This window comes from Ambystoma mexicanum, chromosome 12 (genome assembly GCF_040938575.1).
Source record: "Ambystoma mexicanum isolate Mex_15411 chromosome 12, UKY_AmexF1_1, whole genome shotgun sequence".
Lineage (NCBI taxonomy): Eukaryota > Metazoa > Chordata > Amphibia > Caudata > Ambystomatidae > Ambystoma > Ambystoma mexicanum.
The window spans coordinates 164,008,212-164,435,428 of NC_090936.1; the positions used below are offsets into that span (position 1 = coordinate 164,008,212).

The 427,217-nt window shown below is 45.1% G+C and overlaps 1 protein-coding gene and 1 non-coding gene across 2 annotated transcripts; one reads left to right on the forward strand and one right to left on the reverse strand.

Moving 5' to 3' along the window:
• The first annotated feature begins 117,637 nt into the window (after positions 1-117,637).
• KCNMB4 (potassium calcium-activated channel subfamily M regulatory beta subunit 4) lies at positions 117,638-350,112 on the forward strand. Its single transcript, XM_069628244.1, has 3 exons — positions 117,638-118,307; positions 322,628-322,755; positions 349,512-350,112. The coding sequence occupies exons 1-3, from the start codon at positions 117,972-117,974 to the stop codon at positions 349,678-349,680; spliced, it is 633 nt and encodes a 210-aa protein (XP_069484345.1). The 5' UTR covers positions 117,638-117,971; the 3' UTR covers positions 349,681-350,112.
• A 23,373-nt stretch (positions 350,113-373,485) lies between these two features.
• On the reverse strand, positions 373,486-373,592 carry LOC138514800 (U6 spliceosomal RNA). Its single transcript, XR_011281949.1, has one exon. It is a non-coding gene; the product is annotated as a U6 spliceosomal RNA (small nuclear RNA).
• Positions 373,593-427,217: the final 53,625 nt, after the last annotated feature.

Sequence of the window (427,217 nt, forward strand, 5' to 3'; positions counted from 1 at the left end):
ACCTATCTAATCCGCCTACAAAGCAGTTTCGAACAGAGGAATGCTAGAGGCAGCATTGAAACACCATTGGCTCATCTTTAAGTAACACAGCCAAAGCTTAACTGCACCAGAAATCCTGAAGGGTTAAAAAAATAAATAAACAATTGCAATACAGTTAAAGAATTTAAAAAAATCACAAAACCATTTTTTGATAGTAACAGAGACAGTTATATTGTTTTACAGGAAGTTTAACAAAGCAAATTTTTTACTCTACGGAACAAACCTGCAAAAATCAGACCAACCCAAAAGACCTTCTATAGTATTGTAGAAGTGAAAGTAGCCGTTACAATTAGGGAGGTAAAGTTCGTAATGTAGGGCAGAAGTGTCTGTTCACAACACAGATGTCTTACTTGTTACCTGACCCGAATATATCTGGAAAGTTCTACCAGATGGTGACCCAGATAGCCGTTTTCCTTATTACATGTGCTGGTAAATTTCCATGGGTCCATACAGAAGTCCACAGTTTGAGCTAGTTGATATCACGTGACCCCATAGGAGTCCCTCGCAAAAAGACATACTCAGCAGCTTTCATGTTCCGATGACGTAATACAGATATGTCTGGAGAAACATGATCTATGCCAACAAATCACACACATAATTAAGTTCATACATAATAGCTGGAGGGGCAAGGTTATGAAGACCATATAAATTCAAAAGCTGCACTTTACAATATTAGTTAAAAAAATCAAGTAACAAGGGCTAATGCTTCTTTATAAAGCAAATCTGCTCCCACATTCTCGTCTTTTGCACTTCCAGTGCAACACTCTTTCTTCTCACTATTTCACACCCTGTTACATAAAACGTTTTCATGGAAACAGGGTCTACATGGACAAACCTTTATTAATCCCTCACTACAAACAAAAATGATCAATGCTTATTGGACCATCGATTTCCTTTTATGCACCAAAGGTCACCGTTTTCATGTATGTAGCTCAATCTCTTCTACTAGCAAAATAAAATCACTCTCCTTCAGCAGTTACTTACATTGCCGCTCCAGCCAATATCTACAACAGAAAGTATTTGGCCCTGATGAAGTAACAGAAAGAAGTGTTGATCCTGTAATTTCAATCATGACAGGTTTATCCTTGATGCTTTCACTTAGAACACATACAACATTAGAAAGAGGGCACAGAAAGGCACACTGGTGGGCAAACTGGAAAGCCTTTTTTCCGCCTTGAAAACTGTTTCAAGAATGTATCATTTTTTTTTAATTAAAAATTGTGCATTTTAGTTTACAAAAAATAAACTTTTTGCACTTTACATACAAATTCATTTTTTCAATCCAATTTACAAAACAAGTTTCAATCATATTACAAAGCAAACAATTACATAATTTACAACAGATCACATAAAATTCATTACCCAAAGGAAGAGAAAAAAAGTCTTTCAATGCAGATAAAACTACTTGACACATTAATCATTGTTATTAGCATCTACAACCAATAAGCACTGTAGTTGGCTTTGAATTAACAAAATAAATCCGTAAAGTTTGATCATAAAAGAGTTATTAGGGTTGACCATACCCTTTTGCCTTAAGGATTCCCTAGCCAAGGAAGTAAGGCCAACGCTAATTGCACCCAAACGAGCAATTCTCAAATCTTCAAACAAGGGACAGTATATTACGAGGTGATTTAGAATTTCGTGCTGTTGCCCATGTAAACAAAATCTACAGGAAACAGAGGGAGACTTAGCCCAATGATGAGTACGTTTCAGAGTATGGAACTGGTTCATTCTAAACCTCATGTACAGGTCTTGGATCTTATCACAAGGAAAACACAGAATGTATCTTAGCCTGGGCATACGTTTGTGGGCATGGCTAGCAAATTCTGTATAAAGTCGATGGGTACCAATATCGTCCAATGTTAAGCACCAGTCATACTCATGCAATTTCCTTTTAGAACAAGCAGGACGTTGCCAAAGATCATCCCTAGATATGCCAATTTTTAGTATAATCGCTTCCATTCTTTCTTGAAATTTGATGAACTAGAATTAGATTTATTGATCATTGGAGCAAATTCCTGGTATATGGAATTCAGTGGAGGGTTTAACATTTTTGAATAAGAGTTGTCTTCATTGAAAACGAGCAGCTAAACTAGATGAACCCAATTCAGTCCGAATGCAAGAATTAGGAATGGAGTTAGCAAGGCCCAGTAGCTGTTTCCACATCATACCTTGTAGGCAGTTCAAATAGATTGAAATATCACAAAGACATAAGTCCAGGCCGTACAGTAGCACTGCTTCCACCTTATACAAGTAGAACTGCAATAATGTAGCAAGGGAAAACTCACAAAATTTCCTGCGAATAATCTTCAATTGAGAAGTTAATGGCCAAGCTTTAGCTTGGATCAAAGTTTGCCAGTTAACAATAGACAAGTGATCAGAAACGTCATAACGCAGATATTTTAGAGAAGATACGCGTTCAATTGTAACTCCATTGAGGTTCCATATATAATGGACAGGTTTCCCTTTCCCTGTAAAGACCAGAATTTTAAACTTGATGGCATTTGTACTAAGATTATTTGTAGCAGCATAAGTGGCAAATGCATGAAGCTTGTTTGGAAGGCCAAATGGCGTTTTGTCAAAAAGCAGAATATTGTCCGCATAAGCAAGCCAATTAACCTTCAGGTGACCTATCTTAATAGGAAAACTAACAATGTGTAATCAAATGTGTTCTATATCAGTAAGATATAAATTAAAAAGGGTAGCAGCAAGGTTACAGCCTTGTTTTACTCTTGTATAGGTAGACATTTCAGGAGTAAGCGCACCTTGCTGGTTTATTCTCACACGATAACAGGTATTGGAGTGTAAAAGAGCAATGGTTTGAACAATAAATTTGGGAAACCCTAAAGACGCCATTTTGGTCCAGAGAATGTTCCGGATGATGCAGTCAAAGGCAGAACAAAGATCCAAAAAGGTCATCTAGATTGGGCCAAATGAAGTGTTCTTAGCCTTTGCCAATACATGTGCCAAAACAGTGGCATTAAGGGCAGTGCCCATATATTTTCTAAAACCAGTTTGGTAGATGGACACTACATGATTTTCCCGAATAAATTGTTTAACCATGTTGAGTATGAGAATGGTGAACACTTTATAGGCAGAATCCATACGCGGAACTGCAGGAATACCTTTTTTAAAAATAGGATAATCAAGGACGTTAGCCAAGATCTAGGGATACAGCCTGAAAGAAAGATATTTTCACATTTTAGTTGAAGTATGCTGGCCCAAAATGACGGGTCAGATTTGAGGACACGGGCACAGATCCTATCTGGTCCTGGTGCCCTGGTGTATTTCAGATGGTTTATTGCAGAGACTATCTCGTCAATAGACCAAGTAGTATAAAACAGGGATTGCAGCTTAGTTGTTTTAAATCCATAAAACCGAAATTTGAAAGGAAGCAAATAGGTAGATGAAATAAATTGACACCAATTCTCCGACGAGATTGAGGAAGACATACAATTAGCCACAGGTGAGAGAGTCTCGTTAAACATTCGCCAGATGTTTCTGGTGTCATGCTTACATAAACGCATAATCATTGCTTGATTCAAAGCTAGATGTTTCTTGTGACAAACTATCTTAGTGGAATTCCTATAACGCATCATTTTTTCTGAAGAATGAATTCCGGAACTGGAAAAGCTCGCATTTTTAAGAGTCTTAAATCTTGATTTTTAGCCCGCTTGAGTATGGAAATTTGTTCAGAATAAGGATGAGTGTGCTGTGTGAATGTTAGCTTTATGGGAGGTAATGGAGGCCAGTTCCTCACAGATAATAAAGTTATTATATGCTTCAATCCAAATTATATCAGTTTTGGAGCATCTTTCGTTAGGTTTATAACGTACATAAGTACGTAAAGCTTTATTCAGACAGGCACACAAACCTCTATTCCAGCTAATGGAATGACCCGGGTGGCGTATTTCCAACAGGGTAAGTTCAGAAGTTACTTCGCAATAGCTTATAGAAGTTAGACAAAGAGGGGCAATAGAGAACGCAATGATCACTAAGCCCTACATCAGTGATTTCACATTTTAGGCCAGAGTTCAGGATATTAGAGGTGACAAAAAAGAAGTCAATAGTCAAAAAGGCGTTAATTCTGTGCCAAGTATACCCAATGGCATCCATTTTGTAATGCACCAACCCCATATCCCAAGAGGCGAAATATTTAAGCCATCTCTGACGTCTAGGATCATGGCGTTGAGCGTTACGAAGTTGGTAGTTATTTAGACAGCATACATTAAAATCACCACCTACTAGCAAAGTGCAATTAGGAGAAGATATACAAATAGTTTCAAAAATATCATCAAGGATATCCATAATTACAACCAAATTATTAGATTGGTAACTGGCATAAATACAGACCACCAACAAAGTATCAGAGGAGAGGTTGGAGAAAGACATTTCCATCGCTAGGACAGAGGGAGAACAATGTATAAGAGTGGGAGAGAAGTTCAAGATGTTATTTACCAAAATAGCCAAACCCCCACTCGGCCGACCTCCACCGGAGGACGCAGGAGTACAGTACAGCATGTATCCATCAACAAGTAGTGCCCTAGTCAGCATAGTTTCCTGCAGTAGGATAATCGATGGAACATCAAAAATAGTGAGTGATAATAGTGCTGCATCGAAATTCTTGTACCCACATACATTCCAACTATGTATGCTTAGAGCGTTTAAGCTACGATTCTGGTTTTGGAGGTTGCCCTTCCAATAAGGATTTCACTAGAGTACCAATACAAGACCAGTCTTAAATGTTAGCAGCTATAGACGACAACTGTGCAATCAACTCAGGGGGCCTGGCTTCCACAGATGTAATTCCAGGCACCTTTAATTGGATGCTTGGAGGTAAAGGTACCCGCTACTCCAGAAATGCATAAGCTTGATCTATATATTCTCATAAAGTCATCTGAATGCCCAAGATCTCAAGTTCAGCTCTATAGTCCCAAATTTGTCTCAAAACAATTAAAGAGTTAGATTGGGCAATCATCCTTAAATTGTTTTCAGTAAAAAGCTTAACCCACTCAATGTCATCAGTATGCAAACTTCGCAACATCGGAATCCGATTGAAAGTTTTAAATATGAACGCGCGATTAAGACATACCTTTCCATTTAGCTCAGAGTTACTAATCCAGCCAAAAATAGGAGAGGTGTGTTCTCCCAACATCAACATTTCATGAATCTGGCCTGCCTGAGTATCTAATACAGCCTTAGAAGAATCACTTGGAGATGACTCCGGACATGCAGGCCTAGACTGATCTTTAGCATCTTCCATTACATCCCCTTTGTTGGACAAAATAGACTATTGCAAGTTTTGAGCACAAATTTTCGTAGGAAGAGGTTTATTCCCTGGTACATCAGGTTTGGCAGCAGTCTCAGCAGATCCTGCTTTGCCAAAAGTTAATGGCTAGAACGAGGATAGTTGTGACTGCTTACAAGACCTGGATTCGCCAGAATCAGCCACCAATTTTATAGAGCCCATAGTGAGATCCTGAGGAGGTTTGAGTTTTGCAGATGGAGAGAGAACCCTCTTCCCCATTACTACAGCTTTTTTAGTTACCAATAGTTTAGGTTTATTTTTAGACAGAGTCCCCTTAGACAAGTGCTCAGTCGAGTCTTCAGTATGTATATCTGGTACTTGAAGTGCAGATTTGCTTTCAGCATTTAATTCAGCTAGGTCAAGGCTAGGGTCCTCTACCGGTATATTACTTGATTGTTCGATAATGTATGCAGGAGGCAGTAATTCAATCACAGTATCCAGTATATTTTTGGTTTTTTTGTAAGGTTTGTTTAACAATAGCTTTCTTTTTGGCCAATTTGTTCATTGCTCTAGTATGCAAATGCTGTTGTTTACATGAAAGAATGTGTAATTGTTTCTTTACATCATAAACTTCTGAAAATGGAGTAAGAGTTCTAAAATATTCTTAACCTGTTTGTAGGTAATATCAAATAATCTAGAGACATTCTGTATTCTAAACTTACATCTCCATAGTCCAGAAGACATTATGTACAGTGGTGCATGTCCTCAGAAGAAATTGTATATCTAGATAAGGTGTTGCACTAACTCCTATGCAGATGCTGTTGGCCTTGAATAACTTTGTACCTTTAATGGATATACATGTGGCTCATCCCTCCCAACTGATCCTGCCTCCTACCAACATCACTTGATTTGTCTACAATTTGCTGAGACACTGCAGCTGGGGAGGTTGAAGGGGCCATGGCAACAAGGGGTTTCTAAACCTATCCACACGTCCCAAGTTATCTCCTGGAGCACTGGCCAGGAAAGGAGATGTCTGCCCATGAATCTGTACTTGTGGGATATCACATTGTGCCACAATGCTCCCACAAGCATGCAGCCCATCGGCCCGATGATATTTGATTGGCCGTGCCCAGACTCCATTGATGGGCCTTCTGGCTTGAAACAGAAAGAGCACCTGTGGACACTTCCAACTACTGTATTTCCACATCTTTCTCCAGGGCCATAGCTCAGCAGCTACACCACTCGAGCAACAAAGTGGTTTACCAATGTCACAAGTTCAGAGGGGGATTAGTCTGCCAGCCAATGTAAATCCTTATGAGCTTTTGTTGGAGCTTAAGTTGTAGTCCTGAAACCGATATGTCAGATACCGCTTCCTCTGCCGTATGTTCTGGGTTCATTATACCTGAGTATTGTATCAATCCTATTTTCAATCTTTCCAGATAATCCACTTGTGAATCGTCTTTATTTCTCATAGGGCACGCAATCAGTTCTCCTAGGACATTCTTTAGAAGTTTTAGCCAACAATCTATTTCTAGCTTGTAGAGCCATACCCATACCCGTGTCATGGCCATGGCCATGCTGGGTGAGTTGCATCCTGATTTCTGCCTGCATTATCACTCTCAAAACATTATACCCGCTCAAGTGGGGTTGTATCCTTGCATTACAGTCTCCACCTGCTCAATGAAGCACTGAGGTTCCTCCCTGATGTTTGGGAATTCGTTAATCAGATTACTGAATTTCCCGGGAACTATGGGACATACTCAGTCAATACACTGTCTTTCCTGTCCGTGCTAGTGGCATTTCCTGGTATTCTTAGCAGTGCTTTAATGACAGTGGGGAATCTTTCATAGTTGGTGACCTCCTTCAAAAGAGAGGCTGCAAATGAGGATGGAGCAGGTATGTGTGAAAACATGGGGGGCACCATCTCCTCAAGTGTCTGTGTTCTAAGGAACTCATGGTGGCAACAGTAAAGTCAGACACAAGTTCAAGGGTGGTTATTGAACAATGAATGTAGGGTGGAAAAACGCCTAATCTAAAACTGAAACTAAGATAGGAGCAAGCGTCGACCATCAAATGAAAATTAAGGCAGTGCTTGTGGCGTTGTCAAAATAAAAAGGCCTGTACTAAAAACACCTATTGCCAATTCCTTATAACTAATTACAGAAAGAGTGTGGGATATGGTTTCAATAAAAAAGAAGTATTTACAAATAAGTCAGGATGTGATTGCCAGGGGTCTCCCTTGCCCACGTTTTCAGCACTGGAGAAGGTGGGACCTTGGAGCACAGCACACACTCAAGCTTTCTCAGTATGAGCCACAGTTCCGTTCGTTATCAGGTTTTTCGATGGTTAAGTCTTTTAAGAAAAGTCTCTTGCCTTCGAGGTCTGATGTGTCCAACAAAAAACACAAAGTTCAGTTCCACGTGTACTTTGGATGATGACTTCACCGGTGGGTCCCCCTCTTCCAGGCGCTAACCCTTCACAAAATCGTATTCGACAAATCAATTTAAACAGTTCCTTTTCCAATGGTCTTTGGGTGACAACTTTCCACCCCGGATTGCCCTCTTTCGGGCTCAGACGCCATTTAGACATTCGCCTCCCTCTACTGGGCTCTGTGGCTTTTCTTTTTTTCGCAAATCTTAATGTAACAGTTCTTCGGGCTTCGCCCCTTTTTGTCTACTCCCCTCTGCCAGGTTCACTCTCGCCAACCTTTGTAACACAGTTCACTTGCTAATTTCAACAAGCGGGATTCATTCCCTTTCACTTAACAATCATCTGTCCCCCTTTACGCCTTCTTCCCAAGGGCTTCTGGTTACGGTAGTTCCTATCATTGTGTAATCACCCAGCATTTCCTGCCTGAGCACCCACATTGTGCCAGACTCCTCTGTTTCTGGTTTTCCCCCTCTCTCGTGAACTGTATCTTTACGCTTCTCAAAAGTTCAAATAAGCTGTTAGCTATTTATCGTTCAACACAGTTTGGTTTCTTATCGGCTCTTCCCTCGATTCACTGGCTGTGATCAACTGCTTACCTTTCTTCTCCTTCGAGTCAAGGTTGGTATCACAGAGGCCTGCGTCTCTCCCCCCGGCTTGGTTATCAGCGGAGGAGGGTCTCATGTACCGTATACATCTGCTGCAACACATGCTGGCTATTGTTCGCAGACTTATAATTCTCTCTGCAAACTTTTCATGGGCCTTGGTCGGAAATGGCAAGGTCGCTTCTCTCCTTGTAACCCTCTCGGTCTGCGCTGTCTTTCTCCTCCTCTTATAATGCTGTGTTGAGTTAGCTCTCACGTTGTGGGATCTGCCTTGCTCCTTTTTTTCTCTGGTGCTCCACCTTTGATCCCTGTGGGGAAGGGAAAGGGCCGTCGGGTGTGTGTGATTCCGGTTAATTGCCTGACCCTTGTATTGGGACATGTCCGGTAAACGGCTTTGGTGTTAGTCCGTTGTCTTTCGTGTTGTGCGAAAGTGTTCACGTGGGAAAGGGGGGGGCAGTGTTTTGGAATATCCTATGTGGTAGGATGGGGAAAAGACTTTGAAAGAAGGGGGAATACCGCTTCTCACCGGTCAGTGTCCCACTCCCCAAGGACCCCCCATCCAGGTGATCCTCTCTCACTGGTCCACCCCCAGGAACTGGATCCAATAACGATGGCCTTGTCCTGGCCACCTGGATGACAGATCCTCTGGGACCAGCTAGGGAGACACTTTCAGGTTTCTTTCAGTGTCAGGGAACAGGGCATATTTAATTGGGGCAGTCAGTCACTGAACTGATGCAGGCTGTTGGGCAATTGGCCCTTGTGACCTTTGCTGTCCCTCTCTTTGAGGTTGTGTGGTCGTCTAGTAACAGTTGAGGCTGGGGCAGTCACATTGTCCAAGCGTTCATTCTGTTGGGGGATACAGTCTACACACTACTAATTAACTTAATGATATCCTCGATCTACTAATTCTGCTGATCTTTTAGCTACTGAAGGTATAGCAGGGTGAGTGTCGTCCCGTTTCTTCAACCTGACTGACACTTGCCCTCACATTTTTAATTTGATCACATAATTCAAATCTTTTAATCCACTGATTTTGGAGGGGTTCTGCCTTGCTAAAGCCTCCTCATACCAATGTGTATAAGGGCCCCTTTGGCTTGGACACATGTTATTCTTTCTTGATTGTAATGCAAGCTTTAAGTTTGGTTAACCAGTTGATATAAAAAGTACCCTCCAAAGAAAACTGATTATGCTGAGATTGCACCATTCTTTTAAATACCTGTAGATTCTGCTACCATATTTGGTATACTTATAATGTGCTGGAGGCCCCTACGTGGTATGGAGACTGTTCCATACCCATGATTTATTAACATTTCTGTGTTTTTTGCCCTACCCGATCCAAATATCATGAATGCCTGACATGTCACACGCGCTACTAACCACACTCTCACTCAAAGAAAGGAACTGATTTGGAGACCAGTGGTCCTGAGAAGAATAACAGAGCACTCATACTCCACAAATGTCCCCTAACTTGATTTAAATGCACTTTACTAGACCACTAGTTAACCTGAGGACACATTTTATTTTCACCAGACCCGAAAATATAACTTTCTACAACACGTTAATAACCAGATGCCGCCCTTTATTGATTACTTCAGTTTACTAGTTACTTGTTTGCCCAACACCTCATTGTGTGCTTCTGCGCCTCTTCCTTCTACTCTGGCAACAATCCATACGCTGTGTAGCGATGAAGGAGCACCAGGCAGTTCAGTCTCCTCCTGGCCACCATGCCGGGGGTGTTTAAATAGGACTCTTTACCTCTCGGTCCAGTTGCCCGAGGGGTTCAGGGGAAAGCGGTCTGCAAGCTGGCAGTACTCCCTTGGAGTATGACAAGCCTGAGTCATGGAGCCAAACTGTCAGAGAAACACAGCTCACAAAATCATTGTTGGATAGTAGCAAAGCGAGAGACTGCTTTGTCTTGCGAGACAATCAACAGAGATACACTTTTACTCTCTCGGGACAATCCCCCCGACTCACCAGACCTCCACTTTTATAGGTCAGGCCCTTGTCACCTAACCAAAACTGTTTAGGATTCTTATAGAAATAAAATTAACCATTACATTTAGAGAGAAGTCCTTCCACTAGTTTGCAGTTTGTAAAGTGGAGCAGATGAGTCTGTTGTCGATGCAGATGTCTCTTACTCATTTATCTTCTGAGTTAGCAAGTTGTACAATCACACTGCGCCAGTCACTGCATAGGTGCAGAAATATTTAATCTTTCAAAAGTCAGCCTGACACGTTTCGAGCAAACGAGGGCCTTCTTCTGAGGCTGATTTCACAAGTATATCATTCATAATTCACACAGTTTGATTCATAGATGATAACAATATGTACAAAACCCAAACGTTATATACGGGGATGCCATGTGCAAGCGTGATAATAGATTCCATCAAAACACAATAATGCAGATGCGACAACAACATAAGCAATACATATCAGATACAGAGTATTTTGGAGGTTGGTGTACAGTTGCACATAACATTTGTATGCATTACTAAATCCAATTAAATAAAGTACAATGACACAGAAAAAACATTTAGGAGAAAATAGAGAAAAATATAAGAGCACAATTAGTATTGCAAAATTTGTGAGCAAATACATTTCTATCTAATCATATAGCTTTAAAGGCAGTGTGTCACACAAACCGTGTCCCACCGGTACTAAAAAAATGATGAAATTACCTCAAAGTATTCTTGTTGACCACCAAACCTTGAAATACAGTTAATATAGAGAAGATAAAAAAATGGTACTGTGAGTAGGTCTATATGGGTCTGTCAGCAATTTAAATACTCTTCAATATATCACCTGTTGTATTCAATAACAAAATGTATATGTGCCTATCGGCAATTTAAATAATCTTCTTCGAAACATCACCTGTTACCTTAAATAACAGAATGGGCCAAGCCACTTACCATTGAATTGTGAAAGCTAAATTGCCAGAGAGTCAATTCCAAATCCCTACAGAGAAATCGGGAGTATGCACAAAGGTAAAGCACCTGGTACTCCAGAAAAGTTCCGGTTCCTTCAAAATATCTTATTGAGCATTAATACCGAAACTGTCTAAATGTTTTAATTTATTTTTAAATTTTTAATTTTTTCTTCCAAATTGCATACCTTAATAATATTGCGTTCTTGCGTCTCAACAGATTATATGCTGTACATCCATTCTGCGAGTCCTAGGTTATTCTAAAGTTATCACAACCGCATTCGTCAATATTGCAAAGAGAGTGGCGATGCAAGAAATGCAGCTGATCAAGCTTAGGGAAAAGAAAAGAAACCAACCCCCAGGGTAAATACGTCATTACTTTCACTACTGATGCGCTCTGTCATTCTTGCAGGTCACTTATTCAAAGGACCCCAGGGATCGTAACAAAAATGCATAGCTTGAAACTTACCCAGCCTTTCTGCATGAAAAGGGCGTTGCAAGGGGGACTGCGTGATGCTGTATAACTTTTGGGTTTTGTACAAATTGTTATGATATATGAATCAAACTATGTGAGTTATGAATTATACATGGTATACTTGTGAAATCAGCCTCAGAAGAAGAGCCTTGTTTGCTCGAAACACGTCTCAGGCTGACCTTTGAAAGATTAAATATTACTGCAACTATGCAGTAAACTCTACAGTGCCTGGCGCAGTGTGATTGTACAGCTTGCTAACTCGTTTACTTACTTGTGGAGTATTGGGCAAAATACCCAGGCCTTGCAATCACCCGCTGCCATCTTGAGACTATACATTGTGCACACAAGCGCTTGGGTTCCTTTGTCTTTTTGCCACTGGATTTGTTTTGGACTTATTTATCTTCTGACCTGGATCCTTCTCGAAAGCTCCCACTGGATGGCAACCAGGGCCGCCATCTTCCTCATGACACGAGCTAATACATTCCCATGCATGGATACGGAAGTCCAGTCACAGCCAGTTCATATCACATGACTCCCCCACCAGAGTAGTCCCTTGCATAAAGACCTTCTCAGCAGCGTTCATGTTCCTATTACGTAATATAAATAGGTACAGAGAAACAAAATATATGTCAGTAAATCACTCATTACAATGGAGTTCAAACATGTCGCCTGAAAGGGAAAGGATATGAAGAGAATATAAGAACAAAAGCTGTACATCACATAATTAGTGCAAATAATTATGTTACAATCGGTGAAAGCGTCATTAGAAAACGAATCGGCTGCCACAGTACAAACCAAGGTATTTTTTCAAAACGGCTGAAATTGATTGACTAGTAACAAGGAATAGAGTAAAATGTGGGAAATTGGTTTAACAAACATTCTGCAGCGCATAAAATTGGAATGAAGTGGGGAACCCCAAAATGTGTGACTTGGATAGTTTTCTATTTAAGCCAATGAGAAGCTAGAGGGTGGGCCGATTCTTGGATGGCACACATGTTGGGAGCAAATAACAGGACGGGATACAGAGACGTACTGAGCTATCTGGGTACAGGGTAAAGGTCTTGGAAGGTTTAAGACTTTAGGAAGGATTGCTTGGGGCGCGCACCTGCTTCATGGTGTGGGCATTACTTGGAGCACCTACTATGGCCCCAGTATACCTAGAGGGTGTCTTTCTGACCCATTTATTCTTCTTAGGGCGCAGGATTGTAGGCACTTGGGGGGGAGGGGTTTGGCGGTTGTGCTGCATCCAGTCTCCACACTGGTTGTTGAAGGTGGCCTCTCCGGTCCTGGAAGCCATCCAGCACACTGGTTTTTTGGGCCCTGAAAACAGATATTTAGGGCCCGAAAAGCAGAAGGCAGCTCCGTTAGCCGGGATACAGGGCCCTCCAAGATCTTCTGACAGCAACGACCCTCCAGATGTTTGAAAGATGAGCCCTCTGGCTAGACGTTAGGGAAGCCTGCCTTGGTGGGTTTCCTATCCAGCGTTATAAGGTATGTCTGTGTTCTGTGCCTCAATGACCTTCCACCGTTTTAAGCAATGTTCTTGATCCTTGGAGGTTAGAGTAAGTCACTCTGAAGTCTTACCCTTACCTTCATCTTGCAGAATAATGAAGACCCCTCTTGTGTCATTTGGGTCCCAAGAGCCACTCGTGCAAGCATGCTAAAGGCATGGCGGGGCTATGAGTTTCTTAGAGCACTGCCCTTCTTGGCCAGGCTATGCTCTACACCTCACAATCCTCATTCCACGCCCAGAGCTGCAATAAACTGATACATGCTGATGGGCGCGTAACTTAAGCTTCTTGGTGAACTTTAACTCCCCGGGACCTACATGGTTGAAATCCCTGCTGCTGGTCTCCCTTTGGTGCAAGTGATGGGCCAAGATGCATCAGAACAGCAGCTGCTGTCCAGATATTGTGGCCTCACTTGCCTCATGTGAGAGAAAGTCCATAGAGTATTTTGAATGCAAAAATTAAAAAAAACGAATACATATAATATATATATAAAACACTTGTGTCCTGGCGCGTTATAAATAATCATATCGTATATGAAAACATACATATAATTACAATACTGTTCATCGTCAAGTTATACGGAACCGATCTTGTTTTTTCTAATTCTCATAACACTAGTCAAAAAAATGACCATGTGCTCAACAAACACATGAACCCTGAGCTTGCATCATTAAAAAACAAGCAACACGACATGGATTACAGTTCTAAACTCCTAAAGGCGGTAGTAAGAAAACCTTTTTTTTTTTATAAAGAGTTTTTTATTGCGATTGTAGTTTCAAATAAACTTTTTACACAACTCAGTTAAATCTCAAAATCTATGTCCATCTTTTCTTTATTGTCCTTTGTTCCCAAATAACATCTCTCTCCTAAGCTTTTTTTTTCCTCATTCATGCCGCCCTCTGCCATTTATTTCCTTGGGCAGTGATATCTGAGCCTTCGGATCTTTGTTCTTTCATTAATTCGTCTAGCAAGTTCATTCCTGCAGCTGTGAAAAGCGGATGTATTCCCTGAACAAAATGGTTGCACCAATCCTCTTGGTCATAAGTTTTAAAAGCCGTCTGATAGGTTTGCAAGCAGCTTTTCCGTTCTGCCAGAACTGCAATGCATTCTGAAAGAGCATGTCTTGTTGTCTCCAATATATCTGGTTTCTTGCAGAATCCACATGTTCCATTGTCCGCACCTCGTGTTCCGGTATTATACTTGAAGGCATTTGTTGGATATACTCCCAGTCTGATTTGCTCTGTCTTTCTCGAAGATGTTTTGTGGGATATTTCGACAGATCTAATGGGATTGTTCCTCTTTTCCTCTGTTCCAGGGCGGCATCTTTTTGCGTGTTATAGGACAACCTTTGTTCTCTTGTGTTTATCCGGTCTTGAATTTTTACTTTTCTTTTTACTTCATCCGGGGTCACGATTAGTTCTTCCTTTTGAGGACCCAATATTGGATAGTTCTTGCATCCACTTGTCTTTCCAACTATTAATCAGGACAGCACTTTTTCCATGTTCACTCTTTTACTAGTAGTGTATAGCCTATCATTGGCAGTATTCGTTTTCTTAGAAGGGCTCGGGAAACCTTTACGTGCAATTATTCTAATCGCAAAAGAATGGCATATGCACATTAGCTTCACTTGATAGGTTAGGACAGAAACAAAACGTAGATGCATTCTTTTTTCAAGCTTTAACGTGTTCTCTCAATTTCCTGCCAGATTGTCCAGCATTAGGGACAAATAATTAGTGACACCGTTGGAGGGAAAACTCTGAAAAGGCAAATCAGCTTGCACCGAAGCCCCTTATAATCGGTTGGGTGGGTAAACATAATATCTGATTGTCTCTTAATCACCCGTTGAAGCTGATTTGTATTTGACGTATTTATCAATTCCAGGTGATGCCACAGATGACTACATCCTAAATCCCCCAAACTGCTCTTAACGAAGTTCAACCATGGGATGTTCAAAGCCTTCTCCAATGTTAGAACCTCATTAAAAATAGCCTTATTAAGAATAGTTTCATCATTGCCCCATATTGAGGGCCCGAGTCCTGCAGGCGCAGACGGGAGTTCATGAGACAGAGGAGTCACATTGGTCTCATAATGTAAGACTTCCTCCGCTCTTGCAGGAGAAACCGCAACATTATCCAAATACAATCTGGGTATATATTTCGGTTTCCTTTGCTAAATGAATACCTGAGATTTTAATTGGTGTACCACCATCATTTTATTATTCATAAAGGCTAGATAAGTGTTCAATAATTTTTGTATGGCATATTAAGTTCTTCCAGGCAATACCATCTCAGCGGCATAAGCCGCACATGGTATAAAGCGATGTTCGGCTTTAGATAAGTCTACCATAGCCTTTAAAAGGACAGCATCCAAAGCACTTAAATACAAGATAAATAAGAGGTGAGATCGCTCATCCTGGGCCTAGTCCTTGTTCAATAGAAACCGTACTAGTGCATTCACCTTGCTGGACCATGGATCGCACAAACTTCAGTACGAGAATAAAGTTGGCTTAAGATGCTTAATCGTTCCTGATCACCATCTAGTAAAAGTAAATGACGCCGTACAATTGTTCTATCCACTCTATCGAACGCCATGGAAAGGTCTTGAGTTCTAGATAGAGATTCCCTTTCTTAACTAAGAAATCCTTGTTAAAAAGTAAGAGCAGATTTAAACATTGTTCAACCATTCCTAATCTGGGGGCAAACCCCAGCTGGGTCTCAGGTAGAATTCTAGCAGTACACACCCAGTCATATAGCTTTCTACAGAGGTGTTGCTGGCGGGTATGAGGGGGCTATAGCCCCAGGTCGTTTGGTTGTAGTCCCGGATGAAAGCTCAGGGACTACAACCAAAAGGCTATAGCTAGCCCCGAGTCCTGACAGTTGTGACATTACTATAGCCCCGAATGTTTTCCAGACCTAGTAACACCCCTGGCTTTCTATATACTATTTTCCCCTAAGATGTTCAAGGAAACACCTGTTACAGTAATCGGTCGATAACAACTAGGTGAGCAACACCTATATTTAATGATGATGGGAAAAATTGCACTCAAATGCCAGGTAGGAAGTACATCTCTAGTTTTTAAGATGGCTTTCAAAGCATGCAGAGGAGCCCATGCCTCAATATTGGGTATGTACAGATCTCCCGGGACACCATCGGGCCCAGGAGCTTTCTGTGATTTTAGTTGTTTAATACTTTCAATCCCCTTCTGCAGAGAAGGTTTGTTGGGGATTTTTTCAAGTCTTATAAGAGGGCATCCAGATGCCGGGCTGTTACTATTATCAACATCATCGCTGTAAACGGAGCCATAATAATGAATCCGGGCATCAGGTTATAAATATTCTCCTTCATAGCATCATCTGCAGGATTTGGTTTGCAGTCATTTGCCACTGATAGCAGAAACTCGTAGAGTCCTTTGCCTTTCGGAAGTACAATAATTCCCTCCATCTGACGCCTACTTCGGATCGCTGGGTAACTCCCATAGCTGTTTAGTATTTGGCGCAAGCCTCAACCAAAGTCACATTATTTTCATGTTTGTTCCTATGGGCCAAAAACAAATCTTTCTTCACCACGCGATACTCCTTCATAAACTAATTAGTATCCTTCCTAATGCCCTTTACCTGAGATATTAGAACCTTCTCCACTTAATTCCATTTAAACCAATTAAATAATTCAGTTAAACTTTCATCATTACCACAGGACAAACAGTCTGTGATTAATTTAGAATCTTCTTGTTTTTTTTTTTAGATAAATAAGGTTAATTTGACGTTGGCCACTGTAGTCAATGTCACGTATTTGAACCAGCCCCGAACGTAACTGCAGGTTTGGCTTTTTCACTTAATGAATTCTTAAGTCAGTAGCAAATCTTAGGGAAAGTGATCACTTTCAATTCACTCAAGGAACTTCAAATCAACAACCCTCCACCAATCACAAAACCTAGTTGAAAAGTAGTCCATTTGAGCTGCTAGCGTTCTAATAAATGTACATTTGGCTGGACTATCTGAAATAGATCTACTATTGATAGCACAAAACTTAAATTCAGATAATAATTTGAGAAGGCGTTTTCTTTGGCAATTACTATAACTTGAATAAATAGCCAGGTAAACCCCAGGCCTCTAATTAATTTGAATCTAAAACATTAAACAAGTTTTCATCCCCAAGTCTAGCGTTCACATCACCCCAAACAATATTATAAAAATCATTTAGCGGAACAAGATAATGTAGGGAAATTGTTAGAGAGCTAATAACTAGAATATGGATATTCGTGTTGAATGTTGGATACAAACTAAGTGTGGAGGCCAAGAAGTCCTTGATAAAGGATGCTAGTCCCCCTTTTCAGTGACCTCTAGAAGAGGGTTGTACTGGGGTGAAGAAGGAACCAATATACAGATAAAAAGGGCTTTTCAAGAGACACCTTCCTTGGAGAGAAATTATTTCATGGTTAGAGATAAAGAACCATGAGTGAGGCCTATTGATTTATCAGCAATACCTGCAATGGTTCAAGAAAGGATTGTTCTTTTTGAGCAAATGTCATTTACTTCGAACGATCCCAATGAACTAATAGCTTCTTCATCAAGGTTTATAGGATCACCGGAATCCACATTGGGCATTAAAGGCTGAACGAAGTGAGCAATTTTATTAAAATGCCCACCTGGATTTGTAACTACTTCAACGTGTTCTTTGAGTCCAACACCCTCATCCATTGGCAAGCAGTGCCTTATCTACTTCCTTTACCTTGAAGCCTAAATTCACATTCAATGTATAATTGCCAGATCTACCATCACCCATACATACATCTATGTGACTAGCAGCTGCATCACGATGGAAGACAATAACATCTGATTACCTAATGATAGCTTTGTTTTAGGGCTATGCACTAGGGTCACAAACTTAAATCTAAGGCTATCTCTTAATAACACACCTGAATTGGCTCCAGGGAGTGTTAGAAATTCAATGGCTAGTAAATCTTCTACTAAGGAGGACAGTCTTAACACAATCTATGACATCGCACTAGAAACTGATATGATGTTGCTACGAATGACAGCCAAACAACCTTTAACATGTCTTAACCAATGTATTACTTCATTAGTTAACGAGGTTTTATCTGCATAAACTCTGGGTCTTAACTTCTGTACACCACTTGTGAAGATCACATTTTTACTCATTTCCAATACATGCCTACCATCAAATACAGGATTACCCTACCTGGGGAGAAAAGCAGCTCAACCCCACATATGTGATGCGGACGGCTATTAATCGAGTTTCTCAATGAAGGTCTGCAACCCAAAAATAGGACCATACTTTCAGCTGACGTCAAAAAGGATGCAATTGCCATCATTGAACACATTCTAGGGACCTTGTGCATATGCATCTCCCCCACACTCCTCCTGCCTTGGCCGTCATTGGTCCATCTCCTTGACTGTCCCCTCTCCATCAATTTTCCTGCTCCCTCGCCTGATCTAGTCTTCCTTAGGCTTTTGTCCCTTTCTCGTCCTTTCGATTTATCATTATCCATACTTCTGTCTCTTTCCTCAATTTATCGCTTTACTCCTGCCTCAAGTATTCCCTCTGTCTCTCGTTTGTTCTACCTCTCACTTTCTCTGCTTCATTTCTCGCTCTCAACACCCTCTCTTTCAGTCGCTGTATCCTCTCCCTTTCCCTCGCTCTCTTTTCACTCCTCCGTCCCCCTCGCCCTTTTTCTGATGAATCCCAGCTCCACTTCACAGCTCGCAAAAAGTCCCCAGTGTTGGCATGGTGAGCTGTTGTAATCCCCTCTCCTGCAAGTCAGAGCAGGCAGCTGGCCGGGGCAGGAGGTGGTACATGCAGCAGCATAGCCTGCGGCTTCCTTAGACCGTCCACAACGGGGATAGCAAAATCAAGGGGGAAACATGGCCAACCAAAGGTCAAAATTTGAGTGGAAAATCAAGAGTAAAAAAAGCTTGCAACATATTGAGTATGTCAAAGTTATGGGTCGGTGATTAAAGCCTGCAAAAATAAAGGGTTTGATTGAGGATTGGTGGAGGATCTGAGGGACAAGGAGTGATAGATGTGTGTGGGGAGCAGGGGATGAACTGGGAACCAAAAAGAGGCCCTGGAAATAGTTTCTAAAGTGACTCCATATTACAACTTTGCAGACGATACAGTGATCCTGGCCAAATCATCTTCCATCACTTATAGGACTGTGTTGTCTTCTGTGAAAAGGTTTGCCTTCTCACATGCCCAGGCCATTGTCCAGCCCATTAACTGATCTTTCTTTTTATCTAAGCGACAGAAGAGAGCGGGCCGGATATCGCAGGCCTCGGGGTAGCATAATTTTAAGGTCTGCTAATTTGACACAAACAAGTTCACTTTTTTAGTCAAATCTAAGTTTTTTTCTGCACGTTTATAAAGAATAATTTCAGAAGCCTGTGTTTTGGACGAATATATAGCTTTAAAAGACAAAAGAGAAAGCCAGATGAAATCTTTTAAATCACACTGGAGTTCTTCTTAAAAGTCCAGCTCAGACCCTGAGGGAATTCAAATATCGTTAAGCAGTGATGGACGTAGCTTGGTTTCCTCTTAAGGATCCTGCAAGCCGGCTCACTAGTGGAAGTGTCCTACTGAAAATCTGAGGGTTGGGGGATGTAGCCGCTCTAAGCACGCTCTCGATTGCTCGGCGTAAGAATCTTCTTGAGCAAAGTTCCACTGACTTAGAGTTCCGTTCAATACAGGATAGAATCGCTATAATGCCGTCTCTAAAATTCTACTCACGCTCTTGCAAACGACCATAGATGCGAACCTCCATAGATGCAATGAAATCCCGCAGAGTGCCGTGGGATCGTACTAATGGTCAGATTAATAGCCTGATGCACCGACCGGTTTCCTATGGGATTGTGCCATTATAAAACGCTTCCATGAATCGGGCCATAAATGTCCGCCCACTGAGAGCAAGGTTGCGCTGGTTAGATTTAGGGAGGCTCTGCCCACGTGGTCTAGGCAGGGAAGATGATTTCCTGCATTTTATAAAGACTTGTAGAGTTTTTTATTGGTTTAGGAGACAATGGTTTAGGCCGCATTTTATTAAAACAATATTAGGACATGTGCGCATGCTATGTCATATTGTATGTCAAGGTCTTTTACAAGATATTTGTTTGTGAGCTGCACTTCGAGGTAAATGAGTGTTGATGACAGCACATAGAAAATACAGACGGATACACTTTTATGCTTGGTGAAGTAGGCACTTAGTGGATAATGTATTGCAGTTCAAATGTTTATGAACAATTGTTTTGTTTTTAATAGTGTTTGTAATTTATGTTAATGGATAATAATCAGAATAAAAATGTTATTTACTTACTTTAAATCACATCAATTGGTATGCTTGTATGTATATACTTCCTTTGATGGAGACAGTGCAGCCCGAATAATTTCCATTTTGCATAATGCGCTTCATTGCATTTTGTTTTTAAAAATGTTCATGATTGGTTATGTGGTTTTTGTACTTTCCATGTTAGTTCTATACAATGGGATTATTTTAGTTCATGGTAAGAACTGGATAAGAAATTGGTAAAATGCAGAAATTGCATAGTGAGTGTAAATCCCAGCTTCACCTCTTAACCAATGTGTGATCTAGGGTATCCCATTTAATCTTGTATTGCCATACCTGTCGAAATTGTCGCAGTTCATAGTGATTTTGTTCTCGGGTTATGATCTTCAAAAAAGCCCCACTCATGGTTACACAGGCCATTGTGTTGCTGCTTATATAACAATAGTGAGAATTGATATATTGCACACCACAGCAACTTGTTTCTCTAGTGGAAACACTACTTGAAAATATTGTCCCGCTTTGAATCTCAGGCCGTCTGGATACGGACACCTTCCTGGTAGCTTCTAATCTGCAACCACTATCTATGGTGTGGTATGAGTAGCTTTCTCCTTGCTTCCAATTGGTCACCTGTATCCATGTTTGAGCACGTTTGCATTCTGTGAGAAAGCTAATGCGAGTCCTCTGTCTGTTCTCTGTAATCTGTAGCTTTTTCATGCAGTCCTGCGTTACTTCTATAGGCTGTATACATTCCTTGTGGATGCTATCAATAAAAAGCGCCCTGTACTCTTGTCGTGGACAGCTAATCTCAGCCTTGAAATGCTATCATTTTTATAATTTTTTATAAGAACATTCTGATTTGTAACAGAATTCTGATTACAGCAAGAATGACAAGGGTAAGGGGACTGAAAGGGAGTATCCATTCTTAGTTCGATCACCGAGAGGCAGTATATAAAATGATGGCTTATGATTGAGATGAGGGGAACGCACCCAGATATTCTGGCTCCCTTCATTCCTTTTGTTTGGTGGAGGAGGGCCCCAATGGTGGATAGGCCCCAAAAGTGCTTAAGATGGCCCAGGCTCAGATGCAGAGGCCTACCAGGAAACCTCCAGGGTTTCCTATAGGCCAGTCAACCACAGGTGGGGAAGGTGTTAATGCAGCACCAGTTGACCTTTTTTGTGGAAATCAATGTCCGGTCAAAGGCCGGTAGCCTACACAATACATGTTGAACTCCATAGGGGGTCAGTATTTTGGCATCCGGTGCAACGCATTTAATTGCCGGTTCTATATTTGGACTGTATTTTGCAGTCTATATTTAAGATGCTCTTCAATTTGCTCCACGGAAATATGACATGGAATCGATAAAAAATGTATCCACAACAACCGGTTTGGTGCAAAATATTGCAGAGCTGCAGTTCTACTGGTTCTATGTCGGGAGCGGAGACTTCCTATTACGCGTTATTTCCGTTATTTACTGGCCAGCAGCAAAGAAAAATACAAATTTAAAAACGTTTCCATGTGTAGCATTTACAATCCGATAGGATACATTGTTAATGGAATCTCCTTAAAGAGCTAAGGTCCTGACCCCCAGGACAGATAACCCTGAACATAAAAGTTCCTACTAACAGTCCTTCCTTCTCTTCTTTGCTGCTCGTCACACTAGATATGCACTTGCATTTTAATTTCTGATTCCTAATTACTTCCTTCGCATTTGTCTTTCTGAGCTTTACATAGTGATATCTAAGTTAATTTTGCTTACTTGTTGCCAGGGCCATCTTAAGCAATTTTGGGGCCCTGGACATCGACATCTTTGGGGCCCCCCTCCACCAAACCAACTGAATTAAGTGATCAAGAATATCTGACCCTGTCCCAAGTAAGCATGTTTACTCCCTTTAAGTCCCCTTACCCCCTTCATTCATGTTCTAATCAGAATGATAAACAAGTACCATTTGAAGGCCAACATTATGCTAGAACAGAAGTAACCTCCTCGTAGACTTATAGATACAGGAGACTTTTATCAATAGAATCCAGGAAGGCGTGCAGCCTGTAGTATTAATGTAGGGTTGTATGTAAAAGGTACATGTAACCCAGAATAGACAGAGAACTCACATTTGCTGCCTCACAGAACCGAAACGTGCTCAAGCATGGATGGAGAAGACCAATTGGGAGGAAGGAGAAAGCTACACTTATCATAGCATGGATAGTGGATGAATGAATGATATTTTATTTATATCGCGCTCGTAGACAAGTGTTTAGGTGATGCAGATTAGAAGCTACCAGGAAGGTGTCTGTATCCAGACAGACTGAGATTATAAGTGGGACATGGTTTTCAAATAGCGTTGCCATTAGAGATCAAAAGGATAATTGCTTGGGGTGTGCAATTTATTAATGCTCACTATTATAGTGGATGGAACACTATAGCCAGTGACACCATACGTGAGGCTGTTTTGAAGATCATACCCTGAGAAGGAAATCACTCTGAAGGGCTGACAATTTTGAAAGGTTTAGGGACTAGCAATTTCGAGAGGCTGGGCAATACAAAATTAAATTAGATGCCCAGCATAACACTGGGTGAATCTGGGATTTGTGCCAACTCTGTAATTTCTGCATTTGAACACTTTCATTACCAGTTCTTACCATGAGCTAACATTATCTCATTTTTATAAAACTCACTTTAAAGTACACCAATCACATTACCAAACATGACAATTTTTAAAAACAAAATAGTATAGAAGGGTGTTACACAGAATGATTCTAGCTTCATTCTCTCCATCATCAAGGGAAGTATATAAGTACCAGCATACCAATCAGTGTGATTTAACAAATGTAATCTGGGTTTGTCTTTTGTATTTTAAAGCTTTGCATACTTCCAAAACACTGGCCTGTAAAATTGTCATTTATAAACGTGCAGAAAAAACTTTGACTTTTACAAACATGCAAAGTGTTTTTTGTGTCAAATGAGCAGACTTTAAAATATGCTTGCCCGAGTCCTGCACCATGTGGTACACTCCCTTCTGTCTACCACCCCTTCCACTCAAATGGTCTCCATAAGAGGAAACATCAAGTAATGGGCTAAATGATGCCACCAGCATGCAAGAAGGCAAACTTCACAGAAGACAGTACAGTAATGTATGAGATATTGGATAATTTGAACAGGATCACTGTATTGTCTGCTGGCAAATCAGAATACAAGCATAAATGCTTTGGTTCCAAATTTGGATACTTATTCATCTCTTGGACTAACAGTTTATGCTCCTCGTTGGAGGTGTTGGCCTAGGTTTTACCCCATCTGAACAAACCAATTTCTAGTCCTTCACCATAAGGATGACATGTTAATTTTTATTGCAACCCCTATCTGGTACAGGTACATTGCTGATAATAGCACCTGTTGTGCTGCGAAGCAAAGTACATATGCAGGCAGGTTTATAAACTTCAGACAAAGGAAAGGCTCAGCCAGCCTTACAGGAATGTGCTATTCTAATCTTGCTTAGCAACACATATCTCTGCAATGTGTGCTTAACACACTGAGCTAACTTCTGAACCATTGTGGCACTCAATTTACCAATATGCATTTCAAATTTAATCATTGCACATAATTCCCACAGGAAGGAAAGAATGCTACAGAAGTTGTGCCGCAAGTAACACACAAACTATACATACCACATTGAACACAAAAAGCATTAGACGAGAACTGATCGAGGCAGAATGTACTTGCCAAAACAGACAGGCAATAGGTTTAGATCCTCAGAACCATTCCATAAAATATCATGATATATGCTTTTTAAGTCTTGTGAACAAAGAAGCCTTACTTCTTTAGATCAGGCAGCCTTGTGGGGCCCCCTCCAAGGTGGAGGCCCTGGGCAAGTGCCCCTTTTGCCCTCCCATAAAGACGTCTCTGCTTGTTGCTCTGAGGGCAGTGGCATCGGCAGGAATGAAATTTCTATCTCAACCTTGGCTTTCTCCCCATCTTCGTGTGATGCAACGTGTTCTCCGGCGTTTAGAAAGGTGCTGGTTAAAGCTGAAGACAGCAGGGAACTAGTTCTTATGCATCTTACCATGCCCTCTATGATCATTGGCTTCACTCTGCTAAACAATCTTACTTCTCTGATCACTTGATCGGCTGATCAAATCCTTTCCTGCTCGGACTTTGGAGCACATTTTAAATGTGCTCGTAATTTGTCTGTGGGGAGACGTCATGTTAGCACTACAACGTAAACGGCTCCTCGCTGCCACGTTTTGGTCATTTGCATGGCGTAGTATGGCGCCTTTTACCCTACACTTTTGCACTCTGCTGTCTAAATGAAGTAAATGCTGGCTGTCATGTATTCATGGCAGGCAGTGTTTACAATGTATCCATAAGGGTTCTGCCTGTTTTTTGCTGGTGCACAAAGCAGGAGGATCCCATAGGGATCCTTAGCATTTACGCAGGCTTGAAAATGCATGCTCGAGCATTTGTAAGGTGGAGAGGATGGGAGGAGGTGGAAGCGCAAGTTGCGTGTCGCAACTTCTCTCCGCAAAGCAAAGGGAAGAAAATGGGTTGTGATGGGAATCCGCAGCGTAAAAGCCTTACGTGATTTTTACACTGCTGATTCCCGTTAGGTGGAATCAAAAGTTAGAAACTTTGTTGCGTGACAGTTCAAATCACAAATCCCTGTAGGTCTCCTTTGTTTGAGCACAGTATTGCAATAAGAGCTCTTAGGTTGATTACCAAGGCACCCAGTACTTGGGGAAGGAGTATTGCCTCTTAAGAGGTGGGAGTGGTGTGTGGTAATAAATGTTAGGAGGGAATAACGCTGCAGGCTGTGTTTAAAAATAAATAAATAAATAAATAGATAACCTCAATTTGTATTGCAATTGATTTCACTGTGGATACAGTTTTAAAACTGAAACGAAATTTGTTTAGGTTCATAAACATTTGCAGGCTGCAATTGCAATCTATCATTCAAGATGAGGAAAATGTAAGTTATGATCATATTTAATTTGTTCCACATGTTTCTACAATTTATAATTGTCAGGTTAGTTTCTAATGTCATTGTGTACTTTTCAAGGCTTTGCTATAAAAATAATGATTATTCACGCATTTGAACCCTAAACCCTAATAAATACTTATATGACCTAAAATGGGGACGATATCTGGTTTTACATTACAGGCTGGGCCCAAATTCCGGTTCCACAATTTAACCACTTAAGTGTGTGATCCTGGGCAAATGTTTTATCTGACTTTGTCGAATGTGCCAAACCTGGGAGTTCCTAGAAGTGATACGTTTTTCATATTTTTCTATTTAAAAAAAATCTGCTCTCACGTTTGCTGGACTACTACATGTGCAATTATAGCACCCCCTCATATATATTGCACCCCACACAGTTATTTGGCTCTTGGTGTACACGAGGAAACTTCTAGTAATGTCACTACCAGTGATGCCCTAGAGTGTCAAAGACTGATGGCAATCCTTGTAATGTTATTCTCTCTGATGTCACGTCAGATGTTGTCAAAACATTTGCAAATTATATAGTCTGCATGTTTTTTTCTGCACAGGCCTTCAGAAAAGCATCCAACAGGGGGGGGGGGCAACACGGTAAGGGAACACTGGCTCCCGTTGTTTTCATTGCGGCTATTTTACACGTTCTCCTTGAGAACATGTAGTTTTCACATTTTTTTTTATGGAGGGGTTCCCCAAAACACATCTAACACACCCCCATCATCTCTCCCTGCCACCCACCATCCCGTAATGCCTACCGCAAATAAACACACATGTAGTTAAAACGGTGCAAACTACACTTTTAAAATGACAAAGTATAAAAAGCACAAGATGAACACACGGTAAGCGTGCGAAATCATTTTGCAAAGCTGCCCACCGTAGCTCACAAGGATGGAAGTCTGGCTATGAAGTTCGTTCAGGTCCAAAGAGTGTGTCTTCCGGATGTTAAGCGGGGTTCAAGTCCTGCAAAATAACGTGGGGGGGACTAATTAACAAACCAATTGATTGTGACATCGCCAGAAATTAGCATATCACGGTGCTCTCTGAAAATAGTCGGGCTACTTCCGCGGGCTACTCCAAAAAGTGGGGGACTCCATTGACTCCAATGATCCCTGATGTTAAGCCCAGTTTAAGGCTCGTACTCTGCTCGAGTGTTTTACTGCAAATACGTGTGGGTTTCCTATTATTTTGACCCATTTAAAGAAAGAACGGCTCAGGGAGCTGCTCACACCACTCAGATAAAATTGTGTTTTCTCGTCTCCCAAAAGGGAAAGGAGGAGCTCATTTTCACTTGCACAATACTCCTTGCTCCACCTGCTCGGAGGAGCATTCCCTTCCCTCTCTCCCCCTTTTTAGTTTTGGCTATTAGGTGGCGCTGAAAGCGCTACCTTTAGGCCAAAACGAATGTCATTAAAATAAGAGCTTTAACATAAGAGCTCGAAATAGTGGCTTTGAATGAAGGTCTCTAATGCTTTTCAATGCAGATGACCTATGAGGATTGATTTGTATTGTTTGGCTGTGTCCCACCCATTTAACGGCCATCTAGAAGTCAAACATATATGATTTTCCTCACATTGCCACCCATCTTCCCTCAAACCACACTTCTTTTTTCACTAAATACCTGGATGTGTATTGTGTGCTGAATCATTCAGCCATTTTTGCTTCCATAATGTCTGATGCCATGTGTTAATGTTAGAAAAAAGTAATTTCACTTGATTGCTGCTTTTTAAAAATATGTACTGCAGCTTTGTAAATTGTATACATATTTTAATGTATTGTGTATTAAAAATAACCAAGTTACTGTTATAGTTATGTTTTGATCTAAAATGTCTCTGAAAATAGCCAGGTAGTGATTTGTGGGGGTATGTTAGTGATGTCACTGTGATTTCATTGGGTCTGCAGTATGTGCTTTTTTTCGGCAAGCTAGCCATTTTCTTTCACCGAATCGTGGTGTACTGAGGACAGGGTGCAAGAGCCTGAAGACCACCCGTGCCATGCCCTTCTTGCGTGGCTCATGAGACTGGGGGCATCTGTGAGAGCACAGGAGGGTCTGGGGCATTGTTTTTTTATATTCCACCTGCAGCTTGCAATTTTCCTTTCCCCGACAAAGAAATCATGGACTAGCAACCAACACGAACCTGGAGAGGCAACCGCACACAGGAGCTGGAGGGCCAAAGCCTGGTCCTACTCTGGGTGGAAGGCCCTGGCGGATCCCCTCCCTGGCCTGTGGGAATGCTTCCCTTTCTGCTGGACTCCGTGTTGGGATCTTGTAGGTTCCCGTGCCCATGTAGGTGGTAGGCTGGTCTGGAAACACACGGAGCATTACTTTATGGTGCATCTATACCCCACCATCCCTTCCACTCTCTCCACCCCACCCTACCTCCACTCATTATAGCATACCTCCCATCCAGCCTATATCCTCTCTAACCCCACCCACCCAAACTTCACTCTGTCAACCATCCTACTCCCACTCTCTTTGCTCCCACCTACCCGACTCTCTCTGCAATCCAACCACCCTCCCCACACCCGCACTCTACCCTCTCATGCCTCTTCTAAGACTATCACTTTATTTCTTAACCTCTCACTCTCAACCTTTCTCGACCATATTTCCTCTTGATCATCATCATCATCATCATCATCATCATCGATGAAACCCTCTCTCAATCGTTTCCTCCCTTACTCTATTCTCCTTCCTTCTCATTCTCTTGCACACTGCACCCCTTATCGCACCCTCTATTGAAACTTTTCACTTTACTCATTGCACTCTGGTGCCTAATAAGTGCAAAATGTAAACAACAGCATTAAACGCCAACTCACCCTACCTCCAATGCTTGTTCTTCTCAGAAGTGGATTGTTCCCCTCCCAGACATCACATTCCACTCTTCCTGACATCCGAAGGCTGCATCTTTTTCAAAATGGTTCTGTTCACTTCCTACCAGTGCGTCCCATCTCTGGGGTGTATTAATGGAAGAAAGAGGGGAACATTACCAGTCGAATTTGGTGGATATGGTCAGTGGTGTAACACAAAATGTGGGCCCCCCCTGACAGCCCTGCTGAGGAGCACTCCCCACCGCACACTGGTCCCCCACTGGGCATGGGCAGCATGGGGCCCCCGCATAGCGCGGGCTGCAGGGGGCCCGTTACGCCAGTGGACATGGTTCACACGGAGTTGGTCAAAAGATTGGGAGAAATGTGAGTCTTGATTTGATACTTTTTTGCATAATGCATAATACCCGTTCCCATGTCTTTAATTACATCTCAACCTGTTAGTCATCATTTCACATACATGTGTATACCCACCATTAGGACTGGGACAGAAATCTTTCTGGGTACCAGTAAGGAAGGACCAAGAATCGTAAATGGCAATGAATTACTTTTTTGGGCCAAACTTTTGAGTATTACCCAAGGGATCGTTTTAGCAAAATAAATGGTAAAATTAAAACTTAGAAAATGACTAAGGTTGCAAATCAGCACATTTGATTGGTCACAGTTGTCCAAAATACCAGCTGCACAGTGCAGTAGCTCATCAATCTGTTTCAGTTTAGCGAAACAGAAATCTGGAACAACATGTTGGGCTGGCCCATCGAGCATTGCCATACAGCCTAGTCCGGGCCTGTAAATAATAAATACATATCTAAAATCATTCAGTATCACTGAGGATCAGTTCGAACTGACACAACCCCACACCCTTCCCACAAGATTCCACTCACTAAAATGTCTGCTTCTAGAGTGGATAAGTGGCACTGTTACAGGAACAAAGCATAGTTTGCCCAAGAGCAAACATTATGACTTTGAGGAGCTATGGCTTGACATAGTAGATTGGGGTGGGGACTACAATGTTCCTAGTTTCCGAAAGAATCCTATTACATATCCTGACAGCGGTGGGGTGGGGAGACAAGAATTCAAGTTTCAAGCTATTAGTCACCACCTCAATTCTATACATGCACACAGCACACCATGTCTTACTCGCCAAGAGTCAAATATCACTAGCCAATGGCTAGTGCAAATTGTGCACCCTGCTCTTATGTTACACAGGGGTTTGGATGCTGGGTGTCTGCTTGCAGTGAGATGCAGCTCTTTCCCCATGTGGAAAAATACGTTACAAAAATACACAACTCAACTTCATTACCCAAATGAACGTTGTGTGGTGAACAGTTATTTCCTAACACGTATGTATGGCATTGTGGCGTTGCCCCGTGAGGGGATACGCACGCGGCGGCGTGACGTTGCACGTCGCCGCGTGCGCCTTAAATAAACGGGGCGTTCCCGGCCGCGGCAGAGCGACCGGGGAGCCCGAAGCGTGCAGACGTGTCTGAGTCGAGTCTGTGTGTGGATGGGCTCGCGAGCACGCAGTGGGGGCACCCAGAGACCCCCAACAGTGGCGACGAGTGTCGGATGCCCGGGCCGGGCGGTGAGAGCGATCCCGGACAATTTTTCTCATTACGAGTGAAACATCCGCGGATGTTTCACATCACGCCGAGGCCGCGGACCACACGCGGCTGGCGGCCATCTTGCCCACGAGGTGGAGGATCTTCCAACAGCTCCGGTTTGGAGCAGGAAGGCCATCCAAGCCTAATTTTTGGACTTACTGACTGCGGGCAGTACAACCCGCAGGCCCATGCCAGAATTTTGACATTTTGGCAAATTTTCAGGCGATGACGTCGTGTTGTAGCTGGAAGATGGACTGAGGTGGCTGGGCCTTCTCAGCCCATTCCTGTAAAAGCTCAATTTTTGGAAACATTCATCCACGGATCCTCTTCAGGACCCTCTTCAACCCCTTCATCATCATTACGTGGGGGATGACGCTCCAGTTTCTGCGGCCCACGTGGACACGAGGCGCCTCGAGGTACTACCCTTCAACCCTTTCATCATCACGTGGGTGGTGGCAGTGTGGGGAAAGGTGCAAGTTGCGGCCCTTAGGAGTGGATCAAGGGTGCCTGTGCGCTTGCGCCTATGAGTGATCCTGGTGCCCTGGAGGGTGCGACTGCCACGGCCTCGGAAGATTCGCAGGATGAAGGCCTAGTAGACCTATTCCAGCAGAACCCCCCACAGCAAATCCCGCGTCCAACGACGTCTGGACTGCCTGCGCAACCGGTGGGTGCCGCTCCCCCTCCGATCCAACCACCACCCCTGGCCATGGCCCAAGCCAGGGCGCAAGCGGCCCTACAGCCGATTCCCGAGTTTGATGCTACGGGCCCCCCCCTCCAGCCTGGGGCCCCGATGGAGGAGATGGATTGGACGGCTGGACATGTACTTTCGGGCCGCCCAGGTCACGGACAATGACAGCAAGGTGGCCACGATGCTGTACTCCGCAGGAGCGACCGTGCAGGAGATCTTTGAATCATTAACTCCAACGGACAACTCCTATGATCAAGCCAAAGCCGCCCTCCTCGCGCACTTCGTCCCCCTTGCCAACGTGGACTTTGAAAGGTTCGTCATGCTGTCGGCCAAACAGAAGGAAGAGGAGACGCTTGACACCTTCTATGGCCGCCTGCGCCGCCTGTCACAAGGGTGTGCGTGGGGGGATGCGGAGGACATGATAAGGACCATGTTGATCCAGGCATGCTCATCAGGCAAGCTGAGGCGACAAGTCCTAAGAGAGCCCGGACTCACTCTGCCCAGGATCCTGGAGCTCGGGAGATGCCATGAGGTGGCGGAGGCTCGAGCCAATAAAATGGAGGCCGGATCCCGCGCTGCGAGACCGGAGGAGGTGTGCGCCGTCTGGCGGGGCGGCAGAGGAGTGCGTAAACCCGGCATACCTCCCAGAGACAGAGTGGGGAAGCCGGTAGAGTCGTGCCAGAAGTGCGGATATGACCTCCCCCACTCATCGGAGTGCATGGCAAAAGGAAAGATTTGCGGACGCTGTGGTGTGCCTGACCACTTCTCGAGGGTGTGCAGGGCGACTCTGCCTGTACTTATTCCGAGAGGACAACCCCGTCTGTGGGCCCCGCGGCAATACCGCCCGCCGAATGTAGCTCAGGTGGAACAAGTGGAACCAGAGGAGGCGCTGGCGGAAGAAGTGGAGGAGGAGGATGAGGAGAACATCTTCTTCGTCTCCAGCATGGAGGTCCTCAAGGGAAGGAGCAGAAGACAGCCGAGATGTATCGTGGAGGTAAACTGCTCGCCGGTCCCAGTGCTAGTCGACACGGGAGCCTCTGTCAATGTCATGGCGAGAGGACATTACGCTGCGCTCAACCCAACCCCGAGGCTGGCGACGCCAAGAGCCCGCATCTTCGCATTTGGTGGGCGGGAGCCCCTGCCACTCGACGGGGCGTTCGTCGCCAAGGTGGAACACGAAGGGTCGAAGATCAGGGCCCGCTTCTATGTGACCCCGGTGAGCAGCAACACCCTGCTCAGCTGTGCGGCAGCGGAGGCCCTTGGCATAGTCAGCTTCGCCTATTCAGTGTACTTGGAGGACATCAACGACCTGCTGGACAAGTATGCTGACATCTTCAAAGGGATCGGGAGGATGAACGGCGACCCCGTGAGGCTCCACATTGACGAGTCGGTACAGCCCATAGCCCTGAAGCACAGGCGAATTCCTTTTCATCTAAGGGACCAGGTGGACAGGGAACTTGATAACCTGGTGAACCTGGACGTAATTGAAAAGGTGGAGGGCCCCACACCATGGGTATCCCCCATTGTCGTAGCGAGGAAACCCAAACAACCGGACTCCGTCCGAATCTGTGTGGACATGCGATTGCCCAACAAGGCCATCAGGAGAGAACGACACCTGACCCCGACGATCGATGACATCATTGCTGAAGTGCAAGGGGCCCGGTTCTTCTCGAAGTTGGACTTACGAGCTGGGTATCACCAAGTTGTCCTCCACCCAGAGTCCCGTTATATAACGACTTTCACCACCCACAGGGGACTCTATAGATACAAGCGTCTGAGCTTCGGAGTGTCGTCTGCAGCCGAGGTATTTCAGAACTTAATCCGAGGCGCCCTCGCGGACCTGGAGGGCGTCCTGAACATTAGCGACGACATTCTGGTCTTTGCGAGGACCGAACCAGACCACTTGAAACGCCTAGCCAAGACCCTCGAGAGGCTGCAGTCGCTGGGGCTCACCCTCCACAAGGACAAGTGTGAGTTCCTCCGCCCGACCATTGAGTTTTTTGGCTTCATCTTCAAGGAGGGCGGGGTATCTCCTGACCCCAAGAAGGTCCAAGACATCAAGACGGCACGCCCCCCTGAGTCCGCATCAGAGGTGCGGAGCTTCCTGGGAATGGTGACGTACTGTGGGCGCTTCATCAAGAATCTCGCCTCGAGGTCGGAACCTCTGAGGGCCCTAACGAAAAAGGATACCATCTGGCAGTGGGGCCCGTTAGAACAGTCGGCATTCGAGGACATCAAGGGTGCCCTGACAGCAGATGACACCGTGGCTTTCTTTGACCCCGCCCTGGAGTCGGAGATTGTTGTGGACGCCAGCCCGTTTGGCCTCGGGGCGGTCCTCACCCAGGTGGGCAGAGATGGGGGAATAAGGCCCGTGGCATATGCGAGCAAAGCCCTCTCCGAGACCGAGCAGAGGTACTCACAGATTGAACGGGAGGCCCTGGCGGTTCTGTGGGGCTGCCGGCATTTTCGGCTCTATGTACTGGGGAGACCCGTGACAGTGGTAACAGACCACAAACCACTGATTCCGATCATGGCCGGATCCTCCTCCAAACCACCAGCCAGGATCGAGCGATGGATGCTGGCCCTCCTGGAATATGGCGTCACCTTAATCTACAGGCCGGGGGCCAATAATGCGGCTGACTACCTGTCCAGGCATCCGGTGGGCAGGGGCGGACCCGCACAAGAGTCGTGTGCAGAGGAAGCCGATGATCATGTCAGCATGGTGGTCGAGAGCGCCACCCCCAATGCAATGCCGCTACCCGAGCTGGAGAGCGCGGCAGCCAATGATGAATGCTTCCGCATCCTGAGGAGCTCGATGCAGTCGGGGTCCTGGAAGGCCGTGCTGGAGTTGGTGGCAGGGCGCACTCAAGAAGCCAAGGTGACCCTCGAGCAACTTTGGAAGGTGAAGGATGAACTGTCCTTCACGGAGTCGGGCCTGCTGCTGAGGGGTGATCGCCTGGTGGTGCCGGGCTCCAAGGTCCACGAAGTTATCAACCTGGCACACCAGGGACACCAAGGGGCCGCCAAAACGAAGGCGAGGCTGAGGCTGAAGGTGTGGTTCCCCGAGCTGGAGAGAAAAGTGGACGACTTTGTAGCGGCCTGCGTATGGTGCCAGGCGGCTTCCCCAGTACAGCGGGAGCCCGAAATTGAAGTAATGCCACGGGGGACCCGCCCGTGGGAGGTCGTACATGCGGACTTCGGATCCACGGCCGTGGGTACTCACTTCCTAGCCATCGTCGATGAGTACTCGCGATACCCGGAGGTGGAATTCGTCGAGTCGGTGGCGTTTGAGCACGTGGTGGGCGCTGTGGAGAAAATCTTTGCCACCCATGGGTTCCCCGTGACCCTGTGCTCGGACAATGGATCCCCATTCCAAAGCGCGAGGTTCTCGGAGTTCCTCGAGAGCTGTGGAGTGGCCCACCGGAAGGTGTCCCCGTTGTGGCCCCGCGCGAACGGGGATGCAGAGAGGCTGATGAGGACATTAAACAAGACGTTCCGGATAGCCCAGGGGCAAGACCAGCCTCTCCAGCGGGCGCTATACCAGTTCCTAAGAGTGTACCGCACCACCCCACACGCCTCGACCGGGGTGGCCCCGGCTGAGGCTCTATTCCGTAGGTGCCCCCGAGGTCTCCTCCCGGAGGTGCAGGAAAAGGTACCCGGCGTAATAGACGACCAACGGGTGGAAGCGGAGCGACAGGCAAGGACACATCAGGAAAACCTACGGCGGGGTCTTCGTCCGCAGCGGCTGGAACCGGGCGACGAAGTGCTGATTAGGAATCGGCATCCCCATGGGAAACTCTCGCTTCCATATGAACCCGAGCCGCTGGACGTAGTGGCAGTGAAGGGATCGATGGTAACGGCCTCGGACGGGAAGTCGGCCGTCACCCGAAATGTGAGTTTCTTCAAGAAACTGGGGGACTCTCGGACTGATCTCCCGCCTGACCCGGATGAGACTGTCCTCCCGGATGAAGATACCCCCCGGGGGGAATTCTTGGGGTCACCAGAACGAGACACTGGAGCGGCGGGGAGTCCGGCGGCTGAGGTAGGTGGGAGGTACCCCCAGAGGGCTGGGCGAGGGAGACCTGCCTACCTCGGAGACTACGTGCTGGGGCCGATTGACTGTGTTCCGGAGTGAAGGGGATCTGGGAGGCTGATAATAAAAGGGGGCATGGGTTTTGTAAGTTCACAAATGACATTGTGTGCAGTGATATGGTTGACGTGTCTGTTTGTTATTGTTCCTCCCGGAAAAAGGAGGAGTGTGGCGTTGCCCCGTGAGGGGATACGCACGCGGCGGCGTGACGTTGCACGTCGCCGCGTGCGCCTTAAATAAACGGGGCGTTCCCGGCCGCGGCAGAGCGACCGGGGAGCCCGAAGCGTGCAGACGTGTCTGAGTCGAGTCTGTGTGTGGATGGGCTCGCGAGCACGCAGTGGGGGCACCCAGAGACCCCCAACAGGCATGTACTGTTGCTGCTGCATGCGTCTGCAGCAGGATTTAGAAATCAGTCTTCGCAGCGCGCCCTGGATGGGAGCGCAACAGCTGTCACTGCCTGGCTTAATTTTCTGAGGGCCGTGTTATTTCATTTCCTGTTTGCATCAGACTCCAAGTCCAGGCGCACACACAGGCTGCTGTGCAAATAGAGCCACGTGCGACAGCACCATTCCCCGAACAGCCCCCCCCTCCTCCGCTGATTAGAGCGAGGGCAGGAGAGGGGCTGGGTTTCAAAGCCTGGACACATCCAGGCACCTGGCTCGGGGGAAAGGGTAGACGCTTGTGGCTGTCGATTTCAGACACCAACCAAGTCCTGCACCATCCACTTCAAAAGCTAGCTGGCTGGACAGACATTCGGGGCTACACTGGTCGCTTGCAATGGAACTGGGGTGGGTTCTGCGTGTTTTCACCGTGCACTTGTCCACTGCATATGTGTTTACCAACATTTTTTTTTCTGATTTGCGTAATGCAAAAAGCAGGGGCAGGCCCCCCATACCCACCTCCCCTCGTCCCAGCCCATATTGTCTTACCCAACGCCCCCCCCCTGCCCCCCAATCCTCTCCTGCATTTTCCGGTAAGCCAAATGTACAAAAAATCTGCAGTATAAAAATACCAGAACAAAAGATAAACGGTAAAAAGACTGGGTACCACTAGAGTTTTGGGCTGAAGTGTTAGAGAACAACAGGCGAATGGCTCTTGACTGCACTTTCCTTGTGATTGAAACATGCAATATAGACAATTGTTTGTTGTACCATCTGAAGTGCAGTGGTTGAAATGGGCGTGAGCAGCGCTGCTTCTCGATTTCTTTAATTAAGTTTTACTGTTCCTATACTTTTATTTTAAATAGAAACCGTTCCGGAATGGTTTTGTTTTAAAATAAAAGTGTAGGAAGAAGTTGAAACTTGCACTTACAATGCACTGCACTGAACGTTCCCTTAAACAGCAGACGCGTTTGTATAGGTTTGTAGGGCGTTTGGGAGGGGCCGTGGTGATGGGGTTTGTGGGGAGTGAGGACGGTCCAGCAGGCAGTGCTTGAAGTGGGGCTGCGGCCCGGCCCTGACAGTCTTCAAAAAGTGGGGCTGAGCTGGGGACCCCCGGTCCCACCATAACGTTGGCGGGACACATTATCACGCCATGGCCGCAGCCGCGATGGGAGATGCGCCAGCCATTAGGCCCACAGCGTCATGTGAATGGCTAGCACTTCTGTCAGTCACTGTACCTTCTTCTGGTGACCCCGAGGGATCACCAGAGGAAGTTACTGTCCCTTTGTTTCCCTAGGTCGCTGAGACGTCTTTAACCCTCAGTGAAAATGGCAACTGCGTAACATATTTCAAGGTTTATTAAAGATGGCTTGAGAAGTACACAATTCAAGCCATCTTTTATAAGGCTTTGCCGATGGACAAAGATGCTTCAGGCTTTGTCCGTCGGCAAAGCTTTATAAAAGATGGATTGAATTGTGTACTTTTCCAGCCATCTTTTATAAACATAGAAATGTTTAAAAAAAGATTGCTTGAAAAGTATGCAAACCATAAGTTATGCGCACACACATATATAAATGTTATATATTTGTGTGCGTACCTTACTATGGTTTGTGTACTTTTCAAGCCATCTTTTATAAACCTATAAATGTTATGTTTTTCTATGCTTATAAAATGTTTTGCATACTACACAAACCATATTAGGGTACGCTTCGCTTACAAATATATACATGCTTATATATATTTGTTTGCGTACCTTACTACAGTTTGTGTACTTTTTTAGGCCACGCCCGTCCCACGCCCCCAAATGAGGGCCCGCCTCGATTTCTTACCCCACTTATAGCCCTGCCAGCAGGGAACATAGTTCCACTACTTTTTTTTTTGTACACTTCGCCCATTGCTGATGCGTTGTTGGTGAGGAAAGGAGGATGACACCAGGGCCAATGGTGGCAATGCAGGAACTACCCAAGGAATATCTATTTAAGCATATTACGAGTCTACTGAAGTGTATATGCAGTGATCTGATAGTAAGCGCAGGCGCCCTGTAGGACACAATACCGAGTCTCTCTGGTTTCTGCAACCTTTGCCTTTCCAGATGTTTCTGACTACACCCTCTATGGGCAGTAGCCGAATAGTGAATAGTAAACCTGACTAAACTGCCCCGCCGTAACAGACACCTCTTTGGGAGAATATTTGCTCCTACCGTGAGATTGTTACAGGTTTTTTGGTGTGATGACCACAGTTTTTAGACCTATGCCTGAGGATATCTTCACTTACGTTTCACTGACCTTGCAAGGAGGTCATTGGCCTTTTGGAAAATACCCACCGCAGAGGTGACAAAACTGAGCTGTCTAAGATGGTGTTGGTCAGAAAAGCCATTAGAGAACTGGTGTGCAGATGTCCAATCCCTCCTCACAGATAAGCGCCCTCCAACTGCCCAAGATGGAATCGCCATCAGGGAGCTAGAACAGTTGGAACAGTAATCTCTGATTGGCATGGTAACTTGATGCCAAAGAGGGAATCCCAGCAAGAACACTACAGACTCCCATGGCTCCTCTACATCAACAAAGCTGGGACAAACCTTCCTGCCCAAACTCTATTCACCTGAATTTCTGGGGATCCATTTGGAAATCGTACAACCAGAATATGGCTATAGTAGGGCAGGTACTACACCATTCCAGGGGGCAAAAAGTCCACTTCACCATGGACATGTTAATGAGGGTTCAGAACATTGAATACATGGCCATCAGCACAATGGGTGGCATGACCTTTTATTCCTCTAACAGCAAAGAGAGATCTTGGGGCAATTCAAGGGGGTATCATGTGATTGTGTTTTAGCACCAGGCAATCTTGTGCAGGCAAAGGTTTCAGGGCAGAAGCTGTATGGGGGTTGGCATTTGGGCGAAGGAGTAAGAAGTGGAGGCACAGTGACTAATGTATTTAGGCTTTGTTGCAGCAGACAGTTCATTGAATGTCCCTGCAGCCCTATATCTTGTTAAGTCAATCCATACCTCCTGCTTTGCATATGTCCTTAATCTCATGGTCACACGCTCTATCAGCAGTTGAGCGCCAGTGAAAGAAACGCTTGATGTAGGCCAGAAGATCAGCTACCATTTCAGCCGGTCTTAACATTCCTAAAAACACTACTCCAACAGCAGGTCCACCACAGGATGACACCGTACCTCCTGAAGACCTCAGTAGCCCCCCACCCGCATTGGAACTCTACTTTGGAACTGCTGGACAGGCTATGTGAGCACGTCGGGTCCATCACAGAATACTGCAAACCTCACAGCAAAGCTCAAGAGGGGGCCTTTACAATACTATGTCAGTGGTAGCTGCTGTCCAATCTCTTCCCTGTGCTACAAGTGTTCAGGAGTAAACTAAGTGGGTTTGCGTCACTATGCATCCTTGTGTGGAGTTTTCTTATGGTGCATCTGCTTGAGCTCAACCAGACAAACAAAGCAAGGGTGCCTTGGCAGGTGATACTGATGTGGCACAGCTGATGAGGATGCTGCTTTTAAAGTTAATTGGCAAACTAAAGGTAGTTGGAATTAAAGGTCACTTTGAATACCGACTGGCTTCACTTTGAACCCACATTTCAAAGTAAACGTGGTCGATTTTCATCCGTATATCTTGGGGAGTAGGATTTGCAAAAACCCATCACGAGGAGGAGAAACTGTGCAAATGTTCGAAGAGGCTTTGCTGCGGTGCTACCATCATCGGATGGAGAAAGAATGCAGGCAGGAAAAACACTAATCATCCCACATTGTATCTGGGCACGTCAATCTCATACAAGATGGCATCAATGCACAGTTCCTTTACCTGTTGAAGGTTTTGGGAGCAATGCAAGGAAAGAGAACCTGTGGAACACTCACCTCACTGGCTCAGGCATCTTGAATACAGACGGGTCATCAACAGGAACAGACACTAGGCCATCGGACACAGAGATGCTTGATGCCTAAATATTGGACACTACACCCCCGTAGACACGGATGATGACACATTACCGTATTGGTCCAGTAGGTGGCGCGTCAGTCCAATTCTACTAGCGTGAGATGCTGCAGAATTGCTAAGCTGCCCCCATGCCTATGTGCAGCCCATGCACGTTTTAAGTGCAAGTAGGACTATTGTCCGCAACTGAAGGAGAAGCTGCCCAGTTCTGCATGTTGAACGTGTGACATTTATAAAAAATCAACAATCCCTTAATTCAGTATCACCACGGAAAAAACATCCTTGAAACACTTGTGTATAGGTGCGTTATAAATGCCATATCATATCATCTACCAATAGCCAACACACCGGCCTGGATGCTATCAATTATTTCTTACAGAATGCATATCAGTCACTGAAAAGGGCAGTGGGGTTGTTTTGGGGTCCATGTGATTGGTAAATGTATAGCTCTAGTAGTGACTGAGAGGCGCTGACCAGTTGCTGTCTTACACACGCCGTCGGTTATAGTGCGAGCAATGTTTTTGAATCCTTGTTTTGCCTCACATAATTTCAAAACAGTCCTCATCTTTCCAAAGGGAACAGCCATCAACTACGATTCCTAGGATCTTTCATGTAAAACAGCCACACGCTGAGGCTCTCGGCTTCTTCCGCAGGGTGGAGCTACCCTCTAATGTTCTCAGGCTCCTTCAAAAGGATGAAGCCACCCACTAAGGTTTTTGATTTCTTCAAGAGTTTACAGCCACCAACTAAGGTTCTTGGGCTCTTTAACAGTGCACAGCCATCCAAGAAGGTCCTTGGGCTCTTTCACAGGATGCAATCAGCCATTAGATCTTGAGGTCTACCACAGATGGTGGCTACCTACCTGGTTTTCTGCCCCTTTCGCACTTTGTACTCCCCTACTCCCATTGTGTGATTCCTGAAGTTCTCACCTCTCCAGCACACCATTGTCACTCTTGTGGGTATGGGCTCTCCCTGTGAGGCCACACCCTCCCCTATGACTAACTCAGGTCTTACCCGTGCACAAGGCTGCATAGGGGGACAGGGTGGTGGAGTTCCATATGCCACCCACAGCCCTCTTCAGATTTTCTAACACCACTATACATTTCAGCCAATGGACTACCTTCAATAAAGTCAGTAGGTGTCTCAATGCTTCATCATGTGGTCCCAGGGTCCTACATGATGGCGTCATGACCCTGGCCCTGTCCCTGGGATATGCTAGGATGCTCTCCCTCCTCGCCACTGCTGTGCGCCAGGCATACCTTCTTCCGTCACCAGCACATGTGGTTCCTCATGGACATCATTCCTATGGCGTGGCCATTGCCCTTTCCCTTCTGCCCCACTTCACCTCTTCCCACAGCCCTCCACAATTCACAAGATCTCAGAGTAATCCCCCTGATGATCTTCCCTGGTGGCAGGCAAAATAGTCCCACACGCAGTATGACCATGTTCGCTGTGGGAGGGGTGGTTGAGGTTGCTGCTTCCTTGGGATCCTCCTCGGCTTGGCTTGCCACTCCACCAAGACAGGACCAGGAAGAGCTTCTTTCTCCAAGCTCTTCCTCTTCCACCACAGGTATATCCACAACCTGCTGCGGCACCACCACAGGCTGGCCCTACCCCTAAGCCACTTCCTAATGAGTCACCCCCTCATCCTCAACAGCACCTGCGCCCTGTTGCGTGGAGACTGCTTCCTCTTCTCTGACCCGGACCCAAACTGGAACCCTTCCAAAATCCTCCTCCTGGATGCTTGCTGTGGCCTCCCCCTCCTCAGACATGATGTAGGTGCCCTCCTGATCCTTTACTGCCTCATTGCTTCAGTATGTGCGGTCACATGACGTCCTCCCTCTTCTGCCTCTATTAGGGTTCCCTGCATGAGGCTCTGCTTTTGTGGGGGAACAAACAGTAAGACAAAGAGGCACAAAAACGTGCTGCAAAAGCACAAACCGGACAAAATACCGAACACTAGACCGATATTACTCCTCTGAACTCTTGCTGCTTCAAAACTCCAAAATAACACCCGTCACCCTCGCCCACCCACTAAATGTGAGACTTTCCCTGGTTACTCCTTCTCGCACTGCCTAGAAAAACCAACAAAGGAATGGGAAGTGAGCTGGGCATTACACTGAGTGTTGACCTTCATTTAAGTGATTCTAGGGCTCTGATTGGCTGGACAAACTTGAATAAACCAGTCACTTTTTCTGTACTTTGAGACTCCTGATTGGTTGTCAAATGATGGCGTGAGACCTGGAAGCCTACCACAAGTTTAGACTGAGTTAATCACACCAAAAACCTGTAACAATCTCACGGTAGCAAAAAATATTCTCCCAAAGTTGTGTCTGTTCCCCCGGGGCAGTTTAGTCAGGCTTACGATTCACTATTCGGCTAGGACCCATAAAAGTTGTAGTCGGAAACATCTGGAAAGGCAAAGGTTGCAGAAACCAGAGAGACTCGGTATTGCGTCCTACAGGGCGCCTGCGCTTTCTATCAGATCACTGCATATACACTTCAGTAGGCTCGTAATATGCTTAAATAGATATTCCTTGGTTAGTTCCTGCATTGCCACCATTGGCCCGGTGTCGTCCTCCTTTCCTCACCAACAACACATCAGCAATGGGCTAAGTGTAGGAAAAGAAGTAGTGGAACTATGTTCCCTGCTGGCAGGGCTATAAGTGGGGTAAGAAATCGAGGCGGGCCCTCATTTGGGGCCGTGGCTTGTGGGATGGGCATGGCCTAAAAAAGTACACAAACTGTAGTAAGGTATGCAAACAAATATATATAAGCATGTATATATGTGTATGCGTACCTTACTATGGTTTGTGTAGTATGCAAAACATTTTATAGGCATAGAAAAACATACCATATTTCTAGGCTTATAAAAGATGGCTTGAAAAGTACACAAACTGTAGTAAGGTTCGCAAACAAATATATATAAGCATGTATATATGTGTATGCATACCTTACTATGGTTTGTGTAGTATGCAAAACATTTTATAGGCATAGAAAAACATAACATATTTCTAGGCTTATAAAAGATGGCTTGAAAAGTACACAAACCATAGAAAGGTACGCACACACAAATATATAACATTTATATATTTGTGTGCATACCTTATGGTTTGCATACTTTTCAAGCAATCATTTTGAATCATTTCTATGTTCATAAAAGGTGGCTGGAAAAGTACACAATTCAATCCATCTTTTATAAATCTTTGCCGACGGACAAAGCCTGAGGCATCTTTGTCCGTCGGCAAAGCTTTATAAAAGATGGCTTGAATTGTGCACTTCTCAAGCCATCTTTAATAAACCTTGAAATGTGTTACGCAGTCCCCAGGTTCGCCAAGGGTTAAAGATGTCTCAGCGACCTAGGGAAACAAAGGGACAGTAGCTTCCTCTGGTGACCCCTCGCATGAGGGGTCACCAGAGGAAACTACAGTGACTGACATAAGTGCTAGCTAGCTGCGGCGGGATAATGTGTCCCGCCAACGTTATGATGGAACCGTGGGTCCCCGGCTCAGCCCCACTTTTTGAAGACTGCCAGGGCTGAGCTCCGGGTTGCCCCTGCCCACTTAAAGCACTGCCTGCTGGCCTGTCCCCACTCCCCACAAACCACATTGCCACACCCCCTCCCACACGCCCTACAAACATATACAAATGTGTCTGCTGTTTAAGGGAACGTTCAGTGCATTGCACTGAAAGTGCAAGTTTCAACTTCCTCTGACAGTTTTATTTTAAAACAAAACCATTCAGGAACTGATTCTATTTAAAATAAAAGTAAAACTTAATTAAATAAATCGAGAAGCAGCGCTGCTCACGCCCACTGCACTTCAGGCACTACAACAAACAATTGTCTATATTGCATGTCTCAATCACAAGGAAAGTGCAGTCAAGAGCCAGTCGCCTGGTTTTCTCTAACACTTCAGCCCAAAACCCTAGTGGTACCCAGTCTTTTTACCGTTTATTTTTTGTTGTGGTATTTTTATACTGCTGATTTTTTGTACATTTGTTTTACCGCAAAATGCCGGGGGGAGGGCTGGGACGAGGGGAGGTGGGTATGGGGGGCCTGCCCCTGCTTTTTGCATTACACAAATCATTAAAAAAATGTTGGTAAACAAATATGCAGTGCACAAGTGCACGGTGAAAACACGCAGAACCCACCCCAGTTCCATTGCAAGCGACCAGTGTAGCCCAGAATGTCTGTCCAGCCAGCTAGCTTCTCAGACGGCCGGTGCAGGACTTGGTTGGTGTCTGAAATCGACAGCCACAAGTGTCTACCCTTTCCCCCGAGCCAGGTGCCTGGATGTCCAGGCTTTGAAACCCAGCCCCTCTCCTGCCCTCGCTGTAATCAGCGGAGGAGGGGGGGCTGTCGGGGGAATGGTGCTGTCGCACGTGGCTCTATTTGCACAGCAGCCTGTGTGTGCGCCTGGACTTGGAGTCTGATGCAAACAGGAAATTAAATAACACGGCCATCAGAAAATTAAGCCAGGCAGTGACAGCTGTTGCGCTCCCATCCAGGGCGCGCTGCGAAGACTGATTTCTAAATCCTGCTGCAGACGCATGCAGCAGCACCAGTACATGCCATGCATGCGTGTTAGGAAATCACTGTTCACCACACAACGTTCATTTGGGTAATGCAGTTGAGTTGTGTATTTTTTTAACGTATTTTTCCACATGGGGGAAGAGCTGCATCTCACTGCAAGCAGACACCCAGCTTCCAAACCCCTGTGTAACATAAGAGCAGGGTGCACAATTTGCACTAGCCATTGGCTAGTGATATTTGACTCTTGGCGAGTAAGAAATGGTGTGCTGTGTGCATGTATAGAATTGAGGTGGTGACCAACAGCTTGAAACTTGAATTCTTGTCTCCCCACCGCTGTAAGGATATGTAATAGGATTCTTTCAGAAACTAGGAACATTGTAGTCCCCACCCCAATCTACTATGTCAAGCCATAGCTCCTCAAAGTCATAATGTTTGCTCTTGGGCAAACTATGCTTTGTTCCTGTAACAGTGCTACTTATCCACTCTAGAAGCAGACATTTTAGTGAGTGGAATCTTGTGGGAAGGGTGTGGGGTTGTCAGTTCGAACTGATCCTCAGTGATACGGAATGATTTTATATATGTATTTATTTATTTACAGGCTCGGACTGGGCTATATGTTATGTTACTTGGCATTTATATAGCGCCTTATGTATCATTGGTATGATCTCAAAGCGCTCGTAGGTTGAACGCCCTCGAGAACCGGAGTTCAGTCAGTAGAGAGAGAGAGAGAGAGAGTGTTATGGTGCGTGGGTGCCCCGGATATGTGTGCAGCTGGTGCGGTTGTTGCATGTTAGCTGCGTCTTAGTGGTAGGTGCGGTGCTGAGGAAATCAGTTGGATGTGTTCAGTTTGGAGGGTGGACACCTAGACTGAGTTCTGGCTGCATTAGGCCTGAAGGGACGCTTTAGCTAGCCGGGATGTGCTCAGCTAGCTGTGTTTTATTAGGATGATGTCGAGTTTGTGGGGTCATGTTAATTATGAGAACAGCTAGACCGACTGTGTCATAGTACAGCTGTGTTCTAGTTGAATGATGGTGTATAGAGGAGAGCAAGCGTAGTAGTTTGATATGGTGATCATCAGTAAAGCGCCTGTGATCAAGCACGACAGCAGGACAGGGGGGCTTACATTTAGGCACACTTTCTGGATTCATCAATACCACAGTGATGCTATTAGGCACACTTTCTAGATTCAACTTTAGCACAGTGACGCTATTAGGCACATTTTTAGATTCAACTTTAGTACAGTGACGCTATTAGACTTTGTATATTCAACTATACCCCAGTTATGCTATTAGGCACACTTTCTAGATTCAACTTTAGCACAGTGAGGCTATTAGACAGACTTTCTAGATTCAACTATACCCCAGTTATGCTATTAGGCACACTTTCTAGATTCAACTTTAGCACAGTGAGGCTATTAGACAGACTTTCTAGATTCAACTATACCACAGTTACGCTATTAGGCACACTTTCTAGATTCAACTTTAGCACAGTGACGCTATTAGGGACACTTTCTAGATTCAACTTTACCACAGTGACTATACTACAGAGACGCTATTAGGCACATTTTCTAAATTCAACTATATCACAATTACGTTATTAGGCACACTTTCTAGATTCAACTTTAGCACAGTGACGCTGCCAATGCTCGATGGGCCAGCCCAACATGTTCCAGATTTTTGTTTCGCTAAACTGAACCAGATTGATGAGCTACTGCACTGTGCAGATGGTATTTTGGACAACTGCAACCAATCAAATGTGCTGATTAACATTATTTAGTAATTTTTTTTATTTTTAATTTGACCAACTAATTTGTGTACATTCTTTTACTAAAACGATCCCTTGGGTAATACTCAAATGTTTGGCCCAAAAAAGTAATTCATTGCCATTTACTATTGTTGGCCCTGCCTCACTGGTACCCAGAACTATTTCTGTCCCATTCCTAATGGTGGGTATACACATGTATGTGAAATTATGATTAACAGGTTTAGATGTAATTAAAGACATGGGAACGGGTATTATGCATTATGCAAAAAAGTATGAAATCAAGGCTCACATTTCTCTCAATCTTTTGACCAACTCTGTGTGAACCATGTCCAATCGCGTATCGGGGCCCCCTGCAGCGACCGCTGTGCGGAGGGCCCATGCTGCCCATGCACAGCCGGGGACCAGTGTGCGGTGCGGAGGGCCACTTTTCTTTTTACCAAGAAAAGTGCAGGTTTTTGAAAAGTTAAGTGGTGTGTTTGATGTTGGTGATATTTGTGGCTTCTGAATATGGACTCCTTGTGGGGGAAAATGTTTCATGGTGTGTGGCATGATTTGGCACTTGCTTTTGTGAGAGTGTTTTATCGATGAATTTTAAAAACCATGTCTAGTCATGGCCACAGTTTTTAGACCTATGCCTCAGGATGTCTTCACTTACGTTTCATTGACCTTGCAAGGAGGTCATTGGCCTTTTGGCAAATATCCACCGCAGAGGAGACAAAACTGAGCTGTCTAAGCTGGTGTTGGTCAGAAAAGCCATTAGAGAACTGGTGTGCAGTTACACCTGGTGGATCCCTGTATCAGGTCTAATATTTAGGAGACATGTCCCATGTTTTTGTCAGCCAGAATGTCACTGAAAATTGCTAGTATGTGTTCCATACAATTTATGTCTTTGTTGGTGGCGCTCATTCCGAGGAAGTTAAAACAACTTGCCAGTACTCTTTGGCTTGGGTAAAATGATGATGAGGGAAACCCATTCATTTATTTTAATTGCTTTTTTTTTATAACGCACTTAATACCCGAGTTCGGTTTCAAACCTCTGTTGCTCTGCATGGTCTTGCTTTCAAGACCAGCACGTTGCCCCTGTGCTATCCGTGTGTGTGTGTGTGTGTGTGTGTCAGTGTGTGTGTGTGTGTGTGTGTCAGTGTGTGTGTGTGTGTCAGTGTGTGTGTGTGTCAGTGTGTGTGTGTGTGTCAGTGTGTGTGTGTGTCAGTGTGTGTGTGTGTGTCAGTGTCAGATCTTTGACCTGTGGAACAAGCTGATCAACTTGGATATTCCTTGGGGCTTGCTGCGTATGATCATTGCTCTTCACTTAGGTACCATGGTTAGGGTTTGCATGAAACAACAAGGGATGAGGACTAGGTGGATTGAGAATCACTCAAGCCTTAAGCTGGGTTGTGGTCTTGCTGCAACCCTATTTAACCTTTATCTTGCAGACTTGGGTGAGTCTGTCGATAACCTACTCTCTATTCCCCCTCAACTAGGTAACATCAGTATCCAATGGTTATCTTATGCCGATGATCATGCATTGCTTGATTTGACCCCTAGTGGGTTGCAGGCGTTGTTGGATAATCTAAATGCTTATGCTCATCTTAACTCCCTAAAGATTAACTCTGCTAAATCTAAGATCATGGCATTTTGCACCAATGTTAAAACTCTGAAGACATTCTTGGGGCGTAGGTGGCTGCTCAACCAGGATAGCATTGAGGAGGATAAGACCTACAAATTCTTGGGGATTACTCTGGAGTCCAAACTTGATGGCAGGCTGCACTTGGAACAGGTGCAGCTTAAAACCTCATCAGTCACTGGTGCCATTAAATCTTTCTCTTATCGCTGTGGTGGATATTCACTTGGAGAGATCACTAGATTATATTTTAGTAAGCCGTTAGCCCATACTTCAGCCCTGTATAGCTCATTAAGAAGGTGTCTATCCTTACCAAGAGAATCAACTATCTAATGGCAAAGCGCCTGTCAGCAATCTATTCAATTTTCATTGGTGACTTAACAAATTGGATGTATTCTGATTATTACTCCTGGCTCAAAATACCCTGATGGAGTTTGCAGTGCCTGAATTTGACATTAAGTACATCGCTGTCAAGGTTTATCTGTGATATGTAACTACTTATTGGAAATTGGCCAATGCTCAACCAGGGTCTTTCCAGGGGCTTCTTTGGGATAACCTGACATCACGAAAAATATTTATTAAATCAAGTGTTATTAGAGCTCTTCAGCATATCGCTGAGCTATGGGTTGCTGAAGCTCCTTAGGATTTGCTAACACTACCATACTCTGAGTATCGTTTTAGGGTACGTGAACATTTGTTCACTTATTGCAGGGAACAAACTTTAATCACTTTGTCCACTAATTCTACATCTGATATTTAAATTGCTTATTATCTGGGGTGGGAAGCGATTCCCAGGTACATAAATAATTACCATGGTAACTAATCCATTTGGGAATATCTGAAGCACCTAGGCAGGAGAGATTCTGCAGATTATGTGGTGATAATAACATTGGAACTGAACCCTTAGGGGCCCTTTAAATCAGTAACACGTCATACTCGGGATGGGATGCAGAATAACTCCTACATCAAATAATAAGACTGACTCAGGAAGTTGGCAAAAAGTCTCTCCCGACTGTTTTATTTTCAATTATCTAAAACAGGGAGTTAAAATGGACATCAACAGACGTCGCACAGTATTATACGAGACGTCATACTACGTGGCAAACTAAGAAAACCTCTGGGGGGTTGTGATTGGCTTAAGGGGAACATCAAAGTATACTTTCTTTAAGGGATCGGGTTATGATTGGATCTCTACAGTCAGGTGGACACTTTATGCCCACCCCTAGTACAAGTCATCTTCATCAGTTACTCTGATAGACGATACACCATTGGCTATCAAACTATAAGGCACTCTGTTAGATAGCCCTCTACTATTGGTTGGCATGTGTGTACCCTTCTGGAACATTTGGCTCACTAGCAGCACATAAACTGGTACCCCAGGTGCCAGTGGGTGGATTTGACTGTGTCTTCCCCACCCAATTAGCCCAACATCTCTCAACGCTCATGCCGTCTGCCATTCAGATTGTCTTTGAACTTGTCCTTACAAAGTATCATTGGTGCTGAGAATAAATGGGAATATTGGCATACTCTTATCGTAGTTCAGGTCTGTACGCCCAACTCCTATTTCCATCCTGGACTCCCATGACAGGAGACCGTATTTCTTCCTGTTTTGCAGCATTTAATTGTCTTGAATTAATAAACTTGGCACTCATGGTGCTCTTTCTTGCACCTTAACAAGGGCTGATTCAGCTTCTCACATTCGCTGTTCTTCAAGGATAGAAAACCGGTTTTTGGCCGCTCCATCATTTGACACCAGGCCAGACAGCTATTTCAGGGCTTTCCTCGATCTTCAGCTGCTTTCTTACTGCGACACAGCTTTCCGATCCTTCTTTCTTTACGGCTCTAAGCTTACTAAATATGTGACACCAATGTCCACATTCTATATAACGGCGGCACCGTCTGCAGTCTATTCATTACGCAAAGCCACCCTTTATGATTACTTAATCTACTTGTGTTGCTGCATCTGTACAGTTATAAAACAGTTTGAATGTTTCTGCAGTGCTCGTCACACGTGCAATCGTCATTCTGCACATGAAAGTTTACTCGATTATTTACTTTGTCATCAGATTCTATAAGGTCTATGCATCTTCTTCTTTGACCATTCTTCTCAGTGCATCACACTCATTTATTGTGACATCACCAGCCTCATATTCCTTCAGGGGTCTCCTCCAAGAGATTGTCATCTCTGGGGGGTACATCATATAGGGTCTTCTCAATGGATACCTTTTCTCGAAGACTCCCTGTGGAATTGGCACAATCACTGGTGTGGTGCTTGTCGTTTCCAACATATAGGAAGAATGGGGATGGGACTTGCTGCAGAGGCATTCAGCTGCTCCTCGACACTCCCCCCTCTGGTTTATTCATCAACCACTCTATCAGTCTTCACATCTTGGTATCCTCTCTTGAAGAAGTGCTTCTTTGGAGTCCAGATATTTACTACTCTCTTCGGGGATCATGCTGATTTCACATGCTCATCAACACTCCAGGTCATATAGCTGAACTATCCATTCCTATTACAGTAAACCCATCTTCCCACATACCTCTTGTGATTTCTTGGATGCAGGAACTTCGTTCCCTCAGGTGTTGCAATGCTGGCCTCTACATATTTTCTGATCTCTTTATCTGTCAATTCCTTAGGTCCAAACCCTGACTGAACATCGATCATTATCTTCATTCCTACTGCTTTCTTTGCTGTCTTCTTGCACTATGCGATAATGATCCTGATCACACAGAATCCAAACATTATCATCACCAAAATGGCTCCCAGGAACTTGAAGATATTCACCATGCATTGTGGATCCCATGAGAAGATAGACGCACACCAGCCATCATCCACAATGTCTTCTGTCTCATCTTCCATTTTGTTATGTAGATTCGTCAGCAACGGTATGTCCTATGTCAAGGTCCCATTTTGATCATAAGAAGGTGTGAACGTGCAACATGATTTTCTGATTTTGGCGCAAACTCATCCATCCATTGCTGTGATCATATCAAGGACATGTCTGTTCTGGAGGGTCATCGATCCTATGGGCCTCAGTACTTCCCTGATAGCATTGAATCCCATTATGGTGGTGTTGATTGACTGCAGGAGCTCCCAGCCTCCCAGCGAGTTATCTGTAACCACTTTACATTCGCCATCATCTGGATCCCAGGCATAAAGATACTTGTGAATATCGCTGAAGTCTGGCTGAACAACCTGTGCTCATTTGGAATAGCATCAAAGGCTTCTATCGATTTAGCAGAGACCTAATTCTCCCTCCTTATTCGATTGAGAAATTCAAGTGATCTTCTCCTCCTCAAATGGGCATAAGCTATTGGAAACTCTCCAATGTTCAGGTCACTCTTCGGAATCACTAATGCTGGAACATGAATAAGCACTATAGAAGACATCCCTCCCCAGTTTTTGGGCAGCTCCATGTAGGCTCTGGACCCACAAATCCAATAGTGGTCCATCACGACTGTTGTTCCTGCTCCCATTTTAGTAACATCAACTGTAGTCTTGCAGCCTCCGTTATTTCCCACGTGATTCTTTCCTTCTCTTCTAAAGCATAACATCACATTTGTTAATGGGATCAGAAATATTGGACCTGATTCATCTTCCACCCATGTTAACAGTTTGGCATACTTGGCCCACGACTTTGAACATTCCTTATCCACTTCCTGTACTTCTCGTATATATTCATTCTTTAGTAAGTGAGCTGTGCAGGACATCAGCCCTTCTTCCCATCCCTTCTTTGTCTTCACTCATCCATAGACTAGCAGCTGAGATCGTTCCCAGCATCCAGGCATCCAAGGCAGCTCTGTTTTATCAGGACAGTTCAGTTTCTCCATTTCTTTAATGACTACCTCTTCTCGTGCTGCCACTGGATACGTCAGCATTTTGCTCTTCCAAGCAGGTTCCTTTTCCATCTGTCTAGTCTTGATATAATCATCCTGAAATGGAAATGACAATTTCGCTCCCCATCGCAAAGCGGCTAAACTTCCTTGAAACTGTCCTCTGGCTGTACATGCTGCAAGATGAACGAGACATCTGGCATCGTGTTCTGAAATTTCTCTAGAGATAAAAGCTTGTCCAGTTTTCATGGCATCTGGTATGTGTGCGCAGACACAGGAGCTCTCACACCTTTTTCAAGTGCTGATACCCCATGTTATTACCCAAGTGTGCTGTACTATCTAGATATGTGTTTATCCCATTTTTGTCTTCCTCTGCACTTCTCCTGTGTCTCCTTAGTAAAATGTTTGCAGCCCATGGAAAGAACTCTAAAGCAGTTCTATGCCAGGAAGAATCAAAGGGACTTTTGCCTTTTTTGGATCAAAAGTATTAAAAAGGTGAATCATGAGAAACAGACACAAAGCATAACTGTGCATATGTATATCGCGAACCAACAAAATAATCCCGACCGCTTATGCCACTCTGGAACTTCTTGAGCTTGCTCATTCTCTGAAATCACGTTAACTTCACTATTTCTCATCTTTGCTGCCATTTAAGGAAGGAAAAACCCTTTACTCAGGTAACTGTAATAAATAAGGTTTTTTTGTAGTAGTTCCTCTACTATTGCTTTGAGCAGCATTCTGATTACAGGGCCATTCTTAGGATCCTGTAAAAAAGTGTGGATGTCCATATCTCTTCTAACAAGGGCCGCATAAGCTATAAGAATAAACACAAAAATAGTGAGCACAATACGATGCACATCACTTTCTGGGAGAACCATAAAGTCAGCCAAACAAATAATCAGTAAGAAACGAACCAGGGTACTGTTCACGTTTCCAATTCTTAACCAAATGTTGTCGTTTAGGCATAATCATGATATATCAGCCTTTCTCTAAAGTTCATTTTCAAAGATCCCTGTGGCTCAAGCAAAAGAGCTGTACGCCTGCTATAATATCTATAAGGAGTGTCCAAGGGTAGCCACAGTCCAAATGTAAATCTGCATTTATCAGACAGTTTGTAGCCTTATCGTCCTCCTTCTTTGTTATCGATCAAGTCTGCACACGCTGAAATTCTTATTCTTGTCTTGCTTCTGGATCAATAGCTGGGGGTGCTGTGGTCTCGCAGGTGTATAGCTTGACGTTGTTCAAGTGAACCCACACTTGTGTGCCTTGAACCTTTACTGCTGAGAGAGTAATATTTTCTACAACAAACAGGCCATCAAACCTTGGCTCGTGTCACTTCCTAGTGAAGTTTTTAATCAGCACAGTATCGCCAGCAAAGAGTCTTGGTACTGATAAAAGTTCAGAGGGTCCGGTTGCTGAATGGTTTTCATATGTGTTCTTAGACCGAGCCCCCTGCGCTTCAGTTAATCTTAAATGAGAGAGATACTAGCAGTCATACATGTCAAATAATCACGTAACTGATTTCCTAACATTTTTGCTGTACTCTGGGCATCACGTCTACTCCTCAATGGAGCAGTTAAAGGCATTCTGATTCGTCTTCCTATCACTAGTTTGTGGGGTGTGAGGTGATGGTCCAAACCAAGCTGATTCCTTAGGGCATATAAAGCTAAGGACAGGCAATATAGCCATCCCTTTTTCAGTGTCAGCTTGAGCTTGGCAATCCTTTCTTTAAGGAGGCTGGTGAGTCTCTCAAAAAGCTCATTAGCTGGCGGGTGATGAGCAGAAGAAAACGTATGCTTAATACTCAGCAATAATTCTATCTGTTCAAACACTCCATTGACAAAATGTGGGCCATTGTCGGATCTCAGCACTTTACACACTCCCCATCTTGAAAAGACCTCACGTACTAAAAACTTCACTGCGCAAATGGCGTTGGGGTATGTACATGGACCTGCTTCAATCCACCTATAGAAGGGACACACCACCACTATCAGATACTTGTATCAACTACACACTTGCAGCATATCAACAAAATCAATATGTAAATGCTGAAAAGGACCATTCGGTCAAGGAATTTCTCCTCTAATCATTCGCAGTGTAAGCCCAGTAGTCAACCTTTGACATACAATGCAGTTTACTACATAGAATGCAAAGTGTTCTAACAAATTTGGAACAAACCATTCTTCGGCAATTGTTGCAGCAAGACTTTTGCTAGTTATATGCGCTGGGTAGTGCAGCTGTTCAAGCACTACCCTTAACAAGGCTACTGGCATCACCAGCTTTCCAGTACTGTCCTGTTGCCATGCTTCAGTGGGGGATAAAGAACACCCTCTTTGCTTCCACTATTCCTGCTCTTCCTGTGGTGCACTTCCTTGAATCTCTATTAATTGTGTTCTCAGTAAATGATTAAATCCTTCTTTCACTACCATAATCGTGACTACTTTCTCTTTGCTGTAACTCCGCCTTTTCCAACGTGCTAGCCCTGCATGTACGGTTGATGTCACATAGGCAGAGTCACTTCCTGCCAGTCATGATTTTTTTTCGAGCGCGAAAATAAGCGCTACCAATTCTGCCGCTTGTGTCGAAAAGTGAGACGGTAGTCTTGCACTTGCTACAACTTCAAACTCTCCATTTGCTCTGTGCATCACTACAGCTGCGCCAGAATGCTTTTCTCCACTCCTTTGTCTTTATTGATGGTTCATCAAATATTGATCAATGTCCCCTCCTGACAACGCATTTTCCTTTACTCTTGGTATATCATCATAAAACTACACATAATTTGCACAGTCATGAACATGCTCCCCCTCTGCCACCGGCTCAGCTACAAGCTTAATTGCTGGGTTTGAAATTATCACTTCATAAGCAGAAGCTCTCTGGGATGTCAATGTACCTTTGGGTTTCTCTAATATGGCAAACAAAGCATGTTCCACAAAAAGCATCATAGAGCAGCCCATTACAATGCTTATAGACTTCTCAATTGTGAACACAGCAGCTGCCAATGACTGTTCGCAAGGAAAGTGTCCTTTCATTACTGGGTCTAGAATCCCACTATAACACTCTAGAGGCTTATACACCAATGTGGTCCTTTCTGTAAGCACTGCAATCATAATGGTCCCATTTGTGTGCAAAAATAGAAAAAAACTCCTCAGCATAGTTGGCAAAACTTCTTCAAAACCTACTTCAACTCTTCGAAACCTACTTCCATTTCCTCAGTCCATTCTATTTTTTCCTTGTTTGCCTGTGCTTTCTTTAAAGCCTGCAAGAGGGGTCTTGTGTATGAACTCTAGTGAGACACCCAGGCTCTTACATAATGACGTAGTCCCCAAAACTGTTGCATCTGCTTTCACCGTGTGCGGTTTTGTAGTTTTCATAATCGCCTTAGCTTTTTCAGGAGTCATTCTCGTTCCCTCATGTGAAATTAACTGGCCTATGTATAACACCTCATTTTGACAGTACTGTAGCTTCTCTTTGTCTACCTTGTATCCCTTGTATGCTAGGATAGTCACCAACTCAATCGAGTCCTGCCTACACTCATCTTCTCTGGTGCTACAAATTAAAATGTCATTTACGTACTGTATCACAGCACTCTTCAAATCAATATTGCATAGGTACATCTGCAGGACCCTGTTAAACATCAATGGGGATTCACAGTACCATTGGGGCCGCTTAGTGTGTTTCAGACGAGTATGGCGGAATGTAAATAAAGTCAAGTTTTGTGAGTCCTTGTGCAATGGGAATGAGAAAAACACATTTTTTCAAACCGATCACCGTGAAATATCGAGGTTCTACTGGGATACTGCATAGTATCGTCGCCGGGTTAGGAACTAAAGGAAACACTGCATCTACAATCTGGTTAATCGGTCTCATGTCCTGTATGAATCTCCACAACCCTCCCTTTGATTTTTTCACAGGGTACACCGCGGTGTTGCAAGATGATTCTGACGGTACCAGAATACCTTGTTCCATCAGTGCTGAAATAGTTTTAAAAATACCCTCATCTGTCTCGAGACATTGGGTACTGTCTTTCTCGAGGTAAAATTGCTCCTGGTTTCAGCTTTATTTTAACTTCCCCCTATCCTCTTCGATAGGCCTATGTCGTAAGGGCCTGTAGTCCATAAGGCGCTTGACACGCTGCCACATTATCGCCATTCGCTGTGGGATCTCCCTTTTCTCTATTCTAATGCAATATGTGATGCTTATAAAGAACACTACTTCATCATCTGTTGGGTTGTCTCTAAACATGCCATCATAAGTGACATCAGTCAACCTACACCCTTCTTCAATAGCTATCACTGTTCTCCATGGTCTACCCTCGTCATCCGTTCCTTTGAGCATTGCCATTTCCCCTTCTACTATGGCTGCATCTAATTCTATTGTGATGGACTGTCCCCACTCTTCGTCCATGGGTATCTGTGGTCTAAACAAAAATTCATCAGGTATTCTCATAGTTCTTGGTCAATTTGGGTGTAGAGGAGCACTCCTTAATTCTATGAACCTTAATGTAAACTCAAATGCTTACTTGTTAGAACTAAATACAAACTTAGGTGCTAAACAGAGTTTGATTCTGGGCTACAGAATCGGAATAAACAGTGGTTTGAAAGATCACTTCAGCAAAAATGATCATACTCTGTGCACACTTTTAGGCATAAACATGCAAAACACATTATCTTAGTGCAATTTTTGCTTTCACATTTTATTCTTAACCAAAAACAATGACCCTTGAAGGTCTGGGTAGTATCTCTATTCAGTTTTGTTAGTGATTCAAAAAATACCCATTTTACAACAAAATGTTACATGCAGTCTCGTGTTTAAAACAATTTTCAATAAACCAAACAATATATCAGTGTTTTCACAGCTTTTTCAATCCGAAAGTGTTTTTAATGTCTCTTTAAAACTTTCTCTTGTTGATCTTTACAGTTTAAAGTCCATAGTTCTCAAATGAAATCAAGGGACTATTGATCAAATAGTCTCTTATCTTTTCGTTGATGCACAACGCGTTTCGGGCTCTCTCTTAGCCCTTCATCAGGTGCGAAGGATAGTTCTTCCCACTAAGCCAGGTAGTCATGTCAACAGAATGCTCACCCCATAAAGAAAATCCTCTGGCTCTATTGTAATGCCTTGCAGAGCCATTTGCCGTGTGAATGCTAGTATGAATTCGCCCACATTCATGTAATGTATTTCAGGAGTGGAACACACTATCCCTTTGTCAGTAAAAGAAATCGTCATGCTGAGCTTTGTCATCAAATCTCTTCCCAAAATGTTAACGGGCGTCTGTCGAGAATACAACAATGAAACAGACATGTCACACTATCCTATAGAGACTGGTAATTGATCAGTGAAAGGAACTCGACTCGTAGCTCCAAAGAACCCTTGAGCATTGATGGCATTTCCCGACATTGGATATATTCCCTCTCATATACATGAACGAATAGCCCCAGTGTCTACTAAAAATGCAAATGATTTGCCTCTTATAGTCACATCGACCCTTGGATCCTCTTGGGGGTCTCATGTCACTGATAGTACTGAACACATCAAGTCGCCTTGTAAGCTTTCCTATTGAGGATACATGCATACCCCTGGACCCGTGAAAGGATTTCCTCCCACCAGTGACACCCACTATTCTAGGTGTCAATAACTGTTCCATGTTTGCATTCTGCTGTATTTGCACAGGGGCGTGCTGCGATTGCCCTTGCAGTGGATTCATGTGTGCTTGATGTGGTTACTGTGCCTGTTGCATTTGCGGTGTCTGTATCTGATACATTGTCTGATCTTGGGCAAACCCTTCCCTAGCGTGTGAGCTGTATGCTGGAGGATAAGCTGTGTCCCCCCCTATTGAGAATTGACCATTCTGTACATACCCTTGTCTCCCGCATACACACGCAATGTGCCCTGTCATCCCACAAGTCCAACATACAGGAGGAGCCCTTCTAACTGGTCTCCCTTAGTTGCACCCGACTTGCACATTCTGATTCTCATTCTGTGCATTTGGAACCCATCTTGGTTATTTTGGAATCCACCCCTTCCTCTATATCCCCTGCCTCTACCTCGTGGTACAAACCCACCCCCTCCTTGGTCCACCAGGCGTGGATTATTCACCTGCGATGTACCCACCTCTTGCTGTACTCCTAGTCCTTCTCCGCTTGTCAATACCGCCCCTTCTATGGCATGTTTTGACAACTTCTTAACTAGTTTAGCTTCCTCAAGTTTCCTAGCCTCTTCCCTCTTCTTCTTATTTTTCTCCTGCAACAGCCGACAGTGATGAACTATTGTCAACTGTATTTCTGCCCATGACTTTGCTTCCATTCTCACTTGCTTTTTCGTTTTCCTCTGTACCTGGTCGGGCACCATTGACATAAAATGTGGTAAAATAATGCCACTGTTTTTTCCCACAGTTCCCTCATTTCAAGAGTCCAGCGCTCTCGAATGTCCTGAATGTAAGCAAGAGGATCTTCATCTTCTTACATGTTACGTGTCATGATTGCAACCATGTCTGACATGTTAGGATACTGTACCCTGAGAGTCCTCCAGACATCTGCTCTACAATTATTAACAGCGCTCTATCGTGCTCTGTGTTCTGTGCTGTTACACTCGAAAAGAGACTGCTCTCTTCCTTATGTAATCGGCTCTTTCCCCTAGAATGGCTCCTAAGAGACCCCTGTCATTGTTTCCAGTTCATGAATCTATGTTCCTGCACCCGATGTCAAACTCAGTAGCTTCCATCTTAGATTATCTTTATCCATCTGCAGCCATGGAATATATTGTGGTCTTGCTCCCCCTTTTTCCAATAAGGGAAACCGCGTAAACCCTAACCCGCAATCGGCTCCCATCGTCTGCCTAGCCATAGTAGGGACCATGGTTCCTGAACGGCTCCTCCCTGTCAACGATCTTAACCTGCTCACATATGGAGGTGATTCTCCCTTCCCACTATACGTTCATCCTTTGGGATGCTCTGGGTATGCTATGGGATCTGGTGTTCTATCCTTTGGTTGCTCTAGACAGACCTTCCTACTTCCTTGTCCGCCAGCAGGCTTCCCTCAGGGGCACATGCACCTCCTCCCTCCTCCCCAAGGAAGGATTCTCTTTCTTCATCTGACATATCTAGTCACCAACTAGTGTGACTCTCGTTCCCTTCACCAATATGTAAGGCTAGTCTGCTTAAGGATAAGGCTCTATGCCCAAGGCTGAATGGATTTTCTTCTTTGCTTTGAGATTGGAAGACTAGGGTTTGATCTCTCTTTCCTCGGCTTCCTGATTTACTACCTTCCCTTAATTCTTGATAGGCTTCATCAATCCTGTCTCTGATGCTTCCTACATCAATGTTCTCTTCTAAGGCTACTCTAGATGGCCCTAAAGTTGCTCCCTGTAATGGGAGGAACTCTCTATACTGCCCCATTGTATTGCTGGACTTGGTTCCATCAGCTCCTTTTGAATGAGGTTAATATCGCGCTTCCACTATCTTCTCTTTCATTCTAGTTCATCTAGTTCTCTTCTCTTTCTTGCCTCCCATCTAACTCTCTCCTATTCCGGTCTCATCTCTTCTCACCTTACTCCCCTGTCCTCCTTTCTTCCTCTTCTCTTCATATCTGTATTCTTTTGTCCTTTAATCTCTGTGCTTCCTCCTCTTCTCTTTTCCTGTCTTGCCTATCCCGTTCTTCTATTGCTCTCTGCCCGTTATCATGCTTCCTTTGCTCTTCTGCCCTTTGTTCTTTTCTTTTGTTGCTCCTCCTGATACATCTGTTCTCGCCGCTGTTGCTCTTTCTTTTATGCTCATCTTCCTTTAATATCTTTTCTCATTCCCTCTTTTCTCTCCTGTTCGTCCTGATCTTCTCTTTGCCTTACTTCCTTGATGCTTTTCCCAACTAGCTTGAGCAATATCTGTCCTCCCATCCATTCATTCTGTACCAGTGTTACCTCGTCAGCTTTATCCTTCTCTCCTTTCCATCTCTTAATCTCTTGTTCTATCTCTGTCAATATATTCGATTGCTCACTTTTCTTCCCTTTGTCCTGCAAGATCTTAAAGTTCTCCTACTCTCCTCTGGACTGTCGTCACTGCTATAACCGGGCGGTTCGTATATCGGATTACTATTCCCCGTCCCCGCTTTCAGTTCCTTTAAAGGATACAATCCCATTTCTTCTGTACTTTTGCCATTTACTTCCGAGGTAAGGGGAGCTGAGGGCTCAACACCTTCCTCCTTGAACTGATTAAGCATCCACTCCTCAGGTGGCAGATCTTCCCTCTCTTCCTGATACATCTTCCAGAGCACTTTTTTGGCTTTAACAAAAGCAGCAACGGCTTTGTGGAAATATTGTAAGGATAATCATCTCACCATAATTATGAATAAAAACCGTGTTATACTCTTCAATGGGAATAGAATATTAAGACCCAGACGACTTAACATGATGGATGACACTATTCAATATGTGGATCAATATAGATACCTTGGAGTTGAGTTGAACTCTCAGACGGGCTATGCAGAATTGATCAGTCTTTGTAATATAAAGGCAATGCAATTAACGTCGCTTATATCGCAATTCATGAGGTTTATGGGCGGATTTACTCTTGAGGGGGCTCGACGATTTTGTCAGCAATATCTGGCTCTGGCAGTTTTATACAATCTTGAATGTTTAACTATTTTGAACTTGTCATGGCTACAAAGAATTGAGGGCCGATTCTGGAAAAAAATAGTGTCCTCAATTATGTGTACCAATGGCAATATTACGATTGGATTTGGGCCTGTTTTGAAGAGACACGCCCTATTGTACATTAAAGCCATGTCTAATCCCCAATGTCAATTAAATACACTACCTGGGGGAGGAGATGAAAACCAAATGGGCCGCGGACCATGAGGGCACAGTGATGAAGTTGTTTGAAAATATAGATTGGTTTCTGGACTGGAAAGAACACTATTATGTGCTAAAAGTGGCATTTGAAAAGAAATTACACCAATGGGATTGGTTTTGTTACTTCTCCCATTTGGCTACTTTCAGATCATATCAGCATGTGGCCGATACAAAACTACATGAAAGCACAACCATACCTAACGCTTTGCCCCTCTAAGAACATTCAAAGATGTATTCTTCTCTTTCGTGTAAACTGTTTACCTGTCTTGACCACACTGGGATGAGCATTAAAGGTTTCCCAAAAGGAGAGAAACTGACGTATATGTAAGAATCCAAATAAATTGCATTCGGCCAACCATGTTTTAACTAGATGTAGTGAATTATGTTCCATATATATACGTTACTTGGGCGAGCATGTGCATGATTTGGACTCTATGATATTAAAGATATTGCATTCTGCAGACATTGTTTATTTAAAGAGTAATAGCTTGCTCATGGCCTTGCATTTGGCTGGATGCTCTAAAAAAGATAGAGCAGCTAACCTGATGTCTAGCTGTAACTTAAAGATGAGATCTGTACAGGCAGAAAAGCAACTTCAAATGCACTTTAGAAGAGAAATCTTGATAGATCATGATTTTAATGAATGTTGTATTGAGACGATTTATATGGAATTAAATGTCTTCCTTTTAAAATAGTATTTGATTGATATGAAATATATATAAATATGTATAATATTTTAACTTTACAATCTATTTGTATGTGTAAATCGTATTTAACTGAACCACATTAATAATAAATAAATGAATACAAATAAAGTATATGTATTTTTCATTACTCATTTCCAAAAATATAAAATGTTTGCTAGGCACACTGATTATGGTGAAAATATGTGTGACCCAATCATGTCTATGCTCCAATGCATTGGACAAAACCGTTCTTTATCCTAGTAACATGCCTTACCATGACACACACACCCACAGCTGATAAATCATGTTTGTTATATACAAAAGAAGGCAAAGTATTCCAGTGCAATTAACACACTGCAGCTTTATGTGGTACACAAACATAACATTGACACTTTCAACATGCTTCATTCCAAAGGTATTAAAGAGAAATTCTTCTGGTTGGATGTATTTATGACTCGTACAGAAAGGCGTTTTGGGTGTGTTGTGAGCACTTGTTAGTATTTGTGTGTGTTAAATGTCCTCCTGTTAAAAAATAATAGTTGGATGTATTCACTCTTTTATGCTTTATTTATAAAACACAAATTGTGTTACTGTTTCATTCTCTTATGTGTGTTAGTACACTGCTTAGATTTGAGCACAGAGTTTTGTTAAGTGACTCTCTATGCCTCATCTCTGATCGCATCCCTGACAATGTGATCTCATTCCGGTCATTGTTATTTGTATGTTAAGATATTTTTTCCAGCTGCTTAGTCTGCGTGAATATCTTTATCCTAGTGATCAAAAAAAGTTTTTTTTTAAAACATGGGTCGGCTTTCAACTTGTATTGGCCAGCCACAGTGATACAATTCTGGTATTTATCCATTTACTAGCAGTTGTACCCGTGTTTCACACAGTAATTCTTCTTCAGTCATAGTGTGAAGTTTTTTGAATGAACGAATATAGATGATAATGTTGCATGGTTGTTTGCGCTACCCAAATGACAACATTCACAGGTGACCATGCATTGTTCCTTATGGTGAGTTTGATTTGTCCCGCAAGGCCTTTCTGACTACTGCTGTGTTTGGGAATTGTATTTCATGGAGATTTATGGGGAGTTTAATTTGTACCGGCCGGCTCCTTTTGACTACTGCTGTAATTGGTATACTATTACCCCTAAACCAATGCTTTTCTGTAGACCATATTGCTATCCTTTCCTGGAGCAATGAGAAAAGCATGTATCGCGTAAATCGATTCCAGCTGCTTTGAATCACGGTCCTTGAGCTTTGTTAATGGTCATTGCCAAACAGGGTTTAACTGGGAACTGCAGGTGCTTGAACTGAAAAGGGTAATCACTTGGAATAAGTGGAATGCGGAAAAAGAAATATTAGACACAGGTACATTCATATTTTATACTTTTAACATTGTCTACAACATGGAACCTACCCACATGCCAAATTCCAGGTTTGTAGCATGTTGGGAAGTATGCTGAACATTTCAAACACTGACACATACCCAAGCATTGCAGACCACTTAAAAAAAAAGCTTTAAAAAAAAAACAAATTAGAAAAATGTATATTTTATACTTTTGTATACATGGGTTGGAAACTTCCAGACTATTTTATTTTTCAAGCACCCAAATTGTAAACATTAAAAGAGAAGTGGTGGGGGTCTTCCCACTAAGCGACATGGCTGCTTTTCCCGCAGCACTGCTCCCGATCCACTGTGTTCTCCCTCCCACCCACCTATTTGCCCAGTCTGGAAATCATCATCCTAGGTCCCCTCTCAGGCTCTTCTGCCCAGTGGCTTCCTCCAGTAACACGACTTCTCCTGCTGCTTCTCTGGCTTGTACAGTTTCTCCCTGAGTGCTGTCTTTGGCTCCTGCCTCCTACCTTGCCTTCACACCGAATCTAAGTGATTTTACCGAATCCAAAGATTCGATTTACCAAAGGTTCAACTTTTTTTTTTATTTCCCACAAATATATATGTGGGGGGAGAAACCCCACCACCCCCCCCACCTTACCCCTATACATTTTTTATATACTTTACCCCCCCACATATATGCAGGAAATTGGGGGTCGAACTTTTGGGAGTTGAACATTTGGTGTTAGGTAAAATTGTCCTAAACCTTCACACCTGCTCTGTCCTCAACCGTCCAACTCCTACACCTAAACTCTCATTTGTCTGGCCTTATTTAGGTTTCTTGCTGTTACAGATTGGTCTGCCACTGTCCTATAATATGTGTAGTTCTATTGGTTGGAACAGCTGATTGCATCCCTTTCCCCTCCCACTGTGGGTCCACAACCCTCCAAGATTTCAAAAGGCACTGCAACAGTCTTAGTGTCAGGCTAAAGTACCACCTACTTACCGTTTCCCTGCGGTGCGGTCCTGATTCAGCGCCCCAAGGCCTGTACACTTTCTCTGCATTTCACTTTCGCGTTTTGCGTCTCCCGCCGACGCTACCATATAACATGGGTGTAACTCCATCTGCTGAATCTGTGGCACATCACTTAAATCAGGACAAACTTCCCAGGGTGGTGGGGCACTCTGCAGCTTGCACCATGTACTGTCTCCAGGTAGCACATTAGTCTAGCCAGGTTGCCCTGATAGACTGGTTTTCCTAGGCTGCATCGTCCCCCCTGGCCTTAAACGAAGTTAGAGGTCTCACTTCATCTTATAGGCTTCACACAAGATCTGCCAACTTAAAATATTAAATAAACTACAATACAGCCACAACTAGTCTGTAATATAACTAGTGCTTGGCTGCCTTGCTATAATACCAAACCTATTAACAATTCTACATAATTACATAAAAAAGAAAACAGAGCTCAAATGTATCTTTAAGTGATGACGATAGCTCACTCTTAAAAGATCAAATGTTCAACTCCTTCCTCAAATTCTATATGCATCACTGTAAAAATACAAAAATAAATCATCTATTGAAAGTTAGAAAACAGCGTAATTGGACTCAAAATCACCGAAACGAGTAACACCAATTTAAATGTACCCTTACATAAGTTGAACATTGAAAAAGCTGACTTCTGACCAGTGGAGACATGCTCTCCCCCTGTTGCCTTGCTACATTGCAGGAGGAGCCTTGCGAGAGTACTACTTCCCATCCAGAGCTTGCGTGAGCCAAGTGTGAGGAAAGTGCAGTTGAAGTAGTTGCAGCGGAGAAGCCGGGATTGTAGTAGAATTGTGTGTACTAACTGTTATTGTATTAGCATAATTGCGTGTTTTACTCGAGAGCCTATACGTTTTGGGACTCTGTATTCTGGTTATGACTCGATATAATATATGCAACCATTGAGCCAGGTGTGAGGAAAGTGCAGTTGAAGGAGTTGCAGCAGAGAACAGGGAGTGCAGTAGACGTGTGTGTACTAACTATTATTTTATTACCATCATTACGTGGTGTGCTTGAGAGCCTATACGTTTTGAGACTCTGTATTCTTTTTATGACTAGATATAATCTATGCATCCATTGAGCCAAGTGTGAGGAAAGTGCAGTTGAAGGAGTTGCAGCAGAGAAGCGGGGATTGTAGTAGAACTAGTATTACCATCATTACGTGGTGTGCTCGAGAGCCTGTACGTTTTGAGACTCTGTATTCTGGTTATGACTAGATATAATCTATGCAACCATTGAGCCAAGTGTGAGGAAAGTGCAGTTGAAGTAGTTGCAGCAGAGAAGCCGGGATTGTAGTAGAATTGTGTGTACTAACTGTTATTGTATTATCATAATTGCGTAGTGTACTCGAGAGCCTATACGTTTTGAGACTCTGTATTCTGGTTATGACTCGATATAATATATAACCATTGAGCCAGGTGTGAGGAAAGTGCAGTTGAAGGAGTTGCAGCAGAGAACAGGGAGTGCAGTAGGCGTGTGTGTACTAACTATTATTTTATTACCATCATTACGTGGTGTGCTTGAGAGCCTATACGTTTTGAGACTATGTATTCTTTTTATGACTAGATATAATCTATGCATCCATTGAGCCAAGTGTGAGGAAAGTGCAGTTGAAGGAGTTGCAGCAGAGAAGCGGGGATTGTAGTAGAACTGGTATTACCATCATTACGTGGTGTGCTCGAGAGCCTGTACGTTTTGAGACTCTGTATTCTGGTTATGACTAGATATAATCTATGCAACCATTGAGCCAAGTGTGAGGAAAGTGCAGTTGAAGTAGTTGCAGCGGAGAAGCCGGGATTGTAGTAGAGTTGTGTGTACTAACTGTTATTGTATTATCATAATTGCGTAGTGTACTCGAGAGCCTATACGTTTTGAGACTCTGTATTCTGGTTATGACTCGATATAATATATACAACCATTGAGCCAGGTGTGAGGAAAGTGCAGTTGAAGGAGTTGCAGCAGAGAACAGGGAGTGCAGTAGACGTGTGTGTACTAACTATTATTTTATTACCATCATTACGTGGTGTGCTTGAGAGCCTATACGTTTTGAGACTCTGTATTCTTTTTATGACTAGATATAATCTATGCATCCATTGAGCCAAGTGTGGGGAAAGTGCAGTTGAAGGAGTTGCAGCAGAGAAGCGGGGATTGTAGTAGAATTGTGTATACTAACTGGTATTACCATCATTACTTGGTGTGCTCGAGAGCCTGTACGTTTTGAGACTCTGTATTCTGGTTATGACTAGATATAATCTACGCAACCATTGAGCCAAGTGTAAGGAAAGTGCAGTTGAAGTTGCAGCAGAGAAGCAGGGAGTGTAGTAGAATATTGTGTACTTTCTGTTATTTCATTACCATCATTATGTGGTGTGCTTGAGAGCCTATACGTTTTGAGACTCCATATTCTGGATATAATATATGCAACCATGTGAGGACGCATACCGGCAAAGAGACTGTCATCCATGATCGAATTGCTAGCCAGTGACTTTCTCACAAAAGACCCTCCCTCTCACTTGCTTTTCCATCATTGCAACCACATGTCTCAAGTTGTGCTCAAGCCAAAATCACAGATCTTTTTAGTAATCAATATGAAGTGGCAGAAAATCTGGAATCACCCTGTGAAGTGGAGGACATGAATTCTGATCACCATAATGCTTCACAGACCACGAGGTTTGAATGTATTTACTTTGGCTCCTTAACTCAAGTAGAAAATCTCACTAGAACACCCAGAAACCAAATCGGGTCACTGGCTTATAAGATGGGAAATTACACTGTTTCGCAATTTTCTGCTCCTTTGAGGGATTCAGTAAAAGGAATGGAGTTTGAAACACTGCAAGCAGATAAGGACCAATCTGCTTAGCAATGGCCTGTATTTCTTCAATTAATGTTAGCAGGTCTGCACAAGACTCCTATTTATTGTTGAGTCCTTTTCTTGCCCATTTCTTCCAGATCAACACTGAACTGTCCAGCCCAAAAACCCAAGCCCCTCTGCTATAAGACCTAAGACCGCTGCATCTTATCTTGAGAGGTTTAGTTAAAATTTTCAAGCACCTGAGATGGAAGGTGGAGCAGCAGGGAGTTACTCTCCCATTAGTAAATTATATTTTGTAATCAATTACTTAGGGAATTTGGTATTGTGCCAGTGGAGGAATCACGGTTAACTGTGAAATTTATTGGTACAAACAGAGATAGACTAATCACCGCAAGAAGGCAGTGAATGGCTGAGGCTGATTATGGAATTAGTTGATGTTTTACAGCCTACAAACATGTTATCTTCATCCCTTTTTTTGGTGGACGATTTAAGTAATGAGTGTGCAAAACTTGTTAAGAAATCTGGAAATTTGAAGCATTGGAAAAAGCATAACCAAAAAAAAAGAGCCAGAACATGACTAAAAAAAAGATCACACTGTCATAATACAAATAGTAAAAATCAAAATGGTCCATTAAATAGCCTACAAAAATTAGATAATCTGTCCCTTATTGAGAATTATCAGGGCCTCTATGATTAAAAGAAAATATTGACCTGAACAATTTCAGAATTAAAAGAAAATAGCTAAAAAGAACTCTGTGCTCCAGGATGAGGATCCAAGCCGTATATAGGAATTTCAAACACACGTCAAGCCTCATACAGCTAGAAATGATCTTGATTCAATAGGTGAACTCCTTCACTAATACAGTTTACATGAGGACGCCCTTGCTACCGCGCCGTTTACAAACAGATTTTTTTAGATGTGACTAATAAGGATGACTCTGCCATTGTACCTATCAAAGATCTTCTTAATAAGTCTGAACCCCCTCATTTCAAAGGATCTGGGAGACCTTTGGACCTTTGGTAATTGCCCTGGGCCCTGGCTGTGGATCGCACTGCTAGGGCTATTCATTACAGTTCATTATGGAAGACATCTTTGGAGGCAACCGCACTCGGATTATGAATGTATTCCAGTCTATACCAATAATACGATTGATCACATGAAGGGATATTGCATTGGTGGAATTCCTGTAAAAAGACAATTTCGGAATTGTGATGCTACACTTCTCTTCAATACTAATTTCTCGCATGGATTTGGAAAATCTGGTCAGCCTTCACACAAGGGGTTTGACTTAACACTGTATAAAGCTCAATTTTCTGTTGTTAATTTCAACTAGAAGTGACTAAATCTACTTTTCCCAGGCTCAGTGACTTAAAATTTCATATTCCATGAAAGATAATTGTAAAGGAATGGTTGTAATTTATGTAGCCAATATACCCAAGCAGCACAGCACTGAGGATGACTGGAGATGGTTGCCTGAAGTCCTACTTGAAATATGAATAGTTTATCCATTATTTTCTGGAACGCTAAGGGCCACACACAGATATTGGGCAATGGAAAGCTTACAAAATGTCCAGCCCAAGCATGAGATATTTGGAATCCAAGAAAGTTGGCTGTCATTCCAGGGTTGATTTGATGGCTTTATTACTTATCATAGACCTGCCGTTAAGGGTAGAATGGGGCGCACCAAAGGCAGACTCTTGCTTGGTGTCAGCAATATAATTAGATCTTGTGACTTTATGAAACATATTCTGGGGAAAAATATTATAGCAATCCCCAACAACCTAACACTTAATTGGAAGATGGTTGGGAATTATTTATTAGTCTCTATGACCCTAACAATATCCAGGAAAAAAGGAATCTAAACAAAGATTTGTTAGCGTCGGCAATAGGAGCCACAAACACGTGTCGGTGATTTTAATGCAAGATGCACTGGTAAAAAACTTAATGAGAATTGGCTTGATGATTTATTTGACCTTGTGCCCGAATCAACAATGCTTCAAATCATGGGCAATAGATTAGGATCTTTTTGGATGGAATTTTCACTATTTGGGGAATGTCCATGTCTAATGGAAGAGTCGAAGGGTGACATACCTGGAAAATATACTCTTTGACTCTTTGCACCAATCGACGACTGATTATTTTTTGTAAATATATATTCATTTGAATTATTTTCATCCTTGCAGGTCATAGAAAAATGACCTAAACTATCACACCTTCTTATCTTTAAGCATGAATGGCTGTAGTGACAATGCCGAAATAAGAAACTTGGGCACTTTGAAGACTAATACGCATGTTATGGCAATTTTGTGGACTTTTAGGAGCGTAAATGCTTTTACTAATTATAGACCTTATATTGAAAAATGTAAATTGTCTGGGAATAAAAGGAGGAGGTAAATATATTTAGGAATATGCCAATCAGTTAACTGATTGGACTAAAAACATTGTGGCTATATATCCACACACTATATGTTGTTAAATCCAGGTAATTTGATTCATTTAATTAATGCAAAAAAAGAGCTCTGTAATGATATGAAGATCATTCAATCCCTGAAATTATCAGAAGAGGCGAATGAGCTAAAAAAAAAACCTATCAACAACAACATTTCAAAAACTGGTTAAAATGGTATATTCAACGGCAAATTACACAACATTAGATCACAGCTAAAAAAAGTGATCTTGACTAAACACTCTAATGCATTTCGGAGATGGATAAACAAAAGGAATAAATGTGGCAAATATAGATTACATATGTTTATAAATGAGGAAACCTGGTTTCCATATATCGCAATGTCTTTTCAGGAGATGTTGTGCAAAAACGAAGTGTACCATTATGTTATCTTTAGATGTGAGTTCAGACGCCATCTTTTCCAAATGGAGTAGGTTTTGACCACAATAAATTCAATGAAAAAATCTAGACGACCTAGCCAGGATGGCCTTGTCAAAAGTCATTCTCCAAATTGCTTTATCAAGAGTAGTGCCAGATTTATGGAGAGATGCATTAATGGTTCTGACATTTAAGACAGGTTTAAGATTGGACCTTACTGCTCATTGACGTATTGCTAATTTAGATTCACTTATTAAAACATTTACAAGTTTAGTCCTAAAGAGGACAGAGAAATGGGCACAACATTCTAGAGTTTTAAGTGATGTACAAATAGGAATTTGCAAAGGATGTTCTGCAATGCACAGTATCTTGTTACTCTATGCTCCATCTACAAATGCTCTTCTAAAGAATAGCCCTGCATTGTATGTTGCCCACATTCACTTTTTGTGGGCATTTAACATTGTCTATGGGAAATATCTTATAATACAATTATGTACATGTTAGTTTGGCCCCTATTTGGTATAACTCTGTGGAGAGCCACACCTGTGTTAGGGTGGGGTTAGATGAATTGGGCAGTATTACTAGAAAAATAACAGCAGCAAGGTTGCATCTTAGCACCCTTTCTTTTTCATATATACATTAAGTATAAATACTATGTATATAATGCCCAGTTGGCTGCACGCTCGCCTGCACTTTACAAATGCAAAAATAAAGAAAATTAAATAGTGCAGACTTCAAAGTGCACCTGCAAAATGCTTGCTCTTTTCCTCTTAAATTAGGTGGCCAACACTTCTCGTGGTCAGCTTACACTGATGACTTGGCATTATTTGATCATACACCTAATGGCCTCCAAAGATTTTTAAATCAGTTAAATAACTATGCAAAGTCAACCATTTTGTAATAAATGCAGATACATCCAAAATTATGTTTCTTTTTTTTACAAAAAAGATGAGCATAACATCAAGTTCAAATGGCAGATAGTTGAACATCAGCTTGAGATTGTAAAGGGATTTAAGTATCTTGGTTTGGAGGTACAAAGTACTGCTTCAGACAGAACATTACTTGGCTTTAGAGCAAGAAAAGCAACAATGCGAGGTGGACGCCTCAGAGGTCTGGATCAGAGAAAGGGAGGATTTTCTTTGGTGCCTTTGAATACTCAATACAAACAGAAATGAGTACGCCCAATTTTCTTTTGTGGTTGGAGATCACTTTATGCCAAAACATCTTGTGCCTTTGAAGTTGTGTTCCTGTTTTTTTGGACTTTTTTAAGGTTGCGCAAATCATGGGTCCAGTGGCCCATAAACTATTGCTGCCTAAAACGTGGCCAAGGATACATCCTGTGTTCCATGTATCACAATTAAAGCAAAACATACCTGACCGTTTTTATAGATGTGATCAAAATCTGCCTCCACCAGTCGATACCACCACAGGACCAGAATACGAAGTTGTCGCCATGTGTGACTCCAGATATTTCCGAGCAAATGTACAATATCTACTCGACTGGAAAGGCTATTGTCCCTAAGACCGCACATGGGAACTAGCTTCTGCGGTCGATGCTCCCATTCTCCTCTAAAAATTCCACAGAACCGTCCGTGACAACCAGGACCTTTGCCCCCACGGAGGGGACATACTGTTAGGAATCTAGATAACAATTGTCCTGTCTGGAGAAAGAGGCATCCTTGTGGTGTATATGTCCCTTCAAAATGGCGCTATGTTCAAACGAGAAAGCAAGTCAGAATAAGCTTATTCCAAAATGGCGACTGGAAGAATGAGGATGTCCACACGGGACTCGCCGGTGTCATTAACAACATTAAAAGCTTCACGGAGGTAAGCTCCTTGCGTCCCTTCATTTTTGCCAAGCATCAACGCTGTTCTCATTTCATTCTCTCTGTGACACTGTGCGTTGCTCGGCTTTGCCCTTTCTGCCCGTTACCTTAATTCTACTTTATTCTGCTATTTCCTCAACTTGCTTTGCTGCCATCTGCTGTCGCTCCCTGTATGCTGCAGTATTGAGGCACAAAATTCAGTTTTCTTTCTTTTTTTTGCAACCTGGTACGATATTTCAACTTCCTCAGAGCTTGCTTTGCGTCCTACCAGTACTACGCCGAACTGCCTTCTGCTCATCTGAGGTTCTTTGCTGGACTGTCGTCATTCGATCGCAAACACTTTTTTGACAACATCATCCGGCAATTGGATCTACACTAACATACTCAAGAGAAGGGATTTTGTTTCACCCCAGAGGGTTTTCCCTTGGGCTGAGCCCATTGAGAGTGCACAACCATGTATCCAACAGGACAGCGGATGCTCTTTGGGGCTTTGTCTCATTTTCTACATCACCTCAAGTAATAGGGACCGGAGATCAACAGATTTACGCCTGCTACCACAAACAGGGCAGTCCTTGCTAATCATATCAGTAGTAATATGATATTTTTTGGGAACCTCCTCGACACAAACAAAAACACCCAGGACTCTGCATTCACAGTCGGCCGGGTGCAGAATAAGCCTTAGCTGCAGCCTCTTGAGATTTTCTTAGCGAGTTGCTACATTGGTATTGATTCAGCAGTGAGCTGTTTAGCATGATTGTGGCATTATACAAAGTGCTAAAGGCCTGTGTACTCTGCATCGGGATCATGTTCCGTGAAACACTTTGTCATGAAACAAGACCTAGGAATCCCATTTGGGCTCCCTGCCCTCCAACTTTCTGGGTTCCTAGCCTCTTGCTTCTCCAGCCCCTGCCCGATGCCCCCTGCTTCTTCTCTTTGTAATATTTGCGTCCTTGCTCAGCCCTTGGGGCATGCTACAGAAGATATCCTTACTACGTGGTGGGGAGAAGGGTGTCATTTCACAGGGTGTACCCCATGATTCATTCCCTTCTGTTGCAGAAACGTGGTTCGAAAAAATAGTGAAATAATGACTTTGTCCTATGTGCTTATCTAAGGAATTTCTTCAGATTTCTTTACACTCTCCCAAGGCAGGAAGCAAAGTTGCCACATTTCCCCTTCTTATTCATTTGAACTTTTGAACCACTGTTACTAACAATTCAATGATTAGTAATGTAATCAATCATTACTGGCAACATCAGAACTACATTAGGCACCTTTACATTACATTATTCTTATTGGATCAGATCAGAACAATGTAATCAATAAATGACTCAATGTCCTCAGAGTATTGTAATATTCAGACTACACCGTAATCAAGAATTTATCCGAGGTCATGCCACTAAGCATATTCTGTCTCAAAACAGAAATTAATAATTTGTCCCTACATTAGCAGATGGGGCCTGTTTTAATCACTTATTAATAGAGGTTTTTTTGGAAGCTGTGAGGCATGCATGGTATGAAGAGAGAGGACACAGACAACAGAACTCAAGTTTAAACAATCTTTATTAAAATGTCAGGATGGTATAAGGCCTAACTTGACCTATAACTAATGTGTGAATTTCTATATCCTAAAGAAAACTAAGGAAAGTCTGAGTTAATGGGTCCAAATCAAAGTTCTGTCTGTGTCCCAAAAACTATGCTTGCCCTCACATCTATAAATAAACAAAGTGTGGGATTTCTCTTAACCAAAATAGTGGTCAAAATGAAAGTCTTAGCTGCTCTCAGCTTAAGTACTTCTTGGGCATTATTCTTCAGGTTTAATATAGTTTCAATAGCTGTTAGTCTAACCAATATTCTGCTAAATCGTGGGTTCCCCTTCCCCAATTTCAATTTTGCACAGTTCATAAAAAGGGGTCTTGAGGTTCCCTTGCCCAAGACAGCATTTCTCAGTTCTTTAAGTCCTCAGTATCTCCTTCACCAAGACTGCACTGTACTACTCAATTGACTTGCCACACATTATCGGGCTTCTCACCATCTAGGGGCCCCTGGTCTCGGCGCAGTTGTTGGACCACACAGTCCACCCATCACATGTCACGCAGCCAGGAGCCCTGTGCTTCTCCTTGACTTGATTTCCAATGTAAGTGAACTTCACGGAGGGAAACGCCCAGGTCTAGGTGCAGATGTCAGACCACATGGTTCAAGCATCACAGGTCGCACAACCATTAAGTTCCTTCCCTTTGGTCTCGGATGTTACCCTTTTGTACATCAGTCTTTTGCAAGTCTTCTCCACATTGGCTTGTTAACCTCTTTGCTTTAGTTCTGTGTGCAATACTGCTTTCACCCAATCTGACACTCCTTGTCAGTTTATTTGCCAATGTTTGATTAGTATTTAATATGCCGGAATTTAATATGTCTTGGTTTTACTTCAAACAATACTTTCTCTCCTGCTTGGTATTTAACATCGCATATTTTCATTCACACTGTACTTCTCATTCAGTTCTGTATTTAAGTCTGTATAATTGTCTTCAAACAGTATTGTTCGTTCAGTTCGGTATTCAAGATAAAGCAATTGAAATCAAGTAGAGTTTTTCATTCAGTTTGAAATTCAAGAACGAGTCATTGCTTTCAAACAGTGTCTTTAGTTAAGTTCGATCTTTTCATTCAGTTTGGTATTCAAGATTGAGTAATTGCGTTCAATTCTGTGAACCGCTATTTGCCTGCGGTTCCCATGCGATGGATCTAGTGCTTCCGAGTCCTCTGACCCTCACCGGCTCTTCCTGCTTCACCACAACAGTCCCTGTTGCTCCCTTTCACCTCCTGGCTAGCCAGGACATGGGCCGCTTTCACTTCTCCTCCTCGCTGGGCAGTTCTCTGCACACACCAGCGACCGGAGCAGCTGCGGTATGCAGCCGTTCTGCTATTCTTTTATTTGCCAGCCCACTGTCCTCTTTCACTGCAATAGGTTCCCGGTCCTGCACACACCATGCATTTTGCTTGCTTCTGGTCTTGTGGGTCCTCTGGGATAGTGGCAAGTATCCCGACATCCAAAACTCCTGCCACCAAGGTCTGCTCTCAGGCATCTCTCTCTTCCTGCACCAGAGCAGCTCTCTCTCCCTGCTCTCAGGCAGCTCTCTCCTGCGCCACGGCAGCTTTCTCTCATTTTATTGATTTGGGCTCCACCTTTTATACACCTGAGCCTTGTTAATAGGTCCGTGGTCTCTGTTGTCAATTGGTATTGTCTGACCATAATAAGCCATGTATTGGGACATGCCTGACCTTCAGTAGTGGATGGCTGCATACTCCTCTTGTTTGCCCCAGTACTATAGTGCTGTTTTACACAGGAAGTGTCCATTACTCCTAGTGCCCTTGTCAAGGATGTCACTCTGTCAAGAGTGGCACAGGGCACCCAGGTAAGGTTTGGGTGGCTGTGCTGATGTAAGGTGACCGATAAGCACACACACAGCAGGAAGCTCAACAAGAACGAAGAGTAGGCAACTGTAGCAGAAAATACAAAGGTACAAACAAACTGGATTCCCTCTTGGGGTGCATGCAGAAATGGGAAAGAGTGTTACACAGACCTTAGGAAACTCCAGCCTTCTGCACAGATTGCTATTACAGGGGCCCACGCTGTATGCTCATGGCTGCGAACAACAGCAGTGGGTGTCTGTAACACTGAAACGCGACAAGGGAAGGGGCGGAGGTTGCCTGCCGGAAACCAACAGTCGAGCACTGTACAAAGGGATTTACATAAGACACAAGAGAAGACAAGAACAGAAATATCCAGGGAAAAGGAAGTCAATGAGCAAACTAGCAGAAGGAAATGGAGGAAAAGCAGTATAACTGAAATGGGTAACCTAAGGGAAGGACAGAGGACTCAAGGAAGAGGAGGACGGGGATCAAGAACAGGGGGGTTGCAAACAAGGAAGAGAGCAAGGGAGCAGCAGCCAGGAAACGGGGGGGCTGCAACAGGGAAGTAGGGCTGCAGCAACGGATGGCACAAGGTGCAGGTAAACTGTTGTGGACTGCAGAGCACTGTAGTAGGCTGCAAGGCAGGGAGTCCAGAGGAGCAGGGCAGCAAGGAGCGAGCCCAAAGGAGCAGGACTGCAAGGCAGGGAGCCCAGAGGACAAGGGCTGTAGGCAAGGAGTCCAGAGGACAAGGGCTGAAGGCAGCGGAGTGAAGCAGGCTGCAAGGCAGGGAGCCCAGAGGACAAGGGCTATAGGCAGCAGAGTGAAGCAGGCTGCAAGGCAGGGAGCCCAGAGGAGCAGGGCAGCAAGAAGCTAACCTGGAGGAGCAGGGCTGCGAGGCAGGGAGCCCAGAGGACAAGGGCTGTTGGCAGCGGAGTGAAGCAGACTGCAAGGCAGGGAGCCCAGAGGACAAGGGCTGTAGGCAGCGGAGGGAAGCAGGCTGCAAGGCAGGGAGCCCAGAGGACAAGGGCTGTAGCCAGCGGAGTGAAGCAGGCTGCAAGGCAGGGAGCTCAAAAGAGCAGGGCAGCAAGGAGTGAGCCCAGAGGAGCAGGGCCACTGACTGTAGAGGGCTGCAGAGGACTGTAGTAGGCTGCAAGGCAGGAAGCCCAGAGGACAAGGGCTGTAGGTAGAAGGCAGCGGAGCATGATCGGCTGCAAGGCAGGGAGCCCGGAAAGGGCACTGGATCAAAAGCAGGAACAGCATACAAAATCGTGGCTCAAGGCAAAAAGGGGCTGGGATGACTCTTGATGCAAGTGACTGAGCTCCTGTAGGCAGCTGCTTAAATACCGCCCTGCCCTGTACTGAGGCAGGCTAATTGGCAGCACCTGGAGCAGCACACCTGAAGACAATCTGCCTCCTCCCTCCCCTGTCCTGAGATGGTGGCAGCAGCACTGATCGCTAGGGCTTCTGGGGATTGTGGTTCCAATACTGACGAATGGGAATGGCCAGGAATTGATAGCTGTAGCAAGGTGCATTATGGTACATGTAGTTAGTTGAATTAAATAGGAAAGTACCAATATTGCACAAATGGGAATTAAGGACCAAAGTGTGAATAGGGGTTGTTCAAAGAGTATTATGAAGATGAATAAATAACAATTAGTCCATGATGGTTTCCAATGAGTGTGCCCGTGGCGCACGCATGACAGCCCTTTTCTTTGTCTCAGTACCAGATAGGGGTGAATGAGGAGTAATGGGTTGGGATTGCATATAACCCACAAAGGCTGAAGTGGGGTCAGATACTGTTATTGTTAGGAAAGGGGGGATACCATGTCTCGACCTCAGGCACTCTCTCCTCAATCCCCAAGGACCCTCCACCCAGGTCATCCTTCTCTCTTTTCCACCCTCGGGGTCGGTATCCAAAGGTGATGGCCCTTCCCTGGCCACCTGACCAGAAGATCCCTGGGAGTAGATGTGCGAATACCATAAGGTTTCTCACAAAAACTTCCCCAGTGTGGGTTGGGCTGAGGTGCTTCACAAGGAAACCGAGAGGGGAAGGTTACCTTATCTTGCTTTCGTTCCTCTCAAGGCTCTCCTGTGGAGTCACCAGGTTGACGGTTCAAGAAACCCTGCATTCATTAACGGTTACTTTCTTTGAATGGGACCATCGATTTTGTTTCCAACTTAGGGGATTTTATCTTCCAAGGGACATGAGACCCTACTACAAGATTTTTGGAATTTATTTGTGCTATTTGCGAATCCTATTGATCAAAATGAGGGATATCACTCCCTAAAATTAACTGAGTTGGTAAATTGGGGATTACAACTACAGTCAAATGTATTTTCTTTCCCAGAATAAAAATAGGGATTTGAGTCAATGGATAATTTTGAGAATGGCCATGTACACAAAGTACTTTTTCTCTCCTCCTTCCACCCTTGTGGAAGCACCTCTGTCCTTATGGGACTTTCCTTACTTCCGGTGTCTAATTGTGCCAAAATAATGTTTCCCTCTAAGATAACAGGATTTGTATATGTAGTTTTGACCTTTTATATTCAAAGAGGAATTGAGCGTCCTTTGCGGTCGACCGGGTTGACTAGATGGCATTTATTTGGGGAGTTCAACTATATTTTGGGACAATTTCTCCACATCCTTTGTATGAATAACATTTCTGATTTGGCCCAAGGAATGTATTTATTACTGTGTGATATCTCCCTTTTCCTGTTGGTGGTTCTAGGGATTCAGCTTTTTCAATTCCTGTTCCTAAAGAAGGGGTTATCTGGGGAAGAAAGATGTCTAATAATCTAGTTGAGGTTGACATTGCCTTTCTTGTTGAAAAATGAGACCATTCTGGGTTTCCCTGACAATGATTTGTCCGAGCTGGAGGTTCTTCCTCTTTTACTCTCACTTTTGAATTTGCCACATCTTCTAAGGTACTAGCTGAATTAGATTCTGCAATCTTCTCAACAGATTATTGTGAGCCTGCTTCGGTAGGGTTAAGACTGCACTTGGATACCCAAATGCAAATAGTGTTACCGTTACTTGGTCCGGCGCTATTGGTGCCGGATCGGGAGTAGCGTTAAGGCGATAAATCCCCATTCCCCATCGGGTCCATCGGACCCAATGGGTTTGGGGTGCCGCTATTAGCGCCAGCTCAATTAGCACCAACAATGGGTGGAAAGGGGACATCTTCACCTCCAGCAAAAAGCTTGAGGTAGAGGTCCCACTTTCCGCCCAACTCATGATTGGGCCAACCCTTAAATGCGGTGTTAATAGCATTATCACCGCATTTAAGGGCTACCGCCCAATTCATGATGAGGCCCTTGGATTTCTATTTATTTCCTTTACTGAGATGGTTTTCTGATAACTTTCTTTTGATAGGAGAAAGATTCACATACAATTTCATACCTCAGAACTCCTATCAGTTGACCCCTCATGATCTCAAAGTGGTAATACGAAAAATTCAAAAGAACACGTTTTAATTATTCCCCCCATGAGAGATTAGGCTGTTATTTTAATCCTTTGCCTTTTGGTAGTAATATATAGATGACTAAACCATACGGAAAATTAATTTGTAGGCCCAAAGAGATAATTATTTTGTCTTTCTCTGGTATTCGACAGTCATAAGACAAACAAAAGATGATAATCATTTCTTTCCACAGATTCTCTAATGGAAAGTATGGCCTGTGTGTTAAAAACTCAAAAAATGAAACCCACCTGACTGACCTTCTGTTTGGAAGAATTATTCTTTTCTCCATCATTCAGGTTTTGTGAGATTATGCCATAAGAATTATTATTTTGACTTGTATCCCTCTCTTCCTCATTAAAGTATACTGGTAGGACAGAGGTATAAACTGTGTGACAAGTCTTACAGGTCTGCATTAGTTAAATATTGGTCTCCATCCCAAACCAAAAAATCCTTTCGCCTAAATATTTTTTAGGTTTCCTGTGGTTTGCATGATCTTTTGTTAGATGGGACTGCACTTTTTCAAAGACCATACTTTTATGACTTTCTGGAATCACCAATTGTAACTTTATCTAGTCTTCTGGGATGTTTTTTTACCTTATAAAGAAATCCTCTTTTCAAAATGAAAAATGGTTCTCTTCTTTCATATCCTTCCTTTTCTGATATAAAAAATTCAGCAATTATTAAGTAGTGCTTTTCATTTAGTTCGGTGTTCAAGAGTGAGTAATTATATTCAATTCTGTGAACCGCTACTTGCCTGTAGTTCCCTGGGGGTGATCCTGTGCAACTGAGACTTCTGGCCCTCACTGGCTCTTCCGACTCCACCACAGCGGTCCCTGTTGCCCCCTCTCACCTCCAGTCAGAATGTAGACCGCTTTCACTTCTCCTCTTCTTTGCGCACTTCTCTGCACACGCCGGCAACCGGAGCAGCTGCAATGCACAGCCATTATGCTTTTCTTTGGCTTGGCGGCTCCTGCTGTCCTCTTTAATTGCAATAGGTTCCCGGTACGGCACACGCCTTGGGATTTTTCACAAAGCTGAAATAAATAAAGACCAATAGAATAATTCTTAACTGCTCACATTCAAGCTATACTACATGACACAGTCCCCTAAAAATGTGCCAAGAACAAAATGGGGCTAACCGTATGGTGGTCAGGGAGCGATTGGTCTAAATTGGTTACTATATTAGTGTTTGTAGCAATTGTACGTAAAAATAATGGATATCTGCTGTCGCAGGTACAAAAAGGTTCTTCCCCTGCCTCGTCAGTATAACAGATTATGGAATCTGTACCCCGTTGATTGCGCTTATCGTATTTTAGCTCTGATTGTCTATTAATACAAACGTAATTTTTCTTTTTAGATAAAGACAGTCATTCTTTTATTGAATAAAGATGTTTTCCCCTGCCAATTCGTAGCCACAGCCAACACGTGTTTCGACCACTGGTCCTTGTCAAGGCTTTCAAACGGCACAAATTATATGCATGCTATTAGATACACCAAAGTGATATTAATAAATGTAACCTACCATGATTGCATCATTAGGTTTGCAGAATGATAGGGCGCACATAAATAGGAGCAGAAAAGATAATATTGATTATGCAACAACATGTTTTGTTGAATTCCATATCTTCTCATTTCTGTACTATCCAAACTTCAATTGCTTAAAGATAATTATACTGACAGCTTGCTCATGCTATGCATTCCTTATAATGTAGGCCTCCCTCACCATACACCTTGTGTAAATCCCTTATAACCATTCAGCATTGCTGAGAAAAATTGTACATCCGCAGTATTCCATATTAAGATAATCTGAGCTGTGCATCTGCACTCACCATTGTCACAAAATGTAGAACTCATCCAGTCATGAAGCTATCATTGCCATCTGATTCCTATAGTAAATGTACATAGTTTCATAATACACCTTTACGTGCCACCTATAGAGATTTCTCCTATTGTATTACTAGTGCTTCATTCTGATACTAAATACTTTATGCTTAAAACGTGATTCACCAAAACAGATCTCCATTCTTTTTTCTAGGGATGTTCTGTTGACTAATTACATTTTTCTTTTTCTTATCTGAAGCATTATAGTATAGTACAAATATATTAGTAGTTAGATGGTTTAGCCATCCCAAAGATCGAACTATGATGTTAATGTGAACTCACCCCTATGTTTTCTTCAATGTGCGATTTGTCCTCCTAGCCAATTTCAATTGATAAGTTGCCTCTGATCCAATTCCGTGTATCCTGTCCTTTCTAAAATACAGAGGATCCGTTTTCAGCCCCATAAAGTAAATTTCCTTTGCAGTGCTGATTATATAATGTATTTCGAATGCACACTATCTTGTCTCAGAAAAATGCTAATACTTACATATAGGGATAGATACCTCCACTTTCTCATTCAAAAACGCGGTGCCCTGTTCGGAATCACCCGCCAATCTGGTGGCCATCCGCATGCGGGAGCATCTGCCATTTATTATGTTTATTTTTCCCGCAGCATGATGATGCCACGCACGCAATACGTGCAATGTCATCATGTGCCGCCTCGTGCGTTTGTTTCCTTAGTAACACAATGTGTTTATTGATATTTGACGGCTTGGAGGCATTGACCATTTAACTATAAATACAGTTCACAGTTACTAAATTCGAGATATAGGAGTCATCATGAACTATAACTGGTGACTGTGTGAACATGTCATTGAAATTGAAATAAAATTAATAATGATGTTTTAGATTGTGTTAAATATCCTTTCATTTCTAAAATAATACATACTCTGTAGGCACCTTGTTCGGCTTGTATCAAAATCCTGTCTGGTATACGCGTGTTTGTACCCAAATTAATTTGTGTCCGGTGTTTCCTGTGCTCATGGTGGTGTTCAGTTAATTCTTTTGAGTGTTCTGATGTATTGTGTGGGGTCTATTGAGAGCCCATGCTGTATGGTTCATGCTCGAGCACCCTGTATCTCCCTATTAATTTCTTTTGGATTCCTATTAGAGTCCAAATGCACAGCTCTGCTTGTACAATAAAATGAATGAACACGGTTGGTCTCTAGTAACATGATATATATCTTGAAATATACGGCCCATTTATCAATGGGTTTTGCTCTAGAGGAACACATTCATTTCATGTTCCTCATTAAGGTCAACAGTGGTACATCTCAATCTGCATATCATTATAGATTCCATTTGTCACAACAGGAGTTTGTGATCACATCCGCGACTACCACATTTCACTTTTTGCAGGCCTATGAATCTAATATCCATTTTGTCACTTTCTTGGTGTAATTCTTGCCAATGGCTAGCTAGTGGTAGCCTCTTGCCTTGATTGCCCAAGCTAGATAAATGTTCTCTTATACATATGTGTAGTTCATGTATGGTGCTACCAAGGTGTACACTTCCACAGATGCAAATGATTGCGTACACAACATATCTGCTTCGGCATTTCATGAAGTCATGTATTTTGGATGTCAAATCATCATGACATTTAACAGTATAATTTTCTGAGTGAACAAATCTGCACATACTGCAGGTGCCACACTTAAGGAATCCCTGTTTCTGTGGTTGCAACCAATCATATCCTGTCCTGCTGTCTAATTGAGATGTTAAGAACGAAGGAATCACTATTTTTTTAATGGTAGGAGCTCTTGTGTGTATGAACTTTGGTTTGGTACTAATATAGTTGTTTAAGGTCAGGATCCATTTTCAATATATGTCAATGTTTATACATAAATGTATATAGATAATCAGTTACTGGTGTAATTAGTGATAAAATTGACATTTTGATTTCGGGTGTCAGCATCTTTTCTTATTGGATTCAACATTGTCTTCCTGTCAATTACTTTAATTCTATTTTCTGCCTATTTGACTTATTTCTTTTAATATCCTCTTTCACGGAATCTCTTATTTAAGAGGTCACGTTCTTGTTTGTAAGTAAAATCCTCACTACAATTTCTTCGAGCTCTGTAAAATTCCCCAACAGGTATATTTTTAGCAGTACTTTTCCTGTGGCTGCTAGTCGCATGTAATGTCAAGGTCACTTCCGTGGGTTTCCTGTAGAGCTCCAATAAGGACCAAGATCGACTTAAGGATAATTCAGAAACCCGAGTCAGCAGTCTAGCTTCACTAGAAGCAAAAGAAGAACTTGCATTCTTCCCATTCAACTTAATGAATGAATGTAAGGAAACAGTTCTCAAAAACGTTTTCTTAACTCAAGAAAGAAGTTTCATTAGCAGAATATTGCTAAGGAAGTTACAAAAGGATCAGAAGATTCCCACATTTAATCTGATTGGACTTGATGAGATAGATTCAAAACATATGGTTACCAGCCGGTGCATGCTGGAGATCCAAATTGGAAATATAAAAGTAAACCATAATTGTTGGGGTCGTGAGCGATGCCAAGCATGATTTTTATATTGCCACTAGCATACGTCATTGATTTGCCATTAATTTGGATAAATAACTGTCTGTTGCAGAATAGGGGAAAACCCTGATGGATTTCAACAATCTGGAAAAGGCATTTTGGTTGGTCCAATTGCTGCCTTATGCTATGAAAGTTAAAATCGGAGAAGAAATTACTAATGCAGGAAATGCACAATAATACACTTTACCAGTACACATTTGAAAAGGACATATCCTGTTTAATCAAGAGCATCTGAAATGCAAGAACAAAGCTGAAGCAGCCTTTATTTTTGCTTTGCCAAGCAAGTTGGAAACAGAAAGACTGGAATCTGCTGAGAAAAAACTGGAAACACTTTGCATGTTTACCTTTCTGGCCTCACACAGCCTGAAAGCACATGAAGGGCATACATAATGTTTATTAGGTCCAGTCTGGGCTGGCTCCTGATATTTTATGAACACATCCTTTGCCAGATGTATTTAATTGGTCTTAAACTTTCAGCTTCAAAGGGGTCTGGTCATAATCTGTCAAAGTCCAAGCCTATCCTAAAAACTGCAGCTTCAGAAGGTCAAGGCAAAAGGTAACTGAAATCCAGATACACAGAACATACACTTTGCTCTGAATCAAACTTAAAGGGGAAATTTATAGAATTTCGGCAGGCAGACAAATACCTGCTTGGGAATATATGGATGACACACAAGAGGGAGCATCTAGGTGATGTATCGCCACTGCTATCTGTGGAGAACAGCTGAAATTGCACAATAGAAAATCTAATGCATTTATGTGAGAAAACCTCACATTAAAACCTGTAATCACTAATATTGGTTAGTGCATCGCATTAAACCTTTGTTTGACTCCAAATTTGAATATCCTGTAGATAGAAGTAATACCTATCAGGTTTTATAAAAATACACATAGTGATATTAAATGCCAATAATGCATAAAATCAATGAAATTATGTCATCATTCAACGTCTCTAACTGTGCGTACTGACTTGCAGAATCTGAAAATATACATGTTAGCATTCTGCCACATGTTAGTAAATAGTTATGTCCAAAAACAATATGAGCATCTTTTCAACATAAGCAGTTTATACCCTCCCACCTTTGCAGATCATGTTGCTGGAAAACCACACTTCTGTCCCAGGGCATAGGTGGAGCTAACAGCAGCAAGAAAGTTATGGTGGGTTTAAAGGGTTTGAAAAAACCTTTCACCTGAAATGTGAAAGTAGGAAAGTCCATTTGAGCTAAGTCACACATTCCACGTCGTCACCTAATAACCATCGCTGGAAGTTTACCGCCAGTTCTGAGCCACAACAGCAAGGCATTGTGGGTATGCAATTTCCTGGAGAAAAAGGTTTGAGCTAATTTTTATAACCACAATGCCTTGCTGATTTGGCTCTGAACTGGAGGTGAATTTCCAGCAATGGCTACTAGGTGGCGTTGTGGAATGTGTGACTTGACTCAAATGGACTTTCCTACTTTTTAAAATATATATATACTATATCATGTGTATTTATATAGGTATTTATATATGTAATTTATAATTATATAAAATTACTATACATGCAATAGCAAATGTGTCAATTCTTTATGTGATATAGAGTATTTAGCACTTTGGATATTGGTATTGATTGATTAGCACTTTAAAAATGTTGTAAAAAATGTTGTAAAATGTTGGAATTTAGCCCACTCAGGCAGGACATTGAAATATGGGTTTTTCCAGCACAATGCACTTTACAGGTTGTAGCGCACTGGGCCATGATTTATACAACGTTAGAAGAGCGCTGACTGTTGCGATCCTTTGGCTTCTTTCGAATTTTTCCTATCTCGCACGTACCACAGAGGATTACACCTGCAGTGGTGACTATATAAAAAATGAAGAGCCATCTGGCTCACAAGCTGAAATAATGTTTTAAAATGTGTCTTGAATAACATTCTGCCAATGGACAAGGTTATGTATATAATAGTGCTGGCTTATTTGAAGTTCGATACTGATCAGGCACAAGCACAACATTAGTTAGTGCTTTTTAGATACATTACAAAATGGCCAACAGGTTAATTTATCTATTGGGCCAGTTAATAATCAGTCATGTGACCACAAACAGCATGTGACTTTGCAGAATGAAGAAATAAAAGACAGCCCCAAACAATGATTGGTAATTTCGTCTGAGGAAGTCCCTGAGTGAGGGATGGAATGCGTGCCGCACTTTGACATGGAAGGGCTGTAACAAATTGTTCAGTAAGACAATGTTGGTTCTTTTAAATAACATGTTTATATGTGGATTTTATAAGATTAAAGTTATGTTTTGCACCTTGCAAGACCAAGTGCTCTCGCAATTTTGTATTCATCCATGTGTTTCTGTATATAACTTTCTAGTAGTACTCTGAGGTGAGCACGTGTGTCTAAACATTTATTTTAGCCTTTCTTGTGGTCACTCGAGGGCACCCTCTAATAGCAGGCAAGATCACTGCATTAGCAAGAGTTGCTGGAGGATATATATATATATATATATATATATATATATATATATATGTATATTTGATATACTGGATTAGGGGAATAATAAATAATGAAGGGGAGGGAGATGAAGATTGAGGAACCAACTGGCTTGGGGTTCTGACACCATCAGAGAGGAGTGACCCAGGCAGAGAGGAGAACAGCCCATAGAAGGAAGACCAGTCTGCAGATGGAAGAGTGATTTCTGAATATGGCATCTCAACTGAAGGTTTGCTGATGGAATTATGTCTGGCTGACTGGGTTCCTTGCTGGTTCTCCCAAAATCAGAAATTATACTTTTAAAGGTGAATTGATATAACTATCTACCAATTCCAAACTGGCCAAATTGATCAGGGTAAAATCTGGGACGATTAAAGGACCGGGAATGCAGGGGATGTACATTTAAAAACAGGCACACAGGTGCTAATATTCCAATGTTCTGTGTGCCTCATCTATATTGAATATAAGGTGAGATATTATTCTTCGAAAACGAATCCATTTTGTATTTAAAACGAAATTCAAAACTGAATACATTTTTGGTGTGTCTGTAATGAATAATTAATATTCTCGCAAGGGATTTCCCACTGAGCGGTGTCAGACCTTCTTACTAAATGGGAATACAATATCTGTCATCAAACAAAAGCAAGGCGAATATCTAATAGTAACACACATATTTACCCCTACTCATACCATTCCATCTACCTCTAAACAAATACAAGGAGATAACACCTAATTTCCCACTATGACCATATTAGCCCTAAATTCGACATAGTGGGACATTAGGTGGAATTAATTTCCCACTATGACCATATTAGCCCTAAATTCGACATAGTGGGACATTAGGTGGAATTAACCATCACTGTGTTAGATCGAGTCATTGTGACTGGACTATGTATTTGTACTTGTCTATGTAGATTGATGTAATGAATTACTATGTTGTGTGTATAGGCTTTTATTGATTTTTTGATATGATTCAGGTGGTGGTTAGACTTGCGCTCTGATGTATTAATAAAATTGACATGTGTTTTATATTAAGGACATTGTTAGATCTAGTGCCATCTCCTTGCATTTGTTTAGAGGTAGATGGCAAGGGTCTGTTGGTATGTGTAGGGTACATATGTGTGTAATGAATAATTGCCATTGTAGAGTTAAATATTATTTGGTTTACAAGTAGTGTTTTAAACCGGCATATAGTCCTTTGCGCCAGAATAATGTTGCAACATACCATTTCCTATAGAGATGTCATGCATCAAATGCAGACAGGGAAAAGCTATGGTTATAGACATGTTTCTGCAACAAAATGCATGCTGAAAGAATACATTCTAGTCATTAAGAACTGTGTAAAAAACACTCATCTGCATTCCCTTGTCTTTCAATACATTGGCAGAGTCAGGTGTAATGTGGAAGGGAAGAGCGTCTTCAACTAAGTATCTGTTACTGGATAATAGTACATTGCCAGCCCAGAAAAATAAAGGTATTGAAAGCAATAAAATGCAGGCTCCTTCAAATGTGTGCATGTATCTAGATTGAAAGGAATCCATTCATGCCTGTAAAGAGCTGCACCCACACATTCAGAGAATTTAGTATAGAACAGAACATATAGATACCTGAGACCATTACCTGTGAATTCAAACTTACAGTAGCCAAAACAAAGAAAGCACCTGTTGCATGCAATGAAACAGAGTTAGGGCAATAAAATGAGGGGGCCAGTGCACTGATCAGAGAAGAATAAGATGGACCTTGCTGCATATGTGGGGGTTCATGTGAGACGGTGCCCCTCTGTCTCAAGTAAGGTTTCCACAATTCTACATTACAGAGCCCTTATCGCATGCGCTTGGTAAGTCATTGTTTAGGACATGAATGTATAGATTTATGACAGTAAACCAAATCTTGGTGGTTCAATGCAAACCATTTTTATTCTGTAGCCGACGCATGTTTTGACACTCCTTGGTCCATATCAAGGCTAAGGTGAGCATGAATAAGAACAATAATTAGAGAAATGTGGCACCCCGAATTATGCGTCCCAAGTGGAAAATATCATGAGAATGTCATCAATGTGATTCAAAGTAATATTCAATGGGACCACCAGTTATACCATCAAACAGTTTATCAACTGCCGCTGTAAGTTTGTTGTGTATGCTATCATTTGTGTGTGTGACCTGTGTACATAGGAAGTACCATCAGAGAATTGCACGTGAGAATTAGAGAACATCTGAATATGTTAAGCTTACAAGATGCAAGATACCCACTGGCATGCCACTGCAGGAAATACATCAGTTGGACAATAAAAAAAGACATTCGTGTTGCAGGACTGGAAATGGTCTCCTGTGACATTAGAGGTGGCGACTGGGAACTGCTCTTGAGAAAAGAAGAAGCAAGGCTCATCTTTAAATATTGATATGTGACCCCTGGTTTAACTACTGAACACAAATGTAATGTCTTCTTGTAACGCAGGATCTCTTACAACTATTTGCATCACATGCATCGGTTTAAACATTATGCTATAATTGTAATGCTTTTCAGGGCCTGCCATTCCATTTTCAATTCAATGGGCACCTCCATTGGTGACCCTATGTTTTAATTTGAGGGACATTGTGGGTTGTTATATTGTGCTCATTGTAAGGGTGACCTCTGACATGAAAAATCCCACTTAATCAAGATGGGAGATCCCCTTGAGAATTTATCATTTTAAATAGGTCCTTGTTCCGCAACAATTGATCTGGGACCATAAGAGGTACTTTAATGCATAATCACCAGACTTTTTTACACCGGCTGGGCACCATGAATCATTGCCTGGCACCACTATCCGGAGGCCATCCATCTTTGGACTAGTCCAATTACATATAGGACTATTGCTACCAAGAGTAGGTTGCCTTACATCACGCAAGGGATTAGAACGCCCTGTACATTCAGTGGATTTCATATCCACTGGAGCCTCTCCCTTATTCACCCTCTAATTATATACACTTCACAGCTATTAGGGTTGAGACAGCGTGAAAGCTTTACCTCGCTTCATTGAGGGTTAGCCAAACCGTGCTTTATTATTATTGACACATTCATGCACACATCATAACGTTACGCTCTGCGCTACATAATAAAAGTACAAAATGGCGAATGCAACTCTAACTACAGTGCATGCCTCAGGACTCGTCTGGCAGGCCTGACTTGGCCACCACAGACATGCCAAACTGCCCTTCTATGATGTTTTCTTCAATGAGTTTCTTTCCAGTAGCTTACTTAAGTATTTATAGACAGCAGCCTTGTATTTATTCATTTATGGTTTAGAAACAATATATAATCTGCATGGTTACAACTTGGATTACCAGGCATGACCGGTAAAATGTATATAGTGGCCTCTGCTTTCAACTCTGCTCCAGCATGCGCCATCAAAACTTTGCAGGTGTGAGGAATCTGAGGGCGTCCTCACTTCTTTCCTCAATATATCCTCCTCCCAGGTGGCCACGAAAAGGCTGTTGCAATCGGATCCTGACCCTGGGGGTGGATATGCGAGGGAGGATCACCTGGGTGGAGGAGACTTGGGGGAGTGGGGATGAGTCACCCTTAGGTGAGACATGGTATCGCCTATTTCCCTTTCACCATGAGTCCACGTGACACAGGAAATGTGCAACGTGGGAGAGCAAGCATTGGCAAGAGCCATGAAAGTACGTGAAAATGCAACAAGCCAATGGTGGTAAAACAAGCAATGGTAAAGCATTATAAGGATGTGGAAGGAGAATAAGCCAAACAGCACTGTAGAGATGGGACCGTGGCAACGTGCATATGAAGAAGGAGCAAGTAAGGTGTGTTGGTTGCGTGACCTGTAATGGGTGAACCGTTTTGTCAGACTGCTGCGCCTAGACCGAGTACACCCCTTTATGAAAAAGCCTCTTAAAGCACCACAAAGATGCTTGTGATCGGTTCTAAAAGGAAACCTTGTGTGATTTGAAAGTAAGGAGTTGAATTCTATGACATTGGTGAAAGATAACTAAGACATAAGAGCTGGAAAGGATGCCAAGGAATTGTGTTGTGTTAGAACTGTTGAAAGACTTGAAAGATTGGGGAAGGGAACCCCTTTTTGTACTGTGAACTATTTGAACCTTGAGGAAGGGAAACCTTTTGACCAAGAGCTGAATGTAGCTCTGAACCTTTATTTGAACACTTACCATTTTGAAGCTGATATCCCCACACATTGCATACAAATAAATGTGAGGGCAAGTATAGGTTTTGGACACACACAGACATTTGCTTTGGAGTTTCTGACAGAGACTATCCTTAGTTCTATTTAGGTAGGGAACTTCCACCTCAGCTTAGGGCAAGTTAGGCCTTTTTCCAACCTTCTATATTTTAAATAAAAGTTGGTAGCCCAAACGTTCAGTTTGTTGTCTGTGTCTCCTTCATGATGACTTCACAAAGGACAGAAACTAGTAGAAACTGGTTTTGAAGAATTGTTGATGATGTCTAGTCTCCATTGGTTAAATTCAGAATCTTTTTGAATCTAACGCACAAATTATTGCATGCAGGTCCCGGACACTTGCCGCCACAACTTAACACAACCTTCCCCTGATAACGTATCATTCCAATTGGCGAGCTTGTGCAAACCATAAGATAAACATGGGCCATTGCTACATATCTATATCAGACTATACACTCAAGCCCTGCTAAATTGGCCCTTTCTCTTCTTACCCGCAGATCTAGGGTCACTTAGTCCATCAATGGAGGATATTGTACCACAGGAGATCACCTTGCAATTAGTTGACTGCCTATCCAATTGAAGTACTACACACCACAGGCCTCATTCCAAACTAACCGGGACGTCTACTATTTCAATCACTCTGTAGGTATTCCCATCTATAGAAGGGATGCAACATTGTCTAAGTCCTTTCTATTCAGTAACTCAACACTATTATCTCAACCAGACATTCGACCATCAGGTTTGCAGACTCTATCTAGTGGTCAACTTGCTCGTCGAGTAACTTATCTCCACAATTTGATATTGGTAAGCAAAGTCCTCCATGCATCCTTGCAATGTGTCCAGAGGGACCGTGTATTTGTGTCAACTTAACTAATTATCTGTCTCTTCTGTGTTTCTCTCCCTCATGCTCTCATCTTGAAATCCAACCTTGGACTCATGAACCATTGATTGTATTTTATTTTGCTCATTCTCATCACACAACATTATCAATGCTGTAATTGTTGCACAGTGCTCACTTTAATGCATGCACACCATTCCAGTCTTCTATTGATTGACTTCTTCACCTGGCCAGTAGGTCAATTTTTCACTTGGGACACATCATTCTGATGCTACATTTCTCTCACATATATTTTTCTTATTCATGCTCACCTTAGCCTTGATAAGGACCCAGGACGATCGAAACAAGTGTCGGCAACAGAATAAAAATGGTTTGCTTTGAACCACCAAGATTTTGTTTGCTGTCATAAATCTAGACATTTGTGTCCTAATCAATGACTTACCCAGCGCATGTACCAAGGGCTCTGTAATGTCGAATTGTGGAAACCTGTTGCATGTACATGGCTTAACACATAGTGCCATGCTAGCTGGCCATTGTCTATATGTCAAGTTGCCTTTACATAGCAAAGATATTCCACGGTCTCACACCTGCAAAGAGGTGTTGGTGCTTAGATATATTTTGAATGTTAATTGATCTCATTGTTCTCAGGTACCATTCTTGTCTTGTTACCGGGGAAATGATTATTCTGAAAAGTATTTTGAAATCTTTCAAATGGGTGAATGCAAGTATTTTCCTTATCTTGACAGATCATAGGTTAAGTTATGTGATCTAAGGAAGCCAATGTAAAGTAGCATTGTTAGAATGCCTCCCGTCTTTTGGATGACCATTATATTTGGAGGAAAACTGCATGGTTGAAAGTGGGTGCCTTTGTGGATTTAGAATAGTGAGAGTAATATAGGCAGGTAACATTGCATGTGTAATGATACTTGTCTTGGATACATACATATTTTGATCCTCTCCAGGGTAAAGCTGGAGATTCACTTGGTTTAAGCTGCCCTGGTCTTTTTAAATACATTTCTGTTTTTGACTACCTCATTGTTTGATCCTTGCCCAGAATTGGGGCGGTGGGATTGTATAGATGGGTGCATGACATTGGCATGTCACATGTGCGTCAGCCAGTAATAAAACATACAAATATTCTACAGACGGTATTGCACAACATTGAGAGCAAGGATCTGCCACCTCTTGTCGAATTGATCACATGTTTTAACAGATGCCTGGGTATTGGAGACACTGAGGGGCTTTCGGATCAAGTTTATTTGCAACCCAGTGTTATTACAGAATATAAACTCTTTCATTTGTCCAAAGAAAATACTCTCATTATTGAAAAGTATATTCAGGCCCTTCTGCTGAAAGAGGCAGTGGACTGGGCATCATTACATCCGGCAGATTTATTCTTGGTCAAGAAAAAAGATACAAGTTATCACCCTGTCATCAACATGAGAGACCCAAACATGTTTGTGGTCTATGCCCACTTCAAGGCACTATCAATAGCCTTAATAGGTACGGTTTGGAGTCCAGGGGATTGGTTAGTAGGCCTCAACCTCAAGAATGTCTCTAGCCTTAATATGCAGTATTTTGAGGCCAGGGGACTGGCTAGTATTCCTCAACCTTAAAGATGCCTCTAGCCTCATTATACAGCATTGTAAGGATAGGGGACTGGCTAGTGTGCCTCAACATCAATGATGCCCCTCTGACAGTACCTACCCCACACCCCCCCCCCCCAAGGCAATGTTTGCAGTGTACTTGATATTTCTCTACATATCAATTTTCCTGCCTACCTTTTGGTCTTCCCTCAGCCCCTTGGCATTTTACCAAGCTGTTAATGTCTCAGGGCAAGGAGTATTTACCTGAGGATTTATCTGGATGAAATTCTCATTATTGCCAGGAATGCAGAAGAGTGCAGGGTTTTCTGAGTGCACAGTAAACCTACTGCAAGCATTAGAACATGTAATACCTTTAATAAATTAGGAGAAATCAGATTATTTCCCTTCCAAGTACATGGACTGTCTAGGTAATAGGCTCAAAGAATTGTTCTTTCAGACTCTCATCAGACAAAGTATGTACTATCAGAACGATGCTGAAAAGAGCACTGGGATCCCCGATAATATCTCTGAGGGTTCAGGCGAGAAGATTGGTCTTCTATCCTCCTCCATACAGGTGATATTGTTAGGCCCTCTACTTTACAAGTAACTGAAGATCAAATGTATAAGGAAGGGCATGTCTTATGCCAGCTGGATTATCTGGACGGGGCAGCAAATGAGGGGCTCCAACAGTGGATAATGCACGTCGAAACTTGGAACAGGCCAAGCCATTCTTGCTATTTCTCCTGATCTACCATTGGAACCAGATGCCAGCAGGTTAGGATGTGATCCCTGATGTGGTGTATCCTGGACTAGAGGACCCTGATCATCAGAGGAGGCATACGAGCACATTGCCTGTTTAGCGATGTGAGCAGATTCTTTTGCTGCCCGAGCTGTCGCCAAGCACCTAGATAGTGCATTGAAAAGCAAATAGTAGCAGATTAAACCAACATATGGCAAGCTTAATTGATGGTGCAGCATAGGTGAGATGCTCATATATTGAGGCTGCCCAATATCAAATCATATAGTTGAAAATGATTCAATAATACAGATTGCTTGAAAGGTAAACCGTCTTGATGAACTATTTGAGGTAAATGGAGAAACACGTGCCGAGGGAAGTGAAATATTGGGGGACATGCAATATTGTTTTGAATTTTGGTCAAGTAAAAAATGGCCCTATCGTCAATCAGTACCAATTGGTGAGATGTGAAGTAACATTTCACCATCTAATTTTGTAGTAAAGAATAAATCAAAAACATTGGCATAAAATTGCAGAGACTAAGAGGTCTTTTTTCATGTGACAAACCTATAATTTACAAACTTGGGGCGCAAGACGTGAGGATACTCAAAGAATTTTCAACCTAGATAGTGCATTGTCCGACTTTGCAACGGCAGCGTATCTACAGGGCAAAAACACAGTCATCTGGTCCAAGGCTCCATCAAGCTGTAGAAGGAATTAGCAACTGATGCAGTTTTTAAGCATTGGGGTCCAGGTCTTTGCTATGCCTTCCTTCCATTTTCAATGTTTTCAATATGCCTATCACAAAACCAAGGACACCAAATAAGTGTGGTTCTCGTAAACATGTTGGGCCTTATGAAGTCTGGCATCCCCTGACCCTGGAATCGTCAATAGCCTGTTCTATTCTTATCCCCAGCAATCATGGAATTTTGCGGCATCCCAAAAGGTGAGATGGACCCCTGTCGAGGTCAGGGAATGTGTAGCTGATGTCATGTACTTACTGGGAAAAGCTAGCATGGCTCAGGAGTTTCATCTTCAGAGATTCATGAGAACCAGGTCCTCCCAGACCCTACAAGTCTCCATGGTCTTTCGGGGATTGCTGGTGTGCTCAGAAAGGTTCGATCCCATGTCAGCAGAGGTAAGGCAGGCACTACATTTCTTGGAAGGTATTGCTGGTAGGTTTTCCTACCACACAGTGAATAGCGGTAGATCTCTTGTTTCCTCTGCCATGTCCGCATAGAAATTGTGCCAGGCGAGGAACACCAATTAGTCCGAGAATTGTTGAGGGGGATTTGTACTACACACCCTCCTAAACCCAACAACTAATTTCTCTGGGAAGTAAATCTGGACCTTTATATTTTTCTGAATGGGCTTGACAACCCTGCTCTTTCTTTGGAAGCTGTGTCAGCCAAATCTGTTCAATCAACGCAAGAATAACCTGGATCACGCTTTCCCTATACACAAAAAGTGATCGGCACAGACAACTTACCGCAGTTTAAGATTTTGAACATCGGCCTCATAGACAAAAGTAACACGTTATTGGGTTTATGGGAAAAAAAACTGTGAGGAAATCCTGACACAATTAAAGACCACCAAGTAAATGTTCCAGGAAAACCCGAATGCAGTCAAGAAAAAACGGTGGCAGTCTGACTGGACTGAAACCACCTAGCAGAGAGGACGCCACTGACGTATGCAGATGGCTGTTCCAGAATCAAAGGCTTATAACAAACTGCCTAAATGTCTTGGAAAGTTCCCCTGTAGATGCCCACGAGACGTATTCTTGAAGTTTACATTAAACCTTTTCGAGATGAAAGAAATAAACGATCTAAAAAAAGCAAGCCCACAGCTAGACAATAGTTGTCGATTTTGCAACAACACTGAAGAAACCTTGAAACACTTATACTGTCCAGAATTGCAACCAGCAAGAACACAACATTTCGGATCAGAGATTGAAAGAAGAACCTCTTGCGCGGGGCGGCGGTGGGGGGAAAGGGTGAGGAATGGTGGTGTGCAATGTCAGAGGGATCTAACAAGTTGACATTTGCACTGACATTACACTTGGAGCAGATGATCAAGAGACTACAGTGTTGAGGAACTAAAATTGGAAAAAAGGACAAATGATTAGAGATGTAGATTTCTTTCTTTTTGATTTTTATCCTATTTCCATGCTTTTCTTTTTTTTTACTTTTTGCTTTAGCCAAATGAAAGGGAAAGAAAGGAAATGTATTTGATGTGTCCTTCTCTTGTTTCTCATTATTTTAAAAAGTTTGTAATAAACTGTAATTATAAAAAAAAACTTTTTTAAAATCTGTTTTTATCTGTACAGTTTAATTTTCGATCTCTCGATTTAACAGGATGTATGTTTTCTAATTCTGACATTTCCTTTGAACATACTAGAACAGGCTCAAAAGTGTTTGGCTACCCAACCTTTCTGGACTGGTCTAAAGTTTGTGTATTCAGATGCCTACAATGCTATGAGGATATTATGCAGCATGAAAAGGAAATAATAGGATTATCCGTGTTATGCCATAAAATACCTATTGCTCATAGTTATGTTGAGGACGAGTCACGATTGTATTAACTGGCACATAGGCAAGTATTATCCCTCCTCGCAGCTCCCCGGCATTTTGTTTGATATTTTTCTGCCCCGGACAAAGTCCACAAGACAGCTTTTTTCTGATGCCATGAATGACGGCACAGTGAATTCCCCGTGTCCAGCAAGATTGTGATGGCCAGAATCTTATGCGAATAGAATTTGATGACAACAGAAACAAAACGAGGACATAGTAGGGAATTGAACTGGGCCTCATTATGAGTTGGCCGGTACACATTTAAAGTGCAGTTAATAACGTTTACCAGCACTTTTACGGGACTTGCCAACTACAACTTTGCCAGTAGGGATGGAGGATTTACCTCCAGCTAAGTGTGCTCTAGCACCTTGGAGCGTCTTTTGTGCATGACGGCATTACAATAATCAATCTTAGACCAAATAATCAGACACACTAAAAGAGTATGGCAAAGTACTACTTTATTCTCAGTTTAATAAAGCTGGGTCAACTGGCAGACATCGGACTGATGTTTGCACACTAAAAAAAAAAAGTTTGTTTACATGGAGGTCTTATACCTCAATATGCCTCAATCATCTATGATGTCATTGTAATTGGTTATTTATAATGCGCTTAATACCCAGAGATTTTCTAAGTGCGGACCCGGGGCTCGAACCTGTCGGGGCCGACTCTGCATCGTCTTGTTTCCAAGGCGAGCGCATTGTCCCTGAGCTAGCCTTCTACGTTGCAAAATACAAAACCCATCAAGGGAAGGGATTGGTGAAGGGAACATATCTACTTATAGAATATATAAGGATCAGTGCTTCATTGGTTACCTCTTGTCTGTAGGGCACGCCTTGAACTACCTCTAAACACATATAGTACTGATTATAGTGGACAAAACATCAGTGAATTTGCTCATACAACTTTGTATGTTAGGTTGTCCCCCAACCACACTGATTGGTTGGCATTCTATCCCAACCTTGGACTTTTAGCTCCTTAGCAGCACGTATGTGAAACGAAACCTAGGTGTTTGAATCCCGTCAGACTATTCTGCATTTTCCCAATTAGTTCATCATCTGTCATTGGTAGGCCTGTTGCTGCCCACTGTTCTGGAATATTCAAGGGAATGTCAGCACACCACTATCTTAGCTTAATTCTCTAATAAATAGCCTTTGTTTTCGACTTCTGAGTCACGTGTGAAAAGACCACAAATTTGTCCATTTCAGCCTTATATTTACTGCTATTTGATTTAATTATGCAGGGTGCTGTTGCTCCTCTCTGCCTCTAGAGACTTGCTCACTCCATCTCATATGAACTTTAAACACTTTTAATTGACCAGCAGTTTGGCTCTCACAGTTGTTTTCATCTTCTTCCATCTATAAAGAATGTTCTGCATTCAGAGCTTATCCATGTACTCCCTTAGCACTTATCACCCAAAATAGCATCTTTGCTCTGGGCCATCCTTGACTTATCATCGGGTCTGCTCACGTGGCTGTTGTTCCATGTCTCCTGATTCTTACAGCCTTGGACTGTCTCTCAGGTAGCTTGGTTAAATTCAACGTGAGCTGTCGTCCATTTTCGTAATTTGGCCATCCTTGCCACGTTATATATTCCTCTGTAGCAAACTTCTATACGTTGTCTTTCTACCTTGCGTTCCTGCGTATTTACAGTTATTGGTTAGTAAGTTACTTCATTTTCTTTATATTCATGATTACTTTAGGTGTAGGTTCCTGTTACTCTCAGTGCTTCCATTACATTGTTACTTAACATTTTCATATCGTTTCAACATAGGTTCATATATTTTCTTCATGACATTACTTGGTCCTTGGTAGATTTTACTTTAACATCCATCCATGATGTTCACAGATGCATTCTGACATCTTGGCAGGCGACATCCTTCCATGTAGCTTTCTTCCATGTGATATCCTTCTACACTTTCAGTGTGAGGGTACATTAAATATGGCTGTCTGAGTGCATAACGTCTCTCATACACTCGATGCGGTATACAAATGATACAGGGGGTCCCCATCTATGGCTTTTCTTCGACTTTTGCAACATGACGGTGGTGACGGGGCAGGAACTGGCAAGAAAATGTTTGCCTGCTCCTCTACATTTGAGCTGGAGGTAAATGTGACCCTTACTGGCACAAACTGCCATTTTTACCGGCCCGTTAATACCATTTCTGATAGTACTGGCAAAATCCCCCCATGAGTCCTCTGGGACGCCATGGTATGGGGATTTACTGTTTAAATAGGCACTGGCAATCTGTCCGTAATAGGGTCAGACAAGTGCCAGTAACGGTATTAGCATTTGCCAGTATCCCACTGGAATTACCGGTAAAAAAGAGGTATAACACCCAAAGCTGACTTGCAAAGGTAGCCTGATAAACAGACTGTTCATGCCTGTTGGACCTAAGAGCCACCTGCTTCCCTCTATTAGCAGGAAATGGTAACTTCACCCCAGGCTGAGAGGGGTCGACAGTGCTGAATTATTCACATTAACTCCCAGATGAGCCAAGGATCAGCTCAAGAGGACTCCTGTCTCCTACACCACTATAACCATACTCGTGAAGTTCCTAGTAGGCCTCAAGAGCTTGCAGAAAACCCGGCCCAGGGCTATAATCCCAGTGGAGCCAAAGTTCAAAGCCCACTCTACATTAAATGTGGGTGTGGTTCCTCCCAGGTCTGCAGCACCAGTCCGTTTGTGTTGTTCATGGCATAGGGTGCAAGTAGAAGGACATTTGCTCTTTCGTATCCTTGTGCGTGGCTCCAACACACCATGGTTCACAATGACACCCTGGTTTCGTGGAAGCCTTAAACGCCTGACTGTCCCTGAGCCAAAGACATACATAATCATTTCACACAAAAGGGTGCCAGACTGTCAAAGCAGGACAGACAACTAGCCCACCTCTCCCTACGTATCCTGTGCGCAGTATATCCACACAGTCGCCTTCCACACAGTCTAATGAATGGCACTCCGGGTATATTTTCTCTCTAACAACGGGAATGTATTACTACTACACTTTGGTAGCCTTCTCTGAATGAAGGCATCACCATGCCTCAATGTTCATCTAAAAATCAGTCTAACACGCCATTGCACAGAAAGAAACTCTTAATGATGACCTTTTTGCCATCTAGGTGCCAAGCTTTTTCGTTTTTACTGTATTCATTTGACCACTCCATCCCCTTACCTTTTATTAGTGACAACATTCACCTTCCTGCACATGCTATCCTTGACTAGGCCACTCTTGGCTCAGGCATGGCCGTCACAAAATTAACATCCTGGAGCTTGACCTGGGGTACAAAGTATCGCAATGTCAAACACATATGCGACCAAACAGAGGATCGCCTGGGAACACTGTTGAGCCCCTTGAGCATTCAACATTACACTGTGCAAACTTAAAATTCTCCAAAGAAGCCTGGCAAATACAACCCAGTTGGCCCAACATTTTAGGACATTTCTGCCTCCGCCATTATGTGGATCCATGGGCTCCCTAACAGGATTGACACACAGCTGTGGGATCAGAAAACATCCCCCCCGCTGCATCCCTCCCTCCTTGTGCTTGTGGCATCTATTTCCCTCTTTTGCATCCTCTTACCTTGCCCTTTGTCTTTCCATAGGTCCACTTCCCCTTCCTTTAGTCCGAGAGGAGCACAAGGTTAGATCCAAACTAATCTAATTGAGTTTAAGATTAGTCATATCACAGCAGTTGTACATTGAAAAAAACAATTCATTTTATTTTAATGCATCTTATGCCAAACATAAAAAAGGCTCACAAGAGACCTATACACATACAAACTAAGTTTGTGCTATCCACTTACAATCTAGCTGGTGTACTAACACCAGAACTTTCATAATGGATAGAAACAAATACAAATACTTCAAACATAAAAAAACGGGAAAATCAGTATAAAATACTGTTGACACAAACACGTGTTTTTATAATCAATTTGGGGATCAATGACCTTAATCCTAACAGCATTTATGCATACACCAAGGTTTTTTAGGAGCAGTTGATAGTTTGTTCTTTTCATATGCTTCTTCGACAACCACTCTATTTTATTCTACCATGTCGATATATGGAGTAGGGTTACCTATTAAACACCAGGTTCCCTATATTTAGTTCTCAAATTGAAAGATAGGAAAAAGAGATAAAAGATTCCCATTAACAAGTCGACATATGTTTCGGCCCTTTTAACTCATACGGTACACTCTCTCGGTGCTGTTGGTTTTGATGTTGATGGCCGTCTTCAGGACAGAATATCTAGTGTTTTCACGTAAGTAGTTCATACTTTCCCGTTAGCTTATTTTGTAATCTAGAAGTAGAAAGAATAACATTTGTTTTTACAAAGAGCTCATAGACAGAGCTGCACTTAAAAACTGTGGTAATAGACAGTATTTACACTACCACTTCATGGACCAACCTGTGAGCGACTCAAGTTTCTTCAGGACATCGGCAAAACAAAACAGCAGGTGGGGCAACGCATTTGCAAGCACAAATCGTGCATCAAAAATCAAATGGACAATTGGTTGATCTTCCTTGAATGGCATTGTTTTGCCTGTGGAACAGAGAAATACAACTACAACTTCATAATACAGTGGGTATACTACACGCCTGTTTAGCTTTATGCAATGGGCTTGGATCAGCTCCCCCGCCCGATTACTTGAGAAAATGTGGTCATGTGGGCACCCTGGAGCATATATTGTGGTCATGCCCTGTAATACAGAAGTTCTGGAAGTGGGTCACTAAAGCCCAAACGAGGTTGGGATGGTGGTCTGCTCGACTCAACCCTGCTCTTTTTCTATTTGGCAGGGGCGTAGACGAATATGGCGGATATAAAGCCCCAATGTGGTGGGCGCATATTTTATGGTTTGCTGCCAGGAAGCTGGTGGTCATGCCATGGAAGCTGGAGCCCCCTCCCACAAAATATGGGGACTGGAAGGACATGGCCTCCATGCTTTGCTCCTATGAGAAGGCTGCATAGCGTTCAAGCATAGATGGTAGCCTGAGATTGCCAAGAGATTCTTGACCTTAGCAGAGTCCTTAACCGAGTGCTCAGGTGCAGTCCTGTAGGATGGGGCTCATTCCTGTGTGTGCAGGAGCCAGGAGATCCAGAAACATCCTGGTACAGAACGGTCTGTTAACGACTGACAGCAGGAGGAACTCTTCCCTGGATTGGGTGTGTGACAAATCAACTTCTGGGGCACCAGTTGCCCAGGGATGAATATCGGATTCTAAACCAGCAGTCAGTCCCACACCTCTAGTACACCAGAAGGGATCCAAACAGATTGGAAACGCAAGCAAATTATAAACCTCCTTGTCCAATTTTGGTAACGTGGATGGAACGGCAGGCTTATCTCTGCAAGGTCGTGGATCGTTGGTTAGTTGCAACACAACGAAAATACAATTGTCACCCAATGATAAAGGGACTGTCCAGTCAAGTTTGTATGCAAATATCTACTTTAATATTATCACAACAGACAGTTCTATCACACTACAAAATACAACTCGCCCTGTAAAGGAATACGGGCAGTTTCATGAAGGAAAAGGGATGCACTCTGGATACTGACAGGAGGGTAGTTGGTAAAGTAATTAATCACAATAGTTCAAGGATACGTGGTTTCAGCACAAAGGGAACAATGGGAACAATGGGTCGTTAAATGTCACTAGGGGCCTTCGGAGAAGGACCAGGGAGACAGAACCACAATGTACCTTGTGCTTGTAGAAGTTCTTGGTGCTCAATAGGGTTGAGTCAGTTTTAGGGCGCTTTGCAGCTCCTGCGACAGAGTTCAAGACAGGAGACAGCAGCAGGATCAGGTGGCAGGCTGTTCGGTGAGCGGGGCTGGATGGATGGCTGCCGGCTCGCCTACACAGCAGCTCAGGGTCAGGAATCACTGTCTCAGTGCTGGTTGGCGGGTCTGAAGCACTGGTCGAAGTGTCTCGGGTGACGTTAGCGACTGCAGTGTGACAACAGTCAGCGATGCAGTCGGTTGCAGCTCGACTGGCTCGAAAATGTCCTTTAAAGCGGACACAGGTTCATGCTTGTCAATGCACTCGTCCTAGCTTCTTCACTGGGCTTGTGTCATCCTTTAAGGCGGCTGGCCCAAAGATGAGGAGAGTGTTGCAGGCACTGACCTTGTCCTGGGTTTGGTTCAGAGATTTTCTGGCACTTCTCACCCACGAAGCTTGCTTGGAGAGCCTAGAAGGGCGCACTGAATGCTGACTGGGTACCGATTCTGGACCTGTTGGAGGGTCCTCTGGATTCAGTATCCCCCTCTGTTCCTTGGGGGATGTTTAGTGGAGGGATCTTGCTTCCCTATTTGGAAATCATGGCCTTCCTTCACTGGCAGAAGCTGTAAGGCAGAGACTCTACCTTCAGCCAGGGTCCAAATGAGTTCTTCTTGTTAATACTTGCAAAGTCTTCAGATGATCTGCCCAAAAGAGGGGCTTGACCCTCTTTTAAAGTGAAATGGGCCCCAGTGATTGATGTAGACTAATTCTACCTTTATGAACCAATCCTGGGTCACCACCAACAATCTCCTGTAGGCGTGAGGTCATAACCAGAGTGCTTTGCAATAGAAAAGGTAAAAGGGTGAACACGTGTAATACTAAGGCCCAACCATCTTCCTGTCTTTTGTGAATCTAAGAGTCTCTCTGGTTAATTGAGCTCTCTGTGGTTCCTGATTAAAGCAGCAGGTCTCCCTTGAATCTGCGGCGGGACCAGACTTGTGGTCTCTGCCAAACCACATACTTGTACCTTCTGAGTGGGGTCCCCCTGCAGGGATGACTACTGTAAATACATAGTCCCATATATGACAGGTCAATACCCTTGATACTAAGAGGCGGGAGTTAGCTTCAGGTTGACACAGTGCACATCAAAGGTTGTTGGGGTTTTGCTGTCCTTTGTTAGTCCTGCGAATAGGCCTCCCGTGGGCCTGCTTGAATTAACTGTGATTAGTATGCAAGGCTGTCACCCGCAGTTAACCAAGGAAAGGGCGGATCCATGGAGCCTTTGTTAGTTAATTAGGATTGCCATGGCAGGAGGAAGGTTTTGCCTTCACCCTTTGGAGATTCCTTGATGTACTCTTGGATGTCATATTCCAACTAAATATGACTGGGGGGACGGCACCTGTAGGCTGTGTGCACCCACAGTATATGTGTCTATGTGTATGTCGTACAGTGAGCATATGAAAATGTGTGCGGATTAGCCCCACACATTTTCCAGAGGTTGATGTACCATCATTCAATTTCATTTACAATTTCAAAAAAGCCAGGCGAGCGCTCAACCACCGTGCGGATGGTCGAATTCCTCACAGCGTGAATGGAATCATGTAGTGTAGTACTTATTTGGGATCACCAGGTGTTTTATGAAGTAACATGCTGATGAATTTATAATCCCGCCTCTGTTCTGCTTCTGTCAGTGATCGAAGTGAGGGGAAACGGTCAAGAGCGGTGTTGCAACACTTTTATTTGTATCTGTGAACCCAGTGGTTCCTTAAATCAGTAACACGTCATGCATGGATGGGATGCAGAATAACTCTTACACCAAATAAGACCGACTCAGGAAGTTGGCAAAAAGTCTCATCCAACTGTTTTATTATCAATGATCTAAAACAGGTAGTTTAAACGGATATCGATGGATGTTCACTCGTGTTCTTACAAAGCATTTCATACAAAACAACACTTTTATAGTAAAAACTCATCATACCTGACGTCATGCTTCGTGGCAAATAAGAGAACCCTACGGGGCGTTGTGATGCGCTCAAAGGGAACATTTAAGTATACTTTCTATATGGGGTCATGTTGTGATAGGGTCTCTACTGTCAGGTGGACAACTTATGCCCACCCCTAGTGCAAGTCATCTTCATCAGGTATTAGATACACAGTACATCATTGGCTCTCAAAATATACCTCCCTTTGTTATATAGTCCTCTATAATTGGTCGGCATGCTGGTACCCTTCTGGAACATTCAGCTCACTAGGAGAATGTAGCTGCTACGGCAGGTGTCAGTTGGTGGACTTTGACCATGTCTCCCCACCCAATTAGCCCAACGTCTTTCATCGCTCATGCCTTCTGCCATTCAGATTGTCTTTGAACTTGGCCTTGAAAAGTATCCTTGCTCCTGGCAGTAAAAGGGAGTGTGAGCACATGCTATCTCAGGTCCAGAGCTTCTGCCCACCTTCTATTTCCATCCTTGGCTCACATGACAGGAGACCGTATTTTGGCTGGTTCGCTGCATTTCATTGTCCTTAATTAAAAAACTTGGCACTCATAAAAGTTCTTTCTTTGTACCTTAACACAAGATGATTCAACGTCTCACGGTTACTGTTTTTCAGAGATAGATAACCAGTTCTTGCCTGCCCCATCCTTTGACAGCAGGCCAGACAGCTCTTTCAGGCCTTTCCATGCTCTCAGCTTCATGTTGCTGCGACACAGCTTTCTGACCCTTCCTTCTTTGTGGGTACGAGCTTACTAAATATGTGACACCGATGTCCAGCTTCTATATAATGGTGGCACTGCCTGCAGTCTATTCACTACATATAGCTAGCCTCTAAGATCACTTAGTCTACTTCCGTTGCTGCATCTGTACAGTTATAAAACAGCTTGCATTTTCTGCAGTGCTCTTCACACGTGCAAACTTTATTCTGCATATGAAAGTTTACTTGATTCTTTATTTTGTCATCAGATTTCATATGGTCCATCTATTCTTTTCAGTACATCACTCTTACTTCTTGTGACGTCACCAACTTCTCTTTCTCTCATCTTCATATTCCTTCTGGGATCTCCTCCAAGAGATTGTCATCTCTACTGGGATACATCATATGGGGTCTTCTCAATGGATACCTTTTCTCAAAGGCTCTCCGTGGAATAGGCATGATCACTGGTGTTGTGCATGTCACAATTTCTAGCTTCCAGCATATACGAAGGATGGGGCAGGACTTCCTGAAGAGGCATTCAGCTGCTCCTCTAGACTCCCCCCCTCTGGTTGATTCATCGACTACTCCTTTATCAGATTTCACATCTTGATATCCTCTCTTGAAGAAGTGCTTCTTTGGAGTCCGGATCTTCATCACTCCTTTTAGAGACCCTGCTGATTTTACATGTTCATCAACACTCCAGGTCATGAAGCTGCACTGTCCATTCGGGCTACAATAGACCCATCATCCTACATACTAATTATGATCTCTTGGATGCAAGAACTTCATTACCTCACGTGCCATGATGCTGCCCACTATGTATTCGCTGGTCTCTTCATCTGTCAATTTGTTTGGGTCTAAACCCTGATTCGACATTGATCATAATCTTCATGCCTACTGCCTTCTTTGCTGTCTTCTTACACTGTGTATTTATTATCCTGATCACACAGAATCCAAACATCACCATCACCAGTATTGCTAGAAGAAGCTTAAAGATTTTCACCATCCCTTGTGGAACACATGAGAAGATAGACGTGAACCAACTGTTATCTGCAATATCTTCTATATCGTCTTCCATATGATCGTGCAATTATGTCAGCAACGTTATGGCCTCTGTCAAAGTCCCATTCATCATGAGAAGGTATGAACGTGCAACATGATGGCCTGATTTTGGTGCCAACTGCTCCATCCATTGCTGTAATCATATCATGTGACTTTATCTGCCTGTGCTTTCTTCAAAGCCTATAAAAGGGGTTTTGTGTATGGACTGTAATCAAACACCCATGAACTTACATAATTACATAATCCCAAAAACTGTTGGATTTGCTTTACTGTATGCAGTTTTCATAATCGCCTCAGCCCTTTTGGGTGTCTCCTTCTTTCCCTCATGTGAAATAAACTGTCCTATGTATAACACCTCTTCTTGACAGTACTGCAATTTTTCCTTGTCTACCTTGTATCCCTTGTCAGCTAGAATAGTCATCAACTGAATCGGGTCCTGCCTGCACTCATTTTCTGTGGTGCTACAAATTAAAATGTCATCTACGTACTGTATCATGGCACTCTTCAGTTCAATATTTCCTAAGTCCATCTGGAGGACTCTGTTAAAGATTGATGGAGACTCGCAGTACCCTTGGGGCAAACAAGTGTGTTTCAGATGAGTCTTGTAGAACGTAAATTAAGTCAAGTCTTGTGAGTCCTAGTGCAATGGCATGAGAAAAATGCGTTTTTCAAATCAATCACTGTGAAATATTGTGCTTCTACTGGGATACTGCATAGTATCATCACCAGGTTAGAAACTAAAGGAAACTCTGCCTCTAGAATCTGGTTAATTGGTCTCATGTCCTGTATTAATCTCCACGACCCTCCCTTTGATTTTTTCACACCTCCCTTTGATTTTTTTCCATCAGTGCTAAAATAGTCTTAAACATACCCTCATCAACCTCTCGAGACACGGGGAACTGTTTTGCTCATGATCAAATCGCTCCTGGTTTCAGCTTTATCTTGACTTCCTCTATCCCCTTTAACAGTCCTACATCATAAGGGCAAGTGGTCCATAAAACGCTTGGTACCTTCTCCAAGTCTTCATCAAAAAATGCTGGACGCTGCTGTATTATTGCCATTCACTGTGGGATCTCCCTTTTCTCTATTTTTATCCAGTATTTGTAATGCTCAAAAGGACCCAACTTCGTCGTCTGTCGGATTGTCTCTAAATATGTCATCATCAGTAATGTCAGTCAACCTGTACCCTTCCCCAATAGCGATCACTGTTCTGCATGGTCTACCCTCGTCATCTGTTCCTTCGAGCATTGCCATTTCCCCTCATACTATGGCTGCATCTAATTATATAGGGGTGGTCTGTCCCCCTTCTTCGTCCATGGGTATCTGTGGTCTAAACAAAAATTCCTCAGGTATTCTCATAGTCTTTGCCACTAACTCAGGTAGCCATGTCCGTAGAATGCTCACCCCATAAAGGAAAAGCTCTGGCTCTACTGGAAGGCCTCACAGAGCCATTTGCCTTTGAATGGCAATATAAATGCACCCACATTCATGTAGTATATTCCAGGAGTGGAACACACTATTCCTTCATCAGTAAAAGAAATTGTCATGTTGAGTTTTGTCATCAAATCACTTCCCACAATGTTAACTGGTGTCTATCGAGAACACAACAATGGAACAGACATATCACACTCTGCTATAGAGACTGATAATTCATTAGTAAACGTAACTAGACTCTTAGCTCCAGAGAACCCTTGAGCATTCATGGTAAATCCCGACATTGGATATTTTCCCTCTCCTATACATGAACGAGTAGCCCCAGTATCTACTAAAAAAGAAAAAGATTTGCCTCCTTTTGTCACATCGACCCTTGGTTCCTCTTGCGGGTCTTGTGTCACAGATAGTACTGAACACATCAAGTCACCCCATGAGTTGTCCTATTGTGGATACATGCATACCCCTGTACCAGTGAAAGGATATCCTCCCACCACAGTGAGACCCCCTATTATGGGTGTTAATAGTTGAGCTGTGTTTGCATAGGGGCGTGCAGAGACTGCCCTTGCGGTGGATTCATTTGTACTTGCTGTGGTTGCTGTGCTGTCACACTAGAATAACCTGCTCTCCTGCGTATATCATCAGCCCTTTCCCCAAGATTAGCTGCCAAGAGACCCTTGGCCAGTGTGTTTCCTCCTGTCATTTATTCTAGTTCATAAATCCATTTTCCTGCACCCAATGTCAAACTCTGGAGCTTGCATCATAAATCATCCTTGTCCATCTGTGGCCATGGAATATACTGTGGTCTAGCTCCCCCTTTTTCCAATAAGGGAAACTACGTGAACCCTAACCCACAATCGGCTCCCATCATCTGCCTATCCAAGATGGGGACAATAGTCCCTGACATTCTCCTCCCTGGCAATGATCTTAACTTACTCACATAAGACGGTGATTCTCCCTTCTCACTATACCATCGTCCTCTGGTACACACTGGGTATGCTATGGGATCTGGCGTCCTATCCTTATGTTGTTCTAGATCAGTCCATCTTACTTCCTTGTCCATCTGCAGGCTTCCCTTGGGGGCACATGCACCTCCTCCCTGTTCCCCATGGAAGGATTCCCTCTCTTCGTCTGACATGTCTAGTCCCCAACTGGTATGACCTTTGTCCCATTCACCCCTATCTAAGGTTAGTCTGCTTAAGAATAAAGCCCTATGCTCAAGACTGAATGAATTTTCCTCTTCGCTTCATGATTGGAAGACTAGGGATTGATCTTCCTTCCCTCGGCTTCCTGATTTGCTACCTTCCTTTAACTCTTGATAGGCATTATTGAGCCTATCTCCGATACTTCCTATACCAAAGTTCTCTTCTAGGGCCTCTCTAGATGGTCCTGACCTCGCTCCCTTTACCGGAAGTAACTCTTCAACTCTGTTCCATTGTATTGTAGGACTTATCTCCATTAGCTCCTTTTTAAAATGAGGTTAATATCAAGCTGCAGCTGTCTCCTCTTACAGTCTAATTCTCTTCGCTTTCTCACCTTCCCATTTACCTCTTTCCTCTTCTTGTCTTATATCTTCTCTCATTACTCCTGCTCTTCTTTCTTCCTCTTCGCCTCTGTATTCTTCTGTCCCTTCATTTCTGTGCATCCTCCTCTTCTCTCTTCCTTTCTCATCTATCCCGTTCTTCTGTTGCTCTCTGCCTGTTGTCATGCTTTCTTTGATCCTCTGCCCTTTGCATTTTTCTTTTGTTGCTCCTCCTGATACATCTGTTCTTGCCGTTGTCTGCTCTTTCTTTTATGCTAGTCTTCTGTTAATCTTTTTTCTTGTTCTGTCTTTTCTGTCCTGTTTGTCCTGATCTTCTTTTTGGCTTACTTCCTCAATGCTTTTCCCATCTAGCTTGAGTAGTATCTGTCCTCCCATCCATTTGTTCTGTATGAGCTTTACCTCGTCAGCTTTATACTTTTCTCCTTTCCATCTCTTGTTCTCTCATTCTAGCTCTGTCAATACATTCGATTGTTCTCTTACTCTCCTCTGGACTATCGTCACTGCTATAAGCAGGTGATTCATATATTGCATTACTATACCCCGTTGCCACTTTCAGTTCCTTTGAAGGATACACTCCTATTTGTTTTGTACTATCATCTTTTACTTCAAGCAAAGTAAGGGGAGCTGAGGGCTCAACACCGTCCTCCTTATACTGGTTAAGCATCCACTCCTCGCGTGGTGGATCTTCCCTCTCTTACTGGTACAATTTCCAAAGCTCTAAAATAGCTAACCTCTTCTCTATCTTCTTTCCTGTGTACGCAGCGTGCAAGTATGTGGTCAAGTGCTGCAAGACCACTTTTGACAGCAATCCCCCTTGTGGCCATGGCATGAACATCTTATCTTCGTGCCTTTCACCCATTCCGCACTATACTGTTTGAGCTTGGGCATGTGCTTTGGTAATGTCTTACATAAATGCATGAGCGGAGTGATATGTTCCATTGTGACAAGTCTCAATTGACTGTCAATACTTACCAGAGCTTTATAAAATACCTTTGCTGTTTTCCAAATCTTAAAAACAATAAATATGAGCGTGCTTATACAATCGCTGCTCAAAACCTCGATTTCTCCAATTTTCTCTGTCTACCTTTGGATTGGTACCAACCAATTCCCTAGATAGATAATATAACTTCTTGACTTTGTCTCAGCTCTTACACATCTGTTTGTGTTGCTCCTGGACACCTTAACTCAACACTAATATATAAACAGACAAACTAGTCGAATCTTCACATAATAACCATGGTGATCACCCATATTCTCTTGCCCTTACTTAATACTCTGACCACAGAGTTTAGGATGTCTCCTTATGTGGACCTGTCCTGCACATGGCCTAGTTTACTCCGACTGGAGTGAGAGACAACCTCTTCTAAACCCCTTGGGTTAGGACTTTTTTGGGCACTATATCTTTCTCTTTACACAATATTTACCATTACTTTCGTTACTCCCATTACTTTTGTTACTTTCATTACGTTTGTAATTATCACAATCCCACCCCCTTAGTTTGACATTGCCTTCAGTCTACTCACCATTCGATCATTTTGCTCGAGGCCTTCAATATCGTCTCCTCCTCCAATCGACCACTTTCGCCTTCTGCCCGCAAAGCGCCTGTGGAACCCAGCTAGGGATTTTGTCAAAGTGGGACCCTGCCCGCGTCTCGGTTTTCTTGCAAGTTTTCTATTCGGCCGCTCTCCACAGGAAACCCGCAATCTTCTGGCTAGATGGCGTAGGATGTCCGATCGCCCGAAACACTGCAGTTCTAACCGGTCGATGGGTCTTTATCAACCATTTGACAATGCTACCATGTGAACCCAGGGCGTCCCTAAATCAGTAACACGTCATGCATGGATGAGATGCAGAATAACTCTTACACCAAATAAGACTGTCTCAGGACGCTGGCAACAATTCTCATCTGACTGTTTTATTACCAATTATATAAAACGGGGAGTTACAATGGACGTTGAATGACGTTTGCTCGTGTTCTCTCTAAGCAATTCATAAAAAACAACACTTTTATAGTAAAAACGTGTCGTCCATGATGTCATTCTATGTGGCAAATAAGAGAAACCTATGGGGTGTTGTGATACGCTCAAAGGAACATCTAAGTATATTTTCTGTATAGGGATGGGTTGTGATTGCATTTCTACTCTCAGGTTGACAACTTATGCCCACCCTTAGTGCAAGTCATCTTCATCAGTTATTAGATGCATGGTCTATCATAGGCTCTCAAAATATACAGCCCTTCGTTATATGGTCCTCTATAATTGGTTGGCACAATTGTACCCTTCTGGAACATTCGGCTCACTAGCAGTACGTAAGCTGGTACCTCAGGTGTCAGTGGGTGTACTTTGACCATGTGTCCCCACCCAATTAGCCCAAGATCTCTCATCGCTCATGCCTTCTGCCATTCAGATTGTCTTTGAACTTGGCCTTGCAAAGTATCCTTGCTCCTGGCTGTAAAAGGGAGTGTGAGCACACGCTATCTCAGGTCCAGATCAGAATGCCCACCTTCTATTTCCATCCTTGGGGCACATGACAGGAGACGTATTTCGGCCTGTTTTGCAGCATTTAATTGTCTTAAATTAACAAACTTGCCACTCATAGTGTTCTTTCTTTGTACCTAAACACAAGATGATTCAGCGTCCCATGGTTACTGTTCTTCAAGGATAAATAACCAGTTCTTGGCCGCTCCATCCTCTGACAGCAGGCCAGACAGATCTTCCATGCCTTTCCATGCTCTCAGCTTCATGTTGCTGCAACACAGCTTTCTGATCCTTCCTTCTTTGTGGGTCTGAGCTTACTAAATATGTGATACGGATGTCCAGCTTCTATATCATGGCGGCACTGCCTGCAGTCTCTTCACTACATATAGCTAGCCTCTAAGATCACTTAGTCTACTTCCGTTGCTGCATCTGTACAGTTATAAACAGCTTGCATTTTCTGCAGTGCTCTTCACATGTGCAGTCTTTATTCCGCATATGAAAGTTTACTTGATTCTTTATTTTGTCATCAGATTCCATATGGTCCATACATCCTTTTCTTCAGCCATTCTTTTCAGAATGTCACGCTTACTACTTGTGACGTCACCAACTTCTCTTTCTCTCATCTTCATATTCCTTCGGGGGGTCTCCTCCAAGAGATTGTAATCTCTGCAGGGATACATCATATAGGGTCTTCTCAATGGACACCTTTCCTGGAAGGCTCTCCGTGGAATAGGCACGATCAATGGTGCTGTGCATGTCGCAATGTCTGGCTTCCAGCATATAGGAAGGATGGGGGCGGGACTTCCTGCAGAGGCATTCAGCTGCTTCTCTACATCTGTTTCCCATGCCTCTACTTTTATGCCCATATTCACCATGCTATACAGAGGACTTGTCCATTCATGCCCCGCTGCCAGTGTAAAGTTGCAATAGGAGCCTTAGTTAATAGTCACTTAGGCTATTGCAATGCCCCGGCTGCAGCACCGTGCTACATGATACACTAGGCTTCTGCCTGCACCCTCCCCTGACCAGACCACAGTTTCACTCTTTTTTTCAGCACTCTTCTAACACTAGATTCTGCATTCCCTTTTCTTTCCTCTTCTTTTCTCTGTTTAGGACGCACTTGTCCTCGCATCGCCTGTAAATGCTGAGGTGCTCGCAGTCTACGGCAGTGTCCAGTTCCTTTCAGTCTGCTTTCCATTGCTGTTGTGGGGGAAGTGACTCACACAGCCTTCATAACCTCATTCGAGGCGCGGAGCTGCTCGCTGAGGTGCTTGCAGTCTACGGCAGGCTCCAGTTCCTTTCAGTCTGCTTTCCATTGCTGTGGTGGGGGGAGTGACTCACAAAGCCTTCATAACCTCATTCGAGCCGCGGAGCGGTCGCGGAGCTGCTCGCTGAGGTGCTCGCAGTCTACGGCAGTCTCCAGTTCCTTTCAGTCTGCTTTCCTTTGCTGTGGTGGGGGGAGTGACTCACACAGCCTTCATAACCTCATTCGAGCCGCAGAGCTGCTCGCTGAGGTGCTTGCAGTCTACGGCAGGCTCCAGTTCCTTTCAGTCTGCTTTCCATTGCTGTGATGGGGGGAGTGACTCACACAGCCTTCATAACCTCAATCGAGCCGCGGAGCGGCCGCGGAGGTGCTCGCAGTCTACGGCAGTCTCCAGTTCCTTTCAGTCTGCTTTCCATTGCTGTGGTGGGGAGTGACTCACACAGCCTTCATAACCTCATTCGAGCTGAAGAGCGGCCGCAGAGCTGCTCGCTGAGGTGCTTGCAGTCTACAGCAGTCCACGACCCCTCCACGGTCCACCCGGTCCTGAGATGCTGGCCAGTGAAACAGGCAGTGAGGGGCACTGGCTTCGGAGTCAGCGGACCAGGAGCGAGGACAACGGTCTGGAGCAGCAGAGTCCTCTGAAGCGATGAGCCACGCTAGAAAAGTGCCCCCCAAGAAGGCAAATACAGCTCAACTAAACTTCAAATTACTTGAAGCCTCGGTGCCGTCAGACTCCAGTAAACATCAATCAGACAAGACGGAAGTCTTTACTGGCTTGCAAGAATTTTCCTCAGTTCTAATATCATCGGAACTGAATAGCCCTAGGGAGGTGCGTGATCAGTCCACAATGGCAGTGACGGTGGTGGAAGCAACCAAACATGCCCCTTTGGTGGAAAATAAGATCTTACTTAATCTCCCCCTCCCTACAGAAAACAGCACATCGGGCTCTACCAGCCCCCAAGACTTGCCCGCGGAGGAGCCAGCAACTTACCCCGTCGATTTTGCTGACGCCGAGGAGGAAGCTTCTGAGGGCGTAAACGAAGACCGGGCGCCCTGCCTCTTCCCTTTGGACCCGTGAGACTCGCCCACCCGAATTCTTCCTCTCGATCTGAACGCCGCTGGCGTCCTGGAGCCCGTCGCGGAGGTGACGAGTATCCCGGCCGAAAAGCCGCGAACAGTGGAGAGATAATCGGAAAACATGGGGCGGAGCCGCGACTTAGCATCGATGACCGTGCCGACCACGCAGCCCTTGCTGAACGCGGAGGAACTCTCAAACTTAGAGGCCCAGCCCATTCCAATGTCAGGTCTGGGCGATCGTCAGAATCTTTCCATATTTGAACATCACAGACCGGGTCCCATTCCTCCGGAAAACCAGGAGCCCCAGCCAACGAAGGACCCACCCGCTTTGGGGGTCCACCAACTAGGTGCTACCACCCTAAAAGTGTCAATTCTGCCCATGCCTTCGGTTATTTCCACCTCTTCAGCTAAATCAGCTGATCTTTGAAATAAAGAATAAATCAAAGTGGAAATCCATCAAATACACAAAAATGAGGACCTCTCCAGTACCCCAAAAAATAGCGCTATCGGCAAGAGTACTGAGGACTGCTCGTACTCTACAATTGAGTACTCTGATGATGATTTGGATGTATCGGGGGACGCTACTAAACCCCCAACCATCCCCCAAAGACTCAACTTTTCGGAGCCACACTCTACGCCGACTGAAACAGTCCTCACAAGCCGCTGCAACCCTATGGCGGCCAATAACACTAAGCATCAGTTACAACATAATACAACGTCTTTCTCCAAGTCTACTAAGCAGCAATCATGCAAAAAACCATTGATGAAAGACAAAACACCATTGCGTTTCTTCAAGGTACATAAAACACCAGCGATGGGATGCATAGTCAACTTCTTTGCGATGAAAACAAAACACCCCCTGGAGGATGACAAAGCTGAAATATTGGACGCCGAACTTTTGGAAGGTACCCATCAAGACCTGATTCAGGAAAGTGAAAAAGATTATTTGCCCAAACTTGCGTTTTTGAAAAGATAGCAACTAAAAGCGGAGAGGCCAGGCTTTGGAACCACCTTGAACGCATCGGAACCTAAACCGACAACAAAGGTAACTACATTTTTCACTGACCAAGTCCAAACCAATTGTGTTCCTGTGGCAAATAAGCATGTTGAAGACTGTGTGCCAAGAGTTTTCATAACCCCAAAGAAGAGCCAACGTCTGACTGAACTCCCGGACCAAGATCAAACAAACTTGCACGGCCAGGAACTGAGGAAAGGAGATGCTCTTCCTGGTTGTCCCATCTACAGGAACTCCGCAAGTGAGCGGCCCAATAATTTATGTCGATCGCCAATAGGGAGAAGCGAGCCTGATTCTATGCTCAACTCCAGAGCCACTCCAGGCTCACCCATCACACCATCAAAAAGAAAAACAGACCTTCTTGCCATTATGTCATCTTTGACTATAGCACTAGCTCCCTTCACTAAGCTGTATGAAGCGCTTAATGACACAGCAAAAGACCAAGTAACTCTCTTGGCCTTCATCCAAACTCGACTTTCCTTCATTGAAGGTTATATTACAGCAAAGGAAATTAACAAACCTCCTACGGGAGAATCCTTTTCGCAATCTGGAAACTCAGCGGTCTCTACAAAGTGCTCGAAGTCAATTCAAACGGAAGAGAAACCCATCAAAACTTTCCAATTTACTGGAAACTCGGCAAAAGAAGACATGACCGCCCTTACCAGCCAAACAAAAAGTGAGCCCCCAGGCCAGACCGCAGCGAAAATTGCTGATGTTCCTCCTCTGAGCTCGATTTCACTGAAATCAAAAGAAAAAACGAAACACTTGAACAGTAAGACTATGTTGTCGCCCTCAACCATCTAGAAGAAACTTAACCTGAAAACCGCGACAAAACCCCAATTGAAAAATGGATGTGCAACATGGTCTTCTGACCAATCCATCCAAAAAGACTGTGTTAAACTGAGCTGGCCATCTAAGACGACGACGAGCAGGTCTTCAGCCAGACTTAAAATCAATGAAGATAGTCTGGCATCCTCACTAAAACAATCCTGCCTACCTTTTGAGCCTAAATCCAACGATCCTACTCTTCTTCCTCAACCAAAGACTTCACAAACTCTCAACAAGGGAAAGCAGGATACGAACGACACTACCTTGTCAATTACGGAAAGTGAGTTGATGGAGGCGGCCTTAAATGAGACAGAAACTTGGGAGGCCTGGGACGAGGCCGACCGGTATCCACCACAAAAAAGGAAAAGAAATGCAAACAGTCAATCTCCTGCCCCAAGTGCCGTGGATCGGGATCATAAACAAAAACAAGAAAAAAAGACGCTCTCAGCAGAGCAAAAAAGTCCAATCTTCCTAAAACTGGAGGAGAAGAAACAAAACCTCCTGGAAAAAAATAAAGGCACAAGAATGTTCCAATATCCACCGGCCAAGAAAACGGATAAGTTCCCTGTGCGGTCTACGTCCAGGCCACGTCCATCTAATAGGAAGCCATCAATGAGAGGAGACCCTCAAAAACTGAAATATGAACGACCGACAGAAAACTCAATTCATTGGCGCACCAGAGTTCATAGAAGTCATCACAGGGAAGAGCGTTCTACCACAAGAGATCGGACCACGAAAAGGCAATTTAAATTAGACCCTTCGGCCAGACCCTCGGTTACACCAAGAAAACAACGGAATTCAAACTCCAGAGGGCCCAGAAACACGACCCCACCAAGAAAAAAAGGCAATGAACGCCGAGACAAAAGAGAACTTCTAAGACGTTCTGCTAGGTCTACCAAGACCCACACCTTTACCCTGAAAAGCATCTGAAAAGAAGACGCATCTTTCATTCTCAACAGAAAAAACATTTTAAAAATTCGGCACTTGGTCCCAGCACTCAAATCTCTATCAAAAGAAGAGCTTACGATCGTGGAGTTTCAAGACAAAAAGCGAGTTGACAGTGTTTATCTACATATACAGTCAGAAACAACAAAGTCACTCTTAACTAAGGCAAAAAACAAATTAAGAGTCTCAGGATACGACCTCATAGACTATGAGATTAACGAAGGTCACGAATACAAAGAGCGTTCAACAGACCATTTGGATAGAAGCTCATGAGTCAGAAAGATGAACGACCAACGTACCTATAGGACCCCATCACCCCATCACCTTCAAATGGGCGTAATGTAAGGTTCGCCCAGCGGAACCAAAACTAAGCTCTTTGGAATTGGAAAGAGTCCCACAGGGACCCCAAAAAAACTGCAACATTACTATCGAACAAGACATTTCAACCAAAGGAAAAGACAAGTTAAGCGGCGAACAGAACCAAATTAGTCTCAAATAAGACACAGATCGCAGGGCCTGGCTGCCTAAAGCCCTGTCAACAAAACAAAGATACTAGCAATCAAACAAAGGACAGACCAACAAGGATTCCCCTAGTCAGCCTTCAAACACGGAATCTATTACCGGCCTAACCTTGGGTTCCTGGAATACCCGAGGTTTTACTCACCTACTACACTCCTCAGATGTAAACCTCGGCTCATATGATATCTGGTGTCTCCAAGAAACATGGATTCAAAACAAACCAACGATAGAGGGCTACGTAACCATCTTTTCTCCAGGGATATCGAACTTGATCCAACCTGCATTGAATCTAAAATAAAAAAACTCAAATCATCGCGAGCTCCCGGCCCCGACGGTCTGTCAAATATGGACTTAAAATCTAACCCGGCAAGCTGGTCCATCCTGATAGCGGAAATCTTTGAATCTTGCATGGCAACCAGATCTATTCCGATGTCCTGGAAGACAGCAAATGTAGTGCCAATTTACAAATGAGGAGACAGAGGCGACCCGAACAACTACCGCCCTTTTGCACTCCTTGATTGCATCGGAAAACTCTTTGGGTTTTTCCTACTCGATAGCTTCAAGGCCTGGGTGTCTTCTTCAGAAGGGTGGGACAACTTCCAAACTGGCTTTAGGAAAATTCTAAGCACCATGGCAAACATATTTACTATCAACATTCTCAGAGCCAGAGTTCAGGAAGGGGCTCCCCCTCTGTGCCTGGCTTTTATCGACTTGTCAAAAGCGTTCGATAAAGTAAATGGAGAGAAGTTATGGAGAAAACTCATCAACTGGAATTGTCCCCCCGTCTTGCGGGATCCAATACAAGAACTCTACTCTGAAACATCTATGAGAGTTTGACTCAATGGCACAGGTCTACTCTCCTCATCAATTTGCACAAGCTGCAGAGTAAAGCAAGGATGTCCCTTGGCACCGGCACTTTACAACGCCTACACCGGCGATTACCAACATGCTGAAAGAAATGTTAAAGCTTTCCCTCCCGCTCTGGGCTCTGAAAAGATCAGCAGGCTGCTTTATGCAGACAATATCATTCTTATTGACCAAACGTAGATAGGGCTCCAGAGAAAACTGGACAATTTGAATGAATATTTGAAAACTAACGATCTGGAAAGCATTGCCTCGAAAACTAAAGTGATGCGTCTAATTAAAGCAGCCAAATGAAAAACATCAGAGGCATGGTTCCTCAATGACGTCCGCCTCGAGGAAGTGGAATCCTTCAGATACTTGGGCACCATCTTCAGCAACAAGACGAATGAGCAACCAATGCAAGACTTTTTGATCCATAAAAACAAAACCTTAACTAACCAATTGATCATTATGGACAAAAAATGTGGTCGCTTCTCAGTTAAGGCTGCAACTAACTTCTACAGGATGAAAGTGGTTCCAGCGCTTACCTACGGAGTGGCAGCCATCCCAAGTATTCCAGACGCAATCTGGCCCAAACTGGAAGGCTCTCTTTGGAAAAAAGTTCTCTGACTGCCTACCTGTACACCAATAACTCTTATAAGAAGAGAACTCGGCCTCATCTCACTTGAAGGCACGGTATACCTTAACAGCTTGATGTTCTACAGGGACGTGAGATTATCTAACGAGAAAATCTATACACTAATCCAAGAAGAAATCGAGAAAGGCACAAACAAAATGCTCAGAACCTGGACTCATAAAAATCAAACTCTCCTAAAAGCAATAGGAAGTTCAGAGGACGATATCTAACAAAGACAGCAAAAAAAACGGAACGAAACCGATTGGTGCGACACACCGCTGAAAGCAATAAACTACAAATCCGCGGCCCATCTTCCGCCATTTGCCCAAAAAATAAACGAACCTATTAGCTACTTATTGAAGTTTCCAAACAAGACCTTTCGCTCGACGTTCCTGAGAGCAAGACTGGACATTTTAAAAACAAATAAGGTTTTGAGAAGCCGATGCAAATCTGAGACCGACTCCTGTCGTTTTTGTTTGAACCAAGACTGAAAGGAAAGTCTAAAACATTTGATTCTCCATTGTCCTGGTACCAGTGTCAACAGGGAAGTCCACCTAGGTCATCTCTATTCTAAATTTTCAAGACTGGATGAGGACTACTGGTGGTCTTTCTTGATGAATGGGCTAAGTCGAAGACCAGTCATTGCTTTGGTAAACTTTTTGCACAGTCTGAACTTGGACACCATCCGTTAATGAATGAAAAAAAACCCAAAGGACTTAGCCCTTTCGCTAATCAACTTGTCAAACAACTTGAAGAACCAAAATGGAAAAAAAAATGGAAAACACACTAAAAACATTAGATGAAACAGGATTTTTCTTTGTAAAAACTGTTAATTCAGTCAACACAATAAAAAAAAAAGTTTTTTTTAAATGCTTACGTTGTGGACATGTTTCCTAAATAGATAAACCCTTTTAAGATAACCTATCCTAACATAACCTCTTCTACATCCAAAACGGGCTCTTATAAAGAGTACAGTATGCATTGACCCAAGAGAAACAAAGTCATGCTTTAAGGCTAATTACTTGGCGCGGCGGGGGGGGGGGGGTGGTGGTGTGGGGGGGTGAGAGGGGCAGCTGCCTCCAGCACAGTCTCTAAACCTGCCGTGAGTGTGGTTGGTTGAGGCCACGCAAAGCGCGGAGCCGGAGCCCCGGTTGTTTGATGTAATTACAAGTAACTGGAGAAAGCGGAGGCATGGAAACAGAAAGTTGGGGGCCAGCAGATATAAAAGTTCCGATCATTGGGCGGCGAGGCCAGGTGATGGGGGGGGGGCGGGGGGAGTGATAGTGACGGTGGCTCGCACTCCCATAAACTGTGACAGGACCGGGCCCAATTAGGATCGGTAGGTGGTCGTTCGGTCGCCAATAATGGTCGCTTTGTACCTTAAACACCCGGGTTTTCCCCGTTAGGGTTCGGGCCGCGATTACATGAGCAAAAGTCACCGATCTTTGCCTGGAGAAAAGCTGCCGTGAAATGAATCCCCGATCAGACGGCGACTCGGAGCTGGGAACCGGGGGGAGGGGCGCTGCGGAGCCTAGCTGCTCTGAGCGCCCGGTGCATGTGCTTTGCAGACTGGGGGGGGCTGACTGCTTGAAACACGCAAGCATCCAAGTGGTGGGGGGGGGGGGCGCTGTAGAAAGAGGGCGCGTTTTATTTTTCTGTTCACTGGATACAACATAGAGGACATTTCAAAAGGAGGAAAGTTTGAGGAGGCAACGCCATGCCAATGTGTTCTTCTCAGAACGAGCCTGTGAGGCAAGGGGGTGAGATGTGCTCAGAGCGCCAGAGACCCCCAGCAGCAGCAGTGGCCCTGCTGATGCTGAGCCCCCGGCCAGCCCCTGTGTAAGGAGCTTACGAGCCTCGGGCAGATGTTGAGGTAGGGCGCTGCGCCAGCGCTGCTTACGGGAGGGCGGGACCCCCCTCCCGCTGGAGTCGCTCTGGGTACTGCGCGGGGAGGGCTGGTGGGCAGCCTTGCTGTCACCGAGGCTGCTATAAAAGTAAGAGGGTGCCTCTTCCCTGGTAGCAGAGCTGGACCGCCTTAAAGGGTCCCGGCGCTCCCCCGAGGTGGGCGACGGGTGTGATCTTGGGCACCGCCATGGCCAGGCTGCGGATAGCCTACGAGTACTCGGAGGCGGAGGACAAGAGCATCCGCCTGGGGCTTTTCCTGATCATCTGCGGGGTGGTGTCGCTCTTCATCCTGGGCTTCTGCTGGCTGAGCCCGGCGCTGCAGGACCTGCGGGGCACGGCGGCCAACTGCACGGTGCTGTCTGTGGAGGAGCTGGGGGAGGCCTTCGAGTGCACCTTCACCTGCGGGGCGGGCTGCCGCGGCACGGCCCTCTACCCCTGCCTGCAGATCTACGTGAATAACTCGGCGTCCCGTTCCCGGGCCCTGCTGCACCTGGACGAGCAGCAGCTCCTCAGCAACCCCAAGGTAAGGGGAGTGGGGGTGGGGAGGTGGCCCGATCCCGATGGCTGTGACCAATGCATCAGGCAAGCGACAGCCATCTGGCTAAACTGGTATCCCTTCTCCTCATCTCAGCCAGCAGCAGCCCGTGTCACAAGCAGTGTGATTTGCAGCACTTCCTGCTGCTTGCACCACAAACGTTTGGGGTCGGCATCACCATGGGCCCCCTGCACCAGTTTCTGGAATTTCCAGTGACTCCCAACCCTCCCCGTCCCCCCGCCATACAAAGGTGTCCCTTTCCAATCCGGCCCGTGCCACTTGAATGCTCTGTGCTGGGTCGTCAGCAGTGTAAGAGACAAGGCCCACTTGGAAGGATGTATGTATCTATTACCGCCATCAGGGCCATGTGATTCGCGGCTCTTCACTAGTCTCAGCACCTTGTGCCACACCTCGTGTGATCTGCGTCCCCGCTTGTATGAGATCGCGGCGCCCTGAGCCCCACACTTTAGCACCTTACCCGTCCGTGGGTCTTCATTAATCTCAGCACCTTGTGCTAAACCTTGTGTGATCTGCATCCTTGCTTTTATGAGATCGCGGCGCCCTGATCCCCACACTTTAGCACCCTACCCCCCACACTTTAGCACCCTACCCCCACACTTTAGCACCCTACCCCTCGCCACATGGATCCCAAGAGGACGAGACCCGGAGCCTCTGCATGGCAAGTATGTGAGGGTCGCAGTGTCCGGAGAAACACTCCCTGCCTGGTCTGCAGCGCCTTGGACCCCACATGAGTGCCTCCAGCCCTTAGCGCCTGAAGACCACCCCAACCCTAGGCGGCACAAGCCAAACCCACCCAGCACCTACTGCACCACATTTGCGTTGGCTGTTGCCCCGCTCACCAGAGCTGCTTGTGTTTCGTGGCTCGGTCTCCCCCCAAATCCACCGGGCAATAAACGGTGCATTTGCCCGTTCACACCCGTCCGCCCCCCACGAGAAACAGCCATTAAAGTCGGCGTTACTGGGAAGCGGGCGGTGGGAGCGCTCACTCCAGCCCTCTGGGCTTTAATAAGCATGATGTGACCTGCAGGCAGCCCTTCGCTCTCGTGACTCATGCACAAGGGATGCGATGCAAACTTGCATTGTCGGAGCCACGTTTATTCAGAAACAAATCCTTAATATCATTTATCAAACATCATTTTACAAAAAGCACTTTTCGAAAAAAAAAGTCCCGTTCGTCTCCGCTTTTTTGTTACTTCTCTTGCTGCTATTGGCGTGGTGTGTGTGTGTTACAGTGCACGCGTCTGCAGACACCGTGTGTCCGCCCCCGTCTCTCACGGATGCACAGGCTGGAGCGAGGGGCGCTCTCCAAGGTGCTGATCCGGGCCTGGATGAGGCCAGACCCAAGCACCGCTGCTGCCCTGGAGAGCGGCCGCTCTGAGGGGCGCCCTGACCGGGCACACACAGCCCGCAGCCCCCCGCAGCACCACGGTCCGCCCCTTTCCTTCTCTGCACTCCTGCAGGGCACCAGCGCCAGTCGACAAGGCGTGCGTTAGACATCTTTGTGTCTTGAGTGTATGGGAATCGCCGAAGCTATATAGTGATGTGTACGGGCACGGCGTAGGATTTCCTGAGGGTGACCAGAGATGTGTGGGGGCACCCTAATTTGCATATGTAATAATATCCGAGAAAATGACGTCACACCGTGATTCTTTAATACTCGAGGTCATCACGAGAGTTGCATTAAAATAAGTTGCTACGGGTAACTTCTAGACGCTTCTAATTTTGGCAGATACAGCATATGATTAGGAGCACACACTTTGGTAAAGGGTGGAAGCCGGGATTTAACAGCTGTCTCCAACCCAGGCGCTTGAACCCATCTTCCCATATGCTCTTAGTAGAGCTGTTGTTTGTGACGGGGCTTTTTGCCACTTTGGCTCGAATACAGCATCTGACTGTGGAATGCAGGGCAAGCAATATGCCTGGGCTTTGCTAAATGAAATGACCTGTTTATGCAGCAGTTTCAGGATTGCTTTTATGTGTATGGTGTATATTTTTGGTCATATAGTTCAAACTAGAAATATGCCTTTAATTCACAAGCTATGGAGGGGGCTATTTTACATGTCCCAGGGAATGAATATTCAAGGAGTGCTTTAATTAGTTTGACCTTCGCAGAGGAATGCTGGGAGATGGCAGGGCATCACAGGGTGGTGGGGGAACGAACACATTGTATACCATGGTTTCCTCATGTTCCATTGCAAAGTTTTTATTTACTTCGTGGTAGGGTTCGACTGAGGATGGAATAGATTTATGTGGAGTGAGTGTGGGTTGGGAGGAAAGAATGGGAGAGGAGTGGGAGGTTGTAGAATGGGGGGTCCTCCAATAAATAACAATGATGTAAACTACCACAACGTACCTAACTACGCCTAACCACAACGTACCTAACCACTTGGTAATTTAAGTCCATGAAATCACATAAACCCGAAGAAATGCCTTTGTGGAGGGGAGAAGCCCCCCCCATGTGTTGCTCTTGAGGTTATAGTGCATTTGTTATGTTATAGTGCAATTATATAGCGCTTTATGTACCATTGGTAGGATCTCAAAGTGCTGTTGGTTGAACGCCCTTGGGGACCATGGTCCGTATCAGTTGAAGGAGTAGTGTGGCATATAGTGCCTGGGTGCACTTGGAATGTGAGCCGCCAGAGTGGTTTTCGCAGGTTGGCTGCCTTTTAACGCTACTAGTGGTGCGGTGGATGTGAGAGATCAGTGCAATGCGCGCAGCAAGGAGGGTGGTCGCTTAGTCTGCCTTCCCGCTGCCGTGAGGTATGTGTAGGAGATTATGGGCCTGATTCATAGAGCGTTTTCCAATGGGATTGCACCATTATAAAACGCTTCTATGAATCAGGCCCTGTGTGTGCTGCTAGGCCGACTTTTTTCATGGGGTGTAGCTGCACTCTACCAGGTTATTGAGGTGCTTTATGAGTGATATAGGTATGTGTGCAGCTAGGCGGAATTGATTGAGGGGTGTAGCTGTATTCTAATGTTTGTTGATGTAAAGGAGGAGCGTGAGCATAGTGGTGTGAAAGAGTGTCTGTGGTTATCGGCACGTGGCTCCTGGTCGGTGAGGGTAGGCTGATTTATTTTGGACAGGCAGTCTCTTTCGGCGCTCTCAGTGGTTGGATTTGTAGGGCCCATTTTCAGGGTCCCTATGGGGATTTTAAATCGGGTTGTTGGATGCTTCTTGCGATATTCTGCAGCATTGTTTTGTTTTAGGTTGGTGTTGAATTTCACGGGACAATGGTCATAAGGGGAGGGGTATATGGCCATCAGCATTCTTTTTCGGGGCGCTCTGCGGTTGAACTTGGGGTGGAGGGGGAGGTGGCATTCTCAGGGTCCTTGTAGGGATTATGGGTTGGGTTGTTGGCTGCTTATTGGGATATTCTGCGGTGATGTTATGTTCTCACAGGACAATGGCCATAAAGGGATGGGTATATGTCCCATGGGGGGTCCTTTTCATGGATTTGGGAAAAGCCATGTTTCTACCGCTTTGCGGAAGGCCACGTAGTCTTGTTTGTGCTGAATATGAGGGGGTAGCAAATTCCATAGAGTTGGTGCAAGGGTAGAGTAGGCTGACCCTCCAAGTCTGACAAAGTTGGAGGATGGGATCATAAGGTGGAGGGGCGTGCTTGACCTTAGGCTGCGTGTTGGGCGGTAGCGCATAGTCTTCTCTTGGAGGTATGATGGGCCACCCTTGTGCACTGCTCGGTGGGTGATACACAGGATTTTAAAGTTGGTCCTTTGTCCAATAGGTAGACAGTAGAGGGTGTGGAGAGCAGGCGAGATGCGGTCCCTTCGTCCCAGTGCAAGTAGTAGTTTAGCGACTGCGTTTTGGACTCTTTGGAGCCTGTTAATTTGGTATGCTGGAACACCCAGGTACATGGAGTTTACATAGTCCAGTCTGGACAGGACGATTGTCATAATAGCAATCAATCTGTTGGGGAAGGAGAGATAAGGGAAGAAGTGTTGTAGAAGCCTGAGGTGGCAGTGACAGGTTTTGGATACATTGTTGATCTGGTGGGGCAGGGTTAGGTCTGAGTCCAATATGCAGCCAAGGTTTTTGACTGTGGTGGAAGTGGCAGGCAGTGGGGTTGTGGGTGCCGAGGGAAGGAGGCCATGGGAGTGGTTGCGGGAGTAGAGCTGTGTTCCCACATACCATGATCTCTGTTTTCCCTCGGTTGAGGAGGAGGGAGGTGGTTTGTAGACATCCATAGGTCTATATATAGGTCTATATCGTTGAAGCTAGCTGCTAGGTCAGGGCAGTGATCAGGGCTCGTCTTGTGGATTCTGAGGATGATTTGGGGGTCGTTAGCATAAATGTAGCAGGTGAGGTTGTGTGAGCGGATGATGTTGAAAAGGAGCGAAGGGATGCAAGCGCCTTGGGGTACTCCTGTGTTCACTGGTCGAGCTGATGAGGTAAAGGAGGGGAGGATAGTGGTTTGTTTCCTATTGTTAAGGAATTAGGCAGTGAAGTTGCGTGACAAGTCTCGGATTCCGAGTGAGTGGACCTGGACGAATAGGATCGAGTGGTTGGTGGTGTCAAAGGCAGCTGAGAGAGCAAGGAGAAACACAGTGGCGCATCCTTCAGAGTCCACCATGACCTTGAGGTTGTCCCACATCACTGTCAGTGGGGTTTTAGTTCCATGGCGAGGAAGCCAGACTGTGCAAGGTCTAGTAGGTTGTCGGATTCAGCAAAGAGGTTGAGTTGAGAGTAGGCAGCGCTGTCAATGAGTTTCGCAAGGTATCTGGTGTTGGATATGGGCTTGTAATTCAATGATAGGAGGGGTCCAGACCGGACTTTTTCAGAAGGGGTTTGACATGCGCTATCCTGAAGGGGTCTGGGAAGGAGCCAGAGGTGAAAGTGTGATTGAGTATGGATCTGGCCTGTTCTCCTGCACAGGTGGAGGAGAAGATTTCTTTGAGGAGGGGGATGGGCAGGGGGATCCAGGGGTCTGCTGCTGGACAGTCATTTATTGAATTCCTCGCTCAATCGTTTTGAAAGAGTTGAAGGTCGGTGCTGTGGGGGTGTGGTCTCGAGTGCCAGCAGAAGGTCATGCGTGATGATGGATAGTTTTGCATTAAGAGCGGCCTTCCTGTCTAGTGCTGTTCTGTAGAAGTGATGGAAGAGCGAGTTGCACAGCTCTTACGTGGGGATGGTGGGGGCAGTGGTGCAACTGGGGTTCACAAAATCTGAGATGATCCTACGGAGCTCTTTACTGCTGTTGCGGCAGTTAAGTATTCCTTTATTATAGTTGTTTTTTTTGCCTTTTTGGACCTCACATTTGTAGTTACGGTGATGGTGAGCAAACAGGGATTTGCTAGGGGGAGTTTTTGATGTTCGCCATCTGCGCTCAAGGGAGCGGTTACAGGATTTGACAGTCTTCAGGCGGGGGGGTGAACCATTTAGGAATTGGACATTTGCGGGTGCGAGCGGGCGTGAGGGTCTGAGGAGTGCGTTGTTGAGTCAGGAGTGAAAAGATTCGACAGGTAGAGGGCTATCTGAGGTTGGGAGTGAGTGTTGAAAGGCTTCCGCTAAATCAGGTAGTACTTTGACCCTGTTCCAGCATTTGTGGTCATGAGGGGAGACCGGCGGGACTTTGGGTGGTGGGGTAGGAGTGCAGATATAAAACGGTAGAGCTGAGTGATCTGTCCACGGAGACAAAGTCAGAGGAGCTGAAGATTACATCAATGGTGTGGCCTCTGGTGTTGTTTGGGCCTATGGTATGCCTGGATAGGTTGAGTGCCTCTAAGTGTGTCAACCAAAGGTTGGGTCATGGGGTTGTTGGGAATATCCAGCCAGATTTTGAAGTCTCCCAGTAGAGTGATTGAAAGATGGTTGATCTGAATGCTAGCTAGTGAGTCGCAGAGATTGTTGGAACAAAGTTTGTCATATCCTGGTGGTCTGTAGATGAGAAGGAACGTGTGAGAGATAGTGGGCAACAGGGAGATTCTGACCAGTAGTTATTCACAGTTAGCTTTGCATGGCTGGGTTCCAGTGAGGGAGATGAGTATGTAGGGCTTGTGAAGGATGGCTATTCTGCCACCTCTGGTGGCTCAGTTGTGGGTGATGAGGGTGTAGTCAGGAGGGAAGGCTTTGTGTGCAACAGGTTTAAAGTCATCCTTTAACCATATTTCATTGATGAAGATGAGATTGGGGTTATCAGAGGTCAGTAGGTCAAAGATGCTATATTGGTTTCTGGCCACGGAGTGGGCATTGAATAAGAAGCATTTGACTTGGTCGGTGGAGGAGGTTCCAATAATGCAGGTGGGTGGATGGGCCTGGTGGGACTGCGTGGCTGGTGGGGAGGGGTAGGGAGCAGTCGAAAGCTGGGTGGTAGGAGAGAGTGGAACAGTCTGAGTAGGCAGGGAAGATGTTTGATGGTGGGGAGGGACAGTGAGGTTTGGTTGGAGTGAGAAGAGAGCATGTAGTGGTGGGTTTGCATGCAATGCAAGTAGGTGGAAGGATGTAGGGGTGGTGGGCGGTGGGTGGGGTGGGGTTGGTGTGGTATGTGGGTGGCGGTAGGCTGGTGGATGGGCTGCAGGACTGGAGGTAAGTGTAGGTGTAGAGGTTGTATGAGAGAGGTTGTGTGTGAAGAGGGACAATCTGGGAGTTGTTGGCGGCGAGTTCCTGGTAGGATATGGGTGGTTGGGAGGATGGACTGATGTGGGCTGGGAGAAGTAAATGGAGTCGCGGATAGGTGCCGGTAATTTTTCATGTATTTAGAGCATTTTGGTGCTGGGGGTGTGTGAGAGTGTGTAGGGGGGTGGAAGGGGAAAGGGGAGGAGGCAATAGTTCTGGAGAGAGCAAGACGTGCCATGTTGAGGGAAGAGAAAGGGGTTGAGGGGAAATGTCTTGCGATGGTGGGTGAGTGGCTTGTTAAGGATTTCAATCAGGCACACACCCAGGTCTCGCCTAGCATGTAGTGCGCAATGAAATACTTATTTATTTGTGTCTATAAGTTCAACATTTTGAATGATATACCACTCATATCACACCTGTCTCAAAATACCCCCCAGGTCACACTGAACCAGGAATCGGGTTAGTTTGTAAAGGTAAATATTTATTTAATATTCAAATCACACATACATTTTAATATATATATATTAAACGCTATATATATATATATATATATATATATATATATATATCAGCAATCACCAAGCAGTGACAATACAATTCAAAATAAGTAAAGCAATTGAATTCACTTATATTAATGCAGTATATAAAACACAGGAAAAAGAACCGTTTTGGTTGGTGAACAGACAGCGTTTAGGTTAATATTTCCCCCTGCAAAGTTGTTAAGGTACAATTGGGCAATCCTACACAGGTGTAAGTTAACAGCAGGTATTCAGGAATGTCAGGAATGAAAGACAATGTCTAGGGTTTAAATACAATCTGCTCTCCCCAAACAAGAGAGAAAACCGTTTCTGGAAATTGACACCTTCAAAATGACAGGTGAAAATGGCTTTGTGACATAAGGCAAAAGGGTGCAAAAATGCTTAAATGGATACAAATTCTTAGGAAAGCAACACTAAACAGGTCCTAGCACACATGAGCTACAATATAAACAACAGTACACACTTTAGATCAGGATGGGATTTGAGAAACACTTTGAATAGGAAAAAGACACGTGTAAACTTTTGCTAAAATGTCAATTCGCGGCAAAATGTCACTATGCGATTTATGATAAAAAAAACTGGTCAAATACACTGTTCCATGATGCGGTTTTTGGTTGCGGATGTAGCTAAGGGTCTTGGGTATCGATGAGAGTTGAAATTTCGTTTCTATCTATAAAATTGAAGAGGTTATGGAGGTTTTAGTGAGAGACGTTTTTGCAAAACAGGCGCGGAAATGAAAACAGAATTTTGGTTTTAAAAATGACAGATTGGTTTCATTAAACTATATTAATGACTATGAAAAAGAGAATGCCACACATGAATTTCCATGGTTACGTGGCCAGCGTAACCCTTCACGTGGTGGATACTGATACTTTCTGGGATTTACTTTAGTTACTCAAAATCACTAATGACTTATGGTTTTGTAACACTAATGAGAAAAAATCAGCGCAAGAATGGTTCTGACAAAATTAAGTTTCTTAAATAAAAGATGGGATGTTTTGAGATTGGGATAAGACAATGCAAATATACTATGGGTCACTGTTCTTCCTATTAATACTTACAGTCCCTTGTAATTAAAATTGGACCGTCAAAGTTCTGGTCATCAGATCGGGTCAGGTCTACCGGCAGCAGGGCACTTATGGAGGGATTGGATCAGCAGTGCGGTTCTGGTCAAATTTGGACTGCACCTCAGAATGGATTTGGATGGGCCCTTCTGGTCACTGGACACGGTAGATAGCAGGATGCAGGTTTCAGCGGGCAAGCCTTAATGGTAGCAAGCCAAGATGAATCAGAATTAAATCCCATTAAGTTTTGGGATGGTTGAATTTGGGCCTTGCTAAAAGGAGTTCAGCAATGCCAAGGCCTGGATTCTGCAAAGAAATCTGGAGTCGGCTGCAAGAAGAGTTCTGGACAAGATGAAGAAGTCAGGAAGAAGACGCTGCACGGAAATCTGGATGTGTTCTGGAAGCAGTGTGGGTTATGTATGGTGACGTTCCTATATTTATCCTCCCAAGTCACATCACAAAGTTTATGGTGTGGGCAGAATTTTAAAACACACCCCCACGGCTGTGAGTGGCCACAGGCACTTGCCTTGTTTTGATTGGCAGTCAGAACAGAGCTGTCATCTTTATGATGGAATTTAGGAACTCCCACATTGATTTCTGACCAAAACTTAACTTTTGCACAAATGTACATTTGTAAAATTATGTTCCCTAATAAAATCAGACATATACACTTCATATTTGATGTGCTATATTCACATTCAATCCCCCCTCTGTGAGAGCTGTCTTTCTCATTCTATAGCATTTTCTCAATTTTAATTATAGCAATTTGGATTAATACTTTCTAATTCAGTACATCTCTGGGCGATTATCACTGGATCATGTATATACAATTTTAGGCTTGCAACATTAATAGTTCTGCTACAATGAGGGTTTTCCTGTAACTTTGATTCCTTAAGTGGTACAGGGTTCCTCAATGTCTTCAAAGCAAAAGCCTAAAATTAGGTTAACATCTACCCATTTTTTAGATTTATCCTCCTTCAGGTTGCACAGTTAAAGAGTTTCAAACTTAACCACAAATAAAGATTTGAACACCAAAAAGTTCCTTTGAGCAGAGTTTTTTTCTCTCCTTTAAAGAAATAACAGCTGTCAGATCCCTTTGATCAGGGTAGGGTGAGGGTGTAGAGGGAAGCATCATGCCCCTCCCCAGCAGAGGTCACTGTTCAGCCTGTCCTTCGTTCTTGGCTCAGCCAAAAGACGAATGTCTAAAGAAGTCTATTGTGCTCCATATGCGAGAACCTCCAGCAGCCATTAGCCTTCCTGTAGCAAGGGAGTGTCAAACTGAAGTTTCAAACTTTCCCAGCTGGTCACTATCCAATCAGAATTAAGCAGTTACTTAATTCCAATACTGAGTTGCTTTAAAATTTACAATAAAGTCTTTTCTTTAACACATATAAAAATAAGCACAGTTTATGAGCGATTTGAACATTTAAAAGAATTAAGCCCTTCACAAACATGCTTTAAATAGGTGAATTTTGCAATTTCTTCAGGAAACAGAAATACTTTAAACTGGGTTTGACATCTAATTTTCTTATGCAGCTGTCAGGCAGTGAGGCCTGGATTCCTCTGACTGCACTGGATGATCGGTGGTTCCAGCACACCTTTCATTGCCATAGTTCACCTGGAAAATGACTGAAATCAGCACCAAAACAGCACTTTGAAGGTTGCAATTGATTGGGAAAACTATATTTTAAAGGCATTTTGGGATTTTAGCCCACTTCTGTGGCCTTGCTTCATGTGACAGGTAACAGCACCCCCTGGCATTCTCCTGCAGGGAGTTATGTTTTGACATCAACTTTGCATGTGTGTGGCAGGGGTGTGCAGCCTTTTTGTGATTTATGAACCAGGCGCAGTTTTGCAGATTTGGTGCGCACAGGGGTTAGCGCCTCAATTTTTGGCTGTTTTCTTTCCCCCATTGGCAAAGCGGTGTAGTGTGGCGCATTGGCTGAAATATCCCACAGGATGCTGGGGGTTTGTGTGTGTGCGGGGGAGATGGGCATAGCCGGAGGAGAATGAAGATGGTTTGGCTTCCCTGGTGCTGACTGGAGTATTTTAGCATTCTGTCGAGAGCAAAGATGGTCTAGCTGTGGGTAGATTGAGGGCTGGGCGGTGTGAGCGGTTAGGGCATCCTGAGGGCATGCCTGCTAGTGGTGGGAGGTGTGGAAATGGTGAGGCAGGTTGGAGTCAGAGGGTGGCTGTGTTGGTGGGATAGTGGGGTTAGTGGAGGGACATGGACTTCTCCCTGTAAGAGTGATTGGTGTTGCTTGAGTGGCGAGAGGTGGGGGGTCTGCAGGGTTCTGGCTGAGGTATGGTGGGATGTGGGTGTTGGTGGTGATCTACAGGGTGGTATTCTGGGCGGAGGAGCTGATGAAACAGTGGCGGCAATGGCGTTGTGTAAGGAGCGCCAGCATGCTCCTCTGGCTTGGGAGTTGGATGTAGGGCAGAGTGGGGCTCTTGCCGATATGGGCCGGCATGAAGGCAGCGGATCTGCAAGGGCTGAGGAGTTGAGCATGGGGTTTATGAGGGAGGGGCATGTGTTGTGGCAGTCTGGGGGTTGTGGATGGAGCACCAGAGTGCACCTTTGGCTTGGGAGTTCGAGGTGGCGCAGTGAGTGGTGGGGTTAAGTTGATGGACGTTTTCTGTAAGTGGCGCTGTTTTTGTCATGTTGGAATTATTGGTCGTGGTCATGATGCTGAGCGTTGTGGATGGGGTCTTGGTTGGTTGCTGGAGGAAGGGAGCGGTGTAGTCAGGGGAATTTTGGTGGAGCAAGGGTGACTGTGCGGTAGAGAGTTCAACATGGCCTCGACTTTAGATACTTAAACTGGGGGACAGTAGTGAATGGAAAAGTACCTAGATTTGTGATACCTAAAGTTGGGGTACAACAGCAAGCTCAATAAGCCCTGAGGGTTGTGACACCTGGATGGTAGGAAAACATCTAAGATGGGGCAGAGTAGTAAAAACAACAGCACCTAGATTTGCGATACCTGGACGGATAGGAAATATACCTAAAAAGGGGGCACAGTAGTAAGTGTAAAGGTCAGTAAAAATAGTTGTGCAGTGAAAGGTGCTGCTGGCGTGGCCCCCATTTGGAAGGGGGCCCTGGGTCACTGCCCAGACTGCCCATGCATAGGGCTGGCCCTAGTGGCTGGTCTCTAATTCTTTGCTATGTGCTGGCATTCCAGGGTTGCGTCCTGGAAAGTGACGGGGGCACGTTGTCCCACGCCAGCCCCACTCGTACCCACTGACCCGGGCACAGGATCAGGGGGTCTGTTTGTGTACATTTTTTTCAAGCAGCTGAGGAGATATCATGGCACCAAAACTAGCCCCAAAGATTATTAAGAGCAAGAGAAAATAATTTCAATTACAAATGGCTCCGACTGTACTATAAGGACAGTACAACATACTAATTCATACGTAGTCGACGCCATACTTGCCAATATGACCCGTTCCAATCTATAGGTGCTTATCCAGACCTGTTTTTTTTCTCTTCGCATTCTGTGACTTGTAGTTCCACTTAACCCATTATAAAACTCAAACTACAAGTCCCACAATGCAAAGAAAAAAACAGGTCTGTTTAAGCACCTGCAGATTGGAACAGGTCATGTTGGCTAGTATGGCGTCGACTACGTATATTAAAACGAAACCCACAAGGACATTAAATATATATTTTTTAGAAATAGCGTCATATGATTGTATCCGAAATGCACAAGACCAAAATAAGAAACCGCTTCTGATTTCAGTAGTTATCTGCTGTGCTTTTTGAAGAATTTGTGTTTTCCTTATGCTGGCTGCTGTAGGAGCATGTGTGCACGCAAAATATGCCACTGTAGTGATAAGGTGCAGTGTAGTGCGCCATGACAACGGTATGATAACACGTACACTGTCACACCTGTCCAGCATGTGGATAATGCAGTGTCACTGTAGCGCCTTAGGGATGTGACTGGGGAGCCCTGTGTACCCACACATCCTAAAGCTAGCGGTGCACCGTAGCAGCACCAGGGCTGTGGCAGGGTTTCCTGACGTGCAGGTCCAAAAATGTGGTGAGGCTCCCCTTACTATTTTTTGCACTAGTCGAGCATTCCAGGACGTGTCAGTTGATACTTTGCCTGAGCGCACAACTCCTATTTTATTTATTTATTTATTTATTTATTTATTTATTTTTTACATTTGTAAAGCGCACTGCAGCCCTAAGGCATAGAGGCGCTGATAAGTGGTACATAAGAAGCCTTGATTAAGGGTTACAAAAAAGCCACCCCAGAGGAGTTCTTAGAATATACATACAGAGTTACAGATACATAGGTCCAGGGTAGCGAAACAAAGAACAGGCACATTATTTGAAGAGACTAGTCTTGATGGCCTTGCGAAAGGCAGTGTGAGAGTCGAGTCGTCTGATGTGCGGTGGAAGGGAGTTCCAGAGGGTGGATGCCATGGTGGGAAAGCTTGTGCCACCCGCACGCACTCTGCGGGTTTTTGGCACAGTTAGTAAATTGGAATAGGCCTCTCTAGATGGCCTGGAAGCACAAGGTTTAGAAAATCTCTGGACGAGATATGTAGGGGCCTGATCGTGAAAACATTTGTGCGTGAGGGCAAGGGTTTTGAACAGGATTCTTTCCTTGACTGGGAGCCAATGGACCTGACGCCTGAGGTCAGAGATGTGGTCCCTCCGTGATAGTCCAGTGGCGGCCCTTAGGGCATTATTTTGGACTAGTTGGAGTTTAGCTAGGTTTTTTGCTGACGTCCCTATTAGAAGGCCGTTGCAATAGTCCACTCTTGAGCCAATGATTGCCCTGGCGATAGTCAGGCAATTCTGTTGGGAGAGGTACGGTCTGATTGCGTTGAGCAGTTTGGAGTAGTAGGCTGAGGAGTATGCAATGGCATTGACCTGCCTGTTCATGTTCAGGTTCGGGTCCAGGTAGACACCCAAGGTCTTGACTGTTTGGGAGACGGGGATAGGAATATTATCTATGGTGAAGGAGTTGTATTGCTTGTCCATCTTGCCCAGGGTGGACGGGGAGCCAATCAGCAGAAGCTCGGTTTTCTCGCTGTTGAGGCATAGCCAGTTTTCTGCCATCCAGGATTGGATCGTGGTGTAAGTGGAGTTGAGCGTGTTCAGGTCAGACAGGTAGTCCCCGGAGAGGGGGATAAGCACCTGAGTGTCATCAGCATAGTTCGTGTATGAGATGCCCAGGGCGTCAAGGATCTTGAACAGCGGCCTCGTGAAGAGGTTGTAGAGGGTGGGGGCGATGCATGATCCCTGTGGGACGCCCCATTGGATGATGCTAGGGTCAGCGCAGGAAGAGTCAGAGAAGACCTTCATTGCTCTGTCCTGCAGGAAGGAGGTTATCCAGTTGCAGGCAGTCGGGGAGAAGTTGGCTGTGGTGGCAAGATGGTGGCATAGGGTCTTGTGATCCACCAGATCGAATGCAGCTGATAGGTCCAAAAGGAGGAGTAGAGCAGGTTTGCCTGCATCTCTGAGGTCGTCCATCTGGTTTTTGAGGTCAAGAAGTGCCGTTTCGGTGCCATGTCTTGGCCTGAAGCCTGACTGTCGAAGACCAAGAAGATGGTTATCTTCGAGGAATTTTTGAACTTGCAGGTAAGCTGCTTTGTCCAAGATTTTTAGTAAAAATGGGACAGTGGTAATGGGTCTATAATTACCTGGGACCGAAGGGTCTAAGGAGGGTTTTTTGATAAGCGGACGAACCCATGCTTCCTTGAGCTCAGCTGGAACATGGCCAGACTTGAATGAAGCATTAATGAAGGCATTTATGTCAGTTTCACTGGTTGCCAGCGTTCTGCCCGGTCAATTTCAAAGCCCTTTGCGTAGCACCCTGAACCTACTAAAATGCAGCCCCCATTCTTCTCTAATAAATTAATTAAATGTTGTGTTAATTATATAGTTATTTATATAGCGCTTGCGCCAAAGCGCTTTACTAGAACAGACTCTCCGCTTCTCCTAAAAATCCCCACGTTTTTTAAACATGGAGGCCAGGGTGTGCCTTAGAATCAGGAAGCGCAGCCTGGGGCATCCTCCTGCTGTACATCGGCTCTTTGTGCTCTCAAAACTGAAGTCTACACAGGGGCTTTCAGCAATGTCTTTTAAATCTATTGTTTTTCATTTCTTTTTCCCTTATTGCCGGACTCCAATGGTTTGGCGCCAGGAGACCTTTGCGTGGCAGAGCACTCTATAAAACACAAACTAAAATAAATAAATAAAATGCATAAATAAAAGAACCCTAGGCCATTTTAAAGGCAATATTTAAGGCACAGGCTACTGAGGGAAAAAAAGCTAATCAATAAACTTAATCCAAAACCATTAACAAGTTTCTAGGTGGAATTCAAATCGACTGCTTTTGTCTCCATGTGAGTACACAAGATGACCAAAAGCCAACATGCCACCAAACGGATCTAGTAAAAAGACTTTTGTAATTGGTGGGCGGGAATTTTCACGAAGGTAAAATAAGGACCAGCCTCTCCATTTGCAGTTGACTTGAGAGCCATGCGTACGTCAGCATCTGGTGGCGGGCTCGTCACCGCCACCCTCACTGCCTATAAGCAGAGGCCTCCAGACTGCCAAGCCTCCTTTGATGCACAAGTGGCCATTTCCGAGGCCGCCTCCTTCAACTTGTGCATTCCTAGTATTCTCACCTCCTAATGCTTACCTCAGAGGAGGCTTGTATCTAATGTGGACCCAACCTAGGTGAATCCCCTACTGCTCAACTGCGTCTGCCTGCACATGCCGTTTAGCTTCCACTGTGAATTTCGAATCTAGATGAACCCATTTTTGTTGCATTTGTAATTACTCCCTGCACACTGCACTTCTAGTCCTCATTTTTAACTCTGAAATTTAGGCGAACCCCTATTGCTCAACTGCGTCTGTTTGCACTTGCCATTTTTTAGCCTTTGAATCTAGGTGAACCCGCTTGCTACATATGCACCCACTGCTTGCACATTGCATTTATAGCTTTACTGTGACCTGTGAATTTAGTTGAACACCCCGTACTGCTCAACTATCTGTTGCACAAGCCATCTCCAGCCTCCACGATGTATCCTGAATCTAGGTGAACCCTCCTCCTGCATCTGCACCTACCCACCTGCTCATTGCATTTTAGTATCATTGTGAACTTGAACCTAGCTACCCTTTGGTCATAGCTTGGCTGCTCTCCCAACTAGCACTACCACTCCAGCCTCCAACACTACGCACCTTTGTTGCCAGACCATGATCGCCTGGCTCGCCCTTATCATGTTCCCTTTCTGCATCACGTTGGACAACGTACCCTGCAGCGGTAACAGCTACATAACCTACCAGGACGGCCTGGCCAAACTCGGATGCCCAAGACACCACCCCATCCCCTGCCCCACACCCTTCCTACCATCCGCGTCCCCCTTCCCACCCACTCATCACCAGCCTCATAGTTCCCCAATTAACCTGGGCCTCCCAGCCAACACAACACACAGCCACCCTAGACCGAACGCTAAACCTTACCACACCATATTTAACACCAAACATCTTGCCCTATCCAAGCTTCCTGGCCCGACCCCCTCCTCCTTCACTCCTAACCTCACAGCCTGCAATGACAGACTAGGCACCAGGCTCCCCACTACAACTACTAGGCCCAACGCCAAACCTAACACCAAAACCAACACGAAGCACAATGCGCTTAATAAGCCAAAACCACCCCCACTAAAAGGAGCCCTACTCAATGTCAGATCCTTGGCTGGCCACCCCACAGAAATCACAGACATCATTCTTACCAATGACCTTGACAGAAACCTGGCTTCATAAGGCGTCCAGACCACACTTATCGCTAGCCATCCCAGACAAATACTCTATCCTCAGAGCTGATAGATCTAACACTAGAGGAGGAGGCGTAGCTTCAGATCAGCCTCTTCAGTGTCACGCACATCTTGCGAGATACTCACTGCTAAATTGCAAACCTCCCCCACAAGCACGATCACCCTCCACCTCATATACAGACCCCCAGGCACTCCTGGGGTCTTTGAAGAAGACCTCATATCTCTCATTGCTGAAAATTCCAAACCCTCAGCACAAATTATGATCCTCTGGGACTTCAACCTCAGCTACCAGGACCCGAACGATGCTCATGCTGCATCCCTAGCCAATGTCCTAACAGAACATGACTTCACACAACTTAATGTACTCCCCACCCCCCAAAAGGGCAGAATCCTTGACTGGGTAGCAACTTACAATTGCAATACAACTTGTAAGGATCCCCAACCTCTGGCATGGACAGATCATCACCTGATCCCTCTTGAGGTCAACATTAATCATGTACTACCCAATAAATATCCCTTGGCACCAGCCTGTCCCACCAGAAACAAACGTAACAGTACCGCCGAAGCCCTACTACCTCTGGTCCTACCCACCCTCAACGCTCTCCCAGCCAACACTGACTTAAACCTATTGATTGACACCTTCAATGACTCCATGGCTAAGGCGATGGACACCATTGCCCCCCTGAAACTACGTAAAGATAAACCAAAAGCTCATCTGAACTCGGGGTACACCCCTGAACTCAAATTACTCAGAAAAAAGAAAGCTAAGGCACAACTCAAATGGAAGACCAACCCTTCTGTGGAAAACAAATCTAATCTCACGAACGTATCCTCTTTATACAAAAGTGAGATAATTTGCACCAAAAAAGATGTATACAACACCAGGATTGTTCAGGCAGGGTCCTCCACTAAAGAATTATTTAAAATTCTAAAAGAACTAGAAAACCCTATTTCACCTCCAGACACCTGTTTGAAAGACAAATCCTGGTGAACCATTATCCAAAACTCCCTCAACAACAAAATTACAAGACTTCAAACTAAAATAGAGGACAAACGCCAACAACTCTCCAATAACATGGTCACCAACCCTAGTCTACCTACACCCAACACAAGATCGGGCTTCACTTTTAAGAAAGTTATCACCGCTGAAGTTCAAAAATCATCACCTCCTTAAAACCATCGAACTGCAAAGGGGACAGCTGTCCCGCCCAGATCATAAAAGACGCAGCTAGAGAGCTTTCCCCTCTTCATCACAAAACTTATTGACGTATCCTTCATCAATAACTCAGTTCCCAGTAACCTAAAACAATCATGGGTTCTCCCACTCCTGAAAAAACAATCCCTAGATCCAGCCATCCCCACCAACTACAAACCCATCATCACAGTCCCATTCCTACTAAAAATCCTGGACAGAGTCACCTACATCCAAATTCAGGAATACTTGGAAGCCAACCAACTGCTAGGAATACGTCAATCTGGCTTCAGACCCCAACACGGAACAGAAACTGCCCTTGTTGATCTCAAAAGCCAGATTGATGAAATTAAAGACAAAGGCAATGCCGCGATTCTACTCCTCCTAGACCTCTCAGCGGCCTTTGATTTGGTCAGCCACAAAATCCTCTTAGTCACCTAGCCACCGCAGCTCACTTTTCCTCCTCTGCCATCACCTGGATACAATCTTTCCTGGCAAACAGAACCATGCAGGTCTTCTCAACAACTGCTGCAGCAGAAACCTTCCCCATCTCATGGGGGGTCCCACAGGGCTCCTGTGTATTCTCCACTTTGTACAACATATTTACAAAGCCTCTATTTGACCAACTGGAAGTCACCTACACGAATTATGCAGATGACACCCAGATACTCCTCACCATCACAGGCAATTACCAAGCAGACGTCACCCGGATCAACGAAATATTCTCCATCATTCCGGTATGGATGGCCTCTAATGGCCTCTGCCTGAATGATGAGAAGACTGAGCTCGTCATCGTCGGCTCCCCCAGCAACCTGACTAAACTTATTCCCAGTTACAATAACATCACGATCGATGGTCACACCATCCCTATTGCCAAAAGCGTGAAAACCCTCGGCTTCTACCTGGATGCCAACACTAACTTCTCCAAACAAACCAATATGATCGCCTCAGCCTATACCGGCAAGCTTATCAGGGCCAGCAGACCTTTCTCATCACCCAATAGCTACCTCACTCTCGCCAGAGCCCTCATACATTCCAAACTGGACTACTGCAACAGCCTGTACCTAGGTGCTAACCAATCCGTAATCAACAAACTACAGGTACTACAAAATAACGCTCTGCGCACAGCCCTCACCATTCCCAGGCGAGAGCATATCTCCACTGCTAGGAAATCCTGCAAATTGCTCTCCATACACCAGAAAATTGACTTCAAAACCATCTGCCTCACGTACAAGTCCCTTAATCACCTAGCACCACCATATCTAGCTAATAAATTCACCATGAAACCTGCCACCAGAACCACCAGATCCTCCAACACTTTATGCTTGACAGTGCCCAGATTCCACTTAAAAAGAGCCGGAGGGACCAGCTTTACAGTACTCGCCTCCCAACTCTGGAACACCCTACCGCTCAACATCAAAACTATCGAGTCCTTCCAGATCTTTAGGAAGCAGGTTATCAGCTGGCTCCTGAACAAAGAATAGCACCACTGACTCCTGACCCCACATCCCTGCTCGGTAAACTGCTGCATGTATTGTAAATAACTGTATATTGAAATTGTATATTGCCAACTGTATATTGTTTAAACATATAACTGTAAATTGTACTCCTTATATAATTTATGTATGTAACATAAGTATGGATGTATGTATTAAGTATGTAACACAAAGATAATTCACATTTATGTAACCGTCTTCTTAAGCGCCCTTCTACCTCTGGGTTTGGAGTGCTATACAAATAAAATAAACAAACAAACAAACTTCCTCTTCACTATTTCGAACCAGTTTCTACTGGATCCAGTTGCAGACACTGGATCCAGTTGCAGACAGACATAAAAACATTTGTACATCTACTGGACAGCTTGGACAAAGGTTTTAGTAGAGATTTTTGCCCATCTGTGTATGACATGATCCTCCCTCCGGCTGGCTGTAAATGTGCAGACAGTGCCATGAAAACGCCACTCTTTCCCTCTTATTACTACTTCTTTTCTTTTCCCCTCACTCCTCTTCAGCCATAATCCCTGCCCCCTCTTTCCCTCACCCCCATTGTCCTCCCTGGCCTCCCTCCTCATTGACCTGCTTTGTAATGCCTATACAAAAGCCAAAACTAGTGGCTTTGCCAAAGCTTGTTTAGTTTTTATAAAGCGCTTCTTGAAGTGGCCACTGTTCAATGCACTCTCAATTTCAACACTTAAGTTGACTGAGGGACAGCGAGAGAAAAGGGGTTTTGCACAGGATCACACGATGTTTGTAATACTGGGAATCCAGCTCTCCAGTTTCCAATACACCTGCGCCTACGATAGTTTTACACACATTATTTATGTTTTTAAAATGTATTGTGTTTTTTGCTTATACAAACCTTTACGCGATTAAAACCATTTAAGACATATTTTGAAAAAATGTATTATTAAATTAATGTAGTGATACATATTCATCAAGTTAAAATGCAGAAAAAACAAATAATCTGATTTAAAAGAGTAAAAACAACTTTATAGAACCAAATTCTGTCTATAAATAGTTCACCGATTAGTATTCCGTACTGATACCATCGTCAAATTCCCTTCTGTACCCTTCGTTAGGAGCGATATCTTCCCAAATGCCTTCTTCCATTCTCGATGTGTTGCACCGGTCATAATTATCGATTCTGCACTGTTGATAGCACTGTTTATAGCACCACTGATAGCACAACTGATAGCACTGTTGTTAGAACCACTAATAACAACACTGATAGCTCTGTTGAAAGCACTGTTGATAGCAGAACAGAATTGGTTGTTTCCAATGTTGTCAAAGTCCGCAATACAATTGGACTAGCTTTACATATAGTCAGTTTTTCATACCATTACATTGCGTTAGAATGTGTCGAGCGTCTCCACATTCAATTTACATAGGTGTCATAAATCTGAGACGTCTGAGCTTGCAATCTTACCAAACTCCCATCCAAAATGTATGGTGCATTGGGTTGAAAGGTATTACCCAAATTTTTCGTTTACAATTGTTCGAATGAACAATTGACCGAATTTAAAGGGTCACAATTGACCTATATATATATATAGGGGTTTTGGGGGGTTTGGCATTGGGTGGGGGGTTGAGGGGGGTTTCCCCCCACATATATGTTACAATTGACCTTCACAATTCGGTCAATTGTGAAAAGGTCAATTGTAATTCAAACAGTTGTAAAACGAACAATTCGTATACAACCGGTTGAAATGATTGGCTTAACTTAACTGGCAATATGACTCAACATAACACCGGAGACCAAACCCCAGAGGCGTTGCTGGGGGTGGATGCTGAGGGGGGCATAGCCCCAGGTCTTTTGATTGTAGCCCCGGATAGAAGCTCCTGACAGTCCCAACATAAGCGTAGCCTCTGATCTTTTCCAGACCTAGCAACATCCCTGCCAAACCCCAAGTGAATATCCCCGCCCACCAAACGTCACAGCCAATCATCTGTTATACTTTTCTGGGTCGTACGTGAACCTAACAATATCTAAGAGGTTTTTCGAAACAAGTTAGGTAAAAGAAGCATGGCTCCTTTTTGGAGTAGAAATTAGAACGGCAGTTACCAAGCTTCTTCTGCGGGCTACGCAGTAAAATGGTTGAATTCAAATATTAGAAATGCATCTGTGTTTATCTGCAAAATGGAATGTCAAATGCAAGGAAGGGAACCCACTGTGAATTAAGATTAGTGAAGGCGACAAACTAAAAAAAAATATCCTCCCGAAATGCAATAGCGATGATGAGCTGCTACGCCCGAAGAGACCGTGCATGAAAAACTTGGTCGTAGTTCATGAGCACGAAGATAGTTGTTTCCACTTGCAGCTGCACTGCATGGAATTGTGCCACAAGTTGGATGTTCACGGGTGGAGAATGGCCCGGCACGAGGGCGTGGTCAATGAAGGAGACCAACAAATGAATGGGAGGCAGCGGAGAGAAATTGCTGGCAGCTTCGGAAGTCCTGTCAATTTCGTCAACCATGGCGAACTCTAAGGACCCGATTCGGGGAATTTTTTGCACGGTTCAAAGTGACTTTGCGCTGCTGACAAGTGACTTTGCACTGCCGACACAAACCCCGATTCATGGAACTGTGCAAAGTGTATTTATGCAGTGCAAAGTTTGTGCAAGTCAGTGCATAGTAATTTCTGCAGTACCTAATGACTTTGCACTGAAAAAATACTCTTTGCACAGTTCCATGAATTAGGGTTTGTGTCGGCAGTGCAAAGTCAGGTTTGGGCAGTGCAAAGTCACTTTGAACCGTGCAAGAAAGTCCATGAATCGGGCCCTAAGGCTGAGCCTGCTGCCCGGCTGGCACAGAAAAGAAATGAATATGCTCATTTCACACTGCCTATAGTCATGAGGGCAAAGCGAGACCCTCCTTGTACCATGAGGACCAGGGCACCCCTTCCATTCCTCGTGACGGCCCTCAGCAGCTCTCCTCATTCTGCGGGCCCAAACACTCTTTGGAGGGCCAGCTGCAGGTTGCACAGAGTTGCTGCGGTGTGGCATACGTGTGTGCTGCATAGGGCACGCCCATGTGTGTGAAATGAAAAGCAATGAATCAAACATGCTTTATTTCCCAAAAAAAGGAAATACAACAATTATTACACAACAACAATAATATATACATCGCATGATAAAGGTCATCAAAATATAAAACATGTTTACTTAAAAATATAATGCGTATGTTGTTACACGTGCAATTGACTCCTGTAGTTACCTGGGTTCGGGTAAAGCTTCAAAAGAGATGAGCCGATGCACAGAGCAGTCCTTATAGTTGAACTAGTAGCAAGTCATCCCAGTGATAGAAGTGTACCAAACAAGTAGTGGCACTATGACCCTGGCGGGGGACAGAGTAGGAAGCAAGTGAGCATCGTGCAAAACATTTTTCAGGCGGTTGCAGTAATGCTGGTCGACAGCCAATTGAGTTGAAACTGATTTCAGTTTAGCTGTAACCGATATCCATGCTAAAATGGAGGTGTGTTTTAACAGAATGGTGAAAATGGTTGTAAAAATGAGTGGAGCTGTTAACAGTCAAAAATAAAAGTAGTGGAACACCGTTCCCGCTCAGTGCGACCACTGCGTCATCCAATAGGGTTCACTCCCCTCCTGCGGCGCTGCACCGTGGTTTCGCTTTCTGTTACATGTTTACGCCTCTTCAGCCGTGCTCTGTGTGCAAATGTTGATACAACATAAATCACAAGTATACTATTAGTGGATCTATATAATGCAAGTGAACCAGTCAGGTGACAAATAAAACACTTATTTAAGATAGGTTTTATATAAAGTACTTGTAGATCATTATAAAATGGACACAATAACAACCCATGTCATCTCTTCCCATGTGGCCGGATGGGCACATTTCGGAGTTAGTGGAATGCTAGGCATGTTGAAGCACTGGTAATGGCAACATGCCAAACCTAAATCTTACATATAATTATGATTGATCTTTTGTAACGCACTTAATACCGGGGACCAGTTTGTAAGCGTGAGCCCAGGATTCGAACCTGTGCTGCTTGCCTCCAAGACAAACGCGTTGTCCGTTAGATACCCACCCGGCCTATACGCTACTTAAACAAAAGATTGTTAAAGGTTCCATTGATCAACTAAATGAGTCCATGGATCACGAATTGCATCAATCTTCTCTTCAAAAAGTTATTGTACGCCCGATGTAGTGTTTTCTGGTATAATGATAACGAATAAATGGTAACAAAAACGTTTTAACGAATAGAAGATATGGAAAAAACACTGGATGTTTTATTAAAAATGAATGTTCTATTAAAAATATGTATGGGTGTGGGGTAAGGGATTAAAACGGGTGGGGAGGGGGTTGGGTTATAATCATAGAGAAATGGAGGGTTCGGGGGACCCCCCAAATGTTTTTTTTCCTCGTTTCGTTAAAACATTTTTCGTTAAATTCACATGGATCCGAGTTTTCTTAGTGGCACTGTTGCTTCTTTGTCGGTCAATCCAGAGGTTCCCACAGCCGAGGGAAAACAGCACTAATTTAACATGTTTACAGCATAGCAGACTAGGCCCATCACTCTGTGATAGTAGGTCGGCTAACGCCTCCCTATATTTGCCCACGCGTGGGGATGCCTGATGACGTACCCCATAAGGCATAGGGCTGAAGGCAACCCCATCTGTTATGTTATTCCAATTGGTTTCAACACATAAAAATGACATCAGGAGTACTTTGGCAGATTGCTTTCTGCGGCCTATTCCCCATCACTGCCATTCTAATACACTTCACATGCACCTGTATTTCTACACAAAGGATTTCGGCTGCCCTAGCCTGCATGTTATACATTTGCTGGACTGGGGAAAGTGCTCCGTTACCATGTCTAGAGGAGAATCGCAAAACACCATTCCTATCCCTCTTCACAGTGAATAGAGATTCCTTGAGCTGCGCTAGCCGACTGCTCTTGTACATGAGCTGGGGACCACGCTAGTCGAAACTTGCAACCCGGTCGACGCTATGACCATCAACCTTTATATATAATCTTCGGTTCGGTTTCTTGTATGACTGGCAAAAAATTGTTGACTTGGTTTTGTGAAAATGTATTGTCAACCCATTTTGACTGCATCCCTCATAAAAGGTAGCCACTTGCTTTCTTAAGCCAGACTAGTTAATTAAATCAGTATAGCGCGTCGCAATCTAGTGTAGGCGCACCCGACTCTATCCTCTCGAGTGTTGCAATTCTACGGGTTATACATATGCAGAAGAGTGATGGGGCAATGACACCGCCTTGCCTCACCCATCTACGAATTCTGATGGGGGCACATACATTCAGTGACCGATTCCAACGTATCCTAGATGTGTTTGAATTGCATAGGTTCAAAATGGCATTGAGCAATTGCACCGGGACGCCCTGGTCTAAAAATGCTTTCCACAATTTGGGCCTAGGGACCCCGTCAAATGCGGTTTTCAGATCAATGAAAATGGTGTCAAAATTCATCTTTCTAAGGGAAGCATATAAGCCTAAAAGCCTAAAAGATTGACCAGCCATGCTGCGGAAAGCTAAAACCCTGTCTGGATGTGGCTGAAAATCCTTTCTCCTCATGTCCAATCGTCTGGATGAAACAGTAGGAACTTAGCATAAATCTTCCAAACCGCATAAGGAGAGATTGGTCTGTAATTTACTCCGTTCTTTCGGCCTCCTTTCTTGTTTAAAGGGGACAACAATGGCCATTGTCCATGAACCAGGTTTCCTGTTTCCAAAACTGCATTGAAAACAAGCTAAAAAAAATTGGAAGCCAAAGATCTGGTTCACTCTTGAAGATGTCCACTCGTGTCATATCTGGGCCTTGGGCTTTCCCCCCATTTTTGTATGAAATCATAGCACAGTGTACTAAGAAGACCACGTTCCTAGAGTTTTTCTTTGACATTTATTGGTCCATTCGTAGTCCAACAAGTAACAACATTTGATTATTGCTACGTCCCCCAGTCCCGAGGCTCATCCCTTCATCTTGATTCCAATCATTGTAGCCCTGAATTGCATTTGGCTCGTTGAAGCACTGTGGGAAATGGAGTCTTATACAATTTAATTCCCGGTGACACTCCCTTTTCAATAACCGTTGCAGAACTACCATGCGTTTTTACTCAGTTTATGACTAACCTGGAAAGCCGCCGTAATTCAAGCTCATATGGGCAAAGAAACAGGCGAGCAACATTATAACCTACCCCCCCCCCACAAACCTCCACATGTTGGTGGGCGTTTTTTCAATTCACCTCGTTTATGCGACTGAGAAAAATATTACAGCTCGAAACCGGAATGAACAGATTGACCTTTAAATCAAAGGAGGCTGATATTTTGAGTTGTTGGCATACTGGCTGGCCTGTGAATTAATAAGAGATTATCGGTTTAAGAGATTTTATCATTTCGCCTATATCGATTAAACACTGAGAAATGGGGTTCAACCCTTTGTTTTCCAGTATCTATCGTCTGTCTATCGATTTTACAGGAGACATCATTTATATCTGTGCATTATGGCCCCTTAATGCCATTGAGGGGTTTGACTGAGATGATAAAAACCACGAGGCTCAAGGACTAGTGGGTTGTAAATATCACCTGAAACACATAGATTGCATTATTGGATCATAATAAATGTTACCCTTTATGATCTTTTTATAGTACATGGTAATGGTTGAGTTACTCAATTCAGCAGAACGCTACACTCAAGCAGTAGTATTCTAGCAATTAATGTAAATACATCTTATATAGCAAGTAACTCCATTGACTACCTTCAAAAGCTCAATCCTTGGAGCACCTGATTAACACCCTAGCAGCCCTCAAAGGTACCTCTTATTCTGATGACACCCTGACAGCCTCCATCCTCAAGACACTCCCCACTGAAGTACTCCATCAATTCCTGGATATAGTCAATGCATCCCTCACCCAAGGAACATTTCCCACTATCCTCAAAACTGGACAAATACTCCTGCTCCTGGGAAAACAACATTGGGCCCTGATGTCCTCTGCTACTATTGCCCCACCACCCTCCTTTCTTTCCTTGGAAAGATCCTCAAAAAAGCTTTATCCACTCAACATCAAGCACTCATTGAACCAACAACCCCATACAGTCCTACCACTCTGACATCAGACCCAGATGCCGCACATAAGCGTACCCCATCCAAATAGTAGATGATGCTATTTGCATCCTCGGTGATGGGCATCTCTGCCTTCGGGCACTCATCTCCCTGCAGCCTTCTGAAAGGTGGATCATCAAGCCCTCATTGGCATACAATTGCATAGGAATTGGTGAGACCATCCTGCAGGGGGGTCACCTCATACCTAGAAGATCGGCATCAGTTCATCTGGATGGATAACTCCAGATCGTCCCCAGTACCTATCGCCCGTGGAGTCCCACAAGGCTCCATCCTCTCACCCTTGATCTTCAACCTCAAAGGGGAGCCGCTGGGATCCCTCCCTGCCAGCCACAACATCCACCTTCACCAATACACAGATGATACTCAACTTGACTTCAAAATATCTTCCATCAAAGACATTTACCAGATCACGGTCTGCCTCACACTGATACAGACCTGGATGTCCAGTACGTATCTCAAATTGAACCCCACCAAAACAGATGTCCAGCTCTTCTCCAATACTACCAAACACACACAGTTTCAGACCTGCCTGTCCACCATTAAGATATAGGGCTTTACCTCACAGAAGACGCCATCTGCCAAGTCCTTGGCACTCAAAATGTACAGCCATCTTTCCTTCAAAGCACACATAGCAAAGAAAACCCAGAAAGATTGGTGCCAACTATTGCTCCTGGGGAAAATCAAGCCCTCCCTGCCAGACAATACCTTGTGATCCACAATACAGGCCCTTGCCCTATCTTAATCACATGGATGGTGGAAATACCCTGCTCACTTGCCTGCCCACCTGAACGCTGGCACCAATGAGAAGCATCCACCACACTGCAGCCTGCCTTTGGGACTCTGAAACTCTGACCACATAAAGCCAACTCTCGAAACTACACCTGTTACCCCTAGAAGCAGGCATTATCGTCAGGACCAGCTGCATTATTTCAGAATGTGTCATCTAGCATGCTTCCTCCATGACTGGTGGCCAATGCGCAATAAGAAGCCAGGAGCTGGCCAGATCAGAGCTGCAAAAAAGCAGCAACCAGGCTTTCTCAGTCCACGCCACCAGGTACTGGAACCTCATAACCCTTCAACATTAGACTCACAGCCACCCTCATGCAATTCAGAAAGGAACTCAAGACCATCCTCTTCAAGAAGCACCTTCTTCACGCCCCGTAACACCCCTGATACCCTTGGGAGTCCACCTCACCGCTAATTACTACACATGTGGCTTAACTGTATTGTATTAGGGTCTTGTCATCATTCCCTCCCTCCCCCTAACGTGCACGTCTATTAACCTCTGATGTCCACACTCAAAAATAATGTCAAATAAATAGTTACAATTATTGTCCTTCACACATGTTCTTGACAGAAGCTTGGCATTGCCTTTTAAAAGTAGACTTTGTTCCTTGGTTTGCTGTAACAACAGACACCTATTTGTATGGAGCTCTTATGACATAATGTAGTTTTATAATTCAAAGTGATTGTTGTGCCCAGAGAACAATACATCTAATTGAGCAGAATAGCACTGCAGGTTGACCATTGGTTGGAGTGCATAATTTATGGCAAATATTTTTAAAAAAGTTATTGGATATGATATCTTTGAGGATTATGAGTTCCAAAATGACTGTTGTGTGCACAATGACATAAAAAGAATTAAGGTTACAATCGTTGTCGACAATAACAATCTTGTCAAAATGAATATCTCTAATACTCACACATAGCCGTCATTTAACAAAAGTCAGGAAAGTCTTACATGCTATGAAATGACAACGTTAAGGTGCCAGTGCAACCGTAACGCCCCCTCGAGGGTGTGTTGATCCTGATGTCATATCCGATATACTGTGTAACATCTCAAATTACGAGATTAGTGGAAGCATCGCTTAAATGTGGCTGAGAGAAGAATTATAGGGATTTGACATTTTGGATTTCCAGTGGGGAGTTCAACGAAACCTTAGCCATTCGGCTCTCGCTGCAATATGATGGCACTTGTAATGCGCTCACGCAAGAAAAGAGTGCTTGAGAGTGCAATAGATGAGAGCCAATGAATATCTGCCGATTGGGGAAGAGTGCGAGGTGGATAGATAGAGGAGATGTCAGCAAGCAATTGTGAACAGGTTTGGGGGCCTTCAGAACTTCATAATATTTCCTCCGACCCAAAGATGGGTTGGTGTTGCCTTCCAACACCTTGGGGCTAGGACACGAAACGTGCAACATGCAAATCTAAGGTGTGGACTTTAAGAGGCCCTGTGTAAAAGGCATAATCATTTCTAGTTTGGTTGGATTGCGCGATGCAGTGTTACCTTTGAGCACTCGGGGGGTCGGGGGGGGGGGTGATGCATAATGTTTTGAACTTCTTCATACGTTACACCGCATGAGCCATTGGAGGCAAGTGGTTCAATGCGGAGGTGATGTGATCAAATGGTTTAAAATTTGAAGGACGTTGTCAGCACGGTCGCGCCAGCGGAAAGATCATTGCCCAGAGGTGTTTATCTTGAACAGAATTGTACTCATAAACATGCGTGCTCTGTTTATTGAGTGCAGGGAGAAGTTGAGAAAAGGGCAAGGAAATTGCCGCCACATACTTCATGCAAACAGAGCGCTCTACTGTCCTCGCCCTCGTTCATGTTTCTCCCTCCCCTGCATCATCAGGTCTTATAGCCACATCCTCTCACCCACTGTTAAGGGTCTGGTCCTCCGCTCTGTAAATCAACGTTAAAAAGATGGAAAGCATTGTTCTTCCAAAAATGCACTACTTTCCCTGGAATTTCCATAAATAAATAATTTATCAAGGTTTGCCTCTTTGATGATTGGCTTTCGATGGGGAGGAATTCCTATGTTGGGGATTCCCCCGAAGGTTAAGTGACCTGGCAGCTTGAATGAGAGTTGGATCCGGGTCCGAGTTCTGTTTGTTGCTAGCTTTGATAAGGACAACGAAGGAGCACCTCTGTTATAAAGCGCTCTGATATTCACTGAAAAACATCAGTTGAATAGACTTTATGGGAGCAATGCAAAACCTAGAAAAGACTGCCACGCTACCGTAAGTTGACCACCGCTGTGTGCAGCTCATGATATCATCCCAAGTGGCATCACCAATGACATCGCTGAAGACCTCACTGTGACATCACCAAACTTTGCATGTCCAGGGAAAGAGGATGTAGGCATTGTGCTCAAGGCATGCAGCGCATACAACCTCAGTCCTTGGGTCATGCCCGGGTGCAGGGACTGCTGGGTAAGCCTAGAGAGCCCTGCAGGAAGGGGCTTGATGGGAAGGGGCTTGACCACCGGGCATGGCTACTGTATGGAGGATCACTCTGGCCAGGGAACGGCTGCAAACCATTGTTTAGTTGTATTCACTAGTTTCTGAATTAAGACTTTGGCCAATTGCCTCATGGTAAAGCGCTTTGGTGGGCTCACTGCCATTCACTGCCTTGGATTACCGTCCCACTTAGTTAGAGATACATAATCTGTTTTTATGGGGGGCTTGTGTTTTGCACATGCAAACTGGTCATTGACTTGGCACATTATTCTAGTACATTATTTCTGTGTCCTGATGAAGACTTTGAACGAGTTGTGTGTCTCCTCTAGCTGAAACACAGGCGCAGACCCTCTTATGCATGCCAAGGACTGGCCACAAACATATCCAAATTTGCAGAGCGGATGAAATGATAAAGGCTATTTTTAGAATGGTCCCCGTTTTTTCAACAAAGTAAATGACTCTGTGGAAATTTACTAATTTGGTTTGTTGCAAACACTTCGAATTACTTTGAATTTGATACATGTACTTGAGTGTTAAGGGGTAAAACGGGGGCTTGGGATAGGGTGGTAGTGAAGTGGAAAGGGGGCATGGAGAGAACCTCCCCAAATACAATAAATACAAATTGAAAAACAAATTCAAAGTGATTACAACGAAGTAAATTATCACAAAGTAATTGACTTTGTTGTAATAACATACAACCTTTAGAATGAATTAATTAGCCGTTCTTGGTGACAGTGGTGCACCAATTCATTTCTGTGGGCCTGACTATCAGTATTATTGCGATATCATGTACACACGGATTCGATTGTTAATTAATGAATGCTATCTGCCAGAAAGTGTATAAATAAATGATTATTAATCCCAGACTGAGTAATGTAAGGAACTAGGGGAGCCAACACTTGAATTTTCCATTGGGTGCCAGTGGGCGGATTTTAGGAAGATTCCATTGAAAGTGTAAGAACACTTAGGCCGATTGCTTTTTCCGGGGGGTTGCCCGGGCCCCAAACACATGCTCACTCAGCACCCCTGTAAGGGACATTGTAGGTTTCTACGCTGCCACTAGAATACATTGTTGACTTAGTTGCTGATTGTGTTGGTCATCGCTCCTGTGATGTTGACCACCCATTGGGCTCACTTTTATATTCAGCACTGCATGTAAACAAACCATGGATGAAAGTGTCCCAAAGGTCCTACAAGTTCCCAGTAGCCTAGGGAAGTTATTATCAAGATACATGCACTGTCTGATAACTCGGTGTTAACAGCAGCGATGTTTACTACGGGACGTCTTCAAAGCGCAGGAGAAGGGGTTTTGGGGCCCAGGGCACAGACATCTTTGGGGCCCCCTCGAACCAAAAAAATGAAGGGACCCAACAATCTCTGGTCACTATCCCTGGCCTCTCGCCCCTCCTCTAACCTTGCTTGACATGTCATGATTGCAACTAAGCTTAAAATGTAGCCCTCGCAGCGATTACAATAAGCATGAAAACTCCCATGATCCCCTTCATCCATGCTGGATGAGAATAATTAAGTGTAATTTCAAGGGCAACAATAGCTGCATGGTGTGGGTACTTGTGTTTTAGCATAACCGCAGAGCACATTTGAACAATTCCGGACTGAATTAAGGTAAAAAGGCTTTAGTATAGATGTAGGGCACAGATCAGGAATAATTTGAAAAAGGTATACATAGCCGAGCATAGACAGAGAACTCAGATGAGCATCCTCCCAGACTGTACACAGGCTGAAGCATGGATACAGGCCAACTGGAAGCCACGAGGAATGTTCACATAGCCCAGCATAGACACAGAACTCAGATGAACATCCTCCCAGACTGTACACAGGCTGAAGCATGGATACAGGCCAACCGGAAGCAACGAGGAAGGTACATGTAGCCCAGCATAGACACAGAACTCAGATGAGCCTCCTACCAGACTGTACACATGCTGAAGTGTGGATACCGGCCGAGGGGAAGCAACGAGGAAGGTACACATAGCCCAGCTCCCAGACTGTACACAGGCTGAAGCATGGATTCCGGCCAAATGGAAGCAATGAGGAAGGTACATGTAGCCCAGCATAGACACAACTCGGATGAGCATCCTCCCAGACTGTACACAGGCTGAAGCATAGATACCGGCCAAATGGAAGCAACGAGGAAGGTACACATAGCCCAGCTCCCAGACTGTACACAGGCTCAAGCATGGATACAGGCAGACTGGAAGCAAGAAGGAAGATGCACATAGCCCAGCATAGACACAGAACTCAGATGAGCATCCTCCTGGACTGTACACAGGCTGAAGCATGGATACCGGCTGAATGGAAGCAACGAGGAAGGTACATGTAGTCCAGCACAGACACAGAACTCAGATGAGCATCCTTCCAGACCGCACATGTGCTGAAGCATGCATACAGGCCGACTGGAAGCAAAGGGGAAGGTACACGTAGCCCAGCATAGACACAGAACTCAGATCAGCATCCTCCCAGACTGTACACAGGCTGAAGCATGGATTCCGGCCGAATGGAAGCAACAAGGAAGGTATAGTAGCCCAGTATAGACACACAACTCAGATGAGCATCCTCCCAGACTGTACACAGGCTGAAGCATGGATTCCGGCCGAATGGAAGCAACGAGGAAGGTTTATGTAGCCCAGCATAGACACAGAACTCTGATGAGCATACTCCCAGACTGTACAAAGGCTGAAGCATGGATTCCGGCCGAATGGAAGCAATGAGGAAGGTACACATAGCCCAACATAGACACAGAACTCAGATGAGCATCCTCCCAGACTGTACACAGGCTGAAGCACGGATACCGGCCGAATGGAAGCAACGACAAAGGTACACATAGCCCAGCTCCCAGACTGTACACAGGCTGAAGCATGGATACAGGCGGACTGGAAGCAACAAGGAAGGTACACATAGCCCAGCATAGACACAGAACTCAGATGAGCATCCTCCCAGACTGTACACAGGCTGAAGCATGGATACCGGCTGAATGGACACAACTAGGAAGGTACATGTAGCCCAGCATAGACACAGAACTCAGATGAGCATCCTTCCAGACCATACACGTGCTGAAGCATGGATACCGGCCGACTGGAAGCAAAGTGGAAGGTACACGTAGCCCAGCATAGACACAGAACTCAGATCAGCATCCTCCTAGACTGTACACAGGCTGAAGTATGGATTCCGGCTGAATGGAAGCAACGAGGAAGGGAAGCATAGACACAGAACTTAGATGCGCATCCTCCCAGACTGTACACAGGCTGAAGCAAGGATTCCGGCCGAATGGAAGCAACGAGGAAGGTACATGTAGCCCAGCATAGACACAGAACTCAGATGAGCATCCTCCCAGACTTTACACAGGCTGAAGCATGGATTCCGGCCGAATGGAAGCCACGAGGAAGGTACATGTAGCCCAGCATAGACACAGAACTCAGATGAGCATCCTCCCAGACTGTGCACGTGCTGAAGTGTGGATACCGGCCGACTGGAAGCAACAAAGAAGGTACACATAGCCAGGCTCCCAGACTGTACACAGGTTGAGGCATGGATTCCGGCCAAATGGAAGCAACAAGGAAGGTACACGTAGCCCAGCATAGACACAGAACTCAGATGAGGATCCTCCCAGACTCTACACAGGCTGAAGCATGGATTCCCGCCGAATGGAAGCAACGAGGAAGGTATATGTAGCCAGCATAGAGACAGAACTCAGATGAGCATCCTCCCAGACTGTACACAGACTGAAGCATGGATCCTGGCCGAATAGAAGCATCGAGGAAGGTAAATGTAGCCCAGCATAGACACAGAACTCAGATGCGCATCCTCCCAGACTGTACACAGGCTGAAGCATGGATTCCGGCCGAATGGAAGCAATGAGGAAGGCAAATGTAGCCCAGCATAGGCAAATAACTCAGATGAGCATCCTCCCAGACTGTGCACAGGCTGAAGCATGGATGCAGGCGGACTGGAAGCAACAAGGAAGGTACACATAGCCCAGCATAGACACAGAACTCAGATGAGCATCCTCCCAGACTGTACATAGGCTGAAGCATGGATACCAGCTGAATGGATGCAACTAGGAAGGTACATGTAGCCCAGCATAGACACAGAACTCAGATGAGCATCCTTCCAGACCATACACATGCTGAAGCATGGATACCGGCCGACTGGAAGCAAAGTGGAAGGTACACGTAGCCCTGCATAGACACAGAACTCAGATGAGCATCCTCCTAGACTGTGCACAGGCTGAATCATGGATGCAGGCGGACTGGAAGCAACAAGGAAGGTACACATAGCCCAGCATAGACACAGAACTCAGATGAGCATCCTCCCAGACTGTACATAGGCTGAAGCATGGATACCGGCTGAATGGATGCAACTAGGAAGGTACATGTAGCCCAGCATAGACACAGAACTCAGATGAGCATCCTTCCAGACCATACACATGCTGAAGCATGGATACCGGCCGACTGGAAGCAACTAGGAAGGTACACGTAGCCCTGCATAGACACAGAACTCAGATGAACATCCTCTTAGACTGTACACAGGCTGAAGCATGGATTCCAGCTGAATGGAAGCAACAAGGAAGGTACATGTAGCCCAGCATAGAGACAGAACTCAGATGATCATCCTCCCAGACTGTACACAGACTGAAGCATGGATTCCGGCTGAATGGAAGCAATGAGGAAAGTATATGTAGCCCAGCATAGACACAGAACTCAGATGAGCATCCCCCCAGACTGTACACAGGCTGAAGCATGGATTCCGGCCGAATGGAGCAACAAGGAAGGTGTATGTAGCCCAGCATAGACACAGAACTCTGATGAACATCCTCCCAGCCTGTACACAGGCTGAAGAATGGATTTTGGCTGAATGGATGCAACTAGGAAGGTACATGTAGCCTAGCATAAACACAGAATTCAGATGAGCATCCTCCCAGACTGTACACAGGCTGATGCATGGATACAGGTGGACTGGAAGCAAAGAGGAAGGTACACGTAGCCCAGCATAGACGCACAACTCAGATGAGCATCCTTCCAGACCATACACATGCTGAAGCATGGATACCGGCCGACTGGAAGCAAAGTGGAAGGTACACTTAGCCCTGCATAGACACAGAACTCAGATGAGCATCCTCCTAGACTGTACACAGGCTGAAGCATGGATTCCAGCTGAATGGAAGCAACAAGGAAGGTACATGTAGCCCAGCATAGAGACAGAACTCAGATGATCATCCTCCCAGACTGTACACAGACTGAAGCATGGATTCCGGCCAAATGGCAGCAACGAGGAAGGTACACATAGCCCAGCTCCCAGACTGTACACAGGCTGAAGCATGGATACAGGCAGACTGGAAGCAAAGAGGAAGGTACACGTTGCCCAGCATAGACACAGAACTTAGATGAGCATCCTCCCAGACTGTACACAGGCTGAAGCATGGATTCTGGCTGAATGGAAGCAACGAGGAAGGTACATGTAGGCCAGCATAGACGCAGAACTCAGATGAGCATCCTCCCAGCCTGTACACAGGCTGAAGCATGGATTCCGGCCGACTGGAAGCAACGAGGAAGGTACACATAGCCCAGCATAGACACAGAACTCAGATGAGCATCCTGCCAAACTGTACACAGGCTGAAGCATGGATACCGGCTGAATGGACGCAACGAGGAAGGCACACGTAGGGCAGCTCCCAGACTATACACGTGCTGAAGCATGGATACCGGCCGACTGTAAGCAAAGAGGAAGGTACACGTAGTCCAGCATAGACACAGAACTCAGATGAGCATCCTTCCAGACCGCACATGTGCTGAAGCATGGATACAGGCGGACTGGAAGCAACGGGGAAGGCACACATAGCCCAGCATAGACACAGAACTCAGATGAGCATCCTCCCAGACTGTACATAGGCTGAAGCATGGATACCGGCTGAATGGATGCAACTAGGAAGGTACATGTAGCCCAGCATAGACACAGAACTCAGATGAGCATCCTTCCAGACCATACACATGCTGAAGCATGGATACCGGCCGACTGGAAGCAACTAGGAAGGTACACGTAGCCCTGCATAGACACAGAACTCAGATGAACATCCTCTTAGACTGTACACAGGCTGAAGCATGGATTCCAGCTGAATGGAAGCAACAAGGAAGGTACATGTAGCCCAGCATAGAGACAGAACTCAGATGATCATCCTCCCAGACTGTACACAGACTGAAGCATGGATTCCGGCTGAATGGAAGCAATGAGGAAAGTATATGTAGCCCAGCATAGACACAGAACTCAGAGGAGCATCCCCCCAGACTGTACACAGGCTGAAGCATGGATTCCGGCCGAATGGAGCAACAAGGAAGGTGTATGTAGCCCAGCATAGACACAGAACTCTGATGAACATCCTCCCAGCCTGTACGCAGGCTGAAGAATGGATTTTGGCTGAATGGATGCAACTAGGAAGGTACATGTAGCCCAGCATAAACACAGAATTCAGATGAGCATCCTCCCAGACTGTACACAGGCTGATGCATGGATACAGGTGGACTGGAAGCAAAGAGGAAGGTACACGTAGCCCAGCATAGACGCACAACTCAGATGAGCATCCTTCCAGACCATACACATGCTGAAGCATGGATACCGGCCGACTGGAAGCAAAGTGGAAGGTACACTTAGCCCTGCATAGACACAGAACTCAGATGAGCATCCTCCTAGACTGTACACAGGCTGAAGCATGGATTCCAGCTGAATGGAAGCAACAAGGAAGGTACATGTAGCCCAGCATAGAGACAGAACTCAGATGATCATCCTCCCAGACTGTACACAGACTGAAGCATGGATTCCGGCCAAATGGCAGCAACGAGGAAGGTACACATAGCCCAGCTCACAGACTGTACACAGGCTGAAGCATGGATACAGGCAGACTGGAAGCAAAGAGGAAGGTACACGTTGCCCAGCATAGACACAGAACTTAGATGAGCATCCTCCCAGACTGTACACAGGCTGAAGCATGGATTCTGGCTGAATGGAAGCAACGAGGAAGGTACATGTAGGCCAGCATAGACGCAGAACTCAGATGAGCATCCTCCCAGCCTGTACACAGGCTGAAGCATGGATTCCGGCCGACTGGAAGCAACGAGGAAGGTACACATAGCCCAGCATAGACACAGAACTCAGATGAGCATCCTGCCAAACTGTACACAGGCTGAAGCATGGATACCGGCTGAATGGACGCAACGAGTAAGGCACACGTAGGGCAGCTCCCAGTCTATACACGTGCTGAAGCATGGATACCGGCCGACTGTAAGCAAAGAGGAAGGTACACGTAGTCCAGCATAGACACAGAACTCAGATGAGCATCCTTCCAGACCGCACATGTGCTGAAGCATGGATACAGGCGGACTGGAAGCAACGGGGAAGGCACACATAGCCCAGCATAGACACAGAACTGACATGAGCATCCTCCCAGACCGTACATGTGCTGAAGCATGGATACAGGCCGACTGGAAGCAACGAGGAAGGTTCACATAGCCCAGCATAGACACAGAACTCAGATGATCATCCTCCCAGACCGTACATTTGCTGAAGCATGGACACCGGCCGAATGGAAGCAATGAGGAAGGTACGTAGCATAGACGGAGGATAAAGATTAGAAGTTACAGTAAGGCTGCATGTATCTGAGCATATGGTTACATTAGTAGGAGGCCATGTTCAAGTGGTGTTGCCATGAGTGTACCAAGAAACACCAGACCAGGTTTGCAATATACCAATGAGCACTATAAATGAATATGAAGAAACACTGCAGCAAGTTACACATCGAGTAAGGATTTGTTCAAGCAAGAACTAAATCCCATTTAGGGTCTGACAATTTTGAAATATTTAGGGAATGACACCTTTGACAGTTTAGGCACTGTGTGATTAAAGGAGCTGACCACAATAAAATACTTCAAGTGTTCAAGGTGCAATTTGAGCCTGGTGTGCCATTCTGCACTTGATCACATTGTTGCCTGAGTTTCATACGCTAAAATGAATAATCTGTTTTGTAACCTCACTTGGAAAGCACACAATATCACATGATAAACCAATATGACAATATAAAAAAAATCTGTATATGGTAATGTTATAAAAAAGCAGAATAATTGAAGATTTATTTCCTCCTTCATAAAGGGAGATCTGCATGTAGCAAAATACTATTTTGCGTGAGTCAAAAACATTTAATCTTGCTTTTGCTATTGTATTTTTAAAATGTTTAAATAACTCATCTAAGGAAACTGTGTGGAGAGTTCACCTGCTTAGTTTTTGACACATGCCTGCAGATAACTATCATTAATGATGTAAAGACCATTTGAAATTGTAGAAATCTAATTTGTTTTTTGTGTCAAAGAAGCAGACCTGAAAATATGCGTGCCAGAGGCCGGTAAGTGCTCAATGCTAATTTTTGTGTATGAAATGCCCAGCTGTGAAACAAAGAAGTGCTCTGCAACAGAATACAGTAAGAGGGTAGAACAATATGGAAACTCTTACATTCTAATAATAGACTGTTGAGGATGATCTGGAAGGACATGGAGAGAGGGGATACAGTGAGTTACAGACAGAGGATACCGGTTAGGGAGGCAAAGGTATTTAAGGATGATCTGGAAGGACATGGAGAGAGGGGATACAGTGAGTTACAGACAGAGGATACCGGTTAGGGAGGCAAAGGTATTTAAGGATGATCTGGAAGGACATGGAGAGAGGGGATACAGTGAGTTACAGACAGAGGATACCGGTTAGGGAGGCAAAGGTATATGCCAGTTATTTGACTTTCAGCTGCCTTGGGCCCTTAACCCTCTAATCACCTCCATGAAAAGAAAGAGCATGCAATTGGCTAAACATGCCATCATAATATGAGAAGACAACATAGTACAAGAGAGTGAGATACGACGACCTCTCCAGAAACACAGTATTGTCTGGTGGCAAAGCCTAGACACTTTGGCTTAACTGTCTTGAATTGATCTTCCTAATCACCTTGCCTAACTAACACATTGGGCCTCATCACGAGTTTGGTGGGATGGGAAAAATGGCAGTAACAGAGTAACCGCTACCGTATCGCTAGTTTCCTGCATCACCAAATGATGATGTTGGAGCTGAAGTGGAGGAATCATCTGCGAAAAGCTGTAAGGTGAATCTTCCTCTTTACTTCCAAACATTTGCTGAATTCTGCTCACCTTAATCTACCTAATCCCCAGGGGGTCCCAGGGATTCCAAAAATAGGGACTCACTCTGCTATTAGCCCATGCGTAATCCCCTGGCCGATCTGTGGAACCGGATAACACCATCTCTGTATACGGCCTGCTTCAAGGGCCTAGCCTGGTGCAGTCGTGGAGAGCATGAAGTAGATGGAACCTAAAAGCCCTCCCTCCGTGCCACACACTGCGAAGTGGCAATTAGTTTCGGTTACACGCCCTCCCCTGCAGGCGCAGCAGCTTTGGCGGATATTCACATGCATGACTGGGCAGAGCTTTGTCTACGAGGCAGAGGGTTTTGCACTTGACTCTTCTTGAAAGGCAGTCAGCAGAGCAACACCCCTTGCAGCGCGACGTGCTTCCTCCATTTTCGTCTGAGGATGCGGTGGCTGCATAGTTCTGCACTCTTGGAGTTTGGCTTGATATCATGTTGATTCTTTATTCAAAGAATGCTGACAAATCATCTGCTTGTTTTTGGGGTACGGATGACTGAATTGTTGGTACCTTTGGGTTTGGTTGCGTCATTGCATATCCTGAACACCTCAGTTGTTTGGTTTGACGCTAGCGTGATGCAAACACAAGAGGTGATGGCTGGAAGGTTTAGAATTAATCGTAACCTCTGACATTGCTCTGGGCAACCCTCCAGACCATCGTGCTTCACCTGCTAAACCATTACAGAAGGGGAAAAACCATATGCAAATCAGGCTTGGACCCACCCCAAAAAAGGGGCAGTCCAGCCCAAACTACTTTATTTAAATATTTATTTGTACACTTATAAAGCGCCAAAAGCCCGCAGGCAACAGGGCGCACGACATACTACATACAAGGACAGAGAACAACAAGGCCACAATTAATAAAAATAAAAAATAAACTAACCAATCCATAATCATATTAACAATATGCTCAAAAGCAGCCGCAGGAGGAAAAAAAAAAGAGATGTACATGCAAGAGCTGGAAGAACTTAATTCAATACAATTCTTATTTTTGTGGGTAGAAAAATATCCTGAACATTTCTGAGTCTATTTATAAATGCAGGCAGACTGCTAGACCCACATCCAATAAGAATGCAGTCTGTATTCTCTTCCGTGCACCAGTTACAAATAAATCTGCATTCTGCGAAGGACTTTCAAATCCTGAGATCTAATACACATTTGGCCTCCTTTGGGATTGAGCCACGCAAGGATTTCATTTTAAGTAATTCCCTTGATTCCACACGGTCTGTGCTTGACCAGATTTGTTAATATGTAATTTCTTGAGTCTAGGGCAAAATCCCTCACTTGGGGATGCACAATTCTTGCCATTGAGGATTTTCTTTGGCAGGTGTCTTTTAGGCAACGGGAAGCTGATGTAATTGCAGGCTTAGTCCACGTTAACGTGGAAGGCAGGATACCCTCAGAAGGAGCTATGCTCCCTGAACCGGACATTGGAGGGATGGATTTTGCTGGCAAGGACGGATCAGTGAATGGAGGCTCACTGTGGGCTGTTTTTCAGCCCATATGACAGGCTGACAGACGGGTCACATCCTTCTGCACGAGACCACAAGCTTCCCCACACATGCTTTGGCCTTGCTGGGCCTAATCAGTGAGGAGTAGCTTGGGTCTCTAGGCCGAGCACGCACGGGACCCATGTCTGGGCATACCCGTCCCACTCGGGGTGACTATAGCAAAACACAAGAGGTGATGTCTGTAAGGTTTAGAATTATTCTTAACCTCTGGCATTGCTCTGGACAACCCTCCAGACCATTGTTCTTTGGCCTGCCAAGCCATTATAGAAGGGGGAAAAAACCATATGCAAATCAGGCTTGGTCCCACCCCAAAGCGGCAGTACAGCCCGAACTAATAGGTCACATTCCTTCTGCATGAGACCACAAGCATCCCACACATATTTCGGTCTTGTTGGGCCTCATCAGTGAGGAGTAACTTGGGTCTCTAGTCCCAGTTGGCACGGGACCCAGGTACCTTGGTAGTCCCTGATGCAACTTTGGTGGTGTGATTTCTTCTTTATGGCATGTTTGCCGCATCTACAAACTATTTTGAGAATAGTCGGATGATCGTTGAACCATTTGCTACTGCTTTTGATTCAATTCTTTTTTTTAATGATATCTGGAGTTAACAGGTTCATGGCATTGTTAATTTCCTCAAAAACGCTGCGTAGGATGGACTCACGATGTTCAGGGGATATCTCTGCATATAATGGCAAATGAACATTGTTGGTGTTGTCATCTGGGGGTGATTATTTTAGTGTCTAAATGGCAACTTCATGAGGGCTAGGATGATGTCAAGATGGGGGACATATTTGAGTTTCTGTAGTCCACCAGTTAGCAAGAAATGGCGTAACCAGAATTGTTTCAAATAGGAGATTTCTTTTTTTTAATTATGGTGCCGAAGCAGAAGAGGACATCAGGTGTGCAACCAACTTTGTAGGTAAAACCGAGTCTTGTTGTTTCAATCTCAAAGTGGACATCCTGTTTCAGAAGGCGTGGTCTAGTTTCTTTGTCGTGTTATCGTTCAAAGGTTGGCGTCAACCATTATGGGGATTATTGGAATGGAGTTGGAGTTCCACCAATAAATCAAGCCTTTCTTCAATGAATTTGAGGTTATAACCTTCTAGGTGACAGGCTGCAACTATAGCCCAATTACCATGGATGATTTGCTGCGGACGGTGAACACTGTGGTATTGTAGAGTGTTTGAATTGGCAGCGCAAGGCAGTGACTAATCGATTGTTTGAGCCCAAAAATTATTTATTGGGCAGGAGTTCTTAGTATATGACCTATCAGCTAGATGGAGAAGAACCTTGACAGCTAATTATATTGTTTTTATGCTTGGTTTGGTCCGCCTGTTTTTGCAAATTTTTATGAATTCTCAAATTGTATAATCTTTGTATTTTCTAACAAATTCAGAACTTTTGTAATTTGTGTTTGTTTTTCCTGGCTGAATATAATTAAACACCTAACCAAATGAATAATAACATTTGTGATTGGTGAACAAAGCTAAAAGGTTAACAAATCTTTACGTCAGCATTTATAGATTATCGGGTCTTGTCAGATAGCCATCAAATAGAAAAGACACTGGGGGTCATTACGAGTTGGAGGTACCCCCTTACCACATTCCGGGTCCGGGTTCCCGAAATAGGGACTTACCGGGTCATTCCAACCTTGGAGGGCCCGGTAAGTCCCCATTCCGGGAACCATTCCCCATTCCCATTGAGCCCCCAGAGGGCTCAATGGGAATGGGGATGGAGCTAATAACGGTACCGCAACTTGTGGAAGGGACCCGCTAAGGGACCTCGGAATAGGGTGGTAAGGGATTACCGGCACCGGTGTCCTTACCGGTGCCGGTAATCCCTTACCTCCAAACTCGTAATGGCCCTCACTGAATACTACCCTGATTTCTATTAAAATAACAGTGATTCATCTTCAGGTGCAAATAACATTCTTGTTGGGACAACTTTTTGTGTTAGAATTGTGTACATTTCCGCAGTCCCAATTAGAGTAGGGGATGGTCCTCAATTACTAAATAATCGATTGTTGGGCATCAACCAGGACTAACTCTCCACCAAGACTATCCAAACAAATCTTACAATTGAATTTGTAGCCTCGATCGTCTGCGATCCCCAATTTAGATCATTGGTAAACAGAAGGAAGTCTGTGGTGTGAACTGCTGATTTCCGGCTGGTAGCTCTCTGCTGCCAGAGCTTCTGGGAAGATGGAAAGAACATTGCTTTTAATGTCTTTTTTGAATTGTTGGAGATCCCGTTTTCACGTTATACTATCTTGCGACAGTCGGGCCCAAGTGTTAAGTTAATGTTAAAGGATATTTGTACTGTGCACTATCACCCCCGTAGTGTTGGACTGCCTGATAGAGACATAGGTGATGTGCTGTTAACTGGTGGGTTTATTTGAGGGTCTTGTGGAGGAACTTGCATGACTCAGGTAATGCAGCAGTCATCGTTTTTGGGGTTTGGTGCCTTTGGCTGAGAAAATACTTTGTTTTAAATGAATGGAATTAATGGAGTTCCTAAATCTTGTGGACGGTTGGTACTCATGCAGGTATTAATCTGCTTTGTCCCAATTACAAGATCCCTCCACTTTTTCATTTTTCTTTAATGTATTCTCAGCCGGACTCCATCCAGAATACTGTTCTAAGTACCAATCTTTATGTTCCAGATGTTCCCTGTACAGTAAATGTTTTATTCCAAGAGTCTGCATTCTGTTTTGTACTACAGCTCCCATCGGGCAGACATAGCATAGTCAATGTTAAGCGATCATGGGAGTTGTAGTCCAAAATATTTGGAGAGCCAAAGGGTGCAGACCCCTGTTTTATACAAACCCTGCCTTGGAGATGTAACAAAAATCCTCATTGGTGCAAGGTTCTAAAAACAGTGCTGTGTACAATAACAAATAAGGGCATTTAAGCAGAGATGGAGCCCTTTAACAGGTCCCGGTCTGATCAATCACAGCATGTGTTTCTTTAGGAAGCCTTCCCCTTCCTGCTAAGGTTTACATTCTTGCTATTCTCTCTGTCCAGGTTCATAGATGTCCCCTGGGCGGCACGCGCGCATGTTGAGTTGCGATGACTAATACGGAGAGAAATCACTACATCCGTCCAGTATACGTTTGAGGACGCCAGTCAATTCACTAATGCCCGGCTAATTAATTAAAATCCAGGGTGCACAGGAAGCAGGCTCTCAGTGACCAATCAATCTTCTTAAATACATCTCTCCAGATGCTTGTAATCCCGGAGTTTTTTTAAATTTATTTTTTATTGTATTGCATGTTAACCTGCTAAACACTCTAACTCAATTACTTTGGCCCAGAGGCGGCCTCAGGGTTAGGCCCCTGGACATTGTTTTTGCTCAAAAGCAAGCATTGGCAAAGCCAACTTTTTTGTCTTTCCACAGGCAGGCATGTTCCCCATTCAGATGTTATTTTATACGGTTCTACGTTGTTTCATGGAATTGAATTGCTTCGTGGTTATTCACTTGGATGAAATGACCGTGCAGCTTTTGTTTAATTTCGTTTATAAATGGGGTTCCGCCTCATGCTCCCTGCCCATCTCCCACCCACCAACCCTCCCTTCTGCCCGCTTAGCCCCAGACATATCTATATATATATATTACTATGGCACAAAGTAATTCCATCGAAGTAAATTACCAGGAAGTCTTTGATTTCGATAGAAAAACGTTGTACATTTTATACTTTGCAATATTCCACAAATGATCCCAATAAACGATGTACATGTTAGTTGTGGTCCTTAAATTTTCTTTATAAAGCGAAGTAATAATAAGCAGTCACTACAAGTCTTCATTTTCCAATCAAAAGTAAAAAAAAATGAGACGAGTTTAACACCAATGCTGTGTGCTGGGGTTCTGTATAACTTAGAAGTCAAGTTGCTGAAGGCCCACCTGGTTAAGACTTTTTTTAATCCGACTGAAAGCAGCTTAACATGGCAGAAATGGGTGTTTAGAAATCACTCAATGTGACAATAATTTAGACCAGGGCCAGCTGGACGTCTGCCATTCACTCATTATCACGAGGACGACTGTTTATGCATGCGGAAACTCCTGTTTGAAACCACCTACGTTTTTACAAGATGTTAGACAGGGCTGAAGTCCAGGGTACACGCAGGTGGACGGAGTTCACCCACTTTTTTCAGAGGGTGGACTCAGTCCCCCCCAGGGAAAATCCGACACATTGAAAGTCTTCCTTGAATTGAAGCCGTTTGTAGGCCGGACACTTCACTGCACTATATAACCTGATGAAAAATAACAAACAACTAAAGCTGAAGTGTCTCATTTCGGTACTGTAAGACCCAGGGAAAACATTTGTGTTGGTTCTTGAATTTTAAAACGTGCACACATTTTAACGTTTTCAAAAACACTATCAGAAGAAAATATCCTCTCTTGGTTTTGTGTGTGTGTTGATTTTATGAAAGGCAAATGCCATTCGTCCTGTGCAATGTGGGTGGTTATGCAAAGGCAATTTAATGAAATATGCATATTTCACCTTGATGTGCTAATCTCTGGTGGCGTCACATCCCATTGCGTTTGTTGATGAGCTCCCCCCACTTTATTTTTAGGGCTTGCCCCCTTAGGTTAGATAAAACAAAGAATCTGCTACTCGTCCTGGCGCTAGTGTGTATGTCTTCCTCTTCTAACGACAGAACAAAATGGCCACACAATCGCTTATATTTTCCACATCATTCTTTTTTTACCCGTTTTAGTTGGCTATCGCCACCTCTATGAGCCAAAGGAGAAAGATGTGAATTTGAGGAAAATTAGAAATTTGAACAAATGTGTGAAAAATAATCATTCTATCCGAAAGTCGATTGGCTGGATTCATGGTGCCTTCTGACCAACACACACAATTAAAATTGATCACACTTAATTCCTTGTCCATAAGAGGTTGGATATTAGGGCGCTTTGAAACACACTTTCCTGATATATAAGCACCTTACAAATGCCCAACAAATAAATCTACTAAAATCAGCTTTGAAATCCCTGCACACAGACTCCATTAAGCATAGGATTCAATTCAAGGAACTCTGCATCGTCCACAAATTCCTTCAAAATGGCGCACGCAGGTAACCATAAAAACAAAGGCTTCACTACCAACCACCCAGGGCCACATTTGATAAGATGCACTTGGGCCTGATGTTCTTCATGACGGAGGTTATGGGGGTGCAAATATCTTTTTACGCCTGGTACTCATTTTCCTCCTTCTGATTTTAATGTGGCCTATGAAGTCCTGGTTACGTAGCGCTTTGAAGACAGTTGTCCTCTGTGGGTCGAAACATCTGTTTTTCAAAATTGTATACAATCTTGGGCCACAGCGGTGGTGTGGCCTTCACAATGGAGTGCGGTTGTTTCACTCTATCTGGGAGTGCCATTCAAGTTATTTAGTATAAGCAATACTCTCAAGTGGTGATTTAAGGTGGGACCTGCAATGATGATTGCCTTTGAGGCAATATCTCAACTAATAATAAGTTATTATCTCTTTGTGTCTTCTTTGTTATTTATCCTTCTACCCAACATTGGTTAACTCATTTTCATTGGAATTCTGTTTGCAAATATCAAATGTATCTTGTCAAATATCAGCTTTGAGAAAGACAGAGAAGGCCGAAACACCTGTCAGCTGACCAGCGTTATAGATAATGTTATCATTTCACATTCAAGACAAGTAATGACATTACTTGTGTTTATACTTTGTTACAAAAAATATTTGTTCATATGTGCGTAAAAGTATTCACTAACATAATCAAAAGGGTGAGCACAATTATTCTGGTTGACCAATGTGTACCGTGTTTATTATGATCTAGGCTCAGGGCAAGGCTGTTGTCAACTGGAACTGCAGCTCTCCACTATTAGTGATTAGTGTTATAAGTGGTGGCACCCGAGCGTGCAAGAAACCGGATTTGCACGTACACTCTCTTGATAAAATATACAGTAAAATAGTGATAAACACAGAAAATGCTACTTGGGCTTGCAGCGCATTGGCTTCATTTGTCAGAAGAGGCCAGAGTTCCCTTTGGCCAGACTGTGGTCTAATAGTAAATTGGTCTACCATAAAAGAGCGGGTAGAGATGTACTAACCTGCCCGGGAGGCTCAAGCTTGCCATGTGTTATGACTTGATGGTCGTGAAGATTATGGGGCCTCTGTCGACAAGTTCTGCTCAGAAAGATACAAATAACTTTCTGAGCAATCCTTGAGGCCACAGGTTTTTTGAGTGCCGAAGAACGTCAGGAACCAGGAACAGAGGTGACCCCTCGACCACTGTAAAGCAAGCAATGGGTCAATACAATGGCAAACAATATACTGAATAACAAGGTAAGAAGTATCAAGGGGCTTACCAAGGGTCTGGGGACATGAAGAACAAGATGAAAAATGAAGGTGTTCCGTGGGGCTGCAGAGTGTTGCAAGCAGCAGTGGATAGGCGTAGATGGTTGTAGAAATAGGCACTGCAAGACCTGTATGGAAAGGGTACTCCAGCAGGTAACAGAAGAGGAAATCCGAAAACAGTCCGTTAAGAGTTCCAAAGTCAAAAAGCTAGCCAAGTTCGTCGTAACCAGGGGGTAATCCAAAGGAGTCCAAAAATACAGTTCCAAGGTCCTGAAACAGCGGAGCAAAACAGTATCCAAGGGCTTGACAGGGGAATCCAAGAAGAACAGTCCGTAGTCCAGGTTCAAGATAAGGAGACAGGAAGACGCCGAACAGTGCCTGGTTCGGTCAGCTGTGAAGCACTGAATGAGCGTTCCCTCTCCGGTTATAAAGGGGCCTAGGAGTGTCACATGACCCATCACGTGACTGATGATGTAGCACGTTTCCTTGTCAGATGACCCAAGTTTTCAAAACGCTGCTGGGTCTTCCTGAGGACGGGACGAAAAAGCCGGCATCTCCGTCGACTGTCTCCAAGACGCCAGGGCAACTGCCAACGTTGCAATGGATGAATATGACCATAGCGCGTTAGATGTCCTTGTGTGCGCCGCTGCCGTGCTGCTTGAGGGAGTGAGGGCATGGAAGGCAGATCAGGACCTGAGATGGAGGGCTTAGTGACTGCACCGGTGTTCGTGTGCGTAAGGTGACCAGTAGCTGGTGTAACACCATGGTTGCCAAGAAGCGAGCTGACTGCTGTGGGGCCGGAGGGTTACTGGCTGCAACCCGATTCAATTCCAGGGAATTTTAAAGTACTATTTAAGAAGGCGTATAGGGACAGATGGGAGAGAGGTTGTAGAGCAAAACTTGTGAGCTCAGTCAGTTTAGCTCCTTACGTATCTAGGAAAGCAGCCCCCGGCTTTGAATGCTACTTAGACAGTATCCCAGCCAAACAAATGAGGGCTCTTTACGTGAAGATGCGTATCAGTATCCTGCCTTTAGCCGGTGTAAAGCACAACTGGCACGCGTGTTATCCGGCTGCTTGCCCATTTTGCCCTAGTGAATTTGAAAGCACTGTGCACTTTGTCCGGTTTTGCCCGGCGTATATTTACGCTAGGAGGACATACTTGATACCACTCTTCAAGCAATTCAATGTCAACAAGGTCATAATGGCGTGGCGCCTTTGTCTGGCAGGAGATTGTGATGTGCTGCACGGCATGGGGAAATTTCTGCTGCGGGCGGGGCGGAAGCGACTTAAGCATGTAACTGCAGCGGTGAAGAGCTATGAGCACTGCGTGCTTATTGGGCTACTTCATAGTTTAGTTTGTCTTAGCCATTTTATACTTGGTGTATTCTTGTATTTTATCAATGATGATAATTTTACCTGGGAATTTTATTTGTATGTGACTTTTATGATCTATTTTGGTTGAAATAAAGTTAATACTACCGACCGAACGGCCCCCAACTAATTAAATAGGAGCACTTCTTAAAGCACTCACATTTCAGCAAACATCTCCAGTTTTGAGGTTTAATGAGGTTAGCAAATATCAGGCTAAATAGCAACACTTTGTATACGCATCCACTACTTTACTATTTGTCTGACAACATCTCTCTCTCGGGAGGATAGCCCAGGGGCAACGTGCTCGCTTTGGAAGGAAGACGATGTGGAGCAACACTGGTTCGATCCCCGGGTCCACGCTTAGAAACCTCTGGGTATTAAGCACGTTATAAATAACCAATCATATCATATCATTATCCCTGATGGAATATTATAACTAAACAACCCCTACGCATTCTGTGCATTCGGGCCCTCAAAACAGCATACAAAGAAAAATACAATGCACATTAAATTAATAAATGGTTTATTTGAACACTATGATTTCCAAATACATTAACGGCGATGATAACACCTACTTCGGTGTTCCTAATAAGAATAATAACGTAACTGCAGGACTTGTCCTATCTGAATCCTGCCTCCCTCCCAGAGTAACAACATAATGGGCCTCATTTTGAGTGGGGCGGTAAGGGATACCGGGCACCGGGAAGGAGACCGGTGCCGGTAATCCCTTACCGCCCTACTACGAGGTCCCTTAGCGTGTCCCTTCCTTAATGCCTGGTCTGACCAGGTGTTAAGGACGGGACCCGCTAAGGGACCTGGGCACAAATAACGGGCTTGGCATACGCAGGCCCGTTATTTGCGCCCTCCCCATTCCCATTGAGCCCTGTTGGGCTCAATGGGAATGGGGAATGGTTTGGTGAATGGGGACTTACCGGTCCCACCAAGGTTCGACTAGACCGGTAAGTCCCCATTGCACCAAACCGGACACGGTACCATTATTGGTGGCAGCCATGGCACAAATAGCGCCATGACTACCACCAACATCGAAATGAGGCCCAATGAGTCCAATGTATTGCACTTGGATACTGAGGACTAAAGCAAAATTAGACATTTGGTTTTAAGGGGACAGCATTTCTTCCCAACTTGTTCAACCTCTGAAAATCATTTGGAACCGTAAGCTACGAGACAGATACACTCCCAGCACTTTTGTCCTCGGTGGTGAAAGTGACAGAAAATTGTTTGGGGGCCCATCCGTACCAATATGACACCAGGAAAGAGTTGGCAGGATCCTCCCGGTCCGATTACAGACCGGCGTCTTGGATACGAACCTCTCCAGGCCATATCTTCTATGAAGTATCTTGGGATTGGTGGACCATTGCTAGCAGTGCATCCTGATCTCCAATTAGCCTTTAATACCGTGTAACATCAGGACCCACTACATATTCACAGTCTTTACACTGATTTCTCCTGAACAGTTATAAGAGGGGAAGCAAGTCTTCTGAAGATGTGGTCTTATTTTGTCTGTTCTCCACCTGCCATATCCAGCTCTGGATTCCTTTCTATGTACCAGGGCTACATTTTCCCAATAGTTAATTTGTTTCTGCAGGTGCCTGATAGGGCAATAGATGAGACACTCCTCCAGAATTCTGGTGGTACAAGGTGAACCTCGATGGCTCTTATTTTAAAGATAGAAAGTCTCCAACCTCTCAATGACCTCTCTAGTACCTTGACACAACCCTGTATGCTCCACCGGGCTCTCCGTTCGCCCTCACCGACATCCCCGATGTCTGCATCCATCACCTGCAGGTTATCAGCTCCAGCATCAGACAAGAGTGATGGCCAATGCTGTATCTGATCTCACAATGATGCCAGTGAAGTGGTTCTGTTCGTCCGAGGTGGCTGCAACCCTCTGTTGCGGTGCGGCCCGACGTTCAGTGGTATGTTCAGTGGGTCCTTTCCTCTGCTCTCTTCTTGCGGCTTGCAGCCCGCGGTTCGCTGCATTGTGTGCTGTGTCTGTGATGGTCCTGGCTGCTTGCCGGGGCTACAGCGTGGTGCATGGCATCCCGTGTTCCACCAGGGTCCGATGGTGGTCTGAGGGAGCCTAAGTTGGTGGCACGGTGCAGTGTACTGGCCGGACGGGGGGAGCACTTGCACCAGCATTGGTCCTGTTACGTAAGCACCCTTGATCCTTGAGGGTTTGCGTTTAGGCCTGGCCTCCTACCCCGGTGAGTTAGTGTTGTAGCAATGCTGCAGGGTGGCGTGCTCAAATAAATGCTGTTTGAACCTTTTGCTATAGCACACAGCGTTTTTCTAACTTGAGGATTCCGGTCTGTATTATGCCCGCAAGAAGGAACTGTGTCGTGAAAAGTCCTATCCCTAGAAAATGTGATGTTAAAGATTCCACCCCGGGATAAGTATAATGCCCGAGTTGAATCCAGCCGAAGTTAGCACAGCGGTTATGTCACCTGTTCCTAATAGGGACCGCGTGTCTGAGGTCCCGGCTCTTAGCACTCGCAGGAGACAGAGGCTGCAAGGTGGATGTATAAATATATCCCCTGATATGGATAAGATTAATGATCTGGATACTCCTCGCAAATGTATAATTAAGGAACTAGACTGCCAGACTTTGAATTTTGATCTTACACGATCTGCCACCCCTGAACCTAAACAAGGAAGTGATAATATTGCTACAAGCCTCCTCCCTGTACTTTTAGGAGGGAAATAGAAACATACAGAGATACAATATTGTCATCTTCTGCCTAACAATGGGCACTGGGCATAATAACTTTTTTTGCAGATAATATTGCCCCTGCCCAGAGGTCTCACATAAAGGCGAGTATATTTAAAGAGCTTCACTTATGTAACAGTCTGTCCGACATTTGCTCCATGGTGGACTTGTTAGATGACTATGTGACTGGTCTGTGTCCTCTCAGAGTGAACAACGCGCCTCAGATGGACAAACAATCTGTCCCAGTCGCATTTCATCAGCCAGTAAACATTGACAATGTTTGCCAAGTTGATATACAAGTGGAAAGGGTGGATCAATCCTCACAAACCATACTGATGGGGGGGAGGGGTGACCATCGGGCACCTCCTGGGGTGATACCTTCTACTAATGAATATGATAAATTACCTGCTGATGATACTAGTGGGCAATCTTCTACACTCCCTGTACCTGACCATAAATCTCATTTAAAATCTGCTAATCGACCATTAGAGGTGAGTGATAAACTTAATCAAGTGACTTCTCAGATATTGCACATAGGTGTTACACTTTGGGCTTCCTTGCAGAATACGACTCCTTTACAAGCTCCTCTGTGGAGCAGATACAGGTTGCCATGGCGCCTGTACAAACTACGACGGAGTCCGTGTCAGCTGACATGTCCTGTACGTGGAAGACATATGGCAAGACACGCCTCCATACAGCTTTAAAACCACCGTCTTTCAAGGGGCTCGTTGCTGCTAATTAGCGTTACAAGCTACAGCAGTTACATCCGTTTACTCCTTCGTGTTTTCTCTGCACAAATTCCTAATTTGCTTACCTGGTTTTGACCCTTGCCTGGCTTCTGGATTGGCTTGCCTCCTCCTTTATTCCTGTCGTGCTCGCCTGGCTTTTTGACCCGGAACGTTATTGGATTATTCTTCTGCTTCCTGCTGTCTCTTGCAGTACCTCATTCCAGCTAGCTGCTACTAGACGCGGAACGATTTTGCCTTCCTCGCAGGTGACTTGCTATCAACCATCCGGAACTCTTCTACACCTTATCTGGATGCGTGTGTGCTCAGGTACATATTTGTAATTGGCAATTCCACCCCTGATATTTAATCATTTCTCCACGGCCTTGATTGGATCTTTGCCCTTTGTTGGATTCTGGGACATTGAGTGACTGTCTTGTGAACTTGTCTTCAAGTGCATATCAACGCTTTGCTGATACTGCACCAACCCGGCACTAGTGCGACCCTCGTGCCGCTCGGGTTTATTTCCCTATACTAACTTTCCTGTATTTTACTGCTGTTCTGATTACTTGGTTTATTTTCAACACTGTATAATATCTTTGTATTCCTTTGCACCATTGGTATTGGAGGTGTGTGTTCTCCCCGCTCTTTTATTCAATTGACACCTCTGTCTGTCCCAATCGAAACAGCGGAGAGATACATTGTAGAAAAGAGACCCTCTTTGAGGAAGCCTGAGCCTTGTACTCAGGGGAGCTGGGATGGAAGACTGAATATCGATTCTTGTACAACCATCATCTCCAAGGTCACTCATCCACATCTTGGGCCTACTTCGGAGTGGTGAGTAACAGAATTAGCAGCCTCAACAATGTCCACGGAGGCCAGTGATGCTTTGACTCAAATCGTGCAAATGGTCACGGATCTACGAACCGACTTGACCAATGCACAAGAGGCACTGTGCCAACGTATGGACGCCATTCAGGCCTTGGTTATCAAACCAGCGCCACAGATGGCCGGTGCTGGTGCTGCAGCTTCAGGATCAGGGTTTCCACCTCCACAGCAGGAATCAAACCCTATTATGCTTACAACCCAGTTCCCTCTAGCTCCTCTGAACGCTTCCTTGGCGATCCTAAACAATACCGAACCTTCATTAACCAATGTAAACTGCATTTTTTGTGCCATCCCGCTTCATTCCCTACTTCTACTACTAAAGCGGATTTTGTTTTGTCACATTTAGGAGGCACTGCAGCCGCATGGGCTAACCCATTGTTAGAATCCAACAGTCATGTTCTCTACAATTGTGATGCCCTTCTTGCTATGATGAGTAAAGTGTTTGATACACGTTATACTACTCAAGCTACTGACCTGGAACCCTTAAAGCATCGACAAGGGAACAACTCCCTATTGGTTTATTTGGCCCGTTTTAATCAGTTGGTAGCAGAAACTGATTTGCTCGAAGAAAAGAAAACTGCAGTCTTCTATCAAGGCCTCTCACATGAGCTAAAGGACATCCTCTCCACTGTTCCGGTAGTCCCCACGGCATTTGGGGAACTGCTAGATCTAGTCCTTCAGATTGATGCCCATAAATCCGAAAGACGTGGCGAAAATAAACCTGCTTTGTTCAGCACGGTTCCAGCGGAGACATCATCCTCTTCACTTCCTGTGCCAGAACCTATGCAGATTGGTGTGGTTAGGGGTCCACTCACTCCTGCTCAACGAGAATATCGTAGATCGCTCAATCTCTGCATGTATTGTGGGGCCTCTGACCATTTACTGCCCGAATGTCCCAAAAAACCCAAAAGAAAGGCGGGAAACGCCAAATCCCGACAGTAGACGGAGTCCCTACATCGGAAAGTTCACCTTTGGACTCTACATTACAGAACCCGAGCCATCTAGTTTGCCTACCTGTTACGTTTTCCCCGAGTCATGGTGTTTCATTCCAGACAACAGCAGTGATTGATTCAGGAGCAACGGGTAATTATGTTGATCAATGCTTTGCCTCTATGCCAGGGATACCACCGATTCGCAAAGCTATACCTGAAACAGTGAATGCAGTGGACGGTTCAATCATTGTATCCGGAATGGTAACTCACCAGACGGTTCCATTACATATGAGTACCGATGAAGGCCATACTGAATAGATATCATTCAATATCATCAAAGCACCGGCCTACAGAGTCATTCTGGGTATTCCATGGCTGAAGCTCCATAACCCTGCCATCGATTGGTCGACATCTCAAATTCAGTTCCCTTCCAACATATGCAATACCCGATGCACTACATTGCTTGGAATTAGCCAGGATAGTCCTGTCAGGGCACTTGTATCTCCTACTATGTATATTGGAGCCGTTTCTAACAACGCTGTCTCTATGGTACCTTCTCAATATGCAGACTATGCGGATGTATTCGACAAAGGGATGGCAGAGACTCTACCTCTACAGAGGGTCTCTGATTGGCCAATAGACCTGATACCGGGGGTAAAGATACCATCCGGCAGGTGTATTCACTCACTCTCAAAGAAGACGAAGTATTTAAAGAGTACAAAGACAAGGCCTTGGCCATGGGATTTATTCGTCCATCCAAATCACCAATTGCATCACCGCTTTTCATTGTTCCTAAGAAGGAAGGGGATTTACGTCCCTGTATTGACTATCGTGCCTTGAATGCAGCTACCATAAAGAACCAGTACCCCCTCCCCCTGATCTCTGTTCTCCTTGATCAGTTGGGATCCTCCAAAGTATTTATTAAGCTCGATCTCAGAGGAGCTTATAATCTGGTCCGTATGAGAAAGGGGGACGAATGGAAGAGCGCTTTTAAAACAGGTTACGGTCTATTTGAATACCTTGTGATGCCCTTTGGGCTATGTAATGCCCCGGCCACCTTTCAGGCATTCATGAACGATTTGTTTTATGACATCCTTGACCAGTTTGTTGTAGTCTACCTGGATGACATTTTGATCTATTCCCGAAACCAGGAAGACCACGTAATACATGTCAAAACAGTGCTCCAACGTCTGAGGGATCACAAATTGTTTGTAAAAGCCAAAAAGTGCATATTTCACGCCTCAGAGGTGGAATTTTTGGTTTGGGGTATGACCTTACTAACAACGGGGTGCGCATGAGCCAGTCCAAAATTAGCCCTATCCTGGAATGGCCTGTGCCCAATTCAGTCAAATCTTTGCAATCGTTTCTGGGATTTGCAAATTTCTATAGACGCTTCATCAATGGCTTTTCTGAAATCTCTGCACCTCTTACCTCCCTGACAAGTGCCAAGGTGCCATTTGTATGGTCTTCTGAAGCTCAGAAGGCTTTTGATCAGTTAAAAGCCGCCTTCACTTTCGCCCCTGTCCTCAAACATCCCGATCCCGATCTTCCTTTTTTTGTTGAGGCTGACACCTCGGGTTATGCTCTTGGTGCGGTGTTGTCACAAACCTGTCCTCACTCGGGCGAGATTCATCCTGTTGCCTACTTCTCTCATAAATTGACACCTTACGAAAGGAACTACTCCATTACGGAACGCGAACTCTTAGCCATCAGAGACGCATTCTTGGAATGGAGACATAACCTATTGGGGGCCAAACACCTTGTAACGGTATACTCGGATCACCGTAGTCTGTTAGCCTTCAAATCCATGAAATGTCTTACAGCTAGACAGGCGCAGTGGCATTTATTCTTTTCACAGTACCAATTTGTTATCACATACCGTCCTGCTAAAGCTCAAGTTTCGGCTGACACTCTCTCACGCCTCCATGCGAGTGGCCAGTCCCAACAGGTCGAAGCACTTCCTCTTCTACCGAACAAAGTTGTGTGCGGGTGTTCGGTTCAGCCCTCTTTGCGTTCGATCATCCTTGATTGGGTCTCAACCCATCCAAAAGAAATCGCTGATTTCAACCTAGAAGTAATTCAGGGTATGCCATTCATCCAAGGGCGCGTCTATGTACCCTCAGGTCAAGCTAGAACCTTAGCTCTCCAGTGGTCCCACGATTCTTTGGTTGCAGCACATCCAGGAAGTCAAAAAACTCTTGAGGCCTTACGGCGTTGGGCTTGGTGGCCTTCCATGGCTCGCGATGTAAAGGACTACATTTTGAACTGTTCCATATGCACTCAATGTAAGACCTCTAGAGCCAAACCAGTTGGCTTATTACAACCTCTGCCTGTTCCGTATAAACCTTGGCAGATGGTGTCAATGGATTTCATTGTGGAACTCCCCGACGTCCAGGGTCATGACACCATTTGGGTGATTGTGAATTATTTCACAAAATACGCACTGTTCATACCTTGTTCCAGCTTGCCTTCGGCTCCGGAATTGGCACAACTGTTCATGACGAATGTGTTTCGTTTCTTTGGCTTACCCTCGGTCATTGTTTCCGACCGTGGTACACAATTTACTTCACGATTTTGGAAGGCTCTTACAGCTTCCCTGGGCATCGAGGACAGGTATTCCTCGGCATACCATCCTCAGACGGATGGGCAGACTGAGAGAACCAATGCTACTATCGAACAGTACCTATGCTGTTTATGCCTTCAGTTCCAACAGTCCTGGTTTACTTCTCTGCCTTACGCGGAGTTTGAATATAACAACTCTATTCATACGTCAACAGGGGTTTCTCCCTTCTTTGCCCTGTATGGTGGTCATCCTAGGGCACTTCCACTTGATCTGGTACTACCGGCTGTCAACCCAGCTGCAAGAGACTGCGTGAGAGATCTCGATAAGATTCATCGGGATGTACGCTGTCATTTGCTCCGAGCTCAAGACCGTGCCAAAAAATATGCTGATGTGCATCGATCCCCAGCACCGGTCTATCGGAGCGGCATGAAGGTGTGGTTGTCGTCCCGTAATTTACGAATTGCGGGCAAACGTTCGCTTTTGTCTAAATACGTGGGACCCTATGCCATTACTGATGTTATAAATCCTGTAGCGGTCATGCTCACCCTGCCGCGCTCATGGCGTATACACCCAGTTTTTCACGTCTCCCTGATCAAGCCTTTCATCCAGGGAACTCGCCTACCTACACGTCCCTCGCCGATCTTGGTGGATGGAGAGGAGGAGTACGAGGTTTTGCGCATCCTGGACTGCAGGGTGTCTAGGGGTACGTTGTTCTACCTAGTGTATTGGAAAGGTTATGGGCCTGAGGACCGTACCTGGGAGCCTTTGTCCAACTTACACTGTCCGGAGCTTCTGAGGAGTTCCCATTCTGCCAGGGGGTTGCCGGTGTCTTTGGGGGAGGATGCTGTTACACTTCGGGCTTCCTTGCAGAATACGACTCCTTTATAAGCTCCTCTGTGGAGCAGATACAGGTTGCCATGGCGCCTGTACAAACTACAACAGAGTCCGTGTCAGCTGACACGTCCTGTACGGGGAAGGCGTACGGCAAGACACACCCCCATGCGTCTTTAAAACCACCGTCTTTCAAGGGGCTCGTTGCTGCTAATTAGCGTTACAAGCTACAGCGGTTACGTCCGTTTACTCCTTCATGTTTTCTCCGCACGAATTCCTAATCTGCTTACCTGGTTTTGACCCTTGCCTGGCTTCTGGATTGGCTTGCCTCCTCCTTTATTCCTGTCGTGCTCGCCTGACTTTTTGACCCGCAACATTATTGGATTATTCTTCTGCTTCCTGCTGTCTCTTGCGGTACCTCATTCCAGCTAGCTGCTACTAGACGCGGAACTACTTTGCCTTCCTCGCAGGTGACTTGCTATCAACCATCCGGAACTCTTCTACACCTTATCTGGATGCGTGTGTGCTCAGGTACATATTTGTAATTGGCAATTCCACCCCTGCTATTTAATCATTTCTCCACGGCCTTGATTGGATCTTTGCCTTTTGTTGGATTCTGGGACATTGAGTGACTGTCTTGTGAACTTGTCTTCAAGTGCATATAAACGCTTTGCTGATACTGCACCAACCTGGCACTAGTGCGACCCTCGTGCCGCTCGGGTTTATTTCCCTATACTAACTTGCCTGTATTTTACTGCTGTTCTGATTACTTGGTTTATTTTCAACACTGTGTAATATCTTTGTATTCCTTTGCAGCATTGGTATTGGCGGTGTGTGTTCTCCCTGCTCTTTTATTCAATTGACACCTCTGTCTGTCCTGATCGAAACAGCGGAGAAGTACATTGTAGAAAAGAGCCTCTCTTTGAGGAAGCCTGAGCCTTGTACTCAGGGGAGCTGGGATGGAAGGCTGAATATCGATTCTTGTACAACCATCATCTCCAAGGTCACTCATCCACATCTTGGGCCTACTTCGGAGTGGTGAGTAACAATAGGAAAGTCTCAAATGCCAATAATTAAAGGTAAAAATATACACACCTTTGTTATGGACCAAAGGAACTTTGTCATTATAAACATTGAGAAGTCTGAAGGAAATGAGCCTAGAGAAGCTCTACGCAACAAGGTGCTGGCATGACTTCGTCAAAGAACAGGGCCGGGAGTTGTCAGATTGTCTGATTTGAAGATACTACGGAGGATTGATTTGAGTGAATGGTGCTCTCAATCAAACAGGGACTGTGTTCTTGTTGGTTGTGGGTTTAGTAATTTACCTATGCATTTAAATATGTGCCAATATTTGCCCAGGGGGTCCTCGAATTGTAACTTGATCTTTTGATGCTACCCTTTCGAACTCTAGAGGATTATGATTATGACTAATCGATCTGTTCAGGAAAAGACCATAGCCATCTTGTGATTACCAACTTTGTTTTTCTTGGACTGACCCGTTTGTTGGATGGGTATTTGTTGTTTCCTTTTTATATGCTTTGTGTTTTTTTGGTTTTGATTGCTTACGCCCTCACGCCTCTGGGTAATGGTGCGCGGTATAAATGTAATAAAGCATGAGATGACGTGGCTGCATTTCATAGGAAGACTTTGTGGCATGCTCTCCTGCCCAGCTCTTCGGCAGACCAAAAATTGCTAAAGATATGCACCAATCCAGTTAAGGCTCAATTTAAACTAGCAACCTTGCTCACCCGTAAACTAGAACGTTTTGATTCAAAGTTTGGACAGCTGTTTGTTTAGGTGCTTCTTAACCCCTGAGGGAGTGCATATTCATCCCCATTTACATTGGACATCTTTGAAGTCCTAATTTAAGAGCTCAAGTGCCGCATATCGCCGGGTGGAAGATGCACAGTGTTGGCCAGGCAGCAAAGTCAAGGTCAAACATCACTGACAAGCAACTTAAATACATACCAGCAGAACTTGCCGAAAGCACTCAAATCGCTGACGTGCTTTGACTACAGCAGTCATGCCAGCAACCTCCTTATTTATTTGTTTATTTATTTTTACATTTATAAAGTGCACTAAACCCTAGGGCATCAAGGCGCTGTTACATAACCATTTGCTCTTAAGAAAAAAGTACTTGCATTTTACAGCACATGTCTTTGTTTTATAACCAGTGCCCATTATTAATGTGCTGTGTCTACAGAACAGGCCCGGCCGTGTCGTTTTACCAAACATTGGTGTATATTGATTACTTGTTTAGCATTTAACTTGTACATCTGCTATTAACAGATTAAAGAATGCATTTCCCGTCGAAAGGCCAACACTTCTTTCCTTCATCTATGTTATTGTGCCTACTGAGCCAACCCTCGCACACTCCCATGAGCCTTTATGCATCAATGTAATCAACGACAGCAGCTCACAGTATATTTCAGTTAGTTCTCATTTATTCATACAAATGTTCTCTCTTTAGTTTAGAGTGAAACCATAGCCACTAGAAGGCCATAAATAACTTCGTGTATACACTTTTTTCTTTTTTAAATTCGTAGTTATTTATTTTTCCTGGTCTTTTGTAAGGCACAATGGGGCTCATTGTGAGCCTGCCGGTCTGGAAACAACAGTGATGGTAAGCTTACCGGCATCATTGTTTCCGGACCGGCATATTACAGGTCTGCCTCCCGGAGCCGCCATGCCCGACAAGTCTGACCCTGCCTGGCACAGTGGCCACAGTAGGCAGACCGTCATGGATGCACCGCCACTGTTAACAACGGTGCTGGTGCTTCCGTGGTCCCCAATCCCATAGACTCTATGAGAATGGGAACTTACAATTTACCGGTGCCTGACTTTCCGGGCCGCTGGGGTTGTAATCCCCTGGTGGCACCGGGAAGTCAGGCGCCAGTAAATATTTACGGTTCCAGCGGCAACCCGCCAATATTACCGGCACGTTACCGCCGGGCCCGTAATGAGGCCCACTATCTTCCACCAGAGGTTATATAGCACAAAATCATAAGGGCAAATATGAACAGACAACTCAGCACAGGAATAAACACGCAGTGCACATCCAGAAAACCAAATAGATGCCAGGCTGGTATTTGGAACGTTTTCAAGCTATACTGTATATACAGCAAACCAAATAATGCTGTAATTGCCGCTTTAAGAATATATTTATGGTGGTTGTGCCAAAATAGGGCCAGTATTTGCCACCGAAAGAAAACCCCTGTGACGGCTTTGCCTCAGAATTGCAGCATTTGCCGATTTAAGCACACACCTCTGATGGTTTTGACCCAACATGTCAGAAATGGCACCTGCAGGTTCACACCTGTCAAGACCTGCAAGATCATTTCTGTCTTGGGAGCGTGCAAGCTATGGTAGGCGCTCTATTAAATTAATCATAGACATCGAAGAAAGACTACTATTCACAGCACTGCATGAATGTCTTTTTACCCTGTTTATCCTTAATGAATTAGTGCGCAAACACTAGCTTGCACTAGTTATACAACATTGAAAGGCATATGGGTTTTATTTAAGTGCTCTTTGTCAAATGATTTTGTTATTCCTCAAATGCTAATAAATACCTTGAATGCTGAAAATATGTGCAGGTTAGGATTTGCACAGCATTCCATTAAGCATAGACCTAGTAAATGATTTCTGTTGATCCTGGTGGTTCGGGGGGGGGGGGGCAACAGCCTTCTGTAGGTCCATGGACCTCTGTCCTTCCATCTCTCCCTGACATTTAGCTTCGGTTTACCTCCTTGCTAGAAACAGTCACTCACACTCCCTGGTATTTATAGAGTCCCAAACATCTTTCTTGCCTGTGATTTGGTCTCTGCTGGCTGATGATGGGTCTCCTTTAGCTTTTGTCGATGCGTTCAGGATTCTCATTGTTCTCCTGGACTACTTGGGTGTTCCGACAGGGGCCAGGATCCGGTCATGATTAGACTGTATGACCTCAGGAATTTTGGTTTTTCACAACTTGTGACATTGGCAGGTATTACAGACGAGCCTTTTGGGTCTTAACTGCTAAGCCTAGGCCTCTCCACCAATAAGTCAACTTCCCCTGGATCAGAGCCTGGTATACATCTAACTGCACCTACCCCTTTTCTCCTTTCTCCTTCTTCTTGCACTCTTCTCCCTCGCCACTCACAACCCTATCCATCCTTTCTATTCCTGAACTCCACCTTCCTATTGCTCCACCAGGTTCTCCCCTCTTTCTTCACTGCTTCAGTCAATGGCTTTCCCTTCTTCATCCTCACGACTTCTGCTCATGACCCTCCTTCTCGGTCTCCCTTTTTCTAATCCACCTCCTGCATTCTTCTCCTTGCCTTCTCTGTCTCCCTACCTCTTTTTAATCCATCCAAATTCTCTTCGACCTCCTATGCGCTCACCCCCTTTTCTTCCATTATCTCTTTGCTCTCTCCTCCCTCTTCCTTCTCCTCTCTGGTTTCTCTCTCTTGGTTTTCCTCTGTTTGACAATTCTTCCTCAGGACCTGTCATTGTTCTGCAAAATCGGCGCTGCATGCATAACTATTGTCTGTATGGTAGGTTTCATCGATAGAGGCCATGAATCAAACCGAGCAACACACTCTTGCATACAGGATAAGTGAAAAATAGTAGTAATAGTTTTCCATCTCATGCCCCACAGTCACGGCCAGAAAGTCTGTGGCATCACTGTTGATCATCCATGTCAATTTCAGATAATCACTGCAGATATCAATGCAATGATGAATTCATATGGCTTCCTCTTGAATTCCCTTCCATACTCTAATGACATTGCCAATATATCATTTCAGTACTTAGATTTCCATTCTGCATGGATCAGAGTCTTTGTATATATGGTGCTTTTCTAAAACCTGGCTTTATAGATTTGCCAAATTGGGGACATTTGTTACCACCATGTCAGTGCCTTCAATTTGATGGAAGAATTACTATCAAATTGAAATTGGTTCTCAGCCAATGCCAATTCAAACCCACCTAATGACATCATGTGGTACTTCTAGAGATGACCTTTTTTATTGTAGATTTTTACCAATTATTCTTGAGGGCTTGTGTTGATGTATGTGATTATGTGATTACACTGTGACGCTGTACCCATGGTAATTAATACATTAGTAATGTAAGGCTCAGGTGCCGTGAGTTGTATCTTTGGTGTAACATTGCATCACTGGGATAAATCATCTAAAAACAGGAACCCTGCTTCTTTCAGTTTACATCACTGTGACTTCCTTATTCTGGTTCTGCTGTTACATGCCATACATTGGGCCTCATTCCAAGTCGGCCGGACCGGTAAAAAAGTGCTGATATTCATGGATACCGGAACTTTACTGGACCGGCTGACTATAGGTTTGCCGGTGGGGCACCTGGGTTACCTCCAGATTAGAGCTCGAGGTAAGCCAAGCGCCATACCAGCAAAAAAGGCCTCATTACTGGCACTGGACAAATCCCCTCATGGAGTCCTACGGGACTCCATGAATGGGGATTTACACCATCACTCTGGCACCCGTAATCCGGTGGCAATGCCACCGGACCGGGAGCCGGAAACGGTATCTACATTTGCCGGTATCCTAGTGGCTCTGCCGCCGGGATACCGGCAGCCTCAGAATGAGGGCCATTTTCCTTTGTTTACGTTATGTTTAGATTGTGCTGTATGTTCCATTTTTGTAATTCCTTCGAAATCCTTCTTTTCAAATATGGCGATTCGAGAACAGCGTTCGGTAGACCTAATTTGGAAGGGGATTCTAAACCTGTGATGTTAACGGTCGACTGATCTGCTCTGTCTGCAAAGAGATATTTAAGTTGCATCTTTCTCTTGAATGTATTGAATTCATTGCTACAGAGCACCAGCTCCTGTTGCTGTGCAGACCAAAACCAACACCTTTATTCCATACCACCCTCTCCTCTGCAGTAGAGGTATATTTTGATAGATTAGACGCTAGTTTGACAGAGCACGTTAACGCCACTCTTAATAAGCAGAGGGTTTCATCGGTTTAAGCCGCCTTAACTTATTGCCTCACGTTACAAGATAAAGCAGCTACTTGGGCCTTAGGCCTGTTTAGTAAGGACGTGCTTTGTATCCAAAAGGCCTTTCTGAGTCCACTCTTGTAGGTAGATGCTTTTAGATGGATGGAGGGTGGGTGGGTGCTGGGTATTTATATAGTGAGTCATTTTTATTCAAAATACATATTTCAATTATTTGTCAGTTTTATCTAATTTTTAAATGATTGCTTGCACTATTTGATGATTATATGTAAGCATAGTTTCGATCATTGTGTATCAGTTTTATGACCCTGCCAGCTGGCGAATAAATACATAAATGAAAAATGACAGATTTATCATGCTCTCTTACCGTTCAAATTCTTAACTAGATGCTTATCTGGTTCAGATGTCTTTTATTGCTTTTTTATATTTATGCATGGGTGCAAGTTGCAAATCCTGCACCCTTATATCCAACATGGTACCTTCCCAGTTGTCTTTGACCACAGTATGGACGAGCCACCGAATTTCTAGCAAAACAAGATGGTCGCCACTGTTAAGAAACATGTTTCGTGAATTATTCTGATTTACAATCCGTTTCATTATAGAGAATCCCAAACTATTCTGGAACAATCTTCTATCAACATTGCAGGTTGGAAAGAGAAACCTATTGCAAAACCGATTTATGTTTCAGATCTAGGGTCACAAAATGGCACCCTCTCATCTAAAAACGTTCTCGTGCTGAACTTGCCTTTTACAAATCATTTACAAAACCCGTTTAGGTTCACTTGAAGTAGCAAGAAACTGCAACACTCAGGGCATTATTTTGCAACATGAAAGCCTGGAACTGGAAAATATGTTGTCCGAGTCACCGAGAATCCTGTGTTCACCTTTTTTCATGTCATACATATTTAAATACAAATTCCTGTCTTTTGACTGTGCCATATGGACATGTAGGCTGGCACAATACTTAGGTGCTTATGCTAGGATTGTAATCAGGCGATATGCCCCGAGGTGGCAGGCCGACCCTGTATGTAACGGCCCGCTGTCCGAGGTAAGGGCCCGAGCCCACCACTGAGGGGTATATTGCCATTAATACCCGTGTAGTTCTATACACGGGTGCTAATGTTTTTTGGGCTTTTCAAAATTAGAATGCATTTTCTCTCCCTGAATGGGACACCTCATGGCATCCCGTTCACAGAAAGAAAATACTATACCAACATGGCTGCCAGGCAATAGGAAGGCAGGGTTCCATATGGAGCCCCTCTTTCATTTATTTGGCGGCCAAATGGAGTGGGACGGGAGCTGCGGTAGCGGGTCCCGCCGCCACAGCAATCAGGTAAGTGGTTTGGAGGAGAGAGAAAAGAAATGCAGGATCGGTGGGGGAAAGATGGTGGGTGGGGGAACCGCCCACCAGGCGGCTTAGAACGCGGGGTGAAACTAGCAGTGTCAGTCCATGTTCCATGCCTCCTGATTGACTGGATTCCCCCTCAAGTGTGCTAATAACTGACACGTTGTGCAATGGACACACAATCAGAAAGCAGTATATAGCACGTGCACCAAAACTGCCATTTGAGGGTTATTGCAGGCAATGGTGCAATGGCAAGTCATTGGGTACTAAGTCAGTGTCTGGACTTTTATATGTGACAAAAGTCCTAAAACTCTCTGAGAAGACATGGAATAACGCTGACTCCCTAATTAGGCTGCGCCATATGAAGGGCCATAAGAAGGGCTGCCTAAGTGTAATCCGCTCTGATACAATGTTTGCTTAACGGTTCCAAGATTCATCAAACTCCCAAAGGGATATTATTAAGATCTACTTTGCGCACCAATCTCGTGCAAAAGATCGCCTTGCTGTTGAGTTCAGAACCTTACCTTCTCACAAGATCAAGCATATAATTAAGATGTAGACCACTAGATGAATAACTTTTAGATCCACACCCAGTGTTTAGCGAAACTAAGATAGAGCAGACATTGATAACCTTGGACTGATGGGTGTCCCCCTTGTAATTCTCTAGTCCAAAGATATGCTGAAGGTAGTTGTCCTTTCATCTATGTCTTTACTGACAAAGCCAATAAGGATTCTTTTGTGCAATATTCCAGGAGTGAGGAACAAGGAAGACGATCTAGACTGCCACAGATGTATTTCTGGTGCCCCATTATATGCTCTCGGGAAGTATGGAAGACAGAATTAGTCCAGAAATTGGGTTATCAAACTTTCTTCCAAACTGCCTCCCAAGGCGCTAGCGTTCGCCCAAAAGGGAGGTTGCTATCATGGGTCCATTCTTGCCTTGATGCCAACTGTAAACAGATGGAAGTACCATCAAATGATAATCTAGTTGTAACAATGAAAGCAAAAGGTAGTGAGGTGTTGCATGTCCTGAATGTGTATCTTAGACCAATGCAGGCGGTTGAATCTTTTGTTAACACTCTGGGTGATGTTACGTAGGCCCCACTTATACGGCTGACATATCGCAAACTCATATAGATTATATTCTAGTTCTACTTGAATCTTGTTCTTTGTTATTTCATTATTTATAAATAAATAAAAAAATATTTCATTAAAAGTAATTGAAAGACTCGAGAGTGACCACAACCCAACTGTGTTTACATTTGTTCCTCTGGTGAATACCCTATCCATCAAAATCATTGTTGCTAACCTTAATTCACAGCTGCAGATATCTAACCAAACAACAGTGAAATGGCATATTCTTGACAAAGATACCATCTTGCCATATCTTTATAAAGAATTGTTACCGATCCTTATTGTTTGAGCAATCCACTGGTCCATTATGATGAATTGTCCCTTATTAGTAAGCAATGTGTGACCCAGACTAATAGCATACATTCAAGGAAGGACCAGGCTAAGTAGGGGTGGTTTGATAAGGAATGTAGCTCAGCCAAGGCAACGTTATAAGCACTGAAGAATCCTAGTCGGAGAGACTGTTACAATACAGCACAAAAAGGGCTGGAACATAAAAAATAATGAATAGAAAGAAAGAATTGTTCATCACAAGAAAATGGGACACGCTAGAAACTGCAGTGCAGTCGAATAACCAGAAGGAAATTTGGAGGGTGATTTCCCATGGGATACAGCAAACTCCCTGGATACGCCAGTGTTGGAATTTCAATGGTTTTCTCATTTTAGCACGTTCTAGTCTATGGTCAGAGAGATATTGTGCAGTCGATTGATGGGGATACTAATGTTAGGGCAACTGTTGTTGAGGATCACAGTCAACTAGTTAATCTTACGCGGCAAAGTTCATCTGAAACCATGGTGTTTACTATGAGAGAGGTACAACTTGCAATAAGTCAATAAAAACCCAACAGAGCCCCCTGACCCTGACTGCGTACCAATAGTATGTGTTAGGTTTGTGTCAGAGGTAAGGTATGGGTTTATTTTTGACAAACTTTTTTAATGATCTGAATAGAGCCAGAGTAATTCCAAAAGTGTGCAACTATCGTTTTAATCTATAAAAAGGGAGACTTTGTACTCCCTTTGGAAACTCTATGCCTGAACCATAACAACTAGACTTAAGAAGTGGTGCGAGAGAAACGATGTTCTATCCTCTGCACAGACGGGGTTTAGGAAATGTATATCAACAATAGATGAGTTCTTTAGACTGATATTGTTGATATACAAATATGTTGCTGTGAGGAGACCCCGTTATGTCGCTTACATAGACCTACACACAGCCTCTGAGTCGATTGTCCCTGTCCTGGACATTTCTGGTTGATATAGGAAATTCAACAAATGTATTCGGGCAACTTTGGGGTGGTACACTGGGGACCTGGTGGATCCTGTACCAGACCATTTAACATCGCTAGAGGTGTCAGGTAGAGCTAGCTGTCTGATGGCCCCTCTGCTAATCTCAATATTCATTAATGACCTTGCCGCCCTTTTAAATCACGTGGAAAGTGATGCCCTCTTCTTAGGAGGGTAAAATGAGGGGTTCTTCTCTTTGCTGACAATGCAGTACTTGTCTCCATGACCCCTAGGAGACTTCAATGTTAACTAAATGTGCTCTATTCTAGGTGCCCGAAAACATAATTATGGATTAACATTTTTACACCAAACAAAATGCCGAAGAGCAGCAAGAATAGCAGTGTGGAGGAAGTGGACCCTTGCAACCATGGGGGGTAGTGGGAGGGGTGGGGCACACACCACTTTTTGCATCCACTGCTGAAAATGCCTTTTTCTGCACAATACCTTTCAGTGTCACAGATGTTTGACGTCCCCTACCCTATCAGGTGTACCCAAATGACCAAACTGGCCCCTCTGAGATTAATCCCTCCTTTGTGAGGACCCTCAGTTTTCTGTCAGGGCACTTCTGAGAATGCCTGTGCAGGAGGGGGCGGAGAGGGGGGACAACCCTAGCATGCTAGCCTTCCAGCAGCAATTCAAAGGAGCGCTGACTAGGTTTCTGCTTGCGGTTCTTTGTTCTTGCATCCCCAGTTATTTTTTGGCTGTGTTTTTTGCCAAAAATATGTTAATGAAAAAATTTAGCGACATTTAAAAAAAATATTTTGGGGGTTCCCCCCAAACCACCTTCTCTCTTATTTACTCCCTAGTCCCCCCACCCCTTATGTCCCCTTACCCACCCCCTATATTGTTTGATTAGTTAGCTCACTAAAATATTTTCAGCAGAAAACTCATCGATAAATATAATGGCGATGTCACATCGTCATACCCGGCATGCTGTCTGTATTTTGTTTCCCATATGTGTCTTGTTGTATGTGCATGCCACCACCAAGATGAAATGCCACCATGAACTAAGAGGAGGGGGCTTATCAGTCACCGTCACCGCAAGAGGAGGTGGAGAGGTGCAGCCTCATCAACGTTTGGCAGTTAAAAAAATTTAACTCCACTAGTTCATGATTTTGCTAACTCAAAGGCACACCTGGTGTGAGAAATGACACCTGATTGCCTGCTGCCAGAAGCTCCAAGTACAGGAGAAACAATGACACCGCTTGTGGGACTGGGTCCTTATCTTGTTGTTATGTCAAAAGGTGACATCCTCTTGCTAGCCTTCCATGTTTTTACTTCCCAGCCATCCCTGTGAGTTACAACCCAAAAACAGGCACCAAGAAGCAATAGGCTTTCTTCTACTGCCTAGTGTGTGTGTTAAAGGGCTCCTACATATCAGAGTGCTGCAGTTTGCAGGAGGGAACATCCTATTTTCAGCAGTGTTTATAACAACATCTAATCTTTTATTAAGCTACATATTCGAATGTATCTAATGGCCGGGAGGATAGCTCAGGGGCAACGTCTTTGTCTTGGAAGCAGGACAACACAACGCAACACAGAACTGAATTTCAGACTCTTTATAAAACAACAGACATAGCAACTGCCTGTTTGGTGTCCCCTGCTGACCCAGAGCCCGAAGCAGCATCCTAGTTTGCCTACCGGCCCTGCTGGTAGTGAGTGACACACAGCAGGGCTTGCCACTGGGGCCTCACAAATATCTGTTTAACACATCCCTTGGTTATCACATGCCAATTTAAAAAGAGAAACCATTTAGCTTCACAGAAGCACCGGCGGGTGGGGAACCAATCATTGTCTGTGACAAGCTCTCCAGTGTGAACGTTGGGCGATAATAACTACTGCCCCTTTAGTACCACTTTTTCACGCACAGCCAAACTTACTCCTACATACAGCATTTTATCGATAGAACAGAAACCGGCATTGAAAAGTTACACCACCCATTTTCCGCAACATCAAGAGGACACTCACACTTTAGATTCCGGAAGCACTAAACATTTCCTGTTCTACCACTGCACAAATGGTATTGCAATGACTTACTTTACTGTTGCCCTATATATGTGACCTTGTTCCCCTCTGTAGTTTCTCACATTACTTAATTAAATCCCATTGCATGCTGCAGTCCTAACAGAAACATTTCTTATATTGTATTTTCCAAAAATACAATAACACTTGGCAAAATCTCCTGCAATATTAAAAGTTAGAATATGCACTTTCTGCATTATTGTTGTAGATGCAGCACTATGAATTCATTATGTGTTTTATTCGATGGTGTATTGATTTTATATATTGTGTTATTTTAAAGTGTCAAAGGTTTTTTGTAGCTGTACAACACTTTAATAAAAAATATTTTTTAAAAAGGCACTTTTACATTTATATAGCACCTGCAATACCTATGTGTGAAACTATATTTTATATTCCAATGAGTTAGATCAAACATTTCATGCCCTCTGTGTAAGGTAGGTCAAGCAAGATGAGGTCAGGGGCATAGCTACAAGTGGCTATTCTAAGTACCTCCCTGGGGGCGAAGTTAAGAATTGAAGATAAGCATCTTAATTTGAGGAAGGCCCTTACAACTTTCAGATTTTCCAAGTCATTTCAGACCAACCCAACGCGACAGGGTGGTTATTTCTTCTGGGTTTATCCTCCTAGCAGCAAGAGGCCAAAACTGGTGAAGGAATTCTCCATAAACTCTACTAACAGAACATGGCTGTCTTTCTCCCCTTTTCACAATTCACACCGGCATTGCTGCCTTATTCTGCATAAACAAGTTAGCCAGAGCAGGTACTTATTTATTTATTTATTTGGATTTAATTTGTTCAAAGTGGCTTTGCCAAAGTGCTACACAATAATGAATGGAAATGATGCAAAAGAGTAGGAAAGAGTTTTAAAGAAGGAGAAAAACACGGTGGAAAGAAGAAAATGTTTAGCCGGAGTAAAGGACATAAGAGCAGTTCTCTGCAGACAAGTGAAGTCCTCCAAGAAAAGAGTCCAAGATCCGCAGGGGGCAGGCAGTCCACAGAGCAGAGGGCGACCCTTTGGCTACTTTTTCTGGAGCACCACCGGTAACAGCACCCCTCCTTCGCTCGGCACAGACATGACGACTGGTTTGCCTGGGTTCGGATCCCATCCTCGTCGACAAAATGCGCATTCCCTTTCTCGTCGCTCAAGAGAATGAGCGCGCTGGAGACCTGTGCACATGTGTAGGCGATTCACCTCCGCGCGGCTATGGTGACACCAGGATAAGACACACAAGCAGCATCCACTGGTAGGTCCCCCACCACTGAGGCCCAGCCACCAAATGACCTACTTCAAGCATTCCCCATTACCCCACAGCACATGCCACACGATATGCATGACAGAGCAGGCCATCTCCTTTCTTCTCAGGCCTCCAGCACAGGCCCATCATCGTACTGCTGCTACCCAGTACTCTTGCATGCCTGCAGTCTTTAGAAACCTAAAAGCCCGGGTACACTTAAGGATACCCACACCCCCAGACCATTTTGCATCAGCCAGGCTGGCTAGAGATTAAAATGTTATTATAATTGGTTATTTTTAACACACTTAATACGCAGAGGTTTCTAAGCGTGGACCAGGGATCGAACCTGTGTCACTCGTCTTGCTCCCAAGACGAGCCCATTGCCCCTGAGCTATCCTCCCGAGACATAGATGACAGACTTAGAGGTTTATCAAGTCCCTATTACAGATGGCAATTCAGAATGGATGTAATGCTTTCTTGTTTGCTTTCAATCCGCCTCTCCCGCCTCCCCAGCCCTTTGACGACTGCATATAAATATTTCAATTCTCTGGGAGTCATTAGCAGATCGCTAGCGAATGAAGCACTACCCCTATGCGAATCTCAATACATTCTACAGACTCCTCAATCCCCAGAAATGGTTGTGCTAATCTGGGAGGTCCTATTGTATTCATCTTCATTTGCCCATGTTTGTGGTTTGTAACCTTTGGCTCTCCAGATGTTTCGGACTACAACTTCCATCAGCCATAGCCAGCATAACCAATGGCGAGGGATCATGGGAGACATAGTCCACATACTCCATAAGATATGGAGAGCTTCAGGTTGCAAACTGCTGCCAAAGTTGAGCACTACGGTGGAGCCAAGATTGTCTAGCAAATGGGGCCTGAAGCTAATGTAGTTGGGCCCACCGCAGTGACATTAACTTCTGTAAATGGCCACACTGCACTGTTGAGTGGGCATTTACAGATTTTGGGTGGGCCTTCCACGCTCAGGGCCCACGCTGTCCATGCCTCTGGCAGACTATCCTATATTCTGCACTATAAATCCATCAAAATTGCATGGTGCATAAAAACATTCGTAAATAGCATTGCACATGGTTTTTCCACCCTGCGTGTTTCTACCGGACAGTCAAAACTGCCCCCTTTGTGTATTGATGGGGACCCACTGGGAAGTTCTTGCTGGACTTGGGATCCGTAAGTTAGACCTAAAAGTGCGCTTCCTGCAAACGAGATGTTGGCATGCAACACAGTGCATGTACCTGGCATGCTTACAGATGAGTCCTTCTCTTTTGTGGAAATGTCTATGGCATGGAGCAAGTCATTTCTGGAGTCATGTTTTATTGGAATGGCCATGCTGGGACTGGTGCAAATTCCTGCCTTGAACTGTTCAGCGACTCGAGACAATTAGTTGGGAGAACCCAAATGACCCCTCCAACACAGAGTGGTCTTCTACCTTGATTTTGGGAAAATTTAAATCGTACAAGAAATAAGGTAGAAAATACGCTTATCAACAGTTATCCTGTGTTCAAAAATCTATAACTCACCCATTCAAAAATAATTACATTTTATTAAGATTTTCAAGATAAAAACTCTTATCACATGAGAACAAGTCCAGACTTAATCATAAAAAACAACTCTACAATCATATACAAACATGACAATGACACAACGCACATTTCTAATGATAGAAGTTTCCAGATGTTAAAATACATCAATTATTGACACAACCTCAGGGTTCTAACCTTTCTATTGAGGTTCAGATCTCCTCAAGATCTCCAAATGTACTGGGACTTGGACTTTCATCAGGAGTAGTCCTTTCAATATTAGAGTCATGAAGCACTGTTATGAAATCTTCTTTTATTCAAGTCTCAATCAACTGTATCGGGATGTAACTGTTGATAAAGCGAAAAAAGAATCAACTAGGTTTCATATATTCTTATGGACACATTCAAGGTGTCGGGGTAAACTCTTGGTTATTAAATTATCTGAGTTCCCTTATGCAGTCGGTCCCTACTGGGAGGCAGAGTCCACAAAATGGACGGATTGTCAGGAAGGTAAGAATTCTTCCACAAAGTCCTATCAAACAAATGTATAAAGTAAGGGAAGAGATCTGAACCTCAATCGAAAGGTTAGAACCCTGAGGTTGTGTCAATAATTGATGTATTTTAACATCTGGAAACTTCTATCATTAGAAATTTGTGTTGTGTCATTGTCATGTTTGTATATGTTTGTAGAGTTGTTTTTTATGATTAAGTCAGGACTTGTTCTCATGTGATGAGAGTTTTTATCTTGAAAATCTTAATAAAATGTAATTCTTTTTGTATGTGTGAGTCATAGATTTTTGAACATGGGATAACTGTTGATAAATGTGTTTTCTACCTTACCTTCTTATTTCTTGTTCGAACTTTTCAGATACATGACATTTTTCCGAGTGGGGTCGTTTTTGGCTACACACTGGGACACACGGTAGGTGTTGTGCACCTAGCAGTTACTGGCGAAATGGAGAGAGTTGCTTAAAATGTGATGCAAAGAATGAGTATTTTTTAGAGCGTCATGAGTAGGATCTATGGGACATTTTCAAAAACTAAAATACTGTATCCCAAAATACCAAATTAGTTTTTCTATCACCCCATTTCACTGCATATATATGCAGAGGGAAAACCCTGTCAACCCCCCCATACCGCTCTGCATTTTTGAATTAACTTTACCCACCCCCCCAACATGTATGTGCAGTGAAATGGGACATTCGAAATTCTGTATTTTGGAATTCTGCATTATTTGCCACGAAAATATGGGGTAATACCCATGAGTAATTATGGTGATAGGGTGATATGATATGATTAGTTATTTATAGCACGCTTAATACCCAAAGGTCTCTAAGCGCGGACCCAGGGATCATGTGGTTCTCCGCATCATCTTGCTTCCATGGCAAGCATGTTGCCCCTGAGCTATCCTCCCGAGGCATAAAGCGCACCGATCACCGTTCAGATATGGATCTGTGCTAAATATGACCTGTACATTAACTGCCTTAACATTTCTTGAATTCGTGAGGTTCCAAGCCTCGTTGCCAGCATCAATTGCATGTGGGCAAAAATGCTGTGGCTCCCCCAAGGAGTGTTGAAACGCAGAGAGGCGCTCATTTTGTACTAAGCCGTACCTCAATGGAAGACGTTAAAGCCTTGCGGTTGGCTTCTACGCCAACCGTTGTCTACACATAATGGAATCCCGCCGCCAAATTACGGAATGGAGCAAAATGAGCACCAGGGTGTATTTCCATTCAGTGCCCCATTCGTCTAGGGGAATCTGCATGACAATAGCAGGATAGTATAGAATCATGCATATTTCTACCTTCCGTCCCATTGAACACCTCTTTCGAAAGGATATTTCTGTGTTTTCCTGCGTTTGGTCTGACATTGTCTTGTTATGGCTTTCAATTGATTATGTTCCAGTGACTACCACAGAGCACAGGGTCTGTACACTCCTTGGTCGGAGGTGCCATTTTATTTAAGGTTTCATAACCGTTATTATCTCAACGCATGGGGGAGGATAGCCAATCAGTTTCCTCCAACGCCGCTGGAACCGGCAGCACAAGCCTATGTTTGGAAGGTTTTCTCCCCCATATGTCAAGTTCTGCGGCCTGCTCTGTGTCCAGATACCCTCTCTCTGCCCCCTCCCACCCAATCCGGAACCCACTGCTGGACCACCAGTAGACACCACCATGGGATGCCACCAGCGACCTTTTTTCTTTCCTCCAAAGTACCATAGAGTTTAATTTATTTATTTATATACAGGAGGAACAATGCTCCTTTGATAAAAAAAGAACGTACAATAGATACGATATCAGGTTTGATGGGAAGCAGTGCGCTTCTTACAGTGGGGCGAGTTTGAGGGACATTCTGACCAGGTTGTGGAGGGGAGTAAATGAAGCAGTCACCGGGGACAATGCATAAGTGGACATTCATAGGTTAAGGACAATGAACATTGGACATTTTCAAGTGCAGGTAGGCGGTACAGCCAGGTGTGCTCGGTATGTGACCATGATGGTTGAAGTGCTAGACTGGAGGCAGAGGAAGTGAGGGACAGAGGAAGGTTAGAGGCGAGGGAAAAATGTTAGCTAGTAGGCAGATGGGAGGTAGGCTAAGAGGGTAACTCAGAGGTGAGGAGGTAGGGCTTTAGTTTGGTTTTGAACAAATCCATGTGGACTGTTTCTCGGGTGTCCGGGGGAATAGAATTCCATGCAAGTGGAGCAAGAAGAGAGAAGGAGCGTAAGTGAGAGGAAGCAAAGGGAGGGCAAGGAGACACAAGGTTAGTCGAAGAGGCAGAGCAGAGATTGCGAGAAGGTTTGTAGAGTTGGATAGAGGAGGATAGATACAGTGGTGCCTTACCTTGGAGAGATATGTGAACCAGGGAAAGACATTTAAATCTTGCCCTGTTTTGCATCGTCAGCCATCCAGCCTGGTGACGGTATGAGGAAGTAGGTGTGGAGTGAGGAAGATCAAAGAGTCCTGATAGCGAAGTTAATAATCTTATCAAGAAGACAGAAATGTAGTTGGGGAGACCAAAGAGGAAGCTGGCACAATAGCCCAGTTTAGGGAAGACAAGAGTGGGTAAGAAATGCTTGGCGGCATTGAAAGGAAGGAGGTGCCTGATTTTTCTGATATTAAGGAGGTTGAGATGAGCTGCTGTTCCAGTTTAGTAGATGAAAATAGAGTTGGTGTGAGAGAAGGGTCATAGATGGTGCTGAGGTTTCCAGCTGAAGAAGAGTAGGGAAGAGTGTCGGGTGGGAACTGGATAGGCAGGGGAAGAGATGAGAGAGCACCTTTAGCAGGAAAGAATAGCCCCTCTATTTTGGTAGAGTTTAACATCAGAGAGTGCAAAGCCATCCAATATTTAATGGCAGAGAGACAGTTGGACATTTTGATAGAGAGATCAGAGGAGAGTTCAGGAAAAGAAGATGTGGGTGTCATCCACAAAGATTTGGTATGAGAACCCAAAGGAGGAAATTAGTACCCTAAGAGTAGAGGTGTAGAGTGTAAGGAGGAGCAGAGCCCAATGCAGAGCCTTATGGAACACCAACAGTCAGAGGAGTGAGTTGAGAGGTGTTGTTGCTCCAGGAGACAGAGAATTGGCAAGGTGCACGGTAGCATTCAATCCAGGCAAGGGCTTCATTGCAAATCCCAAGAAAAAAGAGTGTATTAAGGAGACCACATTAATCGACAGTCTCAAAGGCAGCAGACAGTCAAGGAGAATTAGGATAGAGGATAGGTTAGAGTGCTTAGCAGAGCCAATGAAGTTGGACACATTTATGAGGGCCGTTTCCGTGGAGTGACGGGAGCAGAAACCTGCTTGTAGGGGCTCTCAAAGGTTGTGGATGTCTAAGAAATTGGTAAGATGATTGAACACAAGCCTTTCAAACACTTTAGAGTAGTGTGGAAGGAGAGGCACAGGGCAAAAGTTAGCCAGTAGGTTTGGGTCAGCCCCTTGCTTTTTCAGGAGTGGAATGACCATAGCTGTTTTAAAAACAGAGTGAAATCAAGCGGACTCGAAGGACAGGTTGAAGAGTTCATCGAGGTGAGAGGCCACTAAAGAGGCAATAGGTTTACATTTCCTTTTAGTAATAGGTGAAGCGAGTGGTGAGGACAGGGTAGAGGGCGGAAAGGTGATGGAAACAATTGAGTGATCAGATGTGGCTGGTGTGACAGTTGTATTAGGGGCTGAGAGAGAGGTGGAGATGAATAAGAGATCCAAAGAGTTACCCCGTGTGTTGCTAGGTAGGTAATGGATAAAGTGGAGAGCACGATCACTAATAAAAGACAGAAGTTCAGATTTCTGAGAAGTGGTTGGAGAGGAAAGGTTAGTCACCTAAGAGAATGAGGTGATGTTACGTGGAAAGAGAATCAATGAGTTGCCCAAGATCATCAAAGAATGGTCCAGTAGGCCAAGGAGGGTGATAGATGGAGATGATACCAACTGAGTAAGGCAGAGCAATAGAAGAGATGGTGAATTCCAATGAGGTAGGCGAGGATGTGGCATTGGAGATTTGTGATTTATTGAGGCGGCAAGAGAGTAGGTGTCCGACACTTCCACCTCTGCCAGTCAGTCGAGGAGCGTGAATGAAGGATAGTTTTGAGTCATATAGGGCAGCCAGAGTGGCAATATCAGATGGGGAAATCCCTGTTTCACTGACAGCAAGAAGGTCAAGGGGAGGAGAGCTGCAGTGAAAGTCGTCAGTGGTAAGGGACGTTGTGTTGCATACAGACTGAGTGTTCCAGAGTGCAATGTTCAGTTGATGAGGTAAGGAAGAGTATAGAGGTTCAGAGGACGAGAGGTGAGATGGATAGATGTTAGAGAAGTTATGGTTAGCTTGTCGGTTTTGTTTGTTGGAAGGAGGTGGAAGAGAGAGGTAGTAATTGGAGTTTCGAGTTGTGTGCTTTATAATAGGGATAGGAAAGGAGGAAGATTTAGCGTGATTGGAGAAAGCATAGAGAGAGGTGAATAGGAGCAGCAGCAGAAGGAGCAGGCGTGAATGCAGTTTAGGTGAGTAGCACAGTGTGGAGAGACAGTACAGTAATTAGGAATCCAGGGGTAATCACAGGTGCATATGTATGCAATGCCATTTTGAGGCAACCTGGGGTAGTCCATAGATCGATCCTGGATGCTTCTTTTGGGGCTTCTGATCTCTTCAGGCAGCCGCAAGTAGATGCAAAGAGGCCTACTGGTGGTGTTGGGGTGAGCTCTGTGTTGCTCCCAGCCCAGTTGAAGCTGCTCTTGAAGGGAGGAAAGACCTTCCAAAGAAGGTGATTGTGGTGTCAGAGGTCACCAGGGCAGTCCATAGATCGACACTGGATGCTTCTTTTGGGTTTCCTGACCTCTGCAGACAACCTCAGGAAGATGGAAAGAGGGCTTCTGGTGGTGTTGGGGCGAGATCTGTGTTGCTCCCAGCCCCAGTGAAGCCCTTTCTGGAGGACGAAATACCAGTAAAAAAGGACTTGCTCCTTAGCCCCTCTCACATGTCCATGATGCCCATCGTAGCACAGGCTAACCTGATGATTGGGTGTATAGATGGGCACCCATCCACCTAAGGAACATGTTTTACATTTTTTATGAATGACCCATTTAACAAAGTGTGCCACATGCCTGGGTATTAATAGGGTTAAGCCCTATGTTCTGTGGTGGACTTGGCCAGTAACTTCCCAAAGCCACGTTGGTGGTCAGGCCTGCAAAGGCCAGAGCTTGTAGGCTAGTACCCCAGCTACCCTGAGAACGGGGCTTAATGCTACATTAAAAACCAGATGTGGGCCATGATGCGAAGGGCAAGTATTGAGGTTTTACCATTGCTTCAGTGTCGCAAGGTCCATGGTCAGTTTTGCCTGGGTCATGACTCTTGTAAGTATGGTAACTTCCATTACTAGGTATAATATTTGTGAACTAGACTGAATAAGGAGTGAAAGAGCATCTGTGGTGTTAAGAGGCCTGCCAGGGCCACAGGAATATATGGTCGGGCAGTGCTGCCCTGACAACCAATGCTCCCCAAGGTCCTCATTTCCTGGAAGTCCCAATCTAGTTTTCCGTTGATTTGATTTGGTAGCGACGAAGACCATACATGGTCCCATTGATGCCGACATCATAGTGATGCTCATGGCTTCACTCTTCTCTAAAGGCACCAAGCTCAATCTCACACTGCAGTGGCGATATGGATCACACGAGACATTTTACCACTATGCGGAGCACCATCAAATTGCCTTGCGTGATCCATATGTTCCTACGTTTACTGCTTTAGCTCTGTCTTTTACTTCAGAGCTGCGGCTGCAGCTTATTATTGCACTGAAGTCCTAAGTGCTTTCCACAGCGGGTTTGGGGGTACATAAATGCAGAGCATTGCAGAGGTCGTCCCACACACAAAGGCTCTAAGCAGAATCCCAGGAACAGCACAACAGTGCAACGACTCGCGGAGCGTCCCACGGCAGCTAGAAGAAAGGACCCAACGGCTGCCGATAGACCGTCAAAAGGTTCTAAAGGTATCCACTGCTATTTCTACTGGAGAAGGCATTGCAGAGGTAGTCCCACACACAGCAAGGCTCTAAAGGTATCCAGTGCTATTTCTAGTGGAGATGGCATTGCAGAGGTAGTCCCACACACAGCAAGGTTCTAAAGGTACCCAGTGCTATTTCTACTGGAGAAGGCATTGCAGAGGTAGTCCCACACACAGCAAGGCTCTAAAGGTATCCAGTGCTATTTCTACTGGAGATGGCATTGCAGAGGTAGTCCCACACACAGCAAGGCTCTAAAGGTATCCACTGCTATTTCTACTGGATAAGGATTCTATGCGCAGCGTTTGTAGAGTTGCCAGGCATAGTGTCTGTGTGTTTTTATCAAAATGCGTCACAGCATGTGTACAATTTCTGTTCTCAAAAGCGCAGTCTAAAAATGATCTTGTAAGACTTGTGATCATAACCAAATGTGTACTTATCTAACAATATAATAAAAGGCCAGCTCTATGTTTGTTCCTGTATATTTGTCCAATGTAGTAGCGTTGCCTGTTGTCACCGCTAGAGCGAGCTGTTGGCTTAGGATATATTGAGACAATGCCAATTCGCATAGCTTCGCCTATTGTCACCGCTAGAGTGAGCTGTTGGCTTAGGATATATAGAGACAATTCGCATAGCTTCGCCTGTTGTCACCGCTAGAGCGAGCTGTTGGCTTAGGATATATAGAGACAATTCGCATAGCTTCGCCTGTTGTCACCGCTAGAGCGAGCTGTTGGCTTAGGATATATAGAGACAATTCGCATAGCTTCGCCTGTTGTCACCGCTAGAGCGAGCTGTTGGCTTAGGATATATTGAGACAATGCCAATTCGCATAGCTTCGCCTATTGTCACCGCTAGAGTGAGCTGTTGGCTTAGGATATATAGAGACAATTCGCATAGCTTCGCCTGTTGTCACCGCTAGAGCGAGCTGTTGGTGTAGGATATAAAGTGGTCCTACTGTGTCAATGCAAAACTGCTCTTTGGCACGCGTGCACAGGTCTGTACAGTAGTATTTAATAAGATTTTAGGCTGTGGCTGATACATTTCACAGGCGTATTTGATGTTCGGTAGCTTGCATACTTTATTTTATTTTTTACATTTATATAGCGCACAGATAGCCCAGGGGCATTGTGGCGCTGTTACTTGCAGCAGACTTAGTTACATTATGCATAAGTTACAACATTGGAGCGCAGATATGTAATACATGTTATACATAAGACGACCATAGTTCTATTATCAATGGGTGTCCTGACAAGGGTAGGTGATCAGGCGAATAAGGTGGTTTTCAAGGTTTTGCGGAAGGCGGTGAGTGATGGTTCAGCTTGCAGGGCGGTGGGGAGGGCATTCCAGTGCAGGGCAGCTAGGTAGGGGAAGCTGGCGCCACCTGCTCTTGTTCTTTTTACCATGGGTACGGTGAGTAGGTTGGCATAGGGGGTCCTAGTTGGTCTTGAGGATGAGGCAGGGTGGATCCTATGTGATAGGTATGCTGGTGCTGCGAGGTGAATGCATTTGTGGATGAGGGTCAGGGCTTTGAAGATGATCCTCTCTTTTATGGGGAGCCAGTGAGGGGCTCTTCTGGCAGCAGAGATGTGATCTCTTTTGGAAATGCCTTGTGCAGCGCGTAAGGCATTGTTTTGAATAACTTGTAGTTTCTCAAGGTTTTTTGTGGAGGTCCCTAGGAAGAGAGCGTTGCAGTAGTCCAACCGTGATCCAGTGATGGCTCTGGCTATATTTGGGCAGGTGTCATTGGAGAGGTAGGGTCTGACTGCATTGAGGAGTTTGGCATGGTAGGCAGCCGAGGAGGCGATGGCATTCACTTGTCTGGTCATCGACAGACTTGAATCCAGGTAGACGCCTAGGGTTTTTACTGACTCGTATACTGGAATTTTGATGGAATGAATGATGAAGTGGCTGAACTGGTCGTCAAGTTTTTTGAGAGTGTCAGGGGAGCCTACAAGCAGGAGTTCGGTTCTGTCCGAGTTGAGACTTTACTAGAGGCGCCCAACCTTACCTGTTTTTTGTTTTAATTTCAAAATCTCCTACAACAAAGTGATGCTGGCATCTTAGATTTACACGATTGTTTATGCGAAGCCAGATTGTGCTATAATTCCCTGATTTAGAGTTCTGAAACTCTCCGAAGCGGGATTGTTCCAACCCTTGATACACGGAGGGATAATAAATAATTCAGGGATTTATATAAGTCTGGTAAATACCTGAGCATTTATATGTGTGTAATAAAACACATATATTACATGGCTGTGGCATTTGGAGAATTGCATTATAAATTCTCATGCCAACTATGTGAAGTCGCTGCTGGATTTTTGAGGTCAGAAATGACTTTTCTGGGAGTAAAGAGTCAGTGATATCGACTCTATTTAATGCTGAATCGGCCTGTCGTCATCACTCTCGCCCAGGTTTTTAGCACAATATATCGCTGATACGTTACCGATACAGCCAAGCAAGATGCTATGCATAATTTCGCCACTAGGGGTCTCTGACAGTCAATGGAGGGGCGGGGTCATCATGCCTGCACCTACAGGCCTTGGCACAACATGGTGCACTGTCTTCAAGCACAAAGGCATTTGGTGGCGATACTGAGTAGCATTGATGGACCTGAGATCAGCCTGCTTGCCTGGCAAACACTGTTAGGCAGAAACCTGTGCAGTTCCCTCTGGGACCACTGCAAAAGATGTAAGACTACAGGTGTTGGCAGTAAACCCAATTGGTAGCAGTCTTCACCACCAGATTTACCTGGTAGCTGTGGCTGAGCAGTCAGACTTCTCTCAAGAAGAGTTAGGCAGTATACAGAGTATTCACAATAGGTCAAAAGAACACAGTAGAACAAGCAAACACTGACCAGAGCTTGGTGTAAAAGAGATATAATTATTTATTTAAAAACACATCTAGTAAACACACTGGCACTATTATCAAGCAGTTCAAAAACACGGTCACTAAAAAATATACACTCCCTTCAACGATTGTTAGAAAAGTCTTCAGTAAAGCAACACTTATTTTCAGACAGCGGTGAGCTTAGCGAAGATGGCACTCTAATCAATCGGCTTACAAGGGAGAGAAAGGCAGAGAAAAGATAGAAACAGATCCCAACACTTTCATAAGAACACAGTAGGAGAAGAAGGCAGGTTAAAACCGTAAAGTCAAAGTTAACAACGCCGGACCCACTTTAAGAGGCTCCGAACGAAATGTGTCCAAGTTCACACGGTTTAAAAGTGCACAAAAGCCTCGCAAAAAGTTCAGAAAGGAGTTGGATCAACAGAAAGGGACCAGTCAGATGGTCAAGGCGGCCAGCCCAGTCCAGAAGGTTAAGGGATTATTATTACCATGTAGCAATCTTTAGAAAGGGAGGCCTGGCGGACACGGTACCTTAAAATGGTGAGGACGCTCCAGTGAGGCAGTGGTTCCTGGCAGTGGGTGCAAGTCGGTGCTTCGTCCGGAGGAAGAGAGGATCTCGTCGTGGAGGACAGCAGGAGTCTGTTGCACTGCCAGGGAAGAAACCAGCCACGGAGTTCTCAATAAAAAGGAGCGGTCCTTTTATTCGCGGTGCCAGGGTATGTGGCTATCCGGTTGCCGGGGTGCTTGGCACGGGCAATTCGACCACTTGGACGTCTTGGAAGTGAAGAAAAAGAAGGTAAACTGGTTGTGCCCACCAGTCAAGGGAAGAAGACTCGCCAGCTCTGTCGTTGGGAAGTGGTGAGTCGGTTCAGCAGGGCTCCACCGGTGGTGTCGTCGTAGCAGGTCGGCTCAGCTTCTCCCTCTTTGGATTTTCAGGTCCTGTGCCGACTTCTGAAGTTCCAGTCCCAAAAGCCCTGCTTTTATGCAAGAAACCCCCATTCATTCAGCCTAGCTGTCAATCAAACATGCTAAGTGGTGAGCCGGGCGGCTCACCACTGGGCCAATCACACAAGAGTACGACTTGAGTTGCCAAGGCAACTCAGTCCAGGGTGCCTAAACCCCCTCCCACACCCCCTGTGGTACCCAGACAGAGTGGCACCACTTTGGAGGGCTTCTGTGGAGAAGCCCGTCAAAAGTGGAACAAAGGGCTCGACCTTTGGTTTGGAGTTACAGAGGCGAACACAAACGCCATTTTAAAACTGAGTTCTGGCAAAAAGACCCTACCGGTGAATTAATATTAAATAAATAAACCGGCGGTATCTTTAACCTTGCACCAAAAAGTGGTGCGTTTAAAATGCATGGGAAAACCCCATAGAGAATATTCTTAAGGAATATTATGCACGGTAACCACTGCCACAAGCCAGAAACTCAACGAGGGAGGACTGCAGAGTACCCCCTAGAAAACAGACCCAGGGGTAATCGAATTACCCCTACCAGTACTTCCACAATATGATGGTTTGTACTAGTTCTGTTCACAAATTTGGACTAGTAAACCCAATGGTGACTTTACATGCCCTGGGAGACAGTAGTCAGTCCCAGGGTATGGAGTCTATGGCGGGGTGTCACTACGACACCCCTGTGTCACTGCACTGAGGGTGCTGTGTAACACACTTACCAAAAACCACATGAAACACTATGGAGTAAAATACCCCACAGCCCATAAAACACATTAACATTCAAAGGAATACCACAAATCATGTCCAAGAGTGTGAGGAAAAGGAGTCTCACTCTTGGCAGGAGAAAAAAAACAAACTCCAGAAATCCAGCAAAGCTGCTGGGGGACTCACTAGGTTAGGAAATTCAGCCTAAAGAGAGAATTCTCCCTAACAGACACCTTAACGGATAACCACGGATTGATCCTGGTGAACCCCTAAATCAACCCAGGACCCAGATTCAGTCCTCATCACCAATGTTATTGTTCCCAGTCAACACTGAGGGCATCAGTGCCTCCTTTTTTTTTTTAGATACATTTTCGAGTCACACATATCATCATGTCAAGCAGTAGTTCAGGACCGGCCCATCTGCTCATGGCCGTTTCAGTGGAATTGGTGAAACAGCAGTTTTGGTGATATTTTGTGGTATTTTTTTAGGCGAGTGGGACAGGTTAGGGTGCTTTTAAAACGTTTTTTGGGGTACTAGGAGGGTCGGTGAGGGGCGATGGGCATGGAAGGAAGTATGTGGGGCCTGCCCCCATTTAAAATATTGCAACCATTGCTGCAAAAAAAGCAAATGCGATCAGATGTCACTGATCCCAGCATTTCACCATGTTTTTTAAAAACTAAATGCAGGCTTGACGTTCTGGTGTATTAAACCCCTACAACCTAAAATGCTATAAACATGGGTCTCTATTACAGGAATTAAGTCCAGGGTACAGTACATTTAACACCTGAACTGCTGGGACAGCTGTGCTTCTTTTTTTTTTTACCTAGGGGGTTAAAGCATCTACTTCATGTGTTGTACTACACAGCATGCGACTGTTTGGCCAGCTTCTTTGTTGTGCTTTGGCATAAGTCATTTCAGTACAACGTTCATTCATCAACAGAGTTTTTTGCAGCTGCTTTATGGTATGTTAACGGTACTTATATAGTGCACCGTCACCAACGGAATTGGTCCCCAGGCGCTCTGGAGGATCTGTAATAGAGAAGGTGGGCTGAAAAAGCCATAGAAAAATATGGTGGACATGAGGGGTAAAGGGATATAAGGGGTGGAGGGGGTGGGGAATAGATAGTAACAAATTGGGAAGGGTAAGTTTAGGGGGAACCCCCCCAAATAAAAATAAATACAAAATATTTATGAGTTTTTTCAGCCAAAAATCGGCAGTGGTGTTCAGCTGTGCTTAATTGCTATTGCTCCGGTAGGCTCGTGGATAGGACAAATGCCTGGAGAACCCTCAATCAACAGGGCCAGGCACTGTCGGTTGTATTCCCCATGCCAGTGTTAACACTTTTTTTTTTTTAGGTCCTGCATACAGTTATTTCAAGCAGTGTTTATAGTCCAAAAGTTTGATATATCAGAGCTATAAGCACAGGCAGCCATTCCAGTGAATGAGTGTACAGTATTACAAATCTGAACAGCCGAGTCAGGAAGGCCGTTGGTAGAATTGCTGTAGCACCTGTTCTAAAGTGTGTGCAAAGAGAGACAGTATAAAGGGCCTCATTCCGACTGTGCCGGTATCCTGGCGGTGGAGTGCTAGGATACCAGCATTCAGCACTTACCTTTACCAATACTCTTTACGAGTGCCGGCGGTACGGTGTAAATCCCCATTCATGGAGTCCCGTAGAACTCCCTGAGGGGATTTTCTGTCATTACCGCCATCAGCAATGCCGGTGGCCGGTAACACGGGCTTTTCCGGCTGGTAGGGCCCCTGGTTTACCTACAGAATTTAGCTGGCAGTAACGCAGGTGCCCCACCGGCAATCCTGTAGTCGGGCAGGCCGGTAAAGGGCCGGTGTCCATGGATACCAGCACTTTTTTCCCAGACCGCCCGACTCGGAACAAGGCCCAAAGTAATGTATTCAGTGCCAATATTGTCTATACACTCCAAAAAGGTTTTTACTTGGAATATTGACGGGATAGACTTAGTTTGACTGTCAACTATAGTCCCATTGTTAATGTAAAAACTGAATTTTGGGCACAGTTCTTCAGATTCGGTGACAAGTAGTAACTCTACCCGTGGGGCGTTGCCCTCCTTGGTGTATCCCTGATCTGCCACTTCTGGACAGCTGCAAAATATGGCTCACATTGCAGTCTGACTTTTTCAAAACCAGGGCTCACCAGGTACGGTGGAGCACTCCATTGGTGTCTTGATTCCCATGAAGAGAGCACATAAGAAACTTAAGCCGGGATACCGTTCTTTCCATACTTCCCCTCCTTAATTAGGGAGCCGTTTGCCTCACACAGGTGCTTACAAGTACTGCAATGGAAAGGGGGATATCACTATAGTGTTGAGAACCAAGCAAAAAGATACAAGACATCGCGGTGGCCATACACATGTACAGTAATAAGTACAATAGGCCACATCCTGCAGTATACTGTACAACAACCCACAGAACTTACTCGTCTTGATACTTCTCCTCTTCTGTGGGAGAGTTTTCCTCCTGGTCTGATAGTAAACGGCTGTGTATTTGAAGGTTATCCCAAGAGTTTCAAGTCATTGCCAGATTTCCTTAATAGTATGCCCAGCAGCGAAATGCGCCTTTAACTCAGTGTTCATACATGGGCGCATGATCTTGGGCGTGGTGCAGTAGCGAAAAAGTAGAGTGCAGAAAGGTGAAGTAGCTCACGAGTTAGAATGCAGAAAGAGGGAATGTGCGTGCCTTAGTTTTCAAAGGAAGGTCCTTTAATGGGGTAGGACAAGGAGGAAGTGGGGAGACAGAGCAGCCAAAGGTCTGGTGTTTACTTGTTTTGTAGCGAACGAGGTTGAGTACAGCCGTCAAGACGACCTAGAATAGCGGCCATTTTTTTCAATAGTCCTTTCTTTAATCCACATTGTGGTTTCACCCTTATTCACCTCCCCACAGAGACACTTCAATACAGGTTTATAGCCTTTCAGTCGAAAATCATCCATTGAAAATAAAATCCATCGAAATAAAAGCACCGAAAATGAATTCCTCAAAATGCTATCTTGATCATTTAAAAGTACATATCCATCGAAACCTGTCCATCAAATGTAGGAATACATTCATCAAAAATAGCAGATGCAAGAGTAAAGCATGTAAAAAGCTTTAACGTTATATATGGAGCTGTCCAGTGATTAAATATGAACAGCTCCATATAAAATGTGCAGTTTGTACTTTTATTTAATTGGAGGGAGGGGATCCAATAAAATAAAATAAAGGTCTCAAGTCCAAGAAAATAAAAAGAAAATGCACACCACACATCATGTAAGGAGCTGTTCAGATTTAGGCAATGGACGGCTCCATATAAGGTTGTATGTCTACACACTACACAAGTCAGAGGGAGCTATCCAGTGCTGAAAGCTATAATGTATTTCAGCACTGGAATGCTCCCTCTAGCTTGTGTTTATTAGCGAGGGGGGTCCCCCTCCAAACCTACCCAACTCCCAGGGGTCCCTTTTCCCCAACCTCTCACCCCACCCCCATTTTCAAAAATGTACCTTTTCCTCAATTCATTGAAATGTATTCAATGAAAGTGCATTTCGATGGAAAAGGCTTTCAATGAATATATTTCATTGGATTTGAATTCGTTGAAAGTATTTTCGATGGATACAATACATCAAAAAGTATATTAAGCAAGTGGTAGAACCTATTAAGTTGATGGATTTGTCAATTTTGGATGTGCAATGGTAGTGCCTGAAAAGACATTGCTGTATACAAAACATGATAAACAAGGAAAAGTTAATTTCCCATTAGTTCACTGACTTAGTATCGTGTTTTAGTTAACAGAGTTATCATAGCTGCCTGTTCACTTTTAACTTTGGTTACAGTTACCACTGTGGAAAAATGACTGCCGCAACGAAGGTAATAATGCACTGGGGAAATCGTTATTAGTTACAAAAGGTCAATATTTCATTTTGTGGAGCAAGGGTTTGCACCAACAAAATTCAGAGAGACTCTATTCATATTTAAATCGCACTAACCCCTTACTACCATCTTGGCACCTTCCAATAAAAGTTTAGGATAACACCACTCCAACAAGTGGGGGGCGGGGGAGGGGTCTTGTCTTCCAATTCCGTGTGCAGTGTATTGCCAGTGAATACGGTAAGGCTTGCTTAAGAGCTGGCTAGTGGTGGCATGAATCTTACCTCAGGAGTGAATTGCAGTGTGTTTGTGGGGTTGGTGGATTCCTGAATCAAACCATACCTTAATATCAAACAATTAATTCTCTACTTTTCCGGCACAGTGACCTGTGCCCAGTTGGTCAATGAAGTCCAGGGTAAAGCCTGTTTATTTGATCAAAGGATTAATTATTAATGTATGTTCATTGGTTATATTATATATTTGTACATCATTCTAAAATGACTTGGCACCAGAAAAACATTGAACCTAACGTAGCCGAGTGAATACAACCCTGACAGCAAGCGTCAATAGCATATACTAGGTGTTTATAGCAATTTTAGAAAGTGTGATGATCCTTGTGTTGGATGTCTCTTGGCAAAGAGTTCTACAGTGTAGATGTCTCTGCAGAAAAGACCCAACATCCATATGAGTGTTCTTCACACAGACCACCCCCCCAAAAGGCTAGTAGCTGATCAGAAAGGCAGCGGAAGAGACTGCAAGTGCCCAGGCAGATGATAAACACAAGGTCAAGCATATACCGCCAGCGGGCAATAACATAAACTGCTTTGAAAAATGTAGTCTCTTCATCCACAATCAGTGGAGCTGTTTGAGGATCAGGGATATGTGTGGTGGAGCAGACACTTTTGTGGTCAAGCCAGAAGGTCCATTGTGGGTGCTGTGCAAGATGCAGGCCACTGACGTAGTCAAGTCTGGATGGGTCATTGGGTGGAACAGGAGTGATTTGTTTTGGTGAAGGCAACAACTTCTGCCGGATCATAATGTGGCAAGCATGCGTTCTGGTGGTAGTGTTGATGTGGGATCCTAGACAATATTTGTTCTGGTGGTAGTGTTGATGTGGGATCCTAGAACACACAAGTTCTGGTGGTAGTGGTCATGTGGGATCCTAAAGAGCATGGGTTCTGGTAGTAGTGTTGGTGTGGGATCCTAGAGAGCATGTGTTCTGGTGGTAGTGTTGATATGGAATCCTAGAACGCCTGTGTTTTGGTGGTAGTGTTGAAGTGGGATTCTAGAGAGCATGAGCTCTGGTGGTAGTGTTGATGTCAGATCCCAGAGAGCATGAGCTCTGGTAGTAGTGTTGATGTCAGATCCTAGAGAGGATTAGTTCTGGTGGTAGTGTTGATGTGGGATCCTAGAGAGCGTGAGTTCTGGCGGTAGTGTTGATGTGGGATCCTAGAGAGCATGAATTGTGGTGGTAGTATTGATGTGGGATCCTAGAGCTCAATTAATAAGCAGATAATTTCTAACATGTTTAGAGGAGCAGTTACATGCCTCTGCAGGAAATTCCGCTCGCTACCTTCAATACCTCCAAGTCTGAGATTGTGCCGTGTTTGACACCAGCAGTTGGGCCAATACACAGCGACTATATGAAAGAAGATATCCATTGAGACAAATCATATCAAATGTATCCCCGAAGAGACGACAATCTGAGTGAGTAACCCTCTGAAGAAATATGAAAAAGAGCAAAGAGAGAAGCTAGTGACGTCACAAGAGACATGTGTCATCCAGAAATATTGGCTGAAAAGGATGCATGGAGACTAATGACGAAGTAAAGAGACAAGAGAACTTTTAAATATGAAAAAGAAGATTACATGTGCATGAAGTGCTGCAGAGACTCAACCGTTCAATAAGTGTGTGTACAGACGCTGAAATGCAAGGTAGATTAAGTCATCATAGAAGCTGGCTGTATGCAGTGAATAGAATGCAGGGCGAGCCACCATTGTACAGGAGCTGGACATTGGTGTCATGAATTTAGTAAGCCAGGACCCATGAAGAGAAAAGGCGAGAATTGTGTCGCAGCAAGAATAAGCTGAAATCGTGGAGCTGCATGACGAGGATGTCTGGCCTGGTATCAAAACTAAAGCAGCCAAGGTCGGTTATCTATTCTTGAAAGGGGTGAACGTGTGAAGGATGAATCATCTCTTATTAAGATGCAAAGAAAGAACACCAAGGTGCCAAATTTGATTCATTTAAGACATTTAAAACCTGCAAAATGGACCAGATCATGGTCTCCTGTCACATGAGGCAAGGATGAAAATAGAGTAAAACTTGGAGTCCTACAACAACGATAGTGAGTGCTCACACTCCCATGTATTCTCAGAGACAAGGATACTTTGCAAGGGCAAGTTCAAAGACAATCTTCATGGCAGAAGGCTTGGGTGATGAGAGATGTTGGGCTAACTGGGTGGGGAGACAGTCAGGCCCACCTCCTTACACCTGGGTCTGGGTTTACGTGCTGCTAAGTGAACCGAATGTTCCAGACATGGCACAAGCATGCCAACCAATTGTAGAGGTCTGTATAACGAAGGACCTTATAATTTGAAGAGCAATTGAAAACTGTGCACTTAATGGTTTTAAAGATGACACATTTTAGAGGTAGGCATGTATTGTCCACCTGACAGTTGGCAGCCAATCACAATCCTAGGTCCTATGTAATGCATACTTAGATGTTCCCCTTAAGCCTAACACAATCCCTAGTAGGTTTTCTTTTATTTGCCACACAGTATGACGTTACCTCTGATGTATCTTTTAGTATAAAGTCTATGTTTTGTGAAAAGATTGCTCAGAGAAAATTGAGTGAACGTCCGTTGATGTTCGTTGTAACTCCCTGTTTTAGATAATTGTTAATAAAACAATATCTTTGCCATCTTCCTGAGTTGGTTCGGTTATTTGGACTCTGAGTCATTCTGTCAACCCATCCATTGCATGCACGTTCCTAAACGGCCTTAAGCTCACATGCTGCACATAGAACGGACAGCTCCTTATCGAAGGGGCAACATCCTTCTGTGAGATGAACTGTCTGCTAAAAGACGACCACGCCCAATGTCAACATTTGCTCTTTTTACTATTGGAATAGTCAAAACGTTTCGACAGCCAAAGTTTTCTTTCAGAAACATTGTAAATTTGTGATAGGTGTTGCATCCATTAACCCATACGTCGGACACACTGTCGCTTTTCCCTGCAAACTCCTTATCCAAAACATAGATTTATGCAAGGGCACTGGTCCATATTTATGTACGCTTATGGTATACTTTTTTTGTGATGTATTTTATACCGCAAAAGGTTTTGCCTGATCAACCCTCGAGTTGGTCGACCTTACGCTGTCTCACTTTATTTGACAAGCAAACGAATGTCAACTTTTGATCCTGCCACCATCTAGTTCATGGGCCCATGCCAAGAGGACCAAAGTCACGTGCCCAGAAATGCCTTATCACACCTTCCAACACAACCTAATTTTCACTGCTGTTAAATGCAACCAGTTCGACACTGATTATCCTGAGGAAGGCCATAATCTGAATGCCGTTGGCTTCAGTACCGAAGTAAAGCTCAATATTCTAATCAATGCTGCAATAGAGTGGACCTAAACCTTATCTAAAACTGTGGACAAGAAAGATACCTGAGGGACACCACAAGTCAGCAGGGTGACTGGGGTGGGAGTTGGAAGCTTGAAGTTGGAGAGCCTGGCTACATTCACTCAAGAAGTAGATCAGCCAGGCAAGGGTTGTGCTAACAATGTTTATCCTTTGAGCACCCATACACCCGCGGCCGATTCATGGAACTAAAAAGGGGACTTATGGGGAACGGTTAGCATGAGAGTTTCATCAGCTGAGCCATAGTAGTCAGAACTTTGGATCTGCGGGATGAGGGTCTGCATACGGAGCGCAATGTTATGCTAGTGTTATGTAATATTATTCATATTTGTAAAGCATGCTATCACGTCTGCTGCGGTCGCATGGCACTGAGTAGCAAAGCCAAAGATGTTCGGTGTAGGTAGACTTCAGTACTGAGTTATTCAAACATGTTCATGAATATTAGATGGTTCTGAATTTCTCACAGTTTGGGTTAGGGGGTGGGTAATGTTGAAGCCAGGCAGCAGAAGGGTCAGACACCCATTTGAGCTCTGGTGATTTTGAGGACAGGTTGTTCTGGGCAGAAGATAGTGTTTTTTGGCACATTTTGTTTTATTTCATTGCTTATAATGTGAATCTAGCTTAAGAGCAGCTGAGCGCTTTACTTTCTTAAGACTTTTGTATTCATAATGCAGCCACGGATCATAGAGAGTAACAGGTGACGTAGCAGGAGCTAGAAGCAAGGGGGTTGCGTTAGAGAAAATGTTTGAGAGAAAAAGAGACAGAGGGATTAGTGATCGCAGAGAAGGCAATCGTGAAAGAGGGAGTTATGGGACAGGAGGGAGGGAGATGGAGAGAGCTGGGAGACGAGAGGAAGGATAGAGAAGTTGGGAAAGTGAATAGACATCAGAAAAAGGGTGTGTGGATTAAGAGGTAACAAGTAAGAGAACCAGCTCCCGGGGTAGTGTAAAAGGGTTTAGAGGCACGTGTGGGAGATTGACAGAGGAGTAAGTCAGCATATGGCAGTGGCTGTGACATAGGGTAGAGAGGAGGTCAAAGACTCCCATCCTGATTAGACCCATGAGTGAGGTGTGCAGAGAAAGTACATCAACATGATTCTTGATTGGCCTTGTGGGGAGAGCCTGGGAGAAGATCATTTATTAGAATGCAGGTGACGCTTATATGTCCTTGGATCACCAGTTGTTTGCAGATTTTTTTGCCGAATATTTTCAGTCTAAATATTTCATCAACATGTTTTACTTTTTTTTCTTGCCGGGTTGCCACCCAACCTCACCTTCCCTATTATCTAGTCTCTATTCCCCACACCCCTACCTCTTATATCCCCTTACTCACCCATTTCTGGGTGAGATTTTTCAGCCGAAAAACATTTGGCAAAAAACTCTGCAAAAAAAACCTGGCAATGTAACAACATCGTATCCAGTTGACTGGGAATGAGGCATACAGTGATCGAGGCACAGAGTTACATAGGGCACAAGGTACAAGTTGCAAGACAAAAAGTGAGATGCGTGCAATGAGGAAGACATTGGATGATGGTATGCGAGAAGCACATGTTGAGTGACCTTGGGAATGAGGCATACAGTGATAGAGGCACAGAGTTACATAGGGCACAAGGTACAAGTTGCAAGACAAAAAGTGAGATGCGTGCAATGAGGAAGACATTGGATGATGGTATGCGAGAAGCACAGGTTGAGTGATCTTGGGAAGGAGGCATATACGGAAAAAGGCATAATGTTGCGAGTAAGGTTTAAGAGCGAATGTTAGAGAGTAAGAGATTTCCTGGAAGTACATTGTTCATGAACATTGATCTGGTTGGCCGATGATGTACCGAGTCGTACCCAGAGCTCATGATCTCTAATGAGTAAAGTAGAAGAAAGATTGTTGCGCATGCAAGCCCTTTCCTAATCATTCAATACTAATTTCATCAAGATGTCTTCTGTCCATATGAAAGTTGTTGGAATGAGACCTCAGTTGCAGAATGATTTCATATGAAGCATTTCAATTGCTTTTGGGGTCCGACTCTCTCGAGTCAGGTCTGTAGGTCCACCTCATCTTGCCAGCCTCGTCCGTATCTTCTAGGTATTCTGAAGTCTGAAACATGAAATGATGCCATACTCGACTTTGATCATAGATGGAATAAGTTAAACCCAGAACTAAAACTCGAATTGACCATCCTGTCCCAAAAAGTAGGAGATTTTTCAGATTTTTCAGATGGAAGGACTGCTTAATACTTTAATCCAGGAGCATCTTGATAATAGTCATGTTCTCAAGGAAAGGAATACTGGAGCATTCTGTAAAAAGAAAATGTCAATCCATAATCAGTACTTAAGCACGAGATACATAACTTTATTAATATGATGCTGCATTTTGGTCCTGTTGGACCTTACCTGAAACCTATGGATTTTTCCATCTCCACTGTCAAATGAATTAGAGAGACAGACAAAGAGATTTTTAACATGAAGCCTCTGATCTAGTGCTACACTATAATACAGGTTGACATATATCCTATATCCTGGACTCAGAACAATTCTCTGTGGAACTCAGAGTGATACACAACTAGATATCTATGCTGCAAAGTGTTTGTGATTTACCTAGATAAGGAAAGAGGCACTAGCAGGCTCGGACTGGCCTATAGGTCAATGTCCGAACCAAAAATGCAAAATGCTACTGTGGGCCAGTTTCTTTGGTCAAAGTGGGCCACTTTTTTGGCCAATGTGGGCCGGTTGATGAGTTACTTCACTGCGCAGCTGGTAGTTTTGACCACTGTTGTTGAATATATATTCACAATTTGCATCAAATCTTATCAAAAAACTCCCCCTTTGGTACTATTCAAACAGTCTATCACAAAGGAACAAATTGCCAAGAGGAGCACATGGACGTGTCTGCTTTACTACAGAGCATGGCGTCAAAGATTCGAGATCTGTTGAGTAGCCAAGTAATATTTTCTGGGACCTCCAAGAACCTGGTAAAACTCCAACTCTTACAAAATAAAGTCCTAAGGGTAACCCTTGGCTTAAAACTCTTGGACCACATCTCAGCAGCAAGACAGGAAGTGCGCTGGCTACCCATAAAAGCACGAATTGAGTTTAAAACACTCACCATTGCCCACCGATGTCTGCACCAGAACTCCCCATCCTACCTCACCCCTGAATTGGGGCTTTGCTATCTAAATCAGTGACTCGATACCTCTGCTCCTTAACCAGAAGCAATCTGTCCATTCCCAGATTCAATTGTACGCGAGCAGGGGGTCTAGCTTTTGGATGACTGCCCCCACCCTATGAAACTCTTTCAAACCACATTAAAAATAAAACTTCCGTTCTTGTGTGCTCTAGCACCTTGAAGCGTTTTTGTGCTAGATGGAATTACCAATAAAATGTCTCAGACCAAATAACTGGACAGACTCAAAGAAGATGGTAAAATACTGCTTTTATCTCGATGAAGGAAAGCAGGGTTAATCATCATTCATCAAATCGATGTATGCAGGATCACACGTTTTCTTGATTATACTACAATGCTACGTCAACTATGATGTCATCCTATGTAGCATATTACAAACACTTATCGAGGGGTGGGTTTGGAATAGGAGAAAATATACCATCCATGAGTGTTAGTCTTGTCTTTAGGACACGCCCTGAGCTACTTCTACATACGTAATATACTGATTACAGCAGAGAATATGGCAGCAGAATAATACTTTGCAACATTGTATTTAAAAGTGCATGGCAGGCTTTTCTGATTGTTTGGCAACCCAAATCCAACCTTGGGCATTCGGCTCGATAGCAGCACGTATTCATTTTTATTTTTAAATTGTATTGTTCATTTATAACACGCTTAATACCAGCAAGTGGTTTCTAAGCGCGGGATTAGGATTCAAACCTGTGTTACGCCGCATTGTTTCCAAGACAAATGCGTTGCACCTGAGCTATCCTTCCTTCCCAGCACATAGAAATGAAACCCAGATTCTTTGAGATACGTCAGCTCTTCCCTTGTTTCCCAATTAGTCTATCCTCTCTCATCGGTAGGCATCATGCCAGTGTCTTCTGTTTGAAGATTGACCTTGACAGTCTACACTGTCATGGAACATTCAAGGCAGTGTAGGCACACCATTTTCTTAGTTTCAAACCTAATGAATAGCCCTTGTTTGAAAACTCTTCATCACATGTTAAAAGACCACAAATGTGTCCATTTCGACAGTGTTTTTAACACGATTTGATTCAATATTACTGGGTGCAGTTGCTCCTCTTGGCCTTTAGAGGCTTGCTCACTCTATCCCATATAAACTTTATATATATGCTTTTAATTATTCAATACTTGGCATCTGTAAATGTTTTTGTTCCCCCTAATCTTGAGAAATATGTTTTACGCTCATGATCTGCTCATTGGACTCCCTTCATATTTTGCCATCATCTCTCGCAATAACATCCTTGGTCCCAGGCCAATGTAATCGTTTATTTTGAAAGGGGAGAAAGAGCCTCTTCATCGTCTTTTCACTTCATGATCCTGGGCTCGTATTTTGAGGTAGCTGGGCTGATTCACATAAGCCACTGTCCATCTTCTTCTAGTGGTCGTTCTAATCCTTGAACATATACCTACATTAGTAAGCTTCTACATGTTCTTTCTACCTTGCATTAAGGCGTATTTACAGTTATTGACCAGTGAGTCACTTCATTCTTCTTTATGTTCACAATTACTGTATTATTGGGTACATGTTTCTCTTAGTGCTCAAATCACATTATTATTCACAAGTATTTTCATATTGTTTCAGCATAGGTTCTTATATTTTCTTATGACATTCTTTTGCTGCCATCAAACTTAGTTTTAACGTACACCCATTCTATTCATGGCTGCATTTCGACAGCTCAGCAAAGGCCATTCTTCTTGGTAGCATTCCTCCACTATGTCAACTTGTGGGTACACTCTAAATGGTTGCCTGAGTGCATATATCCTCTCACATTCTCAACGTGGAACAGGAATATTGCAAGGATTCATGCACGGGTTCCCAAAAGAGGCTCTCCGTCTGTCATTCCAATGGAATGGTGCTAAGGGGCGGAGACCTGGGAGAAAGTGTCCACCTGCTCCTCTACAAATCCGCCCTCTTGTTGAGTTCTTGACCAAACTCTTCACCTCCTCTTCTGCAATTGCGGCATCATCATCTTCTATCATTTCACCATATTGTCTTTTTTTCGGGACCCATACCATTGTCACCTCCTCAGGTGACCAGAATTTTTTATATGTTTATCCACACTCCAGGTCATCAGATGACAATCTCCTGCTGGTGCGCACAATATCCATCGTTCCACATATTTCTTCCGATCTTTAGGATAATAGAATTTATTTTCTGGAGGTGCAAGGGTACTTTTCTTTGTTCTCACAAATACCGGCTTCACTTTGCACTTGTTCACCAGTTACAGTATCAATGCCAATCATTATCTTCATTGCAATAGCTTTCTTGCCTGTCTTTTCATTGTCCCATGATGAGCCTTATGAGGCAGAATCCTAGCAATATGAACACTAGTATCGCTCCAAGCATCTTGAAAGCATTTGCCAGCCAAGTTGGAATCCATGAGATCAAAGATGTAAACCATTCATCATTTTCAATTGATCGACTTCCTTCACCATCTTCGTGTGCACGACTGTTAGCATAGTTATTGCTTCCGTCAGGGTTCCATTTTCTTCATCATGAGTAGATATAAATGCACAGCAAGAAGGCCCAACCTTGGCACATGTCTCCCTCCGTTTATGTAATTAAGTCCAGGACGTATCTGATCTGGAGGGCCAAAAGCTTTATTGCCCTCAATTCTTCTCTGATTGCATTAAATCCTTTTATTGTTGTATTAATCCTCTGCAGTAGCACCCAGCTGGTAATCTGGAGTCACTTGGCATTTGCTGCAGTTTGTATACTTGGTACGAATATAGATGTAAAGATCACAGCCATCCTGCTGAAAAGTTTGTGCTAATCTGGAATGTCATAATAGGCTTCTACTGATTTTTCTGAGAAGTAATTCTCTCTTTTTTGTCGTCTTTGATGTAGAGTGCTTCTCTTCCTCATGTGTGCATCTGTCTTTGAAATTCTGTAATCTGTAGGTCACTCTGTGGAACTACCAAAGCTTGTATGCTGACCACCCAATGCCATTCTAACGACCCAAAAGCAACATCATACTAAACTAAAATATCCAGTAGTGCGCCCAGTGTTTGTCAGCAGACACCGCAAACACATCATGGCCTTCTTCCACCTAATCAAATATAGCATTTGACCCATCTCTTACTTCCCCATCCTCTCCAAGCACTCATACACACCAACACACTCCCCAAAATTGGATTTATGCTCACTTCCAGCGCATGTCCACGCATCTAATAGGGCGGGCGCATCTAAACAATGTGATGCACCTCATGCCTCATCCCAGCCAATCAGAGAACACGTTGCATGTCTGCAGACATGACGCAAGCCGATTATCCAATCGGTTTTGTGTCCGCGGAGCGAACAGGGAAGTGTGTCCGCAGAGCGGACATAGATATCACACATTTTTTTAGACCTACTTTTTGGTCGTTTAAAAAAAAAAAAACTACTGGGTGGATTTTCACCAAATTTACAAAAGCACACTCTCGGGACCAAGCTGCCGCTCCTGCCACAAATTTGGGGAAAATCGGTCCAGCGGTTTGAGCTGTAGGCGCGACAGAATGTTTTCTCCAATCAGTCTATTGGAAAAAAAGAAATTTTGGGACCCCCCCTATAACTTTGACCCCCCGGATCCAACCTCACCAAACTTTGATGAAAATTCAGAATGGGCCATATACTTTTTTTGCAAAGTTTGGTGAGCGAAGTTATAAGCTGCCCAAAAAGTGCTCTTCCTATGGGTTTAGTAACTTAACAATAACTACATGGCTGCTACCGCAGGCCATGTAATAACAGACTATCCGTTCTTATAGAGGGGACAATAGTAAATGTTTCATTCTCCCCTTCATACTTGTTTAACTTTTTACAACTGTTCACAATGCCATATAATAAGGAGAAAAGTTCAAATCATAATACCAATTGACACTATCATCAATATGCTGTGGAAACCAACTGATCTTCTGGATGGCAATACTTCTCTAAAACATTGGAATCTCTCCAGTATATAAATATGCGCATGTATTTAATCAATCCTATATCATAAAATGGAGTATTGTTTCAATTATCACTCTGCAAACAATCCAATTGTTCTTAGGGTTCTCCAGGAATGCAACAATGTTTATTCCTCTCCGAATCAAAACTGGATATGTTTGAGAAATGTAGGAAAAAAAAGAACAACTAAGAATGTATATACCAATGTAATGTTGGGTATCATAAACGAAAATCAGAAATGTTCTCTTCCTCTTTTTCTTTTTTTTTTCAAAGCTCAAACGCTTCTCTCATTGTCTCTTTAGGCTTATCTAGGGAAAGTATTCCAAGATCAGCCTAAATTAATCAGTTCATAAGACAGCTATAATCTAAAAATGTTTCGCTCTCTTTATCTGTGTTCTTGGCCATAGATCACATTGTCATCCTTTGCCACTCTTCTCTTGCTTCACTGGGGGTACTTGTTTCACTAGGGGTAGATGCAGGTGAGGTCAATGCTTCACCCTTATAGGGCTTAATATCATGCAGATGGATCCAAATCCATCGGCCCTTGAGTTTCACAGCAGTAGGGCTTATTTCCTCCGCCTCGTAAATTGCATTAAATCGAGGGCTACTCCAGGTATGCACAAACTTCCTCATTAGCACCTGGTCCGTTGGGTACTGGACGTTTTAATGAGTCTTCCAAACTAATAGGCGCACTGTCAGTTTTGTTCACTTTTTACCCCCCCCTGTTGATTTTTGATCTGTTGAGAAATAAAAGAAATACTTGGAGTCATTGCTTTCAAATAATCATGCATCTCTTGACCTAAAGCCTTAGCTACACTGTAGGCATCAGTATTTTCCCTTGTTAGGGGAGTGAGAGGAATTCTCATATGGTGTCCAGTCACCAACTAATGGGGCGTTAAATGGTGATCTTAACCAGGTTGATTGCCTAATGCATGAAATGCAAGGGGTAGGCAACACAGCCAACCCTTCTTTAATGGTATTTTAAGCTTTCATATTCACTCCTTCAAGAGGCCATTTATCCCATTGGTTTGCAATTGATAGGCTGAAGCAAACATATGCTTAATGCCTAAGAGTGAGACTATATTTTCAAAACGTTCACTCACAAACTGTGGCCCATTGTCGGATCGCAAAACGTTGCACACCCCATTTTGGGAATACTTCACATACTAAAAACCTTGCATCGCATGCAGCATCAGGATGCAAGCATGGACCTGTTTTGATCCATCTACAAAAGGGGCATACTAACACTAACATGTATTGATAACCATTACATGTTAGCAACATATCCACATGATCTAAATGCAGATGTTGGAAGGGGCCATTAGGTTTAGAGATTACTCCTCTCACCATTTGCAAGGTGTGCCCTGCAGTAAATGTCTGGCAAACAATACAATTTATAATGAACTCAGTATGAACCAGTCTTCTGCTATGGTAGAAGCTAGACTCTCGCAAGTCACATGTGCTGTATAATGGAGCTGCTCCAATGCTACTCTCAACAATGCTAGAGGCATAACTGACTTTCCTGTACTATCATGCCTCCAAATTGCCTCAGTGGGGGATAAGGAACACCCTCACTTTTTCCATAGCTCCTTTTCTTCTTGCAAGGTTCATCCTTGTACCTCAATTAATTGTGCAATGGATGTCATATTCAACCCTTCTTTAACCAACATGCATCGCCCTGCCATTTTCTGTGTATCTTTCGTCTATTTTTCAAATGTGATTAAATAATATGCAGCATGTTTGGCCTCTACATCTGCAGCTTCATTCCTGCAAGAGATTAAATCTGTTCTTTTTGTATGCGCTGCACACTACACAATAGCTATGGTTTCTGGAAAACTTAAGGCTTCAATGAGCTTGTCTAATAGTGCTGAACGTTACACAGGAGTGCTGTGTGCATGGAGGAAGCCCCTCCTTTTCCAACATGACAGGCCTGCATTGTACGGTTAACGTCACAAAGGTGGAGTCAGAGTACACCATCACTTCCTCATCTTCAAAACTTCGTAGTACATCAGTACGCGTGGCTAATTCTGCAGCCTATGCTGAATAGGTTGACCGCAATCTTCTACTTATTTATACTTCAAATGTACTCTCTCAGGTCTGCTTCACTACTGCTGCTCCTGTATACCTCACCCCCATTTTTGGTTGATTCTAGATTACCCATCAATGAAAACCATCTGCCCCCCTCCCTAGAGCATTCTCTCTAACATGCGGAATATCATTATAGCATTCATTGTATGTAACACAGTCATGCACATCATCATCTTCTCCCACAAGTGCAGCTGCAAACATTGCTGGATCCACTCTGCTGCACCTAACAATTTTGATTGCAGGGTTTGAGATAATTACCTGTACCGTGACGCTCTATGGGTAGTCAGTGTACTTTTGGGTTTTTCTAGAATTACAAATAATGCGTGCTCTATGATTAGAGCTATGTAAGACCCCATAGTTATACTTGAAGCATTTTCTATGGCAAATGCAGCAGCTGCCAAAGACTGTTTACAGGGATAGTGTGCTTTCATAACTGCATCTAAAATCCCACTTTAATTAACTAATGATTTATGACCATGTCCTAATGTTGTTTTCTGCGTACGGACGGCTGTTGTGACTTCTCCATTAGAATGGGAAAATAAGTAAAATTCTTCCCTATAATTTGGAATCCCTAATTCAGGAGCTGTACAAATAACATTTCTCAATTGATTAAATCCTTCACTCATGTCTTCTATCCACACTAATTTAGTTTTAGCCACCTGTGCTTCTTTAAGCACTTTTAAAAGTGGTCAAAGATATGTACTGTAGTCAAAGACCCAGGCCCTGCAATAATTGCAAAGACATAAAAATTGCTGCATTTGTCTCAACGTTTTTGGCTGTACAGTTCTCATAAAGACTTCTGCTCTTTCAGGTGGCACGTTTCTTCCTTTCTGCGAGATTAACTCTCCTGTGCATAATACTTCTTTTTGACAATATTGTAATTTTTCTTTGTCTACTTTATACCCTTTCTCTGCAGTCATCGTCATAAGTTTGACAGTCTTCTCTACATATTTCTTCTGTCTCATTACACACTAAAATGTCATCCTCGCATTGAATTATGGCAATATCGGGCTGAACATTTCCAAAGTTCATCTGAAGGACTCGATTAAAAATTGACGGGGACTGATAGACCCAGTGGGGCCAACGATTATGTTTCAGATGAATAGTTCTATATGAGAACAAAGTCAAATCCTGTGAGTCTTCATGTAGGGAAATTGAGAAAAACATTTTTCAAATCAATAACAGTAAAATACCTGGCTTTTGGTGGAATATTTCTCACACTCTGCTGACCATCTCTCTTCAAACTCCTCACCTGTATCTTTAGGTGCTTCTTCTTGAAGCTCACCCTTCTTCCTTCTTCTTCTCAGGGTGAGTTTCTTTTCTTTCTCAGTGAAGAGATGAGGGCGAGCTCTTCCAGAGGCTACCTTGCCTGGTTTTATGACAAGCCAGGCAGAAGTGACTCTGTGGAGCCAACCCCCCAAACAGAGAAAAAGCCTTTCAGCTTAAAAAACCCTGATCCTTTTCCGATGTAGCAGGTCTGAAGGAAGTAGCCAAAATCCACGGAATGTAGGTCTACCAGAATCCGCAGTAAAATCTTGCTCTGGCAATCGGTATGAAGGAAATGGAGAGTGGAATGGGGAACACAAGCAACGAGGGTGAACAAGCGAGCAAGGAGGGATGAGAGAAGGCAGAAAGCAAGTAGATGGGACAGCAATGCCGCTGAAACGCCAGACAGAAGAGGAAACAAGAAAACAAACAGCCAAGGAAATAAGGAAAGGCAGAACAAGCATGATACTTGGCTGAATCTTACCGAGAGTGTGAGGGTTGAAACGTGCTGGGCAGAGGACTGGATGGGAGAAATCCACACAGCAGCCATTTTGGGGAAACACTAGACCGCTGATGTCGGTTTAGTAGAAAAGTATGATGGAACATTAGCCCCGCAGCCAGTGTCTCCAAAGGCTCCAGCATTTGGTCATGACAGTATGGCCCCTCCTTAACTGGGGTCGCCCAGGTTTACCTGGGTATTGTCTATGAAATTGGCGGATAAGCCGGGGTGCATGGATCTTGCGTGTAGGTTCCCAAGTCCTTTCTGCCTCTGAAAAGCCTTTCCAGTGAACCAAGTATTGTAGTGTCCCATGATTATACCGGGAATCTCTCAGTCTAGACACCTAATATTCTTCCCACTCCTCAACCCTCTCTTGCTCTGTCCTTTAGTTTTACATGAATAAGGATCCTGAAGACAAGTCTTGAGTAGGGGGGTAAGAAAGACAGGATTAATCCTCCTTAATCTCTTGAGGTAGTTTCAGTCGGTAGGCTACAGGATTTACTATATACTTAATTTCAAATGCTCTGATGTAATGAGGAGAGAATTTAGTGGGTCATACCCATCTGGGAAGATACTTGGTTGATAACCACACCTTAGACCTTGTGTCCCAGAATGGGTTCGTTCTCCTGCCTTGATCAGATACATTCTTGTAGGATGCATTGCTCCTTTCTAAATGTTGGAGAGCTTCCTTATGAGTTTGAGACAGGGTCTCCAGAAGTGCATCCACTGAAGGTTTTTCTTTGTAATGTATTTATTTATAATGTGCCGAAAGCCTGCAGGCATCGGGCGTAACAAAAACACACAAGGACAACAATTGAACAGGACAGTGGGCAACAGATACACTAGCTGAGAAAATTAGCTGGGGTCATAGAACATAGAAGGAAAAGATGGGTTTTCAGTTCTTTTCTGAGAGCTGTAGATTAGACATAGCTCTAAGGGCAAAAGGTAGGGTGTTCCAGAAGGAGGACACAATGACTGGGTGTTACTCACCGCCTGTAGGACTGGCCGGGGCGTTGAGAGGAATGAGCACCAAATGGACCGGAACCTTCTGTCACTGCTGAGTATAGTCCAGAAAAGGACCCCTCAGACTGGACTGCCTCTCTTGAGGCAGCTCTTTAAGATAATGGACCCCCTTGACTGTGTAACAATAGAACAGGCAGGTTGGTGTATTACCCAAAAGAGTGGGGAGAAACCACAACGCCACACCAAGCTGCAAAAAACACAAGGTACAGGTTAGAGGCAATATATCAGAACATAAAAGGATTGATGGAAATCTGGGATGTGAGCGAGTACCTGAAAGAGGTTTGGCAGCTAGTGGTTTAGGAAGAATTCTAAAGGGAAGAAAGAAAAGAAAAGGCTCAAAGTTGGAAGTTCTATTTAGATGGGTAATATTGATAGAAAACTAAGGAGAAGGTCTTACCCCTTATGGATGAAAGGAGGTCCAAAGAGAACACAACAGAGGTATAAAATAATAAACAGGGAAGGTTAGTAGAGGGTAGCTTCACGAATGGCACGAGGGTCGCAACTAGGTTCGGGATAGTGCAAGGAATCAGCAGAGCGTCCAGCTTGCACAATGAGGTATCCACAAAGTCTATCAAAATAATCCTTCACAGAAGACTGCAGTATGTAAAGAAGAACAAGTCACAATGGCTGAAAAATCTTACTGTAGTTAGTAAGAAGAAGTAATCAGGAGACAGAGGAAGCAGTAGTCCGGCCAATACTTGAAAAGTAAACAGAAGAACTGGATCAACAAGTGTAACGTAATACACAACCAGCGCGAAGGAGAGACATAGTCGATAAGGGCCAGACAACAGGCAGGTCAGAAAGTGTTCCGAGGTCTGGCTTCAGGTAGTCTTGCAAGGAGGAGAAAAACTGTCCGGTAAGGATAACACAAAGGCAGGTCCGTAGGCGTTCCAAAGTCGAGTCAATAGCCGGCAATTCCAAGGGCAGACAAGGGGCGCGTGAGATTCAAGTACGATAACAAGTCCGGGGTCAGGCACAGGAATCATCCAAATGAGCACACACGAACGATGGCGAGATTAGCAACGCTAATTAGAAGCGCCGTGTCTTTCGTGATGTGTGTTTTATGTGGCCAAAGGAGCGTCAGAGTCCGCTGATTATGAGACGCCGCTTACTCCTGCGGCGTGGTTTCCCTGACAACCGCCAGTGTCTCCAGAATGGGGAAGCAAGAAAGGGCACTCGACCTCTTTGAAGTCGGGAACGCTGTGAACCGAGCAAAGCCGCTCGTTGCCCTTGTGTAACACTGGGAAAGACCTACCAGGACCCCTGGATCTTGTGAACCTAACTCTGCCGCTGCACAAGGAAGATCGCAGATTCCTGGTATGTTGGTTAGGTGGAACCAAAGCTTTAAGATATTCTTGGGCTTTTCCGTAAAGAGAATGATGAACTAACGTGCCAATGTTAAACTGGATACGCTCCTGAACCGGGAGCCAGTGTAGATCTTTTCATGAAATTGGATATGTGTGACTTCCTGGGAATGTTCAGGGCCACGTGCACTGGGACATTCTGAATAACCTGGCAAGCCTGTATGTTGGATTTCGAGGCTCCACAGAGTAGGGTGTTAAAATAATCGAGCCTTGACAAGATGGTGGCTCGAGCTATGGTCACAGAGTTATTTTCATTAAGAAAAGGTCGAATGGTCCGGAGAAGCCTAAGATGGTAATTGCAGGTCCGATCTAGATATTGCACCTGTGCATCTGAGTTCAGTGAAGCCTCCAAGTAAACCCCAAGGGTTTTGACCTTTGCGTGGGTCTTGATATTGTTGCCTTGTATCAAGAAGTTATCATAGGAGGGGTCCAGTTTGGAACGAGCCTGAGGAGAGCCGAACACAAGAAGCTCAGTTTTGTTGCTGTTTAGACACAGCCAGTTTGTGGACATCCATCTCATGATGGAGTTATAGATGCTGTTCAGTATAAATGAGTCCTGGGCGTGGTCCCCAGACAACTTAATGACCAGCTGCGTGTCATCTGCGTAGTTGTTAAAAACACCCCAGGTCTTCCAATAATGTACAGAAAGAATGCACAAAAAGATTGAAAAGAGAGGAGAAATGGATGCTCCATAGTGGATGTAAAGGAGGGAGCTAAGCGCCATTGGATTTAAGACTCGCGATTGGTCAAAAAAGTCTCAACCCATTTCACCACATCGGGAGAGCAAGCACCCTGATGCTGTAAGCACAGAAGTAAGTGCTTGTGGTCGACCAGGTAGAAAGCTGCTGACAGGTCTAAAAGGATAAGCATTCCCAGCTTTCCCCTTCTCCAAGATTTTCAATAAGTGAGATTGGAGATCCATGAGGGCGGTTTCTGTGCTAAAAGAAGGGCGAAACCCTGATTGTCGGCTGTGGAGGTTGTTGTTTAGTTCTGTAAAGGCTTGTAATTGGGCGGTGGCAACCTTATCCAAGATTTTCAATAGAAATTGGCAGTTGGTAATGGGCCTGAGGTTGCTGTGGTCGGTAAGGTCCAGTTTCAGTTTCTTTGGGATTCGAGTAATAGTGACTTTCTTATGTTCTGTGGGGACTTGACTGTCTCTAAACAAAGCATTAACGAATTGGGTAAGGAAAGGTGCAAACAGGTCCTTGTGCTTCAGGATGATTTTAGGATGCAGAAGGTTGAAATGACAGGAAGTCGGAGGCATGGATGAGAGCACCGTGGTCATATCTACAAGTGAGATTGGTGAGAAAGAAAAGCCTGGGAACTCCACACCTTTTTCTATCATGTAAGTAGATGCTCCTGCTGCCGAGCTGTCTTGGCCATGGGCTAGTAGGATTCTGTCCCTAGCAGTGGCGATTTTCTCCTTAAAGGCTGCAGGTGTTCGAGAGCAATCTCGGTCCGAGGCTATAGAAGGGGAATCAGTGGCTTTAGGATTTTCCAGGGATTTTATTATTATTATTAGTATGTCAAAGAGTTTTCCCGTCAAATTTTATGATTGTTGAATCTGAGAGTTGAAGACATTTTTCATCGTCTCAATGATTAGAGATTTATAGGATTTGTCCCTTTGTTTCCACTCCTGCTGGGCGGAATCAGAGCAATGTTTTAACCAAAGTTGTTCCAGCGCCTGTTTTTTCTTTTTCAAGGCCTCTTGCTCTGGAGTAAACCAGTTTTGGTGCCTCAGATTATCTCTAAATGATTTTGTTTTTACTGGAGCGACGTTATCAAGCATTTTGCTGAAAGTGTCGGTAAAAACAGACAATTGGTCCACGTGATCGACAGTAGATGAGTTGGACATGATGGACTCTAAACAAAGCTGAAGATCTGAGGAGCGTAACTTTTTAAAGTTCCACCCAGTGACCATTTTCAAGGTGTTACTATGTCTGGGCAGGGGTTTTGGGACCAGCGTAAAACTGCTGGTAGAGTGATCTGACCAAATGCAAGGGGTGGTGACAACATTGTCCGATTTGAGTTTCCTAGTCGTGATCCAGTCAAGAGTGTTTGTTGGCCATAGTTGGATTAGAGTTCATGGTCGCTATCTGATAGAGCTGCTTCTAGATCAACCACCTCTCCAGCTATTAATATCCCCCAAAAATAGGGTAGCTGAGTTTGGGCTAATTAAATCGTTGAGTGATGCAATGATTTCTTCATTAAACGCGTGTATAGTACAGGGGGGCGATCTTAGAAGGGAGGGTATCTTGGAAGAAGGGAAGACTGTAGTATGAAGGTGTCTGGTACGGTATCTATAGGTGCAGACGAATGGACTCACACCAGTGGCAGTGTGTATAGTGTTGTTGTAGGCAAACTCCGACAGCAGTAATAAGTCAGACCAGTTGTCTTGTTCTTGGTTGGTAAAGTATTGCAGGTATTGCTCTACCATAGCATTGAGCCTTTCTGTTTGACCATTACTCTGCATGTAATAACCCAAAGATGAGGCACAGTGGATTCCCAGACGTTACACAGGGTTGACCAAACCACCAAAGTAAACTGAGAGCCTCTATCTGACACTATGGTGTGCGGGTAATCTGACAATGTCCTTAAGAAAGACTGAGGCTGTCAAAGGAGCTGAAGGAAGTCCTGCTAAAGGTGGAAAATTGGCTAGTTTGCTCAATGAAGCTTTGAAACAATGCTGAATGAAGCTTCGAGACAAGGTATCTGCCAAGATGTTTTCCTTTCTGGGTATGTATGAAAACACGAAGTAAAATTGTGAGAAAAAAATAAGCCCATCTAACGTGTCTAGAATTGTGTCATTCCATTGATGGTGAAGTGCTCTTTATATGAGTGACTCTGGGTGAGGCAGGCAGAAAGATTGGGGAAGATCTCCATGCCAAAATGAATCAGAAATGTTGCCAACATATCTAGGTAAATATGAGGTTCAGTGAGGGGCTGCTATTTTGAATGAAGTCAGGCAGTCGAGATTAAGTAGGCCACTTCATATTAGGTGCTGTCTATTTTTAACATGCATGTAATCCTGCGTTTATGTTTTGAATTGAAAAGCCTTGCTGTGTTTTTTTAAAGTGTATTTCCCTTGCCAAGTTCCACAGTGCTAAGGACAATTGGCAAGACTTGGCACAGATAAAACACTGAAAGCTATTGACATGTATTCACACTGTGAAATACAATGTGAGCATAACTGTTATTTTGTGTAACTTGCATATTCCTATTGTACGATTAAAAAAATATATATTGCAAAGTACCTTTTAGTCTTATTACATTTATTCTGCGTTTAGTCGCTTTTACTTGACATGCATAAAAAGACAGAAGTATGGTAAGAGATATCTCAAAATAAAGTAGCTGCCGTGAGCTGTTTAGCTCGAGAGATTGAATGAATGTGCAGTATTTCAATTGCATGCTTTACAATTGTTGAAACTCAGTCAAAAGGGCGTAGTGTGGTATTGTACATAAGGTGCCACAAGGGGGCATGAACCATTCATCCAGAGTGTATCAAGTCCATTATTTTGCTTGTTGTTAGTGACCCTGGTAAAAACAATTACTAGGCAATATTCTGAAATTAGTCTCACCACTATAAAAAATACCCCCAAGAGTTACCACAATATATTACCACAAATTATGAAATACCTCCAAATACCACAAAATAATAGATATAACCCCATGATATATGTAACAAATCCCAAATGCCCTGGCTATCAGGGTTCTGTGAGTCCTAATACAGGGGTTCAGGGACAAGTTGGGTCATTTTCTCATGCTCTCAAACACAGGAGAGACTAGCACACACCTGAAGGGACCTTCAACACAGTGATGCCCTAGGTATTGCTGTGGCTGGCAGAGAGGCAGGTCTTGTTCCAGCAGCAGGTCACCACAATGTTCCCTGGGATGGTTAGGGAGCAGAGCGTGCCTCTGCTTTGGACTACCTGTCTTCAACTTGCAACTGGAGGACTTTGGAAAGGATTGCTCTCCCAATAGGGTCCAAACAAATTAATCTTCAAGGACTGAAGTCCAAAGATGAATCAAAGATGGATTGGGGACTCCTTCGTTGATGGCAAAAGCCCACAGGTGATACGGACTAAAGCAAGCCTGCTTTGGGGACTCAATCTCTGTTCAAGAAGCAAACGGACTTTGCCTTCTGACATCACACCCAAAGAGCCTTGTGCTACGAAAGTGGAAAGGACAGGAAGGAAAATATAGAGGTGTAGAGCTGGAACTTTCCTCCAGCTGAAAAGAGCTCCCTCTGTCTCCACTAACCCATCCCTTTTCTTTGCAATAGAATCAAAGGCCTTTAGATATGCAACACCCAGGCCTGAGGTCTCGCCTTTTGTGAATGCGTGTGTCCTTCCCAGGTCAGCTTCCGGTGGTTTGGCTGTCTCTCTGGGGAAGGGTTGCCTGCCCTCCCAAGGAACAAAGCGAGGCAATTCCCTCAAGCTACATTCATGTTAGCAGTGGCAAGACCCAGCCTGTCTGGGAAGAATACACATAGGGCCTCATTACAACATTGCCGTCTGGAAACAACAGTGCCAGTTAGCTTACCGGCAACACTGTTTTCAGACCGGCAAAGTACAAGTCTGCCTGCTGGAGCCGCTGTGCTTGGCAGGTCTTACCCTGCCGGGAGCAGCGCCCACAGCAGGCAGACTTTCATGGACTTTCCGTGGTCTCCACTCCCATTGAGTCCTATTGTACTCTATGGGAATTGGGACTAACATTTCCCTGGTGCTTGACTTCCCAGACTGGTGGGGTTGGAATCCCCCGGTGTTACCGGCAAGCCAGGCATTGTTAAAATGTACAAGTTTGGCGGCAACCTGCCGGTTTTAGTGGCACAGTTACCACCGAACTTGTAATGAGGCCCATAATCTTTTTACAGCTGAGCTGGGCTCACTGGGCTGAAACATGCATCATTTCACATTGATGTAACTATAATAATCATGAGAATACCATCCACCATATCATAACTCCGGTATGGCTTATATTTAAATATTTGTCTACCACCAGGAGGGTAGACCCATGATTATTGGGTTTTGGTATAGAGGGCATATCCTAAATGCAGCCCCAGTGCTGTCAAATGGGCACATGTGACCTCCGAACTTGTCCTGTGCCACTGTAGAGCAAGCACTGCAAATCAGGATACCGATACAGCAGGGCACAGGTACACACTATCTTTTTGGCATGTTGCCCATGAAATGGAATCTGATCAGGAATCACCTGCATAATTGTATTGCTTCTGAACCCTCGCCAGATGGGAATTCCTCACACAGGGATACTTTGCTGCATTGTGACTCATTGCGAATGTCTTGTTACATTATTTTGTGAATCAGACGCAGTTTACATCAGTGTGAATGAATTATCAGCTGTAAAAGTGCTTTCTGAGGCGGCCCCCAGCTGTCTCCGTTGTTCTCATCACGTTTCACGTTGACACAGGAGTTTGTTGTGTATGGCTTTTGCTTTCTGGAAGAGGACTGTCGGTAATGTCTTACGTTTCCCATTTAGATGAATTGCCCATTAATTGATTCTGCTCGCCAGGCTTTGCTTTTTGCTGCGTTGCAGTCATTGATTTCTGTGTTGGAGTTCTAATGGTGTATCCCCATGACTCTTTTTGTCAATACGGTTGTGTGCTATTCATTTTGGTTTCTGTTCTTAATTTTAAATGAATTTGCTGATGCCTAGAGGCAAACCGATGATTAGTCTGTTGTTTATGTAATCTCACTTATCCTTATACGGCAAGGTGTGCGTGTACAATCAATAGTGCGCAGAGACGACGCTGCGGCACGCAGAGGGATGATTTTCACGTGAAATTTAAATATTGTCAGAATTAGATTCATGAATTCAAATCAGTGCATAAAAAAACAAACAAACATAGCGGGTTGGATCACCGAAACTTTGCACTGGTGCGATCACAATTAGCCCTAGGTTAAAAATGGCCGTTGTGCAAAAACGTATTCTTTCAATGCATTTGTTTTACTAGCCCTAATCTGGGGGTCTGCAGCGTATGCCGCTTATTCACAAAGGTGACCTGAGCATTTCAGGAGGGACTGTACAGCGGCGCGAAGATGCCCAGCCCCCTAGCATTAATCGCGCTACAGAAACTAAAGTATTACAGGCTCACATCCAATGGTCGAAGTGGGCGGGAGCGGTTGTGAGCTGCGCTCCCATACTTTTTAAAATTACGTTTTACTGTTACTCTACTTTTACTTTTAAAAGAATCTGTTCCGCAATGGTTTCATTTCAAAAGAAAAGTGTAGAAAGAAGTTGAAACTTGCATTTCAGTGCCCTGCACCGAGCGTGCTCTTAAATAACAGGCGCATTTGTTTAGGGGTATGTATGGTGGGTGAGCGTGGGCATGGTGGGGTTTGTGGGGAGTGGGCCAAGCCAGCAGGGAACATAGTTCCACTACTTCTTTTCGTACACTTCGACCACGTGGCTGCTAGGAGCACATTTGACCATTAAAGGCCCCGTCTAGGTGAAATGCTCGAAGAAAAAAAATGACTTTTGCATCCCTGTTCGGGAGATGTAAATGCAAGCGTGACAGCAACAGTTTAACCCACGGCTGTCACACTTAAAAAATAAATCATGACAGGGCCAGAAATGTTCCAAAAGGGGGGGGAGACCCTCATTTCATGGCATTTGAAAGTGCAGACATTTTGAGGATCAAGCCCAGTGGGCCTCATTACGAGTTTGGAAGTAGCCACGCCCTTAATAAGGGCATGGCTCCCCCCAAACCCGGCTCCGGCTCCGGGTCCCGCAAAAGGGGACTTACCGGCCATTCCGACCTTGGAGGGCCCGCTAATTCCCTTTCACGGGACCTGGAGCCGATACGTCCCCATTCCCATGTGAGCCCCCATAGGGCTCAATGGGAATGGGGAGGATGGTAGCAGCGGTACCGTTCATAACGGTACCTTTGCTACCATCCTGGTCTGCTCGCATGTGCCACTCTGCACGCCTGGTCTGACCAGGTGTGCAGAGCGCCCCCCGCGAGCAAACACGTAATGTTGCGGCATAGCAACAACGGCGCCGGTTACACTACCGGCGCAGTTGTTGCCTTACTGCAACAGTTGTAATGAGGCCCAGTGTCTTTATATCAACATGCTGCCTGGAGACTCAGACAAAAGAAAACAACACCGTTCTGCTTCTTTTCGCCACATTCTGACAAATGTACCCTCTTTTGGTAAGAAGCAAACGTATTGCCAATGCCAAGCAGACTGGCAATAGTATTGTTGTATCACAACATGGATGGAAAATGGAGCAAGTTGTAATGAGTGAGTAAAATGCTGTAGGCGATAGAGTAGAATATTCAGAAACGAACACACTTCTAATAGAACTTAAAAGAATGATAGAAATGCAGTGCTGAAAACATTAGAAATCTGCTTAACCTACACAGAGGCACAGAACCCAGCCAGGTGCTCAGCAGACCACAGTACACTTGGGGGCTGATTCATGGAAAAATGAGCATTTGTCCCGCAAAGGCTGTGCGCCGAGAATTACATTGCGCAAGGCCGCACGCAGAATAAAAAATTCACTCCCCGCGTATTCATGGAATTATCTGCGCAAAGTAACTGTATACACAAGTCGCTGCCAGAACTCCCCCCACACAGAGCTAAAACAACCAGAGCAGCTAACTTTGAATGCTCCATGGGTACGAATACGCACACTCTTCAAACATTGCATGGGGTCTCGCGCAAGCAGTCCTGCATCTCGGGGACCCTGTGCAGGGTCCCTCGTAACTGTTACCGGCACCCTGACAACATGCATAGATTGTATCGTAATTCGGGTGACATTCAGGAAACGCCCGTTAACTGTTCCTGCAACACACTACACTGCATATGCACACCCGTAAATCCGACCGGGTCACCCGGTGTGTATACGCACACCTAAATCCGACATGCAAACCCCCATCTGTGCTGCGATTCCAATGCGCAAGTGTACTTACACATGCCTTCAGGTGATGGAGAGACAGAGGGATTTACGTGGGCATTTCCCACCTTAGAGGTTGCGCGCTCGGATCTATGAATACGTATCCTTTCATTCAATAATGGGCGTGCTATGGACTGCCTGTGGCCCGTCCCTCGCAACGTCCACTTTTTCCATTGTTCCTCCTCATTTTCTGAGATCAGCCCCCTACTCCGCCCTCTGCGCTGGCCTCTCCCACGCACTGCATGGTATCTCACGCAAGGCACTAACGGGGTAATTCATAGAGTGCAGCGCAGACTCAGCGCACGCGAGCAGCGTAGAGGGAGCGTGCGCCAGCCATGTGTGCCAAACAGCATTCTGGTGCACCACGTATTCATGGAATTACCAAGCAATTTTGAGCGCTGGCGCAGAGAACATCCTGCAGCGCCAGTTACGCCCCCAAGAATGCCCCTTGCACAAGGAAAAACCATTGAAATCCCCAATGCAGCGCAAAGGGCAGCGCTAACTCTGGACCAGCTAACAGGGCCGCTACACTGCAATTGCGCGAGCGGGGAACGTGTATTTCGGGGGTTCGCTGGAATTTTCACACACGATAGGCCTTGGGCAAGTGGGTAACGTGTATTTTGGGGGTTTGTGGGAAGTTTCACATGCGATAGGCCTTGGGCGAGCGGGGAATGTGTCTTTCTGGGGAGCACGGGAAGTTTCACACGTGATAGGCCTTGGGCGAGCGGGGTACGTGTATTCCTGGGGTGCGTGGGAAGTTGCACACACGATGGGCCTTGGGCGAGCGGGGTATGTGAATTTCGGGGGTGCGCGGGAAGTTTCACACGCGATAGGCCTTGGGCGAGCGGGGTATGTGTATTTCGGGGGTGCGCGGGAAGTTGCACACACAATAGGCCTTGGGTGAGCGGGGTACATGTATCATGTATTCATGGGGTGCGCGGGAAGTTTCACACCCGATAGGCCTTGGGTGAGTGGGGTACGTGTATTCCTGGGGTGCGCAGGAAGTTGCACACGTGATGGGCCTTGGGCGAGCGGGGTATATGTATTTCGGGGGTGCGTGAGAAGTTTCACACGCGATGGGCCTTGGGTGAGTGGTGTACGTGTATTCCTGGGGTGCACGGGAAGTTGCATACGTGATAGGCCTTGGGCGAGTGGGGTACGCTTATTCCTGGGATGCCCCAATGTGAATTACCAGTGTGTGTCCTCCCAGGTGAGCCCTCACCACCCTCCCCAGGGCCTGCAGGCAGCCCACACCACAGGGGACTACCCTGCACCTCTGGCCATGCCCTGCAGGCAGCCCATCCACCCTGGCCATGCCCCCTAGCCAGCCCACATGTCAACATGCACAAGTGAGCACCGACACATGCCCCCCTGCGCCCCCCACCCAGCAGTGGCGGCCACCTGCTAGTAGGCCCAGACTCATGTCCCCCTGCACCCCTCAGCAGTGACAGGCACCTGCCAGCAAGCCCCGACTCATGTCCCCTTGCACCCCCCCACCCAGCAGTGATGGGCACCTGCCAGCAGGCCCCGACTCATGTCCCCCTGCACCCCCCCAACCAGCAGTGACAGGCACCTGCCAGCAGGCCCTGACTCATGTCCCCCTGCACCCCCCCCACCCAGCAGTGACGAGCACCTGCCAGCAGGCCCCCACTCATGTCCCCCTCCAACCCCCCAACCAGCAGTGACAGGCATCTGCCAGCAGACCCCGACTCAAGTCCCCCCCAACATGTCATAAAGATGCACATTCATGGGCCTCATGTCCACCAAAATCCCACTGCACGCCACCCCAGTCTTGAGACCCAATCAGGTTTCCCATCCACCCTACACTGAAAGGCCTATTACATGACACAAAGCAAAAGTCAACTATGTACTTCAACACATGTCCGTCACACACATACACTGGGTGCCAGTGATTGTGTAAACCCACATTGTGACATGCAGTAAACCAAAGAGCAAATACCACACATGGAAGAAATACATCAAAATGTATTTTCAACAAAATTAAGGCAATGGAATGAAAACATGAAAAACATTTAAAACAAGATAATAAATGCATGTCCGAAAATGAATACAAAAATGAATTCTCAATCCAAACTAATCCAAAAGAAAGTTTGTCCAAACTCTCCGTCCACCAAAGCAAATCCAAAGGAAACGTAAATGTGAAAATCCATTGACCCATGGTGATTTAAAAAAAAGTTGTTTTCAGAAATCCACAGTTCAACTATGTACATGTACTCAATCCAGGGTCCATGAGCCCAACAAATGAAATGAAACCTATGAAAAAAATACCTAACAAATAACTATATACAAAAGGGTGGGGCATTGTCCAAGCACCCCAAAATAAAGCAAAACGAAAATAAAACCTAACACTACAAACTATATACAATGGGGCGGGCTAGTCCGATGACTCACTTTTTGATTTCCCGGGCCAGGGCATCATCGAACTCCTGGTCTATGTCCTGGAGGCGGGCCTCTGCCATGGCCCGAGGTTTCGCAGGGACGATGCCATGTTCAACTCCAACTCCCTGCGAATTGCCTCGAGGCACTCGGCCCGCCTCAGCGCACTGCGCATGGAGTTCTCCGCCCTGACCATTGTGAGCCGTGCCTCTTCCGCCCACACCCGCTCCGCATCTATGGCCTGGCCCAACCGCTGCCATACGGAAGACACTCCCAATCCAGGGTCCTCCTGCCCTCTGGCCGATGCCTGCCCCTCTGATGTTGATGGCCCAGAGCCATCATCGCTTCCACCTTGTGCCTGCTGCTGCTGTGCCTGTGCTCTGCCTCTTGCTGCCTGCACGTCCTCCTCCGGCTGGGGTGCAGTTGTTGTGGTGGCCACCGATGCTAGACATCTGACTCCCGACTGTGGCAGGGATGGGTCCTCCTCCAGCTTGGCCGCTAGGTCAGAGGCAGCTCCACAGGGTACACAGGTGATACATGGGTGGGAAGATGGCATGGAGGATGACTGGCGCATAGGGGGTTCAGGTGAGGAGGGGGTCGGAAAAAGGTCCAGCACATGGAGGAATCCAGCACTGGTGACCTGTCCTAGTAGGTCAACGCGTTCAAAGAGGCATCCGAGATGACGTGCAGTGTCTTCACGAAAACACTGCAGGTCAGCTCGCATGCCCCGTTGACACAACGCCAACCCAGCCAGGACAGGCTCAACCCAGTCCCGGATTGCCACGTCCGCAGGGTGAGGAAGGCCAGTTGTTGTGTCCTCATCCCCTCCCTGAAAACGGGTCTGGACATAGGCATCCCTGCTGGTGCGAGATGATGCAGTCACAGGATCAGGGACAGGATTACGCACAGGCACCTCCGCGGCCGTCTTTGCTGCCTCCTGTCCCTGCCCCTGGACTGCACCACTAGCACCAGTGGAATCCCCCCTCCAGACCCTGTGTGTGTCCCTTCCACGACCTCCTCCTCCACCAAACCCCCCACCAACCTGGATGACTCTGTGCCATCTTCCTCCATTGGACCCTGGAGGTCTCAGCTGCCCCTTCTGCTGCTGAGGAGTCCAGCTCCGACCTCTGCCTCTTGGACCTACCCTCGGCAGCTGCGGCCTGGGACACGGCACCAGACTCTTCACTCCCCGACGCGATGACATCATGGGAGGGGAGCTGGGCCTTGCGTCTCCAGCTGGCGGTGCGATCCCTGCCGCTTTGCTCCACAGCACCCTCTCCGCCCTCTTCATCAGTTGATGCTGCAGACAGGGAGAGATAGAACACAGGCATCTGGGCACTGTACAATGGACTGATACACACATGACATTTGTACATGAGTGGCAGTGTCAAACTTCAGACATGGCATCACACTCCCCAACACACATGTCATTTCAACTCACACACATGAGCAAATCAACAGGAATGTTGCACCAGGCAGCACCATCCATACACAAACAACAGCATGAGCAGCCGAAGGTGAGCCTGACATCACATGCAACACGGGGAGTGCACAACACATGCACACACACCACCAGACTTTCATGCATCTGTACATCTCCACCACCTGTCGCAGTGATAACATCGCCATCCATGTCACATCTGGCAATCAGCCTCCTACATGTCAGTGTCACATGCATCCATGTTGCATCACAGTTGCACACTTGTCAAATACACACACATGCACATGTACATAGTGCAGATACATGCAGCAGGAACCAGCATCCATGTGTGACACCACAACCATGCCACAGTACATACACATACATTTCTACATATGTGCACCCACACATGCATTTGGCCAGCATGCTTACCAACACATAAACCTTCGATGTGTCTCACACATGAGAGGAATCACATGTGGCAGGTTCACGTCCTTGTACATACGCATCCATACATGGCCCTACAAAGACATATGTGCATCCTGCACACTTCTGGCACACCTCAACACGCACAGCGTCCAATCAGTACGCATGTACACTTACCGCTCGACTCCAGATGGGTCTGCCTCTCAAGGACCTGGACATGGAGCGCTGGGTGTACACGTTCCAGGGCCCTCATTTGGTTGTTGGTTAGGCAGACCCGGCACCGCTTGGCATCCGCTGCCTTCAAGAGGCGCGAGGCCTTCAAGAGGGTCCTGGACCTGAAGTCCTCCCAGCGCTTCCAGACGTGTTGAATGTCGCGTACTGCCACCCCCTCCTCGTTGATGGCAGTCATGATGTCCATCCAGATCCTCTTCCGTCCTTCATTGTCGGCGCTCGTACTTCCAAAGAGGGCCTCATACTGCCCCAGGACTTGCTCCACCAGGATATCAACTTCACTGGCACTGAAGCTGGTAGCCCTCACCTCTCTGGCTGGGGGTTGCCAGTGGTGCCAGATGGTGTTGTGTCCGACATGGCAACCCCAGAGGCAGGTGTGGGTGGGCAATTGGGTACTGGGGTTGGGCTGTGGAGCAATGGTATCCCAGTCGGGAGTCTTCAGTTCCAGCAGGGGTGGTAACAGCAACTGCACCCCTGCAGATGGCTGATGTGCAGGCACCAAATAGCAGGGCACGTGGCCAGCAGGCAGGCAGGCAGGCAGGCAGCAGCAGATGGCAGGTGGGAGCGTGCTTGGGGCTCTGGGGGCAGGTAAATGGCCTTCTGGGCAGGAGCGTGGTCTTCTGTGTGTTGTCGCATGGCCAGCTTGATATGGAGTGATTTGGCACGTGAAAAAAGTGCACGTCAGCGTGAAATTTGAGGAAAGGGCCTTAGCGCATAAGCACATCTGCGACGTTACGCACACGAGCCTTTCCCACAACACGGGTGCATGTTTATTGTACACGTGAAAAAACGGCATGTCTGGGTGTCACTGCGTGTGATTGGAGGAAAGGCCCTTAGCGCGTAGGGGCCTAAATGACGTCGCACGTGTGGGCTGGCTTAAAAGGTATGTGTAAGACGCCATTTTCTTGTACGTGCTTTTTGTGGAGAGTGAGCGGGTTATTCTTGTACTTCTTGTCAGTTCACACGTGATTACTTCACAACGGTTTCAGTTCGGACTCCCTGTTTCCTCAGACTACGTTTATTTCTTCTTTTGCCGGGGGTGTTGCCAACGCACACACGCGCATCTTTTTCACGTTCTTTTTCCAGGGAGATGGTGAGTCGCGTACGTATTTTCCAACTGTGGTTACCCCGTGTGTTGCGTACCCCTTCAGAGGTCATTGTAGGCTGCGGGTATCATGCATACACTTATTTTTGTGTTTCTGGGTGCCACAGCGTAGTGCGGGTTAATTTTTCCACGCACATGGTCTACCAGGGGTTGCGTGCACTTTGATATTGTTTTCGGGGTGCATGTGCGTGTCTTCCCCCAGGGGTCACAGACAGCCTTGCTAGAGCACTAGGGAACGAATACCGTCTAGTACCCTACCCCTTTCACCCCAATTGCCCAGGACAATTGTTGCAACTCCCATACGCACAACAACATCAGTGCCATGGTTGGGAGGCGACCAAGCAGTAAGGGAGGCAAAGATGGCCGACATCCAAAAGGTGGGCGCGGTAGGGGACGTGGCCAGGATGTGCAGGGTGGCCCAAGCGGGCAGTGTGTCAGTGTGTGGAGGACCAATCGGGGCCACCTATGCCCCCCCCCAAATGGTTGTGGGAAATGTAGCTGACACCATCCCAGCTCAGCCCTTGTTAAACCGGTCCATATTGTCAACTGAACCGGCACAGGAATACTCCAAGTCTGACTTCCAGGTCACCAAGTCTAAGCCATGGGTGGCGGTGAAAGTTGCTTTCACCAGGCCACGTGGATCTGGGGCAGCAATGTCATCTGCTGCCCCAAGTAGCCAGGGTGAGGAGGCTGCAGGGGCAGCTGCAGCTCAATCCACCCTAGCTCCGAGTCTCTCAGCCGGGACAGTGTTGGTCCAGGTCCATCACACCGAGGTTGGTCCTGCCAACATCACCCTGCAGCCAATGCCTGCACCGAGACCTTTGGTCATTGTGCCTTCACAAACTTACAGTACCCAGTCCACTTGTACTTCTGCCCCTACCAACCAGAGTGGCGTAAGCCACTTAGGATCCGCACCACCACCAAGAAGGGTGCTCTTGCACTACAGGCTGGGACCCCAGACACGGCTACACACTCCGGCACGTCAAGGAAGCCTAGCTTCAATGATATCGAACTGGATGCACTTGTGGCCTATGTGTTGGCACATAGCCGCGAAATGGTGGTGACTGCAGGGTGCAAGACTACGCCTGCTCAACATAGGGCCCACTGGCAGACCATCGCGGACCACATTAGTGCCCTTGGATTTGTGATGCGCACAGCTAATGATTGCTACAAGCGGTGGAATGACCTGAAACGCAGAGCGAAGAAAAAGCTGGCTTCCAATCATGCCTCTACTCTGTTGACTGGCGGTGGGTCTCCACCAGAGGACGACCAACTCACTGAACATGTGTCTGTCGCTGGAACCTTCGTCATAGAGGAACAGATCCGAGGTGTGCGAGACCTACCAGATCTTGAAGCATTGTCCGGTCAGTGCCCATGCATGTGTGTGCAATCCATGTGTATGTTGCTTGGGTGATGTGCTCTGATTGAGTGCCAGGTGAGACTATGTAGTCATGACTGGTATGGGTCACCCCTGTGGTTCCTCCAAACCATTCCCCGGCCTTGGGTTTTGGTATGACAGTATCCCTTCTGACCACAGTAGCCAATTTGCACCAGATTACTGCAGTTGCCCTTCAACTGCCATCTTGCAACAACATTGTTCATAATGTTTCCCTGTTCATTCAGCCTGATTGTTTCAATCCTTGCCATTTTTACGACGCATTTTTCTGCCCTACTGCCACAAATGTGACATACTTCTGTCATAGATTACACCCCACAATGGCCCACATTTATTACCTTGTTATGGGAATGATTTAACCATTCAGGCTGATTGAGTAATGGCCTGCACACAATAATTTTTGGGCCCTGTTTGATTGTTGAACATGAGTGTTGTCTTCTGTCATGTTGAAGTGACCAACCATTGATGTATTCATCTGCCTGCCATCACTGTATAATTGAACACTGGATCTGTAGCAGCGTGTTGCACATGCGTGTTTTGTCACACTATTTTGCATGTAGTATCTCATGATGTCCATCTCACATGGATGGGTGACAGTACTTATTTCCTACCATATGGCTGTACTTGTCAAATGTACCATTGCTATGCTACGTGCCATCTGTGTGCTGCATGTGTCATGTATGTGTATTGGACATGCCACTCACAGGCTAATGTGTGATGCCATTGCTATCCAGCATGCAGCACATGTGTTGCTTTTCCATCTTGGAGTCCTCAGTGTCTGCTTCTTGCCTCGCCTTCCAACTCATTGACAGTGCATGCATGCCATGGTTATAGTCATGTGGGGCATGTGTAATTTATGTACTGGATCTCTGCCTCGTCAGGCCTGTGTGTGTGCTATGGTGCTCATGCCTGTTTCCATTTGTTATCTTTCATGTTTTTGCAGGTGATGAGGTACTTGATGCTGTTGAGGAGGAGGAGATGGTGCAGACCCAGGAGGAATCACAGCCACAACCGGGCACCACTGGAGGACGTGGGGTGGTGGTGGGTGAAAACCCATTTGTCCTACAAACCATGGTCTCCAGGGGTGTCTCTGGGTACACCTCTGCAGACCTCTATGAATCAGGTGCTGAATCGGACAGTGAGACATATGTGCCGTCGCAGGTGAGTGTTTCTGGCAGGGATGCTGTTCTGTCCAACCCACCTGCACCAGGGGTAGACCCCTCTATGGGGATTTCAGTGTTGGTAAGTCCACCTTTGGCGGTTACGGATGCAGGGTCACACTCCACAATATTTGCTCCTGTTCCTGGGTCAGCAGATCAAAGGAGGAATGCACACCTCAGGTAGTGCCAGCACAGCAAGGTGCAGATCGCCTTGCCCCAAACAGGTGTGGTGCCCGTCAACGCGGTGGCAGTGTGCCACCAGGCAATACAGTGTGGCAGAACTCCATGTACAGTACTGCAGCACAACAGGGAGCATTGTGTGAAATGATGGCTCAGGCAATGGATAGGGTGGCCACTTCCATTCTCCCCCTGAAAGGCAGATGGAGCTCCAGCAGCAGGCAACAAACTCCATTTGTCACTCACACAGGGAGGACATGTTGGCGTCCAACAGGGACCGACGGGCTGGACTGGAGGCTCTGCGCGAAGCCATATCTGTAGAGTCACAGGCCCACAGGGAAGCCCTGAGGTTAGAACATGGGTTCCTCAGAGATACTCTGGGTGAACTTGAGGCTTCCCGGAATTTTAGGTCAGAACAGCAGCTGGAGAAGCTCACACATTCACTCTCAGCTGAGCTCCAGGCACCCCGTGCGGAGATCCGGGCATCACGTGAGGCCATGCAGTTAGAAATGCGGGCAACCCGTGAGGTGCTGCATGGGGATCTCCATACCATCATCCTGCAGAACCAAACCTTCCAGACCTGCATGCTTGCTGACATGGAGGACCATACCAGGGCTTCGCGTGGGCTGCCTCCCATATCACGGCCACCTCCTGATGTAGCAGCAGAGGGTGAAGGGAGCGACGGCAGTTCTTCCACTGTAGCGTAGCCGTGCAGGCCATGAGCCCATGGAGGTATTTTTTTTTCTCAACATCCACGCATGTGGGTGTTGGGGTGCACCCTGTACCTTGAACCTCCTGGGTGGCCTGCCCCACTGGTCCACACATGGCCATTTTTGATTTTTCTTTTTTTTATATTTTTTTTTTTACAGTGTGTTGCTTTGTGTGGCTCCCATGGGCATCCACTGTGTATTACAGCTGGGCACATGCAGGCTTGTCCTGTTTTTGGGTTAGATGCTTGGTTTCCTGACACACACACCCCTCCTGCTTCCCCTTTCCATGGGCTTGCAAAGGGTGTGACCAAGTGACAGTTACTTACACAGTGACATTGGGCTCCCATGTGTTGTGTGGGCAGTCTGTAGTCAAAACTGTACGTACATCCCTAGTGGAGATTGTTGTTGGATTGTACACTGCATGGTGTATTGATATGTGCTTGTGCATCCATGTCTTTCTCCTTATATACATGTAGGTTCTTCATATCATCACAAGGCCGTCTCCTTTGCAGATGCAGTTCATGTTGTATGCAGTACACTGAGACATTTGCCTGACAGCAACACTCTGCAGTTGGAAGGGTTCGATGTGCTGCCATAGTCAGGTAGTGAGACTTGCAGTACTTCAATTTTTTACTGTCATATATTGACACAGTTTCATCGTAAACTGATGTTTTGTGTTGCTGGTATTTGTTCATGTGTGCTGTTTCTTACTGATTGCTGAGTGCATATGTCTGTGGCCTGTTTACATTAGGGACACTGCACTTTGTGACACTTGTGTCATGTGCTGTGCATTCATTTGGTTGCTTTCACATTGCATGCCATGCCAAGGTGTGTTGGGTAGCTGAGATGGGGAGGGTTTGGGTGACATGGTACTATTTTGATGTGGTATTTTGCAAGGGGGTAGTCATTCCTGCTGCATGAATGTGTGTCTTTTTGTGACAAAGCATTGGGTGTTTTTAAGTAGGTAGGGATGCACACAATGTAACACTTCCAGGTGAACAATCTCAGGCTGGTATGGTTGTGACAGTTGACTGTCCCTTTTGTCATCATCATTGATTGTCAGCTGGTATGTGCCATGCCTGTGTGCACCCTGCAGGGGTGGGATTATAGGTGAAGTAATTTGCCACAAGCTGGGTACGGGCTGCCTCACCACGTGCCCTTTCACCTCCCATGCGCAGCGGCCATGCATGGGGATGTGGGGGCACCACCATGTCCACCAACATGCCCCGGCGGGTTGCAACGTTGTGCAGGACACATGCTGCCACTGTGATCCTGCACACTACTGGGGGCGCATATAGCAGCTGCCCACCAGAGCGGTAAAGGGAGCGAAAACGTGACTTGAGCAATCCAAATGTGCGCTCCACTATGCCCCGGGTTGCAATATGGGCTGTGTTGTATCTTACCTCGGGTGGTGTGGCGGGGTTCCGAATTTGCGTCATCATGTAGGTGCTCAGAGGGTAGGCACTGTCCCCTGGGGAGGTGATAATGGTTGTCATTAGTGGGGTTTTCCCATTTCTCAGTTTCTGACATGCATGCATGTGCAGAGGCATTTATACTCACCAATTAGCCATGTGTCACCATGCCGGCCAGCTTCCAGGTCCTGGTTTAGGGGTGACATTCTGAATATGAAACTATCATGGCTGGACCCTGGATAGTTGGCATAAAGTGAGGTGATGATTCCCTTGACATCACATACAACCTGCACGTTGATGGAATGCCAGTGCTTGCGGTTCCGATAGATGTGCTCAGTGGCCCTGGGTGGACTTAGAGCCACATGGGTGCAAGCAATGGCACCTAGGACTTTGGGGAAGTGTGCCACCCCGTAAAATTGCTGGACAACAGCCTGCCTTTCTGCAGGAGTTCTAGGCATGTATATGCACCTGCGGACTGAGGGGCATGCAGTCATGATGGCCAACACCTGATGTAGGCAGCGTGACTGCGTGGCCTGTGACACCCCTCCCCCACCCCCCACTATGGCACTTGTCCTCTGAAATGAACCAGTAGCCAAGAAGTGTAGTACATTGAGCACCTTTTCCAAGGGGCTCAGTGCTTGCGAGCACAGGGTGGGTGATGTGAGGTCATCCTCCCACTCCCTCACCAGGTCTAGGATTATGTGTGGTGGAAACCTGTACCTCCCATACGCCTGGTCATCAGGCATCCCAAAAAGGCTGGTCCTGGGTAAAAAAATGCAGGGCCTGGCTATCCTCCTCCTCCTCCTGCAGTGTCCCACAACCACTGCTGCGAGGAACGGTATATTCATCGGAGCATTTGAGCTTGTTTGTTGTTTGCGTGCACTTTTATGCTGCGCGGGGCCGCTTACGCCTGCTTCCTGCTGGCGTAAGTGTTTCCGGATTAGCACGTCTTTTTTGGCACACGCCTTTCCCTTTTTCGATTCCATGAATACGTGTTGTTGGCACGCGTGTGGGCGTTGCGAGCATTTACCTCCTGTACTTCCCCCGTAACGCCCACATTTTCACACGTTGTTCCCCATTCCTCATGTTACGCCCCGTGTTCCACCCACTTTTGTTGTGTGTGCTGCGCTATGTGCGCTTTCCCTGTGCGCGTAGCGCACGCCGTTTAATGACATGTGTGCCCGTGTGCGCCACCCACGATTTTAGCACACATCCCAGGATTTACTCGCGCCCTGAATTCCATGAATCAATGTGCGCGGCTTTGGCACGCGTGCGCTGTGATTTTCACGCTTGCGCTGCGATTTTCACGCTTGCGCTCCCCTTTTCGGCGCACATTTATTCCATGAATCGGCCCGTAAATTGCTTGCAGAGATGTGGAGAGCTTGCACCAAGTCCTCATAAATTACGAAAAAGTGGCACGCATTTGACTCATTGGGTCGATGAACACGGTTTTCGTATGCAGACTGGAGCGCATATCCTAAATTCTCTGCGCGAATCATTCCATGAATCTGTCCCTTTATATTTGCACAATCTGCTAATTTGTGTGCCCCATTTTCTTTCCACAGAAAAGTCATACTTTCCACTGTAACCTGCAGCATGCATTCTTCAACAAGTGATTACATCAAATACCAGTATACACTGACCATATCTTTTGTTGTCTGAATGCGTTGGCCCTAATCAAAGTTAAGACATTGGGAGTTGTTCTTGACGAAGATCTCTCAATGAAATTTCATGTCTCCAGCATCAAATCAAGCTGTGGTCTTATAAATAAGAGAATGGGATACCTTCGCCCATTCATATCACAAGAGAACTGCGCTCTTATTTCCACCGCACTAATTAATTCTAGATTGGATTACTGTAATAGCCTCCTAGTGGGCACCACAGCTCTCAACATCCAATCACTACAAGTGGCTCAGAATAATGCTGTGCGCAATATCTTCACTCAGTCCCGTCGCACACACATTTCCACCTTTAGGAAAAAACTTCATTGGCTCCCCATTAAACACCGGATAACCCATAAGATATTAACCATGACTCATAAATGCCTTAGTCTCAGCAGTCCCACCTACCTGTCAGACCGTATAAGCATTAAGCCAAACATTAGGAACCTTCGGTCATCCTTGGCCATCATTCTCAAACAGCCCAAAATTAGGACAGCTAAATTTGGTGGCACAACTCTTGATGCAAAGGGACCCCTGCTCTGGAACAAACCTCCAGCCCAGATGCGGCAGATTCAGAACTACTCCGTCTTCAAACGCGCCGTACAAACCCATTTGTTCAATATGGAATAACTCCTTGACCTTTCTCCTTCTCTGCTCTATTTAGGCTTCTCTGTATGTTTGTCTGTCCTGTTAAGTTTCTATATGCGCCCTGAGGCCTACGGGCATGTTGGCGCTTTATAAGAATTAAAATAAATAAATAAATACCATCATCATCCTCTCTCCCTACTAGATCCCAACCTACTCATGTATCACTCTGTCTTAATGTGCAACACCCTGATAGGGGACTGTCACAGCCAGTGTTGTTTTTTTCACATAGTGTTTTTGATCAAATCACTACCCTCTTCATCAATAAATACAAAAACATAAAAGGAGTCCCTCGTGGTTCTAATGGCTGCATACATACAGATACAGAAACAGTGTGAACACTGTGAATGGCACACTCTACAACACAAGAGGAGCCCCAAATGTCATAGGTTCTAATGATTGCACACATACAAAAACGGTGTGAACACTGTCAATGGCAAATTTGATAACATAAGAACAGTCCTAAATGTCAGAGGTTCTAATGACTGCACACGCCAATGCTACTGATACATTTTGTGCCAAAATGTCCACTCAAGTGGATAACAGAAACTGCACAGAAGTAAAATACTATAAAGAAAATGGAACTGAAAATAAGAGGGAACAATTATATGGAAAAATAAGTCTTATAATGAGGCCAGCATAACAACATTGCTGGTTTGCATCGTAACATTCAGGCAGGAGGATTCAAGACCCCTGTAGCCACTTTTAGAGAGATGCTACCATATAGAGAAGAGAGAAACACATTTGGCACTGTGTGGGGGATTTCTTTGGTGAACAATTCGTTGTATATATTTCACCAATGATGATCCAAACAAGACTCCAGTTGACAGAAACATTTCACTGCAGAGTTCTGCTGTCCACAATGGCCAACTTGTGTTTCACAAGGATAGCAACTTGTAGCCAGTGTGGATCATACGGAGAGAGTGGGTGAAAGTTCCCAAACTGCGAAAGACACCACAGCGATAGAGCAACACCGTTCTGCACTTGCTGATTTTTCTGGGCTAAATACACCCGGAGCTCTGCTACGCATATACCACAGTCTGTAGTCCAGACAAGTCAAAACAGAAGTGTGAACCAGTGATTTTAGATTAGCATTAAGGGAAGTGAATGCCAAAGAGCCCCCAGTGAATATTGAGAATTTGTATCTGAAATAATTACGTGTTGTGTAGGGTCTCCTGATAGCTTTTGCCTTTGTTGCCATTGCCACTTTTCATTAGTTTTGGCTATTGGGTGGCACTGGAAAGCGCCAGCTTTAAGTCAAAACTATTGTCATTAAATTAAGAGCTTAAGAGTAGACATGAGAATGAGGATCTGGAATGCTTTTGAATGGAGCTGACATATGAGGAATGGATACATAGTATGTGGTGTTTTATGGTTTTGTGTCCATCCAGGAACACCCATTACTAAGCAAAATCTGTGTTTTTCCGCTCATTCCCACTCAAAACCACACCCCTGCTGCACTCTTTGCTTGCATTTGTATTGTGTGCTTAATTTGGCAGCCATTTTTATTTTCAAAATGGCGGCCCTTATATGCAAATGTATGTAAAAAGTTATTTTATTTTTTGTGCTTTAAAACATATATAGTAGTGCTTTTAGTGCTTGTAAGTTTTGTAATAAATATTTTTATTTAGTTTAAAAAATTAAAAAATTACCCACTTTACATTAAAAAGCTATATATATATAGAAAAACAAGGAAAGGTGCGCACTCCAATTCTCTGCATGACCTTCCAGGCCACTGATGTACTCCTCCGACCGGTTTCTGTGCCAATACACGTCATCAGGGAGGCTGGGTGGACTTGCAGCTCACCACAGGTGCAGGTGATAAGAATCTGCTGCAAGGGCTACTGGTAGATGTAGTCATCTGGTCAGCAGAGAAAACGCTCACACATAATCCCACAGTGGAGAAAGGGGGGGGGAGTGTAGCCTCAAGCGAGGCACTCCAAAGCCGGGCATATATAACCCTGGTGCGGCACCTTGTCAGGTCTTGAGGATTCCACCCCTCAAGGTCCTGCGAAAAATGGAAAAACAAGGAAAGGTGCGCACTCCAATTCTCTGCATGACCTTCCAGGCCACTGGTGTACTCCTCCGACCGGTTTCTGTGCCAATACACGTCATCAGGGAGGCTGGGTGGACTTGCAGCTCACCGCAGGTGCAGGTGATAAGAATCTGCTGCAAGGGCTACTGGTAGATGTAGTCATCTGGTCATCAGAGAAAACGCTCACGCCCAATCCCACAGTGGAGAAAGGGGGGGGTGTAGCTTCAAGTGAGGCACTCCAAAGCCGGGCATATATAACCCTGGTGTGGCACCTTGTCAGGTCTTGAGGATTCCACCCCTTCAAGGTATATAGTTAAAAATATCCATGCATTTACCTGTGGGTGTTGGTTTAGTATTTTGTGATGTAAGCGTTATCTGACTGGATGTTGAGTGTATTAGTGATGTCAGTATGTTTTCATTGGCTTTGGAGTCTGCTCTTTGTTGAACAAAGTAGCCATTTTTGTTTAGAGATGGAAGGGAGAGGTTAAGCTGTTTGTTTATGTGAAGTTTTATTTATTCATTTATTTTTGTTTATTATTGTGTTTTTTCTCATTTCACGTGCGCAGCTCTGCCCTCAGGTCCGGCAGGATAGTGCTTTTCAAGCACGGGGTGCCAGCAAAAGTTGTGCGCAAATCTTTTAGAGTATATTTCACATAATACCGTCTGATAATGAACAATGGCCTAAGCACATTCACATCGCACTGAAAATCTCATTTAAATGAATCTGAATAAGGCTGACTACGCCGCCATTTTAGAATCATCCGCCATTTTGTTAACTCCTGTTTTGCCTCATGTTAAACTTTGTGTTTTCAGCTGCAGCAGGGAAAAATGAACTTTGCAATCTGCCCGGCTTGTCGCCCCCTGCGGGGGAGATTGTTGCTTCTTCTTCAAATTCTTCTTTACCGTCGATTGATCTTGCTTCTGCTTCTTGATTGTCTTCAGGAAACGACAACACTTTGTTCACCGACCATTTATTTTTACATGTTTTTATTGGCATTTATATAGTTACAGTTGTGCATTTCAGTTTCCATTTTGCATGCCTACATTTAGGTTAACAACAACAAATAACCATTAACAAACAACTCCCTACACGTGCCGTGTGTTACTTATAGCCTCAGTTGGGCAAACACTTCAGTGTTTGGAGCTCAGTCTGTTCGCTCCTCATGTCGCCAGTTGAGGAATGTTATTTGGGTGCCTGGGGGCGATCAGGCCGGGCACACCGCGTGTGTTTTCTGTTCTAGTTGTTGCCCTCATGGGGGTTTGTCGTCCGATGGGTTAAACATGTCCCAAAGCAGTGCTTTCCATGCTGCACATTGGTCAGCACCATCAGGATCCGATCTGTTCGCTCCCTCCACCCACACCTTGGTCTCCGCCTCTGCCCACCTTTCGAATTCCTTGCGCCATCTTCCATGTTGTGGCCCCGCAGTAGCTTTTGAGGACATGGCGATGGTTCTCTTAGCCAATATGCATGCGAGGTCCATAAACCTGGTCACATGTTTGTTTGCTGAGTCTGGGGTAGGCACCAAGCAAGCATTCTTTCAGTGACCATTCATACCTCATTACTCCAGCCTCCCTGCATTCATGTTCTATGCATGCCCAGAAATTTTGTACCCGCACGCACCCCCAAAACCTGTGTTGCAGGTCAGCATTCTCGCCTTTGCACCACAGGCCTTGTGAGCTTGCTTCTTTGTTAAACGCAGCTATTCTCTGCGGGGTCATGTATGTACGGTACGGCACATTCAGTTGTATCAGTTTGAAGCACTGGTTCCTTGATACAGCCTTAGGAAAGCCCAGTATTCGCTTCCACTCTAGCTCTGTAATGTGTGCACCTAGGTCTGTTTTCCATTGTTCTTTCAGCGCTGTCCCATTGGGGTTGGGTGTGTCAGCATGCTGTACAGCCGAGAAGTCTGCCTCCAGCCATCCTTTAAGTTGTACATCAGGGTCAGCAGTGGACTCGCCTGCGGCTCCTCTTGCCAGCCCTGCCAGTTCACCGACCATACCATACCTGGAGTTTCAAGGTACGATCTGCGACCACGGAATCAGAGTTAGATTTAGAGTTGCTGACATTTACGTTAATGTAAATAGGTTAGGAAAGTGAAGCCTAGGCTGTGTCCACAAGAGACCCACAAGAAACCACGGTTGAGCCAGTCCCACGTCATTCCTCTGCTGCATCAAATAAGAGGCAGGGACCGGCAAAGTTACCTTCAATCAACATAGGCCACGTGGCATGTGCCACCCACGGCTGAACTAAAAAAGCCTAACAGTGAGGCTTCTCAACAGACACTGAGAAACTATGCCTATTTTACAGGCCACTCGTACAAAAAAGGATGCTGGTCACTTGTTTGATGATGAATCTGCCCATCAAGGATCATGGTCCCCGAAGACCAAATGGTTACTGGTTACAATAGCAGTATTTATTATGAATGTATTGACAATTGGGTTTTGGTATTTAGAAAACGCACATCCGCTTTATGTTTTGTTACCAACTGCAAGTATCTCCACTGTGTCTCCGCCTTACGTGCATTTGCACACTCTTCCTCCTCGAGACCTCCAACATAGAGAGGGTAATCATAATAACACTCTTTTGATAATTATGAATGCAACCCATGCCATTCTAAATAAGACAAACTGCTGGATGCGTTTGCATTTGCCACAACTTGGGGAAAAGGCACTAGGGTGGTATATACATCCTCTCCCTTTAACTACTGCTTGCTACGCTTCACTTAGGGCATTATTCTTTGGTCGATGGAACGATAGTGTCACTGGGAATTTTGATGGCACTAATCTTAACGAATTTGAAAAGCGAGTTTTAACACCTTTAGGATGTTCTTTGTTTGCAAATAGGAGCAAGCTGAAAGTTGCTTCTATTAGGCCTACTGATAGACTCTCTAGACCTTTTCAGTTGTTGATTACATTAAAAATAGCTCCCGTAGGTAATAGGGATGCCATGCCTCCTTCCTATACCATCAATCATAGTCAAAACTCCCTTTAATTCTGCATACAAAGGGAAGGTTCTCAGCCAATGGGTACATTTGAGGGATGTACAAATATTGCAGTTTTAACTAGTGTGGATAGACCTTTGTATGTAGGAGATCCTGTTGATTTTGTTTGTGGCAATGAGGCCTATCTGTGGTTACCCAGGGACTGGGAAGGTACTTGTTATTTGGGTATATAGTTACAAAGAGTATATGTTGCCACCACTGCTGAAATCTCTAAAACTCGTCCCAGGCGAGATGGGGATGGTGATACTCCTTCGCAAGTCTTGCGTGATGTTGCCAAATCCTTTGTGCCATTCTGGGGACAGATAATGAATTCTGAAGATATTAGAAAATTGGCAAGAATATTGGAAAAAACCATTAATAAGACCAATGACATTTTGTATAAAATGACATTAGAGCAAAGGTCTATTAGATTAATGGCTCTCCAAAATAGGATGGTGCTTGACATCATTCTTGCTGAGCGTGGTGGGGTATGCAAAATGGTCGGATCTGCGTGTTGCGTCTTTGTACCTGATTCCTCCCCCACCATATTTAAGGCGATTAGGAATTTACATGTCTTAAGTACTGAAGTACACGTTCCAGAGGGAAACTGGGATATCAGTACATGGTTCTGGAACTTGTTGCGATCTTGGGGCTGGAAAATCTTTGCAGTCCTAATTGTAATTCTTGGCATTATACACTTCTGCTGTTGCTGCATACAATATCTGCTTGTTATGATAGGAGGTAGTTGTGCAAAGGCAATACGTACACTAGAACCTAAGACACATATGCCCGGGAAAATTACTAAAGCCTTAGTAATGCAGGATATTACAATCAAGGAGTTAATGGCGATTAATGTCTCAGAAAATAGTGATTCAGGATGTTCAGACGATGATACATGGCCTTCGGATTATGCTAATGTTTAATGCTCTTGGCTTAGGCCAAAAGGAGGGTATATTTCACATAATAGCACCTGTTAACGAACATTGGCCTAAGCACATTCGCATCGCACTGAAAGTTGCATTTAAATTAACCTGAATAAGGCTGACTACGCCCCCATTTTAGAATCCTCCGCCATTTTGTTTAACTCCTGTTTTTGCTGCATGTTAAACTTTGTGTTTTCAGCTGCAGCAGGGAAAAATTAACCTTGCACTGTGTCAACGCAGATAAACTTTTTGTGGCTGCTGACAGTGGATTGTTTGTCCTGAACTAAGAAACCTTGGAGCTAAACTAGAGTTGAACTGAACAGTAATTTAGATGTTGTCTGTACCAATAGCGTCATCCTCGTGCAGTGAACAGAATGGTGAATAGCTAAAACCGTGTACCTTTGCAGAAATCTTTGTGATTCTTCCTTGAAACTGGACTTACTTTAAGTTTGAAAAAAAATGTTACCATTGTGCTATGTGTGCAGAAAAACATGTGTAATGTTTGAGGAACACATTGATTCTGTATTAGCAATGTGAACTGGGTATGAATCCTAGTGAATTGTTAACTTGAAGATGGGCTGGACGATGTAACTGGGATTGTGGCCAAGTGTATATAAACCCATGACTTTGTAATGTCCAGAACTCTCCCCTCTTGCGGTGTATGCTGGTACACAATGTGAGGCTCTGAGAGCCAGATAGCTATCTCCCTATTGAAATTTTACATGTACCTCTGAACTCGTGACTGGCGTATTTCATTTTTGGTGGTACTAAGCCTCGATATTTCTTTGGTCTTTCAACTCTGCCCACAGGTCCGGCAGGCTGGTGCTGCTCAAGCATGGGGTGCAGACAAAAGAAAACAAAGTTGCCTCATGTCGCATATATTTTGTTTCCACTTACCTTTTAAACAAGTGGTCACGGAAATAAGGTGACTGGAAATAAAATATATGCACTATAAGTGACCTTTGTCTTCTTTTGCCGGCACCCTGTCCTCGCCGTCCTCATGCAGGAAGCCTAGACGGCAAGCATGGGGTGCCGACAAAAGAAAACAAAGTTTGCTTATGGCGCATATATTTTATTTCATGTGTGCAGCTGTACCCACAGGTCCAGCAGGCTTGGGCTGGTCTCCAGGGCTCCAATGCTCCTAGGAAATAAAGTGTATGCATCATAAAAAAGCTTTGTTTTCTTTTGTCGGCACCCAGTTCTCGCCGTCCTCATCCAGCAATCCTAGATGGTGAGCACAGGGTGCTAACACAAGAAAACAAAGGTTGCTTATGGTGAATATATATTTTTTCACATGCGCAGTTGTGCCCACAAGCTGGTGTTGTTTTCCTGGGCTCCAGCACTTCCTGTTGACGGTGAGCACAGGGTGCTAACAAAACAAAACAGTGGTCGCTTATGGCGCATCCATTTTATTTCTAGTCACGTTCTAAACGAGTGGCCATGAGAAGAAGGTAACAAGAAATAAAAGGCAGCCGCTATAAATGACAGCTGTTTATGTACAACCATTTATTGGGCTTGCAATCGCTACTAAAGAGATTTTGTGGTGCCGAAAGCCTTGAACATGTTAAGGAACTTGACCATCACGCATGTTTCCCTGTCCCTCACCATTTGCTTCCTTCTTGCCCCAGATGCAGGGGTCAAGTCCTAAAAATTAAAGTGGGGGGACACATCAACAAACGCAATGGGACGTAGCCAGAAATTAGCATATCAAGGTGAAATATACACATTGAATTAAATTGGCTTTGCATACGGCCCTTCTTGCCTTCATAGCTAGATCCACAGATCCTAAGCCCGCTCAAGTGTTACCAACTATTGCATTGCCAAACCAGCCCATTCATCTAATGTAATGTAATGGCCTACCCTGAACCGTTAGTTGTTGGATTTGGCAACAAAGATCCCAAAGTATTCATATTTGGGAGTGGTGCACAGAAATTCACGGATAAAGCTACAAATAGATCGGATGTGATGCTGGTCTGCAAAAAAAGGGTTGGCCTTACGTGTGCTTCCATCAGCTGATTTTAGCTTTGTTGAGCCTGTGAAAAATCGAGGAGGTAATTTTGTGCGGGTGCATTGTTCTAGACAGGAGGTTTCAGCTCTCGGCAGAGCCCGTCAAGGGGAAATCGAAAATGCAGGATATTTGCTTGACAGTACCACACATTCAGTCTTAAAAACCAGGAAGAAGAGCAGGCAGCTAATCAACTAGCAAGCAGATCCCAAATACCAGTCCTACCTGCAGTATTGGGGATGGGGAGCTCCCCACTTTCCCTACCTTAGGATGCTATTGGCTGGGAATGGTTTAGGACGTTCCTGTGGAGACATCTAGTGCAGCCAAACTGATTGCTGAAGGTGGCTACCTGCCTTACATTTCTGACCCCTCACAGTATTGAATGTTGCAGTGTACTGGTGTGATAAAAAGGTGTTACATATTAGGGAGTTGCCAGATATTCTATCCAATCGCTATGTACTCACACCATTTTGCATCTGCATTCATGGCATTTCCTCCCCTTTTTGCCCCTCCCCACCTAAAATACACCCTGTTGGGATATTTGAGCTAGCTTTATCAAGCCTCACCATCAAACATTGTACTTGTAGTACCTAACAGTGTTTTTTCAAAACAGTCTTCTGAGAGGTACAGTGTACCGGTGAGATATAAATGTGTTAACCAGGTCTGTCCTCATCCACTATATTCATAATCGTTATGTACACCCTTCACTGAAGTCCTGTTAAAAACATGCATTGAGAAAGCCAACTGTTTTGGCTTGTGCATATGTATTAGGCATTTTCCAGGTACCGCTATTAGATGGCCATGTACTTACACATTTTTACGTCTGCCTTTATGAATAACAAGTTAATATTACTATAGCAATGGTAGGTAAGCCCCTTTTCTATTCCCTACAGAAAAGGCCAAACTGTTGCTATTGCTAATGTTAGTTAACTATGCATGCTGGGACTTACAGTTATTCACTGGACTATGGGCCTCATTACGAGTGTGGCGGTAAGGGGTTAACGGCACCTGTAAGGGATGCCGGTGGCGTTAACCCCTTACCGCCGCATTCCGAGGTCCCTTAGCAGGTCCCACTAAGGCCGGCTGGTAAAACCAGCCGTCCTTAGCGGGAGCCGCTAAGGGACCAGGGAGCTAATAACAAGCCCGTAAGTTACGGGCCCATTATTAGCTCCCTCCCAATTCCCATTGAGCCCTATGGGGGCTCGAATGGGAATGGGGAAGGGTTTTTTGAATGGGGACTTACCGGTCCTTCAAGTTTGGAATGACCCGGTAAATGTCCCCATTCAGAGAACCCGGACACGACTTTGGAGGCAGCCATAGTGCTAACAGCTAATAGCACCATGGCTGCCTCCAAACTCGTAATGACCCCCTATATCTGTTAACAGGCCTCTGAAAACCTAATTGGGTCTACTAGATATATGACAGCCCTTTCGGGATAAAAAATGAATGGAAAGAACAAACATTTTAAGATTTCTCAATATCATGCATGCCAATATTTGCCTTGAAGTAAACTGTGCTAAATGTAAAACCAACACCAAGTGTTTGGAAAAGACATTGGCCTCATTATGAGCCCGGCGGTAGCCCTGTCGGTAAAAACTGCACAGCTGCTGCCGGAGTAATTTTTTTTCCGGCGCCTGGCAATGTGGAGTTACCGGGGCGTTACAGCCCCGGCGGTCCCTGTAATTGCCCATTGCTGGGCGTCAGAAATAATTAGTCCCCATTCCCATTTGAGCCCTATGCGACTCAATGGGAATGGGGAGGACGGGTGCACAGGCGCCATTTGTGAATGGTGCCGGTGGATCCATCAAGGGCTGCGGGCGGGTGCTGTTCCGCCCGCCAGGTCCGGCCTGGCGGGCGGGAAGGCACCCGCTCGCAGACCTCATAGTTTGCTGGTCCACTAACAGCGGCACCATTGTTACCGGACCAGCACCTTGTAATGAGGCCCATTATTACATTGTTAAATAACCTTTTATTATAAAAGGACAATTTTATTAAATGAATATTTTTTAACATATCTTCAAACTCCAAATAGAGATTAAAAACCGCCCAAAAGCAATATAAGTAAATAACAAAAAGCCAAAACTATTGGCATGGCCAATGCTTGTTTTAAACTTGCAGGCATTTTCTCAGGAGCATCAAAACAATTCTTCGTTCTGATCTGCACCTGGATTGATTGCGGGTTAATTGTACCCGCTTTGCAAGCTGTGAGTTTTGCTCTGCTGGCCTCGTTGATTTCTGATGTATTCTTCTCTGGTCCCAACGCTCTTCTTGTCAATGCTGTGGTGTCTCGCGCAGCTTGGTTTATCTCTGTAATCTGTCCTGGTGCTCGTGGTGCAGAGAAGGTCATATTCATGGACTGGAAGCAGCAGCAAGCAGTGGACGTGCAGGCAACATCTGAGGCAGATCACATCTTCAGCCCTGGCTCGTGCCGTGATCTTTACGTGAGTGATCCTGCAAAGCCGTGCCATGCACCATTGCACTGCATTGTATCGAGATTTATAGAGCGCAAACTAAGGCATCTCGGCAGTGTCCTTTGCGTTCGAGCCGCACTGTGCACGTGCTGTGGACGTGCTTCTGCCGCGGATCGATGCATCGTGTGCCGACATGCACCTCTTTGCACCATTTGATGCGGTGGAAGGTGGCGTGTCAATACGTCAGCGTGCAGCAGTGTATCCCGAAATATAGCTGAGTGCCAGGTTAGCTGGTCTGTGTAGGTGAATATTTTTCCTGTATTTGACTTGCGCCTAAGCACACCTTTATGGGTTGGTCAATGCACTGGATTAAGGCATGAAATTGTACCTGCTGTTTGCGAGATTGTTCTTTGAGCTTTTGGTGTGCATTTATTCATTTCTAAAATGTCTTTCGCCCCAAACAAATTGTCTACCTATAGGTCTATGTGAGACTTTGAATATGTAAAGAATTTAAAAAATATAAACTACGAATTATTATTATCATTATATGTTCTTGACCGTCATTTTGTCACAGTGTTAATTAAATACGTCTTGAACTACTCCCAACATTTTAACCCCAAACTCTGGTCTGGGAAATGTATTCTTGTCCATCTCCCATGTGAGGTCAACCCAGCACACTGCCAGAACATCTTAGGTGCCTAAGCACCAGAGTGACATGAATGCGAAATGTGCAAGTGGCTTCTTGGGCCACTCTGGCGGTGTCACACATCCGGAGAATGATGATGCAGGTGAAACACAGAGACCTTTGCTGATGACCTTAAGATGGCACCCAGGCACACCCACAGTATGAGGCTAATGTGCGAAACCCGCATGGGCACACACACACAGGCACGCGCACACACCCACACACACAGGCACGCGCACACATCCCCACACACACACACACATGCACGCGCGCGCACACACACACACTGCAACTAATGAGCATGCAAAATGCTGAAATTAAGTCTCATCTCCAATTCTTAAACAGGTGGTGCAGAGCAATATTACCCCCCAAAAGAGCAGTGTTATGCTATATGGTATGTTATATTATCAATGCCCAAGGGCTGCTGTGCGCTATACAAATGTAATAAATAAATATCAATCATGTAACAGGTCAGTTTGCTGGAAAGAAATGAGGTACACACAATGAGAAACAATGAGCTGAAGGGAAGCATACGGTGCGGAAGACAGCAATGATGGACTATTGGCGGGAAGAGAAGCTGCATCACATTGCTTTATTATCCATGTGCACACAAGGGTCACACATCACCACAAGCCGAACAATCAACGCATGCATGTTTATACACATGTCTGAGTACGTGCATTGAATATATACATTTTGACTGAAATGAAACATCGAAACTAACATGTTTTCAGTCAATACCTGCTTGTGCACTATGGGAGATTACAGTTACTTGGGATGCCCCAGTGCCTCTGACTTTTAGATTGGTTCCCAGTTCTGCCTTGACGGGGCGTCTTGGCTGTGTAGCTGGTAGTCCGGTACACAAAGGGTGGACACTTGGAAGGGAAGTGGCGCCTGAGTACACTGGCGATTCGGTGGCCAGCCTCTGCCAGCCTCTTCACAGTTCGTTTTCCATTTGCTGCTTCAATTGCCTTAAAAAGAACATTGCAGAGTCCAAGGTGATGTTTTTGGAAGAAGACACCAGAGAATAAATATGGGAGTTGCCCTTCTGAACTCTGTCTGACCCTCCTCAGTCCAAGCAGGAGGCTCTGACAAGTGACAGCAATTCTGTCACTTGGAGGCATTCCCCTCCAGGATGCTACTGCAAGTGGGGAATCCAGCTAGCTCGTCCAACTCCAGGCTTCGAGGGCCGGAATCCTGACGGGCTTTCAGGATATCCATCATTAATATTCATGAGAAAAATGTGCAAATTTGTCTCATGAATATTCATGAGGGGCATCCTGAAAGTCCGACATGTTTCCGGCCCTCGAGGCCTGGAATTGGACAACCCTCATTGTTTAGTAAAATGTGATTATCTGGCTGGTGTACTTTCACCAGCCAGATGTACAAAAGCTACTACCCTAGCTTTTCTTTAGCTTTTTTCTATTGCAGCATGGCCTGCCCAAGTACCAAGGGTCGCATTTTGTAACACCCAAATATCCATCATCTCCAAGCAAACATGGATAAAAACGGACTTTGTTCGCGCATCTCTTTTCTTTACATGAAGTGGCCTTTGTGACTTGGCGGGCAGAGCTGTGGGAGGGCACTCCATTGCGATTGAGGTGCGGAGGGTGGTTATGTGTCCCCAGTGTAACCATAGCCACCAGGTGTGACTGACACTTACCTCCTCTCCTCACTCATCAAGGAATCATCTCTGTTGGCTGTCCGCAGGAGATGGGATCTGTAAATATATTACCATACCAGTTTAGTTTAGTTTAGTTTATTTATTTATAGAGCACACCTAACCCTCAGGTATCTGGGCGCTTACACATGAGCTATAGTTACAGAAACAAAACAATTGGCAGTTGACTTGTGTTACATATCAAGTCAGCATACAAGATAGAAGGATGTACACGGTGTGAACTAGGGATAGAGGTGAGATGAGATAAATCAAGTTATCACGCCAGACAATGGTCAAGTATACAAAGTGAACTATCAATGTAGTTGAGGTGATACAGACAGTGAGAGCATACAAAGTACAAAGTAACGAAAGGCGTTTAGAAATGGAGGGAGTTTTCATTTTGTTGACTGACAAACTACGCTTTTACACTGATCCTGAAGGACCAAAAGGATGGTGCGGCTCTAAGTGCTCTAGTCAGGGAGTTCCAGAGCTTGGATGCTAACACCGGGAAGCTGGACCCGCCAGCTCTTTGTAATTTGTACTTAGGAATATTGAGGCAATGCAAGTAGTTTGACCTCGTAGGTCTGGTAGATTGGTTCCTGATTAATTTGTCAACCAGGTATTTTGGCGCTGTGTTAGACAGACATTTTTTGACTAACTATTAGTGTTCGAAGTGAGATTCTGTCTCGCACTGGGAGCCAGAATGTGTCTCGTCTTATTGCTGATACGTGGTTAGTTCGCGGGATGTTTAAGGCTGATCTGAGTCCATTATTCTGAAGGACTTGTAATTTGTTCAGGTTATATAAAGTGTTACAATAGTCAAGCTTGGATAAAATCAAAGCTCTAGCTAGAGTACTGCAGCTATTGGTAGACAGATAGGTTTTGCAGGCATTAATCAACTTAGTAATGTATGCTGTTGCAGAGGCAGATGCATTGACTTGCCTTGTGAGGGAGAGGCTGGAGTCTAAGTAGATGCCTAGAGTTGTAACCTCACTGGAGACTTTGATGGTGTTCCCGTCAATATTAAAAGATGTGTAGAGCGTATCTAGCTTCTTTAGACCAGATTGAGAGCCTATGATAAGTAGCTCTGTCTTATCATTGTTTAGGCACAGGTCGTGGGCGGCCATCCACACCTGGATGTGAAGATAGATTTTGTTTAACATTTTAGTATCTTTGTCATAGCAGCCTGTGAGAGTGATGAGGACTTGGGTGTCATCTGCATAGTTAGTGTAGGTGACACCCAAGCCGTCGAGGTGGTCGAACAGGAGCTTCGTAAAGATATTGTATAAAGTGGGAGAGACACAGGAGCCCTGCGGGACTCCGCAGGAGATTGGTACTGGTTCGCCAGATGCCGTTGGTGCAAATCAGTAAAAATACACAATGGGACCAGGTCATCTGTAGTGGTAAATGATTTGGCAGTGATTCCACCAACAAATTGCAGAATTACAACCAAACTCCTGATAAGGCCCTTTGACATTTTGTTAGATGGTGTATGTGTGCAAACAGCAAGAAGCTTGAGTAATCAATTACAGTGGTATGTGCCCATAAGTTCATGCGACAGAAAGAAGGTTCCATAGTTTTTGCACATTTTACTTGTTGATGCGTGTTAATGCATGTCGATGCAGAGGCCTATCTGTGTAAATGAGCTAATTGAGGCATAGAGACATTCACCTGCAAAACAGACATTTCACCCAAAACAGTGCAGATGTTAATACATAAACAAATGCCCCTGTACGTGAATGTGTCTACAGATAACACAGAGCTGGTGTAAAAGCGAACGTTCTCTCGTCCGCTGCTGTTAACATTAACCCCATCATTATCATGGTGCATGGACATGACATCTCTCCCGGACAAAACAAAGTACCTTAAACCCTTCTCGTTCTCAGTCCCCTTAAATTTCCTTAATGAGACGCGCTGGTTTACTGATAATTCTGACGGGTCGAGATAGAAACGTTCCACTAGTCACTCATCTCTGCAGTTTCCACCCCCATTGCGAGATTCTCCCAAGGTTGCTCTGCGACCCCATCATCTAGATCCTTTGCATTGTATTTCTTGAAATGTGATATGGATCCCTTTACGTGAGATCCTGTCAGAGGTTCTGGATCAAAGCTGGAGTCTTGACTTTCTCTCTTATTTGCGGCGAACTAGCACAAGATCCCCTGGTTGTATGGAATGCCAAGCTGCATATGTTTTCATGCTGGCATTTTGATGACTCATCAGCTGATATTTCTCAATGTATTCGCTGATCTCAAGTTGGGATGTGTGGCAGCCTCGTCTTCACTTTCTTTCCAAACATGAGCTATGCTGGGCCTTTTCCTATGGTGCCATTCGGCGAGTTCCTGTAGCCTCTCAACATATTGCAGAGTGCTTAATTTAGTGACATTGAGCTTAGCTTGTTTTGCTGTATTGGTTTCTTGAGAATATCCATGTACCTCACAACCATGCCATTGGCCTGAGGCCATAGGGGAGTCATTTTCATGTGACAAATTCCCATGTGACTCATGAAGTGGTCAAATACCTTCCTGCTAAATGGGGGTCTTTTGTTGTGCATGAGTACTTCCGGTATGCCCCATGCTGCAAAGATATTATCCAGTTCAGGGATGACAGTACTTGCTGCTGTGGATGAGATCATCTGCACAATGGGGAATCGGGAATATTCATCCATTCTCACAAGTAGATGTTTGCTCTCTCTGATGGGGCCGAAGAAGTCTATGGCCACACTGCTCCAGATAGTGTCTGCCAGCTTAAACATTTGGAGCGGTGCTGGATGTTCTAGTCTCAGAGTGCATTGACACAGGTGGAAGTGTTGTATCCTGCGTTCCTCCAGGGCGTTCAGCCCAGGGAACCACATGGTTGCTGTGATTTGATGTTTGGTTGAAACCAATCCTCTATGTCCTTCATGTGCTGTGTCAACAATTTGTTGCTGAAGTTTGGACACTATTACTATGTGGTACTTCTCATTATTAGCCTTTACCCTGACATGGAAAGTTCATCTTTAACTTGTTTGAATGCACCTAGGTCAGTCACTGACAATGCATGACTCCTGTGGGCCTCTGGGAGGACGTCTCAGGAGAGGGTGTAGAGGAGGTCCCAAATAAAGCCTGCATTCCAGTCACCCATTTTGAAGTACCAAAATATGTGATGTATGATGAACAGATAAACCAGCAGAGAGCCGCAGTAGGGCTATGCCCAGTACCTATCAGAAGGACAATACCTGCTGAAGTACCAATAACCAGACAATGTACAGTAAGGTATCCATTGAGAAAACCCTACCAGCAGATGAGACGAAATGAAGATTGCTTAAGTACTGTCCAGGAAGAAACCAAAAAATCCTTAATGGAAGACGAATGGTGACGTCACAAGGGCCTGGACTAACGCACCCATAGAAGAAATGGCGACCAAAGGATGAAGTGAAAAGACAAACGCCATGAATAAGGATATCGTGAACTTGGAAGAAGAAAGCAATGTTAAAATACAAGGAAACTTAAACTGTAAGCAGGATGAAAAGTATTCAATCAGCTAACGCCTGTACATATGCTTGTAACCGCAAGAAAGCTAAGAAAAGAGTGCGGCTTGCTATGCTAAGTAGAAGAATAGAGCAGTAAGCACTATTGTACACAATCTACTTCAAAACGAAGCACATTATATAAGTGCGAGTCCACTTTGCACTAAAAGCAGAACCAACTCGGGTTATTATAGGCCAAACGCAAGAAGATTCATATTCTAACAACACGAGGAAAGAAGGCTGAATCGAAACTCGGCAGAGGCAGCTTGTGCCGGGGAAGCCAAGGTCATACCAATGGAAGCTATGAACAGTAGCTACTTTTAATTGAAGCTAAGAACAGAATATCCTGCATCTGAAGGATCGAGATAAGAAGGCGAAGGCACGTGGCGGGTGAAACGAAAATCAAATGCACAAATTGAGAGAAACGAGGCAAATTCACAGTGTCGTAGCACGTGACCATCCAAGCGAGAAGGAGCATGGGTTCACACCTACGCTTGGCATCCGCCCAGACAGAGATATCAGAACTTTCTCGGGACAAGAAAATGCAGTTTCGAGGCCAACCACAGTGAACTAATTGACACATAGCCCATAAAGTGATGATTGATTGAAGGAAGGCAGGGTGAATTGGGGGATACCCTGCACCTGGCTGACCGTTCTGCATGCTGCTAAGCAAAGTGGACATTTATGCATGGGGTTGATGCCAACCCAATCAAAATGGACGAAATAATCTAGGGTCCTATAGTTAGAACCAATGGGACGTCGTACTTTTAGTGACGTCTACAGTAGTCCTTGTTGAAGGAAGGGCTTAGTTGCCTACCTGATAGTGTTTACCCAATCCCCTCACTCTGTTACCATATACAGAAATAGCACCTATATTAAAGTTACCTTTTCCTAACCAATAGAATTGTATGTTAACTTTTGAGTGTTACGCATCAGATTATGACACACTTTGAGCATAAAAGTTATGTTTTGTATGAAGTTAGTTGGAGTTGAAGCGAGACGGCCTATCACATCACTGCTGATTGCCATGACTCCCCGTTTTGTGTACTTGTCATTAAACGGACTCCCTTTGCCAAACCATTGAGTTGTCTTTATTGATTGGTGTTGGAGTAATACATCTGCACCCCCATCCATCTCAAGGTGCAGCTATCTCGTCTTAAAGTACTTCAGAGCAAACCCTGACTCTATGGGCTTGCCGGGGTCTCCCCAGTACACTTGTTTCCCATCTTCTGGATGCAATGAGTTCCTGCACCTTTAATAGTGTGTTCGACAATAAGAGAGATTGACACAGGTCCACTCGATGATGTTCATGTGAGGAAATTGATGTATTCTTCCACCATGAAGGAGGCATGGGTTGTATCTGATAGAGAGAGTGTATGGACATGAAATCTTATTTATAATGGTTCCTTAAAAAACAAAAAGGTTTTGGAAACACTTCTGTTGTTTTGTCATAAAAGGCTGTCCTCAAGATAAAGCAACATTGACTTTATTAGGTTTTCCCTTGAGGGCAGGTTCTTTCTTTAAAAGACCCCCACTTATCCCTGATTAATGTATTTTCTGGAAGGTGGTTATATTTCGTATATCTGGGACCTACAGTCCTCGCGTCAGCTTCTTTTTTTATTTCTGTTTTGTTTTTTTCTTTTGTCTTGCTGTTGTTAATATAGAAAGTTTTTCCTATATTTCTGTGTGTTTTATACACAGTAATGATCCTTGATCAGTCCTTATCTCCATTAGGGTTGATCTTACTGTATTCTGACATATTGCGTTCAAGTATGCAGGTACAGTGTTGTGATGAGCCGACCGGTTTCAGTGGTAGGAGACCACTTTCATCAGGGCTGAAAACAGCTTAACCATTTATGTTGCTGTTGGTGTTTTTTTAGGGCTAGAAATAGCTTCCTTACATGCATGCGGACCAGTCCCCCAATTATTTGGTGTCATCTCTTCTTGGGAGGGTCCTAGATGTATGGATGTAGGCTTCAGTCCTACTGCAGATGCCACTGTGAATCAGACTTCTGCACAGGGTACCTGTTGGCCCCTTAGTTGTGCTTGCAAGTCATTTGAAAATGTTTTCGCGGCTTAGTTCAGGTGAAGAAATTCAACCAAAAGGGGCACCACACTGGTTATTTAGTGCTTGTTTGGGTGCAGTGTGCGTCTGCTGGGTGAGTGACTCGTTTGCAGTGCAGGTCTCGGCGCCGCGGCCTGCACTGCAAACGAGTCGCTCACCCAGCGGAGGCACACTGCACCCGAACAAGCACTAAATAACCAGTGTGGTGCCCCTTTTGGTTGAATTTCTTTGCCTGAACTAATCCGCAAAAACATTTTCAAATGACTTGCAAGCACAACTAAGGGGCCAACAGGTACCCTGTGCAGAAGTCTGATTCACAGTGGCATCTGCAGTAGGACTGAAGCCTACATCCATACATCTAGGACCCTCCCAAGAAGAGAAGACACCAAATAATTGGGGGACTGATCCGCATGCATGTAAGGAAGCTATTTCTAGCCCTAAAAAAACACCAACAGCAACATAAATGGTTAAGCTGTTTTCAGCCCTGATGAAAGTGGTCTCCTACCACTGAAACCGGTCGGCTCATCACAACACTGTACCTGCATACTTGAACGCAATATGTCAGAATACAGTACGATCAACCCTAATGGAGATAAGGACTGATCAAGGATCATTACTGTGTATAAAACACACAGAAATATAGGAAAAACTTTCTATATTAACAACAGCAAGACAAAAGAAAAAAACAAAACAGAAATAAAAAAAGAAGCTGACGCGAGGACTGTAGGTCCCAGATATACGAAATATACCCACCTTCCAGAAAATACATTAATCAGGGATAAGTGGGGGTCTTTTAAAGAAAGAACCTGCCCTCAAGGGAAAACCTAATAAAGTCAATGTTGCTTCATCTTGAGGACAGCCTTTTATGACAAAACAACAGAAGTGTTTCCAAAACCTTTTTGTTTTTTAAGGAACTATTATAAATAAAATTGCCTAAATCCTAACGTGATGACACAATATCCAAGGGAAGATTTGGGTATTTGACCACCCTTATGGTCCAGTACGTGGATACCCTGGACATGAAATCTGCCAGGTTATACTCCTTGCCAGGCTTGTGAAGTCATACTCCTGTAGGCAAAGACCCCATTGTTCTATTCTAGGTGGGATTTCACATCACAGATTCCCATATATGTTAAGTAATGCCTGGTGATTGGCCACGATCGTGAAAAGATTGCCAACTAGAAACATGTGCAAGTGTTCACAGGACCATGCCACTGTGAGGCCTTCTTTTTCTGGTTGCGAATAGCATCTCTCTGTCTCAGATAGGCTCTTGCTGACATACGCGATTACACAGCATGGTGATTCTCGACCCACGTCATGTTGCGCATGTATGGCACCTAGGCCGAACGGGCTAGCATTATAATCATGTATGTGTTGCAAGTCGGGTCAAAGTATGCCATGTTCTCGGCTGACACAGTATCTTGCTTTATTTGGTGAAATGCTCCCTCACACTGAGAGGACCACTGAAACTGTACTGCATGCTTGGTCAGTTCCCACAGTGGCGTGCTAGTGATGGTGAAATCCTTGATGTACCTACTGCAGTAGCTGGCCATCCCAAGAAACAAACGAGTATCGCCAGCACACTTGGGGGCAGATATTTCTGGCTTTTACATTTCCTGGATCAGGTTTCATTCCCTTTTGGGAGAAGATGTGCCCGAAGAATTGTAGATTTGACTTGTGAAATGCACATTTCTCTGGATTGAGTGTCAGTCCTGCTGCCATTAATGCACTGCATGCCTGTGAAAGTGCTCGGCCATGCTTTTCCAGTGAAGACCTGAATATAAAAGTCATTACTGTAGCTGAAACAGTTCCCAATATGTCGTATTGCTCTGCAGATGCATTTGAAAATCTCTGCCGCCGAGGAGATGCCAAAACTCAGGCGCTTGTAATGAAATAAGCCCAAATGCGTAGAAAACATAGTGATGTGCCTTGACTGAGATTTTAGTTCTATCTGATGATACGCTTTGTGTAGGTCTAGTTTTGAGGTGAAGCAAGCGCTGTTGTGTTGGCTTATGTCATCGAGTCGAATGCCAGGACGGCTTTCTTTCCCTATTGCTTTGATCGCCTGCCTCATGTCCACACAGATGCGTATCTCATTGATCGTGTTTTTCTTTGGAGCTGCCATGATATGGGAGACCTGTGGAGTGGAACCTGATGCCGGCTCAATGATGTTGCTGTCTAGCAGATAGTGTATCTCCTTCTCCACCAGTGGCTCACGGTGAACCGGTATCCTTCGAGGATGTTGTGCTACTGGTGTGATGGATTCATCCACATGCAGCACTACTGGATCGTCTTTGAGGTATCCTACACCCTGGAAAAGAGAAGGAAGCTGGTGTGTTATCGAGTGTGATGGTTTCACATCCTACATCACCACCACAATGTACATGGCTATTGCCGTCGATCTCCATAGCAGATTGCTCCCAGGGACTTCTTCCAGGAAGTTAACTTTTGATGACACCTTTCTTTCTTTGTATTTGAGAGTGGCCATGAACTTGCCTTGATTTACCATTGGGTCCTTTGCTTTCCATTAAAATACTCTCAGTTCAGATGGCTTTAGGGCTGGGGGCTTGCTCATCTTCTCGAACTCGGAAATGCACATAATGTTCAATGTTGCTCCTTTATCTATAACAAACTTTGCAGCATGATCTCCCACTGATATGTCGACATCACCTCCTTGTGTGCTCGCTCGATCTGACATCATATATGCATAATCAGTACCTTCTTCTTGCCCAGATGGCAATGGTAAGGGGGAATGACCAGTAACTTGGCGAACATTATTCACTAAGTCTCTTTGTGCATTTGCATCACTTCTGGCTGGTGCTGAGCTGCGGCCGACCATCTTACGCCTTACCCGTATCGAGTTGCATACATTTCTAAATGATTCTCCCTGTTGCACTTGCTGCATTTTTGCCCTATCGCAGGACACTGCATGTTCTCTTCATGTGGAAACAGTGGGCCACACGTGTAGCCTCGTCCCCACGACGGATACCTTCTCACTGGCCAAAGACTTTCCATCCTGTTCTTCAGCAAATGTAATATTTGATGGAGCTGTTCACCTCTGGGTTCTTTGCCTGTCTCCATTTGCGTGGCTTGCGCTTCTGCTTTTGCGTCGATTCGGGCCATCATGAGGATGTTTGCTAGCAGCAACGGTTCCCTCAACAGTTTTTTTTTAAATGCAGATGATGGACATTCACCTATGATCCTAAGTTGGATGACTACCTCATTTGTGAATTTATGAAAGTCGTAGTGCACTACCAGCTTGCAGAGTCATGTGGTGAGAGTACCTATAGACTCAACTAGGGACTGACGGGCAGTTTTGAATGTGTGCCTTTTGTGGTCAATGTTCCTATGGTGATCAAAGTATGTGCTCAGGGTTTCTTTCTGCCAATGACAGGAAAGAACTTGATCATGCAGGAAAGTGGGGATGAGATCCTCATATCATCACCTACTAGATTAATCAGAAGACGCCTGGCAATTGGTCTGATGAGTCTTCATTGTATGCTTCCAGATAGTTCTCGAATCACCTTAGCCAAATTTCCCAGCATGGGCCAAGCACCTGTGGGTCAGACATTTCCATACATGCCAACCCTCCCGATTTAGGCGGGAGACTCCCGATTTTTGTGTGAAAAAGACTGCAATTTTTCACGTTCTCCCACCTAAAATAATTATTTCCCCAATGCATTCCTATGGGGAAATTGTTGTCTCCCGATTTCTCTGTAGAAATCTCCCTACCAGGCGTGTCAGAATTTGGCATGTATGCATGTCGAACGGGGTGGGGCGTTGATAGGCAGCTGCTTTGGTTTGCTCAGTGATGGCAGCTTTACTGTCTGACATTGTGAAATTCCTTCTGACATAGCTCTCCTCGATGCTTTCCTGCCAGGCAGTTTCTGGGTTCTGCCTTTTCAGACTTGTGTCTGAATAACCAACTGGCTCTGCACCTTCAAATCGACTTTGATCTCTCGGAATTGCTGAGTAATCCCGTCCTCATCACCATTGTGGTGTCGGGTCCTTGCTATTTCAGCTAGGAGTGCACGTGTATACAGATAAAACAGAGCTTTGTAAATGCGAACCTTCTTGATTGTTTACAACGCGAGAACCGCCCTGAAAAGCATACGCCCCTTTCTGCGCATGTCTGCTATGTTCGTCCTCACGCGGAAGACTTCTCGCGCCTGCTGCTAACATTAACCCTGTCATAACCAGGCTGCATGGACATGACACACATGATGTGCAGAGCTAAGCACGTGCATTTGGGCTACTCGTTTTCCCACTCAATGACAGCAGCACGGGAGCGGGTCGCTCCTGGTGGTAGGTGGATAATATGAGGATGGTTGGGGTTCTTAGACATGATACTTAAGGAATGGGAGAGTCTCGAACTGAGAAGGATTGCAGAACTCTTTGTTGACTCTGTCGGTGCATGGATCAAGGTTTCCATGGGAGAGGGGCTCACAGAATAATAATAATAATTTGGCATTTATATAGCGATATGAACCCTAAGGTATCTGACCGCTGCTTATTATTACCCACAGTGTGTGGGGCTCATTTATCCAGCTCCAAGGATGAAAGGCTGAGTTTGGCCCTGCCAGGATTCGAACCTGCGTCGGCAGGCTCTGCACAGATGTCAAAGCGAGCACTCTACTCGCTGTGCCACTTGACCAGCATCGTATATATAGTTACAAGCTGTACCCAGTGAATCCCTCACTGACACTGTCCATCTCACTTTTCATATTTTCTCTGTATCCTCTCTCTCTGCCTCTCTCTGCCTGACACTTGTGCTTTTAGAGTTGTGTGCTCAGGTGCACGTTTCTTGGAGGTCCACCACATGTCGCTGACACTCGTGCCACTAGACAAAAAACAGCTAACTTGGTGGCGGAGTTGTGTTTTGGGGAAAAATGGCTACTATTTAAACCTTATTAGATTACACTATTGTGAATAGGTTCATTTTGAAATGTTACAAAGTTTATTTCTAATGATCACTTTCAGTTTATATTGTAATCATAATAAGAACGTTACATTTTTCTAACTGATTAAAGTACATTATAAAAACCTGGAATACCATGTCAATTAATTAGGATCTTCAGAATTGCAGCTTTGATAAACAAAGCATAATTGTGTGAATCCAAATGTCATCACCCCATTTTGATGACTTTCCACACTGACCGTATATATTTATGATTGGCACGGAAAAGCCAGAAGAAGTGTCAATACAATGGGATTAAGAAATCAAAGGTGTGAAAAGGTACAAAAGAAGCAAAAGGAGTAGGCTGCATAAGGAGTCAGATCAAAGCGAGTTGTGCAAAACTCTTCTGATAGGTGATCATTTCAACCTGGACATTCTGGTACACTTACATCTGCAGCTCCCATGATCCCCCATCATTTACTATTTTAGCTAGGCCTGATAGAGATAGAGAGCCAAAGATGGCAAACACATGCAGAACTACTGCCATGAGAAGGTAAGGGGGCACATTGCACCAGTGTGGGTTACAGCCTGCTTTGCATACAGTTTCAAGAGCATTTGCATGTTGAGAGCATAAGGAGGGCCGCAGCTCTTTTTATTTGATAAATGAGGCTGTGATAAAAGGGTTGGTATGCTTGAATCAGTAAGCACTTGCATAATGCGCACTGGGCTTGACGCCCCTTTCACTTTTCACAATACTGAACCTAACATTAACATGATTTAAGATTGAATCATGTCTACTTATTTGGACGCCGTATATGAATATAAGGATAAAATAGCTGCGAGATCAATTTCATCGGGCACTCTGCCGAAATTGAGCTGGGCCTCAGGGTAACAATGGCTGTGCACATGCTCAGTTGGCAATGCACAAATGCCCTAAACAGGGTTGTCTAACTCCAGGCCTCGAGGGACGGGATCCTGACGGGTTTTCAGGATATCCCTCATTAATATTCATGAGGAAAAATGTGAATACATTTAGAATCGTTGCTTTCAAATGTATCTCATGAATATTAATGAGGTATCCTGAAAATCCTACATGGATCCGACCCTCGAGGCCTGGAGTTGGACAACCCTGGAAGGGAATCATATACATAGTAAAGCAGTTGCTGGACGCCATGCACAAAAATGTTAGAGGGCCGTCTTCATGATCCTATTGCTTTGCAGCTCCGCCATTTGAGCGATATCACGACTGGTGCCATGTCACTATCGTGACATGTACTGGACGTCAAGCAGTCTACTGAATGTTTCACTACTTTCAGGGGGAGAGTCAGTGTTTGGGGATAACCACCAGAAAAAGCATATGCCTTAGCTAAACAGAAAATTCATATTGATTTTCTTATAAGGGTCTTCTCAGAATCTTATGATATATTGCTAAAATTCCACTAAGTTTCCCAGAAGTTCTTCACAGCCACTTCTAAGAATCGTATGATGCATTTGTGTGGTTAGCTGTCATTGTGTCTAGAGCGGTCACGTGCCTTGCTCTTCTGGCATCACGAGGCAATCAAGCAAATCAGCGGCACTAATGCAGACAGTGCACACCGGTAACAAATTGTGCACTGAAGAAGAAATTTCAATTAAGGATAGGAATGACTAGATCCGGCTTGGGAGAAGATATCGATATCGCACAGTGTGAAGTCAGTAAATGTGTTGGTTCCTAATCCTCACTGTGTGCTAAATAATTACAAAAGGGATGGGATTTCCTTAAAATACCCTCATGGGGAGGATATTACAGTTCCCTGCCCAGGACCATCCTTCTCCGTTATTGTAAAAGCCTTAGAAATTTGGTGGTAAATATCCAAGGTGTTAATGTTAACATGCAATATTTCACAGCTCCACATTTGTATTTTTGCACTTTATTGTGGACATGATACTTTGACAATAAACATGTGTATATTTACAAACAGTGGTAAAGGTATTTCCATGAGGGGTTGTCTTATAATAGAAAGTGTTCAATGCATAAGGATTTTCTTGGGAGGATAGCTCAACGGCAACGTGTTTGCCTTGGAAACAAGACGACGCGGAGCAGCAGCACAGGTTTGATCCCCGGGTCCGCGCTTAGAAACCTCTGGGTATTAAGCGCGTTATAAATAACCTATCATATCATATCAAGGATGCTGACGAGGTTAGGGCTGAAACGGGCATAGATTCAGGGGAATAAGCACGGCAGGGGAACGGGATGAGTATCTGCAGGGATATGTCGATATCGAGCGATGTACATTGTTTGAGGTGAAGAGATGCTCGTAGGGTGGCAGTGCAGGGTGGCGGTAGGAAAGCTGTAGGGGACCACTGCTTATTGGTAAAACTGAGGCTGTGCCATGTTTTCCAGTTAGGCTTCCTAGGACTTAGCGTTCCACAGATACTTGACAGAGCACCTTGTTCGATGACACAGATCGCTGTGATTATCTGGGCATTCGCTTCCATAAGCCGATAAAATGGTCTGGCGAAGTTGAGAAGGGTGCTGCCGCTCTAGCTAGGAGAGGGGAGGTGGTTGTTAATTTCTCTAAACTCTATGGGGTGGGTGGAACTCTTACAGCTAGCTTCGATACTTCATGGTTTAGATACATTAAGAATATGTCCAGGATATTGGGTTTGTATATTCTCTGGGTCGATCCATGTAAATTCGGTGTACATTATAAGCCCATATTAACGCGCGTTTTTGACGATTGGTTTTCAGTGCTCAGAAAAAGTTTATATGAGTAATATATCATTATAAAATGTGACTTTAACATCTAAAAATATCTCGATTTACTGTATTGAAAACATTCGAAAATGTTCATGAATGAAATGAAACCTTGGGCCTCGTTATGAGTGCTGGACCGGGTCACTCCGAGTCTGCCGGTAGGGGGACGGAATGACCGGCAGGCCTGCCCCTACCAGCAGAAACTCCACTGAAGCAGCTGCACCGTTAACAACGGTGCCGATGTTTCAGCGTTCCTATTCCCATGGAGTTTTGTGGGACTTCATCAGAATGGGAACTTACCGTACCACCGCTGCCTGCGATATCCAGGTAACACCGGGATGTCAGACTGCAGAAACGGTAATGCAAGCTTACCAGCAACCTCGTAATGAGGCCAAGGTATTTTACCTTTGTTTAGTCTCATCACCCGCTGGTTCCCAGTGGAATCTGGGAAATGTTCCTTTTGTAGCTCATGGATTGAAAGTGTTTGGGCCTCATTCCGAGTATGGCGGTAAGGGATAGCGGCCACCGCTAACGAGAGCGGTGGCGGTAATCCCTTACCGCCATACTCCGAGTTCCCTTTGCGCCATGGAGGTTTTAACACCTGCTTTTAGCAGGTGTTAAAATCCATGGCGCTAAGGGACCTTGATGTTAATTACGCCACCGTAATTTACGGTGGCGTAATTAACGCCTTCCCCACTCCCATTATGCCCTATGGGGCAAGAATGGGAATGGGGAAGGGTAAATGGGGATTGGGGAATTACCCCCCCCGCCAACCTTGGAATGGGGGGGTAATTCCGCCATCCACCAAGGCGCTGCCGGTCCGGGTACGGCGTCAACCAAGGCGTTAATAGCGCCATTGGTTAGCGCCGTACTCGGAATGAGGCCCTTTGTCTTTTTCTATTAATTTTCCGGTGCAGGGATGGCCCAGGAGGCAGCAATTGGGGCCAATATTGAATTAATCTAAGATTATTTCTTTTAAAACTACGGTTAATAAAAAAGAACTTTATTTAATGTTAAGATTTTTAGAGCAAGTGAAATTCGACAAAAACCCCTAACTAATGCTATTTAAATAAGTGTTTATATGATTTTAACCTGTGATATTTCACAGCTATTGATGAATTGATTTCCCATATTGATTTTGGAAGATTATGGGCCATTTATGAGTTTGGCAGCAAATCTGCCCAAATCACTTACTGTTACTGCCAGCTAGTCCCCTGGAATTACCACCGTATTACGCGGGGGATATGGCTGTGCAAATCCCCATTCATGGAGTCCATTGGACTAGATGGGGACTTTTGGAGGATTGACTGCGAGGAATAAATCATGTGTGGTAAAATTCGCGGATAATTCTGCTAACGCTAAAACAGTGGAAATAATGGAATTACCTCCACTTTTGACTGTACTTCCAAACTTGGAATGCCTCCCTTTGTGTTTATAAGTAGCCAGAGTTTGTAAGATGGTTTGGTTTTTCGAAACTTCTCTATTGTTTTTGATTGGATTTATACAGGTCATGGTAGTGTTTTTTTCAAGGATGATGGATTTGAAGAGTATGAAATAAAATGTACTTTTCGTGACGTATCCTCATTGTAAATACTGTACTCAATGTTTATTCAATTTTATAACTCTAGCTTTTTTGGCTGATCTCCAAAATGAAGCATACAAATAATAAGGCTAATAATAATAAAAAGTGGTATTGCAAATGATATCAATGTTAAGTCAATTTCATGACGCTCATCTGGAGTCTGGAGGTGCTTTCTTGTGAAAGAGCATCTGACATCACCAATGGCTTCTTGAATGATTTATCCTTTTAGAAAAGCCACCCAAAGTTTGACAGAGAAAAAAGAAGAGATGGCGGCTGGAAGGTTTAGAAGGACTCTTAAACCACTAGCATTGCTGTGGGCACCACTCAAGACCACCGTCCTTCGCCTGCCGAGCCATTGCAGAAAATGGAAAGGCCGTATGCAAATCAGGCTTGGTCCCACCGCGAACTGCTACGTCACATTCCTTCTGTGCGAGACCACCAGCAACCCTGGACATGTTTCAGCCTGTGGTTATGATCTATTCAAAACCTTCCAGCCATCACCTTCTAGTTTTAGCAGAATTTGATGGAGCTATTAGTGTGTGGTAACTATCTGGAGAGATATTTAAAAAAACACCTTTTTTAACGAAATGTGAAGTGACAGATATCTAATATGAATTCCATGAAACAACATAATTATTAAAACATATCTCCTGGATCCCACTTGGACAAAATGAACTGGGCCTCATTACAATTTTGATGGTGCAGTAAAAAAGTGGTGGTCACTCTGTTACCGCCACTTTTTTTGACAGTAACAACAATTACCGCTGTTTTTCCCCGCACTGCCAAATCATACATTTGGAGGTGAAGTGGAGGATTTACCTCCAGTGAATTTGTCACATTACCACCAGAATTTGGCAGATTTACTGTGCAGTAATTCCACCAGCTGTACATTCACTAAACACCTGCATGGAATACTATTGACTCAAAAAATGGGGAATTGCCACCACTTGTCAATCCTCTGGTAATCCCAGGGGACCAAGTGGCAGTACCGGTAAATGAGGTTGGCTGTAATTTGGCAGCCAAGCAGTACCCTCAGATGCAAGGCTGTAAAACAGCTGGGTGGAGTCTGCTGGGGTGTCCATAGAGATTCTCGTATACTGCTACGAGAAGTGTATTGGATTTCGATTCTGCGAACCCTAACAGCGGAAAGGATAAACACGCCAACAAGAATGCCACAGTATTGATGACACCTGACCTTAAATAAGCATTCTTTTATTGCTTCATTATTGTCCCCTTTTATTTACCCCCTCCCTCTCTCTTTTTTACTTTCCTTGTGTCTTGTGCTTTTATTGACTGGCAGGTGGTCCACATATTAAGTACTTAGTTCCAAGGAACTTGTGTTTATTGGCTGTGTTTAAATTGTTAATATTGCCAACACAACGGGCCTCATTCCAAGTATGGAGGTAATCATGGCGCTATTTGCGCCATGACTACCTCCCATACCGGTACCGAGTCCGCCCTGGTTCAATGGGGACTTACCTGTCCATTCCGACCTTGGAGGGACCGGTAAATCCCCATTGAAAAAACCATTCCCCATTCCCATTTCAGCCCCCATAGGGCTCAATGGGAATGGGGAAGTAGCTAATAACGGTACCGCAATTTGCGGTACCGTTATTAGCTCTCTGGTCCCTTAGCGGCTCCCGCTAAGGGCGCCTGGTAAAACAAGGTGCCCATTGCGCGACCCGCTAAGGGACCTCGGAATAGGGTGCAAAGGGATTACCGGCATCGATGTCCTTAACAGTGCCCGGTATCCCTTTGCGCCCACCTCGGAATGAGGCCCAACATCTTGTGACTGCTGAGGACTTCTCAATTTATAGCAGTGCAGCACTTCTTTCATCCTCTGCCCTCTGCGTCCCCCTCCTCAACTTGCACCCCGGGCCACCATTTTGCAACAAGCATTGGCAATGCCAACACGTTAGGCTTTTGTGTAGACATGGCAAAGGCACTTGCCAGGTACAGCTGTGGTAGTATTAACTGCCCATTGATGGTAGGAGGTGTGATGTGGTGCGAATACCTGGGCATCTAATAGCGGTTCTATGTTCTTAGAACACTGTTTTTTTTTGCGTATTTTTTTGTTAAAATGTTTTGGCCAAAAAAACACATCTAATTCTTTTTTTTTACATTGAGGGTTGAGGGGGGTCCCAAACCCACTTTATATATTGGGCCTCATCACGAGTTGGGTGCTAACCCCGGCGGTATTACCGCCAGACATATTAGCTCTACCGCCAAACCCCCCCGGCGCTATTAGGGCCGGATCACAGGTTTGGCGGAACGGTAAGTCCCTATTCCTCATTGGGCCCATTCGGGAATTTCCCATTCCCCATTGGGCCCCATGGGAATGTTCAGCGCTATAACCGCCAGTGGTAATAGCACCAAAAATCAGCAAAATTGCGGCAGATTTGCCCCCAGCTCAGAGCTGGGGGAGAATCCGCCAAGCCCGTGATTTGGTGGACCCTTAAATGCAGCGGTAATAGCGTTACCACCACATTTAAGGGAGGCCCATTATTTAGTACCTATTTCCCACACACTGCCCCTCTTATATTTTTTGATTTGTTTTTTCAGCCAAAAATATTCAGCAAAAAACTCCTTGAAAAAAAGCCTGCCCATATATATATATATATAACTACCCTAATAGCAGTACCTGACAAAAGCCTAATACTTGTGCACAAGACAAAACGGTTGGCTTTGCCAATGCTTGTTTTGAACAGGACTTCAGCGAAGGACACGTAGAGTGCTTATAAATTGAAGAGGACTAAAACAAAAGATTTTTCACTGTGTTTCCATCAGGTTTTTGGTTTTGAAAATGTGGCCAACCTATGTGGAATATGCTGCTCGCAATAGCAGTAGAGGAGAAATGTTTTCAAGGAATTGCAACTATGTGGAAGACATGAGGACCCCATGCCATTTTAATCCATTATGATTCTAGTACTGGAACAAATTGAAGAATTCAACCTCGTACGAGGCAGCATCTTCAAAAGCCTCTTCATTTTACAGGCCAGCTTCTCTCTCCTGTCTCGGGAGGATAGCTCAGGGGCAACGTGCTCGCCTTGGAAGCAAGACGAACCAGAGCAACACAGGTTTGATCCCCGGGTCCGCGCTTAGAAACCTCTGGGTATTATGCGTGTTATAAATAACCTATCATATCATAAACACAAGAAGAATTTTTCCCACTAGGTATTATTTCTGGCCACTGAGGCAAATCTCTGTGTTGGAGCCAAAGGCTCTGCAACCATTGATTAAATCAACTCTGCTAGGAAGAAATAATAAAGAAATCCTGCGAGGCCGTTTCCACACGTGTGATTCTTTATCCTCATCATGAAAGAAAAAAAAAACCTGAAGCACGCTCATAATCTCGGAAACTTTAACTCAAGCTGATCAAGCAACGCAACGCTGCTGCTACAGCTGTACTCTTGCATAGGACGCGACTCGCGTCAGCGCGTCAGCATGCTGCACGAACCGAAAGCCTTCATTAAAGCCAGCTTGCAAGCTCAAAGAGGTCACATAAGGAGGAGTTTTGTGCGGGGAGAGGCCGGAATGGGTGAGAATGGCCATGGGGATTAGCATGGGTAAGGGCAGGCAATGGGTGGGCTCATAACCAAACACACCTATACACTGTGTGTCCCTCCTCAAATGTCATTCCTCTGTGTTCCTCGTCATGTGCCATTCCTCCCTAGCTGCACTTGAATCAGTACGCAAATGCATATCATAGACCTGGCCGAAGTGACATACCACACTCAATAACCTCCTTGTAAGATCATTGGAAAGGGACCTCTTGTGAAATAGATGGGAGGCAGATAATATACAATGTTATGGTGCCACAAGCAGAGGCGTTAAATACAATAACTGGGGACTAACACCACCTACCCCCACTTGCAATGTGGCAGTGATTCTGCTGGACCAAGTGGTGGTAACGGTAATTCCATTCAGTGATGTCCCAGCGTATTTGCCACTGAGATACCACCAAACTTGTAATGAGGCCCAAACTCTATGCAGTCCGAACCTGTAATTCGGTTAAAAATGTGGTATTTGCAGTATCACTTGTTTTTATCGTTACCACCATACTTGTACCGGGTCACCTGTTTTTTAAAATGCAGTTTCTTTTATTAGTGCAGCCACGATAAAACAAATGTTTATCCTTTCTATTTTCATACACATCAGGCCTCATTCTGAGTTTGGCAGAGTGCCAAAAAATGATAGCAACAGAATTACAGACTAAACTACAAATTGCTCTCAGGTCTCAATCGTTGAGGTGGCACAGTGTTGCCAGCTTACATCTATGACTGATCTGTCAATTCCGCTGAAATCCCCATGGGGTCTTATGGACACTAAAAAATTGAGACTTACACCCCCTACCACCACTTTTAATCCTGCTGTAAATCCGAGGGACCAAGTGGCGGTATCAGTAATTGTGTATGGTGGTACTTCAGCAGAATTAACGCAAAACTACTGCCAAACTTGTAATGAGGGCCATTATATTTTGCTGATAAGACAGTTCAGTTGGTTAGTGCGCCTGTTCCACCGATCTGTGTATATCCTTAAAAACACAGCTTCTCATCCCAACCTACTGACTTTGCCTTTCATTTTTGCGAGCATAGTAAGGCGAGTGTGAAACTGATGGTTGGTAGCAGAGTTAATCTTAACCACTGCAATTGGTCAGTTCAACCCTCCAGACCATTACAGAAGAGGAAAGACCAAATGGCAATCTGACTTGGCGCGACCCTAAATGGGGGAGTCCAGCGTGAAGTGCTAGGTCACATCCCCTCTGCACGAGACCACATGAAGTGCAGACATGTTTCAGGCTCAATGGGCGCCATCAGTCAAGTCTAACTTGGGCCTGTTGGCCCAGCAGGCTAGGATTAATAAAGTGAGTATTTTTGAGTTGGGTAATATCCTACACTAAGCAATTAAATTTAAAGTGCGCAGATCCTTATTGCCACACTCCTCAACAGCTCCAAGAAATGTAAACTGATATAATTACTTAGCGCTTTACAAATCAATACACAATATTGGCATGCACCTGGATCGCACCCGTCTACAGACATCAAATAAGAAGCTTGGAGCGTTCTTAAAGAAATCAATGCGCAAGACTGAAAACTGACTGGCCTTGCGCGGAATTGGGTTAGGATTTGAGAGCATTCTGGATTGAAATGCTTTTTTTGTACAGGTCAAAGGTATTGGGATTGGTGTTTGAAACTGATATTTAAAAGGCACTTCTAATTTCACGAATGCACATTCAATTTACAATTTTTTTTTAGCCTTTGCAACACCCTTTCCTCTCTCTTTATTATTTACCCACCGGTAATTGAAGCAGTGGAAAGGGCTATACAAGAAACCTACCAACACACAGGCCTCAAGCTAAACCACCAAGCCTGCATTATGGCCAAGAATAACTCAGGAAGAATATAATTAATATCTAAACAAATAATAACCAGTTTATAATAATAATAATAACACATTTTTATATAGCGCTACAAACCCGCAGGTATCTGAGCGATGCAATAACAGTTGTTATTGTTATCCAACTGCGTGGTACTCAGTTTATCGAACGTGGAATGATGACAGGCGGAGTTGGACCTGCCAGGATTCAAACCTGCATCAGCAGACTGCACACAGATGTCAGAACGAGCGCTTAACTCACTGTGCTATCTGACCAGTATCCAGCTTTTCGCTGGATCCATTTGTGCACAAGAGTGACTTTCAGTGCTGTATTGATCTTGGGGGAAACACAATGGAGTGCACAGGATGATATCCTGTCTTTGGACCAGTCAAGTAATAACTCAATGCTTTAGTAAAACAGTATATATAAGCTCTAAGGTCACCTGAGCACCTTTCTTGAAATACGAATTAAATGAATAAACAAAAAGCAGACACTTTATAGCAACAAGGGGGATTGTTGTGAATAGGAGGATTTGGGAGAGGCGGGGGTGGGGGGACCCCATTGTGAAAGCTCATTAGAATTCTTAACCCACAGTCATATTTACTCAGTTTGTGGCTTTCTTACTGTCACCGATAACCTGAGCACACACTTAAACAGCAGCACTAATCCAGAACTACCGGCTGCCAAAACGCACCACACACCTCGCAGCAGGCGCGCACACTGCACCCGGCAACTTTACCATACTAACAGACCGCAATGGCACTGCCTTGCAATCAGTCAGGCAATGTCTTGCTGATGCCTGTGTAACCCAGGAACACAATCGTTGACACGCATATCAGTCTGCAATTTGTGTATGAAATGTGATTTGTCATGCAATGTTGGACCATGGTCTTGCAGACACCCAGATGAATACAGGGCAGCCCTGGCTCTGCAGAGCCAACATTAATGGCAGGCGAGCCTTGTACACATGTCTCATAGCATTATGAAATTCTAGGGAGTGCAAACGGGCTCTTGTGTCAGAGTAATACAATGTTCATGTGTTCACCCAGGAAGTACACACAAACAGTTTCCGGGGATAAGTCCATCTGTGGGAGTTTGATAGCCGTACAGGATATTGATGGCTTGGACTTTTGTGGCTGTCCGGGTTAAAGCTTGTGTAGAAAAGAATGAAAGATTCAACTACATTTACATTTTAGTGACTTTCATGCAAGGGTTATGATATGATATGATATGATATGGTATTTGTAACGCGCCTATACACAAGTGTTTCAAGGCGCGACAAGGCAAAGGAGGGGGAACAAAGGGAAGACAGAACAGCGATCCTACTAGGCCAGGTGTCATTCAGATCGCGCAAGTGCAGAGGTAAGGGGAAAAGGAGAAAGTGCAAGGAGAGGAGGTGGGGGGGAAGTGCAGTACAAGGTAAGTAGCGTAATAAAATAATAAATAATAAATAATAAATAAAAAGGGCCCGCTGGTGGCAAGTGCGAGGTAAGTGCAGAGCAAGTGCTGGGAAGGGGGGCTGTAGGGATACAGTGACAGTCCCACAGTGCAGGGGGAGCCAGGGAGGCAGTGCAAGTGGAGAGTGGCTGGGCCCTGGACCGAGGTCGCTGAGAGTGGCCCAGATGCAGGTTTAGTGCAGAATTCAGTGGGGAGTTAGGCAGGTTGTGTTTTAGCTTGATCTGTGATGACAACCATTGTCCAGGTGTGATAGGAGCACGCTTACTTAATTAGTTACAAGATAGCAGAATCCAAATGACGTGCACTCGCTTTCGCATATACAGATCTATGTGATCTCCTCGAGATTATTGTATCGAATACAATTTCATCGTTCTTTTTCGACATTTCACCGCAAAGGTATGCAGGGTAGCACCCCGCAGCTCCAGCACCCCCATATCCCTCCTACATTTCTTACTACCCTCATCCCCACATACATTTGCTGTGCTATTCAATTGAAAAAATGAAATTAATTTGTATTTGATTAAATCTTCCATCCAGTAATCTACCTGTACCGCATATCCACCATGAAGTCATTGGGGGTCATTACAAGGTAGGAGGTAACCATGCCAGCGAACCCCTTACCGGGTCTGCGTTCCTTGAATGAGGAATTACTGGGCCATTCTGACCTTGGAGGGCCCGGTAACTCATCATTCAAGGATCCTATCCCATTCCCAATCGAGCCCCCATAGGGCCCAATGGGAATGGGGATGATGTTAATAACGGGCCCGTTGTTCGCATCCTCGTCTGCTAGCGGGACCCGCTAAGGACGTTTGGTTTTACCAGGCGTCCTTAGAGGGTCACGCGAGCAGACTCATAATGGGGCGGTAAGGGGCTGACGGCTCCAGCACCTTTACCGGCGCCGTTATCCCCTTACCGCCTACCTCGTAATGACCCCCATAGTGCAAATTCAGACCATTTAATTGGGCTTTCTGTTAAAGCAGTGGTTTTCCACTTGGGTTTGGCCCGGAGTAGCCTGTTTTGACAAATGATGACTGCTCATCTCTGTTGGTAGTTTAAGCCCGGGGCCTCCCCCATTTTCTTCCCATTTTGGCAGCTCTTGAACGGGACGAAGTATGATCCACTCTTGGGTGTGAAGCCTGAAGAACCATGAACCTGGACAGTTGCATAGATAGATTACATTTTATTTCTAGTAATGTCTTTTAATGTAGGTCTTTGGTCTTTCTTGGAAATGATTTTGTGTCTATTTCATGTTAAATCGAATGTTTTAACTGTTGTTAATGGAGAAAACCGAATCCAATAAGCTATTGATTTTGAGATCGATAACACAATAGATGATTGTACACTAACATGTTTGCTCGCAGGGGTGTTGCTAGGTCTGGAAAAGACCCGGGGCTAGGCTGATTTTGGGACTGTCAGGACTGGGGGCTAGCTAGCCTTTTTGGTTGTATCACCTGAGCTTCTATCCAGGGCTAGAACCAAAAGATCAGGGGCTATAGCTCCCTCTCCCCCCCTAGCAACGCCTCTGTTTAAAAAATGTTGTACTTCCACATGGACTGCCCTCTTCTGTTGGCCATAGGTTTTTTACTTTTTTTTAAAGGCAGGTTTAATTGTTTATCTTGTGTTTTACAGGCATTTGTGGGAGCATATCCTGTATTATTCTGGACTGTAGATCCCTAATGCCATCTTCCACTGGGATCGTATGTAAGGTGAATGGGGACATGCGCCGTGGGCTTTTCCTGCATCTGTTGCATTAGACGATCTCTAGGTATTTGTGTTGCATATTCCATTTCTCTGTATATTTATCTAGCAGACTGACCTTGTTGAATTAATTCTTTGGGCCTTTCCATCACCCGCATCTGTGAGAGTGGACACATGGACCCTTTTCTGAACCAATAAACTCCCACACAGGTCCCAGCAGGGAACTAATCGTCAGACATTCCGTGGCACAGTAAACGGTGGCAGGGGAATCATTTAGGACCAACCAATGGCTGCGTCTGTCAAGGTTGGGATTCTCATCTTATTCTGTGACATTCTTCAATTATTTATTGGTTTTAAACTTGTTAAATACAGTTAATTCTGTAAAAAGGTCAAGGGTCACTTTTGCTACCGTTATAATGTTTGTGAAAGGATACCTCCGTAGTGTTGACACAAAGCAAGTTGGTTGATTAATTGATTTATTTCAGTGAATTAGTGCACACGTGGCCTTATTACGAGTACTGCAGTGATGACAGCAGTAATTTCACTAGATGGAATTACCATTACCGCCATGGTGTCTGTCAGAATTACTGTCGCTTTACCATGTGACAGGAGCATGCACACGTCATCAGCGGTAATGGTAATTTCGTCCAGCAGAATTACTGCCTTAAATCAACTTTGGACGGTGATGCCACACGGAACCAGCAGAATGACCATTGCCGCCACCCACGTCAGCGCTATTTCCAATGGCAGATTTACCGCTGGTGGAAATAGGGTCATCGCAGGAATGGGAAGCCTAGTGGCGGACATCTTTAAAAATCCAATCCACCCCGAGTCTCCCATTTCCCGGTACAAACCGAAACCAACAGTCATCTGGAACATGTCAAAGGAAAAGTGGAAAGGCAAGGTGGCGGAGATGAGGCTGTGAAAGCAGAAAGCAGCAAGGGGAACTGTGGGTACTGACGGATGAGCTGGTTGCTCATGCAGATGAGCAACATGCATTCAGACCGTAGAGGACCTTGTCCAAACAAAGGCAGCCATCTGGGTCAGCGTCTGGGAGAAGGTGGGGCAGTGGCCATTGTCACACGGGACAGCGAGGAGTGTCGCAAAAGATGGAATGACCTCAAGGCCAAGATCTGCAGCCTCATTGCCAACCACAGGCATGAGACTTTTGTCACAGGAGGCGGCACCACCAAACCACTCATTCTGACCCCGTGGGAGGAAAAGGCCAGCGCATTCTCCACATGGAAGGGATAGAGGGCATTGGCAGAGCTAGAAGTCAAGGAGATGCTGGCGCGTCTTTATGTTACTTCTCCCATGAGAATGCACAGTGCAAAAGCATGTGTCCCCCAGCATTGATGGGCCCAGTGGTCAGGGGAATGAGCAGTTACATGGCAAACTGTACAAAGGCACTCTCACTACATGCATGTGCAAGTGAAGGTGGATACTGTTGATATACACATGCACAGTAGGGGAAATGTGCATGTAAAGCCATCGAGCCATTTGTGCTCTGAAAGTCCAGGTTGAAAAAGTGACCCCCTGAGCCAACACATCAACAAGCCATATTGGCATGCCAACAGGCAAAGAGCCCATGCATGTGACAAGTACACCCTCAGCAGACACTACTCCCACCTTGCATGAGCTGTATGCGTTGGCCTGCGAACGAGCCTGCCCATCAGACAAAATGTTTATAGGATGACCATTCATTATGTTGCAGGAGTGTAATAATCAAATATAGGCGCCAAATCGCCATTTTAAGCAAGATATCGTGCTGCTAATGGTGTGGAGGTAAGATGAGAAACGGGAAACGTAAACGGGCTGGATCCCGACAAAGGGATGTTTCACTTTGTCGGGATCCATCCGCAAATTCATCCTTGTTTCTTCCCAAGACGAGATTATACCTCATTTCACCTCACGAAGTATATTGGCTTGATCGATACTGATGGCTGGTACCTTTGTGAAGAACCTTCCACCTTTTTTCTCTCTGCTAAGGACTATTGGAGTCCTTTGTCCGACAAGCCACTACATGCCTTCAGAATGACCTGTGTGGTCGAAACATGTGTCGGCTGATCATCACTTGATTAAAAATAATTTTCATGATTAAATCCACATGTATTGGTGACCATCACTCTATTTGTGCAATAGTATTCTGAGTACCATATATTTGTTTTGGCAGTGGGCGTCTTCACATACTTCCAAAAATAAATCCATAATATTTTCCTTCGCAGGAGTGAGAATCAGCTTTGTATACAGAAACATACAGAGATATTACAGGTAAAAACGTTGACAAGGACTTTGAATGCAGATAAAATATTATAATGTTGCCCGGTTTTGTGGAAATATAAAAGCAAGGCAAATAAAATTACATTTAAAGGCTGCATTTGTGCATGAAACCAACCTAGACTAGGACAGCCAAAAAGAATGTCTTCCCATCAGCTAGAGCAACAGGAAGGGGGCGTGGTGGCTTGCTATCACATAAGAAAAGTGTGAACACTGGTTTTGAAGCTTAACTGTAAATGTTTATGGCTCTGCCTGGACCTTTTGTTCTGGGAACAGGCCTTCCATTGCAAAATAAATGGTACTCATTAACAACCCCAATTGTCATTGAGCCTCCCCGAAATGCCTTATAAATACAGAGAAAGATTCTGAGCACCGGTATCCTCTCAAATAATGAATTCTTCCCATTAGCCTGGAGAGGGAAACTCATACCTTTGGAGACTTTAAGTCTGGCTGAAGTGACAGAAAGTGCCTAGAATCATTCAAGGGGCTGGGCTGTATGAGCATGTGGCCATGAGAAACGAAAGCTCACAGAATGTGAACCATTACAACCAGCATTCTTAGCAGTCATAGACGACCAGCTCTCCTTTCAAAGGAACCCGCAGTATATGATACCGAATCCATTACCAGGCATAGGGACTGGAGATGCCATTTAATGGGCCTCATTACGACCCAGGCGGTAAGGGGTTAACAGCGCCGTAAAAGGTGTCGGCGCCGTTAAACCCTTACCGCCTAATTATGAGGTCCCTTTGCGGGTCCCGACCTTAATGGCTGGTTTTACCAGCCTTAAAGGAAGGAACCCGCAAAGGGACTTCCAAGGTAATTACGGTACCGCAATTTGCAGTACCGTAATTACCGCCTTCCCCATTCCCATTGAGTCCTATGGGGGCAAAAATGGGAATGGGGAAGGGCCAATGGTGAATGGGGAATTACCGCTCCACCAACCTTGGAATGGGGCGGTAATTCCGCCATTCACCATGGCGGAGTTGGTAAAATGCCGGCGTCATAATAGCGCCATGGTTAACGCCCGGGTCGTAATGAGGCCCAATATTTGTTAAATAAGAAAAAATATGTCCAAGAGACATCTTGCTTTTAAATTGTTCCATTGTTTGTGCAGTGCACCTCACTGACATGACCAATATGTTAAAAGTTCCACATAGCTACACAAGAAGAAGGCTTGACATCTGTATATAGAAGAACGTGTAGGGTTTCTCATCTGTCCAAGCCAATTTGAGAAATAAGACATTTTGCACTTACTAACCCGTCACCAGAGATTTACCCCACATATTTGCAGTTATAGATGTTTTGAATCATTGATGTTCTGAATAATTGAGGTGTTGAATAAATGTGAATATTATCTTCATATATAGTTGAGCAGACTGACCATGCCCTATGAAAATTAATGAAATCGCATACACCACTCCTAGAAGGTGCTGAGTATGAAATTGCTATTAGATTAAAGAAATTACACCCACGTAGAAAGGGAGGGGTTTCTATTCTATACAAAGTCCAAACCAATAGATTCTGGAGAATCATTTGCTCACCCACTAACAGGGATCGACTGACTGGCTGATTGACAGAAGGAGATAAAGGGGAATTGATAAAAGAAAGGAGAATGGAGTAGGATGCTTTCCTCTGGTCCCATTTTGAATTATTAGCAGCGTACTATAAGTGAGGCCTACCTGGAGTTAAAAACCCAGGCCTTCTTCAGTGGAAACGACAGTGGACAGGCACAATTCAGAAAGAAGGGACACAGGCTGCAGAGGGAAGCAGATCTCATGGTTCTGAGGTATCAGGTAATACTTTCCCCATAGATATGCTCTCCATACATAATGTTGATGGGAAAAGGTTGTGGCGACATTATAGATGGTGACCATATACATGGATTCAAGGGGAGCAGAGGATGCGGGTTGTCTCCCGTTTCCCTTGAAAAAAAAAAGGCTTTGGAGGTTTGGTGGTGTGCTCAGCATTTTCGATGTTCAATGTAATAATGACCCTGCAATTTTTTGGCGAATATTGTGCCAGGAAACATTTCTGCAGGGACATTATCGCATGGAACCATTGCTGACTGATGCCTACCTGTTCCTAGAGGGGCAGACTTGAACCAGTCCCTAACAGGGTGCCCATCTGTCAGTGAGACAGCCAAAACAAATTCTTATGTAGGTATAATATTATGCGGAAATAATCCTGAAGGGAGCAATACTTTAAAGGGCAATAGATTCCATCACAACCCCTTTTTATTTGTGAAAGTTCTGAGCAGGTGAGGGTATCAAATTTGACTGTACATCCTGGGAAATGAGTAAACATTTCAAAAGCGCATGAGCATCTGGCATTATAGATTTGATCAAATAGATCTTATATAGGGCCAGAGCTCCTGATTCCTCTGTGTCTGTGCACTGCACACACACAGAGGAATGAAGCATATTCCACTGTGTGCATACCTAGACAAATAACGTACTTACACCCATGCCTTGGCTATACCAGCAAGGCGAATCCTGCTGTTAATGCTGAACCACTCAACGCAAAGGGGAAAGGGCTATTAAGGGCCACCTATTTCCCCACCTTTAAGTAGTCCATTGAAAATCTCACACTTTCACTTTTACACAGTAATGCAACAAAATAAAAGCACCATTGAAGGAAATCTAGCAGACATACATTTTTATTTTGTAAGTGATTCACATGCAAGTATGTCAAATTGCATAGGAAAGTGATGCGACCAGCGTATGGATCATTCTTCATTGTAGTCCCTATTGACATTAGAATTTCATAGATGCATAATTTGTTTACATTCAAATTGACTTATTACTTTCTATTTTATTCATAAATAGATCTTCTGTCCAACCTTCTGCGTTTCTTGCCCGGAAAGGGGAAGCAGGCTGTTGGGGATCAATATTGTTATATTGGAGGGTCCCAGGTCCATAAAAAGAAATGTATTCAATAAATAACAATTGTGCGTGTCTGATTTGGGCTGGGAGGAAAATTCCCCCCAAATAGTTGTTGCCTGATTAAAACATACTACAGTGGGATCCTGTGTGATGATCTGTTGTGTTCAGGTTCAATGGCCACGTTAAAACCACACCCTGATACTATTCCAAAGTCTAGACATGAGTGCCAGTATGTGTTTATTGACTCATAGAACTCAGGCCAGTGAAGGTTGATGGCTCAAATGTTCACAAAAATAGCATTGTAGCCCTGAAAGTCGCTTGCTGCCAAACGAAAACGGGTCTTAGAATGACACTGTAATCATGTGCTTTGATAACCATGTCAATATCTAGGTATCTTTATGTATTTGGTTTAATCCTTTATAAATTTTACCCTGGCTTCGATCAGGTGCATATACTTTCACAAGAGCATTTTTGCTTGTTTCATATTTGGGATTGACATTGCATCTCTGCCTGCATTTTAGCCCTACTACCCCACAGACCAGCATCCTCCTTAACAGCATGCCTGCTACCAATATATTGGAACTCAATGAAATGTAATACTCTCCCTCATAAATGCTTTTCATTAGGCAATGCAAAACCAGCCACCCTAAAAGAGTTTCCTGCAAGAATATTATGCCCCATTACTTTTACCTTATTTTTTATTGTTGGTTTTTACACTTTACAGTGTATCATAAATAGTCTTTAAAAGACTGTGGCTCTCATTACAAGCCTGCCGGTCTGGAAACAACGGTACTGGTAAGCTTGCTGGTACTGTTGTTTCCGGGCCGGTAGACTACGAGGTCTGCGAGCGGGTGCCCTGCCGCACACCACGTCTGACCTGGCGGGCGGAACGGCACCCGCCCGCAGACCATGCCGGATGCACCGGCACCATTATGAATGGTGCCGGTGCATCCGGCCTCCCCATCCCCATTCCCATTCCAAGGCCGTAATGACCCGGTAATTGCCCATTCCCAGGTGCCGAAAAAAAACAACTCCAGCAGCAGCCGGGCCGCCAGAGTCGTAATGAGGACCTCTATGTTGATACGATTTAATCAAAATGCATGGAAGACTAAAACAAGCATAACACACTGAGTGTCAAGATCCACAGCACCGAGGCGAAGGAATGTCACGAACCAACCACCCCCGCTGCGGTTTTGGGCCCTGCAAGTCGAGGCTTACACAGGGCTCTACAACCACAGCAGGGAAGGAGGGTTAGGGTAACGCTGATTGAATGGGTTGGGGGATTATAGGAAAACTGGAAAGAGGGTTAGGGAGCGGTTAAGGATAGGAAAGGGGAAATTAGGGAAAACTGATCTCTGTGCACACTTCAGCGTACCCTTGGTTCTCACTCTCATTCACGAACATTCAGATCCAAAAATTCCCTAGCAACATCCTGCTAACAAACGTGAGTAACATAGACAATACCACAGCTGTGCTTTCATAAAAAAAGTAATTGCATTAGTGCATCGCTAGGCACTTTGCTGCACGTGGCAATGATCAAAATGCAATTATTTATTCACTATCTATAACAGCCGCTGATGGCTAAAACATGCATTGCCGCATGTGGCGTTGGTAAGTATGTGAGGAAAAGTAGGGCTCAAACACATGCATTGGGGAAGCGGCATATAGCTGTTAGCATGCACTAAACAGGCAGCATGTGGCTCAGGAAAGCATCTGAAAACATGCAGGGTTTTCGCCAAGGACTGTAATCCGTAGCAATCTGTCTCCGGTGCTGCGAGGCTAAGAAGCATCTGTACTGCGCAGATAAGGTGAGCAATCTCTCTCCCCTAGCCACTCCCTTACTGTGGCTACTATCTATCGGCCACCTGGTCAGATTTATTCCTTCCTCTCTGAGTGGGTGGACCTCTCCTCCTCACTCCTGGCCTCTACCACTCAACTCCTCCTTCTTGGAGACTTCAACATCCACCTGGATGCCTCCTGACCTCCCTCTGGACTCTTTCGCAACCTCTGCGACTCTCTATTATCCGCCTCTGGCCCGACTCACAGTGCAGGGCACACTCTCGATGTTCTGATCTCCTCAGACCTTCCCCTCTCTGTCCCTCTCTCCACTCCTCTCTCCTGGAGTGATCACTTTCTCCTATCCTCCCACCTCACCCTCCCTACCCCTCAGGCCAAGCCCCTCCATCACTGCCACCCACCTTCTCGGTCATCCGACCCATGAAGCGCGTGTCAGTTGAGGCTTTCGCCGCCACCTTCTCACCCCTTCCTCCCACTTTGACTGACTCTTACCCTGACACAGCCCTCTCCATGCTCCACTCTTCTATATCTGATACTCTTAATATCCTTGCCCATGTCACGAGAATCCGCCTGAAGCCCAAAGCCCAAAGCCAAGTGTAACTCCTGGTATGACTCAGACCTCGTCACCCTAAAACGCAAGTGCAGGGTGGCCAAGAGGAAATGGCGCACTTCATGTTCATCCTCTGACAAACTGGCCTGCCGCCTGCTGCAAAGGCAATACCGGCTCTCCATTGTCACCAAGAAGAGAGCTCATATCCAAGCCCGCGTCTCTGCGGCATCTAACAAATTCGGCTGAACTCTTTAAAATCTGCAAGGAACTGGCCAATCCTGCCGCAGTCTCCACTTTGCCTGTCCCTTCCCAGGCCCTCTGCACAGCACTGGCTTCTCACTTCATTTCTAAAACTCAGGACATCCTGTCCTCACTCTCCTCCTATTGCCTCCTTCCCTCTATTCCCTGCTCTTCTGCTGGCCCTTCAGCAGCCACCCCCCTCCCTCCTTCTCTGCCTTTCCCCTTTTCTCTGCAGACAAAGTTTCTAGACAAGTCCGATCTATGAAAGTCTTGTTGAAACAGGTTCACCCCTGTTTCTCCAAAACTATCAAGGACCACATCGACTCCCTGGCTCCTGCCCTGGCTCCTGCCCTGGCTCCTGCCCTGGCTGATTTCTGCAATCACTCCCCACCCCCGAAGCACTCCCTTGTGTACCCTCTTCTTAAGAAACCCTCTGCCGACCCCTCCTGCCCGGCTAACTATCGCCCAATCTGATCCCTCTCTTTCTGGGAAAGCTCCTGGAGAAACTGGCCATCTCCCAGCTTAATCTCCACACTGAATCTGTTGGTTGTCTTCATGATCATCAGTCTGGCTTCAGAGCTGCCAGAAACACGGAAACTGCTCTCCTGAACATCCGTGAAGACCTGCTCTACAATCTTGACTCCAACACCCCGTGCGTCCTCATCTTGCTTCATCTCTCTTCTGCCTTTGACATTGTCAATCATGCCATCCTTCTCAACCGTCTCCGTGATAACCTGGATATCACTGGTCAGGCTCTGGCATGGCTGACTTCTTTCCTCTCTGACCGACCCTCCCAGGTCCAACTTGGGCCCTCCCTCTCAGATATCTTTTTCTCTACCTGTGGTGTCCCCCAGGGGTCTAACCTCTCTCCCTGGCTGTTCAACCAATACCTGGCACTCCTTGCCCACCGCATCACCGCTCTTTGCCCCAACTTTCAGTGCTATGCGGATGATACCCAGGGCATTTTATGGCTACCCTCGGCCTCCTCCTCTCCTTCCCTCATCTCTGACTGTCTGCCATCCATGAGTGTTGTGCCGCTAATGACCTCTGATTTAATGCCAGTAAGACTTAGATTCTACTCATCAGCACACCCGCTCCCTCCTTCCCTGCAGCTCTCTGGCCGGCCTCTCTTGGCCCTCTTCCTGCCCCCACCTGCAATGCAAAAAACCTCAGAGTCATCTTCGACTCCACACTCTCCTTCTCTCCTCACATCTCCGACGTCTCTAAGAAGTCACACTACCAGCTGCACCTCCTCAGAGGTATCCTTCCCTTCCTCTCCTTCCCCCAGAAGCTCACTGTCTCCAGAGCCCTGGTTCTCTTTAGGCTGGACTATTGTAACAGCCTCTATCTAAATCTGCCTGCCTCTACTCTCCGCCCTCTGCAACTTATCCAGAACAGGACTGCGAGACTTGTCCTTGGCCTCAAGCCCAGGGATCGTATCTCTCCAGCACTGAAATCTCTTCACTGGTTCCCAGAGGCTGCGTGGATTAAGTTCAAAACCCTCTGCATTGTCCACAAGGCCTTCTGGGGCCTGGGGCTGCAATACCTTCAACTCTCTCTTCCTAAATATCTTCCTTCTCAAGCTCTTCGCTCATCCGCATCCAACTCCCTCAGGGTCAGTCGCTTCTCCAAGCAACGAGTTGGTGGTAGATCTCTCTTTTCAGCCGGGGCCTCCCTCTGGAACAGCCATCCTGCCTCCTTGAAACTTGAGGAGAACCATTTCCGGAAGCACCTCAAAACCTTCCTCTTTGCCTCTGCTTTCTCTCCCCTGCTAAATTCCTGGCAGTAACGGCAGTGGTTACCTGACCACCCTTTCTGATTCTCGGGCCCAGGCCCCACCAGTTGCCCACCTGCACTGCCTTCCTGGAAACCCCTGCACCTGGGGACGGTTTTCTGTATTCCTACAGTCCCCCTACCAGCAGTTCTGTCTGCACTTACCTTGCACTTGCCACCAGTGGCCGTTTTATTTATCTTATTTCTTCTACTTTCCCATGTACTGCACTTTCCCCTCTCCCTTCCCCATGCACTTTTCCTTTTCCCCCTCCCCATGCACTTGCCCGATCTGAATGATACCTGGCCTAGTAGGATCACTGTTCTGTCTTCCCTTTGTTCCCCCTCCCTTTCCTCGTCGCGCCTTGAAACACTTGTCTATAGGCATGTTATAAATGTCATATCATATCATATCAATCAAAGCGCAGTGTTCATGAGGGATAACTTAGCTTGACCGGGTGCAGGGGCTGGTGGTAGGTTGGGGCTGGGTGACCCCCTCTTTCCCTATAGTCTTCCAGAGCACTGCAGAATTGATCTGTTCAAGGTGAGGGGCCAGGTAATGTTCTGGTGAGGTGCGGACCCTCGTGTTAGCTTGCTGGGTTGGAGCAACTTGGTACATGTCCTTCCTGCGTGAAAACTTAAGCACAAGCCCCGTGCCTTGGGTCTTGCTCATGCACTGCGTTGGTGTCCCCATCTGGCGTGGCCTCGTTTTGGTGCTAGGCCCAGGGCGTTTTAAGTTTTTGGAACCCTTGTTCTGACATTGTGTCCCACTCAAATGTACATCCTTTTCGGAGAAGCCTAGTGATGGGCATAGCTAGTTCAGCAAAGTTCTTAACAAATCGGCTGTAAAAACTAGCAAAACCTAAAAAGGATTGCACGTCCTTAACGGGTTGTGGGGGATGTCCAATCCAATGCGGCCAGTACCTTTCACTGGTCCATCTGCATGCCATTCAGGGTTAAGAAATATGCAAGGAATTCTACTGTAGTGCGATGAAACTCGCACTTCTCTAACTTAGCAATGATTTGATATGATATGATGGTTTATTTATATAGCACCTATACACAATGTGCTTCAAAGCGCTTCATGACAAGAGGGGGAACAAGGGAAATACAAACATTCTTACAAGCCATGAACAACAAGAATGTGAAAAAAAACTATCATACTCGGCCTAGCAACATTTCAGATAGGGCAAGTGCTAAGACACAAATGGGAAGGAAATGGGAAACAGACAGGTGACTACCGTACTAGGCCTGACAAGATTTCTAATAGAGCTGGAGAATTACACAGGGAGAGGGGAGGAGAAAGGGGTGAGAGGAACAAAACAAGCCGCTATCGTAACAGGCCTGACAACATTTCAGATAGTTCTGGAGGGGGAGGGGGGAATAACAAGTAAAGAAGGGGGAGGAGACAAACTAAGTTACTGTCATACTAGGTCCAGGGATTATTCAGATAGAATAAGTTTGGAGTTGAAGATGACCTGAAGGTTCTTAGCCTCACAGGTAGGAGCATACATTAGGCCTCGTTTGATAGATGGAAGAGAGTACTAGTGAATTGAAAAGGAGAAAAGAGATACCAAGGCAGGATACAATTATAAAATAGGACGTTAGGGAGGATCAGCAGGAATGGAGGAGGAAATCACCAGCAAGGGGAGATAAGAAAAGGGGCCATCATTAGACTACCACAGCAGTTCATGAGATGAATGGCCTCAGCATTTTGGTAATGAGTGCCTGAGGAAGACTGAAGATCTAGGGTATATGGGTGGGGTTGTTAAAGTAAGTGGTCTCATGAGATGAGGGAACAGGCAGTGTGGAGGTGCAATAGCTATGAGATAGATCAGGGCACAGTGGGTGGTTGGGCCCTTCATCTTCTTGCCATGCAAAAGTATTGCTCAGTGGAGCGCTGGCTGAGGGTGGGAGTACGGTAATGAAAAAAAGCGATCCCCAATCGTAGCCATTTGGATTTGGTACAGTGATTGTCATGCTAAATTGAGGCTGGTGCTGCAGGTCACTCTGTAATAAAAGAGGTGATGTTCTCTCAACCACTGTAGGACAGCCTACATGTGGCTGATGTGTTATGGGAATAAATAAGAATTTCGTCAATATAGACGACTGCAAACACATCAAGGTATTACCAGAGAAACTCGTCCAAGAAGTGCTGGAAGGCGGCGGGTGCGTTACAGAGACCGAATGGCATAACCTGATATTTGTAAATCATGAACTTAGTTTGGAAGGCTGTTTTCCAACCGTCTGCTTCATGCACCTGCACCAGATGATAAGCCCCCGCTTAGGTCCAGTTTGGTAAAGACAGAGGTGTCCCTACCTGGTCTAACAGAACCAGGAGGAGCAGAGGAGGTAGCAGTTTTTTTATAGTTATCTTGTTTACTCCACAATAATCAATGCAAGTGTGCAGATCCCCGGTCTTCTTGGGAACAAAGAAGAGGGGCGAGGATACAGCAAATTAGATTGCCAAATGAACACATTTTGTAGGCTTGTTTCGATGTATTCCCACATGTGTTCGTCTTTGGACAAAGCATTTATCTGACTACACTTTAGCATGGCCTCTGGCACTAGGTCTATTAAAAAATCAAAAGGCTGATGCAGGGGCAGAGTTTCTGCAGCTTGTTTGCTGAGGACATCCGGGAAATCATGGTACTCTGACAGCAGGTCACTACAATCGATTTTTAATGGGGAATCTTCCTGGGCACAAATGGCTCCTACTGTGTGTGGAGGTGTTGCTATGGGCCTTTGACAATGCCTCTGACAATACTGGGAGTTCAGGTCTACTATGCCCATTGCCCAATGAAAGTGAGGGTCATGTTGTTTCAGCCAGGGTAACCCCAGAACAAGCCCAAATTGGGGAGCAGTGATGAAATCAAACACAATCTCTTCCCAGTGGTTGCCTCCACTTTGAAGTGTCACCATATGGGTATAGTGGGTTATCGGTCCAATACTAAGCGGTGTACCATCAACAGCTCGCACTGGTTCAGGCCGCCTTTTCTGACTTAGGGGTACCCTGTGTTTAGCTGCGTATCGGGCGTCTATAAAATTCCCAGTTGCACCGAAATCCACCAACGTGGTAACTGCCTGTTCCTGATTCGAGAAGCCTAAAAGGCTGGGTAAAGCAACATGTGGAGCAACGGTGGTATACCCTATAACTGGGGTCCCCCACTCGGCAAGCTCGACTGTGTGACCCCTACAACTGTCGAGCCAAGGTGTTTTCATGGGTCTTAGGATTGGTAGAACATTCACGGACAAAGTGCCCTGTGGTCCCACAATATGTACAGAGGCCGTCCTTTCTCTGCCGCTCTTTCTCTTCTTTTGTGAGTGGCCACTGGGCAGAACCTATTTTGTTCTTTTGCGCCAACGGATTCGCCCATGCCACAGCACCCCCACTGAGATAGGAGATAAAAAAGGCAGTTCTAGCCTGAGGATCTCCTGTGTACCGTTCAGGTAGGGATAGGAGTACCACGGCCTCAAGTGTGACCTGAACCTGGACTGGAGGTAGGGCAGGGCCAAGCAATGGTGCAGCCTGTGCTACCAGACCATGTACCTGTGCAGCCAGTGCAGCATAGTCGTGTCTTGTGACAGCTAACTCCCCCTGTAGATCCTGCAGTACTTTAGCGATTTCTTCCATGATGTGGATGGTCGTGATGCTCAGGTGCCTGAAAACACGTGCGCTTCTGTCAAGATCCACCGCTCCGGGGGGCGGGGGGGCGCTGTTGCGCTGAAGCAAGATGGCAGCCTGAGTGCCGAGCTCCAGATGGGGAGACTATTGTGTGGGAGCGAGGGGCCATCAGGCCCCTCGCGTCCTTTACTTCTCAGTACAAAACTCGGACCAAGTGCCTCCAGTGATGGGTACGCCCCTCGCCCTTATGCAATGTCGACTTTGGTTAACATTTGCGTAGATGGGACCACTGTGCAGGACACAGGGCATCCATTTTTGTACCCCCTTTCGACTCCATCTTGATGACTAGGCCTCACTGCGATAGTACAAAACGCTTCTCTTCCCTTTCTCGCAACGGCCAGACGCACAGGGCACATGGCCCCCACCATCGTTCCCACTCTGACTGTAAAACTCTGCGGTTCCATTCTCACGCTGAAACCGGAGCTGCTTGCAACAAATAATAAATGTAACACATCACTCTTCCTCTGAGATCACTGTTGTGCATGTGAACCAGCCTGAGCTAAGCACATAGCTCGTCCATCTCCACAAACGCGTCCTTGCCCCTGCACCCTCGCCAGTGGAAACTTCTTGCCATTGTCCCTGTGCCCCTGCAAGGTATTCCTTTCATGTGCCAGACCACTGACCAAGCCATGATGCCCACCCATCAGATCCCCAACTAACACTAGACCCCTGCTGCAGTATATCATTGCCTACTACTAACAAATGTCACATACCAGAGATTCTTATGAATTCAGACCTTAACTTCAACCAGTGTTATTATGGTGGTCAAGACCCTTAACCTAAAGCCTTTATAATCCAATGTAATTGATAGTATAGATATACGTGTGACTTTTATAGAGACATGATGAATTATTCAAACACTACAAATGATTATTATTTAGTGCATGTATTTTGAGAATATATCATGTTAGCTTAGCTAGTGACCACCCTGCTTCACAGCGACCTGACCTTCACCCATTCAGGGCACAGATGCCTGACGTCCACCCTCCCACCAACCCAGCAGCCTACCCGGAGGAAGAGATGCCACCCACACCTTGGGCACCATATGGACTGTCCAATCCGGGACCAACGTAATATCTTATGTTAGTTGCGTCATTTGTCCTATAAAATGTATTGTAACATTAATTTTGGTCAGAGCGCTCTCAGAGGCAACAGAGATCTTGAATGCCATTTACTTATATAAACCTTGCCTTGAACTCTCGCAGCCTGCTCTCTTTGCCTCATTCCCCGTCAGGGGTGTGTCAGTTTTGTTCCTTTGCATGAGAAAGACGGGGAGGGCACAAACACTATATATAATCCTAAATTAGCCGTATAGAGACTATAAATCCTTTCCTTCTTGTTGCGGCCGCGGTGGGAACCATCATACCGCATGTCCACTGATTTGCAGAGCGGGGGACCCTCTGTGAGCGAGGCAACTGCCGACACAGGAACCAGCGCTGCATGCACCTGGCTCGCCCCGCACTGCGGCTCCAGCAGCTGTGGTCACCCGGCTAACACACACTTTGGCGCTGTCGGCCTTCTGGGGCGAGGGGGATCTCGCCCAGAAGAGCGCGCCAAGCAGCCATATCCTAACCAGGGGAACTTTGCGGGTCCCTGTGTCTGGCCCCATCGTTGTGCCCAATCCTCCAGGATACATCGCCCCGAGAGCTGCTGTGTGCTGCGCCGCCGTCCTGAAACGGGATCCTGTCACGGCTCGTCACCTCTCGCTGTGCACGGGGGCATCACGGGCGGATGCCGTTGCCTGCACTGAGCCTGCGCCGGTGTACGGGTCGCCTGCCACCCCCCCCTGCTGCCGCCCTCGGATCCAGAATACAGTAATACAGGCAAGTGAGACACAGCAGGGGGCTTGGTGGTGGGGGGGTGGGCCGCTCCCGTGCTACTGCGGAGCCAGCAGGGATCCACGAGGTCCCCCTCCCCCACTCATAGGGGGTGGATGATAGTGGTCATGAACACCCAGGACGGTGCCGCCGTGGGATACCACCAGCCCAGACACTCTACGGGAGCGACCCCGGGGCCTGGATACTGGTCGGCACCCGTACCTGGTGGAGCTTTCCCCCCACTGATCAGCATAAACACATGTGGCAAGCCAACCCAGGGGACTCCACACGGGGCCCTCCAACACACACAGCCCATTGCTGCCCAAGGATTCGTGGCATAGTGGTGGCATACTGGTCTGGGCCGTGGGATTGGCCTATGTGCACCTCCCTTGTACATTTCTGCACCAGGGCAACAAGTAGCTGGCCCCTGGATGCCACCATTAGTGAAATACTTAAAACTGACCTCCCTCTGAATGATCCCTCCCTGCTGCCAGCCCTGCAACGAATTAATGGTACCAGAAACATTGAAGCCAGAGAAGTACCCATAGTCAGTCTAACCTGTGTTATAAACCTTGGCTGGGTCAATATCAGAACCTCTAAATAACGCTGAAGACTAAGACTCTTCTGCCACTCCACGTTGCTCCTTCCATTGGCACAGGCCAATCCTGACCACCAGAACCTATCCTGCACACGACTGGCCCCCTGGAACTGATGCTGTTGGCAAACGAGCCTTCCCCAGGCATCCCTTGAAGGGTCCCCATGACTAAGGACGCCAGTGCAGGGAAAAAGCAAAGCTCGCTGAATATGTTTGCAAAAACACCATCCAAGCTGGCTACCGAGACCATAGAGGAGGCACCCACCACCTCGGCCCCTCTAGCCCCTGATTACTCGCAGAAGATGCTAGAGTATATTTGTGAAGGATTCACCACTTTGCATACTAAACTCGATGATATGAATGGCACCATCTCCTCTTTAAAAACTCATATCGAAAAGACCGACGGCCGGGTGGCCGAAATTGAAACAAGGGTGGGGGCCGCTGAAGATGACCTGGGCTCTCTCCGAGCTGCGGTTTCCACGCTCTCCAGTCGAATTTCGGCAGTTGAAAGAAAGAATGACGATCTCGAATCTCGCTCAAGGTAAAATAATCTATGCATTATCAGAATTCTCGAGGACAATATCAAGGAATCTATGGAGGACTACGTGGAACGCATCCTTCTAACACTCCTTGATGCACCAAAACTCTCCCCGCAGTTCGCCGTCGAAAGGGCCCATCGTTCCCTAACTACAAAGCCCAAGCCTGGCGCGCCTCCACGTCCCATTATGGCTAGAATCTTAAATTTCCGAGACTGCGATTTCCTCCTAAGAGCAGCTAGGGCTAAGGGTGAGTTGCTTCTTGGGGCGGCGAGGGTCCATCTCTACCCGGATATCTCTGTTGCTGTACAGCAGGAGCGCAAGACCTTTATGGCTGTGAAAAAGAGACTCCGAGACTTGGGGGTTTAATACTCCATGCTATTTCCTGCAGAGTTAAGAATCGAACATTCTAACCAGACATTCTTCTTCACTATTCCGGAGGAGGCTTCGAAATTCATTGATGAACATTTCCTTGGTTGATCCCTCAGTGCTGCGTTGAACCATACTTTGATCTGTTGGTACCAATTGTGCCTCCACCGGCAATAGGCCCATATATTGCCCTGATTATGTTGACGGCTATGCCTCGCAGGAGTGTATTGGTTATCGGTTTTGTTCCTTCCTTGTTCAACTGATACTCCATTATGTCATTCCTGTTAGCCACACGTGCTCATTGTGTGTAGAAATAACTAATATCCTTAATTCCCCAGGCCGAACTGATGTCGTCATACCGGCTCATAGGCCCCCAGGCATAAATGCCGCTGACCCAAGTGTGGTTGTGGTTGTGCAGGCATTCGCTATCCCATGCAGGAACTCACCAACAGGTTGCTGTTGCCCGTATTTTTGAACCACTGATCCTCCTCTCATTCGGCCTATACTAACCACACTAATTACTCTTACGCTGTTGAAAATCTCCTTGCACTCTCCCCAGTCCAGTGCATCATCGCCAGGCCAGCTAACAGGCCCCCAGGCGCTGATGCCAAGAAGTTTACGGTTGTTATGGTTTTGATGGGGTATCATTCCTCTGTTTGGGGGAGGGATGTGGGTGGTGGGGGGGTGGGGTGTTACGTTAAAAAAGTCTTGACAACCACCAGAGATGTCACACATACTACAGTATCATATCACAGGCACACAGACAGGGCAAGAGACCCGCCCAAGCTGGATCGGCAGTGGCTACTGCTAACCCGTAGGCTAAAATTCAACCAACATCCCCACACAAATTGCGGATAGTAGCTTAACCTTCATGAGCTGGAATGTGAGGGGTCTGGGTAACCACAGAAAGATGCGGCAGATACAGCTCTACTCTGAACGCCATGGGGCTAAAATCTTATGTTTACAAGAGACTCACGCCCAATCTGAACAATGCAAACATTTTGCTAAACAATGGGGACCCCAGAGGTATTACACCAATTACTCCACACAAAGCCGTGGTGTCCTCACTCTGATACACAGGAACCTTAAGTTCTCATGTTCCCACTCACAGATAGACCCGCTAGGAAGGTATGTAGTAATCATAGGCAGGCTACAAAACCAAGAGGTAGCCATTTTGAATGTATACGGCCCGAATATTGATGACCCCGACTTTTACCTGCACCTGGCCTCTGTCCTGGAAAGCTACCCCCTTGTCCCGATTATATGGGGAGGCGACTTCAACGCGATACTAGACGTCAACCTGGATAGGTCAGGCTCTAGACCACGCCAGCTCTCCAGGGCAGCCTATACCATTCTGACAACGCTCCCCCGACTAGCGGTGGTGGATGCCTGGCGTCTTATGTACCCAGATTCCCGCACATACTCCTACTACTGCACAGTTCACGACTCACATTCTAGGATTGATAGATGGCTCATATCAGACATATTGGTGAGGTGCCTGTCCCATCTGGCGATCCTCCCTAGAACTTTATCCGACCATTCACCAGTAACGATCTCATTGAATTGGGGTCGAGGCTACGACAAAATAAGACAGTGGAGAATGAGGCCTCACGCCCTCCTAGATCAGGTCTTCGCCTCTGAACTAGAATCCTCCATCGAAGAATTCTTTGAGATTAACACAGACTCTGTGTCATCACACGCCATCCTCTGGGAATCCTTTAAGGCCTATACTAGGGGGTGGCCGTCTCCAAAGGGACCGGTAATCTGAAAGGAATCTGCGCAGATATTGCTAGTAGCGAATCGACCCTAACCAATCTAGAGACTCAATATGCCCTGGATCATTCCCCAGAGACACTAGCATTACTAGGGACAGAACTAGACACGTTCCGCAACCTAGCGGAGCGAGAAGTCAAATTTCTAGATAGCCCCCAATCAGTTAGGAAATATGGCGAGGGAGAGAGGCCAGCCACTTGGTAGCCAGGTTAATACGCTGAGAATTTGGAGCCCCCAACATACCAGCGATAGAGAGATCCGATGGAACACTAGCTATCTCACCGGAAGACATTAATTCAGAATTTCTATCATTCTATACCTCCCTGTACTCGGAAGTCGATGGCCCCCAGACATCAGAAATGGACTCCTATTTAGAAACCTCCCTCCCTCTGTCCTCTCTTCTGACGCTCGCATCACCCTGGAGAAGCCTTTCACTCCTGAGGAACTCACGGAAGCCATTGAATCGTTGGCTTCGGGCAAAGCCCCTGGCCCGGATGGCCTCCCCATGGACTTCTATAAACAATATAAATATATCCTAGTTCCACATCTACTGGCCTTATGGGAGGAGGCATGTGAGAGGGGCATACTCCCCCCCCCCACACTCCGGGAGGCAATAACAGTCCTCCTTAAACCTGGCAAACCCCCCACCCAATGCGGCTCATACCGTCCTCTTAACTAATTAACTGCGATGTCAAAATATTCGCAAAACTTCTTGCCAATCGCCTCGCCACGTTTATGCCCCACATCATTCACCCTGATCAGGCGGGATTTGTCCCAGGCAGATCCACATCCCTGAACCTAAGAAGGCTCTTCAATGTAATTAGTAGGATCAACCTGAAGACACAGGCAGTGGAAGCCACCTTAGATATGCAGAAGGCATTTGACTCAGTGTCGTGGGAGTATTTGTGGCGAGTCCTTGAGAAATGCAAGTTCAGCCCCAACTTCCAAACTTTGGTCAAGCTACTCTACACCGGCCCATCAGCCAGGGTCCGCACTGAGGACAGGTGCTCTACCCCCTTCCAGATAGCCAGAGGTACACGACAGAGATGCCCGTTCTCCCCGCTAATATTCGCCAGAGGCTTGCGTACAGCGGGCCAATCCGATATTGTCTCCTTGTATGCCAACGATGCCCTCCTTTACATCCGCTCCCCAGAAACCAATCTAGCCCCCATCCTGAGTGATGTGACCCTATTTGGACACATATCCGGGCTGAAGGTAAACTGTTCTGGATCCATATTATTTCCACTTACAGATTCTACCCAACCCCCCTCCGATCTAAGGGGATTTACATGGTCCCAATCCAACATCAAATACCTGGGGGTGACAGTTTCCCACCACATGGCTAAGTTGTGCAAGGACAACTACCGAAATTACCTCACAAACCTGGCTACTAAAACTACTAGCTGGACTAGACTTCCCATTTCCCTGGCGGGCAGGATCGGAATACTTAAAATGGTGGTGCCATTCACCAATCTCCCTTTGTGGCCAAGCGATGACTTCGTTAAGTCGCTATGCCAAATAACCAACACCTTTCTATGGCATTCCGGGGCAGTCCGACTCAAGTTAGCAACACAGACCACTCCTAAGGTATTGGATGGGTGTGGCGCCTCCAATTTCATTAGGTATTGGATTGTAGCCCAAGCTCAATTCGCTTCCCATTGGTTCAACACCACAGACCCCCCCCCCATGTCCGACTGGAGAAGCTAAAGGTCAGCGATTGGTTCCCTTATCCTCAAACCCGTCCCGGCTGACCCCGATTCAACAGACCCCATTGCTAGCACTTCCTTGGCGCTTGCCAGGATCTGGACAATGGTCAACCCACCTCATCCGTTCCATAGGGACCTCCAACTCTGGAACTTCTTCCATGATATTCCACACATCCCACAATCCATTGTATCTCGCTGGGCTGATGCAGGGTTCTTGGTGCTCCGGGATGCCTATGAACAGGGCAACTTCCTTGAATGGGCAGACCTCCCTCCCTCACTTAAATGGAAGCCCTCGGCATGGCTACAATACTCCTCTCTCCGAAAGAATCTCAAAGCCAGATACCCCAACTTCCCTACACTGCCACCTGATGAACCCATAATCGCGGAGCTGTGCTCCTGTGACTCCTTCAGAGGGAAAGTTTCAAGGCTTTATACCCTATTGCAGACTAGAACTGCCCCCCCTTTCACTAAATTGAGACTCAGGTGGGAAGAGGATCTCGGAATTGAGATCACCGATGAACGTTGGTCCCGAATGTGCGCTCGTACCCATGATGTATCCTATAATTCCAGGTTTAAATTGATACAATTTAAGGTGTTGCACAGGTATCATCACACGCCGCGTAGACTACATCACATGTTTCACGAACTTCCTCCCAGCTGCCCCAGATGCGGCGGCGATCAAGCTCCCTACATTCACATACTCTGGCTTTGCCCGCGCTTGACACAATACTGGACCGAACTATGCTCCACATTGTCGACCATACTGGACCACACTATAGACCCCTCCCCTATGCGCTGCCTGTTCCATGACTTTCCCCAGCTGGGACGGGATTCTAAGAAACTAGCGGGACTCTGCATGTTACTGGCTGTGCGCTGCATATTGATGTGCTGGCTTCACCCTAGAGCTCCCAAATATGCACAGTGGCTCAGGTCAGTCACGTGGGCGCATGACACCGAAGAGGCCTGGGGGGCATTGCAACATCCACACTCGAGACCGAGGGACATTTGGCAGCAGTTCCGTAGTTATATGTCCACCTTGTCCTCAAACTCAGACACTGAATCCTCTTCCCCCTTCCGCTCCCCCCAATAGGGCCACCCTGTGAATCGTGTTCTATTCAACCCTGATTCCCCTACATTATGTAGAATCCAACCCTCTCCATGTATACGGAATCCTAACACTGTACTGTAATGTATGCATTATGTTAAAGTATATTATGTTGTTACACTGTGACCATCTCTGTTTGCCGGTGTGTTGACAAAGTCAAATAAATAAAGTTTTAAAAAGAAGATCCACCGCTCCGAGGTGCAGGAGTGGCACGAACTAACCACCCCCACTGTGGTTTTGGGACCTGCAAGTCAAGGTTTACACAGGGCTCCGCAACCACAGAAGGGAAGGAGAGTTCGGGTAACGCTGATTGGATGGGTTGGGGGATGCACGGGTAAGAAGCGTCTGTACTGCATGGATAAGGTAAGTAATCGGAGTGCAGCATTCATGAGGGACAACTTAGCTTGACCGGGTGCAGGGGCTGGTGGTAGGCTGGTGCTAGGCACCCTGTGCAACCCTCTCAATCCCCCGTAGTCTCCCAGAGAGCTGCAGCACTTAGCTCTTCAAGGCGAGGTGCCGGGTAATGTTCTGGTGGGGCATGGCCCCTTGTGTTAGCTTGCTGTGCTGGAGCAATGCAGTACACGTCCTTCCTGCGTGAAAACTCAAGCACAAGTCACATGCCTTGGGTCTTGCATATGTGCATTGGTGTGTTCTCCCCCCCTTACCCCTACCCGGTGCACCCTCGTTTTGGTGCTAGGTCAAGGGCTTGCTGGGAAGTGTAGTTTCTTTGCGCCTTCCTCCTACAGAAGGGGTAAAGGAGTCTCCTGTAATGTCGAATGCCCATTAGTGAGCTTGTAGGTGCCAAATCTGTCTTTTGTCCATGCTTTAACTCAGACACTGCTGCCACAGCTCTATTCCTTGCGGTCTGTGTACCCTTTATCCCCCTTGCCCCAGACACTGAGGGTTGGCATAACATATTTTGTGCTCACTTTTCTAACTGTGGGCAGATTAAATCATGAATGTTAAGTTTATCTGAATATGTATATGATGTTCTCTCAAAGTTACCCAAAATAACGTATCGACAATCCAATCCCCCAGTTTGTGTGACTTGCTAGTTGCCCATTTTTAAGCTTCAGTGTTGTTGCCATGGCCAACGATTCAGCACAATTCCTGTTCTCCTATTTTCTTAACTTTACATATCTCAATGGCCTTCGATAGCCAATTCATAACATCCGGGTAAATTGCTGTTTGACATTAAGGAAACCCTAGTGTAGATATCGCAACTGTGTTTTCTGATTGCTCTTTACTGAGCAGTTTGCTGATGAGCACCTCAAGTCAAGAAGTATCTGCTCAGGAGCGACTGCATATATATAGTAATAAACTGAACTGCCACCGACTTAAGACATCTCTGTAATAAAGAGACCCTGGACTGTGATAGCTACGTCTTGAGAGATGTAGAGGAGGCAACCAAGGTGTACTGCTATGCTAAAGGCCTCATTACAACCCTTACAGCCAGTAACATAATTACTGCCACTTTTACTGTATATCAAGCACTGCGCCCAGTGCCACCATCCATTGCCTGTTACAGGCTGGTGCCTGCATCATCGTTGGTGCCGCTTTCACTGAGATCAGCAAAGACAGACCCTCCCAGGCTCTTGGACACCGGATGGCACCAGGGAGACCTGTGCCCATTTGGCATCCTGCCCCGGCTATTGCCATTATGCCGGCACATCCAGGGATGCACCCTATGGGACCATGACTTCACGGGCAGGTATCACAGCAACGTGCCATGACTTACACTCCTGGTGGACGCGACATGCCAAATAAGGAAGGCGCCACTTCTCTCTGGTGCGTCTCAACGTTCTTTTCCAGGTCAGAGCTGTTTTCTTTGATTCCTGTTCCTTGGCCTTCTAGTTTCCTACTGCCTCTCTGCTCCTTGTTCTGGCTTTCTTCTGCTCTTAAGATAGGCTGGCTCCCTTGCCATCTCTCCGGCAACTTTGGAGGTACTTTGGTTCATACTTACCCTTTTGCTCTCTCTCTCTCTGTTGAAGACCTTTGCTTTAACCCTAGCGCTCTGCTCCTCAGTTGGTATTCCTTGTTTACCCTCAGCTCTTCTGTTCCTTGCTAGGGTTCCTTGCTCTTGTCTTCCCGGCTCCATTTCCGAATACCCATATTGCCTCCTTGGGTGTCTGTGGTTCCACACTTCTGTGCCTCCTGGACCAGTGTCCGCACTGTCTCCACCTCGCATAATTCTCGGAGGTGAGCCTGCAGTTTGGGGAGATGGCCCGACCGTTCCTGGGTGTTAAAAGCCTCAGGGTTGAAAGGGGTTGACTCCTCCTGCTGCCCTGTCATTGTGCACAATCTGGAAGGTAGTCAAGTGACCCCAAGCAACAAGGCCCCTCAGAACTTGCGCTCAAGAGACAGGGTATTTCAGACTGCACTGTTGAATTCAGAGCTTGGAGGAAAAGTGGAAGATTAACGTCCAACAAAATGCTTTTGGTGAATTCTCCACTTTAGCTCCAGAACTTGGCAGGTTTACCATGCGGAAGTACCACTCGTGGTATATCTGCCAGATAATCCTGTGATAATACCACAGGACCATGTGGCAGTAACAGTAAATTATCAGCCAATAAATCAGTAGATTCACCACCAATTGCCACCAAACTCCTAATGAAACTTGTAGTTCCTACAAAAGGGGCCCCCTTTCTTTCATGGGGTGCTTTTTTCGAGCATTTTAGCTAAGGAGGATATTGTGTGCCTCAGATGCTGCAAGCAAGGCATTCAACATTTGAATATGGTAAGAAACTCTATCAATCTTTCAGTTCGGCAGCCTTAGCTCATTCCAAGAGGTTCTGCCCAAAGCATTTGAAGTCCCGGTCTTCTCCCAACATTTCCAGGTGGAAACGACACACAAGTCTGTTGACCCCCGCCTGACACTGAGCCTTCGTTAAGGGCAATCATTGCCAGAAAATTCAACTAGCATGACTGAGACTTGATATTACTCGTGCCGAGAGACAAATAAGTCTTCGAAAAAAGACAGAGCGCCTGCCTTGTCACCAATTCTTAAACATTGTTCCAGGAGTCCCGGGCTCAAAAGGCAGCAGCAGCAGGGCCATCATGCCTTACAATGGAGAGCCACAACCATGGCTCCCTTCCTCCCCCATCAAGGGGAAGATTTGTGCTATGGAGGGAGTTGTTTCCAGCCACCTGCAAGAAATTTAAGTGCGAAAAATACAAGTAGCAGAATTCTTAGAGTCAATTAACTTGCCACACCTGAAAAGGAAATGACGACACGCCTGAAAAAGCAAAGAAACACAGCCTCCCTGAAGATTGATGGAGTAATAAAAATGTGTGTTTGGAGAAGCTAATGCAGGAAAACTTGATTGGCAACAGAGCACCTGCCTTGTCACCAATTCTTAACCACTATTGGAGAAAAATGTCAATTGTGAGCAAATAAAGCGAGCTCTCAGAAGCACAACCCTGGGTTTAAATAACATGGACGATGTAAGACAAGGCGGAGGCCCCTCAAATTGCCATATAAAATGTGTGAAGTTAATTGGAGGGTTTTCTGTAGTCAATACCCTTAGGCTTCAGGAGAGCTGCACAGTTCAAACAGAAACGAGGAGCTGGCGAGGGTCTGATATAAAAACACTGCGGCATATACTGACAATAAGGATCTCCTCAAAGGGAAAATGCTGCACTTTTTATGTACGTGCTTTAGTATCGATCCTTGTATCAGTCAAGAAGCTGTATAATGTTTTGGATGAAAATGAAAGAACGCCAACTCAAAATTATTTTCATTGGTTCCTTGAACTTCTAGCACATGGCATATTGCAGAATAATAAGATAGAAGATGTTACACAATGGCAGATATTTAAAGAGTTTCTTGAACCCTTAGCAGAGAGCATAATGCAGAATAATAAGACAAAGAGGGTGTCAGCAAACACTAGGTGTTTAAGGAGTTTCTCAAACGCTTAGAAGCATAATGCATAATTATAAGATAAAGGGGGTGTCACAAAACGCTAGGTGTTTAAGGAGTTTCTCAAAACCTTAAAAGCATAATGCAGAATAATACGATAAAGAGGGTGTTACTAAATCCTAGGTATTTCAGGAGTTTCTCAAACCCTTAGAAGCATTAAGCAGAATAATAAGATAAAGAGGCTGTCACAAAACGCTAGGTGTTTAAGGAGTTTCTCAAAACCTTAAAAGCATAATGCAGAATAATACGATAAAGAGGGTGTTACTAAATCCTAGGTATTTCAGGAGTTTCTCAAACCCTTAGAAGCATTAAGCAGAATAATAAGATAAAGAGGCTGTCACAAAACGCTAGGTGTTTAAGGAGTTTCTCGAACCCTTAGAAGCATAATGCTGAATAATATGATAAAGTGGGTGACACAAAACGCTAGGAGTTTAAGGAATTTCTCGAACCCTTAGAAGCATAATGCTGAATAATATGATAAAGTGGGTGTCACAAAACGCTAGGTTTTTAAGGAGTTTCTCAAAACCTTAGAAGCATAATGCAGAATAATAAGCCAAAGATGGTGTCACAAAACGCTAGGAGTTTAAGGAGTTTCTCGAACCCTTAGAAGCATAATGCATCATTATACGATAAAGGGGGTGTCACAAAAGGCTAGGTGTTAAGGAGTTTCTTGAACCCTTAGAAGCATAATGCTGAATAATATGATAATGTGGGTGTCAGCTAGGTTTTTAAAGAGTTTCTCAAACCCTTAGAAGCATAATGCAGAATAATATGATGAAGTGGGTGTCACAAAATGGTAGGTGTTTAAGGAGTTTCTTGAACTCTTAGAAGCATAATGCAGAATAATAAGATAAAGAGGAGTTTCTCCAACCCTTAGAAGCATAATGCAGAATAATAAGAAAAATAGGGTGTCACAAAATGATACGTATTTAAGGAGTTTCTGGAACCCTTAGCAGAGAGCATGATGCAGAATAATAAAATAAAGAGGGTGTCCCAAAATGAACGGTATTTTAGTTGCATCGCAACCCTCGAAACAGTGCATTGAAATGCTTTTTGCAGTGAAATTGCTTTTTGTTCTCGGGTCTCTCTCTTATATCCAAGCTTGGTTGTACACATGCAGAAAGGAAGTGCATTGCAATGTTCCTTTTCTATTCTTCGGAGTCTGCCTCTCTTTTCCGAGTAAAGCATCAGTACAGAAGGCATGCGGCTCTAAGTAGGATGAGGCTACCAGTAGTCCAGAGGTGGACGAAACTAGATTACAGGACATACTGGACAACTTGTGAAAACAAAATCAAAATATCGAGGCTGAGTACCCCAAAAGGAAATACACCGAACACGGGTTACAAAGGAACATACAAAGTACTTTATTTTATGCTGAATCCAGTTACGAAGAACAGAGCAAAATCAGATAGCTATCGGCCCTCAGTGCAACACAGCGAACTCCAGCGTGGTTGTGTGTTCAGTGAGAGACGCTGTACATTAGAATTCATGACTCTTTTATACTATTTGCAAACACAATGTCCAACCCTCCTTCGGGTTAATACTCCTCTAATACATTACTGATCTAGGGTTCATGCCTAGTTCGCATATCCACATGTAACTGGTTTGCTTTTAATACATATATCAACAAGCCTACACGGCAACTGTGTATTCTTGGATTTCCCATGCAGATCTTCTCAAACATTAATACAATGTAGTTTAAACAAGTGTTCTATGTTCAGTATTTGAATACATTGTTCTCAACATATGCTCGCGGATTAGTTTCTTTGCACAAGTAATCCTTTACACACAGGTCAACGAAGGAAAAGGTCTCAGTTCACGACCTCAACAAGTGGCCTGCAGGCAAGTTACATATTAGCTACATGCAGAGGTCAAGACGGCCATGTTGTATTTCGGAATGACATCGTCCACCATTTTAACTCACAGGGTGACTTTACAAAAGCGAACCTAAAATGGCGGATTGACCTAAAATGGCAGCTTTCATTGATTTTAAGGTCAGGACCTTGCAACACGGATTTCTTCGCAAGCGACTTGTTAGCAGCTTGGCGTAGGCCAATATACACATATTCATTGTAATAGGAGGCACGATATACTTTCTCATTTGACAAACTCACCCACATTTGGTGGATGTCAACCACCACAGAATCGGTACACTCACCCGCCAGTTCCGTTGCTCATTCATAGCAATCAATGGAGATTGTCTGCTGCTTTATAAATATATATTTCCTATTAATACAGCCGTTTCAATAAATGAAAGAATGATCCTGAGCACAGCTAGGGGGTGTCCATAGTCAGTGTCTTAGCTCTCTCTCTCACATTCAAAATATTTTTAGTTTGTGCCACCTCTAAACCAAAACTATTGCATTGTAGTACAGGTACAAGGGTGGTGACATGTGAGGATGAACACACTGCTTGTGGGTGTTGTTTGGTTATTTAACCCACCCATTGATTGCTTGTGTCCATGTTAATCCCTTTAGCCATTCCCACCCACTACCTGTCCCACCCAATCCTTAACACATCCTCCTGGGATCTCTTTGGGTGCCCAGTTTCAAACAGTAACATCAACTTTTAGCCTACCAGTCTTTTTTCTAAGTAGTCTGCTGAAAGTAAATGGATTAATTGCAGCTGTAAATGGCTACAGGTGTAATATAAATGTTTTAACCAAGTGTGCTAACAGCCACTTGATTTATAGCTCTATCTTGCACGGAAATCCTGTTAAAAACAAGCACCAACCAAGCCAACAGTTTTGGCTTGAGGTATTAGATAAGCATTTGCCAGGTACTAACATCATATGCCCAGGGAATCACTCAATTTTCCGGCTATTGTGATCTTATGCCCAAGTAGTTTCATTATATCAGTGCCTAGAAAATGTCTATCCCATACCTACAGAAAAGCCGAAACGGTTGGCTTTGCCAATTCTTGTGCCGCTTGTTGTGCACTCTCTCTCTCACATCCTACCCATTCTCTGCCTCCTGTCAAGAGTAACTAGGCTGGAGCACAACATCATTTTACTAATGGTATTTCGTTCCATTATCTTTTCAACAAGCTAAACATCATGTTGTTATTTACAGCACAAAAACAGAAATCTTTAATACAATAATGTCAACCATTCACTTGCCTGAAAACAGCTTCCAAGGTCAGACCATCCAAACTTGTTTTGGCTATGATGTGTGCAACGGGACCCTGGCATGAGGTCCATATCATGGGCAGACTGGGACACCACCAGCAGCCCAGGCACTATGGGTCTCCGGCCCAGCTCAAACACATTCAAAATGGCTCCCTGTACACCACTGTAAAAGCCTCCATGCTCAGACACTCTGCCACAATAAAAGACTTCTAAACCCATTGCCAGCTTGGCTTTGTATCACCATGTGGTGAAGTGACACTCTCTCTCAAACACTTCACTCTGAATAATCGAACAAAGGGTATCAGGTAATATAATCGCGGCAAAAATGTCGCGGTAAAAAAATATTGCGGCAAAAATGCCGCCGTTTGACCTGGTAAAAGTGTGCCTCGTTATACCATTTAAGGGGAGCAGGGGTGGCGGGGGTGTCCCCCGCATGTCTTACATGGACTGCGGCGCAAAAACGGCTGCATTTCTGCCACGATATTTTGTTACCACAGCAATTTTTGCCGCGATTATATCACATGGAACCGAACAAAGGCAGTGTGTACAGGCCATGGTAAAAATACACATAACTGTTAATAGTTTATCTTATAACGAGCTTCTCACCATGCCACACAGAACTGATGCTAATGTATATTTGTACTGAGAAAGAAGAACTTGTGTGGGCATGTTATTCACACTGTTGGCACAAACCTCAACTGCAAGCACCAAACACAGTGAGCTATTTTTCCAGCATGTGGACATGAGTTGTGTAGATGTGGCTGACTTGTGACCACCCCTCTGCTTATACTGGTGACTCTCGGAGGAAGTGGCTGCAAAAGGTCACATAGACCCTTGAGTTATGCTAATGTGTCTCTGTAAGTGTTTTGTTTCAGGGGAGGCAGCTCTCTGCTTGAGAGTGAAGGTGGGTTTGGGTGATCACCCACAAGGGAGCATCCCTGGAGTCTTTGATGCTGCTGGCCCACCGGGCGAACATCTGACCTGTTTAATGGCCAGTCCACCCATGAGCTTGATGACGATACAGGACTGGCGAAATAGAAAGGGGTATGCATACAGAACACTAAGGCCCAGTTTAGGTAGGCCCTGTCTGCACATTAAAGCACCACCACAAGTTCTTAATTAAAAGAAAACGGCCTTGAGGAGGGTGGGGGGAGCAGGCACAGATGGGAACACTTGGTGAGTGCCTGTGAGGGCAGGGAAGCACTCTTTGTTCATTGTTTTTCCCTAAAACTGCGGGTATCCGACGACTACAAATAACCATGCTCTGTAGTACATTGTGATTACACCGGCGATAATGGGAAAAATAAAAAATAAAGATTTTTTTTCTACAGCTACAGTGAGGTAGGGCCATGGCTAGTGGTTTGGTAGTGTTTAAAACAATAGAGTGGGCATGGCCGAAGGACGGATGTGATTTAAAATACACAGTGGAAATGGCCGAAGGCCATGGCTAATGGACTGGCAATGTTGTAAAATATACAGTGGCAATGGCTGAAGACCGTGGCCGAAGGACATGGCTGGTGGCTTGGTAATGTAAAATATACAGTGGCAATGGCTGAAGACCGTGGCCGAAGGACATGGCTGGTGGCTTGGTAATGTAAAATATACAGTGGCAATGGCTGAAGTCCGTGGCCGAAGGACATGGCTGGTGGATTGGTAATGTAAAATATACAGTGGACACCGTAACTAAACCTTAACTAAAGTTTTTTAAGTGGATGTATATATATGTACAAAACACAGGCAATACCAAACTTTTAACATTCAAATAAATCAGGCAATATATATATATATATTGAAAATATATATATATATATATATATGGTGAAAAAAAGAGGAGGAGAGGGGCGCACTCCAGTTCCCTGCACAGTAAACCTTCTCAGCCACAGGTGTTCTCCTCCGACCGGTTTCTGTGCCAATACACGTCATCAGGGAGGCTGTCTTAACTTGCAGCTCACAGCAAGTGCAGGTGTTAACACTTAGTGAGGATTCTGCTGCAAGGACTTCTGGTAGCTGTAGTCATCAGGTTTGCAAGGAACAGACTCACACCCAATCCCACAGTGGGGAAAGGGGGGGAGTAGCCTACAGTGAGGCACTCCAAAGTTGGGCATAAATTACCCCGGTGCAGCACCCTATTAGATTTCTGAAGATTCCACCCTTCAGAAAACTTACAAATGTGGTGAAAAAAAGAGGAGGAGAGGGGCACACTCCAGTTCCCTGCACAGTAAACCTTCTCAGCCACAGGTGTTCTCCTCCGACCGGTTTCTATATATATATATTTATTTATATATTTTTTTCAAGGAAAAAAGTTTTGTTGCAGGGACATTAACGTGAGAATGCAACAAAACCCCTGAAATTCAGCTAAAGCCACCTTAACTTAGTGCCCCCTGTTGCGCAGTCTATGACCACAATGATTACATCACTGGTGACATCACGAATGCCATCATCTATGACATACACAAATGTCAATGTATTCAAAGATTGGATACTATTTAAAGATTACTTTTACTTAATATAGTGTGTGTTTTATTTCAATTGTAACAGGTTAACCACTTACAAAAAACACACAGAAAGAAATATACATCTATGTACATGTTGTCAAGCAAATGTTGAATTTTAAAACTTCATTTCTTTTTTATACATATATAAATTTAGAGTAATAATCACTTTTTTTCAATACCTATGTATGGAAATCGGAAACTATATCCTAATACAGTTTTTCCTTGTTTTAAAGCACTTCTCGTGTCATTTAGAAAATGATACGTGTACCCATTTTTCTTACAATAAAACAATTGAGTATTTACATGTTTATTTTAAAACGTAGTAAATAATGAGGGTTCAATATGTGTCTCTTTCTACTTATTTAAAAAAATGTTTTTATGTGTATACAGATTATATTATTGTGAACATGTGGCACAACCAGCAACATTCAGATATCATCTTTTGCCAAAAGTACTACAAAGGAAAGCTTTACAAGTAGTGATAGGATACATATGTAGCTGTTTACTGTTTTAAACAATCTACTCATTGTTATGGACTATTCTAAAATGCTAATATCACATATGTACAAACGTAAGTGTGGTCAAAATGATGTTGTTAGCAATGCCATCAATGCGATCATAGATGATGTCTTTAGTGATGTCAGAAGTAATGTTATCAGTTATGTCATTGGTGATGTCGTCTGTGATGTAATCATTGTGGTCATAGGCTGTGCAACAGGGGGTGCAAAGTTAAGGTGGCTTTAGCTGAATTTCAGGGGTTTTGTTGCTTTAAATTCCCACCTTAACATCCGTGCAACTAAAGTTTTTCCCTTGAATTTCAACGGTTTTGCTATTGCATAGATTTTTAGAACACTACCAGGCCACTAGCCATTTGCCTTTGGCCATGGCCAGTGGGAACAACCGAACACTAGCAAATCTGATGACTGTGGGCATGGCCACTCTACATTTTAAAACAACCCATCGCTCAAAGACGTTCATCAATCACAAACTGATATTGACCTGTTTTGACAGTGGTATTGTTATGTAAAAAAAGTGCAGGCTTTCAGAACTCACAATGTTTTAGGCAATGCACCGTGAGATTAAATTATTTTCCATGGATCACACACTTTGGTTAAGCAGCATGCTTGAAGTGCCTTGTTTTATGGCTGGTCTTTTGTTGACTGTTGCGATACATAGCACAACCCCAACTAACCGCATTTAGCTGCACGAAAAGTGAAAAAAATGACATGCTGCAAGAATAACATATGCCCAGGTACATTTGCCCCCAAAGCAAAATTTTAAAACTGGCATCCATGAATACACACACAGTAAGTGAACATATAGCTTAAAATAAAATATACAAATGTAGTTCATTTTAGCTTCCCCTTAGAAGAAAGTGCACAAGACAAAATAACATTGGACGTTTAAAAAAAGTAATGAACACCAGAAAAAGAACCTTAGAGAGGAAATGTTTCAATAAATATGCTGGCAAAGTATAAATGGTGTTCTCCTTTAAAACCCAGCAATCTGTCGTGAAGTATTCCCTGGTAGTCAAATCCCAATATGAAAGAAGTGCTTGTGGTCTTGTGGGTAAGCGTCTGCAGCGGGAATGTGATAACCTGAGTAAAATCCCGGTAGCCAGATTCTTGAGCAAGCTTGCCAACCTAAAAAAAAACCTAGGGTTTGCGTCTGCCCTCTGAAATAAAGTTACGCTTTCCACCCACATTTGCCTTTTACTTGTGCCCTTAAAATCGGCCACAATCATGGGCAAATAACTGCACCAGTGTTCAGGATTGCAAACTCTCTTGCTGCATTGTGTGAAAATACTCATGACTTACTTGTTCTCTCATCATTTCCCCTCCTCACCCACATGTCTGGCTTGCAACAATACCCTGCTTTATAAAGATAACTTGAAAAGTACACATTCAATAGCGTCACTCAAATTTATAAATCCAATAAGTGTACAATTGTGGCATTATTCCCCCATCTTGACTGGGAGGCTACAAATATTGTGTTTTTCTTAGTGTGTTATGAGATGTTTAAAACTAAGAAAACACATGGCATCCGAGACTATGGACTGTCTCCCATCCATGCAGTAACCGGGATCGACTCTGCTTAGCTTCAAAACAAGGAAGGTGCCTGCCCCCCAGGCCATGTTGCTCTAAGTGGTCTTTTAACTTGTGCTCATTTATTAGGTTTTTCACCTCTAAGGTCACTTTAGCAGTCAATATATATATATATATATTTTTAAACTTTAGTTCTGTAGCCGCGAGTGCAGAATACAGATAACCTTGGCTATCTGTAGTCATTTTATGTATAAACTACAGATAGCTGCGGCTATCTGTAGTTTTTATAGGCATGAATATTGGAAAAAAATCCAGGAAAAGAAATGCTTTCTTGCCCCCACAGGCCCTCACCACGTTCCCCCATCATCTGTGCCGACTCCCCCCACTCACCAGATGGCCTCCTCACCTCCTCTGCCCTCTCTCTTTTCCGACACAACACACACTGTTTCTGTGACGCAGTTTGCTTTGAGATGTCGGCTATTTGTGGATATAGCCGAGGTTACAGAAAAGCTTTGTATTGCAAACACAGTCCGTAGAACCCCTCCAAATTTCACTTGGTGCCCTCCAGCCATTTGTTTTGTGACCACCATCTGATTAAGAGTTTTCTGGATCTTCGAAAGCTTATGGAACTAACATCTACGCATAGTATTTAGTTACAAAAAAGGAAGCAGGCACTCCTCTCCAGAAAGAACATGGCATGATAACCTTCTCTGAGATGAGAGTTTTCAGCACACGCTTTTTGCTCACTGTACCTTTCACAGATGGGAAATATCCATTTGCATATCAGTCTTTGTCCCGCCCACATGGGCAGTCCAGCAACGTATTTAGTTAGTCCAAAAAAGGTATAAAATCTTGGATTTTGCTTGAATTTAAAACTGGACTAAAATGGCACCCGCCCCTTCTTGCTCCATAACTTTCAACATGTTAAGATGTTTCCTTGTCAGATGTAAACCATGCAATTTCATTGTGTTCAAATTGAATGATGTACTTTGGTGCTATTGGCTACAGGCTGGTGGTCTCTCTTGTACTGTAAGTCTTTTTTTATTGTATGATTAGGTTGAAACTGTGTTTAGTTGGTTGGTCCCTCATGTTGTGCTTCAGGGTTTTACATATACTGAATTTCTTGCTTTCTTAAACATCAACTTGAAAGGTTTTTGAAATTGGTCTAAAAATATATCTTTTTTTAAAAAAAAAAAAAGAAGTGTATTTATTTTCTAGCCTGTACTGTGAAGTAATCGGCTTCCGGGTGCTACAAACAGAAGCAGGAGGCGGTCTAAGTATGGCATTGCCCATATTTCTTACAGTGTGATTGTTTTTATATCACCTGAGTGATGTTTTTTGGGGTTCCATGTCATTTCATCGCTGTAATTTCATCCCCTGTCATTTTAACGTGCACATTCCATCAAAAAATGCTCATCGTTTTTTTTGGGAGGGGTTCGGGGGTGGTGGGGACGTTCCCCCCAAACACCCCTTCCACACTTATTTTTTGGTATTGCCTACCCGCCCAAACCCTTATCTGCCCTTTCCACCCCCTAAAAAATTTGATGAGCACATTCGATGGAATGCAGGCACTGAAAGGACTTTGTACTGTTTTTTACATTCTTGCATGGATGGTAGAACAGGTGGGATTTTGCCTCTGCCTGGACTGTCGGAGGACCAGGGTTTTTTGCCAGGGGCAGAGTGTTCCACAGTCACAGGGCAAGTATGGCGAATCACCCGTCCTTGGTTTGTCATTTGTCTTTGCCACAAAAAGATGGCCGTTGTCGGTTGAGTCTAGCTGTCATGTGGGTTGTCTGTGTATTGTGTCCCATAGATAAACAGCAGGAACAGGATTTTTAATGATATCCTCAGGTGTACTGGGAAGCAACAACAGCTCCCGGCAAACGTAGATGCTGGTTCTCTGCTTTCCTGACAAAGACGATAATCTAACTAATGCATTATGTGTAGCCCTTGACGGTGGTACCACACATGCAAGGCACTGCAGTGGTCTAGGCATATGTTAATAAGCACACCTTGCATTAAAGAATGGGTTTCCCTTGGCAAGTAATGCAATGTAATTTGACATTTGTATATCGCCTTTTCCCACTGGTATGTCCTCAAAGCGCTGTAGGTGAATGCCCTGGGGGAACCGAAGTCCAAGGCATGGGAAATTCGTCAAATGAGTTTAGAATGTGTGTTTGCATTTTAGCCAATACGAAGGTAGGTAGGGTGGCCAAGCCGCTTCTAGCTACCCATGTCGAGCTGGCACGTGCATGGGTGCTGTGAGGGTGTCGCGAGAGTATGGGAGGAGACTGATTATGTGTGCAGCTAGACCACATTTTTGTTGTGGGACATAGCTGCATTCTAATGGCAGAGTTGTTGTGCGATGTGTCTACCATTAGTGTATGATAGCAGATGCAAGCGGATGCGCGGCCATGCATGTGGCTATCTAACATCAACATGGAGTGCGATACGTACCCGTACAGGAGTTTCTCTTTTCAGCAGTTTTAATTTTAGGATCATGGACCGTACAACTGTACAACAGTTCTCAAACGCCCACATTACTCCCAGGTGTCTTACCTTCCATTTTTTTTTTTAACTTTTTTTATTAGAATAGCATACAGCAAATGGTGTGAGAACAGATAAACCAATTCTTAAACAATTAAATAATCTGATGTATCAGAATAAATCCAATTGATCAAGAATATGCTGGGCAAATCAGCATAAAAGAACTTATTGAAGTTGAAAAGTAACTTAAAAGACAAAAACAGGGAGGATCATAGAGACAAAGACAGGACATTAAACAGTAGGAAAGGAGAGGGTAAGGATAGCATAACGAGCAGTTGATAACAATTAATCATGAGTGTTGAGGTACTGAACAAAAATATTCAATTTTCTGTTGAATTTATGCATATCAACAAAAGAAGAAGTGTGGCATTTTTCTATTCGATGAGTGGAGCAAATAGAGTTCCACCAAGTATTATTAGATAGGTTAGTTGCATCTTCCAATTATATGTTATGAAAAGCAATACTTATGAACAGATTAAACAGAGCAGGGGAGTCAATATGATTTATAACTGGGTTAGTAAGAGATCCAATCATTAGGTTGGCGAGTGTTAGAGGTTCTGAGAAATGAAAGATTGATTGCAACCGTGACCAAATCATCGACCAAAAAGTGTGAACCTGTTTACATTTGAAGATTAAATGAACAAAGTCAGCATTAGGTTCAGCACACGACCAGCAATTGTTAAATACATTGTCCACAGCTTTGGCGATACGTTAAGGATACCTTTTGTTTAATACCTGTCTTCTGTCTGAAAACAATGGGAGCCTGTCTGGTTGTTTTCTAGAGAACGTCTTCAATTACTATTATTATCATTGTTACCATGGTATGTATTGAGCGCTAACCTAGCTTCGGGAAGCAATATAGCGCTTTACAATCATAGGGAGAAGAACACGGCGAGGGAAGCAGAGGAACAACAAGCAGCGGCTAGCAGCAGATCAAGAGGACGGCATGCGATTTGGCAGGAAGGGATCTTCAAGCAAATGGGGAGGAAAGAGTGGGGAGCGGGTTACCCACTCTCAGGTAGGGTGGGGAGTCAATGCTTAGTTCACTGGCCCACTTCACTTGCATTGTGCGCCCACACAGAGATAACAAAACAGTATCTTCCTGTGGAGCACTAGCATTCATCTGGGCCCAATGCTATTTTTTTTTGTTTTCGCAGAGTTTTTTGCTGCCCATTTTGTTGGCTGAGAAAACTCATTGAATATTTGTTTTTTATTGGGGGTTCCCACCAAAAACCCCATGCCCATACTTTTTACGACCTATTACCATGCCCCCCGTTCCTCTTACAACTCCCCCATATTTTTTGATGAGTTTTTTCAGCCAAAAATTGACAGCAAAAACTCCATGAGTAAAAACCCTGTCCATGAATGAAAGTCATAGCATTGACATGTTTATCCAGCCCACTCCTCTGCGGGACGCAGGGGGTGATCACTGGAAAGAAGCATCAACTCTTTCATTTCCTCGCTAAAAGTGAAAACGTTGGGCTCATTTTATTTGAAGTCTAAATTGCACGGAGGGGAGCAGCGACATGTGAACCTATGTACGTTTCAGGCCCCTCTCTGTAAACGTCTTGGTTAGCATACAAAAAGTGCAAAAATGCACGTAAAACCTGGTGAAAGCCCAATAGTGCCAAGAAGCAAAAAGGACTCCTGCCACATGCAGAGCTGGAGGTATTTCCCATGGATTGCTTTGAATGTAGGTACTCAAAGCTGGTGGATCATACGAGGTAAGCGAGAAAAGACATTTTGTCCGGTGCCCCAGCTCCGCCTGTCAAATAAATGCAAATGCTCAGGAGTGTTAAAACAGGTGCTAAAGCAGGTGCAAACCTTTACCTGTTCGAACACTCTATGGGCTTGGAAAATCAGCTCTGTTGTATTGTTTTAGGTCACTTGGTGCTTGGGTAATTGGCAGCACCACCCAAGTATATGCCAATGGCGCTCACATGTAAGATCGCAGATGGGAAGCCAGGTGCTTTCGGTGTCGTAATCTCGAAGGCAATACCCTCTTTGCCATCGTATGATTTCCCGGGTGTCCGCAGTGCCTTGAGGGGTGCATTAAATCTCTATGCCATAGCTTTGACCTCTAGTTTATAATATTTCATTTGTCGCCCTTAGATCAAGCCATTGCAAGTTCCCACAAAACATTTTTATGTTATCATTTTGAACTCTTGGTCAGAATTCGCAGCTCAGGGAATCCAGCCTGGTCAGTAAATCGCCAGCAAGTCATCAGTCAACTTCCAAGGCACACCTGTGACATGCCATTGATGTCCAAGGGCCATGCTTCGCCCCAAGGATGCATTTCTTACCCAGGAGACTAGAGGTGTTGAGTGGTGCCATTGCATTTCACTCGACCTCATGGAAAGAGCTTTGGCTCTGATTGCAGTGATGGAATCAGGGATGCCTTCATCTTGTCCAGTTTACTTCCTAGTGGTCTGCGTGCCAGCGTCAGTAGCACTTCTTTGCATGGATATTGAATCTGGAAACCTCTTGGTATTAGCAAAACAAGATGACGCAAATGGGGCCGAATACGGCTCATTCGCTGCCGACAGCTGACCTCGACCATCCGTGCATTGATCATTTCCGGTGACGCGGCACTATCTAAGCCATTTGGGGCTTGTGGTGCCCAAAGTGGTTTTGTGAACCACAATCCCTTGTTTATCACTTTCTCAAACACAATTTCACAAGAACCGCATCTTCCAGAGGGACCCATGGCCAGGGCATTAGCCATTCCAATATCCACACTTTAATTCCGCGACGTGACTTAAAAAGTGTGGTGCGGCGCAGCTGTGATAGCCCACCCTCAGCAACTCTCACACCTTTTTAGGTACCTTCTTCCAGCTGCCCCTCTGTCCCTTATTCACAGTAATTCCCTTGCTACTGGTCACCCCAATAACTGACAAGTATAGCAGTTTGGCGGGTAATCAAGTATTGGATCTTCTTTATTGGTGAGAATTAGCTTATGATATGATTTGATATGGCATTTATAAGGCGCCTATACACAAGTGTTTCAAGGCGCGACGAGGCAAGGGAGGGGGAACAGAGGGAGGACAGACAAGCGATCCTACTAGGCCAGGTGACATTCAGATTGCCAAAGTGCAGGGGAGGAGGGAAGGGGGAGGGGGCAGTGTAGTACATAGGATAACAATACACATACATAACGACAATAAATGAAAGTATGGCCAGCTGGTGGCAAGTGCAAGGGTAAGAGCAGACATAAGGGGGTCAAGTGCTAGTAGGGGCTGTAGGGATACAGAAACAGTCTCACAGTGCAAGGGTTGCCAGGAGGCAGTGCAGGAGTGCAACTGGTGGAGATGGGACCTGGGCCCGAGAATACGTATTTGATTGCCTTACTGCAGGACAGGGACATCATTTGTACGTTATATTACAGTGATATCATAACCATATTTTTCTTAGTGTACCAGGGAATAGTGCTATGTGATGTCACTTCCTGTTTTGTCAAGCGGTGAAAGGTCATTTGACATCACTTCCTGTGATGTCATCAAAGGTCAAGGGTCATGCGATGGCACTTCCGCAACCCCTGGCATTTCGCTGAAATAGCATTCCTGCTGCAGGAGCTGCGATGAGCTGGCGACTGACTGTGCCCACCTGAAAGGAATCCTAGTTCCCATCAAGCATTACACACATTTCCCAGTTTTTATTTCCTTTGGCTATCCCTTTCTGGCAACAGCTAGTTATGTTACATCATGCGCCCCTGCAATGGCAAACTTTGCTGCCCCAACATTTCACGCAAGTTTTCCAGGTCGATTTTCCTGGAGGGGCCAGTTTTACCCTTCTTGGCAGTTGCAATTTTCCCCTTCCATTTTCCTGCAGCAACAAGTTTTCGACTTTCATTTTCTTTCTATGACAAGTTTCCCCTTCGATTGTCTTACAACTGCAAGTTTCCCCTTCATGTTCTTGCAACTGCAAGTTTCCCCTTCGATTTTCCTGCAGCAACACGTTTCCCCTTCATTTTCCTGCAGCAACACGTTTCCCCTTCATTTTCTTGTAATGGCAAGTTTACCCCCATTACTTTTTTGAAATGGCAAACGACCCCCACCCCCCGTTTTTTGTATTGCTCACAACATGCCGCATTACTCTAATGAAAAAGCACTCCCACGCCCATAACAGTGCCTTCCAAGCTGAATATTTATTCTCGCGAGCACAAATCAAAATAAGTGTAAAGCATTCCAAGCGACCCACTACATCACTTTTTCATGAACTCCTTTTCTCCTCGGGCACAACTTTGCAGCGCAGCAAAGAACATTTACTTACAGATGTGCCCTTTCACAGCAGGCCCCAAGCAGATCTTCAGAAGATGAAACTTTTTGGGAGCCAGCCTTCTGTTCTCTTCCTTTGTTGCCCCAACATCGGGTTGGCACACGCCATGCACAGCAGCGGCGTCTGGCACCTCTGCAGGGGAGTTGCTAGGTCTGGAAAAGACCCGGGGCTAAGCTTATGTCGGAACTGTCGGGACTGGGGGCTAGCTAGTCTTTTGGCTGTAGCTCCTGAGATTCTATCCGGGGCTACAACCAAAAGATCAGGGGCTATAGCCCCCTTAGCCCCCCCTAGCAACGCCCCTGCACCTCTGTATTACTGTTGGAGGCATCTGTGCCAGGGCAGGTGTGAGCGATGCACAGCACCAGGAAGCAGGAAAGAGACCGACACTGGATTATGCATAAGACGGCCTTCATGAACCCCCGGTAAATAAGCAGCCTTGACGTTGCACTGTGCCATGACTGTCAACGAGTTTGCAGATTAGACACACCGGGTTTTCATTAAAGCAAAATTGGAATCTTAGAGGCACCTGCAAGGTGTTTCATAATTTGCATGGAGAAGGCAAGCTGCTCTAATAACGAAACGGATTAAACTTCCCCGCCACTCTAACTTTAGATTCGGTGTTATGACCCCACGTGTGCCTGCTTGCAGCTGCTTCCCCAGCTGGAGCAAAGAAACGACACGCCACCCCCACCTGATGTGCATGTATGAAGGGTAGTTGGAGAAAAATGACTTCATCTTCCTGTAAAAATGAACTCTCTGCTTCATCCGCACTTACAGGAAGGTGAATATCCCGCGTTGGGCCTCATTACGAGTTTGGGGGGGATTACTCATGAATTGTGCGCTCTGAGGCCCACGGGCGTGTGGTGCTTTATAAAAATGTAAATAAATAAATACATTCCTACCAAACGCATTTACTGTTACCACCACTTGGTCTGGCAGAACTACCACCAGATTACGTGTAAAATGGGGATATTTTTGGAGCCCTAGAATTTGGAGGTTTTTACCACAGGTGGTCATTTCTTTTTAAATCCTCTAATATTTGGAGGTAAAGTGGAGTAGTTACCGCCAGCATAAGCCAGTATTCATCGGTGTGGTGAATCTGGCAGTAAGTCATTATTGGAGTGCGGGGGTAGTGGCAGCAACAGACTCACTGCCAAACAGATACAGTGCCGAGAGACTCGTAATGAGGCCCATTGATAATAGCGGTATACAGGACGCGGGATGGTGCATCATCCACAACCAGGACGCTTTTCCACGCGGAGTTGATACGCAACAAGAAGGCATCCTGAATAGCTGAGAGCGACGAGGACATCCTTAATCTGTTGGTATGAGGAGGACCCTAAGAGCCTCTTCCTATCCCAGAACTGTGTCACGGACCAGCATTACAGGATGTGAAGAGTGGATCCATACAATGAACTGTGCCTTGTATCCTGCCATCTTCCCTCACCTGTCAATTTCATGCACTCCCCCTCCCCATTTCAAGTAGGACTAACTGACTTGCCTTCTTGCCTTCCTGGCATCTTTTCCCACCTCCCCCAAAGCCGCATTTAGTATAAGGCTCTAGCGTTTCATGGGGGTCAGGGGCCTGAAGGTCCCCCAGTGACAGTACAGGAGGGCATCTGTAACAGTAGATGTTCTTGTTGCCATTAAAGCCTTAGTAGAATGCAGGGGGGGCAGGGTGTGTGTGAGGAATAATGAGCGCGGGTGCTGTTTTCAGACACAGGGCCTCATTCTGAGTTGGGCAGTAAGGGTTAACAGTCAACGGTAATGATGCCGGTGCTGTTAAACCCTTAGCGCCCAATTCGGAGATCCCTTAGCAGGACCCGCAAAGGACGTGTGGTCTGACCAGTTGGTTTGAACTGAACACATTCGTCAGATACTTGTGATGTAGTGAGGTTAGTAAACATATAAGGTGACATCCTATTATTAAATGAAACCTTGATACAATTCACTATCCTTGACTTTGTCAGTTTTTCTGTCCTTGACTTTGTCGACACCAAAGAGTGTGTTTATGGGTCCTGGCAAAAGATGGTTAAACAGGCTCAGTAGCTAGTTATTTAATGCTATCAGGCATGCGTCGGACCCGTCTTCAGGACTTGATTTATATAGATCTCCCAAATTGGAATTTCAGAAATAGTTAATTGGTTAATTTCCTTTTCATAGTTTATTTGGCATGTGTGGCCTTGATTTTAGAACAGATGCGGACAGGAATCACTGGTCCCAACTGTGATTTCTTCTCAAAGACTTGGAAACTGACGACTCTCGTGGGCAGACATCTTGCTTCGAGACCTGGGGCTGCTTCTGCTGCTGAGATAAACCAATGCGATACAGTAGTGAAGTCCAATTAACGTCAACGTGTTCGTTGATTTTCAGTATAGGTTCTTTTATGGAATGTTATGTGTAAACAAAATGCATCTTTGTCCCTCTTGTTTTAATACACATTTTTCTAAGTGTTTTGTATCCATGAATTAAAATATGTATTTCTCTATGTTTTGTGTCGCAAATAATTGACCGACATGAAAGGTAGCACGTTGTGCAACTAGACACACCTGGCACGTGTGTAAGCGGGTAGCTGTTTTTGCGGTATTCTCTTTGTCTTATAGATTTATAGTAGTCCTTTGCCACACAGCCCCCTAAAAAAGAGGACTCCACAGCTCTAACTGCTTCATTTCACTCGCCATTGGTACCGCCATTTCTCTCTGTTTCTGCTTTTCCTCTTTCTCCTGCTGTATTCAACCTTCCTGTAAGGTAAACATATCTACCATGCAGTCATCATTCGTAAAGGCCGATATATATTCTGAAACAATCTTGTTGCCTTATGGATCGTTGGCTTGCGCTTGATCATTTGGTGATTGAAATGAGCCATAAAACCCCATACACGCGATGGCGACATGGGAGGATAGCTCAGCGGCAACGTGCTCACCTTGTAAACAAAACGACACGGAGCAGCAAAGGTTCGATCCCTGGATCCGTGCTTAGAAACCTCTGGGTATTAAGCGTGATATAAATAACCTATCATAACATAGCTGCCACGTAAGCCAGGCAAGGTCTCCAGCTCTGTCCATGGCTGTTGTACTGAAGGCAAAGGCAGGCTCTGTGCCAAGCCCATCATGGTCTGAGGCCTGAGCTGCGTTTTTGATGCTGCTCCCAACTGAAATGTTTCCAATTTAAACTATCATTGGCACAGCCAATAGATATGGTTTTGCAAAAGTAGGGGAAGGCTATTTGTCTGTCCTATGGGGGGCTATCTAAGAACACCTTTCTATGTTTACAAAGCAAGGCTTATTGGCTTAGTTAATGCTTGTTTGGCTATGGAATTGATGCATTTGTGCAGATATCGGTGTCATCAGGAGATAGAATGATCATTATTATTGTTGTGTTTTTTACATACCACCAGTTCACCACAGTAGTAGTCTCGCAGCGAGTATCATTGTCCGAGTTAAGGTGAATTAAGTGCTCATACCATCCTAACCTGTGGGTTTAACCCGGAGACTCTGGGTTTTTACGCTCTTCTCTGGGTCTCCGGGGAAGGGCGTGACCTCTTCAGGTTTTCCGCTGCAGGCTCACAGTTGCTGCGGCTTTGCCCATGCCTCCATCCGATTGGCTACAAAAGACCGCTGCTAGAAGCCAATCGGGTGGCGATGTGGGCGGGACCCAGTAATGCTGTGAATTTGAAATCTGTCAGTCGTCTCCTGTCCCGCTTCCGAGCTCTCCCTCCTTTTGGTAACCTCCTCTTTTAGTGACCTTCGAGGCTGCGCATCACCCCCCTCGCCACCTGAAACAGATATTCAGCTTCCCCCGCCATTCCAGTCTGTTCTCGCTCACCTCTTGTCTTGCCCAATTGTATTCCGGATTCCTCCACTGATTAGCCTGAGGTATTAAATAATGACTACAAATTAATGGGCAGAGAGGAGGGTGACTTCACCAGTCCGTAAAGGTGCCAGGATCTGTAACTGGAGCCCTGCACTGTTATCAGTACATTAAAGGCGCCCATCTTGCAGGGACGTCATTTAGGGGTCGCCATAGGTCGCAAATGCGACCTCTGAGGTCTCCCTTGCAACCTCTCTGGTCACCCTTGCGACCTCTAGGAAAAAAAAAAGAAAGCAAGTTTTTTTTGTATTTTTTTTTGTAATGCAAGCTCATAGGCTGTGGCCAGCAACATGTAGCTCTTCAGTTCTGGAGTGGCTGGCTATCTTGTTAAAGACCCTTAAAAGAAGAAACAGAAGAAAAGGAGTGCCACAAGTCTAACACTTTCAGCACTGACCCTAAATAAGAAAGATTAGGAATACCAAATAATGTGTCTTTCTGGAATTCCACACAATAATTGCTAGACTGACTCATTAAAGGTTAATTTCAGGCACACTTCAGGGGGTGAGTCACTGATTTAGTCTGTTCTTAAACGCCTCAACTCAGCCTTTCATCCTTCTGAGGTCGATAAATTAGTACCAACACAGGTCGGGTGATATTGGGTGTATATTTTTTATATAAAGCGCTTAAGCGTAAGTGCTATATAAGAACACATCATTATCATTTGGTCATGGACGTCTGCTTGCATTCACAGTAATTTGGTAATCTGGGCCTATACACACTGATCTTAATGACACATATGGCGATCCATTCTTGTATGAAATGTACATCACATTATAGCGATATCGTAACTATATTTTGTGTAGTGCACAATGATATGTGATAGCACTTCCTGTTTTGTCAACGGGTGAAAGGTTGCGTTCCATCGCTTCCCACGATATCACTTTGGGGTGGGGTCAAATTACATCACTTTCTGTGATGTCACCAGGGGGTCAAGGGTTGTGTGATGTAACTTCCGCTACCCCTGGCATTTTGGTGAAATGACGTCCCTGCCGTCTTGTGCTTATTTTATGAACACTCGAATGCCAAATAACACACACGTGCAATACTCTGCGCGATGCGCGCATAAGTACACATTTTCTTAAATCTAGCTACTGGAGTAAACCCTAAAATGGCTCTGTTGACCAAGTGTATAAAAAGGTTGTCAAGCAAAAGTATATATATTTACTCGAGTGTATAATGAAGAAAGGGGACACGCTTCAAATGACATCAGACATTACATACAAAACAGACCAGAATGGCTATGGCATTACATACAAAACAGACCAGAATGGCTATGGCATTTACAACATGTTACACAGTATTTGGATTTTAGTATTCGAATACTGGTTGCATAAAACGTATAAACCGTAGTTGATTTGTTTTATTTAATTAACACATATAATCAACGTTTTGTTTCACTTTCTGTTGACATGTGGGTAGGGAATGGGGGCGGAGCCTTGTGCAATTGGGCGGAGTCTTGTATGGCTATAGGCGCGGCATACATCTCAGGGTTTTTGATTTTCAAATGTAGGCAGGTATGTAAGTATTGCCCAAGGATCACAGCACCGTAGTCCGCAGGAAGTACATTGAGCGGAAAAGAGTGTGCTATAAAAGAAAGATATGACGGATGTGTGTAGGGAGCGTAGCGGGGGCTTGCGATAGTGAGCCGATAGTAGTGAGACAATTGTAAGTGTATAGTCTGGGTATGTGAAATGCGAGTGCTCCACTTCGTGATGGACGCCATTTTGTTTTTCTCTTTCTTTTCACAGTGCTCGTACATCCCGCCCTGCGAGAGAGAGAACCAGAAGAACTCCAAGCACGTGAAGCGATGGCAAGAATACTGGAATGTGGAAATCGGCTACCGCCCGTTCACGTGCTACTTGAACCAGCATCGGAGGTAAAACAGCAGGTCCTTTACATCTATATAGCGCAAAGTCCTGTTTCCGTTTGTTCAAACCTGAGAATGGTGCAAGCACGCCTCCTCACTCAGCCAGCAGTGGGCTGGCCTACGGGGAACGCTGGAGAGTTCCTGGTGGGTCTCTGCACAATAGGCCTGCCCCCCCTGAAACTTGAGGAGAACCATCTCTGGTTCAGCAAGCACCTCTAGACCCTCCTCTTTGCTTCTGCTTTCTCTCCTCCTCTCCCCTGCTGAACTCCTGACTGAAACTGAAATTGCACTGGTCGCCTGGCTACCCTCTGATCTCGGGCCCAGGTCCCTCCCGCGCCAGTTGCACACCTGCACTGCCTCCCTGGCAACCCCCGCACTTGTGGACTGTTTCTTTATCCCTACAGTCCACTACCTGCACTTGACACCTGATGTCTGCACTCACCCTTGCACCTGCCACCAGCTGGTCGCACCTTTTACTTATTGTTTTTATTCATTTTTTTTTTACTGTTGATCTCATGTACTGCACTGACCCCTCCCCATTCTCCCACCCGAACTTTCCCCTTTACCCTCCCCCTGCACTTGCGCGATCTCAATGTCACCTGGCCTAGTAAAATCATTGTCTCTTTCTTCCCTCTGTTCCCCCTCCCTTGCCTTGTCGCGCCTTGAAACACTTGTGTATAGGCGCGTTATAAATGCCATATCATATCATATCATAAGTGGGTACCCAGGGTTTCTTCCCCCTTCCTTCCATCCCTCCGCATCCTCTTGAAGTAAAGAATGTGTTGTAAAGCTTCCAGTAAGTCACTCCTCAATCTTAACAAATGCTATGGGTCTTTTTTTTTACTGTGTTTTACAACTTTTTATTCCCTATATATGGGCAATACTTTTAAAAAATACATCACTATTTGTTCTTGTAGGAGAACCCCCCAAGCTCTAGGTATAGAGGTGTTGGGCTTGCTACCACGTTGCAATAACATTTCCAGGGCCGCTTTTGGTTCCGAGTCCACCTCCACCCCCAGCTCAGCCATCCTTAAAGACAATCTTGTTAAATTCTAATTATTAAGCTAGCATTTGAGTTGTGCACGTGGAAGGGGCAGACTGGGGCATAAAATGGTCCCGGGCACCAATGAAAAAGTGGCCCACCGTAAAAAATGGCAATTCATTCCTTTTGTGACAGACTGCTTGAACAGTACCCAAGGGGGAGTTTTTTGATAAAATGTGATGCCAATTGTGGATTAAAAAAAATATTTGAGTAACACCGGTCAAAACTACTAGTTGAATAGTGAAGTAACTTATGAACATGGCTCACTTGGCCAAACATTTGTCCCACTTTGACCAACAAATCTGTCCCACACTAGCATTTTCTGTTTTTGTTCTGGGCATTGCCCTATTGCCCGATTAGGCAGTCAAAGCCTGGCGCGTGGGTCTGCTGGCTATGATAGGATATGTTATTTATAAAGCGCTTAATAGCCAGAGGATTCTAAGCGCGGACCCGGGGATCGAACCTGTGTTGCTCTGTGTCGTCTTGCTTCCAAGGCGAGCACATTGCCCCTGAACTATCCTCCCAAGAGGCTTGATTTTCTCTTGATTGATTTTCTTCCTGCTGGCTTCCTTCTGTGTTGTTTGTTTTTTGTCCCGTTTTATGTGCGCACTGAGGCCGCGAGGTGAGATGCGCTTTACAATAAATAAAGAAATAAATACAAATAAAAATTGCCCTGCACGCTGGCTATAATCTCTGCTGCGCCTGTGCTATTCAAGCCAGCTCGAACCACGCTTTAGCTCATAGAGAAAAGGCATATCAGGACAGCCAAAACCGCCCTGAGACCTCGGCTGGAGCGTGTTAAAATGATATCAGAATATGCTGAGATGGGTCCTTGGAGTTCTCTTTCCGAGCCATTTACTTGCACACTGCGGCTTGGTTATCAGACTTTAAATGAGCCAAACTAGCAGCTGAAGCGTATTTGGCACGTTGTGTGCCTGACAACTGTGCTCCCACAAAGCCCAGTGATGCAAGAAGGACCATCACGTATCTTTCGACTGCCTCATCAGGTGGTTGTAGTAAACTCTTATAAAGATGACAGGAGGCTGTAGTGTAGCTCGATGTCCTTTATTAACTGGGCGACATCTGCTGCAAACATATGCACATAAACGTGCCAAAACAACCAGGCAACGTGCCTGTTAACAGCTGCAGGGCTGGGGGGCTGGGGTGCCTTGTGGTGCAGGCCCCAAGCCCAAATCTCGGAGGAGCCGTCAGGACGCGTCCTGATGCGTCCTCTGCCGCTCCCGTAATGCGCGCGGCGCGCGCGGGGGCGGTCTTGGTGCGGCCGCGAGATCTCGCGAGAGTGGGGCTCTCGCGATATCTCTACACACCTCCCCTGGGTAATGCAAAGGAAGTTCATTGCAAGACATAGTCTTTGTATCTCACCGGTCTTCTGTGCTCCCTACTGGGTCGGCCACCTTCTCCGGTGCGAACTTCCGTCTGCTCCTGTTCTGGTTCAGACCTAGGTGTTTCCGGTTCCATCTCTGTTCCTTCCCTCTCTCTGTCGTCCCTCTCTGGCTCGCGTTCTTCCCTTCGCTCATAGTCTAATCCTCCTTCCGCATGTGATCTCTCCGGGGTACGCGCTCTTTCTTGTCTCTGATGATAAAGGGCTACTCTTTCCAGATTCCACGTGCGCCCATCTTCGGTGCGAACATGGTTGGTTCCCCTGTGACTCACTTTGATGGGGGTGCACTCCCCTTGTAGAAACGTGGTGGCCTTGATTTTGCCCTCTGGCAGTCTCGACATGCAGTCTGCCTGCGAGTTCTTCCATCTTGAGATGTGCTGCACTTCAAACGTGTACTCCTGCAGTTTTGCTGCAATGCTGCAATGCGTGCCAATCTGGGTGTAGACACTTTTGTGCCTCCCGGGCTGAGCATGTGGATGAGGGGTTTATGGTCTGTCACCAATTTGAATTTCGTGCCCCACACATATGTTCTGAAATGTTCTACCGCCCATGCACATGCCAACATTTCCTTTTCTATGGTGGAGTAGTTCTGTTCCGCCGAGGACAAAGCCTTCGAGGCAAAGGCTACCACATGTTCTGTGTCTCCTTTCTTCTGCGTTAGAACGGCTCCTAGTCCATACTCACTGGCATCCGTGGTGATGACTGTCTCCCACTCTGGGTAAATGGCTGTAAACAAGGCGCTTCCATGATGTGCCGTTTCATACTTTCGACCGCCTTCTTTTGGGGTTCTTGCCACCAGAATTCCGAACCTTTTTTGAGGAGGTCACGGAGTGGTGCCGAGGTTTCTGAGAACTTGGGGATAAATTTGGCATAATACTCCGCCAGTCCGAGAAATGATCTTACTTCATCTTTGCTGGTGGGTTCCGGTGCTTTAATTATGGCATGCATCAAGTTTTGTTTGGGACTAATCCCTTTTTCTGAGATTTTGTACCCCAAGTACTCGACTTCTTTCGCTTTGAATACGCATTTTTCATGGCGTAGTCTCACACCTGCTTCTTGTAGCTTGGTCAGGACAGTTCTCAGTGTGGCATCGTGTGTCTGTTCATCCCCTGCGTACACGAGGATGTCATCCTGAAAATAGGCAACATTTCTGACCTTCCGTAGCAGGACGTCCATCATGCGTTGGAAAGCTGATGCCGCTGACGATAAGCCGAATGGCATCTTGGTGAACTGATAGGTGCCAAATGGTGTGATGAATGCTGTGAGAGGTTTCGACTCTTCGTGCAATTGTATTTGGTGGTATGCGTTTCTCATATTCAATTTTGAGAATATTCTGGCTTCTTTCATCAACAGAATGAGTTTGTTTATGCTCGGTAGTGGGTAGTTGTCGGTGATGACTTCTAAGTTTAAACTGCGAAGGTCAATGCACACTCTCAGCTTTTGTGAGTTGGGCTTCTTTATGAGTACGACCGGGCTCAGCCATTCCGACGCTTCAATTTCTTCAATGACTCCCTCCACTCTCATTTTGTCCAATTGATTCCTGAGCGTGTCTCTTGCGGTTGCTGGGACTGGCCTCACTCGATGCTTGACTGGGACGGCACTCTTCTTGAGCATTATTTTATGGACAAAGCCCTTGATGTGTCCCGGCTCCTCCGAGAAAAGTTTTGGATAGTCACTCTTGTCAATGGGCCCGCTCCTCGCGCCTACAGACAGTACCTGGTCTTCTGTGCTGGGGTCCAGTTTGATTTTCAGCTTGTCTTGGTCGTCCCATCCCAGCACTGCTGGGCCTTCATGACTGAAGTAGACTCTGGTGATGGTTTCTCTTCCCTTAAACTCCACTTTTTCATTGATATATCCCAGTAGTTCGACTGACGCCCCGCCGAAAACTGTGGGTTTGTGTCGTGTAGTGAGAACTTGGACCTTTTCTTTTCCCACCATTTCTTTGTAGGTTCGTAGGGGTATGATGGTGAGGTCCGACCCGGAGTCCGCCATGACTTTTGTTTCTAGGCCGTCGATTTTGATTATACAATGGGGCTTTTCTCTTCTCGCCCTTGTGCTGTTTACCATACTGATGGTGGGTCTCCCCTCCTCTTCTGAGGACGATTCTCTCTCGATGTTGCAATCTGTGGTTACGCTGGTAACTTTCTTGTTCCTCCATCGACAGACAATTTCGAAAAATGGCCAATGCGTTTGCAGATGGAGCACTCTTTATCTCTGGCTGGGCACTCCCTGTCGAACGCCAGGTGTTTAGTGCTGGTGCACCTGTGGCATTTCAGGGGTTCTTTCTTGCCCCCTCTCCCCTCTCTCGGGTCTGGTGCCTGTCTTTCCTTTCTCGAGTGAAATGCAACCGCTTGAATTTCGGTGAAACTCTGAGCTCCTGTGAGTTCTCTTCGTCTTCCCGCTGTTTCTTCGACTGCTCTGGCAATTTCAATCGCTTTCTCTAGCTGTAACTCTTTCTCCACTATGATTTTGTCTTGAACTTTCCTGCGGTTTGTGTGGACTACCAACATATCGCAGATGAGGCTCTCAGCATTGTTGCCAAAACTGCACAGCGCCGCCAGTTCCCGCAGCTTGGTGACGTAATCGTCAACGGGTTCTGAGATTTCTTGTTTGCGGCTGTAAAAACGTATTCTGTGCAACACCGTGTTTTCTTTGCTGGCAAATCTCTTTACGATTCTCCTTACTGCCTCCTTAAAGACATCATCGTTGTCACCCGCCACCGGAATCGGGGTGAGACTCTCAAACACCCTCTGCCCTTCCACTCCCAGGGCGTTAAGTAACATAGCCCTGCGCCGTGCCGCTGAAAATCCTGCCCCTCCCATTGCCTCCACATACGTCGTGAATAAGGTTTGCCATTGCGGCCACGGGATGGCAGGTCTACCTGGAGTTTGCAGGAAGGGTGGTGGTGGCGTCGCTCCTTGCATGTTCTCACGTGGGTTGTAGTGGTGATCCCACCTTCGTCGCCAATTTATGTAGTAAACTCTTATAAAGATGACAGGAGGCTGTAGTGTAGCTTGATGTCCTTTATTAACTGGGCGACATCTGCTGCAAACATATGCACATAAACGTGCCAAAACAACCAGGCAACGTGCCTGTTAACAGCTCCAGGGCTGGGGGGCTGGGGTGCCTTGTGGTGCAGGCCCCAAGCCCAAATCTCGGAGGAGCCGTCAGGACGCGTCCTGATGCGTCCTCTGCCGCTCCCGTAATGCGCGCGGCGCGCGCGGGGGCGGGCTTGGTGCGGCCGCGAGATCTCGCGAGAGTGGGGCTCTCGCGATATCTCTACAGTGGTGTCCCCCCAAAGCCCCATTGGGACCAAGTGGCATAAGGTAGACTCCTCATTCACTCAGTGGCGTCGCTAGAAGGCAACATGAGGGGAGGCGGAGGCGGGGAACATCAGGCACGCCTCTGACATTTGCGCGCTCCCTGGGCCAGCGTCCTAGGAAAATGCATCTGCGACAAAAGATGTATTGCCTTGGTTACATTGTGTCCTTGTTTCCTCAGCACACGGTCTTCAATATATATGGGGACAGGGGCAAAAAAAAAAATTTGGGGTTGCGGGGGTGTCCCCCGCATGTTCCATGCAATAATATCGCCACAGAAAGCGGCCATTTTTCGGCGATATTTCTGCATGGCGAGATTTTTGTGGCGACATTATTACATGGAACCACTTAAAGGGCCAGGCTCTCTTGCCTGATCTTCTGGCGGGTTGCTAATGATGATGGGAGCTCTCCTGTTGGGTATAATGTCATGTTTGGCTAAGGATACACCCTAAGTGATGGAGAGGGAAGCTGCGTGATAGTATCCCCTACCTAGTAATGTGGACTATCCACCATGCAGCACCCCTGGGTCAATCATCCGCTAGCTCGGGGGCGGGGTACCCTGCCCTCATGGTTCCCCCACTATATGACTCCAGATTCATTCTGCGATTTCATCCCATATTTCCTCGCCTTCGCTCTGCCCCATTTCTAATCTGATCTGGAGGGAGGGGTACATTTCTGTTGCGTCTTTAGGCGTCTCCCCTCTAAGGAAATCCTGAGGCCTCTCCAGGATCTGTGGGGTCTGCCTAAACCAATCTGTGTCGCCAAATCTTCAAGCTTAGCCTCTTCCAACCAGGCATCACACTTTGGGAGTCTGGCCCTAGAATGGCCTCTTTTGGGTGACCTGGAAGTGCTTCCATTTGTGCTTTGCATGTTTTCTCTTGCACAGTAAATTGCAGATGTGCCTTTGTGTAGACCTCCCAGTCCCCAGGGAGGCAGCGAGTTTGACAAACCTTGGCTCATTGACCTATTCAGCTACGATCAGGTTGAAAATTAAATAAAATCTGGAGACTGCCGATACATTGAAATCATAATTGTATGCCCCTCTATCTGGATTGGGAAGTAGTACCTTTCTTCTGGGCCTTCCTAAAGTGAGTATTTTGTCTTCTTCTATTATCTATGGTCCTCGATACCAAAGATCCAGCAATCACATATATTCTGCCTCCTCCTGGACATGATAACTTGTATTGATCGGTTCTGGTGTAGAAATGCTGGGTCACATGGTTTCCCGCAGGCAGATCCCTTCATTATGTGCCTCTCATTCATGGTAAGTGTTGCTTCCTTTGGTTCTTGGGGGATAACTAGCTTAATTGGCAGGCTTGGATGCGTTCCATTTCACGTGCCTAAGACTAAAAGGACCTTGGCCCCACATGATATTTTATGGCTCCCAGTTCAATGGGTTTGGTCCCCTATTGCTCACAGGAGGATCTGGTCTCATCAATTTCCGTTGCTTTGCCCACTTTTAGTATCTGCCTGGATGGGCAATTCCATTGTGGGACGGCGGGGTTGTTGCATGTTTCTCCGCAAGAAGGGAAGCAGGGAGCTGAAGACTTGACCTATTCCAGATATTTCTTAGGCGCCACTTTTCGATATGACACCTGGAGAGGTGTTTCCCGGGCAAGCGGCTTTACCTCTTGCAGCTGATGTCATTGATGCTGTGCATTTCATCCCAGCCTCTCCAAGATAACCTCCCTGAGTGTGTCATGATCTGCTTGTCCGTCCCCATGCAATAGTTGCTAGGCTGCCTGTAATTCCCTGATCAATAAGGGGGCATCCTAGTGAGGACAGCTTGTCTTATCCCATTGGGCATGTAAAGTTGTAAAAGAACGCCTCAGGGTAATCACCTTAGGCAGGGGAGTTGGTAGGTCTGGAAAAGACCCGGGGCTAAGCTGATGTCGGAATTGTTGGGACTGGGGGCTAGCTAGTCTTTTGGCTGTAGCTCCTGAGATTCTATCCGGGGCTACAACCAAAAGATCAGGGGCTATAGCCCCCTTAGCCCCCCCCTAGCAACGCCCCTGACCTTAGGAGTACCTCTGGAGCAAGTGCACAGCTGGCATCGGAGTCTGGGTCTGAAGTTTACCCAACAAGGCCAGTTGGCCAGTCACCAGCTCATCAAAGATGGAAGTCCTCGTCAGTCTTCCTGTAGCTGCTTGGGCTCCTTCTGAAACTGGCATCTCAGATGAGTGCTGTTTCATCTCGACAGACACTGTGTCTTGCCGTTGATGACTCTGGGTTGCCCTGAGTGGATACACTCCTTGGTAGGAATCAACATCATGTGAGTCACCCTTCTCCAATCTAGATGCTGGGAAGGAATGTGATTGCTATTGAAAGTCTTTGGTTGAAGCATGCGGTCAGCCTCCCATTCTGAGACTTTTTGGCAGATGAGCCAGGCGTTGGGCGATAGTAAGCAGTGTTGGTCTATACCAGAATAAATGTTCCCTATTTATACCACTGTCAGAGTCACTGTTACCAATCGGGGAACAGCAGTCCTCGTCGTTGGTGGGTAGGTTGGTAGAAGACCTATGCACCCCAGACCTGAAGGGAGCACCAGAAATATTTTACCGGGTGGGGGTAGGTGATGAGGAACCTCAATCACTGTAGTATTATAGTGCACATAGTTCAGCAATATCTGCCTAAACCTGTTGATGCCACTTCTGACACCACTTGCCACAAAGGCAGACAGGGACCATGGCCACGCTAAGACTGATAAAATAAAACTTCCGGATAGTCCAAAAAAAAACAAATGTAAAACTAACATTAAAAACTGAAACATAACGAGGTTCTCTCTCGATCCACCAGCAAAGCAACACAAGTCCAGGTTTAAAAAGTTTCCCACATCACCTATTCCCCTTCTTATCAAGAGTTCTCCCTATGTTCCCATCTTGGGCTTAAGGGTTACCTGCACCCTTCCTTTCTGTGCTGCTCCCCCCTATATTCTCAGTCTCAGTTTTAAGGGTTCCCTGCACCCTTCCTTTCTGTGCTGCTCGCCCCTATATTCTCAGTCTCAGTTTTAAGGGTTCCCTGCACCCTTCCTTTCTGTGCTGCTCGCCCCTATATTCTCAGTCTCAGTTTTAAGGGTTCCCTGCACCCTTCCTTTCTGTGCTGCTCGCCCCTATATTCTCAGTCTCAGTTTTAAGGGTTCCCTGCACCCTTCCTTTCTGTGCTGCTCGCTCCTATATTCTCAGTCTCCGTTTTAAGGGTTTCCTGGACCCTTCCTTTCTGTGCTGCTCGCCCCTATATTCTCAGTCTCCGTTTTAAGGGTTTCCTGCACCCTTCCTTTCTGTGCTGCTGGCCCCTATATTCTCAGTCTCATTTTTAAGGGTTCCCTGCACCCTTCCTTTCTGTGCTGCTGGCCCCTATATTCTCAGTCTCAGTTTTAAGGGTTCCCTGCACCCTTCCTTTCTGTGCTGCTCGCCCCTATATTCTCAGTCTCAGTTTTAAGGGTTTCCTGCACCCTTCTGCACCCTTCCTGTCTGTGCTGCTCGCCCCTATATTCTCAGTCTCACCCTTCCTTTCTGTGCTACTCGCCTCTATATTCTCAGTCTCGGTTTTAAGGGTTTCCTGAACCCTTCCTTTCTGTGCTGCTCGCCCCTAGATTCTCAGTCTCAGTTTTAAGGGTTTCCTGAACCCTTCCTTTCTGTGCTGCTCGCCCCTAGATTCTCAGTCTCAGTTTTAAGGGTTTCCTGCACCCTTCCTTTCTGTGCTGCTCGCCCCTAGATTCTCAGTCTCAGTTTTAAGGGTTCCCTGCACCCTTCCTTTCTGTGCTGCTCGCCCCTATATTCTCAGTCTCAGTTTTAAGGGTTTCCTGCACCCTTCCTTTCTGTGCTGCTCGCCCCTATATTCTCAGTCTCAGTTTTAAGCGTTCCCTGCACCCTTCCTTTCTGTGCTGCTCACCCCTATATTCTCAGTCTCAGTTTTAAGGGTTTCCTGCACCCTTCCTTTCTGTGCTGCTCACTCCTATATTCTCAGTCTCAGATTTAAGGGTTTCCTGCACCCTTCCTTTCTGTGCTGCCTTAGGAGCCCCTATATTCTCAGTCTCAGTTTTAAGGGGTTCCTGCGCACCTTTTCTGGTCTTTTCAGAGTTTCCCCTTCTTGGTACTTAAGCCCAGGTTTAAAAGGGTTCCTGCACCCTTTTCCCTTCATTCTACGGGTCTCTTTCTCCTTTTCCTTTTCAACTTAGCTAGTGAGGCAGCACAGTTTGCCTCCTTTGAGTTTCTATTATTGGCGATATTACGGTGGCTTCCATAACCTCTCTGATCTTAGGGCAATGGCTCCTACCCTCGTCACAAGGTCCCTACTCCCGTGCTGGTCCTTTTCCTACTTCAAGTCATGTGCTTGCTCAACCTCCCGCCTTGGCCTTGACACCTTAAGATCATGGTTCGACTCCTAAAGCCAGGCTTGTGCCAAGTGTGGCCTCTCGTATCTTCCTGATCTATCGAGCTAGGTTGTCGCCAGCCTCTTGAGGTTCTCCTACAACCTCTTCCTAATATCTCACACCAGTCTTCTGTGCCTTTTGAACAAACCTTGTCCTGATATTTTCAGCCAACTGCCTCTTCTCTTGAACCACCTTCTTGTGTTTCCAACCAGCCTCCTGCTCCCTTGAACAAACCTTCTCCTGCTGTTTCCAACCAAATTCTTGCTGCCTTGAACCAATCACCCTCTGATGACTTACCACCCCCTTTTGTTTACCACGGTTTCCACACCCACCCATACTCCTTTCAAGCTCTCGAGCCTTCTCCAAACACCTTTTGAGTCCCTTTTGTTCTCTTTGTTAAGGGTAAGAGCCTGGTACTAAGCTACGTTCATAGGCCGCCTCCTTCAAATGGACGGTACCATTGACTAACAAAATGTGGATTTAAAGGGTCAGGGACTTCTGGCTCATTGGTAAATATTGTGTCAGGGGCTCATGTTGGGTGTAAGGTACACATTTGGGGAAGGGCACTCCACTGAGGAAGGAGCATTTAAACTGCATGGGACTTTTCCTGGTCCCAGTGCTAAGAACAAAGTGAGGGGTTCCAGGGAATCTGAGCCATGGCAGCCCCAGGCCCATCATCCACTAGTTTGAGGAGGCAGCCAACCTGCATGGTCACCCCATTACTTCTCTATCACACTCCTGAAACTCTACTCTTCAGTCTCATATCACGACCTCCCATTCTCCTGAGTACTCATCCATAGAAATATGCTGGCCACGTGTACTATTGGTTCACTGGGGTCTGTCACATCGCCCATTACTCCTTCATGATAAGCCTAACCATGTCTCAAACTAATCTCGCCTTCTAATCTGGGGCCAGGATTCCCCGTTAGTGTTTCCCTGAAGTAATAAGCCTGCCTTCTCTTAAGGTTAACCAACCACTTCGCATTTAAGTGTATTTTTAACGACCCAGGTGTCTCTGTGCCTCTGAGCCCGGTGTCCCCGGATGCCTTGGACTACAGCTCCCATCAACCTTAGCCAGCATAGTCAATGATGAGGGATCACAGGAGTCCTAGTCCAAAACCTCTGGAGAGCCACGAGTGCAGGCGGTTGCTGTGGTCGTCTTCAAGACACTGAAATAGTGTCCGAGCTGTCGCTCTCAAACACAGGAGTTGGTTGAACTCAATCCAGCGCCTGCTTGAGATCTCAAAAGAAAAGGCACCTCATTTCACAAGAAGGTGATCGGGGAGAAACTGCTCGGGTGGCACAGCCATTGTGTCCCAGTCACTCCAGTGCCCTCAAACACTTGCACTTTAAAAAAGCTGTGACATTTCAGCAACTGAAAATGATAACCTTTTTATTTCAAAAAGAATCAACGGTCTGCTTTTGACAAATGGGAACAATAAGCAGCAAGACTGTTTGTTTTCATGAACTGCAGAGCCGAGGCTTATCATGATTGAAAGAGCACAGTGTACAAGCTTAGTGCAGCGGCACTTCACAATGCTGCAAATCTCTGGCTGGGGATTCAGGGGAAGTCTGTAAACAAATGTGCAGAACAGTATATAAGGGCTATCCCCAGAGGGCTGCAGGAAAAATGCAATCACGTGAGGGGCTGTAGCCTCTGTTTAAACAGATCAAAAACAGAGATTTTGATACACTGTAGACTAAACCCAAAAGTCCTAACATTTGTTTGGCCCTTGCCCGGGTCAACGAGTGAGAAAGTTAGGTATGATCTATGACAACCCCTCCTTCATCCGGAAATGAATCTGCAGGAACCTGTCACAACCAACAGCATATGTTCACAAATGTTCTGTGACTCCTGGAACTACGTGACAATATCCAGGTAGTTTATGGACTAACCCACTCGTAACTTGATTACTAAATCAGTACGTTTGCTGGCCTTCCAATCAAATGTATTTATTTATGTATGAATGCATTTGTTAAAGCGCACAAATCCCTCGGGTATCTTGGCGCTAGTTACATTAGGGTACATTAGTTAGGTACATTGGGTGCAAGGTTACATGTTGCATTACGTGAAAAGAGGTGCATGGAGAGTTACATTTTACAATAGGAAAGTAAGTAAAAAAGGGATGTATGGGCAAGGCAGGGGGGTATGTAATAGTCAGGGGGCGTACAGTCAGTTGCACAGCCACGTCTTCAGGTTTCTGCGGTCGGTCCAGGGGGCCTGTTCTTTTCGGAGTGCAAGTGGAAGATTGTTCCAAAGTTTGGCTGCCATTACTGGGAAGCTCTTGCACCCTACAGAGTGGCGGCTGAAGTTGGGGGTCTTCAGGAGGTGAGAGTTGGACGATCTCAGAGGGCGGGAAGGGGTGTATTTCTCTACACATCGTGTCAGGTAGGTCAGGACAGTGTTAGAGAGACAACGGTGGACCAGGGATAATGTCTTGAACCGATCCATTGCTGGATGGGCAGCCAGTGTGCAGCTCTCCTGGCTTCCGAGATATGGTTTGATTTGGCGCGCTGGATCGTCTGGAGTTTACTTAGGTTGCGTTCGGATGTGCCAGTAAATAAGGCATTGCAATAATCGAGCTTAGTTCCAGTGATAGCTCTTATAAGGTACGATATTTTATTTATATGGCGCTCATACACAAGTGTTTCAGAGCGTGAGAAACACTTGTCTTGCTATTGTAAGGTGGTTAGGAGTGGATAGGACGGGCCTACTGGCATGAAGCAGTTTGGCTGTGTAGGCCGCCATGGAGGTGATTGAGTTCACGTGCTGTGAGAAATTGAGGTTTGGCATCCAGGTAAACCCCCAGAATTTTGGCAGTGGTGGAGGTGGTGATGCAGTTACCATCGATGATAAATTCTTTGTAAGCTGGATCAATGTTACGCAGTGTGGGGACTGAGCCGATGCTGAGGATCTCCATTTTGTCGTCGTTGAGACAAAGATGGTGGGAGGCCATCCAGTTTTGAATTAGCGCATAGCCAGCGTTTATGGTTCCTGAGTCCTGGGTGTTGGATCCGAAAAGTGGGATAAGGAGCCGCGTATCATCAGCGTAGTTTGTATATGAGATGCCTAGTAGGTCAAAGTGGTCAAAGAGGGGTTTAGTGTAAATGTTGTAGAGAGTGAGGGAGAGGCAGGAGTCTTGGGGGACTCCACAAGTGACAGGAGTGGGTTTGGCAGAGAAGTCATTCATGAAGACACGGGAGGATCTGTCAGCTAAGAAGGATCTCACCCAATCTGAGGCTGATGGCGAGAAGTTAGCTGTTGAAGTAAGTTGAGAGCAGAAGATTTGGTGGTCTACCAAATATAATGCTACAGAGAGGTTTAGCATCATCAGGAGGGCTGGTTTGCCAGTATCTTTGATGGCATCGATTTGTATCTTCAGGTCTAGTAAGGCAGTTTCAGTTCCATGTTTGGGGCAGAACCCTGATTGCGAGTGCCAAGAATATGGTTTTCCTCAAGCTACTGTTGGACCTGGATGTATGCAACATGATCCAGGATCTTCAGGAGGTCGGAAACCGTCATAAGGGAGCAGTGGTTTGTTGGGATGGATGGGCCTAGGGAGGGTTTTAAATGAACTCTAGGGCCCATGCTGCCTTCAGGGAAGTTGGCACTGAGTTGGTGGAGAAGGATGCATTTATGATGACTGTAGAGAGGGGTATGAGTGTCTCGGCACAGTCTTTGATGATTGGCGCTGGACAGGAGTCGCCTTTACAGCGTGATGGTTTCAGGCTCTTGAGGATCCTGGAGACATCCATGTTTGAGACAGGGCAGAAGCTGAAAGGGATGCTGGAGTGCGACAGTGATGGGATTGGTGCTGTGAGCGGTGGTGGTTTGGTGAGCATGGTACGTTGCTTGGTGATGATTTTTTCTTTGAGAGAATTGACTTTTACAGTTAGGGCGTCTTGCACTTTTTCGCACCAGGTGCTGTCTACTGTCAGGTCTGGCTGGGGGGGACTCAGAGTATGGTGAACAGTTCCGGGGAGTTTGATGACGCATTACTAATTCTAGAGTTGAAGCTGTTGGCTTTGGCAGCGTGGATTTCCTTTTTTATAGTTTTTGGTAAGAGAGGAGAAAAGGGCTTTGGAAGCGGGGGAGGGTTCTTTTATCCAGGCTACCTCGGCAGCGCGCTTATTGGCACAGATATCAAGGATTTCAGGAGTGAACCAGGCATTTTTTTAGAGAGGGTTTTGCTTTTCTGAGTTTGAGAGGGGTAAGCGTGTTGACTGCTTGTGAGACAGATAGGATGGAGAGGTCGACCAGTGCTGCTGCGTCTATTAATGTGGGTGGTGGGTGTGCCATGGTGGCACGTAGCGGTGAAAGGTTGGTCGGGTTGGGATTTTTGGTGCACAGAGCCATGCATTCAGGTTTGGCAGGGTGAGCTGGTATGGGGCGATCTGAGTGGGGATTTTGAATGCTATGATGCGGTGGTCCGACCACGGGCAGAGGTAGGTGACGGGGTGGGGATGTTGCAGTTGAGGTCACTTAACCAATCTAGGGTACAGCCTTGGTCATGGGTGGCTCGAGAGAGCATTGTGCGAAGCCAGCATGGTTAAGTGCCATGAGTACTCTGGTGGCCAGGGTGTCAGCTGGTTCATTGAGACCTAGGTTGAGGTCCCCAAGGATTATGATTTTGGACTTGGGTTTGATGAAGGTGAGGATACTCTGCATTAAGATGTCTTTGAGGTGGGTTTGGAGTCAGGTGGATGTTAGACAAGGAGGAGTGTGATGGATTCAGTAGGCGACATGGAGATCTTAGTGAGTGGGGGATTTACAATTGGGGATGACATTGGTTTGCGTGACTTTGATGGTAAGGGTTTTTTTTAAAGATGAGGGCGACACCACCTCAATTTTTTGAGGATCTATCACATCTTAGGGTGGTAAAACCAGTGGGGATGGCAATGGAAAGGGCTGGGCCAGCAGCAGGATGGAGCCACGTTTCCGTGATAGCAAGCCCAAAGCAATTCATAAACCACAAATGTTGCTTGATGGAGCACTCTAAGCTTCAATTAAAACAAGCATTGGCAAAGCCAACAGTTTGGGCTTTGCCCCTGCTAATATCAGCGTTCACGTAATAGCACTGTGGCAGTGTCTGGCTTTTCAATAGTTTTATGGTATACAGTAGACAAGAAGCAAGTAGTCTTCAATGTAAGTTCCTTATTTAAGTTCATTGTCACAAATAAATATTAAGCACATAGCAGCGACCATACAGGTATTTAACACCACAGGTATTTGTTTTTCCACTTACTCATTGCAACTTCTTGTAATGTCCCTTTTCATGTTGCCATTAAGTGGAGCTGGCAGAGGCAGGGAACACTGGGGTAGGGCCGAGCCAGGACCAAGCCTTTGGGTCTGGCTTTAGATGCCCAACACAGGCAGAGCCAGAGTCGCATGGTGACTGGACCCAGGGTGGAGGCCAAGGGGAATGGTGGCATGCAGGGTGGGGGGCAGCTGAGGGGGGCAGCGTCAGTCTTTTTTGATGGGAAGAGGGGCTGGGAAAGACAACAAGGGATGTTGGTGCTGGGGAGAGGGACAGCACTGTTCTCTGTGTTCTCGCAGGATTTTGTTTGCATTCAGGACTTCTAGCTTCCCGCTGCGGCAACGTGGTGCAGGCCGGCAGCGGGGCGCTAGAAATCCAAAGTGAGAGCAAAATCCTGCAAACACACAGAAGAGAGTCCTCTCTGTGTTTGTGGGATTTGGTTGGCTCTTCAGATTTCTAGCTCCCCAGTGCCGACATATGCCACGTTGCCAGCAGAGGGGATCTAGAAATCCAGAATGCGAGCAAAATCCTGCGAACACACAAAGGACAATGAGGCTATCAGGGCTCTGACGAGAGCACTGTGGTGCTCCTGGCAAATTCTGCATGGCAATTAGTTGCCAAAATGGCTTTATAGTGAAACTTGAGTGGGGGAAACGGACAAATGGTGTGGCAGGCACCATGCCTCAGTACAGTGTGATTGAAGTTTATTGTGTAAGGTGTATCTGCTTACTGCATGCGTTGGTTGGTTCCTCTGGAGGGACCTCACTTTCGAGGCACCAGTGAATAAACACGGCAGATGAATAGACCTATGCAGTAAAGGTCACATGGCCCCGATGAGATCAGCTCTTCCCTTTCTCCACTTAAATAGGTTATCTGCATTCAATCAATCTGCTTTCAATCTGCTTTCAATCACTTGAAGGCGATTTTAAAAATGATTTTCCTTAGGAGCTTTTTTAAAAAAAACAAAGCCAATATATCTTTCTTATTATGGCCAACATGTTCAAAGCATAACATTTATGAGTGAACTACCCCTTTAAAGAGAAAACGGATCAAGAAGGCATGGACTTACATTGTATTCAGCAGAAGAAAGGTCAAACATATTTTGAATACAGATTTTCCACACTAAGATGCATGGTATCTTTTGCATTCAAAGATGGCTGCTAGTTTAGGCTTGTTTCCAGAGAGAGCTTCCTTAGAGACAGTCATCCAAGATGGCTGCCTCCATGCAAGAGTTAAAAGAGTTCCGAGATGGGCAGCAATGGGCGGTATTAGCCATAGGGATTGTCATGGCTAGGGGCAGGGAATGGGAGGGATTCAATAACCAAACAAATGTGATCCCTCCTCAAATGTCATCTCCATTGAAATGCACTACAGACCCTTATTCAAAGCCCATATTTAAAGCTCTTATGTTAAAGCTCTTATTTTAATGACAATCATTTGGCTTAAAGTGCCATCTATTAGCCCAAACTAAAAAGGACAACATAACAGCAACCCTCACACCCCTCTACTGAATCCCCGCGAAACAGAGAGTGGCAATTAAATTGCTGTGCATTGCCCATAGAGCTGTATGGGAAAAAAGGCCCAAAATACTTTATGCCACATATAAAACAATGCCTTCAATCAGGGTATCTCTTGTCATCAACAGGATTTTAATTAATTCTCAGAACAAGAACAGTCAAAGCTTCATCAATAGAGGTTTCTTGCACAAAAACAGACAAAGGGGCTCATTCCAAGTGTGGCGGTCCGGAAACAAGGGTTTCCGGACCACCACACTACAAGTCTGCCTGTAGGGGCTGTCGTGCCCAGCAGGTCTGACCCTGTTGGACGCATCGGCCCCAGTGGGAAAAGTCGTCACAGAAGCACCAGCACCATTAGCAACGGTGCCAGTGCTTCTGTCTCATCACTCCCATGGAGTCCTATGGGACTCCATGGGAATGGGTAGTTACCGAATCTGCCGCCTGACTTCCCGCTCTACCGGGGCTTGTAATCCCCTGGTGGCACCGGGAAGTCAGGCGGTGGATTTGGTGTTTGAGGTCCACAGCAACCCGCTGGTAGCACCGGTGGGTTACCGTCAACCTCATAATGAGGCGCAACATCCCATATTAATCCTGGAACCTAACCAAGCCGCTCTGCCCGCCATCTGTGCTCTGCTTATTTGTCTCAAAATGCTGAACCCCATATCTTCGCAAAGTCCTGCGCTGGCCTTCCTTTCCTGCCTCCCACATAGCAAAAGAACTCATTGTATCGCCACGCGAGTTTGCTCTTTATTTCCATGGCTCTGAAATATCTCGTGGTAATCAATGACCATGTCATGATGACAAGATTGACACCTTCCGTTTTTGTTCTCCTCAGGTGAGGAGCACAGGTCCTCCACCCCTTGGGGCACATCCTCCTTCCTATGTGGGGGCTCATTGTCTTTTCTAGTTTCAATCTGTACAGTCCACAAAATGGCGGGCCGATTGCCTTCACTCATTAACCCCATTAACCTCTGTGATTTAAAGAATAAGAACAAACACTGATGCTAATGGCATGTAGGTGTGGCAAAGGCATCCAAACGGTAAGGAAAGCTTCATATAAAGAAAATCTTGGATACCGTTCCTGTTATTTTCATCACCCTGCCCACAACTGATCATATCCTTCCCTGACGTTACTCTACTCCTGTTATAGCTTCTTAGGTGGTTGACCGCACGTTCAAAGCCCCCCTTTTTGCGCTTCTTGTGCAATTAACACAGAATAGAAAGGACATCATTAACATTTCCATTTAATTTCTTACAGGGAATCGTGATATCCTTCTGAAAGGCCATCAACCTTTCATCTTAAATGTTCTACTTCTGCACTGTATTGGAAGGCAACCTTTATTAATAAGCACTCCTTGTGTTTCTCTTGCATCTGACAGCAAAGGAATGGCCCTCGTTTTGCCCATTCTTCAGAAAGGCACCTATGCACTTTACAGTCATTGCCAAAAGAGATTCCAAATCAGTGACACTGCTACACAGTTGGTCCTTCTTTGCTGACAGGACACACTTTGTCTCCATGCTCCCTTTTCGATACAACCCCATCCTGGGCAACTACGGCATCCTCCAAGGGTCCTCCCTATCTTCACTCCTCTTCAACCTACATGTTGAATCCCTTGGACAGACCTTTAAAAAACACATCCATTTCCAGCTACATGCAGATGACATGGAAATATTCATCCAAATGTCACCCCCCTCATAATTCCATACCCTCTAAGGCTGCCACTCTACATCACCACCTTGATGGAAACACGTTTTCTCAAGCTCAACCCTTCCAAAACAGAATGTCTCCTCATCTACCCCACTAGAAACAAACCACAACTCACCCCCTCGATCAAAGAACTCACCACGGAAAAACCACACATATCCCCCTCAATACTTATCAAATCCTTTAGCTTTGCCATTGACACCCACCTTTCCTTCATACACCACATAACTGCTGTTGCCAAAACATGCAACTTACAACTACACCTCCTATGAAAGATCAGATACACCTTCCACCTGGCACACTGCAGTCCAAGCACTGGATCCCTCCCAGCTGGACTTCTCCTTAAAACTTCATATAGCCTCTTGTAATTCTCCAATACAGTCTTGCCATATATAAAAATGTCATCTTGGTACACTAATGTACCCTCAATTCCTTAAAGGATCTTGTTAATCACCCTCTGTAATACCACCGTGGCGGACGCTAGTCCGAACTGCATCCTACGGAAACAAAACAGGTCAAAGGGTGTGATAAAGGTCGTTAGAGACTGCCAATCTTCTATTAAAGAAATTTGGTGAGACGCCACAGATAGGTTGAGGCTTGTAAACACAGCAGCATCTCCCACATTATTCAACAACTCCGTAATCAACGCAAAACGGGAACTTGTCTACAAGAATGTCCCTGTTAACGTCCCTAAGATCCGTGCACATCCTGATCTTTCCGTTTTTCTTGCGTGCCACCACTACAGGGAAGAGCCACTCTGCTGCCTCTACTCTGTTGATTATTCCCCCATCAAGAAGCTTTTCGAGTTCCACCTCACCTCACCTCTGATCAAAAGAGGGATATGTCTTAGCTTGTGAGCAACAGCCTTCGCTTCTCACTTTAAAACAATACTATGAGCAAATCCTCCCACCTTACTGTTGAACACCTCTGAAACACTCTTCCTCAGTGGCACTGCTGTGTACAAACAGTACAGGTTCATCACTCCTGGGGTTTAGTCTTATACCCAAGGTTGCCTGATCCCGCCATCCTAGAGTGACCACTCCTTTTTTCACCACATAAACATGGATCACTGTCAGCCTTCCTTTGTATTCCACCAAAGCCTGAAACATCCCTTTCAGAGCAATCCTGGATCCTTCAACCCCTCCAGGATCCTTGATATTAGATCACTTGACCACACCTTTCAGACCTTCCTCCTGTAGCTTGTACCCCCTGTCCTCAGATATTATCGTGTAAGGTGAGCAACTGTCTACCATTAACTTCACTTGGAAGCCATCAATCTTGATCTTGCAACTGGGACACTTCATGTGGGAATAATCTCTTTTACTTTCCTGCACAACCACCACACGATCTTCATCGTCCGAACTCCTGTCTTCATCATCATTTTGAATGCACAAAACTTTTTTCTTCCTGCGACACGTGACGGCAAAGTGCCGCTTTAGACCACAATTTGTACATTTTTGATTAAGCATGGGACATGTTTTGGAGCTGGCAAAAAGTCCAAAACGATAGCATCTGTAGCACCTCCCCTTTTCACCACCTGAGGACAGCCACGGCTGCTTCTTCTCTCCCTTGGATTTGAACTCTTTTTTGGGTTCTTCCTTCTTTGTACTACCTTTCTTGTTCCTCTTGGAGATCACATTTAACTGGCTCTGTTCTTTACTTTAGTCACCTTTGCTTGCCTCTGCCACACCGCTCTTCTTTTTTTCCTTTGTTGCTTGGGAACACAACAGCATGTGTTCCACCTTCTTTGCAATCACAATAGCCTCCTCAAGAGTAGGATTGCTGCACATCCACAATCGCTCCTGGATTATTAGTGTGAATAATTATTAGATATTTTATCAGCTCGTCAGTTCACATCCTGACAGTGAACTCACACGTACTCGCCAACGTCCTCAGAGCACTAACATACTCCTCCACCGATTCGTTCTCCTGTTGCTTCTGAATATAGAAATTGTAGTGATTTATCCCTAGGTTTGTCTTCGGTGCAAAATATATATCTAACCGAAGGAGTGTTTTCTGATATTCATCCATGTCACCCGCTCCGTGGGCATCAGTCACCGGTAGCAAATCCCTATATTTCTTTTGACCTTCCTGCCCTAGGGAATGCAACAATAACATCTTCTTCTCAGTGGGCATCATCCCCTCACATTTGATGGCACCCAAATAGTTGATCCAATACTCTTTCCACTCGCTCCAGGGTGTATTTGGTGTGCCTGGGCTCAGCAGAAAAATCTCTGGGGGGTGTACTGTCACCAACATCTTCCAAGTGTTGAGAGACCCCGGGATACTAAGCAATACAGTTGCCTGTCCAATCAAATACTTTGCTACTTCACAGTACTGCAATAATGTTCCTCCTTAATATCTGTGAAATCAACTTTAAAACATTGCTTATGCTGGCTGCAAGACCTTTAAAACAGTAATTGCTGTGAACTTCACTGGGACGAGGAGGAACGACATTGTAGTGGTGAAGATCTGCCTTCTGCTGATCACCGTTTACTGGCTTCTGTGACAACCAAGATGGCAACCACATTTTCTGATGCTTGTGGGTCCTTTCCTATAACCCGCAAGTGCTCGTTGCATACTGCTCCGCCTGCATGGGCTCTGGAGCCTCCTAAACTGCAATGGCCACTCGACTACATGCCACGGGGTTACAGTCCTTGTGCCCACCTGTGTCGAATGTGGTCCGTCAACTCTCCAGACATTAGACTCTTCAAGAGCACCGGATCAGGCATTATCCACTATCCTCGTCACCAAATTGGAGCAGGGCGCGCACACATTTAAAGGTAAATGAGCTTTATTCCACCAACCCCGTAGCGCAGCCACTTGCAACCACCTGCAGCGAGCTCTACCAACAACCAGCCAGTTGAATAGATTTCATGTGCCACGATTACCTCACAACATTCTAAATACAAGACCTAATGGCAACACTTAAAATGAGACAAAGTAAACCCAAAGCCCACCTCAACGCCTGGGACACACCACATATGAAAACATTACGAACTAAAAAAAGACAATGCGAGGTATCTTGGAGATCACTACTCTCCGAAGAAAACAAAACCAAGCTCAGCACCAATACTGCTCTCTATGAAAGTGAAATACTTCTAGCTAAACGCAACACTTACAATTCCAGAATATCACAAGCTAAATCAAGCATGAAGAAGCTCTTCGTCATCTTAAAAGAGTTAGAAGACCCCATCCCAGTGCTGCACAACTGTGTAAAAGATAAACCTTGGTTCTCCAACATCCAGCAAGCTTTATCCAATAAAGTCATGACCCTACAATTCAAAATCACCAAAAAAAAAGCCTCACTAACCTGCACCCCCCTATAGTCACCCCCTCTCCTCCTAATAACACTGCCAATCCCCCTCGCTTTAAGTTTTCTAAATTCTCCATTATTGAGATGGAAAAGATTATCCTATCACTAAAAACCTTCAAATTGTCAGGGCGATCAATGCCCTCCCCAACTCATAAAGGATGCAGCCAGGGGCCGAAACTCATCAATGCCTCATTTTCTTCAGGCATTATCCGAACCAACCTCAAAGAATCATGGGTGCTCCCATTACTTAAAAAACAGACTTTAGACCCAGCTATACCCACTAATTACCGACACATTACAACAGTGCTTTTCCTTCTGAAAATTATAGACAAGATGGCCTATAGACAAATTAAAAAAAACTGGAGTCCAACCTCTTACTAGAGCACGCCAGTCTGGCTTTCGGCCTCAGCATGGGACGGAGGCAGCTTATTAGATCTAAAGGCCCAGATTGACGAGCTCAGGGATAATGGTAAATCGGTCATCCTTCTCCTCCTGGACCTATCGGCTGCATTTGACCTTGTGGACCACGGGGTCCTATGCAGCCATCTGGACTCTGCCGCTCACTTCTCAGCAGAAGCCATAGCATGGATGCAATCTTTTCTAAGCAATCAGACTATGAGAGTCTTCTCCCCCACTGCAGCTGTGGACCCTATCCGTATCACCTGCGGAGTGCCTCAGGGATCCTGCGTCTCACCTACCCTATACAATATCTTCACAAAGCCCCTTTTCGATGATCTGGATCATCTTGGTATCACCTACAGTAACTATGCAGATGATACTCAGATCCTCCTACCACTTTCTGGGGATTATGAAAACGATTTGGCCTTGGTGAATAGGGTATATCTCATCATCCAGGCATGGATGGCTACCCACGGACTATGCCTGAACGATGACAAGACTGTGACCATCATCCTGGGCACTACCTCAACCCTCAAAAAACGAGGCCCTAAATACTCTGCCTTTAACATAGACAACCATCCCATCACTGTCGCCAAGGAGGCGAAAACCTTGGGGTTCTACCTGGACTCTACCCTGTCTCTCAACAAGCAGGTCAGCGCCATGGCCTCGGCCACGGTATATACCTGCAAACTGATTAGACCAGGTAAAACCTTCCTGTCCAACGACAGCTGCATTACCCTGGCTAGAGCGCTCATCTTGTCAAAGTTAGATTACTGTAATGCATTGTACATAGGGGCTAACAAACAAACTATTAAGAAAATCCAGGTCCTCCAGAACAACGCCTTCAGAGCAGCACTCGGAATCCTCAGGAGAGAACCTATCTCCGAGCTCAGAAGATCAAATAACTGGCTCTCGACACATGACAAAATCAAGCTCAAAGTTGCTTTACTCCTCTACAAATGCCTCAATAACTTAGCACCCTCCTATCTAACAGAAAGACTTATCAGAAAATCCTATACAAGAACCACCAGATTATCCAGCACCAACTGCATCTTAGTGCCAAGATTTACGCTGTCTAGAGTCGGGGGTAGTAGCTTCTCGGTCAAGGCAGCCCCACTCTGGAACTCCTTACCCCTCCTATTGAGAGCAGATCAGCCCTACCTAAACTTCCGCCAGAACCTTATAAATTGGCTTAAAGACGCTGACAAGTAAGGCCTCCTCCAGGACACCATTAACTAACCTCACTTCTTCTATGTAAATAATATAGAGTATCTTCCTGCATGAATGTGAACTTCACTAGCTATATCTTTGAGTGTCAATTGCATTAGTGCATATGTTTGACCATGCTACGTTGTTCCCACTTGATCTTTTCTGTTTCCACACCCTGTACATTGCTTTGACCTGAATAATTCTCATGTATCATATTTTTGAATAATTATTATGCATTGTATTACCCTTATGTGCAAGTAAGCTGTAAATCTTCTTATGCAATGCGCCCTGATACCCTTGGGTCTGGTGCGCAATACAAGTAATAAAACAAACAAACACATAAGAACAAGAACGTAGCACAGCTATAACACAGCTACCAGAGAGGGCTACCTAAGGGAGTTCTGTTGCTTGGTGGTGTGGGGGCGGTATGGAATGAAAAGGGTGGCCATTCGTGCCTTCTATTGTTCTCTGACACCCATGAGGGCCGGGTTTTAGGTAATGTAACTGTTTGAAGATCTTCCCCATGTTTTGCCCTTTTACTCTCCATTCAAAATGACAAAATTGCTTTTTTCCCCAGTGCCTGAGGATTTTCCACATATGGACAAATGTTCTGTGGGTACACAGTGCTTTTGTGTACCTGCGCATGATCCGTGCAGGTATGCAGACATTCCTTGCGCCAGTAGTAAGTCTGCTGGCAGACCTCCCAGAGGTCTCCAAATGACAGATGTGAAAAGGGTACTATGTGAAAGTTTGTAATTACACGTTAATAAAAAAAGAAAAAAGAAAAAAAGGGTTTTTTGCAAACCTATTGTGCACACAATTTCCTGCATAGGGTGCTATTAGTGTCAAGGCACCCCATCGTTCGCTTCACCTCTCCCTTCTGAGCTATGCACTCCGGTTGCTGCTCACCAGTAGCAGGCGTGCATTGGCCCTTTTCTAAAAGGTGGTGTATAGCTCTGAAACTGGAACATGAAGAAAAGGCTCTCCTACAGGGGCTGGGCACCACTGCACCATGTCCTGGTATTTACAGTCTCTCCATTCCACACTCTCCAGATAAACAGAACTTTTCCTCTCGGTATCTCTGTATTTCATGCACTGGTGGTGAGGAATGTAAAGTTACGTACAGGGGGCGGTGAGTACACGGGTGCTCCGGGACCCGGGCCCTGCCCGGGAAAGGCCATCTGCGTACCGGGAAAGGCCATCTGCCTAAGAGTCCCTATACTTTCAATGGGACTTTTTGTTTTTGTCGCGCTGCCACCACCCGGGAAAACCAGAAGTCGGTGCCCCTGGTTACGTATTCCAAATACTATCAGCCGCAGGCACAGGTTAGATGCTAATACGGACATCTTATTGGTCCAAGTCATTCCCACACTTCATTTGCATGTCATGTATTTAGCATGATTCATTTGTCGCACTGGCTCTTCAAATTGACATGTGGTGCTCTTCTGTCAATACCGACTGTATTGTAGAGGGTTGTGGGTCCAGTAGCCTACCAATAAACTTAAATAGATGCTTAATTTCACAACGCGCATGTTCATCTACTAACCTTAGAATTGTGCTGAACTAATTAGGGAAGGGTAGCAGTCTAGAAGAGCCGCTGTGTTCTTACCTTAGCTTTGGTGCATACCTGTTCTGTTTCTAGCACTCTGGCCATGTTCAATCTTCCCATTGCCTGCTGGTTAACTTAGGTGTTTTTGTATTTGTGTTCAGTTTCATGTCTTGTGTATGTTGTTTGCTGCGTCATCTGTATGATTCATGTCAAGCACCCTGATGCCCGCTGGCTTTCGGCGCTCTATAAGCACACAAATAAATAAATAAAATAGGGATTCAGAGCTCAGAGGGGGAGTCCCTGCATAACTCCTGTATCTCATGTATCCTGTCACTTTGAATGGGGGTCCCCACCTTCACCTCCAGTCTTCTCTCCTCCCATAAACTCACCCCTGTGGCAGTTCTATGGCTCCCCTTTCCCATGTTCACCTTTATTTTGTGATTCCCCCTCTGGCCCCGATCTTCCCTGTCACATCTGTCCACGCCCCCTGCCTGCACACTTGCCTCCCCCGACATCCTCTGCCCCGAACTGCGCTGCCATTCCAGTGAATGAAAGACCCCTGTGGCAAACAGGCTTGATGAAGACCACCGCTGGTAATAGCGGTGTTGGAAAGACAAACTATGCCTTCCTATGCACATAACTGCACAGCCTCACAAGCCCACACACAGTCTTACAATGAGACCCAGCCTATCCTCTTCTAAAACTCTGTGAGGCTCCCCTCATATGGGAGAGGAAACAGTATCTCTGACGCAAGACTCAGGGCGGGACTCAGGGCGGTCCTCAGACCACATTTAACGAGCAATTACTATGGCCTCACATCCAAATCCTAAAACTGTGTGCATGATTGTATATGGTTTATGGCTCCAAACACTTAAATATTAGGGTGAGTGCTTTGAAAAATGAAATGAGCAGTGCTTGCAATTTTAAAGTTTGAGCTTCATTTGCTCGAAACTTTGCAAAGGGACTTAAAAAAATATATATATTTTAGGTATTTGTTTTATTATTGGCCATCTTTTTGGCCAATAATATTTCTGACCGAACCATTCCTTTAACAAACAACTTGATCAGAAATTGAATATCATCACCTGAGTGGCTATGATATTATATGATATGATGTGGCATTTCTAACACGTCTGTACACAAGTGTTTCTAGGATGACCAAGCATGAACAGAAGACTAAACTTAACAAGTGCCAGGACTTTAAGGGATGGAGCACGAGTGTTTCCAAATTATAGTTTAAGGATCATGTTCCCAAAAAACACAAATCGGTAGCATTAACATATTTTAAGAGAAAATGATAAAAAGTCATGGTGGGAGGGCAGATGTAGGTGAATGTTAGAGGAAGGAGGTAGGGTTGAGGAAAACAGAGGTATATGAGCGGTCACCCCATGTAGGTAAGGTTGATAAGTGATTAAAAAACAATTGCGATACTGCAGGTCGGGAAGGGGAAGGTTGGGTCGCACTCCCACATTCAACCATTAAAACCCAGAGTTTAGCTCTGTGTCTTCAACTTAGAGCTTCAAGGACACAATAGCAAGGATATCTGATAACCTGCCGATATCATGACTTTAAGAGTTTGCCTGCTGCTAGAAAACCATCATGGGCTATTGTTTCATCAAAGGCATCTTATGAACCAATCCCCCAATTGACTTCTATACTTTTCTCTCCTTCTACAGGCCGGATGATGTGCTCCTGAAGCGCACCCATGATGAAAATGTCCTCATGCACTGCTTCCTCTGGCCGCTGGTCACTTTCCTGGTTGGAGTCCTCATTGTGGCACTGACAATCTGTGCAAAGACCTTGGCTGTGAAAGCAGAAGCCATTCAGAAGAGGAAGTTTTCCTAAAATTGTATGGATCCGCCTAAGAAAACGAAAGATCAATGGCTAGTGCTAAAAGCAACCTCTGTCGTCTGTGGTGGTTGCACTCCTTCTATCTACTCTTCAGCCGCCACCATTGACCGGATCGCGCAATTTCCGTTGCTGGAGTGCTGGGAAGAACGTACTCTAAATCTGACCTGGATTGCTACTTGTATTCCCAAACAAATAGACCTGTTCCTTTAAGAATGACTAAAAGCAAACCAAATAACTTAAATCTAGTTTGAGAGAGAGAGAGAGAGAGAGTCACTTTTTCATTGTAAGGAATAGAAAATCTTACCACAAGGACGTAATGTAATTTAAGATAGTTAATACCTCTTATCTAATATTTTAGTATGTAATAGAGTCACGGTGTATGTCTTTGTATCATACATTTACGAAATGATAAAGTTCTTTTTCACATTTTCGTGTGAGTGCCTTTGTACTACCACACTTAGTATGTTTTGCCTGATCAGATGTGTTTACGTAAATTATACGAATCGATGTAATTTCTGAGACCCCCAGAAGTCTGACAGCCGAAAATTGTGACTTTTTTTTTACACCACATATATATACAGGGGGAGAACCCCACCAGCCCCCCCATACTTATATTATATCCCATAAACCCCTCCCACATATATATGTGGTGTAAAGGTGGTTGGAAAAAACAATTTTCGGCAGTCGGAGTTCTGGAGGCGACATTTTTGTATATTTCCAATTATACTAGGGTCTTAGTTTGAGTTACAATCAGCCTTGGAAGGATTGTCAAGTTTGAGTTTGTTACTTCTTACATCTTTTTTTTTAGCCTAAGGGTTTTATAGCGTACAATGAAAAACAGTAAATATTTAGAAGGCTAGTTTTTGCAGGAAGCAAGGTTGTTTGAGAGAGACGAGAACGAGAAAAGATCTGATTTCCAAAGTGAGTGGGAAGATTAGAGCGTGCGGGCAGATTGATTTGAAAGAGGAAGCCCATTCCAGTGTTTAGGGTGAAGAAGCACGAAAGAACGGATACAGGACTGGGGGCAAGGGCAGCAAAGAGCAGTTAGCCGAGGGTCTGAGGAGGATTGCAGGGTTCTGGAGGGTGAATAGACAGTAATGAGTAATGAGCGACTCTCTCATCACTCTGTAGCCGCCGACTGTATCGTGCCATCTATGTCCCTCATGTTTGTCTAACTGTGTAAATGTCTCTGAGCCCCGAAGCTTGCGAGCTACCGGTTTAATACAAATTAATAAATAAATAAATAAATGAATGAGGGAATAAAGGTCGATAGAATTGGAAAGAGGAAGAGTGTTGCAGTACATGGAGGCAAGAAAGAACAGAAATGACGCTGGACACAAGGTCGGCAAGGAACAAATAGACGGAGGTCTGGGGAGCATCGAGTGGTTCTGGGGGCGAATAGACAGGAATGAGGAAAGAAAGTTAGGGAGGATTGGAAAGCAGAAAAGGGTTTTAGTGTTTGGGGGCAAGAATCAAGAAAGAACTGAAACAATGCTGGGCACAAAAGCTGCAAGGAAGAGTTGGGCGAGGGTCCGAGGAGAATCGAGGGGTTCTGGTGGGTGAGTAGAAAATAATGAGGGAAGAAATGTAGGGAGGATTGGAAAGAGGAAGAGTGCTCGAGAGTTCGGAGCAAGGAGCAAGAAAGAACGAAAATGTCTTTGTACAGCAGAGCGGCGAGGGACAGGAAGGTGAGGTTCTGGGTAGGATGGGGGGGTGCTATGGAGAGTGAACAGACACTAATGGTGGAAGAAAGGAACTAATGGGACAAACCATTGATGCATTTAAAAGATGCGCTAGGAAAATAGAGTTGTAGGGAAACAGAAAAAAGAAGCCAGTGAAGGTGGGTGAGAGAGGAGAGATATGGGGAGTGGCAGAGGTTTACGGAGAAGATGAGTAGAAGAGTGGCAGATTGATATAAGGAGGGCAGGGGGGAGTACATAAGCAAGGAGACCAAAGAGAAGAAAACAACAATAGTCCTGGCGAGAAAGGACAAGGACGAGAATAAGAGGATATGAAATGTGCAGATTTTAAGAATATTGAGATGATGAAAGTGACAAGTGCGGGCAACAGGAGATATATGAGTGGGGAATATGAGAATAGGGTTAATTTTACTCTAATATGTGCAGCGATGGTGATCAGTGTAAGAAGGAAATTAAGTAAAAATGGGTGATGTAGGCAAACAGGTGTTATGGAAGACAGAGGCAGCATGAAATGGTCAAAGAGGAATTGTACATTTTTAGATCAATAATGGTCCAAGGACAGAGCCTTGATGAACACCATACGAATAGGGCTCTCATGACCTGTCTGATATCTCCCATAAGAATTGAGAGATAATGGTTGGACTAATCAGATTGCACACTCACACACATGGAGTGAGCATTTTTATAAGAGCCATTTTAGCTTGTTTCTTTGTAGCGGGCATTCCGACTGTACTTGTTGCAGTCCAACAACTAAGACCCACGGGCACAATTAAAGTTTGTACTTAGTTTGGAATACAATGAGTTAACCTGTTTACAGGTTGCCACCACTTAGAGCTGGTTGTGACAGCATCTAATGCACAGTTCTGTCTCTTGTTGCATCAGCCAGTTGGAAATGTTCTACATGTATCACAATGTGCTCTATCAGGTATATGCCACCACTGTAGAAGGTTAGGGACAGCTCTCTCCTCTATCACTCTGAGATAGGCGTTGCACCATATGCCACCTATGGTGAGGCACCTCTGATAGGGTCCGGGTGTCCTTCCCCAGGGCCATCTTATAGCTGGGTTGTCTCCCCTTTTCTCAGACTGTGTGTTCATGTAAGATTATTAAGTACACTGTATTTTTGAATAGCCTCTCTCCTACTGAACTGTTGTTTTGGGCCATACAACAATGACATCGTTGTGCAACGAAGAAAAGGTCGTCTTCGCCTGCTCATGTATGGATAAGAAATGCCTTTTACACTTTGGCTCTGCCTTAACTCATTGCAAGATCTGACCTGTCATAAGGCAGTGCTACGGGGGCTGGTGGACACAAATGGAGTGACACAATGGTAATGACTAAAATGCATTGGAAATATGCCATCAGAGCTTGATCTGCTAGCACTGAGGCAGAGCCTCGTAGATACTCAACAGAATCCTCACTCTCTCTTACAAGAAAATGACACCGTTCGGGCGTCAGACGATTTCTTAAAAGAGATGGCAGGTGCTACATGGACTAATAAAGTACCTGTTTCTGAACATTGACTGAGGTTATGAGACCTACTTGGTTAGGCTGCCCAGTGCGAGAAAGAGACTGCTCTGTAGGGAGTGAGGATTCAGAGGTTTACCCTGAGCGTCATTTCTACCAAATGTGAATACACATTCCACTGACACGTGCCCTTTTTGCCTCGACAACACTACATGTGAGAGGCATTTTATTTTCTCTTTTCGCCTTGCTGTTTAACGATTCTGCTAAACTACATGTTTTTTTTATTGTGTCACCAGTTTAAGTAAATGTTAACACATACATTTTCATACATAACCTCCATACAAAATGTACCTCATATACATTCCAATTTAGTAAAATACACTCTATCCAAAATCTAGCTGAAAACAATAGTGTTAAAACAGCATAGTTCCCGAATTCATAAAGACTATTTCTCGCAAGGAATTATGGGCATGAGTTAAAAATGTTACCAAAGTTATCATTATTTATATATTGCATTAAAATTGATTAACAATTTTTTAATCAAGGACGTTCCATTGCCACCCGTCAATCGGTTCAAAATCCATTTGCGTTCTATACGGTCCACCTCATTAATGTTTTTACATACACGTTTTTAAATACGTGAGATGCGTTGACCTTTTTTTAAATGTGCCGCTGATCCTGTTGTCCCCAGAGCCGTTGTCGGTTTCATTGACAGTGTATAGTTTTTTAGATGTAATTATATGAATTCGTAATAATGAAAGATAGTTTTAGAATTCTATGTTTAGGAATTTTGTGTTTGACATCACTGTGATGTTTTCCTTATGGGATATTTAATGGTGATTGTATCTTTTATACCATGTTTTCTGTGGCATTTTGACATCATTTTTATGTAAATATTTCTGAAATTAGGAAAGAACTGCACTGACTCCCAGTAGCAGCTCAGGCGCATTTTAAGATACTTACCTTGGCCCATAACTGTGTTCACGGTAATGCACCTACTTACCTTTTGGATAGGCTGACCAATCATGATAACCAAAATTAGTTTATCCCTGTTGCAAATTTAAATGAATGTATCAAATTCAAGTTACAAACAGCTTCATATTTCGTAAAAGTCTGTAACATATAAGTCTGATATAAATCACCCACTTCTTTCCTGATATAAAAGAAAGTATTTTTAATTCTTGAAAAATCAATAATGCAATAATGAACATTGAATCAATATCATACAGAAAAAAGAAAACCAAATGTAATGGTCAATATACACAATTAATCCTGCTGAAATTTTTAAACACAGAAAAAATCCTTAATCGTAGTGTTACAAACTTAAAAAAGAAATTTCAAATTTGGACATCAATATAGAAATAAACTAATATGATCAACAGGCAGAGCGCATTATTAATTCACATGTCTGTGGCATTTTGACGTTGTTTTTATGTAAATATTTCTGAAATTAGGAAAGAACTGCACTGACTCCGAGTAGCAGCTCAGGTGCATTTTAAGATACTAACCTTGGCCCATAACTGTGTTCACGGTAATGCATCTACCTACCTTTCGAATAGGCTGACCAATCATGAGCCTAGGAGGACGGTCAAGGTCCACAGGTATTTGGCTGCTCTCTTGTCCAAGAGCCAGATGAGCTTTGGGCAACGGAAGATCCTTCTCCCCTCTGGCTTCTAGAGCCTGGTATTCCCTGCCCCTAGGAATCTTTCGCAGGAAACTAACTTACCCCAATTTTCGGAAACGTCTGAAGACCTTCCTGTTTGAATACATTCCCCACGCTATGTTGGATCCCTTGATCTTTCTCTGCTGTCTTGTCTTTTATGTTTTTGCCTTGAGTTTTTATGTGCGCCCTGATGCCTGTGGGTTTTCAGCACTTTATAAACAAACAAACAAATAAATAAATAAATAAATAAATAAACACATGTATGATTTCTGAATAAAACCTATGATGGTGAATGACCGAGGGGTGATTCAGTATGAGACCAAACACCAGTGCGACCCTGGACGTTCACGAGTAGTGGGTAGGTTTTGGCCACTGGCTTCTTATGTCAACCTTGGGTGCAGTTAAAGGACAGCATACATTTATGTCTGGTGAAGGATGGTGCGGTATAATGGAAGAACCAGGCCCTAGAGAGCAACTTGGGAGCCTGTGTGTAGGGTTTAATGTATTAGGCTGTCTGCGTCTTTAAGAAAGGTAAAGGAAGCCAGGCCTATCAGCAGACATGCATGAAGGCTTGCTCCATACCAGGACAGTACTCAGAACCCAATGAGAGATTATTTAAACGCATCTGAATCCCCAATTATGCTGTATTGAATCAGAACTGGGAATATAATGACAGGACACTGGATAAACTTTGATTAACATTCAGAGCATATTTGTCGTAGACCTTACCAGCCTTTCTTTTGTACACGCTATTTCAGAATCGTAACCGAAGGGTACAAGTCATGTAAGAGCGCAGCCAGAGTGGTCTTCCACTGGTGTGTGGGGATGAACATACCTATGGGTGTCGGGCAAAACATAGGAGGGAGTTGGTGTGCATTCTGGAACACTATTTACCCATCTCTTCTGGTAGCAGCACTGTATCCCGGTACAGAGTCCTTTGGCTCCAGCGGTCAGAGGGTATTTCCCACATGAAAATTGGCAGACATATTGGCTTCAGAGGCGTTGCTAGGGAAGGGGGGGGGCTAAGGGGATCATAGCCCCGGGCCTTTTGGTTGTAGCCCCGGATAGAAGCTCAGGAGTTACAACCGAAATGCTAGCTAGCCCCGAGTCTCGACAGTCCTGACATTAGCCTAGTCCTGGGTCTTTTCCAGACCTGGCAACACCCCTGATTGGCTTTGCCATTGTTTGCTTTGTTTGTCCTTCTTTTGGTCATTGTTATCTCACATACATGAATTGCTATGCTGCTGAAAGAACCTTTTCAATTGCTGAATTACAAGGGTCCCCGAGTGTGAATAAGATTTTGCCCCATAAAGGAGAATTGTGGACGACGGTGGGAAGCTTTTGCAGATTCTGCCCAGTCACGTTTGTGCCACTCGCATTCCTGGTTCACGAACATTCTAAGCACATGCAGCTCGGCTTTTTACTTTTGAGAGCCTAGAGAGCCGATGCTATTATAAGAATATTCATCTGGCTGGATAACTCATTAAACAATGCAAGCCAACAAAGCGTGTTCGGATTAAAGGTCTCCACCTTTTTTTTTTATCAACTAGATAATTATTAAAGGAGGTGTTTTAGGATAATTGAAATAAATGCCCTCAATTAACATCTTACTCTTAAGGGTAATTCCCTCCATTTGCATAAACATTGCAATGTCCACCTCCTGGATGAGCCTATTCTGGTCATTTGTAATTGCAGTGCCTCATGATCAGCGGCATCTTTTCTCTTCATCACCTTGCAATGGATTGTGGGCTTTTCCTGCAGCAAGTTGTGAATGATGTCCAACCAGTAAATGGTAGAACATTGCCAGTGGTTTAGGATGTTCACCGTCAAAACCTGTAAATACAATGAAGTTCAGTTTGTGTATTTGTCGGCCAACCCATCAACTAAGCTGGCTATTACTAGTTGTTTTTTTTTGGTGAGTCTAGTCCTAACTAAATGTGCCTTTTGCTCATTTCTTGTCCTTTGCTGGGGTGACGGTGTTAGCACTGTCAAGGTGTAATTGAGTTCCCAGTAACCCTGGTGCTGTGGAAGTCTTGGTTCGTGAACGATGTACTTGTTCGTGAACTCGGTTAAGGAGCAGGATCACCTGAAGTCCGCAATATGATCCAAACATGAAATCATGGACAAGGCGGGACAGGTTTCTACCTAGTCACACGCCAATGTGCACCACCCTTGGACTGCGGCCAAATAGGGAGAGAGTGTTGTTCATGCCGACTCCATCATTTATCACCTTGATGGGACTGCTAACAAGGTTATAGCAAGTGGACACGGTTGGGATGTGTCGTAGACTGTGCAATTCTCTCCAAGAAGACACCAGACAGCTGACATGTGGTAAAGGCTCGCCTTGTTTCATCTGTATATTTTCATGTTTAGTTATCCGTGGAATGTGCATCAGAGAACAAACCTGGGAGCCTTGACTTTTTATTTGTATGCAGTCTCATTTTGCTTATGCTTAGTTTTATTTATTTGTCAATTATTATTCTACGATGGCAGGTGTTTAAGCTCAGCACATAATATAATAGTTATTCCAATGCCCTAATTACCAGTCACAGCCAGGGTCTGCTCTAAAGAGCCACATGCAGTCATTACTGGCACTGCACGTGGTCATCTGAGGGCTGTGGTCCTGCATTATTGGGATCTATGTGATTATTTCAATGGCCGAAAATGCAGACTTTTTTGAAACCCCTTTACACCACATATATATGCAGGGGGAGACCCCCTGCAGCACCCCCCATATTAATATGATATTCTATACCCCCCCACATATATATGTGGTTTAAGGGGGGTCCAAAAACCCACAAAAAAAAGATGCATTTTTGGCCGTTGTTATTGTGAGGGCGACATTTTGGTTCGATCCCCATTAGAGGTAACTCTAATTCTGCACCAATGATATTTTAGAATATCTACATGGAGCAATGGAAAAAAGACCACAAATGTATGAGTAACTGCTGTTACCAACTGTATCCAAAACAGGAAGGTGTGGGTGGAGCATCTTGAAACACTTTTAAATCACTCACTCCCCACTGCCATCCATCCAAAATGGCTGACCAGCGAACTTCAGGGGAGAGAGTACATTACAGCGATGGTTGCCTGTGCAAAGTGATTTTTTCTTTGAACAAGCTTACTGTTCTGACTGATGCGATGGCCAAGGAGGCATGTCAACACCTTGGGCAACACATGTCCCAAACCACCCCCAAAAAGAGATGCCAGCAATGAGACAGTTTGTGAGAGTAGATCACAGCTGTATTCTCCCATCTGACCAAAAGAGGTGGAACGAAAACCACAGCAGGTGCAGTCTCCCGTTGCCCAGAACTGCCGAGTGTTTGTTACAACCTGGGAGAGGGGGAAGTGGCCCACTGCCTGTGCTCTACTCCGATGAGAAGACTTCAACCACCCTAGATCTGGCAGGTGTGGTGAGCATTGGGAGCCTTGAGGTGGCAGCCTCCGAAATGTTGTTGTCTTACAAGTGTATACTACTGCAAATTGTGCATGCGGCCACATGACATTCGCCAAGCCACATTGGACCCAAACATACCAATGCAAAGCCCACGTATCTCACATTAACTGGTAACTTGTGAAGGCCTTAGCGGTGGCAGCACCCCGGGCAATGGTCTATGCCGGGGGGCATTTATTTTTAACTCCCCGCTCCCGCGCCTGAGTAGGGAATTAATCACTGAAATAGGGTGCCGATGCGAAAGCATCAGCAACCTAAGCATCAGCAACCTATTCTAATGTAAACCGCCCTGACCCTGCACTGGAGCGGGAAAGTTATCACCTCAATGGGATGCTGATGCAAAAGCATCAACACCCTACTGTTATTGAATGCGCCCTGCTCCCGTGCTGTAAAGCCCGGCGCCAGCACAAGAGCAGGGTGCATTTAATTTGAATAGGGCACCTGCCGTGCCTTCTCCCACCACACCAACTCGCGGGAGCCCTTGAAAGACTCCCCTGAGCTGACTTTGGTTTGGGCTAATGGCACCCCGGGCGGTCGCCTGGGCGGCCCTGCCCTAAAACCAGCTCTCCATGTAACATATATCGACCGGCTGCATTCCGTAGTCCAATATTCCCAAAGTGCAATAATCCAGCAGGGCCTCTGCACAGAGGGCAGGAATCGCTACCAATGATTATTATTAATTTATTTTAGATTGTACCGCGCCAAAGTCTGCGGCATCAGGGCGCCCCATAAACAAGGAAAATCAGATAAACGAGACACAACATGAAGAGGATAGATTGCATCATGACAGAAACACCCTCAATAGAGCCTCCTGACCAAGGTGGTAGATCAGAAAACAGGATTTCCGTGACATGGAACTGTGGTAGACTCCATGTAGGTCAGGCCATCAAGTGAACTAGGGTTCGTAAAACCATGTACCGTTGAAGTTAAACTAAACAGTGTGTATCTTCAACCTTTAATGAAACAGAAAACGTTAGAAGGCATTGAATGGCGAGATACCAAAACCACCAAAAAAGGCCTCTGCACTGGGGGGTGGGGGGAAACCCATGGCAGTTCCCAAAATGTCACCAAAATGACAGTGGAGTAGTGCTCCTTTTAAATAAGCATGTTTTGAGGAGTTTAAAATAAAATAACAGTAGCTCTTTAAATACCATTGGTACAAATAATACAGTTGAATGCCCCAAAGATCAAGAAAAAGCGATCATGATAGTGTTAAGGTTTTACTAATACAAAATGATGGAAATCCGACCTGGACTCCCTTGGCTTCTTTTAAAACAAATACTCACTGCTTTTTCCATACCAGTGTTTGCGATTGATATTCTGAAAGCCAGATGCGCTATTGTTCCCATTCTGTTATGTTGTGCCATGTCTTTTGACAGCAAAGGGTCTTTAAAAATAGTTTTGCTCCAGTGGATTGTGTAGCTGGGATTCTCCACTCTCGCAGGATTTCTGCGATCGCGCAGAACTGTGGCAAATGGTGCCACTGATATGGGGGTCAGTATGCTCTGAGGTACATTAATTTGTGGGTGTTTGTGGGTGTGCTGATTATAGTAGCCCCATGCGCTGCCTCTCCTTGCCCACCTAAACCACGCAGGCAAGGAACAGAGGTTTCAGCGGAGACACATGTCACCCACACCTAACACACATGCTCTGACATCGAACACTGGCAGGAAATCTAAGTGCCCCCTAGAAATTACGTTATTTGCTTGTGCATTTTGCCCCATCACTACACATCTGCCCGCTCAGCCCTTCATCCTTCTGAGGTCGATAAAATGAGCGCCATTAAGTTGGGTAACAAAAAACATCTTTCATCTGTCAATAGAGCCAAGATACCCCTCTGGGGGTGAACATGCACTCAACAAATACACCTGGTATGTAACGTTACTAAGTGCATGCCATCTGCTAGTCTTGTGGGCCCTGATTCTAGTGACAGTGATGCTACAGGGACCAGTGCCAGCGTCCGAGCCCATGCCACCACCTCAACAACCAGTGCCATCTCGGAGACCACCACAGCAACAGTTACAACAGATGCATTCAAAGGATGCAGGTACTGCAAAACGTTGCGGCATGCATCGTAAAAAGCATCCCTAGAGGTGATCCAATCACTACACCCAGAAAAGACTTACGTTGGTTGGATATTGAGGAGAGGATTAGCCACAAAATCAGTATCATTACTCATAAGTGCCTATACGGCTCCGCCCCGGTATATCTCCGAGATAGTGTACAACTGCAGAAGGCTGCCAGGACTACAAGGTCCACTGATACCATGCTCCTTCACTGCCTCCGTATTAGATGAGTGAGGGGTGGCGGTTGTTCCTTCCTGGTGCAAGCAGCTACTACATGGAATACACTGCCCATGGAGCTGAGGACGAACCCAGATTTGCATCTATTCAGAAAACGTCTGAAAACTATTTTGTATAAATAAATTGTATAAGCTGTTCCTCCAGATCTGTCTGCTTCCAGCAATCTTTTTACGCCCTGATGCCTGTGGACTCTGGTGCATTATAAGAAGATGAATAAAACCACAGGTGCCAGCATGGACAGTACTCCCATTACTGTCAACACTGCCACTACCATCCCCAGTGGCTCCACCCCAGCCCCAGCACCTAGCCACACCCCCGCATCATCAGCCATTAGTTTCGAAACAGCAGGATCCGTGTCCAGAGGCCACCTGCACTGAGTGCAAGATCTCCCACTGCTTTAGCGATTCGCACTCCCACCCTGCCGGCAGTAGGAGTTAAGGTATTTAGCTTACACCTGAAAGAGGAAGTTGTGTCAGTGTGGGGAGGGTAGGGGAAGAACCACGAGCTAAAACTGGGACCTAGGGCATCAGGGGAAGGACGGCACATAGTAACCACACCACTGTCCTTCATCATCAGGGTGTAATTTCCAACGATCCAGATGATAATGACGTAGAGGGTCTAGTGGGGGCTTTAGCAGGTTATTCTGGCCCTAATGATGATACCATCTTGCCTGCAGGGCAAGGAGGCATGTGTCCTGGGGCAGATGGTGACCGTCCCCCTGGCACACAAGAGTGGATGATAATGGGAAGGATATTGGCAATGGATCAGCTCCAGGAAGCCCGGAAGTGCCTTAGAGACAGTCAGGTTGAGATGCACCTGGCTATGAAAAACCCACAATGGCACGTGTGCAAGAAGGTGGTGCCGAACCAAGCATGGAGGTTCAAGGCCCGCCAGGGATTGATCTCATTAGTCATCTTTTAACCAAGGCCACCTTGCACATGGAACATTGCTCTCGACCGCTCTTGGGAAGCATCGAGAGATTGGAGCAGGTTGTGATTCTCACCGAAACGGTGTACATTGTGGTTTTACCACCTTCACTTCAGCTAACCGTTCGGAGAACTTCATGACAGCGTGCCCCTCTGGCCCCCCCAAGAGATCCACCTATGCTGCGACATGTACGGAGCCTCACCTTCTCTTTTCCATGGCAGCCATCTTTGTAAAGGATTTTCCTTCATTCGACTGGACGCGCACAGCGTCCCATTGAATGAAGGAAAATCCTTTTTTTTAGCACCCGGGTTACTGCTTTGGCAACCCGGGGTGCTAATGGCCTTAAGCCCCCATTTAAAGAGCTGGGACGGGGTTTAACGTCCCAGAGCCCTCATTATCCATCCTCGCTTTGCTCAGTCCAAAAACTTGGGCTGCCGGGCCTTTAACCCCCGTTCCAATCCTTGGAACGGGGGCTTGATGCCATATTAAAGAACCGTTTCTAAGTTATCAATACCGGGTGAAATGAGATCCAGTAACAGAGAAAAGGGTCAATTAATAAGTCTTTAATGTCCCCAAATGGAGCCAATATTGCTATAGTTTGATTGAAAACAAGCAAGAAGTTTATAGACAAGGATGATAATTGTTTTGGAATTTCTTTTAATCTAAATTGTGCTATGCTTCTTCTTGATAGTGGGGCAGGTCGCCAATTTAAATTTCAAGTCTCCGCTTAGGGGGCAGCGATCAAACACAAGGTACTTAAGAACTGCCGTCAACAAAACTGTTTAGCTAATACCTTCACAAAGGACAACTATTATGCGTGAATTATAATAACTCTCTGAGGATTACTGTGTCTTTGGAACTGAGCAAGTGCATAGACATTCTAACTCTGAGACCCAGGTCCAACTCTGTGCAGCACCATAAGGTCCTTGAACCCAAGTGGTGTGGCTGACGCTACAGTCATTCCAGATTCAAATTCCAATCTGAAGTTGGAAGAATGGCCTTATATGGTCCATGTTACACACATTTTAATGGCAGCATGAGTTTTGTAAATAATAAAATGAGCCCCAAACACAGTGTGCATTGTGCACTTAGTGATTCAAGCATGCCGCCCATTTTTATCATAGATATATTTATATATAAACATAAATAAAGAACTATGGGTATTCTGATGTTCCATAAGAGCTCTTTGGTTTTATGCAAAGCAGAACAGAACCCTCACTGGTGCTATTTGTCTCCTTCCCTTTTTTCATAGGGTTATGTCTAAATAGTACAATATGAAAGTATCAGACTGTCCATCCTTGGTATGATAACCTATTAGAAAAAAAAAGTTTTTTCTACGTTTTGATAATGTGCTTTGTCCAGTAAAACAAGTGTAATGTACTTATTATGACTAAAACATGTATTGGAAGTAATCATTTGAAACAACCCTTGTCCAATTTAAAACTAGAACGTTTACAATGGTAGTACAATTAAATAATGTCCTTTTTATTTTTTAAATACCTGCCCTTCCCCAAAGATATCTGTTTTCTCCATTTTGGGTGCAGAGCTGTCAAAAACAGCTTGGGTTTTCTAGCAGACACACACCAGCTAATGTGACTCTCGCCCACATAGGAAGAGACAGTTAATGAAACAAAGGGACATAGGCAAAGAGACAGGAAAAAAAGACAGAGAGAGAAAAATACCAGTGGGTGAGTTGGAGAGGGAGAGAGAGAGAGATAGAGATAGAGAGAGAGAGAGAGGGAGAGAGAGAGAGAGAGAGAAAACAGAACGAGAGTGAGAAAGAGCGAGAGAAAGTGAGAGCAGGGGGAGAGAGAGAGAGAGAAAGAGATAGAGAGGAAGAGAGAGAGAGAGAGAGAGAGAGAGAGAGCAAGAGAGAGATTGAGAGACAGAGAGAGGAAGAGAAATCAGAATGAGGGAGAGTGGGCGAGAGACAGAGAAAGAGATACACAGTGAGAGAGACAGAGAGACAGAGCGAAAGAGAGGCAGAGAGAGAGAGAGAGAGAGAGAGACAGCAAGAGAAATAAGAACACGAGAGAGTGAGAGAGAGCAAGAGAAATCAGAACAAGAAATGGAGAGAGAAAGAGAGAGCGAGAGAAAGAGAGCGGGAGAGAGAGAGGGAGAGAGAGAGAGAGAGAAAGCACGAAGGCGACAGAGAGAGAAAGAGAGAAAGACAGAAAGAGAGAGAGATAGTGAGACAGACGGAGAGAGAGAGAGAAAGCGAGGCAGAGAGAGAGCAAGAGAAATCAGAACGCGAGAGAGTGAGAGAGACAGAGTGAGAGTGGCAGAGAGAGAGCAAGAGAAATCAGAACAAGAGATGGAGAGAGAAAGAGTGGGAGAGAGAGAAAGAGAGAGAAAGCGAGCGGGAGACAGAGAGAAAGAGACATAGAGAGAGAAAGAGAGAACCAGAGAGCGATAGACAGTGAGAGAGACGGAGAGACAGAGAGAAAGAGAGGGGCAGAGAGAGAGAGCAAGAGAAATCAGAACGGGGGAGAGTGAGCGAGAGACAGAGTTAGAAAGAGCAAGAGAAATCAGAACAAGAGATAGAGAGAGAAAGAGAGAGAGAGAGGTAGAGAAAGAGAAAGAAAGTGAGAGACAGAGGGAGGGAGAGAGACAGAGAGAGACAGAGAGAGACAGAGCGGGAGAGCAGGAGAAATCAGAACGCGAGAGACTGAGAGAGACAGAGTGAGAGCGAGACAGCAAGAGAAATCAGAACAACAGATGGAGCGAGAGAGAGAGAGAATGAGAGAGACAGAGAGAGGGAGAGAGAGAGAGAGAGAGAGAGAGAGAGAGAGAGAGAGAGAGAGAGAAAGAGAGAGAGACAGACAGAGCGGGAGAGCAGGAGAAATCAGAACGCGAGAGAGTGAGAGACAGAGTGAGAAGGAGACAGCAAGAAAAATCTGAACAAGAGATGGAGAGAGATAGAGAACGAGAGAGACAGAGAGAGGGAGACAAAGAGAGAGACAGAGCAAGAGAGACAGAGAGAGAGAGTGAGAGAGAAAGCGAGAAACAGAGAGGGGGAGAGAGAGAGAGAGAGAGAGAGAGAGAGAGAGAGAGAGAGAGAGAGCGCGCGCGCGCTACATCTGCTTATGTACAGCTTCTTCTTCTTAGTAGAACCTCCTGGGCGGGTACCGTCACACATTTGCCAGGCAGTAAGAGTGCAATAATATTAGACAGAGCCCGGCCTCCCTGTTTATAATCCCCGCTGGAATAAACATTGCATGCCTCTGAGGCAAAGCCTGGCTGCATGACTTAAGAGTGAATCCCGGAAGAGCTGCATTCTGCCTCCTGTGTGAACCACGTCCTTATTCGCACACTGCTGTCATTGAAAGGCCCTCCTCTAGCCCTGCTGGCCACAACACATAAACACAACCTTTTGTCTCATTAAGTGTGACATCTTATCAAGGCACAGCTCTCAAGGCACAGCTCTTTTCTTTCTACAGCAATTACTGCCTGCAGCCACAATCGCGTGACCTACTTTTTCACCCATAAAACCAGGGTCACAATATAAAAAAATATGCATGACAGAGCCACAGAATATAACATTCAGGAAGCCCTTGGCAGCTCGTTCAGATACACAGCCCCCAACATTAAAAGAAGTGTCACCTTCCAAATCGATTAGAAGCAGAGCAGGACTGTGAGTTTGAAGTTTCATAAAGTTTACATTGTCAGTGACCTTCATTCCAGAGAAATTTACACTCTTCAAGTAAGAATGTTTTGTGGAGTTTGCATATAAAATTTCAGACATTCCTTAAATACCAAAAGTACAACAACACGTCTGAATGCCCCAAAGATCCGGATACAGTTAAAATGATAGTGTCAGTGTTTTTTAATTGAATATGCTGACTGCAAATGTGCCTTCGTCTGTAACACACGGCTCTTGATTTCTCTATGTATATAATTATTGTGCATTGTGTATTCCTAAAGCAATGCGCCCAGATACCTTTGGGTTAGGTGCGCTATAGAAATATCAAAATAAATAAATAACGGAAATCCATGCTTGCGCTTCACAAGGAGGGCGCCTATGCGTCTTTTAAAACTTATACTCACTGAGCCTTTAATACCAGTCTGTGCACCTGTAACAGCACCTAGATTCCTATCCTTAACACTAGATGCGGACATGGCGTGTATTCGGTGCTCCCATTCTGTTGTGGTGTTTTATTTCTATGTTGACAGCACAGGGTCTTTAAAAATAGGCTTGGCCCTCGTATCTGCATCGAATTCCCCACTCTCTTGGGAGTTCTGGGATCTCGTATAACTTTAGACTGTGTGGTTGATTTGATTTTGAAAATTTTACTTTACTCACAAAATAAATACCACCGAAAACTTAAACAAGAACAAACAATATTATCCATTTTAACAACCATTGAAATATATACATTACATCTTCCCACCCCCAAAGGAGTCACTGCACAGTCATTGTTCAAACCTAATACAACAAAAGAAATTTACCCCAGATCTTTTCGAATAAAGCGTTTTTCTTCTCCTTCCGATAAAACACCTTTTCAATCCCCGCCAACATATGCATCTGTATCCACATCTCAATAGTAACAGTATCAGATGATTTCCAATGTCTTAAAATCAGTATCTTACCCACCATTGCACCCCGAAAGATCAATTTTTTCTGTGATGTAGCCAAATTTTCCAACATGTCATCACTGCCCAGCACAATGGCCTTGAAGTCCATACAAATCTTTGCGTCCAGACATTTTTCACACATTTTGTCAAATTCAAACCACAGACCTCTTACCCTCAAACAATCCCACAGCATGTGTTTTAAGGTACCAGTCTCATTTATACACGGCCAGCATTCATGGCTGTCATTCAATCCCCTTTTCACCAATCTCTCTCAGGCGTCCAATATACTCTATTTATAATTTTAATTTGACGGGATCTTTCAGCTAGCCCTAAAGAGCATAACTTGACATTCTCACAAATACGTGACCAATGATATTCTGTAATGTCTTTCCCAATCCTCTGATTCCAGTCCAATGTCAATGAGTCATTTCCTCTGTAATTTGACACAATTGGTCTATAAACATAGCTGACAAGACCACAGCCTCTCACTCCTGGTTTCCATCCAAGCATATCCAAATTAATCCTAACTTCCATATTCACATCGCCAACTGCCTTCTTGATCTTCCGATAGTCTGCCAAGCGGAAGTTAGAAATATCAAACTTTTCCTGTATTTCCCTAGCCGTCATCCATTTCACACCATTAAAAAGATCTGCTATCCATTGTACCCCAGCAAGCAACCATTCATGCCAGAACAAAACCTTCCCTTCATGTTTAACTTTCGGATTCATCCATACTGAAGCACTTGGATCTCTTAATGCATCAAAACCCAAATATTCATTCAAAAGCAACCAATAAGTTCTTAAACTCCTAGTCAATGGATCTTCCATCTTTGGTCTATTTGGTTTAGTTGTCAACAATGCTGTAGGCCACAATGGACCCATATGAATAGACTCTGCACACAACCAGTCCTCTTGTTCTGATTTAAGGAAGGCAAATAGGGTTCGAGCCATAAAAGCCATATGATAGGCTCTGAAATTTGGGACCCCCAGACCACCCCTAGACAAAGGCAACTGCAGTTTACTTATTTTAAGGCACAGTGCTTTCTGATCCCATAAGACATCTTGAATGAGCCTGTCCAATTAACGCCAGTATTTCTGCTCAATATCTAACGGGATCATACTCAATACAAAGTTTATTCTAGGAGTCGACACCATTTTCAAAGCATTCACCTTCCCTCAAAGGGAAAGGTGCAACAGGTTCCACCTCTCCAAGTCCAATTTGAAAGTAGTACACACCATATTCATATTTTCTCTCACAAAGTCAATAATACTCGGCAATATCCACCCCCCCAAATATAGTAGTTTATCAGCACACCATCTGAAACCCAATTGCGTGATGAAATGTTTGTCACAAATTGGCACCAATGGCAGGACTTCTGATTTTGCCCAGTTTCTTTTATATCCAGAGCATAGGTGAAATGCTTCCAAAATGTTCATAAGTACAGGTATTGACTCACCAAGATTCTTGAGGACCAATAACAGGTCATCAGCATATAACCAAATTTTTAGTTTTAAACCCCAACAATTAATGCCTTGCAAATCACCTTCAGCTTCCAATTACAAACAATAAAGGTGATAACCGGAATCCTTGTCTCGTGCCACGTTCTAATTCAAATGAATTTGATCTCTGTCCATTAGTTTTAACATCCGCTGTCGGTTTAGTGTATAGCAGACTATTCCAAGATCTAAACCCATCTTTTCAAGTACTTTAAACATAAATTGCCAATGTACTCTATTGAAGGCCTTTTCGGCATCCAATGAGAGGACAGCCGAATCTTCAGACAACTCTGATGCCATAGTAATGGTACGTAGCAGTTTCCTCATATTACTGGATGTCATCCTTCCTTTAACAAAACCAGACTGATTTTGATCTATCAACTTTGGTAGCAGGTTCTCCGGCCTTAATGCTAATATCTTGGCCAGAATTTTATTGTCTACATTAATTAAGCTAATCAGTCTATAACTGGATGCCAAAGTTTAATCTTTGTCTTTTTTTAGGAATACAGAAATTGTCGCATGTCTAGTAGTTTCCTGGAGTATTCCTCTAGACTTAGAAACCTTAAACATCTCTGTCAGCAGGTCCAATGCTGAATTTGGCAGCCATCTATACAATTCAACCGGTAGACCATCTGGCCCTGGATTCCTACCAGCATTCAATTTTACAATCCCTCGTTTAACCTCATCCACAGTTATAGTTTCTTCTAGCAAATCGGATTCCGACTCTGAGATTGTTGGAATTTGAATACGCTCTAAGAAGTCCCCATTAGACATGTCAATCTGTGGTTCATTTTGATATAGTTTTTCATAGAAGTTTCTGAACACCTCATGTATTCCTGTTGGTTTGAATGTAATTTGACCATTAGAGTCACTGATTGATGTAATTGAGCGTTCCGACTCTCTCTTCCTCGGTCACATTTCTCACCTTGTTCAAAGTAAGTGCACTTTTGTTGAAAATATCTTTTGTCCACTCGAGTTGATATTAATGTTTTCAACTCTTTTTTCAATTTGTTAACTACAGGAATCAAGTTCACTTTTGTAGGGTCCGTCATCAACTCACAAGACAACACTTTAGTTTTTGATTCCAAATCTTCATGTGATGTGTCGAACTTTTTCTTTAATCCAGTCGCCAAACTTACAAGCATACCAGGTACTGTGCATTTGAATGCTTCCCAAACTATGTCAGATCTAACTTCCCCATTACAGTTCTCATTTACAAAGTAATCTATTTCAGTTGAAAGTTTGTCCATCTCATTCATTGTCCAATAACATCGTGTTTATTCTCCATGTATATTGTCTATTCATAGCAAAGTCCCACTCAAAATCCATAACAACGTCAGCGTGATCAGTCAATACAATATTGCCTATGCTGCTAGTTTTATAGTTTTGCGTAATTCCTCCTGCCATCAATAGCATGTCTATTCTGGAGTATGTAGTATGTGCACTGGAATAAAAGCTGTATTCTCTCAACAAAGGATTTCCGTCTTTCAAGTTATGTTCCTCCATCAGGTCTTTCAGTGTTCGTGACTGCATGTCAATCCTTCTGCAATGTCTAGTGTTACTCCAATCCAAGGCAGGGTCTATGACCGTGTTGAAGTCTCCACCCAAGATTATGTTGTTTGACTTTAGATCTTGGATCATTTGTGCCACTTTTCTGAAAAAAGTACCATCATCTATAGTTGGTGCATAAATATTGCAGAAAATAACATCTCTGCCCTGAATATTTGCTAAAATAGTGATCATTCTACCCTCCTTATCACTTATTTCTTTAATAACCTTGATCGGGGCATGCTTCCTAATCAAAATGACCACGCCTCTAGACCTTGACTCAAAAGATGATCCATATGTCCTTCCAACCCAGCCTTTTTTCAGATCATCCATCTCCGTCTTAAGTAGGTGCGTCTCCTGAAGAAAACACACACCTCCCTTAAGATCATTCAAAGAAGACATTACTTTTCTTTTTTTCTGTACATTGTTCAAACCATTCACATTCCATGAGATTATTCGCAATTGACCACCCATTCTCCACTTCAAATCACCTACGTCTACCAATCCCAAGAAATGCTCACAAAATAGAACTTGATTTTTGTTCGTGACCCCCAACCTAAACCCTAACCCACCCCTTCTGAAGCAGATGCAGAACACAAAGAACAGCATAAAAGATAAAATTCCAAAATACATTCCAGATAAAGGGAAGTCTGGCTTTAAAGAAAGCTGCTCTGTGGGGCGACACCTTACAATCCCAATTTTAGACAATAGAGAAACTGGTGTTGATACAATTGCATCTGTGAGTAAATGGGTGCCGCAGGTCTCTGGACTCAGACGGTAGTAAAGCCTAACCGTCAACCGTCGAATTTCGATTAGCCAATCCGAAAGACTAAAAGTCAACGCGTGTGATTGTCTTTGCTCGCTGATCTAAGATTTAGTTGTGGGGATCTGTCCCTGTTACTACTACATTGACTTTTAGTCTTTCGGATTGGCTAATCGAAATTCGGCCCAGATTTGAAAAAGGCTCTGAGCGAGCCGAAACATGTTATCATTCATGGGCTTTACCTCATCATTTAATGTGTGACAATATAACACAATTAAATGACTGTTAAACTGGTGGCGCTGAGTCCCGGATTTTTTCTTTTTCTACATTACATTCCAGATAACCTTATGCCCTGGACTCCTCTCCTAAATAACTTTAACTTCAAAATAACTAATAACCAAATTAGAATATTCAATTTAACATATTGAAACCCATGTCATTTCCATTTAAAACTACAAAACTATTTAATTTACACTCTAGTTATTAATTCCCATTGCAATTATTTCCTGATACTCCGTCATAACTCAAACCCCGGACAACTAAGGGACCAACGCCTATCCTCAAAAAAGTTAACCCTTTAGTGTTCACGCCCAAACTTAAACTATAAAAATCCCCTATAAATTATTGCTCATAAGATATACTTGCATGAAGCCCCCTAAATATCCATTTCTATATTATAAACACTGTAATATCGTTGCATTTTGCTATTCTAATTGACCAACCACCTGCACTCTAATATGTGAGGTATCTTAAGGATCTGGTCTATTGTCTCAACACCCCGTCGCCTACATATTCTTAAATCAATGAATAACCCTGGTCTTGTGTTTCTAATATACAGACAATTTGCTGGAAGGGCTCGTCAATAACAACCCTTGCACTCATTTACCAATGGGATGGTGTGAAACAAACCCAGAATCAACCAAAACAGATATACATCACTTCACTGCTTAATAAAATGGGTGATATGAGTAGCAACCTCCTGTCAAAGACATACTTTAAAACCTCTGTTGGGCCTTGAAAGATCTAAAATATCGCCCCAGCCCTTCATATAAACCGTTCGTCTCTGATCTAATAAAGACCTGCTTCCTGGCCCAATGCAACTGCTCTTAAAAGACACCTAGTACTGTCCATCTAAAGTATAACCTGTACGTATATTGTGAAATATAGCTCATAACCTCAAAGGAAAGCAACTCAGTATTGACTGCAGAATTGATTTTGAATTAATTACACACTCCTCATATATAAAACATACAATCTCTTGATCATTAGGGGTCCAGCCAGCTGCTTTGATCACATTATGTCCAGCTCTTTTACCAGGGCATTGTCAAGGCCTCCCAGAAATATCATGTAGGGTCCCCATTTTACACCGCCTACCCCTGCTCTCATTCACAGGCATCTCAAGCCAGGCGCTGGCATCACATGCTTAATGCTATTTCAAATATTGCCCTCTTATGTCTAGCACAAATTCAGAACTTTGAAATATGTAGTTATCCTCATAAATCCAAACCCTAGATACCCCCAGGGCAAAACCCCAAATATAAAAACACGCATACCGGATTGTCAGTGTTTGTTTAAACCATCATAGACATAAAACGTCCCTCTCCTCCCCCCCCACATAAGCATTGAGGGCACATTCAACATGTTATAATAATTGATGAACCACAGCACATCCCCTTTCTTCTCCTGATCTTGGCCCTTTCTCAGGTCTATCTCCAGCAAATCTAACTTTCCTCTAACACATTGGTAGATCAATTAGATATTCTGGCTCCAATGAGCAAACACCGCTACTGGCCATGGCACATCACATTGACTCGACTTTGTAATGCCTGTCACTTTAGATTAGAGTACTTGAACATCATACCATACAAATTCAGGGTTCTAAGATACCATTCTCTTACAAAAGCGCATTTTCACCATGTTGATCCAATATATGGCTGCTCTACCCCGTTCTCCCCCACCTCAGAATTCTATTAATATGAGCTTGGGAGGGATGATGAGCAGAAGCATTCGGGAATTTCCCAGGTCCTGACCGCATTGCACATTCCCCTGCTATGTTTCCAATCCTGTTGGGATCGCAGGGACAAGCAAAAGTGGCGCATGATAGGTACACTTCAATGTACACCCCACTAAGAGCTGATGTTCCCATTCTCCAAAATGCCATATTCACGTGCAAAAAACCTCTCTTTTGGCGAATTAGGTTCATGCTGTTTGCGTGTTTTCTGTGGTTGACAGTTCCGCTCGATGCAGTATCACACTTGGCCATGATCATCAGAGTGGAGGGGCAGCAGGTTAAGCCTCCCTCTACATTCTGAGGGCGCCAATCCACTGAGGAAAAGGAAACGTAATTAATGGTTCCTTTCTGGCCTGTGTAATGTCTTTCCAGGTTAACTTGCCTTCTTGTGAGTATGTCTAATGACCTTTCTTTGGAATTTTGCCCATGGTGCATCAGAGCGCTACATATTGGGGGTAATTCATGTATTATTTGCGCCAAAACAAATGGGATTTGTGCGCCATTCTGCACGCAAATCCCCATTTATTAAACAGGGATTTGCGGGCAGAATGGCGCACGAGTCCCGTTTTTTCGGCGCAAATAATCCATGAATGACCCCCATTATTTATTACTCAGTACTTCCTTCGAACGTCACGCCAGGGGGTCTGAACATGGCGGGGATATTTCGATCTGCCCATTGTTCATGGTGTTTCCAGGTATATAAATCATGTCTGGGCACCAAGATTCGGAACACGCTGGGGCGATATGCACATTGATAGCCCACCTCTGCAGTCATGTAAAATCCTGCTTCCGCAACACAGGTCTGCACCCGAAACAAGAGTTCCCAGCTGGAGGGATAATCATTCATTACGTTGTGCTTCCAGGCATCATTTTAATTCGCCATTCATCTGGGCACCAACGAGGTAAAGGCTCGGGGGCAGCAGTAGTAGCACACACCTAGAGGGAGCCAGCTCTAACTAAGAGTAGGGCCTGGAAGCAGTGACTATGCGCTTTTTGCAATTAGCCACTAGAAGTGGGTCAGAACAAGGCAGCGCTATATAGAAATTATCTACTGAGTGAGGAACTTCTTGAGTGGGGATCTCATAAGGTATACTCTCGCGACCCGTGTGTTAGTGCTATTAAGGTTGGCAATGGTTTTCTTATTTTATTATTTTATTCTTGTGTCGCAAGGATGTAGGTCAACACGGAGACATAGAGTCCCTCAGCTCCGTTTGCAAAGTAAGCAGTAGTTTGTTTGTGCCTACACCTCTTTGCGCCAAATTTCTGATGTAAATGAATAAAAGTACGTAGTCAAGTTTCTTCAAGTATATTTTCTTAATTTATTTGATATATGTTCTGCCCATATGGATGACACGTGTTTCGGCGTTTCATTGGCGCCTTTTTCAAATCCGGGCCTTATTGAATGTAATGCGAATCTCCCTTTCCTTATTTCCAGGAATTAGTTTTTAGTTGAAGTGTATCACGGTAGTTCCAGGGTTAAATCCCACCTGGGTAAAAACTAATTCCCGGAAATAAGGAAAGGGAGATTCGCATTACATTCAATAAGGCCCGGATTTGAAAAAGGCGCCAATGAAACGCCGAAACACGTGTCATCCATATGGGCAGAACATATATCAAATAAATTAAGAAAATATACTTGAAGAAACTTGACTACGTACTTTTATTCATTTACATCAGAAATTTGGCGCAAAGAGGTGTAGGCACAAAAAAACTACTGCTTACTATATAGAAATTAGCACCCAGCAGAGGAGAAGGCATCCGCTCATTAGTGCAGCATAGAGAGATAAAGAGAAACGAGAAGGACTTCGGGCCAGCAAGAACAAGACGAGCACGGGAGCGGGGGCAACTTTTATTCTGCCAATAAAAGGTATTTCTGTCCTGGCGCGTGTCTAAAAACATGGAACGCTTCACCAATTTGCGTGTCATCCTTCCGCAGGGGCCATGCTAATCTTCTCTGTATTGTTCCAAGTTTAGTGTATGTGCCGCCGAAGCGAGCGCAACTTGGGGGCGAACTAGCCAGTATATAAAACCCACCGCATCGACTGCCCTTAGACCTAGGTTGACTTATTATGCTCTACCCTTGGCAGGAAACTATTTGTTTCTGGGGCCGGTGTGAGACCAAGAGGCAAAGACCAATGATCCGAGCTTCCTCACTGCTGGTTTGGCCCAAAAGGAAAGGTTCCGTGTGCTTGACTATTGCAATGTAGGAAGAAAGGGTCATGGTCCAGGCTGCATGCAAAGTAACACCAGCCGTCATAATGCATGGGTGCTCTGTGCCTGGACGCATCCCAACAGTCCCACGAGCCAGAGAAAAGACAGAGTGCCTGTGATTGTTTGCTTGGGGGGCTGTGTTGAGTTCCAGGATAGGGCAAGGTGAGGCAGCTGCCTAGTGCGCTGATGCCCGGGAGCTCCGGATTGCTGCCCCTTCAAGCAAGAGATGCATTTTCAAACCGATGTAAGTTTCTTTTTGGCTGCCGGCTTCAGTGATGGTGACTTTAAAGTCCCGCCGGGTCTGCTTTCCTTTGGTAGGGCCAGGAAGCCTCTTACAACAGCTATTGGCTGCCTGTCGCCTGCTTTTATCAACTGCGTCAGGATGGGAGCCTTGCGCGTTACAGAATCAGGACAGCAGGCATTGCAGTTGCTCCTGCTTCAGAAAGGCACCTTGAAGAACAGCACTAGGAGCTAAAGGAGGGCACCAAAGGTAAGGGGGCCAGTGGTGCAAAGGATAAGGCGTCTGACTAGGAATACGAAGATCGTAGGTTCTACCCCCATCTGGCTGCAATAGACTTTTGATTTTATGTGGGGCAGGCCCGGTTGTACATCAAGGAAACACCAGGCACCATCTTAAAGCACCACCAGTAGGGGTCCTTTCCAGACCGCCCCAACAAGTAGCAGATGATTTCTATGTATGTGTGCCGCAGAATAATGGCCGAAATAGTAGCAGGAGCCTAAAACTTGTCAATTAACTACGAGGCTTCATTGTACAGCGTGGGGGGGCCAAGATGAAAAACAGCTGGACTCCTTGCTAGTGTACGCTCACATTGTCAATCATTCGTGAGGAGATAATAGAGGCTTGTCACCAGTAAAGTTCACATTTACACACCTGCATTGGTGGAGGGGCTTCCATCCATCCATCGGAGAACACATTGTGAGGCCCCTGAGTCTTGCACATGGAAGGAGGAACCCGAGAGGTCCATGGACATGCCCCGACGCTCCTCCACTCATTCAAAGGCAGATAATCACCCTTGTGTTGTCCAGACGGCAACCGCACATGACGCATATGATGCGTATTGTAACACCACTGCCAGCACTTCCTATTCCGGACGTTGCGTGTAAAGTTCGGCCTTCTGATTCCAGCCTCCATACACATTGCTTCCGGATCTGCCAATTGGTCACATGTCTCTCCAGCATCATAGGTTCTTTTCTCTGATCTTCCTTCGAACTTCGTGTCGGGGGTCGTGCTGAACATGACGGTGAGTTTATTTTTAAAACATAAGCGTTTAACTGATATTTCGATCGGCGCCATTTTACTTAATGCCAATATTAAAATGTTCAATTGTAAAGAATACCTCTGGTGAAGTTAAAAAATTCGAAAATGACACTTACAGGTTATATTAATTATCCATTATCCCTGGATGCTTTTCTAAAGCTTTTAACCACTTTAGAGCCTCGTTAGGGTCAGTAGTGCCTTTCTCACCTTCAGGTTAATTAGCCCTATTAAGGAAGGCTTTCACCCCCAGAGATCTTGCCAGTTCCTTTGGCTCCCTAAAAGATTTTCTGATCTCCAACACTTCCTTTGGATAATCCAGATATAAAGATCCTTTGTTTTCTGTAGTGTACCATTTCCATGTTTCTGGCTGCCCTCAGAACATCTTCCTTGGTCCGGGTGCACATAAAGGAGATCAGGATCTGTCTTGCTTTAAGGCCCATTTTCTTGCCAATTCTATATGTGTTATCAATGTCCATCAAGGTCACCTGTTCACACTTGATTGAGTTTTTCAAAACATCTATCACTTTTTGAACCAGATCCTCCTTCTCATCTTCCTCTAGTCCAACAATCCGTACGTTTTTACTTCTTATTTTCAAATCAAGCTCCATAGTTTTGGTTTTCCCCTTAAAGAAGTCATCCCTCAGGTTTTTGTATGCTCTGAAGCTCCCGGAAATCTCAGATGTCATGGAGGCAGTACCATTTTCTAAAACAGAGACACGGTTATCAATTTGAGCCACCTTCAACGTTAAGTCTTCCATGGATGATTTAACATCAACCACATCTTGAGCCACTTTTCCCAAGTCTTGCGCCACTTTTAAAAGTAGGGAGTAGATATCTTGTGGACTTGGAGTCTCTGCCATGTCTGTAGCTGATTTGGTTTTCTTAGGCACTATGTTGTCTGCAGTCTCAATCTTTTTTTTGGAGTTCATAATCTTCAATTATCAATATGTAGGAGAGGGCCAGGAGCTGCTGGTTTATGCTGCTGCCTCTGCTGCCTGCATTCCGGAATCCTGTGTGGTTGATTTGACGGTTGGCATCCTCAGAAGCGCATTTATCGGAGGGTATTTGGACTGATTGTGGTAGACTCCTGGCTGGTCTAGTGCCCAGGCTTGATGTTGACTGTTGTGGCAGTGGCAACACTCTGGAGTCACACTTGTATTGCCTCTCTGCTCCCCCATCATCGGGTGCTACTCATTCCTGGCAAGCAGCCAGCAGGCTGCCACCCAGTGGGTGTAAGACCTACTGCCAGGATAATCCTGAGCAATGCCAGGGTGCCCTGGGGGCTTGCTCATCACAGTGGGCCAGGGAATGGACCACCGGTTGTACCACTATCTGCATTTATTGAGGGAAAGGTGTTTCCGCCCTAAAACACTTACAGCAGTAAGAACCTTCTTCAGGCAATGCAGCAGCAGGTGCCTTATAATGGGGGAAAGTATTGAAAGAGTGACAGACTCGTGGTGGGGAACACATGACACATAGGCCAGGGATGGGAGATGGGACAGGCATGGAATATGTATACTGGGAAAATGGCCCCATAGAGACGACGACAGGGTTGGGTGGATGTTTTGGGATATTGAGGGGCTATCCTTCCAGACTCGAGTAGTGCAGCTGCAGGGCAGATTTAAAGGAGTAGATGGTAGTGGTGATTTCAAAATGGTGCAGCGAGTTCTGGTGATGGATGGCAAGGAGGGAGAATGAGTTGCTGGAAAATGCCTAATTAAGGAATCTCTTACGACAGAGGTTTCATGGGAGGAGAGTAGACAGAGGTACATTCAGCCAGGTTGAGAGATGAGTCCTTGAAAGCATGTACCAGAAGCAGTAGACATTTGACGAGGGACGGTATCCAGGCATTGCATTGAATACATAGTATCAAATGCAAAAGTTTCGGAAAAAACGCATCGAAAAAATGCATTTTTTTGCAGGTAAAGTTTTTTTTTACTATAATGGGTTTTAAGGGGTAAAAAAACAGGGGATGGGGAGACCCCCATTGAAAAAAGAAATAAAAAATGCATTTTAGAAAAATCTTTTGCATTCAATGCAATCACTAGGAACCAGGACCAATATTTAATAGAGAAACATCTGACCTGGATATGGTGTTAAGGAGTCGGAGAACAGTACCTTTGGTGGTAAGGGGTATAATGTAAGCAAAACAAAAGCAAAAGTAAGAAAGGGAAAGAGAAAAGGAATCTGGGAAGATCCACAGAATGTATCCCGAATATCATTTCAGCCATTTAAAAAATAAAGAAAAAGTCAACGAGGAATATAGTCTCTTCAGGTGCAAAAGAAGAATTGTAATAGCTGAAATGAGGTCTACATGGCTCACTTGCAGCTAAAGAGGGCAGCATGCTGGTGGCCGACAACATCAGCGGCACTCACCATGGTGTCCTGGATAGCAAGGGACACATGGGTTGGAAGAGGACAGCGGGATAGGAGAGCCAGAAACCCTACCAGCCAGTGGTCCTCCGAGTGTGCATCCGCTCAGCTGGGTTTGATTGGAACGCGGCCTAGTGAAAGCGAGGCATTTGCACCAATCTATGAAGAATGCCGCTGCATGTGGCAAAGGCGTGCAACAGTACTTCATCCACACTCTCCCAATCAGAGATGCTATTGTGCATAGTCGAAGCACAAGGATGGAGGCGGTGAGGCTGCGGGAAGAGGTGGATGGAATAAGAAACCCTGAAATGGAAGTCAGGCTACACTTCCCATCATAGCCAGTCACACCGTGGGAATGGAGCACTAGCAACCAAACCGCCACCAGGAACCGCCACCAGGATCTGTGACCGGCCCCTGAGTTAGACACTTCAAAATGGTCCAAATTCTCACAATACGCCACAGGCCTGCACAGTATATTAAAAAAAAGTCACCACTGAGACAGAAAAAATACACTGTACAATAGTTTAATTATTCAGAAAACGATTGTTCAAAGATCTCTGAATAATTAAAAGCCCAGTTGAAGACATCTGTGGAGATGGATTGAAACCTTCATTTAACAGGTAGAAGGTGTTCCTTATATCAGTTATTTGTTGAATTCTTTATATCATAAAGGGACCAGGTACAATGCAGTGGAAAGGCAATATGACAGAAGAAAACATTGGCAGAGTGAAGGAAAATCTGTTTTAATGATCTTTGATCGCACATGGTGATTGATATTTCACATTTATTTTCCTCTTCGCAGAGTCCTAAGAGTTCTGTCAAAATATCTTAGAAATTATTCAAAAATGTTATAGAAGTCTTAAATTGAAGACGTGAATCCCTAGAAGAAAGCACAGACTGCTCTTCTGTGATGCAAAGTAATAGATCCTATAATGTGTGTTTGTGTGCGTGCGTGTGTGTGTGTGTGTGTGTGTGGCGCACGCACGCGCAACATTTGTATTTGGCTTCCGCCATTAATGCATGAACAGCACATTTACAAAACAGTTTATAGATAGAGCTCATCCTAATGTCCTTGCAAAATTGGATGATTCTATATCTAGCTGGGAGACACGTTGCATTATGAGATAGTTGTGATGGGTGATTTTAACACCCAATTAGAATCAACCAAGGAGATTGAGGGCTTATGGGACGAACAGGACACTATTTGGGGAATCCCAGAAATAATTGTAAAGACTCCAGCAAGAACCCCGAGAATTGCAATAAACTGTGCACGGATTTTGCATAATTTAGCTCTAAGGGCGTGTAATGGTCGTTTTAGCTCAGATCAACCTGCCAAAAATACCTACTACGGTCTGAAAGTAGGCTCTAGAACAGACTATGCCCTGGTTCTAGCTCGAGACTGGCAACAAGTTACTGGCGTTTATGTGGCTGACCGTCTTGAAAGTGATCATAGGTCTATAGTTTTGATCCTCAAAGATAACAACAAAGTAAAGACTACAGGACTATTTGTTTCCCTTTCTACTGATATTGTGGTTACAGGCCACACCCGTCGCTTGGTGAAATGGGCGTCACTGATTGAGAAAAATCTAATTTGTCCTATATATAGTTCAGTGGTATGAAATCTAGAGCGAATAGTCCTGGGGACAGCTTTGTGGGTAACATTATGGGGGAATTTGGGACATTGGTTGAGCGGCTGCAGCACTTTGTGACCTCTACAAGATTAACTACTGCCAAGGGTGCAAAAAGAGAAGAAACTTGGTTTGAGATAGATTCAACTCAAATTGGGAAACTACGCCTACAAAACATCCAAAACGACGATAATGACGTCAACTTAAATCGTAATAAGGCCATGAAGCTGTTCAAATGCATTCCCTCTCTACGCACTATTGAGTCGGAGGGCATCAAAATTGTAGAATATCCGACGGAACTTACAGCAGATCAAGTTCTATTGCACATTGCTTCTGCTTCAGTCCGCAATACCATCATGCAAGCTTCTGAAGAACTACTTGCCTTTGGCTTCGACATTATGACTGAACCTCCGGAGCTGACAATGATTTCCAATAGTCGCTCTCCTATGCCATTAAGAAAAAAAGAAGCAATTCTGAGTCTCAATGACCTGAGGAAATCACTTGCTGAGATCCCTATAAGGGCAATTCAGAACAAACAAAATGTCCGAAGACCAATACGGGATAACCGCAAGCCAACTACCGAAAACACGAAGCAATAGCAATGATCTGCAATGCGTGAATCCTGGTGCGAATTCCTTTCCTGGAACACGAGAGGGTTCACGCATCTTTTCAACGATTTCGACACCAACCTACAAAAGGTGTTTGTAATTTGCCTACAAGAGACGTGGCTAAGAGAAGCTCCATCTAGAGATGGTTTTGAAATCCACCTGAACCGGCCGTGAAGAACCCCCAGGGTCGTCCTTACTCGGGGCTCTTGACGATGATACGAATAAATACCTGGTGGACAACCCTGGAGATCTTCAATCCTAACCCTTTTATTCAAGGCATAGTCCTACAATCTTCTCATCTGAAAAAGGAAGAGCGTCAACATATGCTGATCATCAATGGGTATTGGAACCTCCTTAAAATGAGTACAGCGACCTTTATAAAGGCCATCACCCATTTGATAGACAACGCTCTAACAATACTCAGAAACGTATCTATAATCTGCTGTGGTGACCTAAACTGTTCTTGGTTTAGGTTCGACGCTGATCAAGAGATAAATGTACCTTTAAATGAGAATGAGATGTCTCGACGTAGTCAGGCTTGGACGATGGCCTTAACAAACCGCAATTCCTATATGGTAAACGGAAACGCTCAAGGCGATGAGCCACCGGTTGCTACCTGGCACCGTGCTGACTTGCACTGCATCTTGGACTATTTCTGGATATCACAAAACATGATTGAAAAAATGATCAGTTTGAACGTCGAAAAAATGGCTAATAGTGATCACGACCTTCTTCGACTGGCTTGTACGATTGAGTGGGCAAGATCAGATGAGCAGTATAAAATACCGCTATTAGTAAACGCCGGAGGAAACAGGCTGCGAATTAATGGACCGCAGCTTCAATTACTCAGCGATTAGGTAGTCAAACTTCATGATGACCAACAAGTCAACTATGCCCCGCTTTTGCACCAACTTCAGACCTCCATGGTAGTGGCTCGACAAATGGGAAGCTCTCATATGCATATTACATGCATAATGATATCAGCGCAAAAGAAATCCATGCGGCGCGATATCAGACGGCTGAAAAAGAACCTTGTACTCATGAAGCTCCCAAATGACCTAAGAAAGGCTATCAAACAAAGGAGACAAATATACTGAAACTGGTTAAAATCCCAGAAGATGATAATACTACAAAACAGAGCCGAAGAAATGATGAAAATCCTAGTGACCAAAAATACCAGACAGATATGGACCATCCTGAATACGGGAAACTCTCGATGCCCGGCCATCATCTCAAACAAAATAAATAGTAAGCAATGGGAAGACCATTTTTCTGAAATCTATCAGAAGCCACAAGAGGAACCGCTTAACCAGAGAAGAGATGCCGATGTAATGTGGGCGGTAAATAGTTCAGCACCTGATATAGTTAAAATTATCAGATCTCTAAAGAATTTGCACGCGGCTCGTCCAGATATGATCACCAACGTGATGCTGAAAAAACATGCCCAACAATGGGCGGCATTGATCGAAGTGCTGTTCAGAACGATTGCCACCACAAAACGAATTCCAGATTCATGGCTGGAGGCAATAGTAGTCCCAATTTTCAAGAAGGGCAACAAGGCGGACCTGACAAATTACCACCCGATTGCCTTACTTGATACGATTGGAAAAATCCTAGGCACTTTCCTCCGCCAAAAATTGGCAGACTGGGCATGCAAAGCAAAGATCCTGGATATCCGACAAACTGGCTTCACCTCAGGAGTGGGGGTGGAAGTAAATTTGCTTATTCTTAACATCTTGAAGTTGGAATCTCTAAAGGCAAAGAAGAAGCTATACTTAGCCTTTATTGATATGTGTCAAGCTTTTGACAAAATTAATCGGAGCTTGCTCTGGAAGAAGCTGCAGAACTGGAACTGCCCTAGGTCCATACTGGAACCGATACAAGCTCTCCACAACGGCACATCAATCCGTGTGCGCTTAAATAATCAAGGAGACTTGTCAAATAAAATTTTAACCCAAAGAGGCATGAAACAAGGGTGCCCAATGGCAGCGGAGCTATTCAAACTCTTCATCGCCGACGTGCTGGAGCACCTGAACCAAGTACATTGCTTCTCACCCAAACTGAATGCGACTCATATCAAGTGCATAACATATGCAGATGATCTTGTGTTGATTGACCACACTCCAATTGGGTTACAATGGTTATTGGGACATCTCCAAAATTATTTAAAATCAAATGATTTGGAATTGAATGTCAAAAAAACAAAAGTAATCATTATTGGTCATCCTGGGCCTCGGAAAGATAAAGCCTTCAAATGGAAAATCGACAATGACCCCTTGTTGTCAGTAAATTCCATCTGTTATTTGGGGGTCATGTTCAATAACTCTCTAAACAAGCGGCATTGGAGACCGGACCTGGTTGCACGGATGACTCAATTTGGAATTCAGGGTTCCAAGATTAATAGTGAGTACAGGAAATTAAGTCTATCACCCGTTATCATATTCTACTCACAAAAAGTAATACCAGCAATTACGTTTGGCGCCGAAGCTGGATGGAACCTAGAGCCTCAAATATGGCACAAACTAGAAGGTCTATTTTGGAGGTGTTTACTGAGACTACCTAACTATGTCTCTGTAACAGCGATTCGCTACGAGTTATCACTGAATTCCTTATATTCAGTGGTAATCTGGAAATCATGAAGTGCTTGGCGCAAGATGCTCTTATCACCAGCAGTACCCGCATATAAAATCTTTGCCATAAAACAAGATGAACCCAATGATAATCTGTTAAATGAGTGGGAATTATCCCTAGCAAATCATCTATTAAAGGCCGACATAAAAATTGATGACTTGATCAACTTACCACAGTTGTCGAAAAAGAAATTTGAAACCTGGACCTGGATCTCAAACTCCGAACAACGAGACAAATTGAATTCAACATTGAAAGCCGAAACATGATTCCATAGACTGAATAAACAATGTAGATATCTACTAAAGTGTCCCACACGCTATTATCGAGAACAATTCTTGAGGTTCCGCTTAAACATGCTGCAAACTAAAGAAATGCTGTGGCAGCGAAAGGATAAAGATACTGCCGACAACATCTGTCGATATTGTTCGAGTGACACTGAATCGCTTCATCATATAGTCATAGCATGCACAGGGCTGATCAATCAGCGATCATGCCACCTTGGGTCGTACACCCCCCAGGATGATGACATGGCGAACTGGTGGGGTCGTGTGACTGCAGGGCACGACATAACCTTAACCTGTGCCATAGTGAATTATCTTGACTCAGTCCTGATGAGAGGCCCATAGTTTCGATTGTCAGTGAGCACAATTGAATGACTCTTGACGCTATACTTGTCTCACTGTATATCTTATCCCTATGTGCTTCTTTGTTATTTGTTCCCTTTTATTGTCTATGGCCATCGAAGACAAAGTGGAGGTCACGAGACAGATGTCAACTGACTTTTCTCTTTCCCTTTATGTTCGATGTTGTGCAGACGTAAAAATGGCTTCTGTAACAAAAGTCATGCTTGATCAACTGTAAAGTTGTGATTGTTAGACTGAAGTTTCAATAATGTTAGACTGAAGTTTCAATAAAAAAAAAAAAAGAAAAGATAGATTGTAGGAAGGCCAAACACGAGGTGTTCACCTACCTGAAACATAACAATCATTTGGATACAGAGCATCTTCGTGGATTGAGAGCCAATTACAAAACTCTAGTATATGCTAGAAAACAGGCCCATATGAATGAGAAATGGGGCCTGATGTTTGAGTACGTAAAGGACGGCGACTCTGCCAAATTTTGGAAGCTTGTTTGTGATAGAGAGTTGACGGGTGATGTATCTTTTCAAGCATGTATTACAACCGGAGTGTGGATTCTCATTGTGCAGCTCTTTATCAATTCCCACGTGGGATAAGAGAGGAGGTGCATGAACCCTGCCACCTTACTAACAGGGATAGTTCCTATCTGGTACTTTCCTTGAAGGAGGCGGATGAGGCGCTGAGGTTACAGTCAGGGGGGGACAAGGCCGCAGGACCTGACAGAATTCCTATAGATCTATACAAAAGTGAGCACATAGTTTGGGTTCCGGTGTTGACAAAACATTTTAATGCCATCTTGGCTATTTATCAAATATCGGAGTTATGGACTGGTGCAGTGATAGTCCTCATTTACAAGAAGGGGGATAGGACTGTACCTTCGAATTACCGCCCTATCTCCCTCTTGGATTCTGCAGGTAAAACATCCGCTAGGGTTCTTCAAAAGCACCTGCAAACCTTGGCCGATGGTGCCTCACCGCTTAATCATATGCAAGCAGGTTTTCAATCTGGGCTCAGCACCACAGACCAGAGTTTCAGGTTGCACTTAGTTATTCAGAAATATTTGCTGATGAACACAATTAAGTTGTATGCTGTGTTCGTGGACATGAAGGCAGCCTTTGAGAGTGTCACTAAAGGGTTATTGTGGGAGACACTTCAAGCTAAAAATATTCCAGCAAATCTTTTGAATCCAATGAAGCTCTTTTATTTGAACAGTACTGCAGTAGTCCATTGGTGCGTGGCAGGGGACGTGACCAACACCCTGACAGTGGCGAGGGGAGTCCGCCAGGGATGTGTCTTGGCTCCTTTGTTATATTGTATTTATATTGATTCGATTATTTAAGAACTTTTCTTAGCCAAGACAGAACCCCCAAGGTTGGGAGGTGATAACATCCCTGCCCTTTTTACGCGGATGACACAGTGTTGTTATCAAAGTCTCCAATGGGCCTGCAATGTGCAATGCCCTGTTCAGTGAACAAATGCAGGGTACGTGGGCTGGAGATCAATGTCAGTAAAACTAAGTCTATGGTCTTCAGCCCGAGGAAGTCCAACAGCAGACCTTTGAACGTAATGGTAGAGAGCGTTGTTCTTGAGCTGGTTCAACGGTACGACTATTTGGATATATTTTTTTCATCACGGAACAGTTGGACTGCTCTGCTCAAAAGGTCCAAGTGGACTTTAGAGAAAACTACTTGGTCTCTGAAAAGATATTACTTTGGACATGGGGGGCGGGGCAGTTAAATCGGTATTGCAATTTATCAATCCCAGGCTAAGGCCTCAAACATTTATGGGTCTGAGATCTGGGGCTATACCAATACTGCCCAGCTTTTAGTAATTCCAAATACATTTCCTAAGAGCACCTTACTCCTACCCCAAAGCACTCTGACTGCAGTAGTGTGGATGGAGTGTATCATAGGCTTTACTGGTGAGGACGCTGATATGAGGCTAATTTATTATTGGCTGAGAGTGTGGAGCAATCCTGGATTATTAAAATATCAGGAGGCACTACTTCATGTGATGTCTTTGGGGGTACCTTTAAGATTCCATGGTTGCTGTATGTGAAGAAATGGCTCTCAATTCTTGGGTTAAGTGGGTACTGGGAATCCCTCACCCAGGCCAGCGACTGCTAATGAGGCTGATGTGCTCTGCATTATCGAGTGGGCCTGAGTATTTTTGTCATAAAACAATGCCGGGCTATGAGGAATATCTCAATGTAATAAGACCTGCTTATGCCCGAGCTTTATATATAAGATTTCGATCAGGCACTTTATCTCTGAGGTGTATCACTGCTAGTTGGGACAGCACTGAAAGTAAAATCTGTGATGCTGTGTCTGAGAGTTTAGTTCATTTTATGTTGTTATGCGATGGTTATAATGATTTGAGTAGAAGTTATTTAATACCATTGTTTAAGTTATTCGAATTTCAACTATTGGGGGATCTATGAATTTTTGTAAGTCTACGGCGAATTTGAATGTAGTTCATTTTGTTTCTATGTACATCCGCCAGGCTTGGCATAAGAGGAACAGGTCCCTAACTAATAGGGGCTGAACCTTGAACCGTCTTTTTCTGCACTAGCACTATGTGAACAGGTTTTAATTATTTATGGTTCATGTACTCAGTCTGTGTCGCTGGAGTGATAATGTTTTGATGGATGGTGTTTGCTGGTTTTGTCTGTCATTTTTGGTATATGCATATAGTGCGACAATGTATGTTTTGATCCTGATGGCTCACGCCGATTAAAGGTTAATAAAAATAAAATATAAACAGTTTTAAAGAAAAACAATTTACAGACACAGCGACACCAAAATATGAACGGCAATGTAAAAATAAACAATCTTAAAATATAAAATAGCGTCCTAAAGAACACAGGAAATTGATATTGCAGGGAAGCTCTCCTTAACATCACCCTCTGAATACAACGCGCAGCCTCAGAATTCAACAGTATATCATAGTCAGTATCTCATTTAGTGCGTCCACTCTCCTTCTGACTCCCAATCTAAAGAAGTGCGATTTAATATATCCAATATATCTTTCCTAAATGCAAGTGTATAGCACAGGACATCATAAAATGCACTAATTCAACAATTCTGCCAATTTCACAATCGCATGATTTGCCCACTACACCAATGTTTATCACGAGTTTCAAGAACATTACTAAATTGAGGAGCACGGAGGTGTGATACCCTGAAAGGCAGTAATTCGAAGGCACCCATGAAAGATAGCAATATCTAAGAACTAATGAATGGTTAAATAAATATGGCCATAGCTGCTGCTCTCAGAGCTGGCAATCCTGCTGCATTTCTATCGCTGAAGAGGACCTTCACAGTGGCTGCACAATGTTAGGCTGCGACAATCAAAATTTTCCGCACACAGTGGGGACAATAGAAAGCTTCTGCATCACAATAGCACTTGGTATGCCATCCCTAAGACTCGAGGAATGCGCCATTTCTGGACAGAAATGGATAGACAACCTCAAGTAAATGTTTCTCCTTCCCAGTTTGCCACCAACCCACACACACACTCTTTATCCCTACCTCTCTTCTTCCCCAATCTATCATTTGCAAGCTGCTCTTGTCATGGGCATTCTACCCTGAAGGAAAACAACGCATAATGTCCGATGGGTGCTTCAGAATGAGGGCCTAGCCATGGTACCGTGTATCCATGATCCAGCGACAAAGAGAAGGTGCTCACGGCCACTTCAACCCGATGAGGGGATTTCTTTTTGTCCTTTCCACAACATTGGCATTTCTCTTTCAAACCCCTAATTACATTGTGATTTTGTTTTGTTCATATGGTATCTGACCTTTAATGCAGGTTTTAAATAGTTTCTACGCAAAGGCGTGAGTTGCCTTCTCAGACCAATGAAAGATCCAACCTCGAATCTTACCTGGTCTTTACACGTTCTTGCTGTAATCATGTATTTCCTGCCACTTGGAAGGGCAACTTTCCCTTGGTTGATTTTTGCCGAGCTCAATGCGCTTGTCCAACTGGATGTTTGGCTCTTCTGCAAGGGTTTTGCTGTTGGTGCTTCATTCTTATAGCACGGGTGGATTAGTGGGTGGCGGTGGTTGTCTCATCTAGTCTAGTCATGAACTAGATGGGCATCATGGCCTGCTGGTGATCTGGATTACTCTGCTGCGTTTTCAGTCTGTGGCTTGTCTTGAACCCTCTGGTGGCGGGTAGTACTCCGGCCAAATATGGCACCAAGGATTTGCTCTTGCAAAAGATTTTTTGCCTCCTGTTTCAGTATGGTCCCTTTCCTAGTAGAAAGGTGCCTGTGGGATATCATGAAAATGTTTCTGTGCCCCTCTTCCTCGTGTGCTCTGCTATATTGATGAATTTCCTACATTGACGTCCTGGGCAAAAGGGCTGGTATAGCGTCCTTTCATCAACTCCCGTTTTTATGACAGGTGTTTTCCAAGGCATTTATTCCAAATAAAATGTTTTGAAATTTGTTTGGGGGTGGGCAAGGGCATATAAAGGGTTGGGGGGGTGGGTCGGGAATAAAAGAAAATGGTAAATGACAGGGGTTAGTGTGGGAACCCCCCAAAATAATTTAAAAATAAATTTGAAATGTTTTTCGACAGTTCCACGACAAAACACCCATCGTAAAAACGGGTGTCGATGAAATTACCAGGGTTTCAAGTCGAGGGTACACGCAGGGGGAAGGAGTCCACCCACTTTATTCAGGTGGTGGACTCAGTCCACCCCCAGGAAGAGAAGCATTGGATGTCCTCTTTGAATTTATGGATTAAAGCCAACCTCTGGCAGTTATCAGGTTTGCAGGCTGGACACTTCACCACTGCGCTATATAACCTGATGAAAAATAAACAACTAAAGGTGAAATATGCCAATTTGGTACTGCAAGTCCCAGGGAAAACATTTGCATAGGTTCTTGGAGTTTAAAACATGCACACCTTTTAACGTTTTCAAAAACACTATTCGAAGAAAATATCCTGTCTTGGTTTTGTGTGTGTGTTGATTTTATGAAAGGCAAACACTATTCGTCCTGTGCAATTCGGGTGGTTATGCAAAGCCAATTAAATTAAATGTGTATTTTTCTTCTTGATATGCACATTTCTGGGGACGTCACATCCCATTGCGTTTGTTGATGAGTCCCCCACTTTAATTTTTAGGACTTGACCCCTGGAAATTACATAGAACCAAAAGCTACATCCCAATGACCTGCTGTTCTACCAAATTGCCATTTTTGCCTTGTTTTATTTTTAAATGTGGGATCTCCCGTACACACCCTACCCTCCTCTCGACCTACCCACCTACTTTTGCCCAGAATATACAGGCTTGTGTTCCGAAGTTGCGGTGCACTGCCTTTAAGTTAATGGGCCCACAAAAAGCTACTTGTAGCTTGTGTCTGTTCATTGGTTGCAGTAACCTCACAAATTATGCATTGTTAGGTTCCTTCACACATGGTTGAAGCCTGTTTGGTGTTGGCTGCATATTTGGCACACCTTTGGACTTCGCTTGCGGTGCAAGGACTCTGGTGAGGAAGTCTGATGAGGGGGGTGATGGATAGATTACTCCCTACTACCAGGCCTCGTGCTTGGTCTGTTCATGTAATAATTCGATGTCCATGTAATAATGTCGCCATGCAAAAATATCGCCGAAAAATGGTCGTTTTTTGTGGCGACATTATTGCATGGAACATGCGGGGGACACCCCCGCAACTCCCAATTTATTTGTATTTTTTTTTTTTAAAAAACTATTTTTTTTGCCCCTGTCGCCACATATATGGTCACCCAAATAATATCGCCACGACATTTTCCCGGCGATTTTATTTACGGTGACCATATATGTGGCGATATTATTACCCGATACCCTGTTTCTTTGAGTAGCAAGGTATTACAGGGATGAAATAAATAGGAAGTTCCGGTTGGGGCGGCACCTATATCCAGGTCACTGGGAATTGCTCCAAATGTTCTTACTTTTAAAGTTCTAGCAGGGACACTTGTCTTTTGAACCTTAAGCACCACATGAATTAAAGTCTGTTAAAAAAAAGAACAATTAATTTGTATCAGTAAACAGTATATGCATACATAAGGTGTGAGCTATGATATAGCCCCCCTTTATTTTGAGTCCCTATGGATATAATGATAAAGACATTACTCTCTTCATAGTTGGTGATGACTGAAGTTGGAGGCAAGTGAAAATTACTAACGTGAGTGGGTAAACTCTTGCGTGAAATTACTATCAGTTCGCACAGCTGTATAATTGATGGAGCAGATCGTCCAATGGCTGATAACTCAACTGGATTGCGCATCACCTGGGGAAAAGCTTACTCTTGAACTTCTATCCAACTCATTGTCCGCCAGTTATCAGACAAAGTCTAATCAGTAGAACACAAGGTGAGTGGCACCCATTATATTTCTCTTAGAAAAAAACAATGGCCAACATTTCAATAATTTAGAACACATTTTGCTGAAACAACTTTGAATAATTAAAGTCAAGTCCTCTACAGACATGGAATGAGATGGTTACATTTGGCTAGTAGAAGGTGTTACTTATTTTGTTTTGTGTTGTTTTTTTAATGAGTGACCAGAAAGCCTATTGCAGAAACAAGGCAATATGGGAAAAGATCATTTTGGCATGGTAAAAGATTATTGGATTTATTATCTGGGTTCACACGTCATGATTGATATTTCATATCTAATGTTTCTTCTTTGAGATGTCCCTTTGTTATTCAATAGATCTGTTAATGCTTATAAAAAAATTAAACACTTTAGTGAAGACATTTTAGAGATTTCCAGACGGAACGTGGAAACGCTGGCTTAACACTGGCATTTTTACCAATCGAATATAAGTAGAAGGTAACACAAACTAGTGTTCTGCAATGCAAACTTAAATAGGACTTGGCAGGGAATTTACAAATGGCCTCTTAATTGTTCAATTCAGTGTATTGAGGTATACTATTCCTCCTTACTTTTATAATGTTTTTAAATTGGATTCACATTTGTCTATGGCCTAATTTGTTTAATACAATGATGTATGCCATAATGTACTTGTGTAAATAGAAGACGCTAATGGGTAATACAATACACGAACATTCAGCCTGTAGGCAGATAGGACTCTGAATTTTAACAGTGACTCTGAATTTTAACCAAGGCTCTGAATTTTAGCTAGGGCTCCACATTTCAACAGAGATGAAAATTGATGCCATTAGTGAGCAAATGGTGTGAGACTAAGATGTGAGACACTGTGCTGAATCTAGTATATGTCAGTATTATGAATGCACAAAACACATACAAGCTAAAAGTTGAATTGATTTTGATTCTGCATAACATGATTTTTGTCATTTTGCACTACACCTGGTAGTTATCGACTGAATTGCAATGAAAAACATAAGACTAACATGTACTAAATTAAACGAATGTGCCCTATCCATTAACATATACCCTATTAACATTCAGTGCAGATCAGTCCATGACTTTTGTGTACAAACTTTGGTGCAGATTGCTAAACTGAATGTGATGGCAAACACAGGCTGTGCGATGTGTTTGGAGAACACAGAAGAATGAAACATACAGAATAAAAGATGCTTTGCAGTGAGGAATGCGAGCTACGGAATGTAGTGCTTTTTACTCAAACTAGCCTCTTTGTCCATTTGCAGGACAGGAAAGAACAGTGCAAAGTAATGTGACACTCTAATCTTTCTCACTAGGTTGGACTATTGTAACAGCCTCTTTCTAAATCTACCTGCCTCTACTCTCCGCCCTCTGCAACTCATCCAGAACAGGACTGCGAGACTTGTCCTTGGCCTCAAGCCCTGGGATCGTATCTCTCCAGCTCTAAAATCTCTCCATTAGCTCCCGGTGGATTCAAGGATTAAATTCAAAACCCTCTGCATTGTATTAAATTCAAAACCCTCTGCATTGTCCACAAGGCTTTTTGGGGCCTGGGTACAAAATATCTTCAGCTATCGCTCCGCAAATACCTCCCGTCTTGAGCTCTTCACTCCTCTACCTCTAACTCCCTCCGGGTTAATCGTTTTTCATAGAAACGAGCTGGGGGTAAATCTCTATCTTCGGCAGGGGCCTCCCTCTGGAACAGCCTCCCTGCCACTGTAAAACTTGAGGAGAACCATCTCTGGTTCCGGAAGCACCTAAAGACCATCCTCTTTGTTTCTGCCTTCTCTCCCCTTGGCACTGTGCACCTGGCAATCCTCTTTCCTCTGTGTCCAGGTACCTGCTCACCCTGCTGCCCTCCTGCACTGCCTCCCGGCCACTCCTTGCACTACATGGACTGTATCTGTACCCATACAGCCCCCCACCGCATTTTCTTCTTTTCTGCACTTATCAGACTTACCCAGTCTTTCGCCATAAACACAGCACTTGCCTGATGCTGGCTGCACTATCACTGTTTATCGCCTCCTTTCTATTTTTATTTGTATTTATTATTTATTTATCTACTCTCCTCTGCTCTGCACTTTCCACTCTCCCCCTTCCATGCACTTTTTCCCTTTTCCCCATCCCATGCACTTGCACGTTCTCAATGTCACTGGGCCTAGTAAGATCATTGTTGTTTTTGTGTTCTCCCTTGTTTCCCCTCCCTTGTCTAGTCGCGCTCTGAAACACCTGTGTAAGAGTGTGATACAAATAAAATATCATATCATATCATATCTGTTTTGCTTGCGTTCTAAGCAGCCATGGTGATTACAGGTTTATAAAACATTCTTTGTGAATCATCTTGCCAAAAGGAGGTGGTTCTGATGGACAGATTACATCAAGTTTGGAGGAGGTATTTCATTACATTTTATGTAGGCCAGATATACAATATGGGAGGTCTTGGACAGGGAGTTGAAGTAGCATTGAAGGCAGAAAGCAGTCTCTTTCTCTCTGGCTCTCTCCAGCTGGTGCATCATACCACTTGGCTGTCTCTTGCTCAAGCACGCATCATCCCTGGGAGAAGTACACAGCAGTTGCAGGCAGCCTGGCAAAAGGCTTCGCAGAATCTATTCCAGCTCAAAGTGGAGTGAAGCAGATAAGGGAATCTCCCGTGCAGGTTTTTCTCCAGACGAAGGTCGCTTGCAATCCAGTGGCACACACAGTCGAGCATTATTCTTAGTGAGTTTAGTACAATTAAGGGGCGTGTAATTGTAAGAATGCTCTCATGAAATTGACACGTATGGGTGTTACTCAAGGGAATTTTAAACAGTCACGGCATAGAAGGGTGAGTTTGTATTTTAAATGTGGATAGTTGTTTCATGTTTTTCACCCTCCATTCAACAACTTCAGATGTAACAGAAGCTTATGCTCTGCCAAGATTGGTAGTACGTTTCAAGGTCAGTTTTTTGCAGAACTATTCACATTTATCACAAAGAGAGGGTGTGTAGCTGGTTATGGCAAAAGCTATTTACCACAAGGGAATTCTTATAACATTTATCGCAGCTACATATGAGTTGTATTTCTGAGTGTGTAATTTTCGTTTTTGAGTCATAGATGTAAAACGCTATGAGAGAACTCTGCGCTTTATTTGTTTTGTTCTGATATCTCTGCATAATTTTAACCTTCTATAAAGAACAGAATTGAGAAAGTTGAATGTATTGCTTATTACGTGTCCTGATCTTTTGTGGTAACACAGACAACTGTGAATGACAAATAGTAATATCATTTTACTGCAGGTGGTAATTCACTTGATCACATGTGGTAAAATACAAAACAAAACTGATCACTGTGAATTGGGTCCTTTTCAGGGGTGGTTATTTATATGAATGTCAGTACTCAGTTTACGTGGTAAGTGTGCTCTGAGATACCGGAAAAAGGGCATAACATGGTATGGTAAATAAAACACTGCAAGGGCATGAAGATATGATCTAGAGTGTGCTCAGTCTTGGCTTACCATTAGTGATCCAGTATAAAATAACTATCAGATAGTCCTCTGTGTTTAGGGCTCACCAAAATTCCACAAACATTCCCCAACAGGCTCACCAAAATGACCATTGAACTACCGCCTACAAGCCTCCAGATGCCTACATCCTTAATTGTGGGGTGTACACCAATATGCTTGATCCCTATATGGAAGGGGAATAGTGTTCCTCCAATCTAGACTCGAATCTATATGAATCATTTCTCACCCAAAACCCATCAATGACTATTGATTGCGCACAGACTGGGATTTCAAAGTGTGCCTGCCTAATTCAGAAGATATTTGTACTCTGCCAGAGTTTATACTTTAGTAGGTTGAAACGAAAAAAAAAAAAAACATTCTCCGTGCCTATGGGGTTTCAGCATCGATGTCAGAGAACATGCTGAATTCCACATATAGAGAGCAGACATAAAGTTTCATATGGTTGGACAGGGTGTTAAGACTGACAGGCTTGAAGCCTAATTATTATCTGTGTGCAACATCTGCGAAACACATTATCCATCACTAAAGGGTGGAGAATTTCTCTGTAAACACACTGGCTGTGTCTGCTCTTCCCTTGCCTCACTTGTCTATGTAAGAGCAAGACAAAATTGGACAGTGTTGAACAGAGAGCACAGCATGCCTACCTCTTTTGCACTTGAAACCGCAGTATGCCTACTTCGATGCTTAGAAGAGGATGCTAGGTTTAAGCACATTTGGTAAATTCTCCTGTCACTCCAATATCTCTGCTGTTTCTCCCAAGTCACTTTTTCCTCTAGTCCTTGGTGCCAGTAGTTATGCATGCACATAGTCCTTCTAAGTCATAGTCCATTTTCACATTCACAGTGTTCCTCTCTGTCACAGTCCTTCATCACAGTTCGTGTCTTTCGTCACAGTCCTTCTCCACCGCAGTCCTTCTCCATCTTCATAGTCCCTCATCACAGTCATTCCCCTTCATCGCAGTCCTTCTCCTTCATCACAACCCTTCTTCATCACTGTTCTTCTTCAGTAATTCTTCATTACATTCCTTTATCAAAATCCTTCTTCTTTTCCACAGTTCTCCTACTTCGTCACAGTCCTTTGTCACAGTCTTCCATCTTAGCAGTTCAATTAGACAAAATTGGACACTGTTGAACAGAGAGCACAGCATGCCTACCTCTTTTGCACTTGAAACCGCAGTATGCCTACTTCGATGCTTAGAAGAGGATGCTAGGTTTAAGCACATTTGGTAAATTCTCCTGTCACTCCAATATCTCTGATGTTTCTCCCAAGTCACTTTTTCCTCTAGTCCTTGGTGCCAGTAGTTATGCATGCACATAGTCCTTCTAAGTCATAGTCCATTTTCACATTCACAGTGTTCCTCTCTGTCACAGTCCTTCATCACAGTTCGTGTCTTTCGTCACAGTCCTTCTCCACCGCAGTCCTTCTCCATCTTCATAGTCCCTCATCACAGTCATTCCCCTTCATCGCAGTCCTTCTCCTTCACTGTTCTTCTTCAGTAATTCTTCATTACATTCCTTTATCAAAATCCTTCTTCTTTTCCACAGTTCTCCTACTTCATCACAGTCCTTTGCCACAGTCTTCCATCTTAGCAGTTCTTCTCCTTTGGCACAGTCCTTCTCTATCATCCCTTCATTCTCCTTCTTCACTGTCCTTCTCTTTTGTGACAGTACTTCTCAGGACAGTCCTTGTTAATCTTTATAGTCCTTCATCAGAGTACTTCTCTTTTGTCCTTCCAATTCACACAAACATCCACACATAGCAAAATAAATATAAAGGACTATTTTGGCCAATAGAATAAAATACTCCACTATATAGAGAAACACATTCATATTGGTTGTTTGATTCGGAAAGGGAAACAGTTATTGAAATAAACTTTGAAACAAAACAATTCACTTATTTTTTGTTTTGACAACACTGAGAAGCATTGGCATCACAGAAAATATATTTGATCTAATATAGGGTTCCCAGATTCTTGTGCTAATTCTAATCGAAGATCTTGGGCACTATCTCTGAGTATCTTTAAATTCCTAGTTTGGGTATAAATGGTATTTGATATGTTTGGTTTGCTGAATTGGTTGCAATTATTTTCAGGAATACTTTTCATTTTTTTTTAATATGGGGATAGCAGCACCTAACTCCCTCACTATTCTCAAGGAATCAGGTTCACCCTCACAACACCACAGTTATATGTGTTAAAATCACTGCAAAAATGGCTGTTTACACAACTAATCGGGACAAAAAGCCTGTGGTTTTGCCACTGCAATCCATGCACCCCTGCAACCCCTGCTCCCCTTAAATGGTATAATAGGTATACCTTTACTGGGTCAAACCACTGCATTTTTGCCGCAATATTTTTTTACAGACAACAATTTTGCCACAATTGCATTACTGCACACCAGTTATATGTGTTCATTAAGGAATAGATTTCAATTACTTTATCTACCAAGACAGGCAACCATCACAAAGGCTTGTCATTGCACATTTTAATTTGGGATGTCTAAAGCCTCCAGAGATCCCATATTTCTGGTGAAAAGTCTTCTCATATAGGACTTCAATTTGAGTAAATAATCATATTTCACATAATCTGTGGATTACATTCCCCTTTTAGTGACATAACTTGTAAAAAGAGCTTCTCAAAAATTCAGTTATTCACGCTCTTTGATTTAATTAGTTCTTGGGACATTTATCTAAATAGTCTGGGATCACTGTGTTAAATTTTGGTTTGTCTTTCAATGGACCGGGAAGGGTATGAACATTGTCCGGCTTCAGTTAGTAATACCAGATAAACTCTTCCTTTTAGTCTGCCTATCTGCTACCAAACTCCCTCTCAATTAATATCTTTGTGTCTTGGGAAAAACCTCTGCCTTGAGTCCCATCTGAAAAAAGCCTCCTTCAGGAGATTTGCCTTTTGCTACTTCCAGCTGGAATTTGAATTAACTTCATTCCTCTGGGATGTGCTCTATTGCTTTTCTTCTGTCCCACATGTCTGTCCTCTTCCTGCGTGTTTGAGCTTAAATATCCATTAAACTCCACCCATGTACCATCATTTGACCCAATGATTTTGGATTGAACAGAACCTGTGATAGGCTGCCTTCACTTACGCACAGCAACTAGGGCCTTTCTCCTTGATCCCATTGGCCCATCAAATTCTCAGTGTCCTAAAGGAATGTGTTAGATATGTGTTAGCCCTCACCTCAGGAATGAGGAATCAAACTGGACCAGAATATTCCTCTTTCTTATAATTCCCTGAATGGACCTCTATACAATTATATGTTCAGATACGTAAGAATATTCTGAGACAGCATTCATGGTTTTGTCACCACCACGATAATGTAGTTATTAAAATATGCATAATTTATTAATGTAAATATATTATTTTTATGTGCATGTGATTTGCGCTTTCCTGCTCAATTTAAATCTATGTTAGTTTTTCTAAATTGGGGATATGGTACTGAAGTTAAGACTAAAATGATTTTCCCAATTGTCCTATGTGAATGCACATTTTAGCTTTTGTGATATATGTTAAATAACTTGAACTTGAATTGTATGTGGCCCACCCCTCTACACAAAGACCATCTGCTGAGAATAACATTATATTGAACAAACAGATCACTATAATAGTCAGTTGTCAATGACCTGTACTAGGCCTCTGCTTCTAAAAATGCACTTACTGAGCCACCAGACAATGCATTTGCTGACCTCCTAATCAGCTTAAAAATAGAAGGCTTTGCATTTGAGGTTGTGAAGTAAAATAACTGGCAAATGAATGTATTTATTTGCAATTTGGAAAACAGTCTCAAATTGAACACAGATGAGCTTTGATGAAAGTATTGGGTAATGGGGCCCGTACATTCATATTTGTAAGGACGCAGACACTTGCACAAACATACCGTTTCAGGTAAAATGAATTTCATAGCGTAGGTTCACAAAGGGCCTCATTACGACCCTGGCGGTAAGGGGTTAGCGCCATCGTTAGCTGCGCCGACCCCTTACCGCCAATCACGAGTTCCCTTTCCGCCATGGCGGATTTTACACCTGCTTTTAGCGGGTGTAAAAATCCATGGCGGTAAGGGAACTTGGTGTTAATTACGCCACCGTAATTTACGGTGGCGTAATTAACGCCTTCCCCACTCCCATTATGCCCTATGGGGCAAAAATGGGAATGGGGAAGGGTAAATGGGGATTGGGGATTTACCGCCCCGCCAAGGTCGGAATGGGGCGGCAAATCCCCTTACCGCCATGGTGTTAACGTAGTTAGCACCATGGCGGTAAAGTCACGGCCCTGGCGGTAACTTTCCGCCAGGGTCGTAATGAGGCCCCAAGTGTCAAAGCTACATAAGATATATCCTGCCCTATGTAACAGAAATGTGCACTTCAAACCATTTCTACCTATGATGACAATCAAACAATATGTTGTTTTGTTCATAGATATACTAGACCTCTCATGTGATTTGTAATAACTTTCTATGTATGATTTCTTTATAAAATGATACAATTCAAGTTGCATTCTCCTGCACATGACAGCAGACATGCAGAAACTCCTTTATGTTGCATTTTCTTGCATCCATTTAAGCTTACAACATAGCATATGATTCCTGTGTTATGTTGCAGTTAAGCACTAGGAGCATTTGTTAGGGGTAAAATGTGGATGGCTAGGGTGAGATTGGTGGTGTTACGGAGTGTGTAGATACTGATGTTTGAATAGGAGGGTATTGAGCTTCTTTCTGAATTGAATGAGAGTCAGTGCACGGTTAATGTTAATTGGTATGAGGTTCCACATCTTGGAACCGTAGCTCAGGAAAGCCTTTTTTCCTGTTTTTTCCATTTTGCATTTTTGCAGTTCTAATCTGACCAGTGGTGGGTTCTTGTGGAGCATTGGCCCCCAAAGACAGTGACCATGTCAGCCAGGTAGGAGGGAACATGTAAGCTGGCAGCCTTGTAAATGAAGCAGCTGATTTTGAAGGTGATGCACGAAGGCCGAGGCAACTAATGTAGTTCAGTTTGTATGGACGTAATGTGAAATTTGTGAAGGACTTTGATGAGACGTGCTGCAGCATGGATAAGGCTTCTCATTAGTGCCAGGTGGAGCTGGCTAGCCTGGTGAGAAGCGTGTTTTCCAACATCCAGGATCGAAAGGCTGACAACCTGTATCATGGTTCAGAAATCATTGCCTGGAAGGAAGGGCTTAATTTTTTGTATGAGAGAAGGTTGTTACTCTATCTGTTGTTTTTGCTATTCGCATTTTGAAGGAGAGGTGGCTGTTAATTTGAGGCATTCGTTGGAAATGGTTTGAGCCAGGCTAACACAGACTGTGAGTTGGTGGATGTCTTTGATGTGAGCTAATTTGATCTAGGTGTGTATTATCTGATTATTGGTAGAAGTAGATGGTCTGGCTGTTATGGTGGGTTCCCAGAGGCTCCCTGTAGAGTTTGAAGAATAAGAGTGACATGATGGATCCTTGTGGGACTCCACAGGGGACAGGTAGTGGGATGGGTATTATCCGAAGATATCCATCTGGATGAACTGATGCTAGTCTTCCAGATATGTGCTGAACTACTGGAGGATGGTCTCAGCAATTCCTCTGCAGTTGTGCAGTATGTCGTGAATCCAGAGAGGTATCATGTTGTGAACAAATAATGTTCAAATTGGCCCCATATTACACATTTTCAGCAAGCCCAACTCTTTTCATATGGGAACATTTGGAAATACCACACAAAAGAGGCCCAGGGTGCAGAGACCTGCTGGGAAATCTCCAGAGTTGCCTATAGGCCAGTACGACCCTGTTTGTGAATAGTGCAAACGTGGCTGTTCCATAGATTGCTAATGTTCCTAAACCCAAATCCCTTCAGGGAAAAGGTTTGCTTGGTCGATCAGTAACAGGTGCACTGTTGCTGTACTCACTGTTAGCATGGACCCCACGTGACTGCCACTATGAACTCATCCACCATAAGCATTCCCAAGCAACATTGCCATTTATTGATTCATTAATATTATAATTGATATAGTGCCTTTATCCAAAGCACTTTACATAAACAAGAACAACCTGTACAAAGCACCATGAGGAAATCCACATTAATCACCAACAAACAGTATGAACAAATTCATACAAAGACGATTCACAAATACATTAAACAGTTAGAGGCCTGAACATTTGTTGGAATAATCCGTGACCAGTAGATGAACCTTTAAACTTATTTTTAAATAGCAAGAGAGCAACAATAGAGCGATTATCAGTAGGTAGAGAAATTCAGAATTTAGGAGCCAAACGTTGAAAAAAAAGAAAAGTAAACAAGATACTGGATAAAGAAAATAAGATCACAGAGTTAACTGGGTGTCAAAGCATGAACGCATTTAAAAACAGTGCATAAGAAGGGAAAGTCAAACCTCACAGGGATGTAAAGTAATTGAAGCCGAACCAAGAAAAGGTGGCAGAGAAGATGAACATTTAAAGAAAAACAAAAGGAGTGGCAGCAAAGCGTGGCAACCATGTTTTTCTATTTCTATTTCTTAGTGGATAAGGCATTACTCCCAAAAAGGTTTCACAGCACTCTACCGCAACTAAGGAGGAATGAGCAGAAGCAAGGAAGCACGAAAGAGAACAAGGTATCACAGTGCTTTACCGCAAGTAAAGAGGAAAGAGCAGAAGCAAGGAAGCATGAAAGAGAACAAGATTTCACAGCGCTCCACCGCAAGCAAGGAGGTACAAGCAGAAGTAAAGCAGCAAGAACGAGAACAAGGTTTCACAGCGCTCTACTGCAAATAAGGAGGAACGAGCAGAAGCAAGGAAGCATGAAAGAGAACAAGGTATCACAGTGCTCTACCGCAAGTAAGGAGAAACGAGCAGAAGCAAGGAAGCATGAAAGAGAACAAGGTATCACAGTGCTCTACCGCAAGTAAGGAGGAACAAGTAGAAGCAATGAAGCACGAAAAAGAACAAGGTATCACAGTGCTCTACTGCAAGCATGGAGGAATGAGCAGAAGCAAGGTAGGCCGAAAGAGAACAAGGTTTCACCGCACTCTACTGCAAGTGAGGCGCAACAAGCAGATGTAAGGAAGCATGAAAGAGAACAAGGTTTCACAGTGCTTTACCGCAAGGAAGGAGGAATGAGTAGAAGCAAGGAAGCATGAAAGAGGACAAGGTTTCACAGTGCTCTACCGCAAGTAAGGAGGAACAAACAGAATAAAGGAAGCAAGAAAGAGAACACAAGGTTTCACAGTGCTCTACCACAAGTAAGGAGGAACGAGAGGAAGCAAGAAAGAGAAAAAGATTTCACATCACTCTACCGCAAGTAAGGAGGAACGAGCAGAAGCAAGGAAGCACGAAAGAGAATAAGGTATCACAGTGCTCTACTGCAAGTAAGGAGAAATGAGCAGAAGCAAGGAAGCAAGAAAGAGGACACAAGGTTTCACAGCACTCTACCGCAAGTAAGGAGGAACGAGCAGAAGCAAGAAAGCACAGAAGAGAACAAGGTTTCACATTGCTCTACCGCAAGTAAGGAGGAACAAGCAAAGCAAGGAAGCACGAAAGAGAACAAGGTATCACAGTGCTCTACTGCAAGTAAGGAGAAATGAGCAGAAGCAAGGAAGCAAGAAAGAGAACACAAGGTTTCACAGCACTCTACCGCAAGTAAGGAGGAACAAGCAGAAGCAAGGAAGCAAGAAAGAGAACACAAGGTTTCACATCGCTATGCCACAAGGAGGAACACGCAGAAGCAAGGAAGCACGAAAGAGAACAAAGTTTCACTGCTCTCTACTGCAAGTAAAGAGGAATGAGCAGAAGCAAGGAAAGTAAATGAAATGATATTTTATTCATATTGCACTCGTACACAAATGTTACAGGCGAAAGGGAGGGGAACAAGGAGAACAAAATAAAAAGAAAACAGCGATCTTACTAGGCCCAGTGACATTCAAAACGTGCAAGTGCATGGAAAAGGGAAAAGGGGGGAAGTGCATGGAAGGAGGGGGGAAGTGGAAAGTGCGGAACAAAGGAAAGAACAGAATAAATACTAAATAAAATAAATAAAGGCAGTAAACCATGGTAGTGCAGCCAGCAAGTGGCAGGAAGCACAAAAGAGAACAAGGCTTCACAGTGCTCTACAGGAAGTAAGGAGGAATGAGCAGAAGCAAGGAAGCAAGAAAGAGAACCAGGTTTCACAGCACTCTACAGCAAGTAAGGAGGAATGAGCTTAACAAGGAAGCATGAAAGAGAACAAGGTTTCACAGCGCTCTGCTGCAAGTAAGGAGGAAAAAGCAGAAAAAAGCAAACAGGAAAGAGAATACAAGGTTTTACAGCACTCTACCACAAGTAAGGAGAAACAAGCGGAAGCACGAAAGATAACAAGGTTTCACTGTGCTCTACCACAAGTAAGGAGGAATGAGCAGAAGCAAGAAAGCACAGAAGAGAACAAGGTATCACAGTGATCTACCGCAAGTAAGGAAGAAAAAGCAGAAAAAGTGAAACAAGAGAGAGAACACAAGGTTTCACAGCACTCTACAACAAGTAAGGAGAAACAAGCGGAAGCAAGAAAGAGAACAAGGTTTCACAGCGCTCTACTGCATGTAAGGAGGCACGAGCAGAAAGAGAACAAGGTTTCACAGCACTCTACCGCAAGAAAAGAGGAACAAGGAGAAGCAAGGAAGCAAGAAAGAGAACACAAGTTTTCACTGCGCTCTGCCGCAAGTATGGAGGAACATGCAGATGCAGAGAAGCACGAAAGAGAACAAGGTTTCACACGCTCTACACCAAGTAAGGAGGAACGAGCAGAAGCAAGGAAGCACGAAAGAGAACTAGGTTTCACAGCACTCTCCCGCAAGTAAGGAGGAAGGAGCGGAAGCAAGAAAGAGAACACACCTAATTAAGTCTGTAGAGAATCAGTCATTGCAGCAATGACTCGGCAGCAGAAAGAATAAGTAGATTGTGAATCTTACAAATGTTACACAATTAAAAATTGCAGGTCTGAACTACTGTAAAATGTCATCCTGCGAAGAAATGTTGCTCTGTAAGCAGATTTTGTGACAGGGAATTTAGTACAGGGAAACGAAATCTAGGGAGTAGATGTTGGAAAATAAAGAATTTCACATTTTTTGTGCAAAGTAAATGCACAAACACATAACTTATAGGCAGATAGTCGAGTAGACAAACACTGATGGAGCTCATCAGTAAAGGAATGTGAAGAGAGAAACGGCTGATTCCCATCCGCGTGGAAGTAGTACTTAAATCCAAAATCCCAAATGAGAAAAGTATGTAGAATAGTGTATAAACAGAAGATGCCCCAGGGCTGAGCCGTGATAGCCCACACATGGAAGAAAGTGAGAGGATTCATTTTCAGACCCTCCAAGATATTGTGGCATGCAATTAAACATTTGGAGGCAAAAAGGCAAAATTTGCAGCAAGATATTCGATATGTATGCAGTATTTCTGTGACAGATTTGTATTGACTGGAAGGTGTGTGATAACCCAGGTGTAAAAAACAGTATTCAAGAGAGAGGAAGTGGTGTAAAGCTGCAAGAGAGCTAAGATATCACTATTTGCACCATTTGTATGTTATTACTGCAATCAATTTAATAGAAAGAGTCCCAGATGTGCCAAGCTTGACAGAACAGTGTTTGTTTTGCTCTACCTGTTTTGTTGTATGTGCATGTCTATTTTATATTATTAGCTTTATTTCCATGAATGCTTGTAATGGTTCAGGTATGTTCTCCAATGTCCCAGTCACCCACAAGTCTCACCAACACGCCTCACACTCTCCAATTATCCATCCCAACTTACACTCCCAGACCTTCCACACTCCCAGTAAAGAGCATACTCAGTAGCGCTATCACACTGTTAATCACGACTCAAACTCACTAGTCCCTGCCCCACTCCCAACCGGGCTACCAACTCACAACTCCCCAGTCCCTATTGCTCTCCACAGACTTTCCTTCATTCTCACTATGTCTTTGTCCCAGTTTCACTCTTGCTCTAACATCTCCTGCATCTCACATCCTTTCTCTGAATTTATTGTACACTCACTCCCACCCTGTCTCCTAATCTGCTGCTCACTCCCTCTTTTCCATGTCACTCCCTCTCTGTCCTCTCTGTCCCAGTGCTCCTTCTCTACCTCTGGCCTTAAGCTCCTTGCTCCCTTTCTGGCCCATCACATCCTCTCTGGCCCACTGCTCCCTCTCTGGCCTCTTGTACAGTACTCCCTCTCTGGCCTCTTGTGCACTACACCTTTACTGGTCTCTTGCTTGCCAGTCCCTTTTTGATCCACCGCCCCCTCTCCGGCCCATTGCTTCCATTCTAGCCTCTGGCACATGGCTCCCGCTCCGGCCCTGTGCTCCTGCTCTGGCCCACCGCTCCCTCTCTGGCCCATTGCTCCCTTTCTAGCCTCTGGCACATGGTTCCCTCTCTGGCCCTGTGCTCCAGCTCTGGCCCACTGCTCCCTCTCTGGCCCATTGCTTCCATTCTAGCCTCTGGCATATGGCTCCCTCTCTGGCCCTGTGCTCCAGCTCTGGCCCATTGCTCCCTTTCTAGCCTCTGGCACATGGCTCCCTCTCTGGCCCTGTGCTCCTGCTCTGGCCCACTGATCCCTCTCTGGCCCATTGCTCCCTTTCTAGCCTCTGGCACATGGCTCCCTCTCTGGCCCTGTGCTCCTGCTCTGGCCCACTGCTCCCTCTCTGGCCCATTGCTCCCTTTCTAGCCTCTGGCACATGGCTCCCTCTCTGGCCCTGTGCTCCTGCTCTGGCCCACTGCTCCCTCTCTGGCCCATTGCTCCCTTTCTAGCCTCTGGCACATGGATCCCTCTCCGGCCCTGCACTCCTGCTCTGGCCACCACACCCTCTCTGGCCCATTGCTTCCATTCTAGCCTTTGGCACATGGCTCCCTCTCTGGCCCTGTGGTCCTGCTCTGGCCCACCGGTCCCTCTCTGGCCCATTGCTCCCTTTCTAGCCTCTGGCACATGGCTCCCTCCCCGGCGCCGCGCCCCTGCTCTGGCCCACCAACCCCTCTCTGGCCCATTGCTTCCATTCTAGCCTCTGGCACATGGCTCCTGCTCTGGCCCTGTGCTCCTGCTCTGGGCCACCGCTCCCTCTCTGGACCATTGCTCCCTTTCTAGCCTTTGGCACATGGCTCCCTCTCTGGCCCAGTGATCCAACTCTGGCCCACTGCTCCCTCTCTGGCCCATTGCTCCCTTTCTAGCCTCTGGCACATGCCTCCCTCTCTGGCCCTGTGCTCCTGCTCTGGCCCACTGCTCCCTCTCTGGCCCATTGCTCCCTTTCTAGCCTCTGGCACATGGCTCCCTCTCTGGCCCTGTGCTCCTGCTCTGGCCCACTGCTCCCTCTCTGGCCCATTACTCCCTTTCTAGCCTCTGGTACAAGGCTCCCTCTCTGGCCCTGTGCTCCTGCTCTGGCCCACTGCTCCCTCTCTGGCCCATTGCTCCCTTTCTAGCCTCTGGCCCATGGATCCCCCTCCAGCCCCGTGCTCCTGCTCTGGCCCACCGGCCCGTCTCTGGCCCATTGCTTCCGTTCTAGCCTCTGGCACATGGATCCCTCTCTGGCCCTGTGCTCCTGCTCTGGCCCACCAACCCGTCTCTGGCCCATTGCTTCCGTTCTAGCCTCTGGCACATGGATCCCTCTCTGGCCCTGTGCTCCTGCTCTGGCCCACCGCTCCCTCTATGGCCCATTACTCCCTTTCTAGCCACTGGCACATGGATCCCTCTCCGGCCCTGCACTCCTGTTCTGGCCACCACCCCCTCTCTGGCCCATTGCTTCCATTCTAGCCTTTGGCACATGGCTCCCTCTCTGGCCCTGTGGTCCTGCTCTGGCCCACCGGCCCGTCTCTGGCCCATTGCTCCCTTTCTAGCCTCTGGCACATGGCTCCCTCCCCGGCGCCGCGCTCCTGCTCTGGCCCACCAGCCCCTCTCTGGCCCATTGCTTCCATTCTAGCCTCTGGCACATGGCTCCCGCTCTGGCCCTGTGCTCCTGCTCTGGGCCACCGCTCCCTCTCTGGACCATTGCTCCCTTTCTAGCCTCTGGCACATGGCTCCCTCTCTGGCCCAGTGATCCAACGCTGGCCCACTGCTCCCTCTCTGGCCCATTGCTCCCTTTCTAGCCTCTGGCACATGCCTCCCTCTCTGGCCCTGTGTTCCTGCTCTGGCCCACTGCTCCCTCTCTGGCTCATTGCTCCCTTTCTAGCCTCTGGCACATGGCTCCATCTCTGGCCCTGTGCTCCTGCTCTGGCCCACTGCTCCCTCTCTGGCCCATTACTCCCTTTCTAGCCTCTGGTACATGGCTCCCTCTCTGGCCCTGTGCTCCTGCTCTGGCCCACTGCTCCCTCTCTGGCCCATTGCTCCCTTTCTAGCCTCTGGCACATGGATCCCCCTACGGCCCCATGCTCCTGCTCTGGCCCACCAACCTGCCTCTGGCCCATTGCTTCCATTCTAGCCTCTGGCACATGGATCCCTCTCTGGCCCTGTGCTCCTGCTCTGGCCCACCGCTCCCTCTCTGGCCCATTACTCCCTTTCTAGCCTCTGGCACATGGATCCCTCTCCGGCACTTCACTCCTGCTCTGGCCACCACCCCCTCTCCGGCCCATTGCTTCCATTCTAGCCTTTGGCACATGGCTCCCTCTCTGGCCCTGTGGTCCTGCTCTGGCCCACCGGTCCCTCTCTGGCCCATTGCTCCCTTTCTAGCATCTGGCACATGGCTCCCTCCCCGGCGCTGCGCTCCTGCTCTGACCCACCAACCCCTCTCTGGCCATTGCTTCCATTCTAGCCTCTGGCACATTGCTCCCGCTCTGGCCCTGTGCTCCTGCTCTGGCCCACCGCTCCCTCTCTGGACCATTGCTCCCTTTCTAGCCTCTGGCACATTGTTCCCTCTCTGGCCCAGTGCTCCAACTTTGGCCCACTGCTCCCTCTTTGGCCCATTGCTCCCTTTCTAGACTCTGGCACATGGCTCCCTCTCTGGCCCTGTGCTCCTGCTCTGGCCCACTGCTCCCTCTCTGGCCCATTGCTCCCTTTCTAGCCTCTGGCACATGGCTCCCTCTCTGCCCTGTGCTCCTGCTCTGGCCCACTGCTCCCCCTCTGGCCCATTGCTCCCTTTCTAGCCTCTGGCACATGGCTCCTTCTCGGGCCCTGTGCTCTTGCTCTGGCCCACTGCTCCCTCTATGGCCCATTGCTCCCTTTCTAGCCTCTGGCACATGGCTCCCTCTCTGGCCCTGTGCTCCTGCTCCGGCCCACCGCTCCCTCTATGGCCCATTGCTCCCTTTCTAGCCTCTGGCACATGTCTCCCTCCCAGGAGCCGCGCTCCTGCTCTGGCCCACCAACGCCTCTCTGGACCATTGCTTCCATTCTAGCCTCTGGCACATAGCTCCCTCTCTGGCCCTGTGCTCCTGCTCTGGCCCACCACTCCCTCTCTGGCCCATTGCTCCCTTTCTAGCCTCTGGCACATGGATCATTCTCCAGCCCTGCACTCCTGCTCTGGCCCACCGCCCCTCTCTGGCCCATTGCTTCCATTCTAGCCTTTAGCACATGGCTCCCTCTCTGGCCCTGTGGTCCTGCTCTGGCCCACCACTCCCTCTCTGGCCCATTGCTCCCTTTCTAGCCTCTGGCACATGGATCCCTCTCTTGCCCTGCACTCCTGCTCTGGCCCAGCACCCCCTCTCCGGCCCATTGCTTCCCTTATAGCCTCTGGCACATGGCTCCCTCTCTGGCCCTGTGGTCCTGCTCTGGCCCACCGCTCCCTCTCTGGCCCATTGCTCCCTTTCTAGCCTCTGGCACATGGCTCCCTCCTTGGCCCCACGCTCCTGCTCTGGCCCACTGCTCCCTCTCTGGCCCATTGCTCCCTTTCTAGCCTCTGGCACATGGCTCCCTCCCCGGCCCCATGCTCCTGCTCTGGCCTACCAACCCCTCTCTGGCCCGATGCTTCCATTCTAGCGTCTGGCACATGGCTCCCTCTCTGGCCCTGTGCTCCTGCGCTGGCCCACCGCTCCCTCTCTGGCTCATTGCTCCCTTTCTAGCCTCTGGCACATGGATCCCTCTCTGGCCCTGCACTCCTGCTCTGGCCCACCGCCCCCTCTCTGGCCCATTGCTTTTATTCTAGCCTCTGGCACATGGCTCCCCCTCTGGCCCTGTGGTCCTGCTCTGGCCCACTGCTCCCTCTCTGGCCCATTGCTCCCTTTCTAGCCTCTGGCACATGGCTCCCTCCCTAGCCCCATGCTCCTGCTCTGGCCCAGCAACCCCTCTATGGCCCATTGCTTCCATTCTAGCCTCTGGCACATGGCTACCTCTCTGGCACTTCACTCCTGCTCTGGCCACCACCCCCTCTCCGGCCCATTGCTTCCATTCTAGCCTTTGGCACATGGCTCCCTCTCTGGCCCTGTGGTCCTGCTCTGGCCCACCGGTCCCTCTCTGGCCCATTGCTCCCTTTCTAGCATCTGGCACATGGCTCCCTCCCCGGCGCTGCGCTCCTGCTCTGACCCACCAACCCCTCTCTGGCCATTGCTTCCATTCTAGCCTCTGGCACATTGCTCCCGCTCTGGCCCTGTGCTCCTGCTCTGGCCCACCGCTCCCTCTCTGGACCATTGCTCCCTTTCTAGCCTCTGGCACATTGTTCCCTCTCTGGCCCAGTGCTCCAACTTTGGCCCACTGCTCCCTCTTTGGCCCATTGCTCCCTTTCTAGACTCTGGCACATGGCTCCCTCTCTGGCCCTGTGCTCCTGCTCTGGCCCACTGCTCCCTCTCTGGCCCATTGCTCCCTTTCTAGCCTCTGGCACATGGCTCCCTCTCTGCCCTGTGCTCCTGCTCTGGCCCACTGCTCCCCCTCTGGCCCATTGCTCCCTTTCTAGCCTCTGGCACATGGCTCCTTCTCGGGCCCTGTGCTCTTGCTCTGGCCCACTGCTCCCTCTATGGCCCATTGCTCCCTTTCTAGCCTCTGGCACATGGCTCCCTCTCTGGCCCTGTGCTCCTGCTCCGGCCCACCGCTCCCTCTATGGCCCATTGCTCCCTTTCTAGCCTCTGGCACATGTCTCCCTCCCAGGAGCCGCGCTCCTGCTCTGGCCCACCAACGCCTCTCTGGACCATTGCTTCCATTCTAGCCTCTGGCACATAGCTCCCTCTCTGGCCCTGTGCTCCTGCTCTGGCCCACCACTCCCTCTCTGGCCCATTGCTCCCTTTCTAGCCTCTGGCACATGGATCATTCTCCAGCCCTGCACTCCTGCTCTGGCCCACCGCCCCTCTCTGGCCCATTGCTTCCATTCTAGCCTTTAGCACATGGCTCCCTCTCTGGCCCTGTGGTCCTGCTCTGGCCCACCACTCCCTCTCTGGCCCATTGCTCCCTTTCTAGCCTCTGGCACATGGATCCCTCTCTTGCCCTGCACTCCTGCTCTGGCCCAGCACCCCCTCTCCGGCCCATTGCTTCCCTTATAGCCTCTGGCACATGGCTCCCTCTCTGGCCCTGTGGTCCTGCTCTGGCCCACCGCTCCCTCTCTGGCCCATTGCTCCCTTTCTAGCCTCTGGCACATGGCTCCCTCCTTGGCCCCACGCTCCTGCTCTGGCCCACTGCTCCCTCTCTGGCCCATTGCTCCCTTTCTAGCCTCTGGCACATGGCTCCCTCCCCGGCCCCATGCTCCTGCTCTGGCCTACCAACCCCTCTCTGGCCCGATGCTTCCATTCTAGCGTCTGGCACATGGCTCCCTCTCTGGCCCTGTGCTCCTGCGCTGGCCCACCGCTCCCTCTCTGGCTCATTGCTCCCTTTCTAGCCTCTGGCACATGGATCCCTCTCTGGCCCTGCACTCCTGCTCTGGCCCACCGCCCCCTCTCTGGCCCATTGCTTTTATTCTAGCCTCTGGCACATGGCTCCCCCTCTGGCCCTGTGGTCCTGCTCTGGCCCACTGCTCCCTCTCTGGCCCATTGCTCCCTTTCTAGCCTCTGGCACATGGCTCCCTCCCTAGCCCCATGCTCCTGCTCTGGCCCAGCAACCCCTCTATGGCCCATTGCTTCCATTCTAGCCTCTGGCACATGGCTACCTCTCTAGCCATGTGCTCCTGCTCTGGTCCACCACTCCCTCTCTGGCTCATTGCTCCCTTTCTAGCCTCTGGCACATGGATCCCTCTCTGGCCCTGCACTCCTGCTCTGGCCCACCACCCCCTCTCTGGCCCATTGCTTCCATTCTAGCCTCTGGCACATGGCTCCCTCCCTGGCCCTGTGGTCCTGCTCTGGCCCACTGCTCCCTCTCTGGCCCATTGCTCCCTTTCGAGCCTCTGGCACATGGCTCCCTCCCTGGCCCCGCGCTCCTCCTCTGGCCCACAACCCCTCTCTGGCCCATTGCTTCCATTCTAGCCTCTGGCACATGGCTCCCTCTCTGGCCCTGTGCTCCTGCTCTGACCCACTGCTCCCTCTCTGGCTCATTGCTCCCTTTCTAGCCTCTGGCACATGGATCCCTCTCAGGCCCTGCACTCCTGCTCTGGCCCAGTGCCCCCGCTCTGGCCCACTGCTTCCATTCTAGCCTCTGGCACATGACTCCCTCCCTGGCCCTGTGGTCCTGCTCTGGCCCACCGCTCCCTCTCTGGCCCATTGCTCCCTTTCTAGCCTCTGGCACATGGCTCCCTCCCCGGCCCCGCACTCTTGCTCTGGCCCACTGCTCCCTCTCTGGCCCATTGCTCCCTTTCTAACCTCTGGCACATGGCTCCCTCCCCGGCCCCATGCTCCTACTCTGGCCCACCAACCCCTCTCTGGCCCATTGATTCCATTCTAGCCTCTGGCACATGGCTCCCTCTTTGGCCCTGTGCTACTGCTCTGGCCCACTGCTCCCTCTGTGGCTCCTTGCTCCCTTTCTAGCCTCTGGCACATGGCTCCCTCTCTGGCCCTGTGCTCCTGCTCTGGCCCACTGCTCCCTCTCTGGCCCATTGCTCCCTTTCTAGCCTCTGGCACATGTCTCCCTCCCTGGCCCAGCGCTCCTGCTCTGGTCCACCAAGCCCTCTCAGGCCCATTGCTTCCATTCTAGCCTCTGGCACATGGCTCCCTCTCTGGCCCTGTGCTCCTGCTCTGGCCCACTGCTCCCTCTCTGGCTCATTGCTCCCTTTCTAGCCTCTGGCACATGGATCCCTCTCCCGCCCTGCACTCCTGCTCCGGCCCAGTGCCCCCTCTCTGGCCCATTGCTTCCATTCTAGCCTCTGGCACATGGCTCCCTCTCTGGCCCTGTGGCCCTGCTCTGGCCCACCGCTCCCTCTCTGGCCCATTGCTCCCTTTCTAGCCTCTGGCACATTGCTCCCTCCCCAGCGCTGCGGTCTTGCTCTGGCCCACCAACCCCTCTCTGGCCCATTGCTTCCATTCTAGCCTCTGGCACATGGCCCCCTTTCTGGCCCTGTGCTCCTGCTCTGGCCCACCACTCCCTCTTTGCCCCATTCCTCCCTTTCTAGCCTCTGGCACATGGATCGCTCTCCGGCCCTGCACTCCTGCTCTGGCCCACCGTTCCCTCTCTGGCCCATTGCTTCCATTCTAGCCTCTGGCACATGACTCCCTCTCTGGCCCTGTGGTCCTGCTCTGGCCCACCGCAACATCTCTGGCCCATTGCTCCCTTTCTAACCTCTGGTATATGGCTCCCTCCACGGCTGTGCGCGCCTGCTCTGGCCCACCAACCCTTCTCTGGCCCATTGCTCCCTTTCTAGCCTCGGGCACATGGATCCCTCTCCGGCCCTGCACTCCTGCTCTGGCCCACTGCCCCCTCTCTGGCCCATTGCTTCCATTCTAGCCTCTGGCACATGGCTCCCTCTCTGGCCCTGTGGTCCCGCTCTGGCCCACCGCTCCCTCTCTGGCCCATTGCTCCCTTTCTAGCCTCTGGCACATGGATCCCTCCCCGGCCTCACGCTCCTGCTCTGGCCCACGACCCCTCTCTGGCCCATTGCTTCCATTCTAGCCTCTGGCACATGGCTCCTTCTCTGGCCATGTGCTCCTGCTCTGGCCCACCGTTCCCTTTCTGGCCCATTGCTTACATTCTAGCTTCTGGTACATTGCTCCCTCTCTGGCCCTGTGCTCCTGTTCTGGCCCACCGCTCCCTCTCTGGCCCATTGCTTCCATTATAGCCTCTGGCACATGGCTCCCTCTCTGGCCATGTGCTCCTGCTCTGGCCCACCGTTCCCTCTCTGGCTCATTGCTCCCTTTGTAGCCTCTGGCACATGGATCCCTCTCTGGCCCTGCACTCCTGCTCTGGCCCACCGCCCCCTCTCTGGCCCATTGCTTCCATTCTAGCCTTTGGCACATGGCTCCCTCTCTGGCCCTGTGGTCCTGCTCTGGCCAACTGCTCCCTCTCTGGCCCATTGCTCCCTTTCTAGCCTCTGGCATATGGCTCCCTCCCTGGCTCCGTGCTCCTCCTCTGGCCCACAACCCCTCTCTGGCCCATTGCTTCCATTCTAGCCTCTGGCACATGGCTTCCTCTCTGGCCCTGTGCTCCTGCTCTTGCCCACTGCTCCCTCTCTGGCCCATTGCTCCCTTTCTAGCCTCTGGCACATGGATCCCTCTCTGGCCCTGCCCTCCTGCTCTGGCCCAGCGCCCCCGCTCTGGCCCATTGCTTACATTCTAGCCTCTGGCACATGGCTCCCTCTCTGGCCCTGTGGCCCTGCTCCGGCCCACCGCTCCCTCTCTGGCCCATTGCTCCCTTTCTAGCCTCTGGCACATGGATCCCTCTCCGGCCCTGCACTCCTGCTCTGGCCCACTGCCCCCTCTCTGGCCCATTGCTTCCATTCTAGCCTCTTGCACATGGCTCCCTCTCTGGCCCTGTGCTCCTGCTCTGGCCAACCACTCCCTCTCTGGCCCATTGCTCCCTTTCTAGCCTCTGGCACATGGATCCCTCTCCGGCCCTGCACTCCTGCTCTGGCCCACTGCCCCCTCTCTGGCCCATTTCTTCCATTCTAGCCTCTGGCACATGGCTCCCTCTCTGGCCCTGTACTCCTGCTCTGGCCCATCGTTCCCTTTCTGGCCCATTGCTTACATTCTAGCCTCTGGCACATTGCTCCCTCTCTGGCCCTGTGCTCCTGTTCTGGCCCACCGCTCCCTCTTTGGCTCATTGCCCCCTTTCTAACCTCTGGCACATGGATCCCTCTCCGGCCCTGCGCTCCTGCTCTGGCCCACCGTTCCCTCTCTGGCCCATTGCTTCCATTCTAGCCTCTGGCACATGACTCCCTCTCTGGCCCTGTGCTCCTGCTCTGGCCCGCCGCTCACTCTCTGGCCCATTGGTTCCTTTCTAGGCTCTGGCACATGGCTCCCTCCCCGGCCCCACGTTCCTGCTCTGGCCCATTGCTTCCATTCTAGCCTCTGGCACATGGCTCCCTCTCTGGCCCTGTGCTCCTGCTCTGGCCCACCGCTCCATCTCTGGCCCATTGCTCCCTTTCTAGCCTCTGGCACATGGCTCCCTCCCCGGCCATGCGCTCCTGCTCTGGCCCACCAACCCTTCTCTGGCCCATCGCTCCCTTTCTAGCCTCTGGCACATGGATCCCTCTCCGGCCCTGCACTCCTGCTCTGGGCCACTGCCCCCTCTCTAGCCCATTGCTTCCATTCTAGCCTCTGGCACATGGCTCCCTCTCTGGCCCTGTGGTCCTGCTCTGGCCCACCGCTCCCTCTCTGGCCCATTGCTCCCTTTCTAGCCTCTGGCACATGGATCCCTCCCCGGCCTCACGCTCCTGCTCTGGCCCACCGTTCCCTTTCTGGCCCATTGCTTCCATTCTAGCCTCTGGCACATAACTCCCTCTCTGGCCATGTGCTCCTGCTCTGGCCCACCGTTCCCTTTCTGGCCCATTGCTTAAATTCTAGCCTCTGGCACATTGCTCCCTCTCTGGCCCTATGCTCCTGTTCTGGCCCGCCCTCCCTCTCTCTCTGGCTCATTGCTCCCTTTCTAGCCTCTGGCACATGGCTCCCTCCCCGGCCCTGCGCTCCTGCTCTGGCCCATCAACCCTTCTCTGGCTCATTGCTCCCTTTCTAGCCTCTGGCACATGGATCCCTCTCCGGCCCTGCACTCCTGCTCTGGCCCACCGCCCCCTCTCTGGCCCATTGCTTCCATTCTAGCCTCTGGCAAATGGCTCCCTCTCTGGCCCTGTGCTCCTGCTCTAGCCCACCTCTCCCTCTCTTGCCCATTGCTCCCTTTCTAGCCTCTGACACATGGCTCCCTCCCCGGCCCTGCGCTCCTTCTCTGGCCTACTGCTCCCTCTCTTGATTCTTGTCCAGCACTCCCTCTCTATCCCAGTTCTCCTTCTCTGTCCTCTGGCCCTATGCTCATTGCTCCCTTTCTGGCCCATCACTTTCTCTCTGGCCCACTGCTCCCTCTCCCGCCTCTTGCACACTACTCCCTCTCTGACCGCTTGTGCACTGCTCCCTTTCTGGCCTCTTGGGCACTGCGCCCTCACTGGTCTCTTGCCCGCCATTCCCTCTTTGATCCACCACCCCCTCTCTGGCCCATTGCTCCCATTCTAGCCTCTAGTACATGGCTCCCTCCCCGGCGCTGCGCTCCTGCTCTGGCCCACCAACCCCTCTCTGGACTATTGTCCGGCGCTCGCTCTGTGGCCCAGTACTCCCGTTCTGGTTCACTGGTGCACCTCTCTCTTTCGAGTCTTAGCATGGCTATTTTTTTTTAAAGCAGCCGATTCATTTTTCAAAAACAGCAATTTTTGCAAAACCATCATTTTTTACAAAAGTTGGCTTTTTCATGTTTTAAACAAACCTGTTGATTTTGCTGGTTGTCGGTCAAATGTGAAATAGCTACAAGCTGGGCAGTCTGAATGTTATCAGTAACCCCAAATAATCAGTGGAGCAAGGGCAACCCCATGCCGATAACAGAAAGATACATCAATAGCGAACTATGTGGAAAGGTCGCAAAATGCAAATAGTGGTTACATCCAGCAATGAGAACAATGGAAAAGGGAAGGAAAAGGGAGAAAAAATAAACAGACTGGAATTAGGCAATGAACCGTACCAATGTCGGTGCTGAAACTGACCAGAAATGAAATGCACCACAAATAAGGATATTGTTTCTCAATAACATATATTGCAAAATGTCATCTACCTGGCACAGAATGTACATGGTGTTCAGGGTTTCTCAACGTGTCACAATCAGCTGATGCCCATGAGGCTGCCCACCCAGTGGCCGTGGCTGCCACTGAGAGCAGAAAGTGAATCAAAGCATAGGTTGCAACCAACTTCTAAGGTAACAAAATACCCCAATCTTATCAGTACAGTGCAGCCTGCACCCTAAACTAATGACCCATCCTGGGTCGGACATTGCCTTACCTGTGAAAGCAGTGAGGGTGTGTTCCTCCAACTAGCCTACAGAGAAGTGCCGCACCTGGAACCTGCTTTGAGCCTAGTGTGTACCTAATCACCTCATCATGAGGATGACTCGGTAATGGCTGCGAGGCCCCTTGAGGGTGTACTCAGCATTGCCTGTCCGGGGTGCACACGTAATCATGAAGATGACTCAGTAGTTCCTGCAAGGCCCCTGAGAGGGTGTCCTCAGCAGTGCCTGTCCCGTGTGCACACGTAATCATGAAGATGACTCAGTAGTTCCTGCAAGGCCCCTCAGAGGGTGTCCTCAGCAGTGCCTGTCCCGTGTGCACTAGAAATAGTGCATGGAAAATGCTAGGTATATGCAGATAGTGTGGATTCTGCAATGGTTATAACTGAAGGCTGGAGTAAACTAGCAAGAATACCAGTGCACATCACTTGTAGGATTAGTGCAAAAATATTCCCAATCAACTACTAAGGTATCTGAACGAGTCAAAAGGTGCCTTATCTTCGAAATAGCTCGGTATGTTGGTGCCGAATATGCCGACTCAAGTGTTCTTCAAAGGTGCAAGGGTGGGTAACCTAACTCACTGAGGGTGGGGTTAATAGTGGTTAGGACATGTGATAAAACTATGAAGTACTGGGATCATGTAGACTTTTGAGTGCAGTTTGTGAAGGTGATGTCTAGTTGGCACAATGTCTGCTCACCACTGTGTGATAATGAGGCTGAGTGTCAACCTAAATAAACAGATTCCGTGTGCCCGGAACAGAGCAATAACATGCCAACCATATGTGCATTGTTGCTTAAGGACTGTGACAATCAGCAAATGTATCACTGATTAAAAGATGCATATTACAGTAGACACTATAGGCTCAATTGTTCATTCATGCCACCAGGTGCTAAGGACTCAAGCTTCTCTCTGCACTCTTTTCTTGGTGTTGTCTCTGTGATATCCTGCAGTATATAACACTTCCAGAAGTGCAAGTGGCAAAATATCTGAGTTTGATGCGTGCACCTGTCGGTGGGTGAGAAACTTCGGGCCTTTCGTGATGTTATTGCAATTCCCACAATTAAGACAAGAGTAGGCGCCCTGTCTTCCTGTACTGGTGGTGTTGGAGTTGGGTTCCCTGGTGCTCACTACCATGTCCCTTAAGATCTAACTTTTCTGGTACGCTAAGACAGGTGGGTCAGGGAACAGGTGCTTAGTTCTTTCATCACTCGTCAGGATGTTTCAGTGTTTTTTTTATACTTTGTTTCACTTTGTTGCTCTGTAGCGAGAATTTAGAGACAAAGACCAGCTGGGGAGTCGTCCTCTCCGGTCTCGTCTGCAAGAGTTCAGTGCATGGTAGCATGGCTGCTCTGGTGATGGCTGCCTCAAGATCCTCTTTTGAGTAACCCCTTTGTTGGAATGTGTGTGTGAGTTTACTGAACTTCACCCTGCATTCATCGAGATCGCTAACAATCTTTTTGATCCTAAGCAGTTGACCATAAGGAAGGTTCCTAAGAGTGTTCGCTGGGTGAAATCCCCTACGGTGGAGTAAAATGTTTCTGTTGGTGGCCTTGGTGTACAATGTAGTAGCGTTGATGTTGTAGATGACCTTGACGTTAACGTCCAACAAATGGACATGACGTGTCCCTATCTCGCCCATCTCATATTCCCGACCCCCCCCCCATATCCTGATTCTGAATCAGGGAGAGGGCGCTCTGGAGATAGTCATCTGTGCATTCTCCATGTATGCACGCTGGGCCGCTGCCGGCTTTTAGAGAAGCTGAGAGGTGGACGACATCTCCATGGCCCACAAGCCAGCCAAGAAAAGTGTTAACACATTTGTTTGAGTACCTGCGGGTTTGTGTGGCTGAGAGAGTTTGTTTGGATGAGGGACCACATGTGAGGGAGTGAGAGAGAATGTTTTTGTGTATTTGTATCTGTGTGTGGGGGGGAGAGGGGGTTGTGTGTGTGAAGGTTTTGAGTGAGTGTATCAGAGTGGGTATGTGTGATGTGTGTTTGGCAGAGTGGCTGGGCCTGCGATGCTCTCACATAGCTCCTCCCCCCATTACCTTACCCAAGAAAAGGTGATTAGTGAAGGCGCCTGCACCATGCAAATGATTGTACAGCATACCAGCATATATTAGGAACAACTGGCATGAGTATGTTTTACTGTGGCAAATCTGGCATGTGTTTTGGCCGCAGCCAGCCTAAACATATTTTTAAGTGTCATAATAGACATATATTGCACAAAACCAGCAAGAAAACGAAATGTGATCGTAGAGTTGCATGTTCCCATATATTGAGCACAGACAGTGGGACAGTGATTTGCAGTGACATTAATGGCACATTATGAGCACAGGCAGCATGAGAGTGAGCTCTAACAGCGTCCTCTTGGGCAGACTGGGCATGTAGGCTTTTCCCCTTGATATGCTGGCTATACTGAGAGGGGCCATCATAAAAATTAGTTCCCACTGTGTCCTACTGGGTTGTATTGGGCACAGAAAGCAGGAACATGTTTTTACAGTGGTAATATTGGCATATACAATCTGCTTCAGCCAAGCTGGTTCATATGCCAAGTTTCTTGAAAAACAAATATAGAAGTAATTCCTTCACTGACCACGGAATGCATCACCTTTGCCCTCCGTGCAATGAAGAAATATGAACATTTCAGAAGATGTGGCGAGATCGTTTTGCTCCCTAAACAGGGTTCATCAATGGGCAGTGGCTGTGTTTAGCATCATGGGGCCTCTCTGACAGTGAACATCCACACTCGACAAGTCCTTCAACATAGCATAACATAAAGATGAAATGCATAACATGACATGTAGAAAAAATGGGGCGTATTGTGCGTTAGACCTGTATTTGTTGCTTTGATGTAGGAGGATTGCCGCTATAGGCCATTCTTGTCTAGCTGCTCAGCCCATTACTTAAAGAACTGAATTCAGTTTATAGATGTATGTAGCATGCTTGAGTATTCAGAGAACAAAATATTTTTTTTTTTAAATATGTCCTGGATTTAACCATTTTGACTCAATAGTTCATTGTAGATAAACATCAATCCTCCAATTGAAAGGTTTGTACTTATTTGACCTTTCTTTCCATATTAATGTCTTGTAAGTGAATCTTAGAGCATTTATCTGTTACACTCAATAATGTGGCCTTCCCGTTGTGTGGCTTATTATGGCCAATTAATGTCTATACATTTCCTTACCATTTTACAGACTCTCGTTTTAATCCTGTGCCTTCACCTTCAATCCGTATTTCACTGCACTCTGGAACTTCCTCCGGAGCGTTTTGGGGCCTAAGTCACATAAGCATTTTATGATGGCAAAATCCCACTGTACAACGCTCTGTGATTAAGGGCCTGGTTTTCTTAAATCGATGCATATTTTTAGTCTCAATTTTGTTGTGAGCACTTGTCAGTAATAGAAGTCTTGGGACACTACTTTAATCAATGCTGTCTTTTAAAGGAACACGTGCAAAGAGTCTGCAGTTGAACAAAACAAAAGATGGGTTTATTGTGAAGGCCAAGCGCATGCTTTTTCTCTGGACACAGCCATCATGAAAATGTGCTGTAAAATGCCCATGAGTCTTGTTGGTGGCAAGTCACCTATTGTTTCTTTGCGTGTTTTCCTACAGAAGTGACAATGCCTGGCATATTAAACGTTTTCTAAACTTCGGGCTGCAAAAAATCACTATTTCAATCTATTATTTGAAAGAAAATAAACATGAACACCCAAAATGGCGAGGGTTTGGGTCGCAGCTAACTGGAAAAAATTACGAAACTCAGGTTTAAATATAAACCAGCTGCCACGACACAGGTGCCACCTAAAAGTGCCACATACATCTATTAAAAACTTTTTTAAATCTCTATTTCATTTTTTGTGCAAGAAATATGTTTTTTATCACCTGTTCCTGTCTAATAGTTTGATATAATTGTCATGGGAAGCTGCTATCAACTGTGAGATGTTTCCCAAACAAAAATATGGTTAACAAAAAAGATTATATGTATTTAAATACCTATTCTTTAAGCGCCTACCACAGGGATTATTTGCTCTCGGGCTTCTGAAAGTGATCATGTTTTACATCATTAGTCCAAAGGGCAAAGACCGCAGCCACCACGCTCCATTAACCCACAGTGAAGCACCTTGATGACACACATCTTTAATGAGCCATTCAACCTCTTGTATCAGCACTCATGTATGTGACTATATTGTGCTAATATGCTAACTATTCAAGCCATATAGGAGCTCGTTTTGTTCTTGGCTTACCATTTGAGGGCGTGCTTCATTTTCATTCCTTGGTATGGCTCAGAGGGGGGACGGATCATAAGTTACGAATCCGCCTTACACCTACCTCTCTGTCACAAAAATGCTCCATCCTTTTGCGCAGCATGTTCTTTCATGCTGGTGCAACTGCTGTGGATTCCTATGGAGTCTATGGAGAACACTATGCACAGGGGGCCTGTGTACGCATAAGTGGAATCTTAACAGGTTGCCTGCGCTTAAAGTACGGGGAACTCCAGAAGGAGCCCTATATGTTTTCAATTCAAATCAAATAGCACTAAAATGTGATGCCTCCCTTGCAGCAGTGGACCCCAGAATGTATTTGTATAGGGGCAGAGTGTTCTCCGGCAAACACAACGGGGGCCATTACAATTTTCCTGGTGCGGTAAAAATGCTGCTAAAAGTGCCGGTAACTATGTTACCGGCACTTTTACTGCACTGGGAAAACACAAGTTTGCCTGTGGGGGTCACTGATTTACCTCCAGCCATGAGCAGCAGGTAAATCAGACCCCAAAAGACAAAAAATGCAGCAATTACCGGCACTGGTAACAACGATTCCGGTAATTCCTGCAATCTTCTTCATATGGGACTACATGGAATGGGAATGTATCGCCCTTTCCGCCGCCTGTAATATTCCAATAATACAGGACGGTGTCCGGTCAAATGTTCGAATGCATTTGATCGAATGACAAAATGCTCGAGTCAATTTGACTGAAAACAAAAAGGTCGAAACTCATGGCTCACTTAACGCATAATATATTGAAACAAAATGAGTTGCAAGGCTTCATAAACCAATTTCCAAATAAAAAGGCGCAAAATCTAATTTTACGAGCACGACTCAACATAATGAAAACAAATGAGATACTTCATATCAGAGGACAAACAGCAACTAACGATTGTCGTTTTTGCAATAATGCCAACCACCCTGTCAAAGAAACAATAAGACATTTGCTAATGTCATGCCCAGCAACGAATTTTATTAGACAACAGTATCTGTCACACATGCCCGGTTTTAATATACTACACGAGGAAAATACCTGGTGGTGCAGGCTCATTGGGGGTGATAGAATCACATGGCAAGTTGCAGCAGCAAAAATGTTAGAATACATCGACCAACAACTACTCAACAACAATGGGTGTCACCAAGAACAAATACAACAGTGACCACAACATCCATCAAATAAACCGACAAATCACAAAACGCCCACAGAAAGCGACAAACTGATCGGATAAATAATCGTATGAAATGATGAGAAGACCTGTATTGTAAAAATCCAATGTGATTAAAACAATAATAAAAAAAAAAAATAAAAGGTCGAATTTCTTTTTAAAAAATATATATTTTTTTGTTGCTCTAATATAGGTAAAAAAATGTGTTTTAACACCAAAAACGGAGTTTTGGGGGGGACCCCCAAAAAATAAAAAAAATAATTCGACCCTTTTTTTTGGTCAAATTGACCCGAGCATATTGTCATTCGATCAAATGCATTCGAACATTTGACCTATAACCATGTAGGACATCAGGTAGCGGAATCAGTAGGTAGGTTTCCCGGTATCCCACCGGGATTACCAGCGAGATATCAGCAAACCTATAATGACCCCCATGGACAGATAATAAATTCAGTGGAGAGAGGCGTTCTGCCACATGATAGAGGTATCAATGTTATTGCAATCCCGATGCAAACAGGAAAATCCAAATCGCATTATGAACCTGTTATTTTCGGTCAGCTGTGGATCACGAGACAGCTACGACACAGTCAGCACATCATTTCTATTGGCCGAGGGACACCGGCAAATTGTGTAAATATGTGTGTTTATGAGCAGCACACGTTTGGGTTGTCAAGGGAAACAAATGACATCTGTCCGAGTCAGTTCACAAGGTTTTATTAAATGTCTTGCCTTGCATTTGCTTGCCATTGCACCAATTCATATTTTAAAAATGTTTTGAAATAGAAACATACAGACCCCATTTAAAATACAAGACAGAGTTTCCAACCCCTTGATTAGTAGACACACAGGGCCCGATTCATGGAATATTTGCCTGGTACAAAGTGAATTTGCACTGCTGAAAAGTGACTTTGCACTGCTGAAAAGTGAATTTGCACTGCTGAAAAGTGACTTTGCGCTGCCTCACACAACCCCTGATATCCCCGATTCATGGAACAGGGCAAAGTGTCTTTTTGCAGCACAACGTCCGGACAAAGTCAGCGCATAGTCATTTTTGCAGTACAAAATGACTTTGCCTGGACGTTGCACATCAAAAATACATTTTGCACAGTTCCATGAATCAGGGTTTGTGTCGGCAGTGCAAAGTCACTTTGAACCAGGCAAATATTCCATGAATCGGGCACACAGTCTTTATAATTGTTCTTTTATAACGCGCTTAATACCAGAGTTTGGTTTCTAAGCGCAGGATCGGAATTCAAACCTGTCTTGCGCTGGTGGTCTTGCTCCCAAGACAAACGCATTGCCCCTGAGCTATCCCACCTCACCCAAACCCTCCTGGAAACTTGTATGAAGCTCACAGAGCGACCAGGGAAATGAACACAGTGACAGCAGCCTCATCTGTGTTATGTTCTAAGCAAGACAACAGTCCACAATCTAGGGGACTCCTAATCAGAAAGCTATCCAGTGAGGGTGATTTGCCAGACATGTTCACATTACACACCTTCTCTTCAACACAGGATGTCCATATATGGAAGTACTGCATGGCAGCGAATCCTCAGCACACATTCATTAGGAGCACCTGCTCTACTGCATGATGATTCGGAGTGCATTCAAATGTCTAATGGTGTGGGTTTCCCCCAGCCATTCTGTGCCAGTCCAGACCAGGCACAAGCCCACAATTTGCATCCAGAAGGAGAAGATGAGATGACATACAATGGAGCATGCAATTGCGCATCACTGATGCGCGTATGCTCGTGGCATAAAACACATTGTGCAGATAAATTGGGTACCTTATTCGTGCAGTGAATTATGGCCATTTTCCTCAACATGCAAAGGGACCACATGCAGGAGGGCACCGCTATCAGCAGATGTAGTCCAGAGTGCCCTGGGAAAAGCCCAACCGCAGGATGGGGCAACAGTTGTACTATTTTCCAGAGACCGTCCAGAAACGAAGGAAGCGTTAACAGCTGAAGTTCAGTTGTTTCCAGAAGCAGCATCAGTTAAACAATCCGAGGGAACCAATTCAAGCACATATGAACATAGATAAGACATGAAGGCAAAAAGAGAGCAATCGTGCCTGCGTTTGCAATGAACAATGGCACTCGCTGCTTAGGTAGAGCACTCTTGTCCAGAGGCCTTCCAGTTGTCTGAACGTCTGCAAAATAAAATCGAACTTGTCGGTTGAGGCAAGTTTTTTTTTAACATCTTTATTTAAGTGACTTTTATTGTGTACACAAAGAAAAAAGAAAAAAACAAATCAAACATAATGCAATACCATGAATAAAATACCATAAGCAGTAAAAATACAACTTGCCAATTTATAGAAAAATAGGGCTTCCCAATACATCATAAATTGGTTGAGCCAAGTTTGAGATTGACCTGCCGGCCTACATTGCATTGCAATCCGGTCACAATCTGTTATAGTGGGTATGGTATGGCTTCTCCGTTGTGCCAAGTCGCCTTTCTCCCCCTCTCCCGGCAATGGCATGCCATTCCCGAGGACTGCAGAGACACCACCAGACACCAGATGCATTGTGGTTCAGCCGAACTGCCTGCAAGTAAACCTCATTGGGCTGTCCTTGTCCACATTGAGATAGCAGATGTGTGAGCCTTCTGGAGAGCCAGGACAGGACAGCTTTGGGCAGTAAGTCCTCATCCCTTTGTAGGAACTTAATGAAAGAGGGCAATGGTGCTACCTGAATCAGACCAGTTATTGACTTGGGACCCAACTCCTATCTGAGGTTTGCTTGGAGATTGCTACTAGAGTCTGCCCCACTAGCTAATACAGACCCTATCTTCAGTTATTTCACGAGTTAATAACTTCTCTGAGATCCCAAGCTTTTCCGAATGATTACTCATGCCCCCAATTTGATTTATTTATTGTTTATTCATATAGTGCTTATACACAGGTGAAGTGCTTCAAAGCGGGTGAAGTCCTTCACATTTTACAGACAAGGTTGGGATGACCACTACATTGGTTGCTAAATTACCCTATTACATGGGAGTCCAGTGATATTTGAATCTCCACAGTCATTACGAGTATGCGATATGTCCAGTGACAGAGGCAAAGAAATGGAGGCCTGGATATTTACCCATCGGTAGCTTTTCTTGACGGACTATGACACACTTCATCCTGAGGCAGGGACCTTAGGCCAAGAAACTCTTGGAAGAGCGAAATAAGAAGCCAGATCCTGTAAATCATGTCGAGGCGTGCACAATATGTGGAAATATGATTGGCTTGGCCAAACCACAAGATGGAAATCTTAACTGTTGATGACTTTCAAAACTTTACAGCATTTTTCCAAAAGGGAATTATTCTCCCTATCTTCCAAACATGAATAGAAGTAACTTCTATAATGTCTTTGGGCAGAAGTATCTAGTGATAGGAGGGAGCAGAAAAGGCAATTACCCTTCTCGTGGACTTTCCTCCAAGATTTGACACGTTTCTCTCTATCTCAGATGTTGATGTCCCCATAATTGAGTCTCGTCACTGCAAAGTCGTTTGACGTTTGTATGAAAGCACTAGTAATGTATCTGCTACTCACACCACACCTATAGTAATGATTATACACAGGGTTCTACATCTTAGTTTTTCCATCAAATCCTACTCCTCCACTTTTCTTGCTCTATTCCATCCTGTTCCTCCTTCCTGATTATCCTATCCCCTAATATTGCTCCATCCTACTCCTTCCAGTACCCTCTATTCTTCCTTCCACTCCATTCATCAAATATATTCCTCCATCCTACTCCTTCCATCACTTTCTATTCTTCCTTTCACTCCATTCATCAAATAAAATACTTCCACCCAACCCTCTCATCACCTCCATTTCTCCATCCAACTAATTTCATCACCTGCAATTCCTCCAGATTATACCTCCCATCACTTTATATTTATATTCCTTCATCCTACTCCTTTCATCACCTCCTATTCCTCCATCCTGCATCTTCCGCCTCTACTTATGACTGTGTGAAGAATCAATGCCACTCTGTTGTCTCGGAGCTTGCACCAGTTACAGGGAAGACAACATTACCAATAGGTCTCTTTCCACAACGACCATATTAAGACAGGAAACTTGACAAGTACATGATATATCCATAGAAACGTACAGACATCTTTATATCACCATCAAAATGCATTGTACAATGATGGGCCTCTAGTCCTGCAGTCTGTCTGTGGCTGTCTGTCGGAATACAGGCAAGTCAATAATTGACCTTGGAGTGTTTGTAATCTAATTTGCTTTTGCTCTCTAAATAGCGAATTGTTTCAGCTTAGAGTTTTAGCTAGTCAGCAGACTATTTTATGTATTGTGGTAACAATAATTTTACCCAAGGTTTTAACATGAGGTCTTTTTGTTTCTTTCTTTTTCTTTTCTTTTTGACATGAAATTGTGTTGTATTGAATTTGCTTTTTTGTTTAACTTTTCATTGATTAAGAAAACCAACATGTCATGGGTGAGAATTCTTGATCCAAAGGCAGCCTGCACATTGGGAATTGACCTGGGTTTCATTCCACTGCATCTCTCTTTATATTGTCTTTGCCATTTCCGAAGGGTACCAACACTAGGCATATTGCAGTGACTGCAACCCTAAGCAGAGCAGTACAACCCGGTTCATGATGCTACGTGCCGTCTGCACAGGTACACGTTCAAGACGTGACATATTGGACCCTTGCGTTTCGGTTGTCCGCGTTTCATTACTCCAAGTTGCAGTGGAGTAACTTTGCTGAACAATTCTTTTGGGGTTTGGGGGACATGACATCAGAAAAGAAAGGGACCCCTGCCAAATGAAGGAGACTCAATGGTGTGCCACGAAAGTTGGGGGGGACAAACACCCTTACCCCCCACTAGAATTACGCCCATGCAAGTTGTGATTTGAGTAGCTGGATGTGGATGAAGGGCGTGGAGATATGAACCCTTCTAATTAATTGATTGTGGGGTTACTATGTCCTCACACTGGTTGCATTTAGTGTATGGCCATGATGCTAGTCATGTTCAATGTATTTATTTCATTATTGCGTTTCGTTCACCGAGCAATGATATTGTCCACGCGTTACCCTTTTATTTTGGTCACCCCGGGGTTTCCATTATGTTTATGCTGACACTCATCTTTGCTAATTTACAGGAACATACATTAGGACTCATGGCTAAGAATCCCCTATTGAGCATCCTGAATTGCAATGCTGAATGCCTTCAAAAACCCATAACGTAAAACAAAATCGCATTCTTTTTTTTTAAAGTGATTATTTCCTGCCCTAAATTCATCAAACCCTCAGGAATTGGGCAAAACTATTTGTGACTGAATGTCATGTAAGACTAGGTCTCCCAACCTGCTGAAAATGAGGCAGCCATTTTGATGCATAAGGGTTTAGAGGCCCGGATCTTCCATTATGCTTGGACCTGGAGACGCCACAATACATTCAAACAGTGGAAAAGAAGACATATCCTTAAAGGTGGCTCCTCTTTCCTTCCCATTGCTTACCGCCTTCCCCTAGTCTATTATCAGATCTTTTCATTTTACTTGTATCCCTCATGCATCTTCCCACAGTCTTTGCGTTTCATTCAGTTTTTAACCTGCGTCCCCCCTCTCAGGCCCCTTTTCATCCCTTGGTTTTTCACTTCCCTTTATATCCCTACCACTGTCTCCACACTTATCAGCCTTTGCTGTCACTTCTCCATTCTGATCCCTAAACACAGATAGATATCATTATTTGAGTATCATTGACCAGCCTTAAGACCGCCTTTTTCCTTTCTCTGTTTTTTTCCTCTCCTTTATCACTCTGGAATGTGTCTTGCAGTGCCTTGTGTGCTTGCAGCCATTAGTTGCCTCCCTCCCATCTTCACTAGCCTAGTGCTATCAGATGACTCTATATGACCAGAAACACCTTACTCCAGTCCTGGGCTTCGCTTTCATTTTAGTTTTTCTTCAATGCATTTTATTAAGTAGAAGTGGCTCAACACTACAACTCCCAGAAGGTAATTAATGGAGAAATGAAAGGACAGGGCTGGCACATGGTGTAACTGGTGACAAGGAGTTATCTTGTAACCCTACACTAGTGGTGATATTAACATCCACATGCTCTCTGGATCAAGCAAGCTGCTGGTGAGCCTTTGCAGATTTACCTGGCTTTGGTTCCGATATGGGGCGATTTACCTTTCAAGGATATTGCAAGTCACCTTGGAGTTGCATGGCCTTGTAAAGGAACTCAGTCTTCGGCCTACTTCCTTTATTTGGTCACGAAACACCTCGGTGACTTGCAATATCCTTATAATGTATGGTAAGGGGTTTATTATCCCATTTATAACACTTTCTTATTTTTTTGGGTTTTGGATGGCTATTACACAGTCCCCGCATCTCCCTGCCTTCTAGTGCTTTGAGGATTTCACTCCTGCAGTCTATGACTCAGGTGCCAGGTTGTTTTGTTTTAAGCCCAATCCTGTTGCAGAAATTGTATTCTTGAGGCACTGCACAACATTTTGCAAAGGGAAAGGCTAATTGCAGACCAATAGGTTTGTAAAGGCCTTCTTTCCAAGTAGCCATAAATCTTCAGCCTTCCTCGGTGGATTACCTCCCTCTCCCTCAAATGTCAGGGACTAATCTGAGTGGTTGCCCGCCCCGCTGAATCTTTTCAAGAGCTATTACTTGTCCTGTCTCCCGATCGTGCACATTTTGTGATGGCAGTACCCGCAGGAGCTGCCTGAAACAGATCTGCTGGCATAGATTAGTGGGCTCTTTTGGTGGCTGGACCAGCAAGTGTCTAAGAAGCTTCTCCTGAAAAACCACCTCTGTTTCTCGTTCATTCGCAGAACCTGGATTGTCGGGATCCTGCCTGATCTATTACGTCTTCTGTCTCCCGATCTTACACATTTTGTGATGGCTGTGCCTGCAGGAACTGCCTGAAACAGGTTTGCTGGCATAGATAAGTTGGCTCTTTTGGTGGCTGGACCAGCAAGTCTATGAAGTAGCTTCTCCTGAAAAACCGCCTTCGCCTCTTCTTCATCTCCAGAACCTGGATCTTCAGGGTCCTGACAAATTTAGATTCATCTTGCCAAGAGGTAGAGGGAGAAGAGATTCGACACTGTTCCTCATGCATCTATAGTGCAGGTGACAGGTGTCTGGTCTACCGGCACATGGATAAAGGGAACATTGACTCATGTCAGTCTCCAAACGTGTTGTCCTGTTGTCACAAGAGCAACTACATCAATTGTGGTTTCTCACCACTTCCTGTCATCCATCTGTATTTACTAGTCAAAATGTAGCAGTTGTCGTCCGCCTCAGTGCACTTGGCAGAATAGGTTTTTTCTCGTCTTTTTAAAGACTTTTAGACTGCTAGGTGATACCGCTGTTTTAGTTGCTTTTTTATTAAGTATTCAGGACTAATACCATTTATAGGAATTGATATTTTTGTTATGTTATATGCTTATGTAATGAATGTATTTAAAGTGTAGACAGATGAAATTTAAGATTAATGTATTTTTATATTGGTGTGATAATTTGTTCTAAATTTGTGTAATACTGAGGGAAATGTGTAATTGTTACTGTTTTAGAGTGTGTAATGGTTTTGTGAAAGGTTTGCTAGATGAACCTATGCATTGACAACGTTTTTAGGAATAGTTTTGGACAAATTGTTATGAATTTAACATGTTGGAGGAAGGGGGTCTTTTCCTTTTATTAGATTTAGGTAAAAGTTTATAATAAAGTGTAAACTGTAAT

Bases quoted from the DNA above. Each gene is read 5' to 3' on its own strand.
- KCNMB4 (XM_069628244.1), top strand. From the start codon at position 117,972: ATGGCCAGGCTGCGGATAGCCTACGAGTACTCGGAGGCGGAGGACAAG. The intron at 118,308-322,627 runs GTAAGGGGAGTG...TTCTTTTCACAG, and splicing joins AGCTCCTCAGCAACCCCAAG to TGCTCGTACATCCCGCCCTG. The intron at 322,756-349,511 runs GTAAAACAGCAG...CTCCTTCTACAG, and splicing joins TACTTGAACCAGCATCGGAG to GCCGGATGATGTGCTCCTGA.